Source organism: Dendrobates tinctorius, unplaced genomic scaffold (assembly GCF_039654945.1).
Source record: "Dendrobates tinctorius isolate UK_male_01 unplaced genomic scaffold, ASM3965494v1 ptg000030l, whole genome shotgun sequence".
Lineage (NCBI taxonomy): Eukaryota > Metazoa > Chordata > Amphibia > Anura > Dendrobatidae > Dendrobates > Dendrobates tinctorius.
In genome coordinates, this window is record NW_027361698.1 from 59,225,670 (window position 1) to 59,802,385 (window position 576,716).

Below are 576,716 nucleotides of genomic sequence, written 5' to 3' on the forward strand. Positions count from 1 at the left end.
AGTATTAGTACACATTTGTGATTTCCGTTGCTGTGGCATGGTGTGACTTGCCAGTCTGACACTACTGCTGGTCACCATGATAAACCCGGCCAAATGAGATAGTATAGTGGGGGCACCATAACCATGGCTTTTGCCTTGGATTGAGATGCATTGCCCTTTCTGTAAAACCCCTAATGGCCTGAGTTGCTGAGTTGGGTATGGGCTTGATAGGTGGTTCATGGGATGGCCCTGATGGACATTTAAGGATGACAATTGCCACTGCTCCAACATACTGAACACCCACCGAGGGTAAATAGACATTACCTCATCAATCAATATCTGTAGCATTGCCCACAGCTAAATGGGCAGAGGAATAGCCAACAAGTAGGTCATCAGGCTGTGGCAGTAGAACTCTTTTCCATCATCATTAACAGTGTGGATTTTTTAAAAAAAAAAATACATTTTCACCTCTGCCGCCATTTTTCAAGGTCCAAAACATTTTCAATTCTTGATTGGTGGGTCTGTGTGCAGCTTGCACAATATGCTGACATTTTTATTAATACCATTTTTGGGTAGATACAATGTTTTAATTGCCCTTTATTTGCTTTTTTTGCAGTGTTACGGCACTTGGAAAGCCAGAATTCTGGTGTATAGATTTTATTTTCTTATTATGCCATTTACTCATCAGATTACTTAATATTATATTTTGATAGATCAGACTTTTATTAATGCAACTATATCCGATATGTGCATTTATATATTTTTTATTTTTAATGCGATCATAGAAGGTGATTTGAATTTTTATATATATTTTTTTACATTTTCAAAAACATTTTTTTCTTTACTTTTCACTGTATTTGTTGGTCCCCTTAGGAGACTTGAACCTTAAATCAACGGATTGCTTGTGCTATTGACAGCAATGCAATAGTACTGCTGTACAAATCATTGTCTTCTATAAACCACAGCCAAAAATTGGCACAGCCATGCCAAGCTCATGGGTCTTCAGCAGAATCCCTGTCATTATGGTAATCCATCGTTGCCTCGCGATCTCATCACTGGGCAGCAGATAGGCACATGGAATGATGTGTACCTTTCCAGGTGTACTGTACATGCCGCTATCAGAAATTGACAATGACATTCATCAGGTTAACAGCCGCTGTTGTAGCTCTACACCTTGAGAAGCTGTTTGAGGCAGATGATGGCTGAAATTCAGAGGTATCATCTGACGGAAAAGATGTGGGCATAGTTCCTGAGCCTGTATTAAAGTCAGGGAGCCTAATGACAGAAAAAACTGACAGCACATCCTAGTCTGAATAGGTGCATACCAAAAAACAGCTTACATATCAAAATAAGGAAATGGTTGCACTCAATTGCATTAAGGCATATCAAATATGAAATATATGAAATGTGAATAACAATGGCTTTTGGAATTTAGAAAAAACATATGAGATGCTTAGCACAAAATTTGGTCAAAAGATGTGAGCCCATGCACCAACGTCAAGGTGATCTCATTGAACAGGTCCCTATTCTATCTGCCTCATGTGAACTATTGGCTAATAACAAGATAAAGCCTATATTTATAGGAAGATAGGAACCAAAAAGTGATTGGATGTAATTAAAATCACAGCTTGATGAAGGGCGGAGTGCTCAGTCAGAAAGCTAATATACAAATGACAGAAAAAACTGACGGCACATCCTAGTCTGAATAGGTGCTTACCAAAAAACAGCTTACATATCAAAATAAGGAAACGGTTGCACACAATTGCATTAAGGCATATGAAATATGAAATATATGAAATGTGAATAGCATAATGGCTTTTGGAATTTAGAAAAAACATATGAGATACTTAGCACAAAATTTGGCCAAAAGATGTGAGCCCATTCACCAACGACAAGGTGATCTCATTGAACGGGTCCCTATTCTAACTGCCTTAAAAGTCAGGGAGCCGTCATATGACATAACATTATGTTGTATTTCCATAAGGAGTTAAAAGGAAAAGCCATATACTTGAATTAATTTTGAATTTTATTTTTTTATGGGGAATTATAAAACAAAGACCCATTTCATCTCTGCTCTGTGGTCCTGAAGAAAGATGTGGAAAATCTAGATCACCTCAAGGTATACAAGTAGAAATATCAAATATATTGCTAAATGCATCTTTACAGAGCCCTGAATAATAGACAGTAGAGATCAGTTCAGAGAATTAATGGTTTTGCAGTCTATTAAAAATGTCCATACTAGGTTCTAAAGGCCATTTTCCATTTATCCCCATCCTTAATTCTAACAAGATTATTCTCACAGATCTAAGTTTCAGAAAACTTTTGCTGACCTAGACCTATGAATAAGTTGAGGGATAAGTGGCAGAGGATATCTGTTCTTGACAGTTATCTTATTTAATGCCCTTTTGTCAATAAAATGCATAAATGACTTCTCTTTTCTTAACAAAAAAAGCCTCCTCCTGCAGATGAATGCAGATGAATTCCTTCTGTAGATTCTCATTAATGTATTCATAGAGAGCTTTGCTTTCGGGTTTAGATCCTGCCAAATATAATAGCTGCTCCACAGAGTAATTCAATTGGGAATCATAAATTCAGTATAGAGGCAGTAAGTTTGCCCCTCTAACTAGAACATCAAGAGATTTGTAGTATTTGAAGAATGGCTTCAGTGTTGTCTGCAGACAGTAATGTAAGCTGTGAGGAGTGCAGGAACTGATGTAATTAGCAATAAAGAGAAGCTTAGGTCCAGAAACAAGTTTAAAGTTCATATATACAGTAGATTTAATGCACGTTACACCACGCTAAAAAGGTTTGCAAATTTGTATATACAGATTAGATTGTTTTTCTTCAAGCCATAAATTATCCTCACAGCTCGTGTTATAATTCACAGCTACATTCCCAATTCTGCTGGCTTAAGAGTTGAATTTCTCAACATTCTTTGCTTATATTACCTTTACGCCATATTTTGCTCAGAAAAATAATGTACGATAATATTTTTTAGCATCATAGGAACATATTAAGCCTAAGCTTTTATGGACATGTCTAATGGTAAGCTTAGTGTTGCGACTCATTTTTGGAGTTGTGACAGCTCTGTTTCTGCTTTATTCTAAACATGGTTGTTACTTTTGGGCAAGCAAGGGTTAATGTCAGTTTCTTTGCTGGCAGCTGCTGTGTTGCTGGTCACCTGATGTGGGTGGTGACCACTCCCACCATCCTTTAAATAGCCACATGATGCATCAGCTGACTGTTAGTAATATAGGTATTCTATGTAGACCAACCATGGAGTTTGCAGCTGTCTTGTGTCAGCGCTGTATCTGCTATTTCTGTGAAGATAGGAGTCCTGTTTCCGTATCCTCTATGTTGTGGAGCTTGGCATCGGAGCCGGGAGCTAAGTTACTTGTTTACTTCCCTTGTCTGTCTTGTGCTTGTCACTATCCCCTATGTTTGTACCATCTAGAGTGGTGAGGCTAGCCTTATTGCCAGCCAGTGCACTAGCCAGGGTTTACTGAGGTGACAGATAGGGACTAGGCACATGATGATGGCAGGGGAAGGACCCACAAAGGGTGTTAGGAGAGCATAGGGATAGGTACCCCATCCCTTGTTCTTTACTGTTAGGGCCTTCCTCTCCCTTTTTCCATCCCATTGTTGGTGTTTGTTGTGCTATCCGCTGGACCTATCCTTGTGAGTTGTGACTCTTGGTGACAAAAATCAACATGTTGAAACAGTCCTGAATTTAAAGTATTTCAACAGTTTGTCCATGTACAGTATGTTCTTTCCCATCCATCAATAGACTATCCAAAAAATGAGCTAACTGATTTGATGCAAGTCCAATTCGAGTCAAATCTTATAAAGTTCATAGGTCTAGACGAATATGAACCATTTGCGATTGTGATTTGATCTCTGACCTTTTACAGATTGTGAAAGATTGCATCAGGCACAGAAGGCTGACATAACCTTGAATGTGAGGCTTCCCAATAACGTCTTGTCCCCTGAGGAAGCCAGATCCTGTGGCAATGCGCGTGGGGTCCTCTTTTCTATTTGATGCTTTTTCTATGAGACAATTTACCTGATGACTATGCAGATGGCAATTTATTCCATTTAGGTATTGCTAATGTTTTTTACATTCTTTGGATAATGCATTATGCGTGCATTGCAACTTTCTTCTTTTCTGAATATTGCTTGGCATCTCTTTAGGGGTAATATCCATTCTTGCCAATCTTTGATATCCACCACATTTACATGGCTCTATTGGTTATATTGCTGGTCATATGAGTTATATTCCAGTATTAATTTTTGATCTTGAAACAGGTTCTAGAACAATATCCGCAATTTTTAAATGTTTGTATTTATCTTGTACAGGGTTTGTGCATGGTGCTTAACATAGAATTATATTGTTCAAATTTTGTAAGTGCAGTCAATCTTTTTGTTTTTGTCTTTCCTTTTTTAATTGCATTTGTCTCACATGTGCTTTGGTTAGTGAAAAAAATATAAGTGTCTAAAAAGCAAATGTTTGCTACAAAACACAGCGCAAAAAGACTAATAAATCTGGGACAGATCTGTGATATTTAAGTACGAGGAAAAAATTATAATTGATTGATATGTTGTAAATCGGTGGCCTTTTATCTTTTGCATTTGTAACTGGCCATGCTTTTTGCACACAATCTGTTATGAAGCCTATGACTCAGAGTGATAAAAATAATAAAAATTTACAAATGACTTAGTTGGGTTTGCAAATATTAGAAGATAGGAAAGATGTATTTGGTCATGCTTGATATTCAAGGAACTGTAGAATCCAAAAGTCCTAACTTGCTAAAAAATTGTTGGTTTTGCTTGGAAATATAGAGAAATATTGTATTGAAGAATTTATAAGATTTACGAGATCAAGAAAGGTAAGTTTGGAGCTGATGTTTTGTCTTTGGACTGTACACTTAAATCTGCTTCTCATGGTATAGTAAGATAACCAGGTTCAACTTGATTTATTTCTGAAGTGTCAATCGTGAGATGTCTGCACATTTGTATGGAGAGAGATGTAATTTAAAAGCGAAAAATAAGTTTATATGTTTTAACTTGTAAACTAAATGTTAAAAATAGAATTAAAACCTATGTATAGAGAAACATAAATACAACAAGCCACAAAATTAAAAAATACAAATTAGGCTTGGGATAGAACAGGACAGGAAGGATCTACCCATTTATCTAGAAGAAGTTGCAAAAGGGTTACCATTAGGGATAAGCAGACTTATTCAAATGGAATTGGATTCTACTAGATTAAAAAAAATCTTATGGCACAGGCCATAGAGCCGCCTGTTGTCCCCTGACCCCTGAGCAGATGGACTGCAGCATAGGGGGCTGTCGTTCATATTATGAGTATCCAGCCTACAGTGTGAAATATCCCCCCAGTGAGGGGCCTCAAGTATGTCCCATGGAGGTGAACGGGTGGGAAGTAATGGCACTGCTAGACTCCAGGAGTTTAGTTACCCTTGTGAGGTCCACCCTTCCTCTCCAACTGATCCCGAGGAAAAAAGTCAGCATATGGTGCATACATGGTGACGCTAAGGACTACCCTGTGGCCAGAGTGGACATTGAAATAGCCCACGGTACTGTGTCCCATGAGGTTGGCGTCATTCGTGACTTGTAGCATCCTATTAATATAGGCCGGGACTTTTGTTTATTTTGGATTTTGTGTCAGGGAAGGGGTTTGAGTTCCCTGGCATGAATAGGGAACCAGTGAATACTAGTAAGGTGTCACCACACCCAGAGTCAGGCAGATTTCCCTTTTGTGTCCTTATGGGGGATGAGGAGGAAGTGTCCCCTGAGTCTGACATTCCGGAGTTAAAGGTGACCAGTGAGAATTTTGGGTCTGCCCAACATAGGAACCTAACTCTGAAGGAAGCCTTTAATAATGTCACCATCATAAATGGTGTTGCACAGGAGTCAGGGGCTGACACAAGGTTTACTAATTTTGTCATGAGTGGGGAGTTGTTGTATCGGGTCACAAAAGTGAAGGAGCAGCAGGTGGAAGAGTTAATAGTGCCGGGCCCCTATAGACAGCAGGCATTGGACATGGCCTATAAACACACATCTTGGGGGGAAATCTAGGAGTGGAAAAAAATGCAGGAAGGGATCGTGCAGTGGTTCTTTTGGCCCGGATGTCACCGGGAAATATTAAACTACTGCAGGTCCTGCCCTACATTTCAGTTAACTGCCCACACCTCTCACTTTCGGAGTCCCCTTGTGCCATTGCCCATTATTGAAGTGCCATTCGAGAGAATTACTTTGAACTTGGTTGGTCCTCTGGTAAAATCTGCACATGGGCATCAATATATATTGGTCATCCTAGACTATGCCACACGCTATCCTGAAGAGTATAGCCTGCAAATTTGTCCATGCTTTTTCCTGGAAAGGACTACCAAAGGAGATCCTGACAGACCAGGGAACACCTTTTATGAGTAAAGTGCTGAGGGAGTTATGCAAGGTCCTGCAAGTCTCCCAGATGAGGACTGTCGAAAGGTTTAATAAAACATTGAAGGATGGTAGAGACTGGGGGACTGTCTCTTACAGTATCTGTTGTTCTCCATCTGTGAGGTTCCACAGGCCTCTATGGGGTTCTCGCCATTCGAACTCATGTATGGCCGACATACGCAAGGTCTCCTAGATATAGCCAAGGAAACCTGGGAAGCTGAAGTCACACCCACAGAAGCGTCATCCAACACGTGGCACTAATGCAGCAGAGGCTTGCAAAGATGATGCCCATTGTAAAAGGACATCTCCTCCAGGCACAAGAAGTTCAGGCCAGGGTCTACAACCAGTCTGTTAGGGCTATCGGAACGCACCAAATAATAAAATAATAGTAAGATGCGTTCGCAGCCCGGGGTCCACCATGCAGCAGTGGTAAACTGCTGCTTAGTAATGGCGGAAGTATAAAGCGGTATACAAAAGGTCACACGTGGGTTAACGTCACCCAGTGTGAACAGGGCGAACTCTTACCTCACAAAGCCGCACTACCGCAGAACATAAATGCCGGAGCCTGTTTAGCTCACAGAGCTCGGCAATGGAGCGCACAGAATGCGGTCACAGAACTCTGCCCCAAGGACACGGGGTCCGAGTCACTCTAGACTTTGAGTGCGCGGCATCGCACCTGTGGACGCCACTATGGACGTTGACTAGGTGGAGTGTCGAGCACGTGCACTGTGGTGTGCAGAGCCACCAGTGGACACTGATGCCAGTCTCAGACTCTGCCTCTACCTACACCTAAGCCTGGGCACTTAACAGGCTAGGCTGCACAACACATGCGTACCAAGGGTAGGGGTTTCTTAATGAGTCATTCACCAGAGACATTCATACATGCATACAACACTCACTCCATATAGCCTGGTAATGCAGTCTATGCTAGCGCATGGCAGAGCGGCTATGTGAACCTTTCATAGCAGTGTCCTTCCAGGACCTTCCTGGCCTTCCTGGTGGTCCAATCCAAGCTGGAGAAGGACCTGAGCATGTGACCTCCGATCTCCAATGAGATAGTCCCAGGGGCATGCTCAGTGGACCGAAAGGAGCACTTAGGCCCTGGAGTAGCTCGCTACTGACCAGCATGCATTGCTATAGCTGGACCAGAGGTGACTGCAGCAACCAAACCCACATAGCTGGTCTGAGCAGAGTGCCAGGATCGTCGAGTCTGCTGAGCAGCCTCCTCTGTGGCCGGAGAGGAATGGGAGACTGCCGAATGCAAGGCTCGGGATTCCTGCTGTGCAGTGACAGGAACCCGATGCCTAACATTACCCCCCCTCCTAGGACCCCCTCCCCTCCCGCAATGAGAAGCGGAGAGCTGATGTTCTCCACTGGATCCCAGGTCTGAGCTTCTGGACCATGACCCTTCCAGTCCACCAAATAAAACTTTTTTCCAGGTACCACCCTGCATCCCATGATGGCATTTACCTCAAACTCGTTTGAGGACAGGTCTGATGTTCTGGCAGATGACTCGGAGAACCGGGACATGTGGACCGGCTTAAGGAGGGACACGTGGAAGGTGTCAGAGATAGCCAATTGTGGTGGAAGGGTAAGCCGATAGACCACAGAGCTGATCTGCTCAAGGACCTTAAAGGGACCAATGTAGTGAGGAGCAAACTTAGTGGACTCGACTCGCAGCCTGATGTTATGGGCAGATAGCCACACTAAGTCGCCAGGGGAGAAGGTTGGAGCAGGACGCCGGTGTGCGTCCGTGGAGACCCTCATTCTCTCCTTAGAGGCCTGAATAGCATCCTGGGTGCGGTGCCAATTATCACGTGCCTCCACCGCCCAGTCTGCCACCCTAGAGTCGGTGGATGACACAGGCATGGGCACAGGGACATGAGGATGTTGGCCATAGTTAAGGAGGAATGGGGTATGGATGGTGGAATTGGCCACAGTGTTCTTCAAGGCGAACTCTGCCCATGGCAACAAGGATACCCAGTCATCCTGCCTAGCTGAGACAAAATGTTGGAGATATGTGAGCAGGGTCTGGTTGGCCCTCTCTACCAACCAATTCATCTCAAGATGATAGGCCGAGGAGAGATTCATCTCAATACTGAGCAAGCGACAGAGCTCTCTCCAGAACCAAGAAGCAAACTGGGGACCCCGGTCACTGACATACTAACATAACAGGGAACTGAACAAGCTGCAACATATGAAGCAGAGCCCAGCGCTGATCCCAGCAGGGAGCACGTTGAACCCTAGCAGCATAACAGAAAGCAAAAAAAGACACAACCAGATTAGATGCAAAGGATTAGCAAAAGAATCACTTAGCTGAACCATGCAGATCAGGCAGGGGACAAAAGAGCTCCAAATGCACACTGAAGAAATCACCAGCAACCTCCAAGAGCAGCCAGCTCAATTATATGCTCCCAGCCAGTAATCCCAGGTTTCCAATTATCGTCGTCAGGTGGGGAACTTCCATCCACCTGGCCAGCTCCATTACTCTCAGTAACCACCAGAGGGTGGTTACTGAGGGAGCAGAGGGAGCTTCAGCTCAGAGCCCAAGAGAGGACCTCCTGACGCAAACGGCCAGGGACAAAAATCTTGCCCGGAGGTACAGACTCAAGGGCGACCGGAGCCACTGTCCTCAGGCTCTCAGATGGTACAATTATCCGAGGCTCCTCCTCCACTGACACCACGGAGCAAGAGAGCGCATCGGCCCGGACATTCTTCTCACCGGAAAGGAAATGTAGGGTGAAGTGGAATCGGGAGAAGAAGAGAGACCATCAGGCTTGGTGAGAATTTATCCGCTGGGCGGTTTGGAGATAGACCAAGTTTGCATGGTTGGTGAACACCTGGAAAGGGTACCGAGCACCCTCCAGGAGATGTCTTCACTCCGAGAAGGCCAATTTCATCGCTAGCAACTCCCTGTCCCAGATGGAATAATTCCTCTCCGCCGGTGAAAAAGTTTTAGAGAAGAAGAAGCAGGGGTGTTTCCGACCCTGAGCGTCCTTCTGGAAGAGGACCGCTCCGGCACCGACGGAAGAGGCATCTACCTCCAAGATGAAAGGTTTATCTACATCGGGATGATGTAGAATGGGAGCGCTAGCAAAGTGGGACTTGATAGAGGAAAAGGCCTTGGAGACCTGTTCCGACCATAACTTGGGGTTAGCTCCTTTTTGTTGAGGGCAACCAAGGGAGCTACCAAGGTGGAGAAGTGAGGAATGAATTGACGGTAGTAGTTTATGAACCCCAAAAAGAGCTGCACCGCCTTGAGGGAGTGGGGTTCCTGCCAGTCCATTACCGCCTGCAGTTTGACAGGATCCATAGCCAAACCCTGGGCTGAGATGTTATAGCCCAGGAAGGGCAAGGATTCCTGCTCAAACAGGCACTTCTCCAACTTGGCATAGAGGGAGTTCACCCATAAACGGTTGAAGACCTTGCAAACCACTCTCCAGTGGGACTCCATATCTGGAGAGAAGATGAGGATATCACCCAGATATGCTTTCCTCTTCGATGGTGGTCTATCTCAGAAGATGTTGCTTACAAAGTTTTGGAAGATGGCCGGGGCATTATGGAGGCCAAAGGGCATGACCAGATACTCATAATGGCCATCCCTGGTATTAAAAGCCGTATTCCACTCGTCTCCCTCACGTATGCATATCAGGTTGTAAGCCCCCCGCAGATCGAGCTTGGTAAACACTCTCGCTCCCCGCAACCTACCAAACAGTTCTGATATCAGGGGCAGAAGGTACTTATTCTTAACGGTGATGGCGTTAAGACCCCTATAATCGATGCAAGGCCGTAATTCTCCATTCTTCTTCTGAACAAAGAAGAATCCTGCCCCTGCTGGTGACACCGACTTCCTAATAAATCCTCTTGCCAGATTCTCCCTGATATACTGTGACATGGCCTCTGTCTCCGCGAGAGACAGGGGATACACACGACCCTGGGGAGGCTCTGCACCAGACAAGAGGTCTATAGGACAGTCATATGGGCGATGCGGCGGAAGAGTCTCTGCCGCTCTCTTGGAGAACACGTCTGCATACTGCTGATAGTGTTTAGGGAGCGAAGAAAGATCTGCGGGAGCCACAGTGGACGCAACCTGTATGCATTCACTCAGACATCTACCCTCACAGGACTTACTCCAACTAAGAATTCTCCATGAGGACCACTCTATATGGGGAGAGTGGCAACGCAACCAAGGAACTCCCAAGAGAACCTGATCGATATCCTCGGGCATTATAAGGAGGGACACTGTCTCGTGATGGGACGGAGACAGCAAGAGCCTAAGTGGAGCAGTCTGATGGGTAATCTGCGATGGTAGTGTCGAGCCGTTCACCAATCTGATGGTGACAGACTGACGTAGCATAACCAAGGGAATTGCATGCCGAAGGGCGAAGGCTGAGGACATAAAATTACCCTCCGCTACGGAATCTATGCAAACCGTGAAGGTTAGCTTGGAGGAGAATGGTGAGGTGTCTAGTAGGCCTCCTCCTATTGCCTCTAGATGCAGGCATTTCTCCAAGCGATGTGGGCACCTATTGGCTAAGTGACCAGACTGTTGGCAATGGAAACAGGCTGTGGAGGTTCGAGCAGAGCGGGACTTAAAGCCCGTGCGAGGCACCTCCATAGCCACTGATGGCTCGGACGCTCGATCGGGTGGTCCAGAGGTTTAAAGAAGGTTGGTGCCAACCTAAACTTCTGTCTGGACTGGGAGTTCTCCAACCCTCGCTCTAACAAGCAGAGATTTATGCAGGTGGAGATGGTAATAAGCTCATCCAGAGTGACGGGAACCTCCCGAGTGGCTAGGGCGTCCTTAACATGGTCAGCCAAACCCCTCCAAAAAATTGGTATAAGGGCCTTGTCTGACCATTCCAACTCGGAAGCCAGCGTCCGAAAATGGATGGCATACTGCCTGACCGGGGACGAACCTTGTGGCAGAGCCAACAACTGGAGCGCGGTATCATGTGTGATCCGTGGTCCCAGAAAAACCTGATTCAGAGAGACTAAGAACTGAGAGGCTCTCTGTACCATGGGGTCACCACACTCCCACAGTGGAGTGGCCCACTCCAGAGCCCTGCCAGCCAAAAGGGAAATGATGAATCCCACCTTAGCCCACTCAGAGGGGAATCGCGCAGCCAGCAGCTCTAATTGAATAGCACACTGGCTCACAAAGCCCCTGCAGGAGGCACTATCACCAGAGAACTTCTAGGGCAGCGGGAGGCGGGATAACATCGGTGCAGGGATGATAGTGGGAACACGGGAGACAGCCTCCACGGTTGCCTGGACAGCGACCGCAGTAACATCTGCAGCTGAGGTTGACCGCTAGAGAGCCGCCAACCTGCCCTCCAGCTGCCAGATGTGCAGCAGCAGTTACTGTTCGTCCGCCATTACTAGCCAGACCCTGGTGCTAGTATAATGTTAGGGCTGGCGTAACGCACCAAATAATAAAATAATAGTAAGGTGCGTTCGCAGCCCGGGGTCCACCATGCAGCAGTGGTAAACTGCTGATTAGTAATGGCGGAAGTATAAAGCGGTATACAAAAGGTCACACGTGGGTTAATGTCACCCAGTGTGAACAGGGCAAACTCTGTTACCTCACAGATCCGTACTACCGCAGAACATAAATGCCGGAGCCTATTTAGCTCACAGAGCTCAGCAATGGAGTGCACAGAATGCGGTCGCAGAACTCTGCCCCAAGGACACGGGGTCAGAGTCCCTCTAGACCTTCTGAGTGCGTGGTGTCACACCTGCAGACGCCACTATAGATGCTGACTAGGTGGTGTGTCGAGCACATGCATCGAGGTGTGCAGAGCCACCGGTGGACACTGATGCCAGTCTCAGACTCTGCCTCTACCTACACCTAAGCCTGGGCATTTAACAACACATAGAGGAGTGCTTGGCCATAAAGTGGGCGGTGGACACATTACGGCACTATTTGGTAGGACATAAGTTCAGATTGGGATCCGAACATGCCCCACTCAGATGGATGAGGGAAACAAAGGTAAAGAAGCAAAGGTCACACGCTGTTTCTTAGCCCTACAAGAGTTCAGCTTCCATGTAGAGCATAGAGCAGGAAAGCTACATGTTAATGCTGATGCCCTCTTGAGAATCCCTTATCTGGTAGTAGAAAGTGCCAAGCCCCATGGCTTTAGGCAGAGGGGAAATGTATGTAGTGTGGCTAATGGTCGCGTTGTCAATGAGAGGCACGTGTCGCAAAGAAGGCTTGTCTCTGTGATGTAACCTGTAGTATTTTCTCTAGTTCATGAAAGCACTAAGAGGTATTTTGCTGCACCTGGGAGGGGTAGCTTTGAGAGATGGGGATCTAGCTACCCACATACCTCCTCTGGGTTTGGTTAACAGCCTATATAATGGAGGATGTTGTTTGGGCACATGGTCTGTATGTTGGGAGGGAGAAGGCCTCCTGTGTGTGTTTGGCTCCAGACTGAGCTTGAATACTTTACACTACCCCAGCCTTTGTGCCCACAGACCTGGCAGAGGAAAGCTATGGACATGTGTATTTTGTTTGCCTGATCTAAAGGCTGTTTTTTTTCTGTTTTGCCTCTGGGTTTATGAAGTAATAAACCCACAAGAACTTTTATGGAACAAGCCTCTTGTCTTCCTCCTGATGCACCTAACTGAGTACAACACCGACAGGAATAAAGGTCCTAAAAAGTTGAATAAAATGATACCTTTATATCTGCTAGAGAAATCTGTGTTTTTCATATATGTAAATGAGCTGTTAAACCATAACCATATTTTTAGTTTTTATTTTATAAATCAATAAAACACAAAATAAGTATATTTGTAATATACTGTATATCTCAGCTGAGAAATCTGCTTCTTTCTCTGCATGGGCTGATCATTCATTTTCAAAATTCTCAATTAATTGGTAAAATCTGAATTTGGTAGTTGTTCCTGATAAGATTCAATGCAGATGGGAGGGGGAAGAGAAAGGAAATGCTCTGCCTCTCCCTTTCCGCCTCTACATAAAATCTTATCAGTAACAACTGTCTCCTGTCTCAGTAATATAACAATCAGTCTTCATTGAATGCAAATTTTCTTAGAATAAAGCCCCCGTTACACATAGCGATATCGCTAGCAATATCGCTGTAAAGTCACCGATTTTGTAACGTAGCAGCGATATTGCTAGCGATATCACTACATGTGATACTTACCTGCGACCGGCTCCCCCGCTGGTTATCGCTGGTCGCGCGAGAAGGTCCTGGATCATTTCTTGTCGTCAGCTTCCTGCTGGGCTTCCTGTGGCGCCGACGAGCGATGCGTGGATGCGGCGGGAAGACGTCAGGATCGCTGCATCTGACAGGTAAGTAGCGACCCCCGACCCCTGCGATGTCGCTGGTGAGATCTGCCTGTGTGGCAGCTCACTAGCGACCACTTAGCGATGCACCAGCGATCCATATCGTTGTCGGGATCGCTGGTGCATCGCTATGTGTAACGGTACCCTAAATTGAGAATTTTGAAAATGAATGATCAGTCCTGATTAGGGATGAGCGATATTGCCCGATATCGTATCGGAATTCCGATTTCCGATATTGAAAAAATATCGGATATCGGAATTTCCGATTTCCGATATCAATGCAAGTCAATGGGAGAAAAAAAATCGGAATTACAAAATGAACACTACAGTGCTATATAATGGATAAAATGGAGGGGAAACACCTCAGGATAATGGGGAAGGAGTTTGCAGAGGCAGAGGAGCAAAATGCACAGAGCGAAAGCTGTAGCAGGAAAACATCTTCTTAACAGTGGTGTTTTTTCTTTTGGTTAGGATTAGTTGGGGTAGGGTTAGGGTTTATGGTTAGTAGGGTAAGGGTTAGGGTAAGGGTTAGGGGTTAGGGATAGGTAGGGTTAGGGTTAGTGATTTTACATTATTAAATTAAAACTGCCGGTGGTGGTGTCAATATGCCCTTTGACTGGCATGTGTCCGCGTTCAGCTCACCTTGCTTTGCAGGGAGTTTCCAGGAGCACCACGTGGAGGAACGATACACTCCCTTTAAACCATGCTTAGTATTCTTCTGCTGATTATATTACTGTTATTCAGTAATTCTGCATATTGATATTCTGCTTTTGGTTCATGTACATCTTCTCCTACTGCTTCCTAAACCTCTGTCTATGGTTATCCTGCTATTGGCTGGTTGCAGAATGTCCCAAACCCAGAGGAAATACGCAGAAGTAACAGTAGGCACAGGAACTTGAGAGAACCAGCTGGTGAGTCTGGAACCCGTATAGGCAGCAGAAATCAGCACAAGAGCCAATGGAACTAACAGGCACCAGCTGACGTTACCGGAGGCTGATAACTAAGCAGGAGGTAACCTTTGCCAGAATGCACTACCAAGGACCAGCAGACGTTACTGGAACTCAGATACCACAAAGGAGGGACCTAAGCCATTGACTCTACTGAGAACCAGCTGACGTTACTGGAACCCAGATAAGCAGCAGAAGGTAAAAGTGCCAGTGGCTGTACTGGGCAACAGCTGACATTACTGTAGCCCGGATACCACAATGTAGTAGTGACATAAGTCAAAAGCACTGCCGAGAAGCCCAAAAAACCCTACAAAGACGCAAGCTCAAGAGCAAGAAGACAGGAGTCCGGGGACATCTCCATCTGTCTTCTTGTCTTGGGTCTTCTGCATCTGTCTTCTTGTCTTGGGTCTTCTGCATCTGTCTTCCTGTCTTGGGTCTTCTACCGGAGTAATGTCTTCTCAGCAGAAGTTGCAAGAGCCACATTTGCCTCCGCAACCCGGACACAGTCTTCTTTACTCCGCAGTCGCAGCAGGGGAGGAGGAGGGCCTACTGGCACTGTTGAGACCAACCTTGAGCGCCAGGTCCCGGAGTCCACGTAGGGGGCTCCTACACTGCTGACACCACGGATAACAGCAAACTGAGCCGGAATGATATACGGTGGGGGCGTGGAACAGTGCGGCGGACACAACCGTGTAACGGCGAGCGTTGTCGAAACACGGTTTGGAGCAGGAGGTACCTGTGCCCTTGGGCACTCCCGAGAACCAGCTGGAGATGCTGGAACTCGGTTTACCCCTTGGGGGAGGCACCTGTGTCCGCACTTCACTGCCAGGAAACAGCCGGCGTGGCTGGATCCCACCTCTTGTGCTTCTGCCTATAGGTGTTTGGCATCTGTCATCCTTTTTTCCCACTTTGGTCTAACGAGGTACAGCTGGCGCTACTGTTACCCAGAAACACAGCATGCTGTGAAAGTGGCAGTCACGGAAATGGGCACTAGCTGGTGGTACTAGAGCCCAGAAACACGGCATGCTGTGAAATCAGCAGTCATGGAAATGGGCACTTGCTGGCGGGACTAGAGCCCAGAAACACGGCATGCTGTGAAAGTGGCAGTCACAGAAATGGGCACTAGCTGGCGGTACTAGAGCCCAGAAACACGGCATGCTGTGAAATCAGCAGTCACGGAAATGGGCACTAGCTGGCGGTACTAGAACCCATGGAAAACAGTATGAGGTGAAAGAGTCAGTCACAGAACCAGGAGCTAGATATTGGTAGTAGAGGCCAGAGCACTGGCATAACAGATGACGCTGTGTGCAACATAGGCACATGACAGAGCATGCATACTGCTACCAACCATGCATGTAACCTGTCTACTCTGGCCCAGGGCAGCAAAGGTCACCAGAAATCCAGGCCTGGTTCATCTTTAGAAATGTAAGCCGGTCCACATTTGCAGCGGATAGTCTGGTACGTTGGTCTGTTAGTACATTGCCAGCTCCACTAAAGAAACGTTCAGAAATCACACTGGCATCAGGACAAGCCAGGACCTCCAAGGCATACTGGCTAAGCTCGGGCCATGTATCCAACTTGGAGACCCAAAACTTGAAGGGGGCAGATCCATCCTGAAGCACACTGACAGGGGTGGAGAGGTATTGTGCCACCATGTCACGGTAACGTTGCCTCCTAGTGCATTGCACTGTCTGTGCTGATGGTGGCCGAACTGTTTGCCGGTTCAGAAACCATTGGAACAGGTTGGGTATACTGAACCTGTCAGTAGCAGATGTACTGCTTCTGCTACCGGCTTTGGAACGGATTCCGCTGGGCCCAGGACGCACTGAGGTGCCTGCTAGTGCACCCGCATTACTGCTATGCGGTGGAAAAGAGTACATGAGTGAATTAACCAGTGCATCTTGGTACTCCTGCATTTTACGCACTCGGTTCAATGGTGTAATTAGGCTTTGAAGGCTGTCCCGGTAACGTGGATCTAAGAGGGTGGCCACCCAGTAGTCATTTGTGTGGAGAATACGAGCCACGCGTGGGTCGTTTCTCAGACACTGCAGCATAAAGTCACTCATGTGCTGAAGGCTGCCAACTGGCCATGCATCGCTGTCACCAGCTGGAGGAATGTGCTCTGGCTGCTCTGCATCACCCCATCCACGCTCTCTCTGGTGACTACTAGTAGAGCGCTGTGTACTTTCCTCCACTGGCTCATCCTCATAGTCCTCCTCATCCTCCTCCCTTGCTGTGTCGTGCCTGGACCTGAGGCACCCACAGAGCTTTGTACTAACCGGGCCGATGAAGATTGCCTGGTTGGTGCAAGTGTCTCATCATACTCCTTCTCCTCAAGAGAAACCTCATCCCTTAGTCCTTTAAGTGATGATTCTATAAGGCACATAAGGGGAATAGTCAGGCTGTGTAGGGCAGCATCGGCGCTCACCATCAGAGTGGAGTCGTCGAAGCACTGCAAAATGGTGCATATGTCCTTCATGAATGCCCACGCTGTGGTTGTAAAGTGGGAGGGCTGAGATGTGTCGCCTACTTTGCGCCTGCTGCAGCTGCAACTCCATAATTGCAGGTTGCTGCTCACACAACCTCCGCAGCATATGCTAAGTCGAATTCCACCTGGTGGGGAGGTCAACAATGATGCGGTGCTCGGGCAGGTCCAATCTGCGCTGCATGGCTGAAAGGCGCGATGCAGCCATGCTTGAACGCCGTAAATGAGATCACTCATATCTGACTTTGTGCAGCAGCTCCTCAAGGTCAGGATAGTTCCTAAGGAAACTCTGCACCACCAAGTTTAGGACATGGGCAATCCATGGAATGTGAGCCAGACCACCTAGGCCCAGAGCTGCAACCAGGTTTTGGCTGTTGTCACATACCACCATACCTAGCTGGAGGTTGAGCGGCACAAGCCACATGTCGCTCTGCTCCTTGAGCATGTTCCACAGCTCGGTTGCGGTGTGGCTAACATCACCCAGATAAACCAATTTCAACACGGCCTGTTGATGTTTGGCCGATGCAGTGCTGAAATCAGTTGTTGTGGTATGTCTGGGTTCAGGTGAGTCTGACGAGGAGTATGAGGAGGAGTCAATTTGTACGGAGGAGAGGCCTGAAATCCATGGAGTTGGCAGGACCCACACACTTGCACTGTCTACTTCAGTTCCTGGCTCAACTACATTTCCTCAATGGGCAGTGATGAAAATGTAGCGTCCCTGGCCATGCTGACTGGTCCACGCGTCGGTGGTCAGGTGGACCTTGCTACTAACTGCATTTTGTAGCACATGCTTAATTTTACGCTCCACATGCTGTTGCAGGGTGGGGACGGCTTACCTGCTGAAGTAGAAGCGGCTGGGAATGCTGTATTGTGGGATTGCAAACCCTAACATATCGATAAAGGCTGGCTTGCTCAACAGCCAGAATGGTAGCATTTCCACTGCAAGCAGTTTGGCAATGCGAGAATTCATGCCCTGTGCTCGTGGGTGGTTTGCCGAGTACGGGCGCCTTTTCTCCCACACCTGTGTGACAGATGGCTGCACACTGGATTGGGAGTGTGAGGATGCCAGCGATTGGGATGCTGATGCTGATGAAGTACAGACAGTGTGCCGCCATACAACACTGCCTGCAGATGCACCCTGGCATTCTGGCGAGGAAGTGGGAGCAGCTGTTTGCGAGCTGGAGTAAGAGGTGGCCACTGTGGCTGAAGAGGTGGAAGGTGGGGAACCAGCAGCAAGTGGCGAATCATCTTGGGTGTGATGCTGCCACTCCACAGGGTGCCTCTTCCTGACATGCATCAACATATTGGTGGTATTAAGGTTGCTGACTTTCTTCCCTCTCCACACAGTTTGTTGACAAAGCTTGCATCTGACTGCTGTAACGTCATCGGCAACTTGGTCGAAAAAGGCCCATGCACCACAACTCTTGGGCGCACCCCTTGTGTTCTTTAAAACAGCCCTGCTCCTAACGGGTGCTGAAGTTGAGGGAGCCGACAACCAATTTTTCCCTCTTCCTCTCCCACGTGGAAGGCCACGCTGCACCACACCTGCAAGCTCTTCTTCTGAGCTATCCCCACTTGCTTGCTGCCCCTCAGCATGCCATGATGGGTCAAGGACCTCGTCATCCAATACACTTTCGTCAGCAGAAACTGGCAGCTGAGTTTCATCATCATCTGCTGACTGGGGTCTGGTCACTGTGGGCACTGGCCCACACTCCACTTCTTCCTCAGACAGACACAGTGGTTGCGCATCTGTGCACACTACCTCTTCTTCAGCTGCAGGAATGATGTCTGGCTGGCACACAGATTCCAAGCCAACAGATTCTGAGAAGAGGATTAAGGTTGGCTCCAGGCCCTCTGACTGTCTGGGCAATTTAGTGGGCGTTGAAGAAGCAGATGGGTGCTGCTCTTCAGTGGCCTGACCCGATGTGGTGGAGAGGTCCTGGGAGGATGCTGCGCTCATTGAGGTGGATTCCTCAGCTGCCATCCAACCAACAACGGTTTCTACTTGATCCTCTCTTATCAGCCTATGGCCCTGCGCTCCTAACAAGCTGCGCATAAATGACTGCTGCAGGGTGAAAGTAGGTGCTGAGTTACTTGGGCCTGCTGCTTGCTCTAGATGTGCACCATGTCTAGCTGCTGATGCACCTCTTCTGCGGCCGCCGCGGGGACGTCCCTTACTCCCTGCCTTCATCTCTATCGATGGATTCAGAACGGCAAGAAAGTAATTATTAGGAATTAGTGTGCTTATTCCTGTAGGACTACAAACAGGTATAAGAAACACTAATGGCACTGTATGATGATGGTGTGTCTGCTACACTTTATTTGAATCTAGTGTGGTCTACACAAAGAGTAACGTGTGTTTGTGGTATTGGTGTACACGTTACGGTCGGATGTCACAGCGCAGTAAATGACACTGCTGCGTTACCAAAAAAAAAGGATTCTCAAGGACTGGGCCAGGTGCTGTGTGGCACCAGCCACAGAAATTGTTTGGGTCCCTCACAGCACAATCTCTATATAGTGTTTAACTTTTAGGAAAAAATAGGGGAAGGGGATTTAAGGGATGAAAAGAAAAGGCAGTGAGACACACACCACACAGTGCTGCAGCAAGAGGAGCTGCAGCAGCTGCAGTGAATGTGCTCTGCACTGTCTCACTAAGCACCTCACTGAGAGCCTGCACAGGGCAAAAAATGAAACTGAGCGGGGTCAGTGAGGAAAAAGACTGCTTCTGTAACACACAGGGGCTGCTACAGTCACTGAAAAACAATTTCTATTGCTCGCTATTAGATCCGAGATCTCTCCCTGTCTCCAACAGCAACCTATCCCTATCTGCTTTCACAGTAGAGTGAGGCTAAAATGGCAGGCGCAGCCTTTTATACTGCCTGATCACACCATCCAGCCAGCCAATCGCAGTGCAGCCCCTAGCTAGCAAGTTTGGACGCCTCCTACCAAGCTTAGGGGAGTTACACAATGCTGTCAGCAATTCTTCAGCTCCTGATTGGCTCCACGGAACGCTCAGAGGCTGAAGGATTATGGGATTTCCGATTTCCGATGTGAAAAAAATATCGGAATCGTAAATTGGAATTCCGATATCGCAAATATCTGGCAGATTTCCGATATTTCAATATCGGAAAGCTCATCCCTAGTCCTGATGTTTTGAGATTCAAGCTCAAGTTTCAGGTGAGCACAAGGGCCATGGCTGTCGATGCAGCAGGTTGCAGTAAAGGGGCTGGAAACTGTAGATGGACATGCTGATGTCAGGAACCCGCAGACAGGTGGACATCAGGAAACCGCAGGAAAGCACATGGTGTGCAGGAATTTTTCAGGCAGGCAGAGGACGTCAGGAAATCACAGGTGGAGTGCGGAAAACACAGGTAGATAGCAGATATAACCCTCCTGAGTAATGGGAAAGTCAGCAACCAATGAAGCTGCACACAGCCAGGAAGACTTCTTGAAAACCGCAGGAGGACATAGAGAAGAGGTTGAAAAGACCCGGGGACAAGTAGGAAGAAGAACTAGAAGCTGCTGGTCAGAAGGAGATGACATTCAGTCCACAATCAGGTTGCTGTCCATACACAAATTCATTGTCATTCACAGAATCAATACCAATGGTGTGTGTGTGTGTGTGTGTGTGTGTGTGTGTGTGTGTGTGTTAGAAGCCCTTAAATAGGCCCAGTCAGTTCATCACGTGGAAGTATGCCAGGGCAGCTGCAAAGCCCGACAAGGAGCACAGAAATTTCAACAGACTAGGGCAAATGAAGCAGAGCCCAGACCATGGACTGGTGTATAACACCTGACAGAGAATAAAGCAGATTTATCTGATAAGACATATTACAAAGTTTCTTATTTTCACATGTACTACTGATATATAAAACAAAAAATTAAAATAACAGTTTCTCTTTAAGTTTCTATAGATGGGTAACTGATCTTTCTGAGGCTTCCTCCAGAGCTTAGCTTATTTTAAGGATATGGTGGCGTTACCAGAGTGAACAAAGACATGACTGACACTTTGCTTTCATAATCACACACAGTTATATTGTTATCATAACTAACTCAGTACAGCAAAGCTGATACGATACAGCAGAAGAGAACTTTCTCCCATTACAACTATTTGCAACAGCACATGTCCTGTTATACTGCGGAGTTGTGCCTGATTATAACCAACACAATACTGCAGAGTTGTGTCTGATTATAACCAACACAATACTACAGAGTTGTGTCTGATTATTACCAACACAATACTACAGAGTTGTGTCTGATTATTACCAACACAATACTAGTTGAACCTTGACTCACTTCAACACATTTGCCGTGATCAGTGATGTCATGTGATGTTAAAAACACTTTCACATGTAGAGCACCTAGAAATAATTAATAATAATAATAATAATAAATAATAATCTAATGTGCTAAACAATGCAAATGTTTTTTTATTAGCTTCTAAATGATCATATATTCTTTGTCATTGGGACATGTTTCATTAACTAGTAAATCTTATGCATCACAATGATGTTTCTTACTTTATTGTTATAATTAAGATTACTGGATCAGAGCAGATCCCATAAGGGATGTAGCTGCAAGGTGCAGAGTTATATACAGTTACTAAATGTTTATCGCGGCTCACACCTCTGTTTCTACCTCTGGCTTATACATAAACAGTCTTACAAGCTAAAATGCTTTCCTGGCCTCTGAACATAATGTACTTTTCAGGCACATTGACAACGAAACCAATACAACAGAAGTTCATTCTTTTCTACTCAGTGGGAGTGTTTCCTAAGTCTCTTTGACATTTATCATTTTCTAAACCTCGGTCAAAGTGCACAATGAAAAAGATCAAGATAGTATGCTTGAAGTCAGGAAAACACAGTCTTGTTCAGCAAAAGGTGATGAACCCATGAACCCAATTTTTAAAGGTTTCAGGAGTACAACAGAAGGAAAGTCCTAAGATTTATACTGTTACAAAGTTATCACAGAGCTCTGGGTGTAAAACCACTTGTGTGTATTATATAATGTCCAGATTAAGATTTTAGCTTAACATTCTGAAGTCAGATATTTTAGGTGTTGAAATCCAGTAGGTGTACAGAGCCCTAAAGTACTGTTAATGCTAATGGAACATATGGTAAAACTGGTAGAGTAGCCAACTTCATTAACCAATGAGCGCTAACAACAAATATTCTAAATAAAAATGAATGCCACATTATATTATATTCTATCAGTATGTTGGCTAGCGTCAAACATTGAAGGAAATGATAGTGTAAGGTTAGTTGCACCTAAATTAGAAATACACGTGCAAGGATCAATGGAGACCCATAAGAATCCACAGCCGTTAAATGTTTATCAATGGTGTCAGTATGGACATGAGTGCAAACCACTCAGATAATATGAAAACCAAAAAAGGAAAAAAACGAGTAATGGTTAAAATTGTTTGTTGACGTAACAGGACAAAAAGTATATTACTAAATATTGTCTTAACTAAAACAAGTATGAGGGCAAGTGGTGGCACAGAAGGCGCATACATCAAAATCAATTACATATAAAGCAGCCAACAATATTCATGGGGGAATGGTATCTTATGTATCAAAATCATAGAGTTTTTTGTAAAGTGCAAACAGTACTGTTAGTGACCATAGAGACGCATAGGTGGTGGTGATATATAGAAAGTACTAGGTGCCTAAATGAAGTTAATGAGGGGAGCATATACATATAAGGGTATCAAGTAAATAAGTAGGTGGAATACATGGTAGTTTGTATTATTAAAAAAAAGTAAAGACCAGCAAACAAGAGGGATAATAAATAAGAGGCTTATTAGTATATGTATATTTATATATGTATATATATATATATGAACAACGGCAAAGCAAAGTCCAGCAATAACGTGAGCAATCCAGGATGCTGTTAAAAAAATGTTTCTTTCTTTTTATTCAGAAATCCATTAAAATGCAATGGTCCAAGCAGTTCAAAACAGCAATAACGCAGGAAAGTCGTGCAGATAGGACTACGCGTTTCAGCGGTAAAACCCGCCTTCTTCACGGTCCAGAATCTAATCTGCTTCCCAAACATGGAACCTTATATACATCCCACTCCCATTAGGGTAATTATAAACATATGTGAGAGACTTAAAAACATGTCCTATAAAAGCAGATCAAACATATAAACTATTCACATATTGATCAGTATACAACATGCATAAAGATTATAAGGAAAGAATTCAACATATTGGAGAAAAGTACATTCGGAATCTCCAATAACCTGACCATAAGACTTGAGTGGTACAAAAACATAGAACAATAATATTAACCAGTATTGTATAGTACAAATATATCAATAGTGCATAATGATATCCAGGCGGTTATTAAAGCCCTGTGGCATGCGAGTCCCCAACTCAAATATCCACCTACTTTCTCTTGCAAGCACTTTTTTATGAAAATCTCCCCCTCAATGGTTTTTTTACATGCTCTATGCCCATAAAGGAGAAACCACGTAAATCTCCATTATGTTTTTTTGAAAAATGTCGGGATACTACTGATGCACCAACCATAGGCAGATTACTGGCGTCTGATAGGTGTTTGCGGAGTCTAGTTTTAAGGGGATTCATCGTACAACCTACGTATTGCATACGGCATATATTGCAATTAATTAGATACACTACATTCTCCGTATTACAGTTTATAAAAGAACAAACATTAAACTGTTTTTTATTGGAGATAGATGTAAATATTTTGGATTTATTAGCAAAACCGCAGCACTTACAAATATTGGCACCGCATTAAAAAAATCCTGTTGTTTTTAGCCAATTGCTAGGGGAAATTTTATCCGGATCTTTGAACATGCTGGGTAGAGTTGAGCGATACCATCCGATACTTCAAAGTATCGTATCGGATGGTATCGGCCGATCTTTAAAAAAAGTATCGGTATCGCCGATTCCGATACCGGAAGTCCCATTCAAGTCTATGGGACTTCCGGTATCGGAATAAGAAAAACCCTTTCCTGCCCTTGTACAGCCTCTCTGGGGTCTGTACGGGCCTTTCGGGGGGCTGTGCCGGCCTGCCAGGGGGTCTGTGCAGGCTCCGGTGGTCTGTGCCGGCCTGCCGGTGGTCTGTGCAGGCTCCGGGGGGCTGTGCCGGCCTGCCGGGGGGCTGTGCCGGCCTGCCGGGGGGCTGTGCCGGCCTGCCAGGGGGTCTGTGCAGGCTCCGGTGGTCTGTGCCGGCCTGCCGGTGGTCTGTGCAGGCTCCGGGGGGCTGTGCCGGCCTGCCGGGGGGCTGTGCCGGCCTGCCGGTGGTCTGTGCAGGCTCCGGGGGTCTGTGCAGGCATCGTCCGATGGGACTACAAGTCCCATCTGGCGATGCCTGCTACCATGACAGTGATTGACACATTAGCCAATGATGGGACAGTAGTAGTCCCATCATCCGGCTAATGTGTTAAATGTTAAAAAAAAAAAAAAAAAAAATTACATGCTACATTCATACTACATACTACATACATGCTACATTCATACTACATACTACATACATGCTACATTCATACTACATGCAACATACATACTACATATATACTACATGCATGCTACATATATACTACATGCATGCTACATACATACTACATGATACATACTACATATATACTACATGCATGCTACATACATACTACATATATACTACATGCATGCTACATACATACTACATGCTACATGCATGCTACATACATACTACATGCTACATGCATGCTACATACATACTACATACATGCTACATATATACTACATACATACTACATATATACTACATGCATGCTACATATATACTACATGCATGCTACATACATACTACATATATACTACATGCATGCTACATACATACTACATGCTACATGCATGCTACATATATACTACATACATGCTACATATATACTACATACATACTACATATATACTACATGCATGCTACATACATACTACATATATACTACATGCATGCTACATACATACTACATGCTACATGCATGCTACATACATACTACATACATGCTACATATATACTACATGCTACATACATACCACATACATACTACATACATGCTACATATATACTACATGCATGCTACATACATACTACATATATACTACATGCATGCTACATACATACTACATGCTACATGCATGCTACATACATACTACATACATACTACATGCTACATACATACCACATATATACTACATACATACAATACATTCATACAATACATACATAGACATACAGTACATATAACATAGAGTAACATACTTACCAATACTTGTCACATTGTTCCCCGAAGCCATTGTCGTCTACGGAATAAATATTAACATAACAAACCACAAAAATACTCACCCACGATCCGAAGCAGTCCACGAGTGTGTCCCACGACGATCTTGGGTAGAGAACTGCAGCATCAGCTGATGCTGCCGTTCTCTACGGGCTGCAGGAATCCAATGACGGAAGGTAGGTATCCTTCCGCACTGTATTCCTCCGCCACTTAAAAAAAAAAAAAAGTCCCTAGTCTCACTTTATGCCATTGCTGTGTGGGAATTTCCCACACAGCAATGGCATAAAGTGAGACTAGGGACTTTTTTTTTTTTAAGTGGCGGAGGAATACAGTGCGGAAGGATACCTACCTTCCGTCATTGGATTCCTGCAGCCCGTAGAGAACGGCAGCATCAGCTGATGCTGCAGTTCTCTACCCAAGATCGTCGTGGGACACACTCGTGGACTGCTTCGGATCGTGGGTGAGTATTTTTGTGGTTTGTTATGTTAATATTTATTCCGTAGACGACAATGGCTTCGGGGAACAATGTGACAAGTATTGGTAAGTATGTTACTCTATGTTATATGTACTGTATGTCTATGTATGTATTGTATGAATGTATTGTATGTATGTAGTATATATGTGGTATGTATGTAGCATGTAGTATGTATGTAGTATGTATGTAGCATGCATGTAGTATATATGTAGTATGTATGTAGCATGCATGTAGTATATATGTAGTATGTATGTAGCATATATGTAGCATGTATGTAGTATGTATGTGGTATGTATGTAGCATGTAGTATATATGTAGCATGCATGTAGTATATATGTAGTATGTATGTAGTATGTATGTAGCATGTATGTAGTATATATGTAGTATGTATGTAGTATATATGTAGCATGTATGTAGTATATATGTAGTATGTATGTAGTATATATGTAGCATGCATGTAGTATATATGTAGTATGTATGTAGTATATATGTAGCATGCATGTAGTATATATGTAGTATGTATGTAGTATATATGTAGTATGTATGTAGTATATATGTAGCATGTATGTAGTATGTATGTAGCATGCATGTAGCATGTAGTATGTATGTAGCATGCATGTAGTATATATGTAGTATGTATGTAGCATGCATGTAGTATATATGTAGCATGCATGTAGTATGTATGTGGTATGTATGTAGCATGTAGTATATATGTAGCATGCATGTAGTATGTATGTAGTATGTATGTAGTATGTATGTAGCATGCAGTATGTATGTAGTATGTATGTAGTATATATGTAGTATGTATGTAGCATGCATGTAGTATGTATGTAGTATGTATGTAGTATGTATGTAGTATATATGTAGTATGTATGTAGCATGTAGTATGTATGTAGTATTTTTTTTTTTTTTTTTTTTTTTTTTAACATTTAACACATTAGCCGGATGATGGGACTACTACTGTCCCATCATTGGCTAATGTGTCAATCACTGTCATGGTAGCAGGCATCGCCCGATGGGACTTGTAGTCCCATCGGACGATGCTTGCACAGACCCCCGGACATCAGCACAGCCCCCCGGCAGGCCGGCACAGCCCCCCGGCAGGCCGGTACAGACCCCCACAGGGTGCACAGCCCCCCGGCAGGCCGGCACAGCCCCCCGGCAGGCCGGCAGAGACCCCGGGCAGTCCACACAGCCCCCCGGCAGGCCGGCACAGCCCCCCGGCAGGCCGGCAGAGACCCCCGGAAGGCCCGAAATGACGGCGCATCATGATGCGCACACACCGCGCATCATGATGACGTCAGGCCGTCAATCAACTGAACTTCCGATTCCGATGCCGAATTCCGATATTGAAAAAATATCGGAAGTCGGTATCGGAATTCCGATACAGCAAGTATCGGCCGATACCCGATACTTGCGGTATCGGAATGCTCAACACTAATGCTGGGTGATAATAATGTAGCTAAAGTCGGGGCTCTTCTTGCCACAAAGGCAATATCATTATTTTCCACAATATTTTTCAAAATATCATTCTGAGATAACAAGGGAAGATATTTTTTGATGATTTTAACAATAGAATTAAACTGAGAACTATAATTGGTACTGAAAACCACCCTAGATTTTTTAGAGTCAAACTGTCTTTTTTTCTCAGTAGATTCCAACAGCTTAACCCTATCCATGCCTGCTACCATTTTCTTGGCTCTCTCCAAGGACCAATTAGGATATCCCCTTTTTTTTTAAATTATTACAGGTCATTTCAATTCCTTACTCCAATTTGTCCCCAGATGTGGTATTCCTTTTTAATCTAATAAGCTCCCCCACAGGAATATTCTGAATGACATGTTTGGGGTGATTAGAGGAAGCCATTAAAATACTATTACATGCAATGGATTTTTTATAGGGAGATATCAGAACCCCATCATTGTCCAGATCTGAGGTCAGTTTCAAATCCAAGAAGTTAATTGATACCTCATGACCACTACTGGTAAATTTTAGATTGAAATCATTCAAATCCAAATAGGAGAAAAAACTTTTTTTTTTTTTTTTTTTTTAAATGCGGTGCCAATATTTGTAAGTGCTGCGGTTTTGCAAATAAATCCAAAATATTTACATCTATCTCCAATAAAAAACAGTTTAATGTTTGTTCTTTTATAAACTGCAATACGGAGAATGTAGTGTATCTAATTAATTGCAATATATGCCGTATGCAATACGTAGGTTGTACGATGAATCCCCTTAAAACTAGAATCCGCAAACACCTATCAGATGCTAGTAATTTGCCTATGGTTGGTGCATCAGTAGTATCCCGACATTTTTCAAAAAAACATAATGGGGATTTACGTGGTTTCTCCTTTATGGGCATAGAGCATGTAAAAAAACCATTGAGGGGGGGAGATTTTCATAAAAAAGTGCTTGCAAGAGAGAGTAGGTGGATATTTGAGTTGGGGACTCGCATGCCACAGGGCTTTAATAACCGCCTGGATATCATTATGCACTATTGATATATTTGTATTATATAATACTGGTTAATATTATTGTTCAATGTTTTTGTACCACTCAAGTCTTATGGTCAGGTTATTGGAGATTCCTAATGTATTTTTCTCCAATATGTTGAATCCTTTCTTTATAATTCTTATGCATGTTGTATACTGATCAATATGTGGATAGTTTATATGTTTGATCTGCTTTTATAACACATGTTTTTTAGTTACTCACATATGTTTATAATTACCCTAATGGGAGTGGGATGTATATAAGGTTCCATGTTTGGAAAGCAGATTAGATTCTGGACCGTGAAGAAGGCGGGTTTTACCGCTGAAACGCGTAGTCCTATCTGCACTACTTTCCTGCGTTATTGCTGTTTTGAACTGCTTGGACCATTGCATTTTAATGGATTTCTGAATAAAAAGAAAGAAACATTTTTTTAACAGCATCCTGTATTGCTCACGTTATTGCTGGACTTTGCTTTGCCGATGTTCACATTTGTATGGATGGACTCCTACATCCAGATCCGGGCACAACGGAGTTAACCAGGTCAGCTGAGGTCCCAGGTGGTTCACAGGAGTGAGCTGGTCTACATTGTTGGATATATATATATATATATATATATATATATATATATCTGTATGTAAGTATACGTTCCTATGGATATGCAAGCAGATACATAACCTGTTTAAATTGCATGGGAGTGATACAACAGGGTTTAAATGACCACAATTGCAAAGGGGTACATGCCAAGAAGAATGATATGCTGGGTAAGATGTGTAGCACCGGTACCCAGACATGTGTTTTGGTCCATACCTTCGTCAGGGTTCCAGCGCTGCATATATCACCCAGCATATCACTCCTCTTGGTATGTACCCCTTCCCAATGGTCATTTTGACCCTGTTGTATCACTTCTATGCAATTTAAACAGGCTATGCATCTGCATACATGTCCATAGGAACGTATACTTTACTTTTTTTTGAGAATACAAACTACCATGGGATCTATCTACTTACCTCATACCCTTAAATGTATATGCACTCCTCATTATATTCATATTAGCACCTAGCACTTTTTATACAGTATATCACCACCACCTATGCTCCTCTATGGTCACTAACAGTACTGTTTGCACTTTACAAAAAACTTCTATGATTTAGATACAAAGATACCATTCCCCCATGAATGTTGTTTGCTGTTTTATATGTAATTGATTTTGATGTAAACTCCTTCTGTGCCACCACTTGCCCTCATACTTGTTTTAATAAAGGCAATTTTTAGTAATATACCGTACTGTCATGATCTGAATTTGATCTGACAGTTTTAAAAGCACAGAGTGAACTTTTTTTCCTTTTGGCAAGTTGCCAAAGTGACTTGACTGTCCCCGGTGGTGGTTAGTGGTATCGCACTTTAGGTTTAATGCGCACATAATTATGAATCAGGTGTGGGGCTCTTTAAATGAGTCTCAGGGTGTGTAATCACGGCTGGTCATATTGATTGATTCATTCATTGATTCTGAGTTTGTGAGAGCCTGGTGGAAGGATGGAGCTGGAGAGGAGTCCTGTGCAGTCAGCCAGAGGAGACGAGTGGCAGCTAATGGGGTCTGCAGGAATTGCTGGCATGGTGTGGAGGAGTCGCAGTGATGGTGTCAGCAGGAAGTGGCTGCATGGTCTGGTGGAGTGGCGACTATGGAGAGTGGCACTCACCATGTGGGACTTGGCTGCTGAGCTGGACTCAAGCATGCTTGACTTCATGGCAGAAGCTGAACTCATCTTTGGGACTCTGTTCCTAAGCAGCAGCAACTGGTGGTGGACTCTGCTCCAAGGCTGCACTATGGTGAAGGATCCTGTTATGGTGATGGATCCGGGTGGAGGAGAAGACGCACGCAGGTGGAGGGCTCTGTTGCAGGAGCATAAGCAGAGAGCATAAAGCTAAGTGGTGTCCCCCTGTATTGTCTCTTTCCCTCGTGTGTGTTATTAGTGCAGTGGTGGGATTAGTCTCCGCACCGACCAATTCCCTAGTGAGGGTTTAGGGTCAGGGCGAGCAAGGGTTTAAGGTTCACGTGCGGCGACAGGTGCGGAGCCTGTATAGGGAGCGTAAGGAGCGCAGGGACACTGGCTCAGGGGAGCTTAGGAGGTCTCCATGTCCCCATTCCCTATCGCAGGGCCCACCAATGTTAATGTTTCCCAGGTTCCCCCTTATTATTTAAATTCGCCACTGGAGGCGCTGTATCCAGGGTCACGTGTGTTATGGGTTTGCCTTGCGGTAACCGCTGCGTCCAGACACACATTTACCGTGACACATACTTTTTGTTGTGTTACTTCAAAATACAACTGTCACGATGTGACTTGGCCCTGTGTGATGCGACCCGACGATCGGTCGGTCACTAAAACAACCAAGACAGACAAGGGGATCCCATTACAACGGTGGGCCCTTCAATAGGGAACAGGGAAGTGGACACCTCTTGCACGCTCCTAGGAAGAGCCCTGAATTCTCCTCATGTTCCCTATACAGGTTCTTTAAACCTGTGGCCGACCTGGATACCCCTGCTCTCACTCACCCTGCACCTATCCCTCAGTAGGGAATTGGAAAGTGCGGACACTGGTCCCATCACTCCACTAATACAACACAAGGGAAAATAACAGACAGGGAAAAACAAACAACTTAGCTTTCTCTGCTGCCAATGCTCGGAGGCAGCAGAGTAAGGCTGGTTTCACACTTGCGTTTTTTTGCGCTAAAAAACGCATGCGTTTTTTTTCCTATATTTTGCATGGGATGCGCTTATGTGCGCATACACATGCGTTTGTATGCGTTTTTCCGAGCATGCGTTTTTTTGTGGTGTGCGCTCGGACGCACAAAATGCATTCTGTTGCATTTTTTGGGCGTCCGACTTGCCTCAAAAAACGCATGCGTGCGCAATGTGTTTTTTTACAGCAAGACGCCCATTATAAGTCTATGGGTGCGCATATGTGCGCATTGCCATGCTCATGTATGCGTTTTTTCCGCATGCGTTTTTTTGTTGACCATTAGTCAGACAATGGAATTTAGGGGATTAGGTTATAGTTAGGGTTAGTTAAGGGGGTTTAGGGTTAGGGTTAGGGTTAGTATGGTTTGGTTAAGGGTTAGGGTTTAGGGTTAGTTAGGGTTTAGGGTTAGGGTTTGGGTAGGGTTTGGTTAAGGGTTAGGGTTAAGGTTAGGGTTAGCATGGTTTGGTTAAGGGTTAGGGTTAGGGTCAGGGTTAGGGTATGGTTTGGTTAAGGGTTAGGGTTAGGGTTAGTAAAGTCATGGTTTGGGTTAGTGTGAGGGGCCAACTAATGTTGGAAAAAAACGCAAACGCGGTAAAAACGCACTAAAAACGCATACAAACGCATAAAAACGCTGCGTTTTTTTCTTGCATGCTCATAAAAATGCTTGAAAAAAACGCAGCATTTGTATGCATTTGTATGCATTTTTTCCATGTGTTTTTTTGCGGGAAAAACACGCTGCAAAAAAAAGCAAGTGTGAAAGTAGCATAAGGCACTCGAACTCCGCTTTCAGCAGAAACACCACTGCTGCAGATAGGCTGCAAAAAGCTCTACTCCAGATAGCTCCTCTCTTCTCAAAGGTTGGTTTGCAAAGCACCTGCTACTACCAACAGTCAGCTGGTGTACCAGGTGACCTTATATAGGAAGGCGGGAGTGGTCTCACCAGCAGCCTAAACATGTAGTAACACCAGCGGCCACCGGAGGTGATATTAACTTCCGAGGGCCAGAAAGGAAAAAAGTTTATATCAGAGAATCCAGAATCTGACAGATCCAAAAATGGATTGTAACATCAACTTTAACAGTTCCTCGTTTTTTTTTTCATTTTTAGTTGCAACTAAAGCAGATAATATTACAAGTCACATTTAAGGAATAGAAGTAATGTATTCTTGTTGAAAATAAAAATACACAAAAACACAAATTAGTTCCACAAAAATAATATAAAATAAAATTCAGTTGCAACTGTAGTTATCCCCAGTATTCCTATTCTTAGTTTGTCTTATGAAATTTTCACATGAACCAATAATCAGGTGAACAAACCTTCATGAAAACACTACTTCCTGATGTTCGTTTGGCAGGTGATTGCATTGGTTCATCTTCTCTTATAAACAAAGAGGGAATAATAGCTCTTATAGTTCTGACATGCCCCCTTTCTCATCTTTGTTAGGTGAAAGTTATGAGAAAGCCTTCTAGGTCTCTTAGTTTTATGATTGGCTGAAGTGGTCCTGGGAAACATCTTAACAGAAGAGGAGTCATTGAGGCCAGGGGGAGACACTGGCAGCGGTAAAGAGATATGCTGTGAAGATGAGAGGTGTGATTTTTTAACACTACCATAGGCCTATTTATAAAGCAAACTATAATAATGAACAACTCCTGTAATGGTGTCTTTGCTATGGTAATAAAGTAACCACTTTGGCTAGTAGTAATATTTTTTCTTAACTGGCCACTTTAGACTTGAAAGTGTTAACAGATCTAAAAATGTATTATTTAATTCCAAAGACCAATAATTGCATCAGTCTCATCAAGCTAAGAACTAACAGGCAGGTAGTTGCTAACTATTTGCCTATTCTGTTTGGTGTCAACTCAGAACGATCATAGACCGCTCCTACTGGCGATTCTGCTGCCTCAAGTCAACAGAGCAGCTCTTCCTCTTCTTGGCTACTCTGTTGATGGGACGTAATTGCTAAAGTCATGCTGATTTATAGCCGGTTCCCTGCACTTAGGTAGCTGCGAGCTGGCTGTCGATCAGCATTACATCGGCAGTCAGTTCCTATCAACAGAGCATAGCAGAAGAGAAACTGCTCTTCTCTTAATGTGACATAACCAGAAGCCACAGGATCACCAGTAGGAGTGATCTGTGACTGCTCTGAATCAGCAGAGATCAGCAGCGGGCAAAAAAGGCAGGTAGTTAGAAAATACCTGCTTGAAAGTTCTGAAGCCTATAAGATTGAAATTAAACAGCCCAAAAAAATCCTGTTTAAAAATGCCATAACAATGGCATTGTGCCATTTACTGGGCATGTTTTACTATAATTTTGCTTTGTGGTTTTTAGCCAAATGTTTTCTACATGGAAACAAGTTATTTTGTCTTTAAAAAATGCTTTGGAGGACAACTGCAATATTAAGAAACTGCACATTTTTTTAGTGTAGCATTTGGTCACGATGCACAATACCACTATTTATGAGTGAAGGGAAACAGTATTGAAAAATATTTAGAATTGAGAGTCCTCAGTGGTTGATACCTTTTAATGGCTAACTGGAATAATGGTAACACATTGCAAGCTTTCGAGACTACCCAGGTCTCTTCATCAGTCTAGACTAATACAACATCTGATGAATCACATATTTATACACAAAACAGCACAGGAATAACACAATAGATGAGACAAGTGACATGAAACAGAATTGTCATTATGGGAGAAGGATAAACATAATTATTGGAACAGTTCATAGATAAAAATTCTGAAAGTTTTGTTATCCTCTGACTGGGGTCAAGTTCTGTGTTGTGTGATGCTCCCAGAAGGTCTGAAGAGCAAATTCCTTAATTGATGTATAAAAGACATACATCCATGTGGCACATTCAATTGCACTAAGTGTGTCAAAGTCTGTCATAAATTTATACTCCCAGACCCTTCTGTCTCTCTGAGACTTGAAGTTACCTTTTAATACAAGTAATTTAATGTCCATAATGCTATGACTGGGAATACAAAAATATTTTGCCACAGGTATATCCATTCTTTTTTCTCTTATTGTGTGACGATGAGAATTCATCCTTGTTCTCAGTTTTTGCCCTGTCTCCCCCATATACAGACCCCCAGTTAGACATTTAGTACAAATAATTAGGTACACCACATTAGATGTGATGCAGCTGAAAGTACCTGGGATCTTGTAGTCTTGATGGTAGATGGGGATCTTTATCTTGTCCGTGGTCATTATAAATGGACAGGTTTTACATTTTTTATGCTTGCAAGGAAAGGTTCCTGCAGCTGTTGGGTAGGACAGGGAGCTTCTGACAATGATACTTCTTAAATTTGGGGGCTGACTGAAACACAGCAGTGTGGGGTCTGGAAATATGGATTGTAATCAGACATCTTTTTGTAGTAAAAGTTGTAATTTCCATGCAGCTCCTGTTGGCACTTCCAGATTTGAATTGTAGGTGACCACTAGAGGCACACGGTTATTTTCTTCTTTAGCTTTGTAATGTAGCAAGTGATTCTTTGATATTCTGGTGGCCCTTGTAATTTGGTTTTCATTTGTTCTTGGATAGTTGCCCTGATTCAAAAAGGTCTTTCTAAGGTGACCAAGGTATTTTTCTCTATCCATGGGGCTGGAACATCTACGATTGTATCTGATGGCTTGGTTGTAGACAAGAGTTTTTTATGTTTTGAAACTGTCCCATTTAAGGTATGTTGGACGATCAATTGGCTTCTGATTTAGGGATTTCATTGTTCTTTAGCTTAATTACGGTGTCTAAAAAGTTAATTTCAGTGCTGGAGTTGTGTGTTAAGTTGATGGTGGGATGAAATTGTTTAAACTGTTCGTGGAACGTCTTTAGCTGCTGCCCAAATTCGGTACAGATGATTAAAATATCATCAATGTAGCGGTAGTAGGCTAGAAGCCTGATGGGACATGAGGACAAAAAGTCGCTTTCAAGCTTGGCCATGAAAAGATTTGCATACTCTGGAGCCATTTTACTTCCCATAGCTGTGCCTGTCACCTGTAGATAGATCTTGTTGTCAAATTCAAAGTAATTGTGGGTGAGGATGAATTTTGTGAGTTTCACCACAGAATCAGCATCATTCCCGATGTTTTCCATTAAGAATTTGAAGGCATTTAATCCATCCTGGTGTGGGATATTAGAGTACAAAGATTCCACATCCATGGTGGCCAGGATGGTTCCTTCAGGTAGAGGACCTATTGCTGCTAGTTTATTCAATAGGTCAGTTGTGTCCTGAATGTAGTTTCGTATAACCTTAACCAGGGGTTTAAGAATACCCTCTACCCATCCAAATACCTGCTCAGTAAGGGTGCCCACACATGAAATAATCAGCCTCCCTGGATTTCCAGATTTGGGGATTTTGGGAAGCATGTAGAATGCTCCTATTCTTGGACTCTCTGGTATCAGGTCATTGCCTCAAGTCATTTTTTATGGAATGGGAAGGAGTATAGGATACTAAGATTAACTGTGATTGTTGTGCAAATTTCAATTAAATCAAGTTTTAAAATCACTTGATTTGTTGACACAATAGGTTAAAAGATTTCTGGACAAAGTTTCAAGCTTCATTTATCCCATTCCTAAATCCAGTCAAATATACCAGAGAAATATCACATATAATATTTCATAAGATAAAAAGGATATTTTATTCTTTTGTGCCTGAAACCATCAATTTCTGACATTACAATAGCAGAAACGCAGTAATCCTCATAAAACATAAATGCATTGAGGAATGACAGACAATCTCTTTGTGTAATAGAATATTTATTGTTGTTCTGCGTAAATACCTTTTCTTAAAGAACCATATTTAGTTTATTTATATATATAAATGAACAGTAGTTCTCAATGTGAGAAAATACAGTGGATGATATTCTATTCACACATATGACTCAAAACAATTATCTTAAACATAAACAGTATAACAGTATTTTTGCAATCTCAATAAATGTAAAAACCTGCATATTGTTGACCATTGTCCTATTGACATTTATTTACATTGACGTCAAGTTAGAAAAGAATAATTAACGAAAACTGTGCATGGAATGTAGGAGCAGCTCCTAGATATCATTGGTGAATGCATGGCAAAAATCTTTCTACAGCCCCTTTAGATAATATTTTGGAAATAAGGGTTGGTCTCTGAACTGTGAAGATCCACTATTAGCTAGAGGAAGCACAGTTTGCATTTCAGAGGTCTCCCAGTGTTTACTGAAATAAAGGCCCCAACTATATGATGCCTAATATTTGTGGCAGTAGCCCAATTGTAGTGGAACCCCTTAGTGGTACGCCACATGATTTTCCTCTCCCTGAATGAGTTGAACAACTTTCTGTAGCTGCAGCATATACTATTATTTAATACAATATGGTACATGGCTGCTGTATATAGTATTAATTTTAGGAAGTGTATGTGTTTGGAAAAATAAATTATTCTCATACTTGTAGCTATACAGGTAATCAAGCAACTGCCACATTCTCCTAAGTGTCCATTTTGGATTGGCACCAATAAGAAAGACAAACAGAGGAGCATTTATTCACCAGTTCCTATGTCCTAGTCATACCCAGCTCACCCGAAGAGCTCAGGATAAATTGAGACCTGTAGTGAACATTGCGCTAGTATTACTCTATAAAAGAACACCCCGCCACCATCTTTCCAGACATATAGTAAAGATAGCTAGTTAGTACAGTTTAGGTTGCATTCACATGCTGAAAAATTGTGAAATTAAGGTAAGATGACATTGTTTAAAAAATCACAGCAGAGAATTATGTAGGTTTACTGAAGCTTTGCAGCCTGGAAGCACAGCTTATAAAGGAAAACATCTAAGCAACAATCATAATCAGATTACCAATTTGCAGTTCTAAAGACTAAAGCCCCCATTGTATTTAGCGATGCACCAGCAATCCTGACCACGATATGACCCAGTCAGGATCGCTGGTGCATCGCGAAATGGTCTGCCAAACAGGCAGATCTCACTAGCGATGCAGCAGCGGTCGGGGGTCGTCACTTACCTGTCAGACGCGGCGATGATGACAGTCTTCCGCCCGTGTCCATGGCTCGCTCGTTGGCGCCAGCAGGAAGCCGACGACGAGAAATGGACCAGGCCGATCTCGCGCGATCAGCGATATCCAGCGGGGCGCCGGTCAGAGGTGAGAGTCACATGTAGCGATATCGCTAGTGATATCGCTGCTGCATCACAAAATCGGTGACACTTTAGTGATATTGCTAGCGATATTGCTATATGTAAAGCCCCCTTAAAGCTAAGTCCTGTGCATTAAGGGCGGGTGTACAGATGTCAATCTTCACGAATGAGTATTCCTAGGACAAATACTCATTCGTCGGGTGAAATGATTTTCTAGCATACGTAAAGATCATCATTCTCGATAGGGTATCGCTATGTGTGAACAGGACATGTGCTGCCCAGAACCAGGACAGCCTTTGTAAACTGAAAGATTTATTAATGATCGCTTTGTGCACATCTGAAATGTGGTCGGCCTGTGTAATCAGGCTATTAAAAGATGATCGATGTTGCAGATCAGAGCTCTGCCACTGGTCAGCTAATGTAAATCCAGCCTATGAGGATGATTTAGTAAATAAAATGTGAATAAGACAAATAAAATTTGCATATATGTTGAAATAATGAAAATATAAAACTGGATTGTATACATTTCATTAAAAATCTATGAGCTATGTAATAGTGATATATAATCCATAAATCAGTTCTAATTTTACATCTCATTTGTGTAAATTGACAGGAATCGTAGCATCTAACCCATAAAGTAAATACCCACTCTAATACTCTTGAACACCTATTTGTTCTGTACTGAATAATTTCTTATTACATATTAATGGCAGTCAGAGCTTTGTTTTCTGATATGGATCACTGTATCCGACCGCAAGGAGAACCTGTCAGGTAACAAGACAGATTGACAGATTTACTCTCCATATTGAGTATAAAGAGAGACATGTCAACCAAGCCAAGCCATGTTGAGAGAAACCGGCAGGGACCTGTCCATATTACTGGCCTCCACATTCCAACTCAGTTTCAAACTATGTTTTCTCTGTGTAGTTTTCAGAGAAAAACATAAATGATCGCAATGTGGAAGTCTGTCGTTATTTTGTGCTACCTGTGGTTTGGACTGTATGAATCACCTGACATGAACCCTTTCCAGATTATATACTGGCTGTCTTCAGCCACCAGCAGAGGGACCTTGGGAGTAAATGGAATACGGTATGCAGTAAACTCCAATGCGACATCTACAGGTGATCGTGACATTGTCTTTAAACATATATTTCTGCCCAGTATAAGGAATTAATCAGCACTTAATTTGAAGTATAAAAATGAAACAATGATAAAATGTTAAAGATATTGTCCACTACTTTGACAAACCCTTCTCAATTAGTATATTCTCCAATGTAAAATAACAATGGCCTAAGGGGTGGACATATCGTTGGTGCAACAGTTCAGCCGCACAGGGACCCAAAAGCTAAGGGGGCCCATTTTCACCTCTAAAGCAAGTTTAATTGTGCATTACGATGAGCTATTGGACTGCAAAGGGCCCATAGATGGTTCTTACACAGGAGCCTTTTGCTGTCTATGTCCGCCAGTGAACAGCCAGTGAACATCCAGCACTCAACTACAGTAACAGCTTTCACTTCCTTGGATTGTCAGGGTCATCCCAAGGAAGTGGAAGTGAAGCAGACCACCAGCGGCCACTGATTGGCTGCATGGCTCATGTGATATAACTGGTCACAGAAACTCCGACAGATCCAATACTAACATAGGATGGCGCTGCCACAAGGGCTGAGTACAGGCTATTATTTTACATAGGCGACTATGGTAATTGAGAGGCGGTAGTCTGTGTAATAGACAACGGCTATAAGCCTCATATAGAGAAAAGCTTTTTAACCAATCCCATATAGACATTTAAAATAAATACAAAGCTAAAAACACCTCTTGCCAGTCCATTGCACATGAATATAAATTGAGCTAATTGTCGTAAAACATATATAGCGGAGCTCAATTCATCATAGCTCTGCTTCATCTGTATACCATAATTTCCGCATCAAGTTTAAATGCCAAAAAGTTACTTGTCAAATTAAAAGAAAATCCTAAGGGAAATCTTTGACAAGTGAAGGATGTTAGCGCCAGGTGACAGGTGCCCAGTTTCACTTCCCATGAGCTGTGAACATATGACAACCATATGTTCTGTGCAGAAGTGGGCGACGTATCGAGGGGCAGGAAATATGTAAAAATATTATTCATACTATGATTATAGAATATGCTAATGTTTGTCTGCAGACATTAATAATTTAATACAAAAGTGCAGTGGAATAAATAAAATAGCAGCTCGGTCGTCCTCAATGATAATCTAAAATATGACACAGTATAGAAGCAGTGACCATCTCGTGTTGCTTAATATTAAGGCACCATGAAGACAACTTGTTGAGCTACGCATGACGCCTTCCAGCATATTCTTTGTTCAGGATGCATTGTCTTCGGCTGGCACAACTTCCAGCAGTATCTGCAGCACCATGGTGACCCTATCTGGAAAAGAAGAAAATAATAGCGGTAAGTAAAGGATTCTGAAGGAGGAGTTTCTCTGAGGATTTATACATCAGTATTCATCATCGGGTAAAGCTTTTACCTGTCATAACACAATATACATAATGCATTTTTATTTTACATGGCATCTCTCAGTGACATTCACCATCCCCTGCATGCTTTATCCCAATAACATGGAAGGTCAAATCAATGGTCTCACTGCAAATGACTACAAATGAAATAGAAAAATCAAAGAGGTGGATTCGAAAAATGTATTAGAGTTAAAGCCCTAGACATTAGATTAGAACATTAGAATAATGAAAAATGCGTATACCTAAGAAGAAAAAGATGCATAGATTTTGCTAAAAGCTGCGGAAAAGCTGGAATAATAATCACGGATTTACATAAAAGTAAAGTAGCTAATGTAAGCACATGACACATGTAGAATTAAAAAGTTAAAAAAAATAGAAAGAAAGTTAAAAGAAGAAACGTGTTCATCACTCTATATACTAATACGTTTATTCATTATTTTTAAGGCCCACGGCCCACTTTATTTTTGCAACACATAAGGGGTTCTGCAGATATGACACCGATTAGATCATAGAATAACTAAAAAAAGAAGGATATTAAACAGTAAAAAGCACCTACGGTAAATCAAAGCTTGATGTTATGGATGAGTAACACACCATGCTATTTGTCATCATTGTGTCAAGGGATATGATCTCAGATGGTCATGACCAATCCTAGGTTGACCTGACCATGCACCCCACTGCTCTCCAGTCCAGCGCCTTCATTGTAATACATGTTGAAAGGCTGCTGGAAATTGCTACTTTCACAAATAGACACTTAGTATGGTTCTTTTAAGTCACTTGGTAGTCAACTTCAAACAGTTCTCAGCCTTAGTATCTTATCTGTTTGACAAATTCAGCTGACATGAAGATCATTGATGTATATGACCTGCCCTCCTGTCAGGCCCCAAGACTGGAACTAGAGGATCAATCACAGAGGAACAGATGAAGAATGCTGCAATCACTTTATAGTGTGATACTCCATCTTAAGCAATGACTCTCCCAAATCTACCACGATGTGTTATAAGATGCTCCACAATAGTCTGCTATCATTCCCATGCTCTAATAATGTCAGTTTTAGTTCATGGTCAGAGGGAAACTATTTTACTAGTTAATTTTAACTTGGGAAACTATATTATATTGAGTTTTCACAACCATAGTAGTTTATTCTTGTAAAGTCAAATTAAATTTAGCTTATTTTCTGCATTGCCTAATCACTGACTTGACCACAAATAGCCGAGAATGCCATTTTTATCCAGAACCGCATTAAAGTTTAACATTTTATGAATCAGCTAAAATGAAGAAGGATGTAGCTATAGTAAAGGGAATATGTGGCCTGGAGCTTCGGGATGATCACCGATGACTGTGTGCTGTAGACCAATAACACCTTGGGGTTCTATGTTTGTGTGCAGCTACGAATCACAACATTGCTATATCTACATCTGCTACAATGATGTTGTCCCTATGCATTGTATACAACTTTTTTTTCACTTTTCTAATACAATATTTTAATCTTACACTAGAACAACTTAGTCTGAGGTTCTGAGATTTCTAATGCTCAACAACGTCTTTCTTTTTGGGACTGAAAATGTCATTATTTATTGTACACGTAGAAGTATTGGAGGCAAGAGGCATTTGGGAAGGGAAATAATATTGCTAAATTAAAGAATATCTAAATCACAATAAAATTACAAAGTCCAATATCTTTTAAGAGTTATCTTAAAAATTTACCCAGAACCTGCAGGATGTGATTTAGTTTTGTGCACTATTATTACAAAAAGATATATGTCCGTCAAGTTTAATTGAGGGATGGGATAAGATATGTTATTGATGTTTTAATTCATGCAAATTGTTGGGAGTATGTAACAGCTACAGGCTTATGCTGCTGGGACTATCTTAAAGCGCCATTAGAGTTTTTTTTCTATTGCAGCACTAAAGAAAGCTACTAAACTATTTTCCCTGAGCCTAGTCTTATACTTAGCAACTACCACCATTTCCTCTTACCGGCACTACTCTGGTCTCGATCTGCCATCTTGCGAACACAACTTCTGTCTGACTGGATGTGACACATAATGGGCACAAGCTCTCAATCGAATTCCATGAGAGTCTCACTCATAGACTAATTACTGAGCTGTGACTTCCAGTTTGCTTTAGCAAACACTGTTAAGTATAGGACTAGAGGCAGGAAACTCAGATTAGTAGCACCACTACACCGCTACAATAAAAATAAAGACTGGAATATTGCTTTAAGCAGACATTAAGTGCAGCCACGCTAATGTTAATGTTCATTAATACTGTATTGTATGACATCTCAGGTTTGTCTGTGTCAGTTCTCTTCCTGTAATCCTCCATCTGATGATGCTGGAGTTTATGGTTGATCTATGACCCAGGTAAAATCATTCATTCTCCCCCAGTGTCTACAGTAAGTGCTGAATGCTTCTGCTGAAAGCTGAAATCCACAACAAATATTTGTTTCTTTGCACTGCATGTTTTAGTATGATATCTGTTATGCACTTCTGTGTCATGTGTGTATTATAGTAGCTTTGTTACATTGCAGGAGACATCGCAATGCAGGGTGAAGTAACCTGCATATTAACTTTCCACTCTTTGAACATTATTCTATTTTAATAACGGGACCTCTTTAATAATAAGGATGATGGGGAGTGTTTGCATTGATGGGACACAATGATAACAACTACTGTATGTCCTGGAAGTGAAGATATATACCATGTGGACTTGTCACTCGATTCCTGATAGGTGAGGTGTATACTGTACATCAGGGAGGCTGTTTGACGAGCAGTTGGTTTGTCTGATGCAGGTGAGAAGTTGGAGGAAGATGCATGAATTACACAAGTCTGGTTATAGAGAGAGTGGATAGACTGGCCAGGTGGAAGTCACTGTTCTTTGCCGATCAGGGTAAAAAGCTCCTGTGTCCCAAGCAGAGACTCTGACAAAGGTTATCACACTGCCCCAACATAGGTAATAATTGTCATGAAACTACCAAGAGGTTTTTGATTCATAGTGATGAAGCTGAGCCTTCAGGTCATCATTAATCCACCAATAGTGCCATACTACCTCAGTCAACTCATGACCTGAAGCCAGTCCATCTGAGAGTGACATAAAATATTTATTTACAATATCCAATTTTTACAGGATGATGGAAAGTAACAACAGCTTTGATTAGGATCCGTTCAAACAGAACTGATGGAATTGGTAATTCCCATTAAAATGAGATATCAGAGGTACAGTACGTCTGCTCTATCTCTACGTGGCTTATAATGGCAGGAGTGTGGTGAATAGGTGTCTATAAGTACAGTATACGATATAGATCATCAAAATATCCTGTCTACGCATGCGATCAATTATAATTTCCGTAGTCTTAAGTGTAATACAATATTTATAAAAAAAGACCCTGCCACCCACTCGTCAGTCTGACACCTCTCAGTCATTAAGACTGAACTATCAAACAGATGTGAGTAATTGCTTTTTGCTCATTAATCTCATTTGTGGGTAAGTGTGAATATTTCTTCTACGAAGATGTATAACATTTCTGCACATATAACTTTACAGCTGTGAGCTTATCATTCTGCTGTATCATGCAGGGGTGTGAATTATCTAGAAGACATCTTCCCGTAGAAGGGAGGGAACGCGTTTAAAAATGGTTCTACAATATTTTAGCTGTATTAATTAAATTAATTACAAATGCTTTTAGTATAATTTATAAGTGATTCCTTAACACAGCGGATGAAGCATGTTCGGGCACAAAACCTCATTTTTTTTTTATACTGCTAATGTCCTAGGTCTTGAGGTTGAGAGTAATGTAAATGAAGCCATCAAATGATCTTTTTGCAATACAGTAGACGATACTAATGAATCTGGGCCACACTTTTGTCTATGGGAAGAAGCACAGTGCATTGAATCAATTAGAACGGCGCATTTATCACAGTTCTGTTTGCTTCAATTAGTTTGTAAAGGACGGCAGGAATGCCGACATACCGCAATAGAGTGAATGTATTGTCCTCTAGACCTTAAGAGTATCAGCTTAAGTGAACTCGACACTGCAGTAAAGAGCATTTTTCATTCATTGCTTCAGAGGAAAACCATAATGCGCTATAGATACTGTTTTCCTAAGAACATACTTTATTACTTTGGAGGAGATGGTAAACTGTACTTAAGTACTTGAAATTTATTGAAAAATAAACCCTCAACAACAGCTGCATCGCAAACATGTTCCCGAGGATAATAACATTTTTCAGGAAGCTGTAGTGTCATAAAATACAGTAATCTAATGTGATATTGATCACAACAGCTTTTTAAAATGTGTGGTTGCTGCTTGAATTGAAGAGTGTGTTGGAAGTGCAAAGCAAGGCAGAGGTAATGGAGAAACACAAAGTAACATAAAAAGGAAAGACAAAAGCCTTGAAAATGCATTTATTAATCGGCCACACTTAGTGGCACCATTAACGTAACAATCTGTAGTGCATTATACGTCTTCTTTCATACAACATCCAAGGATGAAGGGAATGACCGCCTACCTAGAAATATGTTTTTTCTCAACATACTGCAACTAAGGAATGAGCATGAGTATCTGCAATGAGTAAGAGGCACCTTGTGGTAAATTCTCAATTTGGGATCCTATTGTGGGGCATTAGGAATTGTCAAGTATCATGTACCCTCATAATTTTGCTGAATTTTCCTCCCTTTATTCTGTGCCATCCTATTATGTACTGAATGCCAAAGACAGAGCTTTTCCTGTCATGGAACTGTATTTCCTGGTGACCAGTGACATTGGCAGTGTCCGTCAGTGCTGCCTGCCACCCACCAACAGCCAAAGAGGCCAAGCAAGTACACAACACAAGAAGTGGCAATCACACAATGACTGCAGCTGAGATTTATCCCCTTTAATCAAAATAACAAGCTAATTTTTCTGGGGTGAAGCTGGAATTTAAATACTACAATTTTTTTCACAATACTTTTCCAGTCCTCATATTTATTCTGTATGACAACCTCTAAAATTGATGGACAGAACAGACATCTCTATCTATATCTCATATGTAGTTTAACAAAGAGGTCATGAATAACTGACCATGTAATAGAAAAGCAAAATGAACTATATACATTTTTTTTAAATAATTTAAAAATGAAAACTTCCCTATTTTTTTGAAACAATCAAGGAAAACATTTCAATGTACAGTGGAATGTAAAAGTTTGGGAACCCCTGGTTAAAAATTACTGTTATTGTAAACAGTTAAGCAAGTTGAAGATGATTTCCTTTGTATATTAAGCAAAAAAAAGTATAGTCTTTTTTGTTTTCGTTTTCAAAATTACAAAAAAGTCAATGGGCAAATGCAAAAGATTGGGCACCCTTGGAGATTTGTGTGCTGAGATAACTTTGACCAAAGATCTTATTTAGCCTGTTAGGGTTATGGCTTGTTCACTATCATTTTTTGGTAAGGCCAAGTGATGCAAATTTCCCAGCTCAATAAAACCCAGCCTCCTCTAACCTTGTGCCAAAAAACAGCAACTATGCGTTCTTCTAAGCAGCTGCCTAGCACTCTGAAAATGAAAATGGTGGAGGCCCACAAAGCAGGAGAAGGCTAAAAGAAGATAACACGATTTCAAGTTGTCCTTTCCTCAGTTCGAAATGTAATTAAAAAATGGCAGTTATCAAGAAGAGTGGAGGTTAGGATAAGGTCTGGAAGCCCAAGCAAAATTTCAGTGAGAGCTGCTTGTAGGATTGCTAAAGAGACAAACCAAAACCCTTGCTTGACTGCAAAAGACCTTCTGAAAGATTTAGCAGGCTCTGGAGTTGTGGTACATTCTTCTACTGTTCAGAGACACCTGCACAAATATGGCCTTAATGGAAGAGACATCAGAAGAAAATATCTCCTGCACCCTCCCCATAAAGTTCAGTGTTATAGGTATGAAAAAAAAAATCTAAACAAGACTGATGCATGCATTTTGGAAACAAATCCTGTGGACAGATGAGGTTAAAATAGAACTATTTTGCCAAAATGATCAAAGGTATGTGTGGAGAAAAAAAGGGCAACGAATTTTAGGAAAAGAACATCTCGTCAACCATTAAGCATGGGGGTGGATCAGTCATGCTTTGGGATTGTGTTGCAGCCAATGGCATGAGAAACATTTCATGGGAAAAGTGAAGAATGAAGTAAATTAAATGTCAATGAATTCTTTATGCAAACATAACACCATCTATAAATAAGCTGAAATTGAAAAGAGGATGACTTCTACAAATGTCTTTTACAAATGAATAATAATTCTAAACACACGTCAAAATCCACAATAGACTACCTCAAAAAGCTCAAGCTGAAGGTTTTACAATGGCCCTAACAGTCCCCTGATCTGAACATCATTGTAAATCTGTGGCTAGACCTCAGAATAGCACTGCATGCAAGACAACCCAGTTATCTCTCAGAACTGGAAGAATTTTCAAAGGAAGCATGGATGAAAATCCATCAAAACAAGAATTGAAAGACTCTTGGCTAGCTACAAAAATCATTTACAAGCTGTGATACTTTCAAAAGGGGGTGCTGCTAGATACTAACCATGCAAACTTTTGCATCTAACTATTTTTCTTTTTTGTAGTTTTTAAAATGTAAAAGATGACAATATACATATATACACATTTGAGTAGGCCAATATTTCGGATTTTAAAATTATTTCTCAAATTGGTGTTATAAAGTATTCTAATTTACTGAGAAAATGATGTTTGGGTTTTCATTGGCTGTAAGCCATAATCATCAACATTAACAAAAATAATCACTTGAAATAGATCAGTCTGTTTGTAATGACTGTATATAATATATGAGATTCACTTTTTGTATTGAAGAACTGAAATAAATTAACTTTTTGATGATATTCAAATGTTGTGAGAAGCACTTGTATATACAGCTCTGGCAAAAATTAAGAGACCACTGCACAGTTTTATAAAAATCAGCTTCTCTACATGTCTGACAGCCATTCCATTCCAGTGTCAGTTGAATTCCAACCAGAGTACACCTCATTCTACTTACTGTGCTTCTGATTAGGTGATCACCTGAGCCAAATCTTATTTAATGAAGGAAAGTATAAACAAAACTATGCTGTGGTGTTCACAATCCTCTTGCAATAGGATAAGTTGGATGGCAAAACAAGTGCTAGTAATATCCCAAAAGTGATAGGAATGAAAAAAATAACTTTTAACCATGCCAAAAGGAGTTGAAAAGAAAAGTCTTGAGTGAGGAAAAGAAGGGCTCAATTCTGGCTTTACTAGCATAGGGATACAGTGAGCATCATGTTGCCTCAATCATTAAAATTTCTAAGACGGCAGTCCATTACAACAAGGTCAAGCAGCAGACATTGGGGACAACAAAGCTACAGAGCGGCAGAGGGCGAAAACAACTCTCCACTGACTGGGATGACAGTTGGTTTTGTTCGAATGTCACTCAGCAACCGCAGGATGACATCAAGTGTCCTACAAAAGGAATGGCAGCTGAGGTGAAGAGCACGGCAAGAACAGTTCATAACAGGCTCCTAGAGGCAGGGCTGAACTTAAGTCATGTAAAGCTAGAAAAAAGCCTTTCATCAATGAGAAGCAAAGGAGAACCAGGCTGAAATTTGCCAAAGACCATAAAGATTGGACCATAGAGGGCTGGAGTAAGGTAATCTTCTCTGATTAGTCTAATTTTCAGCTTTGCCCAATACCTGGTCGTCTAATGGTTAGACGGAGACCTGGAGAGGCATAAAAGCCACAGTGTCTTGCACTCACTGTGAAATTTGGTGGCGGATCGGTGATGATCTGGGGATGCTTCAGCAAGGCTGGAATTGGGCAGGTTAATCTTTGAGAAGGACGTATGAATCAAGCCGCATACAAGGTTAAACTGGAAAAACAGTTGATTCCTTCTGCTCGGGCAATGTTCCCCACCTCTGAGGACTGTTTTTTCCAACAGGACAATGCCACACAGCTAGGTTAATCAATGTGTGGATGAAGGACCACCACATAAAATCCCTGTCATGGCCAGCCCAATCTCCAGACATGAACCGCATTGAAATCCTCTGGAATGTAATCAAGAGGGAGATGGATAGTCACAAGCCATCAAAGAAAGAACAACTGCTTAAATGTTTGTACCAGGAATGGCATAAGGTCACCCAAAATCAGTGTGAAAGACTGGTGGAAAGCGTGCCAAGATGCATGAAAGCTGTGATTGAAAATCATGGTTATTCCACAAAATATTGATTTCTGAACTCTTCCTGAGTTAAAACATTAGTATTGTTATTTGATAAATGATTATGAACTTGCTTTCTTTGCATTATTTGAGGTCTAAGGCAATGAGAAAAACTTTGTCCAGCTCCACGATGTAGTGAAAAATATTCTTTATTCACTCAATAGAAATGAGGTTTAAAAGCCAGCATGAGTTACAAGGCATGCGATCGATCAATTTGAAGTTTTCCATCTTTCTGTCTTGAGAAAGTTTATGATAACGACTTTTCAATAAATGTATCAGAACGGTTTTTTATGATTGGTGTATGATGGGGAATAAACAAATTAAATGTTTTTTTGGCTCTGTATATAAACAAAAAAATCATATACGGTGAAAAGAAGAAAAAAAAAATAAAAAAATTCTTTAGAACAGTGCAAATTGGAGTTTTCCATCTCCTCTTTAAACGAATATATTATGGCTGTGTGCACATTTGGTGCGCTAATTGAAATAGTCCCTGAAAAAATCTTGATTTTTTTTTTTTTCTTTTCTTTGTATACATGTGTATACTAAAAAAATGGTTTGTTGTGCTAAAATTAACATTGCACAAAAAAGAAATAAAAATTTGACATGTAATTGAAAACCGCATGCATCTTGAAAAAATTGTATTTATGTAAATTTTACTGTTGTGAATGGTTGCAACATTGAGATCTGTTATGTTTCTCTTCTATTTCAGAAGTTTGCTTCATTTTTTTCATGGATAATAACAAGAGAATAATGAATAAAAATTAAGAAATAAAAAAAAGATAAAATACTACTGAAGGCAATAATATTGTATCTTAATGAATCAAATTGTTATATTTAATTGTGATTGTTAGTTTTCTCTGATCGATCGCATGCCTTGTAACTCATGCTGGCTTTTACACCTCATTTCTATTGAGTGAATAAAGAATATTTTTCACTACATCGTGGAGCTGGACAAAGTTTTTTTCTCATTGCCTTGGATTGTGCGCTTTGACACAGCGGTCTCGTGCTCCGATGTTGGAATGCTATATCTGGTGAGCTGGATTTGTATCCTGATTTATTATTTGAGGTCTGCAAGCACTGAATTTTTTTTGTTATTTTGATCATTTCTCATTTTCTGAAAATAAATACAAAATTTTGTGCTTGGAAATTCGAAGACATGTTGTCAGTAGTTTATAGAATAAAAGAGCAATGTACATTTTACTCAAAAATATAAAGAGAAAACTCAGACAAACTGAAAATTTTGCAGTGGTCTCGTAATTTTTGCCAGAGCTGCATATATGCCTAAAATGCAGGAAATGTGTCATCTTTAAGTTTAGGCCTTTTAAATTTTATTTTATCTTCAAACTTGCTTAACTGTTCACAATAACAGTAGTTTTGACCAGGGGTGGCCAAACTATTACATGCCACTGTATTTAAAATTTAGATGCAAATTATATAAATGACTGAACCCTTATGAAAATCCCACCATCGCATCCAGGGGTCTTGGTGTACTAGTCTTCTATTTGTCTCTGCTTATGGAATCCACTTCACAAACAAACATCAGCCTCTGGGGTGACTATCTCACCCTGTCAGTGCCTAGTCGTCACCCAAATGGCAACTCCCTCTAATGCAGGTGGGCTGGTCTCCTTTATCTGAAAAATCTTCTCCAACACATCATTAACGGGAGCTTTCTGCATTCTCCTCTGTGACGCACACCATAATTCCATGTTAGTAACACACCCAAATGGGTTATACTATACACCCTAAGTTGCTAGCTGCAGTAGATATCACTCTTCTTTGCTTGTCTGATCCATCAGAATGTGTCTAATCTACTGGAACTTTATAATTTATGGAATACTACCTTTACCACTGACCTAGCTATGCCACCAGCAACTAAGCGCTGAAAATGTAAAAGACGCAGAGCAAAGCTCTTGCCCATTAAAGGGTAACTCCACTCTAAAGTAACTTTTCGGAATATGCATGCATACAGTGGGGAAAAATAGTATTTAGTCAGCCAAATATTGTGTAAGTTCTTCCACTTAAAAAGATGAGTGAGGCCTGTATCAGGCTGGGAAGACTGAATCTGCAATAGGCAAGCAGCTTGTTGTGATGAAATCAACTGTGGGAGCAATAATAAGAAAATGGAAAACATAAAAGACCACTGAAAATCTCCCTCGATCTTGGGATCCATGCAAGATCTCACCCCATGGGGGCAAAATAATCACAAGAACAGTAAGTAAAAATCCCAGAACCACAAGGGGGACCTAGTGAATGACCTGCACAGAGCTGGTACCACCGTAACAAATGCTACCATCTGTAAAACACTACGCCACCAGGGACTCAGATCCTGCAGTGCCAGACGTGTCTGCCTGCTTAAGCCAGTACATTGCCAGGCCCATCTGAAGTTTGCTAGAGAGCTTTTGGATTATCCAGAAGAGTATTGGGAGAAGCTCATATGGTCTGATGAAACCAAAGTAGAACTGTTTAGTGGAAACAAAACTCATCGTGTTTGGACGAAACAGAATGCTGACTGCCACCCAAAGAACACCATACCTACTGTAAAGCATGGGGTGGCAACATCATGCTTTTGGGCTTTTTCTCTCTCTGCAAAGGGACAAGAATGACTGATCTGTGTACATGAAAGAATGAATGGGGCCATGTATCATGAGATTTTGAGTGCAAACCTCCTTCCATCAGCAAGGGCATTGAAGATGAAACGTGGATGGGTCTTTCAGCATGATAATGATCTCAAGCACACCGCCAGGGCAATGAAGGAGTGGCTTCGTAAGAAGCATATGAAGGTCCTGGAGTGGCCTAGCCAGTCTCCAGATCTCAACCCCAGAGAAAACTTTTGGAGGGATTTGAAAGTCCGTGTTGCCCAGCAACAGGCCCAAAACATCACTTCTCTAGAGGAGATCTGCATGGAGGAACGGGCCAACATACCACCAACAGTGTGTGCCAACCTTGTGAAGACTTACAGAAAATGTTTGACCTCTGTCATTGCCAACAAAGGATATGTAACAAAATATTGAGATGAACTTTTGTTATTGACCAAATACTTATTTTCCACCATAATTTGCAAAATAAATCTTACCAAATCAGACAAGGTGATTTTCTGGATTTGTTTTCTCAGTTTGTCTCCCATAGTTGTGCTCTACCTATGATGTCAATTACAGGCCTCTCTCATCTTTTTAAGTGGGAGAACTTGCACAATTGGTGGCTGACTAAATACTTTTTTCCCCACTGTAGATAGAAACAGTTGTGCTCAAAAGTTTACATACCCCGGCAGAATTTTTGCTTTCTAGGGATTTATTCAGAGAATATGAATGATAACACCAAAACTTTTTCCCCACTCATGGTTCCTGGTTGGGTGAAGCCATTTATTGTCAAACTACTGTGTTTTCTCTTCTCTTTTTAAATCGTAGTGACAACCCAAAACATCTAAATGACCCTGACCAAAAGTGTACATGCCCCTTTTTCTTCAAGTGCCTTCTTACTGTGCATCTTGAAACAGCCACATTGCTAGTTTTCAGAGAATCCAGTGTTTCAGCTGATGTTATTTGTGGGTTTTTCTTTGCATCCCGAACAATTTTCCTGCCATTTGTCACAGGTCATAGGTGAGGATGTTACCTTTAGTAGCCATTCAAACCCATTTGTGTCAACTTCTGTGCATGTTATCAGGCTAAAATCACCAGGGTATGTGAACTTTTGATCAGGGTCATTTGGATGTTTTGGGTTGTCATGATTTAAAAAGAGAAAACACAGTAGTTTGACAATAAATGGCTTCACCCAACCACTAACCATGAGTGGAGAAAAAAGTTTGGTGTTATCATTCATAGTCTCTGAAAAAAGGGCCAAGAAAGCAAAAATTCTGGCAGGGTATGTAAACTTTTGAGCACAACTGTAGATAGATAGATAGATATGAGATAGACAGATAGATAGGAGTTAGATAATAGACAGATAAATAGCTAGATTTATAGATAAATAATTCTTCAATAGACAAATCTATCTATTTAAGTATACATCTTTTTTTCCATGCAAATATGATTAATAAATTAACCAGTTATAGACACAGAGGACAGGCGTCTGATGAAATGCTTAACACCTTTAAAAAAAAGTCTTTTTTGTCAAATGAAGGTTCAACAAATCTGAGTTAACACTGCCATCTAGTGGTGCGAAGCTCATGTTTGCAGCTGGGGAAGAGCAGAGATTTCTCAGGTTTGTAAGAGAAAAGCATCTAGCTCCACAGTCAGTGAACATACAAGAGAAGCTTTTGTCTGGTACGTTTGGACTGGTGATAGAGAGGATGGTATCATCTAGTAAGATAGTTCCCAGCATCTGAATTTGCATTTATTAATCTGCACCGAATCTTCTTGCATAACTGGTAACTGCCATATAGACTGTAATGTAATCAAGAATTACTATAAGAGATTTATGTAAATTTCAGCACTGCAAGAAAATCATCTTAAATCTCATTAATATGCCAGTCTATTAATAACCATAGCAACCTGTGAAAAGTTGCTTTCCCTTATTTGGAAAACAGATTTAAGCAGAATAAGACACATAATATTATAGAGAAATATGTGTATGTTGTTAACATATGCCACTTAAAGCATATTTATCACCAGACTTCAGAGCACAGAAAGTATACATTATTAAGTAGATCTCTTAGACCTGATGAAACTGGTGTCCATACTTTGAAAAAATTCATGCCAGTATGGATGCATAATTCTTTTTGAAAGTCTAAAAAGTCTCCGCACATCTAGCCTGATTGACATCTGAAATCTCAGAACGCAGTATAAGCTGCAGCTGTCAGTCAATCGGAGGTGGGAAGAGACAGAAAACTCTTGGAGTCCTCAAATCCCTTCCTCCTTGGGTAGGTTTAAATAACAGAATTTTCCACATCAGAGAAAAATGATCCGATTATTCTGATCAGAGTTTGATCAGAGTGACATCAGTTTTTTTCTGATATGGAGAGAAAAAAAGTTCCTCCACCTACTGTCAGTCTGTGAAAATCGGACTACACTTGGATGCCCAATTTTTTTCACTGACCTATTGACTTAAATTGCCCATTTTCATCCAACACTCGAATCGAACATGTCTCTGACTTTTCCCGTTGACCATTAGGTCTGATGAAAAAAAAAATCGGACTAGGGGCGCAGCCCCATAGAATATCAGAGGTAAAAGTGTTATGCATGAAAACGAAGGATAGTCCTCATATGGGAAAATCGGTCGTGTGCATGAACCCTAAGCTGGACTCATTAAAGGGTTATTTTAATATTGAGATTGTACAGTCATTCTTACATGTTTCTTCAAGGTAAACACAATAGAATCATTAGGTCTAAGTTTGCAGTTCTCTTTGTGATCCAGAGGCATATTTGCTTTAGCAATACCACAGCTATGTACAATTTCCAATAACACATCTTTAAACATTTTGCAACTATATATATACATAAAGCTAAGTGTAAGTATGTGTGTGTATCAAGCCACGCCTACCCCACATAGCCCCGCCCAGGGTTGCAAAGGGAAAGTGCGGGATGCGAGTGGAGAGCGGAGCTGCGAGGGAGAGAGCGAGACACGGATGAAGAGCGAGGCTGTGGAGGGATAGAACGGGATGGCACGTGGAGAGTGGGGCTGTGGAGGGAGAGACCAGGATTGTGAAGGGAGAGAGCGGAGCTGTGGAGGGAGAGCAGGACATGGATGGAGAGCAGAGTGACAGAATGAGATGGCACATGGAGAGCAGGGCTGTTACTGGAGAGAGCGGGACATGGCTGGAGAGCTGGGCTGCTGAGGGAAAGAGCGGGATGGCCAGTGGAGACAGGGGCTGCAGAGGGAGAGAGCGAGACAGCCAGTGGAGAGCGGGGCTGTGGAGGGAGAGAGCAGGACAGTCAGTGAAGGCAGGGGCTGCTGAGGGAGAGAGCAGGGCTGTGGAGGGAGAATGCAGGACGGCGATTGGAGAGTGTAGATGCGGAAGGAGAGAGTGTGAAGGCAAATGGAGAGCTGGGCTGCGGAGGGAGACAGAGGGGCTGTGAAGTGAAAGTGGGGCTGTTGAGGGAGAGAGCCGGATGGCCAGTGGAGATAGGGGCTGCAGAGGGAGAGAACGGGACGGTGGATGGAAAGTGGGGCTGCTGAGGGAGAATGTGAGATGGAGGGTGGAGAGCTTGGTTTCGGAGGGAGAGAGCGGGACGGCGAGTGGAGAGCGGGGCTGCGGAGGGAGAGAGCGGGACAGCATTTAGTTACTATGCCTGGGCAACGCCGGACTCTTCAGCTAGTATTGAATAAAATTGGGTATTAAGTACCTTTTTAAAATTATACTGATGGGTTTAAAGGGAGTGTCTCATTACAGATCCCTCATGAATATGGTATTGATCAGCTGACCAATATGGCTTCAAAACCCCCAGCACACAGCAGATTTTAAAGTAGAAACTCACATGGGTTGCTCAATTTGCCTGCCATGGCCACTACAGTGAAAAAGGGTCTTTTAATGAGGCCATTTACAAAAATGACAATCTATAACACAGGGACAGCCCGAGTCTGACAGAGCAAAATCCTCTTTATGTTAATAGTGGCTGCTGCTAAATTACCAAACACAATGTCAGTCATTAGACCAGAAGAAGAGAGAGGAGTTATCAGGTGTAAGGTCCACTTTTGGTTCTCATTGTCACCTTTTTTTCCTTTATTTTTAAGCACTTAGCTTCAATTATAAAAAAAAAAGTGAAAGAACCCATAAAATAGTGAATCCTGAAAGAACACAAGAAACACAAGTTCCAGACCATATATTGAATCTGGGTCACTCAGATACGTCCTGCCAGAGCTCAGTCTTGAGGTGGGTTTCTTCATTAATGGCTCCTCCATATTCACCCTTTATATGAAACATTAAGCATGTAGCTTATTGTGTTGTCTTATTCCAGAGAAATCCACAGTTGTATCAATGTGCAAATGAGGAGTTAGGTGCTTCATCCTGCCCAGAGCACCTAGCTAAAGTTTGTTTCCTGAAGTTATTTACATCCTTAGAGCCTGTCTTTTTATGTGGATTGATAGCTGATGTCACGTGCCAGGCCTGAAATCTCTTGTCTACTTTCATGACCATGGTCTTCGCGCTTGTGCTGGAAAGGGCCCTTCGGAGGGCACTGGCTTCAGCTCACTGCTAAGCATGCCCTGTCCATCGATGCCATACATCTGCATGTGCCAGGAGATATGATCAGGTGTAAGATTTCCTGCCCTAAGCTTAACCTAGGGAGGCAGGAGCTAAGAATGTAAATGACCTGGAGAGCCAGACTTTTCTCTTGGCTGGACAGATCACCAAACGCCTCATTTCCATATACCGCATATAAAAAAAAACTGATTTCTCTGAATAATGCAATGGACAGCAAATTGAAAGTTATGAATTCACTTATCTTCCAATGTCCTAATTAAGCTTATAAACACATAAGGGGCATTAAACTTGCCGGCAGATTCCCTTTCATGTCGGACATTTCTTTGCAGAGTTTTTGATATGTTTCAGCCACTGAACTCTGTTGATCTTTCAATGTGATTGTTTGCCTCAGTGTGATTTCCCTCACAAGTCTTCTTCCTGCTCTTCCGAAAGATTGAATGAAAGCCTTGAAGAGGCAGTGTCTGGATGAGATAACCAAACAACGAGATGCTGGTTTCCAGTTTTGTCTCATCTCAGGCTTGTCTACGATTGTATCATTACATTACGAAGAATGCTCCTTGGTCTTTGTTCACACACTTTCCTCTAGACTCACAGTGTGACCAACAACACTGGAATTAGCTTATTTTTTATCCAGAAAATGTCACATGAAATTAAAGTTATAGATGAACACCAACATATGAAACTTACTTTAATTTCTAATATTGCCACTAAGTTCCCTTTCCCAGACAACAACTCACAGGCTACGTACTTCCATTTACCGTATCCGTTCTGACAGCAGAGCACTGCCTCACCCCTCTCTCTGTGTCTCTAAAGGGGGCTGCCTGCTCAGTTCAATAGCTAAGCCAGGGCTCTTCTTCATGATGACTCAATCATAGGTCGAGAAAAGGGCTGACTTCTGAAATGAGCCAGTCAGCACCCTACAAACATATCCCCAGTATAGATGGGGTTAGTTTTCTGATGAGTGATAGTGAATCCAGAAGTGGGCATATCGGAACAACAAGACATAGGGAGGACGATTCAGGATAAAAATAATCTCATAAGCAGAATTCATTTTCTTCGGTCAACAACCAAATACCCCAGCATGATTCTTCCGGCTAGGTCCTTGCTGAAGCATTCAGTTTCATCATCTCATCTCTTATGTCATAGAGAAGGTGAAATAGGGGGCCATGCTGGGTTACTATATTGCAGTGTTCCCCAATTCCAGTCCTCAAGAGCCACCAACAGATCGTGTTTTCAGGATTTTCTCAGTATTGCACTGATAATGGAATTATCACCATGATCTGTTGGCAGCTCTTGAGGACTGGAGCTGGGGAACACTGTAATATAGTGACCCAGCATGGCCCCCTATTTCGCCTTCTCTATGACATGAGATGGGATGATGAAACTGAATGCTTCAGCAAGGACCTAGCCGGAAGAGACCATGCAACAGCTGGAAGGTAGCTAGGGATGTAATCAATGATTGAGGAAGGCAAAGTGAGCTTACCTTTTTATTTAGGGGGCAGAATGTGGCCAATTATCTTTTCAGAAGGCACAGTACAGCTATTTATTCTGTGGGTACAAGGTGTCATATTATTTAGGGGCAACAGATAATAATTTATTCAGGGGGCAGAGGGTGTCTTATATATTTTGGAGGGGCACAAAGTGATTAATTTTTGTTCATGGGCCACAGTGTGGCCGTTTTCTTTATTCAGAGTGTACAGTGTGGATTTTTTTAAACTTAACGGGATTGCCACCACCTTCTCAATCACTATATTTCCCCCCTTTAAAATAACCTCTGGTGCCTGTGCCATTCCAGGAGTGTCAGCGCTGGCTCTCCCAGAGCAGTTGCACCTCTGACTTCCTCTAGATGTCGATGTCTGAAGGAGGGGACAGTGAAGAGGCCGCTGATTGGCCACATATATCACATGACATAGCATTGTTTTGTGAACCCAGAGAGAGACAGTACAGGAATCACTGGAATAGCGCCAGTATCAAAGGTGAGCATAACTCTTCTAATATTTCTGGTGGAAATGTAGTAATTGAAAATGGGTTGTCTGATTAGTCGACAAACCCTTTAAGGGTATTATTATACTTTAAGAGCATATTGTGGCTATTTTCAGGGATCACAGTGTGGCTAATTTCTTTATGCCAGGAGGTACAGTGTGGCAATCCTTTTAGGGGCCCAATGTGGCGAATAGTTTTTGGGTGACACTGTGTGTATAGCTATTATATCTAGGGTCACAGTGAGATGAGGCACACTTAGGAGGCATAATTCAAGGATGTGAGAAGCCAAAAATGGTAACAAATGGGGTGTAGCCTATGAAATGGGGAGTGGCCAGAAAAGTGGAAAATTTTCCATACAAATAATTTGCCCCTTTTTAGTAAGTCTACCTGAAAGTGATTATAAAAGTTGCTGAGTATGAATTAAAAGGGAATCTGTCACCGAGCTTTTGCTGCATCATCTGAAAACAGCTTAATGTAGGCAAAGGTACCCTGATTCCAATGATGCATCACTTAGTTTTCTGGGTGCAGCAGTTGTGAAAAAAATCTGAAATTTTAGATACAGCATGAATCAGAGCTGAGAAGGCTGATGCTGACCATACCAGACCCTGTATGTATATTGTCTATGGAAAGTGAGATTCTTTATCACAACAGGGGGCAGAGTCAGACCAATGCTTCATGGCCAACTAGCCAAACCAATGATAATATCCTAGTGATAAAATCTTCATTGTAAGTAAACAGTAAACAGCTTCATAAGTGACACTTCACTGACATCTGTGCTTTAACCGTTACATCATGCTCTCCTCAGATTACACAGCAAAAACCTGCTGACAGATTCCCTCTAAGCAGTTGTATAATACAGTATGTTTAATTTGAGATATATATATATATATAGTATATATATCTAATATATAAAGCTGAATGTGCATGTGTGCGTGTGTGTGTGTGTGTGTGTGTGTGTGTATGTTTGTATGTCCGGGATTGACATCTGCACTATCGCAGCTACAGCCACAAAATTTTGCACAGTCACACATCTGGACCCCGAGAGCATCATAGGCTATGTTGTGAGGTGAAATTTTAACCCCGCGTGTTCCAATTTACCAAACAATTTGGCCTATTATTCTTATCATTTCTATGGTGTTATCGTATTGTTCTGTAAAGCTGGAAACAACACAATTTATTACCGTGCCAACACAGACCACCCTCTGACACAGACTGCAGGGGGAGCCCAGGATCACACAGGATAGGATTAGATACACAGCTCAGCAGACAGTATCACACAGAATAGGATTAGCTACATGGCTCAGCAGACAGTATCACACAGAATAGGATTAGATACATGGCTCAGCAGTCAGTATCACACAGGATAGGATTAGATACACAGCTCAGCAGTCGGTATCACACAGGATAGGATTAGATACACGGCTCAGCAGTCAGTATCACACAGGATAGGATTAGATACACAGCTCAGCAGTCAGTATCACACAGGAAAGGATTAGATACACAGCTCATCAGTCAGTATCACACAGGATAGGAATTGATACATGGCTCAGCAGACAGTATCACACAGAATAGGATTAGATACACAGCTCAGCACACAGTATCACACAGAATAGTATTAGATACACGGCTCAGCAGACAGTATCACACAGAATAGGATTAGATACACAGCTCAGCACACAGTATCACACAGAATAGTATTAGATACACGGCTCAGCAGACAGTATCACACAGAATAGGATTAGATACACGGCTCTGCAGTCAGTATCACACAGGATAGGATTAGATACACGACTGAGCCGTCAGTAACACACATAATAGGATTAGGTACACGGATCAGCAGTCAGTATCACACAGGATAGGGTTATATACATGGCTCAGCAGATGGTATCACACAGGATAGGATTAGATAAACTGCTCAGCAGTCAGTATCACACAGGATAGGATTAGATACACGGTTGTGCAGTCAGTAACACATGATAGGATTAGATACACAGCTCAGCAGACATTATCACACAGGATAGGGTTAGATATACAACTCAGAAACAGGGTGTGCCAAAGGAGTGGACATTTTCATTCCAAAAATTCCACTCATTCCATCTGATTTGTTTTTTGATTTTAAACGCCTCCAGTTTCCAGGTCAACTGCTATTTGCAATGTCCACTAACAATGCTCAGGGACAGTTCTTGAAAGTAGTAGGGATAGATTTGCAATCTCCATGCTTTTCTCATGGTCAACTTTTCGTGGTCTGTTCAAGAGTTGGAACTGACAAAAATCTGTTCATCTTTGCACCGAAAGGAAAAACCAAAAATCTTGAATGAGTTGAAAATAAAATACTATCAATACTTGGGTAATCGTTTATTTAATTTGTGTTGCAAATCTGTAGTGTTGAATATATGATGTGAAATGTTTTTATGTGCAATATAATCATTATAATTTGTTATACCTAACCACAGTTGGTTACTATGCCCAGGCAACGCCGGGCTCTTCAGCTAGTATATGTATATATATATATATATATATATATATATATATATATATATATATACACACATACACACTGTATATAGTCATTATGGAGGTATAGAATACAAATTCTAGCTAGAAGCGGTTGTGTAATCTGTTCATTAGCTACTCAGGCAAATTTGCTGACTTTCAACATACAGATACAAATAATGAGATAACGGTAATGAGGTAACATCATTTTTACAGTTTTCATCGATGAAGGTCAGTGACAAGCAACCTTTCCACTGACAGTACATGTATGTAGCATGTTTACCAAGAAGAAGCAGAGGGTGACAGTGCAGCATTTGTACGTTCCTTGATCCCCAGAGATATCTGCTTTACAATTATTTTAATATTCTGATACAAGTGGAAAAGAGAGTCAGGGTATTAGGCACAGAAGTGACAGCGTGATAGAGCATGTTATTATTTTTAAACTCCAGTAGTGCTGATCAGGGCACTCCTGCAGGAAATTACATTTTAAGTCAGATAGTGCCACGATTTGCATCATTAGAAGGTGAGGATTAACCACATGCAATGCAAAAAGAAAAAAATCAATGAAAGAAATATGGCCAGAGACTAGAGCAGCCTGGAATTACTGAGCAGGACAATGTGATGAAAATAAAAAGACTTCTGATGCAAAAAGATTCATTCTATTATACTGGGATTTTAGTGGCTAAAGCAAAGCATTCTGCCTGGGGCTGAGAATAATAGCTAAAAGCGAATAATGCATATATGAGGGATCGACTTTAATGCTTACCAACATCATTCATAATTAAGGATGGCTATCTATTCTTAGAGTAAAAGACCTACATCTATATTTTATTTTAGAGAAATTAAATACTTGAGATTTCTGTGCCTCATCCCTCTGTTTCAGATACTAGGTGGTGCCAAACTTTCTCTATGGGCAATGCCTGGCAAAAATGTAGCAGTTCTATGTAATCCCTAGCTGCTGTGGTGCCATCAAGGAAGCTTAAGGGCTACTTTTGTTTCTGGCTTGCGGATGTTCCCTGCTCATTAACCCAGGGGAGGACTGCTCTTATTTAATTTATTGTATACCCATTGCACACTGCCAGTTAATAAGTTCAGCTTACCTGGTCCACATGACTTCTGTTACCTTCACAGACACAATTTGGATTATTCTGTTTTCTGACCTCGACTTGTATTTTGATGACCCATTAGCTTATTGATTCTATCTCTTACTTGATCTCTTGTTAATGACCCCACATGACAACCCTTCTTGCATCAGAATTTCTCCACCGGTGAGCAACCTATTCCTTGGCTCAAACCCAGGGATCACTAAGTAAGTACAGTTCCTTATATAACGGTGAAATGTTGACCACCAGGGTAAACCATTGGATCTGGTAAACTGATTGTCTGGCACTAAACCTGTCTTATTAAGCTACCACATACAGTGACCTTGTAGCAATACCTGTCATGATCCGTTTTTGGATTTGTGGCAGCTCTGGTTCCACTCACATTAAAACATTTCTCCTTTCAGACCAGCAGGGGTTAAATGCAGTTTTTCCTCGCTGGCGAACTGGTGTTACTGCAGTGCTGCTGGGTCAGTTGATGTTGCTGGTGACCACTCCTACATCCTTTAAAAGGTCACCTGATGAATCAGCTGACTGGTGATGATACAGTTCCTCTTTGGAGACCAACCTTTGCAGAAGCAGCTCTCTGGTGTCAGTCAAGTCTGGTGTTTGGTGTCCTGTTGCTGTCCTATCTGTGGTGTGGAGTTAAGAAGCAGTGTGCACAAACTAAGTGTTGTATTTTTGTTACCTTGTCCCTTTGGAGTCTGTCACTTCCCCCTGTGTGTTTTATCTGCAGGGGGGAGGCTAGAGTTCCTTGCTGGCCAGTGCACTAGCCAGGGCAGATCTAGGTGACAAATAGGAACGAGGTATCCTGATGTTGGCAGTCGGAAGGACCTACATAGGGTGTTAGGTGAGAACAGGGACAGGCTCAGGGTGGAGCTCAGGAGGTGACTGTTCCGGATTCCCTATTGTCAGGGCCTTCCTTTCCCCTATTCCATCGGCATTGTGTTGTTGTGCCGTTTGGTGACCAACCAACCGTTGGGTCATGTCACACTGGTCAGTCACTCCGTGACAATGCCTTTATAAGATTATCTAAAATTATTACAGGGGTTGTCACATCTGGACAACCTCTTTCCTAGCTGTGAACACACTAGAGATCAGATGAACTACCATTTGCAACCCATGATGAGCTGATATAACCGTGATAAACTGTGTTCAGCTGCAGATGAATACGGTTGGATTACATTGTGACTATTAAAGAGAACCTGTCACCCCCTGGGCGTTTTTAAGTAAATGAGCCACCTTCAGCAGCACTAAGTCTGCATTCTGTGAAGGTGGCTCTTCCGTTTCTGACCCCCAGTAATGCCAAAATATTAACTTTTATAAATAGGTCCTCATACCTGTAATGCGTCCCATAGGTATGGAGTCTCCCCCTGAAGCAGCCGCCTCCCCGCCGTCAATCATGTCTCTGCAGCGTCTGGGCCCAGCCTGCCATAGACATCCATCATGCCCCTGTTCTGCCGTCTGTGCCCTGTCTCCTTCTGTCTCCTATGGCGGCGTCTGCTCTGTGAAAACAGTTCTCGGGCATGCGCAGTGCGCACTGCCCGTGAACTGACTTCAGGCGATCACGCCTGCGTGTTGTGGAGGCCCCAGATCCTGCCCCGCAGTGTGAATACTTCATAACACACATACTGCAGGGCACGATCTGGGGCCTTCACAACATGCAGGCGTGATCGCCTGATGTCAGTTCACGGGCAGCGCGCACTGGGCACGCCCGAGAACTGTTTTCACAGAGTATGCGCCGCTATAGGAGACAGAAGGAGGCAGGGCACAGAAGGCAGAGCAGGCGCATGATGGACCTCTATGGGAGGCGGGGCCCAGACGGCAGCACAGGGGCATGACTGACGTCTATGGGAGGCGTGGCCCAGACGGCAACACAGGGGCATGATGGATGGCTATGGGAGGCAGGGCCCTGATGCTGTAGAGACATGATTGATGGCAGGGAGGCGGCTGCTTCAGGGGGAGGTTCCATACCTATGGGACACAACAGGTATGAGGACCTATTTATAAAAGTTAATATTTCGGCGTTACTGGGGTCAGAAATGGAAGAGCCACCTTCACAGAATGCAGCCTTAGTGCTGCTGAAGGTGGCTCTTTTAATTAAAAACGCCCACGGGGGGTGACAGGTTCCTTTTAAAATGCTAGCTTTGCAAAGCAGGGTGAGTGGTTTACAGTTTCTTACCACTTTGGTTAAAAAGGGTGTCCTGAGAATGGAACCTTACCTGCATGATACATATACCCTCAAAAAGTGCATGGGTGGGCTAACTCCATTAATGGAGTTCTAACAAAATTCATTAAAAAGGTTTTTAATATCTAATTATTTTATCTGCTCTAAATGCCTCTGTTCCCCTGAATCTAAAGAAGGCAGCTACATATTCTCAAAATATGGCCATCTCTACTTTGAATGTAAATCTGGTCTTGTTACCAAAGGGGCAGGGTCCTCATGGAGATGACTGCAGAAAATGGTAGAGAATCACCCCATAGCTGAGAAGACTGGATAGAAAAAGAAGGGAAAGGGGATGTATCTCAGAAACAGAGATACACAGGACAAAAAGTAAAATGCTAGAATCAGAATTTCAGCATGGCATAGATCAGATAAAAAACAAAACTATATACTGTATTTAGACTCGCAAATCCTCATTAATCAAAGTTTTAAATGAAAACAAAAAGACTTTCAAATGTACACCCTGTCCATATGTTTCTACTTTTTATGATTTATATATCTCTCTGCCATAATCTAAACATTCTGCTTGCTCTAGGGTTCCCTTTGTAGCATAAACATTCTGCATTCATAAAAAGTCAGATGACAAGATGTCGAAGCACATAAGAGTTAGTCTGCTCTTGCAGCTTTGTCAGCCCTACTTATTCTATATATAAATTATTTTCCAGGCTATGCTCACACAAGCATCTAAAGAAACGTCCAATTTTCCAGCCCAAAAAAATGATTATTTTTCATTCTTATGCAAGCCATAAGATTTCTGCGTGTGTGTTTATACATCGGCAGTTAAAGTAAATCTGTCACCAGGCTTTTATTACCCCATGTAAGAGCAGCATAATGTAGATGAGAGAAATGAATTCCAGTGATATATCACTTACTGGGCTGCTTGCTGCAGTATTCATAAAATCACTGTAGATCTAGCAGTTTTATGAATGCTGAGCTCTGTATAATTCCTCCCACACCACTGATTGGCAGCTTTCTATGTACACTGTGCTTAGGCAGAAAGCTGCCAATCAGTCTCATGAATATGGAGGAGGACATGGCAGCAGGTTTACTAGTCCTCTAATGATAATCTCCTGCTGATAAAACATTGATTTCATGAAAAGTACAGCACGCAGCCCAATAAGTGACACATTGCTGGAATCAAGGTCTTTGTCCCTACATTGTGCTGCTGTTAGATTAGATGGCACCTGGTGACAGATTCTCTTTAACAGCTGAAACAGCAAACAACACACTCTGCTCTGCTACATCGTTACATAGCGTGTTGGAGAAGCCCTTATATTAGCACCCAAAAAAGATTTATTTTTTCTTATTTAACGATTAGATTTTATTAAAGTGAACATCTCTCTCATCTGGCTCAGGCATCTCCTGTTCTGTGCGTGATCTGATGTTGCTGATATTTAGATGCAGAAGCCATAGAGCTGCTATATTTGTGAATAAGTCTTTGTAGAGGATGTGAGACAGTGGGCTGCACTTGCAAAGTTCACGTATACAGTAGATAAGTACATAATACAGCACCCACACAAGGCCCAGTGTTACTGGTACATACATTAAAGTTGTCCTGCACATGCAGAATGTTCACTGGAATTTCATTTTGAGTCTTTCAAATTGTCTCTTCAGAGAGGAAGAGGACTAGAACTCTAGTGCGACTTATTAGAAGTAGCAATCCAAAAAGTCAATGTCAACCCTTTAACGAGCCTTGTCACATGACTTAGGATAAAAACCAAACCAGAATCTCAATTTGCAGACACTGTGTTTCGTGGTAGTGCCCCTCGTCAGTGAAAAGTGTGAGATCTAGTTTGGCTGTGTGAGAGGCATCTGATCGATATCCAAGAAGTATTGTTTCTCCTTGCGGTGATTGACATGCTGAGCATGCCGAGATGAGGAGACTTAAACCTCAATGCTCCTCTGGGAAATATGCAAATTGTCTCTTCAGAGAGGAAGAGGACTAGAACTCTAGTGCGACCTATTAGAAGTAGCAATCCTAAAAGTCAATGTCGACCCTTTAACGAGCCTTGTCACATGACTTTGGATAAAAACCAAACCAGAATCTCAATTTGCAGACACTGTGTTTCAGTTATCCTAAGTCAAGTGACAAGGCTCGTTAAAGGGTCGACATTGACTTTTAGGATTGCTGCTTCTAATAAGTTGCACTAGAGTTCTAGTCCTCTTCCTCTCTGAACAGACAATTTGCATATTTCCCAGGGGAGCATTGCAGCTGTAAGTCTCCTCATCTCGGCATGCTCAGCATGTCAATCACCGCAAGGAGAAACAATACTTCTTGGATATCGATCAGACGCTTCTCACACAGCCAAACCAGATCTCACACTTTGCACTGACGAGGGACACTACCACGAAACACAGTGTCTGCAAATTGAGATTCTGGTTTGGCTTTTATCCCAAGTCATGTGACAAGGCTCATTAAAGGGTTGACATTGACTTTTAGGATTGCTACTTCCGATAGGTGGCACTACAGTTCTAGTCCTCTTCTTCTCTGAAGAGACAATTTGCATATTTCTTAGAGGAGCATTGCGGCTTTAAGTCTCCTCACCTTGGAATGCTTAGCACGTCAATCTCTGATTCTGAGTCATGAGAAGAAAGTTATGTTATGTGCTACAGAATCGAGGAACGCTACAGATTTCGACTGTGACTTTGTACACAATAAATAGCCAGGAAAAAGCATTTATTTAGGAAGTGTTCTAGAAGATGCAAGCTGTTCTTTTGAGGTGCCCCATCCTCTCTCGCTGAGAGGGTTCAAAAGCATTCTGACCTGTATAAAACGAACAGCTTGCTAGAAAAACATATTTTAATTAGATGAGTTTTAATTATAGTTAATCGCCAGTGCCAGGGCCGCTTTGGACTGCAGTGGTTGTTAAAATCATATCTAATGATACTTTGTGATGATGTTTATGGCAATGAAATTACTGCAGATATAAGATACAGAGCAAAACTTTTCCCTGAATGTGCCTCTTGGAGACACGCTAAGTCAAATATTATTGCAATTCTTTCCACAGAAAAAAATAATTTTACAAGCTTGTGTTTGTGTAAACATCAAGCATGGCAAAAGCTATGTTTTCATCGATAGGTAATGAATATTAATTGGAAAGTAGAAGAAATGAGTGAAACGATTCATAGCAAATCTGGGGCCAAACAGCTGCCGCTTTACTGGATTCTTTTGAATGGTTAGGATGGGGTTAATATAATTAAAAAAAACCTCAGTTTGACAATCTTCCATTCTCCTGTTGCTACATTCTAGCATTGAGGTCAAAACCTAGATCTGTACTTGGCACCATATGGCGATGCACGTCCTGGCAGGTCATCCCACCGCTGTCCTGACTGCATGAGGTCAGCCGGAGTACTCTGATTGGCCTTAGCACTGGAATGGATCTAGTTAAGCCACTTTTAATGGAACGTTTGGGAGCTGCTTTTCAGATGAAGAAAAAGATGCATAATGGTCTTGTTTGTTTGTTTGTTTTCACCTCTTCCATCCCCTTACAGAAATGAGGACATTTTTGATTTGCACCAAGTTTATGATTGAATTGAATCTGCCGGGAAAATTTGCGTGCGTCTGTCCAAATTAAATTTTGGGAGATTTGCTCATCACTAGAGATTTAAGCCCCCGTTACACACTGCGATATTGCTAGCAATATCGCTGCAAAGTCACCGATTTTGTGACGTTGCAGCAATATTGCTAGCGATATCGCTGCATGTGATACTTACCTCCGACCGGCTCCCCCGCTGGTAATCGCTGATTGCGCGAGAAGCTGCTGGATCATTTCTCGTCGGGCACTTCCTGCGGCGCTTCCTGCTGTGACGACGCGTGGAGCCGGGCGGGAGGACGCAGGATCGCCGCGTCTGACAGGTAAGTAGCGATCCCCGTCCCCAGCGATGTCACTGGTGAGATCTGCCTGTGTGGCAGCTCACTAGCGATCACCCAGCGATGCACCAGCGATCCTGACCGCGTCATATCGCTAGTCGGGATCACTGGTGCATCGCTAGGTGTAACGGTACCCTTAGTCACATACTGACTGTCAAAAAATTATTATGGTATCATGGCCCCTAGAGGGGGATACGGTATATACTTGTAGATAAAGAATAAGATCCTCCTTGGATAGTCCTACTTTTGGAGCCCTTGTTACAAAGCATTGAATCCATCAGCTTAATGGGTTCTATCGGAAGCCAAAGAAGACAAAAAGAAATCCATGAAGATATTTCTCACTATAAATGCAAATGACCATGATAAAATCTGAAATTCTGGAAATGATCTATTCCTTTTCATCTTCCCATGAGTGTTCACAATGCAAAACATTTTCACCTAAATATAAACCATGCAGCTTCTTCTTATGTAAATCTCAGGCTGTACTGGAAAGCGTTCCCACAGCTCATAGAGAAGAGCGTTTGCTTACATTTTACTCTGTTGCATCCTTTCCGATTCTATGAAGGCAAATGGATTTTTCCCTGCACTTTTTATATGGTTTTCTCAAACAACCACATTTTAAAGTGAAGTCAGCAGCCCGTCAGCTGATCATTGCATTTCATTGTGTTGTTAGTTAATAATAGAAAATGTAATATTTCAACATGGAGATGAAATGTCATCTCTAAAAAAAGATTTAGAGAATATTTTTGAGAATAGTCTTACTTTATAAACTGCTGTGATAGAGTGGGAGCGTAAAGACATGTTTCTGTCTATAAAGCTGGGGTCTCACCATCGTATTTTCTATCATTCAAGAGAATCAGGATGATTATGCTAATCCCACTCTGAACATAGAGAGATACGATTTTACTGGTTTCGAAAAAGATGGGGAAAAAAATTATCCATCTTCTACATTCTGTCAGTCCATGAAAATCATATTTAGATAAACCGTAGCACTGCTGTATTCTGGTGCACAAGTAGGGTCCCGAATCATAATACTTAAGTAAATGAACATGGCACTCAATGGATGATGCGAAAATTTTTTTAATGCAGTCCACACATAGTAGTACAATTACAGATGTTTCGGTCCTTAGGACATTCCTCAGTGTACCGACTGCTTGGAGAAGTAATAGAAAAAGGATTTTTTGGACTTAGTTTGCCTCTAGGGAATGTCCCGTGGGTAAAGTGGTATTGTAACAAACGCTGTAAACATGGTATCCACTGTAAGTAAGTTTCAATTTCCTGCTTGTGCCGTAGGGATGCAAAGACGGTGGTTACCGCTCTTGCATCATCCATTGAGTGCAAAGTTCATTTACTTAAGCCCGTGAAAATTAGACTGCACTCAGAAGTCAACCCAGTGTAGTCCAGCGATTTCCCAAATATTGGACATGTACACAAGTCTACAGAATAGTATTTTTGTCAGATAGCACTCAAACTGAAAATATGGTTGTCTGCAAGAGCCCTTACATGGGTCAATCAACGATATAACAAGGCTATCTGCACTTGCACTAAGGAATCATTCGGTCCCCATACAGTTTGCATAATGTTGGCAGCATATTCTCTATCGACAAGGGAAAATGCAGATTTTTTGACACACAAACTGTTTGATTAGCCGATATATGTCTTATAGCGCACATGAACCAATGATATTATGAACACTTGCTTGAATAATTCTAGATCCTTTCCTTCCTGACATCTCCAATGTCCATTTTTTTCATTTTTGTGTTTTCCACCTCTTCTCCCAAGAGCCATAACTTTTTTTTGCTTTTCCGTCCACAAAGACATATGAAGACTTGCTTTTTGCTGTATAACTTGTATTTCTGAATGACACCATTTTTTTTGTTACCAAATTGTGTATTGGAAAATGGGGAAAAAATCTAAGTGCTGTGAAATTACAAAAGAAACCCTGTATTTATGAAATTTTAGGGGGGAGGGAATTGTTTCAATGGCCATATTGTGTAGTAACAATGACCTTGTAGTTTGATTTTTCACATCAGTACAATTATGACGATACCAAACTTGTCTAGATTTTTTTTATAACTTTAGTAGTGAAAAAAAATCAGAAATGAAAGAAAAAGAATGTTTTGATTGTGTTGCTAGTTTCCGAGACCCTTAACATTTTCATTTTTCCGTTAGTGGAGCTGAGTGAGGGATTATTTTTTTGATTTGTTTTTGTTATACGATAGATATGAAATATTACTGATTTTTTTGTGGTAATGTGCCTTAGAAATGAAGTAAACGACAGTTACTCTTTAATCCCTTAACACTCCATGATGTACCATTGCATTATGCAGTGTGTCAGGGACTTTGGAGAGGGCTCGGAAGCAGTGTCCATTCTACACAGAGCAGATATTGGATATATTATATGGCTGACATCTGCCTCTAACAGCAGCAAGCAGCGTGCCCTCTGAAAATGGATTTTAACTTCTTAAATGCCACTGTCAAAAGTTAGCAGTGGCATTTAAGTGCCGCAATCCAGCTCGGGCATTAGTTTTGATGCCTATTGGCCCTCCTGCAGCACAATTGCAGGGAGTCGTTGGGTTTCTATGAATACCACTGTGCCTGTCGTGATCTCTTTTGCTATATCCAGTCTGAAGATTTTCACTATATGATACACTATATACAGTGCAAACGACCAGATAGTCAGAAACGAGGGAAGAATTTTTTTAAGCAAATAAAACTATGTCTAGTATCTCGATAGTAATGCTGAGCTTAAAAAATCATGTTATATTTTTACTGTAAAAATAATAAAATGTCGGAATTGCTTTTGTTGTGTTTTTTTTTTTGCCATTTTATCATGCTTGGATTTATTTTGCTATTTTCTCTTACTATGCATGCTAAATTTTGTTCTTCAAAAGCCAAGCCAGTATATGTCTAAGTCAGTGCAAAGAAGAAAAGTTATGGCTATTCAAATGGGAGAGGAAAAAATGAAAATGCAAAAAGCAAAAGTTGGCTGCTGGGGAAGTGGTTAAATAAAAGGATGTAAAATTGTGTAGAAGACCGGTATACTACCCTAGGCTTATTTCAATAGTAGAAGGAGTTCTAGTATGTTCTGTCTGAGGATTAATTGCTCATTACACGACTGTCGTCTAGCTTTGATCTAAAGTTAGAATAGTCCCAGCCTGCCATCTTCAGATACCTCACATCACCTATTCTGGATTTCTTCCACCAGCCATTAGCTGCTATCAAGGCTTTCTTTCTTCAGCAACCACTGCATAATATTCATATAAAATTAATATGCAGAAATGCATCAACTCAAAACAGCTCATGGCTAATGTTCAATAATACATTCTCAATGATCAAACTATGCAAATAAGACTATCCCAGGACAAGGCCAAAGCAGAAAATAAAACTGTCCTTACAAAATAGCCATTGAAGTAGCAATAAGGGTTCACATAAGGGAAGAATAACTTGCTACTGGTTAAAAATAAGAGGTAACATAAGATCTACTTTTTATGCACAAAATATCATGGCATCCAGTGCTAAAAAGTGGAAATGGGCTGATCTCTTTTTGCAACCTTTGAGTTCACGAAGTTCACGGACTGAGGTTGTGCAAAGCAATCCACTCACCACATCTAGATAGGTATCTAGATGTAAACCTGGACCCTTTTCTGGCATAAAATCAGTTCATTGTGGTACGTTTCTATACTTTTAAGGTACTATTCAAGAGAACCTGCCAAGCTAAAAAATGCTACTAACGGCAGATGTGGGGTTAATATGCAGGTTATTAACCTGCTTTCTGAATCTGAGCCTACACTTAAGGTACTGTCACACTTAGCGATGTACCAGCAATCCCGACCAGCGATATGACGCGGTCAGGATCGCTGGTACATCACTAAGTGGTCGCTAGTGAGCTGGCACACAGGCAGATCTCACCAGCGACATCGCAGGGGTCGTGGGTGGCTACTTACCTGTCAGACGAGGCGATCCTGACGTCCTCCCACCAGCGTCCACACGTCGCTCGTCGTCACAGCAGGAAGCCCAGCAGGAAGCTGATGTCGAGAAATGGTCCAGGACGTTCTCGCGCGATCAGCGATAACCAGCGGGGGAGCCGGTCGGAGGTAAGTATCAGACATAGCGATATCGCTAGCAATATCGCTGCTGCGTCACAAAATCAGTGACGTTATAGCGATATTGCTAGCGATATCGCTTAGTGTGACAGGCCCTTTAGAGCCCAGCTGAGAGGGAGGAAAAGACCTTTATGTTTCTGTCAGTGACGGCGGGGTGTGCTTACAGACGCTGCTCTCTATACACAGAGTGGTGACTAAATCCACGCTGGAGCCACTCCGTGTCTGAAACCCCAACGATGCTGAGTCGAATAAAGGTCTAAGCTCTAAGTGCAGGTACCTGGTAGGATCAGAACACTATTAACCTGCAATGTACTCCATATCTGTAGATTAATAGTTTTTTCATGTGACAAAGATTACTTTGAAAGTGGCCAACTCATCAGTCCCACCAATATTATCAGGAGAAACAAGTGCAGTGAAGGTAAATTTTAAGCTGTTCTGTTGCATGTGGAGATAAGATGGGACAATCGGCACACAAATGTTTGGCATAAGACGAACATCCATTTTGAGCTCTAAATGTATGTATGGAGACTGGGTAATGCAGCCGCCCTAGTAATATGCTCAGCAGTTTGCATAGGTGAGACCAAATACCGTCCTAGCATGCTGCGGAGCTACTGCTGGCAATTGCTACATCTGCACCTAAACGTTCAGCCACAGACATGTTATCAGGTTATCTATAAGGTAGCTTGCTATAAACATATGCCGTAAATATTACTAAGCGGTGTATTTCCCCGGCTCCTAACCATAATTGAGTTCAATAAAAATATGTTTTCATGTCTGATGGTTTACGGTCATATGCTTCTATTAACCTCATTTCTTGCTTATGCAGCATTGTGTAGATAGAAACACAGGCGACGTTAAAAAGCAATATTTATGCAGAGGCACATTCACGGGTAACATTCCCTACTGCCAATTAGGAACTCTGCCTGATCAAAACTGTCCTTAAGTACAAACTTAAGAAAAAGCTATTGCTTTCTGTCCTTCTCACTAACCTTGGGAAAGAGTGGGTTAAATTTTATTGGCCAGCACAGTTTGGACTGACTAAACTGAAATGTGACAAGTAACACTTTACATGTCCCGAACAGCGGATCAACTAATTTAAAGATTAGCGCATCTATTGGAAAGAATGCTTTGCATTGCAAATTCGCCACTTTCCCTTCCTACCCTGTAATTATGCAGCTGATAACAAATGAGACCTCTCTGGTCATATGTACTGCTTCATGTATTGATTTAGGACGATTCATGCTCGTTTGTAAATGAACCTAATAACTATGTGCCGCACAACCATTTAAATAATTCTTTATTAAGCCCCAGATAAGATTGAACATGTACACAGGGTTTTATGTGATATCCCAGCCATAAAAACAGATTTGCTAGAAAATTATACATTTGACCTTTACACAAACAGAAGAATATTAATGTCAGCAGTTCTTTATTCCAAGGGACAATCCCAGTTTATCAAGAGTTCTCTGGGGGAAACTTTATGCCTAGTTTTCAGAGCTGACTGACTGCTCAATAGAGTAACTCTTGTTTTATAGGGTACATGAAAATCTCACATCTATTATTACAAAGTCGAACACAAGAAATAAAAAAGAAGTTTCTGTGTTAGCAGGGCTGGATCAAAGATAAGCAAAGAATATCCTCACATATTGGTGGCATCCACACTAATGCGATACTCCAGCTAATTGGCATTGTGGTCCCTTGCTGAGCTTCAAAATTGGGGTGCCCATTATTTACCATTTTTTTTATTCTTGGTCTTTTTCATTTCATGCCGGTTGCTTACAGAATGGCATCCGTTGGCTGTAAGGTATCAGCACAGTGCAGAAACTCCTATGTCAGGCCGCCTGTGAGATTGTAAGAACCTTAAAAATGGAGCAGGTAATGGAAACCACAAGATCCTACGTGTTTATATCCATTGAAATTTAAGTACTGAATACTTTGCCAGAAATATAGTGTTTTACATATAGTTTATATTTCATCTTGAGTGTAAATTGATGTTCATGACAAGATGTTATTCTTGCTCCTAGTGCAGGAGATTAATTAGTTGGATCAACATATATCCAGATTTAAGCTGGGGCACTTTGCAAACTACATGACAACCAGTCCTATATACAGTATAATCATATAGGACATAGAAGAGATCCAATCAAATGTATTAAAACCAATATTTTATTGAAAAAATGAAAAATAAACGTTAAAAAAGAAAATGCCGTATAGGGGACACTGAGCACTGAACAAGGGAAAATAAAATAAAGGTGCCAACAATGGTACAAGTCCTATAGGTATCAATAAATATGCTTGCAAGGTGGTAAATTCATATTGAAATGTACCAATGAGGTGTAGCAATCTTACAACTCCTATGTATGATGCTATAGGAACTAATGGAGGATATAATTACCTGAATGAGTGCTCGTGGCGTCCCCTCACCCCGACATGCGTTTTGCCGCCAGTTTCTTCCGGGGGCATTCGTTAAGGGATATCCTTAGGAATTCGGTCTTTCTCTAGAGTTACACTGATATACTGTTCAACCTGCTCTTGGGTTATTGTGTGCTAAGCTCCTATGTTACCATACTAAGGGTTATAGCATTATAACTTTTAGACCACTCATACAAGCAAATTGTAAGTATGTCTTGGTTTGTTCAGGTTTATAGTGCCTGTGTTTACTCATTCAGGATTATGTCACGAACCCCCTGCGACTTTTGTTATGGGTTATTTGCTTGTATAATTTATATATGTGGAGTGATTACCTTCTTTAGGGATCTATTTATCTCGATTTTGATGTGTGCTCATTAGTTCCTATAGCATCATACATAGAGGTTGTAAGATTGCTACACCTCATTGGTACATTTCAATATGAATTTATCCCCTTGTAAGTATATTTATTGATACCTACAGGTCTTGCCCCATTGTTGGCACCTTTATTTTACTTTCCCTTGTTCAGTGCTCAGTGTCTCCTATACGGCATTTGCTTTTTTTTTCATGTTTATTTTTAATTTTTTCAATAAAATATTGGTTCTAATACATTTGATGGGATCTCTTCTTTGTCCTATATGATTGTATATGGGACAAGGTGTCATTAATTAGTTTGTGCTTATGGTCTATAAACCCATGTGAGAATTTTCGAAACAATGGCATAAAACTTGGAAAGCAGCTCCTTTACGTCCCCAGCTTCCTAGCAATAAGGAGAGCATTGTAAAACTGGACTACACTAATTAAGAATTACAGTATTTGTCCCTGAAATAATTACAAAGCATTAAAGAAAATCTGCTATTACTACTCCACATACCATGTAAGATAGGACATTTTATGTCCACCTGAGTATTTGAATGTTTGGATAGTTGACATCAACACCGCTACTGTGAACTTGCCATCCTACTTTTGAATGTACTGGAAAAAACCCAATACTCCCCTTCAGCCCTCTGCATCTTTCATTCTGATCAGTTAATATTTACACTCTGAACGTCATGCAAGATCTTTATCGCTTAATCAATTGGCAAGTTCTGTGACTATGGACTCTGGTACATACTCAGCTCTGCTGTCTGTTACATCATTGAGTAACTCTGCTATATTGGTGGATCATTTCTAGTACAAATTCACTTCTGCTTATCCTTTGTGAGTCAACTTTTCTTAATTTCTGTGCCGAAACGCGCGTTGGGGTTTGGCTATGTACACTGAGCTGCACCCTCCTCTTGGTATGTGGTTTTACATATTTAACGTCTAGGCAGTATATCATCTTTTTATGGTCCAGCCAGGGATTGTTCCCTTTATTCTTATGGCATTTCCATTCTATTTCTCTGCCTATGGAGTATATGTCTCACATTGCCAATAGGGTATGATACTTATATCATTTATTATGCTTTGGTGTGTGGCTCACTATACACTGCCCATTTTTTGTAGTGTCACTTTTTAGCTTATATTTTGCTTCATCTGTCATTTAATAAAGATTTGTATTTTATCCTTTTGAATAGGACTTGTTTTACACTGTTTTTTGCTATGGTTTTCCTGCTTGTGAATTGCAGCACTGGAATCCAAGATGCCGTTCTAGTACAACAACCTTCATGCTTCCAAGTGGACTGCACTGCTGTACCAAAGCCTTCTGTCCATGCAACATAACATCAGGACCAAGTACTACTGAGATCTACCTCACCAGGTGAGACATTACAGGGAGTCTGCAGTACCTATAAATCTGTCCTGCAGTCTCTGATTCAGTGTAGGCTAGCTCCATGCTTCTAAATCTTGAGGAAACTCAAATTATTAACTGCAATATATAAACCTAACATTTTAATCCTGGTGCAGCACATAAATAAGATGAGAAAATGTAAAAATTCTACTTCTGCTCTAATATAAGGTAAAACGAAACATAGAGAAATCACTAGTTAAAAGGACAACAGATAGAACAGAAAGGATCATATTAAATTACAGCAGCGCTTCATTATATAATGAGGATCATTACAGTTTTTGCTTAAGTAAGACATATTTTGTTGTAGCAAAACGTACATTCTTGTCTTCAGTGTCATGCATCCAAATGGTAGGTTTGAGGTTCAGAAAGCAGTTCTCTAATGTGTAGGTGGAGGTTACTTATATAAAGGAAGGCGTCCACCGATAATTACATTCCTTTCGTACAACATACCTTTTTTCTTTCTTGATTTCCCTGAGTGTTATTGCACAGATAAGATCAATTAAAGCTTCATTACAATGAGGATGAAGGCAGTGAAATCTACTTAGGATAATTTAACCTTGAAAATGAATATTCAAAAGGGAATCTAACATCAAATTTCACAATATAAACAGCATGCGTTTTCAAATATATTTTATATCTGATAAGGAAAGCTGATGAACTATGCAGCCATTCAGACATAGTTTTTCCATGTAAGTACATTATTCAAAGTTTTTCTGCCTGATAAGAATTTTAATATCAGGCTGTCAAACTTGGAAAAAAAAATGATTATACAGCCATTGTGATGTGGATTTTTTTTACAGTAAATACACAGGTCGCTTCAGGTCTAAAACTTTTTTTTAAATATTTATATTGTGTAATCTGGTGTCTGATTCACTTTAAATATGTATTTAAATTGTCTAAAATTATATGGATTTATGTCTCATACATAGCAATGTTTAGAGTACATGTTTGTCAGCACATATGGTGCTTATTAATATGAAAGGGGTTTCCCTGGGCACTAAAATAAAAAGAGAAGCATTGACCTGAGTCCCAAAGCTGCCCAGTTGCTTTTACTGTTCTTTCTTTAGCTGTTGTTCTGTTCTTCTGCTGCCTGACCCTTTGACTATGTTCTGACTATCCCTTTGTCTTGTCCTTTTGCTTTGATCTGCTATCTCCTGGTATTTTGACACTGGACCATGAAATGACTTAAACCTTTTTCTTTTCCCTTGGTTTTCTATGTGCTCTCCTGGTACTGACCCTGGAACATCTGACTTCTCTGCCTTACGGTCTGCATGTGAGTAGTGACTAGCATCACATTACGCCTGGCCATATCATTTTTTTTCCTCACCAATGGATCCAGTTTATGCACTTTGTGACCAGATGGTTCAGGATCTGGCCAGTGATCACCAGAGGCTAGAATCATCACAGTCCTAACTGCAGGGTCAGATTAGTACTCTGAGGGCTTCCCAATGCTTCCCGCTATTGACAACAGTTATGTCTTTTGATCTCACTGATTTGCAGTTGACCACCCTCGAACCCATTGTGGCACTTCCTGACAGATTTTCAGGAGAGAGGGATCAGTTTGGGGTATTCAGGGAGTGCTGTAAATTATTTGTGCCCGTGTATCTAAGATTACATCTATTGCAAAAGTTTCATGACTCCATTTTGAGTGATCACCCTGGGGTCACTGCTGTGCAGAAAGCTATATGTAAGCTCTTTTGGTGGCCATCTACAATATTAAGGATTTTGTATCCTCTTGTGAGGTTTGTGCACTCATTAAAGTTTGTGATCATAACCGACCAGCCAGGGAATTGGCTCGACTGACTATTCTAGAAAGACCGTGGACTCATTTTTCCCTGAATTTCATTACTGATTTGCCTTAGTCTAGTGAGAAAGCCATTATTTGGGTGACAGTTGACCGATTCAGTAAAAGAGGTCACTGTTCCTTTATTGGGGTTACCTAATACAGAGATGCTTTCTAGGTTGTTTATCAATCATGTGGTAAGATTGAATGGCATTCCTTTGAACATTGTATCCAATAGGGGTGCAGTTTGTCTCCAAATTCTGTAGAGAGTTTTGTTAAAAATGGGGGATTGACTTGTCGTTTTCCTCTGTGTACCATCCTGAAACCAACAGTTAGGGTACCGTTACACTTAGCGATGCACCAGCGATCCCGACAATGATATGGATCGCTGGTGCATCGCTAAGTGGTCGCTAGTGAGCTGCCCACAGGCAGATCTCACCAGTGACATAGCAGGGGTTGGGGGTCGTTACTTACCTGTCAGATGCGGCGATCCTGACGTCCTCCTGCCCGCGTACATGCATCTCTCATCGGTGCCACAGGAAGCCCAGCAGGAAGCGCCCGACGAGAAATGATCCAGGACGTTCTCGCTCGACCAGCGATGAGCAGCGGGGGAGCCGGTCGGAGGTAAGTATCAGACATAGCGATATCGCTAGCAATATCGCTACTACGTCACAAAATCGGTGACATTGCAGCGATATTGCTAGCGATAGCGCTATGTGTAACGGGGGCTTTAGACAGAGAGGACAAATCAGTCATTTGTACAAATTCGAATGTCTTTAATTGTGGCTCAGCAGGAAGACTGTTCTTCAATCTCACCTCTTGCTGAGTTTGCCTTTAACAGTAAGGTTAACCAGTCTGCTTGCCTTTTTTTGTAATTATGGTTTTCATCTTCATTTTGTTTAATTCTCGAGGATGAGTTTTGGTTGTCCTGCATAGATGTTGCTATACAGAAACATTGGGATGACTGGAGGGAGGTTCAGAAAAATATTGAGGTTGCTCAGCGTTGCCAGAAACAGGTGGATAAGAAATGTTCAGGGAACCCCATATTCAAGGTTGGTGATAAGATCTGGGCATCTTCAAAAATCTTAAATTGAAAGTCGCATCAGCAAAGTTGGGTCCTAAGTTTATTGGTTCATATCAGATTTTAGAGGTAGTTAACCCAGCGGCTTTCAGATTAATACTTTCTTCATCTTTTCGCATTCCCAATGTATTCCATAAATCACTGTTAAAAAAAAGTTTGTCACTTCATTTTGCCTCCTTCATCTCCGCCTCTGGTTTCTGTCAATGACAGTTTGGAGTTTGAAGTGCAAGAGATTGTTGATTCTTGGAAAGTCTGCAATTCCCTCCAGTACTCATTGGAGAGGTTACCGACTGGAGGAGAATTTCTGGGTCCCTGCTTGAGCTGTAAACACCGATTGTCTGGTCAGGGCCTTCCATTGCAGGTTTCTTGGGAAACTTGGGGGCCCGGTGGCCCCCCTATAGAAGATGAGGTACTGTCATGATTCCTCTGCTCAGTGAGTGATTGTTTTGCTGTCCTATGGAAACTGGGTCATGCTGAGTTTTCAGTGTTTTGATTGCCAGCTTGACTGTCCCGTCTTGTGATGGCCATGCTGAGCTGTTGGTGCTTTGATTGACAGCTTGCCTGTCCAAACTGGGGTTAGGAGGTGTGAGACTTTTTGAAGGTGTTCTCTGTTCTCGAGATTGCATAAGCTATTTAACTGAGTTGCTTGCCTTTGATCTCTGCCAGATGAAGTTTGTGCTTCCTGGTGAGCGTTTACCCGATTCTGTTGTTCTGAGTTCTGATAGTACACTGCCTGATGCTTGCACCATGTTCTAATTTATGACTGTCTTTCCCTTGCTTTTCTATGTGCTCTCGTGGTATCTTCCCAGAATATCTGACTTCTTTTCATCACGTTCTTACTGTGAGTATTGACTAGCGTCACACATCTCTCCCATCTCTTTGCACAGTTCTCCCTCCCAAGCTCTCCTATGTATCTGTATGTATTTACACGTACACACCCTTCTCTATTCTTTGTGTTGCTCTATTACCTTTATTATATGCATACATTCATACATCATTAGTCATTAAAAGGGAGTAGAAGATAACATATATTGCCAGGCCTGGTGTTCTGATACTTTGTGTTACGTCTGTGCATTGCATCACTAGACAGGACATTATTCTGAAGCTGTGTATGAATCTGAGCACACAATGGGAGAGGTTTTGGTGGAGTTATAGGGAGTGTCCTGACTGTTGGCTTCTAGAAAACCATTAGGGCTTAGGTGAAATGTAGTCAGAAGGGAGCAGAGTACCCTGAAGAGTGATGGCTGTGAGTTAAAGAACTGATATCAGGAGACATAAAAATTGGCTGAAAAAGTATATAAGTAGAGATGAGCGACTTTGCCTTTATTAGGGTCGAGTCGGGTCGAGTCGGGTTTCGAGTCGAACAAAATCGGCCGACTATAGGGAAAAGTCGGAGGCCGACTGAAACACGAAACCCAATGCAAGTCAATGGGGAAGCAAAGTCGGCAGGGAATGGAGGAAGTAAACACACCTACAGTGCCCATTTCGATGCCAAAAACATCAATTCTTATTACTTAAGCTTGGCAACCTTAATTTACTTCATAATAATAGTCATGCATTGAAAACAGGGGGTTATTTGGCAAAGGTTGTGAGGGGGTAGGGCTGGCTCCAAGTTTTCATGTGCCCTGGGCCAAAGAGTGTCAGTGCGCCCCTTTAACACATACCACAACTCATGATGCTCCGATATGGCACAGAAATATAGGTATAGTACAATGACAAATACTTCACTGATTACATGACGTGACTGATCTATTTTAAATTGTACAATAGCTCAAAAAAAGGACAGTATATTACTCCATACAGTATTATGGCAACAATTAAGCGCCATACAGAATAATAAGTCCCATATATTTCTCCATACAGAATAATTTGCCACATATAACGTTCCATAAAGTATATGATGAGCTCCACATAATGCTACAGTATATAATGGTCCCCATGGACGATGCTCCAGTGTGTTAGGCCGGTTTCACATTTGCGCTTCAGGGCGCAGCGACGGCCTGCGCACGGCTGCCGCTAAGCCCTGCCCCTGCCGCGCCTCTGCCGGTAGCTCCGCCTCTGGGCGCATGACGCTGCATGCGTCATGTGTCCCCTATTTTTATCACTGAGGACGCAGGCCGTGCGCAGTATGCGTTTGGCGGCTGCATCCTTTTGACCGTGCGCCAAGCGCAACCAAATTGCAACAGGTTGCGTTTGGCGCTGGTCAGCGCACCGTCAAAAGGACGCAGGCGCCGCCAAACGCATACTGCGCACGGCCTGCGTCCTCAGTGATAAAGATAGGGAACGCATGATGCATGCAGAGTCATGCTGCCGGCGGAGGCGCGGCAGGGGCGGGGCTTAGTGGCGGCCATGCACATGCCGTCGCTGTGCCCTGAAGCACAAATGTGAAACCGAACTTATGGAACCAAATAATGCTCCACATATAATGGGCTCCATTTCTAATGCTCCAGTATATAATGGGCCCATAAATGCTGCTCCAGTGCCTGATTTCCCGAATCTGGAAAGCTCCAGTATATGATGGGCCTCATGGATGATGCTCCAGTGTATGATGGGCCCTAATAATGCTCAATACAATATATAATGGCCTCCATTTGTAATGCTCCAGTGTTTAAAGGCCCTCGTAAATGCTGCTCCAGTGTCTGATGTCCCCCATTTGGAATGCTCCAGTATATGGTGGGCCTCATGGATGATGCTCCAGTGTCTTATGGGCCCTAATAATGCTCCATATATAATGGGCCCCATTTCTAATGCTCCAGTGTATCATGTGCCTCATAGATGCTGATCCAGTATCTGATCTGCCTCATTTGGAATGCTCCAGTATATGATGAGCCTCATGGATGATGCTCCAGTGTATGATGGGCCCCAATAATGCTCCATATATAATAGGCTCAATTTCTAATGCTCCAGTGTATAATGTGCCCCATAGATGCTGCTCCAGTGTCTGATCTGCCCCATTTGGAGTGCTCCAGTATATTATGGGCCTCATGGATGATGCTCCAGTGTATGATGGGCCCTAATAGTGCTCCATATATAATGGGCTCCATTTCTAATGCTCCAGTGTCTAATGGGCCCTGTAAATGCTGCTCCAGTGTCTGATGTCCCCTATTTGGAATGCTCCAGTATATGATGGGCCTCATGGATGATGCTCCAGTGTCTTATGGGCCCTAATAATGCTCCATATACTGTATAATGGGCTCCATTTCTAATGCTCCAGTGTATCATGTGCCCCATAGATGCTGCTCCAGTGTCTGATCTGCCCCATTTAGAATGCTCCAGTATATGATGGGCCTCATGGATGATGCTCCAGTGACAGACGTCTCCCATTTTGAATGCTCCAGTATATGATGGGCCCCATTTTTAATTAACCCAGGCATGGTATGTGAAAAAAGAGCTCCATGGAGTAATCTGAAGTGTGTGCTACTGCATCCTTCACTTTTAGTGTGGGTGAAGGACACAAGGAAAGTGGTTGCTCCTGACCAGAAGTCTGCACTTACGACTCAGTGCTCGCATTTTTTTAAACTTCAGAAGAGGAGGCGATAGAGCTGGAGGCTGTTTCAGCAATGTAAGCCAAAAACAGTTCCTGATGCTCCAGCTTTAAAAGCAGTCTACCTACTCCCAGAAAATGGAGCCTTCCAGGCCTTCCAGAGCTCCACCATGATGCAGGCTCAAAACCTCCTGCCTTAGCTGCTATTGTGTTTTTGGCACTACCAGCAGATGCACCACCACCGCCATCAGCACCAAGTGGCCCCCCATACCCACATCCGCATCCTCTTCCACCATACTTCCTCATGTTTTAGAAAATTGACCCAAAATACCAGTAGATATATGGTACTGTATCAGAAGCATACAGCTCTATACAGTCTAGGGATAACTGTAAATCTCCCTATGTATTTCATGAGTCATACACAGATGCTCACAGGCTCAGTATGGATTACCCAATAAAATAAAAAGGTGAAAAAGTGTACAGTATCACCAGATACAAGGTACAGTATATATAGTATAGTGTAAACATTCTGAATCTCCGTATACATTTCAGGAGCAGACACAAACGCTCTCAGGCCCAGTATGGATTACATAAGAACATGAAAAGCTGTAAATGGGTAATGTAACACAAGTGTACAGCTGTATACAATGTTGGCCAAATTTGAAATCTCGGCATATATTTCCGGAGTCACCCTCAGACGCTCACTCAGTCTGGGTTTGACCATAATAAAAAATGTTGTAAAAAAGGTAATGGATAACAAGATAGCAAGTATATATATTATAGGGTACAATTGAAATCTCCATATACATAGTCCCATAGTCAGTCTCAGACGCTTACACAGTATGGATTTGACCGTAATACTAAATGTCGAACAAAGGTACTGTATAACAAGTTACAAGCTGTATCGAGTATAGGGTAAAAATTGGTATCTCAGATTCACCGTATATATAGAAGGCGTAAACCACACATGCTCACTCACTATGTATGATACCGTAATACAAATTTTTGAACAAAGGTACTGTGTCAGCACATACCAAGTGTATCCAGTCTAGGGGTAATTGTAAATTTCTGTCTATACAGTACTTCCGGAGTCAGACACAGACACTCACAGGCTCAGTATGTATTACAACAGAATTTAGAAAGTAGAAAAAGGGAAAGGTAGTCGAAGCGTACCACAGTATAAAGTGTGGTACTTTTAACTCTTCATATATATTTAAATCTCAGTAAGCCAGTCCAGACTCTACACTACTGGAAACTACATGGATACAAGTACAGACGGAAAGTCAAGTGTTAGCAGAAATTTGGGAATTACTCATCGTGGGAAAACCTCCCGGTAGATATTGCAGAGGCGATGCAGACCCTCAATTACTGTGTCTGTGGAGACAGTGAAAACGGTTCTTTGTGAAGAAAGCATTGCTTTATCTCAGTAGCGTGGATCACATCACCATTACTCGTCTCCATCAAATTGTGATCACAGGGAGAGATGTAGACATGGTTCTCACTGCCTATCATGATGTGTCTGGTCATTTTGGAGTGCAAAAGACAGAAGCCACAGACCGTAGACGATTCTATTGGATTGGCATGTGAGGAGACATTGAAAAATGGTGGCAGGAATGTCACACGTCTGTGACTATCACAACTGTGAAAATTGATCATAAAGCACCACTGCATCCGCTTGTAAGTTGACGTCCATTACAAATGGTAGCCATTGATCATCTGAAGGTAGAGGCAAGAAGGACAGAGCATAGCTACATCTTAACCATCATCGATCAATACACCAAATTTCTAGTGGCCGTCCCTGTGAAGGATTTAACTGCCCATACTACACAGCGGTGGAGCAGTGAGAGGTAAGTATTGCAACTTGCAAGTGATGTTGCCATGACCAAGCAGGGGGGGCACACTCATAGTCAACGATACTGACACAGGGCCCATTATTGTACGCTGGTGTGTCTGACGGCGAGTGGGCCCCCCCACCGTCAGAGACACTGTATTGTACTATGAGGGTCCCTGTGCCAGTGCCGTCTGCCATCTGTGGGCCCATCCACCTGTTCAGAGCAGCGGCACTTGCCCGGGTGCGCCAGGTGTTGACCCCAGCCATTGGGGGGGGGCAGCCCACTTAGGGTGGTTTAAAAAATGGCATATGTTGATGTGTTGGCTGGACATTCAGTTGCTGCAAAGGGCGGAATTGGGCAAGTCCGAGGAAGAGGAGGACAAAAGCGAGGCAGTTTTCTAGCAACCTATGTGTCATCAGGGGAATGTGGGACAAAATCCTTTGAAACCCATGCATGGTTCATTTTAATGAAGGTTAGATCATCAACATTTTGGGTAGACAAATGGGTCCTTTTTTCTGTTAGGATTGATCCAGCAGCACTGAAGACTCTTTCAGATAACACACTAGCAGCAGGGCAAGCGAGCTCCTGTAAGGCATATTGTGCCAATTCAGGCCAGGCTTCCAGTTTAGAGGCCCAATAGTCAAAGAGGAATGACCTGTGTGGGAGAACATCGATATGGGAGAAGTATTTTGTAGTCATAGTTGACAACTGCTGTCTCCTGTCACTTTTAATCGATGCAGTATTAGCAGTCGTGTGAGCGGTACTTGAGAAATCATTCCACAACATGGTCATTAAACCCCTGTCTCCAACGCCACTTTGGCTGTGTGCACCACGAACACCTTTTCCATTGTGCACACTACGGCTCGGGGGAGAACCAGCACCGCTGCTGTGTGCTGGGAAAGCCTCAAACAAACGATTTACCAGAGTTGCTTGTTTGTTAGCCAATATTAGCTCTAGGTTCTCATGTGGCATGATGTTGTGTAATTTGCCTTTGTAGCATGGATCGAGGATGCTGGCCAGCCAGAAGTCGTCATCCTTTTTAGTATCCGCAAGGCATAATCGCACATGTGGGCCAATGTTCCAGGTGTCAATAATGCACTGCCAGTGGTGGGTGGAGGAGAATTTTCTGGCAAATCCACACCCCTACAGTCACGTACAAACACTGTACGTGACCTTGGAACGCCAACAATTTCTCTTGCCCCCTGAGAAGCATCCTCCTGCTCAAAATAATCATCCCCCTCATCCTCCTCCTGCTCTTCTTCCTCCACCTCGTCCAGGACAGTTCCCTGACCAGATTATGGCTGACTGTCATCAAGGCTTCCCTCCTCCTCCTCTGCATATGCATGATCCTTAATGTGAGTCAAACTTTGCATGAGCAGACGCATAAGTGGTATGGTCATGCTTATGATGTCGTTGTCTGCGCTTACCAGCTGTGTGCATTCCTCAAAACACTGAAGGACTTTACAGAGGTCTTTCAGCTTTGACCACTGCACACCAGACAATTCCATGTCTTCCCTCAAACTGCCTGCCCGTGTATCCTCCCACAAATGCATTACAGCCTGTCTCTGTTCGCACAGCCTCTCAACCATGTGCAGGGTGGAGTTCCACCTTGTTGCAACGTCTATGATTAGGCGGTGCTTGGGGAGGTGGAGCAATCGCTGCAGCTTCTGCATACAAGTGGAGTAGACGTTTGAGCGATGGAAGTGCGCGCACAGTCTTCGCACCTTATGGAGCAGGGAAGTTAACTCTGGATAATTATTAAGGATGTACTGCACCACCAGGTTCAAATTTTGAGCCAGGCAAGGTATGTGTGTGAGTTTTGCACGGGCTATGGCTGCCACAAAATTACGGTCATTATCATTGACTACCTTGCCTGCCTCAAGATGTAGACTGCTCAGCCATGACTCAGTTTGTCTCTGCAAGTAGTCGGCCAGTACCTCCGCTGTATGTCTGTTGTCGCCGAAAGACATCATCTTTAACACAGCCTGCTGACGCTTACCACTAGCTGTTCGATAGTGGGGCACCTCGTGTGCAACATTGCCAGCTGCAGATGTAGTGGTCGTGCAACTGCGCTCTGTGGATGAGCTTTCGCTGATAGAGGAGGAGGAGAATCGTAAGCCTACAGCCAACTGTTTCCTATACCGTGGGCAATGCAGCACTGTTCCACCGCCGCTGTCCCCAGTGGAGCCTGCATCCACCATATTAACCCAATGCGCAGTGATGGACACGTAACTGCCCTGGCCATGCATACTGGTCCATGCATCTGTTGTGAGGTGCACCTTTCCACTCACTGACTGTTTTAGAGCATGGACAATGCGATCTTTCACATGCCGGTGTACGGCAGGGATGGCTTTTCGAGAAAAAAAGTGCCAACTTGGTAGGTCATAGTGTGGGACAGCCTAGGCCATGAGCTCGCGGAAAGCTTCGCTTTCAACCAAATGGTAGGGCATCATCTCTAATGAGATAAGATTGGCAATGTAGGTGTTCAAACACAGTGTACGCGGATGAGAGGATGAGTACTTTCTTGTCCTACTCAGTGTCTGGTAGGGTGAGCTGGACTGGAGAGATGCATATGGGGGAAGTAGCGGTGGACCGGACGGAGTGAGAGGGGGTTGATGATGGTATTGGTGGTGATGGCCTAGATTCAGTGTTGTGTTGCAAAACCATTGTGATTCCCTGAGTGCTTTGGCCTTGCGACAACACCTCAACATTTAGTGCTGGTGGTGTGCTTAACGGTGGCGGTGGTCTTACAGTGGGGGAAGCGATGGAGCTTTGCTGGCTACCTTCAGTCGGAGCAGGTGCACATGTGCCACCTGAGGTTTTGTAGTCCGTCCACGCTTTCAAGTGCATGTTGATTAAATGTCTAAGCATGCAACTGGTATTCAAATTTCTGAGTTGTTTACCTTGGCTAAAGGTCCTTCCGCACTTCTTACAGGTAACCTTTGCCTCATCAGTAGGATTTTGGACAAAGAAGTGCCATACTGCACTCTTCCTACTATGGTATACAATTTCTGGCCTTACATGCTGTGCTAAGTTGAACGTCTGGCCAAGCGGTCCTGCAACTCTTTTAGTTTTTGTTCCACATTTTTGGACAGCCTGGCAGATAACCGCTGCTGTCAAAGCCTGCTGCGGATCCTTCTCCTTATCTGAACTATTGCCAGCGCCACCCTCCTCCCCCATCCATCACCTCCTCTTCAGAGTCATCTGCACCTTCCTCTTTACCTTCCTCTGTGTCACCGTGTAAGGTGGTATAGTATGCTGGAAGGGGCACCTGAGTTTCATCAGGGTTAGATTCTGGCTCAATAGACTGCGAGGGCAATGTAGTGCTCTGGGTCGATGTACCAGCAGAATCATCTAGCAGTGGCTGGGCATTAGTGCACTCCATGTCAGATTCATCTTGGATTGGGGAATTCTGGATTTGACTGGATAACCCAGGCATGGTATGTGAAAAGAGCTCCATAGAGTAATCTGAAGTGTAGGCTGCCGCATCCTTAACTTTTGGTGGGGGTGAAGGACACAAGGAAAGTTGTTTTTCCTGACCAGAACCCTGCACTGACGACTCCGTGCTTGCAGGTTTCGAACGTTCAGAAGAGGAGGCAATAGAGCTGGTGGCTGTTTCGGCAATGTATGCCAAAACCTGTTCCTGATGCTCCAGCTGTAAAAGTGGTTTTCCTACTCCAAGAAAAAGCAACCTTACAGGTCTTCTTAGGCCAGACGATGATGCAGGCTCAACACCTCCTGCCTTAGCTGCTATTGTGCTTTTGCCAGAACCAGCCGATGCACCACCACCATCAGTACCAGCTGCGCCCCCCTGCCCACGTCCGCGGCCTCTTCCACCATACTTCCTCATGTTTGGGAAAATGTACCAAAAATACCAGCAGAGATATGGTGCTGTATGAGGAGCATCCAGCTGTGTAAGGTGTATTAAAAAAATTAAATCTACGTATATATTTTGTTAGTCACAGACGCTCTCACAGTATGTATTGGACCGTAATCCAACAAGCAGATATATGGAACTGTATCAGAAGTGTACAGCTGTATACATTTTTTGTGTAACTAACAATCTCTGTATGCATTTACGGAGTGTCTCACACACACACGCTGACTCTGTATAGTTGTGACTGTGAGGGTGGTTTCACATTAGCGCTTTTTAAGCGCACGCACGGCCGGGGGTAGCTCCGCCCCCGAGCCGGCTCTCTGCCCGGCGTGCCCGCCCCTTGCTTGTAGCGCCGCCTCCTAGCGGACAGCGGCGCCTGCGATCGGCGCACCCTATCTTTAGCATAGGGTGCGCAGATCGTGCGCAGGCCGTGCGCTAGTTGCGCTTTGACCTGCGCTGCGCACTTTTGACGGTGCGCCGTGCGCGCCAAAATCGAACTTTTCGGATTTTGGCGCGCACGGCGCACCGTAAAAGTGCGCAGCGCAGGTCAAAGCGCAACTAGCGCACGGCCTGCGCACGATCTGCGCACCCTATGCTAAAGATAGGGTGCGCCGATCGCAGGCGCCGCTGTTCGCTAGGAGGCGGCGCTACAAGCAAGGGGCGGGCACGCCGGGCAGAGAGCCGGCTCGGGGGCGGAGCTACCCCCGGCCGTGCGCGCGCTTAAAAAGCGCTAATGTGAAACCAGCCTAATGCGAACGGTAGATATACAATACTGTTTGAGAATCGGACAGCTCTATACGGTGTGTGTATGGAAAATTGTCAATCTCCGTCTATTTGTATAGGGACTGACACACGCTGTCTCTGTCTAGTTTTGACCGTAATTCAAACAAGAGATATACGAAACTGTTTGAAAAATGGACAGCTCTCTAAGGTGTAGGTCTGGAAAAATGGAAAAACTCCTCTGCTTGTTCTTCCAGCGTCACACCCAGATAGCTTCTATTTGTCCGTGATACCAACCGGTACACGGTAGTGTGTGAGGAGCGTACACCGCTATACAGTGTGTGAAAAAATGAATACTCAGTAACTTACCAGGACAAAATAGGAAAAGTTGGAGAGCTTTGAAAAAAGCAGTTTGAACAGCAGTGTGCACACAGCAATGCAGCTAGCAGGTAGCCTTAAAAGGCAGCCTAATCACCACCAGCGCTGCTGCACACAACAAAAATCCTCCCCTTTCGCTGCACACTAACTGTACAGTGAAAAGCGCTATCAGCAGAAGCAGTTTTTTTTTCTTCTTCCCTGCCTAATGCTCTCTCTGTTCAGAATCAGCAGCAGCACCTCTCCCTATCCTAAGATCGGCAGAAGTAAGATGGCGGTCAGCGGTCACAGCTTTTTATACCCACTGTGATGCCACACAAAGCCAGCCAATCACGTCAATGCCCTTCTTAAGACGGTGGTGGCCGCTGCCCATGTCATCGCGTTGCCCACAGTGTGCGTCCTCCGTCATTGGCTGAGAAAAGGAGCTGGAAGCATTATTTGAAATGTGACTTTGGTGCTCTGATAGGCGATCTCATGGCTGACCTCACGCTATGGTCGGGTTTCGATCGGCGAAACGCACCTTTAGCTAAAGTCGGCTATTTTTTAACTTGACCGACCCGTTTTGCTCTACTCTATATATAAGGTTGTTTAGTGACATTATCTTTAGGCATTTATGGCGAAACAAGAAACTGAGTCAGGGTAGTGGACAACCTCTTTAATTTATTATAATTTAATCTATTACTTTGGAATGTCCAGCACAATTTCTTTTGGCCAAAGTCACCAGTTCATAAAATTGCTCGTTCTCTTTAGAGCTTGTACTGCCTATATAAGTTCTGCTCTTCCTCCTTCTCTCGCTGAGGATCACTGACTATGCAGAGCTCTGCCTTCTGTATATAGGGTTTTGTTTGACTGACAGGCTGAAATACATTCCAAGCACAGAAAATCTCTGTGCTTTGAATGGACTGTAGCAGCACAGAAGGGGCTAGAGGTTTCATCACCACTTATGACGGCTAAGGAACATAATTTTAGCTGCAAGCTAATTCTGAAGATTCTTCATTTCACATAGGATTTACAATGTTTTAATAATGTTTGTGCCTAGAGGTGAAGGTGTTCTCTGTTTTCATGAACCATGACTCTATATAGTACAGTATTAGGGATGGAACAGATTCCTATTTATCTCTGGGGAAAAACCTTGCATGCATCTACTATATATGAAAATGGAGGTACATGGGGTGCAATATAAGCTCATTGATTTCTATAGGTACCAAATTATGAGTCTGTAAGACCTGCTTTCTTAATACGGCCATTTTACTGAAATGTCTCAGAAATAGGTTTCCCCTTTCTGATAGAGAAATATACTTGACTTAGCAGGTTTCATATATTAATATTGGCATATACTGTACATTATACAGAATGGATAGATGTATACAGTAAAGCCTTTGTGCTGAATGTCTACAAGAATGAAAGACTTACAGTAAGTTCTCAACACAAAGACATTAATATATTTGCTGTTCATTTGTGACATATAGTGCAACTTGACCTACTTTACCTGAAAATTTTCGGAACCAGTTTGGCTTCTTGTCCCAGATGATAAAAAGATAGTAAGCAGGAACTCCAGTTAGGGTAATGGCAAAGCCGATCCCTGTGTTTATGGGGTCTGAATATAGTGACAGAGTGACCATAAACAAGCAGGTGAAAGAAAATAATGCTGGTATAAAGATTGGCACCTGAAAAGAACAAAAATAATGGCAAAATACATAACTACTAGTATAATGCTCCTTTATAAAGACCTATTTACAGCTATCAAAAGACAAAGAGTTAAACTGCACCCTATAAGCGTCAAAGTCTTTAAGACAGATTTGTAGAGGAGCACGTCAAAACCAGGGAGTCCATCCTGGAGCAAAGTTCCAAAGCAATAGGTAAAAAGACAGCGCCTCAGACAGTGGTGAAAAGCAAGCCTTATATTTTATTCTGCCTCCTGTGGCGACGTTTCGGTGCTTGAAAAAGGTCTTCGGACCGAAACGTCACCACAGGAAGCAGAATAAATTGTAAGGCTTGCTTTTCACCACTGTCTGATGCGCTGTCTTTTTACCTATTGCTAGTTACAGCTATGTCACACATGTTGGGTTTCAGATTTATAACTAAAGGAAAAGACTTATCTATCGCTCAATTAGAGCTTTTTATATTTTATTTCTTAGAAATATTGTACATAGAAAATAGAAAAACTAATATTGATAATTGTTTGCACATAATGAATTATCTGCACTCTTAATCATGTTACAACCTTTTTTAATTTTCAAGCTGCAAGCAGTTAACAAGAATGAAAATTACACCCTTAACAAGCCCGAAAAGCACATAAAAATCATGTGTAGTATAAGGGAGCTTGTAGTTAAAACTATGTAAATATAATTCAAAGTAATTCTAGCATAAATAAGCATGCTTTCTGGTAAACTAAGTTGGCATGCTTTTGAAATATTAGCTGAGAGTATCATCATTCACACGCAAGTTTTGAACCACTGACGTACCGCGACGAAAGCTTGGATGAGAATATGCTAATACGCTGCTTCCAACCATCTTACACTAGAACATTTTATGACCCGGCAACCGCCATAAATCATTAAAAAAATAAAATATTCATAAATAAAACCTATTGCTACTTTCTTATAAAGAGCTTTAAAGAAATAATCTGTTTATTTCCAAGCCAGGACCAAAGACCCGGTGATACAATGTAAACTTTTTTTGTAGAAAGCCAACGTTACACAGCCATTTCCTAGAAATGGTTAGCCATGTTGTCTACTACAGCTTAAACATAGAGACAGCTGTATATTAGTTGGTGATACACAATCTTCCTCAATATCCCCTGACGCTGAAAGCTTCTGTGCGGCATATCAAGATTAATGTCAGTCAGACCCAGAGGTGAGTGTACCTTGAAAGGGCGATGCATCTCAGGTCGTTTATACCGCAGATAAATGAGTCCAAGAACAGCCAGGCCAATAAAAAGCCACCGAGCAAAGCTGAGGAAATTCAGAAGGCTGTAGATATCCCCCGTGAAAAGCATTACCATTGTTAGTGGATACTGAAAAAGAAGAGATTATTTTTTATAGAATCAATACGCTCTAGTAGAAAGGATTATCCAACATCTGTGTGTTTACTATAAATGCTTATCTATAAATCAGTTTAGGCTTATAGGCAGGCGACTGCGTGTTCCCCTTTATTTATGGTCTTAGGGGTATTATTAACAGATTAGTACAGAATGTGAATTACTTTGTGAAAATCTTCTATTATGAAATGATGTGTGTTTACGTGAAGCTCCACCTTGGAGGCTACTTTAACTTTTATTATAGGGTAAAAGAGATTCAATAAGGAATTTGATTTGTTAGAGGCAGCTGTCCCTCAACAGAAGATAGGTACTTTGACTTTCACGTGACAGTATTTTGGCCAGTATTTTTGGCATATGCACCTCTTTTTGAATACAGCACATTAATACAGATTGGTCTTTAAATGATGGCAGCATAGTATATGGGTAAATTCCAAACAGAAGAAAAATATACTTATTGGCTTATAGTAGCAAATAAGGAAAAAAAAGAGGAATAATAGTTAGTCCCTTGTATTAAGTAGCTCCCCCAGTGACATTTCTATTGCCTGATCCTTTATGAGTGTGTGTAATGTGTAGTGTAGTGCTAGACATGAGAACATTGAGAAACTTCTTATTTCTCATTTGAGAACCAAGCTCAGATGACATTCTGGTGAAACACTGAACAAAATTACTGATGAAGATAGCTAGGTGTCATGACTCTGTTAGGTATCCCAGGACTAGGGGCTTCTTCCCTGTCTCTAACGCTAGGGGAGCCCTAGCTCATTCTTTCCCCAGATTACTTCTGATCATGAAAACACTGGGGCCATGTACCTTACCTAAAGCTCCTGAATCTGCCCTCAGCCTGTACCCTTCTCCCAACCCAGGGAAGAGGGGAGAAATTGTGTACCATGCAGGGGTGGCATTTATGCACATGTAATCGAAGTACATGTATCAAAGTACTTCTGGCAGTTATAACATGGATGAATGTGACATGCATCTCTATTCTCTTCATACAGGTAACCAGCTTTTCCAATCTCTGCTCTTAATCCACTCCTGTGTCTCCATTCAATGTCAGCAAGCAGTTAATCCTGAATGCTATCTATGTGTTTTCAACTCTGCAAGCTTATACCTGGTAACCAGCTTTTCCAATCTCTGCTCTGAATCCACTCCTGTGTCTCCATTCAATGTCAGCAAGCAGTTAATCCTGAATGCTATCTATGTGTTTTCAACTCTGCAAGCTTATATCTGGTAACCAGCTTTTCCAATCTCTGCTCTGAATCCACTCCTGTGTCTCCATTCAATGTCAGCAAGCAGTTAACCTGAATGCTATCTATGTGTTTTCAACTCTGCAAGCTTATATCTGGTATATAGTTTTTTTCAACTTACTCTGCTTGTCCCCTTATGTTGTGAGGTCAAGAAACTTTTCAAAGTGCTTTATGATCCATGTAGTGCTGGACATGTGTTTATTTGACCACAACATTTTATTGGGTCCTGGTGTCTCAATTTAGTGTGATTGATTAACGAGAAGAGAGAGCCAACAAAAAAAACAAAAAAACTTAGCCTTAACCTCCTATATATTCAGACATAGCTAGGGGGAGCATTTATGCAGGGGTGGCATTTATGCACATGTAATCGAAGTACATGTATCAAAGTACTATTGGCAGTTATAACATGGCAGTTAGCCAGGGCAGGAGACAGGTAAGACATTTATATACATCTACTCCCTGTACATTTGGAGTACAACAAATATATACCATATGCATTTGTGTAATTTATATCCTGGCCGCTGCATTCACAAACATCCACCACCCTGGCATTAACTCTCTACACTCCATCCATATTGGCCCCTCGTTCTTTCCTCTCCTATGTATAGCACTCACGCTCTTTTCACATTGTTAAATTGCACAGATCCAGGCAGTCCCACCATTCAACACCAGAGACGCTCTCACAAATCACTTAACCATCTGCTCACTCTTTCTATCCTCCTTCTCCTAGTCACAGGAGACATTGCTCCCAACCCTGGTCCCCCATGTTATAGAAAGTCAAACCCCCCCACTGCTACACTCAGAAACCCCTCTAATCTTATTAATATTCCCTGCATGCCATCTGTCTCTCTTAATTGTGCACTTTGGAATTCTCGCTCAGTGTGTAACAAACTCTCCTTCATTCATGACTTCTTCCTTTCTAATTCTCTTAACCTCCTGGCTCTTACTGAAACCTGGATCCAGCAGTCAGATACTACCGCTGCTGCTGCTCTTTCATACGGGGGGCTACACTTCTCTCATACCCCAAGATCAGACAATAGAGCTGGTGGAGGCGTTGGTCTGCTCCTATCACCAAAATGTACCTTTCAGGTTATCCCTCGAGTACCCTCACTTGTCGTCCCTTCTTTTGAGGTCCATGCCGTCAGACTCTACACCCCCTTCTCCATGCAAGTGGCGGTGGTGTATCGTCCTCCCGGCCCCTCCCATCAGTTGCTGGATCATTTTGCCACTTGGCTTCCACATTTTCTCTCCTGTGACATCCCTACCCTCATCATGGGAGATTTCAACATCCCCATTGCTCTTCCCCTCTCCCCATCTGCTACTCACCTTTTATCTCTAACCTCCTCATTTGGCCCTTCGCAGCTTACTAATTCTCCAACGCATGAAGACGGAAACTCCCTCGACTTGGTCTTCTCTAGGCTTTGTGCAGTGGATGATTTTGCAAACTCCCCTCTCCCGCTCTCTGACCACAATCTTCTTTCATTCTCTATAAAGAACTGCCAGGCTGCTCAGGTCACCCCCCACTGTCCAGACTTATAGAAACATACAGGCCATTAACACCCAGAAACTTCTGAAGAACTTGCAGTCTTCATTGGCCCCTATCTCCTCCCTCTCATGTCCTGATTCTGCATTGAAGCATTACAATGAAACACTTCAAAGTGCCCTGGATGAATTTGCACCCCCTATAAATAGAACACCACAACACAGACGGCGACAACCCTGGCACACGGTGCAAGCACGTTTCCTGCAGCGGTGCTCCAGGTGCGCCGAACGTCTGTGGAGAAAATCCAATCTACACGAAGATTTCATCCATTTTAAGTTTATGCTTAGAACATACAACACTGCCCTTCACCTCTCAAAACAAACCTATTTCAACACCCTCATCACCTCACTGTCCAATAACCCTAAACGTCTCTTTGACACTTTTCATTCTCTACTCAATCCAAGAGTACAGGCCCCAACCACGGAGCTCCGAGCTGACGATCTGGCCAATTACTTCAAAGAAAAAATTGACCAGATCCGACAGGAAATTATCTCCAAATCCCCTCATACCATGCACTGTCCTCCCTCCCCCACTGCATCTAACTCACTCTCTGATTTTGAACCAGTCACAGAAGAAGAAGTAAGCAGGCTCCTTGCATCTTCTCGCTCAACTACTTGCACCAGTGACCCATTTCCGTCACATCTCCTCCAGTCCCTTTCCCCTGCTGTCACCCCTCACCTAACTAAAATATTTAACCTCTCTCTCTCTTCTGGTATTTTTCCCTCCTCATTTAAGCATGCCATCATACATCCACTACTTAAAAAACCATCCCTCGACCAAAACTGTGCCGCTAACTATAGACCTGTCTCTAATCTTCCCTTCATCTCTAAACTCCTGGAACGCCTGGTCCACTCCCGTCTTATCCGCTATCTCTCAGAAAACTCTGTTCTCGACCCTCTCCAATCCGGTTTCCGCTCTTTACACTCCACTGAAACTGCCCTCACTAAAGTCTCTAATGATCTGCTAACAGCTAAATCAAATGGTCATTACTCCATTCTAATTCTCTTGGATCTCTCTGCAGCATTCGACACTGTGGATCATCAGCTCCTCCTCACTATGCTCCATTCCATTGGCCTCAAGGACACCATTCTCTCCTGGTTCTCCTCCTATATCTCCGACCGCTCCTTTACTGTTTCTTTTGCCGGTTCCTCCTCCTCTCACCTTGCCCTTACTGTTGGGGTTCCTCAAGGATCGGTTCTAGGCCCCCTCCTCTTCTCCTTGTACACTGCCCCTATTGGTCAAACAATCAGTAGATTTGGTTTCCAGTACCATCTCTATGCTGATGACACCCAATTATACGCTTCTTCTCCTGACATCACGCCAGCCTTTCTAGAAAACACTGGCGATTGTCTAAACACTGTGTCTAATATCATGTCCTCACTATATCTGAAACTGAACCTGTCAAAGACTGAACTCCTGGTGTTTCCTCCCGCTACTAATGTACCTATACCCGACATTGCTATTTCTGTGTGTGGTTCCACTATTACTCCCCAGCAACATGCCCGCTGTCTTGGGGTCATACTTGATTCCGAGCTTTCCTTTGCCCCCCACATTCGATCACTGGCTCGCTCTTGTCATCTGCACCTCAAAAACATTTCTAGAATTCGACCTTTTCTTACTTTTGACTCTGCAAAAACTCTTACTGTTTCTCTTATTCATTCTCGTCTCGACTATTGTAACTCTCTTCTAATCGGTCTCCCTCTTACCAAACTCTCCCCTCTCCAATCTGTCTTGAATGCTGCAGCCAGGATCATATTCCTCACCAATCGTTACACCGATGCCTCCACCTTGTGCCAGTCATTACACTGGCTACCCATCCACTCCAGAATTCAGTATAAACTTATTACCCTCACCTACAAAGCCCTCCATGGCCCAGCACCACCCTACATCTCCTCCCTTGTTTCAGTATACCACCCTACCCGCGCCCTCCTTTCTGCTGATTACCTGAGGTTAGTATCCTCAATAGTCAGAACCTCCCACTCCCGTCTCCAAGACTTTACACGTGCCGCGCCAATTCTTTGGAATGCACTTCCCAGGTCAATACGATTAGTCCCCAATCCCCACAATTTTAAGCGTGTCCTGAAAACGCATTTATTCAGACTGGCCTATCGCCTCAACACATTAACCTAACCTATCCCTGTGTGGCAGAGCCAAAAGTTTTACCATAACCAGGTTCCCAGCATCATGTTCCCACATGCTTTATGCATGCATTAGCCCTCTGTGTCTGTACTGTTACACACTTAACATTATGGCTGGTCCATACAATCAGAGCAACTGTTACCACCCACCTTTCGTGTCTACCTCTTTCCTCATAGACTGTAAGCTTGCGAGCAGGGCCCTCACTCCTCTTGGTATTTGTTATAATCTACTGTATGTGATTATTGTTATGCTGTAATGTCTATTGTCTGTACAAATCCCTTCTGAAATGTAAATGCTGCGGAATATGTCGGCGCTATAAAAATAAAATTTATTATTATTATTATAGTACCTTATTACACCAACCAGACTAACAAGACAATACAAACAGGGATAAAGAAAGATGCCAATCATACAAACATATTCACAGAGACAACAGAGGTAAACACTGGGGAGTGGATGATGGGGTAAAGTCAAAGCAGGAGAAGGAAGGGAATTAGCACACAACCAATCCCTAGCAACAGTCTCAGATAAATCCACCAAACACCTTCTCAATCAACAAACCAACTTCTTCTAACCATGCAGCATGAAGCTATCTCATACAATGAGTGCTTGCCATTGCCCAGAATATATAGGAGAGGGGAGTGGCCAACAGTGAACAGATGAGAGGCTTAAGGCAGGAAAGTTTCCAAGAGCGCTCAACTGAGCAGATTAACCCCTGCACTGCTAATAGAAACCTTCACCATTTAATATGAAGGCACAGTGTTTCTAAATAGTGCAGGAGTGGGAGAAATCAGACACTGCTTTCTTTTGCCTCCTCTCTGCCTTGGTAAACTCATGACACTAGGACTGTAGGTGAAAAAAACAGATATCTGAATGATCCCATACAGTGATACAGCAATTTGCAGCCCACACATAAGCAGCTGTGTGAGCCGGCTAGTCTCATTTGATGTCAAGTGGTTCTGAAAAAGGACCTGAGCAGCAATAGGAACCTAAAAAGATGATGAGCAGGAAGTATTTTAACACACATACACTACACTGCCAGAGTTGCCAGCTTCACATTATCTAGACAGCTTATCAAAAAATCATGGACAGACAATATTTTTTATGGACACATTGGAAAACCATAATAAATCATTGACAAGTGACACGTCTGCAGCCCAGAATTCTGATACAAAGACATCAACTGTATTCACTGTATACTGTAAAATGATAATTACAGTCAAACTAATCTGCATAAGTTTCTTCAGCTTCAAAAAAACATAGATGCCTTAACTTTTTTTTATGGACAGGGTCAAAAAGTGACCAGTTTTTACTGGTCACTTGACCAGTGCTTACTGGTTTCTTGAATTCTAGATGCTTGGCAACTGTACACCACAGACATATTCATAAGCATTTATCCAATAAAACTTTTGCTCTGAGAACTACTGTAATGAAAGCTTATAGATCGCATGGTGACTTTAGAGATAACTAAATGCTGATGATGCAATATGATTTTTTACAACCCATGAATCTGAAAGGCTGATACTTGCAAATGATAGCAACATAGTATACTGTATAGATAGATCCCAAACAACATAGAATAGAATATACTTATTGGCTAATAGTATATAATAAAGAAAAAACCCTACTAAAGCAAAAAGTGGAATAATAATTAGTCCCTTGTCCTCCAGTGAAAATTATATTCCCTAATCTTTTCTGAATATGTAAGTAGTGTAATGTATATTTGTTATCATTGCTGTGTCCTCCAGTTCCCAGAGCAGCGCCCCGCTGAACCATTGAACTCTATGGAGCGTTTTTGTCACACAGAGAGTCTAGTACATGGGGCAATAGCTGTTTTCCCAATGGATGTCTATGAGATTCAGAACAAGTCTAGTAGACTAAAGGCACCGTCATACTGTACACAGTGAGATTACTGATTTTGTGATGCATCAGCGATCTCGCTGTGTGTGACATGCATCAGCAATCGGCCCCCCTGCCGGGTATCGCTGATCATGCACGAATGTCCTGGGCCGTTTTTTGATCATTAGTCTCCCGCTGGCCAGCACGCATCGCTGCGTGTGGCAGCAGGAGAGCAACGATCAGCGAGCTTTCAGCGGTGTAAGCAGAAGCTGGGAGCTGGTATCTAAGGTAAATATCAGGTAGATAAGCATGCGCTGTCACTTAGTTACCCGCTGTGTACCTTAGATACCTGCATGCTCGCACAGGGAGCTGGTAACCAAGGTACACAGCAGGTAACTAAGTGACACGCGCGCTTAATTACCCACTGTGTACCTTAGATACCAGCTCCCAGCGCCAGCACGCAGGTATCTAAGGTACACAGCGGGTAACTAAGCGACGTGCTCGCTTAGTTACCCGATATTTACCTTGGATACCAGCGTCCTCGCTGGTCCTGATCGCTGGTGAGTCTGCCTGTTTGACAGGTCACCAGCGATCATGTAGCGATGCACCAGAGATCCTGACAAGGTCGTATCGTTGTCGGGATCGCTGGTGCATCGTTTAGTGTGACGGGACCTTAAGACCTCACTCAGTGTCTACAATTCACGTACAGGTTCTATCAATGATTTTTATGTACTTAGTATAGTCTATGGAGCTGTTCACATGTCTGTTCTTTTTTTGTGGACTGAGTGATTTGAGCAAAATGGTATGTCACCTACAAGATATATAGTGGCTAGTACATCAGCTTTAGTAACTTTTTTAACCCTTCATTTCTCACAAATGACAGTGACACTGGGAAGAGGTCACAGTAATATGATGATGCTTCTATAGATTTGAATTTTACGGTCATACCTGCAATTCAATAGTGAAGAATCAGTAATGTAAAATGAATTAGTATGAAAGGTTATCATACTGATATATGTAGCAGGACAGAGCATGCTGTTTCATGGTTTATATGAGCAACTTGCCAACTGGCAGTTCATGTTGGGAGCTAAATTTTTAGGTTACAATTTTGGCAAAAAATTGTGCAACAGGTATAATTACAGCTGTGGCAAAAATTAAGAGACCACTGCACAGTTTTATAAAACATTTCTCTACATGTCTGAGCCATTCCATTCCAGTGTCAGTTGAATTCCTTTTCCAAACATTTTATTGGGGTTTTAACAATATAAAGGAAGGGAAAGGAGAGAGGGGGAGGGGAAAGGGAGGAATAGTTTAATTCCAACCAGAGTGCACCTCATTCTACTCAGTGTGCTTCTGATTAGGTGATCACCTTAACAAAATCTTATTTAATGAAGGAAAGTATAAAAAACCCTGCTGTGGTGTTCACAATCCTCTTGCAATAGGACAAGCTGGATGGCAAAACAAGTGCTAGTAATATTCCAAAAGCAATAGCTTGCCAAAGGAGTTGAAAAGAAAAGTTTTGAGTGAGGAAAAGAAGGACTCAATTCTGGCTTTACTAGCAGAGGGATACAGTGAGTGTCATGTTTCCTTCATCCTTAAAATTTCTAAGACCGCAGTCCATTACAACAGGGTCAAGCAGCAGACACTGGGGAGAGCAAAGCTGCAGACCAACAGAGGGCGAAAATGACTCTCCACTGACCGGGATGACTGTCGTCTTATTCAAATGTCGCTCAGCAACAGGATGACATCATGAGACCTACAAAAGGAATGGCAAATGGCAGCTGGGGTGAAGTGCATGGCAAGAACAGTTCGCAACAGGCTCCTAGAGGTAGGGCTCAAGTCATGTAAAGCTAGAAAAAAATCCTTTCATCATTGAGAAGCAAAGGAGAGCCAGGCTGAAGTTTGCCAAATACCATAGGGATTGGACCATAGAGGACTGGAGTATGGTAATCTCTGATGAGTCTAATTTTCAGCTTTGCCCAACACCTGGTCTTCTAATGGTTAGACAGAGACCTGGAGAGGTGTACAAGGCACAGTGTCTTGCACTCACTGTGCAATTTGGTGGAGGATTGGTGATGATCTGGGGATGCTTCAGCAAGGCTGGATTTGGGCAGGTTAATCTTTGCTAAAGACTTATGAATCAAGCCACATACAAGGTTATCCTGGAAAAACAGTTGATTCCTTCTGCTCAGGCAATGTTCCCCAATTCTGAGGCCTGGTTTTTCCAGTGGGATAATGTGCCATGCCATGCAGCTAGGTCAGTGTGTGGATGAAGGACCATCACCTCAAATCCCTGTCATGGCCAGCCCAATCTCCTGACCTGAACCTCATTGAAAACCTCTGGAATGTAATCAAGAGGAAGATGGATAGTCACAAGCCATCAAACAAAGAAGAACTGCTTAAATTTTTGTACCAGGAGTGGCATAAGGTCACCCAAAAGCAGTGTGAAAGACTGGTGGAAAGCATGCCAAGATGCATGAAAGCTGTGATTAAAAATCATGGTTATTCCGCAAAATATTTATTTCTGAACTCTTTCCGAGTTAAAACATTAGTATTGTTGTTTCTAAATGATTATGAACTTGTTTTCTTAGCATTATTTGAGGTCTGCAAGCACTGATTTTTTTTGTTAGCTTGACCATTTCTCATTTTCTATAAATAAAGCTGTATGTAAGGGCAATGTGTAGAAATGAAGAAATAAAAAGATATGGACAGTGACTAGCACATAATCACACACTTGCCACTTCCCAATGGCTTCGAATGATTACCTGCAGTCTTGTAGTAAACCATAGATTGCACTTGCTGCAGTCATGATGAGTAGAGTGAAATGACAAACTCAATCTTGCGCTGCTGAGTTACTGAGGGCAAAATTTATTTTAATGTACTGAGCTGATGTAGCAGAGCTGTCATTTAGAGAGACTAATAAAGTTCTGCAATATGTTTGTCACATATTAAAAATGGTGGATTTTACTTTGTGCTGTTCATGACTTGCAATCAAGTGTTTGTTTGGTTGTAAGCTGTTTGGTAAAAGTTAATGAATAGGTTAATGGATGGCCACAGATTGGGCAGGCTATAAGTATTATCCCATTGATCAATAGCAAGCAGTGATCTAATCTAGTGCATTAGACTGTGTTGGGGTAGAGATAGCCTTAAAACCTGACCTTTCATGGTCCCTGAGTAGTGGAGATGAGAAGCACTCAGCTCCAGCAATAAAAGCTGCCAAGATACCACAATAACAATGAAAGATGGGAAACAATATATATCTGTACGTAAGTCAGCAGAGACATGGAGCTGTTCGTTCAGCACCACCATGGAATCAAACTGACGGATCAACCAATTATTTCAATCTCTTATATGAAAACCTGTCGACAGCTAAAATGAATCATTTTCCCAAATTAACCAACCAAGAAAATACAACAAGAGACTAAATTATCAAGTTACATGTGTGTTTTGTATTTACTAATTTATTCCATATTTAGATACCTAGACAGATAGACAAATATGCAGTCGGTAGATTGGTTGATTTTACTGAATAGACACAATTTTTCTAAAAATGGTACCAATAAAAACGTCATCTTGTCCCGCAATAAAAGCCCTCATATGACTCTGTGGGTCAAAATATGGAAAAATTATAACTGTCCAAATATGGTCATGTAAAAACAGTTTATTGCAATAAAAAGTGTTTAGTGTATAACAGCAGCCAAACATAAAAACCCAATATAAATCTAGTATCACTCTATTTGCACTGACCCGAAAAATAAGGTCACCTAATCAGTTATACTGCATGAGTAACAGTTAAAAATATAAATGAAACTATTTAAAACCTCCTGTTGATTTTTCATTCTGCCTCCCAAAGATCGCAGTAAGGCTAGGCTCACATACATCCTGCGCTCTGGGCTGAGCGCTTACACCGTTGCTTCCGTGTAAATTTCTGAAATACGTGATTCAGATGGAAGCATTGAAGGAAGATTGCCTATAGTGAGGCAGATGGAGGCACTGTGGACGCCATAGGATCTGTGATCCGACGATGTCCGTGTTGTTAGGATTGCATAAAAGTGCAGTCGGCCACAGTTTTGTGCACTTCTGAAAAGAAGGACACCGTTGATCGGAGGCCAGAAGGAGTCCAGAGTAACTCTGCTGCCTTATAATAGTGAATTAATCCCTCTGGGGTTTCATCTGAATCACGTGGGTCGCCCTCCCAGGGCCGTGGGGTACATGGTACCGGGCCGGTGTCAGGGGAAAGGTGTCACAGCGGCGGTGACCCAGTCTGTGGCCCTGGGCACCCAAATCAATGGTGGTTTGAGATATAGTTTATGTGATAGTTTGTGACGCCACCTGTGGTGTTTGGCAAGCAAGATGTTAAGCCAACACTGCGTGCAGATCCTCTGGGGCTGATGGTATGTTGCAGCATAGATGGTGTAGCTCCCCACAGGTGAAGCTGTAACCCCAGGGCAGTGTATAGGCTCAGGCGGTGTGAGGAAGGTTGGTACCCAGATGTAGCAGTGCTGATGGTGTTGGCACACAAATGAATGGAAGACACCAGGGCTTGTAGTTCCAAAACTTTACTCACAGTTCATGGTGCACACTGGTGCCTGCTTCTGTGCCGTGTCCTCCTGGGTAGAGACTCAATCAACCTCCCGGGTAAGTCAGGATTCTCCTCTCCAACACTCCGCCAACATGTACCTTTCCTGAACGACTCCTCTATTGCGCCTTTTTGTGTGAAGAGCTCCAGTACCGTGGTACTCTGAAGTTCCTCCTGTCAGATATTCCTAACAACTACTTGTATGACAGACAGCTGTAGCCTGTTCGGGGACTCCCTTCTCTGGAGTCCCGGCTCTCTATTCGGTTGCTGTTGTGCCCCAAGTTTTGGATGGGAGTAGTGCATTTACAGCCAACTACTCCACTGGTGTCTGCAGCAGAACCATAAGTGTCCATACAACCGCGGGGACCGAGCCCCGGCCTTGCGCTGAGAACCTATAGGCAGGGTTCCTCTTCCAACCCAAAACTCCTCTCAGTTCTCCTACTCCTTCATTCCGTGCTGTTCCTTCTCTCTCTTATGGAAGCTTAGGTTGCAGTTCTAAGTCTTTATCCTTCTGTTCCTTTCCCGTGCCAGCTGGCTCAGGTCACTGAGGCAGCTGCAGCACGCCTTCCTCCATCCCTTCTTCCAGTGATCCCCACTCCTCCCGAGTGGCTTCCTTCCTCACTGACCTCCTGTCAGACTTACCTCCAATTCTAAACCTTTCCAACCTTTTATATAGCTCAACTCCACCCACCTCCCAGCACATCTCGTATTACGAAGCAAGGACCCACTAAAGGTGCTCTGTTACCCTCTAGGCATGAAGTCGCAATGGGGTCCTGCTGAACTATCCTGTGTGTGGGGTGCAGGTGTTGGAGTGTGGAAAGGAGTTCCAAACTTACCTAGGTGGTGGGGCACTACACCTTAGGAGAAGGTGCAGTACCTCTGTGGTGACTGAGCCTCAGGGGCGCCACACACGTAACTCAGAGATTTAAATGGATTCCTCAGAGTAAGTGATTAGCGTAGCACATCAAATAAATGTGATCCCAAATATTATGTAAAATGTTCCCAATAAAAGCTTCAACTCAATCCACAAGAAAAGCAAGTCCCCACTCAGGCCTGTCATCTGTTAACGGAAATATAGGGGCCATCTACATTACTGCTAGTACAAAGGCTCTGGAAAAGCGAAATACCTCCTCACCCTCCAAAGGAAATTCAGCAACTTCTATGCTCCCAAATCCAAATGATCCCCTCCCTTCTGAGCCCCACAGTGTACTTAAACCACAAATAGTGTCCACATGTTTGGCATTTTGAAGTGATGAGAGCCCGCCTAACTTACAAGTGCATGTCTCCAGAAGCATGGACTGGACATAACATACTGATGGCTGTACTGAACTTGTCACTAAAACGTACTGGTCACTACAATGGCAGTTTGCAATTTTCACTCCGCAACATTCATTGCTGCTTGTTTCTGGAAAATACCCATGGAGTCAAAATCGACAATACACCTGTAGATAAATTCTTAAGGAGGTATAATTTCCAAAATGGGGTCACTTGAGGGGGGATTCTGCTCTTCCAGCAACTGGGTTTTTTTAAAATGGATTTTGCAAAATGTTATAGGAAAATCTGTGCTCCAGGAGGCAAATAGCGTTCCGTTCCTCCCGAATCTCTCTGTATGGCTATGCAGTACTGTACAGACACATATTGGGTATTGCCAAACTCAGCAGAATATGAGGGCCAAATTATGGTGCCATGTTACTAAGAGGCTGTGAACCATATGGACCATATGCTCTGCATTCCCTGTGTGAACACTGCCACATACGGATTATTTTTTTGCACTGGTGTGCCACACGGCCAATCCCTGATTGTAGGCTGGCTGTTTCATTAGGTATTATTGCACCTGTGCAGTTGCCATTTCACTTGGGTCCACTGCACCCTGTTAGTGCATTTGTATTGAGGCCTGTTTATACAAGTAAGCATCTCTGTCTGTTTTGTTTTTTTCTCAAATATTGGAGGTTCTTTCCTCTTTCTGTGGTTTTCATGTTAGAGTAGGACTGGCAAGAGTAAGGAACTTTGACGTTAGTTTGCCAGCTTACGTATTATGGCCATAATATTAACCAATACCTTACATATATTGATATGCTTTAGTGCACTTTTTATCTTTTCAGGGTGAAGTTGGGCCCAAATGGTTCTGTAAACTGTGGCCTCTGTTCACACAGGATGCATTAAAGTTAGCACTGGGCAGCCCACCTATATGGTGTTACTAAGAGGCTGTGAACCATATGCTCTGCATTCCCTGTGTGAACACTGCCACATACGGATTATTTTTTTGCACTGGTGTGCCACACGGCCAATCCCTGATTGTAGGCTGGCTGTTTCATTAGAATCATAGAATTGTAGAGTTGGAAGGGACCTCCTGGGCCATCTGGTCCAACCCCCTGCTCAAAGCAGGATTCGCTAAATCATCCCAGTCAGATGTCTGTCCAGCCTCTGTTTGAAGACTTCCATTGAAGGTATTATTGCACCTGTGCAGTTGCCATTTTACTTGCGTCCGCTGCACCGTTAGTGCATTTGTATTGAGGCCTGTTTATACAAGTCAGCATCTCTCCCTTTTTTGTTTTTTTTTTCTCAAATATTGGAGGTTCTTTCCTCTTTCTGTGGTTTTTATGGCTATGTAGTACTGTACAGACACATATTGGGTATTGCTAAACTCAGCAGAATATGAGGGCCAAATTATGGTGCCATTTTTACCCACTTCTTGTGTGAAAATGTAAAATCTGGGGCTAAAACTAAGTTTTGCTGGTAAAAATGTATTTTTTCCTTCACTGCCCAATGATTTAAAATTCTTAATATGATCACTGCATCCCTTGATGAATTTATTGACAGGTATAGTTAGCAAAATAGGGTTACTTATGGAGTTTTCTGCTATTTTGACACCTCTTGGGCTCTCCCAGTGGGTCATGGCACTCGCAAACCATAACAGTAAAATCTACATTATAGTTTGGCGCTCCTTGCCTTCAGAGCTTTGCACTGTGCCAGAAAAATATTTCCCGATTACATGTAGGGTATTAGCGCACTCAGGAAAAAATGGACCTCAAATTGTTGTTAAAAAAAATTCCTATTAGCCCTTAGAAATATTAAAAAGTGGGGCTTAAACAACATTTTAATGGTAAAAATTTAATTTATTCTTTCTTCACCGCTCAATGGTATAAAATTCTGTGAGGCACAAGTGGTGTCAATATGACCACTGCACCCCTACATGAATTCATTGGGGAGTTTAGTTTGTAAAACGAGTTCACATATTGGGGGGGGGGTTCTGTTGTTCTGGCACCATCAAAACATTCCAGCAAAATCTTAACTCCAAAATGGCGCCTCTTCCCTTCTTAGCTTTGCACTATGCCTCAAAAGTAGTATTCCCCCACATATGGGGTATCGACGTACTCAGGAGAAATTGCACAACAAATTGTGTGGTGCAATTTCTCTTTTTACCCTACTGAAAATACAAAATTTGGAGACAAAATAAAATTTTTGTGGGGAAAATGTGATTTTTTTTATTTTCACAGCTCAATGTTATAAACTTCTGTGAAGCACCTGAGGGTTCAAGATGCTCACCACACAACTTATTATATTCCTAGAGCGGTCTAGTTTCCAAAATGGGGTCACGTGTGGGGCACTGTGGGCCATTGTTTAGGCACATCAGGGGCTCTTCAAACGGGATAAAATGTCTGCTAATTATTTCAGGAAATTTTACATACTTATGGGGAAAATGTAATTTTTTTATTTTCATGGCTCAATGTTAGAAAGCTGATGGTTCAATGTCCTCACCACACATCTAGATCTGATCGCTGAGGGGTCAAGTTTCCAAAATGGTGCCACTTGTGGTGAATTTTTACTGTTTAGGCATATCAGGGGTTCTCAAAATGCTACATGGCATCTGCCAATCGTTCCAGCAAATTTTGCATTCAAGAAGTCAAATGGCACACCTTCCCTTCCGAGCTCTGCCGTGAGCAAAAACGGTGGTTTTATTTCTCATATGGGGTATCGGCATGTTGAGAAGAAATTGCACAACAAATTTTGGACTCCATTTTTTCCTGTTACCCTTGTCAAAATAAAAAAAATTGCATCTGAAATAATTATTTGTGAAAAAAAGTTAAATGTTCATTTTTTTTCCAGATTCCAAAAATTCCTGTGAAGCACCTGAAGGGTTAATAAACTTCTTGAATGTGGTTTTGAGCACCTTGAGGGGTGCAGCTTTTAGAATGGTGTCACTTTTGGGGATTTTCTATCATATAGACCCCTCAAAGTCACTTCACATGTGAGGTGATCCCTAAAAAGATGGTTTTATCAATTTTGCTGTAAAAAGTAGAAATCGCTGGTCAACTTTTAACCCTTATAACTTCATAAAAAAATTGTTTTAAAAATTGTGCTGATGTAAAGTATATGTGTGGGAAATGTTATTTACTAACTATTTCGCGTGACACATCTCTCTGATTGAAGGGCATATGAATTCAAAATGTGAAAATTACAAAGTTTTCCAAAATTTCGTCAACTTTCCATTTTATTCATAGATAAACGCATGTTATATAAAGAAAATTTTATGAGTATCATGAAGTACAATATATTAAGGAAAAAGAAGTCTTAAAATTAGTGGGATAACTTGAAGCGTTCCAGAGTTATTACCTTATAAATTGACACTGGTAAGAATTGTAAAAATTGGCCTGGTCATTAACATGCAAACAACCTTAGTGGGTAAAGGGTTTGAAATAGAACAACAAACAGGCTCTCTATGCATGTGTTGTGACTGTCACACAGCCGCAACACATGCAGCTGCGGCGCCAAACAGCTGATTATCTCGAACTCCAGGTATCCAGGTTACCGATGCAGCTATTTGGGAAGTGCTATAGCTATTCAGATAAGCTCTTATCCAAATCTATTTGATCATCCTTGTAATGATGCTAAACAGAAATCAAAATCCACAATAGATTTTCTCAGAAGGTGCAAGCTGAAGGTTTTACAATTTAGAACAGTCCACTGATCTGAACATCATTGAAAATCTGTGGCTAGACCTCAAAATAGCAGCGCATGCAGGAATGTCACAGAACTGGAACAATTTTCCATGGAACAATGTATGAAAATCCCTCAAAGAAGAATTGAAAGACAAAACCAATATATTGGCCTAGATTGATGGCACTTCCATCAAACAGTTAAACCTATACACAAAAAGGAAGCCTATCTGCCAAGTACAGTTGTGGCCAAAACTATTGTCACCCCTGCAATTCTGTCAGTTAATACTCAGTTTCTTCCTGAAAATGATTGCAAACACAAATTCTTTGGTATTATTATCTTCATTTAATTTGTCTTAAATGAAAAAACACAAAAGAGAATGAAGCAAAAAGCAAAACATTGATCATTTCACACAAAACTCCAAAAATGGGCCAGACAAAAGAATTGGCACCCTCAGCCTAATACTTGGTTGCACAACCTTATGCCAAAATAACTGCGACCAACCGCGTCCGGTAACCATCAATGAGTTTCTTAGAATGCTCTGCTGGAATTTTAGACCATTCTTCTTTGGCAAACTGCACCAGGTCTCTGATATTTGAAGGGTGCCTTCTCCAAACTGCCATTTTTAGATCTCTCCACAGGTGTTCTATGGGATTCAGGTCTGGACTCATTGCTGGCCACCTTAGAAGTCTCCAGTGCCTTCTCACAAACCATTCTCTAGTGTTTTGGGTCATTGTCCTGCTGGAAGACCCATGACCTCTGAGGGAGACCCAGCTTTCTCACACTGGGCCCTACATTATGCTGCAAAATTTGTTGGTAGTCTTCAGACTTAATAATGACATGCACACGGTCAAGCAGTCCAGTGCCAGAGGCAGCAAAGCAACCCCAAAACATCAGGGAACCTCCGCCATGTTTGACTGTAGGGACCGTGTTCTTTTCTTTGAATGCCTCTTTTTTTCTCCTGTAAACTCTATGTTGATGCCTTTGCCCAAAAAGCTCTACTTTTGTCTCATCTGACCAGAGAACATACTTCCAAAACGTTTTAGGCTTTTTCAGGTAAGTTTTGGCAAAATCCAGCCTGGCTTTTTAATGTCTTGGGGTAAGAAGTGGGGTCTTCCTGGGTCTCCTACCATACAGTCCCTTTTCATTCAGATGCCGACGGATAGCACGGGTTGACACTGTTGTACCCTCGGACAGCAGGGCAGCTTGAACTTGTTTGGATGTTAGTCGAGGTTCATTATCCAACATCCGCACAATCTTGCATTGAAATCTCTTGTCAATTTTTCTTTTCCGTCCACATCTAGGGAGGTTAGCCACAGTGCCATGGGCTTTAAACTTCTTGATGACACTGCGCACGGTAGATACGGGAACATTCAGGTCTTTGAAGATGGACTTGTAGCCTTGAGATTGCTCATGCTTCCTCACAATTTGGTTTCTCAAGTCCTCAGACAGTTCTTTGGTCTTCTTTCTTTTCTCCATGCTCAATGTGGTACACACAAGGACACAGGACAGAGGTTGAGTCAACTTTAATCCATGTCAACTGGCTGCAAGTGTGATTTAGTTATTGCCAACACCTGTTAGGTGCCACAGGTAAGTTACAGGTGCTGTTAATTACACAAATTAGAGAAGCATCACATGATTTTTTGAACAGTGCCAATACTTTAGTCCACCCTCTTTTTTATGTTTGGTGTTGAATTATATCCAATTTGGCTTTACGACAATTCTTTTTGTTTTTTTTCATTTAAGACAAATTAATTGAAGATAATAATACCAAAGAATTTGTGTTTGCAATCATTTTCAGGAAGAAACTGAGTATTATCTGACAGAATTGCAGGGGTGTCAATACTTTTGCCCACAACTGTACTAATGTTCCCTACTAACATCCATTTTATTAGCTTAAAAGTGGTTGTCCCCCACTATGACATGCTGGATAATCCAGTGTCTGCAAACAGTTGCTGGAATTTGTCACATACGCCCATCAGATTGGTTGCAGCATTCAAGTGACGTAATGTCATGCAAGCCTCTGCAAATACAGCATCAGCATTGCTGAAATGCCGCCAGTCCAGGAAGAGAGCATATGGTTTTTGTATTTTTACATGGGCCTCTGATTCATTTAACAAGAAATTATCCAAATTATCCTTTTGGAGGACCCAAATTGTCTTTCAGATGGATAGTGTTTGTCCATACAAAATAAGGCAATTGCTTTGCACAAAGAAGTAAAGAATATGAAAGTGCAGATTAGAATACAGGACGATTTTCCCTCCTCCTCACTGGTTTCACTTTCCATAGATATAGATAACTGTGTGTGTCTGGGGGAGGAGCAGCTCTCTGCACTGAGGCTGCTGGAGGGGGAGGATTTGTTACTGTGTGATGAGGGCTGCTTCATGTGGACGGGGAGGGCCTGTAGCTATGGAGGGTGAGGTTGTTGCTATAGAGGGCAGGTTTGGAGTAGAGTAGGGGGTTACAACTAGTTCTCATTTCAATGCCATAACACCCCCCCCAGACGTTCTGTTCAGAATATCTAGAAAACCGTGCAACTAGTGACAGAAAGTAAATTACTTATTGTCATAATTCTGCAGCCCAGATATGTACTGAGATTATGTGAAAAACCCGGACAACCCCTTTAAATATATATTCTTGCAAGAGAGTATCTCTCTGTTGAAAGAGAAGTATATATTCCTTAAGTGTTTGTTTCTTTCAAACTTCATACTTGCGCCCTTGACAACTCAAGGTGAAATCTATCACAATTCGGAGAACCAACACTGTCATTTTTCAAAATGGTTTTAAAACTACAGAAAGTGTTTAATCCAGAGATTTTCTAATTTCAAGGTAGACTTATGGGCATATGTGTGTATGCTGAACACTCAATAGGCTTAGCAAGTCTCCAGATAGCATGCACTTCAGACGCTCCTTAATCCATCCTCAAGCAATGCATGAATTATTTCTTATGTATGAAATGGGCTATTAAATGGTTATATTATTGTGACACTGGCTCCGCTAGCACTGTTATGGAGATCACACTTGTTATTTTTTAACACTTAAAGGAACACTGAAAAATATTTCATCTTTATATATAACAGCACTCAAACATGTATTTGTTATTCATTTCTATTTGACATGATGCAATGTGTAGAAAAAGAAACAGGATTTTATGATCTTTTATGAAAAAATACAAACTCAGTTCCTTTTATAATATCATAGAACGTTTTTATCATTAATAAATCATAAATATTTTTTGGGCCCCAATAGCAAAATTAGTTGTAACTAATGTAAATTAGAAACAAAAAATTAATAACAGCAAGTCTATTGCTATTATTATTATTATTATTATTATTATTAATTAAATTTGCACAGGCCAAGCTAGTTGTTATTATTATTATTATTATTATTATTAATAATAATAATAATAATAATAATAATAGTAACAACAATAATAGCATTAGGCTATTTTCTGTCTCTAATTTATTTATTGTTGTTACCAAAACCTAAAGAAGTTTTCATAAAAATAGGTACAATTAATATTGAATCTACAACTTATTGGAACAAGACGAATATTTAGCTCTCCATTTTCCCTATTTATCAAGATCAGTAATTTTGTTGCCAGTCCTAATAAGGAGGCATGTTGGAGAAGATGTTCCTGATTCATTGTAGCCCCATTGCAGCAGCAAAGTTCAGGAATACACCGAGGACTTGCGTTTCACCTCTTCTGTCTAGGCGACTGCTGCCCACAGCAAACTTGCATGCAGCACAACGCTGAGTTTGAGCATTACTGATTGTGAACACTCATTACAGAAGAGCTTTTCAATGAAAAAAGGTAACAAAGTACCTACAGCTTTTCACATGTAGGCCGGAGTCACACTAGCGATTAAATCGGACGAATGCAATGCGATAAAAAATCAGTGCTGCTGAATTAATGGTGCTGTACAAGTGAGTGCCTCCTAATAAATCAGATGCATCTTTGTCCGTCATGCTTTTTATGAAGACTGGCTTAAAGAACAAGGTTTAATAAATGGTCCCCTCTAATACTTATCTTGTCTTCATTCTATACCTCATTGACATGACATGAAACTGCTGGGAAAAGATGTAGAGTATTGAAATTGTGGCCTTCTCCAAAGATAAACTATTGTTTTTTGTGTTTCTTATTACATAATTTTGTTAATGCCGCTCATAGAGATATATAGTTATAACTTTTTTAAAGGGGATATCACTAGTGATGAGCGAGTAAATTCGTTGCTCGGGTTTTTCCGAGCATGCTGGTGTGATCTCCGAGTATGTTGGCGTGCTCAGAGATTTCGTTTTCATCGTCTCAGCTGCATGATTTGCGACTTGCAGACAGGCTGAATACATGTGGGAATTCCCTAACAAACAGGCATTCCACACATGTATTCAAGCTGTCTAGCAGTCGCAAATCATGCAGCTGCGGCGACGAAAACTAAATCTCCGAGCACGCCAAGATACTCGGAGGACACCCGAGCATGCTCGGAAAACCCGAGCAACGAATATACTCGCTCATCACTAGATATCACCTTTCACAAAAATGTAGTTCCTGTCCCAAGTTATTATAAAATAATTCCTAAAGTCTCTGATGCTGCTGGTGTCCAGTATTAGATGTAGTGCTAACATCACTTTGATAAGCCAATTTGTAAATTTTCAAGGGGTAACGTCTCCGATTGCGGAGAGTGACCTATCGAGCCAATTTGCTAAATTTTCAAGCAATGACCATGTTGTACTTAATTAATCAGTATAATTTAATTATTACATGTATTAGTTTTTATGGCTGTAGACAATAAATATTACCGTATATACTCGTGTGTGTATAAGCCGAGTTTTTCAGCACTTTTTTTGTGCTGAAAAGGCCTCCTCAGCTTATACACGAGTCATGGTCCCAGAAAGCTGGCGGGGGAGGGAAGCAGCAGGTCACAGAGGCCACCGGCTTCCAACACACCATACTCACCTGCCTGCATGCCCTCGGTGGCACTGCATCTTGTTCTGGCTGCCGAAGCCTGCAGCTCTTCCTGCCGAACGATCACGTGACACCACTCATTAAGGTAATGAATATGCACGACTCTTCATTCCCATAGGCGTGGAGTGCATATTCATTACCTTAATGAGCGGTGTCTAGTGATTGCTCGGCAGGAAGAGCTCCAGGCTCCGGCAGCCAGAACAAGGTGCAGAGCCACCAAGGGCGCGCAGGCAGGTAAAAAGGATGGTTTACCAGTTATAGGGCGTGCTGGTTTTGCTGTACAATTGTTTCTCCAAGGATCATTGTGTATACAGCAACCTCTCTGCTTACTTATCAGGCACCAGGAAGACCTGGATGAGCTCTGGCGTTTCCATGTGGCGTCTCTGATACTTGCCTAGCCTTCATCCTGAGCCACCTGATTCATGAATACAATGCCAGTCCAGTAGCGAAGACTGGCACCAATGTATAATGAAGCGCTGCAGTTTCCCGAGGGCTGTTTAACTCTTCAGCTACTGCACAGGTCTCTGCTGGTGTCAGAGGGTGGTCTCACGGGCCCCCTGACTATTGTGCTCAGTGTTATAATTGTGTCCCCTATATGTTGGGGTCTCCCTGCTGGCAGAGGATGAATGACCTGTGTGCAGTGAGCTGGGGCCCCTAAGGCGGTAGGTGGGCTGCAGAGTATTCTGCAGAATAGTGGGAGCCCCTCTTTGTCTCCCCTCACACACCACTCACAGAACATCTCATCCTCTCCATGGACTGACTCTTGCATATGCTCCACAGTCAGGGCTGCAGTGTAAAGCATGGAGACTAAGGAGCACACTGGGCCTCTGGTGATGGGGATCTTAATGAGCACATACAGCTGAGCTGGTCACTTACCACACCTGCTCCTTTATGAAGCGCTGCTGCAGTGTAAAGCAGGAGGGAAGGAAAACAGGAATTGGAATCAGTTATAAGACAGGAAGTGAAACGTACATGAAATTGGGCCGCAACAGACAGTGCAACAAAGCTAGAGGGCAGGTCCTGGCCTATGAATGGCTGATAACAGGGACCAATAGCTGCAGGAATGTATAATGTGTACAGTAAAGAATGTTCTAAATATTCACTGTCATTACCAAGCATAATAATCCATGTTATATGGCCGGAACGAGAAGCAGTGCCACCAAGGACGCGCATGCAGGTAAATAGTAGGATATTTTTTCCTTTCTTTAACAGGAACCATGCATACAAGGACAGGAGATAAGGAGCCTGGCATACAATGACAGGGACGGGGGAGCCACACATACCAGGACAGGGATGAGGGGACAATGCAGACCCGGCTTATACTCGAGTCAATAAGCTTACCCAGTTTTTTGTGGCAAAATTAGGGGCCTCAGCTTATACTTGAGTATATACGGCAGTTCTTGTTAATATAATAATTATATACAGTTTATAATTATTGTTAATACTACTAATAATAATATAAGGAAAATATAATTAAATCAATATTCAGTTATGGATCTTCTGTACAATGTGATGCTTTTCTTCTCCTATGAAATGTACTGTATGTTGCATGCTTTATTTTCCATCTCTGTATGTTTTTATATCTTGTCTTTTTGCCTGTAAAACATACTTTTAACCACAGAATCAATTGACTGACTAGTCTTTTTCCATTATAAATGTGTACACTTGTTTGTGTCCTTCATTACAGTGGTGCCTCTGATGAGCCCACTGCGAATTCTCAGACGATGGAGCTTTACTTCACTTCCAATTAAGCAAATTTAGGTTTTATTAGTCATACCACTGTTTCAAAAGACTTCATGTCTGGGAAGGAGCCTGAAATAATCAGTCCCTTTCCATCCATACAATCCCAGGGAACACACACTAATAAGAAGTGATTTACTTTCCTGCCTCTGAGAGTTAAATACCAGGAGCAGATGCACAAATCTGCCAGTGAAACTGATAACAGCATGATGCTGCATGGCCTTCAAATGCAATGAAATAATGGAAAGAAGCAAAAGTAATGTTACACTAATGATTTATCATTTTCTTCCTAAGCAATATGGACACGTTTAGGTCTCCAGAGAACCAAGAAATACTGTTTAAAGGGACAATCAATAACTATTAATAACTCATTGTCGTCAGGCTAAAATTAAAGGTAATATTTTCAGCAAATTGCAAAAATCCAACACTATGAATATCATACCGAATATCTAGGGATGTTTTTCTTACTTGCAATTTTTTTGTTGGAATTATTCATTACAGCAAAATAAAATCAACGTATGCTATAATGATATATCTAAAGCCCCCTTCACACATAGCGAGATCGCTAAAGTGTCACCGATTTTGTGACGTAACAGCGATATTGCTAGCGATCTCGCTACATGTGACACGTACCTGCGACCCGCCCCCCGCTGGATATCACTGATCCCGCGAGATCGTCCTGGTCCATTTCTCATCGCTGGCTTCCTGCTGGCGCCGACGAGCGACCATGGACGCGGGCGGAAGACGTCATCAGAGCTGCGTGTGACAGGTAAGTAACGACCGCCGACCGCTGCTGCATCGCTGGTGAGATCTGCCTGTTTGGCAGCTCACTAGCGACCACTTAGCGATCCTGACCGGGTCGTATCGTTGTCGGGATCGCTGGTGCATCACTAAATGTAACAGGACCTTTAGGCTCCAATCACCCTTCGGCACTTCATGTATGAGTTCTATTTATTTCCTTTGCTGATTGACCCATTATATTATTGTGATTGGAGCATATAAAATATATAGATTCACTTGCATATATACTTACAGCTAATATATGCATTATAATCAATTGCTTAAAATGGCCGCTGCAGACCAGACAACATCTTGGGACTTTCCAGAGCTGAAGGGGAACTCAAGATGTCTCAACTTTGGCCTGATTACAGATTCATCTGATTTGCGAATTAAACTCTCCTGTTCATGTGAATGGGTCAGCAAAATGATTAGCACATGCCTGCCGTCTGAGTTACATCCATGTGCTGTCTATTTTTCGTTGATTAACACTAGGAGAAACTTGAAAAATTTCCATCAGATTTTTTTCTAACAAGCGAAAAGTAGAGTATACCCGGATGGTAAAAATGGAAACATGGACCAAAACTGGATAAAAATCGGTCTCAAAACGCTGATTAAAATTTGACCTGATTTTTTTTTCACACCAGGAAAAAACTGAATCACAGATTTCATATCATAGTTGTATATCTCAGGTATTGTATCATTGGTATGTACAGTATCATAGGTACAACTAATCAGTGTCATATTAAAAGAGCGTATCATTGGTATCATGTCATACATGTCAAAGGATAGCATAATATCACATATTTCACAGCAAAGGTGTTTGTCATAAATGTTATTGTATACTCCTTATCCATACCTCTTAGCTACATGTATCCCAAGATAAATGGTGAGGGGTGACCAGTTTTGAGAAAAAAATGATTTCCTAATGCTCTCTCAGAAGATAGTTATGCTATATTGTCTACTTTTTGACATACAGTGGTCATGATTTATGTTGCATCCTGTCAAGGGATTTGATGGTATTTGTTTTACTCACTTATATAGCACTATTAATTCCAAAGTGCTTTACATAAATCATCATCACTGTTCCCTATGGGGCTTATAATCTAAATTCCCTATCAGTATATCTTTGGAGTGTGGGAAGAAATCAACGCAAACATACAAACTCCTTGCAGATGTTGCCCTTGGTCAGATTTGAACCCAAGACCCCAGTATTCTTGACCTCGGCTCCAATTATGTATTAGACCCCCAGGGATCAGTAATTCAGCTCTCAACCCTTAAAAAACCAGTTTCACCAGTTCAGGACCAGGCTATTGATCACCATTCTTGAGCAAGCACATTTTTGTGTACTTTCATACATGCAGTTTAAAGAGCTGTAGAAAAATGTTCATTGTGATATTTAAATAATGTTTGTATTTTTTTCTTGTAATTCATGGAAATAATATTTATACTATTTTCTTACTGCTTTTTGGTGTGAAAATAATGGCAATACGAGTCTATTTTTCATTTTATGACTTAAAAGGACAACTAAAGCATATTTTTAAATTTGATCCCTCTTCTGTAACAATTAGTTTTATATGGCAATTTATATATATTTAGATATATAAGGGGTGCTAACTGCTTTCAAGTTATGGTGCTCTGAAGAAAAAGGCCAAGTAATAATGCAAAAACTTTGGCGCTCATAAGATAGGTTTATTCACTACTCGTTAAACAAAAATGAGGCAAATTACCACCACATAACAAAACATGTGAAAAAAAGACCCTGGGATAAATAGATATTTTCTTGCAATGTTTCGGCGTTAGTTGCCTTTTTCAAGCAAAAGCTGTGAGGAAAAGGGTCATGTCGTGTAACACTAGATGCTCTATGGGACCTGTGGAGTATGAAGTATATGGGCACAGAAATGCACTCCAGGTGCCTGTGGGACTTAAGGCATCAGGGCTGATGCAGGCCTTCCAGGTGTCGGCATGTTTTATATATCAGACACTTTTTTATGTGTGCGGGGCTTCTACAATGATTTAGATTGGCAATGACTTATTTTTTTACTTGTTTTTTAATTATTGTTATTTATTTTTATTTATTTCACATATTGTGATTCCCATGAAAGAACTTTGGAGGACATTTCATTATTTAAATCCTTTTTTTAATTTGATTTCCCCTGTACTTGGAGCTGATATATAAGCCTCGGTTACAGAGGTAATGCAGTATCCTGACTGCATTGCAGAGAAGTCTGATTCTCTAAGGAACCAGCAGCTCCTGTTTCCTCCCTACACCCAGCCCATATGATTGCTTGGTCAGGAGGATGAAGTACTGTTAGCGCTACCTATATGCGTTGTACAAAGCACTTGATCAGTACTGTTTACACAGCAACTGGAAAGGCAGAGTTGGTGAAAAAAATCCTTGCATTGTCTTTGGAGAGCCCACCTGCTCTCTGCTCTACTATGCAGTGATATTTTAGAGCATTACTGCACTGGCGTAGAAAAAGGGCTGCCTGGACTTTTAAAGCCTATGAGTGGTCTGCAAGTAGTTAATATAAACTTTTTCAGTAAACACTTGGATATATGACATATGTCATTTTGTTTTGATGATCACTATGTTTTCTTATTTTAAATATGCTTGTAACATCAAGTAAACAGCACAGAATATGTGCCAAGAATCCACTATAAAAACATTTCTACGCTATATATGTACATTCCGATAATGTATTTTCCCTAAATCTAGCGAATGAACAGAACAAACTAGTCTATACTGGTGGCAGTTACAAAACATTGACAAAAAATCTATTGCCCTCAAAGACGTGCATTTTAGAGGATATAAAATGTATGAATTACCAGCAAAAGCCAACAATAAATAATCATTGTTAAAAATGCTGTAAGTAAAAGCCATCAAAGATGTTCATAGCTTACCAAAACAATGACAGCTGGCAAAGGAGTATGCTTGTGTACATGAATCATAGAAAGGATCTCTGGAAGGTGACCTTCTCGAGAGGCAACGTAGAACATCCTAATTAAAAAGATACAAATATTACAAATAACATTACAGTAGTTAAGCCATTTTATGTTTTTACATGTACATTTAAATAATTTAATTATGCTTCCAATATTTAATTTGTAGATGACATAGGTCTAAATGATTGCTTATGTGAAGCAACTGCTAATTATCGTTTGGCTCCTTCTTAGGCCGGGGTCACACTGCGTTTAGGCAGTCCTTTAGACAGACTGCATTACACTGCGGCATAACGCGGTGTAACGCAGTGCGTTAACGCTGCCATTGCCCTCCATTGTCTGGGGCATCGCGACGCAAGCCATAAATCCGCATGCGTTCACGATGTGCCGTCATTCAGCGATGGAGCCTCGGACGCGGGCTGCAGCGTCTGAGGCTCCATCACCGCTAGCACAGATGAATCATCTGCGCTAGCGGGTATAGCATAACCAACGCTATGCGTTGAACAGGCTAGTTAAACGTAATGTGAACCTAGCCTTATCCTGAGATCTTATCGGATTTCACAATACAAACTGAATACACCTTAAATAGATCTCTTAGACCTCATGAGACTGTTGCATGTCCTTTGAAAATCCATGACAGAATGGATATAAAATTCTAATAGGCAAATTAATATTTTATGGTGAATTCAGTCTAAAGAGTGAGACGGTTCATGAGTCCTGGTATATTCACTTTTTGCCAAGCCACTCAGCCTGACAGCCACTTATACCATACAGTAAATTACATAAAAAATAAAACAAAAACATTTATTGACCTGCTGTTGACTTGTTCAGTTAGCTTCCCAAAAACTGCAGTAAGTCGTGTCTCACATTTATCCTGCACTATTTTCTCTGAGCGCTAGCCGGGGTTTCACTGTAAGGGTCCCGTTACATTTAGCGATGCACCAGAGATCCCGACAACGATACAACCCGGTCAGGATTGCTGGTGCATCGCTAAATGGTCGCTAGTAAGATGCCAAACAGGCAGATCTCAGCAGCGATGCAGCGACGCAGCAGCAGTCGTTACTTACCTGTCATACGCAGCGATGATGAAGTCCTCCGCCCACGTCCACACGTCACTGGTCGGCGCCAGCAGGAAGCCGCCGCCGAGAAACGGCCCAGTACGTTCTCGCGCGATCAGCGATAGCCAGCGGGGGAGCTGGTCAGAGGCAAGTGTCACATGTAGCGATATTGCTAGCAATATCGTTGCTGCTTCACAAAATCGGTGACGCTTTAGCAATATTGCTAGCGATATCGCTATGTGTGAAGCCCCCTTTAGACTCTGAAATACGTAACTCAGACAAAACCTCCAGAGGAAGACTCGCTATAATGAGGCAACTGGAGAAACAGCGGATGACATCTGGCCAATAATCTGGCTGTGTCCATCTTTTTGAGCATATATAAAAGAGCTGTCAGCCACAGTATGGTACACCCCTGAAAAGGACACCACTGAACAGAGGCCAGACGAACTCCAGAGTAACTCTGCTGTCTCATTATAGTGAATAGGACCCCTCAGGAGTTTCATCTGAATTACGTCACTTGGAGATTTAGATGGAAATCCCATTGGAAAAGCTCACCCTAGAGCACCGGATACATGTTATCCCAAACGTTATGTAAAATGTTCACAATTAAAGCTTCAACTCAATCCTCAAAAAAAAAAAAGTCCCCATTCAGGTCCATCATCTGTTATCGGAAATATAGGGGGCTTCCACTTTACTGGTAGTAAATAAACTCTGGAAAAGCGCTATAGCTCCTTACCCTCCAAAAGAAATCCAGTAAATTCTGCTCTACCCAAATTAAAATGTCCACCTTCCTTCTAAGCCACACAGTGCACCTAAACCACATTTAGCATCCACATGTTTGGCACTTCTGTAGCGATTAGAGCCCATTTAATTTACGGCTGTGTGTCTCCAGAAGCACCATCTGAGCATAATGTATGTGCACTGCAATGCACTGGGAACTAAAATACACTGACCACTATACTGGTAGATTTGCAATATCACTTGGTGCCATCCACTGCTGCTTGTTTCTGGATAACACCCATGGACTCAAAACCATTACTATACCTGTAGATAAATTTCTAGATGGGTATAATTTCCAAAATGGTGTAACATGAGAGGGGATTCTGCCTTTCTGGCAGATAAGTGCTCTGCATACATAGTCTGCAAGCTATTCTGTGATAATTTGTTCTCCAAGAATCAAATAGTGCTCTGTCTCTCCCGAGTCTCACTGTATGGCTAAGCAATATTGTGCAGCCACATGTGGTGTATTGCCACATTCAGCATGTGACAAATTTTTGTGCCTTTTTTATCCATTTCTCCATGTGAAAATGTATAATTTGGGGATAAACAAAATTATTGTAGTAAAAATGTAATTATTTTTTCTTCACTGCCCTATGGTATAAAGTTCTGAGAGACACGTGTCAATATGATCAAAGTATCCTTAGATGATTAACTTAATTGATGTTTTTTTGTCAAATTGGGTCACTTCTGGGGTGTTCTGCTATTCTAGCACCTTAAAGGGAAGGTGCCGCAATTTTATATAATTTGCAAAAAAATAGTAAGTAACAAAACATGTTGTTTCAGCAAATGTTGTACTAACTAGGATTTATGGTTTGTTTGTAATAATGTTTTAATGTAGCCACTGGGTGCTGCCATCTTGATTTGCAGATCTGTGGAGGACTCATACAGTCTGCAAATATGGCCGTCCATGCACATAGAAGACTGCGGTCGGCTCCCGACCCCACATTGCAGCCTCATTAGCAGAGAACTGGGCACGCCCCTGTGGGCTGCACCATTCACTGCTGTAGGTGTGGCTGGGCGCCATTTTACTGTAGCCCAGTGCTATCTGCTGAGCTCCACTTAGCCTCTATCACAGGACCACTTGTGGCATAACAGGTCCTGTGTTGTGAGGAGAGGCTGTAGATATGGAGAAGGTGGTCAGCAGAGGAGAGAAGCGCTCACTGGAGCTGGAGGATGGAGAGTGGTGAGTGCGGGTGACTTTCCTCTATGCTCCTCTGTCCTGCTTACTCCAGGCTCGGCCCTGTGCTTCCTGCTCTGTCTCCGCCTCCTCACTCACAGCCCCAGTGATCTCCGGTAATCTGACACCTTCCCTTTTATGACAGCTTTTATGGCTGTCTGTGGACAGTGACATATACAGCCCATAGTCTAGTGTATGGGGGGGCTGGAAGTTTCACCAGTGTGGGCATATCTCTAATACTGTCTTGTGTGATACTGCCTGCTGAGCTGTGTATCTAATCCTCTCCTGTGTGATCCTGACTGCTGAGCCGTGTATCTAATCCTTTCCTGTGTGATCCTGACTGCTGAGCCGTGTATCTAATCCTCTCCTGTGTGATACTGTCTGCTGAGCCGTGTATCTAATCCTATCCTGTGTCATACTGACTGCTGAGCCGTGTATCTAATCCTATCCTGTGTGATACTGCCTGCTGAGCTGTGTATCTAATCCTCTCCTGTGTGATCCTGACTGCTGAGCCGTGTATCTAATCCTTTCCTGTGTGATCCTGACTGCTGAGCCGTGTATCTAATCCTCTCCTGTGTGATACTGTCTGCTGAGCTGTGTATCTAATCCTATCCTGTCTGATACTGACTGCTGAGCCGTGTATCTAATCCTATCCTGTGTGATACTGCCTGCTGAGCTGTGTATCTAATCCTCTCCTGTGTGATCCTGACTGCTGAGCCGTGTATCTAATCCTTTCCTGTGTGATCCTGACTGCTGAGCCGTGCATCTAATCCTCTCCTGTGTAATACTGACTGCTGAGCCGTGTATCTAATCCTCTCTTGTGTGATGCTGTCTGCTGAGCCGTGTTTCTAATCCTATCCCGTGTGATACTGCTCTCCTGAAATACTCTGTGCTGCTGTCACCCTGCTGGTTTTATGTGTGATCTACATGGTGGTATGAACTATATGGCGGTATTATGTGAGAACACTATGGCAGTATTATCTGCTAAAAGGGGACCCATACTAGGGTGGTTCTGGCTGAGCCCCTGCACACGGGTTCAGGGGTAATAGGTGCAGCCAGGGGAGGGCTGGTGGGCAGCTGAAAAGAGGGGTCTCATTTTTATCATTACTGTATGGCTACATTTCCCCCATCCTGCTTCCCAGCGTCACCCCGGACTGCGCCTGTCGCCTCGCTTTCACACATCGCCAGGACAGGATCTGAGGAGGGGAATGGGGTCTTTGCCTGCAAAGTCTGGATCAGGCTGATTGATGGCCGTTCTGATCCAGAGTTTACATGCAAAGACAGTCAGTAACTTTGCAGGCCCCATCAAAATGGCTGCTCACTGTGTTCCTAGATGTCATAGGTTTTTGTGCCAGATTTCAGTAGCTGCTCCCCCTAGTGTCAACAAGTGGAAATGCCAAACTTTTTAAAATTATTTTTCATATTTTGCAAAATTAAAAACAAATGATAATATTCTTTAAGAAAATGTAAACATTAATTCTTTATATTTTTTCAATTGCTGAAAAAAATTTTTTTGGATGGCACCTTCCCTTTAAGGACTCTTCAATTGGTTAGCTACCTGCAAACCATATCAACAAAATGTACTCTATTATATGGTACTCTCTCTCGTCTGAGCATTCCACTGTGCTTGAAAACGTTTCACAATTAAATGTAGGGTATTTTTGCACTCATGAGAAATTGCACAACAAACTGTGAGGTCCATGCTATTAGCCCTTAAAAAAAATTATATGCTTTGAGCTAAATTAATATTTTACTGGTAAAACATAATTATTTTTGCCTGACCACCCAAAGGTATATAATTCTGTAAGGAATATGTGGTGTAAACATGCTCACTGTGCCTCTAGATTAATTCATCGGGGGTGTAGTTTGAAAAAAGGAATCACATATTGAGAGATTCTACTGTTCTGGCACCCTAGGGATCTGCTAATGTGACATGGCACCCTAAAGCCATTCCAGCAAAATTTGAACTCCAATATGGTGCTTTGGCCCTTCTGAGTTTTCCACTGTGCCTCAAAAGTAGTTTTTTGACAAAATATTGGGTATTGACGCATTCAGGAGAAATTGTGCAACAAACTATATTGTTCATTTTCTTCTATTATCCCATTTGTTAATTGAAAATTTTTGGCCACATCAACATTTTAGTGGATTAAATGGTAAATTTCCATTTACCATTTCCATTTACACAATATAATATTATACGGGGCTAAAAATGCACACTTTACCCCTAGATCAATTCTATTAGATGGTTAGTTTGCAGGAAAAAATGCATTTTTTTCATTTTCACAACTCAATGTTATGAAAGTCTGTGAACCACCTGCAGGTTAAAGGTGTTCACCACACATCTACATAAATTTCATGAGCAGAGTAGTTTCCAAAATGGGGTCATTTGTGGGGGTTTCCACTGTTTAGGAACATTGAAGGTCTTCAAACATGACATGGTGTCCGCTCTAAATTCCAGCCAATTTTAAAATCCAAAGTCAAATGGTGCTCATTCCCATACGAACGCTGCCGTTCCCACAACCACTACTGTTCCACCACATATGGGATATTGGCATACTCAGGAGAAACTGTACAATTTATATGGTCGATTTTATCCTGCAACCCTTTTGTAAATGCAAAATTTGGGGTTAAATCAACATTTTGTGGGAAAGACAAAAATTTTCATTTTTTCCTTCCACATTCCTTTAATTCCTGTGAAGCACCTGAAGGGTTAATAGACTTCTTTAATGGGGCTTTAAGCACTAGTATGGGTGCAGTTTTTAAAATTGAGTTACTTTTGAATCTCAGAATCTCTGGGATTCATTGAATTGTTCCTGTTAGGAACGGCGGAACGCACTAAATAAAAATAATAAAATGCGTTTGCCGCTCGGGGTCCACCGTGCGGTAGGTGTTACAACCGGTGCTAAGTAATGGCAGACAAGCAATATGGTGATATAATGCGCACTGGTTCAGCTTCACCCGAAGTGCGCAGAGCGGGCTCTGTTCACACACAGAGGTGCCGCAACAAAAAGACAAAAAGGCTGAGCCTGTTAGAGTCACATGCCTCAGGTAAATGCACAGACGGTATAAGGTCACAGGAGCAGGATCTAAGACAGAGGGGCTGCGTTCGTCTAGACCTACCGTGTGTGCGGCGTCGCTACTGTGAACATCAAGAAGGGCTGCAACTGCAGCCCGGCGCAGGACACTGCCGCAGGATGACACAGCTACAAAGCAGGCGCTATGTTGGACGTTAGCGCAGAGGTACGGTGGCACAGTGGCCTAAGGCTTGCCACAGACTGGCGCAGACTACTGAACTAATTCCATAACAACATGCGTAATATCAGAGGGAAGGGGTTTCATAATAAGTCAGTCACCAGAATAATACATCCGTCACCATTCACACATAGCAGTATAGTCTGCGGTCTGCAGTATAGTATGGCGGAACGGCCATTGTTATGAGTTCATTTTCCCCTTCACCTTTGAGGTCTGATGAACTCCCTCTTCTGGTGAAGGAAGGTAGTGAGGCTGATTACCAAGCACCTGAGCTGGGAGAGGATGACTGGGCGACGGGGATCTCTGACTGGATATAAGGCAGCCGACGCCCTTCCTCCTTGCTGGTGATTTCTCTGTGGAATTCTAGGAGACCAGTCTGATTCCTGCTCCTCAAAAGCTAAGTTTTCTGCTTTGCCTTTTTGCATTTGTGTTTTGGTTTTAGTTTGCCTTGCTATTCTGGATTCCGCCATTCCCTGCTGGGGTGAGCTGAATTCCTTTTTTGTCGGTTGCTCTGTCTTCAGAAAATACCTGAGTACTGACACAGTCTTTTTCCCTGTCAGTCTGTTGGCTCTTATTTCCATAGGGTTTTTCACGGATTGCAGACAGCAACTTTCCCATCCTGTCTAGTTAGCTTGGGCCCCATCATTTGCTCAGTCTATCTTTCTATCTGTGTTAGTGTTGTTTTTTCTTCTTGCTTCACCGTCATTATTTGTTGGGGGCTGCCTATTGCTTTGGGGTCTGCTCTGGGGCAGTTTAGATTTCCCTTTCTGTCTTTAGGCTAGGCAGTTCTCCGTCTGTGATCGAGGGGTCTAGGGCATCGTAGGAACCCCCCATGGCTACTGCTAGTTGTTGTTGATAGGTTCAGGGGTCTGCAATCCGATAGCTGCCAACTTCTCTGGTTTTCTGGACTTAGCTAGCATTTTTGTTTTTGCCTCCTACGGTGACTCATTCATAACAGGCCATGTACGCTTTTTATAGCAGCCGGGACCTTCCGGAAGCTTCCAGATCTCTGAGATGGACCAATGAGATCTGGAGCAGGACCTGAGCACATGACTCCCGATCTCCAATGGGAAACCGTCTCATGAGCATGCTCAGTAGGAGTACAGAGGGACTTAGCCCCTGGAGAGATTAGCTGCAAGGCAATGTCCTCTGCGGTAGATAAAGGGCAAGAGACTGCAGAATGTAAGGGTCTGGATTCCTGCAGAGCAGACGCAGTAACGTGACTCCTAACATTACCCCCCTCCTATGGCCCCCTCCTCTCTGAGCCTTCCAATCCACCACCCTGTGCTCATCAGAGGCATAGGCCTCAGACTCGTCCGAAGGCAAGTTTGATGTCCCGGTAGGTGACATGGATAACCGGGACACGTGGAAGGTATCAGAGGCGGCAAGATCTCCAGGTTTAAGAAGGGACACGTGGGAGACAATGGGAGCGGCAAAACCGCCTGGAGCATAAGTTGAAGTGGGACGCCGCGGGGTGTCGGCGAAGGTCTCCACTCTCTGTTAAAGGATGCTTACCCAAGCACACGAGGCACATGCCTGAATATATTTCTTAATGTCCCGAGCCCTTTGCGGCCACCAATACAACCCTGCCAGGAGTTTTGTGGTCTGCATGTAGCCACAGTGACCACCCGCCCTGGACGTGTGTGCCCACTCGAGGACCTTCGGCCTCAGGTGATGGGGGACAAAGGTCTTGCCCGGCGACACAGAGTTTGGCCATTGCAGGGCCCCGTTATCCTGGTGAACAGAGTGCTGACAGTGGCAGCAGCAAGTGGTACTTCGTGTCAGACGTGCCGTGAGACACCTCCATGGGCTCTGGTAGTGAACACTCTGGCTCGGGTGGTTCCAGAGGTTCAAAGAGGTTGGGAGCCAGAGTAACCTTCTGTCTGGATTGAGCACGCTCCTGCCCGCGCTCCAAAAAATGGAGATCAATACGGGTGGCAATGGCAATCAGCTCCTCCAGACTTGCAGCAACCTCTCTGGTAGAAAGAGCATCCTTAACATGCTCAGCTAAACCTCTCCAAAACACAGGGATGAGGGCTTTGTCAGACCACTCCAGCTCGGAAGCCAGTGTCCGAAAACGAACGGCATACTGACTAACCGAGAGGGATCCCTGAGTCAAAGCCAGTAGCTCTAGAGAGGTGTCATGCGTGACCCATGGTCCCAGGAAGAACTGCTTAATAGCTGTTAAAAACTGAGCAGCCGTCCGAATCTCTGGGTCACCACGCTCCCATAGTGGCATAGCCCACTCCAACGCCTTGCCCGACAGAAGGGAAACAATAAACCCCACCTTGGCCCGCTCCGCAGGGAATCGCACAGCCAGTAACTCCAGCTGGATAGAGCACTGGCTGGTGAAACCCCTACAGGAGGCGCAATCGCCAGAAAATGTATCGGGAGGGGAGGCGGGTAACTGTTGGCATGTGGGAGGACGTGGTCATACGAGAAACCGCCTCTGCGATCGCCTGTACAGCAGCCTCCGAAGACTTCACCGCTGCGATAACACTCTCAAGAGTAGCCAGCCGGCCCTCTAGCTGGCAAATGCACTGAAGGAGTTGCTGCTGATCTGCCATCACTAGCCAGATCCTGGCGCGCTAGTATAATGTTAGGAACGGCGGAACGCACTAAATAAAAATAATAATAAAGTGCGTTCGCTGCTCGGGGTCCACCATGCAGTAGGTGTTACAACCCCTGCTGAGTAATGGCAGACGAGCAATATGGCGATATAATGCGCACTGGTTCAACTTCACCTGAAGTGCGCAGAGCGGGCTCTGTTCACACACAGAGGTGCCGCAACAAAAACATACAAAAAGGCTGAGCCTGTTAGAGTCACAGGCCTCAGGTAAATGCACACACGGTATAAGGTCACAGGAGCAGGAACTAAGACAGAGGGGCTGCGTCCGTCTAGACCTATCGTGTGTGCGGCGTCGCTACTGCGAACGCCCAGAAGGGCTGCAACTGCAGCGCGGCGCAGGACACTGCCGCTGGACGACACAGCTACAAGCAGGCGCTATGTTGAATGCTAGCACAGAGGTGCGGTGTGCACAGTGGCCTAAGGCTTGCCACAGACTGGCGCAGACTACTGAACTAATTCCCTAACTACATGCGTAATATCGGAGGGAAGGGGTTTCATAATAAGTCAGTCACCAGAATCATACATCCGTCACCATTCACACATAGCAATATAGTCTATACTAGCGCATGGCGGAACGGCCATGCCCGCTTTTTATAGCAGCCGGGACGTTCCGTAAGCTTCCAGATCTCCAAGATGGACCAATGAGATCTGGAGCAGGACCTGAGCACATGACTCCCGATTTCCAATGGGAAACAGTCTCATGAGCATGCTCAGTAGGAGGACAGAGGGACTTAGCTCCTGGAGAGATTAGCTGCATGGCAATCTCCTCTGCGGTAGATAAAGAGCAAGAGACTGCAAAATGTAAGGGTCTGGATTCCTGCAGAGCAGACGCAGGAACCTGACTCCTAACAGTTCCAGAGTTATTACCACATAAAGTGACACTGGTCAGAATTGTAAAATTTAGCCTGGCAAGGAAAGTGAAAATAGGTGTTCAAGTGGTTGTCTCTGTTTCTTAAATAGGTAAAAATGTAAAATTCTCTCAAAAACAAGTAAATTTGAAATTTATTTTGAATTAAAAAATCTTCTCATGATGAAGGGATTTTTAATTCATACAGGTTACCAGCCATCTCTTTAGTCTCTTAAGAGGTGGGCAATTTCATAGACAAGAAGCAGACTCCTGCAAGCTGTTCAGTATACAACTCGCAAGCCAGGCTCTGAAGTTGGCCAAATCACTAGATCTTGCCATTTCTAGGGTCATTGTGCTCCTCTGATGCTGAACATGGGAGATTGCATGGTTCAGACTAGAGGTGCAGCCATGTTGCTGGTCTGTACTATGAATCATCAAGAGTGTAGTGCACCTGGAAAGCAGGATACTGAGATGTTGAGGAGTGCTGCACTCCTGAAGAATAAAGATTACGCAATCAATTTAATTTAGTGCAATATTTTGTTCAAACCTATAGGTACAATTTGGAACATTTTAAGGCACAACTCTCACTAAACCCGGGTTCCATTTTGCAAATACTTTTCAAAAATGTCTAGTGAAGAGCTAAAGCAAGTAATGAGTCTAGCATATGGCATGCACACCAAGATTTTTAGGTAAATTTATCCATAAATCCATAACATTTAGGTTAGTAAAAATCCCCATTGTGAATAATACTAGTTAGCATTTCTAATATTTCTTACCTGGAAACAGCAAAAACTCCCCCATTCATTGAACCAAAGCAAGATAAAGCAACAAATATGGGAACTGCCAGAGAAATGTTTCCCAGGAGACGTTCTGCATAGGTCTGAAAAGAATTGCGGAAATTTTTAATTTTTTAAAATTTATTCTACTAGTGGACTCTTGACAAACTAGCTGTATGGTTTAGATTTGAGTTGAGCTCCAAGTCCTGTATACCTAGTACCTTCCTGAGTCCAACAGAAAGATCAATATGACTCTACTCAGTTAGGCCTATTTTGATTAGTCTACTCATATATTTGACCAATATCCTTATTGGCAGCACATGTCATAGAGCTGAAGTATTTGGGATTCATTTATTAAGTTGAGGTCAGCTTTACAGTAATTGCAATGGTGACCTAAATTAAGATAGATGAGACATTTGATGTTTTTATATGAAGCAAAAGGTATCCGGAAATGTTTTGTAAAGTAAAATAAACATTCAAATTCAATTATCTGTATCTAGTTTAACATTGTATAATTGTCTGGAGCCTTTGTAATCTGCCCTTTTCCCATGCAATGTGTGTAGTTGTGTGAAGGAGGTTATGGACCGGCCTCTGAAATATAATCACTATGTAATTTAGTTATACTATTTCTATGTTTCTATGTATAGCAGAGGGTTTTGTCATGATAAATAATTCTGTGTTTCTATTTAAAATGTAAAGGTCATGTTTTGCTAAGTGATACTTAGCAGCATTTTAGAATTGCTTCCTTTTTTCCCAGAAAAAAAATCTCGAAATGCATTACTATAGTGAAATTCACAGCTCATTGGCATGTCATATGGTATATGGAAGTGGTCCTCTAAAAGTGTGTTTATAACACCTAACTTGTGGCACTAATCAACATAGTCACTGTTTGCTGTTTCATAGTCATCTAATAACCTGTTTAGACAGAAAGACCACATTTACGAAAAGATTGGTAAGTAAGATGAGAAAGCTTGGGCTAGGGGAAATTGTGTGTAGATGGGTAGGTAGCTGGCTTAGTGATAGAAAACAAAGAGTGGTTATTAATGGTGCATACTCAGATTGAGCCAGGGTTACTAGTGGGGTACCACAGGATTCTGTATTGGGCCCCCTACTATTTAATATATTGATTAATGATCTAGTGGATGGCTTACACAGTAAAATATCAGTATTTGCAGATGATACAAAACTATGTAAGGTAGTTAACACAAAGGAGGACAGTTTGCAACTACAGACAGATTTGAGTAAATTGGAGAATTGGGCTGAAAAATGGCATATGAGGTTTAACTACTTACTAAATGGGAAATTGCTGGGAAAATCAAACATGGAAAAGACTTAGGCATCTTTGTCAATAAGAAGCTAAATTGGAGTGCCCAGTGTCAGGCAGCTGCCACCAAAGCAAATAGGGTCATGGGATGCATTAGAAGAGGTCTGGGGACACGAGATGAAAACATAATTCTCCCTCTGTACAAATCACTCGTCAGACCACACTTGGAGTATTGTGTGCCATTTTGGATGCCGGTGCTCAAGAAAGACATCACTGAACTTGAAAGGGTTCAAAGGCGGGCTACTAAAATGATAAATGAAGTTGGTTCACGACAATACCCAGAAAGGTTATCAAAATTAGGTCTATTTACTCTAGAAAAAAAGAAGACTTAGGGGAGACTTAATATATATGTACAAGTATATCAGAGGGCAATACAGAGATCTCTCCAATGAACTGTTTGTACCAAGGACTGTGACAAGAACAAGGGGGCATTCTCTTCGTTTGGAGGAAAGACAATTTTTGCACTAGCATAGAAGAGGGTTCTTCACGGTAAGAGCAGTGAGGCTCTGGAATTCTCTTCCTGAGGAAGTGGTGATGGCCAACTCACTGAATGAATTTAAGAAAGGAATGGATGCTTTTCTTGTGAGTAACAGTATAGAAGGTTATGAATAACAGAATATTATAGGTAGATGGTTGACCCAGCTTAGGGGAAGGAATTTTTTTTCCCTATGGAGAAAATTGGCTTTTACTCTGTGGGTTTTTTGCCTTCCCCAGGATCAACAATGCAGAACAGCTGCACTAAAAATAGGCTGAACTAGATGGACATAAGGTCTTCCTTCAGCCTTCAAAACTATGTTACTATGTTACTATGTGCCTAACAATCAGTAATAGATCATTCTGTGTGCACGGAATGGAACTGTTCTCGGCAGCACAGGCAATGTGCTGCTGAAAATGAAGATCTTTTAAAGAGTAATTAAACTTTTTTTTCAATCAAAGATCTACCCAAGGGAATCTTTGTTTCCCTCCCTTATGTCGAGTCATGGAGATTTTTTGTAATTAATGTCAAGGCATGGGAAATGGGAGTACAGATTATAAGACAGGCCACCACTGCTGCGGGAACAGCTGATTGTTGTGGTTGCTAGATGTGGTACCCCTATCAATTTGACATTGATGCCCTATCCTAAGGATAGTAAGTAGTAACATACGTCTCTACATGTTGATAAGTTGTTACTCAAGTAGGATCGTTACTCGGGTGATCTCTGAGTATTTTGTCGTGCTCGGAGATTTATTTTTCGCCGTCTCAGCTGCATGATTTGCGACTTGTAGACAGGCTGAAAACATGTGGGTATTCCCTAACAAACAGCCATTCCACACATGTATTCAAGCTGTCTAGCAGTCACAAATCATGCAGCTGAGGGGATGAAAACTAAATCTCTGAGCACACCAAAACACTCGGAGACCACCTGCGCATGCTTGGGGAGACCCGAGCAGCGAGTATACTCGCTCATCACTAGTTCCAGTCCATGTAGATAAACATGTGAAAAAAAGCGACACTCAAAGAGATAATGTAAAAAAAAGAAATATTTATTGATGCAATCCAGAAAATAAATATTAAATATTTTTTAACGTTTCAGCTGTGTTTGCGGTGACCAACATCGTCTGTTGAATGTCTGTGACAGCGACATTCAACAGGTGACATTGGTCACAGCAACCACAGAGCTATACATTTCTATCAGCTCCAACTATCACGGCAATCCACACCAATCTGATGAAATTCTGGATTGGGAGCCAAAACGTTAAATAATATTCAGGATTTATTTTCTGAATTGCATGAATAAATATTTTGTTGCTTGATGTAATCTCTTTGAGTGCCAAGTTTTTCATATATTTATCCTACGCATAGGCCATAAATTTAAAAGTACCAGACAACCTGTTTAAAACTCATTCTGAAACACAGAAGTGGATAGAAGAGAATAGAGATGTATCGTGGGGACCCACTTCTGTTTTTGGCTAAAAATAACCAAACTTTTCAATAAAATCTAAAAGTCTATATTCAAACAAATAGATTTCTTGACAGGTCACATTCAAGAGCTGCCATTTGAGTTTCTATGGTGTTGTGGATGTGACAAAATTGCCTTAATTATCCAATAAAAAGAGCGGGACACTAGAGTAGCATAAAGGTGTGGGCAAGTGCAAGAAGACTGTAGATCTGTTTATCTATTAACATTTATATTTAAATTCAAAACCAGTAAAGAAATAACATTACCAGAGACTGTACAGAGATTGACTACTAACCCCGTAAGTGTTCGTAGCAAAAGCTCTGCTCAGTTCTGCCCTTTATTGTAAAAGTCTGAACTGTTAAGACTTAAAGGGAATCTGTCACCCTTTTTTTCCCCTATTAGCTGCCGGCATAGACATTGGGGGCTTATCTACAGCATTCTGTAATGCTGTAGATAAGCCTCCGATGTAACCTGAAAGAGAAGAAAAACACGTTGTATTATACTCACGGAGGTGGGCGGTCCGGTTGGATGGGTGTTGCAGTCCGGTCCAGCGCCTCCCTTCTTCATGCGGTGACGTCCTCTTCTCCCGTCCTGAAATGGCTCCGGCGCCCCGGCGGATTGCTCTGCCCTGTTGAGGGCAGAGCAGGATTCTGCAGTGTGCAGGCGCCAGACCTCTCCCGACGCCTGCGCACTGCAGGACTCTGCTCTGCCCTCAACAGGGCAGAGCAGTGCGCCTGCGCCATTACAGGATGGGAGAAGAGGACGTCATCGCATGAAGAAGGGAGGCGCCGGACGGGACGGCGACACCCATCGGACCGGACTGCCCACCTCCGTGAGTATAATATAACGTGTTTTTCTTCTCTTTCAGGTTACATTGGAGGCTTATCTACAGCATTACAGAATGCTGCAGATAAGCCCCCGATGTCTATGCCGGCAGCTAATAGGGGAAAAGAAGGGTGACAGATTCCCTTTAAAGTCCCTAGAATACACCAAATAGTATCTTACCACTGCAACTGCATTGGAAAGGACCAGCTCTTCTGCTGTAATGGCGGTGTAGTAGGCCACATTGGTTAAGACGTATCCAACTGTTACAATCACCATTGATATGCATATTGCAAGAGGTATGTTCCTGATGAAGAAAACAAGAAAGATTGCGTTACATTCTGATTTATATATAAATGCTAAATCTATACTCAAGATATGTTATGCTCCCTAGAACGAGTTTTTAGCTAAGAGCTACTGAAGGTGGTCCTTTGCTCCTGTTATCTGTAAATGAAAACCTATTTTCAACAAACGCTACCCCATTACTAACCTGACTCACTCTCTTACTCTATGCACAGCATTACTATTCTTTTCTACCTATCAGCATTTCATTCTTTATCCAAACAACGTTACCGATAACTGGGAGACTAAAGGCCCAGTTACACACAACGATGTCCCAGTGATCCCACCAACGATCTGACATGGATGGGATCACTGGGACATAGTTAGACAGACTCACCAGCGATCAGGACCAGCGAGCAAGCTGGTATCTAGGGTAAAGAGTGGGTATCCAAGAGCCGCGCGGCTCTTAGTTACCTGCTGTTTACCCTAGATACCAGCGTGCAGCGTCGCTGATCATTGGTCTCCCACTGCCACACACAGCGATGTGTGCTGGCCAGCGGGAGACCAATGATCAAAAAATGGCCCAGGACGATCCTGCACGATCAGCGATACCCGGCGGGGTGGCGGTCGCTGATGGATGTTACACACAGCGAGATTGCTGGAGAGATCGTTGATGTGATTTTGCTGTGTGTGGCAGGGCCCTAAATTTTATAATTTCTTCTTGCTTCATGGGTGCAGCCTGTCATGGGTGTCCTGTTCTCGGTGCTATATATATTATCATCTGTGGTCACACCAATTAGGCTTGTTAAGGAGGTCATACACACTAGATTGAAGGTTGGACAACCATTAAAGGGAATCTGTCAGAAGGCTTTTACTATGTAATATGACAGCACCATGATGTGGAGACAGAGATAATAGAGTCACAGTTTTATTTGCTGCAGATCTAGCAGAGTTCAGTTGTTGGACTATGTATAAATCCGCCAGCACCAAGGCTTTTTATGTACATTGTATAGTGACAGAGAACTGCTAATCTGTGCTGGGGAGTGGTTGGACTAGGATGCATGAGACACCTAGTCCTATAGTGATAATCTCCTGCAGATAAAACACTGATTGTATTTAAACAGTTAAACAGAAAAACACAGCCTAATAAGTGATACATCAGTGGAATCATGGTCTCTGCCCTTAGTTTATGGAGCTCTCAAAAACCTGTTGATAGATTCCTTTCAAATGAGAAATCGACTGGTGATCCATCATTACGCAAATGCAGCTATAGGCATTTTAGGCTACTTTGGCCATTACAGTTATACAACCTGGAAACATTTTGTCGAAGAAACATCATTTATGGACGAAAACCTATTACACACAATTCACTCACTCTCTTAAGAATTTTTTTTTCTATTAGCTTACATTTTGATTGTTACCACTCAAAATTCAGATCGATGGAGCTCGAACATGATATTCTGAATTTATTTAATATCTTTTATGACTGTACCATTACTCTTTTAGATAATCATGTTATTACCTCCTTTATTATATAAAAATAATTAAACTAATGAAGGTCACAGTTCATATAAATATATTTTAATAATAAAGCAAGCTAAGATTAAATCAATTATTATGAACATTTCTAAGATAATTAATTATCTTAAGTAATGAAAATACAATGAACCTTTAATGAAGTATTATCGTAATCAGAGGTAATTTTCTTTTTGTTGATTTTCTTTCTTTTCCCAAATAGCAGCGGAAGCTCAACAAGTCAAGAAAGTTTTCTCTATGACCTTTCAAAGGCATTATTGGTAATCATAAAATGTCATTCAGTGGTCACTAGTTCATATCCTTAATGTCACATGGCAGCCAAAACTATATCTCAAATGTAAATCATTATTTCTCAGCTACCATCTATCTAGATCTCATTTTCCTGGACTCATTTCAGTGTGAGACTGATAGGGAAGAGGGATTTTACATTAAACAAGCACTTCTCCCATCAAAATTTGTATCTTCTTTAAATATTTCAATCATCACTGTGTACTTACAATTGCTCATTTTGCCTTTCTACTCAGTTAATTCTTCTCTTTTCCATTATGTGTATGAAATCACTTGATTAAAAACTGACTAACTGAATCATTCTAAGCTCTATGTAGAAACAGGAGATCAATTTTTCCTGCATGAGTCTTAAGTTTCTGCAAAAGTCCCTGACGGGGGGAGGAGTGGAGCAGTTGGGTTAGGAGTTGAAGAAGGGAATGATGCAGGGACAAGAGACTTCCTATTTCTCCATGGAGCAGAGAAAAGAGAATAATTATCTAGGTACAAACGCAAAAGGAGCAATTGTAAGTACACAGTGCTGTATAATATGATGAATATATTAAGAGGAAAAAAACTTTGAGGGGTGGAGGAGTGCTTCTTTAACTGACAAAGACATTTGACATACATACATGGGTATGTGCACCCACGGAATATTTGCATATTGATGGTTTAAATCTGAAAGGAAAGAATAAGCAACATGTGCATCAGATTCCAGACATGACAATAAATGCTGAAAAGTGCAGCATTTTTTTTTTAACCTTGACAAATGGGAGGAAAAAAAAAATGTTGTAAAAATGCAGCATGTGAACAGGCCCTGTATTTTGTTTCACAGCTGAATTATTATTTGGAGGGGGATTTGAGGCAAAACTGTACATCACACTTGCATATTTGTTTGTGTTATGTGTGTTTTATCCGTGTGCGCATTTTGTATCCTTAAAGTTTTAAAATGGAATAAAAGAGAAAGTAAAATTTTAAAATGACCCCCCCATATAAAAGTAACTCAAAGGAAGGAAGTTCTTCAGGACACTTCTAAGACTTTTATAATGCTGATGCCATGTTTTCCCCCTCGTCAAACCTACCCTGAAAGAAATTGTTCTTGTTAGTCGAGATGAGCTTAATAATGCTTTTGTGCTAAATAACTTTATATTTTTATTAATGTCTTTTTTAACAGAAGTGCTGAAAACACAAAGAATAAAATCGGTAAATGTGAAGCCATTAAGGCAGATACAGTACAGAACGCTGTTACGCTGATGACCTTTGCTATTACATGGAAACCTGATTTACCTTTCCTGGCTGCCAGCTATACGCACCCTGAGGAAGAACGACCGTTTTGCTGGCTACTTATCAACAATCACTTCCTATGAAAATAGGAATCTGAAGACAATAATCAAATGCCATTTTCGAAGTATAAAGTCTTTTGCCAGCTGTGCTTTTGTCCTGTATACTGACAGGTAAAAGTAACCCCTGCTAATATGGAAAGCTTCAGCTAGCAGCAGATGTGGGATTTCTCTGCAAATTAATATAAATGTCGGCAAAGAATAACAATACTATCAAAAAAGTTATCATTATATCTCAAGGGCTGTCACATTGTGGAAGGATCATCTTTATTCTCATTTGCACAAGGAAAGACTAGAAGCAATGGGATGAAACTGAATGGGAGGAGACATTAGATATTAGAAAAAACTTTTTGACAGTTAGAGTCATCAATGAGTGGAACAGGCTGCCACGAGAAGTGGTGAGTTCTCCTTCAATGGAAGTCTTCAAACAGAGGCTGGACAGACATCTGACTGGGATGATTTAGCGAATCCTGCTTTGAGCAGGGGGTTGGACCAGATGGCCCAGGAGGTCCCTTCTATCTCTACTATTCTATGATTCTATGATTCTATCTGAAGTACAATATTTATGTAGTATTTCAATCCAGCCATGGAATATAGACAAAGAGGGGTTTATTCCTGTAATGTCCCAGCTGCTCTATATGCCATACATTTCTAATTTGAAAAATTAGCTTTATTTGGGAGGTTTATAGCTGACATACTACTTAACATTCAGTGGGGAAACTCACATTTGAGTGTGTGATAATGATGCAAAACACCAACAGTATGGTGAAGATGGGCTAATAATAATGTTTTCAGGGAGGTAGCAGAAAGCTCCTGGACCTATTAGAAATAATACACAGAATTTCACTAACTCCTTCTGGTCTCATCATAAACTATTTAATGTTCGGCTGGGTGACTCCATGAAACGCCGTACTATTATGGCTTAGTAATGAAGCAGCTGTCAATTGTAACATACAACTGGCATGCTGCTGCAGCTGCAAAGATCAAGGCCAGTGCCAGCAACGGTCCTGACCCCTTACATGCCACAGCAAATAGTGACTGCAGAATATAAGTAGTTGACAGAGTCCAGCAGGCCAACCATGTGACAGTTACAAAGTGGCAAATGTTGCTATATCATCTTCTAACTCACCAACCACTATAAAAAAAAGAACAAAGGCACTGGACAATATATAATAAATGGCAACATAAGCTGCTTTAGGCCTCCTTCAAAAGTACATGTCTCTTGCACATGTGGCATCCATTTGTACATGTACAGGAGGCACGTATCCACATGTATATCTTTTATAACCTAAGGGCTGCTCACATGTCCGAGTTTTCACATGGACTGTGTGTCCGTGTGACCCACATGTACACATGTTAATTTTTTATTGGCAGCATGGATGACAAGGGCCAATAAAAGTCTATGGATAGATAGATATCCATCAGGTATATAATATCACAACCCCACAGCTCATTATAAAATTGCACCTTTTACAGTAGTGCCTTGCATGTGGAGTTTATTGTACAGCTTTGTATTTACCAAATAAATAAGTGAAAAAACCCTTTGTAACTAGCAAAGGTAAAGCAGACAGCTGAGAACTGATATTATCAGGCAAGGAAGGTCCATGTGTATGCGTGTACCATCCATGTGCAATCCATGTGACGTACTGGAATAAAATGCATTCAAGAAATTACTAATTTTTATATGTTAAAGATGTGCTAATATAATAGATAGACATGGGATAGATAGATAGATAGAGATAAAGATAGAGTTAAAGATAGATAAAATTAGGTAAATAGATGCCGTTCCAATAAGTACATTACAGTTTTCCCTGAGCGTCTCTGTCCATTACTACTACACAGACCTGAGTTCTGACTGAAGCGTTTTCACTCCACACAGAGCGTAGACCAGTGTGACAATGGTAGACAGTGAAGCTGTAGACTAGGCTGAAATTGCTAATACGAATTAGGCAAATCTGCAACATCCACCTTTTACTATTCTTGTCTCCCAATGCAATCACAGAGTCCAACTTTGGGCTTACTTTCCCAGTTAAAACTCCATCATGACAAGGCTTGCGCTAGTCAGCACCCCACTATAATATAATGTATGTAAAGTGCTGTAGAATATGATAGCGCTATGTGATAAAACACTCCGGGGTCGCCTTTGCTGGTGTCAAAGGTCACGTGCATTCAGCATGAAACTCAGGCGCAGAGCTGGGATTCGGGTGTAACTGACCCTTGGTCAGGTTTATTAACGGTAAAAGCAATGCAAAAGGAAATAAAACATAAAACAAATCCTTGCCTGTCCAGCACTAACTAAACAATGGACAAACTAACTACCAACTGGCGGGCTTCTCTCGTCCAGCCATACCACAGTTGCAGTGGGCACTGCTTCCACTCACGTGTGTCTCTCACACAGACAGGCTCTCTGTGTTCCCAGGCTGAGACACTCACACAACCACCTGGCATCCTTTTATATCCACCTCCCATTATCCATTAGTAAGCAGGTGCGATACTGACCAGACTAGGCCACATAGGAAAGGAATCTGGGCGAGATATACCTGCCCTCATCCACTATTCCCACATGATTCTCACATATCCCCCCCCTCTGCTCAGACCACTCTGGTTGAGCAATGACACCCGCCAAACAGTGCACTCGGGACAGGGCATCTGCATTCCCCATCTGTACCCCTGGGTGGTGCTCCACCGTAAAAGTGTAGGCCTGCAGGGCAAGGAACCACCGGGTCACCCGGCTATTCCGTTCCTTGTTCAAGTGCATCCACTTGAGAGGGGCATGGTCAGTGATCAGCCTGAACTTTCGGCCCACCAGGTAATATTTGAGGGCCTCTAGAGCCCACTTAATGGCTAGGCACTCTTTTTCCACGACTGCATACCTTTGCTCGTGTTTATTCAGCTTCCTGCTGAGATAGAGGACTGGGTGTTCCACTCCGTCCCTCACTTGTGAGAGTACGGCCCCGATACCGGTATCAGAGGCATCCGTTTGTACCACAAACTCGCTGCGGAAGTCCGGAGTCACCAGTACGGGCTGAGAGCAAAGTGCCCGTTTTAGGCCATGGAAGGCTTCTTCAGCCGCTAAACTCCATTTAATCATGACGGAGTCTTTCCCTTTTGTAAGATCCGTCAGGGGGGTAGCGATGGCTGCAAAATTGGGTATGAACCGGAGATAATAGCCGGCGATCCCCAGGAAGGCTTGCACCTGCTTCTTGTTGACAGGTTGTGGCCAGTCCTGAACCGCCTGAATCTTATCAACCTGGGGTTTAACAACACCCCTCCCAATTACATACCCCAAATACCGGGCTTCTTCTAGCCCGACGTGACATTTCTTGGGGTTCGCGGTTAGACCTGCCTCCCACAGGTCGTCAATCACAGCTTGTACTTTCTGGAGATGAGTCTCCCAGTCCAAGCTGTAAATGACAATGTCGTCCAAATAGGCCGAAGCGTACTGCCTATGTGGCCTCAGGACTCGATCCATCAGTCTCTTGAAGTTCGCCGGTGCTCCGTGCAGTCCAAACGGCATATACACATACTGAAATAGACCTTCCGGCGTAGCAAATGCCGTCTTTTCTCTGGCAGCCTCCGCCAGAGGGATCTGCCAATACCCCTTTGTTAGGTCTAGGGTCGTAATATATCGGGCTTTACCTAACCGATCTATTAACTCGTCGACCCGGGGCATAGGGTAGGCATCAAATTTTGAGACCGCATTCAGTTTCCTGAAGTCATTGCAGAACCGGATTGTGCCGTCCGGTTTAGGAATTAACACAATCGGGCTGGACCAAGCACTGTGCGATTCCTCAATGACACCTAACTCTAACATTGCCTTCACTTCTCAGGAAACGGCTTCACTGCGCGCTTCCGGAATTCTGTAGGGTTTCACGTGAACAGTGACACCAGGTTCCGTTATGATGTCATGTTTCATTAGCGTAGTCTGCCCGGGTTTTTCTGAGAAAAACTTTTGGTTGTGAAGTAAAAACTGCCTGACCTCATTCTTTTGCCGCTCCGAGAGAGTCTCTGCAACCTGTACCTCCGGTACGGTATGTGAGCAGACGGGACGGGCCAGCTCCGCTGACAAGGCAGACTGATCCTTCCAGGGCTTTATCAGATTTACATGATAAATCTGTTCAGGTTTCCATTTACCTGCCTGGTAAACTTTGTAATTTACTTCACCAACTCTTTCCTTGATCTCAAAGGGGCCCTGCCACTTTGCCAGGAACTTACTGTCCACCGTGGGGACCAGGATCAACACCCTATCTCCGGGTCCAAACGTACGGATCTTGGCGCCCCTATCATAGATTCTTTTTTGGGCTCCTTGGGCCTGTATCATGTGTTCTTTGACGATAGGCATAACAGCCGCAATACGCTCCTGCATTTGTGTGACGTGATCTATCACTGTTTTAAACGGAGCGACCTGACCCTCCCAGGTTTCTTTTGCAACATCTAATAGTCCGCGAGGACGTCGGGCGTACAATAACTCGAAAGGCGAGAATCCCGTGGAAGACTGGGGTACTTCCCTGATGGCAAAAAGCAAATACGGAAGTAAATAGTCCCAGTTCTTCCCATCCTTGTCTATCACCTTTCTCAGCATCTGCTTCAGAGTTTTATTGAACCGTTCGACCAACCCGTCTGTTTGAGGGTGATACACGGATGTGCGTAATGGTTCGATTTGTAACAACCGGCAGAGCTCCTTCATTACCCTGGACATAAAGGGGGTCCCCTGGTCGGTGAGTATCTGTTTCGGTATACCGACCCGACTAAACACATGCACCAGTTCCTTGGCAATCGTCTTGGTGGCCGTGTTACACAAAGGGATGGCCTCTGGGTAACGAGTGGCATAATCCAAGATGACCAGGATATGTTGGTGTCCACGTGCAGACCGTGGAAGGGGCCCAACTAAATCCATCCCAATCCTCTCAAACGGGACTTCAATAATAGGTAGGGGTACCAAAGGGCTACAAAACCGGGGCTTAGGTGCAGAGGCTTGGCAGTCAGGACAAGACTCACAATATACACGAATATCGTGATGCATGCCTGGCCAAACAAAATAGTGTAATATCCTTTTGGTGGTTTTCTGGACTCCCAGGTGACCTCCCATCACATGTCCGTGGGCCAGGTCCAGCACCTGCTGCCGGTAGGGTTTTGGCACGACTAATAGTTGCACTGTATCTTCCCCCTTTTTCTCTATCTGATAGAGTAAATCATTCTCCAGAACCATGTAAGGATATGCCAGCCTAGAGCCAGGTTCTACGGGTACCCCATTTATCACTTTTACATTTGTCCTAGCCTGAGAAAGGGTAGGATCCTTTATTTGCTCGCTTTGGAAGTCATCTTTCTGAACTTCTAAATCCGGCAAACGGGGAGGTGGATGGCTGTCGGCCTCCTCCTCTTCCCCGGTCTCCTCCGTATCACCCGCCATGACTGAAAACGGGAACTGCAGGTCATTTCCCGCAGACTCTTCCCCAGAGTCTTCCGGGGAGACCTCTTCCAGGGGTTCGGGACCCACACGCGCCCTGGGAGAAGAATCATGTACACTATTACCCTGGGGTATCAACTGATTCTCCCACAATTGCCAGAAGTGGGGAAAATCCCAGCCCAGGATAACATCATGCAATAACGCCGGGACGAGTCCCACTTTATGTTGCACAGACCCATAGGAAGTAGTAATGCATATGACCATGGTGAGGTGCGAACAGGTGTCTCCATGCACACACGTTACAGAAAATTTGTCTGATGGTCCAGTCGGGGCTGACACCAGACTGGCCTTCACCAGAGTCACCACACTTCCCGAGTCTAACAATGCCACCACATTTTTGCCATCAACAGTTAAATCACACAAGTGTTTTTCCACATCCTTTTGACCGGCATTCACACTCACTACCCGTGCAACCATAGACATGCGGTTTTTAGAGTCTGTGACGTCGCACTGCATGGGTTCAGTAGTGACCGGACAGTTCGCAGCAATATGTCCCATCTCTTGGCAGCGGAAACACCTAACGGGCCCCTTGCTTAGACCATAGTTCGTTACTCTCGGCCTCGCAGTGCGGGCAGTCCCGTTTTCCTCCCCCACTGTCTTAGGGATTTTTCCATCTCCCCTACTCCCTGGAACAGTCTTACCGGTTCCACGTGGAGACGATGAAGAACGAGGTGGGGTAGCGTCGTCTCGGAGTCCTTCCGCCACGGAGTAACGTTCAACCAGATCCACCAGTTGATCTGCCGTCGTAGGATTTCCATGGCTTACCCACTTCCTCAGGGCTGGCGGTAGAGCTCTCAGGTACTTGTCCATGACGACTCTCTGGATTATCTCTGGCGCTGTCAACACCTCGGGTTGTAGCCACTTCTTCATCACGTGGATCAGGTCGAACATCTGGGACCGCGGTGGTTTATCCGGCTGATAAGTCCATTGATGCACTCTTTGTGCACGGACAGCGGTCGTCACTCCCAGCCGGGCCAAGATCTCGGATTTCAATTTGTCAAAGTCCTGCGCAGCTTCAGGTTCCAAGTCATAATACGCCTTTTGGGCCTCACCGGAAAGAAACAGGGCAATCAGGCCGGCCCATAGTGCCTTCGGCCATTTTTCTCGCACCGCCGTCCGTTCAAACGTGGTCAGGTATGCCTCGACGTCATCTTCGGTCGTCATCTTCTGCCAGTACCGACTCACGTGAATCACTCTCGACTCGGCTTCCAGATTAACCTCCTGTAGGCTTGCCAGGCGCTGCGCCACCTGCTGGAGAAGCGAACGATCGGTAGCTGTCATGTCCACCAACTCCTTCAGCTGGGCCATCATCCCCCGATTAGCTTCTTGCTGGACGGCGGTGGACTGTACCAGCGCTTTCACCACGTCCTCCATGCTCATGCTTGCAATGTGATGCCCGCGTTCTCCACCACAATGTGATAAAACACTCTGGGGTCGCCTTTGCTGGGGTCAAAGGTCACGTGCATTCAGCATGAAACTCAGGCGCAGAGCTGGGATTCGGGTGTAACTGACCCTGGGTCAGGTTTATTAACTGTGAAAGCAATGCAAAAGGAAATAAAACATAAAACAAATCCTTGCCTGTCCGGCACTAACTAAACAATGGACAACCTAACTACCAACTGGCGGGCTTCTCCCGTCCAGCCAAACCACAGTTGCAGTGGGCACTGCTTCCACTTACGTGTGTCTCTCACACAGACAGGCTCTCTGTGTTCCCAGGCTGAGACACTCACACAACCACCTGGCATCCTTTTATATCCACCTCCCATTATCCATTAGTAAGCAGGTGCGATACTGACCAGACTAGGCCACATAGGAAAGGAATCTGGGCGAGATATACCTGCCCTCATCCACTATTCCCACATGATTCTCACAGCTATAAAAGAAAAAGCATAATAATTTTTTTCTACCACTAAATTAGGGGAAAAGAATAGGACAATACTTAATGGAATATATCTAAAGGGCCTGTCACACTAAGCGATATCGCTAGCAATATCGCTATAACTTGTGACGTTATAGCGATATTGCTAGCAATATCGCTGTGTGTGATACTTACCTACAACCCGCTCCCCCGCTGCTTATCGCTGATCGCGCGAGAACGTCCTGGACCGTTTCTCGTCATCAGCTTCCTGCGGCGCTTCCTGCTGTGACGACGAGCAACGAGCGTGGACGCGGGCGGGAGGACGCAGGATCGCCTGGTGTGACAGGTAAGTAGCGACCCCCGACCCCAGCGATGTGTGGCAGCTCACTAGCGACCACTTAGCGATGCACCAGCGATCCCGACTGGGTCATATCACTGGTCGGGATCGCTGGTACATCGCTAAGTGTGACAGTACCTTAAGGTGAGAGCTCTCTTCCTTAATAGAGTAATTAAGGAGCTGATCACCTTTTCTGATTGCATATATTCCATATATCGGGAAGGACTAAGCGATTCCATTGCTGCTGCTCAGTGTCAAAGTGCAAAGTCTGTATTTGGAGACAAGTAAGGCCAGTAATGCAGCTTGAAGTTTATGGTTTTAAAGAAAATACATCTTATCACTTAGGAATAAACAGGTGTGCTATGGTGGGGAGCCTGAGAGTTGCTTCTACTGAATCTGACTACAAAGAAGACTATTTGTATCAGGATCCACTGGTTCACCACATAATTCTGTACAGCAGTTCCGAACAGCAGAATTTAGGCGCAGGAATAAAGTAAACATACATATGTTAATAATAAGTCAGTAAAACATATCAGAAAGAGATATATTTATCATTTTGGGTTCCAATCTGTCTAACCTGCTCTGCCCTGTTCCATTTGTAATCATTATCCCTTCTATGTCCAGATCCTTGATAGTAATGTTTATCAGTAAATGGCGTAGTTCTGGAATTAGGATTTGAATGTGCTAGAAAGGTTTTCTTCAAATTGCAATGGAAGCTTTTTATAAATGGCCTGTCAGGTAAGAGCAATGCTTCATTCATCCTTTCTGTGGCTTGTATGATGATATTACAAAGGTCAGGCTGTAAACTAATTACTAATATTATCTATCAAAGCTTATACTAGCCTATGTTTGTGATGAATGACAATTTCATATCATGTGAAAATGTTACTATACAATGGTTATTGTTTTTCTTTGCTCTTCGTCAGTCTCCATAGGAATAGTTAAATAAAAGTACGTTTGCAATAAGGATTTTTTTAGGATTTCACTGTGCCTCTCTGAGATGAAATCACAAATAATAGCACTAGAGAATTACTAATTCAGACAAAAATTGGATGGCAAAAGGAGTTGTCCAGTATTTTACAAATGCTGAACTGGAGTAGATAATGTAAAAAAATAAGGAAATCACCATTAATTCCGATTGAATCCCATACATATACAGAAGCCACCTCTTTTCCTACAGTGATAATTTACCATCAATCGGTCATGTAACCACTGCTGCTATTCACTGACTTTAATGGTCATGTGCCATTCATGAAAGCATCACCACTTTGTCCATTGTTTGGCTGCTGTAATCAGGCAGGATAATCTGAAGCCACTTAAGTGGTGATGCTGTATTAGTAGGATATTCAACCGGTAAGTAATTACTAATTTTGTTTTCATTTTAGAACAAGCCCTCCTTTTAGACAAGTTTTAAAAAATCCCTAAACACTAAAGCCCCCGTTACACACTGCGATAACGCTAGCAATATCGCTGTAAAGTCACCGATTTTGTGACGTTGCAGCGATATTACTAGCAATATCGCTGCATGTGATACTTACCTCCGACCGGCTCCCCCGCTGGTTATCGCTGATCGTGCGAGAAGCTCCTGCATCATTCCTCGTCGGTCACTTCCTGCTGCGCTTCCTGTGGCGCCGACGAGCGACGCATGGAGCCGGGCGGGAGGACGCAGGATCGCCGCGTCTGACAGGTAAGTAGCGATCCCCGACCCCAGCGATGTCGCTAGTGAGATCTGCCTGTGTGGCAGCTCACTAGCGACCACCTAGCGATGTACCAGCGATCCTGACCGCGTCATATCACTGGTCGGGATCGCTGGCGCATCGCTAGGTGTAACGGTACCCTAAGTCTAATACAGAGCCCAAACCAGACTCCAAAATTAATTTAGACCCAAGTTCAGACCTAAAAATTAACTTAGACAACAAATGAAACAAAAAAAATATCATCTAGACTCAAGACCAGGCACTAAAACTGAATTTATATCCCAGACAAAACAATAAAATTGCTTTGTACCCTAGATCAAATAGTCCAAAAATCAATTCAGATTTCAAATCAGAATCCTCCATTTAACTACCACACCTTGGCCCTGGGTCAGGACCTCTTCAACTTAGTGTGGTGGCACAAAGAGGAAGTAAAATTACAAGAGAGTCAAAAAAACTGAATTGTTTTACCGCGGTAAAAACGGACACATGGATGACACACTGATGACGCAGGGATGGAAAACACTGATGACAAGCATGCCAGTTTTCCACATATAGTACATGTCTTACATGGACCTATGTAGGAGGCCTTAAACAGGATCCAGGAATAGAATCATATAAAACACTTAGACAAGATGGACAAACATAAGAAATTCAAAAATATTGCCAAGAAAATTTTTATTCATTATTAGCTTTAAAAAAAAATCTAAAAGGCATATTAAAAAGCAATCAGATATAGATGAACACATCACAGATAGATATTATGTATTTACCAGAGAGTCAAATATAACTAACATAGTAAAAATATACTGTATTTTTTGGATTATAAGATGCACTTTTTTCTCCTAAAATTTTTGGGAAAATAGAGGTGCACCTTATAATGCAGATATACCTTACCGACCACAGTGGATCAGGGTCCCGGGGTTGCTGCTGGAGGAGGTAAGAGTGGAGCATTGCTGAAGGTCACAGGCTGGGATGATGGGGTGTTCCAATGGTGGGTATTCAGTGGTGTGGGGGCTCTGCCAACATTTTGTGAAAGCCCAGAGCCCCGGCACTTACATGGCTTACTGCGAGGTCGACTCCGGGAAAATAGCTGCTGGGGGTGGCACACGTGCAGATGGAGATCTCGGCACCAAGCTCTCGGGAGATGAGATCTCAGTGCTTTGATCTTTTTAAAGCTGTTAGCTATAGTGTCTGCCATCGCTACCTCTTGTGGTAGGGCATTCAACAGTCTGACTGCTCTAACTGTAAAGAACCCTTTCCTATTTAACTGCTGGAATCACCTTTCTTCCACCCATAATGAGTGCCTCCTAGTCCTCAGTATGGTCTTTGGAAGGAATAAGTCATGCGGCAGTCCTTTGTACTGACCACACATATATTTATATATGTACAGTAAATGAAATTTTAGGCGTCTTTTTTCTAATCTAAACAAGCCCAACTTTTCCAAACTCTCATCACATAAACTGATTCTAACTTCGGAATATCCATTTTAATATGTGGAGCCCAAAACTGGATCCCATATTTTAGATGTGGCCTCACCAGTGATTTATAAAGGGGTAACAATATGCTGAGATTGCTGGATTTCATCTCTCTTTTTATACTCCCTAAAATCTTTTACAGCTGCTGCTTAACATTGATCAATGCTGCTCAGCTTACTTGTACCAAGAATACCCAAGTCCTTCTCCTTCTCATTGGAAAAAAATGATAAATATGTGGCATTGAAAAGTTCAAACAAATAGTACAAACAGATACAGCACTGGGATGTACATGTCATTCAGCAATGCTTTGTCCTCCATAATACCCTCCAACCTGTGTTTTGCTCACACTTCATCATTGACTAAAATTATTACATCTCTGAAGAAGTATAGAATCCAACACAATAGTTTCATATTTTCATCATTTTCACATTTTCTCTTAATGATACAATATTGTCCAGCAGTATACATTGTGCAAGCAAAATTATATTGAAATCCAGAGAAGCTGATTGTTTTGCATTCATGCCTAGGTTTGTATTCATTACATAATTCTACAATGCAAAAATGACAAGGAAGACAATGACAAGATCACTTTTTGGACAATGACTTTTGTACATTATTTTTCAAAATAAATCAACTACCAGAATCTCTATGCACATAAACTTACAATGGTCAGCTGTTTGGATTCCTCACTGTCAACTTGCCTATCATGAATTTGTATTCTTCTTATAATAATGTAACATTACACAAAAACCTTAAAGGGAACCTGTCACCCCCCAGGTGATTTTAAGTAATAGTGCCACCTTGTTCAGCACTAATGCTGCATTCTGTCAAGGTGGCTCTTTTATTTAGCATCCCTTCCACCGCCGAAATATTCATTTTTAAAATTGGTCAGACATAGGTTTGACTGGGGGGCAGGTCTTTCCCCCATGGACACAGACGCCTCACATCCGTCAGTCATGTCCTGCTTTTGAATTTGGCGCCGCCTCCTCAGCGTTAATTTCTTTTTCTCACGCTTGCGCTGCAACATTCTGACATCACCACAGGTCCTGCTGCACCGCTGCCCTGCTCAGCTCCACCCCTACTGGTCACATGGTGATGACGTCATCACAGGTCCTCCTGCACAGCTGCTCTGCTCAGCTTCACCCCTACTTGTCACATGGTGCTGACGTCATCACAGGTCCTTCTGCACCACTGCCCTGCTTAGCACCGCCCCTCCTGGTCACATGACACTGACATCATCACAGGTCCTGCTGCACCTCTGCTCTGCTGAGCTCCGCCCCTACTGGTCACATGGTGCTGACATCATCACAGGTCCTGCTGCACCTCTGCTCTGCTGAGCTCTGCCCCTACTAGTCACATGGTGTCACATCATGTGATGTTATAGGATGGACAGCACTAACTGTGCATGCCCAAGAAAGAATATTACAGAGCATGCACGAGAAAAAGAAATGAATGCTGAGGAGGTGGCGACCAAATTCAAAAGCAGGACATGAGTGATTGAGTGATGGATGTGAGGCATCTGTGTCCGGGGGGGAAAGACCTACCCCCCGGTCAAACTTCAGGTATGTCTGACCAATTTTATAAATGATTATTTCTGCGGTGGAAGGGACGCTAAGTAAAAGAGCCACCTTGACAGAATGCAGCATTAGTGCTGCACAAGGTGGCTCTTTTACTTAAAAATGCCAAGGGGGGTGTGTTATGAATGAGTCACCGTAGGAGGCAAAAACAGAAATACCAGCTAAGTCCAGAAAACCAGAGAAGTTGGCAACTATCTGATTGCAGACCCCTGAACCTATCAACACAACTAGCAGTAGCCGTGGGGGGTTCCTACGATGCCCTAGACCCCTCGATCACAGTCGGAGAATTAAATAGGCCTAAAGAAAGAAAGGGGAAATCTAAACTGCCCCAGAGCAGACCCCAAAGCAATAGGCAGCCCCCAACATATAATGACGGTGAAGCAAGATGAAAACACTAACACAGATAGAAAGATAGACTGAGCAAAGACGGGGCCCAAAACTACCTAGATAGGAAAGGACAGGAAGGCTGCTGTCTGCAATCTGCCAAAACCCTATCAAAGACATAAGCCAACAAGCTGATATGAAAAAGGCCCTAAAAAAACTAAATCAGCACTCAGGTATTTTCAGAAGACAGAGCTAAAGGAATTCAGCACACCCCAGCAGGGAATGGCAGAAATCCAGAAACACAAAGCAAAACAAAGTCAAAGCACCAATGCAAAAAGCCGAGCAGCAAACTTAGCTTTAGAGGAGCAGGAATTCAGACTGGTCTCCAAGGATCCCACAGAGAAATCACCCGCAGGGCAGGAGGGCGTCGGCAGCCTTATATCCAGTCAGTAACTCCACTCAGCCAGTCATCATCATCAGCCTCAGGTGTTTGATAATCAGGCTCACTTCCTTTCTTTACCAGAAGAGGGAGTTCCTCGGGCCTCAGTAGTGAAGGGGAAAATGAACTCACAACAGGGGTGACAGGTTCCCTTTAACATATCATATAAAAAAAAACCTCCTCACATAGCCTCATTTATTAACTAGTGTAGCTATTATTTAATCTGTCATATGTTGCATTAATTTGCTATGATGCTTTTGCAAAACTTCTCTTGAACATAGTTTTCAGTGGTAAACTCAATAAATAGGGTGGATCATGGTCACAGAACATTCAAAGGACATATACTGGGTATACAGTTCATATTTTCAATAGATTATTTCTTGAAAAATTATTTCATAGGTCTATTAAAAGAAAGCATTCAATATGATCTCATGATTATAACATCTATAGCACCACACTAGTTTTCCATTTTGTAAGTCATGTAATAGTTAAACGTTATAGTCAGAATAGAGGGAAGGAAGCAATCAGAATAGAGGGAAGAAAGCAATATATAAAAGATATCACTGCTGACATCTTTAAGCTGATATCAGAGAAGAAGAGGAGATAAACTCTGCTAGCTATCGCAATGATCCTAAAAGTCAATATCGACCCTTTAAAGTCCTTGCCACATGACTTAGAATAATAAGCCAAAGCAGAAATTCCATTTTCAGACATGTGTTTTAAATTCCCAAGAAGTCAATTGCTGACTTTTAGGCTTGTTTTTTCTAATAGGTGGCACTAGAAATCCTTAAAGAGAAACTTTACCCCCTAGACTAAATAACTGTTGTATGTATCAGAAAGCCAAACTGGCACACCACAGAATGAGAGATCTAAGCTTTGAGACTATACTATTTGAGTTCTAAAACCACAATCCAGCTGACAACTCTTTTGAAGATAATCACTTGATACTTGGTTATTCATAAATACGATTTTGATCTTATTGATTACATATTAGACATAAGCAATTATGGCAGCAAAGACAAATTAAATGTGCATTTGTTCCTTATAGACAGGGGGGGTTTTAGGTATCACTTGAACTGCTCTTACATTTTAGATACCAGTTGAACCAACAGGTATCCCTCTCAAATCCATTATTCTGTGCAAACACATGCTTGGCTCAGTCATATGTACATTTTTTTTTCAATAGTAAGAAGAGAAAAAGCCAGTGCCTGTTATAGCAGAGATTTAGCTCATCAGTAGTTTACAAATTTAGAGTAGGAACAATGAATTGAAGATGGTTAAGATATGTTGAAGAATATGCATGATACGTATTTTTCATGACACCCATTCACATTAGATCCTTTGATGACCTCAAAAACTCATAGCTGACTCAAAGAATAGCACATATTTATTAACTATACATAGAATCACTTTCTCCTGGCATAACAAACCCAATCAATCCTACAATCAATTTTTCAAGTTGTTTTCCAGCTTTCCAGTTTTGAGTTAAGGTACTGTCACACTAAGCGATATCGCTAGCAATATTGTTATAACTTGTGACGTTATAGCGATATTGCTAGTGATATCGCTGTGTCTGATACTTACCTATGACCCGCTCCCTCGCTGGTTATTGCTGATCGTGCGAGGACGTTCAGGACTGCTTCTCATTGTCAGCTTGCTGCGGCGCTTCCTGTGGAGAGATGAGCGACGCGTGGACGCGGGCGGGAGGACGCAGGATCGCCTAGTGTGACAGGTAAGTAGCGACCCCCGTCCCTAGCGATGTCGCTGGTGAGATCTGCTTGTGTGGCAGCTCACTAGCGACCACTTAGCGATGTACCAGCGATCCTGACAGTGTCATATCGCTGGCCGGGATCGCTGGTACATCGCTAAGTGTGACAGTACCTTTAGGAATGGCCAACCATCTGTCTGGGAGATGATAAGAACATCTAATGTGGGTGGGGTCAGTCATGGTTGACCTGCTAGCTCTGTGAGCTCTCAGATGTTACATGGCATGAAAGAGTGCACTGAAATTGGCCAGATTTAGCTATCCGGCCACTTGCAAAGGATGTTGTATGGCAAAGAACTTGCAAGCAGTGTGCTCCTTGCCTAGGAGACTATCCATTACTGAGAATTTGCAGTGGTGTTTTGCAACCTGGGCAGCAAAAAGTACATAATATAATTAAAAATCCTCCCAATCTTCAGAATGGAGAATATTTTTAATAAGGAGTATACATTTTTACAAGTACCTTGCAGTTGTACCCATTTAAGATGTACTCACTCCATTCTAGTTTTTAAACTGAACCAATTCATGGGCAACATGCATCAGGCCTTGGCTGCATGAACTCAACCAGACATGCTAGTCTCTGAAATGCTGCAACGTTTCAGTGAAAAACATACTTAAATTTCCCCCAGGGTCTGAGCCCGAGCTATATACCAGTCAGACAGGCAGGTCCCCCGTACGCTTCTCCCCACTCGCTGCCCTGGATTGACAGGTGTCTGCCTATATGCGCATGTGGTAAGTATCTACCGGTTACTCAAAAATTTCCTTTGGCTCTGAAGTAGGAACTATTAATAGGGACCACAGTTGGCTACTGGGGACTTTTGCTTTTATTCTGACATATTGACTTTTACTTTAGAAATACTGTTTATTAACCCCTTCACGACCAGTGACAGTGTATGCGCCATGAAAGTCGATGCCATTCCGACCAATGACGCATACTCTGTGTCATGACTTCGAAGCCCCCCTGCGGCTCGGGTGACCTAGGTCACTGAAACGTCAGCCGACCCGCAGATACAGGGGGCTTTGTACTTCACCACGGGGGGTGTGGCTTTGCCCCCACGTGGCTACGATCGCTCTGATTGACTGTTAAAAGTGAAACAGCCAATCCGAGCGATAGTAATATTTCATCAATGAAAATTGATGAAATATTAAAATCAAGCCATGTCTGACGCTGCTGTAGCATCGGACATGGCTGGTGACAGCGATCTGACCCCCCCACCCGCTAACGGGAGCGATCTGCCCCCGCCACTGAATGACAGCGGCGATGTGACGCCGCTGTCATCATCTCCCCCCGCCTTACCTCCGCTCCCCCCGTCTTCCGATCGCCGCTCCTCCCACCCCCCCGGTACTCACCGAGTGCCGTTATGGCTCCCGGTGTCCCGCGGTCCCGGACCATGGGCGCCGCCATATTGGAAAATGGCGGGCGCATGTGCAGTGCGCCAACCTGCTGCAATCTCCATTCATTCATTTTGATCACTGTGATAAACTCTCACAGTGATCAAAATAGAATGAAAAGTAAATAAACCCCCCGTTTATCACCCCCATAGGCAGGATCAACTAATAAAATAAAGAAATTATTTTTATTTTTCCATTAGGGCTAGGGTTAGGGTTGGAAAGAGGGTAAGGGTTGGAACGAGGGTTAGGGTTAGGGTTGGAAAAAGGGTTAGGGTTGGAAAGAGGGTTAGGGTTGGAAAGAGGGTTAGGGTTGGAAAGAGGGTTAGGGTTAGGGTTGGAATTAGGGTTGGAATTAGTGTTAGGCTTGTGGTTAGGGTTATGGTTATGGTTGGGATTAGGGTTAGGGGTGTGTTGGGGTTAGAGTTATGGTTAGGGTTGGGATTAGGGTTAGGGATGTATTGGGGTTAGGGATGAAGTTAGAATTGTGGAGTTTCCACTGTTTAGGCACATCAGGGGGTCTCCAAACGCGACATGGTGCAACCATTGATTCCAGCCAATTTTGCGTTCAAAAAGTTAAACGGTGCTCCCTCCCTTCCAAGCCCCGATGTGTGCCCAAACAGTGGTTTACCCCAACATGTGGGGTATCATTGTACTCAGGAAAAACTGCACGACAACTTTGGGGGTCTAATTTCTTCTGGTACCCTTGGGAAAATAAAAAATTGGGGGCTAAAAAAATATTTTTGTGTAAAAAATGTTTTTTTTCATTTTCACGTCTCTGCGTTATAAACTTCTGTGAAGCATTTGGGGGTTCAAAGTGCTCACTAGGCATCTAGATAAGTTCCTTGGGAGGTCTAGTTTTCCAAAATGGTGTCACCTGTGGGGGGGTTCTATTGTTTAGGCACATCAGGGGCTCTGCAAACGTAACGACGACCGCAGACCATTCCAAAGTCTGCATTTCAAAACGTCACTACTTCCATTCCAAGCCCTTATGTGTGCCCAAACAATGGCTTCCCCCATATATGGGGCACCAGCGTACTCAGGACAAACTGTACAACAGCTTTTGGGGTCCAATTTATCCTGCTACCCTTGTGAAAATAAAAAATTGCTTTTTTTGAGGAAAAAAATATTTTTGATTTTCACGGCTCTGCGTTATAAACTTCTGTGAAGCGCTTGGGGGTTCAAGGTGCTCACCACACATTTAGATAAGTTCCTTGGGGGGCCTAGTTTCCAAAATGGGGTCACTTGTAGGGGAGGTTCCACAGTTTAGGTACATCAGGGGCTCTGCAAATGTAACATGATGCCCGCAGACCATTCCATCAAAGTCAGCATTTCATAATGTCAATACTTCCCTTCTGAGCCCCGACCTGTACCCAAACAGTGGTCCCCACCCACATATAGGGTACCAGCATACTCAGAACAAACTGGACAACAACTTTTGGGGTCCAATTTATCCTGCTACCCTTGTGAAAATAAAAAATTGTTGGCTGAAAATCATTTTTTTTGAGGAAGAAAAAATATTTTTTATTTTCACGGATCTGCGTTATAAACTTCTGTGAAGCGCTTGGGGGTTCAAAGTGCTCACCACACATCTAGATAAGTTCCTTGGGGGGTCTAGTCTCCAAAATTGGGTCACTTGTGGGGGGTTCCACAGTTTAGGTACATCAGGGGCTCTGCAAATGTAACACGATGCCCGCAGACCATTCCATCAAAGTCAGCATTTCAAAATGTCACTACTTCCCTTCCGAGCCCCGACGTGTGCCCAAACAGTGGTTCCCCCCACATGTGGGGTACCAGTGTACTCAGGACAAACTGGACAACAACTTTTGGGGTCTAATTTATCCTGGTACCCTTGTGAAAATAAAAAATTGCTCACTAAAATATAATTTTTTGAGGAAAAAAATATTTTTTATTTTCATGGCTCTGCGTTATAAACTTTTGTGAAGCACTTGGGGGTTCAAAGTGCTCACTATGCATCTAGATAAGTTCCTTGGGGGGTCTAGTTTCCAAAATGGGGTCATTTGTGGGGAAGCTCCAATGTTTAGGCACACAGGGGCTCTCCAAACACGACATGGTGTCCGCTAACGATTAGAAGTAATTTGCACTTCAAAAAGTCAAATGGCGCTCCTTCCCTTCTGAGCCCTGCCGTGTGCCCAAACAGTGGTTCCCCCCACATATGGGGTACCAGCGTACTCAGGACAAACTGGACCACAACTTTTCTGGTCCAATTTCTCCTGTTAGCCTTGTGAAAATTAAAAATAGTGTGCTAAAAATCATTTTTGAGGAAAAAAATTATTTTTTATTTTCACTGCTCTGTGTTATAAACTTTTGTGAAGCACTTGGGGGTTCAAAGTGCTCACTACACATCTAGATAAGTTCCTTAGGGAGTCTAGTTTCCAAAATGGGGTCACTTGTGGGGGAGCTCCAATGTTTAGGTGCACAGGGGCTCTCCAAACACGACATGGTGTCCGCTAACGATTAGAAGTAATTTGCACTTCAAAAAGTCAAATGGCGCTCCTTCCCTTCTGAGCCCTGCCGTGTGCCCAAACAGTGGTTCCCCCCACATATGGGGTACCAGCGTACTCAGGACAAACTGGACCACAACTTTTCTGGTCCAATTTCTCCTGTTAGCCTTGTGAAAATTAAAAATAGTGTGCTAAAAATCATTTTTGAGGAAAAAAATTATTTTTTATTTTCACTGCTCTGTGTTATAAACTTTTGTGAAGCACTTGGGGGTTCAAAGTGCTCACTACACATCTAGATAAGTTCCTTAGGGAGTCTAGTTTCCAAAATGGGGTCACTTGTGGGGGAGCTCCAATGTTTAGGTGCACAGGGGCTCTCCAAACACGACATGGTGTCCGATAACAATTGGAGCTAATTTTCCATTCAAAAAGTCAAATGGTGCTCCTTCCCTTCCGGACCCTGCCATGCGCTCAAACAGTGGTTTATGACCACATGTGATGTATCGGTGTACTCACGAGAAATTGCTCAACAAATTTTAGGATCCATTTTATCCTGTTGCCCATGTGAAAATGAAAAAACTGAGGCTAAAAGAAAATTTTTGTGAAAAAAAGTACTTTTCTTTTTTACAGATCAATTTGTGAAGTACCTTGGGGTTCAAAGTGATCACTATGCATCTAGATAAGTTTCTTGGGGGGTCTAGTTTCCAAAATGGGGTCACTTGTGGGGAAGCTCCAGTGTTTATGCACACAGGGGCTCTCCAAACGTGACATGGCAAGCGTTAAATATTCCAGCATATTTTCCATTCAAAAAGTCAAATGGCGCTCTTTTCCTTCTGAGTCCTGCCGTGCACCCAAACAGTGGTTTATGACCACATATGAGGTATCGGTGTATTCAGGAGAAATTGCCCAACAAATTTTAGATCCATTTGATCCTGGCCCATGTGAAAATGAAAAAAATTGATGATAAAAGAAAATTTTTGTTGGAAAAATTAAAATGTCCATTTTTTCTTTCCACGTTGCTTTAGTTCCTGTGAAACACCTGAAGGGTTAATAATCTTCTTGAATGTAGTTTTGAGTAGCTTGAGGGGTGCAGTTTTTAGAATGGTGTCACTTTTGGGTATTTTCTGCCATATAGACCCCTCAAAGTGACTTCAAATGTGAGGTGGTCCCTAAAAAAATGGTTTTGTAAATTTTATTGTAAAAATGAGAAATCGCTGGTCAACTTTTAACCCTTATAACTTCCTAACAAAAAAATATTTTGCTTCCAAAATTGTGCTGATGTAAAGTATACATGTGGGAAATGTTATTTATTAACTATTTTGTGTCACATAACTCTCTGGTTTAACAGAATAAAAATTCAAAATTTGAAAATTGCAACATTTTTGCCAAATTTCTGATTTTTTCACAAATAAACGCAAAAATTATCGACCTAAGTTTACAACTAACATGAAGCCCAATATGTCACGAAAAAACATTCTCAGAATCGCTAGGATCCGTTGAAGCGTTCCTGAGTTATTACCTCATAAAGGGACACTGGTCAGAATTGCAAAAAATGGCCAGGTCATTAAGGTCAAAATAGGCTTGGTCATGAAGGGGTTAAATGATTCAGAATAACATATAAGAAGATCATTAGTTGCAGCTTTAATACAATTGTTCATACATTATCTGTAAGCCTTTTAAAAATAAATTCCTCCTGCTGAATTTATTTATCAAATTTAAGTCTAGAATTTCCCAGGGGTTAGTCAGGCAGATCAGTAATCATTTTAACATGATGAAAAGCAGCATTAATTTATGCCTAAATTGACGAGCCATAGGGATTCTTACCAAAGGGTCATCTTGGAAATTGTTTTGTGCATGCTTTTATGCGCACTTTCAAACTTTAAGTAAAACAGCATTGTTTGCATAAGCATACTTTTCATGCCTGAAGTTTTTCCTGTGTGATTATGCATCTACTGTACCTAATTGTTTGCAGACTACAGGCAGCAATCAAGGTTATTTATGCAGCGCGATAGACTGACTCAGTTTTCGTCCTATTTAGCGTGTTTATCTTTCTTATGTACGTCCTTGGTGTAGATTCCACCGAGACACCGCCAGAAATCCACAGAAGCCGGATTTAAGAAAGCAATGCATTTTAATATTGTTTTCAGATGATTGTAAAAGGTATTGAACAGTTAACAACTGTACAATATTTTTAATAAAAGAAAACATACATTTTCTCTTGTTTTCCCAGACTAGCACCATTTTATCTAAATGAATCATTGTTTTGAAAAATGAGATCATGGATGAAGTCAACTTGAAGCTAATAGATTTTTAGAAAATTGTTGATTTTACACCAAAAATCATTATAATTTGGTAACAGTGGGATTGCTGCTAATGTCTGCTAATTTAAGTGAGGAGGATGGTTTAGGAAATTAACAATGAACATTTTCAAAAAAATAGATACATTTTCAGGTACGTGATACAATTGTATACAGGTCTAATAAAGACATAGCACAGAGGGAGAGGGTTCAGAGGTTGGCAAATAAAGGAGTATTACTTATTGATGGCACATAGATTAGGTACTCTATCAAAGTACAATCTGTGAGAGTCTGACCACTGGGAACGTCACAATGCCTAAAATAATTCGGCTATTCAACTTGACAGAGTTAAGGGGGTTTTACACATAGCGATATCGCTAGCAATATCGCTAAAGCATCACCGATTTGGTGACGCAGCAGTGATATCGCTAGCGATATCGCTATGTGTGATACTTACCTCCGACCGGCTCTCTCGCTGTCTGTCGCTGATCGCTCGAGATCGCGCAGCTCCATTTCTCGTCGGGCACTTCCTGCTGGGCTTCCTGCTGGCGCCGACAAGCGACGCGTGGACGCGGGCGGGAGGACGTCAGGATCGCTGTATCGCTGCTGCATCGCTGCCTGTGTGGCAGCTCACTAGCGACCATTTAGCGATGCACCAGCGATCCTGACCGGGTCGTATCGTGGTTGGGATCGCTGGTGCATCGCTAAATGTAAAGGGGCCTTTACATGTTGGTGTCACACTTAGGTACTGGAGTGTTTCTAGCAGTTGGACCTGATTTTTTAAACAAGTGCATATATACGTTTTGCTATTTATTATTTTTTTTATATTTAAATGTATAATATACTCTGCGGGTAATGTGAGTTACATGGTACTATATCGTATAGCAAACAGTGCGTGAACTGTCTGTTGGGTGCTTTCATATTTTAGCTACCCGTGAAAATGACCCTAATGCCTAAATTCAGATAGAAAGAAGTCAGTAAGTTCTAATTTATATTAATACTGGATATCTAATCTATGTATGTGTGTCCATGTGTGGCATCCCAGTGGATGTGATTGCTAATATGTAGCAATATGTTTTTTTTGTTGGGGTGACAAACCAAATTTAAGCAAAGTTAAGGGTTTACCCATCTATATATTTTTTAAATTACTTTAGAAATTTTCTTGGAAGCATAAAAGGATAACTTTCTGTGGGAAGCACAAAATTGCCTTCGATCAGATAACCTGGATTCTAAGAAAGTATTTTTAATTTAAAATAGTATTAATATGCAGAATAATTATTACTTATTAAGGTTAAAGGGGTTGTCCGGTACTTTGATACTGTTAGCCTATTCTTAGGAAAAGTCATCAATGCCAAATGGGTGGGTGGTGCGACACCCAGCACCACAGCTGATCAGTTGCTCCCATTGCTGGCAGCGGTCAGATGTTCTTTGTTGTGAAGCTGAACAACACAACTCCGCTAACTACATAATGGACACAACCAGGTACTACACATCTGGACCCTACTGGAAAGAATAGGGGTGGATTTACATCACACCGCTGCAGACACTGTGCACTTGATGGAGCTATGCTATTTTGCTCCACACCTACTGTAAGCACATCTGATCTCATCAATGTTAAATTTCTTGGCAAGCCCTTTAAGTTAATATTATTCTGATCAAATAATGACTATGTTTATTTTTGACAATGAAGTGCATGGCCTTAAAATACAAAACCTACAGTGACTACAACACCTGCATTAAATTATAATTTTTAGGAAACGCTACCCGGTGCCACTAACAACATATTAATCATCATATGATATTAGCTACTATAGGAGGTGCCAGTAGACGTGAACTAGCCATCATCTGGCGTGTACCCAATTACTCTTCCCTGCTCTTACTATACATGATTAAATAGATGGGATGGTCTGAAGTAGAAAAAACATAATACAATTAGTGAGTGCCACTACTTTGTTCACGTTTGGCATGCTGCTAGCTAGAAATATCGCTTTTACAATGTAATGGTCTTTCCTACGTTGGCACACAGCTCTTTATTAGTGATGAGCGAGTATATTCGTTGCTTGTGTTTTCCCGAGCATGCTCAGGTGTCCTCCAAGTATTTTGGCGTGCTTGGAGATTTAGTTTTTATCGATGCAGCTGCATGATTTGCGGCTGCTAGACAGCCTGAATACATGCAGGAATTCACTAACAAACAGGCAACCCCCACGTTTTCAGGCTGTCCAGCAGCCACAAATCATGCAGCTGCGTCGACACAAACTAAATCTCAGAGCACATCCAAATACTAAGAGGACACCTGAGCATGCTCGGGAAAAGCTGAGCAACGAGTCTACTCACTCATCACTACTCGTCATCAAAATGCAGTGCCAACAGCGACAATATCACTTGTGGAGGTTACTTTTCTATAAAATATTTGCTTCGTGTTAGGTGTCGAGTTACCGCCACTGCACAGGGGGAATCTCAAGCAATGTCCTCTGCGGTCTCCCATTCTTCTTCAGCCGCAGAGTTTCCTGCTCAGCAGAGACTTCGGTCCCAGCATCTTGCTCATGCTAATGCTATGTGTCTGGTTGCTGCTGCTGCCGCCCCAGGTTCTGCTACAGCATCCAGCATTAGTCAGTGACGAGCAGACGCTCCTGGGACTAAGTCCTGCTTTTTCCCATCTGAGCATGCCCATGAGATGACTACTCATTGGTGGTTGGAGGTCACATGCTCAGGTCCTCAAGCAGCTCAGATTGGGACATCAGCAAGGTCCTGGAAGGCTGCGGCTATAAAATCATGGCACAGCCGTGCGTTAGTATAGTCCATGTGGAGTGAGTGTTGTATGCATGTATGAATGTCTCTGGTGAATGACTGATTATGAAACGCTTACCCTTGGTACACATGTTGTTCAGCCTTGCAGGTGGTCCCTAAGCTCTTACCCCGCGTCCTTGGGGCAGAATCTTGTGACCATACACTAGCGCTGATTCAGCTGTGCCCTGTGACAGTCAACAGGGTTCGGCATCTGTGTTCTGTGGTTCCGTGGCTATGTGAAGCAACAGAGCCCGTTGCTACTACACACTTGGTGGCGTTTAACCCACGTGTGTCCAGTGCGATACCACCATTTTGTGTCCACCATAACCGAGCAGCAGTTAACATCTCTGCACGGTGGACCCTGGACTGCGAATGCACCTTACTACAATCTTCTTATTATCTGGTGCATTCCGCCAGCCCCTAACACATGGTGCCTACATTTATATGGACTACTAACATAAAAGAGTGGCTGAAATTTTCAAGGATAATCATTATTATGTTGTTATAAAACCCAAACATTAAAAGATATTAAAAAACCTAAATGATTTGCACAGACCTCCAAAATGAAAAACAGAATACGAATTCAATACTTGGTTGCAGTAGCTATACTTCTTATTATTACATTGTCATATTTTGCTATGTGGATATTGAAAATCCAAAAATATAGACGCATTGAGGACTAAAGAGAATTTTGGAGACCTAGAAAAAGCCCAGATTCTGCGGTTTTTCTTTTCTAAACTTAGAAATAATTTATTTTAATCAGCAAAGCACAGCTGTACTACACAGATACAGCACTTGGATTTCTTTTAGTTGGCATGCACAGTATACTGGCTTAAAATATATACTGAAATACAAAGAATTGAAGGTAGTTTTTAACTACATCTGAAATGTGTATTTTATCCCAGCAGATTCACATATGAATGAATTATTGAATTTTCCTGAATATGTGATTTATGAGCTGGATAACACTGCCTTAAGCCCAAATCATTTCTAATAAAACAAGTCAGGCTTTCCTAAATTCATTCCAAATATGAAATAACAATTGGACAATGTCTGTACCCAGTACTCACACAATTCATGGCCTGCATCTTTAATTTTTTTTCCAAGAAAATTAATCGTAATGAAGCTGTATAAATATTACAACTAAAACTCAATTATGGCTAGATTCACACTTTTCGGTCAGCTTTCCATTTCTCTTTGATTGTTATTTTATGCTGTGGTCTTTTAGCCAATTCTAAAAAACCTGTAAGAGAAATAGTCACAATCACCCTTTCACAAAATGTAAGGACTAACGCCACAAGAATCCCGCTGATACATTCTGAATACTGAACAACTGACATATCCTTTGCTGTTGATGTGGGGTACTGTTGATCCCATTTCTGTGAAAAATGCACCTAGTTACCTAGCTGTCTTATTACTATGAAAATACTGATCCAGTATTTATGCAGATATTATGTTATGCCACGTGCTGTTTTATGTTGTGCTTCCACTGCTGTATATTTTTAGACAAGCACCATTACTAAGCAGTATTATGCCTGCAGAGGTACACAATGTATTATATAAATATATCTGTCAATTTACATTAAAATGTTTATTGCTGCCATGTAAAAAGTGGAGATCCAACTAAAGTGTGAAGGGGTGCGATATATTGGATGAGTGATGCAAGTGAGATATTCTTGATGGTATGGTTAGGAGGTCTGTTGTGCTGCTCATTTGGAGCATGTGTTGTGCTGTGATTTTTCTTAAATTGTGCACAGAAGAAATTTCTAAATCATACATAGAGAGTAGTGGGGGGTAAATAGCAATTACCATATGTATTGTAAGCTACCCAAGCCCTATATTGATGTACACAAAGGAGCACAGCAGGAATCTCCAGCCATTGCTATTGTTGGTATTGGTCTTCCCAGTTGAGTAACATCTGCCTACCTCCTAGTACAAAGGGACAATGAGGATTGCCACCATCCTTAGAGGCTGCATCTGCATTCGATGACAGCAACCCATGATAGGAACTGAAGGAGTTAAATTGAGTTCTGTCTATGTTGTATTTTCTTGTTTAGACTCATCTTACCTGTTCCCTTGAGAACTAAAACCAGATAACAGATGAATTCCTGTTTTTCAGCCTAAGTGGCTTCCTCTGTCTTGTTGAAACCAGTTGTGAAATTGTTTTATACTACGCATGTCTGTAAATGTTTAACTTCTTTGCTATAAAGAATGGAAACCTAACTGATAAGCCAGAGGCGTCTCAGCAGGCTTCCCGAGTTGTACAATACAGCGTAAGTCTGTGTTATTCTTCTCGACGGAGCAATCAATTAGAGACATATGGTGTCTCACACCCAAGAACATCGGTCCTTCAGGTGAAAGAGGTAATCTGAGGGATCCCGACAGTTTCCTGACGCCCGAAACAGGGACCTGATATAGGCACCTCTCCAAGACTACCCGATCTACAGACCATTCCAGTTACTGATGAAATTGTGAACAGCAGACCTAAACACCTGGCCAGGTAAGAGATCAATTCTTCTCTTCTCTGCTCTTCATAATCTATCATTGTAACTAAGGTCTGTATAAAGGGGAATCTAGTAGAGGAGGGGGCCGTAGGATCAGGTCTATATAAGAACTCTGAGGAAATCGGGTGTGATACGCACATGTAATTTTTGCTCGAATGAGAGGTCATTGCAGATTCTGTCTGTGTACTGCTATCTTCAGGAGAAGAACTGATGCAAATCATAACGGGTATGGTGATTGGACATTTGCAGGAACAACCCCAGACACCAATATAAGAAAGTTTCATTATGCCAAAAAGGGAGATCAGTGGTGGATACTGTTAGCATTGAATACACATATCCCATTGAGTAATACGTTGAGAAGTCAGACATTACGGAATATAAGGCTAGGTGAACAGTTCATATTACAAAGCCCAGACGGACAAGTTTTCCACAATAGAAGATTCCGTGTTAGGAATCAGGGAGGTTGTTGAGTGGCTGCTCTGAGTTGAAGGATTGTGGAAAGTAGAAAATAAGCTGCACAGCAGGTATTTGTTCAAAGAGTGGTGATATTGCCTAACTGGGTCATGTGACAGCGTCCTTTCGGGGAGGTCACCGCCTAAGCTTAAATCAACACCCTTTACGAATAAACCTTGTGACAGATAAGAGTGTGATTGAATGAGCACAGGATAACAATATAAGCCTGTGACAAGATATGACTGAAGAAACCCAGTGAATGGATGTCCTGTTCACATCCCTGTGTATCGTGGGAGTGCTTCTGTTTGCAGTGTATATAGCGTATAAGTATACGAAACATATAATACAAAGAGGAACAGAAACTCCATTCAGTCTGTTAGCACCTTAGGAAGAAGGTAACGAGGTATAGTAGAGCTGAGTCTTGAGCTTACCCAATACACCACCTAAGGCAGGGGACTAACAGAAGGGATAAGTGATACGGGACAAGAAAATGGGAAACAGTCAGGGGAAAACAGTGGTAGAAGGAAAATTGTTAAGTGAGATAATAAAGGACAGATGTGGAAGTAGTGCAGCAAAGGACCTAAAAGCAGTATTAAGAGAGTTTAAGTTAAAAGGTAAAGAAGCTCTAGATGAAGAAAAGTGGAAGGAGATAAAAGACATAAAATCAGGAAGAATTGCAGACAATGAGTGGGGGGAACAAGTGGAGGCATGCATTAAAGTATCACAGGTTGCTAAGCGAGAGAACTGGGCATATAATGAGAAAACAAAACGATGGATTCGTCCCAAAGAATTTAGCCCTGTGTCAGAGAAGCAGGAACCACCACCATATCCTGCCCCAGCCCGTATAACAACCCCACCTGCAGCACCGGTTATATCACTGCCCACTGGACTGTGCCCTGATGTACAATCACAATTACCTAGCAATGGCGATCTAGGATGGACTTGTAATAATTGTGGTCAACAAAATCCAGACTGGAGAGAGACGTGTCTAGCCTGTGGAGCACCCCGTTACCATCACCCTAGCAGATTAGCCCCCGTTAGGACCCAAACACGCCCTTTCAGGGAAACAGATGAACAGGGTGTTACCCGCACCAGACAGATTCAGACTACCCATTATACTCCATGGTCCACTCCAGAATGTATGGCATTATTGTCTAATGCTCCAGATCCCACTACCTTTCCTATGGGGTTTGCCCGGTACATAAGACAAGTACTGACTGTACACAGAGGGACCTGGTTGGATGGGGAAGACTTATGCAGATTAAAACTACCAATAACTACCCAAGGGGAGTTTTCACAGATTGTTGGACCAAATAGACCCGCTGATAATGATCAAGAAGGTAATCCTCGAACTCAGGCTTCGAGAGAGCCCTTTTTAACTGCCCTTGACAATTTTATGCAGACGAAGCAGAGACAGAGAGGTAACATGACAGCCATACCGCAGAAACCGGGACAGTCAGTGACCGATTTCTTTCGGATATTGGAAACTGCGTTCCAAGATGAGGGTCTTGATACAAATAATGAGGGGGTATCACGACTATTGGCAAAAGCCTTTATGGAAGGGTTGCTCAAAGAAATACGAGATCCCCTGAAAATAAGCACCCCTGATTGGAGATCAGTACCTGATGTCCATGGATTAAGACAAAAAGCTATGGGCATTGAATTAGATTTGCAGGAAAGGAAGAATGCACCACCGGCCAAAACAAGAGTAGCGGTGACCCAATTTGACAACCAAGGACATCCAATCAATGAGGTTAGGAGGAGAACTTTTACATGTCATTACTGTAAAAAGCCAGGTCATTTCCAGAGAGATTGCCGTAAACGAAAAGCGGATAGAGAATCTCAGCCTAGGAGGGAGGAACCTACTAACTGACTAGGTGCAGTTAGAATGCAACTTGATTCTAGGGAACCAGTAGTTAAAATCAAAGTAAATGGAAAAAAGGTACCCTTTCTAGTAGATACCGGAGCAACCTCTTCAGTGGTTAATGACAAAGTAATAACTCCAGATCTCCTTTCAGAAAACTCGACCTTTGTTTCAGGATTTAGTGGACAATCTAGCTTAATCCCTTTTAGCAAACCTCTGCCAGTTAAAGTAGGACCTAAAATGTTTCTGAATAAATTTTTGTTTGTCAAAAAAGCACCAATTTGCCTATTGGGAGTAGATGTACTAAAGAAACTGCAGGCAGATATCAAATTTACTGAAGATGGTACAGTACACCTTACCATTCCAGATGAGGAAGGGGATGCTATTGAGGCTTGCATGATAATTCAAGCTCTCGAGTCACAAAATCATGATGACACCACATCACAACCATGGGACTCAGCCCTAGACGAATTACCTGATACCTTATGGGCAAAAGGGAATGCGGATATTGGCTTACTTCCCGTATCCCCAGTTGTGGTAGAGGTGCCCACAGACACAAGATTGCCACAGCTGCGGCAGTACCCTATCAGTGCCCAACAAGAGGCTGCTATTGAGGCACAAGTCACTGATCTTGTAAACAATGGAGCATTGGTGTCAATTAAATCACAAGCTAATACGCCATTGTTTCCTGTCAAAAAGAAAGGAGGACCAGGTGATGCCCCGAAATATCGCATGGTACATGATCTGAGAGAGATAAATAAGGTCCTTGTTCCTTTGACACCAGTAGTACCTAACCCACACACGCTATTGGCAAAAATCCCTAGTCAATCGAAATGTTTTTCAGTGATTGATTTGTCAAACGCATTTTTCTCAGTGCCCCTCCACAAAAGCTGTTGGCATCTGTTCGCTTTTACATTTAAGGGCAAACAATATGCCTGGACCAGACTGCCACAGGGCATGCAGCATTCACCCACACTGTACACGCAAGCATTACAGTCTGTGTTGGCCGGCTGGCCACACCCACCTGATGTTGTGCTCTTACAATATGTGGATGACCTGTTGCTTTGTGCACCTGATGAGGCTAACTGTAGAATCCATACACTTTCACTACTGATGTTTTTATCAGACAATGGATGTAAGGTCAACAGAGAAAAGTTACAGTTTTGCCAACCAAAAGTCGTATTCTTAGGACATTGTCTATCACACGGTACCCGACACTTAACCAATGACAGAATTACAATTGTACAACAAATGAAGGAACCGACAACCCACAAGCAGTTGAGAGCATTTTTGGGTTTAGTTTCGTCTTGCCGCCAATGGGTCATACATGCTAGTGAACATATGCAGCCACTGTATGATTGCATCAACACAATACCTTTCCAACTGACTGACATTGCACGAGACTCATTCCAGTATCTGAAGAAGGCCATAGTGTCAGCCCCAGCATTAGGTATACCTAACTATGATATACCCTTTCAACTGATGGCCGCTGAAATTAGAGGGCATGCTACTGGCATTTTGACACAGAAACATGACAAAAAGAATAGACCCCTTGCATACTATTCTGCCAAATTAGACTCTGTAGCACAGGGAACACCATCCTGTGTTAGAGCAGTCTCTGCAATCGCATTGCTACTTGACAAAGTTTCTGATATTGTACTGGATAACCCACTAACTGTCTGTACCACACATGATATATACGGTATCCTGAATCAGGTTTCTGCTAAACATATTTCTATGGCAAGACAACTCAGATTGCAATGTGCCTTGCTTATGCCTCCTAATGTTACGTTTACTAAAACTCAGAATCTGAATCTGGCTACATTGTTGCCAATTGCAGATTCTGAAAGGGGGGATATAGATGAGAACACATTATCGCTTTCTTTTGAGCCCCCACACGAGGTTGAACATGATTGCATAGAACTGATGCAGCAAGAAGTTGTTGGCTTGCCCAATGTCACAGACACACCATTGTCAAATCCAGACTTTATATTTTTTGTGGATGGCAGCAGATATGCCGATGAAAGTGGAAAATTCCACACAGGATATGCGGTAGTGTCACCACATGAGACTATTGTAGCAAAGGCACTTCCACCCCACATGTCCGCACAAGAGGCTGAGCTGACAGCTCTGAATGAGGCATTAAAACTTTCCAAAGGACAAACAGCAAATATCTACACTGACTCAAGATATACCTTTGGGATAGTACATGATTTTGGGGTTTTGTGGCGCACAAGGGGTTTCATGACAGCAGCAGGAACACCCATAAAACATGCCACACTGATCAGAGACATCCTCGAGAATGTGGCCCAGACACAGGGGGTGGCCGTTATGAGGGTGCCAGCAGACACCAGAAAAGACAACATGGAAGCAAAAGGCAACGAGAAAGCAGACCAGGCGGCGAAGCAAGCTGCCTTGGGGACTCCAGAAAAAGTAAACATAGTGCACAAGGATGCATCAGAATTGTTTACAGACTTACAAAAGTTCCAAGAAGACTCCGCTCAGATGGACAAGGAAACTTGGGAAAAGATGGGAGCTGAGAAGACGAACGGAATGTGGAAGAAAGATCAGAAGTACTGCTTGCCTAGGGTTTTGTACCCAAGGATGGCAGAAGCAGTTCACCTTCCAACTCACATGTCCGCCAATGGAATGACACGCCTAGTCACGAAGGTTTGGATTGCTCCTGGGTTTGAGAAGGTGGCGCAGCTACACTGTACCTCCTGTCCCATATGCCTAGCCCACAATCCCGGACAGGTAGTGAAAACTCCACGGAAACACAGTCCTAGGCCGTTATATCCCTTCCAGAGACTACAGATCGACTACATTCAACTCCCCAGAAGTGGACCATATGAATATGTTCTGGTGTGTGTTGACATGTTCTCTGGATGGCCAGAGGCCTACCCGGTGAAAACGGCTACAGCTCGAGCCACTGCAAAGAAACTAGTGATGGAACTAGTACCACGATTCGGTGTTCCTGAAACAATTGAATCAGACAGAGGCACACATTTCACTGCTGAGGTAATGCAAAATGTAATGCAAATGATAGGTGTAGAACAAACATTTCATACACCCTACCACCCACAGAGTTCAGGGAAGGTAGAAAGAATGAATGGGACACTAAAATTAAAAATACAGAAAACCATGGAACAGACCCATAGACCATGGCCAGAGTGTCTTCCGTTAGCATTATTCTCAGTAAGGTACACACCCACGGGGAAAACTAAACTGTCACCCTTCGAGATATTGTTTGGAAGACCACCAAACACAGGGTTGTACTACCCACAGGTCTTAACACTCAATGTGGATAATTTGACAAGTTATGTAATCCAGTTGCAAAAGCATTTAACTCAAATGCATTCTCTAGTTTTCTCTTCCATTCCAGATCCAGATAGTGTGGAAGGAACTCACTGTCTACAACCCGGTGATTACGTATATGTCAAGAAACACTCCAGAAAGACCCTTGAACCCCGATATCAAGGACCTTACCAAGTACTCCTAACAACGCCTACTTCTGTTAAGTTGGAAGGAAGACCAACCTGGATCCACGCATCGCATTGCAAACTAGCCACAGGAATTAACAAAGCATAAGAGTGCATAATGTTTTGGTTTGGTTTTGTTGCATTATCTGTAATAATGGTAGCTGCGTGGGACAGTCTAAATTCTCCAATGTCCTTGAATAATAAGTTTATACAACATCATAAAAAATTACTGAATGATTGGTCAAATGACACTCAGTCTCCAGCAGATTGCTGGATCTGCACACATTCACCAGTATCAGCCACTAGTATTCCGTTCCTTGTTATTCCTGTGCCACCCAAGGAATTATTTGCCTGGACCAGTTGTTCTGATACACTTGCTAATAATGCCACAAATAATGTGAAGTTATGGAACACAATGGTTGGTATACCCATTGTGGGATGGGTAGGATATCCCTGGTGGCAAGGTAACCTTTCAGGAAGTAGTACTCACCTTCAATATCTGGCATATAAGGGGGGGGCTTGGGTACCTAGGAATAGAACCCGGTTAACCTACTTGGGACAAGTTCCAACGTATGGTTTACAAGTTAGCTTTAATGTAACTTCCCATTCTACTGATGCCTTCAAACCAATGTTGCTAGAAAGAAAGTTACATAATATGTCATGGGAGTACTCCAATTTATTTCCCCAGGGCACTAACGAAACTTGTATTAATATTCCTGGTAATATGCCTTGTAACGAGTCCTCGGAATATAAGAAGGGAACCTCCCCTTGTGGAAACCCTGATGCAGGTTATTGTAGTCCTTTAGGACAATTTTCACCTTGGTGCATGCTCCAGAATGCATCTGCGTTCATAGATTTAGTTCATAGACTGGTACTACAACATTCAGCCCTATGGGACCTACCTAGTGACATGTACTGGGTATGTGGAGACAATGCATATAAATGGTTGCCAGTAGGGGTAAAAGGTGCTTGTACTCTGGGTCGTTTGACTCCAGCTACCTTTGTTATTCCGAATGACCAGTTGAGTACTCAGAGCATACCTAAACACACGTTGTACAAAAGAGCTGCTGATAATACACCTCGCCTCTCTGGGAGACCACATATAGTGCAGATGAGTGTGGCCAATAAAATTGTTAGCTCTATTTTTATCTACCCTATGATCACTCAAATGTGGGATAAATTAGTTAGAGCTACAGATTATTTAGATGACCAAATATGGGATATATTGGATATACTGAACACCACTGTTGCTGTTCAAAATCAGCTTCTCATAGTCACTAATCAGCATACCATAGTACTAGATTATTTAACTGCAGCGCAAGGAGGTATGTGTCAAGTCATCGGACCCGCTTGCTGTCATTATATAGATCCTGACAAAACTTTAAGATTAAAACTAAAATTAGAGGATGTTCAAAGACTCAGAGATCAGTATGATAAAGACAATGATCGCAATAAAGATAGTTGGTAGTCAGATACCTTCTCCTTTTTGAATCCAGCCAATTGGTTTAAAGGTATAGGGGGTTGGATAGCTGGAATTATATTAAGCCTACTATGTATCTTTGTTTGTCTTTTCGTAATATATGTATTTTTAAAATTCGTTTTTTGGTGTTTAACTGTGTGTAAGAAAAGATACAGAAACAGATGAGAAAGATGAATTAATGACAGAACCCTTACCAAAGTTGATAATTGTTTCCTTTAAGTCTTAGGTTGACATCTCATTTCTGACATAAAGGAGCGTACTCTTGTGATGACAGACGTGGCCTTAGTAACTGGGGGATGGAGAGGGTAAAAGAAGATATCTGTCTCCCTCGGGCAACCCGTCGGCCTGGGATAGTACCTCGTGAATAGGACACTATCAGCTGTCATTACAGGATCCAGTGTTCCAGATTGTGAAGAATGAAGATGTCAAAGGGGGGACTGATAGGAACTGAAGGAGTTAAATTGAGTTCTGTCTATGTTGTATTTTCTTGTTTAGACTCATCTTACCTGTTCCCTTGAGAACTAAAACCAGATAACAGATGAATTCCTGTTTTTCAGCCTAAGTGGCTTCCTCTGTCTTGTTGAAACCAGTTGTGAAATTGTTTTATACTACGCATGTCTGTAAATGTTTAACTTCTTTGCTATAAAGAATGGAAACCTAACTGATAAGCCAGAGGCGTCTCAGCAGGCTTCCCGAGTTGTACAATACAGCGTAAGTCTGTGTTATTCTTCTCGACGGAGCAATCAATTAGAGACATATGGTGTCTCACACCCAAGAACATCGGTCCTTCAGGTGAAAGAGGTAATCTGAGGGATCCCGACACCCACTAGTGGCAAGGAAATAGCTAGATCAGAGGGAGTCTGTCACCATGCCAGGAAACTGGTACACGAAGGTGTAAAATACTGCAGAAATGGCAAGGAAGCTGGTGCTTAAGTGTCACGGTCTGACAAAGCTTACTAAGTCTCAGGAGTGCACAGGAATGTTAGACATAGACTAACAACACAGTGCTGGTTATGAAAGATGAACAAGAGAGAAGAGAGGGACTGTGACAAGCAGTGATAGAGTGTGTGCTGTGCTATACAGTGTTGGAGCAAAAGGGGGAGCGGCTGAGGAAATTGCCAGCAAGGTGTATAAAGTGTTGCAATTGCATTAATTACCAATCTACTTTGTTATCTAACTTTGTTCAAGTTGTTGCTTCTTGTGAGACTGTTTGAAAACCACCAAGCTTGTTGCAACTTTAGAGACTCTTTAACTATTAGGCTAGGCTCATACTGCGTTAAAGCAGCCTGTTCAGCGCATAGCGTTGACGGGCTGCGTTAACGCTATAGCATAACGCGATCGCCTTATTCTATACCGCTAGCGCAGATGTTTCATCTGCGATAGCGGTGTCGGACGCTGCAGCCCGCATCTAAGGGTCTGTCACTGAATGACGGCACATCGCTAGCGCATGCCGATCATGGCATGCATTGGCGATGCGCCCGATAAAGGGGGTTAATGGCAGCATTAACGGATTGCGTTACACCGCGTTATGCTGCGGTGTAGCACAATCTGTTAAACGGACTGCCTTAACGCAGTGTGACCCCAGCCTTAAGCTCATGGACTCTTTATAACTAAAGTTGTACTTGGACAGTCCCCTGTACATATCTGCATTGCTACTGCCTTCGCTGAAGGAGGAACAACTCCACTATGCAGGGCCACTGACTCATATATTGACCTAAAGAGCCACAGCATAATCCAAGTAGACTTAAATCAGTTAAATTTTATTGATACACTGCAATCATTGCAAATGATAGCTTATCTAAGAGCTGTGGGAATATAAGCCTTTGTGTTTGTTACTTGGAATGCATCTTTGAATGTGAATGAATACATAAAATACATACAATTCACTGACCAAGGTCAGAAGGACAGATAGTCATCATCAAAGGGATCTACTAATGTACATATAATAAATGCCTACAGCCACGACTCTTCAGATCTGCTCTAGCTTTGAAAAAGAATATGAATTAATTTTTACACTGATCATCAGTTGCCCAAAGCTGCAGCTATTTTTATAAAAATGTTATTTAATAGGCAAGCTGGATGTGCTGAAGTTCTGAAATGTCACAAGGTCTATTTCCTTCCATGAGTGGACACTAAAAAAAAAAGGAGTATGGTGACCAAAGTATGAAGAAAGGAGTACATTTTACCAAGTGGAACTTTTGAGAGACACAACTTTGTTCTATCTGTGCGCAATATATGTGAAACACAGCAACGATAAGACCTCAACCAGAATACAAAATCGCCCTAAAACCAATTCAAAACCGATCATCAGATGGCAGATAAAATATTATCTAAAATAATAAGACAGATCTTATGTTTTCAGAAGGAGAGCTTGTGGTGCATAAGCATTTTAATAAGAAAAGCTGATTTATACAAGTTCATAAGGGTAAGAAACTCGGGCTGGATTTTAATATTATTGAGAATCTTTGACATTTAATTTCTAAAGAGGGAATTTTCACAACGTCAAGGACCATAAAGGAACAATTTGCTGATGTATGCTACCAATGATATTACAGTAATAATAGAGATTGCACCATTCGCTTATGAATAGAGCCACTTGTATCTTCAGCAGCACCATGGTAACCCGAATATCATTAACCAACAAAACAATAGTAACAGAAAGTCATCAGTAAACAAGGAAGCACAGATACTTTTTTAGAATTACATATTGTAACCAATAAACTTTTGCAAATCAATTAAACTATATGATGAGTGAGTTGCCATGGCAACACTTATGGAAGAGTAGTCAAAAAAGTTAGATTGAAAGCCTTTTTAACTTTCATCATTATATACCACCTGAACAAAAGTGATACTATTGAGGGATGGGGGCGTTTTGCACATTGCAGCTGCTGGGAGTGAGGGAACATCACGAGCATCAGCAGTGAGTGTTAATAAAAGGGGATATTGGAAGAGATTGAATGGAAACATTTTGAACATTTCTCTGTGATGGATACATTTACATCACCTGCATTGTGTGACCTTCCTTACTTTACCTGGGCTGATAGGAAGAAAAAGTTGCTGAATTTTGTTTTCCTTTGGGCAATTTTGTTCTCCAGTTAAAAAAAAAAGATTATTTTTCATGTTCATAAATGAATAGTACACATGAAAATAACCAACTTTGTAATTTATCTTATCAGATAAATGTGTTTCTTTATGCCGGTGGACTGGTAATCCGGTCTCCAAATTCTCAATTCTGAGGTAAAATCTGCATTCAGTGCAGACAGACTTTCCCATTACTGAGAGAAGAGAAGGCAGCTGCTACTGATAAGATTCTATGGAGAGAGAAGGGAGGAGCTAGAGGCAGAGCTCCTCCCTCCTCCTGCCTGTTTAGAATCTTATCTGTAACATCAGTCATCTCATATCTCAGTAATGAGAAAGTCTTACCTTTGAATTGAGAATTTTGAGAATGATTAATAAGTAGTGATGAGTGAGTATGCTCGTTACTCGAGATTTCTGATCACTCACTGGTGATCTCAAAGTATTTTGGCATGCTTGGAGATTTAGTTTGTGTCGCTGCAGCTGCATGATTTGTGGCTGCTAGACAGCCTGAATACATATGGGGTTTGCCTGTTAGTTAGGGAATCCCCACATGTATTCAGGCTGTCTAGCAGCCACAAATCATGCAGCTGCAGCGACACAAACTAAATCTCCAAGCACGCCAAAATAATCGGATGACACCGAGCATGCTCGAAAATCTCGAGCAATGAGCATACTCGCTCATCACTATTAATAAGTCAAGGAGGGGAAAGATGCAGATTTCTCTGATAAGATATATTACAAAGTTGTATTCTTTCATGTGTATTATTGATTGAATGAATTAAATAAGGTATTTTTTGTATGTCTGTCATCATTCTAATAAATTTAGTTTTTATATGATGACAAAGGCAATGACTAACAAAATTGTACTGTACTTTATACACCCAAAATGATGTTTGCAGCCAGCAAATTGCTCCAAAGGCGCTTGAACAGATTGAGATCTTGGCTGGGCCGAGATCCCAGCATGTGTGACCTATGGCTTCAGCAATATGGCCCCATTGCATCTCTGTTGCACCCACGTCTCCCACCCAGGGCCCGCAGAATTGTTCTGCTTCTGCAGCCGATGGCTATCTACGGAAAGGACCATGCTTCCTGTGACTGATAACAGCAACTTGCCAGAAGCTAGGAGAGAGGGGAGCAGCAAACTTCTGTATAGAAATTAATGATCTGGAAAAAAAGGGACTGGTGCCTCAGGAATTAACTCATCAGCCTGCAATATAACTACTGCATATGCTTGGCCATGCTCTGTTGGCCAAGCTCCTTGTCAGTAAGAAATACACTATATAAGGTAAACATTCTCACAGCAAAAAAATATAAGCAGAAAATATAATCAGAATTCAAAATTGCTTATCTTTATGCCTATTTAATAACATGAGAATACACTTTTAATTGACTCATGCTGTATCATAATTGCTCAACAGGGTCAAGTTGCACTTTCACCATCTAATTCATAGCTTAGATGGATATATGACTTGAACAAAGTTGAGTGATGTACCCTATTCTCAGAAACATCAATGAAGCCATGTAGGATGGAAGAAAGCACACAGAGTGGGTGTTGTATTCACGTATAAATGTCTCTGGTGAATGACTCATTATGAAACCCCGACCCTTGGTACGCATGTGTTGTTCAGCCTTGCCAGTTAGAGCTTAGGTTGATAGTGCAGGTAGGAGGCAGAGTCAGGGCCTAGCATCAGCGCCAAGTAGTGGCTTGCCTGTACGCCCCTGTGCACTTGGTCTGCACTGCACAGTAACCAGCGTCGATTAGTGGTGTTTGCAGGTGCAACGCCACGCGCTTAGTGGGTCTAGAGGGACTCTAGCCCTGTGTCTTTGGGGCAGAGTCCTGTGATTGTACACTAGCGCTCACTTTGCTGAGCTCTGTGAGCTGTAACAGGCTGTGGCATTTATATTACGCGGTAGTGCGGTTCTGTGAAACAACAGAGTCCTCCTCTGTACACACCGGGTGACGTTAATCCGTGTGTGTTCATCTATTATACCACCATAAAACGTCCGCCATTACCGGGCAGCAGGTAACATCTCTGCACGGTGGACCCCGGATTGCGAATGCACCTTATTACTACCTTCTTATTATTTGGCGCGTTATGCCAGCCCTTACATTATACTAGCGCCAGGGTCTGGCTAGTAATGGTGGACGAACAGCGACTGCAGCGGCACATCCAGCAGCTGGGGGGCAGGTTGGCGGCTCTTGAGTGCACAACCTCAGCTGTGGATGTTACCGCAGTAGCTGTTCAGGCTGCTGGCATGGCTACAGCTAGTTTGCCCACTGCCACCCCTGTTCCGACCTTATCCCGCCTCCTGCTGCCAGATAAGTTTTCTGGTAATAGCAAGTCATGTAAGGGATTTGTGTGCCAATGTGCTACACACCTTAAATTCCTGGCTGCATGTTTCCCCTCAGAGCCAGCCAAGGTGGGATTCATAATATCCCTCTTGTTGGACAGGGCGTTGGAGTTGGCCATGCCGCTGTGGGAGCACAACGATCATGTGGTGCAGAGTGCGCCGCGGTTCCTGAGCACTCTGAAACAGGTCTTTATGGGCCCTTGAGTCACCCATGAAACGGAGCTCCAACTGCTGGCACTGACACAGGGCTCGCCCATGGTCAGCCATTTTGCCGTCCACTTCCGGACTTTAGCATCTGAGCTGGAGTGGCCGGACAAAGTCCTTATCCCTGTATTTTGGAGGGGACAGGCTGACCATGTGAAGGACGCTTTGGCCACTTGGGAGATTCCCGCCACACTGGAGGAGCCAAGAGCAGTGTCAACTCGCATCGACCTTCATTTTAATGAGCGAAGGTTGGAGTGAGCCCAGTGTAGGCAGAGGTTTCGTCTGGCTCCCCCCTTCGCCAATACTCTGAAATTTCCAGTCCAGGCGTCCGAGCCACATGAGGCAATGGAGGTTTTACGAGCAGGATCTAAGTCCCGGACCACTCGTGCACTCAAAATCTGTCATGTCTGCCGGCAGTCATGTCATCTTGCCTCCAGATGTCCTCAGCGGTCGGGAGAACGTCCTCGTTTAGTGACAGTAGGAGGTGGTTCACTAGACACAGTGGTGTTTTCTTCCAAACTGTCCTTCAAGGGGACAATTACCATTGGCCCATCCACTCATATAGTAGAGCTTTGCATGGATTCCAGGGTGAAGGGCAACTTTATGTCTTCTGCATTCACCCAACGGCACACAATTCCTCTGGTGATGCTTGCCAAACCAGTGACCATAAGAGTGGTAAATGGGTTGACACTGCCCTCACAGATAACTCATAAGACCATCCCATTTACTCTATCCATGTCTCCATCCCATCAGGAGATCATCTCCCTGCTAGTCATTCCTGAGGGAATTGATGAAGTCCTCTTAGGGATACCATGGCTACGCTACCACTCCCCTCATATAGAGTTGTCCTCAGGGAGAACTGTTATGATTGAGTCACCGCAGGAGGCAAAAATAGAAATGCTAGCTAAGTCCAGAAAACCAGAGAAGTTGGCAGCTATCGGATTGCAGACCCCTGAACCTATCAACCCAACTAGCAGTAGCCGTGGGGGGCTCCTACGATGCCCTAGGCCCCTCGATCACAGCCGGAGGACTACATAGCCTAAAGACAGAAAGGGAAATCTAAACTGCCCCAGAGCAGACCCCAAAGCAAAAGGCAGCCCCCCACATATAATGACGGTGAAGCAAGAAGAAAGAACAAAACACAGACAGAAAGATAGACTGAGCAAAGATGGGGCCCACGCTAGCTTAGATAGGAAAGGACAGGAAGGCTGCTGTCTGCAATCCGTGAAAAACCCTATGAAAATAAGAGCCAACAAACTGACAGTAAAAAAGGCCCTGAAGACGCTAGACTTCAAAAAAGCTAAGTCAGTACTCAGGAATATTCTGAAGACAGAGCAACAGGCAAAAGGAGATTCAGCTCACCCCAGCAGGGAATGGCAGAATCCAGAAAAGCAAGGGAAACAAAACACTAATGCAAAAAGGCAAAGCAGAAATCTTAGCTTTATATGAGCAGGAATCAGACTGGTTTTCTAGAAGTCCACAGAGAAATCACCCGCAGGCCAGAAGGGCGTCGGCAGCCTTATATCCAGTCATTAACTCCACTCAGCCAGTCATCATCATCAGCCCCAGGTGTTTGACAATCAGGCTCACTACCTTTCTTCACCAGAAGAGGGAGTTCCTCGGGCCTCAGTAGTGAAGGGGAAAATGAACTCACAACAGTACCTCCCCCTTGAGGAGGGGTCACCGAACCCTCAACCACGCCACCAGGGCGATCAGGGTGAGCCCGATGAAAGGCACGCACCAATCTTTTGGCATGAATATCAGAGGCAGAGACCCAGGAATTATACTCCTGACCATAACCCTTCCACTTAACCAAATACTGGAGTCTCCGTCTAGCCAGACGGGAATTCAGTACTTTCTCTACCTCATATTCCATGTTACCTTCAACCAATACAGGGTCTGGAGGTGCAACCCCCGGAACAACAGGTTCAACAAACCTCTTCAACAAAGATTTATGGAACACATTATGGATTTTAAATGTGACAGGAAGAGCCAAACGAAAGGAGACCGGATTAATAATCTCCAAAATCTTGTAAGGTCCAATAAATCTAGGCTTAAACTTAGGAGAAGCCACCTTTATAGCAATATTTTTTGATGATAACCACACCATATCACCAACCTTAAATTGGGGACCAATGGTCCTATGTCGGTTGGAAAACTGCTGGGCCTTTTCCTGGGAGAGAGATAACTTATCCACCACTTGGTCCCAGATCTGGTGCATTCTCTCCACCACAGTGTCAACCCCTGGGCAGGCAGAGGGCTCCACCTGCCCTGAAGAAAATCGAGGATGAAACCCAAAGTTACAAAAAAAAGGAGACATCAAAGTGGCAGAACTAGCTCTATTATTTAAAGCAAATTCGGCCAAGGGCAAAAATGAAACACAATCATCCTGATCAGCAGAAATAAAACATCTCAAATATGACTCCAAGGTCTGGTTTGTTCTCTCTGTCTGCCCATTGGTCTTAGGGTGAAAAGCAGAGGAGAAGGACAACTGAATTCCCAGCTTGGAACAGAAAGTTCTCCAAAATCTAGACACAAACTGGACTCCTCTGTCAGATACAATGTTCTCAGGAATCCCGTGCAAGCGAACCACCTGTTGTAAAAACAGGGGCACCAATTCAGAGGAAGACGGCAACTTAGGGAGTGGTACAAGATGAACCATCTTAGAGAACCTATCACAAATCACCCAAATAACAGTCATCCTTTGAGAGACAGGCATATCAGAGATGAAATCCATTGAAATATGGGTCCATGGCCTCTTGGGGACAGGCAAAGGCATCAACAACCCACTAGAGCGAGAACACGATTTAGACCGGGAGCACGTCCCACAGGACTGCACAAAATTCCTGACATCACGAGACAAGGAGGGCCACCAAAAAGACCGACTCACCAGATCTCTAGTACCAAAAATACCTGGATGACCAGCCAAAGCAGAGCAATGAACTTCAGACATCACTCTCTTCTTCCACTGGTCAGGAACATACAACTTTCTACTGGGACAACGCTCAGGTTTGTCCTCCTGGAACTCTTCCAGAGCACGTCTCAAATCGGGCGAGATGGCAGAAAGAACTACCCCTTCGCCTAAGATGGTAGCAGGCTTGGTCACCACAGGAGAATCAGCAAAGAAGCTCCTAGAGAGGGCGTCAGCCTTGACATTCTTAGTTCCAGGAAGAAAAGAAACCACAAAATCAAAACGTGTAAAAAACAAGGCCCACCTAGCCTGTCTTGGGTTCAAGTGCTTCGCCGACTCTAGGTAAATCAAATTCTTGTGGTCAGTGAGGACCACGACTTGATGCTTAGCTCCCTCCAACCAATGTCTCCACTCCTCAAATGCCCATTTCATGGCTAACAGTTCCCGATTCCCCACATCATAGTTACGTTCAGATGGAGAGAACTTTCGGGAAAAGAAAGCACAGGGATTCATTTTAGATGTTACAAGATCCTTTTGGGACAAAACAGCTCCTGCACCAATCTCAGAAGCATCCTCCTCTACCTGGAACGGAAGTGAGACATCAGGTTGCCGCAAAACCGGGGCGGAGGTGAATCTTCGCTTCAGCTCCTGAAAGGAAGAAACAGCCTCCGGAGACCAATTTAACACATCAGCACCCTTCTTAGTCAAATCAGTCAATGGCTTGGCAATACTAGAAAATTTTGCTATAAATTTCCGATAAAAATTAGCAAAACCCAAAAACTTCTGGAGGGCCTTCAAAGAAGTGGGCTGAACCCAATCGTAAATGGCCTGTACCTTGGCCCGGGTCCATTTCAATAGTTGACGGGGACAAAATAAATCCCAAAAAAGAAATCCTCTGTACTCCAAAAAGGCATTTAGATCCTTTGACATACAGGGAATTCTCCCTCAAGATCCGGAACACAGTCCGAATATGTTCCACATGAGAATCCCAATCCTTGGAGAAGATCAAAATATCATCCAGATAGATAATCAAAAATTTATCGACAAAATCTCGGAAAATATCGTTCATGAAGCACTGGAAGACAGAAGGGGCATTAGTGAGCCCAAAAGGCATCACCAGGTATTCAAAATGTCCCTCTGGAGTATTAAACGCCGTCTTCCATTCATCCCCATGCTTAATGCGAATAAGATTATACGCCCCCCTGAGGTCAAGCTTGGTAAACCAGCAAGCACCTTTAACTCTGGAGAATAGATCAGAAATCAGGGGTAACGGATACTGATATTTAACAGTAATTTTGTTGAGAGCACGATAATCAATACAAGGTCTTAATGATCCATCCTTTTTGGCTTAAAAAAAAAAAACGGCACCTAAAGGTGACGAGGATGGTCTAATATGACGCTTCTCCAACGCCTCCTTAATATAGGATCGCATAGCCTCGTGCTCGGGTACAGATAAATTGAAGAGCCGACCCTTGGGAAATTTACACCCTGGACTCAGTTCAATAGCACAGTCATAACTCCTATGAGGAGGCAGAGACGCAGACTCATTCTCACTAAATACATCATAAAAGTCCGCCAAATAATCAGGAACATCATGCGACTGAGGAGAGGTGGAAAACACCGGAGCCTCACTAAAGGCACACCGACAACCCCAACTCACCACAGACACAGATTTCCAATCCAAAACTCGATTATGAATTTGTAACCAGGGAAACCCCAGAACAATAGTATCATGCAGATTATGTAACACCAAAAACCTGCAATTTTCTTTATGGTCTGGGGCGACCCGCATTACCACCTGGGTCCAAAACTGAGGTTTATTTTTAGCCAAAGGAGTAGCATCATTCCCCCTCAAAGGGATAGGCGTCTGCAGAGGTGTCATCGGAAATCCACAACGTTTAGCAAAATCCAAGTCCATTAGGTTTAGAGCTGCTCCCAAATCCACAAAAGCCTTGGCGGAAAATGTGGACAGGGAGCAGATCAGAGTAATAGCCAGAAGAAACTTAGGTTGAACACCACCAACAGAAAACGTGTGTGCAAAGCGTTTCTCGCATTTAGGACAGACAGAAATAACATGCGAGGCATCTCCACAGAAAAAACACAACTTATTACGCCTTCTGAACTCCTGACGTTGCTCTCTGGAAAAAACTCTATCACATTGCATAGGTTCAGACATCTGTTCAACAGGTGGCAACACCTCTCATGCAGCTCTGCGTTCGCGTAAACGCCGATCAACCTGAATGGCTAAAGACATAGAATCGTCAAGACCAGAGGGAACAGGAAATCCCACCATAGTATCTTTTATGGCTTCTGACAACCCCTTCCGAAAGAGAGCAGCCAAGGCATTATCATTCCAGGTAGTAAGTACTGCCCACTTTCGGAATTTTTGACAGTACAATTCTGCAGAATCACGACCCTGGTTCAATGCCAGCAGGGTCTTTTCAGCCTGATCAATGGCATTAGGTTCGTCATACAACAACCCCAAGACCTGAAAAAATGTGTTCACATTAGTCAGAATAGGATCATCTGGTTTCAAAGAAAACGCCCAATCCTGGGGATCGCCACGCAGCAAAGAGATGACAATTTTAACCTGCTGCGCGGAGCTCCCTGACGAGTTAGGCTTCAAGGCAAAAAATAATTTACAATTATTTTTGAAATTCAAAAATTTAGACCGATCCCCAAAAAATACATCAGGTGTAGGAATCTTTGGTTCAGCAGCATGTGAATGAGCAAGGTAGGCGGAAATTCCCCGCACTTCCGCAGCGAGCTGCTCCACATGATCAGACAATTGCTTTATCTCCATTGAGAGAAAAAAAAATTCCCCCTACGGCCTCAGAGATATAGAGGAAAAAATATACACACTTTTTTTTTTTTTTTTTTTTTTTTTTTACAATTCTTTCCTGCTATTGAGTACCCTAGAATCTGCGGTATGGTGGGTGCTTCTGTTATGATTGAGTCACCGTAGGAGGCAAAAATAGAAATGCTAGCTAAGTCCAGAAAACCAGAGAAGTTGGCAGCTATCGGAGTGCAGACCCCTGAACCTATCAACCCAACTAGCAGTAGCCGTGGGGGGCTCCTACGATGCCCTAAGCCCCTCGATCACAGCCGGAGGACTACATAGCCTAAAGACAGAAAGGGAAATCTAAACTGCCCCAGAGCAGACCCCAAAGCAAAAGGCAGCCCCCCACATATAATGACGGTGAAGCAAGAAGAAAGAACAAAACACAGACCGAAAGATAGACTGAGCAAAGATGGGGCCCACGCTAGCTTAGATAGGAAAGGACAGGAAGGCTGCTGTCTGCAATCCGTGAAAAACCCTATGAAAATAAGAGCCAACAAACTGACAGTAAAAAAGGCCCTGAAGACGCTAGACTTCAAAAAAGCTAAGTCAGTACTCAGGAATATTCTGAAGACAGAGCAACAGGCAAAAGGAGATTCAGCTCACCCCAGCAGGGAATGGCAGAATCCAGAAAAGCAAGGGAAACAAAACACTAATGCAAAAAGGCAAAGCAGAAATCTTAGCTTTAGATGAGCAGGAATCAGACTGGTTTCCTAGAAGTCCACAGAGAAATCACCCGCAGGCCAGAAGGGCGTCGGCAGCCTTATATCCAGTCATTAACTCCACTCAGCCTGTCATCATCATCAGCCCCAGGTGTTTGACAATCAGGCTCACTACCTTTCTTCACCAGAAGAGGGAGTTCCTCGGGCCTCAGTAGTGAAGGGGAAAATGAACTCACAACAGAGAACTCTGGGATGAAGTAAATCCTGTGAGGGTAGATGTCAGAGGGAGTGCTACTATAGAGGTTTCCACGGATATTTTCTCTCTCCCTAAACATTATTGGCCCTATGTGGACGTGTTCTCCAAGAAGGCTGTGGAGACCCTTCCGCCTCACCGCCCCTATGGCTGCCCTATTGACCTCTTGCCTGGTGCTGAGCCACCCCGAGGTTGAGTCTATCCACTGTCTCTCCAAGAGACGGAGGCAATGACTCAGTACATCCAGGAGAAATTGGCAAGAGGATTCATTAGGAAGTCAGTGTCACCTGCAAGGGCGGGGTTCTTCTTCGTGCAGAAGAAAAGTGGAGAACTACATCCATGCATAGATTACAGGGGTCTTAACGCCATCACCGTTAAGAACAAGTACTCTCTGCCCCTGATATCTGAGCTATTTGATAGGTTGCAGGGAGCAAGGGTTTTTACTAAACTTGATCTGCGGGGTGCTTACAACCTGATTCACATCCGTGGGGGGGACGAATGGAAGACAGCATTTAACACCAGGAATGGCCACTATGAGCATCGGGTGATGCCCTTCAGGTTTTGTAATGCCCCTGGCATTTTCCAGGACTTTGTAAACGATATCTTCTGGGACATGCTCACCACCTCGGTCGTAGTCTATCTGGATGATATTCTCATCTACTCTCCAGATAGACTCCCACCAGAGAGATGTTTGCAAAGTCTTCGACCGCCTACGGGCAAACTCCCTCTATGCCAAGTTGGAGAAGTGTGCGTTTGAGCAGGAGTCCTTGCCTTTCCTGGGCTATATCATCTCCGCCCAGGGATTGGCTATGGATCCGGCCAAGCTACAGGCTGTAATGGACTGTCAGGAACCCCATTCTCTCTTAGTGGTGCAGCGCTTTATGGGGTTCATTAACTATTATCGTCAGTTCATTCCCCACTTCTCAACTTTGGTAGCTCCCTTGGTAGCCCTCACCAAGAAGGGAGCAAATCCCAAACTGTGGTCAAAGGAGGACTCCAAAGCCTTCCTCTCTATTAAGTCCCACTTCGCTAGCGCTCCCATTTTACATCGCCCCGATGTAGATAAACCATTTATAATGGAGGTGGATGCCTCATCTGTCGGTGCTGGAGCAGTCCTCTTCCAAAAGGATGCTCAAGGTCGGAAGCATCCTTGCTTCTTTTTCTCCAAGGCCTTCACACCGGCGGAGAGAAATTATTCCATCGGGGACAGAGAGTTGCTAGCTATGAAGTTGGCTTTGTCGGAATGGAGACACCTCCTGGAGGGGGCTCGTTTTCCTTTCCAAGGTTATACTGACCACAAGAATTTGGTGTACCTACAAACCGCCTAGGGGTTAAATTTTCGCCAGGCTAGATGGTCCTGCTCTTCTCCCGGTTCCATTTCACTCTTCATTTTCTCTCCGGGGAAGAAGAACATTCATGCCGACGCTCTCTCCCGCTCCATAGTGTCATCAGAGGAAGAGGAGCCTCAGTTAATTGTCCCTTCTGAGAACCTGAGGACCGTGGCACTGGTTTCGCTTGAGTCTGTGCCCCCTGGGCAAGACTTTTGTGCCACCTAATTTGAGACTGGAGGTTCTCTTGGGCTCACTCGTCCAGAGTGGTTGGACATTTTGGGACCAAGACGACATCTGAGCTTCTGGCAAGGACGTACTGGTGGCTGCATATTGCCCGTGATGTCTGAGACTATATTCAGGCGAGTGTCTCCTGCGCCAAGAATAGGTCTTCTCAACAACAGTCTGCTGGGCTATTTTACCTCCTGCCGGTGGCGGACAGGCCCTGGGAAATGGTCAGGATGGACTTTGTGGTGGGTTAACCCAAGTCCCGTAGCTGCACAATCAACTGTGTAGTCACCAACCATTTTTCTAAAATGGTGCACCTGGTGCCCCTTCCGCGAGTATTTTCTGCACGGGCCTTGGTGGTGTTGTTCATTAAGCATGTTTTTCGCCTACATGGTATGTCTGACAAAATTGTCAGTGACCGGGGTCCCCAGTTTGCGTCTCGATTCTGGAGAGATCTTTGTTGCCTACTCGGCATTGAGCTGAATCTCTCTTCAGCTTACCATCTCGAGACGAACGGGTTGGTAGAGAGGACCAACCAGACCCTGGTCACATACCTGCGACATTTTGCTTTGGCCAGGCAGGATAAGTGGGCATCCTTACTACCGTGAGCGGAATTTGCACTGAACAATGCCGTAGCTGACTCTACTGGACAGACCTCATTCCTCCTTAACTACGGCCAGCATCCGCGTGTCCCTGTGCCCATGCCCATGTCGTCCATCTAGTGTTACAGACTGGGTGGTTGAGGCATGTGACCTTTGGGACCGCACACAGGATGCCATCTGGGCCTCCAAGGAAGGAATGAGGGTCTCCGCTGATGCACCCCGCTCTGACCTTTGCTCCTGTCGACTTAGTGTGGCTCTCCGCCCGTAACATAAGGCTGCGAGTTGAGTCCACTAAATTTGCACCTCACTACATAGGTCCCTTCAAGGTCTTGGAACAGGTTAACCCTGTGGTTTATTGTCTGCCCCTTCCTCCACGCCTAGGTATCACAGACACCTTTCATGTGTCCCTCCTAAAACCCATTCACATGTCCCAGTATTCCAAGTCAACTGCAAGGACATCAGGTTCATCCACGGACTATTATGAAGTGAATGCTATTGTGGGGTGCGAGGTGGTACGCGGCAAAAAGTACTATCTGGTGGATTGGAAGGGTCATGGCCCAGAGGACAGGACCTGGGAAAATATTGAGCACATTCGTGCTCCTCAGCTCATTGCAGCTTTTGAGCATAGTAAGGCCCAAGGAGGGGGGGGTAATGTTAAGCGTCAAGTTCCCGCCATTGCCCAGGGTAAATCTCAAGCCAAGTCCTCTGTGGTCTCCCATCATTCTTCATCCACTGAGGTTCCTGCTCAGCAGAGACATCTGTCCCAGCATCTTGCTCAGGCTAATGCTATGTGTTTGGTTGCTGCTGCTGCCAGAGGTTCAGCTATAGCATCCAGCATTTGTCAGTGGCGAGCAGACGCTCCTGGGACTAAGTCCTGCTTTTCTCCATCTGAGCATGCCCATGAGACGACCGCTCATTGGTGGTCAGAGGTCACATGCTCAGAACCTCAAGCAGTTCGGATTGGGCCATCAGCAAGGTCCTTGAAGGCTGCAGATATAAAAAGGGTCACATAGCCGCATGGCCATGCGCTAGTATAGACCATGTGGAGTGAGTGTTGTATGCACGCATGAATTTCTCTGTTAAATTACTCATTATGAAACCCCTACCCTTGGTACGCATGTGTTGTTCAGCCTTGCCAGATAGAGCTTAGGTTGATAGTGCAGGTAGGAGGCAGAGTCAGGGCCTAGCATCAGCGCCAAGTAATGGCTTGCCTGTACGCCACTGTGTACTTGGTCTGCACTCCACAGTTACCAGCGTCGATTAGTGGTGTTCGCAGGTTCGTCGTCATGCGTTTAGTGGGTCTAGAGGGACTCTAACCCTGTGTCTTTGGGGCACAGTCCTGTGACTGTACACTAGCGCTCACTTAGCTGAGCTCTTATATTCTGTAGTAGTGCGATTCTGTGAAGCAACAGAGTCTGCCTCTGTACACACCGGATGATGTTAACCCGCGTGTGTTTATCTATTATACCACCATATAGCGTACGCCATTACCGGGCAGCAGGTAACATCTCTGCATGGTGGACCCTGGGCAGCGCACCTTATTACTACCTTCTTATTATTTGGTGCATTCTGCCAGCCCTTATAGTGGCATTAAGATTCATATTTAGCAAAATGAGACTGCAGAGAAACAACTATTTAAGGGGGTGTGACATTTTGAGGAATGAAAACCTAACAGATTTATAATGCTTAAATGTTTGGATTTTTGTTCACCACACCTCCCATAATAAAATGTAATAATTAGTGACAAAACATAAACTCCAAAATGGTACAAAAAAACTAGAGTGGCACACAAAAAGCAAGTCCCCACATAGCTCCTCTCACAGAAACATAAACATGTCATGATTCTCATAAAATAGGTGCATACATTTACTTTTTTTTCTAAAATCAAGAAAGTTTTTGTTAAACCATTTCAATAATAAAAAAAATAACCTATGGCCCCGATTCATCAATGCCTTAGCGCTTATTTTTTGTTTAGTTTTGTGTGATTTTTTGTTTGTACCCAATTCATTATTCTATTAGCACATTTCTTGAAGTCTATTTTATATGTGCACTCCTTTTTTTAGCTGTTGTTGTCATTAGGCCTGTTTCACACTTCCGTTTTTTCAAATCCGTCAAAATCCGTTGGTTTCCGTAAAAAAACGGATCCGCCATTTTTTGCAGGATCCGTTTTTTTTGTCCCATAGACTTCCATTAGTGGTTACCGCGGATCCGTCAAAAAAACGGATCCGTTTTTTTAAAAACGGATCCGTTTGCATCAGTTTCCGTCAAAAAAACGGAAACGGATCCGTTTGGCGGACACAAAAACGGAAGTGTGAAACAGGCCTTACTTTGTGGGCAAAAGTTATCGATTCCAGTTGTATTTGCCTGGTTCATCAATTGATACTTTTAAAAAGTGGCATAATTTTATGCAGTTTCACTCTTGTGCCCCCTGGTGTATTTTTTAATGCACACCAGGAATTTGGCACAACTTTTCTGACTTTTGGCGCAAAATTTCAACTTTTGATGGAACTCAAGGCAGGAAAAAAGATCATTTTTGTCATTGCACCAAATTCATTAATCACATGCGCCATTTTGAAGAATTTGACGGCAAAACGGCAATTGCTAAAAAGCAGAAAAGGAAAGTGGTAATAAAACAAGACTTGACACTGCTATGTTCATGAAAAAAATAAAAAAATAAATCTCTTTGAAAAAGGGTACGAAAATAATGGAACAGTACAAATGAAAATTATCGGCATCATTAAGGGTTACATTCTTCCTCATGAAGATATGCTTTGCTCACTGCAAAAACTTCCAAACAATTTTTAAGCTGTTTATTTTGTAACCAATCCATTACTGGATTCCCGGTGAGGGTCATTTGGTCACTTTTTCCTAACCAAGCTTCATGAGCTCTTTAACAAAACGCTGTTGTAGATTTCATCGTGCTATCACATTGACGGCCTTTGACACAAGCCTGGCATCGGAAAGTGCAGCATAGTCACAGGCTCTGAATTACTGACACATATCCCAGTAAGGTCACCTTGTTCTTTCTGTAATTGAATATATGTGCGGCCTTGTTCTTACAAAAAGCATGAGTGTGATTATACCATGACAGAGGAGGAGAAGGTGTTCCAATGACTGCACAGGTCATGATTCTTCCAGATGAACTATCTGTTGTGGAGCACGCTGGCATTGAAATAGTACATGCAGCTCCTAAAGTGTTTTTCATTACCTTTCTATGGACATTGCATATAAAGTGCCTGTGCCCTGCACACTGGGGAAATTGCTTTAAAGCAAATGCTCGCTCTCTTCAGTGTGTATGTTACAGACCATATTTTGGAAAGGTCCAGAAGCAATAAGCTCTAATCTTTTTTTCCCTTGACGTTACATGTATTATAGCAGTATTGATTAGAATTATCCTCATTTATGTTTCAAGATGAAATATCATTAGTACCTCTATGTTTTCAATTAAATTGATGGCTAGGATGTAAAGAAGGTTATTTGTGTGTCACCCATCTGGGGAGTCACATAGCAGCTGAAACAAGTCACGTCCATCTGCAATTGTTATGTGATATGTTAAGCACCTTATCAGAGTTTTTTCTTGTTTCAGTGCAAATATGGTGCACAAAATTGTGTATAAATATGAGTCTATTAATATTTTTACCTACCCCTGGGATCCTGCACCTTTCTGCTCCTCTTCTCAATGATGTCACTACTCTTCAAGCTCTCTGGGACACACTGGGCTTTGAGTGACCCAGAAGTGGCTTTTACAATGTAAATCTATAGAGCATCAGAACGAGACTTAGAACAAGGCTCCACAGGCTTACATTACTAAAGATACTTCCGGTTAAGTATAGAACATAGAGTGAGTAACTGCAGTGACGTCAATGAGAAACAGAGCAGAACGCCGCTGGATCTTGGCGATACCAGCAGTAGATGAGTATGTCAATACTACCTTTAATCCAAAAGGATATTCCCATCTCCAAGATCCTATACTAATATATAGTAGGTGTGATAACATTAGCAAATACCTCCAATAAGAAACATAGCATAGTTTTTCTGATTCGCTATGTCTCATTCTTCATGAGCAGGCATTGCAGGACCTTAGGTATCCATGGTTATAGCCACCGAAATAGCAACAGTTAATTAACTAGTTACTAGTGGTCTTAACCATGGATCTCTAGGGACCTACTACATATTGGGATATGATCTTGGAGATGTGAATAAGTCTGACTCTAGAATTATACCTACCAGCCGCTGTCTTTAGCTCTTCCCAGTGATGCTCCAATCCCCAACTTATGACCCCAACTTCTGACTGACCGGAAGTCACAGCTAACGGTAACAAGCTCTTAACATAAGTCTACGACAGCATCGTTCTGACCTTATTCTGGCTTCATTCTGGTTCACATTCAGCTATGAATTCTGGATCGCCCAGCAAACACAGGTGGTGATCCGGCAGGTCACAACCTATGGAAGACCACCAGGAGCGACTCTGATAACAGATGCAGACAGAGGCTGGTGAATATAACACTTGAGGTAGGGAAGTTAGATTTGTGACACCACTCCAGCACTGCAATAAAAAAAGCTCTGGAGTGGTGCTTTAAATGATAAACTTAGCTTCATTGGAAGAAACTATTTTCTCACACATCTTGAAGACTCGTGTTTTGTAGCAGGAAATTGTCAAGGCTGCATTTAAACTTTAGATTTATTTAGCATGTACATACTGTACATATAAACATTACTATGCTCCTAGATAAAAGTAGTAAGGTCCAAAAGGGTAATGCTAAGTGGCTTTCTCATAGCAAGCAGTCTGATTTTTACCATCCGTACACATTGTTTATTAAAAAAAAACTTATGGTTGGAAAAATCATTTTTATTTTTTAGTTTTTATTTTATTTTTTAAAACAGTCAGCTTTTATTTACTTTTCCTTTTCATGTATAAAGTCCTCATTTACAAAGTAAAATAAGACATGCGAAAATCCTTTATGTCCGAACAAACAGATTATCTCATATTAATATTCTCTGCTTAAATGGATAATATCGGTTAAGACTAAGGAAAATTCAAACGATTAATGTGACTTAATCACTATTTTAGTGAAATAAAAGATGTCAGAAGTAGATGCTTAGAGTCAACAACCAGCAGATGTGACTGCAACTGCGACATGTAAATTAACAGATATCCAACCTGTCACACTTTTTGTAACTTTAGTGTCAAGATCACAGCAACATGACACACAGTCGCAGTCATAATGTAAACATTGGTGCATTGTGATAGTGATAGATTATATATATCACTGGGATATCACGGTGCAAAGAAGTGTAATCTGGCACCTAAATACGGCTTTTGTGATGTTAACTCATCTAAGTGTCAGCTCCTGGAGCACCCAGGAAAGTGCCAGGGGCCCTGAGCAGGTAGGGGGCCCACTCTCCATTGGGGACACCGGCGCGCTATGGGTGTCCGGTGTCTGTGTCAGTGCCAGCGCCTACGAGTGGGCCCCACCACCGCTTGTTTAGGGCCCCGCCATTTGCAATACTTACCTATCCCGGCTTATCCACTGTCACGTCTTCCATGTTTCCTGACTGTGGCGTTCACATCAGAGGGTGCAATGACATCATGTCTGTGCTCCCTCTGCCTGAGTAGTCACAGTGCAGAGAGCCAGAAGATGGAAACACTGAGCAGTCCAAGCAGCGGCCAAGGATGGGGTGATTATTTCCTTTTTTTGTTTGGAATATGGGGACCATCATACACTTGAGCATCATACAGTATATGGGGTCTATAATACACTCGAGCATCAGATATGGGGCCCATTATACCCTGGAGCATCATATATGGGTACCATCATACACTCGAGCATCATAATGCTGTCTGCAGAACCTGCAGGGCACAAATCAGATTAGGTAAAGCTGAAAATGAATTGAGGCTTGCAAGAGATGTCAAAAGCAATAATAAAGGATTTTGGGGATATGTCAAAAGTAAAAGAAAAGTCAAAGATGCTATAGGAATTTTACAGGATGAAAATGATGAAATGGTAAGACAGGATGTTGAGAAGGCTGAACTTTTAAATTCCTATTTTGCATCTGTTTTCTCTCAGAAAGGAAATGTAACATCAACTGTTCTTCACTGTCCTATTAAGGGAATAGAAGAATCCAGGATATCTATAAACAGAAAGATAGTGAGGAAACACTTAGCTAACCTAAATGAATTCAAGTCTCCAGGTCCAGATGAATTACACCCCAGAGTACTGAAGGAGATAGCAGAAGAAATTTTTGAACCCCTCTCCATAATCTTTGAAAATTTTTGGAGAACAGGAGAAGTGCCAGAAGACTGGAGAAGAGCAAATGTTGTTCCTATCTTCAAAAAGGGGAAGAAGGTGGACCCAGGCAACTATAGGCCGATAAGTCTGACTTCTACACCAGGAAAGATCTTTGAACAAATTATTAAACAACATGTATGTCAGTACCTGGATAAGAATGAAGTGATTAAACAGAGTCAGCATGGGTTTGTAACTAATAAGTCATGTCAGACTAACTTAATTTCCTTCTATGACGGAATCACTGATTGGGTGGATCAAGGAAATGCTGTAGATATAGTATATCTTGACTTCAGCAAAGCATTTGACAAAGTCTCTCATACAATCCTTACTGAAAAAATGACTAAGTATGGAATGGACAAGGCAACTGTTAGGTGGATTCATAACTGGCTTAGTGATCGGACCCAAAGAGTGGTCGTAAATGGCTGCACATCCAGTTGGAAGAATGTCTCAAGTGGGGTACCAAAGGGCTCTGTCCTGGGCCCTGTATTGTTCAACATCTTTATCAACGATTTAGATGAAGGAATTGAGGGTAAACTGATTAAATTTGCTGATGACACAAAGCTAGGAGGTATAGCTAATACTAGAGGAGAGAGAGGATTCAAAAAGATATAAATAAACTGGAGAAGTGGGCAGCAACTAACAGAATGGTTTTTAACAGGGAGAAATGCAAAGTACTACATCTGGGCAATAAAAATGAAAAAAGCATATACAGAATGGGAGGAATAGGGCTAAGTGACAGCACAAGTGAAAAAGACTTGGGTATACTAATAGATCACAGACTGAATATGAGTCAACAGTGTGATGCAGCAGCAAAAAAGGCAAATGCAATTCTAGGATGTATTAACAGAAGCATACAGTCTAGATCACGTCAAGTCATTATTTCCCTCTACTCCTCTTTGGTCAGACCTCATCTGGAATATTGTGTCCAGTTTTGGGCACCACATTTTAGAAAAGACATCAACAAACTGGAGCAAGTTCAGAAAAGAGCGACCAGAATGGTGACCGGTCTGCAAACTCTGTCTTATGAGGAAAGGTTGCAGGATTTGGGAATGTTTAGTTTGCAAAAGAGAAGACTGAGAGGAGACTTAATAGCTGTCTACAAATATCTAAAGGGCTGTCACATTGTAGAAGGATCAACTTTATTCTCATTTGCACAAGGAAAGACTAGAAGCAATGGGATGAAACTGAATGGGAGGAGACACAGCTTAGATATTAGAAAAAACTTTTTGACAGTTAGAGTGATCAATGAGTGGAACAGGTTGCCATGAGAAGTGGTGAGTTCTCTTTCAATGGAAGTCTTCAAACAGAGGCTAGACAGACATCTGACTGGGATGATTTAGCGAATCCTGCTTTGAGCAGGGGGTTAGACCAGATGGCCCAGGAGGTCCCTTCCAACTCTACGATTCTATGATTCTATATATGGGTGCATCACATATGAAGCATTATATATGGTGCCCATTATACACTGGAGCATCGAATATGGAGCCCATTATAAAGTACAGACCAAAAGTTTGGACACACCTGCTCATTCAAAGAGTTTTCTTTATTTTCATGACTATCAAAATTGTAGATTCACTCTGAAGGCATCAAAACTATGAATTAACACACATGGAATTATGTAATTAACAAAAAAGTGTGAAACAACTGAAAATATGTCTTATATTCTAGGTTCTTCAATGTAGCCACCTTTTGCTTTGATTACTGCTTTGCACACTCTTGGCATTCTCTTGATGAGCTTCAAGAGGTAGTCACCGGAAATGGTTTTCACTTCACAGGTGTGCCCTGTCAGGTTTAATAAGTGGGATTTCTTGCCTTATAAATGGGGTTGGGACCATCAGTTGTGTTGTGCAGAAGTCTGGTGGATACACAGCTGATAGTCCTACTGAATGGACTGTTAGAATTTGTATTATGGCAAGAAAAAAGCAGCTAAGTAAAGAAAAACGAGTGGTCATTATTACTTTAAGAAATGAAGGTCAGTCAGTCCGAAAAATTGGAAAAACTTTGAAAGTGTCCCCAAGTGCAGTGGCAAAAATCGTGAAACGCTAAAACGAAAAATGGCTCACATAAGGACCGTCCCAGGAAAGGAAGACCCAGAGTCACCTCTGCTGCGGAGGATAAGTTCATTCGAGTCACCAGCCTCAGAAATCACAGGTTAACAGCAGCTCAGATTAGAGACCAGGTCAATGCCACACAGAGTTCGAGCAGCAGACATCTCTACAACTGTTAAGAGGAGACTTTGTGCAGCAGGCCTTCATGATAAAATAGCTGCTAGGAGACCACTGCTAAGGACAGGCAACAAGCAGAGGAGACTTGTTTGGGCTAAAGAACACAAGGAATGGACAATAGACCAGTGGAAATCTGTGCTTTGGTCTGATGAGTCCAAATTTGAGATCTTTGGTTCCAACCTGTTAGGAATGGCGGAACGCACTAAATAAATAAATAATAAAGTGCGTTCGCTGCTTGGGGTCCACCGTGCAGTAGGTGTTAAAACTGCTGCTAATTAATGGCAGACGCGCTATATAGCGATATAATGGGCACGGGTTCAACGTCACTCGACGTGCGCAGAGCGGACTCTGTTAACTCACAGAGGCGCTGTAACATAAACAAACACCGAGCCTGTTAGACTCACAGGTCTCAGCGAAATTGCACGCACGGTATCTGGTCACAGGACACGGGCGCAAGACAGGGAGTGGCGTCCATCTAGACCTACCGTGCGTGCGGCGTCGCTACTGCAGACGCCGGTAAGTGCTGCTGAATGCAGCGCGGTGGCAGACACAGCAGCTGTGCGAGAGTGCCGTGAGAGACGTGACACCACCGGACGGTAGTGTAGAGGTGCGGTGTGCACAGTGGCCTAAGGCTTGCCACTGACTGGAGCTGACTCTTTCTATAGTTCCATATCCACATGCGTAATATCGGAGGGAGGGGAATCTTAATAAGTCAGTCACCAGAATCATACATCCATCACCAATCACACATCTAGCAAGAAGAGTCTATACTAGTGCATGGCTGAGTGGCCATGTTGGCCTTTTATAGCTATGCGCTGCCGGGACCTTCCAGATCTCTGAGATGGATCAATCAGATCTGGAGAAGGACCTGAGCATGTGACTCCCGACCTCCAATGGGAGATCGTCTCTTGAGCATGCTCAGTGGATTGGCAGAGGGACTTAGCCTCAGGAATGGCTTGCTGCAGAGCAGCATGTGAGACTCTGGATTCCTGTTGTGTCGCTGCATGAATCCGACGCCCAACACAACCACCGTGTCTTTGTGCAATGCAGAAAAGGTGAACGGATGGATTCTACATTACTGGTTCCCACCGTGAAGCATGGAGGAGGAGGTGTGATGGTGTGGGGGTGCTTTGCTGGTGATACTATTGGGGATTTATTCAAAATTGAAGGCATACTGAACCAGCATGGCCACCACAGCATCTTGTAGTGGCATGCTATTCCATCCGGTTTGTTGGACCATCATTTATTTTTCAACAGGACAATGACCCCAAACATACCTCCAGGCTGTGTAAGGGCTATGTGACCAAGAAGGAGAGTTATGGGGTGCTACGCCAGATGACCTGGCCTCCACAGTCAGCAGATCTGAACCCAATCGTGATTGTTTGGGGTGAGCTGAACCGCAGAGTGAAGGCAAAAGGGCCAACAAGTGTTAAGCATCTCTGGGAACTCCTTCAAGACTGTTGGAAGACCATTTCCGGTGGCTACCTCTTGAAGTTCATCAAGAGAATGCCAAGAGTGTGCAAAGCAGTAATCAAAGCAAAAGCTAGCTATTTTGAAGAACCTAGAATATAAGACATATTTTCTGTTGTTTCACACTTTTTTGTTAATTATATAATTCCACATGTGTTAATTCATAGTTTTGATGCCTTCAGAGTGAATCTGCAAAGTTCATAGTCATGAAAATTAAGAAAACTGAATGAGAAGGTGTGTCCAAACTTTTGCTCTGTACTGTATATGAAGCATTATATGGGGCCTATTATTCTGTATTGAGCAATATATTGTGCCCATAATACTGTATGGAGCAATATATGTGGCTCACTATACTGTATGGAGCATTATATGAGCTCATTATACTGTATGAGCAATAAATGGGGCTTATTATTCTGTATTGAGCAATAAATGGGACTTATTATTCTGTATTGAGCAATATATGCAGCTCACTCTACTGTATGGAGCATTATATGGGCTCATTATTCTATATGGAGCATTACATGGGGCGCATTATTCTGTATTGAGGAATTTATGGTGCCCATAATACTGTATGGAGCAATATATATGGCTCATACTGTATGGAGCATTATATGAGCTCATTATACTGTAAGGAGCTTTATATATGTCTCATTATACTTTATGGAGCATTATATGGGGTCCATTATTCTGTGTGGAGAAATATATGTGGCTTATTATTCTGTATAGAGCAAAATGTGGTGCCAATAATACTGTATGGAGCAATATATGGGGCTCATTATGCTGTATGGAGCATTTTATGTGGCTCATTATACTGTATGGAGCAATATATGGTGCTCATTATTCTGTATGGAGCAATATGTGGTGCCCATAATACTGTATGGAGCAATATATGGAGCTAATTATACTGTATGGAGCACTATGTGGTGACCATATTTCTATATGGGGCTTATTATACTGTATGAAGCACTATGTGGTGCTCATAATACTGTATGGAGCATACATGGGGCTCATTATTCTTTATGGAGCAATACAATATATGGGGCTCATTATTCTGTATGGAGCGCTATGTGGTGCTCATAATACTGTATGGAAGACTATACTCTCTGGTTTCTGACCTATTGCAGAATTTACAATAGTTATCACTCATGTAATATAAGAAGTGAAATCCTTGGCATTGTACTGTACCTATATTTCTCTGCCGTATCTGTGCATCATGAATTGTGGTATGTGTTAAAGGGTCTCACTGGGATTCTTTCTCCTGGGACCCACAAAAACCGGGAGCCAGCCCTGCTTAAGTGTTAATAATCTAGTTTTATTTGGCAATATATTATACAGTGGGGCAAAAAAGTATTTAGTCAGTCAGCAATAGTGCAAGTTCCACCACTTAAAAAGATGAGAGGCGTCTGTAATTTACATCATAGGTAGACCTCAACTATGGGAGACAAACTGAGAAAAAAAAATCCAAAAAATCACATTGTCTGTTTTTTTTTCATTGTATTTGCATATTATGGTGGAAAATAAGTATTTGGTCAGAAACAAGCAATCAAGATTTCTGGCTCTCACAGACCTGTAACTTCTTCTTTAAGAGTCTCCTCTTTCCTCCACTCATTACCTGTAGTAATGGCACCTGTTTAAACTTGTTATCAGTATAAAAAGACACCTGTGCACACCCTCAAACAGTCTGACTCCAAACTCCACTATGGTGAAGACCAAAGAGCTGTCAAAGGACACCAGAAACAAAATTGTAGCCCTGCACCAGGCTGGGAAGACTGAATCTGCAATAGCCAACCAGCTTGGAGTGAAGAAATCAACTGTGGGAGCAATAATTAGAAAATGGAAGACATACAAGACCACCGATAATCTCCCTCGATCTGGTGCTCCACGCAAAATCCCACCCCGTGGGGTCAGAATGATCACAAGAACGGTGAGCAAAATCCCAGAACCACACGGGGGGACCTAGTGAATGAACTGCAGAGAGCTGGGACCAATGTAACAAGGCCTACCATAAGTAACACACTACGCCACCATGGACTCAGATCCTGCAGTGCCAGATGTGTCCCACTGCTTAAGCCTGTACATGTCCGGGCCCGTCTGAAGTTTGCTAGAGAGCATTTGGATGATCCAGAGGAGTTTTGGGATAATGTCCTATGGTCTGATGAAACCAAACTGGAACTGTTTGGTAGAAACACAACTTGTCGTGTTTGGAGGAAAAAGAATACTGAGTTGCATCCATCAAACACCATACCTACTGTAAAGCATGGTGGTGGAAACATCATGCTTTGGGGCTGTTTCTCTGCAAAGGGGCCAGGACGACTGATCCGGGTACATGAAAGAATGAACGGGGCCATGTATCGTGAGATTTTGAGTGCAAACCTCCTTCCATCAGCAAGGGCATTGAAGATGAAACGTGGCTGGGTCTTTCAACATGACAATGATCCAAAGCACACCACCAGGGCAATGAAGGAGTGGCTTCGTAAGAAGCATTTCAAGGTCCTGGAGTGGCCTAGCCAGTCTCCAGATCTCAACCCTATAGAAAACCTTTGGAGGGAGTTGAAAGTCCGTGTTGCCAAGCAAAAAGCCAAAAACATCACTGCTCTAGAGGAGATCTGCATGGAGGAATGGGCCAACATACCAACAACAGTGTGTGGCAACCTTGTGAAGACTTACAGAAAACGTTTGACCTCTGTCATTGCCAACAAAGGATATATCACAAAGTATTGAGATGAAATTTTGTTTCTGACCAAATAGTTATTTTCCACCATAATATGCAAATAAAATGAAAAAAAAACAGACAATGTGATTTTCTGGATTTTTTTTTCTCAGTTTGTCTCCCATAGTTGAGGTCTACCTATGATGTAAATTACAGACGCCTCTCATCTTTTTAAGTGGTGGAACTTGCACTATTGCTGACTGACTAAATACTTTTTTGCCCCACTGTATATACTGTATATATATACAGTGGGGCAAAAAAGTATTTAGTCAGTCAGCAATAGTGCAAGTTCCACCACTTAAAAAGATGAGAGGCGTCTGTAATTTACATCATAGGTAGACCTCAACTATGGGAGACAAACTGAGAAAAAAAAATCCAGAAAATCACATTGTCTGTTTTTTTTTCATTTAATTTGCATATTATGGTGGAAAATAAGTATTTGGTCAGAAACAAAATTTCATCTCAATACTTTGTGATATATCCTTTGTTGGCAATGACAGAGGTCAAACGTTTTCTGTAAGTCTTCACAAGGTTGCCACACACTGTTGTTGGTATGTTGGCCCATTCCTCCATGCAGATCTCCTCTAGAGCAGTGATGTTTTTGGCTTTTCGCTTGGCAACACGGATTTTCAACTCCCTCCAAAGGTTTTCTATAGAGTTGAGATCTGGAGACTGGCTAGGCCACTCCAGGACCTTGAAATGCTTCTTACAAAGCCACTCCTTCATTGCCCTGGCGGTGTGCTTTGGATCATTGTCATGTTGAAAGACCCAGCCACGTTTCATCTTCAATGCCCTTGCTGATGGAAGGAGGTGTGCACTCAAAATCTCACGATACATGGCCCCATTCATTCTTTCATGTACCCGGATCAGTCGTCCTGGCCCCTTTGCAGAGAAACAGCCCCAAAGCATGATGTTTCCACCACCATGCTTTACAGTAGGTATGGTGTTTGATGGATGCAACTCAGTATTCTTTTTCCTCCAAACACGACAAGTTGTGTTTCTACCAAACAGTTCCAGTTTGGTTTCATCAGACCATAGGACATTCTCCCAAAACTCCTCTGGATCATCCAAATGCTCTCTAGCAAACTTCAGACGGGCCTGGACATGTACAGGCTTAAGCAGTGGGACACGTCTGGCACTGCAGGATCTGAGTCCATGGTAGCGTAGTGTGTTACTTATGGTAGGCCTTGCTACATTGGTCCCAGCTCTCTGCAGTTCATTCACTAGGTCCCCCCGCGTGGTTCTGGGATTTTTGCTCACCGTTCTTGTGATCATTCTGACCCCACGGGGTGGGATTTTGCGTGGAGCACCAGATCGAGGGAGATTATCAGTGGTCTTGTATGTCTTCCATTTTCTAATTATTGCTCCCACAGTTGATTTCTTCACTCCAAGCTGGTTGGCTATTGCAGATTCAGTCTTCCCAGCCAGGTGCAGGGCTACAATTTTGTTTATGGTGTCCTTTGACAGCTCTTTGGTCTTCACCATAGTGGAGTTTGGAGTCAGACTGTTTGAGGGTGTGTACAGGAGTCTTTTTATACTGATAACAAGTTTAAACAGGTGCCATTACTACAGGTAATGAGTGGAGGAAAGAGGAGACTCTTAAAGAAGAAGTTACAGGTCTGTGAGAGCCAGAAATCTTGATTGCTTGTTTCTGACCAAATACTTATTTTCCACCATAATATGCAAATAAAATGAAAAAAAAACAGACAATGTGATTTTCTGGATTTTTTTTTCTCAGTTTGTCTCCTATAGTTGAGGTCTACCTATGATGTAAATTACAGACGCCTCTCATCTTTTTAAGTGGTGGAACTTGCACTATTGCTGACTGACTAAATACTTTTTTGCCCCACTGTATGTATATATATATATATATATATATATATACACACATACACAGCACCAAATGTCTAAGAATTTACATCTGTATATGAAAATAACTGTTCATTCTGCTCCCATTGTTACTATACCCACAAAATTGGGTATTTTCATCTCAGTTATTTTAGGCATATCCACAGGACATTTCAGAAATTTTTGATGAATGTTTGTTCTACCTATGTCAGTTTTGATAACAGCCAAGCAACAACGCGCATAGAAGTAAATAAAGTGAGTTGTACATGTATAGCTAAATCTCCATTCACAACAAAGCAAGAAGGGGCTTTATTCCTAAGATAGGTGTGAGTCCTAGAGATTGGTCCTGCCTTTCTCATATATGGCATTTCCTGAACATACAATTTTTTTATAAATTATTTTTTCAATCTACCTCTTTTTTTAATTTTTTTTTTTAACATATATATTGGCAATAGGTATCCATGTATTTATTCATGGGAGCTCTCCTTTCACATTATTTTAATGATTTTTTGAGTTATAATTACTAGAGATAAGCAACTTTGCCTTTTTTAGGGTCGAGTCGGGTTTCATGAAACCCGACTTTCTCAAAAGTCGGGTCGAACGAAATCGGCCGACTATAGGGAAAAGTTGAAGGCCGAATGAAACACGAAACCCAATGTAAGTCAATGGGGAAGCAAAGTCGGCAGGGAGTGGAGGTCAGTAAACACACCTACAGTGCCTATTTCAATGCCAAAAACATCAATTCTTATTACTGAAGCTTGTCAACCTTAATTTACTTCATAATAATAGTTACAAATTGAAAACAGGGGGTTATTTGGCTAAAGATGTGGGGAGGTAGGGCTGGCTCAAAGTTTTCGTGTGCCTTGGGCCAAAGAGTGTCAGTGCGCACCTTTAACACATACCACAACTCATGATGCTCCAATACGTCACAGAAATATAGGTATAGTACAATGACAAATACTTCACTGCTTACATGACATGACTGAGCTATTTTAAATTGTACAATAGTTCAAAAAAAGGACAGTATATTACTCCATACAGTATTATGGCCACCACATTGTGCGCCATACAGAATAATGAGCCCCATATATTTCTCCATACAGAATAATTGGCCACATATAATGTTCAATACAGTATATGATGAGCTCCACATTATGCTACAGTATATGATGGTCCCCATGGACGATGCTCCAGTGTGTTATGGGCCCAAATAATGCTCCACATATAATGAGCTCCATTTCTTATGCTCCAGTGTATAAGGGGCCCCGTAAATGCTGCTTCAGTGTCTGATGTCCCCCATTTGGATTGCTCCAGTATATGATGGGCCTCATGGATGATGATCCAGTGTATGATGGGCCCTAATAATGCTCAATATATAATGGGCTCCATTTGGAATGCCCCAGTGCATAAAGGGCCCTGTAAATGCTGCTCCAATGTCTGATGTCCCCCATTTGGAATGCTCCAGTATATGATGGGCTACATGGATGATGCTCCAGTGTCTTATGGGCCCTAATAATGCTCCATATATAATGGGCTCCATTTCTAATGCTCCAGTGTATCATGTGCCCCATAGATGCTGCTCCAGTGGCTGATCTGCCCCATTTAGAATGCTCCAGTATATGATGGGCCTCATGGATGATGCTCCAGTGTCAGATGTCCCCCATTTTGAATGCTCCAGTATATGATGGGCCAAATTTTTAATTAGGCATGGTATGTGAAAAGAGCTCCATGGAGTAATCTGAAGTGTGTGCTGCCACATCCTTCACTTTTAGTGTGGGTGAAGGACACAAGGAAAGTGGTTGCTTCTGACCAGAAGCCTGCACTTACGACTCAGTGCTTGCATTTTTTTAAACTTCAGAAGAGGAGGCGATAGAGATGGAGGCTGTTTCAGCAATGTAAGCCAAAAACAGTTCCTGATGATCCGGCTTTAAAAGCAGTCTACCTACTCCCAGAAAACGGAGCCTTACAGGCCTTCCAGAGCCACACCATGACACAGGCTCAACACCTCCTGCCTTAGCTGCTATTGTGGTTTTGGCACTACCAGCAGGTGCACCACCAACACCATCAGTACTAGGTGGCCCCCCACATCCACGTCCTTTTTCACCATACTTCCTCATGTTTTAGAAAATTGACCCAAAATACCAACAGATATATGGTACTGTATCAGAAGCATACAGCTCTATACAGTCTAGGGATAACAGTAAATCTCCGTATATATTTCATGAGTCATACACAGACGCTTATAGGCGCAGTATGGATTACCCAATAAAATAAAAAGGTGAAAAAGGGTACAGTATCACCAGATACAAGGTATATATAGTATAGTATAAACATTCTGAATCTCCGTATACATTTCAGGAGGCAGACACACACGCTCTCAGGCCCAGTATGGATTACACAAGAACATGAAAAGCTGTAAATGGGTAATGTAACACAAGCGTACAGCTGTATACAGTGTTGGCCAAATTTGAAATCTCAGTATATATTTCTGGAGTCACCCTCAGACGCTCACTCAGTCTTGGTTTGACCATAATAAAAAATGTTGTAAAAAAGGTACTGGATAACAGATGGCAAGTATATACAGTATATTATAGGGTACAATTGAAATCTCCATATACATAGTCCTGTAGTCAGTCTCAGACGCTTACTCAGTATGGATTTGACCGTAATACTAAATTTCGAACAAAGGTACTGTATAACAAGATAAGAGCTGTATCGAATATAGGGTCAAACTTGGTATCTCCGATTCACCGTATATATAGAAGGCGTAAACGACACACGCTCACTCACTATGGATGATACCGTAATACAAAATTTTGAACAAAGGTGCTGTATCAGCACATACCAGGTGTATCCAGTCTAGGGGTAATTGTAAATTTTCGTCTATACTTCTGGAGTCAGACACTCACAGGCTCAGTATGTATTACACCAGAATTTAACAATTAGAAAAAGGGAAAGGTAGTCGAAGCATTCCACAGTATACAGTGTTGTGGTACCTTTAAATCTTTGTATATATTTCAAACTCAGTAAGCCAGTTCAGATTCTCCGCTATTGTAAACCAAATGGAATCAAGTAACATAGTAACATAGTAACAAAGTTTTGAAGGCTGAAGACCTTATGTCCATCTAGTTCAGCTTATTTTTAGTGCAGCTGTTCTGCATTGTTGATCCTGGGGAAGGCAAAAAACCCACAGAGTAGAAGCCAATTTTCTCCATAGGGAAAAAAATTCCTTCCCCTAAGCTGGGTCAACCATCTACCTATAATATTATATTATTTGCAACCTTCTATACTGTTACTCACAAGAAAAGCATCCATTTCCTTCTTAAATTCATTCAGTGAGTTGGCCATCACCACTTCCACAGGAAGAAAACTCCAGAGCCTCACTGCTCTTACTGTGAAGAACTCTCTTCTATGCTGGTGCAGAAATTGTCTTTCCTCCAAATGACGAGAATACCCCCTTGTTCTTATCACAGTCCTTGGTACAAACAGTTCATTGGAGAGATCTCTGTATTGCCCTCTGATATACTTGTACATATATATTATGTCTCCCCTAAGTCTTCTCTTTTCTAGAGCAAATAGACCTAATTTTGATAACCTTTCTGTGTATTGTAGTGAACCAACTCCATTTATCATTTTAGTAGCCCGCCTTTGAACCCTTTCAAGTTCAGTAATGTCTTTCTTGAGCACCGGCGCCCAAAATTGCACACAATACTCCAAGTGTGGTCTGACGAGTGATTTGTACAGAGGGAGAATTATGTTTTTATCTCGTGTCCCCAGACCTCTTCTAAAGCATCCCATGACCCTATTTGCTTTGGTGGCAGCTGCCTGACACTGGGCACTCCAATTTAGCTTCGTATTGACTAAGATGCCTAAGTCTTTTTCCATGTCTGACTTCCCCAGCAGTTTCCCATTTAGAAAGTAATTGTAGCATCTGTTTCTCCTTCCCATGTGCATAACCTTACACTTTTCTGTGTTAAACCTCATTTGCCATTTTTCAGCCCAATTCTCCAATTTACTCAAATCTGTCTGTAGTTGCAAACTGTCCTCTTTTGTGTTAACTACCTTACATAGTTTTGTATCATCTGCAAATACTGATATTTACAGCTGGAAAGTCGAGTGTTAGCAGAAATTTGGGAATTACTCATCGCAGGAAAACCTCCCGGTAGATGTTGCAGGGGTGATGCAGACCCTCAGTTACTGTGTCTGTGGAGACAGTGAAAACAGTTCTTTGTGAAGAAAGGATTGCTTTTTCGCAGTAGCGTGGATCACATCACCGTTACTCGTCTCCATCAAATTGTGATCACAGGGAGAGATGTAGACATGGTCCTCACTGCCTTTCATGATGTGTCTGGTCATTTTGGAGTGCAAAAGACAGAAGCCACAGACTGTAGGCGATTCTATTGGATTGGCATGAGAGGAGACATTGAATAATGGTGGCAGGAATGTCACACGTCTGTGACTATCACAACTGTGAAAGGTGATCATAAAGCACCACTGCATCCGCTTGTAAGTTGACGTCCATTACAAATGGTTGCCATTGATCATCTGAAGGTAGAGGCCAGCAGGACAGGGCATAGCTACATCTTAACCATCATCGATCAATACACCAAATTTCTAGTGGCCGGCCCTGTGAAGGATTTAACTGCCCAGACTACACAGTGGTGGAGCAGGGAGAGGTAAATTTCGCAACTTGCAAGTGCTGTGGCCATGACCAAGCAGAGGGGGCACACTCGTGGTCGACGGTACTGGCACAGGCCCCCTCATAGTAGGCTGGTGTGTCTGATGGCGAGTGGGCCCCCCCACCATCAGAGACACTGTATTGTACTATGAGGGGCCCTGTGCCAGTGCCGTCGGCCATCTGTGGTCCTATTCACCTGTTCAGAGCAACGGCACTTGCCCGGGTGCGCCAGGTGTTGACCCCAGCCATTGGGGGAGGTGGGCAGCCCACTTAGGGTGGTTTAAAAAAATGGCATATGTTGATGTGTTGGCTGGACATTCAGCTGCTGCAAAGGGTGGAATTGGGCAACTCCGAGGAAGAGGAGGACAAAAGCGAGGCAGTTTTCTGGCAACCTATGTGTCATCAGGGGAAGGTGGGACAAAATCCTTTGAAAACCATGCATGGTTCATTTTAATGAAGGTTAGATCATCAAAATTTTGGGTAGACAGACGGGTCCTTTTTCTGTCAGGATTGATCCAGCAGCACTGAGAACATTGATATGGGAGAAGTAGTTTTTAACCATATTTGACAACTGCTGTCTCCTGTCACTTTTAATCAATGCAGTATTAGCAGTCATGTGAGAAGTACTTGAGAAATCATTCCACAACATGGTCATTAAACCCCTGTCTCCAACGCCACTTCGGCTGTGTGCACCACAAACACCTCTTCAATTGTGCCCACTATGGCTCATGGGAGAACCAGCACCGCTGCTGTGTGCTGGGAAAGCCTCAAACAAACGGTTTACCAGAGTTGCTTGTTTGTTAGCCAATATTATCTCTAGGTTCTCCTGTGGCATGATGTTGTGTAATTTTCCTTTGTAGCGTGGATCGAGGATGCTGGCCAGCCAGTAGTCGTCATCCCTCATCATTTTCGCAATTCGGGGTCCCTTTTTAGGATCCGCAAGGCATAATCGCACATGTGGGCCAATGTTCCAGGTGTCAATGATGCACTGCCAGTGGTGGGTGAAGGAGCATTTTCTGGCAAATCCACATCCCTACAGTCACGCACAAACACAGTACCTGACCTTGGAACGCCAACATTTTCTCTTTCCCCCTGAGAAGCATCCTCCTGCCCAAAATAATCATCCCCCTCAACCTCCTCCTCTTCCTCTTCTTCCTCCACCTCGTCCAGAACAGTTCCCTGACCAGATAATGGCTGACTGTCATTAAGGCTTCCCTCCTCCTCCTCCTCCGCTGCAGATGCCAGATCCTTAATGTGCGTCAAACTTTGCATGAGCAGACGCATAAGTGGGATGCTCATGCTTATCATGGCGTCGTCTGCGCTTACCAGCCATGTGCATTCCTCAAAACACTGAAGGAATTTACAGAGATCTTTCAGCTTTGACCACTGCACAACCGAAAATTCCATGTCTTCCCTCAAACTGCCTGCCCGTGTATCCTCCTACAAATGCATTACAGCCTGCCTCTGTTCGCACAGCCTCTCAACCATGTGCATGGTGGAGTTCCTCCTTGTTGCAACGTCTATGATTAGGCGGTGCTTGGGGAGGTGGAGCAATCCCTGCAGCTTCTGCATACGAGTGGAGTGGACATTTGAGCGACGGATGAGCGAGCACAGTCTTCGCACCTTATGGAGCAGGGATGTTAACTCCGGATAATTATTAAGGAAGCACTGCACCACCAGGTTCAAAGTGTGAGCCAGGCAAGGTATGTGTGTGAGTTTTGCACAGGCTATGGCTGCCACAAAATTATGGCCGTTAACACTGACTACCTTACCTGCCTCAAGATGTAGACTGCCCAGCCATGACTCAGTTTGTTGCTGCAAGTAGTCGGCCAGTACCTCCGCGGTGTGTCTGTTGTCGCCCAAAGATATCGTCTTTAACACAGCCTGCTGACGCTTACCTCAAGCTGTTCGATAGTGGGACACCTCGTGTGCAACACTGCTAGCTGCGGATGGAGTGCTCGTGCGACTGCGCTCTGTGGACGAGCTTTCGCTGATAGAGGAGGAGGAGGAGGATCGAAAGCCTACAGCCAACTGTTTCCTATACCGTGGGCTAGGCAGCACTGTTCCACCGTTGCTGTCCACAGTGGAGCCTGCATCCACCACATTAACCCAGTGTGCAGTGATGGACACGTAACGGCCCTGGCCATGCCTACTGGTCCATGCATCTGTTGTGAGGTGCACCTTTCCACTCACTGACTGTTTTAGTGCATGGACAATGTGGTCTTTCACATGCCAGGGAAAGGGCAGGGTGGTTTTTCGAGAAAAAAAGTGCCGACTGGGTAGGTCATAGCGTGGGACAGAGTAGGCCTTGAAGTCATGGAAAGCTTCGCTTTCAACCAAACGGTAGGGCATCATCTCTAATGAGATTAGTTTGGCAATGTAGGCATTCAAACAAAGTGTACACGGATGAGAGGATGAGTACTTTCCTGTCCTACTCAGAGTGTCTGGTAGGGTGAGCTGGACTGGAGAGCTGCATATGGGGGAAGTAGCGGTGGACCGGATGGAGTGAGAGGGGGTTGGTGATGGTATTGGTGGTGATGGCATAGATTCAGTGATGTGTTGCAAAGCCATTGTGATTCCCTGAGTGCTTTGGCCTTGCGATGACACCTCCACATTTAGTGCTGGTGGTGTGCTTAACGGTGGCGGTGGTCTTACAGTGGGGGAAGCAATGGAGCGTTGCTGGCTACCTTCAGTCATAGCAGGTGCACATGTGCTACCTGAGGTTTTGTAGTCCATCCACACTTGCAAGTCCATGTTGATTAAATGTCTAAGGCCTCTTTCACACTTCAGTTTTTTACAATCAGTCACAATCCGCCAGGTTTTGAAAAAAACGGATCCTCGATTTTCTTTTGAGGATCCATTTTTTTTCCCCATTGACTTCCATTAATGGCGGATTGTGACGGATTGCCGTCCGTTGCATCCGTTTTTTTGAGGATCCGCCAAAAGTTGCTGGGTGCTGGACAAAAAATCAATCTCTCTCTCTCTCTCCTTTTCCAGGCTGCGATTCCTTTAAAATTCTTCATTTGTCGGATCCGTCAAAAAAACGGACAGGTGGCATCCGTTGTCATCAGAACTAAAATGGATCCGCCATCCGTCCTTTTGGCGGATTTTGACTGATGCAAAAAACTGAAGTGTGAAAGAGGCCTAAGCATGCAACTGATATTCAAATTTCTGAGTTGTTTACCTCGGCTAAAGGTCCTTCCGCACTTCTTACAGGTAACCTTTGCCTCATCAGTAGGATTTTGGACAAAGAAGTGCCACACTGCACTCTTCCTACTATGGTATACATTTTCTGGCCTTGCACGCTGTGCTAAGTTGACCGTCTGGCCAAGCTGTCCTGCAACTGTTTTAGTTTTTGGTCCACGTTTTTGGACAGCTACGGTCTTGGCAGAAAACCGCTGCTGCGATGTCAATGCCTGCTGCGGATCCTTCTCCTTATCTGAACTATTGCCAGCGCTACCCTCTTCCCCCAAAGGATGCCAATCCAGGTCAAGAACTGGGTCATCCATCACCTCCTCTTCAAAGTCATCTGCTGTTATGGCACACAGAATGTGTGTGTCGTCAGCTTAATTGTTCTGCTTCCAAATTGAATGTGGGGTCTAAGGCTGTGTGCACACGATGCAGATTTGCAGCAGATCCGCAGCGGATTTTACCGCTCAGAAACGTTGCATATCCGCATTGTGATGTACAGTAGCCTTAAAATCAATGAAAAAAAAAAAACACTCTGCAGACGCTGCGGATATTTCCGCGCGGTTTTCCTGCGGTACAAAATCCGTAGCATGTTACTTCTTTTGTGCGGTTTTCCATCTCCCCTGTCACCAAATCCGCAGGGGGAAAACCGCACAAAAACCGCAAGAAAACCGCTAGAAAAATGGAAGAAATCCGCAGGAAAAATGCAGGTCATTTGACCTGCGGATTTCTTCCATTCTGCGCGGAAAAATCCGCAGGGCTAAAAAGTCCGTCTGCACTCAGCCTTACGGCCGGAGAAATAGGGACAAATGCAAGCAATTGTCTCTCAAATGATTTCTGATTTATTTCCATAAGTGTAAAACATTTTATAGCAAAAATCGAGCTGTCTCATTGCATTACATCATGGGTTCTTTCCAAATTACTGATTACCCCAAATAGCAAATTATTATTGATCTCATATGATCTCATATGTGCTATATCCGCTACATAATCATTATGCACATAATTATGCACATAATTATCGTTTCTAGCTTAGTCCACCCTAATCCACCCAGTCATTTCAATGAAGCCTAGGTGGGTTATACAATACAGAAACAATTCTCAGAAGATCAGAAGTATCTTAAAGCTGCAGTACATGATTCTAATATTCAGCAAAGCGTCCATATAGTGGTATAATTTTTGATTCTTGTATATATTCATATGCCATATATTCTCCCCTTAACACTGCACCTTCGTCTGTGTCACCGTGTAAGGTGGTACAGCATGCGGGAAGGGCACCCGAGTTTCATCAGGGTCAGATTCTGGCTCAATAGACTGCGAGGGCAATGTAGTGCTCTGGGTCGATGTACCAGCAGAATCATCTAGCAGTGGCTGTGCATCAGTGCACTCCATGTCAGATTCATCTTGGACTGGGGAATTCAGGATTTGACTGGCATGGTATGTGAAAAGAGCTCCATAGAGTAATCTGAAGTGTGGGCTGCCGCATCCTTAACTTTTGGTGGGGGTGAAGGACACAAGGAAAGGTGTTTTTCCTGACCAGAACCCTGCACTGATGACTCCGTGCTTGCAGGTTTCGAACGTTCAGAAGAGGAGGCAATAGAGCTGGTGGCTGTTTCGGCAATGTATGCCAAAACCTGTTCCTTATGCTCCGGCTTTAAAAGCGGTTTTCCTACTCCAAGAAAAGGGACCTTACAGGCCTTTTTGGGCCAGACGATGACGCAGGCTCAACACCTCCTGCCTTAGCTGCTATTGTGCTTTTGCCAGAACCAGCCAATGCACCACCACCATCAGTACCAGCTGCGCCCCCCTGCCCACGTCGGTGGCTTCTTCCACCATACGTCCTCATTTTTGGGAAAATGTACCAAAAATACCAGCAGAGAGATGGTACTGTATGAGGAGCGTCCTGCTGTGTAAGGTGTATTAAAAAAAATAAATCTACGTATATATTTTGTTAGTCACAGATGCTCTCACAGTATGTATTGGACCGTAATCCAACAAGCAGATATACGGAACTGTATCAGAAGTGTACAGTTGTATACGTTTTTTGTGTAGCTAAAAATCTCCGTATGTGTATTTACGGAGTGTCACACACACACGCTGACTCTGTATAGATGTGACTGTAATGCGAATGGCAGATATACAATACTGTTTGAGAATCGGACAGCTCTATAAGGTGTGTGTATGGAAAATTGTCAATCTCCATCTATTTGTATAGGGACTTAAGGGGGTTTTACACATAGCGATATCGCTAGCAATATCGCTAAAACGTCACTGATTTTGTGACGTTATAGCGATATTGCTAGCGATATCGCTATGTGTGATACTTACCTCTGACTGGCTCCCCCGCTGTCCATCGCTGATCGCGCGAGATTGGGCGGCTCCATTTCTCGTCGTCTGCTTCCTGCTGGGCTTCCTGCTGTGTGAGACGAGCGACGGTGGAGGCGGGCGGGAGGACGTCTGGATCGCTGTGTGTGAAAAGTGAGTATCGTCCGCTGCGTCGCTGCTGCATCGCTGTGAGATCTTTCTGTGTGAAAGCTCACTAGCGATAATTTGGCGATGCACCAGCGATCCTGACCGGGTCGGATCGCTTGTCGGATCGCTGGTGCATCGCTAAATGTAAAAGGTAGGGATGGGCGAATCCTGAAATATTCGGAATCGCTAGGCTGTAACGAGTCCGACTTGGAAACTCGCTATTCATTGCAAGTCTAGCGAGTCCAATGTTAATGAATAGGGATGCGAGTTTTGCAGCGATTCCTGTGCGGGGGGGGAGGAGAATGGGGATGCGAGTTTTGCAGCGATTCCTGTGCTGGGGGGGAGGAGAATGGGGATGCGAGTTTTGCAGCGATTCCTGTGCTGGGGGGGAGGAGAATGGGGATGCGAGTTTTGCAGCGATTCCTGTGCTGGGGGGGAGGAGAATGGGGATGCGAGTTTTGCAGCGATTCCTGTGCTGGAGGGGAGGAGAATGGGGATGCGAGTTTTGCAGCCTGCGCTAGGGAGAAGAGAGAGAGATCCTAGCTAGTTTTTTCACAGTTTAATACAAGCAATGCTAGTTTCTTAGCGATTTTGTGTCCAGCTGCTGACACAAAATCGCTAAGAAACTCTGCAAGAACTAGGAGTGCCATTGATTTGCATTGGATTCGTTACTGTGCGAGTAATCGCTTGGAAACTCGCAGAGTACCGACTCCTGCGAGTCCCCTACTACTCGCAGAGTAACGAGTCCTAACGAGTAGATTCGCCCATCCCTAGTAAAAGGGCCTTAACGCACGCTGTCTCTGTCCAGTTTTGACCATAATCAAACAGCAGATATATGAAAATGTTTGAAAAGCGGACAGCACTCTAAGGTGTAGGTCTGGAAAAACGGAAAAATTCCTCGGCTTTTTTTTCCAGACTCACACCCAGATAGCTTCTATTTGTCCTTGATACCAGTCGGTACACGGTAGTGTGTGAGGAGCGTACACCGCTATACGGTGTGTGAAAAAATGAATGCTCAGTAACTCACCAGGACAAAATAATAAAAGTTGGAGTGCTTTGAAAAAAGCAGTTTGAACAGCAGTGTGCACACAGCAATGCAGCTATCAGGTAGCCTTAAAAGGCAGCCTAATCAACACCAGCACTGCTGCACCCCACAAAAATCCTCCCCTTTCACTGCACACTAACTGTACAGTGAAAAGCGCTATCAGCAGAAGCAGTTTTTTTTTCTTCTTCCCTGCCTAACGCTCTCCCTGTTCAGAATCAGCAGCAGCACCTCTGCCTATTCTAAGGTCAGCAGAAGTAAGATGGCGGTCGGCGGTCACAGCCTTTTATACCCACTGTGGCGCCACACAAAGCCAGTCAATCACTTCAATGCCCTTCTCTAAGATGGTGGTGGCCGCTGCCCATGTCATCACGTTGCCCACAGTGTGCGTCCTCCATCATTGGCTGAGAAAAGGCGCTGGAAGCATTATTTGAAATGCGACTTTGGCGCTCTGATCGGCGATCTCATAGCTGACCTCACGCTATGGTCGGGTTTCGATCGGCGAAACCCGACTTTAGTTAAAGTCGGGTTTTTTTTAATTTGACCGACCAGTTTCGCTCAACTCTAATTATTACTCATACACTCCTGTTCCTCATTTTCAGAACCATGTTGGAGTTTCACAAAGTATCCATAGTTGGTAACAGAAATGAAACAATCCATTGCAATTTTTTTTCTCCACAAAATATTTAACTGTGAATTGACTCACAGAGAATCAAAAGTTATCTAAAGCTCCCAATTGCCCTGGAAAACATGTATAACACTATTCTCTTTTCCTCACACTCTAAACTTCTTCACTAGTATGCTGTCACATATACTCTTTTTTTTACTGTTTTTTCTGTGTTTTATGGCTTTCAATCTCCATCTTTATGAATAAGCCGTGACGTCCTCTCACTATCCAGATTCACCAAATGGGGTTATTACAGGTTACTAGTGTTCTTAAGTTGCTTGGCGCCCCCACTGAGAGCCCTGCGGCTGGGGGGGGAATTAGTTTTAATCTTCCAGCCAGTCTCAGACTCTCAGTCATGTTGGTGGGCAGGTGCAGCTTCAGTCACCACTCAGTGAATAATGAATGGCATCTGTAACTGCGCCCCAGCGCTGACTGACAGCCGACTCAGCATTAGACACCATTATAAACACTACTCACTGTGTATTGAGCGGTGACTGAAGCTGTGCTGGTCCACCCCTATGACTGAAAGGCTAAAACAGCCTGGAGGAATAAAATTAATTTCCTCCCGGTAGCAGGCGCTCTTTGTGCAGGCACCAGGCAGCTACACAACTATTAGCCTCCAGATTAACCCCGTATCTGCAGTTTAATCTTTATTCAAGTGTTGAAAGCGAACCTGTGATGTAAAAAAAATGCTATTAAACTGCCTAAGGAAGCTCTGACTGATTTTAAGGGGTGAGTATTTATGAATTCAGTTATTTCAGGCAAATGATCCTAATAAATGTAAATCCAATTTACAATTTTTATGAGTAAAAATCCTTTACTGGCAAGGTACTATCTATATCACATTGGTAGTCACTGCCATATAAAAGTATGATCACTCTCAATGGATGCCATTGTGAACAGGTACTGATTCTTGATTTTTTATCATAATATTGTGTCTGATCTCAAATTCTAGTAGCTCTCAATTCTTCTTCCATTATGTTAACTACACTTACACATCAGGCCTTCCTACTGGGATTATTTAATTTACCATGAAAGTTTGACTGTTTCTTTCCCTATTGCTGCTCAGCTCTCTCTGTATTCGGTTATTTTCTCCCACCAGGACCATATTATTCCAAGTAACTTTCAGAGCCTGGACTAGTCTGTTATTAAAATAGCTTGTCTCTTATGGTATCCAATTTGCCAAACACAACTGTCGAGCTTCACACTTCTGTCATATTCACATTAAAATAGAGACAATACTTTGGAGGCAGCCACCAGCGTGATAGGAAAGTCATCGACTTCTAAAGAACTGGCAGCTGGCACTTCTGAAGAAGAAAAATAATTCTAGGTCATATAGATTGTCAGAGAGAAGCCTCCAGTGGCAGAAATTACTGAGGTCTAAACTGCATGTAATTTCTTTTTCCTTTGCTATAGTATGACAGTAAATGAACCTCTGCGAAGACTCGAGCTGCCGGTATGACACAAAGCAACTTGAGAATTGAGCAAAACTGGATTACAATGGGCCACCCATGTCTCTGCTATTGAAAGATTGCATTGCACATTCTAGACAACAGTGAGAACACCGCTATTCATCTTTTACATTTTATTTAACTTTTTTACCTTTTGTGTTAGAAAAATGGTTACACTTGTTACCGGCGAGGGTTTAGGTTACAATGTAAAAGCTAAAAATATTTCATTTATTTGTTTATTTAATCAAAATAACAGTGTAGAAATATAGATATACACAGATATACATGAATAATGTTTGTATTTATAGAGTATACATATTTAGAGAGAGTATATATACACATATCTATATATACACATATATATATATATGTATATACACACACCTATCTGCTATTGATTTTACCATTAGCGCTGATATTTATCTTTGACAGGATTGAGGATGAAAGCCTATGACATGTTTTCTACTACATTAAATTCACATTTGATCGTCTGCCATAACTATACAACACAAATCCATATCCTAATTAATATTGAGCAGGATAGATGAATTGATCTAATACTATAAATGTATTGCTAATGTATAACATAATTTAACCCTAATGAGGCACAGACTTCCGATGCACCCATTACTATATTTGTTTTGCATAATGTTTCTAAAAATACTGTAAATCACAGGGTTGTATTTCCTTCTTCATGCTTTGTTGGAAATGAAATGAAGGCAGCGTGGGAGGGCACAATATAATCTACATTTCAAGAGTCACGACAGTGTGAAAATGAGGGTCACTACAGATTCTGGTTTGTAAAGAACTGGCAGATTTCACAATGTAGGGCGTCCAATTTAGGTGAGAATTAAGGTACAAAGACACTAATCCTTTTTTTTTCTTTTTTTTCATATTTGAATCATACACGGTGGTTAAAGTTTATTAAAACAATCATTTACATAATAACACCGATCCGACAATATTCAAAAACTTCCTGGGAAGAGAAAAATACCAAGGACCTCAAGAATTTATATTACAGGTTAAAGGAAAAAAATGATAATACGCAAATGTGATAAGCTCTGAACCTCAAGGTCACACAGTGGTGATTCATTTCCCAGCAGCATCACACCTGATTTATCAATCCCTCATCTTGAAGCACTATGCATCTCAATAATATATTCTATGCACTGTGTACTTCAGCAATGACTTATTGTTCTTATTCTCAATAGGACACAGCTCCTAAGTACAATATGAATGTGGAACGTTCATGGTCAGTGTATACTGAAGTGAAATGTTACAAAACTATGGAATTAATTGTGAGAAATTGTAAATCGGATCATGTTATGTAACGGAAAAGGCATAAATAAGCAATGTACGTTCCAGAATTATATAAAAGAACTGAAATGTACTACTAACACTAAACTTTACCAACCCCTGCTCTCTAAATTCTGTGACAGTATACACATTCCAGGATGGTTATGATGACATCTCATCATCCATATTGACATCGCAACAATTTTCAAGTGAAATGGTCACCATTGGATTATCTCATTGCCAACCATTTGTCATGCCACATTCAATGACATTGCCCACGATAAGAAAAATATGGCTACTGTAATAGGTTATCAATGTTGGAGTAAGAATGGCGTTAATATATTCAGATAAAAACGTATTTGTATACCAAACAAAAATGCCCCTTAAAGATAACCTTTACTCATATGTTTAAAAGTACACAAGATATAGTGTGTGTTAGGATTGGCGGAACGCACCAAATAAAAAATTATAATAAGGTGCGTTCACAACCCGAGGTCCACCGTGCGGTGATGGAGAAACCGCAGCAAGCACAATAGCGGAGCAAGGCTGCGAGAAGACACCTTAAGAACACCAAGTCAAATATCACTCAGTGTGCACAGAGTGCAAAGTAACAAGCTCTGTTACACCACAGAGCGGTACTATGAAGCAAAGCAAAAAAGACTATACCCTGTTAGACTGCACAGGCGTATAGAAAAATACTAATTGGGGTCCCTGTAACTTAACCCCCTAGGGAAGACTAAGCTGGTGGTTGATGCTGCTCTGACACACAGTGTGCTTTAGCATGCACACCTGAGGATGCCCGATGCAGATGCTAAGTTCAAGCGGGAGTTCCCACCCTACACTGCCTGTCTAGACCAACACTTGCAGTACTATTAGCGGCACACATGCAGACAGGGTGGTAAAGTAGCCACCAAACACACATGACACCTGCGCACAGGTGTGCACTCCAGAGGACCTTTTATACATACAGCTCAAGTCCAGACAGACAGGACCTTGCCTGTGGACCAATCAGAAGCTGCCGCATAACCAGAGCAGGTGATGTCCAAGCACCAATGAGAAGGCGCCACATCCTGGATATGCTCAGCAGGGTGAAATCTGGACTTAGGGTCCAGAGCACAAAGCTGCATGTGTAAAGCAGTAGTTACTGTAGGCTTAGCTGGAGAGTCAGAAGCAACTACATGTGCAGCATGATCCTGGGCAAGGCGCTGGGACCCAAGTCTGTGCTGAGCAGTCATCCCAGTGGCCGCACCTAAATGGGACAACACTGCACCAGACAAGGCTTGGAATCCATCCCGTGCAGCAGGAGAATCCCAGTGCCTAACAGTGTGTCTAGCATAAATAAATACTCAAAAGGATCAATCGATATAAGCAAGTAAGACTCCTCCCCCCAAAAAAAAAATCAGGCTAATCAGACAAAGTCTAAAGGAGATGAGGGGAGTGTATTGACTCTCCCTGACCCTACTTTGCCACAGAAGTTGGCAACCTAGTGCTTTGATGTGACACCCAATGTAGACTGTCCCAATATCACCACCACCATCAGCCAAATATAAAGTGCAGAAATGCTTAAAAATATCAATGTCTGGCTAGGGAACCCTTTTAATAGGGAAAAGTAAATAGTGTACATATGCCACCAGACCCAACTACCTGATCCTAATTTACATAAGCGATTTTTTTTGGCCGGCTTACCTGCCTACATCAATTGACCAGTTTTGAATCCTTATTTATATTGAACACACTCCTTATTGTGTACTTTTAATCTTATGAATAAAGGTTATTTTTTATGGATTTTTTTTTCCTTTGGCTGCTGGAAATGTTTTAAGCCTGCCAGATCTCATAGTGTTAGTAATTCTCACAAGTACACACTAAAACAAAAACTTGTTGAAGGGTGTGGCTATGCAGAGTGAAAACAGGTATTGTCTTTCACTCATCATGCAACTTTGTATTGTATCATTTGGTCTCATGTAAGACACATGTAAATTTATGCTTGATATGCCGATATTCATGAAGGGTATAAATCTACATGTCAAACATTGGTAATGCCTCCTTTCATTTAAAATAAACTCTGGAGACAGATTATTTATTATGCTTGGCTTATATAGCACTATCTTATAATGCAGTGCTTTACATACATAATTATCACTGTCCCCAATAGGGCTGACAGTCTAAATTCCCTATCAAGATTTCCCTCAGTCAGTGCCATGCTGCTGAAGTGCCAGGTCCTGTCGTGTTTCTGCCTTCTCTGGGGGCTGCATACCCAGATCTGTTTCCGTGCACTTTGTGTCCTGTTTCTGCCTTCTCTGGGGGCTGCATACCCAGATCTGTTTCCGCCTTCCTGAGGGCTGCATACTCAGGTCTGTGTCCTTGTCCTGTATTTGTCTCCATGTCCGTCTCTGTGTGTACTGTGTTCTATTCCTGCATCTTATACTGTTCCTATACCTGACCTTGTCTCCTTGTCTGTGGCTCTTTTCCATGCTGGTTTTATCCTTGTGCCCTCTCCATCTGGACCTGCTCTGCATACCTGCGGTTCCATCCTGGTGCGCATACCTGTAGTTCTATCCTGCTCCGCATACCTGCGGTTCTGTCCTGCTCCGCACGTCTGCGGTTCTGTCATTTGCTCCGCATGTCTGTGGTTCTGCCTTTTGCTCCGCACTTCTGCAGTTCTGCCTTTTGCTCCACACTCCTGCGATTCTGTCTTTTGCTCTGCATTCCTGTGGTTCTGCCTTTTGCTCCATACTCCTGAGGTTCTGTCCTTGCCTCTGTCCTTCCCTAATCAGTCCAAGCTCCTCCCCTTCCTGTGTCCCACTCATACCTGTCTATGTTCCTGTCCTACCCGTGCCGGTTCCAGTCCCTCTAGCTGTGCTCGCCTGTCCTGCCAGAGAGCCAGCCGTGCCTGCCTGCCAAGAGTACCAGCCATGCCCGCCATTGTATCAGTCATACCTGTGTGTAGTTGTCCGCACTACACAGTGTTTGTTCCCCAGTGGGATCAGCAGCCACAGCAAGACACCACCCTGGAGTGGTACCTGGTAGCTACCTGCCGTACAAGCCTTATCTCACCATCAGAGGCTCCTGTGAACACCAAGGTAGCTACTTAGTCATGCCTCTTCCAGGGTAGTCTGGTTTGAGGCACAGTGGGGTCACACCCCCACGCTCACGCCAACCAGTCAGGGCGTGAGCGTTGCAGTAATTCATATCACCCCATTTAAAAGTATAACAGTGCAGGTAAAACCACATTGAATAAAGTGCATACTGATTAATACCTGGGTTTGAGCCAAGATTAACTGCGTCTCCCACCCCATCGTGCGTTTCGCCGATTCTTTTTTTGGGGAGTGCATGACAGACATATGTTTTGGAGTAATAAATACTGATATAAAAATGAGCTAAATACAAAAAACAAAAAACATAGGGGAGGCAAACTCCACAAATAGATATGTTAAACCAACTGAAAACACCCAGAGTGCTACACAGGTCTCATGAAGAAAAATATTTTATTGATGTCAAAAAACAAGTAAAAATTTTACAAAAAAAAAACAGAATACTTCAATGAGTGGTACCAAATCAAATATAGGTATATGTCATAATAGATTTATCAAAAGGTCCCATTCAAGATGCGTTTATACAAAAATATATAAACAGGTAAATAGAGCCCTTACCCAAAAATGCCCTAAGTCATACATGCAAAATGCTGAGACGACCTCTTACATAGAGGGAAACCATAGTGTACTTAAATCAAAATGATGTGCCAGTAAGAAAGGAGGTAAGGTGCATATGCTCTTGTCCACCGGCCCCAATGCACGTTTCACCAACAGGCTTCGTCAGGGGTGAATGTAAATGCACATGCCAATTTTTAGTTATTTGATCCCATAAATTTAATTTATGCCTACACCAATTTAGATTTAGTGCTGCTGATGCAAAAAAATATATATTTGAAAACAGTTTGTAATGTAACAAAATAAGTACAAATTCAATGGGGTGAATACTTTCACAAGCCACTGTAATTATACCAATGTATAGTAAGCCTATGAAGACTAATAACAATACTCCATAGATATATATTGAGAAATGGACTTCTGGCCCACACATTTAAGCCCATGTATTCAGACTAGACTGATTTGTAATGAATATGTAAGCCTACATAGAAATCGGAGTGCTGTGTGCAGAAAGGTGTGGGGAAAGAATGAAAAGGTAACCATGCTTACCCATAAGGAAAGTGCATATGCGTAGTGTCCAACCCCGCATATGCACTTTCCTTATGGTTAAGCATGGTTACCTTTTCATTCTTTCCCCATGCCTTTCTGCACACAGCACTTTAATGGAAGGCTCTGTATGAACTCCCCATGTCCCTTGGCATGAACTTTACTTCGGCAGATACATTAGATGGCCAAGTGTGAGACTCTTTAGCATGGGTACAAGTTTCTATGCAGTTTTGGGGTCATATATTATCATTTTTTACCATTGCATTTACTATGCGTGTGCGGCGTATCTATCCCCTTTCTTCTCAGTGTTAGGTCCGATACCTGATCATATGATTGTATTTTAAAATGTACACCTTTTTTGCACCTGTACTAATAAAGAGCGAATATTTTTGATATTATAACCATTTATGTTTTTTGACTCTTTGGCATTACACTACGATTTCTATGTAGGCTTATATATTTCTAAGGGAGTTGCCCTTTTATTTATGCCATCATGAACGTCCTTTTTTCTAGAAAGAAAAAAGTATTATGTTCATTGCTATGTTGGATTATGTTAAATTGATTTGTAATGAAGAAGAGAAATAGAATGAAGCTGGAAAGTAGGGAAGATGGACCTAGGTAAGTATTTATTATGGGGTACAAATTTTGCTGTCAGCACTTTAACATATTGGATGCGGCCCTCATATATCAGTAGCTGAATTTATTTCTTTCAGCTCTGCCTAGTGATATATACGTACCCCAATGAATCAAAAGTATACGGTATTATATGAACAATATTAGCATCCTAGGGACGTTCCCTTAGCATCTCAATAATGTCTTCAGCAGATAGTCGCTGATTGTCCACCGGGCTGCTCTGGATAATGATGTCAGTGGTCAATGTGTTAAATATAAAAGTCGGCATTGAGCGGATGACATTCATCCACTCAATGCTGACTTTTATTCCCCATTGACTTGCATTACGATCAGGTTTCGGTTGAAACTCCGACTTTTTTTTGCCCTAGTCGGACCAGTTTCATCCGACTCAAATTTTGTTTCATGAAACCTGATCCGACCAAAGTCACTCAACTCTAATCCTGATCCTTAAGGGTCCCGTTTCATTTAGCGACGCACCAGCGATCCCGACAAAGAAACAACCTGGTAAGGATCACTGGTGCATCGCTAAATGGTCTCTAGTAAGCTGCCAAACATGCAGCAACTATCCAGCGATCCTCGGTGGTTGTTAGTACCTTATCACACAGCAGCTTTTCTGACGATTCCCGCCTGCGTCCCAGAGTTCTGCATCGCCAAAGAGGTCGCTCGTCGGCGTCAAACACAGCAATGCGTGCTGGCCAGGGGGACGCCGATGACGAAAAAATGGCTCAGGACATTCCAGCACGATCAGCGATATCCAGCAGGAGGGCCGGTCGCAGCTGCGTGTCACATGTAGTGAGATCGCTGGCGAGATCGCTGTTGCGTCACAAAATTGGTGACGCTTCAGCGATCTCGCTATGTGAGACGGGGGCTTAAGACTCCTTCTCCCAGCTGGTAGTCTACATAGGTAAAAACATTATCTCCCTAGACATTTGTAAACCTGTATACCAATATAGATTGAAAAAATAATAATTATGAATATATAGATTGTGTCAAAGAATCCTTTATTTCTTCTGCTATTCAGGACTTACTTTTATTTTATGTCGAGTATGTCATGATTTTTCAGAATCTGTATTTAAATCTATGACGGCTTTTAATATTTATATCTTTTGTCACGGTTCCTTTTGTATCATAACGTCTTTTATATTTCAAAAGTGCTGTCGTTTTTGCTATTCACATATGGAAGGAGAAGTTAATTTACTATGTACTTGAAAATGTTCCAGTATATTAGCATAATGTTTCAATACTTTCCTACAAAGTTTGTTTTAAGTGCTGTTTTCCAGTTTGACATTTATTGATAGCTGTTCACAGGAATATAATATATAACTATTATCAGTTTTACAATGACAATTAATTTTAGTTTTACAATGACAATTTTAAAGTGGCAATCTTAAAAGGAATGTCCACTATCTCTGTCCTATTTTAGGTCTAACATTCTGTTCTAATTCCTTTCTTAATATATCTTACTATACAGTAAGTTGGAGGTCCATTTTTTCTATACAAAGCTATAAATAAAGTTTATACAGAGAGCGCCAAGCCTCTCAGCTACCAGCTGGTGACATGCAGACACCACACAGTGGGAGTACATAAATATGTATATATATTATGCATAAAATACATCACCTGCACCGACAAATCTGGAAAATGCACCTAAGGTATCATTAGTCTAAAAAAACATTAACAGGATCAGCATCCGCAGGATCAAGATGGCACCTGCAGGATGAGGATATCATTGCCTTGATCAACATCACCTGAGCTGGCCTACGGACAAGCTAGTTGAGAAGACAGAGACTGTAGTAGATAGATGAATACCAAGATTGGGTGACTATACATTTTTATTTATTTTACTATCATTATGGGACTTAGGGAGCTGTGGATCATCATACTGCATATACAGTAGGTGGCTTTGGACTATTATGTTGTGTGAAGAGGAGCTGTGGTGGCATCATACTCTATACAGGAGTACTATGGAGGTCATCACGCCATGTACAAAGGGCTTGGAGACATCATACTATGTATAGTGGGACTATGGGGCATAATACTATATATATGGGGAATAATACTATCTATATAGAACTATGGAACATCATACTGTGTATATGGAGCTAAGGGGCTTTATATTGTGTATATGAGACATTATATTACATTCAGTACAGTTGTATACAAAAGTGTTTGCCCCTTCGTGATTTCCTGTTCTTTTGCATATTTGTCACACTTAAATGTTTCAGAACACAAAACAAAATTTAAATATTAGACAGATTACACAAGTAAACACACAATAAGTTTTAAATAAATGTCTTTCTTATTAAGGGTAATAAATCAAAATCCTGTGTGAAAAAGTGATTACCCCCCCTCCTTAAAATATAATTTCACTTTGGTTTATCACATCTTTAGTAAGCAGAGCTCAAATTCCGTAGCCACACCTAGGCCTGATTACTCTCACACCTGTTCTTAATTAAGAATTCACTTAAATAGGACCTGCTTGACAAAGTGATGTAGACCAAAAGACCCTCAAAAAGCTAGGCATCATGCCGCGATCCAAAGAAATTATGGAACAAATGAGAAACCAATTAATTGAGAGTCTGGAAAAGGTTATAAGGCCATTTCTAAAGCTTTGGGACCCCAGGGAACCATAGTAATAGCCATTATTCACTTATGGCGATAGCAAACAACAGTGGTGAACCTTCCAAGGAGGGGATGGCTGACAAAAAATACCTCAAGCAGTGATGACTCATCCAAGAGGTCATTAAACACCACACAACAACATCTAAGGAATTGCAGGCATCCTTGCCTGAGTTAAGATCAGTGTTCATGACTCTACCAAAAGAAAGGGATTGGACAAAAAAGTACAGCATGGCAAAGTTCCAAGACAAACACCACATCTGAGCGATGTGTACATTATGGCTCATCTTAGTTTTACCAGAAAACATCTTGATAATCCACAAGACTTTTGGGAGAATACACTGTGGACTAAGAGACAAAAGTTTAAATTTTGGAAGGTGAATGTCCCATTACATCTGGTGTAGAAGTAACACAGAATTTCAGAAAAGGAACATCATACCAACAGTAAAATATGGTGGTGGTAGTATGATGGTCTGGGGCTGTTTTGCTGCTCCAGGACCTGGAAAACTTGCTGTGGTAAATGGAACCATGAATTCTGCTGTCTACCAAAACATACTGTAGGAGCATGTCTGGCCATCTGTTTGTGGCCTCAAGCTGAAGCGCACTTACGTTATGCAGCAGGAAAATTATTCAAAACACACCAGCAAGTCAACCTCTGAATCGCTTAAGAAAAATAAAATTATGACTTTTGAGTGGCCTAGTCAAAGTACTGACCTTAATCCAATTGAGAAGCGGTGGCATGACCTTTAAAAGGCGGTTTATGCTCAGAAACCCTTCAATGGGGCTGAATTACAGCAATTCTGCAAGCATGAGTGGGCCCAAATTCCTCCAGATTGTTGTAAAAGACTCATTGCCAGTTATCGCAAACGCTTCAATGCAGTTGTTGCTGCCAAGGGTAGCTCGACCAGTTATTAGTTTTAGGGGGCAATAACTTTTTCACACATGGCCCTGTAGGTTTGGATTTCATATTCCCTTAAATAATAAAAACCTTCATTTAAAAACTGCATTTTGTGTTTACTTGTGTTATCTTTGTCTAATAATTACATTTGTTTGGTGATCTGAAACATTTAAGTGTGACAAACATGCAAAAGAGTAGGAAATCAGGAAGGGGCAAAAACTTTTTCACACAACTGTATGTGTGAAATACATAAGATAAGGCAAGGGATGGAAATAGAAAATACTTTGATGTCAAAATAAAATAATAGCCTTTCATAGATTTTGGCTACCAGACTGTCAGGGTTGTTTCTTAGTTTTGGAGCTTAGCTTTATTAAAATATCAAAATACTATAAGGTCATAGATACTTATATTCAAGAATGGAATACTGTGACATTATCCAACCATGAAATAGTTAATGTGTACCATTAAACCTAAGATAGCTTGCATCACCATGACAAGCCATTATCTCATCGGTTCCATCTAGTGACACATCATCTCAGACTTGACATTTGTGTGTGATTCCTAAAGCCCTCTTCACACATAGCGATCTCGTTAGAGAGATCGCTGCTGAGTCACAAGTTTGTGACGCAACAGTTATCTCACCAGCGAGATCGTTGTGTGTGACAGCTATCAGCGACCGATCCCCCTGCCAGGTATCGCTGATCGCTGATGAAAGGTCAGGACTTTTTTTGGGTTGCTGGTCTCCCACTGGCCAGCACGCATCGCTGCGTGTGGCAGGCGGGAGAGAAACGACCAGCGATCAGCATGCTGGTAACCAAGGTAAACGTCGGGTTTCTAAGCAGCGCGCGGTGCTTAGAAACCCGCGCGCTGCTTAGAAACCCGATGTGTACCTTAGTTACCGGCGCGCTGATGCAGGGAGCTGGTAACCAAGGTACACATCGGGTTTTTAAGTGACGCCCGCCCCTTAGAAACCCGATGTGTACCTTAGTTACCAGCTCCCTGCATCAGCGCGCTGGTAACTAACGTACACAGCAACGCCCGCGCTCGACGTCGCTGCTGCTGATCGCTGTGGAAACTGCCTGTTTGAAAGCTCACCAGCGATCATCTAGCAGCACACCAGCGATCCTGACAAGTTGATATCGTTGTCGGGATCGCTGGTGAGTCACTATGTGTGATGGGGCCCTTACACATATCTGCTTAGCCAGTAACTAGCTGTTTATAGACTATTAAGACCTGTTCACTTTAGTTTAAAAATAATCTTTTAGAGGGGAAAAAAAAAAACATTTTCCTAAAATTTCTGGATTTCAGCAGCTTCTAGTTTACCATATTCCCAAAATAGTAGAGTAGATGCAAACCAATGGCAATTAACCCAAGAGATGTTAGCTAGACATCTGTACTTAAGCAAGATTTCTAAACAGGTGGTGTTTACCCAAACGTCACTTAGTAAAAGTGATCAAGCGAGCCCGATGCTGCTGATCACTAGCCACATGATTGATGGAGAGGGACTTGAAAATAGCTTAGAGCTAGCCAATCTTAATCTGTGACATAAGGCGCAAATACTTGCTATCACTAGAACTGTCATACAGCTAATAGATTGTGGGCAAACGCCTTCCTCCGAAATGTGTATAATATACCTTCTAATAGATCAATTGTTAATGCTATTTAATATATAAGGCTTAAGAAGTATACTTTCTGTCTGTTTCAATGTGTGAGTTACGTTTTTTAAAGGACAGTTTCTAATGGAAGCGTCTATGCATATTGCGAGCAGATGTTCTGTATTAGATATTGCATCTCTTGTCCCCCCACTGCCAGGTTTCTAACTGTGTCCACATGCTTCCTATAAAGCATTTTTCTGTCTTAGATAAAAAAATCAAATTCCATGCTGGGGTTTTAAATGTAATGGGTATAATAGGTGTGGGGATCAGACAATATACATAAATGTGGATAACATGAGAGAAAAATGCCATCTGTTGCCATATTAGTTGATAATTGGTATAAAAGGGAAGTTTTATTAGACTGAATGACCACAGCTGGTTTACTGCCTGTGAGTCACAGACTCAGTACATAGCCTGACTATTGTGTTGGTCTCACTACGAAAAATAATCCTATTCTAAGCAGTATGTGTTAAAAGGTGCATTTAAAGCAATCAATAAATGCAATGTATGGCTATATTTAGAGGGTGTTTTTACCTTTCCCACAGCGTTATGTACAAATTTAGGAAATACTATAACCCCAAAAGGAAATCTAAGAGATTCCAAACTAAGTGAAATAGTCCATCAGAATTCTTTGAGGTCTGGTTTTCCAACTTATCCAGATGAAATGGCTGCTAACATGACAGCTGCCATGCTACGCTAATAGCGCAGTGTTCTTTGGGGCTCTACATTATTTGCAGAGAGCACAAGTTAGCAGCTGCTACATCTGTAGCTGTCACAACACAGTTATGAAAGAAAACTATGACACTAATGTGAAAAGGTATTTAAGGGATTTGAAGGGTAAAATAACTTTCGGAATGCAAAATAAAAATCTGGCATAAAAAAAAAGACAAAATCAGATTAAAAAGAAGAATATATTTCAACATCTGGTATAAATCAGTGTAAAAGTAGCTGATACTTTCCTATTGATAGATATCACACTCCTGTATATCCTGTGACAAGAAAGCTAATGTCTGCTGACATCTTCATGGAAGCTTAAAGGGTTTGCTTTATATACAAGGACAGGATAGGTAATAACTGTATGATTGCTCAGAGTTTTGTTATTGTGATCCCCACTGATTATGAGAACAGAGATCCCAAAGTCCCCTGTGTGAATGTAGCAGCAAAGAAGATGCAACCACTGTTCCATTCTCTGTTTATAGGAGTGGCAGTTGTTTATGACTGATCAACTCACTTAGGGTACTGTTACACATAGCGACGCTCCAGCGATCACGACAACGATATGACCTGGTAAGGATCGCTGGTACGTCGCTACATGGTGGCTAGTAAGCTGTCAAACAGGCAGATCTATTCAACTATGCAGCAATGATCCGGGGATCCCTATAACGACCTCGGCGGTCATTGGGACCTTGTCACACAGCAGCTATTCTGAATGACTCACACCTGCGTCCCTGAGTCGCCAACGAAGTCGCTCGTCGTTATGGGGCATCAAACACAGTGATGCATGCTGGCCAGCAGGACAACAATGATCAAAAAATGGCCTAGGACATTCGAGCACGATCAGCGATATCCAGTGGGGGGCTGGTCGCCGCTATGTGTCACACGTACCGAGATTGCTGGCAAGGTCGCTGTTGCGTCACAAAACCTGTGACGTTTCAGCAATTTCGCTAATGATCTCGCTATGTGTGATGGGGCCTTTACTCTTGACTATGCATTTGTTCGAAGGCGTGGACAGTGATGACACTAATGATTTGGTACAGGGCTCACATGTCAAAATAAACAAACATGAGCCCCTGGAGAGCAAATGCTGACACCACTGGGACAGTGCCAATGTGAGTATGTAAGGGTTTTCACTTTCTGAAAGAGTTGTCCTACTACTGGACAACCCTTTAACAAAGAAAAAAAAACAAATGGCACCACATGGGAGAGAAATGTCACAAGACCTGAGAAACAAAATTATTTCTTAACACAAGGAATGGTGAAAGCTATAAAGCTACAAGAAAGTCAGCAAACCTTTTCTTATCAGTCAGAATACTAATAAGTAAATCTTTCACTTCTCACTTTTTGCAGGTCCTTGGTTCATATGATTCTGGGGCTCATAGTTTTCAACACTTCATGAAGGCTTTCTACACTTAATTGGATTGTTTATTTTAGAATTATTGTTCACTTTTAGGAATGTTAATGGACTTTCAGTCCTCAAGTCTATTTATTTTTTTTGTATTTCTCTTTCCTGGGGATTTTTCATTTGTTGCAAGCACATTGCATTCCATTTATAATATAATACTATTTTACAGTGATAGTGAATTTTATGTTTATTTAATACCACAACAAATTTAATTTTGGTTGTAAAGATCTATTGATTAGACACATCTGTTTTAGCATCTTTATTGTTTTTTAAATTATTTTCTCTCGCCCTTGTAATTATGTCTAAGTAAAATTTATATGTGGGCATGTTTTTTGATTCTCGCTATATGTACGCCCATACATGAATGTGAGATAACGACATTTCCTTTGCTGAATCTACACCATTTGTGCATATACAATACCTTTTAGCTCTTAAGTGTATGTACATGCGTCATGCATGATTTGGCGAGACTACCGTCAATAAATCTGACTTATGCGCTGTAATAAATGGGGAAATTGTGACTTCTGGGTAATACACAAATAGCGCATGTGCTTTATGGACAACTGGACACCCGAGAATTGGGACTTCCTAGAGATGCACACCAGGCGCATGTGCACTAATAGGACGCTGAATCTTTGACACGGATTCTCTGCCTGCCGCTGACCAGCTGGTAATCTTTATTGTAATCTTTTGTCTGCTATATATATGTGAACAAGTTGTTCTAAGGCCCCCATCACACATAGCGACGCACCAGCGATCCCGACAATGATATAACCTTGTCAGGATCGCTGATGTGTTGCTACATGATCGCTAGTGAGTTGCCAAACAGGCAGATGCCACCAGCGATCAGGACCAGCGACGATGCGGGTAACAAGTGCGTGCGTCGCTTAGTTACCCGCTGTGTACCTTAGATACCAGCATGCTGACGCTGGGAGCTGGTATCCAAGGAAAACAGCGGGTTTCTAAGCACTGCACGGCACTTAGAAACCCACTGTTTACCTTGGATACTAGCTCCCAGTGCCTGCACACTGGTATCTAAGGCACACAGCGGGTAACTAAGTGACACGCGCGCTTAGTTACCCGCGGTTTACCTTAGATACCAACGTGCAGTGTCACAAAACTTGTGACTCAGCAGCGATCTCGCTAGCGATCTCACTGTGTGTGATGGGGGCTTAAGGGATACTTGCCCCTGAGTAAGACACATTTGTGTCGATACACGTGGGGTTTTTCTCCCTTGTTTGACCAGTCTTTTTGCACATAGGGGTAGACAGTTCTACACACACAAACCGATGTTAGTAAAAAAAAAAAGCTTAATGGGAGTGCTTCTTTAAGGATTTATAGTACAAAGCGATACATCTTTTTAATTAGTCAGCAATTTGTTATTATAGCATGGTCTCATTGATAAGTCAGTGAATGGAATGGCACTGGTGTCATCAGTGTTTTGTGTTAGGCATCGGGTTCCTGCAGCTGCACAGCGGGAATCCAGAGCCTTGCATCCAGTGGTCTCCCATTCTCCACCGAACGCTCAGGAGCCTGCACAGCAATCTCGGCGTCTGAGACACTCTGCTCAGACCAGCTCCATAGGACTGGTTGTTGCTGCCACCTCTGGGTCAGCAATAGCAGCACACGCTGTCCTACAGCAAGCCACTCCAGAGGCTAAGTCCTCTCGTCCCGCTACTGGGCATGCTCACGAGATGATCTCCCATTGGAGATCGGGAGTCACGTGTTTCAGTGCTTCTCCTGATCTGATTGGTCCATCTCAGAGATCTGGAAGGTCCCGGCAGCGCACGGCTATAAAAGGCCCACATGGCCGCTCGGCCATACACTAGTATAGACTCTTCTTGCTAGATGTGTGAATAGTGATGGATGTATGATTCTGGTGACTGACTTATTAAGATTCCCCTCCCTCTGATATTACGCTTGTGGATAGGAAACCATAGAAAGAGTCAGATCCAGTCAGTGGCAAACCTTAGGCCACTGTGCACACTGCACCTCTACACTAGCGTCCCATAGTGTCATGTCTCTCACGGCACTATCGCATAGCGGCTGTGTCTGCCGCCGCGCTGCATTCTACAGCTCTTACTGGCGTCCGCAGTAGTGACGCCGCATGCACGGTATGTCTAGACGGACACCGTCCCCGTCTTAGACCCTGTCCTGTGACCTGATACCATGCATATAATTTCTCTGAGACCTGTGAGTCTAACAGGCTCGGTGTTTATGTTTATGTTACAGCGTCTCTGTGAGTTAACAGAGTCCGCTCTGTGCACATCGGGTGACGTTGAACCCGTGCGCATTATAGCGCCACATAGCGCATCTGCCATTGTCTAGCAGTGGCTTTAACACCTACTGCACGGTGGACCCCGGGCGGCGAACGCACTTTCTATTATTTAATATTTAGTGCGTTCCACCGTCCCTAACAGTTTTGGATCAGTGTGTCTTCAGTGAAGTGCTTTTATCACCAGTGTGTCATCCATATATCTGCTTTTACTATCAGTGATATTAGTGTTTTTCAGAGATGGATAAATAAAGAACAAAGCTTCTCCTATCATTCACAATGTGAAGTACGGACAGCGCCCGGATTGTACACTGACGTCATCTGTGTGCTGTACATGTATTTCAAGGACCCATAGATCTATATTGGCTCTTTTAATATGTGATGTCGGAGAAAAACAGATATGTTTCCGTGACTTTAGCATGGACACACAGTCTGTGTAAAAACACAGACAAGTTAATAGCACCATAGAATATAATGGCACATATTTTTCACAGATAGAACAAATCCGTGCAACACAGATGAGTGTATGAGGCCTCAGATGTATTCTGTAAAGCCATATATACAGAGGCACTAGCACACAGAGTAAAGTCTTCTGTGGGCGAAAAGGTTATAGTAACATAGTAACATAGTTACTAATGTTGAAGGAAGACTTTAAGTACATCTAGTTCAACCTATATCCTATCCTAATGACTTAACATGTTGATCCAGAGGAAGGCAAAAAAAACCCATGTGGCAAACAGTAAGCTTCACATTGGAGAAAAATATTACTTCCCGACTCTTCATACAGCAATCAGACTAGCTCCCTGGATCAACGCAATATTAAGGAAACTAGTGTATATACCCTGTAATATTATACTTTTCAAGAAAGGCATCCAGTCCCTTCTTAAATTTTAAATCTGTGTCTGTGAGTATGCTTAAACCTTCTTTCCTTCAGACGTAGAGGATGCCCCTTTGTCCCCGTCACAGGTCTAAGAGTAAAAAGATCATTAGAAAGGTCTTTGTATTGTCCCTGCATATATTTATACATTGTAATAAGATCACCCCTAAGGTTATGGCTAATGATGGTCATACTCAGTACTGTTGGATACTCAATTGAGTATATGGGTTATTGATGGAGTATTGAGCACTGCCAAGTATCGTGTGGTGCTCAAGTGCTCCAGTCCCCATTTGAATCATCTGAGCTGGGAGAGAGAGAGGCCGACCTCCGGAAAAATGCTCGAGCTTGCCATTCACTTCCTTTATGCTTGCTACTCGATTCTAGTACCGAGCACTCGAGCATTTCAGTAATCGAATAGTTATGACATTCAAGAGAAAGACAATATTTCTGAATTGGATGCAGTACTAAAGCATCTGGGAGTTTGTATAGAGCCATAATATTTGTATGCATAAACCCTTAGGCATACAGTTCAATGACTAGCTATCAATAGAACAATATTGGACAATATTATTGTAAAGTAGGACCCCACCTCCTTAATGAAGTACAGTGACTAGTGAGCTCTCACTTTTTGTCTCAACACATGAATAATGAGATATTTTTATTTCACCTTAATCCCATACTTGAGCAGACATTATTACCAAAAAAAGTCTAATAAAAATTGTCATAGGGATATAAACTTAAAAGGTCATTTATAAAATGGGGAAAATGAAACATGCAGAGCTAGCAACACTATATACCGCTTTATCTCCAGGACCAGAAAGCAATGAAATAAATGTAAAAATAACACAAAAACCGGTGCTAGATTCCTATTTTAAATAAATACCTGTCATGCTTTTTTCTTTAAAGCCTCATTTACCACAATCCATTCCTCAGCAGCACTCCTATGGTTCGATTTTAATTAAAATGCTTGTTATTCTTGGATATATTATTTCTCTCTGAGCTTTATTTTCTGCTTTGTTTGGAACCGGTAATGGAGTCTACATTATTATTATTTTTTTTTTTTTTTGTACAGTACATTTCTTTTATGTTGCTGCCTCCGCAAGGGAACCTCACAGTATGCGATTCCATGAAAAAAATTGATTTGGGACTGCTCTCTTCTGTTTTATGATCACGGCTGTTAATAATGTGCATAGGAGTTCATACCTCTTGGCGATGTCTGCATGTTTTAATTTATACATACTATTGCATTGTTATTTTTATTAATGAACATATAAACTCTGCCGAAGGGATCTCCAAACCATATTATTCTATAGATGATTGTGTATCAGTTACATTTCAGATGTATCTTCGGCTGCTCCAGTATTTCTCAATACTAGTATGTCATTTGAATGGACAGCGGCATATCATTACATAGTAGATGGCTGCTATTGAGCGAATAAAAGCGAATGGGAAATGAATGCTTAGTGGAAGAACAGAAGAGCAATTTCCAATACTGCAGTAAGTCCTTCTACACTGATAGCAGCATTCCCAAACACTTTATTCAATCCTTGAAAAAGTCATGGAGAGTTGGAAGTTATTGATAATTTTACCTTTGATGTTGTTGGAATGATTTATAGAGATTGCAGCCTTTATTCGTGCTAAGTTTCCATTTGCTAGCTTATAGCGCATATATTTCTTAGGCGAAGATAATTCAAAGAAATGTACCAAAAGACACAAACTGGTTTCTTTGAAGATCTGAAATAGCTCCTAACTTGGATTAAAGGCTTTGAATCTATTGGATTGAATTTACATCACTGGTTTTATGTACAAAACTTACCTCAAAACACAACATAGTCAGTGCTTTCTTTAGTGGTCTGACACTACATTGGTTTCATTGGTTTAAAAGCTATTACACATCCAAATGTAGTTTACTGTATTAACTTGAAGTATGAGATGCAGCCAACAGGTAAGGTAAAATGACCCAAAATTACAGAAAAACAATAAAGAAAAAAGATGCCAAATAATAACCAAATTAAGAAATTATATGAACTTTTTAGGCAGTTTCGAGTTGGGTTTGAGAATATCGCTAAAGCTGGGTACACACTTGTGTATCGGGGCGCTGCGGACGGCTGCATACTTCCTCCCTGCAACTCCGCCCTCTTCTGCACTTCTTCTATTTAGGTCCGCCTACTTCTGCATGTGTTCTGCATACCTATGTTTAACATTGGGTACACAGAACATGCGGATATATGCGGACGTGTGCAGATGCGTCGTTTTGATGCGCCCGCCGACCGTACGGAAACGCAACAAGGAAAGCACAAACAGGCTCTAACCTGAGTAGAAAATGAAGAGGGTGGCCCCGCTGCACAACTGAGCCAAAAGACATGTACATAAGAGTCTGTAGTTTGAGAAATCGACGCCTCACAGGTCCTCAACTGGCAACTTCATTAAATAGTACACGCAAAATGCCAGTGACAACGTCTACAGTGTAGAGCTGACTCTGGGATGCTGGTCTTCAGGGCCGAGTGGAAAAGAAAAAGTCATATCTGAGACTGGCTAATAAAAGGAAAAGATTAATATGGGCAAAAGAACACAGACATTGGACATAGGAAGAAAAGTGTTATGGACACACTAATCCAAGTTTAAGGTGTTTGGATCACACAGAATAACATTTGTGAGATGCCGAACAACTGAAAAGATGCTGGAAGAGTGCCTGACGCTATCTGTCAAGCATGGTGGAGGTAATGTGATGGTCTGGGGTTGCTTTGGTGCTGGTACAAATGAGCAGGGGTCTGTTTCACCAATCCCAATCAAGATAAATGTAGCAGCTTGGTATGGATATAATTAAAACTTAACCTTTAATCAGAGATTAAAATCTATAAAGTGCAAAATAGTGCCAGATAAAACAGTGCTCGTGCAATAGTGTCAATAAGAGAAAAAGGCAGCCTGTGCCAAAAAACGCCCTATTAATATCAGAATAGTGAACAGATTATTTTTCTTTAGTGTCTATTGATCTGAGTATTATTATTCCAGATATACTGGCCAAACGACACTTCAGCATATATAACGACACTTTTTAGAATTTTCAGTATCCTAACGGAAATTCCTGCAAAATTATTCCTAATTCTGTATCACATAGCATCCAATATATTCAAATAATAGGCGAATATGACCGGAGTATCTGTTGCTCCACATCATTCAATCATGCTATACCAGCATATCTCACAGGTCAAAATGAACCATACATCGTATCCATGGACTACCATAAATTATAGTGCATTAACCTCCGCATATTACTGCATAGAAAGTAATCTCATGGTCAAACAATTGTATGTCTTTATACTCATCTTCAGGTGTATTAGTCCTGTACACCAATGCCTGTATAAACGCTCCTGAAAAGAGGTGGCCCCCAGCCTCAGCATATTCTCATGCCCTCATTCATCTGGATGGCTTTATTCCCACACCGTTCTCCCAACGCGTTTCATCCATTAGGGACTCATCAGGGGAGTTATTAGAATTCAATAGGAGACATAGCGCGCAGGCTACACCTTCGCTCACTTTATATGCATCTGAGCACAGAGAGATATCCTCTCTATTTCCGGACGCCGGATACGTCATTTCCGGTCCTTCCCTGTGTAATGGACCATCTCTATCTATGTGCCCCACTTCCTGGGCCTGGCTTAGGTCCGTTCACGTCACGTCCGGTCTATCCTAATACAGCATCATCACAACACCGCTCACGTGACTTGCAGTGTCTATAGCAACCTGACGCTGCATTGTCTTTTGCCCGTATCTCCCAAAACTTATAATTTGAGTGCACCGGGTTTCAGCGATTGTCCCCGAATTAACCCTATAGTAGCGTGGTTTAATTCTCAAAATTCTTGGAAACAACCGCATCTAGGTTATATAAAACTCAGCTTAAATTACCTCATTAAATTGCTGAGTACCCTAGTATGGACACCTTGCACGGATTCCATATCCAAAATTATTAACATTCAAATTTACAATGGAAAAAGGACCAGAACAAAAGAAGAAAATATCCATAGTGACTTTCACCTATAAAAAATCAGGGGGTCAATCTGGAATGTAATTGCATGTAAAATAGGGACACCACGGATCTTCTTATTTATTGGGAGTAAGGAAATATAGAAAGGGTGCTCACTAGGTCTCTCCCTGTTATTCCCTCACTACCTGCTCCCTACCTCACACGGAGGTTGGCACCCTAAAATCCTGCGCAAGTGGCGCCCCCACTCGTCGGCGGCTCTCCCTAGATTAACTAGCCCTATTGCTCCCTCCCTACAAGAAGGAAGAAAAGGAGAGTATATCATTGAGTCCCTTAGGGTGTAATGTTTGCAGAGTGAAGATCCAAAAGGTTTCTTTTTGGAGGATGTGTTTATCCCAGTCACCTCCTCTCTGATTTCTGGGAATTTTTTCAGTCCCTATGAAGCTGACCACCTTGAGATCTCCCTTATGGATCTGGTTAATATGATTAGCTACTGGTGTATCACGTTTGTTGATGGTATCTCTATGATGCTCTCCTACCCTTACTCTGAGCTCTCTCTTTGTCTTGCCCACGTATTCTAAACCGCATCTGCACGTCATCTTATATATTACCCCTACTGATCTACAGTTAATAAACTGGTGAATGGGGTATATTTCTCCTGTGGTGTTACTACCGAATTCATTATTTTTTTCAATCGAGGTGCAGTATTTACAGCGACCACATTTATAGCATCCCTTTGGTTGGGTACATAACCATGTGGCGCTGTCAACACTTCCTGGGGCAAAATGGCTGCGGACCAACCTATCCTTCAACGACCGGCCTTTCTTGTATGTAATCTGTGGATGACAAGGTATAAATCTCGTAAGGTCTTGGTCCATACATAGAATTGGCCAGTGTCTGTTAATTATTTCTTTTATGTCATTTGCTCCATTACAGTATTTTGTAATGCATCTAATGGTTTCTTCATCCTTATTTTTCTGTTTTGGGATGAGTAGGTCCTTTCTTTCTCTAGCCAGAGATGTCCTATAGGCATTCCTCAATATCCCATCTGGATATCCCCGTTCACGAAAACGGGATCTTAGGTCATCAGCTTGTGTCTTATAACTATCCTCATCTGAACAATTCCTTCTCATACGAAGGTATTGCCCTTTCGGAATCCCTTTTTTTAGGGGAACTGGATGGTTTGACTCCCATCTCAGACATGAATTAGATGGAGAGCATTCGGAAGTGTTCATAATATGGAAGGGCAATGAGAGCGGTTTTTGTAACTTTGTTAAAGGCCTCAACAAGAACAATTTGGGCCTTAGTTTTACATGTGAAGTTAATGCACACAGATTACCGTTCTTAGATGTCCTGATTGAACGGGGAGAGAATGGGCGCCTTTTAACAAGAACATATAGGAAACCTACATCTTCTAATTCACTTCTGAGATGGGAGTCAAACCATCCAGTTCCCCTAAAAAAAGGGATTCCGAAAGGGCAATACCTTCGTATGAGAAGGAATTGTTCAGATGAGGATAGTTATAAGACACAAGCTGATGACCTAAGATCCCGTTTTCGTGAACGGGGATATCCAGATGGGATATTGAGGAATGCCTATAGGACATCTCTGGCTAGAGAAAGAAAGGACCTACTCATCCCAAAACAGAAAAATAAGGATGAAGAAACCATTAGATTCATTACAAAATACTGTAATGGAGCAAATGACATAAAAGAAATAATTAACAGACACTGGCCAATTCTATGTATGGACCAAGACCTTACGAGATTTATACCTTGTCATCCACAGATTACATACAAGAAAGGCCGGTCGTTGAAGGATAGGTTGGTCCGCAGCCATTTTGCCCCAGGAAGTGTTGACAGCGCCACATGGTTAGGTACCCAACCAAAGGGATGCTATAAATGTGGTCACTGTAAATACTGCACCTCGATTGAAAAAAATAATGAATTCTGTAGTAACACCACAGGAGAAATATACCCCATTCACCAGTTTATTAACTGTAGATCAGTAGGGGTAATATATAAGATGACGTGCAGATGCGGTTTAGAATACGTGGGCAAGACAAAGAGAGAGCTCAGAGTAAGGGTAGGAGAGCATCATAGAGATACCATCAACAAATGTGATACACCAGTAGCTAATCATATTAACCAGATCCATAAGGGAGATCTCAAGGTGGTCAGCTTCATAGGGATTGAAAAAATTCCCAGAAATCAGAGAGGAGGTGACTGGGATAAACACATCCTCCAAAAAGAAACCTTTTGGATCTTCACTCTGCAAACATTACACCCTAAGGGACTCAATGATATACTCTCCTTTTCTTCCTTCTTGTAGGGAGGGAGCAATAGGGCTAGTTAATCTAGGGAGAGCCGCCGACGAGTGGGGGCGCCACTTGCGCAGGATTTTAGGGTGCCAACCTCCGTGTGAGGTAGGGAGCAGGTAGTAAGGGAATAACAGGGAGAGACCTAGTGAGCACCCTTTCTATATTTCCTTACTCCCAATAAATAAGAAGATCCGTGGTGTCCCTATTTTACATGCAATTACATTCCAGATTGACCCCCTGATTTTTTATAGGTGAAAGTCACTATGGATATTTTCTTCTTTTGTTCTGGTCCTTTTTCCATTGTAAATTTGAATGTTAATAATTTTGGATATGGAATCCGTGCAAGGTGTCCATACTAGGGTACTCAGCAATTTAATGAGGTAATTTAAGCTGAGTTTTATATAACCTAGATGCGGTTGTTTCCAAGAATTTTGAGAATTAAACCACGCTACTATAGGGTTAATTCGGGGACAATCGCTGAAACCCGGTGCACTCAAATTATAAGTTTTGGGAGATACGGGCAAAAGACAATGCAGCGTCAGGTTGCTATAGACACTGCAAGTCACGTGAGCGGTGTTGTGATGACGCTGTATTAGGATAGACCGGACGTGACGTGAACGGACCTAAGCCAGGCCCAGGAAGTGGGGCACATAGATAGAGATGGTCCATTACACAGAGAAGGACCGGAAATGACGTATCCGGCGTCCGGAAATAGAGAGGATATCTCTCTGTGCTCAGATGCATATAAAGTGAGCGAAGGTGTAGCCTGCGCGCTATGTCTCCTATTGAATTCTAATAACTCCCCTGATGAGTCCCTAATGGATGAAACGCGTTGGGAGAACGGTGTGGGAATAAAGCCATCCAGATGAATGAGGGCATGAGAATATGCTGAGGCTGGGGGCCACCTCTTTTCAGGAGCGTTTATACAGGCATTGGTGTACAGGACTAATACACCTGAAGATGAGTATAAAGACATACAATTGTTTGACCATGAGATTACTTCCTATGCAGTAATATGCGGAGGGTAATGCACTATAATTTATGGTAGTCCATGGATACGATGTATGGTTCATTTTGACCTGTGAGATATGCTGGTATAGTATGATTGAATGATGTGGAGCAACAGATACTCCGGTCATATTCGCCTATTATTTGAATATATTGGATGCTATGTGATACAGAATTAGGAATAATTTTGCAGGAATTTCCGTTAGGATACTGAAAATTCTAAAAAGTGTCGTTATATATGCTGAAGTGTTGTTTGGCCAGTATATCTGGAATAATAATAGTCAGATCAATAGACACTAAAGAAAAATAATCTGTTCACTATTCTGATATTAATAGGGCGTTTTTTGGCACAGGCTGCCTTTTTCTCTTATTGACACTATTGCACGAGCACTGTTTTATCTGGCACTATTTTGCACTTTATAGATTTTAATCTCTGATTAAAGGTTAAGTTTTAATTATATCCATACCAAGCTGCTACATTTGCTTTGGTGCTGGTAAAGGGTTTTAGGAAGTTTCGTCCCCAGCAGTTCGCTCCCAGCAATTTGCCCCCAGCAGTTCGCCCCCAGGTACATTTCGCCCCCGCACATTTCGCCCCCAGGAGGATTCGCCCCCGCACATTTCGTCCCCAGCAGTTCGCCCCCAGCAGTTCGCCACCTCCAGTTCGCCCCCAGATGTTTTGCCCCCAGCAGTTCGCCCCCGGATTTCTCACCCTCAGCAGTTCTCCCTCGGATGTTTTGCCCTCGGATTTTTCACCCCCAGCAGTTTGTCCCCGGATTTTTTGCCCCCCAAAGTTCGCCCCCGGATTTTTCGCCCCCAGCAGTTCGCCCCCGGATTTTTCGCCCCCAGCAGTTCGCCCCCAGATTTTTCGCCCCCGGATGTTTCGCCCCCAGCAGTTCACCCCTGGATTTTTCTAATCCTGGAGTGGACCCTCTGGGTCGTGATACCTACCCACCCAGGGCGAGCTGACCTAGTGAGGACCACCCCCTATACACGGAGTGTCAGGGGCAGACCCAGGGGGGCAAAGTACTATGACTGCTGGAACCATGTGGCCGGCTCACAGGAGACATGAGTGAGTGTGTCTAGCAAGGTGCAACAAGGAACGTGCAGAATATGAGAGTGTGCAAAGCGTGGACGCAGGGTATAGGATAGTACAGAGCATGTGCCCTGGAGTGCAGAGGATTCAGGACAGTACAAGGCGTGAACACGGGGGACACTGAGTACTGGGTAGTGCAAAGTGCATTCACTGGAGCACGCTGGGTACGGGAGCACGTATGGCATGCAGAGACAAGCACGCCCGGGTATGGAGCAAAGAAAGGTGCATTCTAGGAAGCACGCCTGAGTACAGGACAGAAGCATGACAGGCCACAGGGCAGGAGCAGAGCGTGTGCTGAGGAGCATGACAGAGCACAGAGACAGAGAGTGTGCTAAGGAGCATGACAGGGCACATAGCATCACGGCAGAGCACAAGGCAGAGGCAGAGTGTGTGCTAAGAAGCATGACAATGGAATAGACAACAGATGGAAATTATTAGTAATTATCAAGGCACCCTCAATAAAGGAGTGATTCTGCAGGTGGGGACCACAGACCACATCTCACTACCAATGCTTTCTGGCTTATGTTTTAGTCACTTTTGAATGTTGTTTTTGCTTTCACACTCATGGTAGCATGAGACGGACTCTATAACCCACACTAGTGGCTCAGGAAGTGCAGCTTATCCAGGATGGCACATCAATGCGAGCTGTGGCAAGAAGGTTTGCTGTGTCTGTCAGCGTAGTGTCTAGAGGCTGGTGGTGCTATCAGGAGACAGGCCAGTACACCAGATGTGGAGGGGGCTGTAGGAGGGAAACAACCCAGCAGCAGGACCGCTACCGCCGCCTTTGTGCAAGGAAAAAAAGGAGGAGCACTGCCAAAGTCCTGCAAAATGACCTCCAGCAGGCCACAAATGTGCACAAACGGTTAGAAACCGACTCCTTGAGGATGGTCTGAGTGCCCAACGTCCACAGATGGGGGTCGTGCTCGCAGCCCAACACCGTGCAGGACACTTGGCATTTGCCACAGAACACCAGAATTGGCAAATTTGCCACTAGCGCCCTGTGCTCTTCACAGATGAAAGGAGGTTAGCACTGAGCAGATGTGACAGACGTGACAGAGTCTGGAGATGCCATGGAGAGCGATCTGCTGCTTGCAACATCCTTCAACATGACCAGTTTGGCAGTGGGTCAGTAATGGTGTGGGGTGGCATTTCTTTTGAGGGCCGCACGGTGTTGGGATGTGAGCACAACCCTCATCTGTGGACGTTGGGCACTCAGACCATCCTCATGGAGTCGGTTTCATGGCTGGGTTTTCCAGCATGACAATGACCTTGAAACACACAGCCAGGGCAACTAAGGCTTAGCTCCATAAGAAGCATTTCAAGGTCCTGGAGTGGCCTACCCAGTCTCCTGACCTGAACCCAATAGAAAATCTTTGGAGGGAGCTGAAACTCAATATTGCCCAGTGACAGCATTGAACCCTGAAAGATCTGAAGATGATCTGTGTGGAGAAGTGGGCCACAATTCGTGCTGCGGTATGTGCAAACTTGGTCAAAAACTAAAGAAAAAATCTGACCTCTGTAATTGCAAAGATTTCAGTATCAAATATAAAGTTCTCCTTTTTTATTGTATCAAATACTTATTTCATGAAATAAAATGCAAATTAAAAGTTTAAAACCCATACAATGTGATATTCTTGATTTTTTTAAGAAAACTTGCAAAATCAGCAGTGTAGCAAATACTTAATAATAATCTTTATTTTTATATACTTACCATATTTTCCCCACTGTATGTGTGTGTGTGTGTGTGTGTGTGTGTGTGTGTGTGTGTGTATATATATATATATATATATATGATAAAGTCAATAATAGAGAGCGGGCGGTACCGCTATTACCTTGATAGGAGCAGTGGCTGGCAGCAGGCGGAGAGCTTACATCCAGGATTCCCGGGTGCCTGACTTCAAAGCAATGCAGTAGTAGTGTCCAGAAGGAAAAAGTCGCACTCTACGGGAAATCGTTGAAGTATTTATTGACACTGAATTACATGTCACGTCGGGGATGTGAAGGGGAGTGTGTCAAATGGCTGACTACGGCTGCTTTATTGTTGAGTATCACAGAATCTAGGGGTGATTGTCCACAAATGAGTAATACACCATTTACAGGGGGGGTAAAATCGCAATATATGCCCCCTGTCTCCCCAGGCAATCTCATTGATCTATTTGAGACGTTAGTCATTAAAGATGTAGAGGCATTAGTATATCCCATAGCTCCCTCTAATTTAACAGCAGCAGAAGTCAGCATTGAGGGAAATTAGAGAATGGACAGACACTGTAGTGAGACCATCTGATAAAGGAGGGAATACAGTGCTATTGCCGAGAGATATGTACCTAGTAGAAGCCCATCGACAATTATCAGATACAGTTACATACACGAAATTGATGGGGGATCCTACTCATAAATTTACAAGAGATTTGAGGTCATTACTCAGGCGTTATGTCACAAAAAATATTATTTCTGAAAAAAAGGCAGAGAAATTACTGCCGGATTTTCCCACGCGTCCCCATTGGTACCATGTACCCAAGATTCACAAATCCCTATCTTGTCCTCCAGGCCGCCCCATTGTTTCTGCAATAGGATCAGTGACGGAGGCACTTTCACAATATGTAGATTGGCTATTACGGCCATTGCTTATTCAGATCCCGTCCTACATAAGAGACACGAAAGCTTTTTTGGAAGTTATACATGAGTTTGGGTGGCAACCTGGCTTTTTTCTAGCTTCTATAGATGTAGAAAGTCTTTATACAAGAATTCCTCAGCAATTGGGAGTGGATATAATTAGGGAAATCTTGGGCGCGACAGGGAAAGAACAAGGTTTCACAGATTTTGTTTGTGATGCGTTGAGCTTTATTCTAACACACAACGCTTTCACTTTTGATTCGAAATGGTATTGTCAAAATGTGGGAACTGCGATGGGCACGCCAGTGTCTTGTACGTTTGAGAATTTGTTCTTGGGAGCTTTTGAGGAGAAATATGTTTATAACATGCAGAGATATTTTAGACATATCAGGTTGTACCTCAGATATGTGGACGACGTGTTCATAGTTTGGGAGGGTACAAAAGAGACATTTGTGGAATTTGTTAATTATTTAAATGATATGAACCACATGAATATGATATTCACATATAATTTTGGAGGTAGTAAATTGGAGTTTCTGAATGTCCTGTTGGAGATCAAGGAGGATATTATATGCACATCGGTTTTTAGGAAACCTATAGCCACTAACTCCATATTGCGGTTTGATAGTTATCATCCCCCACATACTGTCAATTCATTACCATAAAGTCAATTGTTACGAATATTTCGTGTTAATAATACAGTTGAAGGTCGGGAACGACAATGTAGAGAATTACATGAGAGGTTGAGACAACGAGGGTACCCTGACCATTTATTAGATACTACACTTCAAAAAGTGAAATCACAATGGGACGATAATAGGAGATGTATAGTAAATCAACAGAGTAAAGGAAATAAGAAAGAAAAAAGATTCACTTTTTGTTTCCGTTATGGCCCGATGGATAGACAAATTAGATCCGTAATAAGGAAACATTGGCATGTCCTGGAACAAGACAGGGAGTTGATTGATATAGTGTCTAGAGGACCTTTGATTTCTAATAGACGCAGTACAAGGATCAGGGACGTCTTAGTCCAGAACCGTTTAATAACTCCACGTGACACATGGTTAAATCAAGGAATACCTAAGGGTAATTACAAATGTGGACAATGTCCCTTTTGCAGGTATCATTGTACTGACCGTACTCTGCAAATAGGTGCAGTGAGACATACAGTGTCCAGTCTAATTACATGCAAGACTGATCATGTGGTTTATGTCATCTTTTATACATGTAAGTTTTTTTACATAGGAAAGACAATATGCCCACTTTATGTTCGATTTCGGGAGCACTTCAAGTCGATAAAATCTGGAAAAGGGGTGCCACGCCTTATTGACCATGTCAGGACGGTACATGGGAGTGATTCGGATGTCCTTACTTTTGCGGGCATTGAAAAAGTGACTTTACCCCCGCAAGGGGGGAATTTGCATAAATTATTATTACAGCGGGAATCCAAATGGATTATGGATACACGGGCGATGGGCCCCGGAGGCTTTAATGATAGAGTAGATATGGCCATTTTCTTATGATATCTGATTTACTCAGGTGTGTTTTGTCCAATATCATGGAATTGTAATATATTAATCATACTGAGGAGGCACATAAATTGAGGATATTGGGCATATTATTTAGCTTGATGCAAATAAATATATATCACTTTGGGCAGTTTTTTACTTTTATTTTTCCTAATTCTGCATTCATGGTAAAAATTGCCTTAATCCGATTTCATCGGGATAATAATATACATTTTTTCTAGGACATTTTTAATTAATGGCCAGTTGAAAGGTGTCAGTGATCTCTTTTCCTTATCCTGCTTTACAGCTTAATTGCAATATTTGTGATAACATTATAATTCAGGGAGGTACACACTCGCTACTGATTTAGTAGTCATTTTGGAATAGATTAATTAGAAGTGTTAATAACAGAGGTTACTCAGAAATGCTGTCAATAACTTGTTTTTTCCTGCAATTTCTGTATTTTATATGCAACGAATTGTTTCCGCTGAGGCGGTAAATTGCATGTCTTTTTATATGTCTGCACTTGTTTTTTGTTTGTCTCACTTGCGAGTATTATAGTGGCTGGCAGGAGGAGTGACTGGTGTGCATAAGTATCCGTCATTTCCTCCTGCACTTTGACCCGTGGAAGCACTCGAGTAGCGTGAAACGGCCGTAGTCAGCCATTTAACACACTCCCCTTCACATCCCCAACGTGACATGTAATTCAGTGTCAATAAATACTTCAACGATTTCCCGTAGAGTGCGACTTTTTCCTTCTGGACACTACATATATATATATATGAAAATTTTTATAGTGCAGGCCCTTAATAAATGGTGGTTCATTACATCGCGTTTGATAACTTTACTATTTCAATTTTTTTATGAAGTTATGTTCTTTAACCATTATCATTTGATTCTTTATTTTTTACAAAACTCATATAGATGTCCCAGCCATTTTATTCCATATTGCTAGCTTTTTTACATTTACTAGAAATAGGCTCAATGCTATCGCATCGGGAGTGCTGTGAAATTAACATCTGTGACATAGACGTCACTGGTATTCTCCACGCAGGCACAGTAAGAGCCATGTCATTACGGTAGAGCGTGCAGTTGTGGCTGTTACTGTGCATTTGCAGGAACAGCGGTGGCGTGAATGTCACTTGCGGAGGTAACTGCACCTGCGCAAGTGACATACACGTCACCGCTATTCCCGTGCTTGCGTAGCAATGACGCAGCTGTTACTGCGCCTGGGTGGGAATAGCGGAGATGTGTATGTCACTTGCGCAGGTGCAAGTGACACTGCCGCGGTGCCTTATGAAATCGGGGACAGCAGACAGAAGTCCCAAATGGCGATTATATATGTAGATCGTATAACGTTTATGCATGCGTTCTGTTCCATGTGGTCAAATATTGGTACATTGTATTGTAAATGGATTTGAAATCAGTAAGCAGTTCTACTACATATAATTTTGTAAATATATACATATACTTTCTATAGTTGTACTTAACAATATCATCTAATTAGGCAATTATGTCACAATCCTAAATAAGGCTATCCTTCATTCATCGTCATTATGAAGAAATAATACAACATGTATTGCTCATAATAAAACCTATTACCTCCAGTCTTTTGACTATTGTACGGGTCACAATGTAATTATAATTATTGAATAATATAATTGCGGGTTTCAATTGGAAACTTCAATATTAAAAACAATTATGCTTAAAAAAATTGAATTAAAATTATAATAAAATGAATAGCAATAGTATTAGTCTAAAAATGCTAACTCAATGTCATCATTTAAACCCTATAGGAACAGTGTGCTACTTTGCAATACCTATAAAAATTGTCCCCATTCATTTTTTTGTGTGAAATTGTGTGTAATGGCATGATAATGAATGACCTTGAAGTTTATTTGCTGTATCCAGGACTGGCATTAGTGGCAGACAGACTAGGCAGCTTCCTAGGGCCCCTGCTACCCCAGGGGCCCCAGCCAGTGGCCATTGGAGTGCCGCTATCAGCGGCACACCACACGGCAAATATGGGGCCCATGAGTCAGGTGGGCCCGCCTGATGTAGCCGCCGCCATCCTCATGCACCGCATTCAACTGTATCAGCATCACAGACACTGATACAGCTGAAAGAAATGATGGAGGAGAGAATGTCAGCTGACGCTCCTTCCTCAATCATGCTCCTCAGTCTCTGACATTACTTCATTGCGTACCCACTGTGTTCCGGGTAGTGCAGCTGCTGAAACCGGAGCAGAGCCTGGAGCACCCCAGGGAACAAGTAGGTGAGGATCATGTGTTTTTTTAATATATCAGTGAGTGAGCACTGGACTGTGAGGCTGTATTATATTTAACGATGGGGCTGCATCATACTCTATGAGGGGGTTACATTATACTCTCTGGGAGGCCTGCATTATACTATAAGAGGGGGCTACATTATATTCTATGGGGGCTGCATTATAGTATATGAAGGTGGCTGCATTATATTCTATGAGGGATCTGCATTATGCTATATGAGGGGTGCTGCATTACATTCTATGGGGGATCTGCATTACACCTTATGAGGGGGCTACATTATATTGTATTATGGGGCTGCATTATACTCTGTGAGGGGACTACATTATCTTCTATGGTGGCTACATTACATTGTATGGGGTCTGCATTATACTCTATGAGGGGGCTACACTATATTCTATGGGGGGCTACATTATATTCTATGGGGGTCTGCCTTATACTCTATGAGGGGGTTGCAGTATATTCTATGGGGGGTCTGCATTATACTCTATTGGACTATGGGCAGTGCATTATACTATATGTACTATATGGGACCTGCATTATACTGTATCAAGGAATATGGGGAATACATCATTATGTGAAGAACAATGGGGTGCATTATACTATGTGAAGTGAGCTGTACTACATGAAGGACTATGGGGGTGCATTATACTATATGGTGAACTATGAGGAGTGTATTATACAATATGGAGGACTGAGAAGTGTATTAAACTATATGGAGGACTGAGGAGTGTATTTTAATATATGGATGACTATGAGGAGTGTATTATACTATATGGAGGACTGTAGGGAGAGTATTATACTATATGGAGGACTATGGGGCACATTATATTATATGGAGGACTATGGCATGTGCATTATACTATATGGAGGATTATGGGGTACATTATACTAAACAAGCAAAATACTGCTTATTCATAGAATAATTGGCTTTTTTATGCCAGAACAAAAATCATTGTTCTAAGCAGCACATCACCCGGTGAAAACTGCAGATATGCTGCTGATAACATAATACTGCATGGGGACAGATTGATCTATTAGTGATTGTTCTGTACCCATCATTATTACTCAGCCGGTGTAAAGAGGCAAGGAAACAAGAGTTGAATGACTCCAACATTGTCGATCACGCTTGTTTAGCGTCCTGAACTCAGCGCATGTAAATACAACCAAAATGCTTCTGTGTGATTTGCAGTATATGAGCATTTGCTGGCCAAATTTTCAACTTTTGCCCAGAGCCCCATTTTGCCTAAAACCATCCCTGGCTGTATCTGATGTAATATACATCTCATGTTACTTAAAATTATCCTTTTCACTTCTCTTTCTGGTTATTTGACTATTAGTCAAATTCCTGCATGTTATTTTATCTGTAATGGATTTTTTCTCTAAACAAAAAAACTGTCTTCTTGTCTCTTTTTACATATAACTATGATATTATCCACAACACAATTGCATTGTGCAATTATTAGAAATAATGATATGTCTTTCTTGAAAAAAAGTGTACAGTCAACGCTCTTGAAAATAATGTTGGCAGATTGTTCCCAGTGCCGGCAGCTGGAAGAAACATAGTAAAAGCATCTGCCTGTTTAAACAATTAATTTAAAATGTACAATAGCAACAGAGTGAAACTTCTGCAAACAATCCAGTGATTAGTGAACCGTCACCATCTTACAGGGAGATTAGATAAACAGATTTCTCATGAGTTGGTAAGCAAAGAAGAGGCGTCAACCTTCATTTACATGTTCAAAATAAAAATGATATGCATGATCAAGATATTTATCAAGGCTCATTATCACTATTTGTTCTCCTTCGTATCATTATGCGCAGATGCATCGTGTAAATGCGATACATGATTACCAATGTGATTGTCAAAATAAAGTTGGCTTATTTGAAAAGTTGAAAAGTTTGTCAACCATGTTAACATTAGCCCAAAAATGGGTGATACATACTGTATACAGTGTTAACATACTACATGCTGCTTACCATACACAATTGTTATCACAGTCATATCTAAGTGATTAAAGTGAAAACTGGCCAATGAGAATTAAGGAAACTGATGAGGAATGAAGAACTTTTTGATACTTCTTATCTCAACAGAAAAATATTCTCTTGTTGAAAATGATCATCAAATCCTTCATAACTGGTTTGAACAGCCTCTGCTTGCAAAGATGACTTAAAAGGGTTGTCCAGTCACAATATTTTGATGATATCCTTTGGATAAGACATCAATAGAAATGGTTGGACCTGTGGATGTTCGGATCCATCAGGTTTGAGATTTCATTTCTGGTACCAGAACGCTACATGAACTCGTACCCGAACACGGACCCTATTCAAATGAATGAGGGGCCCGAATATCTGGTGGTTCCCACGCTCTCATCTGTGTGACACCACGAGAAACACAGGCTCCGTCGGTCACAGTGAAGCGGTAACAGACGCCTCTCCATTATTAACACATGGGTTCGGAGTCTAAATTATAACTCCACTTGACAGAGCATCAGGGCTAGTTGGAAGAGCCTGGCAAAGTGCCAGAATTGACGCATCTAATGGCTATGTTCGGGCTGCTAAACCCGAGCAGTAACAAGGACTTTTGGGAGAAGTCTGTGTTAATGGTCCATGCATGGACACTAGTTGTCGGGTACGAACCCTAAACTTTGCCGTTCAGGTTCGCCCATTTCTTGTCATCAATATCAGAATGGTGGGAGTCCAATAACTTGCACCCACACAATCAGCTGTTCTAAGCTCTGTCAGTGTCAGATGTAAGCAAACTTAATGGACTAGTGTGTAGCAGCTGCTGACGTGTACTACAGAACAGATCCTGTTCAAGAGAATAGGTGGTATTTTGCAGTAGCCTCATAGGAGGTGTTCTGTTATATTTAGCAGTTGCTTTCACATATTGGCACTGAACAGCTTTTACAAGCTCTGGTGTCAGACAGATGTAAACACAATAAAAACAGCTGCATAGTACAGTTTTATTCAGTGCCGGGTTTCAGCCATTCACTGATATGACATTCAAAAGTATAGGAATGCATTAACCAGCAGTGGCCACTATACATTTATTGGATCTGTGTATCACATCTCTGATCAATGTGTTTGTAGTACATGCAGCTACCACCTATTCAAGAGAATAGGAGCTGTTCAGTAATACATGATTGTTATGAATGAGTCACCGTAGGAGGCAAAAACAGAAATGCTAGCTAAGTCCAGAAAACCAGAGAAGTTGACAGCTATCGGATTGCAGACCCCTGAACCTATCAACAACAACTAGCAGTAGCCGTGGGGGGTTCCTACGATGCCCTAGACCCCTCGATCACAGCCGGAGAACTGCCTAGCCTAAAGACAGAAAGGGAAATCTAAACTGCTCCAGAGCAGACCCCAAAGCAATAGGCAGCCCCCAACATATAATGACGGTGAAGCAAGAAGAAAAAACACTAAGGCTACTTTCACACATCAGGTTTTCGGCGTCAGGAGCGTTCCGGCGTCATGCCGGAGCGCCGGATCTGGCAAATGTTTAGTAAAACCGGACGTGACGGATCCGGTTTTCTGCCGGATCCGTCTTGCGCTTGACAGCCAAAACCGGATCCGTCTCATCCGGTTCATCCGGTTTTCGATCCGTTTTTCGACGTATTACGCCGGATCCGGTTTTTAAAATCGCCCCTTTTGGCCTTCCGAAAGGGATTGGCTACTGAAAAACTATATATAGCGTGTTCCTACAGCCCTTCTTTGACAGGTTGTAGAGAAGAAAGTGCAGGTTGGAGAGAAGAGCAAGTTACTGGCGAAGATGGATGTTGTGATTGGAAATATTTTGAAGAATTTGGCGGATTTTACAGCGGAGGCGAATCGTTTGAGGGTGATTGTTCTGGAGAAGGAGAGAGCGAGACAGCAGCGCATCAGGCATCGTAGACGACGTTTGTGGATCCACCCCATCACAGCCAAGAGAATGACGCGTGGGGTCTATTCTACACTCTGCATGGACCTTAGACGAAACCCGGATAAATTTTTTGGATATGTTCGGTTGAAAATGGAGAATTTTGATTACTTGGTGGAGCGCATTGCACACCTCATAAGAAAATCGGACACCTATTGCCGCTTCTCTGTTTCACCCGCAGAGCGTCTGATGGTGACTTTAAGGTAAGCCACATTTATTGGATATGCTCGCATCAGAGCACACTTTCACTGCAATCTTGTTGGTGGTAGTTTGCATCTCCAAGTGTTATAGCTGACTTTTGGTATGTAATGCTGTGATTTTAAACTAATTGATTGTTTTTTAATTCCCCACAGATTTCTTGCAACTGGAGAATCCCTTTCGTCACTGCATTTCCAGTACAGACTCGGGATTTCCACCATATCTGGAATAGTGAAGTACACATGCCGTGCACTGTGGGACTCCTTAGCTGAAGAGTTTTTACCAGAGCCCACAACAGAGAGGTGGATTGAAATTTCAGAAATGTTTCAACAGATATGTCAGTTTCCGAACTGCTTGGGCGCTGTGGACGGGAAACATATCGGCATTGTAAAGCCAGCCGGATCGGGATCGGAATATTTCAATTACAAGAAATATTTTTCAATTGTCCTCATGGCCATCGCTGACGCGGAATACAAATTTATTGCTGTTGATATTGAGGCCTATGGCTGCTCCAATGACTCTCAAGTTTTCAAACTGTCTGCCATGGGGCGTAAACTGTATGGAAACATCTTCCAGTTCCCACCCCCTAGACCGCTGCGCAAACATCTGGTCCACCTATGCCATTTGTCTGTGTAGGGGATGAAGCCTTCCAGCTGTCAGAACACCTTTTGAAACCGTATGGTAGCAGAGGATTGTCAAGAACAAAACGCATTTTTAATTACCGCCTCACAAGAGCAAGAAGAATGGTTGAATGTACCTTTGGTATTCTGACAGCCAAATGGCGGGTCCTATTGACTGCGATCAACCTCAAGACAGAAACTGTGGATAAGGTGATCAAAGCTTGCGTGGTACTCCACAATTTTGTTATCTGCAAGGAACCCATTTCCATTGAGGACACCTCTGAAGAAACCACCTTGCAAGATTACCATGACATTACCACTAGAAGTTCTGTGACGGTTTCAGTAATGAGGGACAATTTTGCACTATACTTTATGTCACCTCAAGGCAGAGTACACTGGCAGGATGACAGAGTGTGAAAGATTTGTGCCCTTAACCAAACTTGTGTACCTTCTGTACCAACAGTATATACCTTTGCCAACCAAAGTTGGCTATCTTGTCATGGTCTTACTATTTTTACCTTTAGGCCACAGGTGTGTACCTGGTTGTGTTTTATGCAAAGTATTTCACCTTTTAACAAAAGTTTTGTACATTGTTAGGAAATCATCAACAATAAACACAACTTTTTAGGTGAAATACTTTGCTTCAAACACAACCAGGAACACAACTGTGGCAAAAAGCTAAAATTTACCCACAGTTATATACCTGGTTTTGAATACCTTTTTACCTTTGAAATACCCTGTATTTAACCTTTTTTTAAACATAGTTCGCCGCAGAAAGAAATGACAGACAACCATTGTAAAACGATAATTTAACTTTTATTTAAAATATTTTTTTTTTTGTAAAATGTTTTTAAAGTGAAAAAAAACTTTTTTAATAAATGTCTTAAACCAAATGACCATTTTATTAAAAAACACACATTATAAATCTGTGTAGTGTGGGGTGGAAATACTGCTGGAGGGGCTGCGGGACACTTCGACACTGGGAGTGTGGAGAGAGGACTGGGATCGTGGTGGGGAAGGAACAGTTAGAGGTGAAGGTGTGGAAAAAGCTACAGAATGGGTGGACATGTGGGAGGCAGAAGAGGTGGTGGGCGGTGGAGTGGAGGCTTGGGCAGGGACTGTAGGAGCAGATGATGTTGATGGAAAGTTGTACGGGGAAGGAGTTTGGTACGGGGCAGGTTGCTGGAAGTGGGGAGATGTCTGGTACTGGGGAGGTTGCTGGTACTGGGGTGGTTGCTGGTACTGGGGAGGTTGCTGGTACTGGGGAGGTGGCTGGTATGTAATAGGAGGGGGAGGATGGAAAGTGGCTGGAGGGGGTGCAGGTGGAGGAACTACTGGGGTGGGAGGAGGAGGTTGGGAGGTAACATGCTGGAGAGCACCGTGGCATGAATGCATTACATGCATCTGCTGGGTAGGAGAGAGCGTTTCCATGCGCTCCACAACAGACCTGAAAAAGGTGTGGTTTGGCGAAGATCTTGCTTCTGAATGCATGGTTTGCAGAAGTGTCTTCACCTCCAGAATGCTGGAGTTGATCTGCTGAAAGCCTGCAGAGATTTGCTCTGACAAGACTTTTAGACAGTTCTGGAAAGATGCATTCAGATGCAAGAACTCTGGCGCATAAGTCTTTTCCTGACCCCTCTGCCGCTGCCGCCCAGTACCCGCAGGTGTACTAGAGGTGGCAGGGGCAGAAGGGTGGGGTAAAGGGAAAGCGATCTCCTCACCAGCAGCTTCATGTAATGTAGGCAGCCACGATGCTCCTGTGCTGGTGGATGGGACAGATGGGTCGAATGTGTGGGAAGGCTGGGAAGGTGCAGATGTACCGGGGCGGTCGAAGTGTCCCTTGGTGCCGGTCTCCTCAGGGATCGCCTCAGAAGGGTCCAATCGTGCAGGATCCCGAGTGCTGCTCACCGTGCTGTGGAATAAAGAGAAAAAAAAACAATTAAAATAGTGACATGGCATGGCCCTGGCTGAAAAAAAATTGTTACATCTAAACATTTTTTTTTCACATGTGGTGTGTAATATTTACCTTCTGGTGACCATTGTATCCCGGAGGAACGACAGGGCTCGTGCGTACTTGTACTTGCTCCTGCGTCCTCCAGATCCACTCGGGGCCCGCATCTCTTTATTGAACTCCTTCTTGAAACGATCCCTCACAGACCGCCACCGCTTCACAATTCTGTCCCCTGAAACGAGAAAGGACAAAGTGGTTAGTATACAACATCAGTGTTTCCCAAACTCCAGTCCTCATGGTCCCCAGGGGTCATGGTTTCAGGATTTCCATAGTAAATAGAAATCCTGAACACATGATCCGTGGGGACCACGAGGACTGGAGTTCGGGAAACACTGGTTTACATCAAGCAACCGGTACTGTATATACTTACGCTCTTTAATCTGGGCCCGAGCATCGAGGTCCTCCCAGCGGGCCACAAGGAGCGAACAGATTTCCTCCCAGAGTCGTCGGGTAACGATCAGGTCAGCATGGCGGTGGTCAGCCATATTCCATAGCGGCTCCCTTTCTCTGACGAGATCGATGAGGTGGTCAACATCAATTCCTCCATCCTCACCGTCTGAGTCGGGAGCACGCTGTGAAGGCTGTTAAAGTAAAATAGAAAAATAGCAAAATTAGTCACCACACTTAAGATATGAAATAAAAAGTGTACCAAAATTTCACTTAAATATTATACTTACATGCTGGTGACCGCCGCGTTGCTGTCGCCGACGACCCTGGGAGGCACTGCGAGGACCTCTTGGCCGAGCACCAGATTGGAAAGACTAGAGAAGAAAAGAAAAAAATGTATGTGTTTGGATGTTGGCATTTGTTTGCTGTGTGTGGTCTGCAGAACATTGCTTTCTATGTGTTGTGTGTAGTGTGATGTTGTGTTTCTGCGTTTGATGCAAAAAACTTACCAATTGTGAGCCCACTCCAGGTGTCTGTCCACCCCTTCCTTCTTCTTCTGAGAGCTCCTCTTCAGCTTGTGATTCCTGTTTTGAAATAAAAGGCAATGAATAGACATATATTACAGAGATGATGGATTTTGGAAATAAAACCTTACCGTCAAACGCTGACGATGCGAGGGAGGGCTCCCAGAAGAAGATGTGCTGTCCTCTTGCTGGCCAGACTCCATGGCTGTGGGTGGTGCTGTTGCTGCTGCCAGTGCTGCCACTGCTGCTGCTGCATCTCTTGGGCGGTTGTTGAATTAAGAGAAACAAAGGGCCAATGAATATCTTGATATTCCATGGCCCTAGTTTTGAGGAATGGGGGATTTGATAATTACCGTCTCTCATCTGCTGCTGGACTCCCCTCCATTTGTTCAGCATGTTCCCTTTGCTGCTCCATTTGGGGTGGTGGTGGTGCTGATGGTGCTGCAGTGGTCTCCTGCCTTCTCCTGCGCCTGGTTGCTGTCTTGGGTGGCATGTTGGGTGTGGCTGAGGGTCCCACTGTCATGCTTTTATATATGTGTCTTGTGGGCAGAGCTACTGAGCATGCTCAGACCCAAAAAAACGGATCCGGCCACCGGATCTGGCTATCGCCGGATCCGGCGCATTGCGGCGCTCATAGGCTTTCATTGTGCAGATCCGGCGTGTCCGGCTTTTTCGCCGGAGACAAAAAACGTTACAGTAGCCGTTTTTTCCAGACGCCAGATTGCGACACATTGCCGGATCCGGCGAAAACCAGATGAAACGCATGGCCATCCGGCCCGATCCGGCGCAAATGCAAGTCAATGGGGGGGAAACCGGATCCGGCGAAATTTTGTCAAAAGTGCCGGATCGCGCCTGACGGCGAAAACCTGATGTGTGAAAGAGGCCTAACACAGATAGAAAGATAGACTGAGCAAATGATGGGGCCCAAGGTAACTAGATAGGACAGGATAGGAAAGCTGCTGTCTGCAATCCGCGAAAAACCTTATCAAAATAAGAGCCAACAGACTGACAGGGAAAAAGGCCCTGAAGACGCTAGGCTTCAAAAAGAATATGTCAGTACTCAGGTATTTTCTGAAGACAGAGCAAACCGACAAAAAAGGAATTCAGCTCACCCCAGCAGGGAATGGCAGAATCCAGAAAAGCAAGGCAAACTAAAACCAAAACACAAAGGCAAAGCAGAAAACTTAGCTTTTGAGGAGCAGGAATCAGACTGGTCTCCTAGAATTCCACAGAGAAATCACCAGCAAGGCAGAAGGGCGTCAGCTGCCTTATATCCAGTCAGAGATCCCCGTCGCCCAGTCATCCTCTCCCAGCTCAGGTGCTTGGTAATCAGCCTCACTACCTTCCTTCACTAGAAGAGGGAGTTCATCAGACCTCAATGGTGAAGGGAAAAATGAACTCATAACACATGATAGTGGCCACTAGAGATGAGCGACTATGCCTTTTTAGGGTCAAGTCGGGTTTCATGAAACCCGACTTTCTCAAAAGTCGGGTCAAACGAAATCGGCCGACTATAGGGAAAAGTCGGGGGTTTGACTGAAACACAAAACCCAATGCAAGTCAATGGGGAAGCAAAGTCGGCAGGGAGTGGAGGACAGTAAACATACCTACAGTGCCCATTTCAATGCCAAAAACATCAATTCTTATTACTGAAGCTTGTCAACCTTAATTTACTTTATAATAATATTTACGCACTGAAAACTGGGGGTTATTTGGATAAATTTGTGGGGGGTAGGGCTGGCTTCAGGTTTTCATGTGCCCTGGGTCAAAGAGCGCCCCTTTAACACATACCACAACTCATGATTCTCCAATACGACACAGAAATATAGGTATAGCACAATGACAAATACTTCACTGCTTACATGACATGACTGATCTATTTTAAATTGTACAATAGCTCAAAAAAAGGACAGTATATTACTCCATACAGTATTATGGCCACCACAATGTGCGCCATACAGAATAATGAGCCCCATATATTTCTCCATACCTAATAATTGCTCACATATAATGTTCCATACAGTATATGATGAGCTCCACATAATGCTACAGTATATGATGGTCCCCATGGATGATGCTCCAGTGTGTTATGGGCCCAAATAATGCTCCATATATAATGGGCCCCATTTCAAATGCTCCAGTGTATAATGTGCCCCATAGATGCTGCTCCAGTGTCTGATTTGCCCCATTTAGAATGCTCCAGTATATGATGGGCCCCATGGATGATGCTCCAGTGTCTTATTGGCCCACATAATGCTCCATATATAATGTGCACCATTTCTAATGCTCCAGTGTATAATGGGCCCCGTAAATCCTGCTCCAGTGTCTGATGTCCCCCATTTGGAATGCTCCAGTATATGATGGGCCTCATGGATGATGCTCCAGTGTCTTATGGGCCCTAATAATGCTCCATATATAATGGGCCCCATTTCTAATGCTCCTGTGTATCAAGTGCCCCATAGTTGCTGCTCCATTGTCTGATCTGCCCCATTTGGAATGCTCCAGTATATGATGGGCCCCATAGATGCTGCTCCAGTGTCTGATCTGCCCCATTTAGAATGCTCCAGTATATGATGGACCTCATGGATGATGCTCCAGTGTCAGATGTCCCCCATTTGAAATGCTCCAGTATATGATGGGCCCCATAGATGCTGCTCCAGTGTCTGATCTGCCTCATTTAGAATGCTCCAGTATATAATGGACCTCATGGATGATGCTCCATTGTCAGATGTCCCCCATTTTGAATGCTCCAGTATGTGAAGGGCCCCATTTTTAATTAACCCAGGCATTGTATGTGAAAAGAGCTCCATGGAGTAATCTGAAGTGTGTGATGCCGCATCCTTCACTTTTGGTGTGGGTGAAGGACAGGAAGGATGGGAAATCTTGAAAAATGAAATTCTCAAAGCACAGTTGTTAACAATTCTGAAAAGAGGGAAGAATAGGAAGCATTTAAGGAAACCAGGATGGATGAACACAGAACTTAAGCACATGCTAAAAAGGAAGAAAAAAATGTTTATAAAATGGAAAGAGGGAGGCATATCTAAAGAAGAATATAATGCTGTCTGCAGAACCTGCAGGGCACAAATCAGATTACTAAAGCTGAAAATGAATTGAGGCTTGCAAGAGATGTCAAAAGCAATAATAAAGGATTTTGGGGATATGTCAAAAGCAAAAGAAAAGTCAAAGATGCTATAGGATTTTTACAGGATGAAAATGATGAAATGGTAAGACAGGATGTTGAGAAGGCTGAACTTTTAAATTCCTATTTTGCATCTGTTTTCTCTCAGAAAGGAAATGTAACATCAACTGTTATTCACTGTCATATTAAGGGAATAGAAGAATCCAGGATATCTATAAACAGAAAGATAGTGAGGAAACACTTAGCTAACCTAAATGAATTCAAGTCTCCAGGTCCAGATGAATTACACCCCAGAGTGCTGAAGGAGATAGCAGAAGAAATTTTTGAACCCCTCTCCATAATCTTTGAAAATTCTTGGAGAACAGGAGAAGTGCCAGAAGACTGGAGAAGAGCAAATGTTGTTCCTATCTTCAAAAAGGGGAAGAAGGTGGACCCAGGCAACTATAGGCCAGTGAGTCTGACTTCTGTACCAGGAAAGATCTTTGAACAAATTATTAAACAACATGTATGTCAATACCTGGATAAGAATGAAGTGATTAAACAGAGTCAGCATGGGTTTGTAACTAATAAGTCATGTCAGACTAACTTAATTTCCTTCTATGACGGTATCACTGATTGGGTGGATCAAGGAAATGCTGTAGATATAGTATATCTTGCCTTCAGCAAAGCATTTGACAAAGTCTCTCATACAATCCTTATTGAAAAAATGACTAAGTATGGAATGGACAAGGCAACTGTTAGGTGGATTCATAACTGGCTTAGTGATCGGACCCAAAGAGTGGTCGTAAATGGCTGCACATCCAGTTGGAAGAATGTCTCAAGTGGGGTACCACAGGGCTCTGTCCTGGGCCCTGTATTGTTCAACATCTTTATCAACGATTTAGATGAAGGAATTGAGGGTAAACTGATTAAATTTGCTGATGACACAAAGCTAGGAGGGATAGCTAATACTAGAGAAGAGAGAGAGAGGATTCAAAAAGATTTAAATAAACTGGAGAAGTGGGCAGCAACTAACAGAATGGTTTTTAACAGGGAGAAATGCAAAGTACTACATCTGGGCAATAAAAATGAAAAAAGCATATATAGAAAGGGAGGAATAGGGCTAAGTGACAGCACATGTGAAAAAGACTTGGGTATACTAATAGATCACAGACTGAATATGAGTCAACAGTGTGATGCAGCAGCAAAAAAGGCAAATGCAATTCTAGGATGTATTAACAGAAGCATACAGTCTAGATCACGTGAAGTCATTATTTCCCTCTACTCCTCTTTGGTCAGACCTCATCTGGAATATTGTGTCCAGTTTTGGGCACCACATTTTAAAAAAGACATCAACAAACTGGAGCAAGTTCAGAAAAGAGCGCCCAGAATGGTGACCGGTCTGCAAACCCTGTCTTATGAGGAAAGGTTGCAGGATTTGGGAATGTTTAGTTTGCAAAAGAGAAGACCGAGAGGAGACTTAATAGCTGTCTACAAATATCTAAAGGGCTGTCACATTGTAGAAGGATCAACTTTATTCTCATTTGCACAAGGAAAGACTAGAAGCAATGGGATGAAACTGAATGGGAGGAGACACAGATTAGATATTAGAAAAAACTTTTTGACAGTTAGCGTGATCAAAGAGTGGAACAGGCTGCCACGAGAAGTGGTGAGTTCTCCTTCAATGGAAGTCTTCAAACAGAGGCTGGACAGACATCTGACTGGGATGATTTAGCGAATCCTGCTTTGAGCAGGGGGTTGGACCAGATGGCCCAGGAGGTCCCTTTCAACTCTACGATTCTATGATTCTATGATTCTATGGTTGCTCCTGACAAGAAGCCTGCACTTACGACTCAGTGCTTGCATTTTTTTAAACTTCAGAAGAGGAGGCGATAGAGCTGGAGGATGTTTCAGCAATGTAAGCCAAAAACAGTTCCTGATGATCCGGCTTTAAAAGCAGTCTACCTACTCCCAGAAAATGGAGCCTTACAGGCCTTCCAGAGCTCCACCATGACGCAGGCTCAACACTTCCTGCCTTAGCTGCTATTGTGTTTTTGGCACTACCAGCAGATGTACCACCACAACCATCAGTACGAGGTGGCCTCCCACGCCCATGTCCACGTCCTCTTCCACTATGCTTCCTCATGTTTTAGAAAATTGACCCAAAATACCAGCAGATATATGGTACTGTATCAGAAGCGTACAGCACTATACAGTCTAGGGATAACAGTAACTCTCCGTATAAATTTAATGAGTCATACACAGATGCTCACAGGCTCAGTATGGATTATCCAATAGAATAAAAAGGTGAAAAAGGGTACAGTATCACCAGATACGAGGTATTTATAGTATAGTGTAAACATTCTGAATATCCGTATACATTTCATGAGGCAGACACAAACGCTCTCAGGCCCAGTATGGAGTGCACAAGAATATGAAAAGCTGTAAATGGGTAATGTAACACAAGCGTACACCTGTATACAGTGTTGGGCAAATTTGAAATCTAGGTATATATTTCCAGAGTCACCCTCAGATGCTCACTCAGTCTGGGTTTGACCATAATGAAAAATGTTGTAAAAAAGGTACTGGATAGCAAGATAGCAAGTATATATATTATAGGGTACAATTGATTTCTCCGTAAACATCGTCCCGTAGTCAGTCTCAGACGTTTACTCAGTATGGATTTGACCGTAATACTAAATGTCGAACAAAGGTACTGTATAACAAGATACAAGCTGTATCGAGTATAGGGTAAAAATTGGTATCTCCGATTCACCGTATATATAGAAGGCGTAAACCACACACGCTCACACACGTACACTCACTATGGATGATACCGTAATACAAAATTTGGAACAAAGGTACTGTATCAGCACATACCAGGTGTATCCAGTCTAGGGGTAATTGTAAATTTCCGTCTATACTTCCGGAGTCAGACACAGACACTCACAGGCTCAGTATGTATTACACCAGAATTTAAAAAGTAGAAAAAGGCAAAGGTAGTCGAAGTGTACAACAGTATACAGTGTTGTGGTACTTTTAAATCTTCGCATATATTTCAATCTCAGTAAGCCAGTCCAGACTCTCCTCTACTGGAAACTACATGGATACAAGTACAGATGGAAATTCGAGTGTTATCAGAAATTTGGGAATTACTCATCACGGGTAAACCTCCAGGTAGATGTTGCAGAGGCGATGCAGACCCTCAATTACTGTGTCTGTGGAGACAGTGAAAACGGTTCTTTGTGAAGAAAGGATTGCTTTATCACAGTAGCGTGGATCACATCACCGTTACTCGTCTCCATCAAACTGTGATCACAGGGAGAGATGTAGACATGGTCCTCACTGCCTATCATGATGTGTCTGGTCATTTTGGAGTGCCAAAGACAAAAGCCACAGGCCGTAGACAATTCTATTGGATTGGCATGATAGGAGACATTGAAAAATGGTAGCAGGAATGTCACACCTCAGTGACTATCACAACTGTGAAAGGTGATCATAAAGCACCACTACATCCGCTTGTAAGTTGACGTCCATTACAAATGGTAGCCATTGATCATCTGAAGGTAGAGGCCAGCAGGACAGGGCATAGCTACATGTTAACCATCATCGATCAATACACCAAATTTCTAGTGGCCGTCCCTGTGAAGAATTTAACTGCCCAAATTACACAGCGGTGGAGCAGGGAGAGGTAAGTTTTGCAACTTGCAAGTGCTGTGGCAATGACCAAGCAGGGGGGCACACTCGTGGTCGACGGTACTGGCACAGGGCCCCTCATAGTACACTGGTGTGTCTGATGGTGAGTGGGCCCCCCCACCGTCAGAGACAATGTATTGTACTATGAGGGGCCCTGTGCCAGTGCTGTCGGCCATCTGTGAGCCCATCCACCTGTTCAGAGCAACGGCACTTGCCCGGGTGCGCCAGCCGTTGACCCCAGCCATTGGGGGGGTGGGAAGCACACTTAGGGAGGTTTAAAAAATGGCATATGTTGATGTGTTGGCTGGACATTCAGCTGCTGCAAAGTGCAGAATTGGGCAAGTCCGAGGAAGAGGAGGACAAAAGCGAGGCAGTTTCCTGGGAACCTATGTGTCATCAGTGGAAGGTGGGACAAAATCCTTTGCAACCCATGAATGGTTCATTTTAATGAAAGTTAGATCATCAACATTTTGGGTAGACAGACGGGTCCTTTTTTCTGTCAGGATTGATCCAGCAGCACTGAAGACTCTTTCTGATAACACACTAGCAACAGGGCAAGCGATTCAGGCCAGGTGTTCAGTTTGGAGGCCCAATAGTCAAAGGGGAATGACTTGTGAGGGAGAACATCGATATTGGGTGAGAAGTAGTTTGTAACCATATTTGACAACTGCTGTCTCCTGTCACTTGTAATCGATGCAGTATTAGCAGTCGTGTGAGCGGTACTTGAGAAATCATTCCACAACATGGTCATTAAAGCCCTGTTTCCAACGCCACTTTGGCTGTGTGCACCACGAACACCTCTTCCATTGTGCCCACTATGGCTCGTGGGAGAAAAAGCACTGCTGCTGTGTGCTGGGAAAGCATCAAACAACCTGTTTACCAGAGTTGCTTGTTTGTTAGCCAATATTAACTCTGGGTTCTCCTGTGGCATGATGTTGTGTAATTTGCCTTTGCAGCATGGATCGAGGATGCTGGACAGCCAGTAGTCGTCATCTCTCATCATTTTGGAAATGCGGGGGTCCCATTTTAGGATCCAAAAGGCATAATTGCACATGTGGGCCAATGTTCCAGGTGTCAATGATGCACTGCCAGCGGTGGGTGGAGGAGCACTTTCTGGCAAATCCACATCCCTACAGTCATGCACAAACACTGTACCTGACCTTGGAACTCCAACATTTTCTCTTTCCCCCTGAGAAGCATCCTCCTGCCCAAAATAATCATCCCCCTCATCCTCCTCTTCTTCTTCTTCCTCCAGCTCATCCAGGAAAGTTCCCTGACCAGACAATGGCTGACTGTCATCAAGGCTTCCCTCCTCCTCCTCTGCATCTGCCTGATCCTTAATGTGCATCAAACTTTGCATGAGCAGATGCATAAGTGGGATGCTCATGCTTATGATGGCGTCGCCTGCGCTTACCAGCCGTGTGCATTCCTCAAAACACTGAAGGACTTTACAGAGGTCTTTGAGCTTTGACCACTGCACACCCGACAATTCCATGTCTTCCATCAAACTGCCTGCCCATGTATCCTCCCACAAATGCATTACAGCCTGCCTCTGTTCACACAGCCTTTCAACCATGTGGAGGGTGGAGTTCCACCATGTTGCAACGTCTATGATTAGGCGGTGCTTGGGGAGGAGGAGCAATCGCTGCAGCTTCTGCATACGACTGGAGAGTACAACCGAGCAACGGATGTGCGAGCACAGTCTTCGCCCCTTATGGAGCAGGGATGTTAACTCCGGAAAATTATTGAGGAAGCACTGCATCACCAGGTTCAAAGTGTGAGCCAGGCAAGGTATGTGTGTGAGTTTTGCACGGGTTATAGCTGCCACAAAATTACGGCCGTTGTCACTGACTACCTTGCCTGACTCAAGATGTAGACTGCCCAGCCATGACTCAGTTTGTCGCTGCAAGTAGTCGGCCAGTACCTCCGCGGTGTGTCTGTTGTCACCCAAAGACATCATCTTTAACACAGCCTGCTGACGCTTACCACTAGCTGTTCGATACTGGGACACCTCGTGTGCAACACTGCCAGCTGCTGATGGAGTGCTCGTGTGACTGCGCTCTGTGGACGAGCTTTCGCTGATGGAGGAGGAGGAGCGAAAGCCTACAGCCAACTGATTCCTATACCATGGGCTAGGCAGCATTGTACCACCGCCGCTGTCCCCAGTGAAGCCTGCATCCACCCCATTAACCTAATGCGCAGTGATGGACACGTAATGACCCTGGCCATGCCTACTGGTCCATGCATCTGTTGTGAGGTGCACCTTTCCACTCACTGACTGTTTTAGTGCATGGACAATGCGGTCTTTCACATGCCGGTGGAGGGCAGGGATGGCTTTTCGAGAAAAGAAGTGCCGACTGGGTAGGTCATATCGTGGGATAGCATAGGCCATGAGGTCGCGGAAAGCTTCGCTTTCAACCAAACGGTAGGGCATCATCTCTAATGAGATTAGTTTGGCAACGTAGGCGTTCAAACAAAGTGTATGCGGATGTGACGATGAATACTTTCTTGTCCTACTCAGAGTGTATGGTAGGGTGAGCAGGACTGGATAGCTGCATATGGGGGAAGTAGCGGTGGACTGGATGGAGTGAGAGGGGGTTGGTGATGGTATTGGTGGTGATGGCCTAGATTCAGTGTTGTGTTGCAAAACCATTGTGATTCCCTGAGTGCTTTGGCCTTGCGACGAAACCTCCGCATTTAGTGCTGGTGGTGTGCTTAACGGTGGTCTTACAGTGGGGGAAGCGATGGAGCATTGCTGGCTACCTTGAGTCGGAGCAGGTGCCCAAGTGCTACCTGAGGTTTTGTAGTCCGTCCACGCTTGCAAGTGAGCGTTGATTAAATGTCTAAGCATGCAACTGGTATTTAAATTTCTGAGTTTACCTCGGCTAAAGGTCCTTCCGCACTTCTTACAGGTAACCTTTGCCTCTTCAGTAGGATTTTGGACAAAGAAGTGCCACACTGCAGTCTTCCTACTATGGTATACATAGTAGGAAGAGTGCCAACCTGTCCTGCAACTTTTTTAGCTTTTGGTCCACGTTTTTGGACAGCTACGGGCCTGCCAGATAACCGCTGCTGCGATGTCAATGCCTGCTGGGGATCCTTCTCCTTATCTGAACTATTGCCAGCGCCACCCTCCTCTCCCAATGGATGCCAATCCGGGTCAAGATCTGGGTCATCCATCACCTCCTCTTCAAAGTCATCTGCACCTTCCTCTTTATCTTCCTCTGTGTCACCGTGTAAGGTGGTATAGTATGTGGGAAGGGGCACCTGAGTTTCATCAGGGTCAGATTCTGGCTTAATAGACTATGAGGGCAATGTAGTGCTCTGGGTCGATGTACCAACAGAATCATCTAGCAGTGGCTGTGCATCAGTGCACTCCATGTCAGATTCATCTTAGAAGGACACAAGGAAAAGTGTTTTTCCTGACCAGAACCCTGCACTGACGACTCCGTGATTGCAGGTTTCGAACGATCAGAAGAGGAGGCAATAGAGCTGGTGGCTGTTTCGTCAATGTACGCCAAAACCTGTTCCTGATGCTCTGGCTTCAAAAGCAGTTTTCCTACTCCAAGAAAAAGCAACCTTACAGGCCTTCTTGGTCCAGATAATGACGCAGGCTCAACACTTCCTGCCTTAGCTGCTATTGTGCTTTTGCCAGAACCAGCCGATGCACCACCACCATCTGTACCAGCTGTGCCCCCCTGCCCACGTCCGCTGACTCTTCCACCATACTTCCTCATGTTTGGGAAAATGTACCAAAAATACCAGCAGCGAGATGGTACTGTATGAGGAGCGTCCAGCTGCGTAAGGTGTATGAAAAAAATTAAATCTACGTATATATTTTGTTAGTCACAGACGCTCTCACAGTATTTATTGGACCGTAATCCAACAAGCAGATATACGGAACTGTATCAGGAGTGTACAGCTGTATACTTTTTTTGTGTAACTAACAATCTCCGTATATGTATTTACGGAGTGTCACACAGACGATTACTCTGTATAGGTGTTACTGTAATGCGAACGGCAGATATACAATACTGTTTGAGAATTAGACAGCTCTATACGGTGTCTGTATGGAAAATTGTCAATCTCCGTCTATTTCTATAGGGACTGACACATGCTGTCTCTGTCTAGTTTTCACCGTAATCAAACAACAGATCTACGAAACTGTTGGAAAAGTGGACAGCACTCGAAGGTGTAGGTCTGGAAAAACGGTCAAACTCCTCGGCTTTTTCTTCCAGAGTCACACCCAGATAGCTTCTATTTGTCCGTGATACCAGCCGGTACACGGTACTGTGTGAGGAGCGTACACCGCTATACGGTCTGTGAAAAAATGAACACTCAGTAACTCACCAGGACAAAATATTAAAAGTTGTAGTGCTTTGAAAAAAGCAGTTTGAACACCAGTGTGCACACAGCAATGTAGCTAGCAGGTAGCCTTACAATGCAGCCTAATCACCACCAGCGCTGCTGCACAAAAGCAAAAATCCTCCCCTTTCACTGCACACTAACTGTACAGTGAAAAGTGCTATCAGCAGAAGCAGTTTTTTTTTTCTTCTTCTCTGCCTAATGCTCTCCCTATTCAGAATCAGCAGCAGCACCTCTCCCTATGCTAAGATCGGCAGAAGTAAGATGATGGTCGGCGGTCACAGCCTTTTATACCCACTGTGATGCCACACAAAGCCAGCCAGCCAATCACTTCAATGCCCTTCTCTAAGATGGTGGTGGCTGCTGCCTATGTCATCGCATTGCCCACAGTGTGCGTCCTCCATCATTGGCTGAAAAAGGCGCTGGAAGTATCATTTGAAACGCAATTTTGGCGTTCGGGTCGCTGACATCATGGGCGACCTCACGCTATGGTCGGGTTTCGTTTCATGAAACCCGACTTTGGCGAAAGTTGGTGATTTTTGAAATTGACCAACCCGTTTCGCTCAACTCTAGTGGCCACTACCCAGTGCAAGTCAGTTGAATGTGTTTTCATCCAGATGTCAGCAGATCTGGAAACAGCTCATTGTTGAAGTTGCTGGATTTCGGAGTGCAATCTATCTGATAATCGTGTCATATCCCATGGATCAATCATCAACAACTTCTGACCGGTCTACCCATTGAAAGGGTTTCCTACCATAGCAAGCAAAGGCATATAGTATGACATCCCTTACTGATCATTGTCATGCAGTCCAACACAAAACAGCCACATCAGATTTTTTCAACACCTGTTGATCAGTTTGAAAAGACAAGACTTTACTGTAGAAACTGTTAAGTTAAATGTAATAGCAAAAGATATAACCCCACACCTATTGGTCACTGCAACAACTTCCAACTATCATGCAGTATCCTCAATAAGGGTTACATCTTGTCGCCTCACCTGCACTTTATCCCCACTGCTGCACACCTTCTGGCACCTCTGTGGGTCACTGTGGTGTGACATGCTAACCTTTTTGTTAAATCTCTCTCCCCTTAGTGAGTGGTACACTTAAACTCTAGAGTATGGTACAACTAATGAGATGTGGGTCCAGCAGTCCCTAGGTCCAAATTACCCCACCAGTACACTAGCTTTTAAAACACTTTAACAAACCATTGATAATACAACCCTTTACTTGTTGTCAGTTATCATTAAAATTTCAAGGAATGTGCATACATAGAAATGTTTCTTCACAGAAGCAAAGCTATGCTGGAACATTTGTCTCCTCCCTTTTCTTAATATCTGACAAGCAAGTGTTATTACTTTTAAGACAGACTGAGGTGGTCTAGATTTGGTGGCATTGTCTGGGCTGGGGAATTGTCCTGTGCATTTTCTAGCTGCTAGCTGGGTTACCTACTGGACACCAAACTACAGGCGGACTGCGTAGGGTTAGAGTCTAGGGAAATTGCTGTATTATACATAATATACATCCACAGGATGCTGCAGAACATTTGCAGGTCATCATTCAGAACGTAGTAATCACAAGTTCAAAATGTTTATATACAGTGTGAACAAACACTTAGAACTACGGAAAGAACTTTTTGAACACCAGTCTTGATGAAAGAAGCTACATAGCAAGATGAGCCAAATGTATTAAGAGGCATGCATCTCCTAATAAATTTGGTTAGGTCTTTTAGCTGCCACACATCACATCAGAGACCAGAGTACATCTCTGCTCTAAGTTATGCCATCTCTGTAGATTAATTATAATAAATTTGCCAGCAGCACTCAGCCTTGGCCCATCTGCTATCTATTTTGTATTGGGGGAGGTTTTAGGAGAGGGTATCTTAGAATTTCTCTGGCTGGATGAGAACCCTAGCTGACTGCAATATAGGTCAATAGGTTCAGAGGGTGGTCACTTAGATCCATTCACTGGATCTGACAAAGCTTCATGGCTTCTGTTGCAGATAGCATTTCAGTATTTTTAACTAATAGCATTAATCTAAAAATAAAACCAGTATTAGCTTTGGTTCATATTAGACACTAAAATCTGACACTTTGGCCAAAAATGTCACACAAATTGAGACATTCAATAAAACTAAACCAGAGAGAACGCTAAGCTTTACAAATACAGTTAATCCAATTGAAAGTATATAATATTTGTAATCTCACTTACTTTTCAGGATTTTCTACTTCCTCGGTAACAAAATTGAGGTAAAACCTAAAAATATAAAACATTGGTAAATGTTGTTATGAGGATAAGTATCAAAGATTAAATAATAAGATTTGACAGACAAACTATAAATTGTCATCACTTTGGTCACATAAAATATAAGTGAGTGCAGAAGTAAATTACAATGTGATTCAGCAATAGATTGTACGGTCCGAATAGGGCTCTCATAGAAAAGTGAATTTTCACTAGATTCACTGTAGTCATGCCGACTACAAGGTGTTAGAAAAGGTCCATTGATTCTGAAAAAACTCAAAGTGACCTTGATTGAAATGATTATTCCATATTTTGGGGAAGATGGGTGACTGAAAAAATGGCAATTATCTTTATGACATTTAACTTATTGGTAATATAGTGTAATATTTTCATACATCGTACTTTAATGGATGTGGCGAGAGCAAGTAAGTATTTTTTGTTATTTTTCATTTCATTTTTTTAAAAAGGAGTGTGATTTAAGCTTTAAATATTTTTCTTATTTTTTCTTCTTGAAACCTTTAAATAATTTTTTAGTCCCTTTATGGAACCTGAGATAATTTGATTGCTTGTATCATGTACCATTATTTGGCAGTATTGCCATATACAGTTGAAATGACAACTTCCTATGAAGCTCGGCCTAAATCTGGGGGTAATGGGAGTGCCAAGATGGCAGCGATGGCAGTCTTCAGTAGGCCTTTGGCTGCTATGGCAATACATTGGCACACTACAATTCAGTTGTGTGGTGTAATGATTATGTCACACAATTGTGTCAATGAAATGCTGTCCGAGATTGACATCGGCATTTAAGTGGATGCACGTTACCGATTGACGTTGCCGCCTGTATAGGAAAGCCAGCATCTGCTCTTTATTGGATGGCCTTGATTCCTGAGCTAGCTCCATACACCCAAAACACACAGGCTAAATATCAATTGTCACATGTAAAATGTGGTCAATAAATTCCCATCTATATGCTAACTTTATCCCGTCATTCTGATCCCTTGACATACATATCATTTTAAGTAATGCAACGATACCAACATTCACTGTGCCACATCATTATAGTACAGAATGGTGGGCCACCAATGTGGTTTGATTTTGGACATTAAGGATGCATGTACAGTGGAGAAAAGAGTATTTAGTCAGCCTCCAATTGTCCACGTTCTCTTACTTAAAAAGATGAGAGAGGCCTGTAATTGACATCATAAGTAGACCACAACTATGAGACTCAAAATGAGAAAACAAATCCAGAAAATCACCTTGTCTGATTTGGCAAGATTTATTTTGCAAATCATGGTGGAAAATAAGTATTTGGTCACCTAAAAATATGCAAGATTTCTGCCTCTCACAGGCCTGTAACTTCTTCTTTTAAAGGCTCCTCTGTCCTCCACCCTTTAGTAATGGCACCTGTTTGAATTTGTTATCAGTATAAAAGACACCTGTCCACAACCTCAGTCAAACTCCAAACTACAATATGGTGAAGACCAAAGAACTGTCGAAGGACACCAGAAGCAAAATTAAAGCCCTGCACCAGGCTGGGAAGACTGAATCTGCAAAAGGCAAGCAGCTTGGTGTTATGAAATTAACTGTGGGAGCAATAATAAGAAAATGGAAGACATACAAGACCACTGAAGTGGGGTTCCACGCAAGATCTCACCCCGTGGGGTCAAAATGATCACAAGAACGGTGAGCATAAATCCCAGAACCACACGGGGGGACCTAGTGAATGACCTGTATAGAGCTGGGACCACCTTAACAAAGGCTACCATCAGTAACACACTACTCCGTTAGGGACTCAGTTTCCGCAGTGCCAGACGTGTCCCCCTGCTTAAGCCAGTATATATCTGGGCCCATCTAAAGTTTGCTAGAGAGCATTTGGATTATCCAGAAGAGTATTGGGAGAATGTCATATGGTCTGATGAAACCAAAGTATAACTGTTTGGTAGAAACAAAACTTGTCATGTTTAAATGAGACAGAATGCTGAGTTGCATACAAAGAACACCATACCTACTGTGAAGCATGGTGGTGGCAACATGATATGTTGGGGCTGTTCTGTTTCTCTGCAAAGGGATCAGGGAGACTGATCAATGTACATGAAAGAATGAATAGGGCAAACCTACTTCCATCAGCAAGGGTATTGAAGATGAAACGTACATAGGTCTTTCAGTATGATAGTGATCCCATGCATACAGCCAGGGCAACAAAAGTGTGGCTTTGTAAGAAGCATATGAAGGTCCTAGAGTGGCCTAGCCAGTCTCCAGATCTCAACCCCATAGAAAAACCTTTGGAGGGATTTGAAAGTCTGTGTTGCCGAGCGACAGGCCCAAAACATCACGGCTCAAGAGGAGATCTGCATGGAGGAATGGGTCAACATACCACGAACAGTGTGTGCCAACCTTGTGAAGACTTACAGAAAATGTTTGACCTCTGTCATTGCCAACAAAGGTTATATAGCAAAAAATTGAGATGATCTTTTGTTAATGACTAAATACTAATTTTCCACCATAATTTGACAAATAAATCTTGCCAAATCAGAAAAGGTGATTTTCTGGATTTGTTTTCTCATTTTGACTCGCATAGTTGTGGTCTACCTGTGATGTCAATTACAGACCTCTCTCATCTTTTTAAGTGGGAGAACTTGCACAATTAGTGGTTGACTAAATACCTTTTTCCCCACTGTACAGTAGATGTCATTTTTACCATTAAATATGTTTGTAATTTGTGCTTTAAATATGGAAAGCATTTGTAGATTCAAGAAGAAAATAGTTGTCAATTTAAAAATGGACAATTGGCAGTCAAGCCTCTGTCAGATGCTGATGCAGTTTGGCATTTATTAACTTCCTTGGCTGTGGTTTACTCTTCTCAGTCTTTTACTTTTAATTAATTTCTTGTCCTTAGTGATATTTGGTTCGGTATTTGCTTTTATTCTATGTATGCTCTTATTTTTCATTTCATTTTCCTTTAGGCCTGTACAATAGTGTATCAGTACAATATCCATTCCATTATCAGCAGCTAAAACCACTGGTCTTTACTTTCACAAAGCTCCTACTAATTTCAAATCATTGATGACTCAGTCTAAAACAAATGCCAGCATTATCTAAGTTCAGACATGCCTGCAGAAATTACAAGGTCAGAAGATTTCTTAAGCCATTTCTGGAAATACTTCTGAATAAGAGAAACCGCACATTGTTATAGAATTTGTGCTAGTCTGATGTCTCCCCTAAATCTAATGGAAATGGGATTTCTTATTTTATTCTCTGTAAAATGTAGCAGGTTGTAGAAGCTTTGATGGAAATTAATTTTATGCAAATTGGTATTTTAATAGGAGTCAGATTCAATTTCAGTCCATTTCCCTGGCACCATTTTGCTGCCCACAAAGCTATTATAGCACAGTCTGACTAGTAATTAATCTATTGTTTCAGCATTGTTTATAGAACTTTTCTATGAGGAAAAATAGCCTTCATGAAGGAAATAGACCTTCATGAGGGTCAGATCACCTAGAATGGATATGAAGAAGTTGAGTAAATTTGTAAATACACTGCATCGATTATATTACGGATTCCTGAGTTACAACCTGACTTATGCTCCCAATTTTAGCAGGCTTCAGAGCTGAAATCTCCCCAAATTCCTGGTTTAATCTCTATACAGCAATTGCTTTGATTCAGGTAACCTTCCTCTTTACACCAGGCTCTCTACTGTATTTTGCTTTTGGAAAATCTACATATCTATAAGCACAAAATATCATTACAATATCATTAAGACACACTCCATTACTAGTTACGGGCCATTTTGCTGGATTTGCACAAAGCAAATCACAAGTAAATTTTGATTCAGCCTTCAAATTTTATGTAAAATATGAAGCTACATTTACTCATTCGCTCATCTCTTGTGTGGCCACCTATTTCGTTTGTGGTGTAGAACTGTTGTTATTTTTTTCTCTAGGTCAGTGGTCCCCAACCTTTCTTACCTTGTCAGTCACATTCAGTTTTGAGATATGGTCACAACCATATCCAGTGCGCCCACCCTTCCCCACCATAGTGTCACATAGAGCCCTTATTACCAATATATTGACAGCCAAAGCTTCCTTACAGAAGGCCCTTTGTGCTACTCTCCCTTATAGGTAGTATACTTCCATCCAGGGGTTCCAACTTTACCCCCATTTGGAACTCTTGCATGAATCACCTCTGCCACACTTCTGCATCCAGCTTCATCACCCCTGTAACTAATAGCATCAGCCTATCTCCAGCTTACCATATTTATATCTTCCCCTCACTTCCACCATCGTGTCAATGTAAGCACATCCAGAAGTGCTCTACTGTTCAGTGCAACTCAAAAAAGTCACCATCTTGAGACCTTCTCCTTATAGCTGCTTGCTACACCTTGTGCTAATGCACCAAGTTGGCAGACAGTGGTGAGCCAAATATCACAGGCCCATGAGACATATGTAGATCCAGAGCGACTGGTTGAAGACAGCTGCTCTAGGTCATGCTGTATGACAACAGTCAACATCAGGACTAAGCTATCCACCTTTTCAGTTTCTATAACCCACGTGTCCTGAAATGTTTTATATTACAGTTTATAAACTATTCCAGACATCAGTCAGCAATACATCGGAACGGCTCTTTGAAAAATTCAGACACCCTCCAGTCGTCTCTCTTTTTCTCTAGTTAGATGATAATTACATGCTGTGATATAGTAAAAAGCAGCTATTTTGTGACAAATTTAATACGATTTTATACTTCTACCTACTCTCATTATTTTTCTAACATGTGTTAACCTTGTGTTGCCTGTGAATGTGGCATCAAATCTATCACATTTGAAAACAAATTTGTTACATTTTGCTATGTTATTAAGAAACGGTGTGTTAAGCATCTGACAGATTACATTATACGACTGCAGACAGCTTGATAGCTGGTTCCAACCATCAGTTCACTTGATTTAAAGAGTATGCAGCAAGAATAAAGAGAAGAATGTAAGATGATTTGCATTATAAATAGCACCGAAAAATTTGGCAATTTAATTTGGTATCTAGCTTTGGAAGTTCCAAGTCGTATTTGTATCTCGTGTTTCTAAACTTTTCTTAATCATGTGACTTTGTCATATTTTGCATGAAAAATATTTTTCATTCAACTTTATTTTTCATTATAACATCATCTTTTCAGATATCATCAATGTTTATCAATTGAGAGTGCAAAAGTTGATTTCATTCACCGAACTGCAATGGGTGTGACTGAAAATCTGAAGTCACAGATACAAGTGAGTATACTTTCCACCCAATAATTTTGAGGTCAGATGAGCATTTAAAAAAATCAGAGCTTAATCAAGAATACTTGCATGATTCTCATCCATATTGCCATATGTGTGTCCATTTTTTAAGACATCCGTATTATATCTGTTAGGGCTAGCGGAACGCACAAGTAATAAAAGATGATGTTAAGGTGCGTTCGCAGCCTGGGGTCCACCATGCAGAGATGTAACCTGCTGCTTGGTAATGGCGGACGCTATATGGCAATATAACTGGACACAGGCAAGTTAGCGTCACCCGGTGTGTACAGAGGCGGATTCTGTTAATGCATAGAACCGCGGAATATAAACGCCGTAGCCTGTTAACACTCACAGAGCTCGGCAAACTAAAGATATAGCGTGCAATTGTGCACAGTACCGCACTGGCGGAAACCACTAACCACCCTGACTTGGGCTAGGAAAGCGCAAGACTTGCACATGGCGCCGTTCTGGCGGTTGCTGCTACTTGATGAAGTACGATAGTGTCTTGTACCGAATGGCACTAACTGGTGCTAAGTATGTGCTGATAACTGGGAGCACGGTGGTGCATAAGCAATGCCACTAGTAGGCGCTGACTCTAACTCCAATTCCCTAAACCCAAACACAACCAGAGGGAGAGGATCATAATGAGTCCGTCACAAACACATGCATCCATCCGCACACACACAAAGGTACAAAATACTGTCTATACTAGCGCATGGCCGAGCAGCCATGCGAAAATTTTATAGCAGCGTCCTTCCGGGACCTTCCCTGCGAGCCAATCGGGGAAGCAATAGGACCTGAGCATGTGACTCGAGAATTGCAATATCCCATAACTAAAATTAATCAGTGTTCTGATAGAGTGGCTGCCCTTAGCCAGGTCAAAGGCTAAAGGAGAGCTCAGATGGAGATAGTGTAGGAGCTGAGTAGAGATGAGCAAAAAGATTTGCACTATCCTGGCATGGCATCCACATTGATTTTTCATGGCTCTTGGACCAAGCCAGTGTGAATTTCCTCAGTCAGTAATCAATGAAGCCATGGTATAATGCCTGGTATGATGTAGTGGGGGTCTAGTAGTTCCAAGAGGCTCTTAAGATGCTGGCTTTCCACTGCTGGCCCAGGAAGTTTGCACTCAAATGGTTTATCTTCCAGTACTGAAGTGGATGCGAGACTAAGATAGTGCAAATCTTTATGCTCATTTCTGGTGCTGAGTACTGGACACATCTGCTGGTGACTGCGCTAGTCAAGCACTGTATCGAAAATCCAAGTCAGTATTGAACACATTTCCTGTGGGTAGGAAGTAAGAGACTTTATTGGGTTAATTTACATATCACTGTTACAATCTACTCCGAATTACAGTCTCTAGCTTAGTGTAGAGCTAATTTATCAATTTTACTGTTCATTATTAGAAATTCAAAAAGATGTTGGTAAATCAGGCAGGACAGTGGCACTGTGTTTAGCAATGCTGCTTTGCAGCACCTGGGTTCTTGGCTCAAATCCCACCAAGGCAGTGGCGTAGCGTGGGTGGGGCGTGGGGGCGGTCCGCCCCAGGCGGCACATGTGTGGGGGCGGCGGGGCAGCAGCAGCAATTTCTCTCTTTGGGAGAAGCACGGAGGCAGTGAGGCACAGTGCAGTGCAGCGGCGGGCAGGGGGCAATCACAGCAGCTCCGCTGCCTGCAAGCGGGAATAGCAGGAGCAGAGCTGCAAGGTTCCGTCCTGCTTCCTGCCCGGAGGCCGCGCTTCCTGTTTGACACAGAAGCGCCGCTGAATGATGTCATCATTCAGCGGCCGCTGCTGTGTGAGCGAGGAAGTGCGAGCGATGCTGCGGACAGGTGAGAGGAGAGAGGTGGTGTCTGTGTGTATGTCTGTGTGTGTGTGTGTGTATGTCTGTCTGTGTGTGTGTCTGTATGTGTGTAGGTTAGCCTGGCCCTGGAGGAGATAGGGACATGAGAAGACTGTGATGGGGGAGAGAATGCCATAATGCCTGGGGTGATGGGAGAAGGCCATGAGGGGGTAATGGGAGCAGGCAATGATGGGGGTGATGCAGAGAAGGCAATGATGGGAGTGATGGAGCAGACAATGATGGGGTGATGGAGAAGGCAATGATGGGGAGAAGACAATGATGGGGTGATGGAGCAAGCAATGATGGGAGTGATGGGGAGAAGGCAGTGATGGGGTGATGTAGAAGACAATGATGGGGAGAAGACAATGATGGGATGATGGAGCAAGCAATGATGGGAGTGATGGGGGTGAAGGCAGTGATGGGGTGAAGGAGAAGGCAATGATGGGAGTGATGGAGCAGGCAATGATGGGAGTGATGGGGGTGAAGGCAGTGATGGGGTGAAGGAGAAGGCAATGATGGGAGTGATGGAGCAAGCAATGATGGGAGTGATGGGGTGAAGGCAGTGATGGGGTGAAGGACAAGGCAATGATGGGAGTGATGGAGCAAGCAATGATGGGAGTGATGGGGTGAAGGCAGTGATGGGGTGAAGGAGAAGGCAATGATGGGAGTGATGGAGCAAGCAATGATGGGAGTCATGGGGAGAAGGCAGTGATGGGGTGATGGGGAGAAGGCAGTGATGGGGTGAAGGAGAAGGCAATGATGGGAGTGATGGAGCAGGCAATGATGGGGTGATGGAGCAGACAATGATGGGAGTGATGGGGTGATGGAGCAGGCAATGATGGGAGTCATGGGGAGAAGGCAGTGATGGGGTGATGGAGCAGGCAATGATGGGAGTGATGGGGAGAAGACAGTGATAGGGTGAAGGAGAAGGCAGTGATGGGGTGAAGGAGAAGGCAATGATGGGAGTGATGGAGCAGGCAATGATGGGGGTGATGGAGCAGACAATGATGGGAGTGATGGGGTGATGGAGCAGGCAATGATGGGAGTCATGGGGAGAAGGCAGTGATGGGGTGATGGAGCAGGCAATGATGGGAGTGATGGGGAGAAGGCAGTGATAGGGTGAAGGAGAAGGCAATGATGGGGAGAAGGCAAGGGTGGGGGTGATGGGGAGAAGGCAATGATGGGGTGATGGAGAGGGCAATGATGGGGTGGTGGGGGAAAAATAAATGATGATGGGGTGGTGGGGGAGAATGCAATGACGGTGGTGGTGGAAAGGGCAATAAATGGGGGTGGTGGAGGAGGAGGAAATGATAGAGGTGGTGGTGGAATGGGCAATGATGGGAGTGGTGTGGGAGAAAGCAAAGATAGTGGTGGGGGAGAAGAAAATGATGGAGGTGGTGAAGAGGGCAATGATGGGGTGGAGGAGAGGACAATAATGGGATGTGAGGGGAGGAGGACAATGAGGGGTGTGGGGGATTGGGATGGGAGGAAGGGGGACTTATAATGGCCTTAGGAACAGGGGGAGGTGGAGGAAGACATTATCGTTTATTATGTCTAACACAGTCCCTTAGTATATAGTGTACTCACTATGTCTAACACAGTCCCTTAGTATATAGTGTACGCACTAATTCTGTATAACACCATCCTTAGTTACATAGTTTCCTCTTTTATTATGTATAACACCATCCCTTATTACGTACCATCCTCTCTAGTTATATATGATGCCGTCGCTTATTATATAGCTTCCTCTGCTGTTATGTATGGTGCTGTCTCTTACATAGTGTATTCTTGTTAATTTTGTTATTTACAGTGCCCTCTTTTATTACATAGTCCCCTCTCTTTTTAGATATAAAATGACTGCTGATCGAGGAGCCGGTGACCAAACTACCAGTCCATCAGCTCCTCCATTAGAAAGGAAGCTTTCCCATGCTCCATCAGCCTTCATTGCATTATACAGCTAACAAGACAGGACGGTATGTAATAAAAAACAGGGCTCTATATAATCCAATATGTAAGGTCTGTCACATTATTAAAAATTATTATTAAAAAAGCCATTAGGTCTTCATCCAGCATCATCAAGCTAATACATACATATATATATAGAGAACTGCAAGAAGATGAAAGTCTAGAAATAATAACAGCAGAGTTAGTAGCAGACTAAAAATTAAATCTTTGAGTGTAGTGTGGGCTCTTCGGATGCTTCCGGATTATCAACGACCAAAGGGGCGGCACATTTTTCGACCGCCCCGGGCGCCACAAACAGTTGCTATGCCACTGCACTAAGGACAACATCTGCAAGGAGTTTGCTTGTGTTTCCAGGGGTTTCCTTGCACTCTCCAAAGATATACTGATGGGGAAAGCGATGATATTGTCTATAAAGTACTAAGCAACATGTTGGTGCTGTATAAGCTAATAACTAAGTAAATAGGCCACATTCACAAGGTTATACTTGAACTGACTGAATCATAAAACAAACAGTCACTTTTTACTAATTTCTGTGACCAACTTTACATTTCCCACCATCATGCTACTGTATAGTTCTTTGCGTACAGCCTAATTACCAGTATACAAATTATCAGAACAGACTGACAGTGAAACAGCAAATTATGCTCCGAGATGAAGCATCTTTACAAGATAAGAAATGTAATGTATTTACAAAGTTACTCAATTATTCATGTAGATTAATTCTAAATATTAACTGTAAAATAGTGTTTGGAGGTGAATTTATATTTAAATATACCTGTTCAAATAAATAAACCTGGGGTATTTGTATTCATTCATTAGATGAGTAATTATTGTCACTTTTTGCCATTTCAACCTACTTACCAGCCAGCGTATGCATACATTCCAGAATAAAACGCCAAGGGTAACCCCATAACACTGACATCTTTCCCAACAAAGGCGTCCTTGAAGTTCTGTGTCTCCCCTGAAATTGACATGAAATAATTCAGTGTGTCACTCAATACAGTTTACATAGAATTATTCACTGCATGGGTCAGTCGTGAACATGTAGCTGTCAAACACCATGTAGATAAGCGCCCATCTCTTGACATTCCCCATAGCCATTTTTACTTAAACAGCAGAAATCCAAGCAGAAATAAATGTACCTTTGAGGCATGTCAATAAAAATATGCCAAACACAAGTATAATTAGAAATCATAATTGATCTATTTGTCTGGCACATGAATGCTGTCAGAAATGTCTTGATGGACTTGACATATTTTCTTCCAGCTTCTCTTCTAGTACATGAAAAGTTGTAAGCAGCATCAATAATGCTCATGTCATGACAAGTCATAAATAAATTGATAAAGCAAAATTCAATGGATCTGTCCCTAAGACTACTGTGTTTATAATGAATGCTGAGAAATATTCCCATGTGTGGGCAGGTGACTAACGCTTGGGCAGGTGAACTAAGGAAGAGCTCCGTTAATATAAAAGGCTTGACGTAAACATGTACTTTATAGTCATACATTTCAATACATTGACAAAATGTAATACCGTTGCACAAAAAAAATTGTCAATGTCCAGCTGATTGCTGGGGTGGCCTACTTAAGGAAAAGGATAGTCATGTTAGGATAAACAGGAACATTTTCCTTAATGGATCATCTATCATGTAACAGAGCCATGTAAGAGTTTCCACTGGTGGGGGTCAATGAACTTTATCCCTCAGCTTTTCTTAATGGAATCTTTCAACAAAAAGTTACCTATAGTTTATGCAGATTTTTACGTAAAGAATTTTTAGTGATTTTATTTTTTTTCTCATGTTATTATTTATATTACTAGATGGTGGCCCGATTCTAATGCATCGTGTATCCTAGAATATATATGCAGTTTATTTTTGAAGATTTAATAATAATGCACCCCCAATCCTGATATGTATGGTCCTCTCACCCCCAATCCTGATATGTATGGTTCTCTCACTCCCAATCATGATATGCATGCTACCCCTCAACCCCCTATCCTGGTATGCATGGTCCTCTGACCCCCCAATCCTGGAATGCATGGTCCTCTCACCCCCCAATCCTGGTATGCATGGTCCTCTCACCTCTCTTTCCTGGTATCCATGGTCCTCTTACCCCCCTTTCGGGGTATGCATGCTCCCCTCACCCCCCAATCCTGGTATGCATGGTCCTCTCACCCCCCAATCCTGGTATGCATGGTCCCCTCACCCCCCTATCCTGGTATGCATGGTCCCCTCACCCCCCAATCCTGGTATGCATGGCCCCCTCACCCCCCAATCCTGGTATGCATGGTCCCCTTACCCCCCTTTCCTGATATGCATGGTCCCCTCACCCCCCAATCCTGGTATGCATGGTCCCCTCACCCCCCAATCCTGGTATGCATGGTCCCTCACCCCTCTTTCCTGGTATGCATGGTCCTCCCTCACCCCCCTTTCCATTCAGCCATGATCAAACAGCGTCGCTGCCCTCTGTTCGCGACCAATCAGCAACACGGCCCTGTAGCCGCGACCAATCATTGCCGTGGCCCTGTACAAAAATAATATTAAAAAATAAAAAAGTTATTCTCACCTTCCAAAGGCATCCTGTCTTCTTTCCACGCACCCGGCCTCGCGTTCCCAGTAATGCTTTGCGGCTTAGACCGCTGATGATGTCGATCTTCTTTCTCACTCTCGCGAGAGTGACGTCGGTCTTTTCTCGCGAGAGTGACATCATCAGAGGCCTAAGCCGCAAAGCATTACTGGGAATGCGAGGCCGGGAGCGTGGAAAGAATTCTCTTCTTTACAGATTAAGGCCTGCGCCTGACGGCCGCGACCAATCAGCGGCAGGCGCAGCTTACCATTACAAACAGCTGCGCCTGTCGCTGATTGGTTGCGGCCTGGCGGCCGCGACCAATCAGCAGGCCGTGATTTCGGTTACAGACAGACACGATAAGGCATATATATATATATATATATATATAGATACCTAGCCAATGTCACTAGACTAAATCCACACCTATGATGAGCAGGTGAAAATTTGTGCCATATGGTTTTGACTGAACTGTAAAGGCTGCAGCCAATCAGGGGTCACTAAAAGGCTGCAGCACTCACTTGATAATAATGTTATAAGATTGCCAGGAGACAGAGGACCCAGAATGAAGGAGCGGTGCTGGTCCAGGAGGTAAGTATACTTTCTTCTTATTACATTTAAGAAAAGCCACAACTTTGTGAAAAAAAATCACTGTTGTGATTTGCAGCAAAATTTGCTTAGCAAATGTGGGTAAAACTACATCTACATTCACTGGTATATTATATATATATATATATATATATATATATTCACTCATACAGTGGCGCAGAAAAGTTTGTACACCCCTAATTAAAATTACTGTTATTTTGAATACTTGAGGAAGTTGAAGATGAAATGATCTCTACAAGGCCTAAGGTTGAAGATGATACATTCCTTTGTAGATTAGGAAAAACATATAGTGTCAATTTTTAGATTTTCAAAATTGCATAAAGGAAATTGAGCATAAGCAAATGTCTGTGCACCCTGCATGGTTAGTACATACTAGCACCTCCTTTTTGAAAGTATCACAGCTTGTAAACGCTTTTTGTAGCCAGCCAAGAGTCTTCCAATTCTTGTCTGAGGGATTTTCATCCATTCTTCCTTGGAAAATTCTTACAGTTCTGTGAGATTCCTGGGTCGTCTTACAAGCACTGCTTTTTTGAGGTCTAGCCACAGATTTTCAATGATGATCAGATCAGCTGACTGTGAGGGCCATTGTAAAATCTTCAGCTTGCACCTTTTGATGTAGTCTATTGTGGATTTTGACGTATGTTTAAGATCATTATCCAATTGTAGAAGCCATCCTCTTTTCTACTTCAGCATTTTTTATGTTTGCCTCAAGCATAGTGGAGGAAAAGGAACTGCTCTGTTGACATGATTTTACAAAATGTAAGAGAAATAGTTTCTCCGAGCAGAGAGAGATTGTCGCAAGGCAGAACAGACAGGTAATTAGCAACTACATGCTGTTAAAGGCTTAGCCACATAGAAAAGATCATTTCAAGTCTTGGATCACCCCTTTAAAAAAACATTTCCAGATTACGCTAGTACCCTTTTAAGTCAATTAGATTTCAGGGATAGCATTTGACCCAATTTGGAAGCAGAAGTGATTGTGACTCAATTTAACCTGATTTGGTGCAATTGAAAGTGACGACAGGTGCACTTAATCATTTCAGACTGATTTTCCTCTAGTTTTACACTTTGCTAGAGTCCTTGTCACTAGTGGTAGCAGAAGGTGATACCTGCAGCCCATACAGATTTCACAAGTAATTGGGCTCCTCCAAGATGGCACTTCCATAAGTGCTATTGCAAGAAAGTTTGCTGTATCTCCCAACACAGTCTTTTAAATATAGAGCAGATGCCAAGTTGGGAGCTGCAATAAGAGGTAAAGACAGGGCCACAGGAGGGCCTCAGCAGGGCTAGAATTTGCTTTTACTGTATATGTATAGGGGTCAGGGCTTAGCCCCTTTAAATGTTGATGCTACTATTTACATGTATATAATTGCTATATATTGCATTGTGTCGTAGTTTCGTAGCTTTGTACTATATGTAAGCTAGTGACAGTGCAGTTAGGTAAAGGGCCACTAGATGAGGGCACTGAGTACATTGCATGGAAGGATTTAGTTGTAGGATACTTAGAGGTTAATTCTAGGATGGGTAGCTGGGGAATAAGTGAGTGAGACTTCCAGGATATAATCAGTCGGGGGCAAACCCCTGAGCTCAGTATATGCAGCAATGTAGTGACGAAGTTACCAAAGAAATTTGGGTACAGAAGAAGTTTGGGTACAGAAGTAGAGTGGGCCACCATGAAAGTGCGCAGGCAGGATAACCGTAAGGGGGTGGACAACCCAGTAGATAATATTTTTGTGTCTGGGTTGAAGTCAGTTCCAGGGAGATAAATACAAGTGGCATTTTCACTGAGCTCCTCGTCCCGTTATATCTTTGTGGCCTATTCCTGCGAAGCAGAAGTAGTTAGGGAAAGATGAAGAAAAAGCATTGCTGGTACTGTGACAAGTGTGCTGGAAGTGTTATGGATGTGCTGTGTCCTGAAGAGAATAAATCCGTTATAATTAAAGTTGCTTTGGACTCTGCCTCCTGTCTTTTGAGTGAAAGGAAGAACGGGGGACACAGCAGGGAAGAAGCAGCTGACAACACAGTGAGTATGGATTGTGCTGACATGACTACAACCCTGTTGCTTTTTTACATACTGTATATGTGAGAGAAATAACAAAAATAGCACTGCTAGAGCCCTACAAAACAACTTCTGGTGGGTTAATGCTGTGCAGGTTACTGACCAAACTTATGGAAAAAGATTCCATGAGCTGGGCATGGGAGTCCAACATTCTGTAGTGGAATGTGATCTCGCAGACAAACATCATCCAGCGCAATTGGATTTTGCCAGAGAACATCAGATTAGCAGGTCCACGCATGATGACTTGTTCTCTTCATAGATGAGAGCGCTGTCACTCTGAGTATTTGTGACAGATGTGAAATAGTATGGAGCTGCTGAGACAGAGTTTGTGGGTGGGTTAATGATGGTCAAGGTAGGCATATCCTTGGAAGTTTGGAGAAACCTCTATGCTATAGCCAACAATACCTTGACTGCTGTTTGATACCATGATTAAATCCTCAGAGCCATTGTTTGGTTCCTCCTGCAGCAGGACAATTACTGGCCTCAGGTGCCATTGACTCCTGTTCCCCAGATCTGAATCCAATTGAGAACCTCTGGGACATTATGTATTAGTGAATCTGGTGCCACAAAGTATCACCAACAGACTGTCCAAAAGCTCACTGATGCCCTCATCCAGGTTTATGAGCATAACTTCCGACACCATCTACTGTCTCTTCAGGAAGAGGTCTAGACATTGATGGGACTGCATATAGGCACATTCCTTCTCTCCACACTAATAAGACACATTTTGAATTGCTGTGGTGAAGATAATGCAAATTAGAAACACCTGTGAATCTAGTTTTTTACTTAGATATTTGGAGTGATTTAAAATCCAGAATTTATTAGTGGATACTAGAGTTGAGCGAAACGGGTCGAAAAATTTCAAAAGTCGCCGACTTTTGGCAAAGTCGGGTTTCATGAAACGAAACCCGACCCTAGGATGAGGTCGGCGACTTACGCGCCAAAGTCGCTTTTCAAAAGTTTGTTTTGTGCTCTTTTTCAGCCAATCAGGATCCACGGACACTGTGGGCAACGTGATGACATAGGCAGGGGTCACCTCCATCTTTCAGAAGGGCATGCAAGTGATTGGCTTGCTTTGGTGGGCGTCACAGGGGGTATAAAAGGGCGTGCACGCCGACCGCCATCTTACTTCTGCCGATCTCAGTATAGGGAGAGGTTGCTGCTGATTCTGTAGGGAGAGCGTTAGGCAGGGAAGAAGACAAAAAAACTGCTTCTGCTGCTAGCGATTTGGCCTGCACAACACACCAGTCACTGTGTGTGCAGTGCAAGGGGAGGCTATATAGTGGTGTATCAGTGGTGTTGGTTGTTGGGCTGCCTTCTAAGGCTTCCTGACATTCCTGCATTGCTGTTTACCCACTGCTCCGCAAACTGCTTTTTTAAAAGCAATCCCAATTTTTTTTTTTGTCCTGAGAAGAAAAAAAAACTGCTTCTGCTGCTAGCAATTTGGCCTGCACAACACACCAGTCACTGTGTGTGCAGTGCAAGGGGAGGCTATATTGTGGTGTATCAGTGGTGTTGGTTGTTGGGCTGCCTTTTAAGGCTTCCTGACAGGCTGGCATTGCTGTTTACCCACTGCTCCGCAAACTGCTTTTTTAAAAGCAATCCAATCTCCCTTATCCTCTAGTCCCTTTTGTCACAGCTGTGCCATCGAGCCTGTGACATAGCGCTCAGATATCAGTGGGCCTCACACAATCCAAAACTGTCCACAAGTGTCTGCAGAAATTCAAAATCTCCCTTATCCTCTCGTCACTTTTGTCACAGCTGTGCCATCGAGCCTGTCACATAGCGCTCAGATATCAGTGGGCCTCACACAATCCAAAACTGTCCACAAGTGTCTGCAGAAATTCAAAATCTCCCTTATCCTCTCGTCACTTTTGACACAGCTGTGCCATCGAGCCTGTGACATAGCGCTCAGATATCAGTGGGCCTCACACAATCCAAAACTGTCCACAAGTGTCTGCAGAAATTCAAAATCTCCCTTATCCTCTCGTCACTTTTGTCACAGCTGTGCCATCGAGCCTGTGACATAGCGCTCAGATATCAGTGGGCCTCACACAATACAAAACTGTCCACAAGTGTCTGCAGAAATTCAAAATCTCCCTTATCCTCTCGTCACTTTTGTCACAGCTGTGCCATCGAGCCTGTGACATAGCGCTCAGATATCAGTGGGCCTCACACAATACAAAACTGTCCACAAGTGTCTGCAGAAATTCAAAATCTCCCTTATCCTCTCGTCACTTTTGTCACAGCTGTGCCATCGAGCCTGTGACATAGCGCTCAGATATCAGTGGGCCTCACACAATCCAAAACTGTCCACAAGTGTCTGCAGAAATTCAAAATCTCCCTTATCCTCTCGTCACTTTTGTCACAGCTGTGCCATCGAGCCTGTGACATAGCGCTCAGATATCAGTGGGCCTCACACAATACAAAACTGTCCACAAGTGTCTGCAGAAATTCAAAATCTCCCTTATCCTCTCGTCACTTTTGTCACAGCTGTGCCATCGAGCCTGTGACATAGCGCTCAGATATCAGTGGGCCTCACACAATCCAAAACTGTCCACAAGTGTCTGCAGAAATTCAAAATCTCCCTTATCCTCTCATCACTTTTGTCACAGCTGTGCCATCGAGCCTGTCACATAGCGCTCAGATATCAGTGGGCCTCACACAATCCAAAACTGTCCACAAGTGTCTGCAGAAATTCAAAATCTCCCTTATCCTCTCGTCACTTTTGTCACAGCTGTGCCATCGAGCCTGTCACATAGTGCTCAGATATCAGTGGGCCTCACACAATCCAAAACTGTCCACAAGTGTCTGCAGAAATTCAAAATCTCCCTTATCCTCTCGTCACTTTTGTCACAGCTGTGCCATCGAGCCTGTCACATAGCGCTCAGATATCAGTGGGCCTCACACAATCCAAAACTGTCCACAAGTGTCTGCAGAAATTCAAAATCTCCCTTATCCTCTCGTCACTTTTGTCACAGCTGTGCCATCGAGCCTGTGACATAGCACTCAGATATCAGTGGGCCTCACACAATACAAAACTGTCCACAAGTGTCTGCAGAAATTCAAAATCTCCCTTATCCTCTCGTCACTTTTGTCACAGCTGTGCCATCGAGCCTGTGACATAGCGCTCAGATATCAGTGGGCCTCACACAATACAAAACTGTCCACAAGTGTCTGCAGAAATTCAAAATCTCCCTTATCCTCTCGTCACTTTTGTCACAGCTGTGCCATCGAGCCTGTCACATAGCGCTCAGATATCAGTGGGCCTCACACAATCCAAAACTGTCCACAAGTGTCTGCAGAAATTCAAAATCTCCCTTATCCTCTCGTCACTTTTGTCACAGCTGTGCCATCGAGCCTGTCACATAGCGCTCAGATATCAGTGGGCCTCACACAATCCAAAACTGTCCACAAGTGTCTGCAGAAATTCAAAATCTCCCTTATCCTCTCGTCACTTTTGTCACAGCTGTGCCATCGAGCCTGTGACATAGCGCTCAGATATCAGTGGGCCTCACACAATCCAAAACTGTCCACAAGTGTCTGCAGAAATTCAAAATCTCCCTTATCCTCTCGTCACTTTTGTCACAGCTGTGCCATCGAGCCTGTGACATAGCGCTCAGATATCAGTGGGCCTCACACAATCCAAAACTGTCCACAAGTGTCTGCAGAAATTCAAAATCTCCCTTATCCTCTCATCACTTTTGTCACAGCTGTGCCATCGAGCCTGTCACATAGCGCTCAGATATCAGTGGGCCTCACACAATCCAAAACTGTCCACAAGTGTCTGCAGAAATTCAAAATCTCCCTTATCCTCTCGTCACTTTTGTCACAGCTGTGCCATCGAGCCTGTGACATAGCGCTCAGATATCAGTGGGCCTCACACAATACAAAACTGTCCACAAGTGTCTGCAGAAATTAAAAATCTCCCTTATCCTCTCGTCACTTTTGTCACAGCTGTGCCATCGAGCCTGTGACATAGCGCTCAGATATCAGTGGGCCTCACACAATCCAAAACTGTCCACAAGTGTCTGCAGAAATTCAAAATCTCCCTTATCCTCTCATCACTTTTGTCACAGCTGTGCCATCGAGCCTGTCACATAGCGCTCAGATATCAGTGGGCCTCACACAATCCAAAACTGTCCACAAGTGTCTGCAGAAATTCAAAATCTCCCTTATCCTCTCGTCACTTTTGTCACAGCTGTGCCATCGAGCCTGTCACATAGTGCTCAGATATCAGTGGGCCTCACACAATCCAAAACTGTCCACAAGTGTCTGCAGAAATTCAAAATCTCCCTTATCCTCTCGTCACTTTTGTCACAGCTGTGCCATCGAGCCTGTCACATAGCGCTCAGATATCAGTGGGCCTCACACAATCCAAAACTGTCCACAAGTGTCTGCAGAAATTCAAAATCTCCCTTATCCTCTCGTCACTTTTGTCACAGCTGTGCCATCGAGCCTGTGACATAGCGCTCAGATATCAGTGGGCCTCACACAATACAAAACTGTCCACAAGTGTCTGCAGAAATTCAAAATCTCCCTTATCCTCTCGTCACTTTTGTCACAGCTGTGCCATCGAGCCTGTCACATAGCGCTCAGATATCAGTGGGCCTCACACAATCCAAAACTGTCCACAAGTGTCTGCAGAAATTCAAAATCTCCCTTATCCTCTCATCACTTTTGTCACAGCTGTGCCATCGAGCCTGTCACATAGCGCTCAGATATCAGTGGGCCTCACACAATCCAAAACTGTCCACAAGTGTCTGCAGAAATTCAAAATCTCCCTTATCCTCTCGTCACTTTTGTCACAGCTGTGCCATCGAGCCTGTCACATAGTGCTCAGATATCAGTGGGCCTCACACAATCCAAAACTGTCCACAAGTGTCTGCAGAAATTCAAAATCTCCCTTATCCTCTCGTCACTTTTGTCACAGCTGTGCCATCGAGCCTGTCACATAGCGCTCAGATATCAGTGGGCCTCACACAATCCAAAACTGTCCACAAGTGTCTGCAGAAATTCAAAATCTCCCTTATCCTCTCATCACTTTTGTCACAGCTGTGCCATCGAGCCTGTCACATAGCGCTCAGATATCAGTGGGCCTCACACAATCCAAAACTGTCCACAAGTGTCTGCAGAAATTCAAAATCTCCCTTATCCTCTCGTCACTTTTGTCACAGCTGTGCCATCGAGCCTGTCACATAGTGCTCAGATATCAGTGGGCCTCACACAATCCAAAACTGTCCACAAGTGTCTGCAGAAATTCAAAATCTCCCTTATCCTCTCGTCACTTTTGTCACAGCTGTGCCATCGAGCCTGTCACATAGCGCTCAGATATCAGTGGGCCTCACACAATCCAAAACTGTCCACAAGTGTCTGCAGAAATTCAAAATCTCCCTTATCCTCTCGTCACTTTTGTCACAGCTGTGCCATCGAGCCTGTGACATAGCACTCAGATATCAGTGGGCCTCACACAATACAAAACTGTCCACAAGTGTCTGCAGAAATTCAAAATCTCCCTTATCCTCTCGTCACTTTTGTCACAGCTGTGCCATCGAGCCTGTGACATAGCGCTCAGATATCAGTGGGCCTCACACAATACAAAACTGTCCACAAGTGTCTGCAGAAATTCAAAATCTCCCTTATCCTCTCGTCACTTTTGTCACAGCTGTGCCATCGAGCCTGTCACATAGCGCTCAGATATCAGTGGGCCTCACACAATCCAAAACTGTCCACAAGTGTCTGCAGAAATTCAAAATCTCCCTTATCCTCTCGTCACTTTTGTCACAGCTGTGCCATCGAGCCTGTCACATAGCGCTCAGATATCAGTGGGCCTCACACAATCCAAAACTGTCCACAAGTGTCTGCAGAAATTCAAAATCTCCCTTATCCTCTCGTCACTTTTGTCACAGCTGTGCCATCGAGCCTGTGACATAGCGCTCAGATATCAGTGGGCCTCACACAATCCAAAACTGTCCACAAGTGTCTGCAGAAATTCAAAATCTCCCTTATCCTCTCGTCACTTTTGTCACAGCTGTGCCATCGAGCCTGTGACATAGCGCTCAGATATCAGTGGGCCTCACACAATCCAAAACTGTCCACAAGTGTCTGCAGAAATTCAAAATCTCCCTTATCCTCTCGTCACTTTTGTCACAGCTGTGCCATCGAGCCTGTCACATAGCGCTCAGATATCAGTGGGCCTCACACAATCCAAAACTGTCCACAAGTGTTTGCAGAAATTCAAAATCTCCCTTATCCTCTCGTCACTTTTGTCACAGCTGTGCCATCGAGCCTGTGACATAGCGCTCAGATATCAGTGGGCCTCACACAATCCAAAACTGTCCACAAGTGTCTGCAGAAATTCAAAATCTCCCTTATCCTCTCGTCACTTTTGTCACAGCTGTGCCATCGAGCCTGTCACATAGCGCTCAGATATCAGTGGGCCTCACACAATCCAAAACTGTCCACAAGTGTTTGCAGAAATTCAAAATCTCCCTTATCCTCTCGTCACTTTTGTCACAGCTGTGCCATCGAGCCTGTGACATAGCGCTCAGATATCAGTGGGCCTCACACAATCCACAAGTGTCCAGTGTCCAAAAGTGTGCGCAGAGATTCAAAATCTCCATTATCCTCTCGTCACTTTTGTCACAGGCAGCTGTGCCATCGAGCGTGTCACATAGCGCTCAGATATCAGTGGGCCTCACACAATCCACAAGTGTCCAGTGTCCAAAAGTGTGCGCAGAGATTCAAAATCTCCATTATCCTCTCGTCACTTTTGTCACAGCTGTGCCATCGAGCCTGTGACATAGCGCTCAGATATCAATGGGCCTCACACAATCCAAAACTGTCCCCAAGTGTCTGCAGAAATTCAAAATCTCCCTTATCCTCTCGTCACTTTTGTCACAGCTGTGCCATCGAGCCTGTCACATAGCGCTCAGATATCAGTGGGCCTCACACAATCCAAAACTGTCCACAAGTGTCTGCAGAAATTCAAAATCTCCCTTATCCTTTCGTCACTTTTGTCACAGCTGTGCCATCGAGCCTGTGACATAGCGCTCAGATATCAGTGGGCCTCACACAATCCAAAACTGTCCACAAGTGTCTGCAGAAATTCAAAATCTCCCTTATCCTCTCGTCACTTTTGTCACAGCTGTGCCATCGAGCCTGTGACATAGCGCTCAGATATCAGTGGGTCTCACACAATCCAAAACTGTCCACAAGTGTCTGCAGAAATTCAAAATCTCCCTTATCCTCTCGTCACTTTTGTCACAGCTGTGCCATCGAGCCTGTGACATAGCGCTCAGATATCAGTGGGCCTCACACAATCCAAAACTGTCCACAAGTGTCTGCAGAAATTCAAAATCTCCCTTATCCTCTCGTCACTTTTGTCACAGCTGTGCCATCGAGCCTGTGACATAGCGCTCAGATATCAATGGGCCTCACACAATCCAAAACTGTCCACAAGTGTCTGCAGAAATTCAAAATCTCCCTTATCCTCTCGTCACTTTTGTCACAGCTGTGCCATCGAGCCTGTGACATAGCGCTCAGATATTAGTGGGCCTCACACAATCCAAAACTGTCCACAAGTGTCTGCAGAAATTCAAAATCTCCCGTGTCCTATAGACACCTTGTACCTTGTTTTACATTACTATATAGTTTGTTGGATTTTGTCTACATTTCTACCAAAAATGAGGAAGGCTGGTGGAAGAGGCCGTGGAATTGGGCGGGGGTTGGCAGCTGGTAATGATGGTGTTGGTGGTGGATCTGATGGTAGTGGCAAGAGCAAAATAGGACCGAATGCAGGAGGTGTTGAGCCTGCGTCATCGTCTGGCTACATAAGGCCTCGAACGCTTAGTTTTCTAGGAGTTGGCAAACCGCTTTTAAAGCCAGAGCATCAGGAAAAAGTTTTGTCTTACATTGCTGACTCAGCCTCCAGCTCTATCGCCTCCTCTTCTTCAGTTGTAAAAAGTAAAAGCACTGAGTCGTCATTGGAGGCTCATGTTCATGAACCACACTTTTCCTTGTGTCCTTCACCCCAACCAAGATTGAAGGATGACGCAGGCCATACTACTGATTACTCCATGGAGCTGTTTTCACATACCATGCCTGGATTATCAAGTCAAATGGTGAATTACCCAGGCCAAGATGAATCTGACATGGAGTGCACTGATGCACAGCCGCTGATGGATGATTCTGCTGGTACATTCACTCAGAGCACTACATTGTCCTCGCAGTGTACAGAGCCAGATTCTGACCCTGATGAGACTCAGGTGCCCCTTCCCGCACACTATACCACCATACACGGTGACACAGAGGAAGGTGCACATGACATAGAAGAGGAGGTGATGGATGACCCAGTTGTTGACCCAGATTGGCATCCATTGGGGGAAGAGGGTGCTGCTTCCAATAGCTCAGATGAGGAGCATCCACAGCAGACATCGACATCGCAACAGCTGTTATCTGGCAGGCCCGGAGCACTCCAAAGACAGGTTCCAAACAAACATCAAAAGAGTTGCTGGACAGCTTGTCCAGAGGGTCAAAAGATCACAGCGTGCTAGGCCGCAAAATGTCTGCCAAAGTAGGAAGAGTGCAGTGTGGCACTTTTTTGACCAAAATCCTCATGATCAGGCCAAGGTTATCTGTAAGAAGTGCGCAAAGACCTTTAGCCGAGGGAAAAATCTGAAAAATTTGAATACCAGTTGCATGCATAGACATTTAACCAGCATGCACTTGCAAGCGTGGACACAACACCAAACCTCAAGTGCCACATGTGCAACTGATCACAACAAAGGTAGTCAGCAACGCTACATTGTTTCCCCCACTGTAAGCCCACCGGTTAGCACAGCAGCAAATGTTGAGGTGTCGTTGCAAGGCCACAGCAGTCAGGGAATCCCACTGTTATATCAACGAAAGACTGATTCTAGGCCATCAGAAAGAACACCAACTCCATCACCATCATCAACCCTCTCTCAGTCCGCCCTGTCCACCGCTACTTCCACCATATGCAGCTCTCAAGTCCAGCTCACCCTCCCAGACACTATGAGTAGGTCAAGAAAGTACTCAGTCTCTCATCCGCGTACACTGGGTTTGAACGCCCACGTTGCCAAACTAATCTCGTTTGAGATGATGCCCTTTCGGTTGGCGAACTCATGGCCTATGCAGTACCACGCTATGACCTACCCAGTTGCCACTTCTTCTCTCGCAAAGCCATCCCAGCCCTCCACCATCATGTGAAAGACCGCATTGTCCATGCACTCAAGCAGTCAGTGAGCGGAAAGGTGCACCTCACAACTGATGCATGGTCTAGTCGGCATGGCCAGGGCCGTTACGTGTCCATCACTGCGCACTGGGTTAATGTGGTGGATGCAGGGTCCACAGGGGACAGCGGTGGTGGGACAGTGCTGCCTAGCCCACGGTATAGGAAACAGTTGGCTGTAGGCGTTCGACCCTCCTCCTCCTCCTCCAGAAGCAACAGCTCGTCCACAGAGCGTAGTCGTACGAGCACTCCATCTGCAGCTGCCACTGTTGCACACAATGTGTCCCCCTATCGAGCAGCTAGTGGAAAGCGTCAGCAGGCTGTGTTGCAGATGATGTGTTTGGGCGACAGACACACCGCCGAGGTGCTGGCCGAGTACTTGAAGCGACAAACTGAGTCATGGCTGGGCAGTGTACATCTTGAGGCAGGCAAGGTAGTTAGTGATAACGGCCGTAATTTTGTGGCAGCCATAGCCCTTTCAAAACTCAGCCACATACCTTGCTTGGCTCACACCTTGAACCTGATGGTGCAGTGCTTCCTCAAAAATTATCCGGAGTTAACAGCCCTGCTCCAGAAGGTGCGAAGACTGTGCGCGCACATCCGCCGGTCGCCTGTACATTCCGTTCGTATGCAGAAGCTGCAGCGATTGCTCCACCTTCCCAACCACAGCCTCATTATCGACATTGCAACAAGGTGGAACTCCACCCTGCACATGGTGGAGCGGCTGTGCGAGCAGAGGCAGGCCATAATGCATTTGTGGGAGGATACACGGCCAGGCACTTTGAGAGCAGACATGGAGTTGACAGGTGTGCAGTGGTCGAAGCTGAAAGACCTCTGTAAAGTCCTTCAGTGTTTTGAGGAATGCACACGGCTGGTAAGCGCAGACGACGCCATCCTAAGCATGAGCATCCCACTTATGCGTCTGCTCATGCAAACTTTGACGCACCTTAAGGAGCAGGTGTCTGCAGCCAATGTTGATGAGGAGGAAGAGGAGGAGGGAATCCTTGATGACATTCAGCCATTGTCTTCTCAGGGACCTCTCCTGGACGAGGTGGAGGAAGAAGAGGAGGAGGAGGATGATGATGGGGATGATTACTTAGGGGAGGAGGATGCATCTCGTGGGGCAAGTGAAAATGTTGGCGTGGCAAGGTCTGGTACAGGGTTTGTGCGTGACTGGAGGGATGTGGATTTGCCAGAAAGTGCTCCTCCACCCAGCACTCGCAGTGCATCATTGACACCGGGAACATTGGCCCACATGTCAGATTATGCCTTGCGGATCCTAAAAAGGGACCCCCGCATTGCCAAAATGATGAACGATGACGACTACTGGTTGGCCAGCATCCTGGATCCACAAAACATCATGCCACAGGAGAACCTTGACCTAATATTGGCTAATAAACAAGCAACTCTGGTAAATCGGTTGCTTGAGGCATTCCCAGCACACAGCAGCGGTGATGGTTCTCACACGAGCCGTACGGGCCGGGGGCAGCTTGGCAGAGGTGTTCGTGGTGCACACAGCAGAAGTGGCGTTGGAGACAGGGGTTTCATGACAATGTTGTGGACTGATTTTTCAAATACCGCTCACACAACTGGTAATACTGCATCGATGGAAAGTGACAGGAGACAGCAGTTGTCAACTATGGTTACAAACTACTTTTCCTCCCATATCGATGTTCTCCCACACAGGTCATTCCCCTTTGACTATTGGGCCGCTAAACTGGACACCTGGCCTGAATTGGCCCAATATGACTTACAGGAGCTCGCTTGCCCAGCTGCAAGTGTGCTATCGGAAAGAGTCTTCAGTGCAGCTGGATCAATCCTGACAGAAAAAAGGACCCGTCTGTCAACCCAAAATGTGGATGATCTAACCTTCATTAAAATGAACCACGCATGGGTTTCCAAGGATTTTGTCCCACCTTCCCCTGATGACACATAGGGTGACAGAAAAATGGCTTGCTTTGGTCCACCTCTTCCTGGGACTTCACCTATTACGCCTTTTGCATCAGCTGAATGTCCAACATCAACATATGCCACTTTCTAAAACTCCCTAACTGTGCTGCCTCCCCCCCCATGGCCGGGGTCACCACCTAGCGCACGACACCATGCGAGTGCCGTTGCCCTGGACAGGTGGGTAGGCCAACTCTTGGGCGCGGGCACTGGCACAGGGTCCCTCATAGTGCAATCAAGTGTCTCTGACGGTGGTGGTGCACACCCGCCGTCAGACACACCGCTGTACTATGAGGGGCCCAGTGCCAGTACCGACGCCCACGAGTGGGCACCCCTTGCTTGGGCAGGGCCCCAGCATTTGCAATCTTTACCTCTCCCTGCTCCTCCGCTGTGTAATCTGGGCCGTCAAATCCATACTGTGCCTGACACCGTCTGAGCCTGCCTCCTGAGACATATATTTTGAATGTGTATGCTATCCATACATGTTATCCGGGGAAACGGTACCCTTTCTAACCTTTGTGCAATCACGTGCAATCCATACTGGGCCTAACACCGTCTGAGCCTGCCTCCGGAGACATATATTTTGAATGTGTACGCTATCCATACATGTTATCCGGGGAAACGGTACCCTTTCTAACCTTTGTGCAATCACGTGCAATCCATACTGGGCCTAACACCATCTGAGCCTGCCTCCTGAGACATATATTTTGAATGTGTACGCTATCCATACATGTTATCCGGGGATACGGTACCCTTTCTAACCTTTGTGCAATCATGTGCAATCCATACTGGGCCTGACACCGTCTGAGCCTGCCTCCTGAGACATATATTTTGAATGTGTACGCTATCCATACATGTTATCTGGGGATACGGTACCCTTTCTAACCTTTGTGCAATCATGTGCAATCCATACTGGGCCTGACACCGTCTGAGCCTGCCTCCTGAGACATATATTTTGAATGTGTACGCTATCCATACATGTTATCTGGGGATACGGTACTCTTTCTAACCTTTGTGCAATCACGTGCAATCCATACTGGGCCTAACACCGTCTGAGCCTGCCTCTTGAGACATATATTTTGAATGTGTACGCTATCCATACATGTTATCCGGGGATACGGTACCCTTTCTAACCTTTGTGCAATCACGTGCAATCCATACTGGGCCTAACACCATCTGAGCCTGCCTCCTGAGACATATATTTTGAATGTGTACGCTATCCATACATGTTATCTGGGGAAACGGTACCCTTTCTAACCTTTGTGCAATCACGTGCAATCCATACTGGGCCTAACACCGTCTGAACCTGCCTCCTGAGACATATATTTTGAATGTGTACGCTATCCATACATGTTATCTGGGGATACGGTACCCTTTCTAACCTTTGTGCAATCACGTGCAATCCATACTGGGCCTGACACCGTCTGAGCCTGCCTCCTGAGACATATATTTTGAATGTGTACGCTATCCATACATGTTATCCGGGGAAACGGTACCCTTTCTAACCTTTGTGCAATCACGTGCAATCCATACTGGGCCTAACACCGTCTGAGCCTGCCTCCTGAGACATATATTTTGAATGTGTACGCTATCCATACATGTTATCCGGGGATACGGTACCCTTTCTAACCTTTGTGCAATCACGTGCAATCCATACTGTGCCTGACACCGTCTGAGCCTGCCTCCTGAGACATATATTTTGAATGTGTACGCTATCCATACATGTTATCCGGGGAAACGGTACCCTTTCTAACCTTTGTGCAATCACGTGCAATCCATACTGGGCCTAACACCGTCTGAGCCTGCCTCCTGAGACATATATTTTGAATGTGTACGCTATCCATACATGTTATCCGGGGATACGTACCCTTTCTAACCTTTGTGCAATCACGTGCAATCCATACTGGGCCTAACACCGTCTGAGCCTGCCTCCTGAGACATATATTTTGAATGTGTACGCTATCCATACATGTTATCCGGGGATACGGTACCCTTTCTAACCTTTGTGCAATCACGTGCAATCCATACTGGGCCTAACACCGTCTGAGAATTATAGATGGGGCCCACCATACACTGGAACATTCCAAAGGTGGACATCAGACACTGGAGCAGCATTTACAGGGCCCATTATACACTAGAGTATTAGAAATGGGGCCCATTATGTTTGTAGCATTATTTGGGCCCATAAGACAGTAGAGCTTCATCCATGGGGACCAACATATACTGTAGCATTATGTGGAGCTCATCATATACTGTTTCAAACATTATATGGGACCAATGATTCTGTATGGAGAAATAGATGGGCCTCGTCATGAGATGTAAAAAGTGAGGTATTTTTCATTGTACTATACCGCTATTTCTCTGCCGTATCGGAGCATGATGAGTTGTGGTATGTGTTAAAGGGGCGCTCTTTCGCCCAGGGCACATGAAAACCTGGAGCCAGCCCTCCCCCCCACAGTCTGTAGCCAAATAACCCCCATTTTTCAGTGCGTAACTTGTATTATGAAGTTAATTAAGGTTGACAAGCTTAAGTAAGAAGAATTGATGCTTTTGGCATTCAAATGGGCACTGTTGGTGTGTTTCCTGTCCTCCTCTCACTGCCGACTTTTATTCCCCATTGACTTACATTGGGTTTCGTGTTTCGGGACGACCCCGACTTTTCCCTATAATCGGACGATCTTGCTCGACCCGACTTTTGGAAAAGTCGGGTTTCACGAAACGAAACGCGACCCTAAAAAACCAAAAGTCGCTCAACTCTAGTGGATACTTTTGTTTTCCATTGACTGATTATTAAAGGTGAGTGAATCACGTCGCAGAACCCCTGTCAAAGATTGTTAGCATCACGCCAGGTTCACGATGTGTCAGCTCACACACCCGCGCTGAAGTTGGTTCCTCTCTACCTCATTCTCCTCATGCTTTCAGCAGCACTTCCAGCCATTCCTCTGGCCATGTTCTAAGGGCACGCTCGCGCTCCTGCCCTCTTAAAGGGCCAGCATGTGCACTTGCTATTTCCTCCCCAGCCAGTGGTTTGGAGGAATTATGTATACTGTATATTCCTTCCTTTCCCCTGGAGAGGTGCCTGAGCAACCTTCCTGTTTTAGCCTATGTTGTGTAAGGTCGCATACCAGTGCAAATCCTGCCTGTTGTACATCATGTACAAATCCTGCCTGCTGTACTTTAAGTACCAATCCTGTCTGCTGTACTCTAAGTGCAAATCCTGCTTGCTGCACTCTAATGCAATCCTGCCTGCTGCACTTTGAAACTAATCCTGCCTGCTGCACTCTGAAGGAAATCCTACTTGCTGCACTTTGAAGCAAAACTTACTTGCTGCATTCTGACACAAACTCTGTCTCTGACACAAACTCTGTCTGCTTCATTCTGATTCGAACTTGGTCAGCTGCACTCTGAAACAAGCTCTGCCTGCTGCTCCATCCAGTCTGTCCTTCGGTTGCAGCTGCTGAGCGACTGTTGGTTTGCCCTGGAGTGGCACCTGGCTTTCATCGGGAGCCAAGTCTAACCTCACCATCAGAGGCTCTAGTGATTAGTCAGGTGATCACTTACTAGCGCCCCTCCAGGCTCTCCGCAGTTTGTGGCACAATGGTTCCACAAACCACGACCATAACAAAGATCTGTCTGACAGTGGACAGGAGCTGAGCACATTTTTTGACCAGGTTCCTTGCTGTGGCATTTGATTTGCCAACTTGACAGAACATCATCTGCACAAGTAACAATGCACCAGAACAGCAAATCATAAGCTGAGCCCTGAATCCTGGAAAGTCAAGAAATTTGCGTAGCTCCTGTCCACGGCCAGAAAGCACTGACCTGAACCATGGAATAGGGTTGCAGAAAGTGATCTCATCTCTACTGTTAATATATTATTTGGTCCTCAAAAAATTTCCCAATTTATGGCTTGAAATTGAGAAACAATATTTGAATTAATTGTTCCCTTAATTTTTTTGAGTAGTGAACCCTGAAGCAGAAAACACTTAAAATGTAAATTTATATCCCTACATTTATAGATACATCATCACCAAATTCAGAATTTCTCATTAGATCACATTGTGTTAGCAATTCTGACATTGAGTTTCTTTCAGAACCAAATTCTTGCTACATAAAATTTCATCGGAGTGCATTATCATGACAGGGAATACATCTGTAGGCTCCCAAGCATGTCACTAACCTTGCCAAGGCTGGGCTATTTTTCCTTGTAATGTATCATACTCATATATTATCAAATAGCGGTACACTGCCAAGAATTTCTAACACTCATTAACACAGTGTTGTACGTGTTTTCCTCTGACATTTGCACATGTTATTCAGGCACACAGCTGTCTACAGTAATAACATCTGTGAGGAACTTTGAATTACATTTTGCAACATTGTGTTATATGTTTATATACCTAAGTTTCTTAATGCCACTTTTGTTGACATACCCTTGGCATAGCCTTATAGGACCTGTGGTGACTTCATTCACTTTACAGTAAATGGTGGCTTTATAGACCATATGAACTACAGCAGATTTGCTAACAAACATCGGCTCTCACACTGATGACCTTCGATATATGAATGTTTTACATTGACAATTAACAATTTGATTTGCAGAATATACTACTATATAAATTTCTCCTGTAGTAACCTCTTCAAATAGGAATAAACAATTAACTGCAGATATTCATTTAAAATTCAATTGATTGCCACGGTGGTTTTATATATTAAGGTGTTGTCTGTAATGGGCCCCTTATAATTGAAAAAATACCCCATCAAAAGTGGGAAAAGATTCTACAGTGGGCTTCTAGATCCTGCTAAAACCATCCAATTTTGTTATTAATTTTAAAACAAAGGGGTTGTCTGGTCCAAATTGATATGTCTGCAATCACTCTGTGTGACTGCAGACTTTATGACCCAGTTTCTGACTCAGGAGCAGAGAGTATGTATGCATTATACATACTCCCAACTAGTGGGTGTGGCTTGTATTGAGTAATGCCGCCCCCCATCTAGTAACGTGACTGATCCATGGGCGTGGCTGATTGCTCCATACAAATTTAAAGAAGCGAGGCTGTGTCCACTGGCCAGGAGTATGTATTAGCCAGAATCTATAAAAAATCCTGGCTAACAGAAGTCCCGGAATCAGGGAAATTGGATACTTATTGAAAAAATTGCCAAGTATGGGATTGACAAGGCTATGGTTAGATGGATTCATAACTGGCTAAGTGATCATACTCAAAAAAGTGGTAATAAATGTTTGCACATCCAATTGGAAGAGTGTTTTAAGTGGGATACCACAAGGCTTTCTCTTGGCCAAACTGTTGTTCAACATTTTTATAAATGATCTAGATAAGGGAACTGAAGGAAAACTAATCAAATTTGCAGACAATGCAACGCTATGAAATATATCTAACACTATAGAAGACAACTAAAGGATTCAGAAGTATCTAGATAAGCTTGAACAATGAGCATCAACTAATAGAATGGTATTTAAGAGGGAGAAATGCAAGATTCTACTTCTGGGCAAGAAAAGCAAAAATTAAATCTACAGAATGGGAGGAATAGAAGTAAGCAACAGCACGTGTGAAAAAGACTTGGATATACTAATAAATCACAGACTGTATATGAGTCAACAGTGTGATGCAGCAGCAAAAAAAGCAAACAGAGTTTGAGGATGTATTAAGAGAAGAACAGAGTCTAGATTATGTGAATTAATCATCCCCTACTCCTCCTTATTCAGGCCTCAGCTGGAATACTATGTCCAGTTCTGGGCACCACATTTAAAAATAGACATTGAAAAACTGGAGCAAGTTCAGAGAAGAGCTTCCAGGATGGTGAATGGACTGCAAAGTACATCCTATGAGGAATGATTAAAGAATCTGGGAATGTTTCGCTTGCATAAAAGAAAGCTAAAAGGAGACTTCATAGCTGTCTACAAATATCTGAATGGATGTCACAGTGTAGAAGGATGATCTTTATTCTCATTTGCACATGGAAACACGAGAATCAATGGAATGAAACTGAAATGGAGAAGATACAGATTAGATATTGGGTCACCCTCCCAGAGCTGTGGGGTACTCAGTACCGGGCCCGATGAGCTTCAATAGGAGATGTCACGGCAGCTGTGACCCGGCCCGTGGCCCTGGGTGCCCACTGTAAAAGGGGGTTGTTTCAGTGTGCTTGTGGTGATGAAAGTTTATAAGTGATTCGTGACGCCACCTGTGGTGTTCGGCAATGAAGATGTAAGCCGACGCTGCAGACAGATCATCTGGGACAGATGGTGTGGTGCAGCAGTGATGGTATAGCCCTCCACAGGAAGGGCTGTAGTCCCAGGGCAGAGTAGGTGAGGTGACGCGTAGATGGTGTAGTGTCAGGTACAAGGGATGTAGTAGTGCTGGGCAGGTTGGCGCAGGAATAAGTGGAGGACACCAGGGCATGTAGTTCCAAAGCTTTACTCACAGTCTGTTGTACAAACAGGTGCCTGCCTCCATGCCGTGTCCAACCTCCAGGCCAGATGGAATACTCCTTTCCAACACTCCGCCAACATGTACCTTTCTGATCGTCTCCTCTTATAGCGCCTTTTTAGGTGAAGTACTCCTAGTACTGAGTTACACTAGAGTTCCTCCTGTCCGATGTTCTTATGAACTCTACTTGTACGGCAGACAGCTGTAGCCTGCTTCGGGGACTCCTTGCTACTAAGTCCCGGCTCACTATTATGTTGCTGTTGTGCCCCCAAGTCTTGTGTGGGAATAAAGTGGTCACTACTTCTATTCCTCCCGTGTCTGCTGCAGGACCATTAGCATCCGTACAACCTCGGGGATGGGGCCCCGGCCTTGCGCTTAGAACTTCTAGGAAGCGTTCTCTTCTAACCCACGTCCTCTGTTGTCTTTTACTCCTCACGTTCCACACTGATCTTCCTCTCTATGGAGAGTCAGGCTTCCAGTCTACGTTGCTCTCTCTCCCTCTTGCTTTCCCGTGCCAGCAGACCCAGGTCACTGGGATCTGCTGCAGCACTTCCATCCATCGATCCCTCTCTCCAGGGATCTTCTTCTCTCCAACTTTCTAACCAACCAACTCAACTCACTCAACTAACTGTTGTCCTCAACTCTTCCTGCTCTTTTTAATGTAATCTAACTCCACCCACCTCCCAGCACGTTTCGTGTTCCAAGCAGGGAGCCACCAATGGGTGCTTTGCTATACTCCAAGCAGGGAGCCACCGAAGGTGCTTTGCTACACTACTTTGTGGTGTGGGGTGCAGGTGTTGGAGTGTGGTCAGGAGTCTCCACCTTATCTGGATGGTGGGATACCACACCTCAGGAGGAGGTGCAGTACCTCTGTGGCGACTGAGCCTCAGGGGCACCACAGATATTATAACAAACTTTTTGACAGTGAGGGTGATCAATGAGTGGAACAGGCTGCCAAGATAGGTGATGAGATCTACTTCAATAGAAGTCTTCAAACAGAGGCTGGACAGACATCTGTCTGAGATGGTTTAGTGAATACTGCTCTGCATTGAGGGGGGGTTGGACATAATGACACTTGAGGTCCCTTCCAAATCTAATATTCTATGATTCTATTATCCATACATACCCTCTGGTTCTGGGTTAGAAATCGGTGAATCCCTGTAGCGGCATGTAGAGTTTTGCAAAAACCCTCTGCTGTTAGTGGCTAATGACTGAATAGCACAGCCAATGTCTGCCTTTAACAAGCTTTCTTTAAAGAATATATTCATATCAGTCATATGTAAAGAAGTGGCTAAAGGGATTGTCCAAGACTTTGATACCGATTACCTGCTGATAGGATAAGTAATCAATATCAGATCAGTGGGGATCCAACACCCGACCACTCTTAGCAGGTCATGCAGCAATGGTAGTAAACAGAGCAAACAACCACAACACCGCTGCTCCATACACTGCATAGAGGCCTTTTTCAAGTACTGCTGACTTGTCACAATTGACTTAAACGTGAGTTGAGCTGAAGTAGTCGAGTACAAACATAGCATGCACAGTGTACGGAGCTGTGGTGTTCCAGCTCTCTATATTATTTCGGTCTCCGCGGAAATTCCTAACAGCTTATAGGTGGGAATGCCTGTGGACAGACCCCAAGCAATCTGATATTGATGACCTTTTCTAAGGATTGGTTATCAACACTAAAATCATGAACAACAGCTGTCATTCAAGCATTTGTTTATTTTGTGTTTATTCACATAATGTATGTACTATTAGATTTTATTGCTCCTCCTAGGACTCTATGAAAAAAAATGACAACTGGGTGTTACCATTCCACATATCAAATGGATGTGTGTCTGATGTGATTGGATTTGACAATGTTAGACTCTGTAGGCAAACACCCCCAGCTGGTGACACCCAGTTTTCAAATTAATAGCAGAGGACGACACAATGCAGAGGTCTATGAAAAGATGATCAAGAATTGCAATTTAAGAGGGAATACAATTATTTGCTAAAACATATATGTTAGGAGTGATAACAGGTCTCCAAAAGTGAAAGTGCTCATTTTCTGTATGGCCAGAAGAGAAGGTAATAGGGTTATCACACTTAAGGAAAGAGAGGTTTTCTGGATTAATACGCTTAACACCTTAGAACCCTTTGGCCTCAACAGAGAATAGCAGGTATTTCACTAACCCTCACTCTACTAAAATTCTTGTGCATGCCCTAATCATCTCATGCCTCAACTACTGCAACATTCTCCTCTGTGGCCTACCTTCTAACATTCTCGCACCCCTCCAGTCCAGCCTTAACTCTGCTGCTTGCTACACTCCTGCTTCTCCTTTTTGCAAATCCCTTCACTGGCTCCCAATTTCCCAGAGTATCCAGTCTAAGCTACTAACACTGACCATCCATAACCTTTCTCCTCTGTTTATTTCCGAACTAATCTCCCAATATCTTCCCTCACATAGTCTCCGATCCTCCAATACCTTCTTCTCTCCTTCACGCTTATTCGCTCCTCACCCAATCGCCTCAAAGATTTCACCTGAATATCCCCACATCTTCTGGAATTCTGTGCCCCAACATGTCCGGTTATCCACCACATTTGGATCCTTCAGAAGGAATAATAATAATAATTGCTTCTTTCTGTTAATTATTATATTATTTCTTTGTTTAAGCCTTTATGTAGTTCTATTAATCGACTAACCTACTAACCTATACAATTGTTTTCTTTTTCTTTCCCTAGGTCAATTAGTGGTCCATCAGGTATCTGTCTTGATCCATTTTTGGATCTGTGACAGATTTGGCTTTTCATATTTAAACTTTTTCACTTACAGGCCATCGGGGGTTAATGTCAGTTTTTCCCCCGCTGGCCTGCTGGTGTAATTGCATTGCTGCTGGGTTAGCTGATGTGTGATGACCACTACCACCATCCTTAAAAAGTCACCTGATGCTGACTGTTGGTTATACAGGTCTTTTTGGAGACCAGCCAAGGTGGAGACAGGAGCTTTCTGGTGCAGTGGTGCTTCAGCTGAATGCTGTGATCTGGTTCCTTACTCTGCTGTGCGGTGCATTGCAGAAGAGAAAGCTAAGTGTTGTATTTTTGCTCCCCATTCCTTTTTGGTGTCAGTCTTACCTTACCTTGTTTTGTCTTAATGCAGTGGTAGGACCAGTGTACTCACTTGCCAATTCCCTACTTAGGGATAGGAGCAAGGCGAGTGAGGGTTTAGGTATCCTGCTCGGTGACGGGGTAAAAAACCCCGCATAGGGACAATAGGGAGATCAGGGCACAAACAACGTTGTTATTGTGTCCCTGGTGTTCCCTGGTGTTTACTGGTGTATTTTTTGCTCTGCTTTAGTGACCGACCAATTGTTGGGTCATGTCATGCTAGGACAGTCACTTCGTGACAGTATCCACTTTTTATCTCTTGGTTCTCCCTGTTTCTTTATACTTTTTCACTTTCCATTCCTTTATTTACCCTGTATTATGCTCAATTTACCATTTTACTTATCCTGGCCCCTATCCCTTGGTCTCCTTATCATACCTCTATCACATTAGCAGGGTCATCTGGTCTCTTACACACCTCAGCGCATGCACATGGGTGCTTCTATCTCAGTTCCAGTTATTCCTTTAGTTTACTTGTAATCCCTAGTGCGCATGCACACTCATCATGCCGTACTTGGCAGCTGCGCAGGCGCATTGGCATCACACGGCCACTTCCGCCCTTTCTCAGCTCCTCCGATTTTCACACATGCGTGGTCGCATTATCATCCTCCGTGACCACTGCCACACAGCTGATTTCCCTTATTACTCACCACCACTATTTAAACACACACTCGCTAGCTTCTCTCAGGCTCCTGGCTTCCATGTGAGAGAGGTAACATTCTCTGGTTCATACTTTCTGTCTTAGAGCTATCGCTTACTGTTTTTCTTACCCTGACTCCCTCTTATGCTGTACAATTACAGATCTCACCTTCCCTTTTTTCTCTGGAAAGGAAATATCCATTTTCTACTCACTCATTCTCCTTATATTGTGCACAATTTCTTTTTTTTCCTTTTTGCTTTGCATGTTAATACTGGCTCCATTGAGCTCTGACTGACATATAATCTCAAAGATTTTCTGCTTTGGTTTTTCCATTGATACCTCATGTCCAGATGAACCCTATTTATTTATTTTTTCTCTATTTGTGTCCACAGTCAAGTTCATTTGAACATGAGAAATCCTCTATCCTTCATGATTGCAATTATTGGCACACCTTTTATCATGCTGTCCTCCATGATTGTTGTACCTTTATTTCTCTGTTGATACATTTGCTACATTTGATATGAATAGAATATTTATGTTTTATTTAGATAACCTTGAACAAGGTCGAAGTAGTCCGAAACGTTGGTTCTGATGTTTATGCCAAGTGTGTGTCTGAAATAAAAAATGCAATATATATCGTCAAGTTACCTGTTGTGCCGAAAGGTTTTTCTACACTATATGTTACTGTTTTTTTTCTGGAAGACACAATTTCATGGGATTGCGGATCCCTTCTCTTTATATTTTATTGGATTGAAAAGTGGTATGAAAATATTTTTTTCTGGTGGGCCAAAGACATTATACTATTATTATAAATTAATAAAATAGTCATTATGGGTGAATATAAAATGTATATACCTGCAGAAATGAAAATATTTTTTCTCATTTTAACCCTGTATGCAAATGTACCATGCTTTATTACTTATATTAGAGAAAAAATAGATAATTTATATACATTATTTAGACCACGTGGCAGGCTTTAACAGAAGATAACACATACAATAATTGCTACAAAAATGTTAGCGCTTACCTTTAATTAACTGTATAACCCCAGGGACTATAATTATTAGAATTGCTATAAGCTTGCAAAAGGTCAAGAAAATCTGAATCCGAGCACTCCAGCTAACACTCATACTGTTCAGGACCATTATAATCGCTGAGGGAAAGAAAGAAAGGAAACATTTATTAAGGAACCTTTTAGCATTTATAGCAGCAAGAATGACAAATTTATTTTAACTGGATTGGGTAAGGGTGGTAGTTACAATAGCTATGTAACATATAAACTCCTTAACATTAGAATTGCATCATCAAGAAGGAAAATTCAATGAATTACGGAAATCATAAGAGTGATAGGCAAGATGCTGATTTGCAAATGATGAAAAGATGGAAGCAAAATTTTCAAAATAGCAATGACTCGCTGGCCCCTGCACAGAAGAATAATGATGCCAAAGCCTATTGCAGGGTGGAAAAGGTAAGTATAATTGTGAAATTGCAGGGCTCAGGCGCTGGATTCTGAGGCCAGCAAACACGTCACAGGGAACTGTGATGCTGATGAGATGGGGAGTAGTATTCAAATGAAGACTGGAGGCCAAGTTTTCTTCCAGGCATTGCACGCCCCTGAGCCTGGAAGAACTCATTACCATAATAAAATAAAAGCCTATGTCTGCACATCAAGACCGGAGATATGGGCAAACAGATATGACTATTTTAACCATTCTATTACCTGTATGCCCATAATAATAGGGAGAAAAAGTCAAGGGGGTGACAGATTCTCTTTAAACCTATGAGGGATATAGATCCCTCACAGTGTAATGCGGAACCCTGACACTGCACCTACCGTACCTGAACCCTTAAACTGCACCTGCACTACCTGAATCCTGGCACCGCTCCGGCAGTACGTGAGCCTTGATATGGAACTGCGGTACCTGAGCCTGGCATCACTTTGGCGGTAACTGTGACTGAAGCTGCACCCGTGGTACTTGAGCCTGACACTGCTCGAGGAGTACTTGAGCATGACACAGCTCTGGTGGTACCTGTACCTGAAGCTGCACACCTGGTACCTGGGCCTGACACCTCTCTGGCGGTACCTGTACCTGAAACAGCATCTGTGGTATCTCAGTCTGGCACCTCTCCTGGAATACTTGAGCCTTGACCCCACACCTGAACCCTGACACCACTCCAGAGGTTTCTGTGTCTGAATCCACACCCGTGGTACCTGAACCCTGGAACCGCTTCGGCGGTAACTTAGTCATAAGCCGCACCCGTGTTACCTGAACCCTGGCACCACTTTGGCAGTACCTGGATCTGCAGATCTCTGCAATTATATGTTTTCTGATTTATGAACATTATATTGAAAGCATGGCATGAAGACATAGGTTTTTAAAGGGGTGATATTTGTGTCCATAAAAATTCAAGGGTCATTGGTGATTTTTGATTCAGCTGTTCAGAAAAAAAAAAAAAGAGTAGGTTGGCAATCCATTGTAGAAAGAAGCTGGATAAAATTGGAAAATTTTGGGTGCAGAACTCACAAATAGACTTCAAAAGATTATAAATCCACATGCAAAAAGTAGACAGCAATTCAGAACAGCCTTATGTGCAAAAAAAAACCCCTGACTTTTATTTTGCCTTGTATGAAGCAAAGTTTTGGCCTAGTGTGCACAGGTTTTTCTCAATTTTGATACTGTTCTGAATACCAAGTATGGAACACTGTAGCACTAGCTGCCCAGTTCTAAAAAAAAAAACACATTTAGGATGCAAATTATTGAACATCATATTAAGAAGTCAACAAGGGTCAGACATAAACCACAATAAATACACACGTGACTGGTCACAATGGCAGCCATGCTTCCATATAATAATAACCATGGTGCTATCTCTTTCTGATATCAGTCATGTTTATGGTATTCACCCACAAAACACATTCATCTTAAACAGCATGCTATTTTTTGAACCTGATTAGATAACATAACATTTTTATTTATTTACTGTTTATATTATCACTGAAATTGGTCCCTGTATGTAATATGGCATATAATCTAATTACCCTTTCTCAATCACATATGCATTAAGACCAATGACTAACGCTGCATTTACATTGGCCAATTGTTGCTGTTAAACAACTGCCGATAATCTACACATAAGCCAATCATTGATTATTTTATAGCCTGGTTAGACAGACCTATCAGGGACACACTTTCATTGTTCTTGGCAGCACTTGTTCTGTTACAGGTTGTGTTCTACCGATAACGATATTTTAGCAAGCATTGCAATAATTTCATCCAACAAACCAAGTGTTTAATTGTTTGGTTGTTCATCGGATGATCAGCAGCCTCTTTAGCCTGGTTGATAATGGGGAATGAGCTTATAAATGCACCATTGGGAAGCCAAGATACTTATTAGTATTTTTTTTCTAGTGAGGAAGTAAAGCCAACAATCCTGAGGAAGCCACAAAGTAGTAGTTCGTCTGACTTGAATCCCAGGCCCAGTACTGCAAGGCAACATTGCTAAAAACTGATCCATTGTGCTCCACTGATATACTGTATGTATCGTTGGTAGATTTGGTACAAATTGAGTAGCCTAACCAAGTTTATTGGTCACGTCAGTCACCTTTGATTGCTGGAACCAGGGATGCCTCGAGTAAGAGGCGGTTCACAGGGATCCTGTCCAGCGACCATAGATTACTGATGTGGCTGCTGGGCTGGGTCCTGCAAATTGATTCACATTATACCTAATCACTAGGGTTTACATGGAAAAGTGGTATAGTCAGGTGTTATGTTTTGTACAGTGTTTGAAGAGGTATTATATAAAGTCCAACATTTCTGTTATCATCCAATTCTTTGTAGATTAGAGAGAAAATCAAAAGGAAAAGAGATCTAGAGCAGCTTCTTTGGTATCTCCTGGATGCATTTTCTGTACATACTGCAGGGCACTATGCTTGATCCAGTGCATCCTCCCCGCAGATACCTTGGCTAGAGCACAGTGTAAGGCTGTCAAATTAAAACACCTCCCACGTGAATACATTATATTCTGAACTCTACCATGTGCTTAGGCATAAGAGTGGAATATTCTGTAACCTAGAAACAAACATGTAATAGAAAGTTATTTTTGAAGATTTTAGAAAAGTATTAATTTTGTAAATGGTAAGCCAGCTCTAATTGGAGCATTGTGCCAACTTTGCCTTGGGCATTACAATTCCTATTCTGACATTGGTCTGAATCCATCTTTTTCTGCCAGTACATTAAAAAGTAAATATCTTCGCCTAATTATAAATGTGAAGTTTACTATAAGGCAGAATGTTCCCTAATTAAATATTTTGCTTCTCTACTTGTAATTGCAAAATAAAATTCCTTAAAACCAAAAATTCTATCAATAAATTTATGGGGCTGTAAAGGGTGGTCTAATCCTGATTATCAACATTTTGCAGTGTACATACAGTGGGCAGTTTTTATTTTTTATTATATGTTGTGTAGTATAGCGATTACTAAGGGGCTTTCCAGTAGGGAAAAGCCTTTTTAACCTCTTTCTGACATGATCTGTCCATGTGCCCTGGGCCTATTTGACAAGAGGACAGATCATTATGTCAATGCAATTGCCCATGCACACAGGGGGGTACGCGGGCGATCGTCGCTGGGTGTCATCGGGTTCTGATAGTTGATACCTGGCACTAGGTGCCAGGAGTGGTCAGAGACCGCTCCTGGCACTTTAACCGATGAAGTGCTGCAATAGAACATGATCGCATCATTCCGGAAGCTGGCAGAGGGCTGACAGCCCCTCTGTCTTTGGATCGGAGGCCCCGATCATTGCCATGGTGATCCGATGTCGTCATGACATCCGGGTCACCAGAGCTAGGAAACTTGATGATCATGCACAGTGCCTGATCAGCATGTCTCCCTGTCAGTGCAGCACTGACATTTTCTATAGCATGCAGATGCTGCTTCTACATGCTATAGAAGCGATCAGCCTGCAAAAAATGTCCCATAGTGGGACAAAGAAAAAAGTTAGATAAAAGTAAAAAAAATTAAAATAATTGTACAAATATTTAAAAAAATATCAAAAATAATTAAAAATAAATATATTTTCTATTTCTAAATATTTGAATGAAAAAAAATCTAAACAATAAAAGTACACATAGCAAAAACAATGCTTTATCATCATACCGCCGAACAAAAAGTGGAATAACATGCGATCAAAAAGAGGTATACAAATAAACATGGTACCACTGAAAATGTAATGTTGTTCCATAAAAAACAAGCTGCCATTCAGCTCCATCAGCAAAAAAATAAAAAAGATAGAGCTATCAGAATAAAGTGATGGAAAAATTATTAATATTTCTATAAAAGTTTTTATTGCATAAAAGCGCCAAAACATAAAAAATGATATTTACCACACATGGAATGGCATAACCCCCCTCCCAAAAGGAATTCATGAATTGCTGGTTTTTGTTCATTCTGCCTCCCAAAAATTGGAATAGAAAGCGATCAAAAACGTCATGTGCCCAAAAATGGTACCAATAAAAATGTCAACTTGTCCAGCAAAAACAAGACCTCATATGACTCTGTGGTCCAAACTATGGAAAAATTATAGCTCTCAAAATGTGTTGATGCAAAAACAATTTTTTGCAATAAAAAGCATCTTTTAGCGTGTGACAGCAGGCAAACCTAAAAACCTTCAATAAGGCCTCTTTCACACATCCTGATATTTCCGGTACCGGAGATGTCAGTTTCCATGTGTGGAATACTTGCGGCATACATGTGGCATGCGTGTGCCACATCAGAACCACATGGACAGGTGTCAGGGAAGAAGCGTTACAGTAAGCACTGTTCCCTGGCGCCGGGTGCTGAACACGGCTCTCATCATTCTCCCCTGCTCTGCCGGTGTCTGGTGCGAGCAGAGAAGAATGATGAGAGTTACATTTAAGTGATAAAAGAGACAGCAGGTGGCAACTGATGGGATTGTTACTACCATCAGCCTACCCCTGCTGCCCTAATAACAGTGACATCAGCTGCCACTTGCACTATAAATAAATAAATGAAAGACATGGCATGGGTTCGCCTATATTTTCTGTAACTAGTCAGGTAATACTCACAGCTGGGGCTGCAATCCTCAGCTGTCAGCTTCAGCAAGGTTGATTTCCAACAATAAAGGGGTCCCCACGCTGTTATTTTTAATTTTTTAAATAAATAATTTTAAAAACAGCATAGGGTCTCCCCATTTTTGACAACCAGCCTTGCTAAAGCTCACAGCTGGGGGCTGGTGTTCTCAGGCTGGTAAGGTGCCATGGATATTGACCCCCAGCCTAAAAATAGCAGCCCACAGCTGCCCAAAAAAGACACATCTATTAGATGCACCAATTCTGGCACTTTGCCCGGCTCTTCCCATTTGCCCTGTAGCGGTGGCAAGTGGGGTTCATATTTGTGGGGTTGATGTCATCAATCCCATGAATTAGTAATTGAGAAGTGTCTATAAGACACCTAGCCATTGCTAATCCAATAGTTATATTGTAAAAACAGCCAGCAAAAAGTCCTTTATTAGAAATTCAAATTCAGAAATCTCCAATAAATTAAAATATCAAATATATTAGTCTGATTGGTAAAGAGCATAAGCTAGAAAAAAAATCTAAAAGCCAGAAATAATTTTTTGGGGTCTCCCCAACATTGCAATAAAATATAAATAATTCAAAAGTACAATGTGTCCAGAAGAAAAGAATTAAAAAAATTATGGCTCATGGAAGAAGGGGGGGAAGATAAAAATACAAATGTGATGAAGCGATGGGCTTGTCTCTGATCCTGCTATGTGTCAACTAGTAAATACTTCTTTTCCTCAAAAAATAATTTAGAAACATCTTTCTTTAAACCTTTGTATTGTCATCTGCTATTCTCATGGAAATTTCTGAATAAATTGACAAGTAGGTGTTATTAATCACCTTGTTAAAGGGGTGTGTCCCTAATATAGAACTGGAGCCACTGTTAGCACAGCGTTTGTGGGCATGGACACATTTCCAATTGGTAACACCCAATTGTCAACAGTTTTATAGAAAGATGTTCATCAGTTTATATTATGAATACAACCCAGTTTTCTAGAAGAGTAAAACCTCCTTTTTTTGCTATGAAGCTAATCTGAAGGGCCGTTTAACTTTCCATTGTCTACAGGAAGTAAACAAAAAAATCAGTATAAAATAGCAAGTAAAAATAAGTAAAGTAAAAATAATTCCAAACACTGGTCCTGTTAAAGTAATGAAAACATTATTCAGCAGTAGTGGCCATATAGAAATACACAAGGAAATGTGTTTCCACAAGATTCAGTTGTGATTTAATCAATTGCCTACTGCCCAGTGAAACGCGATAGATTGGGGGGGTTCTCTCCTCGCCCTACTTGACTGTACCAGTGACCTTTTAAATATGGATTAACTATATCTTATGTTAGCTGCGTTACCAGCCTGGCGCTATTACAGAGGGCTTCATTTTTCTTTCTGTCTACTTCTGTTTTGCCAAGCGCTCAGAGGGATTAGATCAGATTGTGACTTGCTCCTGTGTAAAGGATACAGAGGATATTATAAGGTCAAGGACCTGCAAGTTGGTTGTGCTCTGGCCATTTTGATATAAGATGTCAAATCTTGGGATCATAGAAAAGTTATTTATTATAAGCACATCAAGTGATAGCTGCACATAGATTCACCAATGCTGCGAGTTAGAGGCAACACTGCTGTGCCTCGTCGCAAAAAGATTTTAGCCACTAATGTGTATTTCGTCTTTACACTCTCAGCTGTTTTCATGTATTAATACAGTGTATACACATAAATACAGTATATATATATGTACATATATATATATTTATATAACGTATATACACCCATACACACCTACTGTATCCTCACCCATCCTTGAAGACTATGACCCCTGTAGGGCAGGGTCCTCTCTCCTTTTTGTACCTGTTTCTGTTATATATACCCCCTTTCACATGTAAAACCACAAGGAATAAATGGCATTATAATAATATTATTATTATTATTATTATTAATAATAATCACAGTGCTGTGCAACAGATTTAGGGAAGTGTGTGAAAAAAAATCTGTAGAAGTGTTAATAGTTGATTTATCACAATTAACACAATGCAATTAATATTTGGTGTGACAAACCTTTAACTTTAAAGGGAATCTGTTAGCAGGCTTTTGCTACCTAGTCTGAGAGCATTATGAAGGCAAAAAGATGCTGAATCTAGCAATGTATCACTTAGTTGACTGGGTGCCATCATTCTGACACAATCAGAGTTTTTAACAGGGGTGTATTGACTGCTGATGCCAGCAGAAACTTGGGCGCATCAGTTCTGTGCTTGACAATACACGCTGCCAGCCAAACAGTGGCGTGACAGGGCGCATGGCAGTGGCTCTCATTGCACGCTGTAGTCAGCTACCGCCTTCACAAGAGGAAACTGTGTGGTGGGGAGCAGAGGGGAGAAAGTAATTTTATTTTTTAATCAGCAGCCATACATGTACATGGATGACTATGGGCTGTGCATTATAATTTATGAATGACTATCGGCTGACATTATACATTATGGATGACTATGAGGTGCATTATTATTATTATTATTATTATTATTATTATTATTATTATCATCAGCATTATTTATTATTATAGTGCCATTTATTCTATGGCGCTTTGCATTTGAAAAGGGGTGTAGATAACAAAAAACAAGTACAATTATCTTGAGCAAAACGTGTCAACAACTGGTACAGAAGAATAGAGGACCCTGCCCGTGAGGGCTCACAATCTACCAGGCATGGGTAAGGAAACAGTAGGTGAGGGTGGAGATAGTCATGCAGCTATTTGAAGGAACAAGGGTTAATGCAGGTTGTAGGCTTGTCGTAAGAGGTGGGTCTTCAGGTTCCTTTTGAAGCTTTTCACGGTAGACAAGAGTTTGCTATGTTGTGGTAAAGTGTGGGAATAGGAAATAAGAGGGGAATAGAGAAGGAGATCTTGTGAGTATCGGAGGTTGTGTGCAGGTAAGTACTGGGAGACTAGGTCACATGGAGGAGAAAGTTTGTGGAAAGCTTTGTATACCAACATTACGGTTTTGAACTGGAGTCCTTGAGCAATTGGAAACCAGTGCAGGGACTGACAGAGGGGAGAGGCTGGGGAATACTGGAGGGATATGTGGATAAGTTGGGCAGCAGAGTTTAGGATAGATTGGAGGGGTGTGAGAGTGTTAGAAGAGAGGCCACAAAACAGGAGGTTGCAGTAGTCGTGTCAGGAAGTGATGGAGGGATGAAATAGAGCCTTTGCAGAGTCTTGGTGGAGGAATGTGCGGGATCCGGGATATTTTTGAGTTGGAAGCAAGTGGAAAGAGCTTGAATATGTGGTTTGAAGGAGAGATCACAGTCTGTTGGGGGGGATTGAGTGAGACAGTGGAAAGATGATGAATTCTGTTTAATTCATCTTGAGTTTTAGAACTCTAGCAGAAAAGAAGGATTAAATAGCGAAGAGATATTGTGAGATTCTGGTTAGTAAGGAGGTGTTTTCAGGCCCAAAGAGATAGATCTGTGTGTCTTCAGCATAGAGATGACACTGAAAGCTGTGAAAGCTGTGGGACTCTATGAGCTTTGTCAGGCTGAAGGTGTAGAAGAAGAGCAGGGGCCCTAGGACTGAACCTTGCAGGACATTGACAGATAAGGGGCTAGGTGAGGAGGTGGTTTGTGTTTGGGAGGTGCTGAATGTCCGGTCTGTTAAGCCCCCGTTACACACTGCGATATCGCTAGCAATATCGCTGTAAAGTCACCGATTTTGTGACGTTGCAGCGATATTGCTAGCGATATCGCTGCATGATACTTACCTCCGACCGGCTCCCCCGCTGGTTATTGCTGATCGCGCGAGAAGCTGCTGGACCATTCCTGCGGCGCTTCCTGTGGCGCCGACGAGCGACGTGTGGAGCCGGGCGGGAGGACGCAGGATTGCCGCGTCTGACAGGTAAGTAGCGATCCCCGACCCCAGCGATGTCGCTGGTGAGGTCTGCCTGTGTGGCAGCTCACTAGCGACCACCTAGCGATGCACCAGCGATCCTGACCGCGTCATATCGCTGGTCGGGATCGCTGGTGCATCGCTAGGTGTAACGGTACCCTTAGGTATGAGGAGATACAAGATAGGGCCAGGTCTGTGATGCCAAGAGATGAGAGAATCTGTAGTAAGAGGGAATGGTCCACTCTCTTGAAGGCAGATGACAGGTCCAGGAGGAGAAGGACAGGGTAGTGTTGCTTGGATTTGGCAAATACTTATTTGTCACTGCAAAATGCAAATAAATTTATATAATTTATATAATGTGATTTCCTGGATATTATTTTTGATATTCTATCTCTCAATGTTAAATTTAGTCTACCCTTAAAATGATAGATTGTTCATGTCTTCGTCAGTGGGCAAACTTACAGAATCAGCAAAGGATCAGATAATTATTTCCCCAACTGTATATATATATATATATATATATATATATATACACACCCATATACATATACACACACACACACACAAACCCAACACAGATAAGGAAAGAATGTTAATTTACACATGGTACACACATTAAATCAACAAGTAGAATTGTTGTTCTATATTAACTCTCAGAGAACTAGACAGGTTTGCCTGTGTAGTTCTCATTGAGAATTTTCCTAATTTCATGTTTCTTTAGGGCTCACAAATTTATGCATATACAGACTATTAGAATGTGTGTGATAAAACAAATTGAACAAAAAATATACCTAAGGTTTTTTTGTGTTTTTGTGATAAGTTCCTTAAATCCTTCCCAGACCGGGCAAATGAGCATTCATGATAAGCTTATTCTCAATCATTTGCTCATGTTAGCATACTGCTTATTAGTCTATGAACAGGCAAAATGCTTGCTTGATGGATGACTAAATTATATACAGTTTGTAGGCCCTTATACCATCGCTGTCAGCAGCACATAGCCCTGTGTAATCATAAATATGCTGCAGACAACATACTCGCTATATGGGGACAGAACTTGTCTCTACGCAGTTTGCATCAACCCCATAAGAACAGGCCATAAATGAGTGAAGATTGACTCATATAACCAACAGCACTTGCTAATGAGTAGAAACATGTTCAACTAGATGTCCTTCAAAATGTATATACAATTTAATGTTTTTTCAATATGTGGTAAGCAATGATATGTCCTGCAGATCAGTAGGGATTCCCGATCTTGAGATCCCACCATTAGCTTCAAAGAGTTGTCAGAGGTGTGCAGCTCAGGAGGCAAAAGAGCAGAGTTCCTGCATAAACCCATGTACAAATCAGTGTATAGGCTATAAAAAAAGTTAATGAGCCTGTGCAATGCTCAAATAGGAGCTCAGTTTTTTGCCTATTTATCCCTCCCCTGTGCCAGCAGAGCAGTAAACTTCTGACATGTCTTTAAACCAATCGGTGGAGTTCTCAGGACCTGGCCCTCCACCAATCTACCCGGCATTCCAGTGCTTGTCACATATTAAAAACATGTTAGAGTGTTAGTTTGTTTTATAAAGGCTGTGCTTTATTCACCCTACCCAAGTCTAGCTTTCAGCTGCTGTTCCTTTTGTCTGTTATTTTCGGCAACGCGAACATCATGTCATAGCACTGCCGCCATCAAGTGAGCTTGGTGAGTCCAAGCAGCTACCAATGTCACTTTATTTCTATGTAATTATGACTGGAAAGGTATACAGGAGATTTAATGTTATACTGTATGTGTAAAACTCACTTAAAGGGAAGCAATCATGAGAAAATTACTTAATTTTTTAATCAGATTTTTGCTTAAATGTATTTTTTTTTTCAATTTTTGGCGCATTTTTTTTCCCATATCATAACCTGAATTAATAATAAAAAAATATTATTTTAATCCTGACTACTAAGGCTTTTCTTAGCCTCTAACTTCCTGCTTCAGGAAACCAAATATTATTATTATTATTATTATTATTAATAATTTATATAGCACCATGGTGCTGTACATGAGAAGGGGGGTTGCATATAAAGTTATAGATATCATTAACAGTAAACAAGTTTCCACAACAAATTTACAATGACAGACTGGTACAGAGGGGAGAGGACCCTGTCCTTGCAGACTTACATTCTGCAGGATTGGCAGAATTAACAGACTCTGACTCTATCTTTTGTATTAAAGTTTCTAATGAGCTTGGGCAAAGGTCATTGTGAAGGCTTCCTGCTGGCTGTCCAGTCTTCCATCTCACCACACCTCTGTCCTGATGTTTACTCTATTCTGGGGCTTTGGCAAGCCTCAGTCTAGAGTGAACACAGGGTCACAACTTCTGGCTCCAGGCCCCGAAGGTAATTGAACATTTGTTGTTAACTTTGCAATTAACTTGGGACTTGCTCATGGCCAAAACTCAGGCCAAGAGTGAACACCGTGACAGAAACGAAAGGTGACAGAGTCGTGGAGTACTGGAGATCATGAAGGGAGCAGCATGAGCAGCCGGAGAGGAGATCTGTGAGTTGAATATACAGGGTGGGCCATTTATATGTATACACCTAAATAAAATGGGAATGGTTGGTGACCCAGATCAGCGAGCTGAATTTGCAGAATGGGCACAACAAAAATTGGAACAGGGCCCTCATTTTACACAGAACATTATGTTCAGTGATGAGGCAAACTTTTTTAGGTGGGCCATTTATATTTGCCTTGAAATCTGCTGCAATGACCCAGGTACTGCGTTCAACAGACATCAACCCAATTTCTATCCGCTCCTCACGTGTTAACCTCTGTCAATGACGGTAAACAAAGAGAAATTTGTAAATAACTCATGAAAGAATTAAGTTACGTTAAAACCAAGCACACCATTGTTTTTCTTGTGAAATTCTCAACAAGTTTGATGTGTCACATGACCCTATTCAAACTGAAAAACATAAAGTTGAATCCAAAATGGCTGACTTCAAAATGGTCGCCATGGTCACCACCCATCTTGAAAAGTTTCCTCTCCCATATACTAATGTACCGCAAACAGGAAGTTGATATCACCAACCATTACCATTTTATTTAGGTGTATCCATATAAATGGCCCACCCTGAAGTGAAGTTCCCAGTAAAATGCACACAAACAGCAAATTTGAACTTTGTCAGATCACCTCAACTTTAGTTGTTTACTGATCATAACTTCCATACCTTTAATTAGAAAAATTATACATTTGGATCAGCTGAGTTTTACTTTTGATCCCTTTTCTGTGTTGATCACTGTATATAATTAATGCTGTATATAAAAGTGTGCAATATAGCTCACTTTAGCTTTATTACCCCCTTTCCGACGTTGGGCATAATAGTGCGCCCATGTTGGAATCCCTCCCTTTGATGTGGCCTCCAGCGCTGAGACCACATCTTTGCCAGCACATGTCAGCTGTTTTGAACAGCTGACATGTGCCTCTAACAGCCGCGGGTGGAATTGTGATCCACCCGCAGCAGTTAACCTGTTAAATGCCACTGTCAATCTCTCACTGGAAGTGCGCCGGAAATCCAACCTATCGGAGACCCAGTCACATGATTGCGGGTCATCTATGGGTTGGCATGACAACCAGAGGTCTCTAGCAGACCTCTGTGGTGGTCATAGTCATATTGCTATGAGCGCCGTCCAGTGGTGAGCACTCATAGCAAGTCAACAATTCTGCTACACACAGGCAATCTGATCATCGCCTGTGTGTGGCACAGGCAATCAGAGTAATGCAGCTTCTAGTCTCCCATGGAGACTATTGAAGCATGCAGAAAGTAAAAAAACGTTTTTGAAAATATTAAAAAAATATAAAAGTTCAAATCACTCCCCTTTCACCCCATTCAATATAAAATTATTAAAAAAAAAATCAAATACACACATATACATACAAATATACACATATTTGGTATCGCCGCGTTCAGAATCGCCCGATCTATCAACACAAAAAAAATTAATGATAAATGGTGTAACAAGAAAAAAATCAAAACACCAGAGTTACTGTTTTTTGGTCGCCACTACATTGCATTGAAATGCAATAACGGGCAATCAAAAGATTGTATCTACACCAAAATGGTATCAATAAAAACTTCAGCACGCAAAAAATAAGCCGTCACCCAGCCACAAATCACGAAAAATGGAGACGTTACAGGTCTCAGAAAATGGCACCATTTGGTTTTTTTTTACCAAACCTTGGATTTTTTTAACCATTTAAATAAAAAATAAACTAGACATGGTTGGTGTCTGCGGACTCATAATGACCTAGGGAATCATAGAGGCAGGTCAGTTTTAGCATTTAGTGAAGATGGTCAGAAAAAAAAAAAAAAAAGGGTGGGATTGCACTTTTTTTGCAATTTCACTGCACTTGGAATTTTATTCCCATTTTCCAGTACATAATATGTTAAAACCAATGGTGCTGTTCAAAAGTGCAACTCGTCCCGCAAAAAAACAAGCCCTCACATGGCTAATTTGACACAAAAATAAAAAAAGTTATGGCTCTGGGAAGAAGGGGAGCGAAAAAAGAAAACGCAAAACCGAAAAAAGCTCTGGTTGTTAAGGGGTTGAACTGTTTGCTGGCACATGTAGAATGCAGTAACATTGAGGAAATATGTATTCAGAATTTTCTTCTTTTATGGTTTCGACCATTATACCCCTTTGGTTTTTTCTCATTAAGAGTCCTTGAAGCTAAATACATTTTTTAAAACATAATGCTACTTTTTTTTTACTCAGGTCATAAATAATGTGTTTTTACACAATTTAAAGCCACTGAATGTCACGCAGTGCTTGTTAAATGCATGAACTTGTTGCTTTCTATACTGGAGATAGAACACCCATGAAACTAAGGCCATTTATTCTTCATGAAGACTCTGGTGCCGCCTATATTAATGAACGAGCCTAGATTAAGCTGTGATATTGAAGAAGCTACAGGAAATGTAGCAAGACGCTGAAAACCCCAAACTTTCATTACTCACAACACTGACGTCAAAGTCATTCACACCCCTCCCTAGTAGTAACACATCAGATGACGCAATTTTTTACGAAAGAGGAAGTTACTGACTTGCCGCACTAGTAGTACGGTGTGTCACCGCAGAACCAAAAAAGTTTCTCTCTGATTCCATATCGCTACTTATAAAAGTACAAGACAACTCGACCCCCCTGGCAATGTGTTTGTCCATAATTACTTACACCAGTCTGGATTACTACACAGTGTTCAGAGGGCTCACTTTGTCATGAATTTACAAGCAGCACTGCTATGCCTGTAGGGCTTCTTTCTCACGCTCCTATGATCTCAGTGACCTTGATGTTTTTCAACATCTGCTATGCTCCGGTTTTCTCATTTTTTTTAGGAACAAGTATGAATAAATTAATTAACCTCAAAAACTCAATCTGGCATTTCAGCCACCATTTAATTACTAATACCCATGTGTTCCTATAAGTCTTTACTTACAACAGGTGGTCAGCTTGCTAATTTGTTTGTCTTTTTTTTTTTTTTTTCTGGGAGGTTTGGAAAAAACAACGTAAAATATGTTTTTGTTTCCCAAAAAAATAAAAAATGAAGCTTCGCTACACTTGACATTTTGAAGGCACTGGCATTCAGTTTACCAATTAATTCACTGTCATTCCATCGCATGCACTAAATGAAGAATTTCTATCCTTTACAAATATTTTTTTCGCATTTAATTACGCATTCATGTGTAGCGCACTATGGCCTATTGTCTTAATGAGATTACATATTAGGCATTTGTGTCATTGTTGTCATGACAATTATCATTACAAATATTTTACAGAAGCAATGGGATTCATTAGAGCGCTGATGATGGCTGTCTCCATGGGGTTTTTTTCAGACAGCATTATCACATTTTTAGCAGAAAATGATTGCAAAGAGAAGATAAATGAACACATCCAAAGCTATAAATAATGATACACTGTACTACTGCAACTTTACTAGTGAAAGCAGTGGTGATTGATACATCTGTCCAAGAGGAGAACAAAATAAATATATCCTACATTCTGGACACTTGTTATTTTAAGGCCTCTTATAAATAGCCCTATTATAAAACTATTATTGTCTGCCTTGTATGCGGTTGGAATATGATATTCATAGACTTCTATGGGATCATATTCCTCACCAATCATTACACCAATGTCTCTACCTTGTGCCAGTCCTTACACTGGTTACCCATCCACTCCAGAATCCAGTACAAACTTATTATCCTCACCCACAAAGCCCTCAGCACCACCCTACATCTCCTACTTCATCTCAGCCTACTACACTACCCATGCCCTCCGTTCTGTTAATGACCTGAGGTTATCATCCTCAATAATCAGAACTTCTCCAAGACTTTTCACGTGTTGCGCTAATTCTTTGGAATGCACTACCCAGGTTAATACGATTAATCCCCAATCCCCACAATTTTAAGCGTGCCCTAAAAACGCATTTGTTCAGACTGGCTTACCGCCTCAACGCATCCTGTGCTGGATACGATACATAGATGATTTGTTCGTGGTGTGTCAGGGGTCGCAACAACAGCTCAATGAGATTATGGAGGGTTTGAATTGTAATAGATATAACATCAAGTTGACATATACCTCTAGCAACTCGGAGGTGGACTTCCTGGACATTAAAATACAGGTGGATCAGTATCAAAATCTACAGACAGATGTGTACATGAAGCCCACCTTGGTCAATTCACTTCTCCATGCGCGCACCTGCCACCCACGGACAACAATTAGGGCCATCCCAGTTTGGCAATTCTTACGTGCCAAACGAATCTGCTCATCTGAAATTAAATTTCAAAATCAGGCGGAGGACCTCCAGAATCGCTTTATAATGAGAGGTTACAGTAAGCGATGTATTAAAAGGGGTCTTAACCATGCGAAAAAAGCGAATCGAACATCTCTTCTGCATCCACCTTCTAATAAACACAAAAAACAGCAACAGGACACAGTTAGGTTCATCTCTACATTCAATGGAGAATGGGACACAATGAGGGATGTACTCAAGAAACACTGGAGTATCCTAAAGACAGAACCATCATTATCTGATGTGGTGCCCACACGTCCTCTCTTGACCTATCGTAGGAGTCCCAATTTGAGTGACATGTTGGAACATTCACATTATGTCCCCACTAGCAAAAACTCCTTTAACTCTCGGGGTTCTCCAGTAGCATGTTATTGTAACAACCCTGCTGGCATCACTTCATGGCCTCCCATCCCCCGCACACCAACTTACTTTCTGCTTCAAGCCATGCTGTGAAATCTGTCTGTTGCCAGCCCTGAGCTCCATGTGCTATGCCTCTTGTTCTCCTGCTTGCTCTCCATGTTTCCTGACTGTGTGTATAGGGGGGCGGCGCCTGAACTCTCTGGTTCTTATGCAGTCTGGGTGCACCTGGGTAATCTGTCCCTGACCAATCACCTGGAGCACTTGACTATTTAGTCTCGCCACTCCCACTGAAACATTGCCTGTGCAATGTCTAAACTCAGTTAGATCCTTGCTGCTGAGCCAGCCAGGCCCTGTTCTGTATCTTGCCTTCTCTGAAGGCTCTTACTGCGTACTCTTGTGTCTTGGTACCTTGCCTAGCATTTCTCTGTCTGCCTGCCAGGAGGCAGAATATCCTGGCCCTTGAGTCTTGGTCCTTGTGTCTTTGTCTGTGTCTCTGTCTGAACTCAGTCTTACCTTTGTCTATCAGTCTCCCTTTCTCCTTGTCCGTGGCTCCTTTCCGTGCTGTGTTTTTCCTTGTGTCCTCCCAGTCTGTGCATCTGCACTCTGGCAGCTTTATCTGTGCATCTGCACTCTAGCCGCTCTGTCTGCACGGCTCCTGCTGCCGCTGCAGAACCTCTTGCTGCAGCTTCTCTCCACAGACCTTGTGGTTCAGCTTTGCTCCATTCCTGCTGCCACTGCAGAACCTCTTGCTGCAGCTTCTCTCCACAGACCTTGTGGTTCAGCTTTGCTCCATTCCTGCTGCTGCTGCTGCAGAACCCCTTGCTGCAACTTCTCTCCACAGACCTTGTGGTTCTGCTTTGCTCCAGTCCTGCTGCTGCTGCAGAACCCCTTGCTGCAGCTTCTCTCCACAGACCTTGTGGTTCTGCTTTGCTCCATTCCTGCTGCCGCTGCGGAACCTCTTGATGCAGCTTCTCACCACAGACCTTGTGGTTCAGCTTTGCTCTACTCCTGCTGCCACTGCAGAACCTCTTTCTGCAGCTTCTCTCTCCACTCCTGCCTTCACCTGCACCTCCTGTGTGAACAGGTCCAAACCTGTTCCTTCTTATTTCACTCTTGCCTGCCTGCATCCATACCTGCACCTCCTGTGTGAACAGGTCCAAACCTGTTCCTTCATATTCCACGCCTGCCTGCATCCATACCTGCACCTCCTGTGTGAACAGGTCCAAACCCGTTCCTTCATATTCCACGCCTGCCTGCCTGCATCCATACCTGCACCTGCTGTGTGAACAGGTCCCTACCTGTTCCTTCTCAAGCCGTGCCCGCCTGTCCTGTGTCTCAAGCCGTGCCCGCCTGTCCTGTGTCTCAAGCCGTGCCCGCCTGTCCTGTGTCTCAAGCCGTGCCCGCCTGTCCTGTGTCTCAAGCCGTGCCTGTTTGCCCATTGTCTCCAAGCCACGCCTGCTTGCCCTGTATCTGTCGTACCTTCTTGCCCTGTGTCTCAGTCTGCCTGTCAGTCACATCTGTCCAAGTGACTTGTCTCCAAGTGGGATCAGCAGCCACAGCCAGACACCACCCTGGAGTGGCACCCGACAGCTATCTGCCGCACAAGCCTGACCTCATCATCAGAGGCTCCAGTGAAGACCAGGGTAGCTGTCGCAGTCACGCCCCTTCCAGGGTAGTCTGGTCTGTGGCACAGTGGGGCCACAACCCCCGGCTCGCGCCATTCAGCCAAGGCGCGAGCGTGACAGTTATCCTTGTGGAGACTGTGTGGCGTGTAAAAATATTATACGTACAGCATCTTTTCAATCAGCGGACAGTTCAAAAACTTTCTCTATACGTCAACACATCACCTGCAACACCTCACAGGTGATTTACTATGCAACTTGTGGGTGCCCTAAAATATATGTTGGGTTAACTAGTTGACAATTAAAAACACGGACCAGAGAACACGTTCGCGATATTCTGGCCTCCAGAACAGCCTCAGACGTGACACAACTTAAGACTATACGCCGACATTACAAATTGGTACATAACTGTGATCCAAAAACATTTCTGGTAAGAGGAATTCAGCATGTTAAAAGTGGAATTAGGGGAGGTGACATTAAACGCCTCCTTGCCCAGAAGGAATGCAAATGGATAATGGTCCTTGGGACCATGACGCCATACGGGCTAAATGAGTCATTAAGTTTTGCGTCTTTTCTATAATATAATTAGGTACCTGCAAATATCTCTACATGGGTCTCGCCACTCTTTTATTCCTTTTTCTTCCCCCTTTTTTCTTTGTCATTTTCTTTTTACTGTCATTTTCATTCCCTCTTTTTTATCAAAAAGGTTTTTAGTTTTTCAAGTATTTGTTTTTTACTCATTCGTATGTTCTTTTTTGTATATCCAGTTTTAGGTTCTGTACATATTGCCATCATAGTCATGCCCTGGTGTATTTCATGGCTGAGGAAGTTACTTACTAAAGTCATTATCAACTTTGCGGAAAATTAAGAAGTCAACAACAGAAGGACCAATGATATTATATTACTTTTTACTCATCCATCAAGCTATCTGCACTCTGGTGGAAAATGAAGAGACTGATGACATTATACTGTATTACTTCTGATGTAATTATCTTTCTATGCACTAGTACTTAAGCTTAATATTTATCTAGTTGATTTTGTATAGGTAACTGCTTAGAAGGGTTAATATATTTGTTCGACCGATTTTCTTCCTTCCCTTTAGCAGACTTTTGTTCTTCCCCCTGCTGTGTATGGCCGTTGCGCGCTCTTACTACTTTTTTACCTTTTTTTCATTTTTCCTTGAGCTGCGTCCTCCGTTGCCTGGGTAGCGGCTAGGCGCCGGCAGTCCCGGTATGACGTCGGCGCGCTCAGGAGGAGACTCCTCAGTGTTTCTTGCGTTGCCTGGGAGATGGCTAGGCGCCGGCCGCTCCCGGATGACGTCAGTACATCCTGGACTCACTTCAGTGCAGCGGCTTTACCCATCCACTGCGCGCCTGTGCAACCCTGTGGCGGACATTGGCCTACTTGGCCCAAGTGATCAAATTGAACTGGATACTTAAAGGGGACAATGTACGTTTTTAGCCATGCCCCCTGAGGAAGCAGTATTCATACCGTGAAACGTACGTTGGGGTTTCCAGACTGGCGTCCCGTGCACGACATGATGGGTATGTTTTCTTACACCAGTTTACCTTGATCTACTATGCCTCTGCATGTAATGTTTTCTGGTCCCGTCACTTTGGCACCTTGCAGCCTGTTTGCTGCATGGTTTTGATCTGGTGGCAATGTTTGCAGCCGCGGCAAGCAGTACAATGGAATTATATTGGTTGACCCTATGACCTAATTTTACTATATTTAATTCAGCTGCGACAGCATTCCTTGCCGTTGTATAAATAACCTATTACTTTGGGCATTGTGCAATAGTACTCCACACTTTCTATATAATTTTTCTGCATATTTGCAAAATCGATAGGGATCTTTCTTGAATGCGATCATTGTCTGTTACATGTGTGACAAATATGTAAACATCACTTAACCCCCTCATGGCGGTCCAATTGGACCTGCTTACCAACACTGCCAGTCTGTTCCTTTTTTATGGTTTCAGACCTAATTAATTTGATTGACCTCCTACTATACCATTATACAGTACTTGTCCTGTTTCTCATTTATGTGTATTTGTGTTGTACTAATAAATTTATACTTATCAATATAATATGGACTCTGTTGTTCTCCTGTGTTTTCTCATCTGATTGAGAGTCATCTCTGTGGACTGAATGAGGCTGCATATGAATTGTTACAGTTATGTACTGAGAATGTATTTTTGGAGTTTTTTCTGCACTTATAAAATGTGTTCAAAGTGCTGCCCATTGTGTTGTATTGCCAATGCAACCCTCTTCTCCCACACGTGACACACTGATAGCCACACTGCAGAAGAAATGCCTGTCTAAGGGGGTCAGATTCCTTGTAGGAATGCTCAGACCTGAAACCCATAATGTGGTGGTGCACCATCTTGCTGGAAAACCTCAGGGAACGTGCCACCTTCAGTGCATAAAGAGGGCAACACATCATCATGTAGCAATTTGAGATATCCAGTGGCATTGAGGTTTCCATTGATGAAGAATGACCCCAATATCTTTGCACCCCATACCATCAATTATGGGTGTCAGGTCCAAGCATGTCAGGTCCAACAGTTTCCTGGAAAGTGGATTGGTCATCGTGGGCCAGTTGAATGGTCATCAAGATCTCCCGATCTGACCCCCTTAGACTTTTATCTTTGGGGTCATCTGAAGACAATTGTCTATGCTGTGAAGATACGAGATGTGCAGCATCTGAAACAATGGCTACTGGAAGCCTGTGCTAGCATTTCTTCTGCGGTGTTGCTATCAGTGTGTCAAGAGTGGGAGAAGAGGGTTGCATTGACAAACCAGCACAATGGGCAGCACTTTGAACACATTCTATAAGTGGTCATTAACTTGTAAATAACTCATGAAAGAACAAAGGTAAGTTAAAACCAAGCACACCATTGTTTTTCTTGTGAAATTCTCAATAAGTTTGATGTGTCACATGACCTTCTTCCCATTGGAAAAAATAAACCTGGATGGTCCCCACCCATCTTGAAAAGTTTCCCCCCTCCCAAATACTAATGTGCCACAAATGTTGATATCACCAACCATTCCCATTTTATTTAGATGTATCCATATAAATGGCCCACCCTGTACAGCCTATCCGTGATGGACTCAGCTTCTGCTGAGCCGATTTTTTGAGTGGACCCTCTGGGTCGTGGCACCCACCCACCGAGGGCGAGCTTACCTTGTGAGAAACCACCGCCTATACAGGGAGCGTCATGGGCAAGACCAAGGGGCTGAGCCACCATGACTGCTGGGACCAGACGGCCGGCTCAGGGGAACACTATGTGCAAGTGTCTGACGACAAGGATGAGCAGGAAGCAAGACAAGACAAGAGGTAAGTTCAAGGTATCTTCATTAAGAACTTCAGGATAACATTCAGTGCGAGCGTGAAAACAAGCAACATGGCAGGGTGCGTGCGTGGGCACGCCAAGGTCCATAGCATGGTATGGGCCAGGAGGCACGCCTGGGTACAGGTAAAGGCACAATGGCATCGGACTCTGGACAGCTGGCAACGATCGACATGATCAGGGCATCAGGCTGCGGACATCAGCTCCGAACATCAGGCCGCAGTCATCAGGCCTACGATCTCTGGCAGCGATCGGCAGGCTTAGGGCATCCGGCAGGCAAACCAGGGTTCAGGCAAGGAGGCATGACAGATCTCCAGGCATGGTGTGTGTTAGGGAACACGCCGAGGTCGAAGGCAGAATTCCAGGCAGGATGCGTGCTAGGGGCACACCAGGGTCCAGGGTAAGGTGCATGGTGCGTGTGTAGGGGACATGCCAGGGTTCAAGGCTTAACAAACGAGACAGGGCGCATGTGTAGAAACACGTCAAGGCACAAGGTACAAGACAGAAGGGTTCAAAGTACAACAAACAAGACAGGGTGCGTGTGTAGAGACACGCCAAAGCACAAGAAACAAAGCAGAGTCCTGCATGTGCAAAGAGACATGCCTGGGTCAGGGTTCAAGGCAGAGTCCTGCGCGTGCAGAGGGCACGCCATGGTTAGGGTTCAAGGCAGGGTGCATGCTAGGAGCCATGCCAGGGTTCAAGGCAGGGTGCGTCTTAGGAGCCACGCCAAGGTTCAAGGCAGGGTGCGTGCTAGGAGCCATGCCAGGGTTCAAGGCAGGGTGCGTGCTAAGAGCCACGCCAGGGTTCAAGGCAGGGTGCATGCTAGGAGCCACGCCTCACTGGCCAGTGCACACAGCTGTACACAAACATGAGGCATGACCAAGGCACAGGAGGCGGCGAGGGAACCCACGACGGGGTTCAGGGAAGGCAAGACAGGGAGCGAGGCAAGGCAAGGCAGGGAGCAGAACACGAAGAGGAACAGAGACAGAAACACAGAGTCAGATCAGAGCGAGAACAAAGCTAGCAGCGAAGCGTAGGCCGAAGCCCAGAGCCGGGCCAAGGCAGAGCCTTGGGACTAGCCAGGAAACGAGGGATAGAACTAGCAGCGGAGCGTAGGCCAAAGCCCAGAGCCGGGCAAAGGCAGAGCCTTGGGACTAGTCAGGAAATGTGCTAGAGAGCACCAGAGGACAGGGTCCAGCAACGGAGCGTAGGCCGAAGCCCAGAGCCAGGCCAAGACAGAGCCTTGGGACTAGTCAGGGAATGTGCTAGAGAGCACCAGAGGACAGGGTCTAGCAGCGGAGCGTAGGCCGAAGCCCAGAGCCGGGCCAAGGCAGAGCCTTGGGACTAGCCAGGAAACGAGACATAGAACTAGCAGCGGAGCGTAGGCCGAAGCCCAGAGCCGGGCCAAGGCAGAGCCTTGGGACTAGCCAGGAAACGAGACATAGAACTAGCAGCGGAGCGTAGGCCGAAGCCCAGAGCCGGGCAAAGGCAGAGCCTTGGGACTAGTCAGGGAATGTGCTAGAGAGCACCAGAGGACAGGGTCTAGCAGCGGAGCGTAGGCCGAAGCCCAGAGCCAGGCCAAGGCAGAGCCTTGGGACTAGTCAGAGAATGTGCTAGAGAGCACCAGAGGACAGGGTCTAGCAGTGGAGCGTAGGCTGAAGCCCAGAGCCGGGCCAAGGCAGAGCCTTGGGACTAGACATAGAAATGTGCAAGAGTGCACAATAGAACAGAGTACTGAAAACCAGGCAGAGACGAGAAAAATGAGAAGTACTACAAGGCTCAGAATAGCAAATACCAGACATGGCGAAACAGGCAAGGCAGAGCAAGGACACAACATGGCGAAAACAGGCTAAGGCAGAGAACAGCAGAAGTACTACAAGGCAAAGCAAGGCAAGTACAAACATGGCACAAGAGACAACACAATACATGGCACGAGACAAGAGGCAGAGTACAAGCACAGAGCGTGTGCAGAGACGCACGACAGGGCAGAGTGCAGGGGCACAGAATACAGGGAGCGACCGAGCAGACCAAGCAGCAATGCAGGGAAGCAGCACAATAATCAGGCTCTGACCATAGGGAGGGGCGGTCTGATATAGCCCCATAGCACCAGTACTTCCGGGTCAAGACCAGAGGAGAACTTCCAGTTCAGGTCCTCCAGGATGACAGAGAGCAGTCACATGACCAGGGATTCCAGACATGCAGAGATGATTGCAGAACCAGACAGTGCTAGAACCTAGGAAAGGTCACATGATCAGGGGTTCCAGACATGCAGAGATGATTGCAGAACCAGACAGCACTGGAGCCTAGGAAAGGTCACATAATCAGGGGTTCCAGACATGCAGAGATGATTGCATAACCAGACAGCGCTGGAGCCTAGGAAGGACACATGATCAGGGGTTCTTGGAACACAGATGATCACAGGAGGCAGAGCAGAAACGCAAGCATCTTGCAGCCCAACAGTCATGAGGTGACTGTGCACACTGTTCTAGGGAACATGCAGGATAGCAGACATGAGATGCACGTGCACACCGCTCCAGGGGTCATGAGGCAAAACAGACATGGCGGACATGGCGGACGTGACACTATCCCTGTAATATATATTACAGGGATATCTGGGACAAACAAATATATTGGTAGCCTACATTTATATGTACATATATATTGTAAAATGGCCACCAGACAGGTCCTTGAGGGGAAATACGTGTCATGAAGGTGGCTAGCCTTGGTGATGTAAGCCTGGAAGAGCAGGTTCCAGGACTTATAGTGCTGAGAGAGTTCATAGAGCGTAGCAAGGGCTGGGTTTAGGAGCAGTCAAAAAGATGGGTGGGACTGGCTGATTATATACAGTGGCAAAAATAGTATTTAGTCAGCCACCAATTGTACAAGTTCTCCCACTTAAAAAGATGAGAGAGGCCTGTAATTGACATCATAGGTAGACCACAACTATGAGAGTCAAAATAAGAAAACAAATCCAGAAAATCACCTTGTCTGACTTGGCAAGATTTATTTTTCAAATTATGGTGTAAAATAAGTATTTGGTCATTACTCAAACAAAAGTTCATTTCAATATTTTGTTACATATCCTTTATTGGCAATGACAGAGGTCAAATATTTTCTGTAAGTCTTCACAAGGTTGGCACACACTGTTGGTAGTATGTTGGCCCATTCCTCCATGCAGGTCTCTTCTAGAGCAGTGATGTTTTGGGCCTGTTGCTGGGCAACACGGACTTTCAAACCTCCCCAAAGTTTTTCTATGGGGTTGAGATCTGGAGACTGGCTAGGCCACTCCAGGACCTTCATATGCTTCTTATGAAGCCACTAAATATGAGCGAGTGTGCTTCGCTACTCGAGTTTTCAGAGCATGCTCGGGTGTTCTCCAAGTATCTTGGGCGTGCTCGTAAATTATGTCTGAGTCCCTGTAGCTGCATGATTTGCAGCTGCTAGACAGCCTGAATACATGTGGGGATTCCCTAATAAACAGACAATCCCTGCATGTATTCAAGCTGTCTAGCAGCCGCTAATCATGCAGCTGCGTGGACTCAGATATAATTTACGAGCACGCCCAAAATCCTCGGAGAACAACCGAGCATGCTCGGAAAACTCGAGTAACGAGCACACTTGCTCATCACTAGAAGCCACTCCTTTGTTGCCTTGGGGATGTGCTTGGGATCATTATCATGCTTAAAGACCCATCCACATTTCATCTTCAATGCCCTTGCTGATGGAAGGAAGTTTGCACTCAAAATCTCACGATGAATGGCCCCATTCATTCATGTACATGGATCAGTCGTCCTGGTCCCTTTGCAGAGAAACAGCCCCAAAAGATGATGGGGGCCCTGCTTCACAGTAGGTATGGTGTTCTTTGGATGCAACTCAGCATTCTGTCTCCTCTAAACATGACTAGTTTTGTTTCTACCAAACAGTTCTTCTTTGGTTTCTTCAGACAATATGACAATCTCCCAATACTCGTCTGAATAATCCAAATGCTCTCTAGAAAACTTCAGATGGGCCAAGACATGTACTGGCTTAAGCAGGGGGACACGTCTGGCACTGCAGGATCTGAGTCCTTGATGGCATAGTGTGTTACTGATGGTAGTCTATGTTACAGTGGTCCTAGCTCAATGCTGGTCATTCACTAGGTCCCCCCCGTGTGGTTCTGGGATTTTTGCTTACCGTTATTATGATTATTTTGACCCCACAGGGTGAGATCTCGCATGGAGCCCCAGATCGAGTGAGATTATCAGTGGTCTTGTATGTCTTCCATTTTCTTATTATTGCTCCCACAGTTGATTTCATTACACCAAGCTACTTGCCTATTGCAGATTCAGGCTTTCCAGCCTAATACAGGGCTAAAGTTTTGCTTCTGGGGTCCTTCGACAGCTCTTTGGTCTTCACCATAGTGGAGTTTGGAGTGTGACTGTTTGAGGTTGTGGACAGGTGTCTTTTATACTGATAACAAGTTTAAACAGGTGCCATTACTACAGGTAATGAGTGGAGGAGAGAGTAGCCTCTTAAAGAAGAAGTTACAGGTCTGTGAGAGCCAGAAATCTTGCATGGTTTTTAGTTGACCAAATACTCATTTTCCACCATAACTTGCAAAATAAATCTTGCCAAATCAGACAAGATGGTTTTCTGGATTTGTTTTCTCATTTTGACTCTCATAGTTGTGGTCTACCTATGATGTCAATTACAGGCATCTCATCTTTTAAAGTGGGAGAACTTGCACAATTGGTGGCTGCCTATGACTGTCCCACCTGTTGACGTTACCCCCAAGAAAACTCAACTGTATTCAAAACCCTAATAGATGTGAATGGTAAAAGAGGCACAAGCAAAGCCACGTCTCCATTCACAGCTACTGCTTCAATAAGAGGGATAGGGGATGGGGTTTATTCTATAAATGCCTAACCAGGAAAGCCTCTTAAACATTTTGCATATTGCAGTCCATCAATACATCTCTGGGTGTGGTTAGATTTGACCGAATCATTAAACTAAAAATAACTAGCCTAGCCTTGAGTATACAATGTAAAGTAATCATTATGCATGCCAAGATCTCTTGGCCTCAATACTTATTGTGAGTTGTGAGTGCTTAGACTACTATACTGTGAGAGCTCATCTTATTATAATGTCTTACTCTATTACAAGCTAGTTGAAATTTTAAAAGTATGTGTAGATTAAGACTTATTAGAAGTAATGACATAGACCTCTGTTTTCAGTCAACCATGCAACCATTATTATCTCTTGAATTGCCAAATTCTAGCATAAAACACTGTGAAGTCAAAAATTCATTTGTCCCAGTGGTTTATTTATAGGGAATATAAAGAGAGTGGAATTACACTTGGACCTCTATGCTTAGAGAAAATATGTACTTGTTGAGCTCCACTTCTAATTATGCCAGGTAGAGCTTACTGAACCTCACTTTATAGTGTACTTACTGTATATCCTATGAATAAGTAATTTTGCAATGAGGCCATGTGGTATGGTAGAATTTGAGCTAGATAGGAGTCCAGTTAAATACTTGGAACCCATATATATCTCAAGAATGGGGCCATGTTGTGTTTCAGCATCAGCAATGAGATGGTTAGAATTCTCATATGAGTGGAGACAGCTACAAGTGTATGGCCACCTTTTCACTGACAGTAGATGGCTACCGGGCGCTGGTTTTGAGTTAGATGTGGATCCAATCAGTGGAATTTGCATCTATCTTACATTTATGGCATATCTTAATAAGGCATACAAGTACACCATAGTTATACTCTTTAAGCTATATTTTCAAATGCCTGTAGAATAGTGAAGACTCTCAGCATAGTACTGTCCTTTAATATAATACCTCCTTGCTTCTCAGTCGATAACATGTCAAAAGCCATGAGAAAAATGTGATAAATGGCTCCAGGTGTATGATCATGTTGGAAAGATATACTTTATTTTCTGTAAGTAGGAGTTAACCCTTGCGTAGTGTTTTTCCACTAACATCTCAGCAAATAACACAGCAATAGGTTAGGACTAGAGTTGAGCAAAACGGGTGGCCAAATTCAGAATCCACCAACTTTTGCTAAAGTCGGGTTTCGCTGATCGAAACCCAACCATAGCGTGAGGTCGGCCATGATGTTACCGACTTGAGCGCCAAAGTCGTGTTTCCCACAATCCTTCCAGCGCCTATTTTCAGCCAATCATGAAGGACACACACTGTGGGCAACACGATTACGTTGGCAGCGGCCCCCACCATGTTAGAGAAGAGAATACAAGTGATTGGCTGGCTTTGTGTGGCATCACAGTGCCTATAAAAGGCCGTGACCACCAACTGGCATCTTACTTCTGCCGATCTTAGCATAAGGAGAGGTTGCTGCTTAGACAGGGAAAAAGAGAAAAAAATTGCTTGTGCTGATAGAGAATGTCACTGTAAAACACAACTGTATAGTGTGCAGTGACAGGGGAGGAAATATTTGTGTGCAGAAGCTCTGGTGGTTATTAGGCTGCCTTATACAGTAGAGTTGTCCGATTATCAAACAGTATCGGATTTCTGGTGTTCTTATTACTGTCACATCTACACAGAGTCAGCGTGTGTGTGTGACACTCCATAAATACATATACGGACATTTCCATTTCTTTATATACCGTATAGAGCAGTCCGATTATCAAACAGTATCGGATATCTGGTGTTCGTATTACTGTCACATCTACACAGAGACAGCGTGTGTGGGCAACATTCCGTAAATACATATACAGAGATTGACAGTTTCACCAACAACATATACAGCTGTACACCTCTGATACAGTACCGTATATCTGCTTGTTGGATTACGGTGAAATACATACTGGGTGAGCGTCTGTGACTCACAAAATATATACGGAGATTTCACTTCTTACATACACCTTACACAGCTGTACACTACTCATACAGTACCATTTCTCTGCTGGTATTTTTGGTACATTTTCCAAAACATGAGGAAGTCTGGTGGAAGAGGCTGCAGACGTGGGTGGGGGGGGCACAACTGGTACTGATGGTGGTGGTGGTGCATCGGCTGGTTCTGGCAAAAGCACAATAGCAGCTAAGACAGGAGGTGTTGAGCATGCGTCATCGTCTGGCAAAAGAAGGCCTTTAAGGTTCCCTTTTCTGGGAGTAGGTAAACCGCTTTTAAAGCCAGAGCATCAGGAACAGGTTTCGGCTTACTTTGCTGAAACAGCCTCCAGCTCTATTGCCTCCTCTTCTGATGTTTAAAAAATGCAAGCACTGAGTCGTCAGTGCAGGTTTCTGGTCAGGAACCACCCCTTTCCTTGTCTCCTTCACCCCCACTAAAAGTGAAGGATGCGGCAGCCCACACTTCTGATTACTCCATGGAGCTCTTTTCACAGGCTATGCCTGTGTTATCAAGTGATAATCTGAATTCCCCAGTCCAACATGAATTGTCGCATTGTATGTTAGAAACGCGTATATCTGCACAAAGATTGAAGCTTCAGAGACTGGGAGTTCTGTGGAAACTGTTTGGGTAAGAATACAAGGACAGGACAATGGAAAGGACACCATTGTAGGCATTTACTACAGGCCGCCTGTGCAAGCTGAAGATATGGATGAACTCTTTATGCATCAAATAACCAAGTTCTCCAAAAAATATGACATAGTTGTCATGGGAGATTTCAACTATCCAGACATTTGTTGGGAATCTCTCTCAGGCAAAACTAACAGGTCAAGGAAATTCTTATCCTCTCTTGCTGACAACTTTATCTTCCAAAAGGTAGGGGAGAAAACAAGGGGAACAGCTACCTTGGATCTAATCCTTATAAACAGGGAGGAAATGGTTGAGGAGGTAAAAGTGTCTGGGACCCTAGGAGGTAGCGACCATGCTATTTTAGAATTTTGGATAACTAGAGGCGGAAGACCTGTGAAGACTCAGACGTCAAGGTTAGATTTCAGAAAGGCAGATTTTAAGGGATTCAGAAAGAGAATTGGAGGGATCCAATGGCTGGATATCCTTAAAGACAAAAATGTCCAGGACGGATGGGAAATCTTGAAAAATGAAATTCTCAAAACACAGTTGTTAACAATTCCGAAAAGAGGGAAGAATAGGAAGCAATTAAGGAAACCAGGAAGGATGAACACAGAACTTAAGCACATGCTAAAAAGGAAGAAAAAAATGTTTATAAAATGGAAAGAGGGAGGCATATCTAAAGAAGAATATAATGCTGTTTGCAGAACCTGCAGGGCACAAATCAGATTAGCTAAAGCTGAAAATGAATTGAGGCTTGCAAGAGATGTCAAAAGCAATAATAAAGGATTTTGGGGATATGTCAAAAGTAAAAGAAAAGTCAAAGATGCTATAAGATTTTTACAGGATGAAAATGATGAAATGGTAAGACAGGATGTTGAGAAGGCTGAACTTTTAAATTCCTATTTTGCATCTGTTTTTTCTCAGAAAGGAAATGTAACATCAACTGTTATTCACTGTCCTATTAAGGGAATAGAAGAATCCAGGATATCTATAAACAGAAAGATAGTGAGGAAACACTTAGCTAACCTAAATGAATTCAAGTCTCCAGGTCCAGATGAATTACACCCCAGAGTACTGAAGGAGATAGCAGAAGAAATTTTTGAACCCCTCTCCATAATCTTTGAAAATTCTTGGAGAACAGGAGAAGTCCCAGAAGACTGGAGAAGAGCAAATGTTGTTCCTATCTTCAAAAAGGGGAAGAAGGTGGACCCAGGCAACTATAGGCCGGTGAGTCTGACTTCTATACCAGGAAAGATCTTTGAACAAATTATTAAACAACATGTATGTCAATACCTGGATAAGAATGAAGTGATTAAACAGAGTCAGCATGGGTTTGTAACTAATAAGTCATGTCAGACTAACTTAATTTCCTTCTATGATGGTATCACTGGTTTTTAACAGGGAGAAATGCAAAGTACTACATCTGGGAAATAAAAATGAAAAAAGCATATACAGAATGGGAGGAATAGGGCTAAGTGACAGCCCATGTGAAAAAGACTTGGGTATACTAATAGATCACAGACTGAATATGAGTCAACAGTGTGATGCAGCAGCAAAAAAGGCAAATGCAATTCTAGGATGTATTAACAGAAGCATTCAGTCTAAATCACGTGAAGTCATTATTTCCCTCTACTCCTCTTTGGTCAGACCTCATCTGGAATATTGTGTCCAGTTTTGGGAAACACATTTTAAAAAAGACATCAACAAACTGGAGCAAGTTCAGAAAAGAGCGACCAGAATGGTGACCGGTCTGCAAACCCTGTCTTATGAGGAAAGGTTGCAGGATTTGGGAATGTTTAGTTTGCAAAAGAGAAGACTGAGAGGAGACTTAATAGCTGTCTACAAATATCTAAAGGGCTGTCACATTGCAGAAGGATCAACTTTATTCTCATTTGCACAAGGAAAGACTAGAAGCAATGGGATGAAACTGAATGGGAGGAGACACAGATTAGATATTAGAAAAAACTTTTTGACAGTTAGAGTGATCAATGAGTGGAACAGGTTGCCACGAGAAGTGGTGAGTACTCCTTCAATGGAAGTCTTCAAACAGAGGCTGGACAGATATCTGACTGGGATGATTTAGCGAATCCTGCTTTGAGCAGGGGGTTGGACCAGATGGCCCAGGAGTTGCCTTTTGGAAGTGCATTGAGCAGCAAGGTGGTGTGCTGGTAAAAGGGAAAAAAAAAAAAAAACCTTTTGAATCTTCTGTCTGAGCGAGTGTGAATGAGCTGAGTGTGACCTGAGTGTAAGTGCGAACTGTGGTAAGTGTGTGACTTGAAATTCAGTGACTTTAGATTCAGAGAGTTTCCAAGGGAGGTCTTACTGAATTGCTGTTATATTAATACTTTTTTTTTAATTTATTTTTGCTTATCTTATTGTCTGGTGCAATCCCCATTAGGATGTGCTCCACTATTGCCAATGCCATCCAGTGCACGTCTTGCCGCATGTATGAAATCCTTGAACAGCCGGTCGAGGGTGCATACTGCTGTGCAAGATGTGAGCACATTGTGCATTTGGAAGCCCAGATACTGGATCTAAATGTGCAGCTGGCAACACTGAGATCCATAGACAATATGGAAAGGAGTCTTCTGCTCACTGAGCAGACGCTCAATGGGATAGATGAGGGGGGGATGCTAGGTTGGAGCTGCAGGACAATGAAGCAGCTAGCTGGGTGACAGTTAGAAGGCGGGGTAGAGGGAAGAGCACCAGGGAGGCTAGTCCTTATCTGGCACACCCCAATAAGTTTGCTAAGTTGGCAGATGAGGGGAGTGTTAGTGCAGGAGTAGCACTGCTGCAGCAAGGCATGTCCTCTGAAAGCCGGAGGAGTGTCTGCTCCAGTAAGGGGGGAAATAGGAGAGCAGGGCAGGCCAGACAGGTTCTGGTAGTGGGAGACTCAATTATTAGGGGAACAAATAGGGCAATCTGTCACAAAGACAGGGATCGTCGAACGGTGTGCTGCCTACCTGGCGCTCGAGTCCGACACATCGCTGATCGGGTTGACAGATTACTGGGAGGGGCTGGAGAGGATCCAGCGGTCATGGTGCACATTGGCACAAATGACAAAGTTAGAGGTAGGTGGAAGGTCCTTAAAGATGATTTCAGGGAATTAGGCTGTAAGCTTAAAGCAAGGACCTCCAAGGTGGTATTTTCGGAAATACTTCCTGTACCACGTGCCACGCCAGAGAGGCAACGGGAGATTAGGGAGGTTAATAAGTGGCTCAGGAATTGGTGTAGGAAGGAGGGGTTTGGGTTCCTGCAGAACTGGGCCGACTTCTCAGTTGGCTACAGGTTCTACTCTAGGGACGGGCTGCACCTCAATGGGGAGGGTGCAGCTGTGCTGGGGGAGAAAATGGCTAGAAGGTTGGAGGAGTGTTTAAACTAGGGACTGGGGGGGGTATTCCTTTTATAGGAGGGGAAGACAGTGCAGATAGAGACCTGGGCACAAATAATGACATTGGGGGTGGAGGTGGCATGGGGGGTGGGGTTAGAACAGTTAATAATTTAAGAAAGAATAGAGGTACAGAGATATACATAAAGTGCATGTATACTAATGCCAGAAGTCTCGCCAACAAAATGGAGGAATTGGAGTTAATGTTGTTGGAACATAATTATGACATGGTGGGGATATCTGAGACATGGCTGGACGAGAGCCATGACTGGGCGGTTAATTTACAGGGCTATAGTCTGTTCAGAAATGACCGTACAAATAAGCGAGGGGGAGGCGTGTGTTTATATGTAAAATCATCCTTAAAACCCATCCTTCGTGATAATATATATGAATCTAATGAAAATGTAGAGTCCCTGAGGGTAGAGATAAGGGGAGGGGGGAAAAATAATAAATTACTGATAGGGGTTTGTTATAAATCTCCAAAAATAATGGAAGCTACAGAGAATATCCTCATAAAGCAAATAGATGAAGCAGCGACTCAAGGAGAAGTCATTATTATGGGGGACTTCAACTACCCTGAAATACATTGGGGAACCGAAACCTGCAGTTCCAGCAAAGGTAATAGGTTTCTGACAACGATGAGAGACAATTACCTTTCACAACTGGTTCAGGACCCAACAAGAGGGGGGGCACTGCTAGACCTAATATTAACCAACAGGCCAGACCGCATATCAAATGTAAGGGTTGAGGGTCACTTGGGTAATAGTGATCACAAATTAATAAGTTTTCATGTATCCTTTAATAAGATGTGTAGTAGAGGGGTTACAAGGACACTAAACTTCAGGAAGGCAAATTTCCAACGGATGAGAGATGATCTTGGTGCAATTAACTGGGACGATATCCTGAGACATAAAAATACACAAAGAAAATGGGAGACGTTTATTAGCATCCTGAATAGGACCTGTGCACAATATATACCGTATGGGAATAAACATGCGAGAAATAGGAGGAAACCACTATGGCTAAATAGAGCTGTAAGGGGCGCAATAAGAGATAAAAATAAAGCATTTAGAGAATTAAAGCAAGTAGGTAGTGATGAGGCATTAAATAAATACAGAAGATTAAATAAATTCTGTAAAAAGCAAATCAAGACAGCAAAGATTGAGACAGAGAGACTCATTGCCAGAGAAAGTAAAAATAATCCCAAAATATTCTTTAACTACATAAATAGTAAGAAGCTAAAAAATGATAGTGTTGGTCCCCTTAAAAATAGTCTGGGTGAAATGGTGGATGAGGATGAGGAAAAAGCCAATATGCTAAATGACTTTTTTTCAACAGTATTTACACAAGAAAATCCCATGACGGATAACATGATCAGGGATAAAATTCTCCATTAAATGTCACCTGCTTAACCCAGCAGGAAGTACGGCGGCGTCTACAAATCACTAAAATTGACAAATCCCCGGGCCCGGATGGGATACACCCCCGAGTACTGCAGGAATTAAGCACAGTCATAGATAGACCACTATTTTTAATCTTTAAAGATTCCATAATAACAGGGTCTGTACCACAGGACTGGCGTATAGCAAATGTGGTGCCAATATTCAAAAAGGGGACAAAAACTGAACTTGGAAATTATAGGCCAGTAAGTTTAACCTCAACTGTGGGTAAAATCCTGGAGGGTTTTCTAAGAGATGCTATACTGGAGTATCTGGAGAAGAATAACCTTATGACCCAATATCAACATGGGTTTACAAGAGACCGTTCCTGTCAGACTAATCTGATAAGCTTTTATGAAGAGGTAAGTTCCGGACTGGACCAAGGGAATGCAGTGGACGTGGTGTACATGGACTTTTCAAAAGCTTTTGATACGGTGCCACACAAAAGGTTGATACATAAAATGAGAACAATGGGGATAGGGGAAAATATGTGTAGGTGGGTTAAGAGCTGGCTCAGGGATAGGAAACAAAGGGTGGTTATTAATGGAGCACACTCGGACTGGGTCACGGTTAGCAGTGGGGTACCACAAGGGTCAGTTTTGGGCCCGCTTCTTTTTAACATATTTATTAATGACCTTGTAGGGGGCATAGAGAGTAGAATTTCAATATTTGCAGATGACACTAAACTCTGCAGGGTAATGAATACAGAGGAGGACAATTTTATATTACAGGAGGATTTATGTAAACTAGAAGCTTGGGCTGATAAATGGCAAATGAGCTTTAATTGGGAAAAATGTAAGGTCATGCACTTGGGTAGAACGAACAAGTTGTATAATTATGTGCTTAATTGTAAAACACTGGGCAAAACAGTCACTGAAAAAGACCTGGGTGTATGGGTGGACGACAAACTCACATTTAGTGGCCAGAGTCAAGCAGCTGCTGCAAAGGCAAATAAAATAATGGGATGCATTAAAAGAGGCATAGATGCTCATGAGGAGAACATAATTTTACCTCTATATAAGTCACTAGTGCGACCACACTTAGAATACTGTGTACAGTTCTGGTCTCCGGTGTATAAGAAAGACATAGCTGAACTGGAGCGGGTGCAGAGAAGAGCGACCAAGGTTATTAGGGAACTAGGGGGTCTGCAATACCAAGACAGGTTATTACACTTGGGGTTATTTAGTTTGGAGAATCGAAGGCTTAGGGGTGATCTTATTACAATGTATAAATATATGCGGGGACAATACAAAGACCTTTCTAATGATCTTTTTACTCTTAGACCTGTGACGGGGACAAGGGGGCATCCTCTACGTCTGGAGGAAAGAAGGTTTAAGCATACTCACAGACGCGGATTCTTTACTGTAAGAGCAGTGAGACTATGGAACTCTCTGCCATATGATGTTGTAATGAGTGATTCACTACTAAAATTTAAGAGGGGACTGGATGCCTTTCTTGAAAAGTATAATATTACAGGGTATATACACTAGTCTCCTTAATATTGCGTTGATCCAGGGAGCTTGTCTGATTGCCGTATGTGGAGTCGGGAAGGAATTTTTTTCCCCAATGTGAAGCTTACTGTTGCCACATGGGGTTTTTTTGCCTTCCTCTGGATCAACATGTTAGGGCAAGTTAGGATAGGATATGGGTTGAACTAGATGGACTTAAAGTCTCCCTTCAACCTTAATAACTATGTTACTATGTTACTATGTTACTTCCAACTCTACGATTCTATGATTCTATGATTCTATGAGGTGGAGTGCACTGATGCACAGCCATTGCTAGATGATTCTGCTAGTACATTAACCCACAGCAGTACATTCCCCTCGCAGTCTACAGAGCTAGATTGTAACACTGATGAAACTCAAGTGCCCCTTCCCGCATACTATACCACCTTACACGGTGACACAGAGGAATGTGCAGATGAAAATGCCGGTTCCCTGAGCAGGTGGGGGGTCCAACTTGTGGGTGACGGCAGTGGCACAGGGCCCCTCATAGTACGCAAAAGTGTCTCTGCCAGTGGGAGGGCCCACTCGCCATCAGACATACCATCGTACTATGAGGGGCCCTGTGCAAGTGCCATTGTGCACAAGTGGGCCCACCATGCTTGCTCAGGGCCACAGCACTTGCAATACTTACCTCTCCCTGCTCCACCGCCGTGACATCTTCCGCTTTTCCTGACAGTGACATTCAGGTTACAGAGCGCAATGACATCACGCCTGTATGCCCTCTACCAAAACAGTACAAGTGCAGAGAGATTTAAAATGGCAATGCTGAGGAGTCCAGAGTAGAGCAGTGCCCAGCGAGGAGAGGTATTTAATTTTTTTAAATGTCGGGAGCATTTTTTGAGGAGCAATATACACTGGAGAATGATATATGGGGCCCATCATACACTGGAGCATCATCCGTTTGGCCCATCATATACTGGAGCATTCCAAATGGGGGATACCAGACACTGGAGTAGCATTTATAGGGCCCATTATACACTGGAACATTAGAAATGGGGTCCATTATATATGGAGCATTATTTGGGCCCATAACACACTGGAGCATCGTCCATGGGGACCAACATATACTAGAGCATTCCAAATGGGGGACATCAGACACTGGAGCAGCATTTACGGGGCCCATTATACACTGGAGCATTAGAAATGGGGCCCATTATATATGGAGCATTATTTGGGCCCATAACACACTGGAGCATCGTCCATGGGGACCAACATATACTGTAGCATTATGTGGAGCTCATCATATACTGTATGGAACATTATATGGGACCAATTATTCTGTATGAAGAAAGATATGGGGCTCATTATTCTGTATGGCGCACTAGGTGGTGGCCATAATACAGTATGGAGTAATATACTGTCGTTTTTTTGAGCTATTGTAGAAATTAAAATCGATATCAGTCATGCCATGTAAGCAGTGAAGTATTTGTCATTGTACTATACCTATATTTCTGTGCCGTATCGGAGCATTATGAATTGTGGTATGTGTTAAAAGGGCGCACTGACACTCTTTGGCCAAGGGCACACGAAAACCTGGCACCAGACCTACCCCCCCACAACTTTAGTCAAATAAACCACAGTTTTCAATGCGTAACTATTATTATAAAGTAAATTAAGGTTGCCAAGCTTAAGTAATAAGAATTGATGTCGTTGGCATTGAAATGGGCACTGTAGGTGTGTTTACTGTCCTCCACTCTCTGCTGACTTTGCTTCCCCATTGACTTGCATTGGGTTTCGAGTTTGAGTCGGACCCCAACTTTTCCCTATAGTCGGCCGATTTCATTCGACCCAACTTTTTAGAAAGTCGGGTTTCATGAAACCCGACTCGACCCGAAAAAAGGAAAAGTTGCTCATCTCTAGTTAGGACTAGTTATAGGCAAGTAGCATTGTTGCTTGGGTGATTTCCGAGTATTTTGGCGTGCTCAGAGACTTAGTTTTCGTCGTCTCATCTGCATGATTTGCGACTTGTAGACAGGCCAAATACATGTGGGAATTCTCTAACAAACAGGCATTCCACATATGTATTCAAGCTGTCTAGCAGTCGCAAATCATGTAGCTAAGGCGACGAAAACTAAATCTCCGAGCACGCCAAAATACTCGGAGACCACCCAAGCATGCTCGGGGAGACCCGAGCAACGAGTATACTCGCCCATCACTTGTTAGGACAGTAAGTGTGCCGTGTTGGAATCATTTACAGTCCACAGAAATAAGAATCATAGGAAGCAAAAAAACAGGTTGTCAGAAGTTTCGGTAAGCAGTATTATTTAGTGTAGACATAGAGCCGTGGATCAGCATGGCCTTCCTTCTCATTGCTGTCCATCTGAAAGCTCCTATACCACAGTAGCTACACCATTGCAGATAAATCGCACTGATTTTCCAGCCCAGGAGACTTTCAGAAAATCTCTTCCCTTGCCAGAACTCTGGCTTTACTTCCCCATCCTCTAACCTTTCAGGCTGCTAATAGGGCTGTGCTTTCTTAATGCTATACTGTAGGTTAGGTTGTAGGCTACTACATCCAGCTAGCAAGTAACTTCTGCAAGCCTAACATACCAGGCCTCACAAAATGCCATTTCACCAAATAGCGTAGTGACGCACTTCTTGAAACCATTCTGAACACAAGTAACTTATATTAAGTCGGTGCTTACTTATTCCGAGAGCTGTGACTAATTTGACAGCGAGGTCTGGTATTTCACATTGTATAAAGAAGGGCTCGAGGATATAGCGTCCAAATGCTAGTGATATCACTGCCGTAGCAGCTGGCCTGAAACCGAAAAATAGAGAGAAAGAATCATTGTAATGTAAAGTGTATAATAATTCAAAGCAAGGATTATAAATGCATTACATTCTCTGTGGCAGAAAAGGATTTTTGTGCGGGCTTTGTTCTATAGCACATCTTTCTCATTATGCATAGTCGGAAAGTAAAATACATTTATTGTATTGTAGTTTTACAAGCAGATGCACAAAGATATAATTATAATAACCGTTAGTTTCTGTGGAAATGTAGCAATGACCGTGAAGGTAAAGATTATAGGACTATTCATTAAAGTGTGTTTTTTTTGTCAATGCGAAATCAGCCGGATAAGACATGCTATTTCATACAATTTACGTCTGGTGTTTTCACTATATTGAGCAGGAACTGTTACTGAAACAAATTGCATGGTTTAAAATTTGCCTTTTGGCTTCAATAACATGCGGAAACTGACAGAAATCTCACTTCCCTTAGGAGAATAAGAGGGGAGAGAATGTATGAATTACTGATGTGTATTAGGGCAATTAGTGAGGACAGGATCAGCCATGCAGTGAGTGTTGTAGACAGTCGGAATTCATCCGGTAAGCTGGCTCAGTCTGCTGAGACATGTCTTATACCATCATATGAGTAGATAAATTATAGGTTTGAATCTTACCAAAGTTTGCTTTGCAGGCACGTAAATTGTCTTGGCATTGCTAATTCAGCTAAGAGATTATTTGACCCTTTGAACCGCTCATTTAAATTCATAAGAAAAATGGAAACACATAAAGTAATAATGCTAAAGTGTTGCACAGTTTTATAGATTCGCTTTTTGCTGTCAAATTTCTTTTAATTCAGGAGAAAAGTGTGACTGCACAAGGCCAAAGGCCATTTATTACTGCAAATCACATTAGCAAACTGTGTCCCACCACTATGGTTTTATCTGAATCCTCATACAGTTGTGGCCAAAAGTATTGACACCCCTGCAATTCTTTCAGATAATACTCAGTTTCTTCCTGAAAATGATTGCAAACACAAATTCTTTGGTATTATTATCTTCATTTAATTTGTCTTAAATGAAAAAACACAAAAGAGAATGAAGCAAAAAGCAAAACATTGATCATTTCACACAAAACTCCAAAAATGGGCCAGACAAAAGTATTGGCACCCTCAGCCTAATACTTGGTTGCACAACCTTTAGCCAAAATAACTGCGACCAACTGCTTCCGGTAACCATCAATGAGTTTCTTACAATGCTCTGCTGGAATTTTAGACCATTCTTCTTTGGCAAACTGCTCCAGGTCCCTGATATTTGATGGGTGCCTTCTCCAAACTGCCATTTTTAGATCTCTCCACAGGTGTTCTATGGGCTTCAGGTCTGGACTCATTGCTGGCCACCTTAGAAGTCTCCAGTGCTTTCTCTCAAACCATTTTCTAGTGCTTTTTGAAGTGTGTTTTGGGTCATTGTCCTGCTGGAAGACCCATGACCTCTGAGGGAGACCCAGCTTTCTCACACTGGGCCCTACATTATGCTGCAAAATTTGTTGGTAGTCTTCAGACTTCATAATGCCATGCACACGGTCAAGCAGTCCAGTGCCAGAGGCAGCAAAGCAACCCCAAAACATCAGGGAACCTCCGCCATGTTTGACTGTAGGGACCTTGTTCTTTTCTTTGAATGCCTCTTTTTTTTCCTGTACACTCTATGTTGATGCCTTTGCCCAAAAAGCTCTACTTTTGTCTCATCTGACCAGAGAACATTCTTCCAAAACATTTTAGGCTTTTTCAGGTAAGTTTTGGCAAATTCCAGCCAGGCTTTTTTATGTCTCGGGGTAAGAAGTGGGATCTTCCTGGGTCTCCTACCATACAGTCCCTTTTCATTCAGACGCCGATGGATAGTATGGGTTGACACTGTTGTACCCTCGGACTGCAGGGCAGCTTGAACTTGTTTGGATGATAGTCGAGGTTCTTTATCCAACATCCACACAATCTTGCGTTGAAATCTCTTGTCAATTTTTCTTTTCCGTCCACATCTAGGGAGGTTAGCCACAGTGCCATGGGCTTTAAACTTCTTGATGACACTGCGCACGGTAGACACAGGAACATTCAGGTCTTTGGAGCTAGACTTGTAGCTTTTAGATTGCTCACGCTTCCTCACAATTTGGTTTCTCAAGTCCTCAGACAGTTCTTTGGTTTTCTTTCTTTTCTCCATGCTCAATGTGGTACACACAAGGACACAGGACAGAGGTTGAGTCAACTTTAATCCATGTCAACTTGCTGCAAGTGTGAAGCCAGTTGACAATTTGGCTTTAGGACAATTCTTTTTGTGTTTTTTCATTTAATACAAATTAAATGAAGATAATAATGCCAAAGAATTTATGTTTGCAATCATTTTCAGGAAGAAACTGAGTATTATCTGACAGAATTGCAGAGGTGTCAATACTTTTGGCCACAACTGTACTCCCCAATAGGTAAAATCATTCTGGAATCTTCCAAGTTTCTTCTCAAACACTACATAATGTCCTTCAGTCTACAGGGTGGGTCATTTATATGGATACACCAAAATAAAATGGGAATGGTTGGTGATATCAACTTCCTTTGTGTAAGCACATTAGTATATGGGAGGGGGAAACTTTTCAAGATGGGTGGTGACCATGGTGGCCATTTTTAAGTTGGCCATTTTGGATCCAACTTTATTCTTTTCAATGGGAAGAGGATCATGTGACACATCAAACTTATTGAGAATTTCACAAGAAAAACAGTGGTGTGCTTGGTTTTAACGTAACGTTATTCTTTCATGAGTTATTTACAAGTTTCCCATTTTATTTAGGTGTATCCAAATAAATGGCCCACCCAAAAAAGTTTGCCTCATCACTGAATTTAATGTTATGTGCATACTGAGGGTCCTGTTCCAATTTTTGTTTTGCCCATTCTGCAAATTCAGCGTGCCGATCTGGGTCACCAACCATTCCCATTTTAATTAGCTGTATCCATATAAATGGCCCACCCTGTAGAATGTTCATTTTCATATACCCCCATTTAGAGAAACAGGGACCCTATTTGTGATCTGCATTCTTTTAAAGAGAGGAGAGCAGCTACAAGGGGTGCCTGCCCAGCGAGTAGAGATATGGCTCATCCTGTGCAGTGGCATCACCATGATGATAGGACATCAGCGCTCTCATTTGTGCACCAATTCCAAGGGTGTAAACTGAAGGATACCATAGACTCCCACTTCACATTAGCCTGTACATTCCCATCCCAAGTTGCCCTGTGCACTCCCATCTCAAACTATTCTGTATCAACCTGATAATGGTCTACTGGAACTGTTTTGTACCTTGCTGCCAAGCATCTTCTAAAAGCCCTAAATTTAACTTGCTTGCTTTCTGCTGCTTAACCCCTACATCTATGTCTACAAATAATGCCATCTGTATTCTTAGACTAAAATCCCTCAGATATGTAATAGTTTCTTCTTTTGGACGATCTGACTAGTACTGCAGTACACAGTCAACTATATTCTTTGAATAGGAAATGCTTTATCCTGCTAGTGGTTGCACTTGATTATTTAAAGGAAATCTATTGATAACATCAAACCAACCAAATGGCTCATATCAGCATATACATCCAGTTGTCATTGAAATCTAAATCTATCAATAACTGTATATCTTCTATCTATTGCTGCATTCCCAATTAATTAGCAATTGAATTCATATGCAAATAATGTGTTAAGTGTTCAGGGCACAATAGAGCACCTAAGAAGTCTATGCCTCCTTAGCCCGATTCCCACCCTAGCAATAGACTCCAGCTTGATTGATAGCTCAGTGCATGATTTCTTTGACTGGTGCACAATGTCACACAGACAGTGAGTAGCCACAAAGCTGAAGAGAATGGTGCTGAACAGGGAAAAAACCTAGGAAGGCAGAGACTAGTTAGGTACTCTGTCATGACCTGAGCACTTAACTCCTCATTTCATATTAATAAAACTGCTAATTACTTAGGAATACTTAAAAAAATGTCCACATATCAAAAAGAAGGTATAAACAATTGTAAAAAATACCATGTGCGAAGTGAGTGATATATTCAGAAAAAAGCAGAGCAAAACAATTTTAAGATAGGGTCTTTTAATCAACCATTTTTGTCTGACACTGGGTTTATGTGACAGATTATTCAATATACTAAATTACTGTCACTCTAAGTTCAAGACAATTGCTTGCTATCCACTAAAGACAGCGTTCATGTGCAATAAACCCTATAAAAGGAAGCTATATTCAGAGATCTAGCCCCATAAATGTAGCACCTAGAGACTGTAGTGGCACTCTTATTTTTGTATGGAGAAACAACAGCTATTACGTGCATACCAGACAGATAAACCCAATGTGTTCTTTGCATCCTAAGTGAGGAGGAAAGCTTAAAACATGTACGCCAACACTTTATAGAGAATAAAAAAAATATGGAATGTTCTCACCCATTTATCGTGGTTTTACTCTGTGTCCGCATTCATATCTGGATATGTGGGTTTTACAGAAGTTCCTTTTTGCCCAGTCTCCCCAGGCGTTTCATCACAGGAACTCCTCAGGGGAGTTCAGGAAGATATGATTCCTAACGTTACATTATGAGTAAGCTGATGATTTAACACCAAATCATTCAAACTTATTGATATGGTGGTAAATCGCCAGTTTGCTCATGATGTGACATGTGACTTGCTTGTGATATGTTTTAAGTATATTCTTCATTTAGGATACATTGAGTTTAGCTTTGCCACCCAATCTTTTGCAGACGGGTGCTAAATTATAAGTTTTTCTTATGAATTTAATTTTTCTTCAGGATTTAAATGAACGATTCAAAGGGTCAAACAATCTTTTAGCTGAATTAGCAATGCCAAGACAATTTACGTGCCTGCAAAGCAAACTTTGGTATGATTTAAACCTATAATTTACAGCTTGACAGGTTTTCCGCCAAATCTTTTGCAGGGGTTTATTAAAGCTGTCAGTACTTTGATTGACAGCTCAGTTGTTCAGTCTGGTGCACTGTCGTACAGAGATGTCAGTGTATTGATTGACAGCTTGGCCATCCAATCTGATGCTGGGAGGTGCTGATCGTTCTTCAGGTGTTCCTTGTTTCAGGTGATTGCCCAGCTACTTAGCTGGGCTGTTAGTTCCAGATTTCTTCCAGATGTAAATTCAGTTCTGTGTGGTTTGTTTCTCTATGCCTTGTTCTTTGCTTGTGGCACTTTTTGCTGCTTGATCTTGGTCCTTGTTCTGAACATCCATTTTGCCTAGCCCCTTAGCTCTGATCTGTTATCCTTCTGGTATTCTGATCTCGGACCATTACCTGACTACACAATTGTCTTTTCCATCTGTTTTTGATGTACCCTCCTGGCTCTTGACCTCGGATTCCTTGACTATCCTCTCTCACATCTTGTCCGTGAGAAGTGACAGATACGGAGCGGAGGTAGAAACTGGAAAAGACAGCCATAAGTGAGTATATTATCACACTTACACTAAAAAATAACTAATGTGAGTGATTCTTTAAAGGCATATAGTAAATAATATTATTTTTCTTGTGTTTTTTATTTTCTGATTGTATTATATTTAGTATTCTTTCAGCACTATTTTTTGTACCTGATAAGGAGGAGGGTGGGGGCATTTAACTGATCTGAGCATTGAGAAATTGCTGTACAGAAACTACATAGACCTTATGAAAACCTGTATGTTGAAGATGTTTATTTACTTTTATCTTAGAGTGTTCCGGGCATGCTTTGCATCCTGTGCAGAGGTCATTGCGCCGGAAAAGGAGGAAATCAGCTTTGACCATTATTTTTTGTAAAAAAAGTAACTCTGTAAAAATTATACAAAAGCAATATCTTGAAAACCTGTATGTGAGGATAAATGACTTGAGAAATTAACTTTATAGTGGCAGACTATTATGATACTCAATATTCAGCGTAAAAACTGCAATACTTTTTGTAATACACAACTTTTTAACAATGTATTATTTTCTTAAAACTTCTGAAAATCAACAGAACGGTTTTTATGCTTTATATGGTAAGCTTCTCCATAGCAAATGAGGCAGAGATGTGAAAAAAACTGTGGTCAGTAGGCAATGCTTTCTAGAGGTTATCTTTGGTCAAGAATAATGCCTGAGTTAACATGACCGTAGCAAATCCTTACAATTCCAGCTTTTAATACAGAACACTTTTAAATAAAAAATGAAAAATGAGAGACCTGTGATATTATTACTGTAGATAATGTTTTTCAACCCCAATTTGTGATCTATGCAGAGTGAATGGTAATTTGGTAAGAGTACCTTGCGGCAGATTTTTAGAGTCACATCTACGTTCAGATATAAATTGTGGAAATAACTACCAGCATAAGACTAGGAAAATACAAGAAATACTGGTTTAGATTATAGTGAAGAAAATGCATCAATTACAGGACGCTCAAAAGTTTTCTCAAATGATAGATAATAGGGAAAAGACACCGCATATTTTTAAAAGCTTTCTACTGTGTAATCTTCCATCTCTCAGAGGAAGTCACTTGTATAACACCAGGCACGGATCTGAATGCCGCAATTTCTGTATTATGTGAAACACAAGCGATTTTAAAACCTATGATTATCTTATATGCAGGCAATTAGCTATTGTTCAGTAGAAAGAATGATAGAATGGCACAGTGACCATACACCAGTAGTCAGATGTCACCTCCCTATCCATAGATTCTTCTGCTAATATCCGGAATAGAGACAAGAACAACAAATTTACTAAATAAGCCTCCCTGACCCATTTCTTACTGATTTGTGAATAGACTTAATAATACATAAAACATACATAATGTCATTTGTATGACTGTGCTGCTATATTATTGAAAGGGTAACTGTATGCTCAACTAATTTTTCAGAATAATGTGTGTATGTACAGTACAGGCCAAAAGTTTGAACACACCTTCTCATTCAAAGAGTTTTCTTTACTGAGAATGCCAAGAGTGTGCAAAGCAGTAATCAAAGCAAAAGGTGGCTACTTTGAAGAACCTAGAATATAAGACATATCTTCAGTTGTTTCACACTTTTTTGTTAATTATATAATTCCACATGTGTTAATCATAGTTTTGATGCCTTCAGAGTGAATCTACAATTTTCATAGTCATGAAAATAAAGAAAACTCTTTGAATGAGAAGGTGTGTCCAAACTTTTGGTCTGTACTGCATATATTTATAATAATAATCTCATTATTTTTATAGCGCTGTATATACTGTATGTAATACCATATTGATGCAGGAAAGATATATATCTTTGTACCGTGTTAGCCAGTAGATAGAAGAATATTAAGAATTGAGAGTCCTCAGTGGTTGATATCTTTTAATGGCTAACTGAAAAGATGGTAACACATTGCAAGCTTTCGAGACTACTCAGATCTCTTCATCAGGCATTGACTAATACAAAATCTGTCTTATTAGAAACAAAACCAGTTGCATAATGATGCACGGGAGAACATCACCACCTGGTGAGCCACCCAGCAAAACACAGCACCAACTCCAAACCGTAATGATAACACCAGAGGAAAAAGGAGTACATGGTGAAAAAGAATCAAAAGATTTTCATTTTATTCAAAGTACAAAATACATAGTTAAAGGTATCCGAAATTAAGTAACCATAGTGCACCAAGGAACATACAGGCAAAAAGGGGACCAACCCTCTGACATCCAAACCCGGTATTACCAATAGCCCTGGTCAAGTAACCCAAAAGAGTAAGGCATGCTAAGCTGCAGAGTAGAAAAATGTGCCAATATTAATGGCTGGGCTTACCAGGATGAAAAGTGTGCCAGAGAGAGTACCCCACAACCAGACGTCCGCCCCCAACGCGCATTTCGCAGACACTGATGCCGCTTTCTCAAGGGGATAGTAAGTAGTGAGGAATAGGACCTTAAAATAGCCCTTGTGATCAGTCACGTGAGGCTCAGGAACCAATAGAGGTGGTTTTAGTGGCGCATGCGCGGTGTGCGCACCAGGTCCTCCACACAGCCCGGGCTGTTGGGAGTTCATTTTCTGGTCCATCAGTTGTGAGTTCTCCTGCCAGGCTCCCTCTGGTGGTAACAGGAGGTAGTGAGGCTGATTTAATCAGTAGAGATCTGCCACTTGATAATGAGGATGACGATTGGATCTCAGGAATATCAGTCTGGATTTAAGACAGCTGACTCCCTATTCTGGTGCTGGTGATTCCTTCTGGCTTGTCAGTTCTTGTTTTTCAGCTCTGTTTCAGTCATCTAAAGCTAAGTTTTTTCTGCTAATGTTCACACTTGATTTTGTTTGTCTATTCAGTTTTTGTGTGGTCAGCCAGCCCCGGCTGGGGCTGTGCTGAATTTCCACTCTTTTTTACCTGTATTTGCCAATTTGCTTTTTATCCCTTATTAGATTGGCCTCTTTTTGCTCTGTCTCAGAATATTTCAGAGTTCTGATATAGTGGGAGAAGTCTAGTGACTTCAGGGTTAATTTTGCTATCAGAAGTGTTGGACATTATTTTTGTAGGGTTTTTTGCAGATTGCAGACAGTGTCTTTCCTTTCCTATCCTTTCTAGTTAGTTTGGGCCCCATCATTTGCTCAGCCTACTTTCCTGCCTATGTTTGTTCTTTCATCTTGTTTCACCGTCAATATATGTGTGGGGGCTGTCTTTCCTTTGGGGTCTGCTCTGGGGCAGTTAGTTTTCCCCTTTTCTTGCTTCAGGCTTATGTAGTTCTCCGGCTGTGACGAAGCATCTAGGATCATCCTAGGTACGCTCCACGGCTGCTGTTAGTTGTGTGGTTAGGATCAGGGATCTGCAATCTGCATAGTTACCAACCTCTCTGGTTTTCTGTGACTTAGCTTGTTTTGTTTTTTCTCCTCGGTGACCCATTTATAACACCGGGCGTCATGTCATCATATGCACAGACGGGAAAGAAGTATCCCGGTGTGCACAGAGACATGAAGATGCCCTGCAGCCAGAGCACTCAGGCGCACACCACTGCGGACGCACACAGCCGCAATAATTACCTAAAAGATCGTAGAGGGGCTTAATGATGAGCACAAATGGCCATAAAGTGCATAGTGCAGATTCACGCTGTAACCCAAAATATCCCACACCGCAGCAAAATTGAAATATATAAATAGGGAGGAAGACATAATAGTGAATCGCAAAAATGTCGCAGACAACAAGTATCATGGCAAAGATATAATAATATGCAAAAATAGCCTTTAGATATATGGTAAACAGGTGCAATAGAAAATGGCCTAAACATTGACAATATTATAATATACATAAAAAAGTATACAGATCACAAATATTGTAATATACATAAAGGTATTCAGATCACAAATAAGCACAATGGACACATGACGCTAGGGAAGTTTAAAAATAGATAATAGATTCAGCCCACATAAATCAGAATATGATATAGAGAAAAAATATGTCACGGTGGATCCAAAATTGGGACATTATTCTTTTTCATAAATTCTGAGGCCACTTCAGATGTATAGATCCTAATGCGTCAAAGGAAAAGGTCCTATAACCACACGAAAAATAAGAAGGTAAGAAAAGATAAAAAATTAAAAACAAGAATTAAAATTAAAACATCTGGAAGTGATGGAACCAACAATAAATAAGCCGATGGAATATTATATACTAGATCTCACAAAAAAGGGGCAAAGCTAAGGTGTTCATTTAGGCCTTTAGGGGCCATGGTATCAAGTAAAACAATCCAAGAGTCTCCATCTGGGCCAAAATCTTCTTATTATTTCCCCCTCTGATGCCAAGATGGAGAATATCAATGCCACGGATTTTAAGTGATCCAGCATCACAATTGTGATAAGCTTTAAAACGACGAGGGATTGTTTAAAGCTCCAGGGAGTCTAAAACTGCCTTAGTAGCGCCAATGTCGTGGACATGCTCGCGTACCCGAATACGGAGTTCTCGAGTAGTTAGGCCAACATATATCCTGGGACAACCACAGGTGGCATAATAAACAACATTGGTACTACCCCAGGATATACGTTGGCGAATATCAAAGGTACGCGAGCCATCCGAAGAAGTAAAATTGGTACTCCGCTGAACATTGGCGCATGCCAGGCAGTTACCTCAAGGTACAAAACCCGGAATGGGGCCATGAGAACCAAAAATATTGCGAATGGTAGGGACATAATGACTTTGTACCAGTAAATCTCCCAAATTTTTCAAATTTTTGGAACGTCGAGACGTCATGGCAGGAATATCACCTAGAGTGGATTCCAGGATGGGGTCAGCCTTCAAAATGCCCCAATGTTTAATAAGGATCTGACGCATATTTGTCCACTGATGGTTAAAGGTGGTAATGAATTAACATTTTTTTAACATGTAGAGACAAGCTGAAGAAGCATTTAGGGAATTGTACAGCAGTGCTGAGCTGTTTGGATGGAATCAGCTCTGCAACGTCATAAATTGCTTGTTTGAGAGTTCACCAGAATCTTTGTATTTCTCCTTCTGCCCATTTCTTCTCCCTGCTCCTCACCTCTCCCCCCCTTTCCTACTCCATAGAGCAGGCTGTGTCACATTAACATATAGCAAGCTTGCAGTCCGTCTTGTCTGAGAAAGATGGATTTAAGTTATTTTTTTAAGTAGATGGCAAGTTCAAAAGGCATGGGGGCGGTGAATACCTGTCTGATCTTTATGGAGATTTCCACCTTTGAGGATTTTTTAACTTAAATGCCTGTCTATTGGTCTATACAGCATTTTTTTAGTTGGGTTTTATTACAAATGTTGCACTGTTTTACTTTTTTATGCTCTTTGCTTCCCTGCACATTCATTTTTAATTTTGTCTGTGGTCATTAATCATGTGGAGAGGATCTCAGGAAAAGACAGATAGAAAAGAGTTGCATATTTTTCCATAAGAATGCTAAAACGAGCTCACAGAGTTTCTCAGTTATAGGGATTTGCTACTTTTTCTTGTTAGTGCAGCTTTCTTCACAATCTGACCAGCAAGGCTGCACATAAAAAGGCTTCTGATGGAGGGGCATTTGACCAGACCTGTTCATCAGCTTCCTCCAGTTGTAAAACATCTCACATGGGAAAGTCATTTTTCTACTGTTATAGGCTGAAGGACTGGTCTGGTCACATGCTTCTCCAACTGCAGCCATCAAATGGACAGAAGTACTGGTTAGTATGTGACATATTTGTAATAAAATTCCATTGGAAAAAAAATTATTTTTAACCCAAAATACATAATTTAACCAATAAAAAATGGTCCCCAAAGGTGGTTAACCTCTTTAATAATCTCACAATCAGCCATATTTTGTACTTCAGGTAAAAGGAACCTTCTAAGTTTAACATATTCCATTCTTGCTCGAGGCTTATTTTGTACAAAACTTATTTTGTGTATTATATGGCTTATGTGCATAAATCTAATGTGACCATCTTATTTTTCTTGGTGACTTCACTAGTATATCTGTCTAATATATGTATTGTTTTGATGAGTCCTTTATACTTTTAACATATTAATAAAAGTACATTTTGAACGGTCTAATTTTTCGGTTGGTTGTTAAAAATAACTTAAGCCCTACCTATGTATTTATGACTTGGTCTCCAGTAGTTTCTAATGCCTCTTATCTTGGAGTAATAGAAAGCTCTACAAATAGTTCTTAATGAGCTATCACTAAGCCAAAATGTAAAGCAAAATGTTGTATAGCGCAAACCCTTGCGCCACTGACAGACACGGCGTGATTTAGACGATATTCTCCCTTTACTGCTTAGACTATTATGCAGCTAAAGGTGTGTTAACTTCATATTATGTAATAATTTTGACTTACATGGAAATGTTAATGTGAAAACCTGTAAATTATTTTTATATTGAAGCGTACGGGTAAAATATGTCACTGTAAGTTACATTAGTCAATGTGTTCAAGTCTGCAGATGGGGGTACACTTTGGCAAAACCTCCTGATTTTCTGTATATTTTTGACACAATGTTCAAAATCAATGGGAACAGCGCAATAGCTGACATTTTCATTATTAGTGTAGAATGGAGAAACTATTCATAGCTCAGAGGTCACTCTTGCACCTGGACCTGGTGCCTCACAGTCTTAATGGCCTCTCAGTCACAAAAGAAAACAGTTCTATCAAAATAAAAAAACAATTCTGTTGCATGGGCCTGCTACTAATTTTGTGACTATGCCCAGAAGCATCAACGTACTCCTCTGGAGTTGCAAAGAGCAGCAAAGCGACCAACTCTGGTGGCAAAAAGTAGGGTCATTGGGTCATTTGAAGACCTTTTAAAATTCTGCATTGTCAATTTGCAGCCTCTGTGAATTTACATTCTTCCACAGAAGAAAGTTTAAAATGTTCATTTTTATAATCAAAGAATCAACTAAAGGGCATACTCACTTGCAAGAGATTCTTATGCGAGTCTCACATGAAAACCTGGCACTGCCGCTGGCACTGGGACCGGAGCGTGCGGCTGCATAGAAAGGGAAATTCCACACATGCTACCCAAATGCTACTCACCGAATTACAAGCAGTTCTACCCATACTCTCACAAATGCCGGTAATGGGCCAAAAGCTTCAAGAATATATGTGTAGTGGCCCCCGGATTTCTTTATGCACGTTCCAAGTTCTGCGTAGCAAAGGGCACCTAGAAACAAAATCAATGATTAGATTCAGTGTCAAATGGGATACAACTGCATCTACACTATGTGACTATCTGAACAGTATGTGAAGTATTAAAAAAAGCATCCAATTCAAATTCGATATAAAGCTCCATTCAGACGTCTGTGTTTCACCTGTATGTTCTGTGTTTCTGTATGTTCTGTGTTTTTTATTGAAAGAACACATACCCAATAAAGACTATGAGGCTGTTCACATGTCAAAATTTTTTTGCAGAGCACGTACAAAGATTATGGAGGCATGTCAGTTTTTTTTTCTAAGTGTTATGCATGAAAATTACAAATACAAGTTTATTAGTTGACAAAGATTACAGACAGAGCATGGATGGCATCAGTGTACAATTCGTGTGATGTCCAACATTAACATTGTAATAGATAGAATAAGCTTTGTAATTTATTCATCCATACGAGAAAATCTCTGATGAAACTCAGAGCCAAAATACTGATGACAATTGTAGCATTTATGTGCATACATGAACAAAACACAGACACCTGAAGGGTGGCAACATTTCTACACATGTCGCTCAGAGTGTGGCAAATCGAAACACGTCAGTAGTAAAAATGCTTTCCAGGTGGTTTCACAGCCACAATAGTGACACATTTTAAAGGAATTCTGTCAGCAGGTTTTTGCTACCTCATGAGAGCAGCATAGTGTAGTTAAAGAGACCCTGAATGCTATAGTGTATCACTTAGCTTACTGGGTGCAGCAATTGTGACACAATCAGGCTACAAAAAAAAAGGACACAGCAACACTCTGTAAGGACCAAGATACATGCAAGCACGAGATCTAAACCACAGGATATATTGTTGCTGGATAAAATATACTTACAAAAGAAGCGCTTACATAGAATGAAGGTTCTTAGCACATAAATTGGCCAATTCATATGTGCCCATCTACCATGGCATGGTGACACTTCTCTGATGGGTCTTAACATCCTAAACAAGCCTCTTTTGGCTATAAGCCTACAATTTAAATGTGCAAACATGTCTCTCTTGGGTTTTAAACCTGCAATTTTAAATGGGCAGGTAGGAACCAGCACTAAGTAAATGCACCTTGAGCTGATGGAAAGAGTGAAGAGTCAGAAAGGATGCAGTCACAACCTCCAACGGCAAACTGGAAAAAACAAAAATCAGGCTACGTTTCCATGTTGATCATTTGGTGCATTTTTAATGCTGAGTATTGTAGTTGTGTCCAAAATGCAATGTGTTACAGTACCAACAAAGAGGATGGGATTTATGGAAATGTCCACTGTGCTTCTTTTTAATCCCTTCACTGCCAGTGGTATTTTCATTGTTGCTTTTTTGTTGTTTGCTCTCCTATTTCCCAGAGCCATAACTTTTTTTATTTTTTGGTCAATATTATAAGAGCTCGCTTTTTGTGTGACAAGTTGTACTTTTAAACGACATCATTGGTTTTAACATATCATGTACTAAAAAAAGGGAAAACAAATTCCAAATGCGGTGAAATTGCAAAAAAAAAGTGCAATTCCACAGTTGTTTTTTTTCTTTTTTTACCATGTTCACTAAATGCTAAAACTGACCTGCCATTATGATTCTCCAAGTCATTACAAGTTCATAGACACCAAATATGTCTAGGTTCCTTTTTTATTTAAGTGGTGAAAAAAAAATCCAAATTTTGTTAAAGAAAAAAAAGGCACCATTTTCCAAGACCTGTAGCATCTCCATTTTTCGTGATCTGGGGCTTGGTGAGGCTTATTTTTGTGCATTAAGCTACCATTTTTATTGATACCATTTTGGTGTAGATACAATCTTTTGATCGCCCATTATTGCATTTTATTTCAATGTAGCGGCAACCAAAAAAGGGTAATTCTGAGGTTTTTAATTTTTTTCTCGTTACGTCGTTTAGTGATCAGATTAATTATTTTTTTATATTGATAGATCAGGTGAATCTGAACGCAGCGATACCAAATATGTGATTTTTTTATTGTTTTATTTTGAATGGAGTGAAAGGGGGGTGATTTGAAGTTTATAATTTTTTAAATTTTTTTTAATATTTTTAAAAACATTTTTTCTTTACTTTTTGCATGCTTCAATAGTCTCCATGGGAGACTAGAAGCTACAATACTTTGATCTCCTCTGCTATATACAGGCAGTGAGATTACAGAATTGCTCACTTGCTATGAGCGCTGACCACTGGGTGGCGCTCATAGCAATCCAGCAATGACAACCATTGGAGTCTGATGGAGGCCTCTGGTTGTCATGCCGACCCATCGCTGACCCGCAATCAAACGGGAAAGTCCGACATTGGCAAACTATTATTTCCAATGTCGGAAAGGGGTTAGTGCTACATGAACTCATCTGTGGTCCGTGCTTCAAATCCGCAGCATGTTAATTTCTCTTGTGGGCACGCTGAATTTTTTGTGTGCAATTTCCCTAATGACTTACATTAGGTGTTGACATTTCGTCGGTAAAAAAATGCACGAGTTTTTTGGGGTTTTTTCCGCTGCAACAACACATCAAAGCGCATTGAATCTACACCTAAGTATATCAAAAAAGCATTGTCAAAGCAAAAAATCAGGAAGTATCAAAAACAAAGCTGCTTTATTTAAACCATGACAAGCCAAACATACATAAAAAAACACAGCATCATAAGACGCAATAAAAACGCATGTTAAAAAAACACACAAAAACGCAATGAAAAAGCTCATACAACCTAACTTAAATAATAGGTGCAAAAATGGAGTAGAAATTCTGCAACATCAAACACTCACCAATAGTTCATCGTGAGAATGTAGTATTAATATTTTTTAGATTTAGTAATGCAGCAGAGCTCAGAAAGGTAACCCTAACCTCACCAGTCTCTGTATGTACACAGACAGTGAACTTCTTATCACAGGAGGGGGCTTCGAATGAGAGCCCGGGCTCCAACTACTCACGGCAATGATAATGTCCTAGTGATAAAACCTTCACTGTAAGTAAACAACACCACACAGCCTGGCATGTGACACATTGTTGAATTCTGTGTTTTATCCCCTATCTCATGCTGTCCTCAGATTAAATAGCAAAAATCTGCTGACAGATTCCCTTTAAGAAACTGCGATCATTTCAGAAAATTTAAAAAAAGACTAAGGGCCCCGTTACACATAACGATGTCCCAGCGATCCCACCAGCGATCCGACATGATGGGATCGCTGGGACATCGAGTTAGGCTGATCGCTGGTGAGCTGTCACAAACAGCCCCTCCAGCGATCAAGACCAGCGATGCTGGATGCTGGTTTCTAATGTAAACATCGGGTATCCAGGAGCCAGATGCGTGCTGGCCAGCGGGAGACCAGCGATCAAAAAATGGCCCAGGCTGATCGAGCATGATCAGCGATACCCGGCGGGGGGGCCGGTTGCTGATCCCCGTCACACACAGCGATCTCGCTGGCGAGATCGCTGTGGCGTCACAAAATCAGCGATTTCGCTAGCGAGGTCTCTGTGTGTGATGGGGTCTTAAGATTGGCAGAATATTCAAATTAAAGACTTTTACAGACAATGTTTCATTCACTGTAAGGGACCCATTTGTGCATGCAGGATTCATTGTTTGTCATTAATACATTTATTTCTATTAAGTTCGGATTTGAAAGGAGCTGGTTGCTGTGCATTTCTATATGAATATGATCAAAAGGTGTATGTTTTTGTTCCCATATACACTCACTGGCCACTTTATTAGGTACACCATGCTAGTAAGGGGTTGGACCCCCTTTTGCCTTCAGAACTGCCTCAATTCTTCGTGGCAGAGATTCAACAAGGTGCTGGAAGCATTCCTCAGAGATGTTGGACCATATTGACATGATGGCATCACACAGTTGGCGCAGATTTGTCGGCTGCACATCCCTGATGCGAATCTCCCGTTCCACCACATCCCAAAGATGCTCTATTGGATTGAGATCTGGTGACTGAGGAGGCCATTTGAGTACAGTGAACTCATTGTCATGTTCAAGAAACCAATCTGAGATGATTCGAGCTTTATGACATGGCGCATTATCCTGCTGAAAGTAGCCATCAGATGTTGGGTACATTGTGGTCATAAAGGGATGGACATGGTCAGCAACAATACTCAGGTAGGCTGTGGCGTTGCAACGATGCTCAATTGGTACCAAGGGGCCCAAAGAGTGCCAAGAAAAAATTCCCCACACCATGACACCACCACCACCAGCCTGAACCGTTGATACAAGGCAGGATGGATCCATGCTTTCATGTTGTTTACGCCAAATTCTGACCCTACCATCCGAATGTCGCAGCAGAAATCGAGACTCATCAGACCAGGCAACGTTTTTCCAATCTTCTACTGTCCAATTTCGATGAGCTTGTGCAAATTGTAGCCTCAGTTTCCTGTTCTTAGCTGAGAGGAGTGGTACCCAGTGTGGTCTTCTGCTGCTGTAGCCCATCTGCCTCAAAGTTCAACGCACTGTGCGTTCAGAGATGCTCTTCTGCCTACCTTGGTTGTAACGGGTGGCAATTTGAGTCACTGTTGCCTTTCTATCAGCTCGAACCAGTCTGCCCATTCTCCTCTGACCTCTGGCATCAACAAGGCATTTCCGGCCACAGAACTGCCGCTCACTGGATTTTTTTTCTTTTTCGGACCATTCTCTGTCAACCCTAGAGATGGTTGTGCGTGAAAATCCCAGTAGATCAGCAGTTTCTGAAATACTCAGACCAGCCCTTCTGGCACCAACAATCATGCCACGTTCAAAGGCACTCAAATCACCTTTCTTCCCCATACTGATGCTCGGTTTGAACTGCAGGAGATTGTCTTGACCATGTCTACATGCCTAAATGCACTGAGTTGCCGCCATGTGATTGGCTGATTAGAAATTAAGTCTTAACACACAGTTGGACAGGTGTACCTAATAAAGTGGCCAGTGAGTGTATGTGAATAGGTGTGAATCTGCTGTGGTCCCTATCCAGTTGACAGAGCAGTGCTGTTCTACTCCACAACTGAGCACATCTAGCTGTTCCCAGCACAGTTATCAGCAGATTGGTGGGGACGTTGGGTATGCACACTCACTGATCTGATATTGACAGACTATCAATTTAGGCAATCAATATAAAAGTACCAAACAACCCTTTGAAATATACGGATTGTATGTTTGGGGTTGTTGTCCTGCTGCAGAATAAATTTGAAGCCAATAAGATGCCTTTCTGATGGTATTACATAATAGATAATTTCCTGCCTGTATTTCTCAGCATTGAAGATGCCTTTAATCCTGACCAAATCCCCAATTCCATCCCTGATGATGTAATGCAGTGTCTGCTTCATTGTTGCCTTCAGACAATTTTTACCATTCTCCAGACCTTTGAAAACCAAACTACTGTATTTTACGGACTCTAAGATGCATCAGACTATAATACGCACCCCAACTTTTGGGATGGAAAATAGGAAAAAAAGTTTTTTAAATAAAATGGTAGTGCGCTTCATGGTTCATTATAACAGTAGCTTACCAGGGAGGAGAATGGAACAGGAGTTAGGGTCACTGCTTCAAGAGGCCGATAGCAGGAGTGGGGCAATGCTGTAGTCTCTGGATGCTCATTAGATGTCGACGCTAGTGAGCGTAGTCTTCTTTCCCATCTTGTCTCCCAAGTTGGGAGACAGCCCAGGCACCAGTGTATCCCCTCACTCCTGATGCCAGCCTCCTGATTCAGCGACCCAACCTCCTGTGACCCCCCTCCACTGCCACCTAACCCCACACCCGGTAAAGTACCCTTGGATTATTTGACGCAACCCCATTTTCCTCCAAAAAAAGGTACACAGTGGGTAACTAAGCGAAGCGCGCTCTTAGATATTTACCTTGGATACCAGATCCCAGCGTCTGCATACAGCGCTGGAAGCTCGCTGATCGCTGGTCTCCCGCTGCCACACGCAGCGATGCACGCTGGCCAACAGGAGACCAACGATCAAAAAATGTCCCAGGACATAGCTGTATGATCAGCGATACCCGGCGGGGGGGCCGGTTGCTGATGTATGTCACACACAGCGATGTCGCTGGCGATCTCGCTGTGTGTGACGGGGCCTTTAGGCCAGTGAAAACTATATAAAAGTAGAGGCCCCAAGATCTGATGGGGTAAGTATGGACCACATGGATCTGCTCTTAACCATTGTAAATATGATATTCATGAGTCAATCTAATAAACTGTAATCTCTTGAGGGTAAAGAACTGCATAGTTTCATGGCATGCTGTATTTGCGTCACTATGCTTTCGGCCTTTCAGTGTCCTGTTTATTTATCATTGTGATTCATAGGTTGATGACTGTACAAAACACAAATAAGTACAGAATGTACAGTACATACAGATCTAGTGTGACTTTAGGCATTTTTTCATTTCTTCAAATGACAGATGTTTCTTCAATTATAGAACTACATTTTTATGTTACACACTATACCCACTAGGAACATTCGACTGCAAGTTCTGCCATACAATATTAATGCTTTATAAGAAGATTTATATCCCAGGAAATCCCATCATTTAGGTGAATGAATCTTCCAACACCCAGGAACTGCCCTGCACTTATCTGCCAGCGCTGGAGATTAAATCATTTGCTATACATTGTTTCACAAGGTGTGATAAAGTAATAATGAACTATGAATATTAGAGTCTTTCAGCACTATGATATATTGTAACACCTAGAGAGCTCCTGATTTACTTTTTTTATTTTTATTTTTTAAAATATACAATTTTCAGACATATTGTACTAAATTCCACAGCTAACAGATGAATGTAAAATCAAAGTGCCATATAGTGAACATATTGAGAATCACATGTCCAACAATAACACATTAATGGGTTTTCTGGTTTTGAAAAATACCTCTCCTCATGCTCAGTTTGATTAAAAAAAGTACTTTACTCACCACTAGAGATGAGGGAGCACTGAAATGCTTGGGTGCTTATTGCTCAGACCGAGCAATTCCAAATGCTCGAAAGCTCTTTTTGAATAATGAGTATAATGGCAGTCAATGGGAAATCCAAGCTTTTTTTCGGCAGACCCTACAAAGAGGTCTGGGGGCAGTGAAAATGTTGGAATGGATATGAAAAGTGCAGATTGGCAAGAGAACAGCATGGGAAAGACCTCTGGAAGCAGCTATGACTCCCAGATCGCTGCTGAGAACAATGGTGCCACGCTTTTACTCCACTTTAAGGAGTGACAATAAAACATTCCAAATCGACAAGAAATTGCATTTTACAGAATAAAAAGAAGCTAAGAAACATTTTTCCTGTATAATGACTTATAAAGCAACATTTTAAAAGATGTATAAAAAATAATTTTCAGTAATCCTAAATTGATTTTTTTATAAAATAATAGGAAATTTCAGTTTCATTTATGAAGAAAGCAAAAACTGCCAAAAATAAGGACTCAGATATACCCTGTAGTATACATAATGGAGGGCTTCATGCCCATTCTGTTCAAAATTGTCATGTATTGGTACTCCTAAACACATAAAGGCTATGCACTTTAGAGGGTTATATACCCACGAAATGTACCATATTTTTTGGACTATAAGACACACTTTTTTCCTCCAAAAATATTAAGGAAAATGATGATGAATATGTATGATGGGTATATAGGCACTGGACTGTGGGAAGGAGCAATGCCAGGCTCTTCAGTTAGTTATATATAAAAAATAAGTGTATGTGTGTGTGTATGTGTATGTGTGTGTATCGATGATGATGTCAATCATATGATGTTATCAAAATCAATCGATGTCATAATCAATTGATGATGTCATAATTTTTCAATGAGGTCATGATCATTTGAAGATATCACAATTAATCGATGATGTCATAATCATATGATGATATCACAATCAATCAATGATGTCATAATCAACAGATTATGTCACAATTACTCAATGACTAGCTGAAGAGCTAGGCGTTGCCTGGGAATAGTAACTAACTGTGGTTAGTTATAACAAATTATAATGATTATCCTCCATCCGTGCCTATATTCCCCTCATACATATCCGCCATCCCATAGTCTCGTGCCCATATACCCATCATACATATCCTCCATCCCACAGTCCAGTGCCCATATACCATCATACATATCCTCCATCCCACAGTCCAGTGCCCATATATCCATCATACATATCCTCCATCCCATAGTGCCGCGCCCATAAAACCATCATACCTATCCTTCATCCCACAGTCCAGTGCCCATATGCCCATCATACATATCCGCCATCCCATAGTCCCATGCCCATATACCCATCATACATATCCGCTATCCCATAGTCCAGTGCCCATATACCCATCGTACATATCCGCCATCCCATAGTCCATTGCCCATATACCCATCACACATCCTCCATCCCATAGTCCCATGCCCATAGACCCATCACACATCCTCCATCCCATAGTTCTGTGCCCATATACCTATTATGACATCATCTTCGCCATGGCAACCTATTATGACACCATCATAACCGTGGCAATGGTTATGTCATAACCATCACCATTGCAACCCATTATGACATCGTAATGCAGGAAAGGGCTTGATACACACACATACACACATACACTCAGTTTTATATATATATATAGATATATTCTATGAATATAAATGTATATTGTATAAATAAATATGATACATATATTGTCAAGTTCATGAGCTCTTATTTAACAACAGTATTTACATGGGTTTACTGTGACAGAGAGATTGCAGAATACCGCCGCGATGTCTGATTTCACATACTCCTTCACTGATTAGAAGCACTTCACCATCATATTAAGCAGTTCAGGTTTCTACTGGCAGTGCAGAGGTTAAATCTGTTCAGTTGAGAGCTCCTGGAGCTTTCCTGCTTTAATGGTTCAAAAGACTGTTGCTTGGTGATTTTTCTGTGTAGTTATCCTCATCTTCTCCTATTTTTTTTCCTTTAGTTACTTCCCAATGTTCCACTTTGTTGTTTGTGAGTGCATATTTGCATGATTGGTATTTTCATTTATCCCAGTACGTTTTACCTTGTTAGTCTGATTTGTGATTTCTTATACACTACAACTCCCATCTTCCTTGGGTGGGGGAGGGGACAGATAAGGGCTGACTTAGGAGCTCAGCAAGGCAGGAGACCCCAGTGTCTTCACTTTGAGAAGTATCAGGAATAGCAAGGGCACTCCTAGCTTTAGAGATAGCCAAAGAGCCCCTAGCCTTGGGATATCCTGCAACGGTGCTGTGACAAGCATCATTTACTTTAGTTCTTGCATTTTCTTTATGCTTTTTCTATTTTTGTTACATTATTACAAGTACAGTGGCTAAGGTCTAAACTAGACTAACCCCTGTGGGTACTTGGGCACTTGACAAATGGACTACTGAACCTAGAAATGTAGTCTCTAGCTATATTACTGTTAAAAGTACAAGGGTTTATTCTTCACCTTATTATAAACAATATTATACCATGTGACACTGATCTTTAAAAAAAGAATCAACACACAGTGCGGTTAGCATAGAGGTCAGCTTTCACATTTCCTACATTTCATACAATTTGGTAAAAGTTGGGAAGCAGTTATATAAATACAAATTTGACATTTCAAAAAGAAGGCTTGTAATTATAGGAATAGGGATATAATGATAATTATATCACATGTAAAAAAAGAACAAACTAAATAACCATTTGCATGAGTGTTTCTCAGTATGTGGTAAGTCTGCATATGAGAAGTTTTTGCAGTGGGTTTACATTTTTCATGGAGCCATAAGCTTTATATTTCAGGCAAATATAAAGTATGGCAACATGCAGTATGTATTAAAGGGGTTGTTTGACTTAGAAAACTATTTTAAATGTACTATTTTTACATTTTGAGAAATCTGGCAAACGTTTTAAAGCCTCAATTATTTGAATACATTAATACAGAATGTAAATAATCCCAAATGAATACATTGCAAATTCATAAAAACATTACACGTTAATGTGTCATGGATTTTGCAAATAATTTTGCACTCCCCCAGGAAGAAGCCGAGCGCTGAAACGCGCGTCGGGGTAGCTGGACGGGTACAAAAATCCTACTCAGGTGAATCTCTCTCCAAATGCATGGCTAGTTTTGTTCCTTTTTGGTAGCATTATTGGAAATTATATGTATTCATCAGTATCAGCCTACTGCGGTATTTATACCTAGTTTTATTTATTTCTAATGATAGAGATTGGATTTAGTTTCCTTTCCCCCATTCTTATAACAAGCACATTTAATGGCTGGGACCTAATCTTGCCTTCCTTTGGCTTATAGTGATAAGCACAATTCAGAAGGTATATTGGCACTATGCACTTTATTATTATAATTATTGTATGTTTTTCTATTAATAGCATTAACTATTTTAACCTTGGTTGGCATTTTATTAAGTACCCTGTAGCCATATATATTGCATATTTATTAATGTGGGGATTGTTGTGAGTTGTCCCGTTCCAATCTTGAGGCATTCTGCTTATTTATATTCTTGTTGTATTTAAATAAATATAATTTTTTATGGATCCCTTCGGTGTTTTCCTCCTCTATCATAAGTAAGGAATAATGTTGTTTATTCAAGTTCGAAGTGCCATTGCTGTTACATATTGTTTTTTTGAGGACACTTTTCTGATAGTGAAATAATAAGATACGCAGTATAAATTGACATCATGTGGTTTTAAAACTGCAGGTATATTCCTGCTTCAATCCTGTGTGTTTTTATTTCTTTCCTGGTGTCAAATCCAAAAGTTCTCAAGACAGAAATTTGTAAAAAAAAAAAGAAGGTTGGGATAGACCATGTATATAAGTTTGATAGAGATCCAACTCTCCATAAGTATCTTGAAACGGCTGCAGATCTTGAGATACTTTTAGCAGCGATTTTTAGCAGCAACTCTGCCTGATATTACAGCTCAGTCCTAATTTTAAATTGAAAGTGAACTTCATTCCAAAGTATTGCTACTGTTGTGTAAGCAATGAAGGGGAAACAGTGTTTTCATGAGTGCTGTGGCCCCCTTAGCCAACTGTTCGATAGTGGTGCCAAATGTCGGATTCATCCGATCTAACATCGATTTCCTTTTCTAGAGAAAGGCATTCAGTTTATCAGAAATAACTGCAAAACCTCTTTCATAATAATAACAAATCAATTTAGCTAAATATCTTTTATTCCAAACCCTTACTTTCACCAAGCCTTGGATAAGAATATTCACTCTTTCTTACCTCAATGGGATGTTCTCTTCGGTCTTATTAACACCTGATTAATGATTCACTTTGTAGGACAAAAATCATGGACAGCCAAGTACAGTATGTGTCACTGATAATCTAATAAAATAACTTGAATATTATATAATTCCTCTTTCACCACTAATGACATCAAGGTTATTTCTAGAAACAATATTTTAGCGGATAGTATAATAGTTAAGAGTCTTCTGAAGCACTACTTTAAGACAACAGAATGGAGCAAGTTCACGTTTAGAGGAAGTTCAACTGTATTTGCTTATTAGGAACATCTTTTTATAAAATGTTTTCTTGAGGATCAGATTTCCTGCCTCGAGAAGTCGACTGATATTTAGTCAACACCGGGATTTGGATCGAGATTTTCATCTCCTGCTATGAGCTCAGTGTGTTGTTTTACATTCAGGACACTTAACCACTGAGCCACTGTTTATATGTAAGGGGAGAAGAGAGAAGTCTCTTGTTGTGCACATCCTAAGAACTATGATCAAAAGTTTTGTGTTTTTTTAGGAGGAGAAAACAAATAGTAATTATCTCTAGACCGAAAGATGAAGAGCAGATTATTGACTCTCCAGTGTCCCGCATTGTTATCTCCTCTACAAGTAGACAGCAGCTAAATGTTTCTGTCTCATAATTCTTTAGATTTGTCTATGGATTTACTTGAGAGCATTCCATTAGGGATAACATAGTAGATTTAACATTTAGCTACAAACAAGAGCAATTATTTAGTAGTAAAGGCAATAAAAGAGAAATAATGGATAACTTGGATTATTTGCTACATTAGAAACTATCCCTGAGAGATTACTAATGAGACTCATGTAATTAAAGTCTTTTGGAAAAAAATAAATAAGACAAAAATCTCGTTAGATTTTAGACTGTCTTTAACTTCCAGGAGCAGTTTAAATAAACTTTTAAAAAAAAAACAACTTACCAGCACAGTGTAATCACAAGTAATTTAATGAATGTGAAAATAGAAATTGTCTATATTACTTTTCACAGCACACAGATGAAAATGAAAAGGTCTCAAGGTTGGATGGAGCTTTTAATAAGAGATCAATGGCATTTACCTGGATAGCAAAATAAGAAATTGTTTCTACAAAAAAAACCCAAGTTTGAGTCAGAATAATGAGTATGAAAATTCAATTAAAATATTGATCTACACAACGATAAGCATAACTGAAGTTAGAATGAAATAGAAGTTGACAATTAGAACTATACCGATGTGACAAACAGTAATATCTCTTTGAAATATGTCGCCTTATATGTCAGGATATTATTAACAAACATCTCATCCTCTCCTTGTCTCCAAATTAGATGCATCTAATTTCACACAATAAATAACATTATATATTCATTTTCGAGAAACATTGTCAAAATGACTAATTTAAAAAATTTCTGCCTGTTTCATATCAGATGTTTTTGCTCTTGATAAATCATATTTTATCTGCTTATGTAAATGACCTCTTTCAAGCTATGAGGAGGATGTTGCCTGGAAGATAACTCTGCCTCCACACTTCTTCATATATCTCGCCACCCATGACATCGGCTGCTTGAGAGGAAATCTTGCACTAGTGAATTAATATTCTTTTCTTTCCGCCACAGTTTTACCCCCTTTTCGGAAATAGGCATTAAATGCCTCCTGTGCAGGTGCCCTTCCTGTTGTTTTCCATAGCGCATTTGGGAAGACTAGGAACGACATGTGCGCGAAGGAACTTTATGCTTATGCCCATAGAAGGGAAGAAGACTGCAGAGGAACCAAAAGAACAGTAATGTGCATGAGCAAGATTTCCTCTGAAGCTACATTCCCACGATCGGGAAGAAGCAGTGCTTTGGACACAGCATATTTTCATAATTCCACTAGAGAAATTGACATGCTGTGGCTCGTAAACCAGCAATGCATGTCATTTTCTGCTGGTGATACGCGGGTGCATATGCTCACATAGAGGACATGATTTCTAAAAATCCCATCCACTATGCGGTAACATCTGGCTGCTGCGTTTTTGATACTGCAAAACCGCATCAATTCCTGATCATGAGCACATACAATGAAGTGGCCTACATCATAGGGACAAAGTGGCACTGCTGGAAGGGAATACATTTGCCTTAGCTAGTTATTACAAATAGAGGCCACTTCATGTCTTTTCTTAGGGTTTCCACATTTTTAGTAAGGTACATGAATATTGACCCCTTCCCAGAATAAGAAGACCAGCTCCCAGCTGTTAACTTTTCCTTGACTGGTTATTAAAAATAGGGGTGACCCCACATATTTTCTTTCATTTATTTATTAAAAATAAATGAAAATGGCTTGGGGTCCCCTATTTTTTAATAAGCAGCTAAGGGAAAGCAGACTGCTGCAGGATTATAAAGTAGTAATAGGCTGGGAATGCCCGTGGTTATTGGGCCATTCCACAACCTATAGATATCAGCCTGCAGCCACCCTTGAAATGGTGTATCATATTTGATGTGTCATTACCGGTGCTTAATCTCAGCTCTTCACAATTTTTCTGGTACAGTGGCAATCGGGGTAACTGTTTTGGGGGTTACTAACAGAGAGGTGTCAGTCAGATTCCCTCATTACTAACACAGTAGTAGAAATAAACACAAACACAGTTATCCTGATTCCACACCCATCTTCTTTTTCTCTGACGCCTGTCGATAGCAGTAAAGCTACAGCTATGAATAGCCACTAGCTGTTGAATACTTTCATTAGCATTGCCTGCTCTCATTGCTATCAGTAGTAGTCATCAGTCAACATCTGACCAATGGTAACCTTTTCCCTGTCATTCACAGCTGCTAGCTCCCACACTGTCCTCTCTTTGACACCGTGGGAACCGCGATATGTTGCAGCTGTGACCGATGGTGACTTCAGAAAGGCTACCGCCGATCAGAGCCTGTGTTGCCCACGCTGTCACACAAATGACAGTGTGGGAATCACCAGATGTTTGGAACCCCATTCACTTGAATGGGGTTCAAGTTCTGGATCAAGTGTGGATACTGTTCTGGTACCCAAACTGAACTTTTTTTATAAAATTCTGCAGAACCCAAACATCGATGTACACCCATAATAACGGTTGAGATAGGTCAAATTTGGTGACAGGTTTCCTTTAAAGAAGCAATCCTAATAACAGTTTTTCTCTAGACCTCTGTAAATGTTATTGCAGATTAATATACTGATGCTCCAAAGGCTTTTATTATGAAAGCTACTTCTATGTCACACCAGAGAGTATGAATTGCCGTCAAATGTCTGACAAAAGGAGTGGAGCTGTACTGAATACCAGAGACGATGGCAATTGTGAGGTTATTAACACACTGACACTACTCTGCACTAACATTTACACACATTTAGGGAAACATGAAGTTAATGAGAGTGCTTCATTAAGGTTAGAATTGATCTTTGGGGGTGTTAATAAAACTCTCTCTCTCTCTATATATATATATATAGAGAGAGAGAGAGATTTTCTATGGCAAACCTACATTATAGGGAAGACACTCCATTGCTCTTAATATGCCATCAGTTCCTATATTCTTTTTATTTTGTTTGCATGTCCATACATTAAAGGAAATAACGTCATATTCTCATAATAAGTTGCCACTTAAAATAGGAAAGTGGGAAAAAATCTTAAAGGGCTATTATAAAATATTTTTTCCATACATTTACAAATTGTCTGTTTGTTATATTGTATATACTTTAAATGCTCTAGACAAGAATTTACTGTTGCTGATTAGTGATGAGCGAGTATACTCATTGCTTGGGTTTTCCCGAGCATGCTCGGCTGTCCTCCAAGCATGCTGACGTGCTCGGAGATTTATTTTGTGTTGAAGCAGCTGCATAATTTGCGATTTGTAGACAGCTTGAATACATGTGGGGATTCCCTATCAAACAGACATTCCTCACATGTATTCAGCCTGTCTAGCAGCCACAAATCATGCCGCTGCGTGGACACAAACTAAATCTCCGGGCAAGCCAAAATACTCGGAGGACACCCGAGCATGCTCGGGAGAACCTGAACAACAAGTATACTCACTCATCACTATTGCTGATGCTTAAATGTTAAAATGAGGTACACTGTAGGATAATAATGGGCATGCTTGTGATCTTGTAGACATCTACTTATCAAATCCTACTAGAAACACTCAGTCAGGGCAAGGTTTTGAAGAGTGTTGAAAATTCTTAGTTACTATCTGAAATAATAGAAAGATGTTTCTCAATAAGGGCAAGTTACAGATATTTCTTGTAGTCTTTATCATGTTGTTACCATTATATGTATGGATTTTTTCTATACTTTTTAAATACTTCTCAAGCTTTCAAGTGGCAATTCTGCACTGGTTTTCTTGTACTCATTGGAAATGAATTTACACCAAGTAGCAGTGGTTTGCATTATACTAGATTCCCTTTAAACTTATTGAGAAGTTAAAAACTGACCGTCCAGAAACCAGACTCTTACTGATTGCAATGCTGGTGTCAACTTATTTATATGCCGTAATTTACCATGATGAAAATTCTCTTTTTACAAGAGTCATAGTGGTTTATAAGAAAAAAAAAGTAATGAAATTAGTTTCTTGAGAAAGTGAAGAATCTATTTGAAATTTGAAAATGATCAAAACTTTATTTGTGATTTTATTTGACTCAATCAACTTATCTCAAAGGCTTCAGCTGCATCAACCCAGAAATACAGAGACACCTCTGCATAGCTGCGGGAAAGGCTGTGAAATTAAAACATGTCTAGACTTCAAAAGAATAGACAACTGCTGTTAAACAGCCCACTTCAGCTAAAATCTGAAGGCATCAGCTCTACATTCCTAAATGCTGCTCCCCAGTGCTCAGTGGGCCTCCTGGCTGGCATCTTTCAGAAATGCAATGCTATTTTAGTTTTCCAAACATTAGACATAAATAGACTCACAGTTCCTGAACTTTTGTAATTAAAAAAAAATGTTTGGATTTTTCTTGTGGCTAGACAATTTATTTCTAATTATGTACATTTCCAAATTTCAAGCAATTTTTGCTTATTTGCTGTTTAGTGTTGCTTTAAATTATATTCTGGACATTAAATCAGGAGCAGGTATTGCATTGGTGTAGCCTCAAAAGAACCAGAAAAATGCATCAGTCAAGCACATGAAGTTCAAACCCAGAACCCTCCTGGCAACCAAGAATTTTTTTTTATACATAAGCTATAGATAGATAGATGATAGAAATATTGTATATTAGATATTTAGATAGATAATAAATAACACAATATTTTTTCTGCTTTTGGACATTAATAAATAACACAGGTTAAAAAAAAAAAAAAATCAGTTGCCAAGGTTTTTTGAATGGATTTAGGGTATTTTCAAGGTGCTGAGCCTAACCCAAAAATCCCATTACTTTTGCTTAATTGGTTCTAGTTTTTGAAATAATTCATCCATGACAATGCTGGGGCCATTCCGTCTGTTCTTGGCCTTTTCCATCATAATATGAAATATCAGTGTAAAAATTAACTGATCAAAGAGCGTCTCGATATGAGCACCATCCAGGATAAAAAGTGTAAAGACTGTATGGCTCAAATACTAAGAATGGACAAATAAGTTCTACTGATTTACAATGCTGAGATCACAGTACACTACAAAAATAATATAAAGTACTAAAAAGTAGTCATACACCTCAGAAACTGATCAGCTGAATGCTTGGTTTGATAACAGCTATACTGCTCAGCATCTCCATATATGTTCAGCTCGACCGATTATTCGTGTTTTCCATGGGGGGGTGTAAGCAACTTCCAGACTCAAACATGTTTAGAGGAAGAGCAAAATTATAAGGGGCCTCTACACACAGCGATATCGCTAAAGCATCACCGATTTTGTGACGCAGCAGCGATATCGCTAGTGATATCGCTATGTATGATACTTACCTCCGACCGGCTACACCGCTGTCTGTCGCTGATCGCGCAAGTTCGCGGTGCTCCATTTCTAGTCGGGCGCTTCCTGCTGGCGCCGACGAGCGACGATTGGACGTGGGCGGGAGGACGTCAGGATCGCCACGTCTGAAAGGTAAGTAACGACCGCTGCTGCGTCGCTACATCGCTGTGAGATCTGCCTGTGTGGCAGCTCACTAGCGACAATTTAGCGATGCACCAGCGATCCTGACCGGGTCGTATCGTTGTCGGGATCACTGGTGCATCGCTAAATGTAAAGGGGCCTATAGGGTATTTGTATTCAAATAGCCAGATTTCTATCTCTTTCAAAGGATAGAGAGGAGGTCACTTGGTCACCAAACACTTTAGATGGTTAATTCATTTGTCTTAAATCTAATTATTTGTTTTTGCTGGCCTTAAGGAGAATTGTCACACAATGCAAAGTTAAATACAGTACAACAATGCGGCACTTGTATAAAGTCAACATAAAGTAACCAAGTAACAGCTCTAACTAAAGTGATACATTAAAGGGAAATCAGTTGTAGTAGGGTTGGCCGGACTGGGGGGTGGTCCCCTGCTCACCGCGAACAGACGATAAAGACACGAGATGGACGCAGATTTTAGGTACAACAGGTCCGAGTTTATTGGCTGTCTCCCTGACAACCTCAGCAATCCACCGCAGCACTTCCACAGCTCTCCGTATTCAGGGCCCGGGTACTTACACTTCTCCTCAGTCGTAGTGACGTTTATTTACGGCTCAACTACTGGGGCTGCCCTAGGCCTTTCCACCACCAGCACTTCACCGGTCTAAGGTCGTCATCAATTTGGTACCCCCGGGGCCTTGTCTGTTCTGTGGTTCTTCGTGTCGGGGCCACCCCCCCTGACGTCTTTTCTTCTCAGACCCCCTAGTTAAGCTCTCCACACAGCAAACACTCCGTCACAGAGTCCTCTACTCTTGAGCTCCTCCCGGGACTGGAACTTTCTGGAACCCTCTTGTCCTATTTATAACTTTCCCGGTTCCCCATAACTCCGCCCCCCAAGACCAACGGTTTCTAAAGCCATAAGCTGCTGTCAAGTCCTGAACTCACACTCTCCCCTGCCATCTTGTGGTCAAACCAAGATACTGCACTCAATCTACACTTTTCCCAGCTGTTTTCCTAGTGTAACTACAAACATACGCCTTCAGTGCACAAACCATCCCTTCTTCTTGCTGACAAGCCTGTTGATCAGGTCACCTTCCCCACACTCCCCCTTCCTTTGTCTATTGTCACCCTCGACAATCGTATTCCTACCTTCGTCGTTCTGAAGCTTTCCTACTGTCTGCTGTTGGACCGGTTGTTGGGCCAAACCTGCCATACGCGGGGGCCGAACCAAACCGGGAGCACCATGCTCCGAGCAGCCTACTACTACTCGCTGGCGTGCATGCCACATGACAACTTTTTTCCAGTTGGGCTAGGTACACCCAGATTTCTCTACGATTGGAACCTCCCCCTACTATCCCCTTCTGTCACCCTCAACTGTCCGGAACGCCATGACCGAGGCCTTACGCCTACCAGGTCATTGTCAGCGCCCGCCTATTCTCCTGGGGTGTCAGGGACCTGGCTTGGGACCACTGTCTGATTCCATATCTTCCGTCTCTTTATCCTTCACTTTAAAACAAGTCATGGTCGGCGTCTCAGTCACACAGACCCTCTGTCATACAGACCCCCATACCAAGGACCTGTTGTATATTATACATTAAACCAACTTTCTAATAGCATAAGTAACCCTTTTTTTCTTTTACTTTTTCTTTAAACCAACATAAAAACAAAACAGGCATACTCCCCCTTCCTTTGACATAAGTACTTCCCCGTAGGCGTCCCCGCTGTGTCAGGAGAAAAACATCTTTCAACACAAAAAAACATTTCCCTGAACATGGACGTAGAACTGTCCTATGAACTGCACAACGGTGCATAGAATTCCTGGTCATCCGGGCCATCTCCTGACGGCTGGTTTTCCGCCAACTCAGCAAGGGACTCCACATCTGTGAAGTCCCGGGATTTTTTGGGTGTCTCTGTGAGTCCTTTTACGGGGGCACGTAGTCTTCAGGACAAGCAATCACTGCAATGGCGTAGTACCCTCGGGGGCAGTACTCCTTGCAATAAGAGACCCAGTTTCCTTCCTGCAGAGCCCAGTCGTGACGGATGGAAGTCACATTCAGATACACCTTTTGACCAGTGGCGAGGTCCCGTATGAATCCATAACCTTTCTCCCTGTTCGTATGCACCAGCCGCCCGATGGAACGTGGAACCTCCATGCCAACCTCCCCTTTCTCATGAAGCAGCCCCCAGATCTCCCCCTCTCTGGCCTTCTTTTTCTCGATGACCTCCACAACCCAAGCGGAGGGCCCTGTATAGGCCGCAGAGTCCGGTGGGCGGGCCGCGGTCGAGGGTGGGGTAGAAGCGGCTGCAGGCTCCGATGGTGAGTAGGCCACAGCCAGCTTTGACAGTGAAATCGGTGGGGCCGCGGGGGAGGCCGTAGCTGGAACCAAGGCAGCCACGGGCTCCGGCAAATCAACCGCAGGTAGGACCACAGATGGAGCAGCGACCATAGACCCCGGTGCGTCAACCGCACCGGCTGACGGCCAGATTACAGCAGTGACCGGGAGTGGGGCCGATGTAGCGGCAGTCAGCTTGGCGGGGGCCACGCCGTCGTCCAGAGCGGGAGGCACCGCAGTGTGAGGAGTCGGGCGGGGAGGCTGAGGGCCGGTGTCGGGGTCCCGAGGTCTGTCTGGTACATGAAATGTGGGGATGGGGTTTGCCTGGAGTGCCGCTGGCAGGGCCAGGGACATGCTCACCTTCCCAGCCGCCGCGGCTCCCAGCAGGCTTTCCCACCTCTCTTTCCCCAGCCGTTGGTTTTCACCCCGCCGTTCGGCAGGGCCGGCCTCCAGGCCCGACAGTTCCGCGGGGAGGCTCCCTGAGCAGGTCTCCCGACGAGTCTCCATTTCCTGGCGCCACCGCCATTCCAGGCGTCCGATACCACGACAGCTGCAACGTCTCATACCGTCCGGTGTCCAGTAGCTGAATGGCACCAAACAGCCGCAGCAGGTCTCTCCACCCGGGCCACTCTCGTTCTTGGGTGGGGCGGTGGTCGGCTTCTCCACCCATCTTCCAGGGTCTAACATGAGGGGGCGGTCTCCTTCAATTGAACACCGCTCCCACCATGGGCGGGTTTGATATAGCCCCAGATCATCCAGTTCAATAGTAAACGCCTGTTTCTCTTTCTTTTGACACCAAATCGCCACAGCCATTTTTCCAGTTCTTATACCACTCCGGTTCCTCTGGTGACAGAACCCAAGTCCCAAATTTGTAATCCACAAGTAGGGTAGCTCAAGTCCTTTTGTCTTCCTCTGTCACAGGCTTGCCACTGAAGTTGAAATATTGGTGACGGCTATCCTGCCGACTACGCCAAATGTAGTAGGGGTGGGCCGGACTGGGGGGTGGTCCCCTTCTCACTGTGAACAGATGATAAAGACATGAGATGGAGGCAGATTTTAGGTACAACAGGTCCAAGTTTATTGGCTGTCTCCCTGACAACCTCAGCAGTCCACCGCAGCACTTCCACAGCTCTCCGTATTCAGACCCAGGTACCTACACTTCTCCTCAGTCATAGTGATGTTTATTTACAGCTCAACTACTGGGGCTGCCCTAGGCCTTTCCACCGCCAGCACTTCACTGGTCAAAGGTCGTCATCAATTTGGTACCCCCGGGGCCTCGTCTGTTCTGTTCTGTGGTTCTTCGTGTCGGGGGCCACCCCCCTGATGTCTTTTCTCCTCAGTCCCCTTAGTTAAGCTCTCCACACAGCACACACTCCATCACAGAGTCCTCTCCTCTTGAGCTCCTCCTGGGACCGGAACTTTCTGGAACCCTCCTGTCCTATTTATAACTTTCCCAGTTCCCCATAACTCCGCCCCCCCATGACCAACGGTTTCTAAAGCCATATGCTGCTGTCACGTCCTGAACTCACACTCTCCCCTGCCATCTTGTGGTCAACCCAAGATACTGCACTCAATCTACACTTTTCCCAGCAGTTTTCCTAGTGTAACTACAAACATATGCCTTCAGTGCACAAACCATCCCTTCTTCTTGCTGACAAGTCCGTCAGGTCACCTTCCCCACACTGTCACCTATTATTACCTAGACGCCGGGAAAGATCAGAGAGGTCCAGCGCCTGCGCACTGCAGTACTTTACTCTGCCCTCAACAGGGCAGATAAAGTACACCTGTGCAGGAGCCGCAGCAGAAGTAAGAAGGAGGACGTCATCGTATGAAGATGGGAGGTGCCGGACCGGACTGCGACACCCATAGCACCGAACCACGCACCCCGGTGAGTATAATCTAACTTGTTTTTCTTATCTTTCAGGTTACATTGGGGGCTTACCTACAGCACTGCAGAATGCTGTAGTTAAGCCCGCGATGGCGATGGCAGCAGCTCATAGGGTTAAAAATAGGTGACAAATTCCCTTTAAGTGTGCTATACAATGTCTAAACAGTAGGGACATACAATTAATAAAATTCATGGTGGTCACAAGCCTTACGTACCCCTTCAGCAGCAAATATTTTATTCCATGTTTCACTGTAAAGATCCCCCATCTTTAAGATTTGCCCTAACTACACAGAGAGCCTACCTACATCATCATACGTTACAAGTAGTGTTGAGCATTCCGATACCGCAAGTATCGGGTATCGGCCGATACTTGCTGTATCGGAATTCCGATACCGACTTCCGATATTTTTTCAATATCGGAATTCGGCATCGGAATCGGAAGTTCAGTTGATTGACGGCCTGACGTCATCATGATGCGCGGTGTGTGCGCATCATGATGCGCCGTCATTTCGGGCCTTCCGGGGGTCTCTGCCGGCCTGCCGGGGGGCTGTGCCGGCCTGCCGGGGGGCTGTGTGGACTGCCCGGGGTCTGTACCGGCCTGCCGGGGGGCTGTGCCGGCCTGCCGGTGGTCTGTGCACCCTGTGGGGGTCTGTACCGGCCTGCCGGGGGGCTGTGCCGGCCTGCCGGGGGGCTGTGTGGACTGCCCGGGGTCTGTACCGGCCTGCCGGGGGGCTGTGCCGGCCTGCCGGTGGTCTGTGCACCCTGTGGGGGTCTGTACCGGCCTGCCGGGGGGCTGTGCCGGCCTGCCGGGGGGCTGTGCTGATGTCCGGGGGTCTGTGCAAGCATCGTCCGATGGGACTACAAGTCCCATCGGGCGATGCCTGCTACCATGACAGTGATTGACACATTAGCCAATGATGGGACAGTAGTAGTCCCATCATCCGGCTAATGTGTTAAATGTTAAAAAAAAAAAAAAAAAAAAAAAAAAAAATACTACATACATACTACATGCATGCTACATACATACTACATGCTACATACATACTACATACATACTACATACATGCTACATACATACTACATGCATGCTACATACATACTACATGCTACATACATACTACATGCATGCTACATACATACTACATACATGCTACATACATACTGCATGCTACATACATACTACATACATACTACATACATACTACATGCTACATACATACTACATATATACTACATGCATGCTACATACATACTACATGCTACATACATACTACATATATACTACATACATACTACATACATGCTACATACATACTGCATGCTACATACATACTACATACATACTACATACATACTACATGCATGCTACATACATACTACATGCATGCTACATACATACTACATGCATGCTACATACATACTACATACTACATACATACTACATACTACATATATACTACATGCATGCTACATACATACTACATGCTACATACATACCACATACATACTACATACATACTACATACATACTACATGCTACATACATACTACATATATACTACATGCATGCTACATACATACTACATGCTACATACATACCACATACATACTACATACATACTACATACATACTACATGCTACATACATACTACATATATACTACATGCATGCTACATACATACTACATGCTACATACATACCACATACATACTACATACATACTACATACATACTACATGCTACATACATACTACATATATACTACATGCATGCTACATACATACTACATGCTACATACATACCACATACATACTACATACATGCTACATATATACTACATGCATGCTACATACATACTACATATATACTACATGCATGCTACATACATACTACATGCTACATGCATGCTACATACATACTACATACATACTACATGCTACATACATACCACATATATAGTACATACATACAATACATTCATACAATACATACATAGACATACAGTACATATAACATAGAGTAACATACTTACCAATACTTGTCACATTGTTCCCCGAAGCCATTGTCTTTTCCGGGATAAATATTAACATAACAAACCACAAAAATACTCACCCACGATCCGAAGCAGTCCACGAGTGTGTCCCACGACGATCTTGGGTAGAGAACTGCAGCATCAGATGATGCTGCCGTTCTCTACGGGCTGCAGGAATCCAATGACGGAAGGTAGGTATCCTTCCGCACTGTATTCCTCCGCCACTTAAAAAAAAAAAGTCCCTAGTCTCACTTTATGCCATTGCTGCGTGGGAATTTCCCACACAGCAATGGCATAAAGTGAGACTAGGGACTTTTTTTTTTTTTAAGTGGCGGAGGAATACAGTGCGGAAGGATACCTACCTTCCGTCATTGGATTCCTGCAGCCCGTAGAGAACGGCAGCAACAGCTGATGCTGCAGTTCTCTACCCAAGATCGTCGTGGGACACACTCGTGGACTGCTTCGGATCGTGGGTGAGTATTTTTGTGGTTTGTTATGTTAATATTTATTCCGGAAAAGACAATGGCTTCGGGGAACAATGTGACAAGTATTGGTAAGTATGTTACTCTATGTTATATGTACTGTATGTCTATGTATGTATTGTATGAATGTATTGTATGTATGTAGTATATATGTGGTATGTATGTAGCATGTAGTATGTATGTAGTATGTATGTAGCATGTAGTATGTAGCATGCATGTAGTATATATGTAGTATGTATGTAGCATGTAGTATGTATGTAGCATGCATGTAGTATATATGTAGTATGTATGTAGCATGTAGTATGTATGTAGCATGCATGTAGTATGTATGTAGCATGCATGTAGTATGTATATGGTATGTATGTAGCATGTAGTATGTATGTAGCATGCATGTAGTATATATGTGTTATGTATGTGGTATGTATGTAGCATGCATGTAGTATGTATGTAGTATGTATGTAGTATATATGTAGTATGTATGTAGCATGTAGTATGTATGTAGTATGTATGTAGCATGCATGTAGCATGCAGTATGTATGTAGCATGCATGTAGTATATATGTAGTATGTATGTAGCATGTAGTATGTAGCATGCATGTAGTATATATGTAGTATGTAGCATGTAGTATGTATGTAGCATGCATGTAGTATATATGTGTTATGTATGTAGCATGTAGCATGCATGTAGCATGCATGTAGTATATATGTAGTATATATGTGGTATGTATGTAGCATGCAGTATGTATGTAGCATGCATGTAGTATATATGTAGTATGTATGTTGAATGTAGTATTTATGTAGTATGAATGTAGCATGTATGTAGTATGTAGTATGAATGTAGCATGTATGTAGTATGCATGTTGTATGTATGTAGCATGTAATTTTTTTTTTTTTTTTTTTTTTACATTTAACACATTAGCCGGATGATGGGACTACTACTGTCCCATCATTGGCTAATGTGTCAATCACTGTCATGGTAGCAGGCATCGCCCGATGGGACTTGTAGTCCCATCGGACGATGCCTGCACAGACCCCCGGAGCCTGCACAGCCCCCCGGCAGGCCGGCACAGCCCCCCGGCAGGCCGGCACAGCCCCCCGGAGCCTGCACAGCCCCCCGGCAGGCCGGCACAGCCCCCCGGCAGGCCGGCACAGCCCCCCGGAGCCTGCACAGACCACCGGCAGGCCGGCACAGACCACCGGAGCCTGCACAGACCCCCTGGCAGGCCGGCACAGCCCCCCGAAAGGCCCGTACAGACCCCAGAGAGGCTGTACAAGGGCAGGAAAGGGTTTTTCTTATTCCGATACCGGAAGTCCCATAGACTTGAATGGGACTTCCGGTATCGGAATCGGCGATACCGATACTTTTTTTAAAGATCGGCCGATACCATCCGATACGATACTTTGAAGTATCGGACGGTATCGCTCAACTCTAGTTACAAGATGACCTAGATACTTTGGTTACAATGCTATAATTCATGGCTGTGGAATGTAAGTTTTCCTTGCCAAACACTTTTCTTAGTGGGAGAAAGCCTTGAATTGCATTTTTATTATATTACTGTTTCTCATTTTTATACATTTGGAATTTTGTTACATAAGGATAAGAGATCCTCTTAAACGAATTAACAACTTAATGTTTGTTCAAAGGGAAATGTTTCTGAATCATGTGTCTTTGGTGATTAGTTTTTCAACAAATAAACCATGAACAATTATTTATTTTACGCTAAAAAGTTCTAGGGTATTTCAAGAGCAAATACTGTATGTCAGTGTTAAAGGCTTTCTACTGTTATATTGATAACCTATCTTGAGGATAGTTTACCAATATTAGATATGTGGGGCTTTGACATGTGGCTCCTCCGCCAATCAGTTAACACCAGCGTCGGCAATGTCTGTATTTAAACAGTGTATGAAATGAAATATCACTTCTCTGTGACACTTTTTAGTGGCCACTTCCAAATGCTGCAGAGCAGTTGTTTTTTTTAAGTCCTTCACCCTCCACAACACAGTTTTCACTTTTATGACGAGACCAAATTTTAAAATTCTGACCAGTGTCTATTTATGTGGTAATAACTCTGGAATGCTTCAATGGATCCCAGTGATTATGAGATCATTTTCTTATGACATATTGTACTTCATTATAGTGTTGATTTTTTTTTTCGATATGACTTACATTTATTTGTAAAAAAATATCAAAAATTCTACTTTAAATTTGCATCATTTTGTAAACCTTTTTTTGTTACGAAGTTAGAAGGGTTAAAAGATCATCAGCAATTTCCATAAAAATTTTAGTTTAGCCTCAAATTTCTTATTTTTACAAAGGTAACTGGAGAAAAAGAACACCAAAATTTGTTGTGCAAATATGTTTGGGGAATCTGTTTGGGCTCATGGCAGGGCTGGGAATGGAAGAAGAACAGCTTGACTTTTTCAATGCAAAAAATGGCTTTAATCTAGAGCGGACACCATATCACGTTTGGAGTTCAACTAATGTGCTTAAACAGTGGAAAACCACCAGAATCGACACATTTTTAGTAACTAGAACCCTCAAGGAATGTATCTATATGTGTGGTGAGCACCTTGATACCACATGTGCTTCACAGAAGTTTATAGCATAGAGCCATAAAAATATAAAAAAAAACACATTTTTCCAACCAAAACTGTTTTTTAGCCCCAAATTTTATATTTTCACAAAGATAATAGGAGAAAATGGACTCCAAACATTTATATTGAAATACGTATATACCCTATATGTGAGGAAATATTACTGTTTAGGTGTATTGCAGGGCTCAAAAGGGAAGGAGCACCGTTTGACTTTTTGAAAGCAAAATTGTCTGAAATCAATAGCAGACGCAATGTTGCATTTGGAGAGCCCCTGATTTTTCTAAATAGTAGAAACCCACCACAAAAGATCATATTTTGTAAACCAAACCCCTCAAGGAACTTATATGTGTGGTGATCACTTTGAACCCCCAGGTGCTTTACAGAAGTTTATAACATAGAGCTGTAAAAATAAAAACAAAATCCCACAAAAATGTTCTTTTAGCCCCAATTTTTTTATTTTCACAAGGGTAACAGGAGAAAATGGAACCCAAAATTTGTTATACAATTTCTTCTGAGTATGCGGATACACCATATGTGGGGATAAACTACTGTTTGGGAGAACAGCAGGGCTCTGAAAGGAAGAAGTGATGTTTTGGAAGACTTTGATGGAATGGTCTGCGGGTGTCATGTTGTGTTTGGAAAGCCACTGATATGCCTAAACAGTGGAATCCCCCACAAATTATACCAATTTTGGAAACTAGATCCCTTAAGAAATTCAACTAGAAATGTGGTGAGCACCTTGAACCCACAGGTGTGTCACAGAATTTTACAACATTGAAATGTGAAAATGAAAAAGTATATATTTTTCCCACAAAAATATTATTTTAGCCTCAAATTTTTTCATTTTACAAAGATAGCAGGAGAAAATAGAAACCAAAACTGCTGTTCAATTTCTCACAACATATGTATGTGGTTAAAAGCTACTGTGCAAAGCTCAAAAGTGAGAAGCGCCTTATTAGAGTTTAGATGTTGCTGGAATGGTTTGAGAGTGCCATGTCACATTGGTAGAGCCACTGACATGTCAGAAAAGCAGAAGCCCTCATATGTGACCTCATTTTACAAACTACACCCCCCAACAAATTCATCTAGGGATGCAGTAAGCTTGTTGACACCACATGTGCCTCACAAAATTTTATATCCTTGGGAGGAGAGGAAAGAATTATTAAATTTTACAACTGAAATTTTGTTTTAGCCCCAAGTTTTTAATTTTTCTATGGACTAAAATAAAAGGACGGACCTAAGTTTGTTGTGCAAATTCTCCTGAGTGAGCCAATACCCTACATGTAATCAGAAAATACATTTCAGACACAGAGCAAAGCTCAGAAGTGAAGCAGCGCCATAAAATAGCGTAAAATTTACTATTATGGTTTGCGGGTGCCATGACTCATTGGGAGAGCCGCTAAGGTGCCAGAACAGTTGCACCCCCGATAAGTGACCCCATTTTGCAAACTACACCTCTCAATAAATTCAATTAAGGGTTCAGGAATCATATTGACACCACAGGTGTCCCAGGATTTTATACTATTGAGCAGTGAAGAAAAAATACATTTTTACCACAAAAGATAGATCATTTTAGCCCCAGAATTTACTTTTTCACAAGGGGAAAAGGGTAAATATGGCAACAAAATTTGTCCCACAACTTCTGCTGAATGTGGAAATACCTCATATGTGGCTGTACAGTACTGCTTAGCAACACGGCAAGACTCAGGAGGGACGGGGCGCTATTTGCCTTCTAGAGCACAGAATTTCTTAGAATAGTTTGCAGACTATATACAGAGCTCCTGAACCACTCCATCTTGGAAATTATACCCTTTTTGGAATTTATCTACAGGTGTAGCGATGATTTTGACTTCATGGGTGTTTTCCAGAAACAAGCAACAGTGGTTGGATGTTACTGAGGGAAAATTGCAAATTTGTCATTGTAGTGCACGGTACACTGTAGTGCCCAGTACATTGTAGGTCCCAGTACATTATGTCCAGCTCATGTTTCTGGAGACATGCACATGTAATGTAGGTGGACTCTCATTGCTACAGAAATGCCAAAGATGTGGACGCTAAATGTGGTTTTGGTACACTGAGGGGCTCAGAAGGGAGAAAGGCATTTGGATTTGGAAGTGCAGAATTTACTCAATTTCTTTTGGGGGGGCAAGGAGCCATTTCACTTTTCCAGAGCCTTTGTGCTACCAAAAACGTGGAAGCCCCCTATATTTCCAATAACAGATGACAAACCTGAGTGGCTACTTGCTTTTTTGTGAATTTAGTTGAAGCTCTTATTGTGAACGTTTTACACAACATTTGGGATCGATCACATTTATCCTACTCTTTATGCTGAGCAATTTATTTTGGGGTTTACATCTAAATCTCTGAGTGATGTGATTCAGATGAAACCTCCGAGGGATCCACTCAATTGATTCAGCAGTTACTTTGGACTCATTCTGGTTCTGTTCAGCACTTCTATGCATGCCTAAATATGGATTCCACTGGATCATAGGAAAGACAGCATCCACAGTTTCCCCATGTCGCTCCTTATAGGTAACCTACTGCAAATTCCGGTGTAAGCGCTCAGCGCAGAGTGCAGAATAACTGTAAGCAGAGACTTGTTGCGATCTTTGGGAAGCAGAATGAACAAATGAACAGCAGTTTAAGAATTGGCTTTATTTATTTTTTACGCTATTCTTCATGAGGTATAAGTGATTAGACAATTTTATTCTTCGGGTCGCTGCAATTACAGCAATACCAGATTAATATTGTTTTTCTGGTTGGCTGCTGTCACACACTAAAAGGCGCTTTCATTGCCATATTTTGAGAGCTCTAATTTTCCAATATTTCCAGCGTTAGAGTCATATGAGGGCTTGTTTTTTGCGAGATGAGTTGTTATTTTTATAGGTATCATTTTCAGTCACATAATTTTTTTGATTGAATTCTATTCTATTTCTATTTTTATGTTCCCACATGCTTTATGCATCTATTAGCCCTCTGTGTCTGTACGGTTGCACACTTAAGGCCCTGTCACACTAAGCGATATCGCTAGCAATATCGCTATAACGTCACTGGTTTTTGTGACGTTATAGCGATATTGCTAGCGATATCACTTTGTCTGATACTTACCTCCGACCACTCCCCTGCTGGTTATCGCTGATCACGCAAGAACGTCCTGGACCATTTCTCGTCATCAGCTTCCTGCTGGGTTTCCTGTGGCGCCGACGAGCGGACGTCCGGATCGCCTCATCTGACAGGTAAGTAACAACCCCCGACTGCTGCTATGTTGCTGGTGAGATCTACCTGTGTGGCAGCTCACTAGCGACCACTTAGCGATGCACCAGCGATCCTGACTGTGTCATATCGCTGGTCGGGATCGCTGGTGCATCGCTAAGTGTGACAGTACCATTAAGATTATGGCTGGTCTGAACAATGAAGGCAACTGTTACCACCCACTTTTCGAGTCTACCTTTTTTTTTTCCTCATAGATTGTAAGCTTGCGAGCAGGGCCCTCATTCCTCTTGGTATCCGTTATGATCTATGTGACTATTAATATGCTGTAATGTCTATCGTCTGTACAAGTCCCCCTGAAATGTAAAGTGCTGCGAAATATGTCGGCGCTATAGAAATAAAATTATTTTTTGGGAGGCAGAAAAAACAAAAAACAGCAATTCAGAAATTGTTCATTTGGGGGTGGGTCTATGCCGTTCCGCTTGTGGTAAAATTGATAAGGCAGTTTTATTCTTCAAGTTGCAGAAGAAATGCTTGTCTAAGGGGGGTCAGATTCATTGTAGGAATGCTCGGACCTGATACCCATAATGTGGTGGTGTACGATCTTGCTGGAAAAACTCAGGGAGCATGCCATCTTCAGTGCATAAAGAGGGCAACACATCATCATATAGCAATTTCAGATATTCAGTAGCATTGATGTTTCCATTAATGAAAAATGGCCCCACTATCTTTGTACCCCACATACCACACCATACCATCAATTATGGGTTTCAGGTACGAGCATTCCTTCATGAAGAGTTTTCTGGAAAGTGGATTGGTCATCGTGGGCCAGTTGAATGGCCATCAAGGTTTTGCAATCTGACCCACATAGAATATATCTTTGGGGTCATCTGAAGGCAAGTGTCTATGCTGTGAAGATACGAGATGTGCAAAGGATACTGGAAGCCTGTGCTAGCATTTCTTCTGCGGTGTTGCTATCAGTGTGTCAAAAGTGGGAGAAGAAGGTTGCATTGACAACTAGTGTTGAGCGATACCGCTCGATACCCAAAAATATCGTATCGGATGGTATTGCCCGATACGAAAAAAATATCGGGTATCGCCGATTCCGATACCGGAAGTCCCATTCAAGTCAATGGGACTTCCGGTATCGGAATAAAAAAAAGGTCTTTATTTCCTTGTTGGCTAATTCTACATAATTGAAAACAAATAAGAATCATGTAGAATGTATTGTGGGAGGTGGAGGAGACATTAAAAGCATAGTGGTTTATTCAAATCACATGGCATAGCATTAATTCCAATTTTTTTTTTTCAAGACGTTCGGAGTTAAAAAGATATTGACTATGTTAACTTTTTTATATTTAGTCAGATATGTATGTTTCGCAACTTCCATGCTCTTCACCTTCTTTTGTACTTCTCCCACACTTTCTACTTCATGATCCGCAGCAGTAGCATTTTTTTCATCAACTTTTTCTTCACCTTATTCATCTTCTTCTTCCCATTAATTTTTTTTTTCCATTCTTCATATTCTTCTTATTCAGCTATTATTAATTTTCATATGCTATTTCTTCATCTTCTTCCTATTCTTCTTTTTCTTCATTTTCTTATGGTGACAGGCATTCCTGTAGTACTTATCTATAAAAGTTATAAGATTACACCTTACGTTCTGCCTGTCACAAAAGATTTACAACAGGATTTGTCCGCGTTCCGTTTGGCCTGCAGCAGCAGGCATTTTCCAGGGGCACCACGAGGAGGAACGGACTCACCCCCATTTACTGCTTAGTCTTCTTCTGCTTATAATTTTGATTTCTTCTATGCTGATTTTTTGTCTTATGCTTAATGTTCTTCTGCTTTCTGTTCTTCTGCTTTTGCTTCTTCTGCTTCTTGTTCTTCTGTCTTTTGTTCTGTATCTTGGTGGTTGTCTTCATGTTCTTTGTCCTCTTGGTCTTATTATTTAGGGTCATATTTCTGGTCTTCTTTGGTGTGGTCTTCAGGGTCGTCATCATCAGGGTCATCGTCATGGAGATCAATAAGGATTACCAAAGACAATTTCAAAAAGCTTGATCTTGGAAATGTAGCAGAAGGTACAAAAAGGCTGAGAAACTGGCGAGAACCAGCAGACAGTGCTGGCACCCGGATGGGTAGCAGAAGGAACAAGAGCCAATGGCACTACCGAGGACCAACTGACGGTGCTGGACCACGGTTACTAAGCAGAAGGTACCTGTGCTAAAAAGCACTACCAAGGACCAGTTGACGGTGCTGGACCTCGGATACCGAGATGGAGGCACCTAGGCCAAAGGCTGTGGCGAGAACCAGCAGACAGTGCTGGCACCCGGATGGGTAGCAGAAGGAACAAGAGCCAATGGCACTACCGAGGACCAACTGATGGTGCTGGACCACGGTTACTAAGCAGAAGGTACCTGTGCTAAAAAGCACTACCAAGGACCAGCTGACGGTGCTGGACCTCGGATACCGAGATGGAGGCACCTAGGCCAAAGGCTGTGGCGAGAACCAGCAGACAGTGCTGGCACCCGGATGGGTAGCAGAAGGAACAAGAGCCAATGGCACTACCGAGGACCAACTGACGGTGCTGGACCACGGTTACTAAGCAGAAGGTACCTGTGCTAAAAAGCACTACCAAGGACCAGCTGACGGTGCTGGACCTCGGATACCGAGATGGAGGCACCTAGGCCAAAGGCTGTGGCGAGAACCAGCAGACAGTGCTGGCACCCGGATGGGTAGCAGAAGGAACAAGAGCCAATGGCACTACCGAGGACCAACTGACGGTGCTGGACCACGGTTACTAAGCAGAAGGTACCTGTGCTAAAAAGCACTACCAAGGACCAGCTGACGGTGCTGGACCTCGGATACCGAGATGGAGGCACCTAGGCCAAAGGATCTGGCGAGAACCAGCAGACAGTGCTGGAACCCGGGTGGGTAGCAGAAGGTACCCATTGAAAGCAAAGTAGCCAAGCAGCAAGCCGGCCGCAGTTACCGAAACCCACAGTCCTACAGGGGGTCCATGTCCCATTGGCACTACGGATCCAGCCTTCAGTGCCAGTTCCCGCAGCCCACATAGGAGTCACCTAAACTGCAGGCACCGTAGAGTCGGCTAACCCGGCCGCAAGACGACAGGACAACGGATTGGTGGCATAGTGACCTTGACACTACCCGGAAACAGCAGGCGTGCTGGAACCAGGCTGGGCAACAGGGAGTCCTCGTGCCAAAGACACTGCCGAGAACCAGCTGACGGTGCTGGAACCCAGATGGGTAGCAAAAGCTACAAGAGCCAATGGCACTACCGAGGAACAGCTGACGGTGCTGGACCACGGTTACTAGGCAGGAGGTACCTGTGCTAGAAAGCACTACCAAGGACCAGCTGACGGTGCTGGACCTCGGATACCGAGATGGAGGCACCTAGGCCAAAGGCTCTGGCGAGAACCAGCAGACAGTGCTGGAACCCGGGTGGGTAGCAGAAGGTACCCATTGAAAGCAAAGTAGCCAGGCCGCAAGCCGGCCGCAGTCACCGAAACCCACAGTCCTACAGGGGGTCCATGTCCCATTGGCACTACGGATCCAGCCTTCCGTCCAAATTCCCGCAGCCCACATAGGAGTCACCTAAACTGCAGGCACGTAGAGTCGGCTAACCCGGCCGCAAGATGACAGGACAACGGATTGGTGGCATAGTGACCTTGACACTACCCGAAAACAGCAGGCGTGCTGGAACCAGGCTGGGCAACAGGGAGTCCCCGTGCCAAAGACACTGCTGAGAACCAGCTGACGGTGCTGGAACCCGGATGGGTAGCAAAAGCTACAAGAGCCAATGGCACTACCGAGGAACAGCTGACGGTGCTGGACCACGGATACTAGGCAGGAGGTACCTGTGCTAGAAAGCACTACCAAGGACCAGCTGACGGTGCTGGACCTCGGATACCGAGATGGAGGCACCTAGGCCAAAGGCTCTGGCGAGAACCAGCAGACAGTGCTGGAACCCGGGTGGGTAGCAGAAGGTACCCATTCAAAGCAAAGTAGCCAGGCCGCAAGCCGGCCGCAGTTACCGAAACCCACAGTCCTACAGGGGGTCCATGTCCCATTGGCACTACGGATCCAGCCTTCAGTGCCAGTTCCCGCAGCCCACATAGGAGTCACCTAAACTGCAGGCACCGTAGAGTCGGCTAACCCGGCCGCAAGACGACAGGACAACGGATTGGTGGCATAGTGACCTTGACACTACCCGGAAACAGCAGGCGTGCTGGAACCAGGCTGGGCAACAGGGAGTCCCCGTGCCAAAGACACTGCCGAGCACCAACTGGCATTGTTGGAGCCCAGGGACAATCATGATGTAGGCCGAGGCCTACTTGGTGGTAGTTTTAGATTGTTTGTAGGCTACAACAGACTGTCAATGTGCTCCAATTAGGCATCTGTCTCCACTCTGTTTCCAGGATTTCACGTGACTACCAACACCGCCAGTTTATGCGTACAGTAGCCGTCTGCCCAATCCACACGTGTTCCTGTGTTACTGGTGTTCTGTAATGTCAGCAGATCCCCTGATGTTTGTCTGCCAATGTCTCCTGCTCTGTCCACATTCCCACCGCTTGCAGTGGGAAGGTGGACAGCGCAGGAGACAGTGGCGGACACACATTGGGGGATCAGCTCACGTTACAGAACACCAGGAACACAGGAACAAGTGTGGAATGCGTGGACGGCAACTGTGAGCAGGAACTGGCGGTGTTGGAGGTCAGGGGAAATACTAGAGACAGAGTGGAGACAGAGGCCAAATCAGAGAATGTTTAAATCTGAAGTAGTTACAATTTGGAGGCAGCAGCAGTTTGCCCTCCACACAGCAGGGGATCAGCTGACGTTACCGAACCCCACTTTCACATGAACGAGTGTGTTTTTCTGTGTGGACAGCACTTCCGAGCACCAACTAGCGTTCTTGGAACCCAGGGACAATCATGGTGCAGGCCGAGGCCTACTAGGAGCCAGGTGTAAAGCTGAGGTATTTTGACTTTGGAGGGAGCAGGACACTTTGCCCTCCACACAGCAGGGGATCAGCTGACGTTACCGAACCCCACTTTCACATGAACGAGTGTGTTTTTCTGTGTGGACGGCACTTCCGAGCAACAACTGATGATGTTGGAGCCCAGGGATAGTCATTTTGTAGGCTGAGGCCTACTTGGAGGCAGTTTAAGATAAGACGTTGTTTGAATTTGGAGGCAGCAGCAGTTTGCCCTCCACACAGCAGGGGATCAGCTGACATTACTGACCCCCACTTTCACATGAACAAGTGTGTTTTTCTGTGTGGACAGCACTTCCGAGCACCAACTATCGTTGTTGGAGCCCAGGGAGAACCAGGGTGCAGGCCGAGGCCTACTTGGTGGCAGTTTTAGATTGTTTGTAGGCTACAACAGGCTGTCAACGTGCTCCAATTAGGCATCTGTCTCCACTCTGTTTCCAGGATTTCACGTGACCACCAACACCGCCAGTTTATGCGTACAGTAGCCCTCTGCCCAATCCACACGTGTTCCTGTGTTCCTGGGATTCTGTAATGTCAGCAGATCCCCTGATGTGTGTCTGCCACTGTCTCGTGCTCTGTCCACATTCCCACCGCTTGCAGTGGGAAGGTGGACAGCGCAGGAGACAGTGGCGGACACACATTGGGGGATCTGCTGACGTAACAGAACCCCAGTAACACAGGAACACGTGTGGAATGTGTGGACGGCAACTGTGAGCAGGAACTGGCGGTGTTGGAGGTCAGGGGAAATACTAGAGACAGAGTGGAGACAGAGGCCAAATCAGAGAATGTTTAAATATGAAGTAGCTAAAATTTGGAGGTAGCATCAGTTTGCCCGCCACACAGCAGGGGATCAGCTGACGTTACCGAACCCCACTTTCACATGAACGAGTGTGTTTTTCTGTGTGGACAGCACTTCCGAGAACCAACTGGCGTTGTCGGAGCCCAGGGAAAATGAGGTAGTAGGCCGAGGCCTACTTGGAGCCAGGTGTAAATCTGAGGTTGTTTGACTGTGGAGGGAGCAGGACACTTTGCCATACACACAGCAGGGGATCAGCTGACGTTACCGAACCCCACTTACACATGAGCGAGTGTTTTGTCTGTGCGGACAGCACTTCTGAGCACCAACTGGCGGTGTCGGAGCCCAGGGAAAATCAGGTAGTAGGCCGAGGCCTTTTTGGTGGCAGTTTGCGATTGTTTCTAGACTACTACTAACTGTCAACGTACTCCAATTAGGCCTCTGTCTTCACTCTGTTTCGAGTATTTCCTCTGGCTTCCAACCACGCCAGTTGCTGCTCTGAAATGCCGTCTGCACAACCCACACTTGTTCCTGTGTTACTGGGGTTCTGTAACAGCAGCTTCTCCCTAGAGGTGAGTCAGGCAATGTCTCCTGCTCTGTCCACATTTCCACTACAAGTAGTGGGAATGTAGACAAAGCAGGAGACATTGCCGTGCTCAACTCTGGAGATGAGCAGATGTTACAGGACCCAGGTACCACAGGAACAAGTGTGGATTGTGCAGACGGCACTTGAGAGCAGAGTGTTGTAGGCCGGAGGAAATACTCAAAACAGAGTGGAGACAGAGGGCAAATCAGAGAACATATTAAATCAGAGGTAGTCAGAAGTTGTAGGCAGCAGGAGAGTTTGCCGTACACACAGCAGGGGATCAGCTGACGTTACCGAACCCCACTTACACATGAGCGAGTGTTTTGTCTGTGCGGACAGCACTTCTGAGCAACAACGGGCGTTGCTGTAGCCCAGGAAATAAAGTTCAGGTCATAGAAACATGAACACAACAGGAGACCTGGATCCTGTTGCCAGCCAATTATTTATTCTGGAAGAGGACTGGCAAATTCAGGTGAGATCCAGGCCTTGTTCATTTTCACAAAAGTAAGCCGGTCAACATTATCGGCGGATAGTCGCGTGCGACGGTCTGTTACCACACCACCTGCAGCACTAAAGACACGTTCCGATAATACACTGGCAGCAGGGCAAGCCAGCACCTCCAATGCATACTGGCTAAGCTCTGGCCATGTATCCAGCTTAGAGACCCAATACTTGAACGGGGAAGAGCCGTCTGGGAGAACACTAACAGGGCACGACAAGTAGTCTGTCACCATCTGACGGAAACGTTGCCTCCTGCTGACTGGAGCCGTCTGTGATGGTGTAGCCGTTTGTGGCGGTCCCACAAAACTTTTCCACATTTGGGCCATACTGGCCTTGCCTTGTCCTGCGGCACTGCCTCTGCTACCTCTTTGTGCAGAGCTTTCTCCACTGCCTCTACCCACATGGCTGGTTTGAAAAGCACTACCAGCAACACTTGTGGGGGGAATGGAGAACATGATGGCCTGCACAAGTGTTTCTTGGTACTCCCGCATTTTTCGCTCCCGGTTCAACTGTGGTATGAGGCTTTGTAAGTTGTCCCGGTAGCGAGGATCTAGGAGGGTGTACACCCAATAATCAGCCGTGTGGAGAATGTTGGCGATGCGGCGGTCATTTAACAAGCACTGCAGCATGAAATCAACCATGTGCTGCAGACTGCCAACTGGACCGGAAACGCTGTCCCCAGCTTGAGGCAGCATCTCTGCCTGCTCAGCATCACCCCACCCTCGCTGTACACACTGACTACTAGAGCCTTGTGTACCTCCCTCCTCTGGAGAGATGTGTTCCTCCTCCTCCATTGACTCCTCGTCATCCTCCTCACTAAGTGTCCCCTGCCTGGGCCTTTGTGTGGAAGCACGTTGTGCAGACTTGCCAGAAGCAGATGGCATTTCTGACTGCTCATCCTCGACCTCTTCAAAAACCTCCTCACTTAGTGCTTGTAAGGTTTTTTGAAGCAGACAGATGAGGGGGACAGTCATGCTGATTAGTGCATCATCTGCACTGGCCATCCGCGTGGAGTCATCGAAGGCACGCAAAACTTGGCAGATGTCCCTCATAGTGGCCCACTCAGTGGTGGTGAAGTGTGTCCGGCGCACAGTGCGACTTGTTTGCGCCTGATGCAGCTGGTACTCCATTACTGCTGCCTGCTGCTCACACAACCACTCCAACATATGTAACGCTGAATTCCACCTGGTGGGGAGGTCACATATAATGCGATGTTCTGGCAGGCGGAATCAGCGTTGCAGAGATGCAATGCGCGATCTTGCCATGCTGGAACGCCGCAAGTGAGCACACTCTAGGCGAACCTTGTGCAGCAGTGCATCAAGATCCGGATAGTCCCTCAGAAAGCTCTGCACGACCAAATTGAGCACGTGTGCCAGACATGGTATGTGAGTGAGGTTGCCTAGGCCCAGAGCTGCCACTAGATTTCGGCCATTGTCACTCACTACCAAACCTGGCTGGAGATTCGCTGGCACAAACCACACATCGCTCTCCTGCTTGATGGCATTCCAGAGCTACTGTGCTGTGTGGCTCCGATTCCCCAAAGAAATAAATTTAAGGATGGCCTGTTGACGTTTGGCCACACCTGTGCTCATATCTGGCCTAACAGGCTCACGCAGTGCTGATTCCGAGGAACTAGAGTAGGAGGAGGACTCAATATGTACAGACTGCATTCCTGCAATCCTTGGAGTTGGCAGAATACGTACAGAGCCACTCTCCAGATCTGTACCCGGCTCCACAACATTGACCCAATGGGAAGTGAGGGAAAGGTATCGTCCCTGTCCATGGCTACTGGTCCACGCATCGGTGGTCAGGTGGACCTTGCTACTGACGGCATTTAGTAGCGCATTTTTAATTTTTCCCTCCACATGCTTTTGCAGGGCAGGGACAGCTTGCCTGCTGAAATAAAAGCGGCTGGGCACATTGTATTGTGGAACTGCCAATGACATCAAGTTCCGGAAGGTGTCAGTCTCCACCAGCCTGAATGACAGCATCTCAAGGGCCAGTAGTTTGGCAATGCCGGCATTCAGAGCCAGTGCTCGGGGATGGTTTGCCGAGTATGGCCGCTTTTTCTCCCATGCCTGTGCTACCGATTGCTGGTGAGTGGCCTGGGAGTGTGCTGATGACTGCGAACGTGATTCAGTGGGTGGAATTTCACTGGGTCTCTGGACAACAGTGGCAGTGGTTCTTCCATGGCGTTCCAGTGAGGAAGCCGAACCAGCTGTGTGTGAGCTGGAGGAAGAGGCCCCAACACGAGCTGAAGAGGTGGTAGGTGCTGCTGAAGGTTGGCCTACATCTTCAGTGTGTCTGTGTAACTCCACCTCATGCTTAGTACGCACATGTTTCCACATATTTGTGGTATTGAGGTTGGTCACATTTTTCCCTCGTTTCACTTTCTGATGACACAGCTTGCATTTGACAAAGCAAATGTCATCTGCAACTGTGTCAAAAAAAGACCACGCACTGCAAGTCCTGGGAGCGCCCGTTTTGTGTTTTGGAAGAGGATTGCTCCTCACGGGTGCCAAAGTGGAGGCTACAGGCAACCAAGTCTGCCCCCGCCCTCTCCCTCCTCTTTTGGCCATTCGGGGAATCTCTTCCTCAGAGCTGCTCCCACCACCTTCCTGTGGCTGACGCCATGATGGGTCAAGGACCTCATCATCTCCACATCTCCGGCTGGTCCTGGGTTGTCTCGCCAGCACCGTACGCACCAGAAATTGGCAACTGAGTCTCATCATCATCTGATGCATACTGAGGTGTGCTGACCATAGGCACTGGCCCACCCGCCTCTTCAGATTCAGAGGGACAAAGCAGTTGCGCATCACTGCATACTCCCTCTTCTTCACGCTCTAGAATGCTGCTTGGCTGGCCACCTCTTTCCAAGCCAACAGATTCTGAGAACAGAAGTAAAGATTGAGATGGCTCCCGTCCAGGGCTCTCAGACTGCCTGGGCAATTTGGCAGGTGGTGAAGAGACAGATGGTTGCTCTTCAGTGCTCTGGCCTTGGGAGGATGCGGAAGTCATTGAAGTGGATGCGTTAGCTGCCATCCATCCGACAACGGCTTCAATTTGTTCGTCACGCAGCAGTGGGGTACGGCGAGGTCCTACAAAGCTGCGCATGAAGGACTGTTGCCTGGTAAAAGTGGGGGATGCCGGGTCACTGGTGGCCGCAGCAGATACCGAATCCCCACGTCCTCTCCCTGCTGAATCCCCCCGTCCTCTCCCTGCTGAAACTCCACGGCCATGACCACGTGCCTTACTCCCTGCCTTCTTCATCTTGGTAGACTGATAAAGATAGGCAGAAAAGTAAAAAAGGGGTGGCTTAGTGTTCTTATTCCTGAACACCTGCTAACCAGTATAAGAAACACTAATTTGGCTAAGTGTGTGTACTACACTTTAATATGATCTAATGTGGCCTAGACAACTGTAAAGTGGAGTGTTTGGTGAACTTTATTTCCTTTTTTTTGGGTGGGGGGAAAGGAAAGGATGTGACCAAAGTTTGAAAGCTATAGTATCACAAACTTTTTGGAGCGATTACAATGCAGGAAGCTAACCTACAATGCAATTGATGAGGCTCCAAAAAATAGGGTGATACTAGCCTGGCTGGCCCTGAAGGGCACAAGCCAGCAAAAAGGCTCCTCTATCTAATCCTATATAGTGTTTGCAACCAACCAATGACAATGGATGCGGTTGGAAGCACACTAATATAGGAGCAAAAATCTGGCTAAATTAGCTGCAAAAAAAGGACTATGTATGAGGCAGTGACGCACGCTGAGCGGACTACAGCTAGCGGTGGCTGTAGAACACACTGCAACGTGAGCTGCACTCACACACAGAGAGACCTATCAGACAGCCAAAAACAGTGCAGAGAAATGGGCTATAGCACTGAAAGGCTGCTGAAAGGCTCCGCTGTCCACTCCTTTAGTGTTTGCAACCAACGTATATGGATACGTATGGAAGCACACTATATAGGAGAAAAAAAAGCAGCAATAAAAGAAAAATGTGTAAGAGGCAGAGACACACGCTGGCCGGCCTACAAGCAGACGTGCCTGCAGGACACACTACACAGCGTGGGTCTGCACTCACACAGCCCTTGCAGACAGCTGTGAAAACAGCGCTGCTAGAGAAAAGCAAGCTACAGTGGTGGTTTATGTAGCCTGGGTTAAGCACTATATGTTTTGTGGAATCGCTATTTCTAACTGTCCCTCACAGTCTTCAACAGCAGCCTGTCCCTAACTGAATTCACAGCAGAGTGACCAGAAATGGCGGCTGCAGTGCTTTTTATAGTGCATCATGACATCATTTCAGCAGCCAATCACAGACATGCCAGTAGTTAACAGGCCTACATGCCTAACAGGATATGCCCACACTTCTGAGGATCCCCATTGGCTGAATCAAATCGAGCGGGCTCCTAGCATTATGGGAACTTCCGATTCTGGTATTCGATATGAAAAAAGTATCGGAACTAAGTATCGGAATTCCGATACAGCTAATATCGGCCGATACCCGATACTTGCGGTATCGGAATGCTCAACACTATTGACAACCCAACACAATGGGCAGCACTTTGAACACATTTTATAAGTGTTCATAAACTGGTAAATAACTCATGAAAGATGTCATGCTCGCCTTGTCTGTTATGTCCGCCATGTCTGTTTTGCCTCATGACCCCTGGAGCGGTGTGCACGCGCATCTCATGTCTGCTATCCTGCATGTTCCCTAGAGCAATGTGCACACTCACCTCATGACTGTTGGGCTGCAAGATGCCTGCATTTCTGCTCTGCCTTCTGTGATCATCTCTGCATGTCTGAAACCCCTCATCATGTGACCCTTCCTAGGTTCCAGCATTGTCTGGTTCTGCAATCATCACTGCATGTCTGAAACCCCTGATCATGTGACCGTTCTCTGTGATCCTCGAGGATCTGAACTGGAAGTTCTCCCCTGGTCCTGACCTGGATATCAGACCACCCCTCCCTATGCTCAGGGCCTGAGTATTGTGTTGCTTCCCTGCATGGCTGCTTGGTCTGCTTGGTCACTCCCTCTATTCTGTGCCCCTGCACTTTGCTCTGTCGTGCGTCTCTGCACACGCTCCGTGCTTGTACTCGTGTCCCGTGCCTTGTCTAGTGTTTGTCCTTCGTGCCATGTTTTGTCTCTGCTCTGCTTTGCCTTATAATCCTTTCTTGCTCTGATTCCATTCTGTGTTTCAATCTAGCTTCAGTTCCTTGTTCCGTACCTTGCCTTGCCCTGCCTGGTTCCTCCCTATGGTCTCTGTCTTGCTTGCTCTACCTTGCTCTCTCCTATGGTGCTCTGTAGTGCTCTCTGGCACATGCACCATTCCTCCTCTCTTCCTTTTGGTGCTCTTTTCCATGTCTAGTCCCAAGGCTCTGCCTTGGCCTGGCTCTGGGCTTCGGCATACGCTCCGCTGCTAGACTCTTTCCTATTGTGCTCTCTTGCACGTTTCTAGGCTAGTCGCAAGGCTCTGCCTTGGCCCAACTCTGGACTTCGGCCTACGCTCCACTGCTAGCTCTGTTCTTGCTCTGACCTGATTCCGTGTTTCTGCCTATGCTTCCGTTCCTGGTTCCGTACTCTGCCTAAGCTCTGTCTTGTTTCTCATCTCGCCTTGCCTTGTTGCTTTGTGTACTCTTTGCATGCGCCTGGCCTTCCTAGCCTCCTGTTTCCGTGCCCGCCCTAGCCGTGCCCGCCTGCTTGTGCCTCAGCTGTGCTCGCCGGTCAGTGACAGCTGTGTCGCCTGCCATGCCTCAGCCAGGTTCGCTGGAGTCAGTGCCGCAGCCCGATCAGCTAGCCAGTGTCCCAGCCGTGCTCTCTGTGCTCCCTTGCCCCTCACGCTGTTTCTGCACTGCGCTCTATATGCTCTCTAAAGCATGCGCAGGCCCTCGCCTGCTCCTTGGCATACCTCCCCGTGCTTCTGTAAAAGTACGTGCAGGTCTTACCATGTACCCTGTCGTGCCCTCTTGCACGCACAGGTCCTAACCCTGTCCTTGAACCCTGTCCCTGGCGTGCCTCTCTGCACGCGCAGGACTCTGCCTCGCCTGACCCTGGTGTGCCTCTCTGCATGCGGAGGACTCTGCCTCGCCTGACCCTGGCGTGCCTCTCTGCATGCGCAGGACTCTGCCTCACCTGACCCTGGCGTACCTCTCTGCACGCGCAGGACTCTGCCTCGCCTGACCCTGGCGTGCCTCTCTGCATGCGCAGGACTCTGCCTCGCCTGACTCTGGTGTGCCTCTCTGCACGCACAGGACTCTGTCTCGCCTGACCCTGGCGTGTCCCTCTGCACGCGCAGGCCTCCGTCCTTGAATCTGACCCTGGCTTGTTCCTTAACACGCATCGTGTCTCTAACTTGTCTTGTCTCCTTGCATGGAACCCTGGTTTGTCTGCCGGATGCCCGGAACCTGCCGATCGCTGCCAGAGATTGTAAGTCTGATAACTGCGGCCTGATGTCCAGAGCTGATGTCCGCAGCCTGATGCCCTGATCATGTCGATCGTAGCCAGATGTCCGGAGTCCGATGCCAGCGTGCCTTTGCCTACCATCTTGCACGTACCATGTCTTGGACCTTGGGATGTCTCCTTGCACTCACTCTGCCTTGGACTCTGGTGTGTCTCCTAGCACGCACCTTGTCTTGGACTCTAGCGTGTCCCAGCACGCATCCTTCCTAGGAACTCTGGTGTGAACCCTTACACGTACCCTGCCCTGGACCCTGGTATGTTTTCTGCACGTGTTATGTCTGGAACATTTGGCGTGCCCTTGCAAGCACCTTGCCGTGTTTCACCGTTTGTGCCCTGCATCTGATTCCCTGTTTATGCTTTGCACTTGAATAAAGTGTGTAACCATGTTTTGCAGAAGAAACCCTGTGACTTCGCTTTGTGTTTCGTATCCTGTCCATCCTGTTGCCAGACACTCAATAGTGTCTCCCTGAGCCGGCCGTCTGGTCCAGCTGCTGTGGTGGCTCTCCCCCTTGGTCTTGCCCCTGACACTCCCTGTATAGGCAGTGGATTCTCACTAGGTCAGCTCGCCCTAGATGGGTAGGTGCCACGGCCCAGAGGGTCCCCTCTAAAAAGGAAAAAACAACTCAGAATAAGCTAACGCTCGTCACAGAAGAATAAAGGTATGTTAAAATGAAGCACACCATTGTTTTTCTTGTGAAATTCTCAATAAGTTTGATGTGTCACACGACCCTCTTCCCACTAAAAAAAATAAAATTGGATCCAAAATGGCCAACTTCAAAATGGCCACCATGGTTAGCACCCATCTTGAAAAGTTCCCTCCTCCCATATACTAATATGCCACAAACAGGAAGTTGAAATCACCAGCCATTCCAATTTTATTTAGACTATGGAACTCTCTGCCATATGATGTAATGAGTAATTCCCTACTAAAACTTATGAAGGGACTGGATGCCTTTCTTGAAAAGTATAATATTAGAGGATATATACACTAGTTTCCTTAATATTACGTTGATCCAGGGAGCTAGTCTGATTGCCGTATGTGGAGTCGGGAAGGAATTATTTTCCCCAATGTGAAGCTTGCCTTCCTCTGGATCAACATGTTAGGGCAAGTTAGGATAGGATATGGGTTGAACTAGATGTACTTAAAGTCTTCCTTCAACCTTAATAACTATGTTACTATGTAAAGTCTTCCTTCAACCTTAATAACTATGTTACTATGTTACTATGTAAATGGCCCACCCTATAGATATTAGATAGATACATAGATATCCTGCTGATATATAATCTCACAACCATCCTGCATATTATAAAATGGCCCCCTCTAGTGCCATTATGTGGAATCCTGTTTTTTAGGTTTCTTTAACTTAATAAATAAACAAACTAACAAACAATTAAATAAATTTAAAAAATGACATGGGGTCACGCCTATTTTAGCAACCTAGCAAAGGTAAGGTAGACAGCTGAGAACTAACAATAATGCATTCCCCCCAATGCAACTTGTGTGTGATAACAAATGCAACAGCTTTTGGTCTTTTGACTCTTTAACAGTGTAATGAAACATCCCATATAATTAGTTTGTATTTCAATTTGTAGGCTTACAAACCTATAAAAGAGACTTTGTGAAGCCTGACTTCTACTGTACATAACTATTAAATATCTCAGAAACTAGAGCCAATCTGTCAAAACCAAAGTCATATTCTTAATCAGCACCATATACTTACTGTAATATAAAACCGTTCAGACATCGTCAGCATCAAAATAATTGTATACTAGTGTGATAGATAGATAGATAGATAGATAGATAGATGGATTGATAGAAAAATCAAAGAAAAAGGCTCACACACAGAGACAAAATATCACGCACAAATGGGCTATTTAAATAGCTTTTTTTGCACTAAAATGATGGTGTGCTGCTTCTTTGATTTTCTAATATAAAGACTGGTATGTATCTGCGAAGCCTTGCACCCATCTATTGCCATTGTTCAGGTTCTGCTCTCTGCTCAATTTTTTCTAGATAGATAGATAGATAGATGCTCCACTTCTGGGGTGGCTGATAGCTTGTATTTTTAAGTTGGCAATGGCCCAATAAACATGGACCTTCCAAGCCGGATTATCTAATAGTGCCAACCATTTGTAAAAATAAAAAGAAGATATCTGAAAAAAACACACTGGTCCTTAAGCAAAATATAGCAAGGGGCATGCAAATCTGGTATGGCTATAGTACATGTTCACATTTTCTGTCAATTAGTAGATGTTTCCACCTGCAGTACTGTCAGCCAAATAGCAATGTTCATGCCCAACACTAGAATTACATTTTGCACTACTGTGTACCTACGCTACTTTTCTAATCCTAAAGTTTTACATGGAGAAATATTAATTGTAATTGTAAGGCCTGTTTCACACTTGCTTTTTTTTGCAGCGCGTTTTTCCCGCAAAAAAACGCATTGAAAAACGCATACAACTGCTGCGTTTTTTTCAAGCATTTTTATGAGCATGCATGAAAAAAACGCAGCGTTTTTAAGCGTTTGTATGCGTTTTTAGTGCGTTTTTACCGCGTTTGCGTTTTTTCCAACATTAGGTGGCCACTCACACTAACCCAAACCATGACTTTACTAACCCTAACCCTGACCCTAACCCTAACCCTAACCCTGACCCTAACCCTAACCCTTAACCAAACCATACTTAACCCTAACCCTGACCCTAACCCTTAACCAAACCATACTTAACCTTAACCCTAACCCTAACCCTGACCCTAACCCTGACCCTAACCCTAACCCTAACCCTGACCCTAACCCTAACCCTTAACCAAACCATACTTAACCCTAACCCTGACCCTAACCCTTAACCAAACCATACTTAACCCTAACCCTGACCCTAACCCTGACCCTAACCCTAACCCTAACCCTGACCCTAACCCTAACCCTGACCCTAACCCTTAACCAAACCATACTTAACCCTAACCCTAACCCTGACCCTAACCCTAACCCTAACCCTAACCCTGACCCTAACCCTTAACCAAACCATACTTAACCCTAACCCTGACCCTAACCCTGACCCTAACCCTAACCCTAACCCTGACCCTGACCCTAACCCTTAACCAAACCATACTTAACCCTAACCCTGACCCTAACCCTAACCCTAACCCTGACCCTAACCCTAACCCTAAACCCCCTTAACTAACCCTAACTTTACCCAAACCCCTAAATTCCATTGTCTAAACTAATGGTAAAAAAAAAACGCATGTGCAAAAAAACGCATACATAAGCATGCCAATGCGCACATATGCTCACCATAGACTTATAATGGGTGTCTTGCTGTAAAAAAACGCATTGCGCGCATGCGTTTTTTTGAGGCAAATCGGACGCACAAAAAATGCAACAAGTTGCATTTTGTGCGCCCGAGCGCATACCGCAAAAAAACGCATGCGCGGTAAAACGCGTACAAACGCATGTGTATGCGCACATAAGCGCATCCCATGCAAAGTATAGGAAAAAAAAACGCATGCGCTATTTAGCGCTAAATTACCGCGAAAAAAAACGCAAATGTGAAACCAGCCTTAGTTAAGTTAGAATAAGTTGAAAGTTTCTGGTCACATTTTACAAATATACCTCTTTCTCCCTCCTGCTCTCTCCCCCATAGGATGGGATGTCAGTCACACTGCTGTGGGCGTACTCCTCCCACACCAGTGGCATTGACTAAAAGCGGTTCCAGAGTTGTTCGGTGACCACTGGTAAGGACAGCAGCGACAATTAAACTTCATTTTCAAACACTTAAATTAAGCATTTCAGCTAACAGGGCATTCATACTGCTAAATAATTGTGTAAGATTGTTGTTAAAAACGGTTGTTTCATGATTACAGTACTAAAAGAATGTATTAGGAGGCTGATAAACTGCTCCTAAAACCTTCCAATGATAAATTCTGATTATGGTTCCCTTTAATGTTCATCTGCAGGCATTAATATTTAAGTAATTTCCCAATATATTTTTAACATCTATGCCTTTTGTGGAATTTGGACACTGAAGGGCTATTCTCATCTTAGTCTTACATAGCTAGACAGAATTATTATCTCAATAGGAAAGAAGATGATGGGAACACCCTTTTGGACTAGTATTTCATGGCCACTTTGGTCATGATAACAAATGATGATTAGAGTTGGGCAGATTGTTTGAGTTTTGATTTCACCAGCTTTACCAAATTTTCACAGAAAATATGATTACACTGAATACTTTTGCTATGAATCACAATACTGAAAATTGACTAATTTCATAGAGATAGATCCCCCAAGAACTATACACTTCAATTATATATGGTATGAAGTAAAATTAACACATTTAACTTATTGAAGTCACTTTGAGCCAGGGTTAATTTGCAGATGGAATCCAACCCTAAGGCCCCTTTACATTTAGCGATGCATCAACGATCCCAACAATGATACTACCCGGTCAGGATCGCTGGTGCATCGCTAAATGGTCACTAGTGAGCTGCCACACAGGCAGATCTCACAGCGATGCAGCAGCGATACAACGGTTGTTACTTACCTTTCAGAAGAGGCGATCCTAACGTCCTCCGTCCGCGTCCACGCATCGCTCGTCGGCACCAGCAGGAAGCCCAGCAGGAAGCACCCCACGAGAAATGGAGCTGCGCGATCTCGCGTGATCGGTGACAGACAGCAGGGGAGTCGGTCGGAGGTAAGTATCACACATAGCGATATCGCTAGCGATATCGCTGCTGCGTCACCAAATCGGTGATGCTTTAGCGATATTGCTAGCGATATCGCTATGTGTAAAACCCCCTCAACTGTTAAAACAGCCAGTCTTGCACTCCCTTGTACTCCTCCGTGACCTGTGACAGTAAAGGCTATCTCATTATTCAAACAGGGAATATCAAAAGTACTGTCCTTAGCTATTCAAGGTCTAATAGTCTACTGGAAAAGCTAGGATAGACCAAGTGATATCATAGCTTCATAGGTTTGTGAACTGGAGACAAGCAAATCTTTTTTGCAATCCTTGCAAATCAAAGTGCACTGCAAAGTGTGTAAATTCACATGAAAATTGCTTACAACATTGCTATTGCAGACTACAAGTCAAGTTGTGATGTGCCTGCGGGCATCAATTTACAGAAATATTGCAATTCAAAAATAACTGTATGACATGAAGTGACATTAATATTTTGGTTGATTAAGGCTCTCTTCAAAATGACCAAAGTCACAGAGGTGTACCCAAAATTTCATTCAAATGTTTAGGGTCTGATTCATCATTTCGGTTGCGCTTTTTTTTGTCTAGCTTCTTGTGTTTTGCATCTGATGTTTGTTTGTGCAATATTTATCTTTTCATTTGTGCCTTATTAAAGTCACTTTTTTATGTATTTGTCAGTTTTTTGAAGATCCAGATGTTTTTGCATGATTTATCATTTGCAATTTTTCAAAAAGGTGCAAATTGTTTGGGCAACTGTAAACCAATTTCCCTGTGAAGTGATTTTATGAATGGCAGAATTTTTTTTTTTTTGCACAATTTTTGTGACATTTTTATGAAATGTGACCTTTTTGCACAAAAGAATAAGGGTCCAAATCAACAAAGCTTTTGTGCGAGAATTCTGCTATGAAAAAGCTTTGAAAAGTTGCAAAAGTTTGGAGCCAGGTAAGACTGTGCTAAAATTTTGGGACTTTTGGCATTGTCACTCCACTTTTGCCCATCTCAGACAAAGTAGTAGGAGTTGGGGTGGAATGAGGGCATTGCAACCCACACTTGTGAACTTGTCAAATCCACAAAGAGCGGAGTGCAGCTCTCGGAGGCATCATTCCAGTGACTGACTGGGGTAAGGTTTGTGGCGAGGCACACTTTTCAGACACTCTTTATTCATTAAGAGGTGTGTGCCTCTTAATCAGTCTGGAACGTTTGACTCCAGATTTCCTTATCATCAATATCAGTGTGAAAAAGTCAGTCTTCATGAATCAATAAGAGAATAAACCGTAGCACTACTGTGAAGTTGCTCAAGTAGGTTCCCAAGCCAGTAAGATTGAAGTAAGAAACTTGGCACTCAACTTATGATAAGGAAATCCAGATTTTTTACTTAAGCAGTCACAAAAACAGAGGACGTTTCAGTTCCAGTTGGACCTTCATCAGCCCGACTGCTGTATGAATAAGTATAGATACAGGGCTAAATGTGCCTGTAAGTGAAGATGGCGTAACAGCAACCATAATTAGAGTTTAGTCCTGCAAATATGAGAAAGGGGTATATAAGTCAAAGCTTACCAAAAGCAGGGATTTGAAAAGCAGGCGCTGTGCTTAGCCTCTCCTACACTGACCCACAACGGTGGATTCTGGGTCAGTGTAGGAGAGGTTAAGCACAGTGCCTGCTTTTCAAATCCCTGCTTTTGGTCAGCTTTGACCTATACACCCCTTCCCATAGTTGCAGCTTTTCAAATCCCTGCTTTTGGTCAGCTTTGACCTATGAACCCCTTTCTCATATTTGCAGGACTAAGCTCTAATTACGGTTGTTGCTACGCCACCTTCTCCTACAGGCACATTTAGCAATATATCTATATTTATTCATACAGCAGTTGGGCTGATGAAGGTCCAACTGGGACCGAAACGTCCTCTGTTTTTGTGACTGCCTAAATAAAAAATCTGGATTTCCTTATCATAAGTTGAGTGCAAAGTTTCTTACTTCAGTCTTCATGAATCAGGCCTAAAATTAAAAACTGTTTTGGATTTTGTGCAAAATTTAAGGACCACTTGTGCCATTTTGAAGATTTTGATACCAAAAACAGTAATAAATACTACACGACAGAAAAAAGTGACTTAAAAAAAACAAATGATCATTTGGTTCCTTAGTCTTCTGATGGTCAGAAGTTATTCTCTATATGCCATTTTTAAAACAACTAACGTATTTTTTTTATTTTATATTACTATTAAACACATGGTGGATACATACAATTATGCAACGTGCTAAGTGTTAAAATAAAAAAAATGCTATTTCTGTATTGATTTTTTAAGAAAGAACCTTTTAACAATAAATCCATAATGACAAGTGTTAAAGAACTTGGCAAAGATAAGGTTAATATAACAAAGGTAAGACCTAGTATTTACCGGCACACCCTCAATACGTCACACTAATAGCAGGTTACACTGTACGGAGGAGATGAACACACGCTCTGTCTTCTACAGTATACAGATAGGAAGAACACATGTGTCTCATACAAAGGCCATCCCTATGGATTTGTCAATCTCACAAACATCTGGCAGGGAATTAAATTAACTAGATATCAACACAAAGCAAAAGAAATTCAATTAACCATAACATAATCATTATATAAATAAAACATAATGTGTAACAGGATTACACTAAGTCACTTATAATCACTAAATGACTTTTTGTCATGTCCTTCAGGCTACTAATAGTTTAAAATGACTTTTTTTTTTAGAATAGAGATAATGTGAATTCATACTTAAAAATTTATACAAATTTATTATATGTGTCCAAATACAGTATTTGCCCACATCTAAAAAATATTAGTGGGTATTGGAAGATGGCACTTACCAAAAAGAGAAAGGATGCCACATGCAGTCCACACAGTTAAGGACATTCCTACGCTGCCGGTGTGTTGTAGGATTCCTTTAGGGGAGATAAAAATCCCAGCTCCTATAATAGTCCCAATTATTATAGAGATTCCTCGCAGCAAGGTCACTTTCTTTTTCAGGACTACCTTTCCTTTGTCATCAGGGTCCTTCTCCTTTTTTAAGGGTAGCGTGTCTTGCGATTCTTTTTTAAAGTAGCAGCTGTCCTTGGATTTCATGGACACATCGGCAGCAACAGACGGCTTATACATGGTTAAAAGAACTACAATATCAAAGCGAAATTTAAAAAAAAAAATACAATAAAAAAAAAATGTTCTGTGCAGGTAGACGTTGCCTTCACGTCTGGAATGTAAACTTTGTTAAAGCTACTACTTGTAGCTGCTCAGTAACACCTGCTGCCTCCCTGCCCTATCATTGGAGACCAAGTCAGCTTCCTCATGGGTTTGGTGATTTGTACAGCATTTACACTGCTGTCACACCAGGTTATTGCTGCCGAGTGATGATGCAAATTCCCCAGGTTTGCATCAGCCACATGAAAGAAACAAAAAAAAAACTCTTTGCATTACTCAGCAGTTCCTCTTCCCAATGAAGAATGTTGCACAAGGAAAAACTTGATCTTCTTACACAAAATCTGGGGGAGGAACAGGAACTCCTGCTGTTATAAGCTGATCATTGTGACTTGCAAAATTGCTTTGAGATCAAGAACAAAGACTATTCACTGACCAGCCGTCTACGAAAACTAATTGTTTGGTGTTTCTATTAAACATTATTCCCCTTAGATTGTGGTGACGGGTCACAGTGACTATGCACACCTAGAAATGAAAGGTGTAATAGTTATAACATGTGCAGAGGGAAAGTTGGCAAGAATTAGGAAATGCAGGACAGAAATGTCTGCATTCCAGCATTCGCTTATGTAATCTGCAGATGTGTCTTCCAGGGTCTGTATAGAATCCAGCATTCTCGCTACTCCTACATATTCAGTAACTTTAACATGCAGCAGCACTATGGTTCGGTGGCAGAGCTTCACCCCACATATCATTGTGGTCTTGGGGGTCAAATGCAGCCAGAGTAATATTTATATGAGGAATGTATTACTAGGACAGATTTACATAATCTAAGACAGTGTAAACTAAGGGCCCCGTCACACATAGCGATCTCGCTAGCGAGACGCTGCTGAGTCACAATTTTTGTGACACAACAGCGATCTCACCAGTGAGATCGCTGTGTGTGACAGCGATCAGCGACCGCTCCCCCTGCCGGCATCGCTGATCGCTGCAGGAAAGGCCAGTACTTTTTTTTGGTCGCTGGTCTCCCGCTGGCCACCACGCATCGCTGCGTGTGACAGGCGGGAGACCAGCAATCTGCTGGTAACTAATGTACACAGCGGGTATCCAAGGGACGCGCGTCCCTTAGATACCCGATGTGTACGTTAGTTTCCAGCGCGCTGATGCAGGTAGCTAGTAACACGTACACATCGGGTATCTAGGGATGCACGTCCCTTAGATACCCGATGTGAAAGTTAGTTACCAGCTTCCTGCATCAGCGCGCTGGTTACTAACGTGCACAGCAACACCGCGCGCTCGGCGTCGCTGTGCTGATCGCTGGTGAAGCTGTCTGTTTGACAGCTCACCAGCGATCACATAGCGATTCACCAGCGATCCTGATACATTGATATCGTTGTCAGGATCCCTGGTGAGTCGCTATGTGTGACTCCAGCATTAGAAAAGTTAGTCAGAAAATGCGACAAAGGCACCAGAGTGGCTCAATCTTGATGACAAATGTAATCCTTCTATAAACACTCTTGTCAATCTACATAATCAAATAGGACTAAAGCCCCCGTCACACACAGCGAGATCGCTAGCGAGATTGCTGCTGAGTCACAAGTTTTGTAACGCAATAACGACCTCAGCAGCGATCTTGCTATGTTTGACAGGTAGCAGCGACCAGGCCCCTGCTGTGAGATCGCTGGTCATGTCAGAATGCCCTGGACATTTTTTGGTCGTTGAGGTCCCGCTTGGTAGCATGCATCGGTATGTTTGACACCTTTTACCAATGAGCTCGTCAGCAACTCAGAAGCGAGACACATGGCGTGACATTGTTACAAAGGTCGCTATGGGTCGCTGGATCGTTGCTGCGTCGTTGGGAAGATCTGACTGTTTGACATCTCACCAGCGACCGCATAGCAATGCAGCAACTATCCTTATCAGGTCGTATCGTTGTCGGGATTGCTGTAGCGTCGTTATGTGTGACGGGGCCTTAACCTATATTTTTACAACCAAAAGTATCTGGCTGAATAAGAGAGATGCACCTAAACATGACAAGATAAACAAAAAACAAAAATAAAAGTGGTGCTACTAAATATTTCACAAATATATCAATATTATTAGATATAAAATATTATTAGTGACATGTATATAACGCAACGCAAAATCACAATAAAATAAAAAAAATTATACCTCCATTTAGCATATATTCACATGGAGCATTTTGGCTTTAGTTTTTCCTTTAACATTTGGAAGAGCTCTCACTCCTACATTTGAGAGGTCCCTCCCTCATGCCAAATAGTTAGCTAGATAGTGGAATACATATTCTCCATCACTCTACAATGCCATTTCAAACATGACCATTTGAATTTTTGGGCTTTGCCTGCCACCATCACTGTCCACTGTCATGTCATTATGCGGCCCTCACTTTTAATTTTCAGAGGGCCACCATGTGCTGTGAAATCTGCATTATGTAAAGGTCCATAGTTAATTTTTGCCACCGGAACATCTGTCATAGCGGATGAAGCGGCTGTAAGGTGAATATAATACACTAGCAGCATATATAGAGAGCATGTGTCATTACTCATAGTATTATTCTGTGTAAGGCTGAAACATGAAGAATTGTGTGGAGCATATTAATGCATTTATGTTCCAAAATGTCCAAGTGCAGACCCAAAAAAACCACCTCATGCTACCAGATAGATGCTTAAGGCGACCGTGAGAAGGGCAACAGTATAAAACAATTCTAATAATAAAATATACAGAGATTGAGAGCAGAAATTTGACCATTGCACAATGTACAAAGGTTTCCAAAAATTACCACAAGGGGTCTGTATCATGCACGCTGAAAGACGCTGTCATGGGGACATCACAGTACATTTTGCAGTTGTTGCAAGAGGTTGAGATAGACAGTACAAGTTTTACCATTACACATTGTGCAAAGGTTTCCAAAAATTACCCAAGGGGTCTATATCATACACGATGAAAGACACCATCATGGGGACATCATAATACGCTTTGCAGTTATTACAAGATGTAGAGATAGGGAGTATATGTTTCACCATTGCACAATGTGCAAAGGTTTCCAAAAATAAGCCAAGGGGTCTCTCTCAGACCAGCTGAAAGATGTCGTGTTGGGGATATCACAATGCACTTTGCAGTTATTACAAGAGGTAGAGAGTACAAGTTTCACCATTGCACAATGTGCAAAGGTTTCAAAAACAAGGTTTACAAAACAATACCCACGTGGGGTAAATATAGATAAACACTAATGAAGCAAAAAGAGGTGGCACTCACCAGATTGAAATCCAAACTTTATTGGTCTTAATATCTTAAAATATCTTTGGCATCTTCCGCCTGCTGAAGATGTTTTAAGATATTTTGACCAATAAAGTTTGGATTTCATTCTGGTGAGTGCCACCTCTTTTTGCTTCATTTGGATTCTCTACTTTTTTCTCAGTGTGCACCCGAAGGAACAAAGGTTTTATGCCTGCGTATTTCCTCTCAGCTGATGGTGTTCGCTTCTATGAACTATCGGGGATGCTTGGCATTTTCTATTTTGTGATAGATAAATGCTAAGTACTTGTTGCAGAAGCAGGAGGAGGAGGAGGAGGAGATGTTTTCCAGAACAAAATGGTTTTGGATGGTAAGGGATGGACGTTAAGACAACTTCCAAAAAAACAAATTTGGCCTGCATTTACATAACATTGCTGTCATCCGTAGGGCTTACAATGTCTGAGGAAGTTCAGCCATTGTTCAATTTTAGAACAGTCAGCCTGTCTGCATTTTCCATTGACAGGCGTGTGCGCCTATCCGTTATGATTGCACAGGCTGAATTAAAAGCCCGCTCAGACAAAACACTCATGGCAGGGCATGGCAGCATCTCCAAGGCGTACCAGGAGAGTTTGGACCAAGTGTGCAGCTTGGACAACTAATAGTTAAAGGACACTGAAGAATCAGGAAGGACGCTGGTACTTAAGTAGTCCTTCACCATCTTGATCAATTTCTACCTCCGAGTTGCACCTGGTGTTTTTGGCCCTCCCTTGTAATCCTTGTGGGAGAATAGAGCTGGTGCCTCTGCCACCAATGTTGTCTGAGGGTAATCTTTTGAGCAATTCTTTCACTATGGCTCTCTGGCATGCATGCACTGAAAATGGCACATCTGCCTCCAACATTAGAGAAGCAAATTTCTCCTTGTACCATGGGTTAAAAAAGGTGCACAGCCAGTATTTCATGGTTGACAAAATGTCTTTCATGTGAGGGTCTTGGGATAGACATCTGGACATGAACTCTGCCATGTGTGGCAGACTACAAAGAGTCAAATGTTCTGTGTTCTCACCAGGAACAACTAACTAACCATCCTCTCCTCCTCACAACACATAGCCTTCTCATCCTCTTCAGGCCATCCACACTGGACAGGCATGAAGCTGGAGTTGGTAGTCCCCTCTGCATCAGAGCAAAAAATCCTGTTCCTCCTCATCACCCAATGTGGCCTGAATACTGTGTGACACTGTGCGGTAACAGCCACTGTACAATCTTGCTCCATAGCCACCTGCTCGGCTTTCAAAGCTTCCTATTTTGGATTGTGCAGCAAATGTTTTAATAGACACAGTAGTGGGATGATTAGACTCTTAATAGTGTCATCAGTGACCACCATCTAGGTGCAATACTCAATGTTTTGAAGAACCTCACATAGGTCAGCTATCCACACCCACTCGGCAGTTGTTATGTGTGGGGGCTGGGTGTGTTAGGCATCAAATTTCCTCCACTGCACAGGTGGAATCTAAAGCCATGTCCTCTGTTGTCTCCCATTTCTCTGCAGTCACAGAGATTCCTGCTCAGCAGAGACGTCAGTCCCAGTGTCTTGCCCAAGCTGATGCTAGGCATCTGGTTGCTCCTTCTGGCTCTGCTATAACACCATGCTTGAGTCATCAGCAAGCAGACGCTCCTGGGACTAAGTCCCGTCTTTTGCTTACTGAGCATCCCCGTGGAACAACCTCTCATTGGAGGTCGGAGGTCACATGCACAGGTCCCGTTCCTGCTCAGATTGGTCCACTGGGAAGGTCCCGGAAGGACGCCACTATAACAGTCGCATGGCCGCTCGGCTATGTGCTAGTATAGACTCTTGTGGCTTATGGTGGGCATGATGATGGATGCTTGATACTGCGAATGACTCATTATGAAACCCCTACCCTAGTTTGTGTCTGTTGTTAGGGTCTTGAGGTTAGAGTCGGCGCCTGTCAGTGGCTAGGCTATACACCACAGTGCATACCAGTCCTCTGCACTTTTTAGCGTCCTATTATGCCTCTCTGCTCAGGGGACTGTCGTACCGCACCAGGTAGCAGTAGCCGCCAGTGCGGCACCGTGCGCAACTCCAGCGCTTTCCTCCCCACTCTGGGTGGTTAATGGCATCCACCGAAGAGGTACTGTGCGCACTTGGCGCGATTATATTTTTCTGTCCTTTTGCTGCCACCGCAGCCGCGGCGCCGAGCGTTGATGGTCTAGAGGAACTCTAGTCCTGTGCCTCTTGGACAGAGTTTTGTGACCTTTAATTATAGCTCACGCAGCTGACCTCTGTGAGTTCAACAGGCTCAAGCGTTTGTTTTAGCTGCTCTGTGAAGCAACATAGTTCGCTTCCATTCACACTGGGTGAAGTTAACCCACGTGTGAGCAAGCATTCATCCACCATCTTGTTCCGCCATTACTCAGCAGCAAGCTCCATCTCTGCACGGTGGACCCCGGGCTGCGAACGCACCTCATATCTTCTCTTATATTATTTGGTGCATTCCGCTGGCCCTAACAGGATGTTACTCTGATGGGCTTTGAGAAGCTGCAATTCAGAGACTACCCTCTGCTGCTCACTAAGCCATGCCAACATATGGAAGGTCAAATTCCAGTTTGTTGGAAGGTCACAAATCAGTCAGTGATGAGGCAAATTAAAGCACTGCTATAGTGAAGCTAGTCCGGCAAAAAGCCTGAGATGACTTTCGTAAATGTGCGTATATTATTTGGTGCATTCCGCAGGCCCTAACAGGGTGTTACTCTGATAGGCTTTGAGAAGCTGGAATTCAGAGACTACCCTCTGCTGCTCACTAAGCCATGCCAACATATGGAAGGTCAAATTCCAGTTTGTGGGAAGGTCACAAATCAGTCAGTGACGAGGCAAATTAAAGCACTGCTAGAGCGAAGCTAGACCGGCAAAAGCCTGAGATGACTTTCATAAATGTGCGCTGAAACTGCATACCTTGGAAAGTAGGTCAGGCAAGGCAGGATATATTTTTAAAAAAACAAGTTCAGCATGTGGGCATGCATGGATCGTGTACCAGCTTGCCGTGCTTTAAAGCCGCCACCAAGTTACGCCCAATATCGCATATAACCAGAACTAAGGTAAAGCGGGGAGAGCCACAGATTGGACTGTTCTTTTATCCTTTTCAACATCTTGGCTGCATTGTGAGCTTTATCACCTAAACAAATGAGCTTTAGCAGAGCATGCTGCCGCTTCGCCAAAGCAGTGCTGCAGATTTCCCAGCTGGGGAAAGATGGGGAGGCTAATTCTGTTGAGGAGGATATGGAGGAGGAGAGATAGGAACTGGAATATGAGGAGACTGAAACCCTGATGGGTTCAGCCTGCTATTCTTGGTGTGGGTAATACTGTATGTATTATGTCCCAGCCTCTGACTGTTTCCCAAACTCCACCAGGTTAACCCAGTGTTCCATCAGGAAAATGGATCATCCCTTTCCACAAAAACTTGTCCACGTGTCTGTGCTTAGGTGGATCTTCCCTGTGACTGCGTTGGCCAGAGCACGGCTGTTATTGTGTAACGCGTCCTTATGTAAAGCGGAGACAACACATCGGGAAAAATAGTGTTGGCTAGCAATCGAGTACTGTGGGGCTGCCACCTTCAAGAAGTCACGAAAAGACTCAGTTCCCACAAGTCGAATAAGCAACATTTCCAGGACTAGCAATCTGGCAATGTGGGTGTTTAGTGTTTGGGCTTGTGAGTGGGTGACTGGATATTTCTGCTTTCTAGTAAATGTCTGGGGCAGGGACAACTGAACACTGCACTGGGACAATGAAGTGGACATGGTTGTTGACTGTTGTGTGTGTATTTGCAGATGATACAAAACTATGTAAGGTAGTTAACACAAAGGAAGACAGTTTGCAACTACAGACAGATTTGAGTAAATTGGAGAATTGGGCTGAAAAATGGCAAATGAGGTTTAACACAGATAAGTGTAATCACAAAACTCAAAATAAAAAGCAGATGGCACCGCTGTACCGTGTGACTTCAAATGATGTGCGGCATACAGAAGTCCAGCAGCTGGGAATCTCGGGTGCCAGACCTGGAAACAGTCAATCCTGGGAATCCATGCAAAGAGAAGAGGTCGCACTCATCGAGATGGAAGTTTCACTGATTTATTGACATATCATGAACATGTCAAGTCGGGGGAGTGACATAAGGAGAGCAAGAAAGGCTGACAACGGCTGTTTCGCGCTGCTCAAGCGCTTCAATGGGTCCACAGATAAGTGTAAGGTTATGCACATGGGAAGGAGAAACAGATGCTACAATTACTTACTAAATAGGAAACTGCTGGGGAAATCAGACATGGAAAAAGACTTAGGCATCTTAGTCAAAAAGAAGCTAAATTGGAGTGCCCAGTGTCAGGCAGCTGCCACCAAAGCAAATAGGGTCATGGGATGCATTAGAAGAGGTCTGGGGACACGAGATGAAAACATAATTCTCCCTCTGTACAAATCACTCGTCAGACCACACTTGGAGTATTGTGTGCAATTTTGGACGCCGGTGCTCAAGAAAGACATTACTGAACTTGAAAGGGTTCAAAGGCGGGCTACTAAAATGATAAATGGAGTTGGTTCACTACAATACCCAGAAAGGTTATCATAATTAGGTCTATTTACTCTAGAAAAGAGAAGACTTAGGGGAGACTTAATATATATGTACAAGTATATCAGAGGGCAATACAGAGATCTCTCCAATGAACTGTTTGTACCAAGGACTGTAACAAGAACAAGGGGGCATTTTCTTCATTTGGAGGAAAGACAATTTCTGCACCAGCTGAGAAGAGGGTTCTTCACGGTAAGAGCAGTGAGGCTCTGGAATTCTCTTCCTGAGGAAGTGGTGATGGCCAACTCACTGAATGAATTTAAGAAAGGAACGGATGCTTTTCTTGTGAGTAACAGTATAGAAGGTTACGAATAACAGAATATTAAAGGTAGATGGTTGACCCAGCTTAGGGGAAGGAATTTTTTTCCCTATGGAGAAAATTGGCTTCTACTCTGTGGGTTTTTTTTCCTTCCCCAGGATCAACAATGCAGAACAGCTGCACTAAAAATAGGCTGAACTAGATGGACATAAGGTCTTCCTTCAGCCTTCAAACTATGTTACTATGTTACAACCGCTGGTTATGGGCACGAGGCATCAACACCTGCTTCATGGTCAGCAGATTGGGAAGGCTGTAACACAGGGGAAGGGGCAGTAGTTTGATTCTCAGACACAGATTTGGTACTCTGGTGTTCCGCCCACCTACTGGGGTGCTTGGCTACCCTGTGCTTTTGAATGCTGGTGAGGATCAGATTGGCAGTGTTCTTGCCTCTTCTTAGCTTGGCTTGGCAGATACTGCAAATTACAGTTTTTATCTGAATGACTTTCAGAAAAATACTGCTATACAGGGGAACAAGGGACCCTTGGCCTGTTATCTAGCTGAGTGGGGGGGGCTGTGTTTAACAGTTGACTAAGGTCCTGCCTCTTCTTGCCTGTTTTCTTACTATGGATCCATCCCTCTCTGCACTGCTCTGCTTGCTAGGTGTGCCATCATGCCAGGTTTGACCAGTGGCATCATCATTGACAGCATCGTCTTCCAATTCCTCAATCTGATCTGTCTGCAGACAGTGCAAAGCCTGCCAAAAATTTCAAGCAGGATGTTCCATACACCCTTGAAGGCAACAAGTGGAGTGCCTCATAAAAAAATAACAAGTAGTTGATGTACTCCTACACTAATAAAAACTTTGCACAAAGTGCAAGATCAGGAAAAAATTGTAAAGAGGGTCATCCAGTCATCCAAAACCCTTGAATACTGCAACTGGTTGGACTTATTCAAATATTGAAGTTTTAAAACACTTTATGTGCTGCTGTCATCTGATGGTGTGGAAACGTCGGGGCTAATCCAGGCTTATTATTGTTATTTTTTTCAGAGTGAGCCTCTCATCATTTTCTTTAGGTAGCTGAAAGCACTTGTCTGATACAACCCCCCTGGTACTAAAAGCGCACCCTGACAAGATGCTAGCGGAAGGGCAGCAGAAAACCTTCAAGGCATAGAGGGACATCTCATGGTAGGTGTCCAGCTTTGAGACCTAATAGTTGAAGGTCGCAGAGGAATTAGGGAGTAGACTGGGTTTGTTAGCCAGGTGTTGCTTGACTATCTTTAACCCCTTCACGACCTTGGATGAATAGGTACATCCAAGGTCGCCTCCCCTTGTTTTCTGCAGGCTACAGTGTTGAGCCCGCAAATTTTCAGGCACATGCATCACCAGCTGACATGTGCCCCTAAAAGCCACAGATGGAATTGTGATCCACCCACAGCTATTAACTTGTTAAATGCTGCTGTCAATCTCTGATGACAATAAACTCTGCCCATCAGCACCCATTTCAAATTATCCCGTTTCGGCGATGTATTGACATGACAACTTGGGGTCTGCAGGAAACTGCTGTTGCTTTGGTTGTCATTGCTGGATAGCTATGAGCACCATCCAGTGGCTGACGCTCATCGCAAGTGATCACTTCTGGTACACAAGGCAAAACTGAATCCTTGCTGTGTAGCACATCAGTGCGATCAGAAGATAGCAGCAAGGAGACTATTGAAGCTAGTAAAAAGAACAATTTTTTTTTTTAATATTAAAGAAATAGAAACATGTAACGGTTTAAATCCCCATCCCCATTCACACCATTAAAAATAAAACAATTAAAAAAATAAACATATTTGGTATCGGAGCATTCAGAATCGCACAATCTATCAATATATAAAAAGAATTTATCCGATCAGTAAATGGTGTAATGAGAAAAAAAAAAAAAAACGTCAGAATTACTTTTTTTTGGACACCACAACATTGCATTAAAATGAAATAATGGGTATCAAAAGATCATATCTTCACCAAATGTTAACAAAAACGTCAGCTCAGCATACAAAAAATAATCCCTCATTCACCCCCAGATCATGAAAAATAGAGGCGCTTCGGGTCTCAGAAAATGGTGACTTTTTTCCTTTACAAAAATTGGATTTTTTTCGCCACTTAAATAAAAAATAACCTATACATGCTAGGTATCTTCAAACTCATAATAACCTGGAAAATCATAATGGAAGGTCAGTTTTAGCATTCAGTTGCTCTTTTTTTTGCGATTTCACCACACTTGCATTTTTTTCTCTTATTTCAAGTATAATATTTGGTAAAACCACTGGTGTATTTAAAAAGTTCAACTCGTCCTACAAAAACAAGCCTTTACATGGACATATTGATGGAAAAATAATGCCACTGGGAAGAAGAAGAGAAAAAAACAGAAATTCAAAATCTTTTAAATGTAATTGATTTTTATTGCATTTTTTTATCTACTAACTGTCATGAGGACTCAATACGGAATATGTGATGAATTTTGTCCCCACACTTTTCATGCATTTTTATGGCCTCTGGTGTTATTTCCAAACATACAGTAGCATGCACTAGGTGTGGCCTTTTTTACTATTACTATTTCATTGGCTTCTCTACAGTATAGTAAAAAAGTTTGAAAAAGTTCATGTGTATACAGAAAAAGCAGAAGATGCAAGTAAAAATATAATCAGTATTAAAGAATCCTAATACATCTGATCTACTTGTTTAAAAATAGACAAAAATCTATATAAACCACCTTAAGAAGCAGAACATGCTTTTTGATTTTGCAATGTATAGAGACAAGATCGGTCTGTGAATAAAGATATTTTCCCAACCTGTTCTGAACTCCATAAGATAACACATAAATCAGCAGCTGAATATCGCATGCATACTACAAAACAAACAGTAATGAAATCCCACAGAGATACTTTTGTCATGTCTGGCTTTCTCAACAAGGCATCTTATTTAAGATGCATAGGTTAGACCTGATTGCTTTGGTGTAACAGTAGGGGTAACAGTGCATACTGGGATCCCGCAGGCTGCAGGCATAGATCCGACTTTTGCTAGAAAGTTGGGTCCATTAGGGAGGCATTAGGATCCCGTGTGGAAACTTTTGGTAAGAAGTGTTATTTAGAAAAATTATGAGTCTGAGGCTGCCCACTCTTTTCTTAAATAAAAAATGGTGGCTGTCATGATCCAGGACGGGGTTTCGCTTTGACCCGTCCTGGTCAGACAGGGAGTTAATTGTTTCTGCCTCTCTCTGGCAGAGGGCGGCTATTTAATGCTCACTGGATCTAGGTCCGGTGTCAGTTATCTATCTTCTCTGAAGGCAGGACAGTAACGGGGTCTACCAAGCTGGAGTACCTCTTTCAGTACCACCCCGTGTTTTCGGAGGTCCGCTCTGTGTTGGCTGGAGTCTGAATGAATGACGCTGGCTGGAATTCCTTGGTTACATGGGCGCATATAAAAGATCACTGCTTCTCCACGTAATTCCAGTCTGACAACACTTTACTCACAGGACACAGAATATATCACACAGATACAGAGGGCTGTCCAATAGAAAAGCGGCAGGCCAGACATACATTACAAAAGCTGCAGGTGGCCAGAGCCTGCTGATGTTTACTGTGGGAATTACAAAGGTGGGGGGAGGGCAGACAAAAGGAGAATATCGTGTCCCCTCTGCCCAGGGGCGCAGCTTGTGAACTGATGCATTAGGGACATGCATCTCACATGGAACCTATTATACATACATATAACTGCACAACATATTCTGAGTGCTGAGTGGTTCTGTAACATGTAACAAGGATGCTAAGCCCCGCCCCCCTGCAGTCACATGACCGTAGGTCCTGTGCCGGCTTGCTAAACTTCAGCGTTCAGGTCCTGTGCATCTGTACTTTCTGGCTGTTCTTGTCCCCAGGGGTCCCTACAGTGCGGGTGAGTCCCTGCTCAGTGGAGGCTGTACGCCGGCGCTGTCAGGATTCTGACAGCGGCCCCATTATGGGGATATATATTCTTTAAGCAAGGGCTTTTTTTTGTTCCTTTGTATATTATAAAAGATAATTTACATTTTTAATTTACCAAAGAAGCAAATATACTCCTCACACAGACATGTCAGTTATGTCACTCTCCAAAAGGAGACATGTTTCCCTTTAGATCCCCTACAGAGGCCTCTCATTCAGCCAAATCAGACCTATTGCCTTGTTCTAATGAGGGGCAAACACCCTGAATAATGTGTCAACAAATAGGGTGTATGGTTTGGCTTTTATCTTATGTCATGTGGTAAGGCTCATTAGTGTTCTATATTGCCTTTTAGGATTGCTTCCAGTAGATGGCATTAAATGTCATGTCCTTTCCTCTCCAAAGAAACAATTTTCATGTTTAATTTCTTAGAGGAGCATTGCACCACTTTTAAGTCTCCTCACATTGTCATGTCGGGCATGTCACTCCCGAAAGGATAGCCTTTTTCCCCCATAGATATGCTGACAATTGACATATTCTAAAATAAGGAGTATAATGTTTTCTTTTTTTTCTATGAAAAAGCTTGAGAAATAGTGTCAATTATGATCTCCCAATGCACCTGTTTAACCTAACTAACATATCATGCCTGGTGTAATAGAAGCATGTCGGATAATTTACTGAACTCCTACCAATGAAATAATCTTTTGTAAGGGTACATTTACACACTGAGAATTTTCATGCAAAAAATTTGGTGAGCAGTGATATATCTGAACCAGATTTCTAATAATCACAGGAAAGACCTGCCAGATGTGGTTTAGACTTACCACTGTGCTTTCCATATCACTGTGGTGGCCATCTTGGATGCAGAAGAATGGAAAACCAGTATAAGTTGGAAGCAAATAGAGGCCACAAAGTATGATGATAAGTCTACTTGACAAGTATGCAGTCACTTTTCAGTATCAGGACGGGAACTCACTTTAAGCTGTTCAATTAAATGTTACATTGTACTACCCTTATATTGCTGCTTAGAACATGAGATCTGCAGACTGTACATAGAATGAGATATGGTAACACCCCATCCCCTTTCCCCAACAAAAAAAAATAATTTGGCAAATACGAAGTCATTAAAAGTATATACTGTAAGCCTGAAAATAAAGACCAGAAGATAAAAGGATAACCTGCAAGCTTGCTTCCTCAGCCTTTGGCTACGTTCACACGGCAGTATTTTGGTCAATATTTCACATCAAGCCAAAAGCAGGGGAGGAGCAAGCAGAATATAATGGAAACACGTGCACCGCCTGGTTTTGACTTATACATACTGTTGTGAAATACTGACCAAATACGTGTTGTGGGAGAGAACAGGGGAACACAGGTTGCACACAATATTTCTGGCCATACAACCTTTACTACATAGTTTATAACATCGTCTAATAACCAATATTATGTCATTTACAGTTCACCCAATATTCTATAGCAAACTAACAAATTATTTGACCTTTATTTCATTTTCACTTCATTAAAAACATTTATAAAGTTAGGACTCATTCAAACGCCAGTTTTTTCGACATACGAGAAAAACGGACCAAATTTCGTCAGCGATTTTCATCAATGTTTCATCACAGTTTGGTAAGCCCGACCCACTATAAGAAGAAGATAACGCAAAACGTGCGTTGGGGCGCCTTCCTGCTGACCAGGTCATTTATACCCACTATACTTTGAATGTACTTTAGTGCCCTCTCTTTATTTTTAGAATTATAATGCTATTGCACAACTATAGTATTACTGAGTAGCATACTTGCACCTTTACTAATATATACTATTTTGTTATTTTAGCATTTGTCTTAGGCTGATATTTTTTGCCAAGAAACACACTAAGACACTTTGAGCACTGTTCACTTTTTATTTTTTTATTTTTCTATTTTTTGTGGAATATATATTTTAAGGGGCGTTATGTATTTCTTTCCCATTTGGCTATGAGCTTCTCTTCACCAAAATAGAGATTTAAAAAAAAAAAAAAATCACTCCAATTCCATGGTTCATTGAAGCATTTATATTGTTATATTTAGCATTAGTGCTTATTTATTTTGGATAAGTTATCTTGATAATTTATAGATTTTATTTAGCTTTATTGAACCTATTGATTAATGTATTATATGGATAAGCAATACACTGATTAAAAAAATTCTTTTTACATGTACATTGAACCATATAAGCACTAATTGTACTATACAGCACTTTAATCTTTTTCTTTAGACATTTTTCATTTTTATGCTCTGATTACATTGTTTCTATGTAATTTGACTATTAGCTCATTACCTGGGTATAATTCATCCCTGTGTTTTCAGGTCCATTTTTTGTGCTTACCCACTAAAGACGAAAAAATTTTAAACTCTGTGTTAATAATGTTAAGGCCCTGTTACACATAACGATGTCCCAGCGATCCCACCAACAATCCGACATGGATGGGATCGCTGGGACATCGTTAGGCTGATCGCTGGTGAGCTGTCACATAGACAGCAGCCCCTCCAGCGATCAGGACCAGCGAGCAAGCTGGTTTCCTATGTACAGTTAGGTCCATATATATTTGGACAGAGACAACATTTTTCTAATTTTGGTTCTAGACATTACCACAATGAATTTTAAACAAAACAATTCAGATGCAGTTGAAGTTCAGACTTTCAGCTTTCATTTGAGGGTATCCACATTAAAATTGGATGAAAGGTTTAGGAGTTTCAGCTCCTTAACATGCGCCACCCTGTTTTTAAAGGGACCAAAAGTAATTGGACAGATTAAATAATTGTAAATAAAATGTTCATTTCTAGTACTTGGTTGAAAACACTGTATTAGCAATGACTGCCTGAAGTCTTGAACTCATGGACATCACCAGACGCTGTGTTTCCTCCTTTTTTATGCTCTGCCAGGCCTTCACTGTGGTGGTTTTCAGTTGCTATTTGTTTGTGGGCCTTTCTGTGTGAAGTTTAGTCTTTAACAAGTGAAATGCATGCTCAATTGGGTTGAGATCAGGTGACTGACTTGGCCATTCAAGAATATTCCACTTCTTTGCTTTAATAAACCCCTGGGTTTCTTTGGCTTTATGCTTTGGGTCATTGTCCATCTGTAGTATGAAACGACGACCAATCAGTTTGACTGCATTTAGCTGGATCTGAGCACACCGTATGGCTCTGAATACCTCAGAATTCATTCGGCTGCTTCTGTCCTGTGTCACATCATCAATAAACACTAGTGACCCAGTGCCACTGGCAGCCATGCATGCCCAAGCCATCACACTGCCTCCGCCGTGTTTTACAGATGATGTGGTATGCTTTGGATCATGAGCTGTACCACGCCTTCGCCATACTTTTCTCTTTCCATCATTCTGGTAGAGGTTGATCTTGGTTTCATCTGTCCAAAGAATGTTCTTCAAGAAATGTGCTGGCTTTTTTAGATGTTTTCTTAGCAAAGTCCAGTCTAGCCTTTTGATTCTTGATGCTTATGAGTGGCTTGCACCATGCAGTGAACCCTCTGTATTTACTTTCAAGCAGTCTTCTAGATGGTAGACTTGGATATTGATACGCCTACCTCCTGGAGAGTGTTGTTCACTTGGTTGGCTGTTGTGAAGGGGTTTCTCTTCACCATGGAGATTATTCTGCGATCATCCACCACTGTTGCCTTCCGTGGGCACCCTGGCCTTTTTGCATTGATGAGTTCACCAGTGCATTCTTTCTCAGGATGTACCAAACTGTAGATTTTGCCACTGCTAATGTTGTAGCAATTTCTCGGATGGGTTTTTTCTGTTTTTGCAGCTTAAGGATGGCTTGTTTCACCTGCATGGAGAGCTCCTTTGACAGCATGTTTCCTTCACAGCAAAACCTTCCAAATGCAAGCACCACACCTCAAATCAACTCCAGGCCTTTTATCTGCTTAATTGAGAATGACATAATGAAGGGATTGCCCAAACCTGTCCATGAAATAGCCTTGGAGTCAATTGTCCAATTACTTTTGGTCCCTTTAAAAACAGGGTGGCACAGGTTAAGGAGCTGAAACTCCTAAACCCTTCATCCAATTTTAATGTGGATACCCTCAAATGAAAGCTGAAAGTCTGAACTTCATCTGCATCTGAATTGTTTTGTTTAAAATTCATTGTGGTAATGTCTAGAACCAAAATTAGAAAAATGTTGTCTCTGTCCAAATATATATGGACCTAACTGTAAACATCTGGTATCTAAGAGCCGCGCGGCTATTGGATACCCACTGTTTACCCTGGAAACCAGCATGCACGCTGGTTTCCAAGGTAAACAGCGGGTAACTAATAGCCGCGCGGCTCTTAGATACACAATGTTTACATTGGAAACCAGCGTCCAGCGTTGCTGATCGCTGGTCTCTCGCTGTCACACGCAGCGATGAGCGCTGGCCAGTGGGAGACCAACGATCAAAAAACGGCCCAGGACGATGGAGAGCGATCAGCGATACCCGGCGGGGGGCGGTCGCTGATCCCCGTCACACACAGTGATCTCACTGGGGAGAGCGCTGTGGCATCACAAAGTCAGCGATCGCTGTGTGTGACTGGGCCTTTAATAAAGATTGATTTTTTAATTTACTTGGCATATACTTGTATTGCTTTATAGGTATAATGGTATTTTGGAAGTGCCTTGTGTAATTAGGTCACCCCCTTTGTGGTTTTTTGTATACAGTTTGGTAAGCGTTTCATCAGTATCTTGCACTTATGTGAAAAAAAAAAGTTTTTCTGCCTTCTATCAGTCAGTAAAAAACAGATTGCACAAGGATGGCATTCTAAGTGTTGTCCGATCTTTTCACTGACCTACTGACTTTCATTAGCGTGTTTCATCTGTCACTTGGATCAATATATCAGACATGTCTATATGATTTTGCATGGACCACTCGGTCCACAAAAGAAATGACGGATATGTGAGCAGCCACATAGAATGTAATAGGTATTAGTGCTATAGGCGAAAAAAAGTGGATAATCCTTGTACAGGAAAACCTGAAATGTGAATGAGCCCTATTTTGGGCTGTTGTGCTTATGTCCATGCTGTTCTTTATTATAGTCCATACTGTAGATTATAAGTAAACTCAGCTTGGCCAGAAACACATCAGTATTTCTCCATACAAACTTTGTAAATGTTTTTTTTTCTTTACATGCTGAAAATGAAGAAACAAAGATAAAGAAATTTTAATGAAACAATGTTCTGGCATTTTGGATTAACTATTTGTGCTGGGAGAGGAAAGTGGCCTTGCACAACTGTGGTGAGTGGATGAAAGTTTTCCATTTATAATGAAATATTATATCAAGGTGAATCATTTCCATTTATTGATGTGCACCTATGGAGTTTGGATGGCACCTCTTCTCATTTACCATACATAGTATTGAAGCAGCCTTTTAAGCCAAATATTTATGTTGCAAAGAGCATTTGTTTGTTGGATACTACATTTGGATTTATATGGTAAAGTATGATTTTATATACAGCTTTATAGAAAACTTCAATCAGCACATTACATAGTTAATTGGAATACGATATTGGCTTCATCAAACAACATATTTTCAACCATTTGAAAAAATTAATGAACAAACAAATAAAAGCAGCATAATTTGTTCTAGAAAGGCCTCTTTAGCATTTGTGCTGTTGCTGAATTGAGCAGGAATGAGTGTAACTAGTGAAAATATGCAGCACCTCAAAACGATTCACAGTTGGAACCATACTTTGTTTTTCCTCAGGCAAAACATCTGTTCATGTGACAGTAAAAATGTACTGTATTTTTTGGCTGCACTATTAAGGAAAAAAAAGAAAAGAATAAAAATAGAAAAGAATAAATACATTGGGGAAAATGCCAATTTTGCAAGCTTTCCCACCTACAAAGAATGGAGAGGTCTGTAATTTCTATCGTAGATACACTTCAACTGTGAGAGACAGAATCTAAAAATAAAAACCAGAACATCACATTGTATGATTTTTACATAACTAAATTGCCTTTTATTGCAAGAAACAAGTATTTGATCACCTACCAACCAGCAAGAATTTCGGCTCTCACAGACCTGCTAGTTTTTCTTTACGTAGTCCTCCTACTCTGCACCCATTACCTGTATTAATTGCACCTGATTGAAAACGTAACTTCTATAAAAGACACCTGACCACTCACTCAATCAAACACACTTTAACCTCTCCACCATGCTCAAGACTACAGAGCTGTCTAAGGACACCAGGGACAAAATTGTAGACCTGCACAAGGCTGGGGTGGGCTACAGCACAATAGGCAAGCAGCTTGCACAATTGTTAGAAAATGGAAGTAAATACTTATGTCCCCCAAAAAATTGAGAGAAGTCTTCAAGGAGTGATACCTTTATTGGCTAACCAGAGAAATTACATTCGCAAGCTTTCAAGGCTCAGAAGGCCCCTTCATCAGGCTATAACTGAGAAGAGATGGCAACATTTACATAGAAATTATACAAGGACATGAGATGATGCTTGCCAGAGATAGGCCAAGGAAATCAAATTAAGGTTTTTGCTATACATATAGATGAGGTGGAAGCGTTCTAATAGACATCTGAAGATCTTCTTGTACAGGTGTGATCTGGAAGTGTTGTGTTAAACATCTGGAGACCTATTTGTGGAGGTGCACCTCATCTACATGTATAACAAAAACCTTAATTTGATTTCCTTGGCCTATCTCTAGCAAGCATCATCTCATGTCCTTGTATAATTCCTATATAAATGTTGCCATCTCTTCTCCGTTATAGCCTGATGAAGCGGCCTTCTGAGCCTTGAAAGCTTGCAGATATCATTTCTCTGGTTAGCCAATAAAGGTATCACTCCTTGAATACTTCTCTCAATGTTTTGGGGGACATAAGTATTTACATCTATTTTCTGGCTAACACGGTACCTCATTATTAATTTGTATTGTATATCATTAGAAAATGGAAGAAACACAAGACGACTGTCAATCTTCCTTGGTTTGGGACTCCATGCAAGATCTTTCCTCATGGGTTAAGGATGATTCTGGGCAAGGTCCCCTGCTCATGCCTGCACATGTTCAGGCCCATTTAGAGTTCGCCATTGACCATCTGAATGATCCAGAGGAGGAATGGGAGAAGGTCATGTGGTCATATGAGACCAAAGTAGAACTATTTGGTATCATCTCCACTCACCATGTTCGGAGGAAGAAGAAGGATGAGTACAACCCCAAGAACACATCCCAACCATGAAGCATGGTGGGAAAACATCATTCTCTGGGGGTGCTTTACAGCAAAGAGGGCAGGAAGACTGGATAATATTGAAGTGAGGATGGATGGGATCATGTATCGTGAGATTTTGGCCAACAACCTCCTTCTCAGTAAGAGCATTGAGATGGGTCATGGCTGGGTATTCCAGCATGACAATGACCCAAAACACATAGACAGGGCAACTAAGGAGTGGCTCCGTAAGAAGCATTTCAAGGTCCTGGAGTTGTCTAACCAATCTCCAGGCCAGAACCCAATAGAAAATCTTTGGAGGGAGCGAGCTGAAACTCAATGTTGCCAAGTTACAGTCCTGCAACCAAAGATCTGGAGAAGATCTGTATGGATGACTGGGCCAAAATAGCTGCTACTATGTGGGCAAAATTGGTCAAGAACTATAGAAAATCTATAACATGGCTAAGAATGTGGGAGCTTCTAGAAGCAGCAGGAGCATCACCACCATTGGCAACAGTCTTTTGGGCTTTAGTTAGTTATGAGCGAGTGTGTGAGGATAAGTTGTTATCTGAGCATGCTCGTGTACTAATAGAGTATCTTAGTCATGTTCAAAAACTATATTTGAGTCCCCAGTTGAAACACATGCAGGGATTGCCTAACAAATTAAAGTTGCTGCATAACACCTTATGCAAGCACGTTCAATGATCACTAGCAGTGGTACTACTAAACACAGGCCATAATTGGTCCCAATTGCCTCTGGCCAGTGTACTAGTCAGAAAGAAGCTATGGAAATATGGAATTGTTATGGAATATATGGCACATTACTAGCTTTAGTCACAGCAGGATGACGTTATCTCTAACAGCGACATCTTTAGTTTGAGGCAATGCTCTGCACAGAACAGTGTGCTTGATAACAAATAGGATAATTTTTTGACCATTTTTTTATTTTAAAAACCATGAAGAGTTTGTGATTGTGCTGTGTTTTCCAGATCTGGCAAATTTGAATTTCGAAAGAATCAATAATTTTCAGTTATAATTACCGTAATTATCATAGAATGTGAAAATCATAAATCCTGCTAGCAGCTTGATCAACTAGTATACATGTTTAAGGGTTAATTCCTGGAGTTTCGCATTGCTAGGAAAGCAGGAAGCTAAATCTTGGCTGTCGGGATCATCCCATCGAATGAAGCAGGGCTGTGCATGTGTGTAAAAGGTACTTGAAGTTTGATCTGCAGTCTTCTGCTTAAACAGAATTTCTGCTCAAGTGATCTAGATATGGACAGAGCTGAGAACTCACTCATAAAAGAGGTAGCAGCAGTAGGAGTATTATGTCTGCTAAAATTGCACAGATATACTAGGAGCCTAGTATACAGATTACATCACCTTTCAACTAGGGATGAGCGAATAGCTTTGGATAAGTCCTTATCCGAATAGCTATAGCGCTTACCGAATATATGCATTGGGAACAGGACACCTGGAGCGCTCCCGATAATCAGCTTTTGATAATTTAATTTTGTTCATTCATCAGGATCTTTACAGTCCCGTTTTTACAGCCTGATAGTCAGGAAAGAGCACTAGTATAACTGTCATTCCTCAATTATTAGAGAGTCTAAAACCAGCATAAGGACTATCAAGCAGTCTGAGAGGACAACCTTTGGGGTAATGTTCCCAGATCAGCTTGTTAGTCCTTGCCTTTGATAAAACTCCACAGATGTCACGATTGTCATAGAGCACTGTCCTCTTTGGATTCTCCATAAAACTCTACAATTTGCCTTATCTAGTCTAATATCACAACTGTCAATCACACCCAAGCTCCAATTCTGCATGCAAATCTCATCTGTTATCATAACTATCATAATGTGACTAAAGTGTGGAGCATTAAAGCAAAGCAATTAATCAAGAAGTTAACAAGGTTGTCCAGGACATTGACATTGATAATTAGGATGGGTCAGAAATATCACTGGTATCAGGGTGGCCATGGGCGTTCCCACCGAGAGGCGGGGGGGCAGCTGCTCCCCCTAGAAACCGGAGCACACAATGAAAGAACTCCTCCTGGCCGCGGCCAAGGTCGATCTGGCCTGGCGGGGTATCGGGGATTCCCCCAGCGGGCCCTTGGCTGAGGGAAGGAGAAGAAGAAAAAAAAAGGCTGCGGTTTTAAGGGACGCGGGCCCTTTAAAAGCACAGGCCGTGTATGTGCAGGGCCACATGCATGCAGCAATCATTGCCTGAACTGCTGCGTCGCACGTTCAGATGTATTCTGGCAAGTGTGCACCCGGCATATGACGTCAGTGTCATGCGACGGGTCCACACATTCACCGCCGGCTTCTGCTATGCCGGCGGCCATTTTACCATGTGCGCGCTGGACCGGCAGGGAGAAGGAGGATGCCGCCCAGTGCTGGGAGTGCAGGAAGGTAAGAGGAATTTTTTTCTTGTGTGTGTGTGTGCATGGGGGGACCAGGCTGGAGACACATGGGGGTGGATGAGGCTGAAGACAAATGGGTGTGAACAAGGCTGGAGACACATGGGGGGACCAGGCTGAAGACACATGGTGCGGACGAGGCTGTAGACACATGGGGGAACGAGGCTGGAGACCTGTGGGTGCAGACGAGGCTGGAAACACTTGGTGGGGGGGACCATGTTGGAGACACTTGGTGGGGTGGGACCAGGCCGAAGACACTTGGGGAGGCCCGGGCTGGAGACACTTGGGGTGGACCAGGCTGGAGACACATGGGGGGTATCCAGGCTGGAGACATATGGGGGGACGAGGCTGTAGACACTTGATGGAGGGACCAGGCTGGAGACCGTTGGTGGGGGGCCAGGCTGGAGACACTTGGGGGAAGCAGGATAAGGTGCCAGGATGGATACATATGGGGATGCAGGACAAGGGACCAGGATGGATATATGGGGGCCAAGATGAATGTATGGGGGAGCCAGGATGCATATATATGGTAGAGCCAGGATGTACCGTATATTTATAAGGGATTTATGGGGGGAGCAGCACATGACACCAGGATGGATATATGGGGAGGAGCAGCACAAAAAGCCAGGATGGATATATGGGGGTGGCAGCACAAGGGACAAGGATGGATATATGGGGAGCAGCACATGCAGGGGTGGGATTCAGCCGGTTCTCCCCAGTTCGGTTGAACCGGTTGTTAAAATAGCAGCCAGTTCCCCGAACCGGGGAGATGCATAGCTGCGATCTGGAACTGTGTGCGGCCATGCCCTCTGTTCTGTGACATGGCCGGCAGCAGACACAGCCGCCCACGTCACAGTGTATCGGGCAGGGAGCTGTGCACGGCTGTCACACAGTTGACAGCTGCACAGCTCCCGCTCCCTCTACTTCTGGGTCAGGTGTCGGGCCTGCGTGATGATGTCATCGCGCAGACGCTGACATGTACCTGAACGCTGGCTGCAGAGAGGAGCTGCTGAGGAGCGGTTGTGAGGTAAGTATGGGAAACTTTTTTTTTAAATGAATTCAGTGGGTGAGGGGGCAGCACATGATGGAGGGGGGTGAATGGAGCTGCATATGATGGAGGGGGGTGAATGGGGCTGTACATGATGGAGGGAGGTGAATATGGCTGCACATGATGGAGGGGGGTGCGGGGACTGTACATAATGGAGGAGGGTGAATGCGGCTGCATATGATGGAGGGGGGTGAATGGGGCTGTACATGATGGAGGGGTGAATGGGGCTGCATATGATGGAGGGGGGTGCGGGGGCTGTACAGAATGGAGGAGGGTGAATGGGGCTGCATATGATGAAGGGGGGTGTGGGGGCTGTACATGATGGAGGGGGTGAATATGGCTGTACATGATGGAGGGGGGGTGAATGGGGCTGCATATGAAGGAGGGGGTGCAGGGTGTACATGATGTAGGAGGGTGAATGGGGCTGCACATGATGGAATGGGGTGAATGGGGCTGTACATGATGGAGGGGGGTCAATATGGCTGCACATGAAGGAGGGGGGTGCGGGGCTGTACATGATGGAGGGGGGTGAATGGGGCTGTACATGATGGAGGGGGATGAATGAGGCAGCACATGATGGAGGGGGGTGAATGGGGCTGCATATTATGGAAAGGGTGAATGGGGCTGCATATGATGGAGGGGGTGAATGGGGCTGCACATGATGGAGGGGGTGAATGGGGCTGTACATGATGGAGGGGGGTGAATGGGGCTGTACATGATGGAGGGGGGTGAATGAGGCAGCACATGATGGAGGGGGGTGAATGGGGCTGCATATTATGGAAAGGGTGAATGGGGCTGCATATGATGGAGGGGGTGAATGGGGCTGCATATTATGGAAAGGGTGAATGGGGCTGCATATGATGGAGGGGGTGAATGGGGCTGCACATGATGGAGGGGGTGAATGGGGCTGCACATGATGGAGGGGGGTGAATGGGGCTGCACATGATGGAGAGGGGTGAATGGGGCTGCACATGATGGAGGGGGGTGAATGGGGCTGTACATGATGGAGGGGGTGAATATGGCTGCACATGATGGAGGGGGGTGAATGGGGCTGCACATGATGGAGGGGGGTGAATGGGGCTGCACATGATGGAGGGGGGTGAATGGGGCTGCACATGATGGAGGGGGGTGAATGGGGCTGCACATGATGGAGGGGGGTGAATATGGCTGCACATGATGGAGGGGGTGCGGGGGCTGTACATGATGAGGGGGTTGAATATGGCTGCACATGATGGAGGGGGTGAATGGGACTGGAAATGATGGAGGGGTGAATGGGGCTGTACATGATGGAGGGGGTGAATGGGGCTGCACATGATGGAGGGGGGTGAATGGGGCTGCATATGATAGAGGGTGGTGAATGGGGCTGCACATGATGGAGGGGGTGAATGGTTCTGTACATGATGGAGGGGGGTGAATGGGGCTGTACATGATGGAGGGGGGTGATTGGGGCTGCACACGATGGAGTGGGGCGAGTGAGACTGTACATGTAGTGGGGCTGTACATGATGGAGTGGGGCTGTACATGATGGAGTGGGGGGAGTGGGGCTGCACATGATGAAGGGGGAGTGGGGCTGTACATGATGGAGTGGGGGGAGTAGGGCTGTACATGATGGAGTGGGGCTGTCCATGATGGAATGGGGGGAGTGGGGCTGTACATGATGGAGTTGGGTTAGTGGGGCTGCACAAAATGATGGGGGAGTGGGGCTATACATAATGGAGTGGGGCTGCACATGAAGGGGGAGTGGGGCTGTACATGAAGGAGTGCAGCTGCACTTGATGATGGGGTAAGGGGGACTGCACAGGATGAAGTGGGGGGTAAGGGGGACTGCACAGGATGAAGTGGGGGGTAGGGGGGACTGCACATGAATTGGGTAAAGGGGACTGCACATGATGTGGGGGTAAGAGTGACTGCACATGATGATGGGGGAGTGGGGCTGCACATGATGAAGTGGGGGGTAAGGGAGACTGCACATGATGAAGGGGGGTAAGGGGGACTGCACATGATGAAATGGAAGGGGAATGGGGGTTGCAAATGATGAAGGGGCACTGCAGATGAAGTGAGGGGTGATAGGGGACTGCAACGGATGAAGTAATGGGACTTCAAATTAAAGTGGGGGGACTGCAAATGATGATGTTGGGGAGAGGACAGGGACTGCAAATGATGTATTCAGTGTGAGTGACAGGGCACAGCAATTTAATTCAAGGTGAGGGGTTGAGGGGGTGAGGAGAGCAAATGATGAATTGAAGGTGGGGGGTGAGGAGAGCAAATGATCTATCTGGAGAACAAATAAAGAATTTTGAGTGTGGGGTAGAAAGTGATGTATTGAATATGGGGTAGAGCAGTTGATAATGAATAGATGGTGGGAGATAAAGACAACACAATGAATTGAGACGGGAGGACATGTAAATAAAATGAATCGGGGTTAGGGTTAGAACGGGAGGTACATAGTGGGGGGCGTTGAGGTTGAAGTGCCTGGTAATAAATGGGGAAAGTGGCATTTATAGTTAGTGGGTGCACAGTGGTGGATTATAATTTATATTGGGAATGGTGGGTTGCATAATAACCAATTATGTATTAATGGTGGGTGCACGTCTGTATTCAGATGTCTAGTGTAGAAGAAAGGGAAAAAGTGGGGAATGTGCTCTGGAAATTGTGCTCTAGGTAACTGTGTTATTTCATGCAGAGACGAGTCCTGGCTGGAAGAAGTGATGGCGGTCTGTGCTGGATGAAAAAGAAAAGCAAAGATGAAGGACTTCAGCTAGAGACGTCACTTTTGAGTCAGTGTGTTACCTGTACACTGACAGTAAATACAGAGTTCCTGTATACAATTGCACTTAGCATTGTTTTTAATTAATGATCAGTATTGTAGTATTCGGTCACTATCTGGTGGTAATATGTGGTCTGGTCATGGTGTGGCGCTATTTGTTCCTTGTATGTGGCATTATTCAGTCACTATGTGGGTGGTGGTAATATGTGGTCTGGTCATGGTGTGGCGGTGTTTGTTCCTTGTATGTGGTATTATTCGGTGACTATGTAGTGGTAATATGTGGTCTGGTCATGGTGTGGCGGTGTTTGTTCCATGTATGTGGTATTATTCGGTGACTATGTAGTGGTAATATGTGGTCTGGTCATGGTGTGGCATTATTTGTTCCTTGTATGTGGTATTATTCGGTGACTATGCGGTGGTAATATGTGGTCTGGTCATGATGTGATGATATTTGTCCCTTGTATGTGGTATCATTCCCTTAAAGAAAAATACATAAATATATTTTTATTTTTAATAGTTTAGAGTAGAGTAGGGCCCAGACGAAAGAGTCTCCCGTGTCGTGGTATCAGCTTAAAAATTATTTTGGCCAGAACAAAAGCTGCTGGTTATATGTGTGATCTGGTGTTTGATGGGAACTGTTAATATCAGAATGTAGTGCACAGCCTGGCCAGCCGGTCAGTCAAATGAGACAGCTACATAGAAATATATGCAGCTGTCACACTCGGGTCAGGAGAGCCACTGGCCAGAATGTGCACTGTTCTGATCTCTTTCCAATTTTTTTTTCAACTGTTTGACTGCGCCCCTACTTGTATATGTTTGAGGAAAAGGTGTGGCTTAAAATGGGTGCAGCTTAAAAGGTGTGGCTTAAATGGGTGTAGTTTTCTTACACATAAACACAGAACCTGTTGTTGAAAATTTGAATCCCACCCCTGAGCACATGGGACTAGGATGGATATATGGGGTGGCAGCATAAAAGGCCAGGATGGATATGTGGGGGTGGCAGCGCAAGGGACCAAGATGGATATATATGGGAGGGTGGCATCACAAAGGACCAGGATAAATATATGGAGGGGAGCAGCACAAGAGACCAGAATGGATATATGGGGGAGCAGCACAAGGAGCCAGGATGAATGTATGGGGGGAGCACAAGGGACCAGGATGGATATATGGAGGGGAGCAGCACAAGAGACCAGAATGGATATATGGGGGAGCAGCACAAGGGGCCAGGATGATATATGGGGGGAGCAGCACAAGTGGCCAGGATGGATATATGGGGGGTGGCAACACAAAGTACTAGGATGGATATATGGGGAGCAGCAAATGGGCCCATGATTGTTACACAAGGGGAGCACCACAAAGGACCAGGATGGATATATAGGGGAGCAGCACAAGGGGCGAATATATGGGAGGAGGAGGATAATGGACATATATGGGGGCCTGTATGGATAGCTGGGGGGCAAAATGGATATCTGGGGCCCAGGCTGCAGATATTGGGGCCAGGCTAGACAAGGGTGTTAGGCTTGCCGATTGCACTAAAGATAAAATATAAGTGCGATCACAACAACCCAGGGTCCACCGTGCAGGGAAGGTATACTGCTGCTAGGTAATGGCGGAGTTCTATCTGAACACCGGCGGGTAACCACTGACCCGGTGCATATAGGAGTGAACTCTGTTACTTCACAGAGCCACTGAAAGTAAAGCCAGAGCCTGTTAACCTCACAGGACTCAGCTGGGGTAGCGCTGCTATGCAGTCACAAGACCCTGCCCCAGAGACAAGGGAAAGGGTCCCTCTAGACCAGCAGGGCTCAGCGCTGCAATTGCAGTGAGAGAGAGAGACGCGCAAGTGTGCACGGCGCCTCACTGGCATGCGCCACTAATCGCCCAAGGTTGGGCTAAACCGCGCACAAATTGCGCATGGTGCTGCACTGGCGGGTGCTAACTTGGCGCGATACGGTAGTGCCTTATACAGGCTAACACCACCAGACGCTAGTGTGTGATAATGCTAGGAGCACGGTGGCGGAAACATAGCCATCCATTGGCGCTGACTCAGATACACTAACACATGCATATCAAAGGATGGGGTAATATAATGAGTCATTCACCAGTTACAGTACATGCATCCACCATCACACATACCAATAACATAATGAGTCTATACTAGCGCATGGCCGAGCGGCCATGCAACCCTTTAATAGCAGCATTTTTCCGGGACCTTCCTGATGGTCTAATCCGAGCTGCTTGAGGACCTGAGCATGTGACCGCCAACCTCCAATGAGAGGTCATCCCACCAGCATGCTCAGTAAGCTGCATAAGGGACATAGATTCTGGAGCTGCTCGTCACTAGAGTTGAGCGATACCGTCCGATACTTCAAAGTATCGGATCGGAATGGATCGGCCGATCTTTAAAAAAAGTATCGGTATCGCCGATTCCGATACCGGAAGTCCCATTCAAGTCTATGGGACTTCCGGTATCGGAATAAGAAAAACCCTGTTTTTGCCTTGTACAGCCTCTCTGGGGTCTGTACGGGCCTTTCGGGGGGCTGTGCCGGCCTGCCAGGGGGTCTGTGCAGGCTCCGGTGGTCTGTGCCGGCCTGCCGGGGGGCTGTGCCGGCCTGCCGGTGGTCTGTGCAGGCTCCGGTGGGCTGTGCCGGCCTGCCGGGGGGCTGTGCCGGCCTGCCGGTGGTCTGTGCAGGCTCCGGGGGGCTGTGCCGGCCTGCCGGGGGGCTGTGCCGGCCTGCCGGTGGTCTGTGCAGGCTTCGGGGGTCTGTGCAGGCATCGTCTGATGGGACTACAAGTCCCATCGGGCGATGCCTGCTACCATGACAGTGATTGACACATTAGCCAATGATGGGACAGTAGTAGTCCCATCATCCGGCTAATGTGTTAAATGTTAAAAAAAAAAAAAAAAAAAAATACTACATACATACTACATACATACTACATGCATGCTACATACATACTACATGCTACATACATACTACATGCTACATACATACTACATGCTACATACATACTACATACATACTACATACATACTACATACATGCTACATACATACTGCATGCTACATACATACTACATGCATGCTACATGCATGCTACATACATACTACATACATACTACATGCATGCTACATACATACTACATGCATGCTACATGCATGCTACATACATACTACATGCTACATACATACCACATACATACTACATACATACTACATGCTACATACATACTACATATATACTACATGCATGCTACATACATACTACATGCTACATACATACCACATACATACTACATACATGCTACATGCTACATACATACTACATATATACTACATGCATGCTACATACATACTACATATATACTACATGCATGCTACATACATACTGCATGCTACATGCATGCTACATACATACTACATACATACTACATGCTACATACATACCACATATATACTACATACATACAATACATTCATACAATACATACATAGACATACAGTACATATAACATAGAGTAACATACTTACCAATACTTGTCACATTGTTCCCCGAAGCCATTGTCTTTTCCGGAATAAATATTAACATAACAAACCACAAAAATACTCACCCACGATCCGAAGCAGTCCACGAGTGTGTCCCACGACGATCTTGGGTAGAGAACTGCAGCATCAGCTGATGCTGCCGTTCTCTACGGGCTGCAGGAATCCAATGACGGAAGGTAGGTATCCTTCCGCACTGTATTCCTCCGCCACTTAAAAAAAAAAAAGTCCCTAGTCTCACTTTATGCCATTGCTGTGTGGGAACACTCAACGCTCAACACTACTCGTCACTGACTAGTGCAGGCTGCTATAGCTGAACCAGGGAATACAGCAGCAACCAACCCAACAGCACTAGCTTGAGCAAGATTATTATTATTATTATTATTTTGATGCCGGGATCGTCACCTTTGCTGAGCAGGCTCCACTGTGGCAAGGCTCAGGATTCCTCCTGTGCAGAGGCAGGAACCCGATGCCTAAGAAAGGGATATGGGGGGCCAGGATGGGGCATATTATTAAATAAAGGGTGCAAGGCTGGACGAGATTATTAAATAAAGAGCGACTAAATTACTTTTTGGGGGCCAGAATGAGGAACATGCTGTATTAGTTTATTCTGACAAGTGGGGAACATAATTTCTTTAGGATCTAATTAGGGATATTATTACTACTGTCATATAATTTACTTTTTAGGAAACTGTTTTCCATGGAGGGAGCAAAATGGGGGTCCTGTTATTATGCAGTGTGGCACTATGTCCTTTTTTTCATCTGACATAGTGTTGAAGTCGAAGAAAAAAGTGGGGAATGTGCTCTGGAAGCGATCAGCTATTGACAACTGTGTGTTATATTTTGCAGAGCTGAGCCCTGGCTGCAAGAAGTGATGGTCTGTGCTGGATGAAGAAAAGCGAAGACGAAGGACTTCAACTACAGACAACACTGGTGAGTTCAGTGTATTACATGTACATGCACACTATGTACAGAGTTCCTGTGTATAATGTCATTGGTGTTCATTGTATTACCTGTACACTGACTCTATATACAGAGCTTCTTTCTATATTGTCACTGTATTACCTGTACACTGACATTATATTGGTGATCACTGTATTACCTGAACACTGTCAGTATATACAGAGCTCCTGTGTGTAATATCACCGATAATTACTGTATTACCTGTACATTATATACAGAGCTCCTGTGTATAATTACTGGCGATCCCTGCATTACCTGTACACTATACACTATATATAGAGCTCCCATGTATAATGCCACTGGTGCTCACTGTATTCCATGTACACTATATACAGAGCTTATGTGTATATTGTCATTGGGATCACTGTATTACCTGAACACTGTCACTATATACAGAGCTCCTGTGTGTAATATCACTTATAATCAGGAGAAGATTCTTATTTCCATTAGAAATTTGATACTTGGAACACAGTGACAGAGATGTACTTACTGGGGTTCTCCTGCGGAAAAAAGTAATCGCCTCTCCACAGGATAAGTGATAGTGTATTGATTGGTGGGGGTCTGACTGTTGGGACCCAATCGGCAGAATGTGGCGCTTTTATCCCCATTAAAGTGGATAAACTTTATATTTGAATGTTAGAGTCTGACACTAAAATACACCTGCTTTTGCCTTATCCTATTTTCATCCTTCATACATGCTAAAAATTGCTTCAAAAGATTTGGAAAAAAATACTAAGTCTTTCATGGACTTTTATGAGTTGGGTGATATCTCTACAGAATTAGATTTGTGGCATAATCTGTGGAAAAAGAAAGATTTAGCAGAAGACAAATTAAAGGACATTGAAGTGGCTGCACTTTTGGAGGAGGCTAATATTTTTTTCCCTGCAGCAAGGCACGCACTCTTCATTTTAAGTGCTTTCCCATCCATCACAGCTACTGTTGAATGATCTTTCAGTACTCTTCGAAGGGTAAAGACCTGGCTGAGAAGTACAATGGGAGAGGACAGACTGACTGGGTTGTGTTTGATGACCTTCCATCGGAAATTCTACAAGGAAAATCAGGACTGGATTGAAACGAAAGTTTTGAACAAGTTTTTTTCAAACCCAAGAAAAAGGATATTAGTATAAGACATGTAATTAGAATAAAAATCTAAATTTTTTTGCAAGCCAATAATTGTAATAACTAATAAAGCACTGCTAGAATTACATATCATTTTCTTAAAATTTTTCATTTCATTCAGCTTTTTCATTCTTAAATTTTACAACCGGAATGAGCATGTCTTGCCTCTAGTTTTGATCCTGGGTACACCCATGGTGGCAATACCCTAGAAACACCACTATATGGAGCACAAAACTGTGGTGTTTGGATTCCATACACTGCTTTCTTCCGGCACCTACTGGACCTGCTAACAGCCGGTCATGGAGAGCACTGTAAGCCCATTGATCTGATATTGATCAAATAGGTCATCAATTTCAAAATCCAAGAAAAATCCTTGAAGAAAACTCTTCTATTATTAAAGAAGATCTCATGCAATTCTAAACTAGAGATCGATGTGACTGACCTATTGATATTGTAGTGAGCCATGCATATTAATAAAATAATACCATGAGAGAAACTCCTTGACTACAACTTATAATGATTTGCTTTTTTTACCAATGATAAACAGCAAAGCCGCATAAGCAAGTCACGTGTGTCATAGCAAACAGTGGTTAATATTTTGTGTCATGGTAACAATAATGCATTTAGTGCTCTTTTGCCAAGTGAAAACTGATCTGTGACCATGTTTGAAAACATTTCCAATGATCCATTCATTGAAGAAACTAAGGTCTCATGTTACACCATTGTGTAACTTCAGGACTGACATCCTGGATGATGAAAGAGCTCTTGAAAAAAACTCAGCCAACATACACAAAGTCAGCCAACTGGTGAGTGATTTTAATGATATCTATACAGTAAGCCGTCATGAATGTTATCCTTAGAAATAATGACCCTATGATCACCTCAGAGAGAAGGAGCTATAAAGGAGTCATCAATTAATTTTTCATCATGGAAAGCTATTTCTTTTTTTAAGCACATTATGATTTACATTTTAGGCTTTACTTATATGTCAATACTAGCTGAAGAGCCCGGCGCTGCCCAGGCATAGTAACTAACTGTGGTTAGTTATAGCAAATTATAATTATCCTCCATCCCATAGTCCCATGGCCATATACCCATCATACATATCCTCTATCCCATAGTCCAGTGCCCATATACCCATCACACATCCTCCATCCCATAGTCCCGTGCCCATATACCTGTCATACATATCCTTCATCCCATAGTCCAGTGCCCATATACAGTACCATCACACATCCTCCATCCCATAGTCTACCATTATGACATCATAATGAGCGGTGGGGCTTGCAACCTATGATGACATCAGCATCACCATGTCAACCATTATGACATCATAATGAAGGGCGGAACTTGATACACACACACTTTTTCCCCATTATGTAGATAGGGGCAAAATTGTTTGGTGAATTGGAATGCGTGGGGTTAAAATTCGCCTCACAACAAAGCCTAGGACGCTCTCGGGGTCCAGACGTGTGACTGTGCCAAATTTTGTGGCTGTAGCTGTGACGGTGCGGACGCCAATCCCGGACATACACACACATACACACATATATACATACATACACACCCACATTGAGCTTTATGTATTAGATTTCTTGTTATCATCATCATCATCATCATCATCATATTATTATTATTATTATTATTATTATATTAGAGTAATCTCTTGAGTCCCCTTATTGAGGCCCCCCTTCATTTTTCATAAAAATGATTACTTTCTGAACATTTTTAATAAGTTATTCAGAAAATGAAAAATATTACGACATTGGGAATCTTATCTCATTATGACACTTAGGGTCTCGTTATTACATTTAGGGTCCTGTTACACATAGCGACGCTCCAGCGATCTTGACAATGATACGATCAGGTAAGGATGGCTGGTACGTCGCTTCATGGTTGCTAGTAAGCTGTCAAACAGGCAGATCTACTCAGCAACGATATAGCGATCCATATAACGACCTCGGAAGTCGTTGGGACCTTGTCACACAGCAGCTATTCTGACAACTCAGACCTCGATAGGTGTGCTTCAGCGTTGCCTTTTCCACGCATGCTCCGATTGCTGGTCACTACTGCGCTATCACTACGCGGTTTGCTTCAGCATCCCTGTCTGAGTCGCTAGTGCGATATTTATTCGTGGATCCACAGTCACTGACACGGGGTCACTAGTGCGCTATTATTCGTGGATTTCACTACACGGTTTGCTTCAGCATCCCAGTCTGAGTGGCTAGTGCGCAATAATTAGTGGATCTTACTACACTTTCTGGTTAGTCCGTCTACAAGGTAGGCATTGTTTTGGGTCTCAAATTAGGATCTTTGTAGCGTTTCCTTTTATAGGTCAGCTATCAATTAGAGAAATCAGAGGATGATAGCTCAGTAATGGCCACTAATCGGAGCTGAGGGGGCGCTGAAAAGACAAAGAAAAATGACGACTGCGTCCCTGAGTTCTAAGTCGCCAACGAGGTCGCTCATAGTGGTTATGGCGTCAAACACAGAAACACAGCGATACATGCTGGCCAGCGGGACACCAACGATCAAAAAATGGCCTAGGACATTCGAGCACGATCAGCGATATCGCAGCGAGGGGCCGGCCACCGCTATGTGTCACAAGTAGCGAGATAGCTGACGAGGTCGCTGTTGCGTCACAAAACCTGCGACGTTTCTCGCTATGTGTGAAGTACCCTTTAGGTAGGTTTCATTTCTACCAACCAAGCTATATCTTCATGAAACAACTCTAAGCACTATGCTGCACACAAAAAAAGTGTCTTTAATTTATAAAATCTAAAAGATCATCATAATCATATGTTTTAGTACATACACTGATTAGAAGTTTGTGTCTTTGTATTAACGTGTAGGTGCTGGGTATGTCACCATGGAACAGAGACAGTCCAAAAGTTAAAGTGTTATATTTACAGGGATCTAAACCTCCTCGCAGGGAGGAAACAGTGGGGGTTAAACTGGAAAAAGAATCATGAAATAACGGTTTATGAAACTTAGACAAAGTTATCAAACAGTCAAGGCAGATAATGGTAATTAACGGGTGTTCATGAAACTTATTAGTCTGAAGGAATCTTGCTTGAAGGGTCGTCTTCTCCAACATTGGCACCGTCAGCAGCGGCACTTGTAGTCTCTGTAGTCACTGTATACGCTGTAGTCTCTTTTAGATGGTAGCTGGGATCTCCAGGGTTAAGGTAGAAAGCAGGGAGACACTGGGACAAGCTGGGTCTCTCCTGCACTGAATCTCTGCTTACAAGCTAACAGTCTCATCGCGGGAATAATGCTCAGTCTCTCTGCTGGAACAATTCTCAGTCTCTCTGCTGGAGCAATACTCAATCTCTCTGCCGGAATCAGTGGCTATTACCTGTCACCGCGGGTCTCCGTCTCTGCACGGTCAGGAGGATGTCTTCCTCTAATCACAGGGGACTCTGCGTTCACGTACTCACAGACAGCAGTAAGTATGTCCCATCCTCCTGTCTTTTCCCTCTGACTGGGAGTTCTCTCTTCTCCCCTGCTTGCAGCTGTGACCTGCTTTGTCCCCTGCACATGCTGCTCTGAGCTGCGCATGCTCTCTGCCTGCCCTGCTTTCTTGTTCCTCTCTCCCACCAGCAGTCACATGGTCCAGTATGTCCAGGTCAGAAAGTCTTTCCCCCAGGCCACCCTGCTGTCTGGCTAAGTGGTTCCGAATCAGGAGCAGGGAAGGTAACTTCCTTTGGGCTCTTCTTATTCTTCACCCCCTTACATCTTAGGGTTTGTTAACAATCTGCATTATTGCCCTATGGTTCTAAGCATAATGCATTTTTTACTCATCTGCAGAATGTCAATTCTTTCTGCTTTGTGGCAGAGTTTTTTCTCCCATTCAAACGCATGTATTTTTCTCAGTGTTTTTCCTGCCAACATTCTGCTTTTTTCTGCAGAAAAATCTGCTATAAATTTTCAATATGTGCATGTACCCTTATTCTAATTATGTTGCCTATGGTTCTCAATGTCATGGAAAACATAAAAACTCTAAATAGATATAGGCCTCAGTCAGATTCACACCCAGGACCCCAGTGCTAACACCTCACCACCTATGTAGGAGTGACATATATTACACAGCAAGTGATTGGATAAATAGTAAAGTTTATGTGGTAAGACTGGCGTAGAGCAAGCTCTCACTATACCAGTTCATTAAGAGCAAAGAAATTCAAAGTGTGGTGAAATTGCTAAAAAAGTGCAATTCTACAGTTGTTTTTCTGGCTTTTTTTACCATGTTCACTAAATGCTAAAAATGACCTGCCAATATGATTCTGAAGGTCATTATGAGTTCATAGATATCAAAAATAAATAGGTTCTTTTTTATATTTAAGTGGTGAAAACAAAAGTCACATCACCCCCACAAATATTAACCCCACTTGCCACTGCCCAGGGTAAGCAGGAATAGCCAAGCAAAGCATCAGATATGGAGCATCTAATAGATGCAACTTTTCTGGGGCAGATTCAGCCTGCTTTTTAGGATGGGGGTAATATCCCTTACCAGTCTGAGAATACCTGCCATCGGCTGTCTACTTTAGCTGGGCTGGTTGTCAAAAATGATTTAAATAAAAAAAAAACTGCATGGTGACCCCTCTATTCTCGATAACTAGCCATGATAAAGCTGACAGCTGATGGTTGCAGCCCGCAGCTTTAAATTTTGCCATGCTGGTAATCAAAAATAGAGGGGAACCCTTGCCATTTTTTTAATGTATTCATATATGGTGCAGGCTAATGAATACTCCCATCAGCGGTGCTTGCTCTTGCTGTTATTAGTGGCAGTAGGTGTATTCTGTTGAGAGTAGTACTCTCAACAGCCAATGCCTCTGTGACCTGAGGTAAACTTTTTGCCACTTGTCACAGCTGCTGGTGCTCTGACCAGTGGTAATAAACTTACCACCAATCAGAACCACCAATGTTTCTTGTGCTGTCATGCAGATAAAAGCATACAAAACATCAGATGTTCAGGTTGCCATCAGAGTACCGGCAATTCGCAATGTTGTCACCTCACCGAGACTCTGAAATCCTTTGCTTGTGCATGTGAATCACCTCACTTGTTGTTCTGTAAACCACAGGCTTAAAGTGACCTGCAATCTACAGAACAAAGAGTGGTAGCGTAGAGAAATTGTGTCCTCCTTGCTCTTCTGCTCAGCTTAACTATAGTGGCGTGCTGTGCACACCGATATAGATAACAGTGCTAGCTCCGGGTAAGCCCTTCTGATTGAGGTGCCCAGGGTGACATCATACTCTACCACCATGGTAACTACACTACTGATTTAACCCCTTTCTGCCATCCGACGTACTCTCCCGTCCATGGGACCTGGGCCCCTATGCCCATGGACGGGATAGTACGTCGGCGCGATCAGCGGCGCCCACGTGGTGAGCGCCGCTGATCGCGGCCGGGTGTCAGCTGATTATCACAGCTGACACCCGGCACAATGTGTCAGGGGCGGTCACGGACCGCCCCGACATGTTAACCCCTTGCACACCGCGATCAAACATGATCGCGGTGTACCGGGGGTTAAAGGGAAGCATCGGCAGGGAGGGGGCTCCCTCCATGCTTCCCTGAGCCCCCCACGGCAGCGCAATGTGCAGCGCTGCTGCGGGGGGCTCCTTTCCTCCAGGCCCCCGAATCCAAGATGGCGACGGGGGCCTTCGGGGACCTGAGGAAGCTGGCTTCCTCAGTGCCTGCAAAGCGCAGGCATGAGGAAGCCTTCTGCAGTGCCTGTGTCAGATCGTAAAAAAAAAATAAAAAAAGTGTTAAAATAATTTTTAAAAAATCGCCAAATAAATTAGAAAAAAAAAAAAATATTCCCCCAATAAATCCATCTTTTGGAAATAATAAAAAAAAAAACAATAAAAGTACACATATTAGGTATCGCCGCGTCCATAATGACCCGCCCTATAAAACTGTCCCATTAGTTAACCCCTTTAGAGAACCCCTTAAAAAATAAAAATAAAAAACGAAGCAAAAAATAATGATTTATTATCATACCGCCAAACAAAAAGTGTAATAACGCACGATCAAAAAGACGCATATAAATATCCATGGTACCGCTGAAAACGTCATCTTGTCCCACAAAAAACGAGCTGCCACACAGCATCATCACTCAGCGAAAAAATAAAAAAGTTATAGCTCGCAGAATAAAGCGATGCAAAAATAATTATTTTTTATATAAAATAGTTTTCATTGCATAAAACCGACAAAAACATAAAAAAACGACCGAAATGAGGTATCGCTGTAACCGTACTGACCCGAAGAATAAAACCGCTTTATCAATTTTACCGCACGCAGAACGGTGTAAACGCACCCCCCCAAAAGAAATTCATGAAACGCTGGTTTTTGTTCATTCTTCGTCCCATAAATAGGAATAAAAAGCGATCAAAAAATGTCACGTGCCCGAAAATGGTACCAGTAAAAACGTCAACTCGTCCCGCAAAAAATAAGACCTCACATGACTCGGTGGGTCAAAATACGGAAAAATTATAGCTCTCAATATGTGGTGATGCAAAAACTATTTTTACAATAAAAAGTGTCTTTTAGCGTGCGACAGCTGCCAAATATAAAAACCGCCATAAATAGTAAATCAAACCCCCCAATATCACCCCCTTAGTTAGGGAAAAATAATAAAATTAAAAAAAAAGTATTTATCTCCATTTTCCCATTAGGGTAAGGGTAAGGCTGTGTGCACACGCTGCGGATTAGGTGCGGATTCATCCGCGCGGATTTTGTAAAATCCGCAGGTGAAACCGCAGGTCAAAAGACCTGCGGTTTTACCTGCGGATTGCTCTGCGGTTTTGTCCTGTGGTTTTTCATCTCCTCAATAGAGGAGATGGCAAACCGCAGGAGAATCCGCAGAAAGAATTGACATGTCAATTCTTCCTGTGGATTGAAAACCGCAGATAATCCACGCGGAAAATTCCGCACCGTCTGCACTGCGGTTTTTGATTCCCATAGGGAATCATGGTACTGTACACCGCAGCAGAAACTGCTGCGGGTCCGCTGCGGAACCGCAGCAAAATCCGCAGTGTGTGCACACAGCCTTAGGGTTAGGGCTAGGGTTAGGGCTAGGGTTAGGGTTAGGGTTAGGGCTAGGGTTAGGGTTAGGGCTAGGGTTAGGGCTAGGGTTAGGGCTCAGATTAGGGTTAGGGGTGTGTTGGGGTTAGGGTTGGAGTTATAATTGGGGGTTTCCACTGTTTGGGCACATCAGAGGCTCTCCAAATGCAACATGGCGTCTGATCTCAATTCCAGCCAATTCTGAGTTGAAAAAGTCAAATGTTGCTCCTTCCCTTCCAAGCTCTGCCATGCGCCCAAACAGTGTTTTACCCCCACATGTACGGTATCAGCCTACTCAGGACAAATTGCAAAACAATTTTTGGGGTCCAATTTCTCCTGTTACCCTTAGGAAAATAAAAAATTGGGGGCAAAAATATCATTTTTGTGGAAAAAAATGATTTTTTTATTTTCACGTCCGAGTGTTATAAACTTCGGTGAAGCACTTGGGGGTTCAAAGGGCTCACCACACATCTAGATAAGTTCCATGGGGGGTCTAGTGTCCAAAATGGGGTCACTTGTGGGGAGTTTCAATAGTTTAGGTACATCAGGGGCTCTCCAAACGCACATGACACCCGCAGACCATTCCATCAAAGTCTGCATTCCAAAACGTCACTGCTTCCCTTCCGAGCCCCGACGTGTGTCCATACAGTAGTTTTCTCCCACATATGGGGTGTCAGCGTACTCAGGCCAAATTGGACAACAACTTTTGGGGGTCCAATTTCTCCTGTTACCCTTGGGAAAATGAAAAAATTGGGGACTAATTGATCATGTTTCTGGAAAAAATACGATTTTTCTATTTTCATGCCCTGGCATTATAAACTTCTGTGAAGCCCTTGGGGGTTCAAAGTGCTCACCTTACATCTAGATAAGTTCCTTAGTGGGTCTAGTTTTCAAAATGGGGTCATTTGTGGGGGGTTTCCACTGTTTAGGTACATTAGGGGCTCTCCAAAGGCAACATGACACCCGCAGACCATTCCATCAAAGTCTGCATTCCAAAACATCACTACTTCCCTTCCGAGCCCCGACGTGTGCCCATACAGTAGTTTTCTCCCACATTTGGGGTATCAGCATACTCAGGACAAATTGGACAACAACTTTTGGGGTCCAATTTCTCCTGGTACCCTTGGGAAAATAAAAAAATGGTGACTAAAAGATCATGTTTGTGGAAAAAATACAAATTTTTTATTTTCACGCCCGGGCGTTATAAACTTCTGTGAAGCACTGGGGGGTTCAAAGTGCTCACCACACATCTAGATAAGTTCCTTGGGGGGTCTAGTTTACAAAATGGTGTCATTTGTGGGGGGTTTCCACTGTTTAGGTACATTAGGGGCTCTCCAAAGGCAACATGACACCCACAGACCATTCCATCAAAGTCTGCATTCCAAAACGTCACTACTTCCCTTCCGAGCCCCGACGTGTGCCCATACAGTAGTTTTCTCCCACATATGGGGTATCAGCATACTCAGGACAAATTGGACAACAACTTTTGGGGTCCAATTTCTCCTGGTACCCTTGGGAAAATAAAAAAATGGTGACTAAAAGATCATGTTTGTGGAAAAAATACGAATTTTTTATTTTCTATGAAGCCCATGGGGGTTCAAAGTTCTCACCACACATCTAGATAAGTTCCTTAGGGGGTCTAGTTTCCAAAATGGTGTCATTTGTGGGGGTCTCCACTGTTTTGGTACATCAGGGGTTTTCCAAAAGCGACATGGTGTCCGATCTCAATTCCAGCCAAAAACGTCAAATGGCGCTGCTTCCCTTCCGAGCTCTGCCATGCGCCCAAATAGTGGTTTACCCCCACATGTGGGGTATCAGCGTACTCAGGACAAATTGCACAATAACTTTTAGGGTCCTGTTACCCTTGGAAAAATAAGAATTGAGGGTGAAAAGATCATTTTTGTGGAAAAAATATGATTTTTTAATTGTATGGCTTTATGTTATAAACTTCTGTGAAGCCCATGGGGGTTCAAAGTTCTCACCACACATCTAGATAAGTTCCTTAGGGGGTCTAGTTTCCAAAATGGTGTCATTTGTGGGGGGTTTCCACTGTTTTGGTACATCAGGGGTTTTCCAAACGCGACATGGTGTCCGATCTCAATTCCAGCCCAAAACGTCAAATGGCGCTGCTTCCCTTCCGAGCTCTGCCATGCGCCCAAATAGTGGTTTACCCCCACATGTGGGGTATCAGCGTACTCAGGACAAATTGCACAATAACTTTTAGGGTCCTGTTACCCTTGGGAAAATAAAAATTGGGGTGAAAAGATCATTTTTGTGGAAAAAATATGATTTTTTAATTGTACCGCTGTACGTTATAAACTTCTGTAAAGCCCTTGTGGGTTCAAAGTTCTCACCACATATCTAGATAAGTTCCTTTGGGGGTCTAGTTTCCAAAATGGGGTCACTTGTAGGGGGTTTCCACTGTTTAGGTACATCAGGGACTCTCCAAACGTGACATGGCGTCCAATCTGAATTCCAGCCAATTTTGCATTGAAAAAGTCAAACGGCGCTCCTTCCATTCTGAGCTCTGCCATGCACCGAAACAGTGGTTCCCACCCACATATCAGGTATCTGCGTACTCAGGACAAATTGCACAATAACTTTTGCCATCCAATTTCTCCTGTTACCCTTGGTAAAATAAAAAAAATTGAACCTGAAGTATTTTTTTTATGAAAAAAAGTTAGATGTTCATTTTTTTTAAATATTCAAAAAAAATTCCTGTGACGCACCTAAAGGGTTAATAAACTTTTTGAATGTGGTTTTGAGCACTTTAAGGGGTGCAGTTTTTAGAATGGTGTCACTTTTGGGTATTTTCTATCATATAGACCCCTCAAAGTGGCTTCAAATGTGATGTGGTCCTAAAAATAAAATGGTGTTGTAAAAATGAGAAATCGCTGGTCAACTTTTAACCCTTATAACTTCCTAACAAAAAAAAATTTTGGTTCCAAAATTGTGCTGATGTAAAGTAAACATGTGGGAAATGTTACTTATCAAGTTTTTTGTGTGCTGTATCTCTGTGATTTAAGGGCATAAAAATTCAAAGTTGGAAAATTGCAAAATTTTCAAAATTTTCGCCAAATTTCCGTTTTTCTCACAAATAAGTGAGAAGTTATTTGAATGAAATTTTACCACTAACATGAAGTACAATATGTCACGAGAAAACAATGTCAGAATCACCGGGATCCATGGAAGCGTTCCAGAGTTATGACCTCATAAATGTACAGTGGTCAGAATTGTAAAAATTGGCCCGGTCATGAACGTGCAAACCACCCTTGGGGGTGAAGGGGTTAAAGGGGTTTTCCACTTTCAATTTTCAACCAACAAGAGAAAGAAGTGTGTATAATGGACGCGATCAACCCCATGGTCATAACCATAATATAACACAAAAATATATAAACAAACGAATACATTTTATTAACACAAAAAATTCCACACAAAGAGTGACATTGATAAGAATAAAAACAATTAAAAAAGGCCAGGAAAAATTGGCCGTGTGTAGCACTCGAAAAAAGGTTGTAAAATAAGAACCTAATGCTCAAATCCTCCACGATGCTAAGGCTAAAGGTTTTTATAGGAATAAATATATAGTACTCTATACAGCAAAGATGCAAAAATAATGCACAAGACAATAATTCAATAGATAAAGATGTCAAATATAATAATGATATGTATCATGACTAGGCATTATGACAAGTATAAAATGTCAAATATTATAAGGTTATGCATCATGACAAGGCATTATGTGCAAAATCAGCAAATAAAGTGCAGGTCACTAAAAGTGAAAAAATAATTGCTGCAAGCTGAAAGAGATCTGAGAAATATCAATACCCTATATGACCCATTGGTCAAGATTTAAAGGCACTCTGACAGTAATATATTGCGCATTTATGGGGGCGTGGCATGGCGGGCGAGGAGTGAGGACGCATACCGGAGAGCTCCCGCTTGCAAGAGACATCAAAAGCAATAATGGATAAATAGGATTTTGGGGATATGTCAAAAGTAAAAGAAAAGTCAAAGATGCTATAGGATTTTTACAGGATGAAAATGATGAAATGGTAAGACAGGATGTTGAGAAGGCCGAACTTTTAAATTCCTATTTTACATTTGTTTTCTCTCAGAAAGGAAATGTAACATCAACTGTTCTTCACTGTCCTATTAAGGGAATAGAAGAATCCAGGATATCTATAAACAGAAAGATAGTGAGGAAACACTTAGCTAACCTAAATGAATTCAAGTCTCCAGGTCCAGATGAATTACACCCCAGAGTACTGAAGGAGATAGCATAAGAAATTTTTGAACCCCTCTCCATAATGTTTGAAAATTCTTGGAGAACAGGAGAAGTCCCAGAAGACTGGAGAAGAGCAAATGTTGTTCCTATCTTCAAAAAGGGGAAGAAGGTGGACCCAGGCAACTATAGGCCGGTGAGTCTGACTTCTATACCAGGAAAGATCTTTGAACAAATTATTAAACAACATGTACAGTGGGGCAAAAAAGTATTTAGTCAGTCAGCAATAGTGCAAGTTCCACCACTTAAAAAGATGAGAGGCGTCTGTAATTTACATCATAGGTAGACCTCAACTATGGGAGACAAACTGAGAAAAAAAAATCCAGAAAATCACATTGTCTGTTTTTTTTCATTTTATTTGCATATTATGGTGGAAAATAAGTATTTGGTCAGAAACAAGCAATCAAGATTTCTGGCTCTCACAGACCTGTAACTTCTTCTTTAAGAGTCTCCTCTTTCCTCCACTCATTACCTGTAGTAATGGCACCTGTTTAAACTTGTTATCAGTATAAAAAGACACCTGTGCACACCCTCAAACAGTCTGACTCCAAACTCCACTATGGTGAAGACCAAAGAGCTGTCAAAGGACACCAGAAACAAAATTGTAGCCCTGCACCAGGCTGGGAAGACTGAATCTGCAATAGCCAACCAGCTTGGAGTGAAGAAATCAACTGTGGGAGCAATAATTAGAAAATGGAAGACATACAAGACCACTGATAATCTCCCTCGATCTGGTGCTCCACGCAAAATCCCACCCCGTGGGGTCAGAATGATCACAAGAACGGTGAGCAAAAATCCCAGAACCACGCTGGGGGACCTAGAGAATGAACTGCAGAGAGCTGGGACCAATGTAACAAGGCCTACCATAAGTAACACACTACGCCACCATGGACTCAGATCCTGCAGTGCCAGGCGTGTCCCACTGCTTAAGCCTGTACATGTCCGGGCCCGTCTGAAGTTTGCTAGAGAGCATTTGGATGATCCAGAGGAGTTTTGGGAGAATGTCCTATGGTCTGATGAAACCAAACTGGAACTGTTTGGTAGAAACACAACTTGCCGTGTTTGGAGGAAAAAGAATACTGAGTTGCATCCATCAAACACCATACCTACTGTAAAGCATGGTGGTGGAAACATCATGCTTTGGGGCTGTTTCTCTGCAAAGGGGCCAGGACGACTGATCCGGGTACATGAAAGAATGAATGGGGCCATGTATCGTGAGATTTTGAGTGCAAACCTCCTTCCATCAGCAAGGGCATTGATGATGAAACGTGGCTGGGTCTTTCAACATGACAATGATCCAAAGCACACCGCCAGGGCAACGAAGGAAGCATTTCAAGGTCCTGGAGTGGACTAGCCAGTCTCCAGATCTCAACCCTATAGAAAACCTTTGGAGGGAGTTGAAAGTCCGTGTTGCCAAGCGAAAAGCCAAAAACATCACTGCTCTAGAGGAGATCTGCATGGAGGAATGGGCCAACATACCAACAACAGTGTGTGGCAACCTTGTGAAGACTTACAGAAAACATTTGACCTCTGTCATTGCCAACAAAGGATATATCACAAAGTATTGAGATGAAATTTTGTTTCTGACTAAATACTTATTTTCCACCATAATATGCAAATAAAATGAAAAAAAAAACAGACAATGTGATTTTCTGGATTTTTTTTTCTCAGTTTGTCTCCCATAGTTGAGGTCTACCTATGATGTAAATTACAGACGCCTCTCATCTTTTTAAGTGGTGGAACTTGCACTATTGCTGACTGACTAAATACTTTTTTGCCCCACTGTATGTCAGTACCTGGATAAGAATGAAGTGATTAAACAGAGTCAGCATGGGTTTGTAACTAATAAGTCATGTCAGACTAACTTAATTTCCTTCTATGATGGAATCACTGATTGGGTGGATCAAGGAAATGCTGTAGATATAGTATATCTTGACTTCAGCAAAGCATTTGACAAAGTATCTCATACAATCCTTATTGAAAAAATGGCTAAGTATGGAATGGACAAGGCAACTGTTAGGTGGATTCATAACTGGCTTAGTGATCGGACCCAAAGAGTGGTCGTAAATGGCTGCACATCCAGTTGGAAGAATGTCTCAAGTGGGGTATCACAGGGCTCTGTCCTGGGCCCTGTATTGTTCAACATCTTTATCAACGATTTAGATGAAGGAATTGAGGGTAAACTGATTAAATTTGCTGATGACACAAAGCTAGGAGGTATAGCTAATACTAGAGAAGAGAGAGAGGATTCAAAAAGATATATATAAACTGGAGAAGTGGGCAGCAACTAACAGAATGGTTTTTAACAGGGAAAAATGCAAAGTACTACATCTGGGCAATAAAAATGAAAAAAGCATATACAGAATGGGAGGAATAGGGCTAAGCAACAGCACATGTGAAAAAGACTTGGGTATACTAATAGATCACAGACTGAATATGAGTCAACAGTGTGATGCAGCAGCAAAAAAGGCAAATGCAATTCTAGGATGTATTAACAGAAGCATACAGTCTAGATCACATCAAGTCATTATTTCCCTCTACTCCTCTTTGGTCAGACCTCATCTGGAATATTGTGTCCAGTTTTGGTCACCACATTTTAAAAAAGACATCAACAAACTGGAGCAAGTTCAGAAAAGAGCGACCAGAATGTTGACCGGTCTGCAAACCCTGTCTTATGAGGAAAGGTTGCAGGATTTGGGAATGTTTAGCTTGCAAAAGAGAAGACTGAGAGGAGACTTAATAGCTGTCTACAAATATCTAAAGGGCTGTCACATTGTAGAAGGATCAACTTTATTCTCATATGCACAAGGAAAGACTAGAAGCAATGGGATGAAACTGAATGGGAGGAGACACAGATTAGATATTAGAAAAAACTTTTTGACAGTTAGAGTGATCAATGAGTGGAACAAGCTGCCACGAGAAGTGGTGAGTTCTCCTTCAATGGAAGTCTTCAAACAGAGGCTGGACAGACATCTGACTGGGATGATTTAGCGAATCCTGCTTTGAGCAGGGGGTCTGACCAGATGGCCTAGGAGGTCCCTTCCAACTACAATTCTATGATTCTATGATTCTATACTGAGAACCAACGCTACAAGAGACTCACCCTGATGTTCGGTACCCCAATGCCCACAAGGAGAAGCCGGGGGAGTGCGCCTACAGCCTCCGCGGCACCTGAAAAAGCTCCCCACAGCATCTCCCACTACTTTACGGGAGCGGGGAAGAAGAAGACTGCATGTGCAGGCCCCATGTTGGAACCGGCGCGCAGAGGACAGACGGACCCGCCGATGGCAGGGAGCAAGGTAACGGAGGTGGGGGAGCGGCGTGGAGGGAGAGGAGACAGCGGGGGGACCTCCCCGGGATCTGGCAAGGCAGCCTTGATGGCTGTGAAAGGAGCGGGGCAGACTTCTCACGGCGAGGGCAGCGCCACTGAGCCCCTGGCACCATGGGCACCACAGGGAGACCCCGCAGACAGGTAGGAGAGGTCTGACGCTGATGCAACCAGCGCAGCCTGGGAAGGGCCAACCTGTTACACCCTGCACCATACTCCCAGGGACGTGGCTCCAATCCTCCAGGCAGCAATCTTGTCACCATAGGAGATGAGACAATTCAGGAGAGAGCAGACCCCAAGATAGGAGAGCAGCCTAATCACTCCATAACAAATGCTCATCAGGAGAACTTACCGTCTGACATGTCTCCCCCACCTGCTCCTCAGCTAGTTACACCTATAACTTCACAATGCGGGTCTGCGACCCCCCTCCCGACGGGACAGTCTGTATTACTCACAGGAATCGATCTCGCATTACTGTATAATAAGATAAAAGATATCCCGACGAAGCAGAATGTGGAACAATATATTGTTCGCTTGGAATCTTCTTATAAAACGGAACTTTCTATACTTAAGGATGACATCCAACAATGCGGAGAGAAAGTTGAATCTCATAACCAACTCCTGACCTCCCTGAATGAAAGAGTAGAGACTCAAGAGGCTGCCATGGCTGCCCAGGCTAGACAGCTACAGACCCTGGCAGAGATGCTGGACGATTCTGAAAACAGGGGATGCAGGAATAACATAAGAATACGGGGATTACCCGAATCAGTCCCCCTCAGGAGCTGAAAACCACGTTGAGAGACATTTTCAATTCGGTATTGGATAGACCCCAAGATACCCCACTGGAGTTAGACCGTGCCCATAGGGCCTTAGGCCCGCTGTTGTGAGTTCATTTTCCCCTTCGTCACTGAGGTCTGGTGAACTCCCTATTCTGGTAAAGGAAGGTAATGAGCCTGATTATCAGGCACCTGAGCCTAATGAGGATGACTGGCTGAGTGGAGTCACGGACTGGATATAAGGCTGCCGACGCCCTTCTGCCCTGCGGGTGATTTCTCTGTGGACTTCTAGGACACCAGTCTGATTCCTGCTCCTCTAAAGCTAAGTTTTCTGTTTTGCCTGTTAGCATTTTTGTTTTGTTTTTTGTTTTCCTTGCTTTTCTGTATTCTGCCATTCCCTGCTGGGGTGAGCTGAATCTCCTTTTGCCTGTAGCTCTGTCTTCAGAATATTCCTGAGTACTGACATAGCTTTTTTGAAGCCTAGCGTCTTCAGGGCCTTTTTCACTGTCAGTCTGTTGGCTCTTATTTTCATAGGGTTTTTCACGGATTGCAGACAGCAGCCTTCCTGTCCTTTTCTATCTAGTTTGCTTGGGCCCCATCTTTGCTCAGTCTAAATTTCTGTCTGTGTTAGTATTTTCATCTTGCTTCACCGTCATTATATGTTGGGGGCTGCCTTTTGCTTTGGGGTCTGCTCTGGGGCAGTTTAGATTTCCCCTTTCTTTCTTTAGGCCCATTTAATTCTCCGGCTGTGATCGAGGGGTCTAGGGCATCGTAGGAACCCCCCACGGCTACTGCTAGTTGTGTTGATAGGTTCAGGGGTCTGCAATCCGATAGCTGCCAACTTCTCTGGTTTTCTGGACTTAGCTAGCATTTCTGTTTTTGCCTCCTACGGTGACTCAGTCATAACAGAATCACCCGCCATACCGCAGATCCTAGGGTACTCAATAGCAGGAAAGAATTGTGTTTAAAAAAAAAAAAAAAGTGTGTGTATATTCTTTCCTCTATATTTCTGAGGCCATAGGGGGAATTTTTTTCCTCTCAATGGAGATAAAGCAATTGTCTGATCGTGTGGAGCAGCTCGCTGCGGAAGTGCGGGGAATTTCCACCTACCTTGCTCGTTCGCATGCTGTTGAACCAAAGATCCCTACACCTGATGTATTTTTTGGGGATCGATCTAAATTTTTGAGTTTCAAAAATAATTGTAAATTATTTTTTGCCTTGAAGCCTAACTCATCAGGAAGCTCCACGCAGCAGGTTAAAATTGTTATCTCTTTGCTGCGTGGCGATCCCCAGGATTGGGCGTTTTCTTTGAAACCAGATGATCCTATTCTGACTAATGTGAACGCATTCTTTCAAGCTTTGGGGTTGTTGTATGACGAACCTAATGCTATTGATCAGGCTGAAAAGACCCTGTTGGCATTGAACCAGGGTCGAGATTCTGCAGAGTTGTACAGTCAAAAGTTCCGAAAGTGGGCGGTCCTTACTACCTGGAATGATAATGCCTTGGCTGCTCTCTTTCGGAAGGGTTTGTCAGAAGCCGTAAAAGATACTATGGTGGGATTTCCTGTTCCCTCTGGTCTGGACGATTCTATGTCATTAGCCATTCAGGTTGATCGGCGTTTACGTGAACGCAGGATTGCACGAGAGGTGTTGCCACCGGTTGAACAGACGTCTGAACCTATGCAATGTGATAGAGTTTTGTCTAAGGCGCAACATCAGGAGTTCAGAAGGCGTAATAAGCTGTGTTTTTTCTGTAGAGATACCTCGCATATTATTTCTGTTTGTCCTAAACGAGAGAAACGCTTTGCACACACGTTTTCTGTTGGTGGTGTTCAACCTAAGTTTCTTCTGGCAATTACTCTGATCTGCTCCCTGTCCACATTTTCCGCCAAGGCTTTTGTGGATTCGGGAGCAGCGCTAAACCTAATGGACTTGGATTTTGCTAAACGTTGTGGATTTCCGATGACACCTCTGCAGACACCTATAACTTTGAGGGGGATTGATGCTACTCCTTTGGCTAAAAATAAACCTCAGTTTTGGACCCAGGTGGTCATGCGGGTCTCCCCAGACCATCAAGAAAATTGCAGATTTTTGGTGTTGCATGGTCTGCATGATGCCGTTGTTCTGGGGTTTCCCTGGTTGCAAATTCATAATCCAGTATTGGATTGGAAATCTGTGTCTGTGGTGAGTTGGGGTTGTCGGTGTGCCTTTAGTGAGGCTCCGGTTTTTTCCACCTCTCCTCAGTCGCATGATGTTCCTGACTATTTGGCGGACTTTTATGATGTATTTAGTGAGAATGAGTCTGCGTCCTTGCCTCCTCATAGGAGTTATGACTGTGCAATTGAACTAAGCCCGGGGTGTAAATTTCCCAAGGGTCGGCTCTTCAATCTATCTGTACCCGAGCACGAGGCTATGCGGTCCTATATTAATGAGGTGTTGGAGAAGGGTCATATTAGACCATCCTCTTCACCCTTAGGTGCCGGGTTTTTTTTGTGGCCAAAAAGGATGGTTCTTTAAGGCCTTGTATTGATTATCGTGCCCTCAATAAAATTACTATTAAATATCAGTATCCGTTACCCCTGATTTCGGATCTATTCTCTAGAGTTAGAGGTGCTTGCTGGTTTACCAAGCTTGACCTCAGGGGGCGTATAATCTTATCCGTATTAAGCAGGGGGATGAATGGAAGACGGCGTTTAATACTCCGGAGGGACATTTTGAGTACCTGGTGATACCTTTTGGGCTCACTAATGCCCCTTCTGTCTTCCAGTGCTTCATGAACGATATTTTCCGAGACTTTGTCGATACATTTTTGATTATCTATCTGGATGATATTTTGATCTTCTCCAAGGATGGGATTCTCATGTGGAACATATTTGGACTGTGTTCCGGATCTTGAGGGAGAATTCCCTGTATGTCAAAGGATCAAAATGCCTTTTTGGAGTACAGAGGATTTCATTTTTGGGATTTATTTTGTCTCCGTCAACTATTGAAATGGACCCGGCCAAGGTACAGGCCATTTACGATTGGGTTCAGCCCACTTCTTTGAAGGCCCTCCAGAAGATTTTGGGTTTTGCTAATTTTTATCGGAAATTTATAGCAAAATTTTCTAGTATTGCCAAGCCATTGACTGATCTGACTAAGAAGGGTGCTGATGTGTTGAATTGGTCTCCTGAGGCTGTTGCTTCCTTTCAGGAGCTGAAGCGAAGATTTACCTCCGCCCCGGTTTTGCGGCAACCTGATGTCTCACTCCCGTTCCAGGTAGAGGTGGATGCTTCTGAGATTGGTGCAGGAGCTGTTTTGTCCCAAAAGGATCCTGTAACATCTAAAATGAATCCCTGTGCTTTCTTTTCCCGAAAGTTCTCTCCATCTGAACGTAACTATGATGTGGGGAATCGGGAACTGTTGGCCATGAAATGGGCATTTGAGGAGTGGAGACATTGGTTGGAGGGAGCTAAACATCAAGTTGTGGTCCTCACTGACCACAAGAATTTGATTTACCTAGAGTCGGCTAAACGCTTGAATCCTAGACAGGCTAGGTGGGCCTTGTTTTTTACACGTTTTGATTTTGTGGTCTCTTTTCTTCCTGGAACTAAGAATGTCAAGGCAGACGCCCTCTCTAGGAGTTTCTTTGCTGATTGTCCTGTGGTGACCAAGCCTGCCACCATCTTAGGCGAAGGGGTAGTTCTTTCTGCCATCTTGCCCGATTTGACACTTGCTCTGCAAGAGTTCCAGGAGGACAAACCTGAGCGTTGTCCCAGTGGAAAGTTGTATGTTCCTGACCAGTGGAAGAAGAGAGTGATGTCTGAAGTTCATTGCTCTGCATTGGCTGGTCATCCAGGTATTTTTGGTACTAGAGATCTGGTGAGTCGCTCTTTTTGGTGGCCCACCTTGTCTCATGATGTCAGGAATTTTGTGCAGTCCTGTGGGACTTGCTCCCGGTCTAAATCTTGTTCTCGCTCTAGTGGGTTGCTGATGCCTTTGCCAGTCCCCAGGAGGCCATGGACCCATATTTCAATGGATTTCATCTCTGATATGCCGGTCTCTCAAAGAATGACTGCTATTTGGGTGATTTGTGATAGGTTCTCTAAGATGGTTCATCTTGTACCACTCCCTAAGTTGCCATCTTCCTCTGAGTTGGTGCCCCTGTTTTTGCAACAGGTGGTTTGCTTACACGGGATTCCTGAGAACATTGTATCTGACAGAGGAGTTCAGTTTGTGTCTAGATTTTGGAGGACTTTCTGTTCCAAGCTGGGAATTCAGTTGTCCTTCTCCTCTGCTTTTCACCCTCAGACCAATGGGCAGACAGAGAGAACAAACCAGACCTTGGAGTCGTATTTGAGATGTTTTATTTCCGCTGATCGGGATGATTGGGTTTCATTTTTGCCCTTGGCCGAATTTGCTTTAAATAATAGAGCTAGTTCTGCCACTTTGATGTCACCTTTGTTTTGTAACTTTGGGTTTCATCCTCGATTTTCTTCAGGGCAGGTGGAGCCTTCTGCCTGCCCAGGTGTTGACACTGTGGTGGAGAGAATGCACCAGATCTGGGACCAAGTGGTGGATAAGTTATGTCTCTCCCAGGAAAAGGCCCAGCGGTTTTCCAATCGACATAGGACCATTGGTCCCCAGTTTAAGATTGGTGATATGGTGTGGTTATCATCAAAAAATATTGCTATGAAGGTGGCTTCTCCTAAGTTTAAGCCTAGATTTATTGGACCTTACAAGATTTTGGAGATTATTAATCCGGTCTCTTTTCGTTTGGCTCTTCCTGGCACATTTAAAATCCATAATGTGTTCCATAAGTCCTTGTTGAAGAGGTTTGTTGAACCAGTTGTTCCTGGGGTGGCACCTCCAGACCCTGTATTGGTTGAAGGTAACATGGAATATGAGGTAAAGAAAATACTGGATTCCCGTCTGGCTAGACAGAGACTCCAGTATTTGGTTAAGTGGAAGGGTTATGGTCAGGAGGATAATTCCTGGGTCTCTGCCTCTGATATTCATGCCAAAAGATTGGTGCGTGCATTTCATTGGGCTCACCCTGATCGCCCTGGTGGCGTAGTTGAGGGTTCAGTGACCCCTCCTCAAGGGGGAGGTACTGTTGTGAGTTCATTTTCCCCTTTGTCACTGAGGTCTGGTGAACTCCCTATTCTGGTAAAGGAAGGTAATGAGCCTGATTATCAGGCACCTGAGCCTAATGAGGATGACTGGCTGAGTGGAGTCACGGACTGGATATAAGGCTGCCGACGCCCTTCTGCCCTGCGGGTGATTTCTCTGTGGACTTCTAGGACACCAGTCTGATTCCTGCTGCTCTAAAGCTAAGTTTTCTGTTTTGCCTGTTAGCATTTTTGTTTTGTTTTTTGTTTTCCTTGCTTTTCTGTATTCTGCCATTCCCTGCTGGGGTGAGCTGAATCTCCTTTTGCCTGTAGCTCTGTCTTCAGAATATTCCTGAGTACTGACATAGCTTTTTTGAAGCCTAGCGTCTTCAGGGCCTTTTTCACTGTCAGTCTGTTGGCTCTTATTTTCATAAGGTTTTTCACGGATTGCAGAAAGCAGCCTTCCTGTCCTTTTCTATCTAGTTAGCTTGGGCCCCGTCTTTGCTCAGTCTATCTTTCTGTCTGTATTAGTATTTTCATCTTGCTTCACCGTCATTATATGTTGGGGGCTGCCTTTTGCTTTGGGGTCTGCTCTGGGGCAGTTTAGATTTCCCCTTTCTTTCTTTAGGCCTATTTAATTCTCCGGCTGTGATCGAGGGGTCTAGAGCATCGTAGGAACCCCCCACGGCTACTGCTAGTTGTGTTGATAGGTTCAGGGGTCTGCAATCCGATAGCTGCCAACTTCTCTGGTTTTCTGGACTTAGCTAGCATTTCTGTTTTTGCCTCCTACGGTGACTCAATCATAACAGCCCGCGTCCTAATGCACAGGACCCACCGAGAGATGTGATCTGTCGGGTACATAAGTACCAACTTAAGGACGCAGTCATGGGAGCGGCGAGGAGAGCAGGACCCATTAAGTACTTGGATACCCACATACAGCTCCTACCAGATCTATCCAGATGGACCTTGCAGAGACGTAAAGCCCTTCGTCCACTATTGGAGGAGCTGCGACAGCAGGATCTTCCCTATACCTGGCGGTTCCCGTTCTGCCTCCGAGTTCAGAAAAGGGGCAGAGTGCATCGCCTGAGCCACCACAGCGAAATCCCAGCATTCTCTGCTGCCCTGGACCTACACGAGGTGGACGTCCTCGACTGGCCACCCCTACCATTCCTTTACAGAATGGACGATGCTCGAGGGGGACAACTTCCCCAAAGACAGCGCCAACCCGGAAGACAGCCCAATAGACGTGGACGAGCACAGCTGGGAGGAGAAAATAACTGATAACGGGATCTCGTGACTTTGGGGGGTTCTCTGTGTGGGTGGGCAGGGGATGGGATGAGGGATAGGCTTTATTAGCAATGTAAGGGAGAGGAATACACCAGAATATGTGATTGGTCAGTCTCCCTTTCCTTTCCTCTTCTTCCCTCTCTCGCCCGCCCTCCCCTTGCCCCCCCTCTCATTGCTCTTGGATGGATGTGTCTTTTTGCTGAATATTTACGGATACGTAGTGGGACCGCCATCTTATAGAGTTCCACTTAATGGGAAACATGACTAATGGAAGTTTATGGTATCATAGGATTCATGGTTGTAAAGCTGTTAACACTTTCAGTTTTATTGGTACTGAAGACGAATGTGAGATGCGATATATCAACGATTTAGGGGTTTGTCGAAAATGGTAAATATAAGTTTAAGGGGTTGATTTTCTAGCTTCAGGGTCAAGCGAATATTACTTCATTATAAGGTTGGGGACCGGAGGAGACGGGTCTCCATTTCTCTTCTTGCCGTACACTCACCCCCTTGGAGGTGCTGTCTTGCCATCGAGGCGTACAGCAATTAGCACATACCTCCACCTGGTTTCATGTTGTTAGTGGGTGTGTGCTTAATCACACCCGCATAGTTAACTTTGTTAACTTTACCGTTACTTTTTGCTTTTTCTAGTTTCTGACTCTTTGTCTACCCTCTGTGTTTAACCTAACCTCACCCCACTAGCCTTTCCCCTTCCCACAGCGGGCGCTGGACCCCGGAACGGACCCATCCTTTTGGAGGAGGCCTGATTCTCTCGACCCTAGACTACAGATAAGATGCCTGGTAAGACTACCATACCAAAGATCACATTGGGCTCCTTAAATGTCAGGGGCTTTAACACGCCACAGAAACGGTAACAAGTTCTGTATGGTATGCACAAGAAAAAAGTTAATGTATTGATATTACAAGAAACACATTTTAAGATCGAACATGTTCCTAATATATCCAACCGCTATTACACATCATGGTTCCACAGCTCCAACCCGGATTCACGATCGCGAGGGGTTTCCATTTCACTCCACAAATCCCTCCAACATACTATACTAGACACACTGGTTGATACGGAGGGGAGGTATGTGATCTTGAAGATCCAGATTTTTTCAACAAAGTATACCATAGCGGGATGGTACGCCCCCGGCAGGGACCAAATTCGAGCTGTTAGGTCTTTTTTGAAGACTTTAGCTGATTTTGCTGACGGGGTTGTTATACTTGGGGGGGACTTTAATTTGACTCTTAGCCCGACACTGGACTCAACGACGGCAAGGTCTTACCTCTCTCTCCGACAGATGGCCTCTTTGAAGAAAGACCTTCATGACCTGCACCTCACCGATGTCTGGAGGCTCCTTAACCCCAATGTGAAGGATTACACGTACTTCTCCACGCCGCATGACTCGTATGGTAGAATAGATTTTTTTCTTCTTAGCCACTGCGCATTGGCTTGGCATCCAAAACCGTCTATTGGTAGTTTTCTGTGGTCGGATCATGCTCCAGTCTTTCTGGACATCAGTCCCCCTGATTCAGGGACGAGGCAGTGGACGTGGAGATTGAATGATAATCTTTTAAAAGATCCTACATGTGTAGCTGACGTTAAAGCTACCATAATGACATTCTTACAAGATCACACACATGACGACACCGCTATGCCTATCAAATGGGAAACTCTTAAATGTGTCCTTAGAGGGGTACTTATTAAACATGGTTCCCGTCTGAAGCAAATGAAAAATAAGGAAATTAGGGATCTTACGGAAAAAATACTAATTCTGGAGATGAATCACAAGAATGACTTAAGAGCGGAGACGCAGAGTGACTTGATCAAATGTAGAGACGACCTGAAGTCCCTGTTAAATGAGAAGTCCCGTATTCATAGAAATCGTTTTAAAAGTCTCTTATATGGCCAAGCTAATAAATGTGGACGTATGCTGGCTAGATTTCTACATCCACCTTGTCAGACCTCATAAATTCCATCCCTTCAGAAGCAACATGGTCAGGCGATGTCGAATCCAACCGAAAGAATAGACATAATGAGACGCTATTACCATGCATTGTACAATATAAACAGAGGTGACCCCTCTCAATCACCTCTGGACCCCCAACCACAAATCGAGTCTTATATACATGATACCGCACTTCCGACATTGACTACAGACCTAACGGAACCATTAGAAACTGATTTCACAATGGAGGAGATTGATGAGGCTATTCGGAGCACTCCGGCTGGTAAGAGCCCGGGACCGGACGGCTTTTCCCCTCATTTTTACAAAATGTTTCGTGAACAACTTAGCCCCACTATGACACAGGTCTTTAATTCCATTACAGGCGATGCCCCATTTGTTCCACAATCTTTAGAGGCTTTCATCACAGTGATACCGAAAACGGGTAGGGATCCTGCGGTGGTGACCAATTACCATCCGATATCACTCATTAATGTAGACGTGAAACTTTACGCAAAAATTTTGGCCAACAGACTGGCTCCCCTTCTGCCTTTGGCTGTACACTCGGATCAGGTGGGGTTTGTACGGGTAAGGGAGGCGAGCGACGGGATAAACAAAACACTCATTCTGACTGCACATGCTAAAATAAAACATAAACCAATGGCACTACTGTCGATTGACGCAGAGAGGGCCTTTGACCGGGTACACTGGGGGTTCATGTTCTCGGCCTTACGACAGATAGGCCTGGGGAGCCGCTTCCTACAAAGAATTGCGGCTCTATATTCCAGCCCTTCGGCGAGAGTTAGGGTCAATGGCGCATTGTCAGATCCTATAGTTATTGGAAACGGCACACGACAGGGATGCCCTTTGTCACCCCTCTTATACACGGTGGTCATGGAACATTTGGCAGTAGCAATTAGGAAGAACCCCAGTGTGCACGGTCTATGGGTGGACCGTGTCCAATATAAGGTTTCTCTTTACGCGGATGACCTTCTAGTGTATATATCTCAGCCACACATTTCCCTCCCGTCACTAATGGTGGAGTTTAGAAAATATGGTGCAGTCAGTAATTTTAAAATCAATCTTCAGAAAACTGAAGCCCTTAACATACCCTTGGGACAAGCAGAACTTACGAGAACAATGGGGAATTTCCCCTTTAGATGGAAGAATGGAGCTATTCAATATTTGGGCGCTCAAATTCCTACTGACATGACCGACCTTTATAAACTCAATTATTTACCCTTTCTGGAATCGACCCTGAGGCGTTTGAGGGAATACGGACGAAAAAATATCTCATGGTTTGGGAGGATGAACTCTTTCAAGATGGATGTTCTTCCCAGATTTCTGTATTTGTTTCAGGTGGTCCCGATCACTCCGCCGAAGGCATTCTTCCAGACCATCAGATCCGCACTGATCCGATTTGTTTGGCAGGCTTCTAGGCCCCGTTTAAAATACACCAGTCTGACTACTCCAAAGTCCAGAGGCGGTGCAGGTCTCCCTGACTTAGAACTTTATCATAGGGCATCCACATTAGTGCGCCTGTTCGACTGGCGATACAGCCATCGCTCTAACAATGGGTTCAATTGGAACAGACATCCTTTGATACTCCCTTAAGACATCTCCCTTGGATCCGATGCTGTGATTTTACGGCAAGCGGCTCTGAGGGATCTACCGTTTTTTTGGCACAGGAAACATTACGACTTTGGAATCGTATAAAAATTAAGAAGGGATTAATTAGTGCCCTGAACCCGTTGACACCAATTTTTGGCAACCCAGACTTCCCTCCAGGACATTTCAGGGACCGATTCTTGGGCTGGCATATTAGTTCTGACTTACTCTTGGGACAAGTACTGGTGGGAGGAGATATTCCATCTTTGGGGTCTCTACAAGAACAGTTTCCCACTGAGAGGCTCTCTTGGATGGAATATAATCAGTTGAGGTCGTTTGTTCAGAGACACATAGCTGGTCGTACATCTCGCCTCCCCGAGACAAGACTGGAAAACTTATTACAGCAACAAGAATCCCCTTCCCACTTGATCTCTCTATTATATAGAGAGTTCCATGTTGAGAACTCGGAGACGATCCCGAGTTATATTCGGGCATGGGAGGAGGAGATGGGATGTAGATTCTCGGTAGAAGATCTTAACAAAGCCTACCTATTCACACAGAAAATGTCCCCGGCCAGGGGCGCACAGGAGAAAAATTTTAAGATACTGACCAGATGGTATCTGTCCCCCGTTAGATTAAAGTCTATCTTTCCGTCGGTGGTGGACACTTGTTGGCGGTGTGGAACTGAGAGAGGCACACTATACCATATATGGTGGCAGTGCTCCGCGATACAACCCTTCTGGAAGAAAGTGTTTCTGGCTTATCAAACAATTACTGGAGATGTTGTTCCCCCTTCCCCACAAGTCGCCATCCTCTCGATCCTCCCAGGCTCCATATCAGCTCAGAAACGGAGCATTCTCAGATTTTTTATCACTGCAGCACGTATGCTAATCCCACGCCATTGGCGGGCAACATCACCGCCAACCATGACGGAATGGGTGTCAGAATTTGCAGAAATTTTCCGAATGGAAGAGCTGATGGCCGAGATGGAGGGGGACAACTCCCGCTTGATTCGTACTTGGCGTCCCTGGATCTTGTTTAAAGAAACCGCTGAGCTGCCTCGACTGGTTGAGGAGGCTTCTTAGGGGCTGGTTCGGGAGTCTAGCGCCCGATTTCCCTCTTTCTCCCCTTCCTCCCACCTTCTCCCTTCTTTACTACCCCTAAACGTTCCAATTATAATTTTTGTGTTCTTTCTTCACCCTCTTTTTCTCACTTTTCGTTCTCTCTCCTTCTTTCTATAACGCACCCCTACTGAGAAATGTAAAAGGTATTTTGAATGACCACGACCGCTATTGCACTGTTCCTGCCCATCTATGTTATTAAGAATTAAGATAATGAGAGGAAGATTCACTCCCCTGGCTGCACTACTTCATATAAGCAAAATGTTTAATGCAACCCATATAGTGGGGTTAATTAATACTAAGGGCCAATCACTCGGGTGGAACTTGGGTAGCGACAGTGGGTCTGGGTATACTCAACATGCACTCTATTGGGAAGCTGCGAGACTTCACCTTAAGCAGATGTGACAGATTTATAAGGGATTGTTATAATGTGATATTGTTCAGATGGTGTACAATCCTTACCATTTTGTATGTTTATTTTGTTTACTCTGTCTGTCTATTTGATCTTTCTTTCAATAAAAATAGATTCAACATATATTGCGCATTTATGCTCAGGCTTATTTGATTATAAAAGTCACAAATTGATCTGCTGCCCTAATGCAGTCTTTCATTTTTTGGGAAATCATACATATATTTTATCACATACGTATATTCTGGACATGATGTTCATGCGGGTATACATATTGTTGAGTGCTATATATTGTGCTGGCAATGTCATCTCTTTTTCATCATTGGTTCCTCTTGCCACTTATTTTTCATTTCCTGTGCATCTATGCTTATATATATAGAGTACTGTATATTTATTCCTATACAAACCCTTTGCATTAGCATCGTGGAGGAGTGGAGCATTAGGTTCTTATTTTAGAACCTTTTTTGGAGTGTTACACACGGCCAATTTGTCCTGTTTATATTGATTTGTAGCCCCTTGTTTTCTCTTTAGGCTCGTACACCAGGGATTCCTCTTATCTTGTTAACCAGTTGGATGGACGCACAAGCGGTGACAACACTCTGATGATCACGATGGATGTTGAATCCCTTTACACTTGCATAGAGCATTCGTTGAGCCTACGGGTGGTTTCTTATTTCTTGGATTTGAGGACATCAGGAGATCGACTACATGATTCCTTCATTCTTGATTTGCTGAGGTTTGTGCTTGAAAATCATTATTTCGTCTTTGATCGCACATTCTATAAGTAGACATCTGGCAACACAATGGGTGCAAGGTGTGCGCCTTCTTATGCCAAACTATTTTTAGGTTGGTGGGAGGACACACATGTACATCATTTACCCTTGTTCCAGACACACGTCATCAAATGGCACCGCTATATCGATGATGTTCTGTTTTTTTGGTCAGACACTTTTGCTGAGTGTGAGAAGTTTATCTCAGATCTGAATTGTAACCCTTGGAACATCTCTCTTACTTCCAGCATTTCCAGGTATTCTGTGGATTTTCTGGATGTACAAATAACCAAGAATGGAGGACGGGTTTGCACTTCCCTTTTCCGTAAAGCTACAGCTTCAAACAGCCTGGTTCATTATAGCAGTTTTCATCCTCCACATGTTTACCGAAAGGACAATTCTACAGAATCAGAAGGAATTGTAGTGAACAGGAGCAGTTTCTTATGGAAGCTAAATCATTGACGACTCGCTTCAAAGAAAGAGGTTATCCAGGGCGGGTCATTGCCCAAGCCTTTCAGGCCTCTGCCAATAAGGAACACAAGGAATTACTTGAACCAAGACAATGGAAAGAATTCTCAAATGTCAATATAATCACTCCTTACAATAACCACTTGACTGAGGTTTATGATATTTTACTTAAGAATTGGAATATTCTGTTAAGTGAACCTAGAGTGATACCATTTATTGGCCAACGTCCTAAACTTATTGCCAAACGAGCCAGGAATCTAAAAGACTCCCTTTGTGTGAGCCACTTTAGACGTCCTACTGAGTCTGTGGCGAGGGGTAGCAAATTGATGGGTACATACCCCTGTGGGGGCTACACCATTTGTCCATTTGTCGTATCAGTCAGAATTTTGAAACTAACAATTTTTCCAGGGCATATCCACACTAATTTTTACTCAAATTTCCGTACTTGTAATGTTGTGTATATTTTGATTTGCAGTTGCCCCAAAATTTATGTAGGCCAAACGGGCCAAAAATTACGCCGACGCGTTCAACACCATTTTTCAAACATTTCGTGTGCACGAAAAGATCAGGGGCTTGGTAAACCAATTACCTCACTGGCAAGCCACTTTCTCCTCCATCACAATGGTACCCCAGGCCAAACACGCATTATGGTGGTGGAAAAGGTTGAGACTTCTATTAGAGGGGGACGGTGAACTGAGGAGCTATTAAGGAGAGAGTCTAGGTGAATTTTCAATTTACATAGTCTAGTGCCGGATGGCTTAAACGAAGAATTGTTGTTTACTGTTTTTTGCAAACAATAAACATTCATTCAGTTCCTCTGTATATTTTTTTTGCTCATTTTGCTTCTCCACTTTGCCAGGTTTTCTTGCCTTTTCCTCTTTTTTCTAATTTCTACTGGTATATTACGATGTGTCCTATAATGTTTTTATGCTCCACTATATACAAAGCTTGTATATATCGCAATTGCCTTTTTCAACTTTGGCATGTCGCTATTTAAACATGGGCTGTCATTCATATATACATTTTGTATGGGGGGTGGCACTCTGACATTAATATATTGCGCATTTATGTTCGGGCTTATTTGATTATAAAAGTCACAAATTGATCTGCTGCCCTAATGCAGTCTTTCATTTTTTGGGATATCATACATATACTGTATTTTATATATATTCTGGACATGATATTCATGCGGGTATACATATTGTTGAGAGCTATATATTGCACTGGCAATGTCGTCTCTTTTCCACCATTGCTGGCTCTTGCCACTTATTTTTCATTTGCTGTGCATCTATGCTTATTGTACGTCTTTTTTGACTTTTTTATGCATATGATTGGCATTGGCAAATTACAATTGACATTATGTCTTTACTACACTCGTGCAGCCATTTTTACATCTTCCTTTTTCTACTTTGCTTTTGCTAATATTTGGGCTCTCCATGCAAGACCTATATCATTTACGCTTTGTGTGCTTTGCTTGCGCTTTGGTATTTATTTTTACTATTGTGAAAGGTCAAGTTGCCAGGTGTTCTTTCATTGTACCTACTTAGTAGAAGTTGATCTATTTATGCTTTATGCATAGCGCTTGTGCATTGTGTGATTATTCTCATATACCCTTATTATCGGTATATTATAACCATCATATTGTGTTTTTGCATGTTTTCATATCCATCTTTATTAGTGGCAAAATCTAAGTGACTGGGTTTCACTTATTACATTTACGTAGTAAACATCGAATCATTTATCTCTTATGCACAGCGCCGGAGGTTTTTGCAACGCTCTTGTTATCTGTAAATCGTAGCCACCACATAGCGTGAATGTAAGATGCTAAGTTATTCATGTCTGCGTCTTTCTTGGACGCCTGTGTGTGTGTTCTTATCGCTTATGGGGTGTAGCCGCAGGGCTCCTTCTTGTTGCGCCTGCGCAGTCATTACCATCAGACGCCAGCTTTCCATTTATTGTGCCTACTCAGTAGACGTCGAGCTATTTATGCCCTATGTATAGTGTTTACGTATTATGTGAACGTTTCTATATTCCCTAGCTATTAGTACATCACGTATAGTGTTTGCGTATTATGTGAGTGTTTCTATATTCCCCTGCTATTAGTACATTATGTATATTATAATCGTTATATTGCATCTTTGCATGCTTATATTTACCTTCACCAGTGACAAAATCTCAGTTACTGGGTAATATCTATCAAGTCTGTGTAGTAAACGCCGAACTATTTATCCCCTATGTACAGCGCTGGCGTTCTTTGAAGACGATTATATATACTTTCATTATCAGTATTCTGTAGCTGCCACAAAGAGCTAATGCAGGACACCCGGTTGCTTCCTGAGTCTGTGCACTTCCTGGATGCCTTTCATGGCGCCTGCGTTAGCTTTCCCCTTCACTATGGGTTATTCCAGCCACCTATGCATCATCAGCAGGGTCTGCGCAGCGTCTGCTTCTGGACGCCAGTACCATGCTTGCCAACAGCTTCTCATATGTAAGTAATTTATTCTAATTTTATGACACTTAAAAAGCCACCGTCTGTGATCATTGTCTCACCTCCATTTCCCCTGAGGAAGTCAAGGTTGGGTTGGCGATACGCGTGGGGTCTCCCCCTCCTCCTCCTATTACATCATGCGGGCACTGAGTCTTTGTCCATGATTTTTTGAGGACTCTCCTTATCTATGGGTTTGTGGCAGATAGGCATTTATTGTGTTATTTTGCCTCTATTGGATATTCACCAGAACTATTCAATGTTCCTTTATTGGTCTGCCTTCCATGTATATGGATTTACATTCTGTCCTCATCCCTTTAAATCTTGACCAATGGGTCATATAGGGTATTGATATTTCTCAGATCTCTTTCAACTTGCAGCAATTATTTTTTCACTTTTAGTGACCTGCACTTTATTTGCTGATTTTGCACATAATGCCTTGTCATGATACACATCATTATTATATTTGACATCTTTATTGAATTATTGTCTTGTGTATTATTTTTGTATCTTTGCTGTATAGAGTATTGTATATTTATTCCTATACAAACCCTTTGCCTTACCATCGTGGAGGAATGGAGCATTAGGTTCTTATTTTAGAACCTTTTTTGGAGTGTTACATACTGCCAATTTGTCCTCGCCTTTTTTAATTGTTTTTATTCTTATCAATATCAATCTTTGTGTGGAGTGTTTTGTGTTAATAAAATTTATTTATTTGTTTATGTATTTTTGTGTTATATTGTGGTTATGACCATGGGGTTGATCGCGTCCATTATACACACTTCTTTCTCTTGTTTGTTGCATTTCTAATTATGTGTGTGGTCAGCAGTCCCCCTTTGTTATTGGTAGTGCCCTCAGGTTTTTTGTTTTTTCCACTTTCAATTTTCCATACAGTATGAGCATGCCCATGTTAAAAATAATATTACCAGCATTACCCATATTTTCCTGTTCCAGTGCAGGCTCTACTCTGGTCTTTGTTTACGGGCTGCAGTTACGATATCATGTCTGTAGCGTATGTGATCATGGTGCTATACTCAGTGGTTGGCGTCAGTGGTCACATGGAATACTGATATGACTTCACCAAGGCCTCATTTGTAAAAAGGCATATGAGGTCAGGTATAACATAAAAATTTGAATCATACTCTTTTTCATACAATAAAAAACAAATAAAAATAAATAATATGCATATTTGGTATTGTATCTGTGGAAGTCCAGGCTAAAAAAAATTGAAAAAAAAAATGTGATTGTTTGATCGCCACACCTTCTGTGCAATGAAAAGCAATCAAAATACTATACATACTCAATATTAGTATCAATAGAACCACTAGCTCACAAAGCAAAAAACAAGTCCTCCGGCAGCTCTACTGATGGGAAAGTAAAAACTATATGGACAATAGCTTGGCTACTGGGAGCGGAAGAAAGTTCCATGGAGGGAAGTACCAGGAGCAAACTCTACTCTAAATTTTATCAATGTGCACAGCATATAGATACCATTAAACCATTGGTAGAGCAGTGAACCATAGTCTCCATGTACTACTCCCTGTCCTGTAATCCACAGGTTGCTTTAGGCCTACAACCTAAGTAGCATTATGTTGATGTTCTGGATGTCAGAGTCCCAGACAGGAGGAGCAATGTAGAGATATCATCACTCGGTGACTCTAATGTTCCATGTGTGACCCAGCACGATAATTGTCACACCGGTCCGCTCGTGAGGTGACGCTGACTGCCAGCAGGCTTGCCAGGATCTGAGATTAGCTGAATAAAACTTGGCACATATTGGATGAAATTAGAATGACTTTTAATATGGTCCAAAAGTGGTACAACTCATTCAACTCAGTACAAATGATGTAGATGTTTCGGTCATACAACAACGACCTTCATCAGTGTACTATAAAAGAGAATAGGTACAATATGAAAACAAAAATAATATATTCATCCCATACAGTAAATCATGACTGGAGAATCAAATCTAGGGAGAACCATAACATAATATATAATCTCCATTGTGACATAGAGTATGGCTAAAAGCAAAGCAAAAATCAAAACCAAACGGTCTTCTTCAATTCTTATATCATTATGTATATTTCCTACATAATATCGAACATTGTGAAATGCATCTTTTGACTAGATGTGAGGTAGGTAAGGATAAGAAGGATAAGGTAAGTAAACTAGCCGAATGCTTTATGGTGCATATACGTCTGGTATGAGAAAAGAAGGCCCATCAACTTCTTGTCATTTTAGCATAAGGTAATATAAAGCATTATAAACTGGCCAAAGATATAATCTCAAAGTGACAATTATTTTTAATTTTAATTTTACACCCACCTGGGGCTAGTGAATTGAGTAGTCAATGTAAATCTTACTGTGAAAAGCCAGTGTGCATAGTCTGTGGAGGTAAGAAATACATATAACAAGTGTAGATGATGCCTAATAGATGGCATTTATTATTATTATTATTATTATTATTATTATTATTATTATTATATATTTGGAGCTTTACATGCGAAAAGGGGAAAAATAGACAAGTACAATAAACATGTGCAAAACAAGGGACACACAAGTACTGAAGGAGAGAGTACCCTGCCTGCAAGGGCTCAAAGTCTTCAGGGATGGCTTAGGATACACTAGGAGAGGGTAGAGCTGGTTGTGCAGTGGTTCAGTAGACCGAGGATCATTGCAGGCTGTAGGCTTGTCGTAACAGGTGGGATAATTGTTGCTGGTAACAGCCACCTTAACGGGGAATCAAATGGACTTTCATGTGTGTAATAATGATTCTCTTATGAGACGTGGTATCCACCATTTGTCACATGAGAGATGTATGTCCGTTGCCATATTTAAATGTAAAGGGCTGGTTTGTGGTATGCTCTAAACCAGCGGTTCTCAACCTATGGGTCGCGACACCGGCGGGGGTCGAATGACCAAAACACAGCACTCACAGTTTACTCACTCGCAGTTTCTGCATCCCTGTTGGTGCGGCGGCTTCATCCAGCATTGAGCGGTCACATGGTACCGCTCATTTAAGGTCATGAATATGGACGCCACTCCTCTCCCATAGGCATGGCATCCATATTCATGACCTTAAATGAGCAGTACCACGTGACCGCTCCACACAGGAAGAAGCTAATGCACCAGGATAGAGATGCAGGGAAGTTCAGCAGCGACAGTGTGAGGGTAAGTATGATGGGGGGGAGGATGGGGAGGATGGGGAAGCCCAGCCATGCATTCAAGAATGGGAGCGGAGCCATGCATACAGGATGGGAGACTGGGAGCGGAGCCATGTATACAGGATGGGAGAGTGGGAGCAGAGCCATGTATACAGGATGGGAGCAGAGCCATGTATACAGGATGGGAGAGTGGGAGCAGAGCCATGTATACAGGATGGGAGAGTGGGAGCGGAGCCATGTATACAGGATGGGAGAGTGGGAGCAGAGCCGTGTATACAGGATGGAAGCGGAGCCATGTATACAGGAAGGCGAGAGTGGGAGCGGAGCCATGTATACAGGATGGCAGAGTGGGAGCGGAGCCATGTATACAAGGATGGGAGGGTGGGAGCAGAGCCATGTATACAGCATGGGATTACATGTGTGGGGCCATCATATATATGGGGGATTACATGTGTGGGGCCAGCATATATATGGGGGATTACATGTGTGGGGCCATCTTGCTATACATGGGAGTATTATATGTGTGGGACCATCTTGCTATACATGGGGGGATTATATGTATAGGACCATCTTGCTGTACATGGGGGGATTATATGTGTGGTGCCATCTGGCTATACATGGGAGTATTATATGTGTGGGCCCATCTTTCCTTACATGGGGGATTCTATGTGTGGTACACCTTTTGAATATTTGTCAAATATGGGACCATCTTGTTGCAGGAAAACAAGCCCAGTGCCCCCACTGATACAGGGAAACAAGCCCGTGCTCCCACTCATTCAAAACCTATGGTGAGTTGAGTCACATTCACATTATAAAAGATGCCATGCTGTGCAGAACCTGCAGTGTGTCCTATGATGTAGTTCACACTGTTCTATATAGAAAACTAGCCACTAATCTAGAAAAAAACAGATCCATTAGTTAAGCATGTGAATACGGACCCCTGGTCATAGTAACAGGTGTGTAATAGAAAATAACACAGGTGCATATCAAGTATTTACATTCCGAATCAAAACTGTAGCAAAATTACAGTTTTAAAGTAGCCACCAAAATTATTTTTTGGTTTGGGGTCACCGCAACATGAGGAACTGTATTGCGGGGTCACGGCATTAGAAAGGTTGAGAACCACTGCTCTAAACCAATAGAAATACCGGTGGGGTCCGGACCGGAAGTGTCCCACCAGATGTGACGTGCCACCTCTAGAGCAAGCCGGAAGTGTCATGGTGCTTGCGTTCCACCTCGTAGAGGCCAGAACATACGCTTTCCACCGGTTGGGAAGTTATTTCCGGATGTGACATGGTTAAAACTCAGAGAGCGTAACTACATGGATGCTTGCTTCCACCTATACAAAGTCTGTAGACCAGTGCATTCCATTTTGGGAATGATACAAAATGGGCATTGTGAGGATGTGGCTGCTTACAAAAGACTATATCAAAAGATAGGGTAGGGGAAAAGGAAAGTCAGCTCACCACAGCATACTGGTCTGTAGTAGTGGAAGTCCTCTGCATGGAGTCGCCCCAGTCCAGGGCGTCAGCAATCAGCAGAAAAGAAGAAGAATGTGCTCCAGCGATGAAACAATCCACTAATGTATTAAAAAAAGTTTTTTAACGTTTTTCCCCCTCACGCAGAGCAAAACTCGAACAATCAACAGGCAGCCCCGGTTGACCTGCCTGACCAAAGAAATGAGACGGGTTTCCAGGGCCGCTGAGCAGAGATGGAAGAGAACCCATTCTACTGTGCACTTCAGCGCATACAAGCAGTCCCTTGCCAGCTTTAAGTCCACGCTCTCTGCCACAAAACAAACTTACTTCACATCTCTCATATCCTCCCTGTCTCACAACCCTAAACAGCTCTTCAACACTTTCAATTCTCTACTCCGTCCCACAGCACCTCCTCCCTCTCCTCTCATTTCTGCTGAAGACTTTGCCTTCTTCTTTAAGCAGAAGATTGACACGATCAAACTAAACTTTGGCCTGCAGCCCCCAATGCCCCTCTTAGCTGCTCAGCCCTGTTCTGCAAAAGCCAGGTTCTCCACCATGACAGAAGATCAGCTCTCCATCCTTCTGCAAAGATCACACCTCGCCACTTGTGCCCTCGACCCACTCCCATCCCACAACATCCCTAACTTGGCCACAGTCTTCATCCCATCTCTAACACACCTCTTCAACCTTTCACTTACAAATGGTGTCTTTCCCTCATCCTTCAAACATGCCTCAGTCACACCCATCCTCAAAAAGCCATCCCTTGACCCATCCTCTGTGTCTAACTATCGCCAGATATATCTTCTCCCTTATGCCTCAAAACTACTGGAACAGCATGTATATCTTGAACTGTCCTGACACCTCTCCTCCTGTTCCCTCTTTGACTGGTTACAATCTGGCTTCTGACCGCATCACTCAACTGAAACTGCCCTAACTAAAGTCACTAACAACTTACTAACCGCCAAGAGCAAGCGACACTATATGTCAGCCTTCTCCTGGACCTGTCCTCTGCCTTCGACACCGTAGACCATTCCCTCCTGCTACAGACCCTCTCATCTCTTGGCATCACAGACTTGGCCCTATCCTGGATTTCATCATACCTAACAGATCGAACATTTAGTGTCTCCCTTTCACACACCACCTCCTCCCCTCACCCCCTGTCTGTCGGTGTTCCTCAAGGCTCTGTCCTAGGACCCCTACTATTCTCTATCTACACCTTCGGGTTGGGACAGCTCATAGAATCCCATGGTTTGCAGTATCACCTCTATGCTGATGACACGCAGATCTACCTATCTGAACCCAACCTCTCCTCCTTATTGACTGAAATCCCACAATATCTGTCTGCTATCTCAGCCTTCTTCTCTGCTCGCTTTCTCAAACTGAACATGGACAAAAAAGAATTCATCATCTTTCCCCCCATCTCACTCTACCCCTCCATAAGATCTATCCATCAATGTCAATGGCTGCTCTCTTTCACCAGTCCCGCACGCTCGGTGCCTTGGGGTGATCCTCGACTCTGCGCTCTCTTTCAAACTACATATCCAAGCCCTCGCCTCCTCCTGCCGCCTCAAACTCAAAAATATTTCCAGGATCCGCACATTCCTCAACCATGAAACCACAAAAACACTAATACATGCTCTTATCATCTCCCGCCTCAACTACTGCAACCTTCTACTCTCTGGCCTCCCCTCTAGCACTCTGACACCACTCCAGTCCATCCTACACTCTGCTGCCCGACTAATCCACCTGTCTCCCCGCTATTCCCCTGCCTCCCCCCTATGGCAGGCCCTTCACTGGCTTCCTATTGCCCAGAGGCTCCAATTCAAAACCCTAACCATGACATACAAAGCCATCCACAGCCTGTCTCCTCCATACATCTGTGACATGGTCTCCAGGTACCTACCTGCACGCAACCTTCGATCATCTCAAGATTTCCTTCTCTATTCTCCCCTTATCTCTTCTTCCCACAACTGCATACAAGACTTCTCCCGTGCTTCCCCCATACTCAGGAACTCTTTGCCGCAACAAATTAGACTCTCACCATCAATGGAAACCTTCAAGAAGAACCTGAAGACCCACCTGTTCCAACAAGCCTACAGCCTGCAATGATCCTCTGTCTACTGTACCACCGCACGACCTGCTCTACCCTCTCCTACTGTATCCTCACCCATCCCTGTAGACTGTGAGCCCTCGCGGGCAGGGTCCCCTCTCCTTATGTACTTGTGTGTCCCTTGTCTTGCACATGTTTATTATACTTGTCTATATTTCCCCTTTTCACATGTAAAGCGCCATGGAATAAATGGCGCTATATAAATGCATAATAATAATAATAATAATAATAATAATAATAATAATAATAATGTGCTTCTTAAAAACATGAAAAAACAATGTGGGTAACACAAGAAGCAGAGATATGACCAACGCGTTTCAGCAATTAAGCCTTAACCATTCAGAATATGAATGTGAGGATGTGAGGTTGTGGCTTATAAAAATCACCTAGGCAGGCTAATGAAGCAACTATTTTTTATTCCATACATCCATGGTTGTACAACAAATCCAGATAGAAGGTCAACATCCAATGTCCTCAGTCCACAAGTTCCCAATCTGAGATCAGTAGTTCCACTGGCTCCATACCAGACGATACCCACTGTTTAATCACAGCCTATGTTCCTTCAGATGATGAATATCTCAACCATAGCTCATGGATACCCCTCCATCCAACAATCTCCAAAACTCCATAGTCCATCCATCCATCACAGCTCAGATCTTCTTACATCGAAGCCACGCCAACAACTGCCTGATTCAACCCATGTGCCTTTTTTCTCCCTCCCCCTTAAACATTTTCTTTAGTTCACAGAACAAAGTATATTCCATCATCTGATGCTGAAGTGAGACGCCCTGTGGTGATAGCGTCCCTGGGTCTACTGTCTCCATCCACACAATGGGCCCAGGGCTGGTAGAACAATGGATTGATAGGATCCATTTGCAATCTACTGTCTGGCCTTAGCTATACATAAGATCTAGCTTGCTCCTCCTCCTCTGCTTACCGTCAATATATTGTGGTTCAGTGAAAGGGGTAGTGCTGGACGGAAGATATATTTCTCCCAGCAGGATAAGATTTGGCCTGAATTTTCCTTGAGGTTGAGGACCTGAAGTGATGTCACGATTACATGATCAGCCCATGTGATGGGTACCTCACCTGTGGGTGTGGTTATGGGCTATGTAATGGAGATTGTGGTGTGGTCACATGGTCAATGTGTAAAGTCATGAATGGCCTGTGTGCTGTATGTTCCTTGGGAGTAGGACCGGATTGCTGAAGAGCACATGTGTACACAGACATCCTGAATAGCACATGGAGAGGCCATGTACCTGCATGGTCCGTACTAGAAGGTCCTTTCAGTGGACAGACTTCCTGGGTAGCACGTGATGAGACCATATACCTGCAGAGTCTGTGATGGCTATTGTGTTGGCGAAGCCAGGACTAACAAGGAGTCAACGTGTGGAGTGGAGCTCCTGGAAGGTAATGCCAGACAAGGGGGTTGTAATATACGGCAGAGAGGTATATCTGCTACATGAACAGACTGGTGGTCATGATAATGTTCGTGGATGTAATGAAATGGACTTTACGTTATGCACTTCATACGGCGTTAACAAACCAAATAAACTGTTTTTTTGTGAGAAACCGTTCCTGTGTGCTTTAATCCCATTGCCAAGCAAGTGTCCCCCCAACGCAGTCAGGGAGTGCTATCTCACAAAGCATTGATTCTTGAGGATGACTGAGGAGCAAACAAATCACTAATAAAACTCAGCAAGAAAATATCAAATTAAACAAAAGAAAACCGGTGCTCCGTGGTGGAAAAAGTCTTCACTCTACGTCCATTTGTCCTATAGTCTTTAGTAATCAGCAGAAAAGAAGAAGAATGTGCTCCAGCGATGAAACAATCCACTAATGTATTAAAAAAAGTTTTTTATTTGCTTCTTAAAAACATGAAAAAACAATGTGGGTAACAAGAAGCAGAGATATGACCAACGCGTTTCAGCAATTAAGCCTTAATCATGGTATACACATACACGAAGTCATCTGAGTTATATACTCTGCCATAGAGTGCATCAGGTGGAAGGTCAATTTCAAATCACACATCAATATATTAACCCTTCCTGGTAAAGAAAGAAAAATAAACAGAAAAATAAAATGAAATAAACATACTGTACATATAACAACCAGGAAAATAATACAATAAAATCAAGACACCGAAAAAACATATATTAGTATTGCAATGTCAGATCTTGTCTAGAGTTCATACTCAATGGGACACTAGTGTTTAGTTTAAAGATCCAATAAGATTCCCTATTGAAGATTTTTCTTTTGTGATCTCATCCTCTCATGGGTCTGAACACCCTCTCTATACCTTTGAATTTAAGACACCTAGTATCTCCATTATGTATATACTTAAAATGTTTGGAAACCGCAGAGATATGTAGCGCAGTCGGACTATTGGTGTCTGTTATATGTCTCCTAATACGCCTTTTTAGTGGAACAGTGGTGCAACCCACATATTGTAAGTTGCACTGAACACACTCAAGCAAATAGATTACACCAGTAGTATTGCAATTAATATAGCTGCCGATCAAAAAACTTTTTTTCGTAGCTGAAGAAAAAAAATTCCGTTTATTATAATCTGCATATTCACCAGCTTTTGCAGGTTAAATGTCCACATTTATGAAAACCTTTATGCAAAAGCCATGTGGGTTGTGTGGATGCACTCAGTTCAGGAACAAAACTGGGCGAAACAATGTTTCCCAGAGTTTGCGATTTTTTAGCTACAAAGCGAATATGAGATCGTTTTAGAACCTCAGACAATTTTTCATTTTCATCTAATATAGGTAAATATTTTTGTATAATTTGAATAATATTCCTATATTGAGGGCTATATTCAGTGGAAAAAAGTAATAAAAGAATCATTGTCTGCGGTTCCAGATCCGTCCAATAATAGATCATTTCTATTGATATTGTCCACAATCAATGTCGCTCTATTTAAATGTCGATTTGTATATCCCCTTGTTGTAATCTTTTTGTTTTTTCAGAAAAATAAATTTCATCAGAGGAACAATGTCTTTTTATCCGAATTCATTCTCCTACAGGAATATTACGTAAGATGTGTGGGGCATGGCATGACTTAGCGTTCAAAATTGAGTTGCTATCCGTTGGTTTTTTGTATGGCATGAAAAAAATTTTTTCTCCACATGATCACCTATAATGGTAACGTCCAAATAGTTAACATGTGTTCGGTAATATGATGTGTAAACTTCAGATTATTAAAAGTTATCCTAATTTCATCCGTTGTGTGCCAAGCTTTATTTAGCTAAGTGTAAAGGTCGGGGTCCCTTCTTGTGCACCAGCAGACAAGGTTGTGCCACGCAATATATTCTCAAGGATCTGAGGTTAGGTGAGGATATGACTATGATGTTATTTTTTATTTCTAGAGTCAGTGCTTGTAAAGGAATGTGGGGACATCATATTTTCTGAGGATCTTACAATGTGTGGAGCCATCATATAAAGGTGCACAAGCAACTGGGATATCTAAAGCCTTGAAAGGACTGTCATAAAAAGGCCATTCAAAAAGTTGGGGGAGATTCACAAGTAGTGGACTTCTGCTGTAGTCATTGCTCCAAGAGCTACCACACACAGATGCATCCAGGACATGAGCTACTAGTGTCTCATTCCTTGTGTCAAGCCACTCATGACCAATAGACAATGCCAGAAGAGTATTATTTGGGCCAAGGAGAAAAAGAACTGGATTGTTGCTCAGTGGTCCAAGGTGTTATTTTCTGATGAAAGTAAATTTTGTATTTCATTTTGGAAATCAAGGTCCCAGAGGGAGAGGCCCACAATGCAAGCTGCTTGAGTTCTAGTTTCCACAATCAGTGATGGTTTGGTGAGCCATGTCATCTGCTGGTGTAGGTCCACTGTGTTTTATCAAGACCAAAGTCAGCGCAGCCGTCTACCAGGACATTTTAGAGCACTTCATGCTTCCCTCTGATGACAAGCTTTTTGGGGATGGAAATTTAATTCTCCAGCAGGACTTGGCACCTGTCCACACTCCAAAATTACCAATACCTGGATTAAAAACAACAGTATCACTGTGCTTGACTGGCCAGCAAACACACCTTACCTTAAACCCCATAGAGAATCTATGGGGTATTATCAAGAGGAAAATGAGAGACACCAATGCAACCTGGGCTTCCATAACAGGAATCAGCTGACACCCAGGCACGATCAGCCATGCTCCCCCCGTGAGTGCGGCTGATCACGTATGATGTACTATTCCGTCCATGGGCATTAAGTTCCAGGGCACATGGGCAGAATAGTATGCCCATTGTCACAAAGGGGTTAAGGCTTCTGTTGCAACATCATCAAATTAACAAACCAATCAGGGCTTCCCACATATTGTGTCCAATGAGAAATAGAGCTAACAATGATGATGTGTCACACTGACAGCCCACACTAAATGCTCTAACAAAAAGGATATCCTTGATTGGCTATGGCCGTTTATACTTACCTCCCATCCTATGAAATCACTATGAGGACAAACAATGGTTTTGTATGGATGTATGTCACCAGGTTACAAGGTGATCGCAGGCCAATAACCAAGTTTGGGGTGCAATGATATCACAGTCACATGCTAAGGTCCTGTAAAACAGAGACCACATTCAGTCACATTATATAATTACTGTGATCGCAGACCAATTATAAAACCAGGATTGCGATGATGTCACAGCCACATGTTAAGGTCCTGTAAAACAGAGGCCATATTTAGGCCTATTGAATCATTATTGTGCAGAACCTATTAACCCCTTAGTTTCAGAGCCATTTTGCAACTTAATGACCAGGCCAATTTTTACAATTCTGACCACTGTCACTTTATGAGGTTATAACTCTGGAACGCTTTAACGGATCCTGCTGATTCTGAGACTGTTTTTTAGAGACATATTTTACTTCATGTTTGATGTAAAATTACTTCTATATGACTTGGGTTTAGTTATGAAAAAATGGAAATATGGTGAAAATGTTTTAAATTTTGCAATTCTCAAAAATTAAATGTTTATGCCCTTAAATCAGAAAGATATGTCACACAAATTTCTTAACAAATAACATTTCCCACATGTCTACTTTACATCAGCACAATTTTGGAAACAATTTTTTTTGTTAGGAAGTTATAAGGGTTAAAAAATGACCAACAATTTCTCATTTTTGCAACAAAATTTGCAAAACCATTTTGTTCAGGGACCACATCATATTTAAAGTCATTTTGAGGGGTGTACATGACAGAAAATACCAAAAATTGACATCATTCTAAAAACTGGACCCCTCAAGGTCCTCAAAACCACATTGAAGAAGTTTATTAAGCATGTGCGTGCTTCACAGGAACTGAAGCAATGTGGAAGGAAAAAATTAACATTTACGTTTTTTTGCAAAAATATTTACTTCAGAACCAATTTTTTATTTTCACAAGTGTTAAAAGAGAAAATGAACCACAAAATTTGTTGTGCAATTTCTCCTGAATACGCTGATACCCCATATGTGGGGGTAAGCCACCTTTTGTGTGCACAGCAGAGCTCGCAAGGGAAGGAGCGCCGATTGACTTTTTCAACGCAGAATTGGCTGGAATTGAGATCGAACGCCATGTTGCGTTTGGAGAGCCCCTGATGTCCCTAAACAGTGGAAACCCTCAACAAGTGACCCCATTTTGGAAACTAGACCCCATAAGGAACTTATTTATATGTGTGGTGAGCATTTTGAACCTCCAAGAGCTTCATAGAAGTTTATAACGTAGAGCCGTGAGAATAAAAAATCATTTTTTTTCCACAAAAATGATATTTTTGCCCCCCCAAAATTTTTATTTTTACAAGAGTATCAGGAGAAATTAGACCCCCCTGGTTGTTGTGCAATTTGTCCTGAGTACGCCCATACCCCATATGTGGGAGTAAACCACTGTTTGGGCTCAGAAGGGAAGGAGCACCATTTGACTTTTTCAATGCAGAATTGGCTGGAATTGAGATTGGACGCCATGTCGCATTTGGAGAGCCTCTGATGTGCCTATACAGTGAAAAGCCCCCACAAGTAACACCATTTTGGAAACTAGACCCCTTAAGGAACTTATCTAGATGTGTGGTGAGCACATTGAACTCCCAAGTGCTTCACAGAAGTTTATAACTCAGAGCCGTGAAAATAAAAAAAATCATTTTTTTTCCTCAAAAATGATTTTTTTAGCCCACTATTTTTCCCAAGAGTAACAGTAGAAATTGTACCACAAAAGTTGTTGTGCAATTTGTCCTGAGTACGCTGATACCCTATATGTGGGGGGAACCACTGTTTGGGCACATGGGAGAGCTCAGAAGGGAAGGAGCGCCATTTTGGAGTGCAGACTTTGATGGAATGCTCTGCAGGTGTCATTTTGCATTTGCAGAGCCCCTGATGTGCCTAAACAGTAGAAGCCTCCCACAAGTGACCCCATTTTGGAAACTAGACCCCCCAAGGAGCTTATCTAGATGTGTGGTGAGCACTTTGAACCCCCAAGTGCTTCACAGAAGTTTATAATGCAGAGCCGTGATAATAAAAAATCATATTTTTTTCACAAACGTGATTTTTTAGCCCTAAATTTTTTACTTTTCCAATGGTAACAGGAGAAATGAGACTCCTCAATTCTAGCTCCAAACCTAACCCCAACACACCCCTAACCCTAATCCCAACCCTAACCCTATTGCTAATCCCTAACCCTAATCCTAACACTAATCCCAACCCTCACCCTTATCCTAACCCTAATTCCAACCCTAACCCTAATTCCAACCCTAACCCTAATTCTAACTAGAGTTGAGCGATACCGTCCGATACTTCAAAGTATCGGATCGGAATGGATCGGCCGATCTTAAAAAAAAGTATCGGTATCGCCGATTCCGATACCGGAAGTCCCATTCAAGTCTATGGGACTTCCAGTATCGGAATAAGAAAAATCCTGTTTTTCCCTTGTACAGCCTCTCTGGGGTCTGTACGGGCCTTTCAGGGGGCTGTGCCGGCCTGCCAGGGGGTCTGTGCAGGCTCCGGTGGTCTGTGCCGGCCTGCCGGGGGGCTGTGCCGGCCTGCCAGGGGGGCTATGCAGGCTCCAGTGGGCTGTGCTGGCCTGCCGGGGGGCTGTGCCGGCCTGCCGGGGGGCTGTGCAGGCTCCGGGGGGCTGTGCAGGCTCCGGGGGGCTGTGCCGGCCTGCCGGGGGGCTGTGCAGGCTTCGGGGGTCTGTGCAGGCATCGTCCGATGGGACTACAAGTCCCATCGGGCGATGCCTGCTACCATGACAGTGATTGACACATTAGCCAATGATGGGACAGTAGTAGTCCCATCATCCGGCTAATGTGTTGAATGTAAAAAAAAAAATTACATGCTACATACATACAACATGCATACTACATACATGCTACATTCATACTACATACTACATACATGCTACATTCATACTACATATATACTACATACATACTACATGCAACATACATACTACATATATACTACATGCATGCAACATGCATACTACATATATACTACATGCTACATACATACTACATATATGCTACATACATACTACATATATACTACATGCATGCTACATACATACTACATACATACTACATATATGCTACATACATACTACATGCTACATACATACTACATATATACTACATGCATGCTACATACATACTACATGCTACATACATACTACATATATACTACATACATACCACATACATACTACATACATACTACATACATACTACATGCTACATACATACTACATATATACTACATGCATGCTACATACATACTACATGCTACATACATACTACATATATACTACATACATACTACATACATACTACATGCATGCTACATACATACTACATGCTACATACATACTACATATATACTACATGCATGCTACATACATACTACATGCTACATACATACTACATATATACTACATACATACTACATACATACTACATGCATGCTACATACATACTACATGCTACATACATACTACATATATACTACATGCATGCTACATACATACTACATGCTACATACATACTACATATATACTACATACATACTACATACATACTACATGCATGCTACATACATACTACATATATACTACATGCATGCTACATACATACTACATGCATGCTACATACATACTACATGCTACATACATACTACATATATACTACATGCATGCTACATACATACTGCATGCTACATGCATGCTACATACATACTACATACATACTACATGCTACATACATACCACATATATACTACATACATACTACATACAATACATTCATACAATACATACATAGACATACAGTACATATAACATAGAGTAACATACTTACCAATACTTGTCACATTGTTCCCCGAAGCCATTGTCTTTTACGGAATAAATATTAACATAACAAACCACAAAAATACTCACCCACGATCCGAAGCAGTCCACGAGTGTGTCCCAGGACGATCTTGGGTAGAGAACTGCAGCATCAGCTGTTGCTGCCGTTCTCTACGGGCTGCAGGAATCCAATGACGGAAGGTAGGTATCCTTCCGCACTGTATTCCTCCGCCACTTAAAAAAAAAAAAGTCCCTAGTCTCACTTTATGCCATTGCTGTGTGGGAATTTCCCACGCAGCAATGGCATAAAGTGAGACTAGGGACTTTTTTTTTTTTTAAGTGGCGGAGGAATACAGTGCGGAAGGATACCTACCTTCCGTCATTGGATTCCTGCAGCCCGTAGAGAACGGCAGCAACAGCTGATGCTGCAGTTCTCTACCCAAGATCGTCGTGGGACACACTCGTGGACTGCTTCGGATCGTGGGTGAGTATTTTTGTGGTTTGTTATGTTAATATTTATTCCGTAAAAGACAATGGCTTCGGGGAACAATGTGACAAGTATTGGTAAGTATGTTACTCTATGTTATATGTACTGTATGTCTATGTATGTATTGTATGAATGTATTGTATGTAGTATGTATGTAGTATATATGTGGTATGTATGTAGCATGTAGTATGTATGTAGTATGTATGTAGCATGCATGTAGCATGCAGTATGTATGTAGCATGCATGTAGTATATATGTAGTATGTATGTAGCATGTAGTATGTATGTAGCATGCATGTAGTATATATGTAGTATGTATGTAGCATGTAGTATGTATGTAGCATGCATGTAGTATGTATGTAGTATGTATGTAGTATATATGTAGTATGTATGTAGCATGTAGTATGTATGTAGCATGCATGTAGTATATATGTAGTATGTATGTAGCATGTAGTATGTATGTAGCATGCATGTAGTATGTATGTAGTATGTATGTAGTATATATGTAGTATGTATGTAGCATGTAGTATGTATGTAGCATGCATGTAGTATATATGTAGTATGTATGTAGCATGTAGTATGTATGTAGCATGCATGTAGTATGTATGTAGTATGTATGTAGTATATATGTAGTATGTATGTAGCATGTAGTATGTATGTAGCATGCATGTAGTATATATGTAGTATGTATGTAGCATGTAGTATGTATGTAGCATGCATGTAGTATGTATGTAGTATGTATGTAGCATGTAGTATGTATGTAGCATGCATGTAGTATATATGTAGTATGTATGTAGTATGTATGTAGTATATATGTGTTATGTATGTAGTATGTATGTAGTATATATGTGGTATGTATGTAGTATGTATGTAGCATGTAGTATGTATGTAGCATGCATGTGGTATGTATGTAGTATTTTTTTTTTTTTTTTTTTTTTAACATTTAACACATTAGCCGGATGATGGGACTACTACTGTCCCATCATTGGCTAATGTGTCAATCACTGTCATGGTAGCAGGCATCGCCAGATGGGACTTGTAGTCCCATCGGACGATGCTTGCACAGACCCCCGGACATCAGCACAGCCCCCCGGCAGGCCGGCACAGCCCCCCGGCAGGCCGGTACAGACCCCCACAGGGTGCACAGACCACCGGCAGGCCGGCACAGCCCCCCGGCAGGCCGGTACAGACCCCCACAGGGTGCACAGACCACCGGCAGGCCGGCACAGCCCCCCGGCTGGCCGGTACAGACCCCGGGCAGTCCACACAGCCCCCCGGCAGGCCGGCACAGCCCCCCTGGAAGGCCGGCAGAGACCCCCGGAGGGCCCGAAATGACGGCGCATCATGATGCGCACACACCGCGCATCATGATGACGTCAGGCTGTCAATCAACTTTGAACTTCCGATTCCGATGCCGACTTCCGATATTGAAAAAATATCGGAAGTCGGTATCGGAATTCCGATACAGCAAGTATCGGCCGATACCCGATACTTGCGGTATCAGAATGCTCAACACTAATTCTAACCCTAACCCTATTTCTAACCCTAATCCTAATTCCAACCCTAACCCTAATTCTAACCCTAATCCTAATTCTAACCCTAACCCTAATGGAAAAATGAAAAATATATTTTCTTTAATAAGGGGGTGATAAACGGGGGGGTTACGCCGGGTGTACAGCCGATTGCGGCCAGGTGTCAACTGATTCTGTCAGCTGACACCCGGCACTAAGTGCCTGGAGCGGTCACGGACGGCTCCCGGCATTTTAACCCCCAGAATACTGTGATCTAACATGATCGTAGCATTTCAGGAGTAGTCAGAAGGCTGACAGCCCCTCTGTCTTTGTATTGGAGACTCCGTGGTGTGACGAGGGGTCCTGATCGCTGCTATGGTAACCCGATGTTTGCATGCTATAGAAGCGATCAGACTGCAAAAAATGAATGTCTCATAGTGGGACAAAGTGTAAAAATTAGAATAAAGTCGAAAAAGAAATTTTAAATAATTGTAAAAATAGTTAAACAATTAAAAAAAAAAAACAATACTTATTATATCCCTAAATAAATATTTGAATGTAAAAATCTAAACAATAAAAGTACACATATTAGGTATCCCCACGTCAGTAATGACCCATCCTATAATACTGTTCTGCTAGTTAACCCCTTTAGTGAACCTCATAAAAAAGGCAAAAAACAAAGCTTTATCATACCGCCGAACATAAAGTGGAATAACACGTGACCAAAAAGATGGACATAAATAAACAAGGTACCACTGAAAATGTCATCTTGTCCCGCAAAGATAAAGCCCCCACACAGCTCGATCACCGGAAAAATAAAAAAGTTATAGCTTTCAGAATAAAGCCATGCAAAAATAATTATTTTTTATATTAAATAGTTTTTGTTATATAAAAGCGCCAAAACATAAAAAAAATATAAATGAGGTATCGCTGTAATCGTACTGACCCGAAGAATAAACCTGCTTTATTAATTTTTTCACAAATGGAACGGTATAAACGCCCCCCCAAAAAAGAAATTCATGAATTGCTGGTTTTTGTTCATTCTGCCTTTCAAAAATCAGAATAAAAAGCGATCAAAAAATGTCATGTGCCCGAAAATGGTATCAATAAAAACATCAACTCATCTAATATATAAAGCTCAAAGTGTGTATGTATGTATGTATGTATGTATGTATGTGTGTGTATGTATGTGTGTGTGTATGTCCGGGATAGACATCCGCACCGTCGCAGCTACAGCCATAAAATTTGGCACAGTCACATGTCTGGACCCCGAGAGCGTCCTAAGCTATGTTGTGAGGCGAAATTATAACCCCGCGCGTTCCAATTCACCAAACAAATTTGCCCCCATCTATATACTGGGGAAAAAGTGTGTGCATGTCAAGCCCTGCCCCTCATTATGATGTCATAATGCCCCTATTTGCATATTGGGGAAACAGTGTGTGCGTATCAAGCCGCGCCACCTCATTATGATGTCACAATGGTTGCCATGGTGACGCTGATGTCATCATAGGTTGCAAGCCCTGCCACCGCTCATTATGATGTCATAATGGTTGACTATGGGATGGAGGATGTGTGATGGGTATATGGGCACTGGACTATGGGATGGAGGATATGTATGACGGGTATATGGGCACGGGACTATGGGATGGCGGATATGTATATGGGCACGGGACTATGGGATGGAGGATGTGTGATTTGTATATGGGCACTTGACTATGGGATGGAGGATATGTATGATGGGTATATGGGCATGGGACTATGAGATGAAGGATGTGTGATGGGTATAAGGGCACTCGACTATGGGATGGAGAATATGTATGATGGGTATATGGGCATGGGACTATGAGATGAAGGATGTGTGATGGGTATAAGGGCACTCGACTATGGGATGGAGAATATGTATGATGGGTATATGGGCATGGGACTATGGGATGGACAATATGTATGATGGGTATATGGGCATGGGACTATGGGATGGAGGATATGTATGATGGGTATATGGGCATGGGACTATGAGATGAAGGATGTGTGATGGGTATATGGGCACTCGACAATGGGATGGCGAATATGTATGATGGGTATATGGGCATGGGACTATGGGATGGAGAATATGTATGATGGGTATATGGGCATGGGACTATGGGATGGAGAATATTTATGATGGGTATATGGGCATGGGACTATGGGATGGAGGATATGTATGATGGGTATATGGGCACGGGACTATGGGATGGAGGATATGCATGATGGGTATATGGGCATGGGACTATGAGATGAAGGATGTGTGATGGGTATATGGGCATTCGACTATGGGATGGCGAATATGTATGATGGGTATATGGGCATGCGACTATGGGATGGAGAATATGTATGATGGGTATATGGGCATGGGACTATGGGATGGAGAATATGTATGATGGTATATGGGCATGAGACTGTGGGATGGAGGATGTGAGATGGGTATATGGGCACTCGACTATGGGATCGAGGATATGTATGATGAGTATATGGGCATGGGACTATGGGATGGAGAATATGTATGATGGGTATATAGGTTCGGGACTATGGGATGGAGAATATGTATGATGGGTATATGGGCACGGGACTATGGGATGGAGGATATGCATGATGGGTATATGGGCATGGGACTATGAGATGAAGGATGTGTGATGGGTATATGGGCATTCAACTATGGGATGGCGAATATGTATGATGGGTATATGGGCATGCGACTATTGGATGGAGAATATGTATGATGGGTATATGGGCATGGGACTATGGGATGGAGAATATGTATGATGGGTATATGGGCATGGGACTGTGGGATGGAGGATGTGTGATGGGTATATGGGCACTCGACTATGGGATGGAGGATATGTATGATGAGTATATGGGCATGGGACTATGGGATGGAGAATATCTATGATGGTATATAGGCGTGGGACTATGGGATGGAGAATATGTATGATGGGTATATGGGCACGGGACTATGGGATGGAGGATATGTATGATGGGTATATGGGCATGGGACTATGAGATGAAGGATGTGTGATGGGTATATGGGCACTCGACTATGGGATGGCGAATATGTATGATGGGTATATGGGCATGGGACTATGGGATGGAGAATATGTATGATGGGTTTATGGGCATGGGACTATGGGATGGAGAATATTTATGATGGGTATATGGGCATGGGACTATGGGATGGAGGATGTGTGATGGGTATATGGGCACGGGCCTATGGGATCGTGGATATGTATGATGGGTATATGGGCACGGGACTATGGGATGGAGGATAATTATAATTTGCTATAACTAACCACAGTTAGTTACTATGCCCGGGCAGCGCCGGGCTCTTCAGCTAGTCCTGCATAAAACAATATCTCACATGACTTTGTGGGCCAAAATATGGGAACGTTATAGCTCTCAAGATAAGAGATGCAAAAACTATTTTTGCAATAAAAAGCGTCTTTTAGTGTTGGACAGCTGCCAAGCAGAAAAACCCACTATAACGCCTCTTTCACATGTCCTGATATTTCTGGGACCAGAGATGTCAGTGTCCGTGTGTGCAATACTTACAGCACATGTGTGGGATGCGTGTGTCGCATCAATACCACAAGGACGGGCGCCAGGGAAGAAGGGTTACAGTAAGCGCTGTTCCCTGGTGCTGGGTGTAGTTCGTAAAATGGGATCACTTATGGGGGTTCTGCTGTTTTGGCACACCATGGGCTCTCCCATTGGGTCATGGTACCTGCAAGCCATAACAGTAAATTCTGGAGCTCCTTCCCTTTTCAGCTCTGCCATGTGCCCAAACAGTGGTTTACCCCCACATATGGGGTATCACAAACTCTAGTGAGAAATACGGACGAGTGCTATGCGAGCCTCACTGACTACAGCTGACATCACTGAGACTGCACAGAGTTCCCGGCTGACCTGAGGTGAACTCAGGAGCATGGGGAAAAAGTTCAGAAACTTTCCCACGCTTATGAGTTCATCCCTGGTCAGCCAGGGCGCCTGCACAGACATGATTTCATTCATTCTGCAGTGGTTAACAGCCAGGTCCTGGTTGTAAACTAGTTAACCCCTTGTGATAGATTGCAGCGGAGGACCTGACTGAACTGTGGATAGGTATAGATATTGTTGTTTTTTTATTTTTTATTTTTATTACAGGTGAACGATGGCTTCAGTTGGATTGGCAGCATAATATATTTGGTCAAAAGCTTTGTGTAATTATTTCATTAAAATAATTTTTAATTAAAGTGTGTGTGTCTTTTTTAACTCTTTACTACTATAGGGTTAATAATGGATAGATGTATTATTGACACCTCTCCATTATTAACCAGGCTTAATATCACCTTTGAATAGCAGGAAGACATTGACCACTTATTAACCTACAAGCAACTTCAAAAAGCAATGGGAATAGAGAGGCTAAGTGCCAGAAATGGCACATCTTATAGATGCGCCTTGTCTGGGGTGGCTTGGAGCAGATGTTTGTAGCCAGGGGGGCCAATAACCATGATATTAATTAATAGGCTATTAATATCTGCCCTCAATCACTGGTTTTCCCTCTCTGGCAAAGAAAATACCGCGGGAGCCCAAACAAATTTTTTCAACGAATTTACCTGTTAATTTAACACCTACATGTCACAAATTTTACTCACATACAGTAATCTAATTATTAGTTAAAGATATATATAAAATGAAATGAAATGAAATGGTTTACTGTATGTAATGATTTTACCGAAGCCGGCAACTGATTTAGTGGCTATTATGCTATATAGAACTCTATGAAATATAAAAATATATGTATATATGTGTCTCAATGACATGTATGTATATGTATTCTATGTGTAAAACCTGTCATTTGGATCCATTATATGTGCATTTTGCAAGTCGGCGTTAAAATCTCGCCCTACGGATGCCATACAGATGCTTAGATGTAAGAAAATCGCATTTTCGCATTACAATCAGATGGCATACAGATCACTGTTTATGAAACATTTGAGCAATTCTGATCTGTGAAAAACGGACCTTTTTTATACGTGGTGTGTGACTCCCGCCTCACTCTTGGAGTCCAATTTCTTCTGTTACCCTTGGGAAAATAAAAAATTGGTTGGTGAAAAGATCATTTTTGTGGCAAAAAATATATTTTTTATTTTTACAGCTCTATGTTATAAACTTCTGTGAAGCACTTGCGGGTTCAAAGTGCTCACCACACATCTAGATAAGTTCCTTAGGATGTCTAGTTTCCAAAATTGTTTCACTTGTAGGGGGTTTCCACTGTTTTACATCAGGTGCTATCTGAATGCGACATGGCATCCGATCTTAATTCCAGCCAATTTTGCGTTGAAAAAGTAAAATGGCGTTGCTTCCATGCCATGCGCCCAAACAGTGGTTTACCTGCACATATGGTATATCAGCGCACTCATGACAAATTGCACAACAAATCTTGTTGTCCAATTTCTCCTGCAATTCTTGGGAAAATAAAAAATTGGGGTAGAAAAAAATCATTTTTATCATTTTTTACTTTTATGGCTCTGTGTTATAAACGTCTGTGAAGCTCTTGAGGGTTCAAAGTGCTCACCACACATCTAGATATGTTCCTTAGGTGGTCTAGTTTCCAAAATGGTGTCACTTGTGGGGGGTTACCACTGTTTAGGCACATCAGGGCTCTCCAAACGCGACATGGGGTCCGATCTTATTTACTGCTAATTTTGCATTGAAAAATCAAATGGCGCTCCTTCCCTTCAGAGCTCTGCCGTGCGCTCAAACAGTGGTTTACCCCCACATAATGGGTATCAATGTACTTAGGACAAATTGCTCAACAACTTTTGGGGTCCAGTTTCTCCTGTTAATCTTGGTAAAATAAAAAAAAAATTGGCTCTGAATTAAATTTTTTTGCTAAAAAAAGTTAAATGTTCCTTTTTTTTGTTCCTGTGAAGCACCTGAAGGGTTAATAAACTTCTTGAAAGTGGTTTTGAGTACCTTCAGGAGTGTCATTTTTGGGTATTTTCTATCATATTGACCCCTCAAAGTTACTTCAAATGTGATGTGGTCCCTAAAAAAATAGTGTGTAAAAATGAGAAATAGCTAGTCAATTTTTGACCCTTAAAACATCCTAGCAAAAAAAAAAAAATTGCTCCAAAATTGTGCTGATCTAAAGTAAACATGTGGGAAATGTTACTTATTAAGTTTTTTGAGTGCCATATCTTTGTGATTTAAAGGCATAAATATTCAAAGTTGGAAAATTGCAAAATGTTTGCCAAATTTAGTTTTCTTTCACAAAACAAGTTATATGAATGAAATTTTACCACTAACATGAAGTATAATATGTCTCTAAAAAAACGATGTCAGTATCACTGGGATCCATGGAAGCGTTCCAGATTTATTACCTCATAAAGGGACAGTGGTCAGAATTGTAAAAATTGGCCCTGTCATTAACGTGCAAACCACCAGCTATTACCCCAGCTGTCTGCTTTGCCTTAGCTAGTTATTACAAATAGAGGCCACATCATGTCTTTTTTTTAGGGTTCCCACATTTTTAGTAAGGTACATGAATATTGACACCTTCCCAGAATAAGAAGACCGGCTCCCAGCTGTCAACTTTTCCTTGACTGTTTATTAAAAATAGGGGTGACCCCAGATAGTTTCTTTCATTTATTTATTAAAAATAAATGAAATTTGCTTTGGGTTCCCTATTTTTTAACCCCTTCACCCCCAAGGGTGGTTTGCACGTTCATGACCGGACCAATTTTTACAATTCTGACCACTGTACCTTTATGAGGTCATAACTCTGGAACGCTTCCATGGATCCCGGTGATTCTGACATTGTTTTCTCGTGACATATTGTAATTCATGTTAGTGGTAAAATTTCATTCAAATAACTTGCGTTTATTTGTGAAAAAAATGGAAATTTGGCAAAAATTTTGAAAATTTTGCAATTTTCCAACTTTGAATTTTTATGCCCTTAAATCACAGAGATACAGCACACAAAAAACTTGATAAGTAACATTTCCCACATGTTTACTTTACATCAGCACAATTTTGGAACCAAAATTTTTTTTTGTTAGGAAGTTATAAGGGTTAAAAGTTGACCAGCGATTTCTCATTTTTACAACACCATTTTATTTTTAGGACCACATCACATTTGAAGCCACTTTGAGGGGTCTATATGATAGAAAATACCCAAAAGTGACACCATTCTAAAAACTGCACCCCTTAAGGTGCTCAAAACCACATTCAAGAAGTTTATTAACCCTTTAGGTGCGTCACAGGAATTTTTTTGAATATTTAAAAAAAAATGAACATCTAACTTTTTTTCATAAAAAAAATAATTCAGGTTCAATTTTTTTTATTTTACCAAGGGTAACAGGAGAAATTGGACTGCAAAAGTTATTGTGCAATTTGTCCTGAGTACGCAGATACCTGATATGTGGGGGGGAACGACTGTTTCGGCGCATGGCAGAGCTCAGAATGGAAGGAGCGCCGTTTGACTTTTTCAATGCAAAATTGGCTGGAATTCAGATTGGACGCCATGTCACGTTTGGAGAGTCCCTGATGTACCTAAACAGTGGAAACCCCCTACAAGTGACCCCATTTTGGAAACTAGACCCCCCAAGGAACTTATCTAGATATGTGGTGAGAACTTTGAACCCACAAGGGCTTTACAAAAGTTTATAACGTACAGCGGTACAATTAAAAAATCATATTTTTTCCACAAAAATGATCTTTTCACCCCAATTTTTATTTTCCCAAGGGTAACAGGACCCTAAAAGTTATTGTGCAATTTGTCCTGAGTACGCTGATACCCCACATGTGGGGGTAAACCACTATTTGGGCGCATGGCAGAGCTCGGAAGGGAAGCAGCGCCATTTGACGTTTTGGGCTGGAATTGAGATCGGACACCATGTCGCGTTTGGAAAACCCCTGATGTACCAAAACAGTGGAAACCCCCCACAAATGACACCATTTTGGAAACTAGACCCCCTAAGGAACTTATCTAGATGTGTGGTGAGAACTTTGAACCCCCATGGGCTTCACAGAAGTTTATAACATAAAGCCATACAATTAAAAAATCATATTTTTTCCACAAAAATGATCTTTTCACCCTCAGTTCTTATTTTTCCAAGGGTAACAGGACCCTAAAAGTTATTGTGCAATTTGTCCTGAGTACGCTGATACCCCACATGTGGGGGTAAACCACTATTTGGGCGCATGGCAGAGCTCGGAAGGGAAGCAGCGCCATTTGACGTTTTGGGCTGGAATTGAGATCGGACACCATGTCGCGTTTGGAAAACCCCTGATGTACCAAAACAGTGGAAACCCCCCACAAATGACACCATTTTGGAAACTAGACCCCCTAAGGAACTTATCTAGATGTGTGGTGAGAACTTTGAACCCCCATGGGCTTCACAGAAGTTTATAACATAAAGCCATACAATTAAAAAATCTTATTTTTTCCACAAAAATGATCTTTTCACCCTCAATTCTTATTTTTCCAAGGGTAACAGGACCCTAAAACTTATTGTGCAATTTGTCCTGAGTACGCTGATACCCCACATGTGGGGGTAAACCACTATTTGGGCGCATGGCAGAGCTCGGAAGGGAAGCAGCGCCATTTGACATTTTGGGCTGGAATTGAGATCGGACACCATGGCGCGTTTGGAAAACCCCTGATGTACCAAAACAGTGGAAACCCCCCACAAATGACACCATTTTGGAAACTAGACCCCCTAACGAACTTATCTAGATGTGTGGTGAGAACTTTGAACCCCCATGGGCTTCACAGAAGTTTATAACATAAAGCCATACAATTAAAAAATCATATTTTTTCCACAAAAATGATCTTTTCGCCCTCAATTCTTATTTTTCCAAGGGTAACAGGACCCTAAAAGTTATTATGCAATTTGTCCTGAGTACGCTGATACCCCACATGTGGGGGTAAACCACTATTTGGGCGCATGGCAGAGCTCGGAAGGGAAGCAGCGCCATTTGACGTTTTTGGCTGGAATTGAGATCGGACACCATGTCGCGTTTGGAAAACCCCTGATGTGCCAAAACAGTGGAAACCCCCCACAAATGACACCATTTTGGAAACTAGACCCCCCAAGGAACTTATCTAGATGTGTGGTGAGCACTTTGAACCCCCCAGTGCTTCACAGAAGTTTATAACGCCAGGGCGTGAAAATAAAAAATTCATATTTTTTCCACAAACATGATCTTTTAGTCACCATTTTTTTATTTTCCCAAGGGTACCAGGAGAAATTGGACCCCAAAAGTTGTTGTCCAATTTGTCCTGAGTATGCTGATACCCCATATGTGGAAGAAAACTACTGTATGGGCACACGTCGGGGCTCGGAAGGGAAGTAGTGACGTTTTGGAATGCAGACTTTGATGGAATGGTCTGCGGGTGTCATGTTGCCTTTGGAGAGCCCCTAATGTGCCTAAACAGTGGAAACCCCCCACAAATGACCCCATTTTGAAAACTAGACCCACTAAGGAACTTATCTAGATGTGAGGTGAGCACTTTGAACCCCCAAGGGCTTCACTGAAGTTTATAATGCCAGGGCATGAAAATAAAAAAATCGTATTTTTTCCAGAAACATGATCAATTAGTCCCCAATTTTTTCATTTTACCAAGGGTAACAGGAGAAATTGGACCCCCAAAAGTTGTTATCCAATTTGGCCTGAGTACGCTGACACCCCATATGTGGGAGAAAACTACTGTATGGACACACGTCGGGGCTCGGAAGGGAAGCAGTGACGTTTTGGAATGCAGACTTTGATGGAATGGTCTGCGGGTGTCATGTGCTTTTGGAGAGCCCCTGATGTACCTAAACTATTGAAACTCCCCACAAGTGACCCCATTTTGGACACTAGACCCCCCACGGAACTTATCTAGATGTGTGGTGAGCACTTTGAACCCCCAAGTGTTTCACAGAAGTTTATAACACTCGGACGTGAAAATAAAACAATCATTTTTTTCCACAAAAATGATATTTTTGCCCCCAATTTTTTATTTTCCTAAGGGTAACAGGAGAAATTGGACCCCAAAAATTGTTTTCAATTTGTCCTGAGTAGGCTGATACCCTACATGTGGGGGTAAAACACTGTTTGGGCGCATGGCAGAGCTTGGAAGGGAAGGAGCACCATTTGACTTTTTCAACTCAGAATTGGCTGGAATTGAGATCAGATGCCATGTTGCATTTGGAGAGCCCCTGATGTGCCCAAACAGTGGAAACCCCCAATTATAACTCCAACCCTAACCCCAACACACCCCTAACCCTAATCTGAGCCCTAACCCTAGCCCTGACCCTAGCCCTAACCCTAGCCCTAACCCTAGCCCTAACCCTAGCCCTAACCCTAACCCTAACCCTAGCCCTAACCCTAGCCCTAGCCCTAACCCTAGCCCTAACCCTAAGGCTGTGTGCACACGCTGCGGATTTTGCTGCGGTTCCGCAGCAGTTTTGGCCGCAGCGGACCAGCAGCAGTTTTTGCTGCGGTGTACAGTACCATGATTCCCTATGGGAATCAAAAACCGCAGTGCAGACGGTGCAGAATTTTCCGCGCAGATTATCTGCGGTTTTCAATCCGCAGAAAGAATTGACATGTCAATTCTTTCTGCGGATTCCCCTGCGGTTTGCCATCTCCTCTATTGAGGAGATGAAAAACCGCAGGACAAAACCGCAGAGCAATCCGCAGGTAAAACCGCAGGTCTTTTGACCTGCGGTTTCACCTGCGGATTTTACAAAATCCGCGTGGATGAATCCGCACCTAATCCGCAGCGTGTGCACACAGCCTTACCCTAACGGGAAAATGGAGGTAAATACTTTTTTTAGTTTTATCATTTTTCCCTAACTAAGGGGGTGATAACGGGGGGTTTGACTTACTATTTATGGCGGTTTTTATGTTTGGCGGCTGTCACACGCTAAAAGACGCTTTTTATTGTAAAATAGTTTTTGCATCACCACATATTGAGAGCTATAATTTTTCCGTATTTTGACCCACTGAGTCATGTGAGGTCTTATTTTTTGCGGGATGAGTTGAAGTTTTTATCGGTACCATTTTCAGGCACGTGACATTTTTTGATCGCTTTTTATTCCTATTTTTGGGACGCAGAATGAACAAAAACCAGCGTTTCATGAATTTCTTTTGGGGGGGTGCGTTTACACCGTTCTGCGTGTGGTAAAATTGATAAAGCAGTTTTATTCTTCGGGTCAGTACGGTTACAGCGATACCTCATTTAGGTCGTTTTTTTATGTTTTTGTCGGTTTTATGCAATGAAAACTATTTTATATAAAAAATAATTATTTTTGCATCGCTTTATTCTGTGAGCTATAACTTTTTTATTTTTTCACTGATGATGCTGTGTGGTGGCTCATTTTTTGCGGGACAAGATGACGTTTTCAGCGGTACCATGGATATTTATATGCGTCTTTTTGATCGCGCGTTATTACACTTTTTGTTTGGCGGTATGATAATAAATCATTATTTTTTGTTTCGTTTTTTATTTTTATTTTTTAAGTGGTTCGCTAAAAGGGTTAACTAATGGGACAGTTTTATAGGGCGGGTCATTACGGACGCGGCGATACCTAATATGTGTACTTTTATTGTTTTTTTTTTTATTATTTCCAAAAAATGGATTTATTGAGGGAATATTTTTTTTTTTTTTCTAATTTATTTGGCGATTTTTTTAAATTTATTTTTACATTTTTTTTAATTTTTTTTTACTTTATTACATAGTCCCAGGTGGGACATCACTGTCCTGTGACAGATCGCTGATCTGTCACATGACAGATCACTGTGACAGATCAGCAATCTGTCACAGGCATTGAAGAAGACTTCCTCTTGCCTGCGCTTTGCAGGCACTGAGGAAGCCAGATTCCTCAGGTCCCCGAAGGCCCCCGTCGCCATCTTGGATTCGGGGGCCTGGAGGATAGGAGCCCCCCGCAGCAGCGCTGCACATTGCGCTGCCGTGGGGGGCTCAGGGAAGCATGGAGGGAGCCCCCTCCCTCCCGATGCTTCCCTTTAACTCCCGGTACACCGCGATCATGTTTGATCGCGGTGTGCAAGGGGTTAAGGTGTCGGGGGCAGTCCGTGACCGCCCCTGACACATAGTGCCGGGTGTCAGCTGTGATAATCAGCTGACACCCGGCCGCGATCAGCGGCGCTCACCACGTGGGCGCCGCTGATCGCGGTAGACGTACTATCCCGTCCACGGTCATACGGGCCCGGGTACCGTGGACGGGATAGTACGTCGGATGTCAGGAAGGGGTTAATAAGCAGCTAAGGGAAAGCAGACTGCTGCAGGATAATGGTAATAGGCTGGGAATGCCCATGGTTATTGGTCCGGTCATTAACATGCAAACCACCCCTGGGGGTGAAGGGGTTAAGGACAATGGGAAAAAGGGTAAATGAAAAAATTAAACCGATAGAAGGAAAATGAAAAGGATTGATATGTACAGGATAAGTAAAGGAAAGAGGATACACATATGAGATACTTTATATATAAAACATTTAGGAGGTAGGAGGGATGAAAAGGGAAAGGAAGAGCACCTGTAAAACAGGTGGAGAGACAAGCATATAGATAATTACTAACTTTTAAATAATGTAAAATGCTGTTTGTTGAATTTTAATGCAGTTTTCATGAAATCACATCCACTTTGTTTAGACAGTTAAATACATCAGAATTTTATGCAAAAATAGCAGCAGGAAATATGCAGCATTTTTGCTACATGTGAACACAGTCTAAATTTTGAAGCAAAGTGGTTGTGATTCCTTGAATTCCCCCTCCCCTCTCTGTGGTCTGAAGACACTGCTGAACTCTGCTGTTTTGGTGCATTTTTTATCTGTAGGCTTCTTTTGAAAAAAAAAAATAGATGAAGAAAATAACCCTGTTACATTTTTAAGAGCAGAACTAAAGCTTTTCTGTACTTAAAAAAAAAACATTTAAAAGGTGGCTTCATATCTGTCCCAAATCAAATCAATTAAGGTGGAAAACACATAAAAGAAACACAGAAAACACCCAATAATCAGAGTATATTGTTTTTGCGTCGTCTGGTGCAGGCACCTACAGAAAAAAGCAGCAGAAATGAATATAGCATTTATAGTACATGGGAACACGGCCTCGGCATTACAGTTTTTACATTTTTTTATGAGATAGAGGAAAACTATCAATCACGCTATTTTGTTTATGTCATTTACCAATTCCTGTAAATATTCTGATCTCTGTGTTGTGTGGGTCGTTATGTTTACAGGAAACAGACAAAATTGCTAGCAACCCAATCAGCATAGGGCATTAACATTAATTACAATTTGCCAATGAAGGTAACTGATCCCTTCCCAAAGGGCCCGTCACACTAAGCAATATCGCTAGCGATATCGCTAAAGCGTCACCGATTTTGTGACGCAGCAGCGATATTGCTAGCGATATCGCTATGTGTGATACTTACCTCCGACCGGCTCCCCTGCTGGTTATCGCTGATCACGCGAGAACGTCCTGGGCCTTTTCTCGTCGGCTGCTTCCTGCTGGCGCCGACGAGCGACGCGTAGACGCGGGCGGGAGGACGTCTTCATCGCCGCGTCTGACAGGTAAGTAACAATCGCTGCTGCGTCGCTACATCGCTAGTGAGATCTGCCTGTTTGGCAGCTCATTAGTGACCACTTAGCGATGCACCAGTGATCCTGACCGGGTCATATCGTGGTCGGGATCGCTTGGGCATTGCTAAGTGTGACGGGGTCTTTAAACTTAAGTTTTAATGAACTATTTAAAGAAAAAAATTAAAAGATACTATAGTCAGTGTGTTTGAGTGTACATCGGGATATAACCCCTTTGTTCACTATGCTCACATTAGCATAACTCCCTATATCTCCCACTAGTGAGTATTGATAAGTATTATTAGCTTGGTGCGGCTGCTACCAACTGCTCTCTAATATTTTTGCCAATAACACAGACTGATTAAAGCTAGTAAAACCTATAGCCTCCCCAACATGTTTCACCAGGAATCTGGCATCATCATCAATACATATATGCACAACCAGGAGGACAAGGAGTAAAGAGAATCTGTTTATAAAGTGTATAGAAACATTTTATTATAATTCCACCATATCATAAAAAATATGTAAAAATAGACATCATATAGAGACAAAATGGTCCGCTGAGGAAGCCCACACGAAACGCCCATTGGGGCTACATGGTCTGACGCCACATAGGGTCTCACATGGGTAATGTTATGAATGGGTCACCGAGGAGGAACAACAAAAAGCTAAATCCCAGAAAACCAGAGAGGTTGGTAACTATGCAGATTGTAGATCCCTGATCTTAGCCACACAACTAACAGTAGCAGTGGAACGCTCCTACGATGTTCCTAGATGCCTTGTCACCGCCGGAGGACTACATAAACCTAAAGCAAGAAAAGGGAAAACTAACTGCCCCAGAGCAGACCCCAAAGGAATAGACAGCCCCCACACATGTATTGACGGTGAAGCAAGATGAAAACACAAACACAGGCAGGAAAATAGGCTGAGCAAATGATGGGGCCCGACTAACTAGGAAGGACAGGAAAGGAAAGCCACTGTCTGCAATCTGCCAAAAAACCCTAGCAAAATAATGTCCAACATGTCTGATAGCAAAATTAACCCTGAAGTCACTAGACTTCTCCCACTATATCAGCACTCTGAAATATTCTGAAACAGAGCAAAAAGAGGCCAATCTAATAAGGGACAAAAAGGCAAATTGGCAAATACAGATAAATAGGAGTGGAAGTTCAGCATAGCCCCAGCAGGGGCAAGCTTGCCACACAAGAAATTGAATGGACCAACAAGCGCAAGTGTGAACATAAGCAAAAAACAAACTTAACTTGAGAAGACTGGAAGAGAGCTGAAGTCCAAGACCTGAGAAGCAGACTGAATCACCAGCACCAGGATAGGGCGTCGGCTGTCTTATATCCAGTCTGATACTCCAGAGATCCAATCGTTATCCTCCTCATCAGGTGGCAGATCACTACCACTTAAACCAACCTCACTAACCTCCTGCCACCACCAGAGGAAGAACAGAAGGAGAACTCTCAACTGGTGGAGCAGAAAATGAGCTCATAACAGGGTAAGGAGCGTTCCTGCAGCATTTTGCTGCTTTACACATTCATTTGAAGTGTACCCCTATTTAAACTTAGATAGATAGTTGATACTTTTCCCTGAACTATAGCTTGATATGCTGCTATATTTTCTACCATTTGGGTATGTTACATTTTTAACCCTAGAGATGCAAACCTCACTTGTTTTACTTAGAATGTGATTCCATGATCCTTATATATATTGTGTTGACCTCAGACCTACTATATCCGAGTCCTTCATTCTAAATCCTTTTGTCTCTATATGATGTCTATTTTTACTGATTTTTTGTGATATGATGGAACTATAATAAAATGCTTCTTAACACCTTTTAAACAGATTCTCTTTACTCCTTGTCCTACTGGCTGTGTTGGTACACCAAATATACATTGTTTATGCGATTCTGGGACTATCCGTTCCTTCTCACTGACACCGCGAACTCGAACCCTCTGGCCGAGTGCTAACCATCTGTATTACCTAGTATCAGTTTTCTTTGGTTATTAGCACCGACCCAGTATCCATGACGTCTGAAACATTTATGTACGACGATGCACTAGGATCAACAATTTTATCTAAAATCAGATCTGGCTCAGATTTTCTTCACGTTCCCAGTAGGGACATCAAGACGAGAGACTGGGAGAAAGAAAAGAAAAGACTCATAGCTTATGATCTACACTGCGCCACGTTGGGCGAATATCATCGACAAGGGAAGATACCCCGCGGGCTTCATAGCCACTTGAGACCTACTCTTTTCTCTGACAACGCTAAGTACTGTGCCACTTTTCAGAGAATTCTGAGTAAATGCTCATTCGATATAATTCTATTAACAATCGAATACCTTCAAGAAGCCATAACTGATACCGAAGCAAAAATCTCTACTATAGAGACCCAATTAACTTCAACTTTGAGTAATACTGAGTTTAGTACTCTCAAAAATAAAGTTGATACTGTTTTATTAACACATCGAAAAACTCTAGAAGAACGGAAGAGGTCTAAATTTCAACGTGACACAGAAAACTACCTGAATAACAGAGTGTACAGATGGGAAGATCCAGCACCAAGACACTACCGTTCCAGACCCCGCCGCCACCAAGGGGGATACACAGCCTCCGGGGGATCCTCTCCAGTTGGCAGTTCTTCACCAGGATCCGGGAGCGACACTGGCAGCACCTCTCTTTCCAGAGTTCCTTTTTTAGGTCAAAACGCACGCCAACAAGGCGGTCGAGGAGGAGGGGAACAAAATCGCCAGATGACTCTTCGGTCGCAACAGGTAGGAGTCCAAACTTAATTGTAAATATCCCTGATTACTCCCTTTCTCCTTTAGAATTTAAAGTGCTAAACCTAGGACTCTCATTCTGTCCAACACCAAGATGGGATGCTTTCCAATTAGAGAAAGACCTACAACAATTTTACCGCAACATTAGATTAAAGGTACATTTTGACGATTCTTCAACAAGGGTAGCCAACAGCATAGCTCCAGATTCCAATCGGGTCATTAGCCCCTCGATTACAATTGACACCTTAGGACTACACAACCCAAGTAGCTTTATGCCTCCCAAAACCAATCATGCAGTTGAGACTTTTATAGACCTTCTTGACAGGGATATTAAACAGACCATCCATGACCAACGATTGGGCCTACTTCCCGTCCGCCATAATTTATCACCTGTTGAAAAACAAGCTATCTCATCCTTGAGGGACAATCCAAACATCATTATAAAACCGGCAGACAAAGGAGGAGCAATCGTTGTCATGAACAAGAATCAATACATGACCGAAATTCAGAGACAACTCTCGGATACCAACACATACAGGAAAGTTCGTACTGACCCGACATTCCAAATACGTAGGAAAATAGACCAAATTCTTGACAAACATATGCAGCTTAAGACCATAGATGCAAAGACTAGAACATTTCTGACAAACCAACATCCCATAACCCCGGTACTCTACACCCTCCCCAAAATCCACAAAAACCTACACAACCCTCCTGGACGTCCAATAGTAGCTTCCACGGACTCCATCCTCAATCCTTTATCCATTTTTCTAGAGAAAATATTAACTCCATTTACTCACACCACTAAATCTTTTATTTTGGACACAGGCGATTTCCTGAATAAGATTCGTTCCATTAATTCCGTTTCACCCAGCAGCATTCTCTGCACCTTTGATGTCAACAGTCTATACACATCAATAACACATGATAAAGGTATAGAGGCAGTCAGACTAACTCTCATGGAAGCTAATACTGCACCGGACACACAGGCTTTGTGTTTGGACCTTCTAAATATAGTCTTACAGGAAAACTTCTTCCGATTCCAGGATGATTTTTTCATCCAGACATGCGGCACCGCGATGGGCTCTAATGTAGCCCCCGCGTACGCAAATCTTTACATGGATAAGTTTGAACGAGACTACATTTACGCCAATCCACTTTTCCAGGAATTTGCCACAGTGTGGCTTCGCTACATTGATGATATTTTTTGCATATGGGGTGGGGACTCAACTAGCCTTTCTAAATTCTATGATACCATCAACAATGCCAGGCATGAGCTGAAATTTACAATGTCCCACAACCTGGAATCAATCAGTTTTTTGGATACTAGGGTCAAAAAAGATGCACAAGGAACACTGTCATCCGATCTTTACACTAAACCCACCGATTGCAATAATCTCCTTCTGTATGACAGTTGTCATCCAAGGTCCACCCGTAATAGTCTCCCACGATCACAGTTTAAATGGATTACCAGGATTGTATCAGATCCTTCGACTAGAGACCTCAGATTACAAGAAATGTCTGATAGATTTGAATCTAGGCATTATCCATCTACACTTCTGGCTTCTGAGATGACTAAAGCACGGATTGACCCCGACACCACCAGAACCACAACAATCAAACCACCCAGACTCCCATTCGTCCATGGTCACCACCCGTCCATGCAAAGAATACATAATCTCATCCACAAACATTGGCCTCTATTGACCAGATCCTATCCTAGGATTAACCTCTTTAAATCCCCACCATTGATGTGCCTGAGGAGACCTCAAAATCTTAAGGACAAGCTTGTCCGGGCTGACCTGGGTACCTCCAGTCACATCAATACACATACTCTAACAGGACAAAAGAGAACTGGTACATTCCCTTGCCTAAACTGCATGAGCTGTTCCAATATCATCAAAGGCAGTGAGATAGTCCACCCATGTTCTGGCAAATCCTATCCAATTAGGGATTACTTCACTTGTGAAACTAACTTCGTCGTTTACATCATCAAATGTCCATGTGGTTTATTGTACGTGGGTGAAACCACCCAGGCAATCAGGGACAGAATATCCAGTCACAAGTCTACGATTAGATGCGGGAAAACATGGCTCCCACTTCCTGCCCATTTCAAGGAAGCCCGACACAACGTATCACAACTACGGTTCCAAATTATTGAAAAAGTCCCTAGACCCAAAAGAGGTGGGAACCATGTTCGCCTTTTAAAGCAACGGGAGACATTCTGGATCTACACACTAGACACCTTACATCCGAGGGGTCTCAATCGAGAAATCGATTGGCTAATCTAATAATTTTTATAAAAATTCCTTTTTTTCTCTTCCTCTTTCCCTAGACCCATTGATTGGTTGCCTTCTTGAGTCTCCCCTTTTTACATCTAACCCAAGCGGTAAGATAATGAAACATAATGTGTTTTCGTTTTTTGTTTTTGTTTTTTGTTTTTTCTTTTTTGTTTTTGTTTGTTTTTTCTTTTTCTTTTTCAAGTTTGCAAAAAAGTTTTCCACAACCCCCCCCTCCCCCCTTTTTTTTCCCTTCCTCTGTTTGAAGGCATTTTGCCGTACAATTTATTTTCACCTTTTCTTTACAAATTTGGTCTTTTTATTTACTTTTCAAAAAAAATTTTTTTCCCCTTATATTTTGTTCCTTGCAGGCTTTTTTTTCCCCCCCTTTTTTTTCCTTTTTTTCTTCTTTTCTTTTTTTCTTTTTTTTCCCCCTTGTTCCTTTTTCTCTTTATTTTTTATTTTTTACTTTTTATTTTTTATTTTTTATTTTTTACTTTGTATTTTTTATTTTTTACTTTTTATTTTTTGTTTATTTTTATTTTTATTTTTTATTTTCTACTATTCTCATTTTATATCTTTATTTTTCCCTTTATTATTTTTCCTTCTTTATTTTTCCTTTTTTCTAATCTTCATAATTCATTTGATTTGAGTTCATAACCTTCTCCATTCTCTCCCCTAGGTCTGACATCACTCTTTTCATTTCTTTTATTTTTTATGTTTGTTTAAGTTTGGACTCCTACGCAATTCAAATGCTGTATATTTACATGTATGATTTGCAATAATACTGTTCGTTTATATTTGTTTCCATATGTTAATTGCCCAGTCTCTTTATATATAGCACACTGCACCTCCCCCCCTGATGCGTGTGTCCCACTCAGAGCTACAGCAGTCTCTGCATGGCCTCATTAGGTTTTCTTTGATTGCGCTCTACTGCGCATGTGTGAACCGCCAGCGCCATCTTTTTGGTGGGGATCACTGTGAGACACTACGGCCGTGCTCCAATGCACACGCCCCGGCGTCTGATGTCACTTCCGGTCACATGACCGGACCAGACAGGATAAAAAGCACAGCCTGTGATCCAGCGCTCACTCACTGCTCTGGCACCATTGTGCAGACTTCACACTCCACTGAGCCACCAATAATAGTAAGTACTGTCCCATTGGGACCACTGCTGTACCACCAACCTTACCATGGTCCCTACCCAGGACCACCGCTGCATCACCAACTTTTGTATGGTCCCAATCCAGGACCACCAATCCTGCCACATCTCTAATGTACCCCCTTTTTCTTTGTTTAGCAGTGGCATATTTACCAGTCCACCACCTCTTCAAGGAACAGGATTTAGCGGCAACTTTGGTATATTTCTTTGTTTTCCCTAAATAGAATACAGCTTTTGTCTGGACAGCTAGATACCTGGGCATATTTTTACAGTCCCTCACTGTCTTTTTTGTATACAACTAGCTACGCCACTTATGCTGGTTAATCTGTTTTATCCATCTGTCCTCCAGACACCCAGTTCAGTACTTGATTTTTTACTCTTTATTTTTTATTTTTTTATTTTTTTTCTTTATGTCACCCTAACGATATGTTCATCTATCCCTACTTACAGAATATGCTATCAACTCATTTATGCCTAGCAGTGACACTATCGATTTGGTGAAAACAGACCCTACATTCAATTGAAAAGGGTATGACCACGCTCCTTCATGTTTCTTATCTACCGCGTTATCTCTCAGTTTCACGTGTTTGATGTCTCCACATCTTTCTAAATAATTCTAGTGCTTATATTCCATGCTCTCTGGATACTATGTGTATATATTTTGTATAAAGTTTACAATTTTTTGATATTTTTATGTATGTATTTTATTACAGCGACTTTGTGATAAAGGCCGATGTGGCCGAAACGTCGTTTGATGTCGCTTCCTCACTGTCAAGCAATAAATTTACTTCACATTAAGTACAATCAGCGTGTGCAGTGACTATACATTGTTTATGCGATTCTGGGACTATCCGTTCCTTCTCACTGGCACCGCGAACTCGAACCCTCTGGCCGAGTGCTAACCATCTGTATTACCTGGTACACCAAATATGTCCATGTTATTTGCTGATTTGGGATGTTTATTAATTTTTGAAAGCGCAATAAAAATAAAATTATTCTTTTCATTGTGAAGTGTTTTTCATTATTCGTCTTTAATAATTTTAAAGGATGAAAATTTCACTTATTCGCCATCTATAAGAAAAATACATCTATTGTACAAAGCAGTGTATTTCTAGTAGTATAATCTGCCTACAGTCAAATCCTGTAATACATGTCACATATAGAATATTTTGCTAGTGTCATTACTAGAGATTGTAGCTCAGCAGTTTAATGCACCTGTCTGTAATGTTAGGGTCATGGGTTCAAGACCTAGAAGTCCCACAGAAAAATATTGTAATTGATTAATATTTTTAATACTTTTATAGTGATAAAAAATTATATTTTCTTCATCTTTGTATACAGACACCATAAAAATAAAATGTTATATACACAATTTATTTCTACAAATATGTATACTCTACTTCTGGGTTCATTGCCTGCAATACAGAAGTCAAGATAAGCAAATCCTCCTATCTACAGCTTTGTGAGCTGTGGCTCGCTGGTAAAGCAGCAGCCTGCAAACACTGATATGCAAGTTTGTGCCCTAGGGAGACCAATCGCAAGAGGGTGAAGAATTTAACATACCATTTAATTTATGCACTCAGCTGAGATAAGCACACCCCAGGAGCAGAAACAGCTACGGTAGAGGTGAGTATAGAAACCGGGAGAACAGCTTAGATGTGATGGGACAGTATCGCCAAATCTGGGACAGTTGGGAGATATGCCTGATCATGTCACTGAGACATCATTTCAGTCCTGTCTGGGTGATTAACCTGTGATCACAGTATCACAATAATTATACAATGGGACTGAATGTGGTCTCTGTTTTTTCAGGAACTTACCATATGACTGTGACATCATTACAATCCTAGCTTGCTGATTGGCCTCCGATTAACTGCTGACACACTTCCATAGAATCATAGAATGTTAGAGTTCGAATGGTCATCATGTCCAACCTCTTGCTCAATGCAGGATACACAAAACTATCTCAGATAGATGTCTGTCCAGCCTCTGTTTGAAGACTTCCATTGAAGGAGAATTCACCACTTCTCGTGGCGGCCTGTTCCACTTATTGATCACCCTCACTATCAAAAAGTTTTTTTCCAATATCTATTCTGTATCTTCTCCATCTCAGTTTCATTCCATTGCTTCTTGCTTTTCCATGAACAAATGAGAATAATGATGATCCCTCTACACTGTGACAGCCCTTCAGATATTTGTAGACAGCAAATTAGTCTCCTTTTTGCCTTCTTTTTTTTAGCTTAACATTCCCAGATCCTTTAATTTTTCCTTGTAGGATATACTCTTCTCTGAACTTGCTCCAGTTTTTCAATGTCTTTTTTTTTTAAATGTGGTGCCCAGAACTGGACACAGTATTCCATATGAGGCCTGACCAAGGAGGAGTAGAGGGGGATAATTATCTCACATGATCTAGACTCTTTGCTTTTCCTAATACATCCTAGAACTGTGTTGAAGCTAATCAACATCCTTCTGAATCATTTTTCTTTTTTCTCTAGTGTTAGTTATCCCTCCTAGCTTTGCATTGTCTCCAAATTTGATTAGTTTACCTTCAGTTCCCTTATTTAGATCATTTATAAAAATGTTGAACAACACTGGGGCCAGAACAGAGCCTTGTGGTATCCCACTTGAAAAACTTTTCCAATTTGATGTTCAACCATTTATTGCCACCATTTGAGAAAGATCACTTAGTCAGTTATGAATCCACCTAGCTGTAGCCTTGCCAATCCCATACTTAGTTATTTTTTCAATAATGGTAGTATGAGATACTTTATCAAATGCTTTTCTGAAGCTGAGATATATTATATTTACTGTACTTTCCTGAAATACCCAGTCATTAATTCCATCATTGAAGGAAATTAGTTTAGTCTGGCTTGACTTGCTTGCTAAAAACGAATGCTGGCTCTGCTTAATTACTGTATTGTTATCCAATTACTTACATACATGCTGTTTAATAATTTGTTCAAATATATTTCCTATTATAGAAGTAAGGCTCACTCCATCTTCTTTCCTTTTTAGAAGATAGGGACAACATTGGCCCTTCTCCAATCTTTCTGGGACTTCTCCTGTTTACCAAGATTTTGCAAAGATTCTGGCTAGTGGTTCTGAAACTTCCCCAGCTAACACTTTAAGTACAATAGGATGTAAATAATCTGGACCAGGAGATTTAAATTAATTTAAATTAGCTAAGTGTTCTCTCACCATCTCTCTGTTTATGGATAGAGTGGTTTCTTGTATTCCTTCAATGGCACCATGAAGATCAGTTGTTATTACATTTGCTTTCTTAGAGAACACAGATCAAAATAGGAATTTAAAAGTTCAGTCTTCTCAACATAATTTTTGTCCACTGCATCCTTTTCATCCTGTAAAAATCCTATAGCATTTTTGACTTTTCTTTTGTTTTTGACATATGCAAAATTATTTCTTGCTGCTTTTGGTCTCCCTTGCAAGTTTGACTTCATTAATGGCTTTAGGTCTTCTAACTCTTGTCCTGCATACCTTGCAAACAGCATTATATTCTTCTTTAGATATGCCCCGCCCTCTTTCCATTTTATATACATTTCTTCTTTCCTTTTTAACAAGTGATTAAGTTCTGTGTTCATCTACCCTGGTCTCTTTAAATGTTTCCAAGGCTTCCTTCTTTTTGGTATTGTTACCAATTGAGCAGTAAAAATTTCATTTAGCAAAATCTCCCAACTTTCTTGTACATTTCTGTCCTTTAGAACATCCAGCCATTGGACCTTTCCTAACTTCTATCTGAGTCGATTAAAATCTGCCTTTCGGAATTCCAACCTTAAAGTCTGAGTCCTCAATGGTCTTCCTCCTCTTGTAATTCAAAATTTAAGGCTAGTAGGATAGCTACCTCCTAAGTTCCCAGCCACCTTTACTTCAGCAACCATTTCCTCCCTGTTGGTAAGAATTAGGCTTAAGATTTCAGATCCTCTTTGTCTCTCTTCTATGTTTTGCCATATAAAGTTATCATCAAGAGAAAATAAGAATTTTCTGGACCCAGCACTTTTGCCTAAGAGAGATTCTCAACAAATATCTGGATAGTTAAAATCTCCCATGATCTCTATGTCATACATTTTTGAAAACAGAGACATCTGATGTAAAAAGAGTTCATCCAAATCTTCAGGCTGTCCGGGTGGCCTATAGTAAACACCTACAATAGTGTCCTTTCTGTTCTTCTATACTTGAATTCTTACCCAATCAGTTTCTACAGAGCTACCAGTCTCTGAAGCTTGGATCTCTGTGCAGATATTTATTTATTTATTATTATTTATTTATATAGTGCTATTAATTCCATGGTGCTGTACATGAGAAGGGGGTTACATACGAAGTTATAGATTTTGTTAACAGTAAACACATTTACAATGACAGACTGTTACAGAGGGGAGAGGACCTTGTCCTTGCGGACTTACATTCTATGGGATAATGGGGAAGAGACAGAAGGTCGGGAGTGCAGCAGCTCTGGTGGTTTTGAGGCAGCGGCTTGGGTGGTGGTGAGGCAGCAGAATGGTTATTGCAGGCTGTAAGCTTTCATGAAAAGATGGGTTTTCAGGTTCCATTTGAAGGATCCGAGGGTGGTGGATAATCGGATATGTTGAGGCATGGAATTCCAGAGGATAGGGGATATTCAGGAGAAATCATGTTGGCAGATGTATGAGGAACAAATAAGTGTGGAGAGTAGGAGGTCTTGGGAGGAACGAAGAATACGTGAGAGAAGATATTGGGAGATTAGTACAGAGATATAGGGAGGGGATAGGGTGTGGATGGCTTTGTAGGTCAATGTTAGCAGTTTGAACTGGATGCGTTAGTGAATTGGGAGCCAGTGAAGGGATTTGCAGAGGGGAGAGACAGGGGAATAGCGAGGAGAGAGGTGGATTCGGGCAGCAGAGCTGAGGACAGACTGGAGGGGTGCAAGAGAGTTAGCAGGGAGGCCACAGAGGAGAGTGTTGCAGTAGTCAAGGCAGGAGATAATGAGGGCATGTACAAGAGTTTTCGTAGATTGAGGGCTGAGGAAGGCATGGATTCTGGAAATATTTTTGCGCTGGAGGCAGCAGGTGGTGGCAAGAGTTTGGACATGTGGTTTGAAGGACAGGGCAGAGTTGAGAGTTACCCGAGACAGCGGATTTCAGGTGCAGGAGAGAGCGTGATGCCATTTGCCATAATAGATAGATTGGGTAGGGAAGATACGTGAGATGGAGGAAAGATAATGAGTTCAGTTTTGTCTACATTGAGTTTTAGGAAGTGAGAGGTGGAAAAGGAGGATATGGCTGATAGACACTCTGGGATTCTGGACAGCAGAGAGGTGACATCTGGGCCAGAGAGGTAGATCTGAGTGTCGTCTGCATACAGGTGGTACTGGAGGCCAGGGGACTTTATGAGTAGTCCTAGGCCAAGAGTATAGATGGAAAAAATTAGGGGCCCCAGAACAGAGCCTTGGGGGACTCCAACAGATAGAGTGCGGGATGAGGAGGTAGTGTGGGAGTGGGAAACGCTGAATGTGCGGTTAGAAAGGTATGAGGCAATCCAGGACAGGGCAAGGTCTTTGATGCCAAGGGAAGAAAGAATTTGTAGCAGTAGGCAGTGGTCGACTGTGTCGAAGGCAGAGGACAGGTCGAGAAGGAGGAGGATGGAGAACTGTCTGTTAGCTTTGGCTGTGATTAAGTCATTAGTAATTTTGGTCAGGGCAGTTTCAGTGGAATGGTGGGGTGGAAGCCAGATTGGAGGATGTCAAGGAGGGAGTTAGATGAGGAGTGGGAGGAAAGTTGAACGTGGACATGCTGTTCAAGGAGTTTGGAAGCAAAGAGGAGCAGTGATATGGGGAGATAGCTGGGCATAGCAGAAGGGTCAAGGCTTGATTTTTTTGAGGAGGGGTGTTATGGTGGCATGTTTGAAGACAGAGGGGAAGGCACCATAAAATAGGGATAGGTGGAAAAGATGGGTTAGGGCTGGAATGATCATGTTAGTGAGGTTGGGGAGCAGGTGGGAAGGGATGGGGTCAAGGGCACAGTTCATAGAATCATAGAATCGTAGAGTTGGAAGGGACCTCCTGGGCCATCTGGTCCAACCCCCTGCTCAAAGCAGGATTCGCTAAATCATCCCAGTCAGATGTCTGTCCAGCCTCTGTTTGAAGACTTCCATTGAAGGAGAACTCACCACTTCTCGTGGCAGCCGGTTCCACTCATTGATCACTCTAACTGTCAAAAAGTTTTTTCTAATATCTAATCTGTGTCTCCTCCCATTCAGTTTCATCCCATTGCTTCTAGTCTTTCCTTGTGCAAATGAGAATAAAGTTGATACTTCTACAATGTGACAGCCTTTTAGATATTTGTAGACAGCTATTCAGTCTCCTCTCAGTCTTCTCTTTTGCAAACTAAACATTCCCAAATCCTGCAACCTTTCCTCATAAGACAGGGTTTGCAGACCGGTCACCATTCTGGTCGCTCTTTTCTGAACTTGCTCCAGTTTGTTGATGTCTTTTTTAAAATGTGGTGCCCAAAACTGGACACAATATTCCAGATGAGGTCTGACCAAAGAGGAGTAGAGGGAAATAATGACTTGACGTGATCTAGACTGTATGCTTCTGTTAATACATCCTAGAATTGCATTTGCCTTTTTTGCTGCTGCATCACACTGTTGACTCATATTCAGTCTGTGATCTATTAGTATACCCAAGTCTTTTTCACATGTGCTGTCACTTAGCCCTATTCCTCCCATTCTATATATGCTTTTTTCATTTTTATTGCCCAGATGTAGTACTTTGCATTTCTCCCTGTTAAAAACCATTCTGTTAGTTGCTGCCCACTTCTCCAGTTTATTTAAATCTTTTTGAATCCTCTCTCTCTCTTCTCTAGTATTAGCTATCCCTCCTAGCTTTGTGTCATCAGCAAATTTAATCAGTTTACCCTCAATTCCTTCATCTAAAGATGGTGAGGTGTGATTTGGAAAGGAGATGAGTAAGCTCTCCTTCAGTGATGTTGGAGAGGGAGGTTATTAGGGAAGGGCAGAGGTCTGGTATGTGGAACGGTTGGGGTGGTGGAACACTAAAGGTTTGCCTTGTTTGGTTGATCTTATTTTTGAAGTAGGTGGCAAAGTCCTCAGCAAAGATGACTGGAGTTGGTGGTGGAAGTGATGGGTGGAGGAGAGAGTTAAATGTGCTGAACAGTTGTTTTGGGTTGTGGGATAATGAAGATACAAGGTTTGTGAAATAGGTCTGTTTAACAGAGGTGAGGGCTGATTTGAAGGCTAGTGTAGCTTGTTTGAAAGCAGTGAAGTCGTCTGGCAGGTGTGTTTTCTTCCAACGCCGCTCCAAGACCCTGGATGCTTGTCGAAGTTTTTTGGTGAGGTTGTTGTGCCAGGGTTGCCTATTGATTTGTCGCACTTTGCCATGCATGAGAGGGGCGACTGAGTCTATGGCTGATGTGAGGGTGGCGTTGTAGAAAGCGGTGGCACTGTCCGTGTTGTGGAGTGAAGATATGGATGACAGAGGTAGAAGAGAGTCTGAGAGTCTAGGAGAAGATGAGGTCTAATGTATGTTCATCTGTGTGGGTGGCTGTGGAGGACCACTGAGTAAGTCTAAAGGATAAGGTAAGTGACAGGAGTTGGGAGGCTGCTGGCTGGTGGGTGTCAATGGGGATGTTTAAGTCCCCCATGATGATGGTGGGGATGTCAGCAGAGGGAAAGTGGAGGAGCCAGGTGGAGAATTGGTCGATGAAGGCAGTGGCTGAGCCCAGTGGTTGGTATATGACAGCCATTTGGAGATTAGAGGGAAAGTAGATATGGACCTCGAAAGAAGGGAGGATAAGGGAGGGTGGGGGTTGGATAGGGTTGAAGGAGCAGTTTTTAGAAAGGAGGAAACCCACTCCTCCACCATGTCTGTTGCCAGGGCGAGTATGGGTAAAGTGGAGGCTGCCATAACTAGTGCGTCCGGGGAGGCCGTGTCAGGGGGTGTCAGCCAGGTCTCAGTGAGGGCCAGGAAGGAAAGGTTGCGAGAGGTAAAGAGGTCGTGGATCACGTGGAGCTTGTTGCAGATGGAGTGGGCATTCCCAAGTGCTCCAGAGAGAGGGTGCGGGAGAGTGGGGGTCAGTGGCACAGGTTTTAAATGTGAGGGATTACGGTAGTTTCTCTTAGTGTGAGAAAGATAGGGGTGAGGATTAGTAGGATGTATGAGGTGAGGAGGCCAGGATTGGGGGATATGTCGCCAGCAGTGAGAAGAAGCAGTGAAAGGGAAAGCAGGTGGGTGAAAGAGAGTGACCGACTTGTATTGTATTTTAGTCTGAGAGGTCTGAGGTTAAGGAGCAGGTCTGCCGATGAAGCCAGGTGGAGGGGAAGAGAGAGGGGGAGATAGTTATTTGGTTCGAGGGTGCAGGGGTTTGAATATGGCAGAGGAGAGTGAAGATTAGTGGAGCAAAAATGGTGAGGGCAAATGCAAGCATGGTAAAATAGCAGGGTATAGAAAGAAAGGCAAGTAAAATAAGAAAACAGTGATTATTCTTACCTTCTGACCGATTTCTTAACTATTTCTGATATATTTCTGATTATCACTTCAAATGATGTCAAATCTGACCAAGGTCATATCTGACCTGCTCTGTTCAACTTATACCATTCAAATGTCCATGAAATGTAGCCAGGTGAGTGAGAGAGGGAGGAGGAGCAGGGGGCTGGAGGACGGTTCACAGCAGGGAGCAATTAAACAGATTGCAGTTAATAGGACAGATATACATTTTCCTAACACACAATACAACACCTCCTCCCTCCCTGTTAATCCCGTTTCTAATAAATTAGTTGCTGCCTTCAGAGTTTGTATTCCAAGCATGTGTATCATCTCACTAAGTTTCTGTGATGACTATGACATCATATCTATCTTCCTGTATTAGCAGCTCCAATTCTCCTTGTTTGTTTCCCATGCTCTGTGCATTTGTATAGACACATTTTAGTTTGTAGTCGGCTTCTCTTGCTCCTCTCTATTTTCATTCAGAGTTTTTTGATTTTGTTCTTCCTTTCCATTTCTAATAGCAGAGTTCTCAACAGAATTCATTAGCTGCATATTTCTTCCTCGTCGTATATTTCCCATCCCATATTACTCTAGTTTAAAGCTTTCCTGATGAGTGTAGCAAGGCGTCTACCAAATATGTGTTTTCCTGTTTTCGTAAGATGCAAGTCATCTAAAGCAAGGACTTCTTCTTACAGGTAATTCACTCCATATATAAGTCATTCACTCCATACAAGTACAGGTAATTTACTCCATACAAAACCATTGAGTATCACCATAGTTATGTCGAAAGATGGGAGGTAAGAATAATTGGCCATAGCCAATCATGGATATCATTTTTGTTAGAGGATTTGGGTTGTCAGTGTGACATATTATCAATGATGGATTTATTGCTGATTAAACACAATATGTGGGAAGACCTAATTAGTTTGCTAATTTGATGATGTCACACTCACAACAGAAGCCTTAAAAAACCTTGTACTAAGGATGTCAATTTATTAAACTTTTTCACACTAAAATTAAAAATGTGGTCAACTGCCACAGTTATATATTTAGAAATGGGCTGCACAGGTGTAATCCATGTCTACAGAGCTACTCAGTCTAGCCTCAGTCCCTGATGAAGCCAGTCATAGCAAACCATGTCGGGGAGGTTATGATTGTTTTTTTTAATCCATGCAACTAACATTTATAATTGTCTTTAGAAAAGCTATCCTAGCTGGTGGACTGCAGTCATTAATCTAGGTAGAAGATATATTAGCTTTAAGAGAGTGGTATCCCATACAGGAGTCGGACAGAATGATCTCTCAACTCTGGTAGTAACTCCATCTGGAGCCGCCTTGTCTCTGGCCCATTCATTTCTCAAGAACGGTTCATGCTGCTCCTTTTCTTCTAGGATAACACCCACTTCATATCAGCGATGTTGACACTCCATTTTGAGGAACATGACCCTGCTTCCAGTCATCAGCTCTACTTCCCACTGGTTGAGCAAGATGTGATGACAAGTCCAAAATTTTTTGATGAACCCCAATTTCTGCTGCCGGTCTTATGTAGTGACCTCCGCTCGGGACGCCAACTGTCGGTACCTTGCGGCTACCCATTCCACTAGCATTTCTCCAGCCCTGGTCCTGGCTTGCCTCCTTGTCTCTTACGACCAGCCTAGGCCTTGCAATCTGCTCACCAATTTCTATAACCTGTCTCTTTCATCTGCAGTATGGAAGAACCTAAGTGGTAAAGGCTGTGGCTTGGCTTGGGCTTTTGTGGTTTTGAGAAAATGACCGATTCTTGAACACAAGCTCCTGCCACCTCCACTGTTCCACCAGCTTCCTCTGGTTCCGCTATTCCTCCGATCACACCCTCAGGAGTCTTGCCTGACTGCCATCTTTCTCACCCACAGAGCATGAAAAACTCTGTGGATGAGTAATTGAATAAAAAAACTTTCAATGCTTTTTAGACAGTTATGTAACACAGAAATGTACCACAGTTTGCGTAATAGTATATGGATGAGTAATTGAATATAGAAAAATGTTTTAATTCTTTTTTGGACTGCTATGTAACACTGAAATGTACCACAGACCATGTAATAGTATATGGGTGAATAATTAAATACAGAAAAAAGGTTTCAATGCTTTTTTGGACTGTTATGTAACCCCCGCAATGTGCCACAGACCATTGAATAGTATATGGATGAGTAATTGAATTCAGAAAAATGTTTCAAGGCTTTTGTTGACTGCTATGGACTGAATTTGGTCTCTGTTTTACCGGATCTTAGCGTGTGACTGTGACCTCATTGCAATCCTTGTTTGGTGATTGGCCTACGATCACAGCAATGATACAATGGGACTGAATGTGCTCTCTATTTTACAGGACCTTACCATGTGACTGTGACATAATCGCAGTCCTAGCTTGGCAATTGGCCTGCGATCACCGGGTGATGTACCTCAACAAAACCATTGCTTATCCCCATAGTGATGTAATAAGATGGGAGACAAGCATAATTGGCCATAATCAATCATGAATATCCTTTTTGCTAGAGGATTTATTATGGGCTGTCAGTGTAACACATCATCAATGACAGCTTTAGTTCTGATTAAATACAATACATTGGAAGACCTGATTGGTTTGTTAATTTGATGATGTCACAACAGAAGCCTTAACTCTTCACGACCAGGGCTTTTTTCGATTTGTCGTTTTCGTTTTTCGCTCTCCTTCTTTCCAGAGGCATAGCTATTTTTTATTTTTCCGTCAATATGGCCATGTGAGGGCTTATTCTTTGCAGGATGAGTTGTACTTTGAACGACATCATTGGTTTTAGCATGTCGTGTACTCGAAAACGGAAAAAAAATTCCAAGTGAGGTGAAATTGCAAAAAAAGTGCAATCCCACACTTGTTTTTTGCTTGGCTTTTTTACTAGGTTCACTAAATGCTAAAACTGGCCTGCCATTATGATTATCCAGGTCATTACAAGTTCATAGACACCAAACATGTCTATGTTCTCTTTTATCTGTGGTGAAAAAAAATTCCAAAGTTTGCTAAAGAAAAAAAAATGTGCTCTTTTCCGAGACCCGTAGCGTCTCCATTTTTCATGATCTGGGGTCAGATGAGGGCTTATTTTTTGCAGGCTGAGGTGATGTTTTTAATGATACCACTTTTGTGCAAATACTTTCTTTTGATCACCCGTTATTGCATTTTAATGCAATGTCACGGCGACCAAAAAAATGTAATTCTGCCGTTTTGAATTTTTTTCCTCACTATGCCGTTTAGTGATCGGGTTAATCCTATTTTTATTGATAGATTGGGCGATTCTGAACATGGCGATACCAAATATGTGTATGTGTGATTTTTTTTATTGTTTTGTTTTGATTGGGGTGAAAGGGGGGTGATTTGAACTTTTAGGTTTTTTTATTTTTTTTAATTTTTAAACACTTTTTTAAATTTTGGCATGCTTTAATAGCCTCTATAGCAGGATACAAGCATGCCACACTTGATTGACTTTGCTACATATGGGCGATGAGCAGATCTCCCATATATAGCAGATTTACTGCATTGCTATTAACGCCGACCACCAGTCGACGCTCATAGCAATGTGCCTGCAACAACCATAGAGGTCTCTATGAGATGTCTCTGGATGTCAAGGCAATGCGTCACTGACTCCTGATCACGTGACGGGGTCCGTGATGCGCTCATTTCCGGTCCGGTAGCCGAAAGCTGTAGTTAAATGCCCGCTGTCAGCGTTTGACAGTGAGATTTAGCTAGTTAATAGGTGCAAGTGGATAGCGATTCCGCTCGTGACTATAGCAGGCACATGTCAGCTGTTTATATCAGCAGACATGTTGCGGCTTTGAGGTGGGTTCACCACCAGAGCCCACCTCAAAGCAGGGGAGTCTGACCGATGACGTACTATCTCGTCAGTGGTCAGAAAGGGGTTAAAAGACCTTGCACTACTGATGTCAATTTAGACAATTTTTTCACCCCAAAAATAAAAATGTGGTCAACTGCCACAGCTATATTTTTAGCAATGGGCTGCACAGGTCTAACTCATGTCTACAGAGTGTACTCTGCCACTCTCCTTAAGGGCCTGTCACACTAAGCGATATCGCTAGCAATATCGCTATAACTTGTGATGTTATAGCAATATTGCTAGCGATATCGCTGTGTCTGATACTTACCAACGACCCGCTCCCCCGCTGGTTATCGCTGATCGCGCGAGAACGTCCTGGACTGTTTCTCGTCGTCAGCTTCCTGCGGCGCTTCCTGTGGAGAGACGAGCGACGAGCGTGGAGCCGGGCGGGAGGATGTCAGGATCGCCTAGTGTGACAGGTAAGTAGCGACCCCCATCCCCAGCGATGTCGCTGGTGAGATCTGCCTGTGTGGCAGCTCACTAGCGACCACTTAGCGATGCACCAGCGATCCTGACCGCGTCATATCACTGGTCGGGATCGCTGGTGCATCGCTAAGTGTGACAGTACCTTTACTCTTGGAACTCTCTCTACCTACCTGGGCTAAATGCAGATAGAATCTGATAAAACAGCAAAGCACAAGATTAGCCATTAGAATGACTATTAGTATGATGGCTCAGCTTTAGCATCAGTGTCAAAACTACAGGACTATGATTCGTTAAACTGTGTACACACACGTGCCTAGACAAGCACTTTGCAATTCGAATTTTCACAGAGCTGTGCAATGACTTCAGTGTGCTGAGGCAGGTGACATCTGTGTTTTTATAACCTCTGATGATGTCACACGGCCAGCCAACCACAGTAATGCCACTACAAGATGGCTACATTATTACAGTGAGGCACAGTCAATCCCCGCATGCTTATTGGCTGTATAAAAGGTGCTATAAAAATGTGAGGTGGGGACTCAAGTTTGAAATTAAGCACCAGGTAATGCTCACCGAGTAACAAGCACATTCAAGCACCCAGATACTCAAGTGTTATCCGAGTATCACCAAGCACATTAACTCATCCCTAGTAACACACTTTGTGATACTTAATTAAGTTTATATTATATAGCTTTTTCTTGTACATCATGTTTCACCACTAGAGATACGCAAATTTGTTCAGATTCGGTTCTGAATATGATCGGCTGTGAATATTGTTTTTGCAATATTTGTCAAACACAGCTTAAAGTCATTAGAGTCAATGGGAGTAGAAATTACATACAAATCCCCTTAAAAAACAATTTATTTAGATAAATGTTAAAAAACACCTTCCCAGTGAATAACTGGCAAATGCCAAAATATGAAGAAACCCTAATGTAGAATGCTGCACAGCCCTAAAAAAAGGCCTAACTGATACCTTCCTAACCATGGAGGTTGGTACCCTAAGAGTACGATATTGGCGCCCTGACTCAATGAGGACTATCCTTCACTTCCCTATTAGTCCCTGATATCACAGAAGGGAAAACAATTTTCAGATAGTGCAGGGATGAAAGGATCAAAATGCCCTAGGACTAGTGCAGAATCCCATACAAATACCAAAGTGTAACAATAAAAATACATCCACATCATGATACCATGTGACCCAGAATATGCTTCCAAGGCATGATAGCAGCTGGTCCCACTTAGGGGGGTATATAAATTCAGATATACTTGATAAACAATAAATGGTCACTTATCATGTCTGTAGAAAACCCTCAACGCGTTTCCCCGCCGTGGCGGTTCATCAGGAGGTATAGCTGATACTGTTACTGATAATATTGCCTCTTCATGCCTGATATCACAATGTTGCTTGATGGCACCAGGGGTCAAAAAAGCCGGATTTAAATAACCACCTTAATTGCAGTAAGCACCACCCACTGTATCTGGTGGCCAATCAGTGGAAAGACGCAGATAGTCAAACCCAAATATGCACATGAATCAATACAGCTAAATGCTAGATCCAGCGTGTATCTGATGGTTCAGGATCTTACTTCCATCGCTGTCCTCGATGCAAATGCCAGTGGGAAATCACTAGCGTGCGCTCCACAATGGAGCGCATCCAAGATGGTGCGGGACCTTCCGGTCAGATGACATCACATCCTCTTAGATGTAGATGCCTGTGGGAAATCACTATCGTGCGCTCCACGATCCAAGATGGTGCGGGACCTTCCGGTCAGATGACATCACATCCGCTTAGAGCCGTAACCATGGAGCCTAAGCACGCTAACCGGGACTCAGTGTGCGCTCCGAAAAGATGACCCTGACCAGTTAAGGGCTGGTGACAAGTATTTTTTAACCTGTTCCTGGCTCTTCTGAATCTAGAAGAATGGCAGCTGTGACTGTGCCATTTTGCTAGATTTACCTGAATCATATGGCATTCATCTCTAGTCAAGTGCCTTGCTTACTGGAATCACCAATGGAGTCAGTGATTGACTCCTGAGGTCATGTGAAGAAGCCTAAAGTCCAGGTTTAAAGCTTATTTTTTTCCCTTTATATTTCTCATTTTTTTATTATCTTCCAGCTATGATGTAAAAATCTTCATGAAAAACTGCAAGTGTGATTCCAGACTGAAATTCCCATATTAGGTAGGACAGATCAACCCATAGCCACTTGATAAGTGTTTTTAAATAGCAATAGATTTTTTCTCAAATGCACAATGTAAAAAAACATTAAAAAATAGCCAAATACAGTAAAAATAAGATTACATATACTCTTTTAGATTTTAGATTTCACAAGAGCTGGCATAGTAGTTTATTTTAATGACCTAACTACTAATTGTATAATATAAATTGTTTAGAAGACCAAAAAACCTTTGAGATTAATGAAACACTAAAGATCAGTTATTAATAGTCTTTTATTTGTTTTTCGATAGCAATGTGTTAAATTGGAATGCGTAAAACACTTCACTCACGAAAGTTGAGCGCTCCTGCAAGGAATGGATAAAGAAAACATCTTGTGTTTGCTTCCCATTTATTATTTAGTTCCTTAGCTTCTTACTCCCCTTGATTCTAGAACAGTGGTTTAGCAACAATAAGCACACAGAAAAATACACTGGACTGTGCTATAGATTCTTATTCTCGGTCTCTTGAAAGGACATTGAACACAGGGGTGAGAAAATAATCTCATAATGAAAATATCACACAGACATAGCCATGCCAGGCATGATGTGAAGAATGGCATTTCCATCAATTGATATTTCACTATTAAATAAAGTTTTTATTTTATCTCTAGAATGATTTGAAACTGCTGTTTTTTTTAAGCTAATTTTATTAGTGCTCATGGGAAATACGTGGTGATTAGATCATATGGTTTGATCTTACAACTTCATATAATTAGGAAATAATTTTGCTTTTGATCTATAAAATAAGAAAAAAAAAACAAGCCTGGAGGAATCTTTAAGAGTTTTTATGTGCAAGAAAGTTTAGGAATAGTGACAGGTACTGGGAATATATGCCGTGTTCATAACAGATAGTGCTAAACAATATCACTGGTCACAAAATCTGTTGTTCCAGAGGTTTGTATAACTGCACCTGGCTTATAATTAGGGTGGCTTAAATCATTAAATGAACTAAGCAGTTAAAAGGACATGTTTAAATATACGTGCCCATTCTGAACAATTGTGAAAGATCTGTGCCAGTTTATGCAATATAATGAATAAAAGATGATATAACAAATAAAAGCTGTAGATTATTATTTATTGGAACGCTCATAAAAGTGTCACAAGCAGCATTGAGATTATTAGACAGAAATTGATTCTGAAACTGGTGTAATGAAACTGTCAAACCTGGACACATCCACACAAGAAAACCTAATATAGCACTCATATTTAGGAGAGGTTTGTAAGGCTGGTTACAAAATATAATGATTGACATTATTCCAGAAGGCATGAGTGCGCTATGGTAGAGATGGTACGAATCGTTTAGCAGGACCTGGTTAGCAGCCAAATTAATATTCTCTGGCCACCGGACAGGAGCCCTGCAAAGTTCCTCTTACTTAATGGCATTGCAGGCTCCTCTTTTGGTTAGACAGCTTGGTGGCATGTGGCATCACGTCAGGCTGACTAGTCAAAAGAAGAGCCATCGATGTTCGCAGGTAGGAGGCATTTCACAAGACTTCCATGCTATGGCCACAGATTACCAACATGGCTGCTGGATCAAGTCCTGCAGATTGATTTTCAACATCTTTACTTGATGATATTAATCATATAGAGTGACACAGGAAGCCTAATGGTCACAAAATACACTTATAAGCACTGAGCATGAACACTGAACAAAAGTTAGCAAAATATCGGTTATTCCTCATCCAGTTAGCAAAATGTAACTACTGTAGTGTGTATGTATATTAATAGTCACCAATTGCTGACTTATCCCATTCACAACATTATTTCAATCCTCTTCTGAAAAATGTGACTGTAATTCAACTTAGCGAGCTCACAAAGCTTCTTCTATAAGCCTACAAGATTAAAACCAAGGCTCTCATAGACTTACATTGAGAAAGTGACTTCTGGACCACACAAAATGCTGTGTGAGCCAGCTAGTCACAACTGTGGTCATTTGATTGATAAGAGGACTGGCATCCATTCTGCTCCACTGTTGCTGCTCAGCTCACCTACAACTCAAGTCTTCCCTAAACCAATTTCACTACTCAGCTATGCTACAACCATCTTCCTTACTCCAGTTCCCCTATTCTTCTCTTCTGCATCCATTCTCCACTACTCCAGTGCCACTTCTCAGCTTCACAACACCAGTTCTGTTACATCTCTTGTACTGATGCAATGTCGACTCATCTGTGTCATGCTCACCTCCCCGGCTCTAGTCCGCTCTGCGGCTTCTGCAGCCGCTGCCCTGACCACCGGTCTCCTGTCACTGCCGCTCCCTCCACTTCGGCCACGGCTCCTCTTCTTGTGGCGCCATCAGCCCCTGCTGTTGCCTGTGCCTCTATACCACCGGTTCTCTTGGCCCGCCCCCTCTTCTGGCACCTGTCAATCATCTGTCCTGCTACCTGCTGCTGCTCCCTCATAGGTACGCAGGCGCGTTGTTAGGTACGCCCCCTAGACCTGGCGCCCTATTCCCTGGTCCCACGGCACTGCTGCACCCTGACCCGGAAGTCCCACAGTGTACCCTATATCAGGCAGCCTCTCCCTATGCTCTCTGCCTGACTATCATTTGTGGTATCGGGTCCACGCTCTCCTGCGTCCTTCCTGTCTCTGCGCAGAGTACCTCTCCTGGTCCTCTGCTAAGCTTCCCTGATTGGGACAATGTCCTCAAAAATAGGAGCACAGAAAATAAATGGGAAATATTTAAATCAGTTTTACACACCCACTGCGAGCTAGCCATACCGTAAAGAAATAAAAGGGCTAGGAACAGGAGAACACCAAAGTGGCTAAATAAGGATGTAAAAAGGGCAATAAATAACAAGAACAAGGCATTTGGTAAGCTAAAACAAGAAGGCAATGAAGAAGCATTAAAAAGTTATAGAGAAAAAAATAAAATGTGTAAAAACCAAAACATTTAGCAAAAGTGGAAACTGAGAGACTCATTGCTAAGGAAAGTAAAACAAACCCCAAACTATTCTTTAATTATATAAACAGTAAAATGATTAAAATTGATGGTGTCGGCCGTTTAAAGAACAATGAGGGTGAAATCATAGAGAGCGATGTGGGAAAAGCAAATGTTTTAAATACTTTTTTCTCAACAGTGTTCACACAGGAAAAGGATTTGCCAGGGGAAATGCAGAGTGATAATGTAAACTCCCCATTAAGTATTACCTGCCTAACCCAGGAAGAAGTGCAGAACCGCCTTAGTAAGATTAAAATTGACAAATCACCAGGCCCTGAAGGCATTCACCCTCGGGTATTAAGGGAGTTAAGTAATGTGATAGACAGGCCTCTCTATTCCTTATATTTAAGGACTCTATAGAAACAGGGTCTGTTCCTTTTGATTGGCGGCAAGCAAATGTGGTACCAATATTCAAAAAGGGGTGTAAAAGGGAACCTGGAAACTATAGGCTGGTAAGCTTAACATCTGTTGTGGGTAAAATTTTTGAAGGGTTTCTAAGGGATACCATTATGGAATAGCTCAATGTTAATAAATGTTTAACTCCATATCAACATGGATTTATGAAGGATCGCTCCTGTCAAACTAACCTGATCAGCTTCTATGAGGATGTAAGCTCTCAAATGGACCAAGGAGAATCATTGGATGTCATTTATCTCGACTTCTCTAAAGCATTTGACTCTGTCCCACATAAAAGATTGGTAAGTAAGATGAGAAAGCTTGGGCTAGGGGAAAATGTGTGTAGATGGGTAGGTAGCTGGCTTAGTGATAGAAAACAAAGAGTGGTAATTAATGGTGCATACTCAGATTGAGCCAGGGTTACTAATGGGGTACCACAGGGTTCTGTATTGGGCCCCCTACTATTTAATATATTTATTAATGATCTAGTGGATGGCTTACACAGTAAAATATCAGTATTTGCAGATGATACAAAACTATGTAAGGTAGTTAACACAAAGGAAATTGGAGAATTAGGCTGAAAAATGGCAAATAAGGTTTATCACAGATAAGTGTAAGGTTATGCACATGGGAAGGAGAAACAGATGCTACAATTACTTACTAAATAGGAAACTGCTGGTGAAATCAGACATGGAAAAAGACATAGGCATCTTAGTCAATAAGAAGCTAAATTGGAGTGCCCAGTGTCAGGCAGCTGCTAGCAAAGCAAATAGGGTCATGGGATGCATTAGAAGAGGTCTGGGGACACGAGATGAAAACATAATTCTCCCTCTGTACAAATCACTCGTCAGACCACACTTGGAGTATTGTGTGCAATTTTGGACGCCGGTGCTCAAGACAGACATTACTGAACTTGAAAGGGTTCAAAGGTGGGCTACTAAAATGATAAATGGAGTTGGCTCACTACAATACCCAGAAAGGTTATCAAAATTAGGTCTATTTACTCTAGAAAAGAGAAGACTTAGGGGAGACTTAATATATATGTACAAGTATATCAGAGGGCAATACAGAGATCTCTCCAATGAACTGTTTGTACCAAGTACTGTGACAAGAACAAGGGGGCATTCTCTTCGTTTGGAGGAAAGACAATTTCTGCACCAGCATAGAAGAGGGTTCATCACGGTAAGAGCAGTGAGGCTCTGGAATTCTCTTCCTGAGGAAGTGGTGATGGCCAACTCACTGAATGAATTTAAGAAAGGAATGGATGCTTTTCTTGTGAGTAACAGTATAGAAGGTTACGAATAACATAATATTATAGGTAGATGGTTGACCCAGCTTAGGGGAAGGAATATTTTTCCCTATGGAGAAAATTGGCTTCTACTCTGTGGGATTTTTGCCTTCCCCAGGATCAACAATGCAGAACAGCTGCACTAAAAATAGACTGAACTAGATGGACATAAGGTCTTCCTTCAGCCTTCAAAACTATGTTACTATGTTTCTATTTTTGTGACCTTCCTGTGTTCCCTTCCAGATCCAGTCATTTCCTGCATCCATCTTCCTGCTCCTGTGTCTCGCCATTGCCATCCACTTCTGTCTCCACGGGTTCAGCAGCCATCCCTGCAGCTGTCGCCATCTCCCATCTGGTCGCCTGCAAGTTCCTGCCTGCATTCCCTCCCGGATGTTTCCAGGTATCAGCTCCCATGGCGATATTCTCCCTTGGGTCTGCCCCTAATGCTCCCTGTATAGGGGGTGGTACACCTGGCCAGCTCGCCCGAGGGAGGTTCACCGTCGCGGTCCTGAGGGTTCACTTCCGGAGGTTCCCAGTCTCTTAGTTCCTCACAATCTGCCCTTCTTCACCAGTGCAACATGTCTGTACTGCTTAAGATGTGCTCATCATGACCAGAGGGTTTGTGGATTCATCTCACTGGAATAGACATAACAAAAGGAAAACAATTCTGGGAGTTCTTTAAACTTCTTGTCTTTTCTTAAGGATTTTTCTACCAGACCATGAACTGTGTGATGCATTTATTGCTCCTGCAGTTATTGGATTGTGCCTGGAGTGTCTGCCTAGTTTTGCCCTTTTACTTCCAGTTCCTGCCATGGAAATACACCCAAATACTCCTAGCAACAAGCCTGAAAAATGTGCACATTGTAAAATCTCATTCCACTATATAGTCACACAGTTTCCAGCTGAGACATTGGCCCTCAAGTGACAGGCCACTTTAACTTGCAGTAACAGCAATATAGTAGTACAACATGAACAATGCTGCTCACTGAAATGTTTCAACTTCAATTTAATCAATATTATTAGACCAGTTTTACTTGTTCAAAGGTAAAACTACCTTCTAAATTTTAGCATGCCTGTTACATATTCATAAACACAGGAGATTTTCTTCTTAATAAACGTTGACTAACAGGCCTCCCTTTGCTTTTCTCCTTGTGTCCTCATTTACTCTTCTAGAACCAGATCATACTCAGTCCAATTTACAAACAATCATCCTTCATGTATACACTATTTACTCATTGTCAGAATTGAAAGACTCACACATCCCACACAGGTCCCACTATGGCTTCCTGCAAAACTTAAAAGGGGGATTTAATCATAATAAATGAATGACCCATCTATAGGAAAAGTCATCAATATCATATCAGTGGGCTCTGACAATTGGATCACCCACCAATCAGCTGCTACAAGCCCGAGTGGTGGCCAGATAAAACACTTTGAATGGGGCGACAAAGCACATTTCCACGAACATAGGGAAATATGATCAATATTCTCTAATCAGACAACTCCTTTGACATCTTAAACAGAACCATGAGCCACTAAAAGCATATTCAAATGTTTGAGGTGTAGCTAAAGGGAACCTAGAATGTTGGAAATGGCATCTCATCTATAGCCAGGATGTTATAAAGCAGGAGTAGTTGATTAGATTGATAGACATTATTGCGGAAAAAGTTTTAATAAAACTTATATTTTATTAATTTAAATCCCTTGTTTCTGTACCCTGTATGACTCATGGATAGCTGTCAGCCACTAGTGGATGGCCCAACAGACTCATATACATGCAAACACCAGGGATTTCAATGAATAAGTGACAGATTAAAATCCTTTCCCACAAACCTATTGTCATGCTGGGTGAGGGAGAAGCAAGGAGCACAATAACACAGCAACGTGGAGACGGATTGGAAGCCCAAACACTAAGGAAGCAGGGAGTGGAGACCCCTAGGCAGATCTAACAACACCCTGTCTGACCTAAATGTCCCTAAATAGGTTCTGCACCTATTGCCGAACATGAACCTAATCCCTGTCTTACCCTAGAGATAGGCACTGGATAGGGAGGGGACAGGGTAAACCTAATCATCCTCCACTACAACTAAAGACATAGAGGGTGGATGAATGAGAGGATACACTTAGTTGAGAAGACCACTGAGATATCACAACAGCAATCCTCCAAGAGTAGTTAAAGAAGACACTAGCCGACTGCTTGTACTTACAACCAGACAGAGGGAAATTGTGCTAACATTCAAGGAAAAGCTGGCTTAACCCATTCAAATTGTGCTAACACCATCATCTTACTGAAGAGACTGAAGATATTTACATCTTCAGCAAGGGTGTGTTAATTAGCTGAAGAAAGTAGAGGTAACTGTTGGGTCCTAGATGGAGAAGGATATCACTTCCTAACAGAGATGAAAAAATCCAGATGATGCTTGTAGTGCTAATCACAATGACCTTCTACAGCTGTATCCAGGATGACACTCTGTCACACCTGACACACCTGTGACACCTACAGTATGCATCACGCTGCTCAGCTTCTCCTTCTGTACATTAGTGACATTAGTGCATATAGGTTCGAAGCCTCTTGCATAGATGTAGTATAAGATAAATTCAATACTAGTCAGACCATCAGGGTCAACCTTCATAATAATAGTTCACAACTGTACAGCATAAGTAAATGTCAGCTCTCCATAGTGCTTACCATCTTATAGAATAAAGTAATTAAGAAACTTACAAATGTGAAAAGACTTCCTCTCCTGAGTGGCGTCCAGCCTGACGTGCATTTTGGCAACTGCCTTCGTCAGCTGGAGGAGGTTGACTGTGATGGTCTAACTATTATTGAATTTGTCTTATACTACATCTATGCATGAGTTTTCATATCTCTAACCTATATGTACTAATATCACTTTATATATTATTGATCTATTATTAACTATGGGACTATAATTCTTGCACTAGTACTTCATTTATATTTATCGGTCTCTTATGACTCTGATATTATATGTTTAATTTTTGTAATGGTTATGGACCCTCTATAACATTGATGATCTATTCCATTATATGACAATTTTAATTTTTTTCACTGCTTTTTGCATTTGTTTTATATTGTCGACAATTGTCACCTTTTGATTTTTTTTAGCATTACTGATGAAGGTCATATGACACCGAAACGTCTACATGTATTACTCTTAATATTTTTTTTTTTTTACTGCGACACAATTAAGATGTTATATCATTCAGCCCTTATTTGAGTGGCAAGTTTTTCTATTATATATTGCTGATATGGAATTAGAGAGATAGTATTGTATGCTTAGATTGAAGGTCCATTTAACAGAAATAACATCACCTGTTCCCTCTACCACATTTAATGAGCTACTCATCACTGCTATATATTGCTGTTATTGGACCTTACTTGAGCACCTGTCTCAGGAAGTGCCGTGTTTTTTTCTTTATTTTCCTTTAAAGCCAAGAACTGAAAAATTGTAAACCTGTAAATGGTTTTATTTGGCTTTTCAAAAGTAGAAACATGTAAAAGAAAAAATATTTTAACTTGTAAAAGCTACATCTACATTAAAAACAAACTAACACAAGACCAAATAAACCATAAAGAATGGTCCAGCATAGGAAACAAGAAATGTTAGCAGACACTCAAACACATTATCTATTGATAAATGGAAAACAGGTAAAGGCCTCAAACTAGAGATGAGCGACTTTTCCTTTTTTAGGGTGGAGTTGGGTTTCATGAAACCCGACTTTCGCAAAAGTCGGGTCGAACAAAATCGGCCGACTATAGGGAAAAGTCGGAGGCCGACTGAAACACGAAACCCAATGCAAGTCAAAGGGGAGTGGAGGACAGTAAACATACCTACAGTGCCCATTTCAATGCCAAAAACATAAATTCTTATTGCTGAAGCTTGTCAACCTTAATTTACTTCATAATAATAGTTATGCATTGAAAACTGGGGCTTAGGCTGGTTTCACACTAGAGTTTTTTTATGCAGCGCATCGTGCGCGTACATGCACATGCGTCCTGATCCCCTATCTTTAACATGGGGGTGCATGGTCTAGAGTTTGCACGCGTTCGCATGCGTTTACGTGCGCATGCGTTATTTTGTGGTGTGCGCCCAGATGCGCCGGATGCAACCTGTTGCATTTTTGGTCCATCCAACCTGTCTCAAAAAAACGCACGTGTGCGCACGGAATGCAACTAAATAACACATTACAGCCTATGGGAACGCAGACGTGCGCATGGACATGCGCACGTCAGCGTTTAAAATCGCATGTGTTTTAAGAGTCAATATGGCTACAAACTGGTTAAAATCCATGCGCATAAAATAAGAAAACGCATGCAAAACGCTTGATGCGTTTTTTGTATGCGTTTGGACTGCGCATGCAGCGCAAAATAACGCTAGTGTGAAAGTAGCCTTATTTGGCTAAAGTTGTGGGGGGGTAGGGCTGGCTAAAGGTTTTCGTGTGCCCTGGGCCAAAGAGTGTCAGTGTGCCCCTTTAACACAAACCACAACTCATGATGCTCAGATACGGCACAAAAATATAGGTATAGAATGACAAATACTTCACTGCTTACATGACATGACTGATCTATTTTAAATTGTACAATAGCTAAAAAAAAGGACAGTATAATACTCCATACAGTATTATGGCCACCACATTGTGCGCCATACAGAATAATGAGCCCAATATATTTCTCCATACAGAATGATTGGTCACATATAATGCTCCATACAGTATATGATGAGGTCCACATAATGCTCCAGTATATGATGGGCCTCATGGATGATGCTCCAGTGTATGATGGGCCCTAATAATGCTCCATATATAATGGGCCCCATTCCTAATGCTCCAGTGTATCATGTGCCCCATAGATGCTGCTCCAGTGTCTGATCTGCCCCATTTACAATGTTCCAGTACATGATGGGCCTCATGGATGATGCTCCAGTGTATGATGGGCCCTAATAATGCTCCATATATAATGGGCCCCATTTCTCATGCTCCAGTGTATAATGGGCCCTGTAAATGCTTCTCCAGTGTCTGATGTCCCCAATCTGGAATGCTAGGGTATATGATGGGCCTCATGGATGATGCTCCAGTGTATGATGGGCCCTAATAATGCTCCATATATAATAGGCCCCATTTCTAATGCTCCGGTGCATAATGGGCCTCGTAAATGCTGCTCCAGTGTCTGATGTCCCCCATTTGGAATGCTCCAGTATATGATGGGCCCCATTTTTAATTAACTCAGGCATGGTATGTGAAAAGAGCTCCATGGAGTAATCTGAAGTGTGTGCTGCCACATCCTTCACTTTTGGTGTGGGTGAAAGACGCAAGGAAAGGGGTTGCTCCTGACCAGAAGCCTGCAGTTATGACTCAGTGCTTGCATTTTGTTAAACTTCAGAAGAGGAGGCGATAGAGCTGGAGGCTATTTCAGCAATGTAAGCCAAAAACAGTTTCTGATGCTCCACCTTTAAAAGCAGCCTACCTACTCCCAGAAAAAGGAGCCTTACAGGTCTTCCAGAGCTACACCGTGATGCAGGCTCAACACTTCCTGCCTTAGCTGCTATTGTGTTTTTGGCACTACCAGCAGATACACCACCACCACCATCAGTACTAGGTGGCCCCCCACGCCCTCGTACATGTCCTCTTCCATCATACTCCCTCATGTTTTGGAAAAAGGACCCAAAATACCAGCAGATATATAGTACTGTATCAGAAGCGTACAGCTCTATACACTCTAGGGATAACAGTAAATCTCTGTATATATTTCATTATTCATACACAGACGCTCACAGGCTCAGTATGGATTACCCAATAAAATAAAAAGTTGAAAAAGGGTACAGTATCACCAGATACAAGGTATATGTAGCATAGTGTAAACATTCTGAATCTCCATATATATTTCAGGAGGCAGGCACAAATGCTCTCAGGCACAGTATGGATTACACAAGAATATGAAAAGCTGTAGATGGGTAATGTAACACAAGCATACAGCTGTATACAGTGTTGGGGTAATCTTAAAGCTCCTAATATATTGCCGGAGTAACAAACAGACGTTCACAGGCTCATTATGGATTACACCAGAATCTAAATAGCAAAAAAGATATCAGAAGCGTACAGCTGTATACAGTGTTGGCCAAATTTGAAATCTTAGTATATATTTCCGGAGTCACCCTCAGACGCTCACTCAGTCTGGGTTTTACCATAATAAAAATGTTGTAAAAAAGGTACTGGATAACAAGATAGCAAGAATATATCTTATAGGGTACAATTGAAATCTCTGTATATATAGTCCCGTAGTCACTCTCAGACACTTAATCAGTATGGATTTGACCGTAATACTAAATGTCGAACAAAGGTACTGTATAACAAGATACAAGCTGTATCGAGTATAGGGTAAAAATTGGTATCTTCGAATCACCGTATATATAGAAGGCGTAAACCACACACGCTTACTCACTATGGATGATACTGTAATACAAAATTTGGAACAAAGGTACTGTATCAGCACATAGCAGTTGTATCCAGTCTAGGGGTAATTGTAAATTTCCATCTATACTTCCGGCGTCAGACACAGACACTCACAGGCTCACTATGAATTACAACAGAATCTAAAAAGTAGAAAAAGGGAAAGGTAGTGGACGCGTACAACAGTATACAGTGTTGTAGTACTTTTAAATCTTCGTATATATTTCAATCTCAGTAAGCCAGTCCAGACTCTCCGCTACTGGAAACTACATGGATACAAGTACAGATGAAAAGTCGAGTGTTAGCAGAAATTTGGGAATTACTCATCGCGGGTAAACCTCCCGGTAGATGTTGCAGAGGCGATGCAGACCCTCAATTACTGTGTCTGTGGAGACAGCAAAAAATGTTCTTTGTGAAGAAAGGATTGCTATATTGCAGTAGCGTGGATCACATCACTGTTACTCGTCTCCATCAAATTGTGATCACAGGGAGAGATGTAGACATGGTCCTCACTGCCTATCATGATGGGTCTGGTCATTTTGGAGTGCAAAAGACAGAAGCCACAGGCCGTAGGTGATTCTATTGCATTGGCATGAGAGGAGACATTGAAAAATGGTGGCAGGAAAGTGACACGTCTGTAACTATCACAACTGTGAAAGGTGATCAAAAAGCACCACTGCATCTGCTTGTAAGTTGACGTCCATTACAAATGGTAGCCATTGATCATCTGAAGGTAGAGGCCAGCAGGACAGGCCATAGCTACATCTTAACCATCCTCGATCAATACACCAAATTTCTAGTGGCCGTCCCTGTGAAGGATTTAACTGCCCAGACTACACAGCGGTGGAGCAGGGAGAGGTAAGTATTGCAACTTGCAAGTACTGTGGCCATGACCAAGTAGGGGGGCACACTCATGGTCGACGGTACTTGCACAGGGCCGCTCATAGTACGCTGGTGTGTCTGACGGCGAGTGAGCCCCCCACCATCAGAGACACTGTATTGTACTATGAGGGGCCCTGTGCCAGCACCGTCGGCCATCAGTGGGCCCATCCACCTGTTCAGACCAACTGCACTTGCCCGGGTGCACCAGGTGTTGACCCCAGCCCTTGGGAGGGGGTGGGCAGCCCAGTTAGGGAGGTGGAAAAATGGCATATGTTGATGTGTTGGCTGGACATTCAGCTGCTGCAAAGGGCAGAATTGGGCAAGTCCGACGAAGAGGATGACAAAAGCGAGGCAGTTTTCTGGCAGCCAATGTGTCATCAGGGGAAGGTGGGACAAAATCATTTGAAACCCATGCATGGTTCATTTTAATGAAGGTTAGATCATCAACATTTTGGGTTGACAGACAGCTCCTTTTTTCTGGCAGGATTGATCCAGCAGCACTGAAGACGCTTTCAGATAACACACTTGCATCAGGGCAAGCAAGCTCCTTGTAAGGCATATTGTGCCAATTCAGGCCAAGTGTCCAGTTTAGAGGCCCAATAGTCAAAGGGGAATGACCTGTGAGGGAGAACATCGATATGGAAGGAGAAGAAGTTTGTACTGTAACCATAGTTGACAACTGCTGTCTCCTGTCACTTTTAATCGATGCAGTATTAGCAGTCGTGTGAGCGGTACTTGAGAAATCATTCCACAACATGGTCATTAAACCCCTTTTTCCAATGCCACTTCGGCTGTGTGCACCACGAACACCTCTTCCATTGTGCCCACTACGGTTCGTGGGAGAACCAGCACCGCTGCTGTGTGCTGGGAAAGCCTAAAAAAAAACGGTTTACCAGAGTTGCTTGTTTGTTAGCCAATATTATCTCTAGGGTCTCCTGTGGCATGATGTTGTATAATTTGCCTTTGTAGCGTGGATCGAGGATGCTGGCCAGTCAGTAGTCATCATCCCTCATCATTTTGGCAATGCGGGGGTCTCTTTTTAGGATCCGCAAGGCATAATCGCACATGTGGGCCAATGTTCCAGGTGTCAATGCTGCACTTCCACTGTTGGGTGGAGGAGCACTTTCTGGCAAATCCACATTCCTACAGTCACGCACAAACACTGTACCTGACCTTGGCACGCCCACATGTTCTCTTGCCCCCTGAGAAGCATCCTCCTGCCCAAAATAGTCATTCCCCTCATCCTCCTCCTCTTCCTCTTCTTCCTCCACCTCGTCCAGGACAGTTCCCTGACCAGACAATGGCTGACTGTCATCAAGGCTTCCCTCCTCCGCTGCAGATGCCTGATCCTTAATGTGCGTCAAACTTTGCATGAGCAGGCGCCTAAGTGGGGTGCTCATGCTTATGATGGCATCATCTGCGCTTACCAGCCATGTGCATTCCTCAAAACACTGAAGAACTTTACAGTGGTCTTTCAGCTTTGACCACTGCACACCCGACGAGTCCATGTCTTCCCTCAAACTGCCTGCCCGTGTATCCTCCCACAAATGCATTACAGCCTGCCTCTTTTCTCACAGCCTCTCAACCATGTGCAGGGTGGAGTTCCACCTTGTTGCAACATCTATGATTAGGCGGTGCTTGGGGAGATGGAGCCAAAGTGTTGTCGCCAAAGACATCATCTTTAACAAAGCCTGCTGACGCTTACCACTAGCTGTTCGATAGTGGGACACCTCGTATTCAACACTGCCAGCTGCGGTTGGAGTGCTCGTGCGACTGCACTCTGTGGATGAGCTTTCGATTATGGAGGAGGAGGAGGGTCGAAAGCCTACAGCCAACTGTTTCCTGTACCGTGGGCTAGGCAGCACTGTTGCACCGCCGCTGTCCCCTGTGGATCCTGCATCCACCACATTAACCCAGTGCACAGTGATGGACATGAAAGGACCCTGGCCATGCCTACTGGTCCATGCATCTGTTGTGAGGGGCACCTTTCCACTCACTGACTGTTTTAGTGCATGGACAATGCGGTCTTTCACATGCCGGTGGAGGGCAGGGATGGCTTTTCAAGAAAAGAAATGCTGACTGCGTAGGTCATAGCGTGGGACAGCATAGGCCATGAGCTCGCAGAAAGCTTCACTTTCAACCAAACGGTAGGGCATCATCTCTAATGAGATTAGTTTGGCAATGTAGGCATTCAAACACAGTGTACGCGGATGAGAGGATGAGTACTTTCTTGTCCTACTAAGAGTGTCTGGTAGGGTGAGCTGGACTGGAGAGCTGCATATGGGGGAAGTAGCGGTGGACCGGACGGAGTGAGAGGGGGTTGGTGATGGTATTGGTGGTGATGGCCTAGATTCAGTGTTGTGTTGCAAAACCATTGTGATTCCTTGAGTGCTTTGGCCTTGCGATGACACCTCCACATTTAGTGCTGGTGGTGTGCTTAACGGTGGCGATGGTCTTACAGTGGGGGAAGCGATGGAGCGTTGCTGGCTACCTTCAGTTGGAGCAGGTGTGTGGCGCCCCTGAGGATTCAGTTGCCACAGGGGTACTGCACCTCCTCCTGAGGTGTGGTTCCCCACCATCCAGGTAGGTTGGAGGCTCCTAACCACGCTCCAACACTCACATCCCACACAACACAGTAGTTCAGCAAAGCCACTTTGCGGCTCCCTGCTTGGAGTGTAACAGAGCACCTTTGGTGGCTCCCTGCTTGGAACACTAAACTTGCTGGGATGCGAGTGGAGTTAGAATACATAAAAGAGTGGGAAGGTTTAGAATTTCAGTCAGTTCAGTGGAGAGGAGAGGAGTGAGGAGAGAAGATCCCTGGAAGAAGGATGGAGGTGCTGCAGCAGATCTCAGTGACCTGGTTCTGCTGGCATGGGAAAGGAAATAAAGAGAAAGACATTGAACAGAAACCTGATCTTCCATAAGAAGGAAAGACTAGTACGGAACGTAGGAGTAAAAGGGAACAGAGGACGTGGGTTAGAGGAAGAACCCTGCCTAGAAGTTCTAAGCGCAAGGCCGGGGCCCAGTCCCCGAGGTTGTATGGACACTAATGGTTCTGCAGCAGACATCGGTGGAGTAGTGGGCTGTAAATGCAGTACTCCCATCTCAGACTTGGGGCACAACAGCAACTTGGATAGTAAGCCGGGATTTAGGAGTAAGGAGTCCCCGAAGCAGGCTACAGCTGTCTGCCGTACAAGGAAAGTTCTTGGGAACATCTGTCAGGAGGAACTCCAGTGTAACTCAGTACTAGGAGTACTTGACACTTAAAGGCACTATAGATGAGACGTTCAGAAAGGCACATGTTGGCGGAGTGTTGGAAGGGAGCATCCTATCTGGCCTGGAGGTTGACTGGGTCCCTGACCCGGAGGACACAGCACGGAGGTGGGCACCTGTGTGTACTACAGACTGTGAGTAAAGCTTTGGAACTACAAGCCCTGATGTCCTCCATTCGTTCCTGCGCCAACACACCTGGTACCGCTACATCTGGGTACCAGCTTCTACACTGCCTGCGCCTCTCAGCTACCCCTACATCTACACTGCCCTGGGACTACAGCTCCACCTGTGGGGAGCTTCACCATCTTGGCTGTAACACACCACCAGTCCCAGAGGATCTGCATGCAGCGTCGGCTTAACATCTCACTTGCCGAACACCACAGGTGGCGTCACAAACTATTCATCTAACCACATTTCACCATTTCAATTCCCCATTACTTGGGCGCTCAGGGCCACGGACCAGGTCACCGCTGCTGTGACACATCCCGCTGACACCGGCCCCGTACCGAGTACCCCACAGCCTTGGGAGGGCGACCCAGGTGCACATGTGCTACCTGAGGTTTTGTAGTCCGTCCACGCTTGCAAGTGCATGTTGATTAAATGTCTAAGCATGCAACTGGTATTCAAATTTCTGAGTTGCTTACCTCGGCTAAAGGTCCTTCCGCACTTCTTACAGGTAACCTTTGCCTCATCAGTAGAATTTTGGACAAAGAAGTACCACACTGCACTCTTCCTACTACGGTATACATTTTCTAGCCTTGCACACTGTGCTAAGTTGCCCGTCTGGCCAAGCTGTTCTGCAACTCTTTTAGTTTTTGGTCCACGTTTTTGGACAGCTACGGGCCTGCCAGATAACCGCTGCTGCGATGTCAATGCCTGCTGCGAATCCTTCTCCTTATCCGAACTATTGCCAGCGCCACCCTGCTCCCCCAATGGATGTCAATCCGGGTCAAGAACTGGGTCATCCATCACCTCCTCTTCAAAGTCATCTGCACCTTCCTCTTTACCTTCCTCTGTGTCACTCTGTAAGGTGGTATAGTATGCGGGAAGGGGCACCTGAGTTTCATCAGGGTCAGATTCTGGCTCAATAGACTGCGAGGGCAATGTAGTGCTCTGGGTCAATGTACCAGCAGAATCATCTAGCAGTGGCTGTGCATCAGTGCACTCCATGTCAGATTCATCTTGGACTGGGGAATTCAGGATTTGACTGGATAACCCAGGCATAGTATGTGAAAACAGCTCCATAGAGTAATCTGAAGTACTTTTGGTGGAGGTGAAGGACACAAGGAAAGGTGTTTTTCCTTACCAGAACCCTGCACTGACGACACCGTGCTTGCAGGTTTTGAACGCTCAGAAGAGGAGGCAATAGAGCTGGTGGCTGTTTCGGTAATGCACGCCAAAACCTGTTCCTGAAGGCTTTAAAAGCGGTTTTCCTACTCCAAGAAAAGGCAACCTTACAGGCCTTCTTGGGCCAGACGATGACGCAGGCTCAACGCCTCCTGCGTTAGCTGCTAATGTGCTTTTGCCAGAACCAGCACCATCAGTACCAGCTACGCCCCTCTGCCCATGTCCGCGGACTCTTCCACCAGACTTCCTCATATTTGGGAAAATGTACCAAAAATACCAGCAGAGAGATCGTACTGTATGAAGAGCGTCCACCTGTGTAAGGTGTATTAAAAAAATTAAATCTACGTATATATTTTGTTAGTCACAGACGCTCTCACAGTATGTATTTGACTGTAATCCAACAAGCAGATATACGGAACTGTATCAGAAGTGTACAACTGTATACATTTTTTGTGTAACTAACAATCTCCGTATATGTATTTACGGAGTGTCACACACACGCTGACTCTGTATAGATGTGACTGTAATGCGAACAGCAGATATACAATACTGTTTGAGAATCGGACAGCTCGATACGGTGTGTGTATGGAAAATTGTGACTCTCCGTCTATTTGTATACGGACTGACACACGCTGTCTCTGTCTAGTTTCGACCGTAATAAAACAGCAGATATACAAAACTGTTTGAAAAGCGGACAGCTGTCTAAGGTGTAAGTCTGGAGAAATGGAAAATCTCCTTAGCTTGCTTTTCCAGAGTCACTCACAGATAGCTTCTATTTGTCCGTGATACAAGGCGGTACATGGTAGTGTGTGAGGAGCGTACACCGCTATTCGGTGTCTGTATGGAAAATTGTCAAACTCCATGTATTTGTATACGGACTGACACACGCTGTCTCTTTCTAGTTTTGACCGTAATAAAACAGCAGATATACAAAACTGAAAAGCGGACAGCTGTCTAAGGTGTAGGTCTGGAAAAATGGAAAATCTCCTCGGCTTGTTTTTCCAGAGTCACACACAGATAGCTTCTATTTGTCTGTGATACAAGGCAGTATACGGTAGTGTGTGAGAAGCGTACACCGCTATACGGTGTCTGTATGGAAAATTGTCAATTTCTGTCTATTTGTCTATTTGTATACGGACTTACACACGCTGTCTCTGTCTAGTTTTGACCGTGATAAAACAGCAGATATACGAAACTGTTTGAAAAGCGGACAGCTCTATAAGGTGTAAGTCTGGAAAAATGGAAAAATTCCTCGGCTTGTTTTTCCAGAGTCACACCCAGATAGCTTCTATTTGTCCGTGATACCAGCCGGTACACGGTAATGTGTGAGGAGCATACACCGCTATACGGTGTCTTTATGGAGAATTGTCAATCTCCGTCTATTTTTATACGGACTGACACACGCTGTTTCTGTCTAGTTTTGACTGTAATCAAACAGCAGATATACGAAACAGCAGATATACGAAACTGTTTGAAAAGCGGACAGCTCTGTAGGGTGTAGGTCAGGAAAAATGGAAAAACTCCTCGGCTTGCTTTTCCAGAGTCACACCCAGATAGTTTCTATTTATCTGTGATACCAGCCGGCACACGGTAGTGTGTGAGGAGCGTACACCGCTATACGGTGTCTGTATGGAAAATTGTCATTCTCCGTCTATTTTTATATGGAATGACACACGCTGCCTCTGTCTAGTTTTGACCGTGATCACACAGCAGATAAACAAAACTGTTTGAAAGGCGGACAGCTCTATAAGGTTTAGGTCTGGAAAAATGGAAAAACTCCTCGGCTTGTTTTTCCAGAGTCACACCCAGATAGCTTCTATTTGTCCGTGATACCAGCCGGTACATGGTAATGTGTGAGGAGCATACACCGCTGTACGGTGTCTTTATGGAGAATTGTCAATCTCCGTCTATTTTTATACGGACTGACACACGCTGTTTCTGTCTAGTTTTGACTGTAATCAAACAGCAGATATACGAAACAGCAGATATACGAAACTGTTTGAAAAGCGGACAGCTCTATAAGGTGTAGGTCTGGAAAAATGGAAAAACTCCTCGGCTTGTTTTTCCAGAGTCACACCCAGATAGCTTCTATTTGTCCGTGATACCAGCCGGTACACGGTAGTGTGTGAGGAGCGTACACCGCTATTCGGTGTGTATGGAAAATTGTCAATCTCCGTCTATTTTTATACTGACTGACATACGCTGTCTCTGTCTAGTTTTGACCGTGGTCAAACAGCAGATATACGAACCTGTTTGAATAGCGGACAGCTCTATAAGGTGTATGTCTGGAAAAATGGAAAAAACTCCTCGACTTGTTCTTCCAGAGTCACACCAAGATAGCTTCTATTTGTCCATGATACCAGCCGTTACACGGTAATGTGTGAGGAGCGTACACCGCTATACGGTGTGTGAATGGAAAATTGTCAATCTCTGTCTATTTTTATACTGACTGACATACGCTGTCTCTGTCTAGTTTTGACCGTGATCAAACAGCAGATATACGAACCTGTTTGAAAAGCGGACAACTCTATAAGGTGTAGGTCTGGAAAAATGGAAAAACTCTTCAGCTTGTTTTTCCAGAGTTAGACCCAGATAGCTTCTATTTGTCCGTGATACCAGCTGGTACACGGTAGTGTGTGAGGCGCATACACCGCTATACGGTGTCTGTATGGAAAATTGTCAATCTCCGTCTATTTTTATACGGACTGACACACGCTGTCTCTGTCTAGTTTTGACCATAATCAAACAGCAGATATACGAAACTGTTTGAAAAGCGGACAGCTCTATAAGGTGTAGGTCTGGAAAAAAGGAAAAACTCCTCAGCTTTTTTTTCCAGAGTCACACTGAGATAGCTTCTATTTGTCCGTGATACCAGCCGGAATACACGGTGTGTGAAAAAATGAACGCTCAGTAACTCACCAGAACAAAATAATAAAAGTTGGAGAGCTTTGAAAAAAGCAGTTTGGACAGCAGTGTGCACACAGCAATGTAGCTAACAGGTAGCCTTAAAAGGCAGCCTAATCACCACCAGCGCTGCTGCACAGAACAAAAATCCTCCCCTTTCACTGCACACTAACTGTACAGTGAAAAGCGCTAGCAGCAGAAGCAATTTTTTTTTCTTCTTCCCTGCCTAATGCTCTCCCTATTAAGAATCAGCAGCAGCAGCACCTCTCCCTATTGTAAGATCGGCAGAAGTAAGATGGCGGTCGGCGGTCACGGCCTTTTACACCCACTGTGATGCCACACAAAACCAGCCAATCACTTCAATGTTGGTGGCCGCTGCGCATATCATCGCGTTGCCCACAGTGTGCATCCTCCATTATTGGCTGAGAAAAGGCACTGGAAGCATTATTTGAAACGCGACTTTGGCTCTCTGATCGGCGACCTCATTGCCGACCTCATGCTATGGTCGGGTTCGATCGGCGAAACCCGACTTTAGCTAAAGTCGGCTATTTTTTAATTTAACCGACCCGTTTCACTCAACTCTACCTCAAACTTAATAGTTGGAAATAAATGTTTTATATATTTCTGAGGAATTGCCTCATGTCTATAAAGAGTGAGAATGAAATGGGACATGAATATTCTGCATGGCAGCGATCTCCAACTTGTGGTCTCCAGGTTTGGCAAAATTACTCCTCCAAATATAACCTAACTTCAAAGATCATGACTTTAAAGGTGGTCATATGTATAAAAGTAAAAATGATGGAAATGGACAATGGTGGATCCATGTGTTAGGTGCTGTGATTCTTCCCCTGCACAGGAGGGATCCCAAGCCTTGTCTTCTCCTGTGGTCTCCCATTCATTCTCAACCACAGTGGATGCTACTCAGCAGAGACATCAGTCTCAGCATCTTGCTTAGACTGTGCGCTTTGTTACCGCTGCCTTTCCAGGTCCAGTTATGGTAACTTGCAATAGACAGCGGCGAGCAGTCATTCATGAGGCTAAGACCAGGATTCGCTCTACTGAGCATGCTCGTGAGGTGGCGACCTCTCATTGATGGTCAGCCATCAGCTGTTCAGGTCCTGTACTGGCTCTGGATTGGTCAGCTAGCAAGGTCCTGTCTGATTAGCAATGTCTATAAAAAGGATCTTTGGCGCGTCTGTTGGTGCGCTAAGATCATTCATATTTGCTGTGTGTGTTGGTGGGTCAGTTACCACCCTGTATGCACATATGCTGCTAATAGCACTACGAGTGCGTTTCTAGACAGGCAGTGTAGAGTGGGAACTCTTGCTTGAATTTAACATCTGCACTGGGCATCCTCAGGTGTGGGCTCAAAAGCCACCGTGTAGCAGACCAGGTTCAATAACCAGTGTAATGGGGTGTGAGCTATAGGGAACCCACTAGCATCATTTCCACTATGCTCCTATGACATCTAACGGCATAGCTTAGAGTGCTATCAGTTGTCGTACTGCTGTGTGAAGTAACAGAGTCAGCTGCTTTGCACTCTGTTCACACCGAGTGATGTTTAACTCAGTGTGTTTACGGTGGTTATTGCGGCTTCGCTCCGCCATTGTTTTCTAGCGGCGGTTTTTCCATCACTGCACGGTGGACCCCGGGTTGCGATCACACCTTCTCATAATCTATATTTGGTGCAATCCACAAACCCTAACACCACGAATTACCATTTTAACTGATCAATGACACACTGCCATTATCTAGAAAGAAGTCAACTGTGTTTGACTTTTATTTTTTCCAAAAGGTTTTGAACATTGATGGGCAATTTCAATGACTGTAACTACAAATATGGGCTGAAATTGTATAACACAGCATGGTATATCACAGCTAATCAGGAGGGACAATCATAGTTTATCATCGTTTATATAAATGCAGAAGCAAGAAATGTATCAGACATATTGTGAGGAATTTGGATAGTGAGAGAATGTCACAGCTCAAAGCTTAGCTATAAAGATAGAGAGAGAAAAAAGCCATAAAACAGTGAATAGACTGCATAGCTATTGCATGAAAGCATAGTATTGAAAAATGCTTACCAATACCATATATTTACCCATAGGCTTATATGGTGAGGTCACTTTGACATTACTAAGACTGTGTTTGTATAAAAGAGTCTGAAAGGAGTTTGATATAGTTCTAGAGGACATCAGAGTGTTAAACAGGTCTTTTCATAGTTATTGGACTACATGCAAATATATTCACTGTGAATCAATATTTTAAATAAAGGTTCAGCAAAGCTGGTGAACTCAAACTCAAAAGATTCTCTTATCTGTAATAATTAAGTCTGTAACACTATAATTCGTCCACCAAGGAATCAATCATTCAATCGTTGCTCAGTCATCAAGCCATCACATATGACTACCTTAACCCTTTACTGACTTTTAGGTATAATAGTAAGTCCAATGTGGGCTCCTTGTTTTTCTATGTGGACTCAGAAACTGAGCCTCTTTCCTGGCAGCCATCTTCTGTGTCTAACAGCCATAAGTAGAAATGAGCTCTACTCAACGTAATTAACCTGTTAAATGCCCACACCATGGAGGGCAAGCCATTGTAGTCACCCATTGGTGCTCCCGTGACATAAATGCAGGGCTCTCATGAGTTTCCTTGTCATACAGAGATCTGCTGATGTTTGTAAAGATGGTACACCTTTGAAAAATGAAAACACAATGGAGACACAAGCAATTTTTTTATACTAATTTCAGAATTTTTTTTACCACTTAAAGAATAAAAAATTTACGTACTAAACAGGAGTTATTTTTACCACATAATATATGAGATAAAAACAAAATTCAAAGAAACAATTGCGGAATTCCAATTTTTTAACAATTATGAACTTGGATTTTTTTCTAATTTTTCAGTACATCACATGGTAAAATGAATGGTGCCTTTCAAACGTATAGTATGTCCTAAAAAAATGAAGTATCAATCTATGTCGATGGAAAAATAAAAAAGTTATGGCTCTTGGAAGAAGGGGAAGAAAAATCGAAAGCGCAAAAAAATGGAAAATAGCCATATCAGGAAGGAGTCAAATTAACCGCAGTTTAGAAAAATAGTAAGCTGGCTGCTTAAAAAAGCTATAAATATTGTCAATTACAGTATGATATAGGATTTCAACTATAAAATAAGGTACCATAAATATATTCATCCATGGGCAGTGAAAAACAAATCAAGTTGGAAATACTTTGAGAAACATGTACTTTAAAATCATGACCCAATTTCTGCCACTTTGTCTTGATATTTTCTATACTTCATCATTATTCTACAAACTGACTTTGTAAAGTCCTTTTCTTATAGGCTCTGTTGCTCAGATTTAATCTCTGTTGGACATTAATTTGTTACTTGTTGCTATGGGAAAAGTCTGTAGTTTAAAGTTTCAGATTTCATTCTTTGCTCGGAAACATACATTTAATGAACAGCTCTAACAACGGCGTACTTTACCTAATAACAATGCTTGACCTAAGCTGGCGTGACAGTTACGACATTATCCGTGGCACCTGAATGGTTTTTTGAATAAGAGAGACTTCACTAAGCATGGTGTTTTATCCTGCTCTTAAATTATAAATAATTGGAAACGACTTTACTAGAAAGTAAACGTGTTGTTTCATTACTAATGAGTTGTTCTTGAGAAAAATTAGTGGTCTGTACAACTAAGTGCATCAGCAGAGTTAAATGTTCACATACAAATGATTGAAAGATTATAGAAATTTAAAAAGGCTCTGCTTAACCCTTTGCAATTAATTTTTAGACTAGAAGAATTATTTTTTAAATTTCAGTACACCGAGCACATGAGCTTCATTTGAACATTTGTGTGCTGACACGTTCCTTCTAAGCTACGAACTGTCATAACTAAGCAGCACCCTGCAAATGTATTGCATGGTGAGTGGCAGATGCTGTGAAAAAGGGAACTTCTTTTCACTGTATAACTGCTTATCACTATAGACCACTGCATCTAAGGGTACTGTCACACTTAGCGATGTACCAGCAATCCCGACCAGCGATATGACGCGGTCAGGATCGCTGGTACATCGCTAAGTGGTCGCTAGTGAGCTGCCACATAGGCAGATCTCACTAGCAACATCGCTGGGGACTGGGGTCGCTACTTACCTGTCACACCAGGCGATCCTGCGTCCTCCCGCCCGGCTCCACGCGTCGCTCGTCGTCACAGCAGGAAGCGCCGCAGGATGCAGACGACGAGAAACAGTCCAGCCTGTTCTCACGCCATCAGCGATAACCAGCGGGGGAGCGGGTCGTAGGTAAGTATCACACACAGCGATATCGCTAGCAATATCGCTATAACGTCACAAGTAATAGCGATATTGCTAGCGATATCGTTTAGTGTGACAGGCCCTTAAAAGGGTAAATGGTGGGAGTGCGGCCTGCTAATTTGGAGACTACCCAATTCAGCTATTACCCTATTTTATTGGAAGTTTTGGAAATGTTTCAAAAGAACGTGCCCCAACCATTGGGCACTTCATATGCTACTTATATTCTCGGCCCCTCCCCTCTTCCTCTCTCTCCCTCTCTCTTCCCTGCTCTATCTCTCCCTTTCCCTCTCTCCCCCACTTTTTCCCCTCTTCTTCACTTTTAGGGAAGGTGACCTGACGGATGGACAGACTTGTCAGAATAGAGAAAGGAAGGTTTGCACAGGTTAGACAGGTGTCAGTTACTACAGTGGGGAAACAGCTGAGAAAGTGTAGTGGACGTGCAGTACCTTGGGTTGACCATTAGAGGGCAGGGAGGAGTGTGAGCAAAGGACTTGACATCAGCTTAGGGCTTAGGAAACCGTTGGTCATGGGGGCGGAGTTACAGGGAACCAGGAATGATATAACTTTGACAGGAGGGTTCCAGAAATTTCCTGTCCCCAGAGGGAGCTCCAGTGACAGGAGGACTATGACAGTTTGTGCACTGTGAGGAAAACCGAACCAGGGGGACTGAGGAGAGAGAAAGTCAGGGGGGTGGTCCTGACACCAGAGTACCGCAGTATAGACGAGGCACTGAGGTAAAGCATACCGTATTGAAAGAGAGACGACTGATCAGCAAAACTACTGTTGGTTTACGGGCCTAAGGCGGCCACAGTGACGGATCTGACAGGAGCGTCGAAGAGTGAAGAGAGGACGGTGCGTAAATGTACGTCCCTGGTGTCAAGTACGGTGTGCGGGAAGCGGCCCTGGAAATGGGGGGCCGATAAGTGAAGTGAAGCAAAGTGAATTGAAGTGCGGTGTACTTCAGAGACCGTCAGGTGGATGGCAAGAGAATAAACTTGGACCTGTTGTACCCGAAACTTGCCTCATTGTGTGTCTGTATGTCACTGCGCGGTATATCAAGGGACCACCCCCCAGCTCGGCCCACCAATCCTACACTTGGCGTAGTCGGCAGGATCAACACCGCTAATACAATATCTTCTGCGGCAGGCTTGCCCCAAGGGATGGAAAAAGACTCAGACTGCTCTGTGTGGATTATAAGCACCTGTGGAATACAAATTACCCACCTGTGGATTACAAATTGGGAGCGCTGTGGCGTATCTGCGTTGCCGGCAGAGGATCCGGGGCGGTGCCAGGTACTGGACAGGATGGCGGTGTTGCTCCGGCACAGAGGAGAGGTCCAGGTGTTTACAGTTGTTCAGAATGGACTGGGACCCCCTCCAACGTACCCCAGGGGGAAGCGATATGAACCCGGTGGCCAATGCTCCCACATACTGGACCCAGGCCACTGGATGGACAAGCCTGCCATTGCCCCACCCAGCAAAGTGAGTGGCACCGAGGGAAAGATTGGCTGTGGTTGCTTGGCGCCATTTGATTGCTGTCCACCGGACGGGAAGCGGCCGCCAACATTGACAGCAGAGTCCCTCCCCACGCAACCCCCGAGCCTGAAGGCTAGCCCCGCCGGACGGCGGAGTGATGGACGGAGACTGCAGGAGGAGCCGCAGGATGTTATGTCGGAGGCTGCTACGCTGGGGAAGGTGAGAATTCCCCCGGCTCAGCCAGCGGCTCCGCAGGAGGCCCCCAACACTCGGCTGCAGCACGTGGCCTCCTCTGTTCCTGAAAGCCTGGCCGCGGAGGGCCCTACAGTTTATGCTGAGGTGAGCAAGGCCCCGCTCCTGTCCCCGAACCACCCCGCCCGGTGGCGTCACGCCTGGTGTCGCCGGTGCGGAGCCTGTCCACAGTAGGCGCTGATGCGTTCCCCCTGCCAGCAGCGACGCCGTCCATGAAACCGGCCGCTGCTCCAACCCCGTCTGAAACTTTAGGCGCCATCTACCATGCGGCTGCGGTTATGCCGGCGTTGGAACCGGCTGCAGCCTGTTTGACAGGCCCTGTGGCCCAATCCTCTGAGAACACGGCTGCTCCCACCTGCCACCCAGCCCCAGTGGCTGCTGGGCCGCTGACATCATCGGCCGCCTCTGCCCCGTTCTCTTGTTCGGCGGAACCCCGCCCACCGGACTCCAGAGCCTGCATTGTACCCTCCGTTTGGGTCGTGGAGGTTATTAAAAAGAAAAAGGCAGGGAGCAGGAAATTTGGAACCTGCTCCATGAGAGGGGAGAGGCTGGCATGGCGGCTGCACGATCCCTGGGACGGCTCGTATATACAAACTTGCAGAAAGGGTATGGGTTCATCCGAGAACCCGCAACCATCCAGAAGGTGTATAGAAACGTGACCTCCATGCAACACGGCCGGGCTTTGCAAGAGGGGGACTTGGTGTCGTACTACAAAGAGTACTGTCCCCGCGGCTACTACACGGTAGCTGTGATTGCTGAACCTGAAGGTCACAAGCCCCCATAGCAAGAACTCTAGAGACACTCCCTGCATCCCTGGAGCTCCATAGCGGTGGGGCCCCTTGCTACCGGCCATCAGGAGATGGTCTGGACTGTCATGATTTTGTTGCACCGTTGTGCAGACCACGAGGACAGTTTTCCATCCAGGTTACAGAAAATGTTTTTTTTATGCTGCAGTTAGTTTGCCTGACATGGCAGGGATGCGGAAAAAAAAGGGAAGTGTCAATGTCAAAGGAAGGGGGAGGAAACTTGTTATGTTTTTGTTTTATTATATGTTGGATTTTAAAAAAAAAGAAACAGAAAATGAAAAAAAATATATAAAAAGGGGAACTTGTGCTATTATAAAGTTGTTTGATGTATAATATGCAAAGTAAAATGCAAAAGGTCCGGGTAAGAGAGGGTCTGAGCGACCAAAGGGAAGTGTGAGATCCAAAGGGGTCTATGTGTTGAGAAGGTCTGGGAGACCGAGACGCCGACCATGACATGTAACTGAAAGAAAGGTAAAAGAGATGGAAGACGTGAGAAAGACAGCCGTCCTAGGTCAGGTCCCCGACACCATGGACACCCCTGAAAGAGGAAGGTGGACGCCGGCAATGATCTGGTAGGTGTAAGGCCTCGATCATGGCGTACCGGAAAGTGTAAGGTGACAGAAGGGGAAAGTAGGGGAAGGTACACGCCATAGAGAGAATATGGGTGTACCTAGCCCAATTTGAAAGACGTTGTCATGTGGCGTGTGCACTGGTGAGTAGCAGCAGGCTGCTCAGAGCATAGTGCTCCCAGTATGGTTCGGCCCCCGCGGGTAGTGGGTTTGGCCCAACAACTCGTCCGGCAACAGAGTGTAGGTGAAGCTTCAGAACGACAAAGGCAGGGATTACGATTGTCGAGGACGACAATAGACAAAGGAAGGGAGAGTGTAGGGAAGGTGACCTGATGGACGGACGGACTTGTCAGAATAGAGAAAGAAGGTTTGCACAGTTTAGACAGGAGTCAGTTATTACTGTGCGGAAACAACTAGGAAAGTGTAGTGGACGTGCAGTACCTTGGGTTGACCATTAGAGGGCAGGGAGGAGTGTTAGCATAGGACTTGACATCAGCTTAGGGCTTAAGAAACCGTTGGTCATGGGGGCAGAGTTAGAGGGAACCGGGAAAGATATAAATTTGACAGGAGGGTTCCAGAAAGTTCCAGTCCCCAGGGGGAGCTCAAGTGACAGGAAGACTACGACAGTTTGTGCACTGTGAGAGAACCAAACCAGGGGGACTGAGGAGAGAGAAAGTCAGGGGGGTGGTCCTGACACAAAAGTACCGCAGTATAGACGAGGCACAGAGGTAAAGCATACCGTATTGAGAGAGACAACTGATCAGCAAGACTACTGTTGGTTTACGGGCCTAAGGCGGCCACAGTGATGGATCTGACAGGAGCGTCGAAGAGTGAAGAGGGGACGGTGCGTAAATGTACGTCCCTGGTGTAAAGTACTGTGTGCGGGAAGTGGCCCTGGAAACGGCGGGCCGATAAGTGAAGTGAAGCAAAGTGAATTGAAGTGCGGTGTACTTCAGAGGCCGTCAGGTGGATGGCAAGAGAATAAACTTGGACCTGTTGTACCCGAAACTTGCCTCATCGTGTGTCTGTACGTCACTGCGTGGTATATCGAGGGACCACCCCCCCAGCTCGGCCCACCGACCCTACACTTGGCGTAGTCATAGAATCATAGAATGGTAGAGTTGGAAGGGACCTCCTGGGCCATCTGGTCCAACCCCCTGCTCAAAGCAGGATTCGCTAAATCATCCCAGTCAGATGTCTGTCCAGCCTCTGTTTGAAGAATTCCATTGAAGGAGAACTCACCACTTCTCGTGGCAGCTTGTTCCACTCATTGATCACTCTAACTGTCAAAAAGGTTTTTCTAATATCTAATCTGTGTCTCCTCCCATTCAGTTTCATCCCATTGCTTCTAGTCTTTCCTTGTGCAAATGAGAATAAAGTTGATCCTTCTACAATGTGACAGCCCTTTAGATATTTGTAGACAGCTATTAAGTCTCCTCTCAGTCTTCTCTTTTGCAAACTAAACATTCCCAAATCCTGCAACCTTTCCTCATAAGACAGGGTTTGCAGACCGGTCACCATTCTGGTCGCTCTTTTCTGAACTTGCACCAGTTTGTTGATGTCTTTTTTAAAATGTGGTGCCCAAAACTGGACACAATATTCCAGATGAGGTCTGACCAAAGAGGAGTAGAGGGAAATAATGACTTGACGTGATCTAGACTGTATGCTTCTGTTAATACATCCTAGAATTGCATTTGCCTTTTTTGCTGCTGCATCACACTGTTGACTCATATTCAGTCTGTGATCTATTAGTATACCCAAGTTTTTTTCACATGTGCTGTCACTTAGCCCTATTCCTCCCATTCTGTATATGCTTTTTTCATTTTTATTGCCCAGATGTAGTACTTTGCATTTCTGCCTGTTAAAAACCATTCTGTTAGTTGCTGCCCACTTCTCCAGTTTATTTAAATCTTTTTGAATTCTCACTCTCTCTTCTCTAGTATTAGCTATCCCTCCTAGCTTTGTGTCATCAGCAAATTTAATCAGTTTACCCTCAATTCCTTCATCTAAATCGTTGATAAAGATGTTGAACAATACAGGGCCCAGGACAGAGCCCTGTGGTACCCCACTTGAGACATTCTTCCAACTGGATGTGCAGCCATTTACGACCACTCTTTGGGTCCGATCACTAAGCCAGTTATGAATCCACCTAACAGTTGCCTTGTCCATTCCATAGTTAGTCATTTTTTCAATAAGGATTGTATGAGAGACTTTGTCAAATGCTTTGCTGAAGTCAAGATATACTATATCTACAGCATTTCCTTGATCCACCCAATCAGGATCAACGCCGCTAATACAATATCTTCTGCGGCAGGCTTGCCCCAAGGGATGGAAAAAGACTCAGACTGCTCTGTGTGGATTATAAGCACCTGTGGAATACAAATTACCCACCTGTGGATTACAAATTGGGAGCGCTGTGGCGTATCTGCGTTGCCGGCAGAGGATCCATGGCGGTGCCAGGTACTGGACAGGATGGGGGTGTTGCTCCGGCACAGAGGAGAGGTCCAGGTGTTTACAGTTGTTCAGAATGGACTGGGACCCCCTCCAACGTACCCCAGGGAGGAGCAGTATGAACCCGGAGGCCGATGCTCCCACATAATGGACCCAGGCCGCTGGATGTACAAGCCTGCCATCGCACCACCCAGCAAAGTGAGTGGCACCGAGGGAAAGATTGGCTGCGGTTGCTTGGCGCCATTTGATTGCTGTCCACCGGACGGGAAGCGGCCGCCAACATTGACAGCAGAGTCCCTCCCCACGCAACCCCCGAGCCTGGAGGCTAGCCCCGCCGGATGGCGGGGTGAAGGACGGAGACTGCAGGAGGAGCGGCAGGATGTTATGTTGGAGGCTGCTACGCTGGGGAAGGTGAGAATTCCCCCGGCTCAGCCAGCGGCTCCGCAGGCGGCACCCACCACTCGGCCACAGCACGTGGCATCCTCTGTTCCTGAAAGCATGGCCACGGAGGGCCCTATAGTTTATGCTGAGATGAGCGAGGCCCCCGCTCCTGTCCCCGAACCACCCCGCCCAGTGGCGCCACGCCTGGTGTCGCCGGTGTGGAGCCTGTCCACAGAAGGCGCTGATGCGTTCCCCCTGCCAGCAGCAACCCCATCCATGAAACCAGCTGCTGCTCCAACCCCGTCTGAAACTTTAGGCACGGTCTACCCTGCGGCCACGGTTATGCCGGCGATGGAACCAGCTGCCGCCTGTTTGACAGGCCCTGTGGCCCAATCCACTGAGAAAACAGCTGCTCCCACCCGCCACCCAGCCCCAGTGGCTGCTGGGCCGCTGACATCATTGGCCGTCTCTGCCCCGTTCTCTTGTTCGGCGGAACCCCGCCCACCGGACTCCAGAGCCTGCATTGTACCCTCCGTTTGGGTCACGGAGGTTATTAAAAAGAAAAAGGCAGGGAGCAGGAAATTTGGAACCTGCTCCGTGAGAGGGGAGAGGCTGGCATGGCGGCTGCATGATCCCTGGGACGGCTCGTATATACTAACTTGCAGAAAGGGTATGGGTTCATCTGAGACCCCGCAACCGGCCAAAAGGTGTATAGAAACGTGACCTTCATCCAACATGGCGGGGCTTTGCAAGAGGGGGACTTGGTGTCATACTACAAAGAGTACTGTCCCCGCGGCAACTACGCAGTAGCTGTGATTGCTGAACCTGAAGGTCACAAGCCCCCGTAGCGAGAACTCTAGAGACACTCCCTGCATCCCAGGAGCTCCACGGCGGTGGGGCCCCTTGCTACCGGCCATCAGGAGATGGTCTGGACTGTCATGATTTCGTTGCACCATTGTGCAGACCACGAGGACAGTTTTCCGTCCAGGTTACAGAAAATATTTTTTTTATGCTGCAGTTAGTTTGCCTGACATGGCAGGGATGCGGAAAAAAAAAGGGAAGTGTCAATGTCAAAGGAAGGGGGAGGAAACTTGTTATGTTTTTGTTTTATTATATGTTGGTTTTAAAAAAAAAACAGAAAATAAAAAAAAAAATAGAAAAAGGGGAACTTGTGCTATTATAAAGTTGTTTGATGTATAATATGCAAAGTAAAATGTGACAGGTCCGGGTAAGAGAGGGTCTGAGCGACCAAAGGGAAGTGTGAGATCCAAAGGGGTCTATGTGTTGAGAAGGTCTGGGAGACCGAGACGCCGACCATGACATGTAACTGAAAGAAAGGTAAAAGAGATGGAAGACGTGAGAAAGACAGCCATCCTAGGTCAGGTCCCTGACACCACGGACACCCCTGAAAGAGGAAGGTGGACACCGGCAATGATCTGGTAGGTGTAAGGCCTCGATCATGGCGTACCGGAAAGTGGAAGGTGACAGAAGGGGAGAGTAGGGGAAGGTACATGCCATAGAGAGAATATAGGTGTACCTAGCCCAATTTGAAAGACGTTTCATGTGGCGTGCGCGCTGGTGAGTAGCAGTAGGCTGCTCAGAGCATGGTGCTCCCAGTATGGTTCGGCCCCCGCGGGTAGTGGGTTTGGCCCAACAACTCGTCTGACAACAGAGTGTAGGTGAAGCTTCAGAACGACAAAGGCAGGGATTACGATTGTCGAGGATGACAATAGACAAAGGAAGGGAGAGTGTAGGGAAGGTGACCTGACCGACGGACAGGCTTGTTAGAATAGAGAAAGGAAGGTTTGCACAGGTTAGACAGGTGTCAGTTACTACAGTGGGGAAACAGCTGAGAAAGTGTAGTGGACGTGCAGTACCTTGGGTTGACCATTAGAGGGCAGGGAGAAGTGTGAGCAAAGGACATGATATCACCTTAGGGCTTAGGAAACTTATGAATGAGTCACCGAGGAGGAAAAAACAAAAAGCAAGCTAAGCCCAGAAAACCGGAGAGGTTGGTAACTAGCGGATTGCAGACCCTTGATCCTATCCACAACAACTAACAGTAGCCATGGAGCGTGCTTACGGTGGTCCTAGACACCTCGTCACAGCCGGAGAACTAAATAAGCCTAAAGAAAGAAAGGGAAGATTAAAACGGCCCCAGAGCAGACCCCAAAGCAATAGACAGCCCCCAACATGCATTGTCAGTGAAATAAGATGAAAACACAGACACAGGTAGAAAGATAGGCTGAGCAAATGATGGGGCCCTCGCTAACTAGAAAGGACAGGAAAGAAGAGCTGCTGTCTGCAATCACGCAAAAAATCCTGCCAAAAAGAATGTCCAACACGTCTGATAGAAAAAGGCCCTGAAGTCGCTAGACTTCAAATCACTATATCAGCACTCAGGTCACTCAGGTATATTCTGAAGACAGAGCAAAAGAGATCAACTGATCAGAGACAAAAATGGGGATTCAGCCCAGTCCCAGCCAGGGCTGATTGAACATAAAAACTAAGTAAACCAGACAAAAACTCATATCAACAATAGCAGAGAAAACTTAGCTTTAGGTAGGCAGGAACCAAACTGGAAACCAGGAGCCACAGTCAGGAAAAATCACCAGCAAGAAACTAGGGAGTCGGCTGCCTTAAATCCAATCAGAAACTCCTGATGTCCAATCGCAGTCCTCTTCCTCAGGTGGCCGGTCTCTGCCATTTAGATCAGCTTCATTACCTCCCTTCACCAACAGAGGGAGTCCAGATAGAGAACTCACTACTCCTCTGTCAGCACAGCCAGCTCCATAACCCTCACCAGAAGCCAGAGGCAAACCCGAAAATGAGCTCACAACAGGAAACCGTTGGTCATGGGGGGTGGAGTTACAGGGAATCGGGAGTGATATAAATTTGACAGGAGGGTTCCAGAAAGTTCCAGTCCCCAGAGGGAGCTCCAGTGACAGGAGGACTACGACAGTTTTTGCACTGTGAGGAAAACCGAACCAGGGGGACTGAGGAGAGAGAAAGTCAGGGGGGTGGTCCTGACACCAGAGTACCGCAGTATAGACGAGGCACTGAGGTAAAGCATACCGTATTGAGAGAGACGACTGATCAGTTAAAGTGCTGTTGGTTTACGGGCCTAAAGCGGCCACAGTGACGGATCTGACAGGAGTGTTGAAGAGTGAAGAGGGGACGGTGCGTAAATGTACGTCCCCGATGTAAAGTACGGTGTGCGGGAAGCGGCCCTGGAAACGGGGGGCCGATAAGTGAAGTGAAGCAAAGTGAATTGAAGTGCGGTGTACTTCGGAGGCCGTCAGGTGGACGGCAAGAAAATAATCTTGGACTTGTACCCGAAACTTGCCTCATCGTGTGTCTGTACGTCACTGCGTGGTATATCGAGGGACCACCCCCCAGCTCGGCCCACCGACCCTACTCACTCTTTCCCTCTCTCCCCTGTTCTTTCCCTGTCTCTTTTCTGTTTTTCCCTCTCTCCCCTACTTTTTCCCTCTCTCTCCTACTTTCTCCCTCTATCCCCCACTCTTTCCTTCTTTCCCTTTCTCTTCCCTGCTCTTTCCCTCTCTCCACCATTCTCCCCCTCTCTCATTCTCACTCCCTCTCTCTCTCATATAAATATTATTACTGCATATTAGCTATCTAGAAGCTTATGCATGGGTAAGTAAATGAGGTGCACTCCGTCCGCAACTATTCCCCCTCCAACCTCTAGCTTGCTGTCATCTACCGCCTTCCAGAACTAGCCATCTCCACCTTTCTCGACTACTTCACCACCTGGCTACTTTGTTTCCTCTCTGCTGACATCCCCACTATCATCATGGGTGACTTCAACATCCCCATTGACGCTTCCACCCCAGCTGCCTCTAAACTTTTATCGCTCACTGCCTCCTTTGTCCTCACTCAGTGGTCCTCCGCGGTCGCTCACAAAGATGGTCACACACTGGACCTTCTTCAACCACCTCTGTTCCCTTACTAATCTCACTAACTCACCTCTCCCCCTGTCTGAGCACAACCTACTGACATTCTTTTCTCTCTCTTCTCCTAGTGCACAGCCCCCACTCCATAAACTCGCTCACCCTCGCCGAAATCTCCAACACCTCAATTTACAATCACTATCTGAGTCCCTTCTCCCTCTTACAGACATAGCTTCCCTTCATGCCACAGAGGCTGCTGCCACCTTTTATAACACCACAATAACAGCAACACTTGATTTGGCCGCCCCCCTCATGCATAGCAAAACTTGTACAATCAACAGGCAGTCCTGGCTGACAAGCCTAAAGCGGGAGTCACACATAGCAATCTCGCTAGAGAGATCGCTGCTGAGTCACAACTTTTGTGACACAACAGCGATCTCACCAGCGAGATCGCTGTGTGTGACAGCGATCAGCGACCGGCCCCCATGCCGGTATCGCTGATCACTGCAAGAAACCTCTGGACATATTTTTCGTCACTGGTCTCCCACTGGCCAGCACGCATCGCTGCGTGTGACAGGCGGGAGACCAGCAATCAGCTGTAAAAAATAATAAAAAAATAAAAAATATTGTTATTCTCACCTTCCGACGTCCCGCGCAGCCATCCTGCCTCTCTCCACGCTCCCGGTCCCAGTGATCCTTTGCACGAATGACCGCGAGACGTCGCGCTGCCGCGAAACCGTGACATTCTCGCGGTCATTCTCGCAAAGGAATACTGGGACCGGAGTGTGGAGGGAGGCAGGATGGCTGCGCGGGACGTCGGAAGGTGAGAATAACAATATTTTTTATTTTAATTCTCGGCATCGCTGTGCTGATCGCTGGTGAAGCTGTCTGTTTGACAGCTCACCAGCGATCACATAGCGACTTATCAGCGATCCTGACACGTTGATATCGTTGTCGGGATTGCTGGAAAGTCGCTATGTGTGACTCCAGCTTAACCAAAGAACTGAGATGGGCTTCCAGGGTCACAGAACATGGAAGAGATCACGCTCTACTGAGCACTTAATCGTATACAAGCAGTCCCTCACCAGTTTCAAGTCCACGCTCACTGCCGCAAAACAAACTTACTTCTTATCTCTCATATCCTCCTTGTCTCACAACCCTAAACAGCTTTTCAACACTTCCAACTCTCTATTCCATCCCCCAGCACCTCCTCCCTCTCCTCTTATTACTGCTGAAGACTTTGGCTTTTTCTTTAAGCAGAGGATCGATACGGTCAGAGAAAGCTATGGCCCGCAGACTCCAATGCCCCTCTTAGCTGCTCAGCCCTTTTCCTCCAAAACCAACTTCTCCACCCTGACAGAAGATCAGCTCTCCACCCTCCTGTCACCATCACAACTCATCACTTGCACGCTAGACCCGCTCTGTCCCACCTCATCCCTACCCTCGCCACAGTCTTCATCCCAACTTTAACACGTCTCTTCAACCTCTCACTTACAAATGTGTCTTCCCCTCATCCTTCAAACATGCCTAGATCACACCCATTCTCAAAAGCCCTCCCTTAACCCATCCTCTGTGTCTAGTTATCCCCCAATATCTCTTCTCCCTTATGCCTCAAAACTACTGGAACAGCATGTCCATCTTGAACTGTCCTCACACCTCCCTCCTGCTCCCTCATTGACTGGTTACTATCTGGCTTCTGACTGCATCACTCAACTGAAACTGCCCTAACTAAAGTCACCAACGACCTACTAACTGCCAAGAGCAAGCTACACTTCTCTGTCCTCCTATTCCTGGACCTGTTTTCTGCCTTTGACACTGTGGGCAATACCCTCTTGCTACAGATTCTCTCATCTCTTGGCATCGTAGACTTGGCCCTATCCTTGATCTCATCATATATAGCGGACCAAACATTCTGTGTCTCCCTCTCCCACACCACCTCCTCACCTCACCCCCTGTCTGTTGGTGTTCCTCAAGGCTCAGTTCTAGGACCTCTACTCATCTCCATCTCCATGACTAAGGCTTCCTATAGCTGACATGCGTAGGATTCTTGTTCCTAAAGTTTGTCCCTGTGGCTGCAACATGCTGCACTATATTTTAATGTGTATAAAATAAATGTTTTTTATAAATTCTACTGCTCACTGCACTGGATTAACCTCACCACTATCTGCATCATCTTCTATCTGCCTGGAACCAAAGGCAAATCTGTGTGCAAGGGGAGAATCCAATATCCAAGAGGATGACAGAGAAAGGGTGAGCTGAATTATTTCTTCCTTTTTTCACATGTAAAGTGCCATGGAATAAATGGTGCTATAAAAATGTATAATAATAATAATAAACTAGCTTGGCCCGTGCAAAATATTCGCACATTGGTTGTCGGCGCAGGCAATTTCAGAAAAAACAAGCTGGTCAAATGTAAATGTATTTCATGAGCTGATGAACACAGACAGGTATTTATATATGTAGATTGGTAATACCATAAATTGTTTTGATAAGCAGAGGCAAAAAAATGTTTTCCGGCTGTGGTGCCACCTGCAGGTCAATCCGTCTTTCTGCAGGTTTATGAAAATTAATGTTTAAACTGTATTTAGTGATAAAATCGTGAATGTGTGGTTTGTTTGGCTGTTCTCTTGCTGAAGGGAGCAAGTCTGCCTTTCAAATGGTGTATCATGTGTTTGTTTGGGGCGAAGCAATCCCCGAAAAAGCAGTGCATGCATACAAATGTGTTGATAGTGTACTTTGGGGTACTGTGATGCCAACTGCAGGTCATTTTTCCATACTGCAGGTTTATGAAAATTAATGTTTAAACTGTGTCTTGTGATCAAATCGTGGATGTGTGGTTTGTTTGGCTATTTTCTTGCTGAAGGGGCAAGCTTAGCTTTCAAATGGTGTATCATTTGTGTGTGTGGGTGCTGTATGAACGGGGATACAAAGGAATCACTGAAAAACAGTGTTTAGAAATAATAGAATAGATAATATTTTTTGTTGCAATCTACAGTTTCTGTGTTAATCGACATTACTAATTGATCACAGTTTCCATCTCACATTGACTTTTCTTTTTAAGTAGGGAGACAATATAATAAATAACCATAAAGGCGAGGATGATAATTAAACCTGTTTTTTTTATTACAGTAATTTGCTTTACAGGAAGCACAGGTTGTGATTACGCTCAGTGATTACCATGTCCTCTACAACCCTATTATTTGTGACAACTGAAGGTGTTGCTGAGACAACAAAAAAAAAAATAAAAATAACTTCAACAAAGGAAAAAAATGCTTTCAAACCTATATCTTTAAGTTATTACCATCTGCAAAGTGTTCTGCTGTTTTCTGCAAGTTAGAACTAGTGTGTAAGTCACTATCATAAAACCGTCTTTCCTTATTTTCGGCATAGAAGACCACAGTTGTTCATATTTTATATGTGTCTTTATAGTTTCTTATTGTTTAGTTTGAGTGGTTGTATAGTATTCAAAGTTCTAAAGACCTTCTGCATCCATTACTCACCGTGTACGATTTTTAAGTGTCTCCTCTCCACCCTTTGGTGCATTTAGTGTCTAATAAAAGGCAATAAACTTGACAAGTAATCAACCACTGTGATATCTGTTGAATGCTTAGCTGCAGCCCAAATTTTCCATTGTTTCTCTTTGTGTTTTTCAGCAGTGATCATTTTAGCCATAGGCTTACATACACTGCATTTAAAGCCCATCAATATGACATGAAAATTATACACTGCTTAGTGAATTTAGAAAATGACAGACAGACTGCAAAGAAACAATGATTAACACAAGCTGCCACCATTAACCTTCAAATACGAAAATACAAGTGAAAGAACCTTTATAAAGTAGGCACTAGAAATGTTACACACTTGTCCAAAGGGCTATAAAATAATATTACGGATGTGGTATTTTATGCTAATATTTGAGTTGCTAGGATACTTCTTAGTGACAGCAATGTTCCGTATGAAATACTCGATATCTACTGATTAGGCAGACCTTTCCGATGTACATAATTTAGCCTGTTTGTGGCTTGATAGAATATGTACAAGAGCATACTTCTAAATATACTAGAAATAATGGTTTTATCGGGACAGGAACGAGAAATGCCAAAGAAAATGAAGTATTAACTTATAGAATTAATTTACTTTATTAAACATTTATGAAAAAAGAACACCATTTCAAATGTTTTTAATGGCACTTTTTAAAAACAATAATGGTGGTGTTTGTTTATTTTGTAACATTTTGTCTATGCTTTATTATGTTTTTAAATTGAAAGATAAAAATGCCAGAAAACAAGCTATGCCTTGAACATCTTGTTTTGTCTGGGTTTTTTTTAAAACTTCTTACTCCAAAATCACAACAACAAAAAAAAGCGAAAGCCAGAATAACAATTAGTATATAGACCTTATTTTGTTATAGACTATAAGGTAACATCTCACTGTAGAATTTATAAACCAAAAAAATGCAGTGAAATTACCAATTAAAATATCACAAAAAAGGCTTTGTGTGAACCACTCTTCACAATATATTATTATGTAATAGCTTTGCTAAACTAGTGGTGATTATTTATTCTGCATTTGGTTTTGATCTATAAAAAGTCTACTGTAGCTCAGCTTCATTCAATTCATCATTATTTATTAAGATGGGAATACCCCTCAACATATATATATATATATATTTATATATATATATATATATATATATATATATATATATATACAGTACAGACCAAAAGTTTGGACACACCTTCTCATTCAAAGAGTTTTCTTTATTTTCATGACTATGAAAATTGTAGATTCACTCTGAAGGCATCAAAACTATGAATTAACACATGTGGAATTATATAATTAACAAAAAAGTGTGAAACAACTGAAAATATGTCTTATATTCTAGGTTCTTCAAAGTAGCCACCTTTTGTCTTGGTAACTGCTTTGCACACTCTTGGCATTCTCTTGATGAGCTTCAAGAGGTAGTCACCAGAAATGGTTTTCACTTCACAGGTGTGCCCTGTCAGGTTTAATAAGTGGGATTTCTTGCCTTATAAATGGGGTTGGGACCATCAGTATCCAGTATCCCTGATGTATGAGGGTAATGATTGACCAAAGATTTCAAGTAAAAATCCAAATACTTACAGATCACTTTGCATAGACTCCCATTCCCAGATACTATTGGTCTTCCCCTGTGGATTAGATAAACTCTTGTGGATTTTTGGGATGAAATATATACATGCTGTCTTTGGATAGGCTGATATTAGATTATCTTTCAAATCCTTGGTAATTATTCCTTTCTGGAAGGCTTTATGGAATATGCTTTGTAGTTCACTCTGAAAGGTCAACGTAGGATTAAAAGTTAATCTCCTATAACAATTGACATCTCTCAGTTGTCTCAGTGTTTCCTTTTCATATTGCACTTGGGGCCATACAACTATGTTACCCCCCTTATCTGCTGGTTTTATTATTATTCCTTTAAGGGTACTGTCACACTTAGCGATGTACCAGCGATCCCGACCAGCGATATGACGCGGTCAGGATTGCTGGTACATCGCTAAGTGGTCGCTAGTGAGCTGCCACACAGGCAGATCTCACTAGCGACATCGCTGGGGACGGGGGTCGCTACTTACCTGTCACACCAGGCGATCCTACGTCCTCCCGCCCGGCTCCACGCTCGTCGCTCGTCTCTCCACAGGAAGCGCCGCAGGAAGCTGACGACGAGAAACAGTCCTGAACGTTCTCGTGCGATCAGCGATAACCAGCGGGGGAGCGGGTCGTAGGTAAGTATCAGACATAGCGATATCGCTAGCAATATCGCTATAACGTCACTAGTTATAGCGATATTGCTAGCGATATCTCTTAGTGTGACAGGCCCTTAAGACTCTGGAGTTCTCTCAGAGCTTTTCTCTGGTTAATGGTTAAATTATCATTAGATATTCCCTTAGATATTTTCTCAAACTCCTTTGTGACCAGCTTCACAAATAATTCTATATTCAGGTATAAGTTGAGTGGGGGGAATCTCTTTGGAGTTGGAGGTATAAATTTATTCATGCTTGGTGTACTTACCTGATATTCATTATCTAGTTCCTCCAATATAGTTATTGCTTCTAATTCCTTAGCACTCCAGACTCCAGAAACTGAGGATGACCTCATGCGTTCATGTTCTGTAGCGGAAATATTCTGCCACTTGTAGACAGTTCAATTTTTAAAGTCATTTAAATCCCAGAACTCCAGAGTCTTAAAGGAATAATAATAAAACCAGCAGATAAGGGGGGTAACATAGTTGTATGGCCCCAAGTGCAATATAAAGAGGAAGCACTGAGACAACTGAGAGATGTCAATTGTTAAAGGAGATTAACTTTTAATCCTATGTTGACCTTTCAGAGTGAACTACAAAGCATATTCCATAAAGCCTTCCAGGAAGGAATAATTACCAAGGATTTGAAAGAAAATCTAATACCAGCCTATCCAAAGACAGCATGTATATATTCCATCCCAAAAATCCACAAGAGTTTATCTAATCCACCGGGAAGACCAATAGTATCCGGGAATGGGAGTCTATGCGAAGTGATCAGTAAGTATTTGGATTTTTACTTGAAACCCTTGGCTCAATCGTTACCCTCATACATCAGGGATACTGGAGATGTGTTAAGTAAGGTGGAAGGAATACATATGGAAGAAGATATGTGGTTAGTCACATTCGATATAGAATCCTTATACATATCTATTCAGAACAAGGATGGGTTAAAAGCAGTTCGAACATTTTTGTCTATGACTGATGGGATGGATCTAGTTGATTTTCTTATCTCCCTTCTCCAATTTACATTGGAGCATAACTATTTTATCTTCAAAGAAACAATATATTTGCAGCAACGTGGGACTGCGATGGGGACGGCCTTCGCCCCCTCGTATGCAAATGTTTTCTTGGGATTATGGTAGAGAACAATTTTTTTCACCAATCCGATTGCATTCATTGAGAAGGTCCTGTTCTGGGCCCGATATATTGATGACATTTTCATGATTTGGCAGGGCTCAGAACAGGACCTGCAGGCCTTTTTTGAGATCTTAAATGACAACTCAATGAATATTAAATTAACCTATAAGTACAATCGGGAGAAAATTGAGTTTCTAGATATTATGATATCAAAAGGAGTTGGCAATATATTGGAAACAGATGTTTATCGTAAATACACAGCGGTGAATTCTTTATTGCACACATCGTCTTCCCATCCTCAACCACTGTTAAATGGAATTCTGACCAGCCAATTCCTACGTATCAAGAGGATATGCTCTAATGAGTACCTTTTTCGACAACATGCTGATGAGCTTGCTGAAAGGTTCAGAAATAGAGGATATTCCAGTAGAAGTATTAAAAGAGGCATGATTTGAGCTATTGAGGAAAGAAGGATTGACTTGTTGAAACCAAAACCCAGGAAGGAATGTGAACAAAAGGTGAGGTTTATTTCAACATACAGTGAGAAGTGGTCCGCTATGAGAGGAGCTTTGGATAAATATTGGTCAATTTTGAAAATGGATCAAACCATCACCAAACATGTGAATGATGTACCTTCTATTACATACAGAAGGGCTAAAAATCTTAAAGACATGTTGGTTCACAGTTACCATAGTGGTGAAAAGGTGGAGAGAGCATTTGGATCCATAGGAACTAAATGGGGGTTTTATCCCTGCAATGATTGCATATCGTGTCCCAACATGCAGAGAGCCTTGACCTTTCAATCTAGTGATGGTACTGACATTTACCTCAAAACATAACATGAAATTCTATTGGTGTTGTGTACTATGCATTTTGTCCATGTAAAAAAGTGTATGTAGGTCTAACTTCTAGACCCTTGAAAACACGAAAAAGAGAACACTTTAGGGACATTAAAAATGCTCGTGATGTTGAGAAAATCTCTGATTTAAAACCTATACCAAGACACTTTAAAAAGACCCATGATTGCAATGCAAATCAACTTAAAGTAATAGGAATAGATAAGGTGTTGATAAGTCAATGAGGAGGGAATTAGAGGAGAGATCTGGCCCAGCTGGAAGCCAAGTGGATTTTTCGGGTTGGTTCGGTTCAACCTTATGTTTTAAATGAGGTTCTTAGTTTTGCCCCTTTCTTATAAGTTATGTTTCTATTTTTTGTCATGTCTTTTTTATTGTATTTTAATTAATTATTTTTTTTTAAGTCTTTTTAGGTTAATTATCTTTGTCCATGGATTATTAAAACTATGTGTGGTGGAGCGGCGCAGGAAATTGGGGAATAAGGACTGTATGGATCATTTCAGGATGAAGATAGCTTTTTTGTGAAAATGAACAGTTGCGGTTTTCGAGATGTTCCATATAAGGAGTCTAGATACATGAAAATTATTATATCAATTTTTTATAGAAAAATAATTTCTTTATGTATTTTCACTGAAATAGCACCAACGTTTATTTATTCACTAATTTATGTTTATTTACTATCACTATTGAATTGGACACATTTTAATAATGTGCCCATTTGTATTATATTACATTAAATGGATTGATGGAAAAATGAAAAAAAAAATTTTCAGTAGTATCATCAAATTTATAATTATATGTATGTATCACTGAGATGTACATTTATGTATTTAAATATTAATGTATTGGAGCACTATACTATATTAATATATATGTTGCAAATTATTGATTATTGGTATATGGTGGATATATGGAGATTATTAGAATGGATATGCATTATATTTTTTTATCACCCTATTCACTCCTCTTATGTATTTTTTATTATTTCTTATATATTTTTTTTATCTCCAAAGGGATTTTTTATGAAGAATTTTTTATGGTACTTTTTCATGTCTAGAATATGGATAAGATGACTGCAGTTTTTATATATAGTCTTTAAATTTCTCTTTACATTTGGAATAATTAGAGAAAGTGGCACTGTTTCATTATTTTCAATTCCTCTTTTGAACTGATGGTATTTCCCCTGTACTAGCCCATACAGCAGTGTGCGCTCTCTTATACTGTCGGGCAGTGAGTCACCGTGTCAACGTACCCCTAGTGTGGCTGATTCCTCCCCCCCGCTCTGACGCATCGGGCGGTGGGTGGATCGGTCACGTGGGACGCCGAGCAGCCTGACGTCACTCCCCTTCACAGTGAGACGAGCGCCATTACATCCCGCTGCCACCAATGTGGACAGGACTACAGGACTATAAATAGATCAAGGAGGCACCCCGGTGTTAATGTATTTCCCCCATAGAAGAAGCTATATGCAAAACGCGCGTCGGGGCATCAGGACTACTCCCAGGTCAGGTATTATTTACCAGGTGTTACTTTCCTTTGTCATATGTTTAATGGGCTGAATCTTTATATATCTACCTAGACTGTCATGCACCATTGGCACTGTATTCTAATTGCACTTTGCGGATCAACTGCTAATCACTGAAAGTCTATTTGTATACTATATCAATATACTTTATGAGCAGTGCTATACTTTTGACATTTATATTGAGTATATATTTAATATCTTATCCCTGCACTGGTGCACTTTATTAAGTGAATTGGGGTATTATTATTAGTGGTAGCACGGCTGATATATTTATATATTTATCAAGATTGCTGGCATCACTACTGGCACTTTGCATTTTCTTTTGACATTGTTACTAAATACATACCTCAGTTCTGCACTAGTGCACTTTATTAAGTGAATTAGGGTACCATTATTTGTGGTACCTCTGCTGATATATATATATGTAATTTTTGAATATATATTTGTTTGTAACACGTAAGTAATTTTTTTACTTGTGGAATCTATTTTGGCTCTTTTAGACCATTGATTAGTCATACATATATATTGTCTCTACTAGAGGATGCCTAAAAATAGAATATGCAAGTTTGTACAATTTCAATGATGTGTAACTAAGATACCTGTGGTTTGTAGTCCTAATTTGCATCTGTATCTTCATTATTTTATCTTAAAATTGGTGTTTTGAATAAAGATGGTTTGAGATTTATTTGAATTTGGCGTATACTTCCTTTATCTGATAGGAGTTACTTTGGATAGAAATTGGAAGCTTTACTTTTCATTGTTAGACCTTCCCAGCATTTCACGATCATGACTGGGTTCCCACAAATTTATGTACAGTTACGTCATAGTGATCGTGCATTAACAAGAGCTGTGCCCGCACAATCGTCACCACGCGTTCACCTTAAGTGATAGCTATGGCTCGCACTGCCCTCTGCTGTTTAATTACTTAATTTCTGCAATCAATAGTGATCGCAGCATTTAAAAGGCTAGGAGAGGGAAGGGGATCACACTCCCACACAAACGACACCCATGCGACAACCATCGCGGGCTGCTAATGGTAGCAATGGAAAACTAAAGTCAAATGACAATCTCCGGGTATGCCAGCTACAGTGGCCTCTTAGACCATGCCAGGAGCATGATCTAAAGGATGCTCCGTAAAAAATAATACCAGTGATCAGAGTTATAAAAGTTAAAGTCACATAAAGGGACTAAGTAAAAAAGTTAAAAAAAAATATTTTCTTTTAAATATTTTAAAACAATTCACAAAATAAGAAACAAAAAAAATAAAAAAATATTTCAATAAATAAGTTTACTTATTAGGCTACTTTCACACTTCAGGTTTTCGGCGTCAGGCGCTATCCGGCGTCATGCTGGAACGCCGGATCCGGCAAATGTTTAGTAAAACCGGATGTGACGGATCCGGTTTTCTGCCGGATCCGTCTTTTTCTTGACAGACAAAACCGGATCCGTCTCATCCGGTCCATCCGTTTTTCTATCCGTTTTTCGACGGATTACGCCGGATCCGGTTTTTAAAATTGACCCTTGTGGCCTTCCGAACGGGATTGGCTACTGGAAAACTATATATAGCATGTTCCTACAGCCCTTCTTTGACAGGTTGTAGAGGAGAAAGTGCAGGTTGGAGAGAAGAGCAAGTTACTGGCGAAGATGGATGTTGTCATTGGAAATATTTTGAAGAATTTGGCGGATTTTATAGCAGAGGCAAATCGTTTGAGGGTGATTGTTCTGGAGAAGGAGAGAGCGAGACAGCAGCGCATCAGGCATCGTAGACGACGTTTGTGGATCCACCCCATCACAGCCAAGAGAATGACGCGTGGGGTCTATTCTACACTCTGCATGGACCTTCGACGAAACCCGGATAAATTTTTTGGATATGTTAGGATGAAAATGGAGAATTTTGATTACTTGGTGGAGCGCATTGCACACCTCATAAGAAAAGCGGACACCTATTGCCGCTTCTCTGTTTCACCCACAGAGCGTCTGATGGTGACTTTAAGGTAAGCCACATTTATTGGATGTGATCGCATCAGAGCACACTTTCACTGCAATCTTGTTGGTGGTAGTTTGTATCTCCAAGTGTTATAGCTCAGTTTTGGTATGTAATGCTGTGATTTAAAACTAATTTATTGTTTTTTAATTCCCCACAGATTTCTTGCAACTGGAGAATCCCTTTCGTCACTGCATTTCCAGTACAGACTCGGGATTTCCACCATATCTGGAACAGTGAAGTACACATGCCGTGCACTGTGGGACTCCTTAGCTGAAGAGTTTTTACCAGAGCCCACAACAGAGAGGTGGATTGAAATTGCTGACAAGTTTCAACAGATATGTCAGTTTCCCAACTGCTTGGGCGCTGTGGACGGGAAACATATCCGCATTGTAAAGCCAGCTGGATCGGGATCAGAATATTTCAATTACAAGAAATATTTTTCAATTGTCCTCATGGCCATCGCTGACGCGGAATACAAATTTATTGCGGTTGATATTGGGGCCTATGGCCGCTCCAATGACTCTCAAGTTTTCAAACTGTCTGCCATGGGGCGTAAACTGTATGGAAACACCTTCCAGTTCCCACCACCTAGACCGCTGCCGCAAACATCTGGTCCACCTATGCCATTTGTCTGTGTAGGGGATGAAGCCTTCCAGCTGTCAGAACACCTTTTGAAACCGTACTCTAGCAGAGGATTGACAAGACCAAAACGCATTTTTAATTACCGCCTCACAAGAGCAAGAAGAATGGTTGAATGTACCTTTGGTATTCTGACAGCCAAATGGCGGGTCCTATTGACTGCGATCAACCTCAAGACAGAAACTGTGGACGAGGTGATCAAAGCGTGCGTGGTACTCCACAATTTTGTTATCTGCAAGGAACCCATTTCCATTGAGGACACCTCTGAAGAAACCACCTTGCAAGATTACCATGACATTACCACTAGAAGTTCTGTGACGGTTTCAGTAATGAGGGACAATTTTGCACTATACTTTATGTCACCTCAAGGCAGAGTACACTGGCAGGATGACAGAGTGTGAAAGATTTGTGCCCAACCAAACTTGTGTACCTTCTGTACCAACAGTATATACCTTTGCCAACCAAAGTTGGCTATCTTGTCATGGTCTCTATTTTTAGCTTTAGGCCACAGGTGTGTACCTGGTTGTGTTTTATGCAAAGTATTTCACCTTTTAACAAAAGTTGTGTACATTGTTATGAAATCACCAACAATAAACACAACTTTTTAGGTGAAATACTTTGCTTCAAACACAAACAAGGAACACAACTGTGGCAAAAAGCTAAAATTTACCCACAGTTATATACCTAGTTTTGAATACCATTTCACCTTTTAAATACCCTGTATTTAACCTTTTTCGCCGCAGAAAGAAATGACAGACAACCAGTGTAAAATAATTAAACTTTTATTGAAAAATGTTTTTTTAGTAAACTTTTTTAAAATTTTAATAAACTTGTTTAATAAAGCTTTAAAACCATAAAACTGGTCATTTTTATTTAAATACACACATTATAAATCTGTGTAGTGTGTGGTGGAAATACTGCTGTAGGGGCTGCGGGACACTTCGACACTGGGAGTGTGGAGAGAGGACTGGGATCGTGGTGGGGAAGGAACAGTTAGAGGTGAAGGTGTGGAAAAAACTACAGAATGGGTGGACATGTGGGAAGCAGAAGAGGTGGTGTGTGGTGGAGTGGAGGGTTGGGCAGGGACTGTAGGAGCAGATGATGTTGATGGCAAGTTGTATGGGGAAGGAGTTTGGTACGGGGCAGGTTGCTGGAAGTGGGGAGATGTCTGGTACGGGGCAGGTTGCTGGAAGTGGGGAGATGTCTGGTACGGGGCAGGTTGCTGGAAGTGGGGAGATGTCTGGTACGGGGCAGGTTGCTGGAAGTGGGGAGATGTCTGGTACTGGGGAGGTTGCTGGTACTGGGGAGTTTGCAGGTACTGGGGAGGTTGCTGATACTGGGGAGGTTGCTGGTACTGGGGAGGTTGCTGGTACTGGGGAGGTTGCTGGTACTGGGGAGGTTGCTGGTGCTGGGGAGGTTGCTGGTGCTGGGGAGGTGGATGGTGCTGGGGAGGTGGATGGTGCTGGGGAGGTGGATGGTATGTAATAGGAGGGGGAGGATGGAAAGTGGCTGGAGGGGGTGTAGATGTAATAGGAGGGGGAGGATGGAAAGTGGCTGGAGGGGGTGTAGATGTAATAGGAGGGGGAGGATGGAAAGTGGCTGGAGGGGGTGCAGGTGGAGGAACTACTGTGGTGGGAGGAGGAGGTTGGGAGGTAACTTGCTGGAGAGCAGCGTGGCATGGATGCATTACATGCATCTGCTGGGCAGGAGAGAGCGTTTCCATGCGCTCCACAACAGACCTGAAAAAGGTGTGGTTTGGCGAAGATCTTGCTTCTGAATGCATGGTTTGCAGAAGTGTCTTCACCTCCAGAATGCTGGAGTTGATCTGCTGATAGCCTGCGGAGAATTGCTCTGACAAGACTTTTAGACAGTTCTGGAAAGATGCATTCAGATGCAAGAACTCTGGCGCATAAGTCTTTTCCTGACCCCTCTGCCGCTGCCGCCCAGTACCCGCAGGTGTACTAGAGGTGGCAGGGGCAGAAGGGTGGGGTAAAGGGAAAGCGATCTCCTCACCAGCAGCTTCATGTAATGTAGGCGGCCACGATGCTTCTGTGCTGGTGGATGGGACAGATGGGTCGAATGTGTGGGAAGGCTGGGAAGGTGCAGATGTACCGGGGCAGTCGAAGTGTCCCTCGGTGCCGGTCTCCTCAGGGATCGCCTCAGAAGGGTCCAATCGTGCAGGCTCCCGAGTGCTGCTCACCGTGCTGTGGAATAAAGAGAAAAAAAAACAATTAAAATACTGACATGGTATGGCCCTGGCTGAAAAAAAAAAGTTACATCTAAACATTTTTTTGTCACATGTGGTGTGTAATATTTACCTTCTGGTGAGCATTGTCTCCCGGAGGAACGACAGGGCTCGTGCGTACTTGTACTTGCTCCTGCGTCCTCCAGATCCACTCGGGGCCCGCATCTCTTTATTGAACTCCTTCTTGAAACGATCCCTCACAGACCGCCACCGCTTCACAATTCTCTCCCCTGAAACGAGAAAGGACAAAGTGGTTAGTATACAACATCAGTGTTTCCCAAACTCCAGTCCTCATGGTCCCCAGGGGTCATGTTTTCAGGATTTCCAAAGTAAATAGAAATCCTGAACACATGATCCGTGGGGACCACGAGGACTGGAGTTCGGGAAACACAGGTTTAAATCAAGCAACCGGTACTGTATATACTTACGCTCTTTAATCTGGGCCCGAGCTTCGAGGTCCTCCCAGCGGTCCACAAGGAGCGAACAGATTTCCTCCCAGAGTCGTCGGGTAACGATCAGGTCAGCGTTGGGGCCGGTCAGCCATATTCCAGAGCGGCTCCCTTTCTCTGACGAGATCGATGAGGCGGTCCACATCAATCCCTCCATCCTCACCGTCAGAGTCGGGAGCACGCTGTGAAGGCTGTTAAAGAAAAAGACAAAAATAACATAATTAGCCTCCACAAAAGAAATGAAATAAAAAGTGCAAAAAAAACAAAGCAAAAATATTTATACTTACACGCTGGTGACCGCCGCGTTGCTGTCGCCGACGACCCTGGGAGGCACTGCGAGGACCTCTTGGCCGAGCACCAGATTGGGAAGACTAGAGAAGAAAACAAAAAATGTTATGTCTTTGGATGTAGGCATTTGTTTGCTGTGTGTGGTCTGCAGAACATTGTTTTCTATGTGTTGTGTGTAGTGTGATGTTGTGTTTCTGCGTTTGATGCAAAAAACTTACCAATTGTGAGCCCACTCCAAGTGTCTGTCCACCCCTTCCTTCTTCTTCTGGGAGCTCCTCTTCATCTTGTGATTCCTGTTTTGAAACCGGATCCGGCGCATTGCGGCGCTCATAGGCTTTCATTGTATGAAAAAGCCGGACACGACGGATCCGGCGTGTCCGCCTTTTTCGACGGATACAAAAAACGTTACAGTCAACATTTTTTCCAGACGCCGGATCGCGTCACATTGCCGGATCCGGCGAAAATCGGATGAAACGCATGGCCATCCGGCTCGATCCGGCTCTAATGCAAGTCAATGGGGGGGGAAACCAGATCCGGCATTGCATTTCGACGGATCCGGTTTTAGTCAAAAGCGCCGGATCGCGCCTGAAGCAGAAAACCTGATGTGTGAAAGAGGCCTTAGGGATGAGCGAACATTGCTTGGTGATACTCAGATATCACTTGAGTATCTGAGTGCTCAGATGTACTTGTTAATCAGAGAGCATTGAAGCATTGAGCGATGCTCAATATAAAACAGGAATCCCAGCCCTGTATGTTTGTCATCAGTTACACAGCCAATAAGCATGCAGGGATTTCCTGCACATCACTGTAATGCTTCTAAGGGCTAATTGTTTGCTTTACTGTTTGTATCACATACATTCTGCATTTAGTATAGGGAGAGAGATTTGCAGGAACAGGGACAGTGGCAGAATACAGTCTATAAAAAAGGGATTAGGGCTGTGCAGTCCCTTGCAAAATATATTGCTGCAGCATTTTTATTTTCTTGTCTGAATAAATTGATAACATTGTGTGATCCATAACGTATTATGTGCTTTTTGGTACATTTTAGTGTTGTATAGCACTCCAAAAAAGTGTTGACTATTTTATGCCTTAAATTGCTCATTCATAGTGCTCTGTATTCTGTGGCTTAGGATACATTTTTGTTATATCTAACACTCCAAAAAAAGTGTTAAAATTGTTTCTGGATTAAATTTCACCCATACAGTATTCCGTGGTCTGGTGTACATTACTGTGATATCTATCACTCCAAAAAAGCATTAAAAAATTTTGGTGGGTTAAATTTTTCACCCATGCTGTATTTTGCTGTCTGGGGTTCATTTTTGTGATATATAACACTACAAAAAAGCTTTAACAAATTTTGCTGGAGTACATTTCTCAGCCACACACTATTCTGTGATCTGGGGTATAGTACTATCAGATCACTTCATTAAAGCATTTAAAAATGTTCCCGGGTTAAATTACAATCCAATGTCAGGTCCAGGAAATGGTGCAGTACGACAAAGGGAAGTCAGAGACGAAATCCAATTCATTAGCCGAGGTCAGGAAAACCAGAGAGAGAAAACAGTTTACAGGGAGCAGGCACAAAAGAAGTCAGGTCACAAGCAAAGGATCTGAGTCCGGGAAGAGAATCAAGTCAAGCTGGGTCAGGCACAGAGCACAGAGGGATCAATGTTACACAGGCAACATCAAGCATATGATTGACACTGGGTGGAGGAGCTAGCCTGTTTAAATAGAAGACTAATCAAGGAGTGTATACACAGATGACTGCAGCACAGACCCAGCACAACCAATACACAAAGAGACATCAGACAGGAACAGAGTGGAGATCGTGACAATTCTTTTTGTTTTTGCTTTCCTTTGACTCCATTGGCGTTTCTTATACTGTATGTTCGGTGAATATTTGATGAATAAATGGGCGAATATTGCAAAATTGGTGATCGTAATCTGAACTGTACATTGAAATATTAGCTCATCTCTAGTCACTAATACACACTGTAAATCTAAAAATCTAACAAAAAAATTTAAACTTTAGTGTCTTTCGCTGTCCATTGTAGTCTACAGAGTAGACTGCACAGTATGATCTTTCTTTAGCAGTTATAGAAACCCTCCATGAAAGTTTTATTGCCTAAATCTGTGTAAATGTGTATGTAATGTAGTGTAAGTGTGGTAATATACTCACCATTCAATGGAGCGTCAGAACCTGGCTCCATAGACTTGTATTATAAAATTGACTTCCGGATCACAGAGAAACCCAAATGTGACCTGACAATTCGGTATAGAAGTCATTACAGTTGGTGAGACATTTATTCAGTAAATTCAGTGGTATATGTAACATATATGCAAATTAGACAGACGCCTAGAGCAATTCTGCTTGAGAGGCAGCAGAGAAATTGTTTATATCGATTTATATGTGGGGATTAATTTAATTTAGGTATTAGTCAAACAGACTAAAGCAACGTAAATAACTAATAAAAGATTGAATGTCTTCAGCCATGTTACTTAACAAATAGCCCCCTGACCCACAGATAGATGGATGAGTCAATGGATGGATGGATGGATGGATGGATGGACAGATGGATACTATCGGATACTATTAAAAAACAAACAACTAACTAGCGCCTCCCAACAGGATAAAGCAAGTGTGAACAGGTGCAAGCCTCTATTGCTGCATAATACACAAACAAACCTACCCTTTAAATTTGTAGACATTTAGCCCAGTAGAGACATGATTGATAAATATTAGGTTTAGAGTCCCACCAAACAAGGGCACTGTGAAAATTTTTGGTCACCTTTTGGGCATGCTTGCCCTTTTTCAAGATGGCGTTTTTTGTTTCATGTGCCCCTTGTCTTCCTGCCTTATAACTCCACCCCATACTCTAGTCTGTGCTAGAGTATTCTGCCTGTTTTCTGCTCCTGGTGGTTTCCTGGCTTTCCAGATGCTTCTGGAAATCTGTGACTATATCCTGCTTCTTGCTCTCTGCTGAATTCATATGTGACAGTGTTCCTCTTGATCCTGATTACTCGTGCTGTTTCCTCGGTGTCACTGACCTTCACCTGCAACATGTAAGCTTGCTGCTGCTCTGGTTCTGCCTTCATTTAATTAGCTGCAAAGCTTGGAACTGCTCTGATTAATTTGAGGCTGCCTAACATAACCCTTAGAATAACTACAGGGTGGGCCGTTTATATGGATACACCTAAATAACATGGGAATGGTTGGTGATATCAACTTCCTGTTTGTGGCACATTAGTATATGGGAGGAGGGAAACTTTTCAAGATGGGTGGTGACCATGGCGGCCATTTTTAAAGTCAGCCATTTTGGATCCAACTTTGTTTTTTCAATGGTAAGAGGGTTATGTGACACATCAAACTTATTGAGAATTTCACAAGAAAAACAATGGTGTGCTTGATTTTAACATAAAAAAATTTTTCATGAGTTATTTACAAGTTTATGACCACTCATAAAATGTGTTCAAAGTGCTGCCTATTGTGTTGGATTGTCAATGCAACCCTCTTCTCCCACTCTTGACACACTGATAGCAACAATGCAGAAGATATACTAGCCTAAAGGGGTCAGATTCCTTGTAGGAATGCTCAAACCTGACACCCAAAATATGGTGGTGCACCATCTTGCTGGAAAAAACTCAGGTAACGTGCATAAAGAGGGCAACACATTATCATGTAGCAATTTCAGATATCCAGTGGCATTGAGGTTTCCATTGATGAAGAATGGCCCCACTATCTTTGCATCCCATATACCACACCATACCATCAATTATGGGTGCCAGGTCTGAGCATTCCAACATGAACAGTTTCCTGGAAAGTAGATTGGTCATCGTGGGCCAGTTGAATGGCCACCAAGGTCTCCCGATCTGACCCCCATAGACTTTTATCTTTGGGGTCATCTGAAGACAATTGTCTATGCTGTGAAGATATTAGATGTGCAGCATCTGAAATAACGGATACTGGAAGCCTGTGCTAACATTTCTTCTGCAGTGTTGCTATCAGTGTGTCAAGAGTGGGAGAAAAGGGTTGCATTGACAATCCAACACAATGAGCAGCACTTTGAGCACATTTTATAAGTGGTCATAAACTTGTAAATATCTCATGAAAGAATAAAATTATGTTAAAACCAAGCACACCATTGTTTTTCTTGTGAAATTCTCAATAAGTTTGATGTGTCACATGATCCTCTTCCCACTGGAAAAAATAAAGTTGGATCCAAAATGGCTGCCATGGTCATGACCCATCATGAATAGTTTTCCCCCTCCCATATACTGATGTGCCACAAACAGGAAGTTAATATCACCAAACATTCCCATTTTATTTAGGTGTATCCATATAAATGGCCCACCCCGTATATTAATAGTTGCATGCCACTTAATGAATTTAGTGTCTCCTGCACCTCACCAGAATTGTTACTATAATCAGATAATCAGATACTGTATTAGCATTTCTGGCATAAAAAATATCACTACTATTGATGAATTTATTAAGTGGGCATTGCCTTTTTTGACCAAGTTGCAGATGACATTACAGTAGTCAGATGCAAGCTTTGTCGACAAACTGTGCGGAGAGGGAAGAACGTCAGCAACTTTAATACCACCAATATGTTGACGCATGTCAGGAAGAGGTACCCTGTGGAGTGGCAGCATCACACCCAAGATGATTTGCCACCTGCAGCTGGTTCCCCACCTTCTACCTCTTCAGACACAGTAGCCACCTCTTACTCCAGCTCGCAAACAGCTGCTCCAGCTTCCTCGCCAGAATGCCAGGGTGCATCTGCAGGCAGTGTTGTACGGCGGCACACTGTCTGTACTTCGTCAGCATCAGCATCCCAATCGCTGGCATCCTCACACTCCCAATCCAGTGTGCAGCCATCTGTCACACAGGTGTGGGAGAAAAGGCGTCCGTACTCAGCAAACCACCCACGAGCACAGGGCATGAATTCTCGCATTGCCAAACTGCTTGCAGTGGAAATGCTACCATTCTGGCTGGTGAGCAAGCCAGCCTTTATCGATGTGTTGGGGTTTGCAATCCCTCAATACAGCGCTCCCAGCGCAGCAGGCAAGCCGTCCCCGCCCTGCAAAAGCATGTGGAGCGTAAAATTATCATGCACTACAAAATGCAGTTAGTAGCAAGGTCCACCTAACCACCGACGCGTGGACCAGTCAGCATGGCCAGGGACGCTACATTTACATCACCGCCCATTGGGTAAATGTAGTTGAGCCTGGAACTGAAGTAGACAGTGCAAGTGCACGGGTCCTGCCAACTCCACGGATTGCAGGCCTCTCCTCCGTACAAATTGACTCCTCCTCATACTCCTCGTCAGACTCGCCTGCACCCAGACGTACCACAACAACCGATTTCAGCACTGCATCGGCCAAACATCAACAGGCCATGTTGAAATTGGTTTATCTGGGTGATGTTAGCCACACCGCAACCGAGCTGTGGAACACGCTCAAGGAGCAGAGTGACATTTGACTTGCGCCGCTCAACCTCCAGCCAGGTATGGTGGCGTGTGACAACGGCCGAAACCTGGTTGCGGCTCTGGGCCTAGGTGGTCTGACTCACATTCCATGCCTTGCCCATGTCCTAAACTTGGTGGTGCAGAGTTTCCTTAGGAACTATCCTGAACTTGAGGAGCTGCTGCACAAAGTCAGATATGAGTGCTCTCATTTGCGGCGTTCAAGCATGCCTGCATCGTGCCTTTCAGCCATGCAGCACAGATTGGGCCTGCCCAAGCACCGCATCATTGTTGACCTCCCCACCAGGTGGAATTCGACTTTGCATATGCTGCGAAGGTTGTGTGAGCAGCAACCTGCAATTATGGAGTTGCAGCTGCAGCAGGTGCAAAGTAGGCAACACACATCTCAGCCCTCCCACTTTCCAACCACAGAGTGGGCATCCATGAAGGACATATGCACCATTTTGAAGTGCTTCGAGGACTCCACTCTGATGGTGAGCGCAGATGCTGCCTTACTCAGCCTGACTATTCCCCTTATATGCCTTATAGAATCATCACTTAAAGGACTAAGGGATGAGATTTCTCTGGAGGAGGAGGAGTATGATGAGACACTTGCACCAACCAGGCAATCTTCATCGGCCCGGTTGGTACAAAGCTCTGTGGGTGCCTCACAAAGGTCCAGGCAGGACACAGCAAGCGAGGAGGATGAGGAGGACTATGAGGATGAGCCAGAGGAGGAAAGTACACAGCGCTCTAATAGTAGTCACCAGACCTGCTCTACCCTCTCCTACTGTATCCTCACCCTTCCCTGTAGACTGTGAGCCCTCTCGGGCAGGGTCACCTCTCCTTATGTACTTGTGTGTCCCTTGTCTTACACATGTTTACTATACTTGTCTATATCTCCCCTATTCACATGTAAAGCGCCATGGAAAAAATGGCGCTTTATAAATGCATAATAATAATAATAATAGAGTGTGGATGGGGTGATGCAGAGCAGCCAGAGCACATTCCTCCAGCTGGTGACAGCGATGCATGGCCAGTTGGCAGCCTTCAGCACATGAGTGCCTTCATGCTGCAGTGTCTGAGAAATGACCCATGCGTGGCTCGTATTCTCCACACAAATGACTACTGGGTGGCCACCCTCTTAGATCCACGTTACCGGGACAGCCTTCAAAGCCTAATTACACCATTGAACTGGGCACGTAAAATGCAGGAGTACCAAGATGCACTGGTTAATTCACTCATGTACTCTTTTCCACCGCATAGCAGTGATACGCGTGCACTAGCAGGCACCTCAGTGCGTCCTAGGCCCAGCCGCATCCGTTCCAAAGCCGGTAGCAGAAGCAGTACATCTGCTACTGACAGGCTCAGTATACCCAACCTGTTCCAACGGTTTCTGAACCTGCAAACAGTTCGGGCACCATCAGCACAGACAGTGCAACGCACTAGGAGGCAACGTTACCGTGACATGGTGGTACAATACCTCTCCACCCTGTCAGTGTGCTTCAGGATGGATCTGCCCCCTTCAAGTTTTGGGTCTCCAAGTTGGATACATGGCCCGAGCTTAGCCAGTATGCCTTGGAGGTCTTGGCTTGTACTGGTGCCAGTGTGATTTCTGAACGTGTCTTTAGTGCAGCTGGCAATGTACTAACAGACCAACGTACCAAACTATCCGCTGCAAATGTGGACTGGCTTAAATTCCAAAAAATGAACCAGGCCTGGGTTTCTGGTGACTTTTGCTGCCCTGGGCCAGAGTAGACAGGTTACATGCATGGTTGGTAGCAGTATGCATGCTCTGTCATGTGCCTATGTTGCACACAGCGTCATCTGTTATGCCAGTGCTCTGGTCTCTACTACCAACATCTAGCTCCTGGTTCTGTGACTGACTCTTTCACCTCATACTGTTTTCCATGGGCTCTAGTACCGCCAGCTAGTGCCCATTTCCGTGACTGCTGATTTCACAGCATGCCTTATTTCTGGGCTCTAGTACCGCCAGCTAGTGCCCATTTCTGTGACTGCCAATTTCACAGCATGCTGTGTTTCTGGGCAACAGTAACGCCAGCTGTACCTCGTTAGACCAAAGTGGAAAAAAAGGACGACAGATGCCAAACACCTATAGGCAGAAGCACAAGAGGCGGGATCCAGCCACGCCGGCTGTTTCCTGGCAGTGAAGTGCAGACACAGGTGCCTCCCCCGAGGGGTAAACCGAGTTCCAGCATCGCCAGCTGGTTCTCAGGAGTGCCCAAGGGCATGGGTACCTCCTGCTCCAAACCATTTTTCGACAACGATCGCCGTTACACGGTTGTGTCCGCCGCACTGTTCCACGCCCCCGCCGTATATCATTCCGGCTCAGTTTGCTGTTATCCGTGGTGTCGGCAGTGTAGGAGCCCCCTACATGGACTCTGGGACCTGGCGCTCAAGGCTGGTCTCGACTGCGGAGTAAAGAAGACTGTGTCCGGGTTGCGAGGGCAAATGTGGCTCTTGTACCTTCTGCCGAGAAGGCATTACTCCGGTAGAAGACCCAAGACAGGAAGACAGATGCAGAAGACCCAAGACAGGAAGACAGATGCAGAAGACCCAAGACAGGAAGACAGATGCAGAAGACCCAAGACTAGAAGACAGATGGAGATGTCCCCGGACTCCTATATTTTTCTATATTTTTGCTCTTGAACTTGCTTCTTTGTGGGTTTTTTTGGGCTTCTCGGCAGTGCTTTTGGCTTATGTCACTACTGCATTGTGGTAGCCGGGATACAGTAATGTCAGCTGTTGCCCAGTACAGCCACTGGCACTTTTACCTTCTGCTGCTTATCTTGGTTCCAGTAACGTCAGCTGGTTCTCAGTAGAGTCAATGTCTTAGGTCCCTCCTTTGTGGTATCTGAGTTCCAGTAATGTCTGCTGGTCCTTGGTAGTGCATTCTGGCACAGGTTACCTCCTGCTTAGTTATCGGCCTCCGTTAACGTCAGCTGGTGTCCATTAGTTCCATTGGCTCTTATGCTGATTTCTGCTGCCTATACGGATTCCAGACTCACCAGCTGGTTCTCTCAAGTTCCTGTGCCTACTGTTACTTCTGCATATTTCCTCTGGGTTTGGGACATTCTGCGACCAGCCAATAGCAGCATAACCATAGACACAGGTTTAGGAAGCAGTTGGAGCAGATGTACATGAACCAAAAGCAGAATATCAATATGCAGAATTACTGAATAACAGTAATATAATCAGCAGAAGAAGACTAAGCATGCTTTAAAGGGAGTGTATCCATTCCTCCAAGTGGTGCTCCTCGAAACTCCCTGCAAAGCAAGGTGAGCTGAACGCGGACACATGTCAGTCAAAGGGCATATTGACACCACCACCGGCAGTTTTAATTTAATAATGTAAAATCACTAACCCTAACCCTAACTATCCCTAACCCCTAACACTTACCCTAACCCTTACCCTACTAACCATAAACCCTAACCCTACCCCAACTAATCCTAACCCAAAGAAAAAACACCGCTGTTAAGAAGATGTTTTCCTGCTACAGCTTTCGCTCTGTGCATTTTTCTAGCGGTTTTTTTGCTCCTCTGCCTCTGCAAACTCCTTCCCCATTATCCTGAGGTGTTTCCCCTCCATTTTATCCATTATATAGCACTGTAGTGGTCATTTTGTAATTCCGATTTTTTTCTCCCATTGACTTGCATTGATATCGGAAATCGGAAATTCCGATATCCGATATTTTTTCAATATCGGAAATCGGAATTCCGATACGATATCGGGCAATATCGCTCATCCCTAATTATAACCACTTACAACAAACAAGTAAAAGTTTAGAAATATCCAGTTGGCCCTGTTTAAGTATACCATGGTCACCTGGTCACAAACAATTTAGTAAACCATCAGTCCCAAGAATAACATGAGTTTCACTCTCAATTTCTAAATCTAAAAGCTTTTACAAACTCCCATGTCCATAGCAATCTTTCAAAATTACTGACCTCCTACCACAATAACAATTGCACACAAAGTTTAGCAGCATACTACAGAAAATGCATGATAAATCCGTAAAAAATGTATTTTTGATAATCTGTTTTTAGTAATGTTATACGACATTGCAGTCAAGTCTCTGTAACAGCTCTCTTACATGACATATCAAAGGGAAAATCAATAACATATTACAGTTCTCTGTCAGAATGTGGCAGGTATAAAATAATAAGTATAAAAGTAATATAGCAAATAGAAGTCTATATTGTCCCGTGTAGCGAGTGTGGCAATGAGAAAGTGTTTAGCAGCTGTTGTTCAACTGAAAATCTATATCAGTTGTAATAAAAGATCGCTCCAGTCCAAATGCTTAAAAAAGACAACATGAACCATTACAATAAATAGCCCTTGCAGCTCCATGATCGTCGCACTGATGACATTTTCAAAAGCAGGTGCATGGTCTTTTGCTGCAAACATAATGGATCTCATACAAGCTGGAGAAACGCTATAATGAATTGAAGTCAAATGAATCAGTGATGAAAAAACTGAGTACAGTAAATGGAAAGTATAAATAAAGATACCCATTGCCAAATACGATTTAAATCTTACTATCTTTGACTTCATTTGCTAATTATGTTTTTGTCCCTTTTTTAAAAATAGTAGTCCCCTAAAATATTAAAATGTCTATATTTCTTATCTGTCTTAATTTTTTTCAAATATGCTTTTATATATTGATTTGAGAGCCATTTTCCATCTCTAAGGCTGGTTTCACACTTGCGTTTTTTTTCGCGGTATTTTAGCGCTAAAAAACGCATGCGATTTTTTTTCCTATACTTTGCATGGGATGCGCTTATGTGCGCATACACACGCGTTTGTATGCATTTTTGCGAGCATGCGTTTTTTTGCGGTATGCGCTCGGGCGCACAAAATGCATCCTGTTGCATTTTTTGGGCGTCCGACTTGCCTCAAAAAAACGCATGCGCGCGCAATGCGTTTTTTTACAGCAAGACACCCATTATAAGTCTATGGGTGCGCATATGTGCGCATTGGCATGCTTATGTATGCGTTTTTTTTGCACATGCGTTTTTTTTTGTTAACCATGGAATTTAGGGGTTTGGGTTAGAGTTAGGGTTAGTTAAGGGGGTTTAGGGTCAGGGTTAGGGTCAGGGTTAGGATTAGGGTTAGGGTCAGGGTTTGGGTTAGGGTCAGGGTTAGGGTTAGTTAGGGTTTAGGGTTTGGGTTAGGGTTAGTATGGTTTGGTTAAGGGTTAGGGTTAGGGTTAGGGTCAGGGTTAGGGTTAGGGTTAGGGTCAGGGTTAGGGTTAGGGTCAGGGTTAGGGTTAGGGTTAGGGTCAGGGTTAGGGTTAGGGTCAGGGTTAGGGTTAGGGTTAGGGTTAGGGTTAGGGTTAGGGTCAGGGTTAGGGTTAGGGTTAGTAAAGTCATGGTTTGGGTTAGTGTGAGGGGCCACCTAATGTTTGGAAAAAACGCAAACGCGGTAAAAACGCACTAAAAACGCATACAAACGCATAAAAACGCTGCGTTTTTTTCATGCATGCTCATAAAAATGCTTGAAAAAAACGCAGCAGTTGTATGCGTTTGTATGCGTTTTTTCAATGCGTTTTTTTGCGGGAAAAACGCGCTACAAAAAAAAGCAAGTGTGAAATTAGCCTAATAAAGATCCATCTTGTCTACTATGCTATTACTTCTCTATGGACAACGTCACACAGGGTGACAGAGTTGCAGGCAGGGGTATACAGGTCGCAACTACGGGGGTGCAACCATGATTGGGCCCCTGGAGGAACATCCCTGACGAACATTTTATTGCCTAGTATGGCAGAGCATAGAGCCATCTGCTTTCTGCACAAAGATAGCTAACTATATATGCTTCTGACCTATCAGAAGCAAGAAGATGACATTTACATGCCCTTGGCAGGCCTGTCTCCCAGCACCGGGTATGGAGGAAGAAGAAGATGCTGCATGCCATGGGAGTGCTATTAGGTAAAAGAAATCTTTTTTTATCTTAAATCTGTATGTGAAGAGAGACAGAACTGGGGACTTTATTACCAAATTAGGGTCAGGAAAGGAGCATTAGTACAGGAAGGAGGTCAGCATAGAAGCCATTATTACAGGAAGGGGGCCAGAATGGGGACACTATTAAAGGATGGGGTGCAAGATAGGTAACATTGTTACAAGATGGGGGACATTATTATAAAGTGGGGGCCAGGATGAGGGACATTATTACAGGATGAAGGCCAATGGAGGACTTTATTTTACAATGGGGTCAGGATGAGAACCATTTTAAATTATTTTAGAAAGGGAGCCAGGATTGGAGACATTACTATGGGAAGGGGACCAAGAAGGGAACATTATAACTGGATAGGGGCAAGAATTGGGCCATTATTGCAGGGTGATGAATG

The 576,716-nt window shown here is 43.0% G+C and overlaps 2 protein-coding genes across 4 annotated transcripts; one reads left to right on the forward strand and one right to left on the reverse strand.

Moving 5' to 3' along the window:
• Positions 1 to 35,915: 35,915 nt before the first annotated feature.
• Positions 35,916 to 402,877, reverse strand: SLC7A11 (solute carrier family 7 member 11). Its single transcript, XM_073572101.1, has 12 exons — positions 402,282 to 402,877; positions 351,495 to 351,621; positions 338,920 to 339,035; positions 301,381 to 301,506; positions 274,546 to 274,645; positions 264,587 to 264,631; positions 132,770 to 132,893; positions 128,501 to 128,604; positions 117,943 to 118,039; positions 91,106 to 91,255; positions 89,729 to 89,906; positions 35,916 to 39,708 (listed from the first exon to the last, which is right to left on the reverse strand). Exons 1-12 carry the CDS (start codon positions 402,568 to 402,570, stop codon positions 39,644 to 39,646), a joined length of 1,521 nt encoding a protein of 506 aa, XP_073428202.1. The 5' UTR covers positions 402,571 to 402,877; the 3' UTR covers positions 35,916 to 39,643.
• Positions 402,878 to 497,385: 94,508 nt separating this feature from the next.
• Positions 497,386 to 502,245, forward strand: LOC141086236 (uncharacterized). Of its 3 annotated transcripts, none has more exons than XR_012231552.1 (3): positions 497,386 to 497,847; positions 500,189 to 500,242; positions 501,745 to 501,942. XR_012231552.1 is itself a non-coding variant. In XM_073572103.1 (3 exons), exon 1 carries the CDS (start codon positions 498,456 to 498,458, stop codon positions 500,142 to 500,144), a length of 1,689 nt encoding a protein of 562 aa, XP_073428204.1. In that variant the 5' UTR covers positions 498,407 to 498,455; the 3' UTR covers positions 500,145 to 500,242; positions 501,745 to 501,823; positions 502,008 to 502,245. The 3 variants fall into 3 exon arrangements, 2 of the variants coding, with proteins under 2 accessions (XP_073428204.1, XP_073428203.1); XM_073572103.1 differs by lacking the exon at positions 497,386 to 497,847 and adding an exon at positions 502,008 to 502,245 and having other exon boundaries at positions 498,407 to 500,242; positions 501,745 to 501,823; XM_073572102.1 differs by lacking the exon at positions 497,386 to 497,847 and having other exon boundaries at positions 498,407 to 500,242.
• The last annotated feature ends 74,471 nt before the right edge of the window (positions 502,246 to 576,716 follow it).

Excerpts from the sequence above, each read along its gene's own strand:
- SLC7A11 (XM_073572101.1), bottom strand. The coding sequence starts at position 402,570 with ATGTATAAGCCGTCTGTTGCTGCCGATGTGTCCATGAAATCCAAGGAC. Across the intron at positions 91,256-117,942 it reads TGCCAGCTGTCATTGTTTTG|TATCCACTAACAATGGTAAT; the intron begins GTAAGCTATGAA and ends CTTCTTTTTCAG. Across the intron at positions 89,907-91,105 it reads AGATGCATCGCCCTTTCAAG|GTGCCAATCTTTATACCAGC; the intron begins GTACACTCACCT and ends TGTTCTTTTCAG.
- LOC141086236 (XM_073572103.1), top strand. The coding sequence starts at position 498,456 with ATGCAGCTTAAGACCATAGATGCAAAGACTAGAACATTTCTGACAAAC.